This window comes from Malaclemys terrapin, chromosome 1 (assembly GCF_027887155.1).
Source record: "Malaclemys terrapin pileata isolate rMalTer1 chromosome 1, rMalTer1.hap1, whole genome shotgun sequence".
In the NCBI taxonomy this organism is placed as follows: Eukaryota; Metazoa; Chordata; order Testudines; family Emydidae; genus Malaclemys; species Malaclemys terrapin.
In genome coordinates, this window is record NC_071505.1 from 200220843 (window position 1) to 200747171 (window position 526329).

General features: G+C 41.8%; 4 protein-coding genes across 18 annotated transcripts; 1 reads left to right on the forward strand and 3 right to left on the reverse strand.

The window, feature by feature from the left end:
* Window positions 1-58369: 58369 nt before the first annotated feature.
* CASK (calcium/calmodulin dependent serine protein kinase) lies at window positions 58370-472756 on the forward strand. Of its 15 annotated transcripts, none has more exons than XM_054005578.1 (27): window positions 58370-58931; window positions 187005-187117; window positions 257838-257943; window positions 271106-271183; window positions 279541-279613; window positions 318032-318134; window positions 331856-332031; window positions 333677-333799; window positions 336104-336187; window positions 348579-348678; window positions 354791-354808; window positions 369699-369820; window positions 401786-401863; window positions 406534-406614; window positions 415488-415676; window positions 416805-416883; window positions 422953-423038; window positions 430428-430496; window positions 443899-443967; window positions 445415-445450; window positions 451004-451200; window positions 452170-452285; window positions 457800-457865; window positions 457975-458055; window positions 461913-462115; window positions 464363-464446; window positions 471355-472756. In XM_054005578.1, the coding sequence occupies exons 1-27, from the start codon at window positions 58873-58875 to the stop codon at window positions 471529-471531; spliced, it is 2766 nt and encodes a 921-aa protein (XP_053861553.1). In that variant the 5' UTR covers window positions 58370-58872; the 3' UTR covers window positions 471532-472756. The 15 variants fall into 15 exon arrangements, with proteins under 15 accessions (XP_053861553.1, XP_053861580.1, XP_053861603.1 ...); XM_054005571.1 differs by having other exon boundaries at window positions 58371-58931; window positions 457785-457865; XM_054005597.1 differs by lacking the exon at window positions 58370-58931 and adding an exon at window positions 59267-59369 and having other exon boundaries at window positions 457785-457865.
* Window positions 293929-297044, reverse strand: GPR82 (G protein-coupled receptor 82). The gene is made up of 2 exons (XM_054005696.1): window positions 297000-297044; window positions 293929-295595 (listed from the first exon to the last, which is right to left on the reverse strand). Exon 2 carries the CDS (start codon window positions 295562-295564, stop codon window positions 294518-294520), a length of 1047 nt encoding a protein of 348 aa, XP_053861671.1. The 5' UTR covers window positions 295565-295595; window positions 297000-297044; the 3' UTR covers window positions 293929-294517.
* On the reverse strand, window positions 310149-314000 carry GPR34 (G protein-coupled receptor 34). The gene is made up of 2 exons (XM_054005684.1): window positions 313931-314000; window positions 310149-312221 (listed from the first exon to the last, which is right to left on the reverse strand). The coding sequence occupies exon 2, from the start codon at window positions 312192-312194 to the stop codon at window positions 311058-311060; it is 1137 nt and encodes a 378-aa protein (XP_053861659.1). The 5' UTR covers window positions 312195-312221; window positions 313931-314000; the 3' UTR covers window positions 310149-311057.
* A 15352-nt stretch (window positions 472757-488108) lies between the features above and the next one.
* Window positions 488109-493062, reverse strand: NYX (nyctalopin). The gene is made up of 2 exons (XM_054016485.1): window positions 492985-493062; window positions 488109-489508 (listed from the first exon to the last, which is right to left on the reverse strand). Exons 1-2 carry the CDS (start codon window positions 493004-493006, stop codon window positions 488109-488111), a joined length of 1422 nt encoding a protein of 473 aa, XP_053872460.1. The 5' UTR covers window positions 493007-493062.
* Window positions 493063-526329: the final 33267 nt, after the last annotated feature.

The window sequence follows — 526329 nt, forward strand, 5'->3', positions numbered from 1 at the left end:
ATAGAAGGTTTTGATTCTGATTAAATAACATTTTCCAATTGGAAAAAATTCCACTGGAAAATTTTCAGCCTGCTCTAATCAAGATATACCCAATGCATCTTCTGTTCCTTTGCCTACTCATTTGTAGGTGCTGCGTGTTGCACATACAGAGACAGTTGGTTGTCACCAATCAGCTGTTCACTGCCTGAAAAATTTGGTGGCCCTCTGGAACATAAATCCTGGATCCCAAAGATTCAAGGCTCCACTCTTTGGCCCCAGTAAGGAAAAGAATTTAAGTATGTGTTTAAATGTTTTGCTGGATCAGAGCTTTTTATCAGTGCATCCTTTTCTTAATTAATTAATTACCATAGGGCCTAGGAGACCTCGTCATGGACCAGCACCCCATTGTGCTAGGGCACTGTACAAACACACATCAGAAAGACAGTCCCTGCCCCAAGGGTCTTCTACTTGATACGTAATGGACTGTAAGGCTCAGAGTGTCTTATGCTATCATACAAAGAAAAAATGGGATGTATATGCTCAACAGGGCAGACTTAAGTTTCATAGACTACATTATCAGGGTTGGAAGGGACCCCTCAGGAGATCATCTAGTCCAACACTCTGCTCAAAGCAGGATCAATCCCCAGACAGGTTTTTTTACCCCAGTTCCCTAAATGTCCCCCTCAAGGATTGAACTCACAACCCTGGGCTTAGCAGGCCAATGCTCAAACCACTGAGCTATCCCTCCCTCCCAGGCTAGAGTCTTCAGCTGCATTTTTACTGTTTGGTTCACTTTTCTTAAACTATCACTTTCTAATAACATTGTTTTAAAGAGCTGAACATTCTCACTCTCAATCCTGTTTTAAAGCATTTTGTCTGGGAATTTCTTTGTGGGCTACAACTTCCTCTTCTCCCTCCCTTCCACACCCTCCCTGCCCAAGATTGAACTGATTGAGAAATCACTGTTACCTGCAAGGTGAAATTATGTTCAGTGATGTATGTGCAAATAAATGTGAGTTTTAAATAAATGTTGAAAGCCTTATCAGACATCTAAATGCAATCAAAAATGAGCTGTGTGTTAATTTGACATTATTCTAGCGCCGAACTAAAATTTGCCACGTTGATAACCCAAAGAAAAGAAAACAGGAACATACTCACTAAGACTCTGGATACTTTACATCAAATATCATAAAACTACATTGCACTAGCATTCATTCGTAGTGGTAGCAAAGAGCAAAAGGTGGTATCTTGTACATTTCAGTGGCTGCTGGTGATCCTAGTCTTGCAAATGTAATTATGATATTATGTCATCTATCCCTTAGCATCTTTATTCTGCTGAGAGATTAAATTACTGTTTCTTTCTTCTTAAATTAGTGTTTGGCACATATTATAATCATCATCGTTCAATATATATAGCCAGATTCTCCAGTCCACGAAATTCATTTCCCATTATATAAGTGATGTAAATCAATGCAATGCCCCCCTGGTGAATTTCCCCTCTGAAGGGGAAAGCTCTATCTAGGTAACATTGCTGAATGCAGCACAGCCACCTCCTACTCCAGCTGCTCCCTTCCCCACAGCGTGAGCAGGAGGAAGGAATGTGTCAGGGGCTTGGTGGATCTGAGTTCCGCTACACCTGACCCCTTGATCCATAATCTCCAGAGTTTATGGCAGCAACAGAAGTAAGAGCAGCAGGAAACCTCCTATTCCTGATCCCTGTCTAGCCTCTGCTGGGTCAGGGAGTCAGAGCTGGGATCCTGTAGTGACTGCTGTTCCCCATAGTGAGGAATTGGGAACACAATCTTTCTCTGGAGTCTGGATAGAACTTGTAGTCAGATAAAATAGCATAAAGCCATTGTATATTCATGGTCGCCCAGACTTCAACAAGAAAGGAAGTTTCTTTGCTTAGTGCTCAGTTCTGCTACACTCCGCTGAATAGTTCCTTACTATGAACACAGTCCTATAGATTTCTATGGCACTATGCATGTAGTAAAGGCTTGACCTTGTTCCCATTGAAGTCAATGGAAAAAGTCCCATTGATTTCCATGATGCAGGATCAGTCTACCAGGTACTACTCCATGTCAGTAACAATGGCAAAACATGACCCTGAATGATCTATAGCAGTATAGATTCTCTGTCTTTGGAAACTCTGAACAGGTTACAACAGAATTAATTGGAGGTCTCTGAATCACAACATTTAAATAAGTATGATTTTGCTAAGAAGGCACCTTGGGAAAGAACATTAGTACTATTTTTTGCTTATGATGTTTTGGCTGCTTTAAAAATAACCATTGGTAGTGTCAAAGGACTGCTGCTCTCTTTCCCTCTGCTGAATTATTGGAATTGGTTAATTGCAAAGTTATGAAACACTGAGGGAGAAAGTGAAATAAAACTGCAATAGCCTCTTACATCAACATTGATAGAAACAAGATGGCAGGTGTCACATTAGATAGACTTAAGCTATGATAGCATTCCAGAAGGTCACTTCATTAAAAATGTGAACAAATTTAAGCCTGTGGGGTTATGTGATTGACCTCAATTTGTTTTATAATGCTGCCTAAAAATTTCAGAGCATATGAGGTACATGAATTCAAAAATAACACTGTACATAAGTTCTATTTTTGTTATACCATAGTCATAAATGAAATAGATCCTAGGTTGAAAATCAGAAATACCATCAAGCTGTTAAACATTTAATTAGAAAATAATCCATTTTATTTTGAGCTTGAGAGAGAAGGTATAATTAAGTGAAGGAATACAATTTACCTAATGTCTTCTGTTCAGCTCATGTTGCTATATTTTAACAGAGATCATTTGTGAAGAACACTACCAGTTCTTAAAAGCCTTGGATTTTGAACTACACCCCACCAATCTGCCCTTGATTTCCCAGGATGGTAGATAGAGCCCAATCAATTTTCTTAAGAAAAACTCAAAGGATTTTTGTTTAGTTTCCAATAATTTCTTAGGCCAGGTCTACATTTGGAAGTGTTTGCTGGCATACTATATCAGCAAAGTGTTCCCAGTGTGAACAGTTTGTCGGCAAAACTGTGCTTTCTACCAGCTCCTCCCTGAACAAAATAAGCTTATATCCTTAAATGCACAGTGATGTCTGTATTACGGTGTCTACTCTAGAGGCTCTTCCTGGCACAGCTATATTGATCACATCACAACTGACACAGTGATACCAGCAAGAGTTTATAGTGTAGACCTGGACTTGATCAACTTGTCTCTTATGCTGAAACATACATAAAGACAATCTTTTCAGTCATATCATCAGATAAGAGACTTCATTGTTAAACATTATCAAGGTCTTTAAACTCCACAACTGACAAACATAGAATAACTCTTAATGTTAACAACAGAAATCAATGTCTATTCAAATTATAGGCAATCATAACAGCTTCATTAGATGAAAAATATAAAGGGTGAAATCCTGGCCCTATTGAAGTCACTGACAAAATTGCCCTTGACAAAGTCCAGCCAGGATTTCAACCCATGTGTCTCCAAAAGCAGGAAACAGTCATTTAAATAGATTAGTTTTAAAAGTTGACTGGAAAAAAGTTCTGTGCACATTACACAAAATCAATTTTCAATTGATATGCTTGGATTCAATACTTTATTGCCCATAGATTAATATAACTCTTACAATTGTTAATAAAGTAGCCAAAGTTCCTTCCACTAGCCCTAAATATTTATTCCTAAGGACACATTTTATCACTGCTGAGGGGAGCGTCTCAATATCATAACTCTTTGTGCTCAGAGTGACATGTTATATTCAGACATAACCAGAAACTTTCTACTTTCAGTCTCTCCAATATTTCTGTTAAGCATAAATATGTGAGGTGGCATATAATAGGGAAGGCTGATGTTAATACTATTTCACAGATTGCCAAGAAATAAAGTAGGATGGGGGAAGTGGATGAAAAGTTAAAATATAATCAAAATATCAAACAAATTTTCTAACTTTTTCAAAATTAATAAACATTTGAAAAAAAAATTGTAAATAATTATTATAAAGAAAAATAAAAAGCAAAAATGAATGCTACCTTTAGAAGGGATAGAAAACACTGCTTGTAAATGTACTCCACCATTTGCTGAGGCTGCCTCACAAAGGAGACAGCTACAGAATCTGCCCCTCCCTCCTCAGTCAGCCAGGAAAATCTATCTTTAGTTAAATTAAAGAATTTAAAGACACGCTCTGCCAGCTTGTCCACAGCATAAATTGAAGATACCTGTGTATATCCAGTTTCTTTGAGCAATTCGTTTGCAATTCAAAATCTTGCAGAATGTTGCTTCCAGTTTGTCCACTGTGAAGATTTGCCAAAGCTGAATTTTTCTGGGGCATTGAAGAGAGGCGTGTTCATGAGATCCTGCAACCTTTGTTGCTTTGTTCCTTGTGGCTGCAACCTGTGTTGCTGTTTTCCTTCTGTTTCTATTCTTCGTTTACTCCTGACGCCTTGTAATGTACTTCTGTACCAGATATGGACTGGCTACAGAGTTTGTTCATACTCACTAGATGCGTTCATCATAAGATCCTTTAATGCTCTGCCAGTTACAGCTGAGGTTCATTTAAATTGGGTATCTTATACAGAGTGCCACATACAGGTTGAAAAGTATCATGCAATTTAGCATTCCATTACAGCAGTTGCTAGATAGCACTGAAAACAGCAGGCCATGGATGGCCTGGATTTACACCTTGTGCAACGCAAGTGAAAGTAGTGGCGATGAACAAAGTGTAAGTCAGGACAGCCTTGGACCCACTGCTTCCATCTATCAACGATGTAGAGTGAATCCTGATATGTTGCCCATGAATGCTTAAGAGTTTAGTTGACATGTCAGAAATAAATCTAGAAATAATGTAACAAATGTTGATCTCAGTCACATTTATATAAATCCAGTGTACTTTTTTCAAGTCAATAAAGTTACTCTAGATTTATACCATTGTAACAGAAGTTAGGATCTGGCCCAGTAGGTCCCAATTTTGCCCTTTGTTGCATCCATGCAAGACCCTTAAGGGCAGGAGTTTGTCACTGAAATCCAATTGGTCGCATAAGTGTAATGGATGACATAATATTGCCCCGTGAGTAAAGTGCAAGAGACATTAAAATCTGAAGTGGATAATACTAAATCTTGAAATAATGGAGAACAATATTACAGCCAAGAATCTTTTTGGTACTAGGTGTAAATCAGATGTGATATTAAATCCATATGGCTAGGGTCAGCATGTAAGACCCTATCAATTGCATATTGATTGCAGCATTTCAGCACTGGCCCATTTTTTCATTAGTATTTTATTGCCTTTTATAGAGGTAACAGTAGTGAATATACAGTACCTAAAAATGAACTCCAGCACCAACTGATGATAATGCAAGTTTTAAAAAAAAAACCTTACTGCTGTACACTTCTAATAAAAATACACAGCAGAGTACCCAAACAACAAAACTAATCCCCATCTCTCTCACACACACAAGGGAAATTATCATGGCAAAAAGAAACAGGGCAGATCTAGCAGTAAGCTCATAAAGCTAGTAGTAAAATAAGGTAGCTACGAAAAGGAAAGCAAAATCAATAGCGAAAATGTACATTAAGTATCTTCTCCTTGCATCTGTCTCCAGTGCTGGCAAAAACAGGGAATCTTTCTGTTTCGGGCACCATTTTCTGGAATTTCTGTGACTGAACCAGTTGCCCCCAAATCCTCATGTAGATTAGGTGGGGGAGGCAGGGAAAGTGTTTTAAAAAAATCCAAGGGCTCAGTCAAAGGGATTCTGGGTCTAAGAACAGACATCTCTTGGTGCCATCCTCCCTGAAGCCATAACGCCCTGGTTTCCCCCTTATCACAATGTAATAATACAGACGCTCCCCAAGTTACGTAAACCCGACGTACGCAAATCCAAGCTTATGGAAAAAGTTCCATAAGCTAAAAATAGGAGTTATGGGATTTTGGTGGGGGGGTTTTTTGGTTTTTTTTGTGTGTGTGTGTGTGTGTGTAATGGTCAGAGATACGTTTCCAACTTACGCAAAATTTGAGTTACGCAAGGCGTTCCGGAAGGCATCTGTATACCAAAACCTCCACAAGGAGGCTTCCCATCGTGGGAGAGCCAAAAGCCCAGTAAACTGAAGCTGAGATTGACCTGAGCAAGTCACTGCCCCTTTCTGCACTTCAGTTTCCCCACCTGTAAAATGGAGATGCTGATACTGACCACCATGTAAAATGCTCTGTGATCCACTGATGAAGCATTATGTAAGAACTAGGTATTATTATTATTTATTATATTTGTGATGCTGAAATGAGGTGTCACATAGTGTAGACTATGCAGATCTTCAGGATATCATCTTTCTTTCCTTCATGCTGCTTCTGTCAGCAGTGAAACAGTTAACGATGTTGATTTTAAATTGGCACCACTAGGCTTCAGAGTCAATGCCTCTTGAAATAAAGAGGAACAGTTTGTAGATCTTGGAGCTAGTGATTCAGGCTAACATCATACTCAGGCAGAAATCTTTGCATTGATCCACATGTGGTTCACATTCTAGAGATTTTCTTCTCAAGCTGAAGGCTTACTTTAAAAAAATAAATAAATGGGAGTAAATTGGAGCCTGGAGCACAAGATGCAGCCATCAAGGGGAAAGAACCAATGAGGTGAGCCACTGCAGGCTGGCCAGTTTGACCCAAGAACAATCCGACGAGTTCCGCATTCAACAGGAATGGTCACAGGCTTCTGGCCATATGAAAACAGTAAGAGGCTTTTCTGGCTACTGATATTTGTGTATCCAGGAACAGCAGAGAGACTGGAAGGACCCCAATACTCTGAACCACCTCAATGATTGGGGTGGAGATACAATCAAGCATGAGAGATGTGATTGTTTTGGCTAGTTCTTCAAAACGTATTCCTTGTCCCACAAATATCACTTCTGCCAAACAATCACTCTACTGTATTTTGTGAGTGTACCCACTTTGATTAATTAAGGTTAATTGTGTATAACAAATTGCCATTTGATTTATTCATTATGCAATGAGTCTTCCTTTTCAGGGGATTTATTATTTGAAAATGTGAACTTGATCACTTGTCTTTTAACTGAGCAAGGTAATGTGCCTGAAATTAGGAGATGCTTTAATTCGGAGGAGAAGTGACAAAAGAGAACTTTAGAGAAAATAGCTAGAGAAAATTGGCTGGTTGGCCCCTCTGGAATTCCCTGAGCAAAAAATATGCAAAGAGAATGATAGCTATTTTCATATAAATTAATTTATCACCTGCTTTACGACCTTGAATATAAATCTCAACTCATTATATATTTGCAATTAGAATACTGCAGCTGTATCCACTTGTTATATAGTTTGTAATATTTAGAGGAATACTAAAATAGTCAAACTAATCTGCATTTATCTCCCAGGGGCTGCCATCATACGACATAACCTAATTTATGACAGCATATGACAGGGTATATCAGACCCTCTGAGGCCCTCTGCTGGAGGCCTCATGGCCCTGCCGCACCCTGCCCCAAAAAAGGCTGTGTGGGACACAGCCAATCACGACCTAGCAGGTCAGTCAGTATAAGAAGATCTGCAGAGCCAGAGTAAGTCCAGTTCCTTGCTAGAGCTGGAGGAGTGTGGATGGTGTGTGGCTGACTGAGGGAACTGCAAGGCTTCAGACAGGGTGGTGTTGCCAGAAGCTGGGGAAAGCGAGAAGGAGCCCTGAGCTCGTTGCGGGGACTCCATCAGAACAAGGCCCTGAGATAAGGATGAAGACCGCGCAGGGAAGCGGCCCAGGGAATTAGAGCAACAGTGCAACTTAGTTAAAGGAACGCAGTGGATGGCTGCTATCTACGGGGTCCCTGGGCTGGGAGCTGGAGTAGTGGATGGGCCCGGGTCCTCCCCACCCCCCGCTAGCCACTGAGGGAAGTGACCTGGACATTGAGGCTCCCCAGTGGGGGAACTGAACTGCAGAAAGGCCCTAAGAGGGTGAAGACTTTGTCACCAAAGTCTTCACTGGGGCACTGCTCTATCCTGGAGCAGGTACAAATTGAGGGAGATGTTGCAGAGGGCACTGAGAGAGACCCCCTGTTGGACTTGTATCCTGGAAGGGGTTTTACTTTGCTTTTATCTCACAGACATGCTATGTGTGACTTGGCCAGAGGGCTGAGTCAGCTAAAACACCCCACAGAGAGTGCAGGCACATGCACTTGGCCAAGGGAGCGCTTCCAAGAGGTGAGTGCAACCCCGTTACACAGCAGTATCATGGAAGACTGTTGTCAGCAGTGGTAAGCCACTTTCCATTCTGGTGTGTGGAAGTTTTGCCAGTTAAAATAATTTGGTGGTTTAAATATTATATGTTAAAGTTAAAGGTGCACCATCAATGTGAAAATTGCATTGCTTCTGAAAATATTTTACCTAGTATTCTAGAATGAGGAACAGGAATAGGTGCCGACTTGTGGGTGCTCCGGGACTGGAGTACCCCCGGGGAAAAAATCATGGGTGCGGAGCACCCACCGGCAGCCCCCCATCAGCTCCTGCACACACACCCCAGTGCCTCCCACCCACGGGCGGCCCCATGGATCAGCACCTTCCCCTACCTCCCTGTGCCTCCCACCTGCCATGAACAGCTGTTTCGCAGTGTGCTGGGAGGCGGAGGGGAGGAGCGGGGATGCGGTGTGCTCAGGGGAGGGGGCGGAACTGGGCATGAAGGGACAGAGTGGAGTGGGGGCATGAAGAGGCGGGTGCACCCCCTGGCAGTTTGAAACGTCGGCGCCCGTGGGAACAGGTAAGATTTTTAAACTAACAGGTAAGATTATTAAAACTGAATAGTTAGCAGAGAAAAAAATTCTTTGTTTTTTTCCCCATTTGTTTGCTTTGTACATAAGATAACATTTTGTGTGTAGTCAGATTCCCTGTACACACAGCTATCCAGGGAGAAACTAGCTAATGAAAAGGACCCTTATAAACATTAACAGGGAAGCAGAAAGACCCTTAAAAACATTTAAAGATTTTTTTTTTTTTAAGGACCTATGTCTTACAGGGCACTATCAGAATTTTTTTTTTTTTTAAATCTTTTACTCTTCTGATTTTTAGAGTACGGTAGCATTCGAGTAAGAAGAAAATGATTCTGATATTGAGCTCCATTCTCATAGGTGATGTCACTTGTCAGCAGTAGAGTGTCTGCCAGAAGATTCTGAAATGCCAGTTCAAGTCATTGTCTCTGACAGCTTACACCCAGTGAGATGTTTTCAAGAAGTGAATTTTAAAGAGTAGTCTGAGCAAAATGCATTCAGTTTTATGAACTCTGTTGACATGCTTTACTATCAGAATTCTTTGTAATTCAGGCATGTTCCATTTTGGTTCGGCTTCATACAAGTGTTTAGCAAACAGTTTTTCAATGGCCTCATGCATCAGAAAAATTCTTTATTTTCTATGTAAAAACAAGGTATCTTCCTGCACTGCTGTAAAGTGGAGAGGGCAATGTGATAGACAAGGTCTGAGATGTAGATCCCGGCAGATTTGTGCCGGGGCTTGAATGTAAGGATAGAGACACTTAAACTTGATATGCTGAGCAAAGGAACATCAGTAGAGTGATCCAAAGAGGAGACTGACATGGTTTGACTTTGAACAACAAGCTAGGAAGACATTTTAGTGGTAGCACTGGTTCATCTTGCGGGAATGGCAATGCTATTACCAAGGTTTCTAAAGAGGAGAAGGAGATGGTTACAATATGAGCAAATGATTTGTCGAGGGAACATACTGAAAAAGACTGCTTTTTTATGTTCTGTGGAGTTCTTTCTTACCAATTAGTGATCAGATCTAATTTAATATTTTCACGGACTGCCTTAATATTTACAATAAAGCAAGCAAAAGTATTTACTAAATGGGAGTGGAGTGACTCACCCTAGTTTTCTAATAAACAGGTCTCCTAAGAACTTATAAATGTATTTTAAAAGCACATCAGAAGAAAAAAAAATCTGTAAAGGTAAATATTAACAAATTGGGATTTTTTTAACACTTAAGAAAGTATGTTGGCTGGGATATCTCCTTTACACATATTTTCAAGAGAATTCATGACATCTTCCCATTCCAGGGAGATTTTTGCAACTGGTATTGTGCTTCTACAGCATTTAAGATTATTATTTATTAATCATTTGCATTGCAGTAGCACCCAGGGCCCTATCAAGATCAAGGCCCCACTGTGCGAGGTGCTGTACAAACATATGTAAAAAGACAATCCATGCTTAGAAGAGTTTACAATCTCAGAAGTGAATAAAATAGGTCATGAATGCAGTGGAAACACACTTGGTTTTTATACAGACACTTTTGCATAGTGTTTACCCTATCCTTGTTTAGGTTCAACTGGCACATGTGTTTAAGTGATCTCAGCCAAATTCTGCCCTAACACAAGTGTATGCTGAATAAGGTTGTTCAAGTGTATGTGAGGACAGAATATAGCCCTCTGACAATAGCCATCACTTTTTAAAGATATATTAAAGGTACCTGATGCCTTATGAGAAATGAGCCACGTGGCACTTTCAACAATTTGAGTTTGTTAAAAGGAGACGTACATTTTGTGGCCCAGAAGGGGGTCAGGGGGATGAGAAATCCCAGAAAGGTACATTAAAGCCTTCAAATACTTTATGCTGCCAATAAGCCTCTGATTCTTCTGAGTCACTCCCACAGAGCCAAATCTTGCCTACCTTGCTCATCTAGATACTGCTTTTGCTTTCAGTGGGACTGTTTGCCATGACTAATGAGAGTGGGATTTGACCCACAGTCAGTTCTGGATGTTTAGATGAGTATCTCTTTTTTAAAAAGAGCCACTTTTGTTTTCTCCTACCTAAGCTCACTTCTAGTCTTAGTCTGAAAATACCACCCTGTTGTATGTGAAGCAATAATAATTAAGAACACAAAGATTAGTTAGTAAAATAATTATTGCATTTAATAAAATGCTAAACTGAACTATGCATGGTTGGGAAAAAAATTTCTCTGGGCACCCACAGAATTCTACCCACTTTGTATTTTGACTCAAAAAAACGAGTGTAGGAGGAAGAATGGAGCACTAATCTAAGGGCTTGTCTACACTACCGCTTAAGTCGATGTAACTTATGTCAAATAGGGATGTGAAAAAGCCCCTCCCCCCCTTCCCGTGAACGACTCAAGTTATATCAACTTAAAGCGGTGTCCACACCACACTATGTCAGTGGGAGACGCTTTCTTGCCAACATAGCTTCTGCCTCTCACTGAGGTGGAGTAATTATGCCAACAGGCGAGAGCTCTCCCGTCAGCATAGTGCGTCTTCAACAGACGTGCTACAGCTGCGTAGTTGCACTGGGGCAGCTGCACCAATGTAGCATGATAGTGTAGACTAGCCCTGGGAGACTTCCAGTGGAAACCACTTAGCCTTTCTGTGGCTCAGTTCCTCATCTGTGAAATGGGGATAATAATATTTTCCTATGCCATAGGGGTGTTTGGAGGAAAAATACATTAAAAAATGTTATGTGCTTTGAGACCTAGTGATGAAAAGTGCTATATAAAAGTTAGTTATTAAAGTGGATTATTTTATTCAAGCAAAATCATGCAAAAAAATGCAGTGACCATAGCCATCTTGTTTCCCTTCTCCCAACTCCCTGCATGTTCCCTCTAGTGTTTTCAGGACTGTATTGTGTTTATTCAGTCCCACTCTATTTACCTAGCAATAGATATAATCCACCCCTCAATCTCCCATCCCAGTGCTCTCTGGCAAGTAGTAACACACATAGCCAACAAGTTAGAAGCATTACATCACCAGAACAAACTCACATTAACTGATCATACCCTGAGGACATGGCAGTGCTTCCACCAGCTTCTGAAAGCTAGCAGTTCCAGACTAACCCTTCCATGCGTGCCCTGTACATCTCATATATACTGGATGAAAGAGGCTAAATTTCCTTTATTTATGTCAGTTTAACAGTAACATGAGTTGGAAGATTGTGTTGCTAGTAAGGAACTAAGATACTCCAAGAACAAAATATATGCTGAGAGTAAAGTATCAATGAAAGACCTACCATACCTTGATTAAGTGGTTTCATTAATTAGTATATTGCAGTCTTGTTCCAGGCTTAAAAGATTTTAGCTATGAAAATCACAAGAGGAAACTATATCATCTGCACTTATACCATAACACCAGCAAGCAGATTTACTGTAATATAATATAGTTATAGAGCAATTAAATTGTAAGATTAATGTTTGTAGGTAGTAAGTAATCAGTTTTGCCTTATTCAAAATATTATTTGATAATTTGCAGTTCTTAACAGTATTCTCTAAGTCAGTCTGGTACTGAAAGTCAGTCTTTTATGAAAGAGTCTCGCAATCCTGACAGGAGTCTGCAGTGATTCTCACTAGCCCAGTAGAAATTAACCATAATGTGGTGGCTGGGACTCATGCACTCCAGAAGAAAGAATCATTGATATTGATTTCAAGGAGTGGGTAACTACTGGAAGGGTGACTAGGTGGTGTACAGGATACAAATTGGTGATCCAGGAGAAAGGCACTTTAATCACTGACCAGGGAAATGAACCCTTTGTAATAAGAAATACATCACACTTCAAAGTCAGACACGACCCTTGACAGTTGAGGAGAGGAGGAGGAGGAGATTTAAGCAACTCCCAAGACTGTAACATTGACATCTCCTCTGAAGTATTGTCCCAGAAGATAAACTGTAGGTCTCTGTGATGACTAATCAGTGACTCCACAGAGACAGTGACATGGACTTTATGGCTTATTTCTTTGTAGGCTGTAAATGTAGGGGGCAGGAACTGTCATATGTGTTTATACCCTGCCTAGCACAATGGGCTCCCAGCCTGATTGAGGCCTTTAGGTGCTATTGCAATAGAAATAATACATAATAAATATGATGCTATTGTTGGGACACAATTAAACAGTGTGAATATTTTGTTGCTAGGATTAGTTTCAATGTGGGAGGCATCCACTTCATTATTGGTTCATCTGGGCTGGGGCTAAAGCAGTCTACAAGCTGCTGTAGGTGCTGCCGTACCCCCTGGCTTGAAGTAGAAATAACAACCCAAATGCATGGTTTCCACCTTCAGCACCCCCACTATAAAAATTGTTCCAGCACCATTGCAAGCTACACAGAGAGCCATGGAGCTATAAGGTCCAAACATGTCCTTTGCAGGTGAAAAATCCCCTATGTTTACACTGAGATACTGCAAAGCTGTCTCTTCTCTATCAGGAGGGACATTACAGTGTTTTAGGTGCTACTTGTTAGTACTGTAAGTTCTGAGCTCGATGTCTTCAATTTTAATGAGCATAGCTCCAAATTCCAAAATATATACATTGTAACCACACGGTTATAACTTCTGTATGTACATGTCTCTTGGTCATGAGATCCTTTGCCTTGTAATTTCAGCTCCTGTTTTATTGTACAGTAAATAACTGAGGTACTTTGCAAAACTTAGTATCTAGCATTACTGGCTAAGATGTGATTTTGCTTTTAAAAATGTGTTGGCGAGACCTTACACTTCAGTGTCTTTGATGTTTACTCTGTTTATGAATTGGTTGCAGTGTTCCATAAAATATAATATTCTGTTTCTGTTGTATCAGTAGAGTTCTCAGGCTCTGTTCCCATGCTATCTCATTCTAATTCAGCATTCAAATGTTGCTTAGCACTGCCCCATAGAAGTCAGGTTCTGAGCTATTAGCATCTCTGTCTAGCACAAAGAAAAATGCCACACCTCTCATATCTGGAAGGTGTCCCATTAACATGATGTAGTAATGAATAGCTCAGTTGAGCGTGTTCACAGGGAATTATGACAGAATAGCATGTACGCATAAATGGAGAGGAGATGGCCTCCTGAGATTAAGGATTGATTTCCAAGAGTTAAATCTTTTCCTGGTGTAATTCCATTGGCTTCAATAATTTGGATCTTTGTGTTAAACCAAATTCACGTGGTTCTCTTATCCTTATCTGGGCTCTACTAGGGCCAAATTTTACTCTTAAGGTCCAGTTATGTAAGGAAATTGCCGCATTTCTTGACAATGGTTGTCAACAATGCAATCCTCCTGGGCCCCTCACTGTTGCTGAAAATTAGTTAAGCCCTAGTGTAGAATGGACAAAACAATTTTCAGCTCCATTATAGAAAGTATGATTGAGACCTGATGGAATATAGTATTTATCATGCTTTTTATGGTGTGATTTTAGTCCAACCCATACTAGCAATTAAGTAATTTTAATACCAGTTGAATTGTCACAACAAAGCATTTTCCATGTGCAGATGGACCCTCAGTTGCACAGGTGAAATCCCATTGACTTGAGTTGCATTGCACCAGAGTACCTGAGAGAAACTTTTAACCCTTTTTTCTTTTGAAATATCCTGACTATGTCAGTCCAGTTTTATCTGTGGGCTGACAGGGGGCTATGAACTGTGTGTGGAGGAGGTAATTTCACCTCCGCAAACAACACTTTCTGCCTCAAAACACACACATGTTCTTTCTGGCGGTCCAGCTATATGCCAAGATTTTATATATATGTATTTATTAAAGAACTAAAAATGGTAACTTGAGCTGAGTGAATACTAAAAAATAGTGCTCACAAACAGTTGGATTGAAAATCATGAGTTTGCTTTTATAGTCACAGCCTTTTTGGTTCATTCATTGTAAATATATTATTCTTTGCACAAATGTTTGAAAAAGCCAGTGTGTTTGTGAGGTCATCTTGAAATCTCTGATTTCTTTCCTACTGTTTATAAGAGATCCAGTCATATAATTAGGGAGCAGAAACAATACTGTGGGATTTAGATGACCACTTAGACATCAGAAATAATGAACAGCAAATAGAAGACAACACAGTATTATTCCATGTAGCAGATTGAGAACATAGTTCTGCTGTTACCTCCCCAATTCTGTGGATCTATATCCCAAATTCACTATTATATTTTGAATTTTCTTTTTTTTTTTTAATTAATTCTTTAACTTTCTGGGCCTGGTTTGAATAAAGAAGTTGCCTTTTCCTATGCCATCAAGGTGAAACTAAATAGGAGTCAGAGTAACTCCAGTTTCAAAAGAAGGACCCATCTGTGCCAGGCCACGGATCTTAATATCTGGTAATCCCATGTATCCCTTAGTTTGCTGTTCTTACCTTTTCAGTTTAACTCTAGGTCTTTTTTGTCCCGTTTGAAATGTTTTATCATAGTCAGCATTTTAAGTAGCTTGGAGGAAACTTCAACAGGAGCATATTGAACTGGCAGTTCAACGGAAGGGCTGCAAACATGAATATTATGCCCATCCCAAGAACATAAATTAACTTTGTCTTTGTGTGAAAGTACTGTAAATCCCCCTTGGCTGGTGGCCTATTTCTTAGGGAATGTGTATAAACCATGTGTAAAACTCTGTTGCAGTCATAGTAGAACGTGACACACAGGAGTGCTGGTAAGAGACTGATCTTTATTTCTTGGGTTCAGTTATATGATGTGGGCTTCAGTCGGGAAAACAAAAGATTACACACTAATCGCATGGCAGGAGTCTGTAACCATTAACTACAGTGACAGCTGTTACAAGCACTACACTCTGCATTCATTTGTTCCTTATTGCCACTACCTGACATGGGGCTGGCTATGTCAAGCTATATTACAAACATTACTGTTCTGTTATATTCCTTTCCTATGCACTCAGTGCTTTATAATCTTTTTCAGCAGCCAGAAGTTCCAGTGCACTTTATGCCTTCCTTTTCTTCGCTGCTCTGGTATTCTTGGCCTTGTTCAGTATTGAAATTTGCAATCCAAGTGAGGGGTTACATGATGCCAGTCCTTTAATACTGATATAGAAGAAATTTCATGCAGAAGAAATTGCACCCAAAATAATATGAATGCTGCTCATCTAAACTCATCGTTGCCTGGAATTTATACCCATTTCACAAGAGTTGTAATAATTTTTGAGTAGGCATTATGCCATCCTAACAGATGGCTATGAGTTCATGCAACTGCTATATTTAATTCTAAATTAAAATGACTGCAAATATAACTTTAGATAACAGTGTAAGGGTCACATGACAAGAAATGGCTGCTTTGGCAACCATCTTTATTCTACATAGCAAATAGGGGGTCTGAAATAATTATGATAAAGTAAATATATGTTATATAGGTGTTTTATAAGGCCAAGTTCCATGTCAGTCTCCCTGATTATACGACAGCAATCTTGAGGCCTTTTAGTTACGTCATCTATGAGTGCTAAGGTCATTTGAGTTCCAGCTGAAAACCCTGAAATGATTGTCCATCTTGAGCTTCCACAGAGCCTATGCAAATATTCTCTGGTTATCACCAGTGACTTCCAGCAATCTTCCAGTTGGTGCTGAAGGTGGTGTTTTTGACGTATAAAGTCCTAAATGGTTTGGTATCTAGCTAAGTGAGAGACTACACACAAATAATACATTAACAATGATTATTTTATGAAAACATGATTTGAACAGTAAAATATTATTGATTATACGTCCAGTCCTCTTTCTAAAAAAAAACAAAAATGCAAAATCCCAATTAGTCATATGTAGACAGTATAGGTGTCATTTGTTGTTGTCTTGTCTCATGATAATCATATCAAGCCAGAAAGCTTGAGACTGAATTTGACAATTCTTACAGGGTCCTGTGTCAGGGCTTGATCCAAGTTGTAGAATCCAAAGAGCTTCTCTTTCCTTACAAGATGACATTCAAAAGCATGGGCAGCTGTTGTTCCAGTGGTTAATTATTCTCACCATTAACAATTTACTCCTTATATCGAGTCTGAATTTTTCTAGTTTCAACTTCCAGCCATTGGATTCTGCTTTACCTTTTTCTGCCAGATTGAATAGCCCATTATTAAATATTTGTTCCCTATGTAGGTATTTATAGACTAATCAAGTCACCCCTTAACTTTCTCTTTGTTAAGCTGAAGAAATTGAGCTCCTTGAGTCTATCACTATAAGGCAGGTTTTCTAATCCTTTAATCATTCTTGTGGGTCTTCTCTGAACCCTCTCCAATTTATCAGTATCTTCCTTGAATTGTGAGCATCAGAACTGCACACAGTATTCTAGCAGCAGTCCCACCAGTGCCAAACGCTGCAGTAAAATAACATCTCTACTTCTACTCAAGATTCCCCTGTTATACACCCCAGGATCGTATTAGCGCTCTTGGCCACATGGGGCACGCATGTTCAGCTGATTATCCACCATAACCCCCAAATCATTTTTCAGAGTCACTGCTCCCTGGGATAGAGTCCCCCACCTTGTAAATATGGCCTGCATTCTTTGTTCCCAGGTCTAAGAGTATAATGATCTGATATTTACATTTAGCCATATTAAAACACATATTGCTTTCTTACGCCCAATTTACAAAACAATCTAGATCATTCTGTCTTTTTCACTGTTTACCACTCCTCCAATTTTTGTGTCATCTGCAAACTTTATGGGTGATTTTGTGTTTTCTTCCAGGTCATTGATAAGGATGTTAAATAGCATCAGGCCAAACACCAATCCCTGTGAGAGCCCACTGGAAACAGGCCCGCTTGATAAAGATTCCCTGTTTACAGTTACACTTTCAAGAAGTTTAACATCAGACTTCTGTTAACAATTTGCTGTTGGAATAGATTTTACAGCTCCAGTTATCGTGTGAACTGTGTACGACTGCAAAACATTGATCTCGGCAAGATTACTGTGAGCACTATGTGACTAGACAGGTGAGGCATATTCACGTACTGGGCAAACTATCAAGCAGTATGCCGTTTTCAATGTCCTAACACATGAACCCCAATTAGAGCCTGTGATATATCATAGAAGGTTCAGTCTCTTCTTTATTTTGGCTGCTGGTCCAAACCTTAGTTCTGTATCCAAGGTCACTCCAAGGATTCCCTTCAACGTCAATGTCTTCTCCATTTGATGTCATTTTTCCAGACTGTAGTTGAACGAGCTCTTGTGGCTTGTAGTACAACAGGTGGACTATATATCTGTTTCACAACCCGTGATACAAAGTGCAGGCTCATCTGCATGTCTATACAGATGATTTCAAGCAACGTGACAGTCCAGAGGAGTACAGCAGAAAAAAATTGAGCCCTGAGGCGCTCCCACCCTGAGCTTTGAGAATGTCATTTAGGCTTACTGTGTTGTTTTTGCTGTGTTGGTCCCAAGACACGGGAGAGACAAGGTGGGTGAGATAATATCTTTTATTGGACCAACTTCTGTGGAGTTTGAAAGCTTGTCTCTTTCACCAACAGAAGTTGGTCCAATAAAAGATATTACCTCACTCACCTTATATGTATCATTTAGTTTTACTGTAAAAAAAAGTTTTACTTTTTTTTTCCCTGTACAGTAGAAAATCTCTTATCCAGAGGAACATTTTTTCATGGATTCCCATCTCACTGAGTTTCACTAAGTTTCACTAGGAACTTATTATGCCAAACTCTATCAAATATTGCACTGAGATTCAAAAAGACTCCTATTGATGACTGTGATAGCTTTTGTTGGAAACCATTGATATTAGGCTGACAGAAGACCACCAGTAGATCTGTAGTTGAATACAAGGGCTTTTATACCATTTGGGTAGCTTCTATCTTCCCTTTTTTTTAGAAGTCCCCATAGAAGCCTTGATTGTACTATCCTTTCTATTATCTTACATAGGTGAACTGGTTAAAAAATACTGGCCAATAGCTTCCCAAAGAAAAGGGATTCTTGCCGGTCTTAAGAAAAGGAACAATAACAGCTGCCTTCCACTGTTTAGGTACCTTCCCTATTGTCCATGATTCATTTATGATGTCCAACAACCTCACTTTAGTCTTCTTCTCAAACTGGTCTATCATGGAGCCATAAATGACGTCCAGTCCAGGGGCTTTGCTTCATCGGAGCTTTTCTATTCATCTTCTAGTTCATCTATGAGAGATCTTTCTGAAGCCAGATATTCAACTGGATCTGTACACACTTTTAGATTCTCTGTCTTTCCTCCCAAATAATCCATTCATGTGTTCTGCAATATCTCTATCCTCATCTTTTTATGTGTGTGCGCACTAGTCTTGGCGTAATATTCAACCAGCATATTTACAGACTTTGTCATCGAATGCCTCTATAGCTCCATTTTTCAGGAGGTTGGTATTCTTTAGACTGTAACCTTATCTGATTATTCTTGATTCACTTCAATATCATCCATAAATCTTTTCCTCTGGGAGTATCCAGACTTTCATATGTCTCTTCCCAATGCCTTCTACATTCAGCTATTTTCATGGTGACTTCTTTCAAGACTTCATTCCATTTTCATTTGGCCTCTTTTGTCTCCCAGGTTCCATTCAACCACCAATCAAACTTGACTCCTTTCCTTAATAAGATCCATTGCCAGTATCATTCCAATCTGGGGCCCATTTCTTCCTCTTGGGATGCTCTTTTTTTGCTAATTTCTGTATGCAGATTCAGAAAATTTAAGATATTCCTCTGACATTTTGGAAACTACCCAGAAAGTAAGATGAGCTACAGTCATGTATTGAGGGTCTTTAGATGAGACCAAAGACCAATTTCAGACCTGCAGCCTTGTCCACATGTACCACAGATGAAGACAATTGTAGATGAATGTGTGCTGCTTTTAGCTTTATGCCTCACGCATCTCTTTTTGATTGCAGCAATCCATGATCTTTCAAAATCTTTCAGTCTGAGATGATTTCAGTCTATCAGATTTTATCATGGGCTTAGAGCTCCCAGGTGTTGAGGTCAACATTGCAAGACTGGACATTGGCCTTGAAAGTGTCTTTGTGATATTTTCTTGATCTGCACCTAAAATGAGTTCCAGACTGCAATTCTCTGTCAAAGATGGCCTTCAGTATTCTCTATCAAATATACAGACTGCATGGCTGCACCGTCTCAGGTGCGCTCTCACTATTAAAGTTTCAATTCCTGTGATGTTACAACAATCAAGGGCACTGGTGTTTGGCACCAAATCTTGCAATTTAAATCCCATTATCTTCTGTAGATACTGTAGGTGCAATTGGTCCACATGTTTTATGTGGTGTTAATAAGTAATCCATGTATCACAGCTATAGAGGAGTGTGGTGATGACAACGGCACGGTAAACATCAATTTTTGTTTGCAGTCTGACACCATGTTCATTCCAGAGATGATGATATTTTTTTAAGGCATCGCTGGCTGCACCAATGTGCTTCGTAATGTTATCAATCATTGCACATCATGAAAGCACACTGCCTAGGCAGCAAAATTTGGCAACAACCTTGAGTGGTACATCATCAACTGGAGTAGTTGCAGTACATCCCTGACAAGGCTGGACCATGACTTCTGTCTTCTTTAGACTGATCGTTAAGCCAAAGTACTTCGCTACACATGCAAAGCAGTCACTGGGCACCTAAATCTCCCTGGGTTTATGGGCCAATAAAGAAAAATAATCAGCAAACAGTAATTCATGAATAATTGTCTTTAACTTTTGGCTTCTCACACAAGCAATGCAGATTCAAGACACCTCCATCCATACAGTACTGTATCTAAATTCCACAATGTCTGAATGCATATATTAGAACAGCTGCAGACATGATGCTAAATCATGTCAGAGCAGAAACACAGCCTTGTTTTACTCCACTGGTGACAACAAAGGGAGCTGAGAAGCAGCCATAGTCAAGGACACAAACCTGCATTCTTCTTCGAGTGATTGCTCATGTGTATTCCACAGTAGGTGTGCGTGCTCGCCACATGCATCGGCACCGGAAGTTTTTCCCCCTAGCAGTACCCGTAGGGGAGCGCCCCAGCAACCCCTGGAATGGCACCTCCATGGTGCGGTATAAGGGGCGCTGCGCGCTCCCCTCCACCCTGAGTTCCTTCTTGCCGCCAGTGAAGGTGCTTCGGAACTGCTCTGCTCCAGCTTTGCTGTAGCTCGTCCCCAAAACTGTTTGTTCATTCAGTGTATGGTACCTGTAGTTAGTTAGTTAATTCGGGGTTCTCAAACTGGGGGTCGGGACCCCTCGGGGGGTCGCGAGGTTATTACATGGCGGGTCACAAGCTGTCAGCCTCCACCCCAAACCCCGCTTTGCCTCCAGCATTTATAATGGTGCTAAATATATAAAAAAGTGTTTTTAATTTATAAGGGGGGGTCGCACTCAGAGGCTTGCTATGCAAAAGGGGTCATCAGTACAAAAGTCTGAGTGCCACTGAGTTAGTTGTTTAGTTAGTTTAGTTTAGCTAGAGTGGCCAGGCCGGGGCATGCCCCGTGCCCTGGGTTTTAAGTCGTGTGACACTTGTAGGCGATCTGTGCTACTGAGTGATCTGCACGAGGACTGTCTGTGCTGTTTGGGGGAAACCCATCTCAGCAATCGCTGCAAGATTTGCAAGTCGTTTAAGCCTCAGACCAAGAGAGAAAGGGACATTAGGCTCTGGGCTATTCTGATGGTGTCGGCGCTGACACCGGCGCGCCACTCCGAGTCGGCACCGGGCACCACGGTGTCAGTGCACGGCAACCATTCGGCGCCATTGACTAGTCGACACCACTTCCCGTCCACAGGGCATGCCAAGAAGGCTAGGAAGAGGCCTTCTTCGCCACGGCACCAGAGTAAACCCGGGACAGAAGCTAGACACATGTCGGGCAGCCTTTGATCCCCACCATCCTCTAGTCCTCCGACTCAAGTCAAGCAGAATAGCCCGGCCCATTCGGAGCAGGCCTCCTCGGATGTCCGGATGCCCTCCACACCAGAGGCCCTGCAGGCGGCCCAGGATGCTATGGCCATGCCGGTATCAGGAGCACCGTCAATGTCAGCCCCATGCTCCAGAGGCAAGCCACCGCTGGGATCTCCACAGTCACCCCCCGGCTCAGTATTGGTCTCAGTCGAGGGAACGTTCCCGACGCTATTCGCTGCCCAGCAACCGTTCAGGGCAAAATCCACGTGGATCACCCTCGACACCCACCAGGCTGTCTGGTTGGGTTCCGTCTGACCAAGACTCTCGGCACCGCTCCGCCTCGAGGAGCGAACACCGACAGGACCGAGGCAGATGACACCAAAGGTCCTCGTCTCAGAGGGGCTGTACAGCCGGTCATGGCACGAATGTGTACGTCGTTCCCATTCGGCATCCTGCTCCAGGACCCCACCACAGCACCGCCTCCACAGCCCCGGGAGTTGATCGCCGGCATCTTGCCGTCGCGGGTCTGCCCGCTGGAGCTGATCGCGGAGCATCTGTTACCAATGGTACCGGTCCTCCACGTCAGGATCGCGGTCCCATGGTCGGCATCACTCCTGGCGCCGCCGCTTTTCCCGGTCCAGAGACAGCGGCAGGTCATATGTCAGCCCAGCCTCCCTTTGTAGTCATCCATTGATGGGCCAGGCCAGCCAGGCCAAACAGCCAGCTCTGCCAGTGCCACAGCAGGTGCAGTGGCACCGGGTCCCGTGGCTGGCCCAATAGTACCAGTGAGCACCATGGCCCCTGACCCAGCCCCCAGTGGGGGCTCTCTTGATGGCCGGAGCCTCAGAAGGACCATCGGCCTCCCTCTACAGACCTCCGAGGAAGGAGTTGGTGAGACGTACATCCTTGGCACCATGCCCGAAGACCGACCAGGTGGTGAACCCTCCGGTGCTGGTGGACACCCAAAGTACCACACTGGCTTCCTCACCCTCCCCAGATGAGGTGATTACAGCCCCTCCTCCCTCCGTCCCACAGGAGGACTTTAGGGCCCACCAAGAACTCTTAAAAAGGGTGGCATCAAGCCTCCACCTACAAGCAGAGGAGATGGAGGAGCCCTCAGACTCCCTGTTTAATGTGCTGTCCTCCTCGGCACCGGGCAGGGTGGCCTTGCCCCTCCATGAAGGGGTGGTGAAAATTTCAAATGCCCTGTGGCAAACCCCGGCCTCATTGGCCCCCATCTCTAAGAGAGTGGAACTCAAGTATTTTGTACCCGCCAAGAGGCATGAATACTTATACACCCACCCTACTCCTAACTCCCTGGTGATCGAGTCGGTCAACCACAGGGAACGGCAGGGCCAACCAGCCCCTACCCCAAAAAATAAAGATTCAAGGAGGCTGGACTCATTTGGAAGAAAAACGTATTCGTCCTCGAGATTCCAGTTATGGGTGGCAAACCACCAGGTTTTCCTGGGCCAGTATGAGTTCAATCTGTGGGGCTCCCTGCTCAAGTTCGAGGACTCCCTACAGGAGCACAACAGGAAGAAGTTCAAAGCGCTGGTGGAGGAGGGCACAGCAGCTTCCAGGGCAACCCTGCAGTCAGCTTTGGATGCAGCAGACACAGTTGCGTGGTTCATGGCCTCCGCGGTGTCCATGAAAAGGGCATCATGGCTCCTGCTCTCGGGGCTGTCCAGCGAGGCGCAGACCTCCCTGCAGGACCTCCCGTTTGACAGCAAAGCTCTGTTTGCGGAACAAACGGATACAAGGCTGCATGGCCTGAAAGACTCCCGCACGACTCTCCAGACTCTGGGTCTCTATGTTCCAGCTCCGGCTAAACCTAAGTTCAAGCCGGAGCAGACTCCTGCTCGGACCACCCAGTCAAAATATGAGACTGCTTATAAGAAGTCGCGGGACTGTACGAGATGCCCACAGAGGCAGTCTTGGCCTGCTCCCCAGCCTGGGTCCTGCAAGGGCAAGCAAGCAGGGAAAAAGCGGTTTTGACGGGACGCCTGGGGGTGCCCTGCCAGTTCTCATCAGGGATCCTCAATAAAGCTTCCCTTCTCCAATCGGTTGTGTGCTTTCCTCCCAGAGTGGTCGCGGCTGACCTCGGACTGATGGGGCCTCAACACCATCTCCCAGGGCTACACCCTCCAGTTTACTTCCTCCCCGCCCAACCACCCCTCGCACGAGGCTCTGCTTGAGCAGGAGGTGAGGTGGCTCCTGGGTCTAGGAGCGGTGGAAGCGGTACCGGAGGAGTTCAAAGGCAAGTGGTACTACTCCCGTTATTTCCTTATCTCGAAGGCCAAAGGGGGGCTCAGGCCCATCTTGGACCTGTGAAGCCTGAACCAATAGATGGTGAAGCTCAAGTTCCACATGGTCTCCCTGGCCTCCATCATCCCCTCCCTGGATCCCGGGGACTGGTACGCCACGCTCGATCTGCAGGACACATACTTCCACATTCATATATTCGAGGGGCACAGACGTTTCTTCCGTTTCGTGGTGGGGCAGGAACACTACCAATTTACGGTCCCCCCGTTTGGCCTGTCCACTGACCCCAGGGTATTCACAAAATGTATGTCGGTACCTGTATGTACCTCAGGCGCCAGGGGGGTCCAGATCTTCCCCTATCTGGACGACTGGTTGGTCAAGGGCAGCTCCCAGTCACAGGTGCGGGATCCTTCTGTCCACGTGCACCACTTTGGGCCTGTTGGTAAACAACACCAAGTCCATATTAGTCCCGGTACAACACATAGAGTTTATCGGAGCGGTCCTGGATGCCTCGTCCACCAAAGCCTCCCTCCTACCGGACAGGTTCGAGACCCTGAAGGGGCTCTTTGACACGGTCATAAGGTTTCCGGTGACAACAGCCAGAGCATGCCTCCAGCTCTTGGGTCACATGTTGGCGTGCATGTATATGGTCTGTCACGCCAGACTCATGATGAGGCCCCTCCAGCTCTGGTTGGCCTCAGAGTTCTCCCTGGCCAGGGACAGGATGGACAAAGTCCTCCTGGTGCCCGAGCCAGTGATCACCTCCCTACAGTGGTGGTCCTCCCCGAGAAACATGATCCAAGGGGTTCCATTCAGGGACAGGGCTCCGTCGCTGGAACTGGTGTCCGATGCATCAGTTGTGGGATGGGGGGCCTCTGTGGAGAACATTCAGACCCAAAGTCTGTGGTCAGCTCAGGATCTGACCCTCCACATAAATGTCAAGGAGCTCAGAGCAGTACGGCTGGCATGCATGGCTTTCGATTTGCATCTGGAGAGCCGGGTGGTCAGGATCCTCATGGACAACACGGCCTTGATGTTCTATATCAACAGGCAAGGTGGGGCCCGATCCTCTGCCCTGTGCTGCTAAGGTCTCAGGCTGTGGGACTTTTGTATACCCACGACATCTGCCTACAGGTCTTCCATCTACCGGGTGCCTGGAACGCAGATGTCGTGGGTATACAAAAGATTCGCACGGGCGAATCACTTGAGCAGGGATGTCTCCTCTCAGCACGAGTGGTCTCTCCACCCAGAGGTGGTGCACAGACTTTTCCAAGTGTGGGGAATCCCCAGCTGGTCCTGTTCGCGACTAAGCAGAACCGTCGCTGTCCCCAGTTCTGGGACAGGGCATTATCTCCAATGCCTTCCTCCTGTCCTGGTCAAACCAGTTTCTCTATGCCTTTCCCCTGTTCCCACTGATCGGAAAGGTCCTGGAAAAGATAAGGTCGGACAAGGCCCAGGTCCTTCTGATTGCCCCGGCCTGGCCCAAGCAGCATTGGTACGGGACCCTCACAGGCCTGACGGTCGCCCCGCTGTGGCCATTGCCGTCCCACCCAGACCTGCTTTCTGAGGACCAGGGCCGCCTTCTCCACCCCAACCTAGCAGCATTCCACCTCACGGCGTGGCTGCCAATGGTTAGGTAGGGAGGAAAGGACATGCTCAGAAGGGGTTCAGTGCATCCTCCTAGAAAGCAGACACCCCTCCACAAGCCGAGCCTACTTGGCAAAGTGGTCTCAGTTTTCCAGATGGGCAGAAGAGTGGGGCGTTTCCCCGGTGGCTGCCCCGATCTAGCTTATTCTGGACTACCTCCTTCACCTTAGAGCCCAAGGCCTGGCGCCCTCATCAGTCAAGGTGCACCTTGCGGCTATATCGGCCTTCCATCCGCCAATGCAGGCCACACAGTATTCTCCCATGCTATGACTTACCAATTCCTTAAGGGCTTGGATCATCTCTTCCCGTATGTTAGGCCTCCAGTCCCGCAGTGGGACCTAAACCTGGTGTTGGCCCATCTCATGGGGCCTCCGTTTGAGCCGCTAGCCACATGCTCCTGGTCACACCTCTTGTGCAAGGTGGCCTTCCTGGTTGCGATCATGTCGGCTAGGCGGGTCTCAGAACTCCGGGCCCTGACTTCCGAGCCCCCGTACATGGTGTTTCATAAAGATAAGGTCCAGCTCCACCCACACCTTTGTTCCTCCCAAAGGTGATCTCTGCCTATCACATGGGTCAGGACATTTTTCTGCCGGTCCTCTGCCCCAAGCCACATGCGTCCAGTGAGGAGCGCTGCCTCCACATGCTGGATGTGAGACAGGCTCTGGCTTTCTAGCTGGAGCGGACTAAGCCATTCAGAAAGTCCTCACAACTGTTCATTGCATCGGCCAAGCGCATGAAAGGTTGGCTGATCTCCACTCAGCAGCTCTCCAACTGGACCACCTTGTGCATCCATACCTGTTATGGCCTGGCTGGAATCCCTCTGCCACCAATTATGAGGGTGCACTCGACTCGAGCACAGGCCTCGTCGGCTGCCTTTTTGGCCAATGTCCCCATCCAGGACATTTGTAGGGCTGCTACATGATCTTCGGTTCACACTTTCACCTCGCATTATGTGATTGTTTCCCAAACCATGGAGGACGCCGGGTTCGGCAGGGCTGTGCTCTGTCCCGAGAGTTTGTGAACTCCTACCCACATCCAACAGATATAGATTGGAATCACCTACTGTGGAATACACATGAGCAATCACTCGAAGAAGAAAAGACAGTTACCTTTTCCATAACTGGTGTTCTTCAAGATGTGTTGCTCATGTCTATTCCACATCCCACCCTCCTTCCTCTCTGTCGGAGTTGTCTGGCATGAAGGAACTGAGGTTGGGGTGGGGGGGAACATGCAGCGCCCCTTATACCGCGCCATGGAGGCGCCACTTCAGGGGTCGCTGGGGCGCTCCCCTACGGGTACTGCTAGGGGAAAAACTTCCAGCACCGGTGCACGTGGCAAGCATGCACACCTACTGTGGAATAGACATGAGCAACACATCTCAAAGAACACCAGTTACGGAAAAGGTAACTGTCTTTTCCTACATGAAAAGATTTAATAATGCTGACAAACATATCAAGGCAACTGAACTTGCGGAAGACTGTCCGCAGGCCATCTCTCTTTACAGAAAAGGTGGAGATTTACAGATGTCGGAGAAGGCCTAAACTTTTAAATACAGGCTAACTTATTGCCCATAGTGGCACAAGATGTTTAGGTTCCCCTGATACTCTTGCACTTTCCCCCCTTCTAATTCCTAGATGATGATATGAAATAGAAATACTAATTCACACAAGTATCAGAGGGGTAGCCGTGTTAGTCTGAATCTGTAAAAAGCAACAGAGGGTCCTGTGGCACCTTTGAGACTAACAGAAGTACTGGGAGCATAAGCTTTCGTGGGTAAGAACCTCACTTCTTGTCTTGCATCTGAAGAAGTGAGGTTCTTACCCACGAAAGCTTATGCTCCCAGTACTTCTGTTAGTCTCAAAGGTGCCACAGGACCCTCTGTTGCTAATTCACACAAATATCACTAGCATATGATATGCAGAACATTCATTATATCAGCTATACTTCTGACACCACGTCTCACATAAGAATCTGAATAGTAGCATCCTGTTGGATGTGGTATTGTGCAGTTATAGGGAGAGAAATACAGCCTTTGGTTTTACCCTCTCTGTCCCAGAAGGAAGTGATAAAAATTGAAATTCTAGGAGGACTAGGAAGAGAGCCAGGAGGCTGAGGAAGTAGGCTTTCTTTGCCTCCTCTCATTTGCAATGATATAATAATCAGTTACTGCTGTTATCCTAAACATGTGTTGAGTGCCAGTGTATAGTCCCTGATACTGCACAGTTTGAAACAAACACTGCAAGTTATCAGAGGGAAAGATACAAAGGCTAATGAAGTGGAAGGATATTCCATGCTTCCCATGTATATTTCCCCATATGTTACATGACATGTAAATTCTGCAGATAAGAATTTAGCCTTTTTTCTATTGCCATAAGAAAGGAAATATCCATGAACACATCCATGAAACTTTGTTATGGTCACTTTACCTCACAAAAGATATAGCAGAAATAGAGGATTCAGAAATGGGTGACAAAAGAGTTAACAAGATGGAACGATTTCTATATCAGGCAAGACTGAAAAGATTAAGACTGTTTAGGTTAGAGAAGAGATGAGCAAGAGAACATGCGAGAGAGAAGAGAGAAGGTGGATCAGGCACTCCCTATTTACCATTTCTCATAATACAAGAACAAGGAAACTTTCAATGAAATTCAAAGACAACACATTTAAAACTGATAAAAGAACATTCTTTTCTACATAATATATAATTAACGTGTGACATGCATTGCCACAACATACTGAGGCCAAGAAATTAGTAGGATTTTGAAAAGATTAGGTATTTATATGGACAGTGAGAGCAGCTACAGTGATAGTAAATAGAGTCTTATTGCTTAAAGGCATAAGCCAATCACTATACTAACTGATCGGGTTTAGGAAGGAATTTACTGTATGGTCAAGCTAGTCCATAACTGTTTACTGCAGAGCATAGGTGCTGGAACTAGGGGTGCTGCACCTCCTGGCTTCAAGTAGTTTCTATTACATACAGGGTTTGCAGTTTGGTTCAATGGCTCTCAGCGCCCCATTATAGAAATTGTTCCAGCACCCCTGCTGCAGAGTTTCTTGTACTTTCCTCTGAGGCATCTCGTGCTGATCACTGTCAGAGACAGGATACTGGATCAGATGAGCTACTAGTCTGATTCAGTAAAGCAATTCTTGTGATCATGGATAATCACCATAATCACCCCATGAGGAGACACAAGACATGAAGCATATGTATGTTGTTGGAAATACCTAGAGATGACCCCGTACTGCGAACAGAGCTTTTCTTTTGGCCTTACGTAGTTGTTCAGGAGTGATATTTTCAATATTGTACTCTTTTACTATATTATTTACATAGTCTTTAAAAGTCTGAATGTGTTTTTCCTTTGTTGCTTGCATGAGTTGTTCAATTTCACTATCTGTTAGTACAGTAAATCTTTCTTCTTTAGACAGGGACTGCTCTGTTACAATTACCTGCTGTCGTCTATGGTCCCAGTGAAGGTGCTGCCAGCTGGAGAGAACTGTAAAGCAGCTTGAGTGAATTCCCCAGGTTTTAAGTTTTACAAAGATTAGGACATGATTATCTCTCCTTCCACATTAGGAGAATGATCATGTGATAGTGACCTACCGTAAGTCTGAGTATCAGGCCGTAAGAGCTTTGATGCTTACCAAACTTCTGAGGTTTGTTTGACGTTTTTATTGTGTATAAATACTAGATTTAATCTGGCAAATTTATATAATATATAAACTGATAATCACATATGTGAAGTGTAAAAATTGAATATGAAAATATATTTCATCTGATACTTAGCCACAAAATAATAGGGGGAGAATCTATTAGGGATTCAGCTTGGGACATGAAGGGCACTTCCCTCTAGGGATTCACACATATACTCTCATTGTAAAGACAATGGATAACTAGTGAGATATTTACATTTGAAAATAGTGACAGCCATTGCATATTTCAGAATTCCTTTCCACAAAGGTGACCTGAGTGAATTTTGTCACAACTGTATATAATGGCCCCCAAAGCTTTCTGCTTTTTTAATCTAGACAAAATAAAATCTTGCAACATAATCACACTGTTTCCACAAGGGTTGATCTCAGACCAAAGGGCAAATATGAAATAACTGTGGCCAGGTGATTAAATTCAGGAAAGACAACTGCAAGAAAAGAATCCCAGTAACTGAACTGTTATAATGTTAACAGATAAGGTTCATCAAAGTTTATTCCTCTGGTCCATTCTGGAGCTATCGGAACTAACCTTAGCCACACTGGATATCTTTATCTGCCTTAGAATGACACAGGAATTTGCTTTATAAAGTTGTTTTCTCAAATTTTAATCAGTTTCCAATGAATTGATACAGTTCAAAAATGCTAAATCAATTTCAAAAACATTTAAATTTGTCTTTGCTTAATAGCCTGTTCCTTTAATATGTAGCTAGGTTAATTGACAGTAATAATTACAGTATTCTTTTTCTTGCTCAGACTACACCTATACCAGGTGTAGGCAACCTATGGCACGGGTGCCAAAGGTGGCACGCGAGGTGATTTTCAGTGGCATTCACACTGCCCGGGTCCTGGCCACCAGTCTGGGGGGCTCTGCATTTAATTTAATTTTAAATGAAGCTTCTTAAACATTTTAAAATCCTTATTTACTTTACATACAACAATAGTTTAGTTATATATTATAGACTTATACAAAGAGACCTTCTAAAAGTGTTAAAATGTATGACTGGCACGCGAAAGCTTGAATTAGAGTGAATAAATGAAGACTCGGCACACCACTTCTGAAAGGTTGCTGACCCCTGACCTATACACACATAATAATCGAGGAACTTTAGTTTTTATGAAAACCTAAAAAGATCACCATAGTTTCCTAATATTATGGTTACCAAACATATCACTGTTGCAAATCACTGTAAGATCTATCCATTTTATCTCTCATTTACTTGTTACTGATGGATAAGATGGTTTTGTACCCCTCAGAAACATTCAGATTAAACTCCTACATGCACTTCGGCTTCATAATTTTGTGCTCGTGGCTACCACTGCTGTTAGCTGCAGTTGGGAACACTAGTCTGCCTTCTTAGAAAAATCTATATCCTTGCACATCTTCATTAGAATGAATAATTATCTGCACCAAATAGGGAAAAAGCATTAAAGATACGCAACCTAGAGCAATGAAAAAGACAATGAATTAAACAGTAAGAAGACTATTTCTATCCAGCTTAGCTATAACTGTATTCTCTCCAAATAACAAACTGACATTTACAAAGTTGGAGTAGAGCTCAATCTTTAACTTAAACATTGAATACCACACAATACAAGGTGGAATACATTTAACTTAATTATATATTAAAGAGAATGTTTTCAGAGGAGAAAAATGAGATTTTTCCAACAGTAGTTTATGTGCATTTCAAGAAACCTTGTGGTAATCTTCTGGATTTGGGCTAGCAAAATGTTTTCAGCTGGTCCTTTATGTCCCACACTTGTGATAGTCATATATACCACTGCAAAGTGAGTGCAAAAGGCTATCAAAGCAGTAGCATTTTATACCCACTTCCTGCTGGTATAAATAACTACCTAGATGCAGGATAATGGTGAACGGGGTCTATAGTTCTGAAAGGTTGGGTTTTGTGTTTTTTTAAATTAAGAGGGTATGTGGTAGCTTTTAACTTAAATCCATTGTCACGTTAGTAGGATACAATGAATAGGTGCTGGACCTACAGGTGCTGGGAGTGCTACCGGACCCCCTGGCTTGAAGTGATTTCCATCATAGAGAGATTACAATTTGGTTCAATAGCTCTCAGCATCCCCATTATAAAAATTGTTCCAGCACTCCTGATACAAGGGATAAGGGGACAGCTCCAGCAGCAATTCCTGGAGTCAATTTTGCCTGAGAACCCAGACTGCTAGAATGCTTAGAATAATAGAATATCAGGGTTGGAAGGGACCTCAAGAGGTCATCTAGTCCAACCCCCTGCTCAAAGCAGGACCAATTCCCAACTAAATCATCCCAGACAGGGCTTCTGGGGTCACAGGGTGGGTAACACATGCAGGAGCAGCAACTGCTACATCTCTTGAAAGGTTTCAGAGTATGCTCCAGCACCAATACCAATACCAATACTTTTCCTTGTAGTGCAGAAGGAAAAGTAGGGCTATAGTGGTACTAAAACACACCCCTGCACATATTCACAAAGAGCAAGTAGAAAGATTCAGTCTGCGCCTGTGCCCTGTCTCCTCAGCCCTGCACAAATCTGTAAGGGCAGACAAAACCTGGCCATAAATATTTAGGAGCTCTATTTTCTAACTAATATTTTATTATGTGATGAATCTGCTAAGCAGGAAACTACCATTCCCTATCAATCTCTCTCTTCACTAATCTATGGCATGCAGGCACATCCTCTTCAACTGGCCAAGCAGAGGGAGGGGGCAGAAATGCCATGGAAAGACCCTGCCCCAGCAAGGAATCTGGACTTTGAGGAAGCTGTGGCAGCATGGCAAGCTAGAAGCAGCAGAGAAGCTGGATGTAGGGGGAACTGCCATCTGTGCACCAAGCAGGCTGCAGCAGAACCCAGGGAACCATGCCTGAACAGGGTATGACTGTCGGGCATTGTAGGCAGATTCAGGTCTGTGTGGAATTTGTGGGGAAGCAGTAGAGACTGGACAGGGACAAAGACACACCTCTAACTGAACCTGGCCTAGAAGCCTGCAAGCTCCTATTTGCTTTAATAGAAGACTGGATAGGAGAGGGCACCCAGGCACTAGACCTGAAGAGCCCTAATTCTCTGTTGGGCTGCCCCTAGGGACTCAAATAAGAACCCTGGGCGGTGGGTAGGGGAGGCTGGGGGAAGCAGTGCCTCCCCAAACAGCCAGGTGTGGCCCCGCCCACACTCCACCCACAGGGCCCCACTTCATCAGAGCTGCGCTGAGCACTAGTCCAGGAGGCTGGAGTGCCCTTGTTGCCAAGAAGGGTAACGGCATATTGGGCTGCATTAGTAGGAGCATTGCCAGCAGATCGAGGGAAGTGATTATTCCCCTCTATTCGGCACTGGTGAGGCCACATCTGGAGTATTGCGTCCAGTTTTGCCCCCCCCCCCCCCCTACAGAAAGGATGTGAACAAATTGGAGAGAGTCCAGCGGAGGGCAACGAAAATGATCAGGGGGCTGGGGCACATGACTTACGAGGAGAGACTGAGGGAACTGGGCTTGTTTAGTCTGCTGAAGAGAGGAGTGAGGGCGGATTTGATAGCAGCCTTCAACTACCTGAAGGGGGGTTCCAAAGAGGATGGAGCTCGGCTGTTCTCAGTGGTGGCAGATGACAGAACAAGGAGCAATGGTCTCAAGTTGCAGTGGGGAAGGTCTAGGTTGGATATTAGGAAAAACTCTTTCACTAGGAGGGTGGTGAAGCACTGGAATGGGGTACTTAGGGAGATGGTGGAATCTCCATCCTTAGATGTTTTTAAGGCCCAGCTTGACAAAGCCCTGGTTGGGATGATTTAGGTGGGGTTGGTCCTGCTTTGAGCAGGGGGTTGGACTAGATGACCTCCTGAGGTCTCTTCCAACCCTAATCTTCTATGATTCTATGATTCATGCGGTGTGCTCTCCCTCCTGGCAATCTGGGACTGGGGAGGCTGCAGCAGCAGTGCCACACGCTCTTCCTACTGGCGCTGGGGAGGTGCAGCGTTGCTGCTGCGCGCTGTCCCTCTCCCAGTGCTCCGAGGCTGGGGGGGGACAGAGACTGCGTGCACTAGCCAGCCTGGGACGGGGGCCAGCAGCTGCGGTGGGAGGTTCTGGGGTGTGCGGAAGAGGTGGGGCCTTGGGAGGAAGGGGTGGGGCTGTGGGCTCACCTCCCCCAGCCAGCAGTTCACGTGCCGCCCATGATAAGAACTGCTATTGTTTCACTTTGAGTTGTAACAGTTAAGCCTCTGTAGCTAGGGTATTTGCAATCTTTCCCTTTCCTGCCAGCCTTAGTAAAATACCCCTTCACTGTAGCCACATATCTTAGTGCAGTGATCCCCAAACTTTCAAGGTCATGCCCCCCTTTTACTCCTGTCCATGCCTCCCTTCTGGAGCTGGGGCTGGGAGCCAGGCCACTGCTCTGCGGGGAGGGGCGTAGACAGGGGTAAGGGGGCTGAGGCTGGGCCCACAGCTGGGGCCGGGAACAGAGCTGTGGCTGAGGACCGAGGCTGGGAGCGGGGCTGCACCCAGGAGTCGGGGCTGGAGAGGAGCTGAGGGCAGAGCAGGGCTGGATGGCACCCACTCCCCACCCCCCATGGGGGCTGGCCCGGGCCCCGCCATGCCTCCCCAAACTTTCCTCTGTGCCCCCTTATAGGGGAGAGCCATGCCCCAAAGGTTGGAGACCTCTGTCTTAGTGATTATTGAGACCCACCAGGACTAGCAGCTTTGGCACTTGCCTGTGAGTCATGGTACACCTGGTGCACTACTAGAATATTAGAGGTTTAGTGTACCACAGCACTGAGCAAGTATCATAATGACAATAATAATCTTTTCAAAGTGGTGCCCAAACATTAAGTATAAACACAGCAGCCGACCTTGTCTTTACAGTGGGATGGATGTATTTAAAGGCAGGAAAGCTACAGCATAAAAAATATTTGAAGAGCAAAGGTCCAGTCCTCCAGTGGGCAAAACCCCCGTTTACTTTCAATAAAATTTTACCTTAGTAAAGGTTTGATATCTCTTTACTAAGAAAAGCCTTTTACAGTAGAACTTTATTCTGGGCCAACCCAATGACCTAGAGATCTGGGTTCAGTTACCAAGCTTATGTCCTAATATACTGTGGAGACAGGAAGCATCACCTTTCAGGCTGACTGAAGCAACAGCAGTGATGGATTCAGAAGGAGTTATATCCAAGTATCCTTGGAATAGCAAAGGTCATAATAATGTAAGGCCATGGTAGTGGAGCACCTTTAGGGAAAACATGGAACCTTTTATGATGCCAAAATATGGTATCAGTGTTCTCTTTGTAATCTTCCTTTTTTTGTTTCTTAAGGGTAATAAAAGAAATGATAGGAATATGTGTTTGTGTGTCTGTATATACCCATATATATATATATATATACATATATATATATATATATATATATATATATATATATATATATATTGAAACAGGTGTTGCTATATTGGTATAAGACCTAAGATGCACCATTACTATTTTATAGTAATAATAAATATTCCTTTGTAGAAATTTATATCTCAGATTTATAATTGCAACTCTATAAATAATTCTTTTGCCCCAATTGCAATTTCTGTTCCCAAAAGAAATTAACGTTGTTAAGAGCATGGCTCAGGCATTTTTGAAAGTACTGTAGTATTTAATGAAAAAGTAGCTTATTTTTAAGCACATGTATACATATAGGATTCAGTCCCATATGGAGATGTGCAGGGATATTCCTTGCATATCCCCTGTAGCAGCCTGCAGGTATACCACCACCAACCAGGCTACTCTGTGTTGTTCTGGATTACACAGAGCCTGCATATTCTCTGCCAAACCCCTTCACAACTCTCTGACCTGCGACTATCTGCAAAGAAAGAAAAGGAGGTAGAAACATACAGAAAACTTCTGTACATAATTATTTCTGGTGGGGGTCCAAAGTCAGAATGTACAGCTCCTGAATACACATATCCACAAGAATGAGTCTAAGAGCAAGTTGGGACAGGCTAACAAGTCTGCAGCCAAAGGGTACCTTGTGATGCAGGGAGATGTCTGCTTCAAGCAGTGGGGATTTTTTTAACTGTTCCTATTACTTTAAGATTTATTGGTTTACCTGCTAATTTGTAAAGTTGCCATTCTGGCAGTTGGTAGTAATTCTCTACTGGTGCTAGACAGGAAACTCTCCAAATTTAGTAGATAAATCAAAAAAATTAAAAGTAATATGAACACAAACCCCTCTACTTGTGCATCAACTTCTTCCTGCTGGCCACAGAAATAAGGTTGCCAACTGTCTAATTGCACAAACCCAAACACCCTTACCCCACCCCCAGCCTCGCCCATTCTCTGAGGCCCCACCCCTGCTCACTCCATCCCCCCTCCCTCTGTCACTCGCTCTCCCCCACCGTCACTCACTTTCACCAGCCTGGGGCAGGGGGTTGGGGTGTGGGAGGAAGTGTGGGCTCTGGGCAGGGGGGCGAGATTGAGGGGTTGGGAGTGTGGGAGGGCATGTGGGGTGTGGACTCTGGGAGGGAGTTTGCGTACAGGAGGCGGCTCAGGGCTGAGGTAAAGGGTTGGGGTGCGGGAGGGGGTGAGAAGTGCAGGCTCCGGCCAGGCGGTGCTTACCTTGGGCAGCTCCCAGAAAGCAGATGGTATGTCCGGCTCCTAGGCTCAGGGGTGGCCAGGTGGCTCTGCACGCTGCCCCTGCCTGCAGGTACCACCCCCACACCTCCCATTGACTGTGGTTCCTGGCCAATGGGAGCTGCAGAATCAACACTCAAGGTGGGGGCAGCGCTCAGAGACCCCATGGACACCCCTGTACCTAGGAGCCAAAGGGACATGCTAGTTGCTTCCGGGAGCCGTGCGAAGCCAGGGCAGGTAGGGAGCCTGCTTTAGCCCCGCTGCACCACTGACCAGACTTTTAGCAGCCTATTAAAATCTCCTGGATTGGTTTCAGTAGCCATTGGAAGATCGATTCCGATTCCGGGAGACCCCTGGCCAGTCTGGGAGGGTTGGCATGCCTACTTTAACAGAAGTGGAGCTGGTGACTGGTACAGGATGTAACATTGGTGGGAATGTACATACCTCCCACTATTTGGGCTACTGAGGCCTGTGGGTAGTCTTCCTAGCAAGCAGAGATAAACATATATCTGTCGGTATTTTTAGCTGGGGGAGGGAGTAAAGTTTTTCTCATAAATATCCAGATTTTTTAAACACAGGATTTGGCCCATAAGGATTTTTCTAGACTTTTGTCAGTTTTGGTATTTGGCAATTAAATGCATGTATACTAATCAGCACACTTTAATTTAAAAGGTTGTTTTACATATTTAGTTACTTATATTTTTAAGTAAGAAATGCATAGGGGATATTCTGATATGAAATTTTAAATGAAATGCTTTTATTGTTATGTAAACAGGATTTCCCACTAAAGTAAATTGGAACTCAACTCTCTTTACTTAAAGTGCAGTTATGGAAAGAAATGACTGTAAAAATGGCAACTCCTTACTCAAGAGATCTGATTGTTTTATGTATTTTGATCATATAGTTTAACTGTACTGACAAATGTGAATACTGACTATTTTTTACCCCTACTACATAGCCCACACAGTTCTGGGAGAGTGAGCGAAGGTCTCTTTCTCTTCATGAATTCATGAGTATTAACAACTGAATTCCAGTTGCAGAATCCTTATTACTGATTATTAGAGCTGAACAAACAAGTGAACTGAAGAATCTGGAAAAAAAAGTGGGCTAGTGGGCTAGTTCTGAACTAAAATTGATTTTTTTAACCAAACCAAAACAAAAACAAAAAAATGTTCTATGGGTCAAAACTAAACATTCCAAATGTCAATTTGAATTGACATTTCAAAATTTAATGTTGAATTGAAATAATATTATCAGAACCGAATGTTGAATCACAGTGATATTAGGACTGGCCAGTCCTCGCCTACAGACAGCCCACCAACCTGAAGCAAATACTCACCAGCAACTACATACCACACAACAAAAACACCAACTCAGGAACTAAACCCTGCTACAAACCCCAGTGCCAACTCTGTCCACATATCTATTCAAGGGACCCCATCATAGGACCTAACCATATCAGCCACACCATCCGGGGCTTGTTCACCTGCACATCTACCAATGTGATATATGCCATCATGTGCCAGCAATGCCCCTCTGCCATGCACATTGACCAAACCAGACAGTCTCTACACAAAAGAATAAATGGACACAAACCTGACATCAGGAATCATAACATTTATAAACCAGTAGGAGAACACTTCAATCTCTCTGGTCACTCAATAACAGACCTAAAAGTGGCAATTCTTCAACAAAAAAACTTCAAACACAAACTCCAACGTGAAGCTGTAGAATTGGAATTAATTTGCAAACTGGATACCATCAGATTAGGCCTGAATAAAGACTGGGAGTGGTTGGGTCATTAAAAACCTAAACTTCATTTCCCCAATACTAATTTCTCCCTATTGTTACTCACACCTTCTTGTCAACTGTCTGTAATAGGCCACTCTCTTACCACTTCAAAAGTTATTTTTCCTCCCTTTGTATCCTGCTGTTAATTGATTTATCTTGTTAGACTGACCTCACGCTTGGTAAAGCAAACTCCATCCTTTCATGTATTTTTACCTGCTCCTGTATTTTTCACTCCATGCATCTGATTAAGTGGGTTCTAGCCCACAAAAGCTTATGCCCAAATAAATTTGTTAGTCTCTAAGGTGCCACAAGGACTCCTCGTTGTTTTTAATGATATTCTTGACATTTTTGATTTAAAATGTCAATTTGAAATGACATTTTGTTTAGAAAAGTTTGATTTTTTCAAAACAAACCATTTTGTCATTTCCAACATTTTTGTTTTCATTTTTTCCAGCCAAAATTGTTAATTGAATTAATCCCAAATTCACAAATAGTTTCAGTGCCCTAAAAATGTATTTTTTGACAAATTTATTATTCACCAAATTTTTTTTACCCAGCTCTATTGCGTATACAAAAGCCAGAAAACAGCCTGACTCAGATCTCAAGTTGATTTTGCAGGCGTGACATCTGATAAATTGAATAAATGGAAATCTCTGAGGGACAATCAACATGGAACCCCAGTGACATTTTTACAGTCACTTTTCAGATTAGAACATAAAGTGACACTGACAGGGTCTCCAGGTCCTTTGGGGCCCAAAGTTTTCCCACAGAGGTGGACCCCAAAAATCAGAGTTGGTGGTGTCCATCAGATTCAGATCACTAGAACGGGGCTAGCAAACCAACTGCCAATCCAGCAAAACCTATAGAATTAAGAGTTAAATTTCCAAATCTCATATCCTTATCAAGTCAGGTGGGTTCGTGGGAGTGAAGCTCCTGAGTGGGGGTGGCCAGACAAACGGGAGTCCTCCAAGCTGTGGGAAAAACAGGTGAGTGCCTTGCTAAACCTGATTTAATCAGGACAAGTGAAACTCATTACCTAATCAGGAGCTCATAAAGAAAAAGGTTTGTGTAGAAAGAAAACTTCAGTATGAAAAGCCTTCAAGAAGAAAATCTCTGTGGCTCAAACGAGGTTCGTATGTTCCTGGTAAATCCCTAGGCCAGAGAACTATATAATCCTTTTTGTTTGTAGTATCTTTGTGAGGCCTTGCTAACCATCTGAGCTGAACTGCAACAAATATATAAGATTAATTACAGATAGAGACGCCTCACCCTGTGCCACCCCCTGCTGCCGCCTTGACAAAATCTCTTACGCAGTATGTTGGATAGTTTCCAGGGCCGTAGGCAGCTTGTAACCCAAGATAGTTCTTATGTTTAGAAATCAATCAGCTTAAAAGTAAAGGGAAAAATTTATATACTACTGTTATAGTTTTCATAATATGTATTTGTATTTTGTATTACTTCAGCTGTTAAAATCTATAGATGTAAATAAATGCTGTAGTGGGGTTGTATTTGTTTTTTAAAACTCCTACCATAAGTATGTAACTATGGTAGAGGTAAAGGGGGTATAATGGTTCTTAGAAATGACTGCTCACAGGGAAACTAGGGCTATGGCTACACTGCACACTAAACCTGGGCTCTGTGTCATGCTTAAGCCCAAGTCCCACTTCCATCCCCACAGAAAGTTGTCTGACTCGGGCCAGGAACCCCTCTGGATTCAGGCCAACAAATCCTGCTAGAGGGGTGTATCAGAGCCCAAGTCCTGCTAAGATGCAGCTCCAAGCCAAAGCATTCTGCAGTATGGAAGCAGCCTGGTCACCAGACTTGGGTCTGGAGCAGTGGTTCTCGGCCCATGGGCCGCTTGTGGGCCCTATCAGCACACAGCTGCGGCGCATGTGACATCCTCAGGGCCATGCAGGTAGTATTCACATAAAGAGCTGCATATGTGGCCCACAGTGGTAAATAGGTTGAGAACACACTGGTCTGGAGAGCACACCAATGCTATCCCACAATCCACTGGGGCTGTGTCTCCCAGCACTTCCATCCCAAATCTTCCCATTCACTTCCCAGGAACTGGAAGCAACGTCCTGGTTCAAGAACAGCTGCTGGGCATTGAGCAGTTCATGTGGAAATGAAGAGTTAAACTGGAAACACAGTCAGCCAGGACCGGTGCAACCCATTTGGTGACTTAGGCAGTCGCCTAGGGCGCTACAATTTGGGGGGCGGCGACCGCAGCGGTATTTCAGCGGCGGGACTTTCCGCCGCCTCTGTGGGGGGCGGCATTTTGGGGCGGGACCTTCTGCCGCCTAGGGCGGCAGAAAAGCTGATGGCGCTCCTGCAGTCAGCGCTCAGGTGTATTAGCATGGCCAGCACTAAGAAGTTGCTCTGCCTTGAGCACACTGCTCTCTGGCCAGAGGAACACAACAGGATTCTGGTTAAGCTCTGGTGTGAGGCAAGGAAGACATTCCACTTCAGCAAGAGTACAAGAAGTAAATGTGTCTACAAAGCTATATCCAAGCAGCAGGTGGCGTTGGGGAGTGACCAGACAGCTGAACAACGGAGAGAGCGAATCAAGCGGCTGAGGACAGACTACTGCAAAGTCAAAGATTCTAACAGTGCCTCTGGGAACTGCCCATCTTCCTGACTTTTTCACAAGGAATGGGGATTGTAGTGAGACTAAGCCCACAGTGCTGCACGACAATTTGCTGAGCAACGATGGCAGCCTTATAACTCCCCAGTCAGAGACATCACCAGAGGAGAGCCAGCTGCTTGATGAAGGGCAAGAAGAGACCCTGGTGCTGAGGCAAGTAACCAAAGAGGCTATGCTGCTGGAGCAGGTACAACCCATCCTGGGTCTGTACTTGGAGAATTTGTTTGGGAATAGCCCTGGGGAGCAGCCCACTGCAGAACCAGTATTGGAGCAAGCACTGGAGCCAGAGCTGAAGCCTGGGAAACTTCTGCCACCGTGTTTGTTGTTAATATATGGACGGGAGAGATTTACATCTTATGGCCCTAGTAAGTTCTTAATACAAGCTGGGGTTTTGGTAGACTTCTATTCAGGGCAAAACCCATGCCATTCCCTAGTGTCACCTCCCCTGCTCTTCCCCACATACCCGCTCAACACCATGTGGGATTCAAAATGGACACCATGAAATGAGGAAAAATGTTACACAAGCAACTGGCATGAAATTTTTACTAGTTACTCATTGATCGTTATAAGTATGGGTTCAGGCGCCACAATTAACAGCCTTGTGTACCCCAAGCCATCTAATAGAATACATCTTATAAATCGGCCATGCCTGCACTGTGCCAGACCACCTGTAAAAAGAGTCCCAAACAAACCTAGTTGTTACAAGTCCAAACAAAATAGGTTTGTGTATTTGGCTTAAATATGAGACCAAATTACAGCAGAGGGTGGCTGTCTGTCTGTGTTAGGAGGCTGTACTGTGTCTCCATGCTAAATCAGCATCTTGTTGATTTTTTTTTTTACCATGAATTTTTACCCATTGCTCAGTCATGATGAAAGCAAACTTCTTACAGAGTAGCAGCTCCAGACAGTCTGTTATATTCTTGGACAATGCATATTTATTAGGGTCACCTCTGTCACTAATGAACCCCCTCCATTCTAAGATGTGCTAGTCAGTCACAAGTAACTAAATATCTCCTTAGCATAGATGGATGGCTGTCCTGCACTGGCCTGGAACAGAAGTTCATGCTTCCACTTGGGGACCTCCAGAATATCAGTGTTCTTCAGAAGCTGCCATGCCTGAAAGGATTGAAAAACCATAGCTAGTGACTAGACCCCTCATTACCCCCCCCCCCAAATGAAAGAGACATAGAAGTCATTTCAATTGAATTTTGTATGTTTTTACCATGATGTGTGATGGCCTTCAGTGCTGCTCCAAAGGATGTCTGAAGTGGACAGTAGTTTCTGTATGAATAAAATAGAGCCCATAGATACTTTTTATCTTCTTTTGACCTTGAATTAAAACAGCCCCTTTGAGAGAGTAGAAAGTGTAATTTGTTTTATCATGGCCAGACAATGTGCTGTTGCTTTTTTTCCTTTCAAGCCCCTTCCACCTCTACAGGGTAAACACAAAGCAACACTAGCAAGTTTTATTATATTTAATGTTAAAAGTGGCTCAAACATTAATACATGTCATCACATGCCCATTCTGAATATATTTGATAATAAAAATTGTAAAAGTGCCATCACTATAACCCATGAACTGTGAGTTGAAGCACATGGGCAGTAGGAACCCTGGGATATGACAGTTATACACCAACAGAAACTGAAGTTCTGACTTGGATCTGCCTTATAGATGCGCCAGCTCAGGTGCAAAGCGCAGGGTTTCCAAAAAGTGTTGACGCTCAAGCACAGACTTGGAAACACCGATTCTGCAAGGGCAGGCCACCTAGACCCAAACTTAGTGTGCTGTGTAGACATACCCCAGGTGACTCTGGAAAAATAAATTATTTATTAAAGAGAGGGTTTATACTTGGAGGCTAGTATAAAGAAGTTGGAATTTGAAAAGTCAGTTGAATAGAGACAGAGAGGCAGCACAGGAGGCATGTATGTTACCTGATCTGGAAACATATGAAGGGTGGACAGAAAACTTGTAACGGAGCAGTGTGAGGAATGGGCTGCAGGTCAGAACAAGACAGACTGGAAAATACTGGGAAATGCATGAAGAGTATTAAAGATTAGAGGAAGACTCTTGAACTGGCCTCTGAAATGGACAAAAAGCCAGTTACAACTTGTGGATAAGGGTGGAATGTTCTCATTTATAGGAGTGAGTAAAAAGAAGATGCAAATCTTTGGACCAGCTTAAGAGTTGGTCTTAGGGACACCATAAAACTGCAAATAACAACTGAGGATGTGTTTGTGCATTTAAAAGTGAAACAAAGAAAAGACACAGGAATGTAAGAGTTGTCTCACAAAAGAATTCTGACTACTCAAATCCTGTATCCCTTCATATTCAAGTAGCTGGAACACTAGTGTTCCTCAACAAGAATTCTTATTACCATATGTGGCATTGCACTCTATATGTTTATGAAAATATGCTTATAAGTGTAAATATAAGATAACTAGAATATGCTTTATGCTAGATATGCCATGTAATATATATTTGCAAAGATTATGATCACTGAATATATTCATCCTATTTGCATGCATGTATCATTTTTATATCTGAAGTTATGAGCGTTGGCTCTATGCTTGTATTTGAAGTGTTTGCTGTAGGAAACACATAAGGAAGGTTTGGCTAACATATTGTGAAGGAACTGTTCAAGTAACGGGGAGTACTTAACTAACAATGGACTTTGGGAGACACCAATCCACATCTGAGCTTTCCTGGGAACATTCAAACTAACATGTAAACAATGGCATTGGCCTGCAAAAAGCTGAATCATTCATGGACATGTGACTTGCCCAGGTGGCTACAAACTCCATCTTGTTGCTGTGATTTTGCACAGAAGAACAAAGGGGTTTCTGCCCACAAGAAAGAGAATATAAAAGGCCCTGGAAGCCTCTCCATTTTGTCTTCAGCTGGCTCAAGAGATGGCCTCTCTGCCCCCAAGAGATGTCTGAAAGAAACTGGAACAAAGAACTGTAACTACGGGGGTGTGAGTGATTGCTGGACCCAGGCCTTAAACTACAATGTTAGTCTGAAAAGGATTGTACCTGAGATAACATCTAGGGTGATAAGTTAGTATTTGTAACTAGATCTTTAGTGTATTAAGTTAACCTTGTATGTTTTGTTTTATTTTGCTTGGATAACTGAGTAGCTCATTTGTCAGGGATAATAACTTTATTTTTAATATACCAACAAGGAGAAAATATTTTTAACCTTCCCCCTACTCTTTCCTACCTTCATACAACCACATGTGCAGCTTTCTACTGAACTTTGTATCCCATAGGTAGAACTATCCAAGCTGAGACGCTAGCAGGACAAAATATCCCCTCTTAAAAGGTATAGGGATCATCCTGCTGAATATAATGGGATTCAGATGGAGTGATATTCTTTTTGTCTCCACTGTTAAATAGTCAGCAGAAAGTTTCTCTGAAGTCTGTATTTTATATATTTTATAAGTTGTCAGGGCTTAGTTACCAAAAGTCATGTCCCATTGGCAAGACATGGATGGCGGAGAGGAGGAGGAAACTGAAATGAGAGCAGTGACAACAGCAGTGATGAGGAGGCGGGAGGAGATAGCAGTGAGGGGAATTTGGAGGGGGGGAGTGTAAACAGAGTGGTGTCAGGGAAGCAAAAGCAAAGGCAGAAGGAAAAAAGAGCAAGAACAAAAGAAAAAACTAACAGAACCGGGGCGTGGGGCAGAGGGAGAGAGGACGAAAGAAACAGACTGTGAAATCCTCCTGGAAAGATCAGAAAGATTCTGTCTTCCTGATTTGAGTGGATGCAAGGGCTTGAAATGCTGCCTGACCCATCCTCCTTGTTTAAACATCAAAATCAAGATTTTTTTCTCACTAGAGAAAATAATCTAAAGCCCTGATCATGCAACCTGATCCATGCAGGCAAATCCCTGTCAACCACGTGGGCTCTTGTAAACTCAGTGAAGTTCTGCATGAGCTCAGGGGTATGCCTGCATGGATCAGATTGAAGGATCAAGGTCTAAGACAATGCTGCTGAGGTGTAAATGGTTTCATAGGGGCAATGCCTCTATTTATACTGAGATATTTGGGTAACATGGGGATTCGGAGTTACAACTGCAAAAACCAGAATAGGAAACAGTAGGTCATCTGTGTCTAGTTATGATGTCTGGGTACAATCCCAGCCCTCCAGTAAAAGCACTCCTATCTTCTTCCTTAGGTCTGCAACATCCTTGCAGTCTTGAGGCTGTTTGGTCCAGTATAGGCTATAAAGTTTCTAAAATAAGCATGCAACTTGAATTTCCTGTATTAACTTCTAAATAATCCCTGCCTTTACTCCAATAACGTCAGAAAGTGAATGTCTTCTCCTAAGGGACTTATGCTCCCTATCTGACATTGCTCAGAGTGTAGAATGAATAGACAATAAACATCACGAGTCTTCTCTGAATGTGGACCTTCACACTCTTACGGAAATGGAAAAATATAATCTTGGCAGCACAAAAGGGAGCAAGTCATGTGGTATGAGCTCACACAGATCTCAGGGCACTTTCCTCTCTCCCCCTCACCCTCCCCTCAGGATGGAGCAGCAATTCATTGAGGCAAATGAGGACAGGAAAACTTAAAAAGTTGGAGACAGGAGCCTGAGTGTTTCCACTGGGAAACATGTTAATTTGTAAAGTTTTATTGGGATTTTTAATGTAAAAATTTCTTGTCACTGGTTTGTCCAGTAGATAGGGCATTGATAGGGCACCGGCAGCCTTTGTTCTGACCCTGGCTCTGCTATTGGTTCACTTTGGGCTCTCTGGCTCTTGATAAAATAAAGATGATAATGCTTACCTACTTTTCATCTCTACTTTGAAAATTGCTTCACAAGTGCTTATTATTAACTAAAACACTCGAAGCGGGGGGGGAGCAGTATTGTTTAAATTTTAAAACAAAGCTAATTAGCAAGTTCAGTTTTATAAACCTCTGTAGAATAAACATTTTGTTTAATCAAGTTAACATCCAATGTTAACTTGATTAAGCAAAATATGAAGCAGTGAAAAACTGACATAGGTTTTGTTTATTCTTATGCTCAGAATCTTGACTCCTGTAATCAGCATGATTGCCTTCCAAACTATTATACAGGATTAGACCGGCCAGAGGCGCAGCGGGTCTGGAGATCTGGGGCCTGCCCGGATAAACCGTGAAGCCAGTAGCGCTCGGGCAGCTGTTTCGCATGGCTGGGAGGGAGGAGGGGGAATGCGGGGTGCTCAGGGGAGGCGGCGGAGTTGGGGCAGGGACTTTGGGAAAGGGGTGGAGTTGGGGCGGGGGCGGAGTGGGGAAGGGGCAGGGCCAGAGCCCCGTGGAGTGTCCTCTTTTTTAAAACCTTAAGTATGGTAACCCTATTGGAGATGGATTCCAGTTCAGGTGACATGATCACATGTCACTGCAAGACTTCATTACTCACTTGCCAGCACACACATATACAGGAAGACTCACAGGTAAAACACAGCCATCTGCAGACAATGGTCCTGGTTAATGGGAGTCATCAAGATTCCAAACCACCCTTAATGGCCCACACTTTGCATAATTACAATAGGCCCTCAGAGTTAGATTTTATATTTCTAGTTTTAGATATAAGAGTGATACATTTATACAAATAGGATGATCACACTCAGTAGATTGTAAGTTTTGTAATGATACTTTACAAGAGACCTTTTGCATGAAGCATATTCCAGTTACATTATATTCACTTATTATCATGTTTTTATAAAACCATATAGACTGCACAACATCACAGAAGGGTTGCTGAGAGCCACTGACTCAAACTGTAAACCCTGTATATAATGGAAATCACTTCAAGCGAGGGAATGCAACAGCACCCCCAGCACTCCTAGTTCCAGCACCTATGGGTGAGAGAGTCAAGCTTTCTCACCAACAGAACTTGGTTGAATAAAAGATCTTACATCATGCACTTTGTCTCTCCAATATCCGGGGACCAACATGGTTACAACAAAACTGCAGACAACTTATTTATAGACTCTTCAGAAGAATCTGAATAACTTGTTGAAACATGTTGTCACTTGAACACTTTTTTTCTCTCTAGGCTTTGGCCCAGACTTTTTATATTGGTTTTGGGCTTCCACAGGCATAAACCGGTGCACACAGCCATGGAGGCAGAAAGTCTGCTAAAGGAGGTTTCAATCATACAAGGAAACCTCAGCCTTCTTGAGCCGGCATTAGGCATAAGCAGACTAAGCAATTGGTTAGGCCCAGCAGCAGCTCGAGGGGATCCCCTATTAATTATTAGTATCTGTTGGGGGGGAATATTTATGCTTAGGGCCCCCAATGGGTTAACAGCGGTTCCCTCATCTCGGGGAAGAACAGCTTGAAAGTGGGACCATATCTAAAGAAAGGGCATGGGCAGAGCAGCCAGTGGATTTGTTGAATTGGTGCACTGACTCTGCAGCCTCCGCTGATTGAACTCCAGTGAAGTCCTGGATGGAAACTAAAACTGTTCTCTTTGGTAGAACTCCCAAGAAAAGAAGGAAGTGGGAAAACAGGCTGCCCTGTGTTAGGGGTGAATTTCACCTGTGGAACAGAAATTATCAGTACCTCCCTACACAAGCAGCATTGAATATGTCCCATGTCGTCATCAACATTACAAATCTTCACATTGAGGCTTACCGCACAGGAAAACGCAAGTCAATATTTTACAAGAAATAACCTTAGAAATACAAGATGAGATGTATGACCATTTGTAAAGATGCTAAAGGTGCCACATGCCAAGAAAATAGCTTCCACATAATTCTCCTTTTGCAGGGAGAAGTTAGCAAAGCCTAGTGGAATTGTTTATGCTTACCCTTTTGAACCACAGTTATCTTGCATGTTTTGTAGTTGTTAACCATGCTCTGTTTACTATCAATGAACACAAGACCCAAGTCATATAATGTCTATGAAACATCTTTCACGGCAATAGGACTTTACAAGCTATGGACTCCAATCTGTAAGATGCAGATGATCTTAGCCTACTCGAGCTCCCAAGAAGGTGGTAAGCAGGGGCAAATTTCAGAAAATTTCAGAGTGGGGCAAAGTTGTGTCACACATAGAACGTTCTCTGTCCCAAACAGCATCATGAGTAATAAAAATCTAGGCAATTATTGTTTTCCAAATGACTGCGTATAAAGTTGGGGGGGGCATAGAAGACATAATGGAGCACATAGGTCTGGGAAAAGTGGTGGGGAGGGGGCAAGACCCTATGGCAAATTATGCCCCTGATTTCAGTGACTTGGCATTAAGGCCATCCCTTCTGCTCAGTGAAGGGAATTGTTTTTCTGCATCAGTACTGCCAGCAGTGGAAGTCTAGGGTAGACAGAACACAGGTGTTCTTACTGCAATGATACTTAGGAGACCTGGAGTCAGTTCCAGCCACTGCCACAGACTTTCTTTGTGACCTCCCAGCAAGTCACTTAAGGCTATGATTTTCAAAGGTGACATAATTTGGAGGGTGGGGGTGGGCACTCAGCTTTCGAATGAGCAACTTGAGATGTCTTAAAGGGGTCAGATTTTTCCTAGGATGAATACTCGTGACTTTCTGAGAGTCAGGCTCCCTCCAGCTTCCCATTAGCACAAGTTGGGCATCCAAAAAGTAGGCCCACAAAATCACAAACCATTTCTGAAGATCTTGGCCATGTTCTCTCTCTGCCTCTGTTACCCACGTTATAGGGCTGTATAACAATACTTCCTTTGTCCATCTTATCTTTTTAGATTGTAAGCTCTCTAGGACAGACTTGTACTGTGTGTATATACAGAACCTACCACCATGGGGCACCTAGGTGCTACTGTAATAAACAAATAAACATAGACAAGGCCTGAAGTCCTTACTCAAGCAAAATCTTGATCTGAAGCAAATGGAAGCTTTACCAGAGTAAAGTCTTCAGAACTGGGACATGCCATCATACAGTTCTACCACACTGAACTTAATTTCTCAATCAGCAGTCTGTAGTGACTGCTGTTGCAGAGTTCAAAAGTGTAGTACTGTAGTGTGAATTACAGTTTTTTATAACTTTTAGTAGCTTTTCTTAAAACACTAGCCGCTAACATCAAAATTAATAGAGCAATTCACTCCCTTTTGAATCAATCTGAATTACTCTGACAAGAGCAGTATGCAAAATAAAGAGAAGTAAATAACTGTAGAAATGCAAGCTTGTGGCTGCTTAATACAGACATCAGCCTATGCTAGTTAATACCCATCAGTCCTCTTCCAACTTGGAATGGTCCAACACTATATTTCTTGACTCCTGTGTATTAGCAGAGCCATTTATATTTCCTGCCTGCCAGAAGAGACAAAGTAAATGATTTAAAGGTGAAAATCTGTGTTTCCACAGACTGAGACTCAAGTCAGAAAAGATAGGAATGGTATGCCTTTTTGTTCAATCTCTCTTTATGGGCCACTGCCAGCACTTATCCTTTTTTTCACAAGTCCAATATACTGTGCCAAAGATAGAAGAATTAAAAGGTTTGGTCCTGCATGCAGAACCAATGGCAAAGGGCCTTGGCAGTATAAAATGCATCCCTTTTGGGTCTCATTTCAAGAGTTCACTTAGCAACTCTTCCATAAACATACGGCATAGAGGGGAGTAAAAGCAGATGAAAGTGGGTCAGGGAACCGACAAGATGGTGAGTGGCATCTCCTTTGCATGTTCCTATGCTGCCTGTGGGACCTTGCAGCAGCCTCTCTCATCCCATTTTAAGGTTTGGGACTCTGTAGCCTGGAGAAGGAGGGGAAGCAACAACTATCCTTGGCATGCTCACCACAGAACACAGTGGCTATTAGTGCAAGATTTAATGTTGCTTCTACCTGTGCCTCCCTTCGGAGAGGGGCCATATTATGTGGCCAGAAGACGAGCCCAGTAGGTGCAGGTCATGCTGGCATGGAGTAGTAGAAATTAGGCAGCGTCATAAAAATGCAGATTCAGTTGGATACACCAGATGAAGGCCTCAGTCCTGCAGACACTTAAGCACATGCTTCATTTTACATATGATCATAGTCACAGGGAGTTCCACTGGGCTACTTATGGGCTTGATCCTTCAAGGTGTTGAGTATGTTGGCCCCAAGCCAACAAAACACATACTTTAAGTAAACGAATAGTCCCAATGACTACCCACGTGCTTCAAGTTAAGCACTTTGGTGGACTGGGGCCAGCATGCTTAGCATGTTTCAGGATTGAACCTTATGTATTTAAATGTCTGCAGGATTGGGACCCAACTTGTTACTTGGCACTTTTACAGCCACTTCCCAGAAATGTTTCTTACACCTCAAAGAATAGTAGAAGTGCTTAAAATTGACCTTGCATCAAATAAAGACCAAAGGGGAATATTTAATTTTTAGTCAAGAACTAATTTAAATCCCTCTTTTTCATATGATTGCTCATGGGACTATTTCTTAAATTAATCGTATGCTATACTTAGGGCTACTGTGTCAATTGTGAAAAGAAAAATCAACGCGCAAAGAGAAAAAGGTGAGGGAAAAATCAGACTGAGTTGTAGCATTATCTCTAGTAAACAGAGCAAAAGAAGCTACCAGCTTTCTATTTGTCACTTAAGGTTAAACCTGAAGAAAAAAGGCAGGAGGTCTTTTGATACAGTCCTTATCATAGAGAAAATTCTGGACTTGCTACAAAATTTTAGCAAATTAGACCCGAGGCATTAAATATAAAAAGTCTCAGTTTCACTCTATTAGAACAAGACTATAAGTTCTCTAGTGAAATTAGTTACATTTTCACATTTAGGTCTGGAACCCCACAGTGTTAAACTTATGAGGCAAATATTTTTATTCTTTTTAAGTCAGAATGTAAATGGCAGTACTAATTATTTACCCATTACACCTGCAACAAATTATTTGTTTAAAAATTCGTTTTGGAGAATGAGCTTCAGCTTTGAATATTAATGGTAGCTATGTGATTGTAATTATTCATAGATTTCAGACTTGTAGGTAAAAGGTTTGAGGCCACTTTCTTTTCCCTAATATGTCAAGACAGCAGTCTCAAACGTGAAGTTGGCCATTCTGGATACGCCCTTCCTACTTGCAGGAGAGGTGCAAACAAGAGGTGCAAGCAAGTCTAGGAAAAACAGAAACTTTTTCTTAAGTAAAAAAATCTAATATGACTCAACAGGAAGACCATTCTCTTAAATACTGTATATTTAATTACATTTAATTACAAATGAATCTATGCCTTTCATTACATGATCACATATTGGGTTTTTTCCTCTGCCTTATTCTTCACAGGATGGGTGGAACTCAGGGAACAAGGCAGCTGTTCCAATATTTGTCTTTATCTTCATCATTCAGTGTGTGCTCCCATGCCTTATTCACTGCACATCATCCACGCACTGTACCAAATAACAAATTATTCACTTTCTCATGGTCTCTTCTAGAGCGCTCATTACCATAGCATGAGTGCCTCAAATGTTGGGTAGTGTCTCCACATCTCCACTATAACATCAGAGTGTTATTCTCCCTATTTTACTAATGGGGAAACTGAGAAACTTGGCTGAGGCTACGAAATGAATTACTGGCAGACCCAGGATTAGAATTTAGCTTGACTCCTGACTCCCAAATCTGTGCTCATTCCACTAAACCAAACTACATTAGTGCCAGAGGGGCTGAGCATCCATGATCCCATTGTCTTTAATTATAGCACTTGGGCAAATTAGGCACTCAGAATGAGGAACACAGAATTACTAGCCACCTGTCAAAATCTGGATTTAAATGACTTGTTAAGCATCACATAGAAGTCTGTGGCAGAATAGAATTGTGTTCTTCTTTGAGTTCTTGTCCATATATGTAATATGCCACTGTTCATGCACATGTGCCCCAGACACTTGAGTTTGGATTCTTTTGGCCAACAGTGTCTGTTCAGGATCTGTGCCTGTGCCCTGACTGTCCTCATGCCTCCAACCCATGGTGGAGAGGGTGGAATGATCCCAAATGACTCTGACCCATAGCTACTTGCGGTGTCCAAGCCTTTTCACTCACTGTGTGGCTTACCCATTGTTTTGTAAATAGATAGGTACTTACTTAGTCATTAGTGTTAGTTCAGAGATTTTTTGTTGGACTGGGGCCAGCATGCTTGCCATGTTTCAGGATTGAACCCTATGTATCCCTGCTGGATTAGGACCCAACTTGTTACCTGTTGCTTTTACAGCCATTTCCCAGAAATTTTCCTTATCACTCACAGAATAGTAGAAGTGCTTAAAACTGACCTTGCATTACAAAAACTAGCATGGAATCACCAGGTCATTCTGATTTTTTTTAATGTTGTTGGGTTTTTTTACTTTTTTTTTTTTTTTGGTAGCAGGCCTTTTCCTCTGTAACAAGAATAAAATCTGTTTTGTTTTCATCAGAGAATCTGCCCTTGTGTCAGGACCAGTCATGACTGAATGCAAACCTCCAGGCTTTAAGAAATGGCTTTCATGTGAGGTGGTAATGCCTCTTAATGATGAATACACCAGATGCTTATTGTGTTGGGTGAGAGACATATAAGATGGGCCATTTGTAAATCTTTTTCAAAGAGCTGAAGATGTTCTTTTTGGAGAAGTCAATGCATTCCTCTTCAGCTACTGGAGTAGCTAGTGCAGAAATTCCTGAGTACTCATAATCAAAACGTGCTCCTGCTGGCTCCTCTGATCACAGAACTGAGATAGCCACTCTTAAGATTTGTCCTCACCTGGTAAAATCTCAGGAGACAGAAAAGAGCACAAAGCCCACAAAAGGAAGGACCCCTTCACCAGGTCCTTCCTCAAGGAGCCACAAATCCTGTCATATCTCAGCAGAAAATGATCCAAGATAGATCCTTCTGGCAACCATTCAGGCAGCAGTCACTGTGCATCTAGACCAGTTACCTCAGTATCACAGAAATCCCCTGGTACCACTAGCCGTAGTACTAGAGATAAGTGGTGGCGACTACCCCATTAATAACACCTTCTAATCACTTGACTTATTTGATACCAAAATCCTACATGGCTTCAAAGGATCTAGCCTATAGTTTCTTCAGTAGTGGGCTCCGCGCTGTTGGCAGTAGTGAAGTTACCTCTGGTATGGACTGTTGTTCCTACACTAGTACCAAGCACATCAGTGATACCAATCAGAGCACAGTCTATTGGTTTTCCCAGTACTCCAGATGGAACTGCTCCTCCTCGCCAAGATGAGTACGCCTTCTCTTTCTTCAGTTCTGATGATTCATTCCTTGGCGTCTAGACATTCAGGGCATTACACACCAGTGAGAGTGTAGAGTAGAGCTAGGTGGGAAATGGTTTTTCCATCCCATGAAAATTTTCACCATATTGAAAAACTTTACCATCCTAAACTGGTACAACTAGTCTATCTCAAGTTTTCATGAATCAAAAATCTGAGGGGATGGTGGATTTTGGTTTGGGTCAATTGAAACATTTCATTTTTGGTTATGACCACTTATTTCAACCATTTATTCCCAAATACAATTATCGTAAATTCTTAAACGTGTTTTTTGAACAGGAGAACGCAAATTTTTTGTTTAAAAAATGTTGAAATGAAAAGTGTTGACAACTTCAAAAAACCCAACACTTTCCTGTGAAAAGTTTTAGTTTAAATGAAAATCAATGATAAATTGATCCATTTATGAAAGGGATTATATGATTGGGTTGCCTAGAATACCAGGGGACTGGATTCAATGACCCAGGTGGTCATATCCAGTCCTATGAAGGTCAGACTAGAAAGCCAACATCTGCTTCCCAATCCAGGGCTAGATCCACTTCTCTATCAGTTCACAAAAGGGCCAGAGAATCTGCCCCACTGCCAACTGAACAGACTAGTCATGGCTCTGATGAGGAGTCCTAGGCAGAAAATTATCCTGACCAAGTACCTATCTCTTTATTTGCTGGTGAGGCTGTGGAAACCATTTCATCTATCTCAATTCAGCTGAGTACAAGACATTCTGGACTTGCTGCATAGGAAGACTGATCCACTGGCAATTCCAGTGGAAGTGGACCAGGAAAAATTGCAAAAGCTTCTGGACATCTTTCACACCTCTGTGCCTGGATATCTTGCAGTGCCCATCAATTAGGGGGTTTTAGACCACCTAAGTTGCTCTGGCAGATGTCTGCTTCTCTGACACAAACATCAAAAATTGCAGATAATTGCTACAAAGTGCTTTTCCAGGACTTTTGGCAATTTTTTCACATGACTGAGTCACTGGTTGTCACAGTGGCTAACAAGAGGTGTACACATAGTCAACAGAAAGCTACACCTCAAGACACTTCTAAATATTGGAGCAGTGGAAGTAGTAACTCAAGAACATGGGGAAGGGTTTCTACTCTCTCTACTTTCTAATCCTCCCTCCCCCCAAAAGGGGTCTTGTGCTCTGTTCTGGATAACTGAACATCTTCAGTCACCTGTGCAGGCTCAGGATAGTAACTCTAGCCTCTGTAATTCCAATCCTACATCACCACACCTGTTTGCTTCACTCAGCATCTGATTTCCAAATTATCAGCATTGTGCAGCACAAGACTTTGTATAACATAACTGATTCCAAATAATGCTGGCAAAGCCTCTTAAAGGTACAGTTCTCCACACCTTTCTTCCCCAGCCTAATATAACAATTAACAATCAATCTTAACATTATATGTATTTGAAATTCTGTATTACCAACCTGCTAACTAAACAATTGGTCTCTGAGATGTCCTGCACTGTTGCATGAACCTGCAGATCTCTCCTGAGACATCAGTATCACTGTTGGCAGGAGGTAGTAAGACAGTTAGTTGTGCTTGTATCATATGATGGGACTCAGCCCTCTCACCCTGCTATGGTTATTGTCTCCCTGAGACCTTCTCAGGCAAGATGGCCAACTCAGTGCCCGTTATCTCGATCTCTTCTGCAATCTATAGATGTCACCTATTCATCTGCAGTATGTATCTGTCTGAGGTGACAACCTCTTGTGACACCGCTATTTGCAATCATTTCCCATCATAGATATGCACAGTGTAATTTTCATTAAGCAGCTCCCAGAACCCCAAATCATATTGAGTTTCTTTCGCCTCATCTGTCTCTTTATACATCTGCAAATCCCCTGTGACTCTGATATCAGTTTCTAACACTGCAGGCATTCTTGTTTTAAGTTTTCTGTTGAACAAAATGTCAGCAGGTGACAACCCATGTTTCCCTGGTGCCATTCTGTAATTTAACAGTGCTAAATAAAGATCAGAGTCCAACTCCACAGCCCTTTTCAGTAGGCTTTATTATTTTGACAGTTTTACACCAATGCATTGAATTGGAAATAATAGGCACTGGGTCATTACCTGTCTAAACCCATACTTCTCTGAAATATGCTTAAATTCATGCCCACTAAACTGTGGCCCATTGTCAAACATTACTATGTCAGGTATACTGAGTCTAGTAAAAATAGATTTTATATGTACAATCGCCTATCTGTAGTTTCGTCTAGTAAGATTACCTCAGGGAAGTGAGAAAAAAAGCCTCATAACTTTTTTCCAGCCAACATAAACAAACGTATGCCTACTTTGTTCCTGGGTGTCAATATTTTCTATGCCATCGACATGGGCTCTTTTGCTTGACTTGGCCTATATTTTTGGCATATGTGACAAGTCTTAACAGCATTCTCAATATGTCACTGTTTATTTGAGGCCCATATATTATGTCTCAGGCCCTTCTTGTAGATTTTTTGTTTCTCAAATGACCTCCACGTATCCTTTATAACATATTTTTCTTTGACATCTTAGGAATCATCCTCCTGATGCCTTTAAACAAAATCTCATCTGGGACTGAGAGCTCCTCCTTTAACTGATGATAGAAGCTGGGAATATGCTGTTCCAGCCAGCCTGTGTGCTAATAGCCCTAATTACTTTCTGATGTACACCTCTGTCACATTCTGACCTCTGCCTCCCCTTTGCATTTAAGTCAGGACACACTTCTGATGCCATGAGTGTACAGGGACCCATAAATTTTGTCTGCTCATGGAGTTTGCACCCTGACACTATACTGTGCAGTTTATGGCTCCCTATCAGTGACCTAATAGACCATTAAGGTTATTTCTTATCAACAATTCATATACAGATGAAATGTATGAGTTGGAGAGCAAAGTATCAGTGGCACTGTTGTGCTCAGACTGAGTCTGCATACCATACATATGCTGGAGAGAAGAACATTCTGGGGATGTTGGCTCTTCACCATACCATCTGCAATCAGCAGAAATGCTCGGGGAAGTGGATTACCTAGTAATCCAAGCACCTTTTGCCCAAAAACAGTTGGCTATTTCATGCTGTGAGGCATTTTCTACTTAAGGTCAGTTGGATTCAGAACAGATTGGTCCCCTTCCTTGTAGGTAAATCATTACAGAAGGGGACAAATGTAAACTTTTCTCTGTTTGTATTTCAACCAGTTTTATTAAACAAACTTTATTGGGTTCTGCTGTCAAGATTCAACCAGCAACTTTTAAGTTAGACCAGGCCTTTCTTCGCTGGTAAAAGCTAGTAGGGAAGTGTTGGTTGCTTTGGTAAGGATTATCAATGTCTGTCTCTAAAAAGTCAAGAAAATGGCTTCCCTTAGGCAGGGATGAAGTCCATTATGAAGGAAAACATCTTTTTAATGGTTTCAGAGTGTTAGCTGTGTTAGTCTGTATCAGCAAAAACAACGCGGAATACTTGTGGCACCTTAGAGACTAACAAATTTATTTGGGCATAAGCTTTTGTGGGCTAAAACCCACTTCATCGGATGCCTGGAGTGGAAAATACAGTAGGAAGATATATGTACAGAGTACATGCAACCCCGATCTTTTCATGTACTCTGTATATATATCTTCCTACTGTATTTTCCACTCCAGGCATCCGATGAAGTGGGTTTTAGCCCACAAAAGCTTATGCCCAAATAAATTTGTTAGTCTCTACGGTGCCACAAGTACTCATCTTTTTAATGCTGTCTAATTATCATTCTCACTGTCTGTGTAACAATTATTGACAAAGTTGTGGGAATTGTCTTTTTTTTTTTTTTTTTTTTACCCCTTTCAATCAGACTTTAGGTTTAGGTATAGCACATATCACATGGTAGTAGGTGACCTAGTGACAGGGGACAAATGTCCATACTGATTAGCTCTGTCTTCAGCTTTTGATACCGTAGATGTATGGGCCCTGCTTAGAATAGATTCTTTCTTTTGAGATAATCCCAAAGGGAGTGGCTTGTTTTGCCATCTCCTGTGTTGAACGTGCATGTTTAGGCTACTAGTGGAGAGGGATACCTTGGATCTACATTTCACCAGTATGAAGATTATGCACAGTGTGTGCTTTCTCTCATATTCACATAATTTTCTTTGGTTAAACCCAGGTGATGTGGTCTCTTCTAGTGTATGGTAGAGACTGGCACTCAGATGAATATGAAATTATTGAAGCTCAATCCATACAAGACTGAGGTGATGCAGGTAGCTTAGGGAAGCATTTGTAGAATATGTTAAGGAACATATCCATCTTTTGTAAAGATTTTCTGTCTGAGGTACTTCTAGATCATCGATTGTTTTGAGTCACTTCTCATTATATTACTTCATCTGCTTATCTAGAATGATGACTGACAAATTCTGTCCAGTGTGTACGTAACCAGTAATTCATCATTTGCAACCTCTTGACCACATTACTGCAATGAGCTCTGTTTGAGGCCATTTGTGCAGACCACACAGCTGCTTCAACTGGGGCAGAATTTGGAGGCTCACCTGCTTAGCAATGTGAACTTTAGGGAACACAACACCTGTTCATTAAAGGCTTTACTGGCTTTGTCTTTGCTTCCAGATATAAGTCAAGATGCTGATTTTCATCTATAGTTTGGGCCCTAAATACATGGAGGTGTCTCACCTTGTGTATTACCACAATGCTGGCGATACAATGTAGTTGCTTTCACTGTTTCTTTTCTTTTAACTGTCTCGGGACAGCAAACACGCTGTTCTTGGTGAAGGGTCCTCAGTTCTGCAACCTACAGCAGCTGCCAAATCTGATTTTCAGAATACCATGTGGGATGACTGTATGAAGTTCATCCTACTTAATGTTAATAAGTTTTATAACTGCACATGTGTTTAAGAGCTTTTTCTTTATAACAACAATAACATTTTCCCTACGGAAAAAATCTCAGAACTCCCTGATAAATGCTTTAGCTTCCTTCTGAAAACTACCTTTTCGAACTCTGGCTAAAAAATACCTGTTAAGCAATTTAGAATATGCTTCTGCATAGGGTTTTGTATAATTCCAAAAGGTTTATGGAACAGAATGTACCAGCCATTAGCTTTTTTAAATTTGAAGCTCACTAAATACCCAACACCTTACTACTTTAGAATGCCTCCTAAGTGAAATGGCACAGCAAAAAATAGCTTTTAGGCTCCCCCATCAAGAATGATCATCTTCAGTGCACGGTTTCTAAAGAAAGATCAAGACTCTGACTTTGGACTAGTAAGGTGGTTGTCTTTTCTCCTTTTATAACTGGAGGAGCTCAACTGTGCCCAGTTTTAGGGGAAGGAGGCTCTATTACATTCCTTCTGAAACTGCTCGCATGACTGTTCCAGGAAACGATTTTGACCATTCTGTGGAGTGGGCAATAAATGGCGCTTTACATGGCCATTTCCCTGGACTAACAGCAAAGCACCTGATAATGCGGGGTGGGGCTGTCACCTTAATAGCGACCCCACGTCTCTCTGAACCGCCTTTGCCTTGCCGCCTGGCAGCGGTCCCCGCTAGAGACAGATTATGGAGGGTTTCCTCTTCCCCCTCAGCTTGTTCCCTCGGGCCGCTGCTGCACGGTTCGTCTGGCCGGCTTCCCTGCGAACCCCAGCGCCGGGCCGAGGGAGCAGCCGCTCTCAGCGCCGCTGCGCTGCCCGTGACGCTGACCGCACGCGGCCGCTGGCCTCTGACAATCGCCTTCGCCCTGGGGCGAGGCAGGGAGCGGGGCGCAGCCTCACGCCTCCCCTCCCCCTGCTTTTCAGTGGGCCACACACAGCGCGTGCCTCGGAACGCGGGCAAGGAACGACCCCGCCCCTCCGGAGCTTCACGTGGGAGCCTGCTCCCTCCGCCCGGCCCTTCACTTCCCATGACGTTATGTGGGACCGCGGCGCGCCTGCGCACAGGGGCCAATCCCTGTCTCCCGGAGGAGTAGTGGGCGTGGCTCTGCGCGCGGTTGTGGCGAGGGTGGGGGGCGCGAGGAGCCCGCGTGCGTGCTTGGTGGGGAGCGCGCGCCTGCTCGCTTGCGTGACGGGCTGGGAAAGTGTCGGTGGTGGTGCACGCGCCCGCCCGCCCGCCGGTAAAGCGCTTATCGCCGCCGTTACCCCAGGAGTGCGGGTCGGGGTCGCGCCTGCCTCCCCCCGCGCGCGTGCACCGCGAGGAACGAGGCGGCGCTGCCTCCTACCGCTACCCCGGCCCCTGCATGGTGCCCGCTCCGCCTGGCTAGCCGGAGCCGCGGCCGGAGGGAGCGAGGCGGGCGGGGTCGCGGAGCCCGAAGCCAGCGTGAGCCGCGCGGGGCGGCCGCGGCCCGCAGGAGCAGCGGGGATTCCCGGCGTGGCCGCGGGAGCCCCCGGGCGGCGGCGGCTGAGGAGGCTGGGATTGGAGGTGGTGCCCGGCGGGGAGCGCGGAGGGGATCGTGCCCGCGGGCCCCCCTCCCCCGGGCCGCCTCTCCGGCGGGTCCCCCCCTGCCTGGACCATGGCCGACGACGACGTGCTGTTCGAGGACGTGTACGAGCTGTGCGAGGTGATCGGCAAGTAAGTTCCGCGGGGGGGGCGGCGGCAGCGAGCGGCCCGGCCCCTGCGCGCGGGGAGAGGGATGCTCCGCTCGGCGCCCACCTGAGCCGCCGTGCCCGTGTGTCACCCGCGCCCTCCGCTGCGTGCGGCGGCCGCGGTGACTCCACGGCGGCGCCCGCCTCCCGGAGCATGGGCGCGGAGGGGAAAAGCTACCCGGTATCTCCTCCGGCCACCGTGGTCCGTCAGCTCCCCTGCACCCAGCCCGGCTGCAACAGCCGCCGCCGTCGCTTTCCCCAGCCCGGGTCTGTGGCTGCCGGCTGGCCAGGGGCAGGGAAAGGCTCCTCTGTAGAGCCGCCTCTCCGTGGGGGTATCTGCGCGTTGGGCCGCCAGGTGCCTTCCCGTGTTTTGCTGCATAGTAACCAGCTCGTTAGTGGCAATGCCGGTGATACTCCGTCTCAGGTAATGCTCAGTTCCCGTGTGAATCCCTGGCGTTGCCCACCATCCGCTCGGAATAATTACGCAGGAGGAGAACTTGGCCTTTTTGAGGCTTATTATGCAACTGCTGTTACACCGATGTTCAAGGCTTGCATCACACCCAAGTTGGGATAGCTGTTAACGTGGCACCGCTGTTTTGGCTCACCAGTGTGGTAGGGTGTATGAAACTGACAGTCTGCCTCCCCCACCTTTTTTATCTGTGTTGTGTAATTATACTAGGAAAAATGAAGAGAATCAGTCTGATCAGTAGGTTGATGGAAAATTGAAGCTGAAGTCCCCCCTCTTCTGTGACTGTCCAGTATTGAAACCCATTTTATCAGCCTTCTCTCACATTTCATATCTTCAGGGCATAGATGTTTTGGCTGCAAAATGGATATGAAAGGGAGATGCACCATATTTGAAGAGACTTATAACTTCCTCATTTTATGCATATTTCTCATTCAAAAATTGATGTTGTAGGTGTTTCAGCAGTGAAACTGTTTTTCAGTTTGTTGCTGACAGTGGCTTATGGAAGCCTGGTGTAAGGATGACTAGTTACAATATTCTCTTGATTTTAAGCAGAGTGGAATTTTATTTTTTTAATTTATTTTGCACAACATGACTGTTAGCTTAAATATCAGTAATTGTTTGACTTGAAAACCAGGGCTAAAATAGTCATCTTTCTTCAATGACTGTGTTTCCTCAGAATTACACCAACATGTCATTCTTAAGATCAGATTGCTTTGTTCTTAATTAAATAAAAATATTGGTGCACTTTTCATTTTATTGTTTATCATAGGGTACAACTGTCTTAACACCTATTGCTTTTATAAAACACCTTGTCAGCTATAAAGCTTTAAAGAGGCTTGTTGGTTAGCACAAGAAATGGTTTAACTGATGTTACTTAATGCTTAATGCTTGTCAAATGGAGAAAAGCTTCTGTGGTTACGAAATTGGACAAAACTGGCACTACCAATAGGAAGAACAATTTCTGATGTTCGTGTGATTTCTTCAGGTGATAGTATTGTGTGTGAATTATAGTGCCTAGTGTATTTTACTCAGATGTGGTTATGGTTAGTAAAAAGGGCATAATGTATGTGCCTATGTTTATGAACACCTTTCAAAGGGGGTTGCACAAAGGGGGTCGTTGTAAATATTTTGAAGTATAAAATGACTCTTATTTTGTGTGCAAATGCTTCTGAAAAGATAGCACAATAAGCTGTAAATTATTTATGGAACTTTAAAGTGAATCCTTCAGTTTTCTGAATCATGTGGTCTGTTAAACTGTTCTTTGTGATGTAAATAGGTTAACAGTGTCAGAGTAGTGTTAAGGTGACACAGTATTGTAGCAAGAAATAGGTTGGGTGTTGGGTCTTCCTGCTGCCAGCGCTGCTAACTAGTTATGCTTGCTTAGGCTGTATCTAAACTGCCACTTTCAGTGCTAAAACTTGAGTTGTTCAGGGGTGTGAAAAAACAACCCCTGAATGACAAAAGTTTTAGCGCTGAAAAGCGCTAGTATAGACAGCGCTTTATCGCTGGATAAAGCTACCACCCCTTGTTTGGGGGAGTTATTTTTGATCTCCGGGAGAGCTCTCCGCCGGCAATAAAGTGTGGCTACACTGCCCACATCACAGTGTTCCTGCACTGTAACATGAGCAGTGTAGACATACCCTACATAGTGTAGACGTGTTGGGGGGATAGCTCAGTGGTTTGAGCATTGGCCTGCTAAACCCAGGGTTGTGAATTCAGTCCTTGAGGGGGCCACTTAAGGATCTGGGGCAAAATCAGTACACCTCCACCCCAATATAATGTTGTTTTCTGGAGCCAAAATATTTTACTGCGTTCTATCGAACTTGCTTTGATCCGCCGGAGTGCGCAGCCCCTGGGGCACTGCTTTACCGCCTTATATCCGAATTCGTGTTATATCGGGTCGCATTATTTCGGGGTAGAGGTGTACTTGGTCCTACTAGTGAAGGCAGGGGGCTGGACTCAATGACCTTTCAGGGTCCCTTCCAGTTCTCTGAGATCGGTATACCCTTAGTTGCCTTCTTTTGTAAAGGTCAGAAAGATGTCATTCCTCTTAAAGATCATTTTAATGAATAGCTCCATTATTTGTATAATTGGTATTATTGTCACTTGAATAGTATCCCTAAGATATCTGTTGGGGGCTATAGTTGGAGTTCTTACTTTGTACCACCTCAGATATATGAAGCTTATTCATCTTTGAGCCGTCCGAGGAAGGTTAGTGTAAAACTGATTTGTATTGCTGCATATGCATCTTGCTAAACATCTCTCAGTAAAACATCAACTAAGTGTCTGCATGTTCCTGTGACTTATTACTGATTGATACAGTAATTTAGCTCTTGCAAAACAGCACACCTGGCCTTGATTTGCATTTTAGACACATGAAATATTTAAATTGTGTATAATTTCTTTTTCCAAATAGATGGATACCACTGCCATCTTAAATAGTCTCCCTGAAAACATGTCTTTCTATGGAAAGGAGAATGTTAGTGTTTTACACATCTTCAGGCGTTGAACAAATCTTAGAAGTATATCCTTATATTTCTGTTCTGTTGATCTGCAAACCTAGCCTAATTGAGATTTAATCTCCCAGCTAACACAAAAAAAGGCAGTTTGCTGTTAGACTTCATTAAAATTTTGTTAACCCAGAATTTAAAAGAACAAGTACTTTTAGTTGCTTTTAGCCTATTGGAATATGTTGCATTGTAATTTCATGCTAAATAATTGATTGAAATTAAGCTTGTGATGATAAACAGCCAGAGAACAGTTTACGTAGTGTTTCCCATGCTTTAATTCTGTTAGTAGACATTGTTCATGGTGGATGGCTGTTGGAGGAAAGGAGTGTAAGGGAAGTGGAGGACTAGATACATTCATAAAAGCGTATCTTCCAGAAAACAGTTGAGGGGAGATTTTCACTTGTATACACCATATAATGTACTTCTTTATCCCTAAAAATAAAACAAGTATTACATAGACTCTCAGAACCATGAAACTTTTATACTGTACCTTACTTAAACTTTGTTGCCTTTAACTTAAAATTCAGTGGTGTCCGTTAGGATACTAGCATTGGTCATGTTACTGTGCCAGTCCTAGGTTAAGCCTTGGATTGTTGACAAACTTGCACGCATCCAGATATACTCTGATTAGGGCTTGGTTTAGAGTAAAGAATTAGGAAGTTTCCATATGAGCCTTCACAAATGTGTTAATCTACCTCAAGTTAACTGGCAGTGGGATGAGTTATAGACAAATCTTTAAGACTTTCTATGTAAAGCTTTACTTGGAAGTAACTCTCCTTTGCTGTTGAGAGGGTTATATGCTAAAATATTTAAGTGTTTTCATTCTAATGGCGAGGCAGTGAATTAGATTCATAGTTCATAGATAATCACACTAAGTGCATTTTTGTTTTTTTTACTTAAAACCTTAATTCTGACCACAGCATATAGTAGTCTGTATAAAACTTAAAGTGGGTGAAGAGGTTTACCACATGACGTGTTGCCATGAAAATCACTGAGCTCATTCTGTACTATATGCAGCAGTTTTCCTTACGCTGAAAATAATGCCCAGTTTCCTTTTAATGCAGAAGAGGGACCATGGGTACCGAACATACAAGACCAAAACATGTATTTTTATGTTCAGTATAGTTTTGTTTTCAATCCTTGCTGTGTAAGGATTTTGTTTCAGCTTTGATTTTCTGAGCCTTTTAGATTCACATTGATTTATGGCACTCATCTAATGCTAATATGGAGACTGTCTCTGATGTTCCCAACAACTTAGACTACAGGTTGCTTTCGTTGCAGTTACTTACACTGCTATCTATCAGAATGTCTTAATTGTAAATATTGCGGTCTAATGCCTTACACTGCAGTAAATTCATGTTGAAATGGACATTGTCAAGATTAAAATTGTATCTTTAAAGAAGTCCTCATGTTACTAATGGCATTAACTATTCAGATCTAAGAATCTTTAAATAATGCAGTTTAACCCCTGTTTTCAATTTCTCATTTGTTTTTACTTGCACAAGGTTGGGAATACTACTGGCTCTGAATATGCTTTCTACTACATAGGCTAGGTCTACACTACGGGCGGTGGGGGAGAAGGGGGATCGACCTAAGATATGCAACTTCAGCTACGTGAATAGCGTAGCTGAAGTTGCGTATTTTAGGTCGACTTACCTGGCTGTGAGGATGGCGGCAAGTCGACCGCTGCCGCGCCGCCGTCGACTCTGCTTCCGCCTCTTGCCGCGGTGGATTTCCGGTGTCGATGGCAGAGCCATCGGGGATCGATTTTTATTGCGTCTTCACTAGACGCGATAAGTCGATCCCCAATAGATCGATTGCTACCTGCCGATCCGGCGGGTAGTGAAGACATGCCCATATACTAGTTTACTTTACCATCCTTTTGTGTGTGAAATGTGAAAGAAAACAATAAACTGTAATGACACTTTTTAACAAACAATAAACAAAGATATTCAGCAACTCCCCTCCCCCCCCCCAAAGAAATTTCAGGTGTGAAAAAAGCAATTAGCATTTGCATCTTTCTGTCTAAAATATCACTGTGCTAATTCTGAGAACTATGGGGATATTTAATGATACTGACTGGCACTGATATGAAAGGGATGGTAAAAGAAGGCTCGAATGTATGCTACCTTAATATTAGCTCTGAGTAATGGCAAGATAGTTGATGTTTTGGCACTGGTACCAAGTACCATCCCTTGTGGGCTGATATCAGGTAAAGCATTTACAGTGATCTCTTTAAGTCCTTTCACAGCGGATGCCATCTCAGATCTGGTAAAATCTAGGTCCCAGTCTGTTTTTGAGGCATTGGATAAGGTGGTTGGGATTTTTGTAGGGGGTGTGGGTAGCTTCATCACTCTCTCACTTTGTCTTGTAATAGTTTGGAGAAAACAGAGTTCTGTCCTGATCGTAAGATTTTTATATTATTTCTGTACTTTTGTTTCTGCAAAGTGTTACCTATCTTGTGTAACAGAGAAGATGTTTAAGATGAATGGGTGAACTGTTTTTAATGAATAGTTGGTTTAAGCATGAGGTCATAATAGCATATTTTCCTTCAACAGAATCCAATTAGCCGAAGATTCCATTTGGCAGATACAAGCATTCAATTAAGTTGTCGTAATGGTGGTTTTAATTTAAAACTTCACAGTAAACCTTTTTCTACTTAGTTTGACTTTCTTACACCTTGCAATTCAAATCTATATTTCCATTATAATTGGAGAATGTTTAGTTGCATTATGGTGTTTTTAACACTGTGTCTGAGAAAAGACAGAGAAGGTTAAGGAATGACTTGATTAGTCTATAAGTATTTACATGCAGAATGATTATTTGATGATGGGCTCTTCAGTCTAGCAGAGAAAAGAATAAGAGGATCCAATGGCTAGAAGCTGAAGTTAGACAAATTCAGAAAAACAATTTATGCCTTATTTCCCATCTTGGTGGATTCTCTATCATTGGCAATTCTTCAATCAAAATTAGATGTTTTTAAAAAGGAATGCTATAGGAATTATGTTGGGGAAGTTCTATGGCCTGGTTTATGCAGGAGGTCAGACTAGATCAGGGATCGGCAACCCGGCCGGGCCGGTTTGTTTACCTGCTGCTTCCGCAGGTTTGGCCGATTGTGGCTCCCACTGGCTGTGGTTTGCCGCTCCAGGCCAGGTGGGGGCGGCGAGAAGCGGTGGCCAGCACATCCCTCGGCCTGTGCCGCTTTCCTGCCACCCCCATTGGCCTGGAGCAATGAACTGTGGCCAGTGGGAGCTGCAATCGGCTGAACCTGCAGACACGGCAGGCAAACAAACCGGCCTGGCCCGGCCCGCCAGGGTGCTTACCCTAGTGGGCCGCATGCCAAAGGTTGCCGATCCCTGGACAAGATGATCAGAAGTTTCTTCTGGCCTTGGAACCTAGGAATCTACATATTTGAAATGTTACTTATTAGTCAGTATCTCTTCTCAGTCATCAGGCTCCTTTCAATGCATTTTTGACAAGATACCGCATTCTGATTTAAATCCTTATAAAGCATTCCTTTTTCAGACTTTCTTCTTGTTACAGCAAAAGACAGGATAGTATTATAAAAAAGGTGCATTGCATTTTGTCCTTAAACAATAGCCCCAGAAGTTGTTGATGACTTTATAGTCCTGTAATATTTCATGTAGATATCAAGGTACAAGTTAAAAGTAATAAAGCCATATTCATCCTAATATGGTGTTAGCAAAGGTCAGTTCTTAATATCCAGTAAGCATGTCAAGTGTAAATTTTGCTCAAAAAACATTTCCTTTTTAATGTCCTTCATTTAACAACTTACATATATTCAAGCATTACAATTTGTATCTCTGCTACTGATTAATATTCTCAAACAGTTTAAAGTTGTAGTTGTATTGTACGTGTAGGTAACTGTTAATCCAATTAAGATTACAACTCAATTTCTATTTTAAGATGAATTTTGGTACCCTATCTAAAACCCACAAACTGATATCCTCAAAGATTGGCTGGGATTGAGATGAAAGTAGGTATTTCGTGCCAAATGTTCAATTCATTTATAGAATTTTCTTAGTCTTGACACTAAAAATAGAGTAATCGCCAGAGTTAATGGTCTAACATTGTCAATTTGTAGCAAAAACCTCTCCTCTCTTCCCCAGTCAGCTACATGAGTTATTGTACAAGGTCAAAGATTAGTTGATTTGATTTTTAGAACAATAACATGAAAATGGCTTGTAGACCCTGAAGGCATTAAGTTAAGACATCAGAAAATTGTTGGAAACCTACAATTTAAAATAAATAAAAATAAAGTATCTTTCCTTGCAAATATAAATGTGCACCTGTGAACAGATCCCAAAGGAAGCTTGTCACTCAGGAAAGGGAATGAAACTTCCAGAAAATCTTAATGTAAACTTAACATTTATCGGTAAATCGTGTCACACTTTCAAGAGTTACAGTCATCAAAATTAAAATTCTTCTAAAACTCTTTTGCAAGTTTGAGAATGGATTATGATGACACTTTTGGATTTATTCACATGACAGAAAGGAATGCTTCCCTGCTCTGAAACTCAAATTCAAAATATTTTGTTGGTGAGATAACTATAAAAGTGTAACGTGTGTGTGTGTGTGTGTGAGAGAGAGAGAGAGAAACAAAGCCAAAACTCCACCCAAACTAGAACTTTTGCCCAGAGCTTGGTGTAATTCAGGAAGTTATAATGACCAGATAAGACTGTCATGTTGGGATCCCCTGTTTCAGTTTGCCATTATTGTCTGTTTTTTATTCAGTAGTAGATTATGATGTAGCATGGTTCTCTTTCTCTTTTTCCCAGGCTTGAGATTTCCATTTGGCAATAGTGGCAAGATTTTCACTATTTTGTATTGTGGGTACCTGGAATAGAAAGTCTCTCTCTCCTGTTGGTTGGTTGTGTAGTTGTTTCTCTGGATTTGAACTTTGCTCTGCTGCTCCACAAAGTCCTCTGTTAATCTTGATATATCTTCCTGCATAACTCCTAGTGTGCATTTCCTGTGGACTGTAAAGGTGGTTTACAGGAGAGGTTGGTTGGGGTGAATCTGAGGGCAGAGGAGAAAGGAAGTCAGGTAGTGGGTAGTAGACATTTTACCTCACCTGCAAATAGTGTGACCAGATAGCAAGTATGAAAAATCGGGACAGAGTGTGAGGAGTAATAGGCACCTATATAAGAAAATTCCCCAAATATCGGGACTATCCCTATAAAATCAGGACATCTGGTCCTACCTGCAAACCTTCAGAATTTCTGTCCTAAGACTAACATGGCTACCACTCTGAAACCTATCCTAAGAAGTTCAGCGGAGCCTTGCCCTCTAAGCCTTAAGCTCGTGTGGAGACCCTTGCAGCATTCATTAGCAACCACATGAGATTAGAAAAATCGAGTCTAAATAGTGTTGTTGCCACCCTGGAAAGATTTAGTCCTAATGCAAGGAGGAGTTGGCTGTCTCCAAAGGTCAGCCACTATTCATTACTTCCCCCTTCTCCCCCTGTAGACCTCATCCTTCCCAGGAAGAGCTCCCTATTTTTACATGTTTCCTAAGGCCTGCAACAGTGGGGTTCCACTCTTGTGATTCTTGAAAGCCTACAAGAAAGAGGAGATGCCATGTTAGGATTAGTTTAAAATAGGAAACATAGAAAAATCTAAGGTTCACTCAATTCCACATAAGAATTTAAGGGAAAATCCTTACTGGATATTGTAGTTAGCTGAATTTATTTGCTTTATTTTTTCCTCAGTGTTAAGGTTAATTTTACATCTTAAAATATAGAAGTTCAGTTGAAATAGCCAAGCTATACTCAGTCTTCTTGTATACCCTGAGAACATCAGAAACTCAAATTTTTATCATGTTTGATTTTGCTAGTGACAACAAAAAATAGAATCTTCCCCATACCCATCAGTAAGATTCTAGAAAGTTAAATCTTAACTCTGAATCTCCTGCTTTTAAACTCTATGTATATTTTACCACCTGCAACTTTCCTGTAGAATTTTATCTTTAAGTTATTACTGATATATAGTTTTACTTTAACAAACATTTTCTCAGAGAGAATCTGTTGGTGGCAGAGCATGCAGGTCAATGTTAAGAAAACTGTTTTATAACAGTGAAAAGTGGATTTTAATACACCACACTACCTTAAATACAGTACTAAGATTTCTCCCATTAGATAAGTGACATTTTACTATGTTGATAGTGTGATATTAGTTTAGTAATAAAAATGTATATCTTGTGATGTATTTATATTAAGGTCGTATAATAGGTACAGCTTTCCTTTTTGGAGGGCAGGGGGCTTCAGCAGTCTAGAAACTAGGTTGTTCCTCCTTTGCTGAGTAGGCAGTTCTGTCAGTCAGCTATAAGATTTTGTTGCCTTTTTTCATCAGGTAACCTGTCTTCATTGATTAGTCTCTTGTAGGGCACGTTTGCAGTGCAGTTAGCCTGGGTTAACTCTGTGGTGGGGTCAGATGCATCATATAACCTCTCAGCTGATTCAGGACAGTAGCTATTTGCTAGAAAAGAGAACTTGAAAGGCATTCCTTATGTGCAGCATGAATGGGATAGGCTGTTTGTGCTCCTCATGCCACAAGATCTCTCTTGTTCCCCTTCCAGGGAGTGGAAGTATTTGGCAAGTTGGCCACTGTTACGTACTGGCTAGTGCTCAGTCCTGCTGGGAAACCATCCCTCTCCTGGGCTGGGGTCCTGCAGCTCTTAAACTTCGTACTTGTCTATACAGTAAAATCTATTGGTATACCTGGTAAGCACTATACTTGGTGCAGTTAAATGCAAATAGTAATACCATTATAACTACAATGGTTTAAATTCACACCATATTTTAAACTGGTATAACTTGTGTAGACATGCCCTAAGAAATAAAGGCAGAAGGGGACCTCTGTTTTCTCATTTAGCCTTCAGGCCAAGTTGGTATGTCCTCAGATGAGAGAGATGTCCTTACTAAGCAGTTATGGTATGCTGCCTATATATCACTAATAGGTGTTTCTAAAGTGATATAATTAAAGCAGTACAACCGGTGTGGACACAGTGATTGCTGGTATAAAGGAGCCTTTGATCAGTACAACTTATTCTTGTAAGTGAAGAGGAATAAGTGATAGTGGCATAAGGCACCTTTATACATCTCTACCCAGATATAATGCTGTCCTCGGGAGCCAAAAAAACTTACTGCGTTATAGGTGAAACCGCGTTATATCAAACTTGCTTTGATCCGCCGGATCGCGAAGCCGCCCCCCCCCCCCCCCGGGAGTGCTGCTTTACCGCGTTATATCCGAATTCGTGTTTATCGGGTCACGTTATATCGGGGTAGAGGTGTACTTGTATAATTTTGTCCACACTAGGGATTGCACTGGTATAACTAGTTTGGTACTATATGGACACTGGACCTTAGGATATATATGATTTGGGAAGAGCTGGTAGTGACCCCCTAATTTAGGTTGTTTAACACTTTCTATTAAAAGGGTTCCTGTGACCTTTCCTTTGAGAGGCATTAACATCTCCATTATTTGCGGGAAACCTTTATATTCAGCAACAAGGAACCCTTCCAACTATAGTAGTGCCTTATTTGTCCCATGAAATTCCATTTGGATTAATCTGAATCTAAATCCTTCCTGTGCTGTTGGACATCACTTAAGGCATGAACAAGGCTTTGCCATCCCTCTCTGTCCTAGGCTGCCCTTTACATGTCCTTTATGTTGTTAAATCCCATAAGTTTTCTCTTGTAGTGTTCAACAGAGGAATTCTACTGGTGTGTCCCATTTGCATGATCCTCCAGCTGCCCCGTGCATGCTTGCCATGGCAGACTCCATAGCAGAGCTAATTGGTTGTTGAACGCTTTGCTGAATCTTAGCATTTGTTATAAATTCATTCTGTTTAACGTAATATTTTTCTAAGGCATTTGGATTAAGAAAGTTTTATGAGGCTTGTCTACATGGGAAAGTTATACTAGAGTAAGAGTATCCACATTGGAAGCTAAGAGTAAAACTATAGCAGTTTTAATTATAGCAGTAGAAGATGTAATTTTTCCAATTTAACTTATGTCACTTTGGAAGTGGGGTAAGCTAAACTGAAAAAAAGCTGTTTTTATTCCAGAGTAAGTGTGTCCACACGTGGAGTTATACCACTATAACTAACTATTGCCGTATCATTATACTGCTATAAATTGTTAAAATGGTTTATAACTGGAAGAAGTTCCCACGTAGACAGGTTCAAAGTGTTAAAAATCATCATTGCCCTTCTTTCACTTGTGTTCCTCAGGAAAATTTTGGCAGTCTGCCCAACAACAAACATGCATAAAGATTTCCAAGGCCAGGCCCATGACGCTGCCCAAAGCACCAGAAGACATTGTGCAGGGAATGCCTGGAAGATGCCAGAATACCTGTAGCTGGGTATTGAGGAGAGCCAGTCTGGGATTCCACCAGTAACCCCATCCCTCACCCTGACCTAGCATGTGACTCCAGTATTCCACCTTCCCATGGGCCTGACATAGGACAGGAGCTCCCCTAACCTCCAGTGGTGTGGGAGGGAGAGTCAAGCCAGGCTCCTGTAACCTGTATTCCCTCTAAGGTGTGCACCTGTGTGGTTGTACAGGAGGCCATCAAGGGCAACGCATGAGCCATGCAGGTGCTCACACAGGTGAGCGTGGAGGATGTGTAGGGAGGGTGGGGGCAGTGGGGTGAAGTGGGGGGGGTGATGGAGGTGTGCAGGGCTACGTGTGTGGGAGGGCGGGGTAGAGATTCCTCTCCCCCAGCCCAGGGCTGTGGTGGGGAAAGAGGGCTCCCTCAGCAGCATTGTACACAATTTATTAAACATTTCAATTTATATTAAGATCTTATCTTGGAGCTTACATTATTTATCAGCTTTGAAAACTGCTGCTGCTCCCACAACCGGACAATAGAAAATGACACATTATTTTTCTTACTCTAGTACAGGGGTCGGCAACCTTTCAGAAGTGGTGTGCCAAGTCTTCATTTATTCACTCTAATTTAAGGTTTCGCATGCCAGTAATACATTTTAACGTTTTTAGAAGGTCTCTTTCTATAAGTCTGTAATATATAACTAAACTATTGTTGTATGTAAAGTAAATAAGGTTTTTGAAATGTTTAAGAAGCTTCATTTAAAATTAAATTAAAATGCAGAGTCCCCCAGACTGGTGGCCAGGACCCAGGCAGTGTGAGTGCCACTGAAAATCAGCTCGCGTGCTGCCTTTGGCATGCGTGCCATAGGTTGTCTACCCCTGCTCTAGTACAATTGAGTTGAAATGTAAAATAACTTTTAAAAATAGCTAACACGTTTAAAGAAATACATTGTTTCTTTGATTGAGAGAAATTACCTGACCTCCATGCTCTTACCCTGTGCACTTGGGGACCAGCCTAGTTTGTCATAAAGCTACTTTTAGAGAGAGCATAGTATTGGTACACTTTTTTTTTCCTTTTGTAGAAAGGAACTGATGATTATTACCTGCTTCAAAATAGTTTATTGTGTGGCTAAATTAATTAAAATGTATAAACTTATCTGATGGCCTCAGAAGGAAGAGGTGCAAATTATTAGTAGTTTTAGTACTCCTCCTCCATTAACTATTTTCTCTGTGTGTATGTGTATATTTATTTAGTAGACTGGATGGTTCAGGAAACTAATGGGATATGAAATCTTTTGTTAATGAGAATCCAAAGCAATAAACCAATATTAATACATTACAATAATATTAAAATAAAGCTATTTTATTATATATTGTTTGTTTATACTTCCTTCCCTTTTAGTTTACTCCTTTTTTCCCTTCAGTTGACTGTTTATTTTGGTGTATCATATCCTCCTCCTTTTTCTTGTTTTCCCACTCACTGCTTCCTCAAACTCTCATCCATTCACACTCACTCTTCTCCCCCCACCCCTCCCCACGGTCCCCTCAGGCCTATAAAAGGCCTATTCACACTCTTGGGGATATGTTTCAGCATCAGAAAGAGAGTATTTCTTGTCTCTATGAGAAAAGGGGCTGCTGTATGGAGAGATACCTATCTCATATAACTGGAAGGGACCCCGAAAGGTCATCGAGTCCAGCCCCCTGCCTTCACTACCAGGACCAAGTACTGATTTTGCCCCAGATCCCTAAGTGGCCCCCTCAAGGATTGAACTCTGGGTTTAGCAGGCCAATGCTCAAACCACTGAGCTATCTCCCCCCTCCACCCCCCCAAAGAAAGGTCATTTTCTTTTCTCCTTGAGGAGAGAGGCATTGAGCTAGATCTTTAGGCTTAGGGCACTGATCTGCACTCAGTTAACTGTGCTTAGTTTAGTCTTAGACCAGGCAGGGAGCTGAGCTGCAGTCAGCTACTCATCGTGGGTTCTGATGGAGATGGGACAAAGGGGAGGGAGCTACAGTTGGAAGCAGGGAAAAGGGAGGAGCAGGACTGGTTAGTAGTTGCTCTGAGGACAGGAACAGGGAGGAGAGGGCACTAGAATCTTGAGAAGAGCAGAGGGAGGGAGCTGCAGAAAGGAAAGTAATTGTTTATATTTGTCTCCCACCTGCTATAGGTAGCAGCAAGGTCTCTCCATAGAGCATTGCTTGCTCAGGTGACAGGTTATTCTTATTCATATAAACATGTAATCTTTTTGTGAACACCTATAAACTCTTGTGTACAGTTCTATCTATTGGCAGTGAGTTCCACAAGTTAATTATTCACAATGTTAAAAAATGTTTCCTTTTATCAGTTTTAGATGTGTTGCTTTTCATTTTTATTGAATGCCACCTTGTTCTTATATTGAGAGGGTAAACAGGAGCTCCCAATTTACCTTCTCTATCACAATCATTACTTTATGCAACTCTTTTATATCCTTTCTTATCTATGCACTCTCTAATCTAAATAATACTAATCTTTCCTCATATGGAAGTTTTCCCATGACTTTCCCACATAATCCACTGAAGTCACAATGGCTCCCAGGTCTCAGCATTACCTTGATATTGGTGCTGCACACAACAAGATTCATTCCACACATGTATGGAAAAAATTAGAGGGATCATTGCCTGTAACCCTGTCCCAGCAGCCCATACTTCCTTGGGGCATTATATGGGGCAGGAGCTCCCCCAGTTCCCAAGAACAGAGGAGGTGAGCTGGGCCATGCTCCCTCCCTCCCATCACCTAGCCGGCATGGTGCCACTAGCCTAGTTTTCCCCACATTCTCCCCCTTCCCCCCCCCCCCCCCTTGTATATCCACATTTTCCTGTGGCCAGCAAATATATTTAGTCTGGCATTTCAAGTGGTAAAAGATTGCTGCAAATTCCCATGATGATGCCTGATGGGAAGAGTGTTCTACATAATAGATTTTTGTTGTTGTTGTCCTTTTACAAAAACAAAAAACAAATCCCTAGGAAGTTGCATTTTAAAAAAAAACCTACACTAAAAATATTGTTTAGACTGTGAAGTCAAGTAACTAAAAGTTAAGAAATATCAGATTTATGGTTGCCCATGTAACCTTAATTTGGTCCTCTTGTGTGTATTCTTTTATGATATTTAATACTGTCAGTACATACTACTTTGGCCACAGAAACCCTGCTTCATTCAGTGCACAGGGTGGAAGCACAAAGGAGCCAAATTAAAGTTGCACAGGAAACTTTAAATCTGGCATTTTCTAACTTTCAGGTGCTTGATTTTGGAACCAAAATAACATTCTTTCAGTATATTATTTTTATAGACTGAAAAAAAGAGTGCTTTGATTCTTGTAGTACACTGCAGGTTCTGTGTACAGCAGTTAGATGTATAGAAGGTGCTGGAACTGCCAAGAATCCATGATGACAAATGATAATCTAGTTTCTGCGGAAGCAATGATTAAGTAATGCTGTTTACTGCCACTTCTGCTGTGAGCCCCTGTCCACTAAACCAGGACTCAAGTGATGAGAAACCAATGGTTCTTCCAAAGCTAAAGATTCTTCCTGATGCCAGGGTACCTGCTGCCCTTCTCTGTTCTTCGTGAATGGCAGACTGTCATTGTGTTAATCAATGAACAGATGTGTGTTATCAGACATCTTGTCTGAGTATTCTTGGGAATTCATTCTGCCACCCGCAGTAGTCAGTTTCATGTCTTCCCTTCACCTCCTGTCTGGGAGAAAGTGAAGCCATGATATGGACTCTGGAGAATCTGTTGGCTGGATTCCTTGGACCTCCAGTTCTAGAGGGTTAGCCATATTTAGGAGTTTATTCTTTGCTGTTCATGTTCCTCAGACTATCAGGAGGTGCACTTGTAATCTTAGATTTTAAGTGCCTCAATTCCTTTATCCACTTACAAGCACTTCAAATAGAAAGTAGTCAATGCTTTGTAGTGCTGTTTAGCCCAGGATATTTTCTTGATTCAGTTAGTTTGTAGGATGTGCTCCTGCAGGTTTTCATTGTGCTTTCTCATCAGATTCGAACAATTTGCCATAATTCCTCAGTGTTTTCAATAATCTGTATTGCCTTTCAGTTTAGTGTGAGACCTGAAAACCTTTTCACAGATTCTGCTGACTTCAGCATTTCTAAAAATCAGGTCACTCTGTAAGGTACCTAATTAGGAAAATAGGTGCTTAACTTTGGCTACTAAGTGTGGAAACATTGGCCAGTATGACTGACTGACTTCTTTCAAAAAGGAGAAAAGAAAATGTTAATTGTATTAAAGACAACCTAAAAATATTTTCCAAATGTCTTTGTGATATAAAGTCAGAGTTGCAACAAGAGTTTTATAGGAATGTAGGTGGTCTGTATAATCCTAAATGGGAGGGGGAAGGTGATTCATGAAATAGCTTCTACCATGTGGTCAGTGGTGCAAGTAGAAATAATTTCTTGCCGGTACTGCACTCATGGGAGGGACACAAGGCGGGGGGGCACGTGACCTCCCCACATGACCCTCCATATGACTCCTCCCCAGCCCGGGGCCCCCCCCGCTTTCCTTATTCCCTCTGACACCCCCCTTACCTGTCTAAAATTTTACAACTGTTAAACAGATGCAATTTTAAAATGTTGCTTTGGACCCCTGGTGCCACCTGTACTTCCAGGTATCATTGAGGATCCAGCAGCACCCCAAATTGAACACTTCTTAAATGAAAGGATAGTAAGGACAATCACCCCACTTTCCCTTAACACACTATCAGTGTTTCCCTTATGTCCAAACTAAGCTGCTGCCAGCTTACCTTTATCTAAGGGTATGTCATCACTACTAATGTTAAAGCGCTGTGTAGTCGCAGCACCAGTGCTGGGAGAGAGCTCTCCCAGCGCTGTAAAAAACCCACCTCTGCAAGGGGAGTAGCTGGTGCTACTGTCTACAGTGTCGCTTCACAGCACTGAAACTTGCATCACTCAGGGGTGTGTTTTTTCACACCCCTGAGTGAGACAGTTTCAGTGCTGTAACGTGGCATTCTAGACGAGGCCTAAGTATGGCTCTCCACCAGGCACTAAGAAAGCAAAGATTGCTGTGCCATCTGGGTTTGATGGAAAACAGGCATAGAACTGTGTGTACCATGTGCATCTTGATAGAACTACAGCCCAAATTGTTTTATTATTTTCCACAGCATGACATACAGGAGGGGCAATTAAAATCAGCCTGGTAGAATGTGCATGAGAACTGTCTCTGGACAGATAAGCAGTTGATCAAAATCACATTCTCTGATCTCTTGATTTCAGTGGGAACAGGATTTGGTCCCCAAAAAAATTTTGCTATTGAATTCAATGGGAACAGGCTTTGACATTTGGAGAAGAAAGAACAAAAGCACTCAAGCAAGGGCTATGTTGCGTATACCAACGGTATCAAAGGCTGCTGACTCATGTGAGAAAGTCAGCAGCCATCTGATCTTTGTCCATTGCAAGGAAGAAATCAGCAATCAATAAGGCTAGAACAGTCTTTGTACCATATCCAACTCATAAGTCCATCTGCAAAGGATCAAGGAACTATGAAGGCTCCAGATTACCTTAAAGTCCTCAGTCCCTTAGTTAGAATGCTCCCATCCAGTATATGTTCATAATCTAGAGGCTGGAGCAGGAATCAGAAACATTGTTTAAACATCTTCCGTCCCTCCCCCCCACTCCTCCCCTCTTGAGGACTCCTGACCAACTTAACAGCACAATATACAGGGTCGGTCCACAACATTTTGGCATTTGAGGCGGGGAGCTCAAATGACGCCCCCATGCCCCCTCTCTTGGGCCAAAACTTTGAAAGGTCTCAATTCTGCCTTCTTCCTGTTTTACTCCTCTCACAGTACTGCTCTGCTACCTACCCCAATAAAGGAGAACTAACAATTTAAAATGCCTTGTTCAAAAATTTTAAGTAACACTTACATTTGCTGTTCAAGCGTTTGAAAGTTAACTTTTCTTGTCTGCATAGTAAACACTGACATGTTTATCTGTTTGAATACTCAAAGTGGTGCTTTCCGTGCCTTCTTGGTTGCGAAGATTTGAACTGCTTCCTGAAGGTCCACAGTTTGGGCCAGCTCATGCTCCATTGAGATGGTTGCAAGGCTGACCAGCCTCTCCTGTGATTGTGGAGTGTAGATGTGTTTTTATTAACTTCAGCTTGGAGAAGCTGCGTTCTCCACTGGCAACTGTTACAGGAAGTGTTAGAAGTATGCGCAGAGCAACAAAAGCATTTGGAAAGAGGGTGGTCATCTTATTTGTGCACCAGTATTCCAGAACAGCCTTTGGAGTTAATCCTACTGAAATGTATCTTGAAAGCGTTTTCAATTCATCACCTAAATCACTCGCATCAATATTGTGCATGTCATCATGTGTCAACACCGTATCTAGTTCCCTGCATTGCTGGTGCAGGTCGTCTGCAGGTATAGTGAGGAGTTTTGGAATATCATACAACATCCCAAATATACTGCTATGTTCCTTGAGCTGCATGAAACATTCTTCAACTGACTGTATTGCACAATCTAGCACCTGATTAAAGAATTCAACTTTGAATTGTTATTTGGGGTCTCTTATGGGATTATCCCATGCCTCGTAATCAAAATGTCTTCTTCTTCAGTGACTCTTGTATTCTTGAATGGGTGGGAAAATAGCTTCAGTGTGAAGTTCCTCTGCCCACTTCTGTGCACTCTTCAGAACGTTTTGAAATTCCACATCTGACCGGTAAGACTGTAGGTATGACTTTGCTTTGTCCAGTTGTTCCATTGCTCCAGATGTATCAAGGTCAACACCTTGGAGTCTCTTGTTTACAGCATTTATTTCAAACAGTATGTCATGCCACAACACTAAGCCACCCAGAAATTTGAAGTTATGTATATTTCTGGTGATTCCATTTCCCTCTGCCACTGTTCTCCCACGAAAAGTTCCTGTCATGCCATAGTTAGCATTATCCTCCATAATGGTATCAACTATCTTCCCAATTTGGTGTTTGACAGGCTTTATCGCCTCCACTCGACTTTCCCATCGTGTGGCACTCAGTGGTTTCAGTGTCAGAGAGGATGTTCCCAGATGTTGCTTCAAAATTTACCATCGATGGGATGATGCAGAGAAAAATACAGAGATGCTTTGAATTACATTAAAAACAGCCTCACTAGAAGCTGATGCTGCATCACTGACCACCAAGTTCAATGAATGAGAACTGCATGGAACAAAAAAAGCTTGAGGGTTTAACTGTCGGATCCGTGTCTGCAGTCCTCTGTTCTTTCCTCTCATGTTGGCACCATTATCGTAGCCCTGACCTCACATGTCAGCTATCGCAATTCCTGTATCTTCCAGCTTTTTAAGAAGCACATTTGTCATACCAGCTCCTGAAGTATCATCAGTGTCAATAAATTCTAGAAAATGCTCTCTGACAGTCACCATTGCAGGGACATTTTCACTAGGTTCTGTTGTTGTTACAAAACGCACCATTAAAGTAATTTGTTCCGTATGGCTGATGTCAGGTGTGCAGTCCAGAATAACAGACTAATATCTTGCTGACTTCAGATCTGCCACAATCTTCTGTTTGATTTTTGTTGCCAGTAACTGTATGATCTCATTTTGAATTGTTTCTCCAAGGTAGTGGTGTGTGTACATTTCTTGGGTGGTGATTCTTCTTAGATGCTCCTGGAGTACAGTGTCAAACTCGGCTGTCAACTCCACTCCACAATTTTAAGGAAGATTCCATTGTTTGGCACATACAGCTGATCTGAAGTGTCATGCAGTGCTAGGTTTTGCGTAGCAAGCATTCTCACAATGGCAATGAGCCTTTTCAGAACATTTTGCCAGTAAAGGGACTCTGATGCAATCTTCACTTGATGCTGATCATCTATGGTGGCCTTTAACCGTAGTCACATCTCAAGGTCTTTCCACCTATGGAGTGCTCTCTGGTGATTTGCTGCCTTCTCATGGCATGCCAGATTTCTAGCCAGATTTGTACAGTCCTTTTGTTCTTGTAGAACCCAATGTGGCTGAAACATTAGACTGGAAGAGTTTGCAACAAAAACAGTATGCAGCATTCTGGGTTTTTGAGTACATAAGCCATGGCCTCTCCGCTTTGTCACCATTGGGGATTTCACGCCAGTAATGTGTTGGATGGACACTTCTATTTTCATTGTCTTTAGGGAACATGAAGTTTTTCACTTGCTGTGGCACGTACAGTACAAGGAAGTCCCTCAGGCTACTGCTCAAGTGGGTTCACAGTCTTGGATCATCTAGACTTAAGGAACTAAACTCAGCAGCAGTTGTTTCTTGCGCCTCCACCACACTCTTCTCTGATCTACACTTTTCTTCAGGAATGTGCATAGTTACATCCATTTGAGATGGCGATATGGATGCTGCAGTCGCTGCCAGGACACCTTTACTCTTGACTAACTGGAAGATCAGGCATCTCCTTACCACTCACATCCGCACTGGGGCCAAAAGGCTCACCGTGAACATTTGTGTCTGTGTATCTCAGGAGAGTCCTTCCTGCTTAGATAGAAAAGCTTTCTTTTTCTGAATGCTGCCCGAGAGGGGTGTTTTCTTCTTTCACTCGTGATTGCTGTTCTGTGCCAGCTATAGTGGCTCTCAGTTGAAGGGGACAAATAAGCAGGCTGGTAGAAGGGCCTGAGTGAGGGACGTTATCAGCGTCTTAAGGACCTAACTGGCTCCTACTACTTCAGTTGACTGACTGTTCTCTTCAGGTGGGTTCAGGGAAGCAGCAGGAAACGGGAAGCTCCCTGAGAAGTTGGTGTTAATCTGTCCAGGCTCCTTGGGGTGCTAGAAAGGTACATAAGAGGCTCCTCCTCCTGTCTCTCCCTGCAGCTTCTGCTGCTTTCTGTTATTCCCTTTCACCATTTCTCTTGTCTGCCTGTTATGTCTCTTGTGCCCTACTTCCTCCAGCACAGCACTCCACTATCTCTGTGCATCTAGAGCAGAGAGAATACATATGCACCAGCAGCAGACACAATTTTCTACACTCTAGGTCCTAGGGGTGCCCCCCCCCCCCACAGTCTGTCACCTGAGGCAACCGCCTCAGTTTGCCTCATGGTAAGGCCAGCCCTGGCAATACATATGCTAACAAATTTAAACAATGTTTGTTAGCATATGTATTATGCTGTTAAACCCATATAAAAATGAATGCCCTCCCAAGCCCTGTTCTTCTTCTTTAGAGCAGAGTGCAGGTCCACCTTTCCTCCAGAGCAGGGTGGCGGAGTGGGGAAACTAGCCTCCCCAAGTCTTTCCAGTACTCTGCACCCGCTAAAAATCTCTTACTGGTACTGCGTACTGGAGCTGCCACCTTGCACTCCTGCATATGGTCCACTATTAGTTTGAAGGCCTATTTTTTCCCAGTAATATCTTTTTAAAAGTGCATAATAGGAGCTTACAGCTACAGTCTCCATTGTTTGGAACTAGCTTCCAAGATACTGCAAATAGAATATGTATATACCATAATCAGGAAGTATTTGGGAAGATTTCTGTGGAACCCTGCCTTCCTTGACTGAAGCTTTAAGGAAAATATACCCCATTAACTTTGTTTGGCCTTCTGTTTATTTAAAAAATCATTTTAGAATTTGACACCTAGTTAGCATCTAGTTAATCTCAAATTATTTGGTACCAGTTAAATTTATGCTAATAGCTCTTCTATTAAGCAACAGTTACTATTCATGTTAATAGGTTAAATTACTTTCATGGGAGGCAGCTGTCCCAATGAGCTAGTATATGCATTTATCACATTCATAGAACACTTCAGTCCTTTGTATACCATGGAATTTCACCAGCCTCTTCATGGCAGCAGGGCACCTTAAATTTTGGTACACACAAACAGAGATGACGGAGGTTTGGCACAATGACATTGACATCAGGTAGGGCTTTGTCTAATGTATTGTGAGTTCTTCAGTGTATACACAGAGCCTGAGTTTTTAAGCTCTGATATAAAAATCCACATGATAAACTTCAGGCCACTCTGCTTCTCCTGAGGATGAAGATCTGGCCAATCCTGATTAAAATGCTAAGCTGCCACCTCCAGAAGAGGCTGAAAGATCTATTAATACTGTAGATTCCTCTCACTTTCTTTAAACATCAGATTCTCTCTCTAGGTCAGTGTTTCACTGGAGCACACAAAGATCCTTTTCCTCAATGAGAAAAAACTGCCAAATATCAATCTTTGAGCCTTTCTCCTATCCTCAATAAATTTTGGCTGTAGAGCTCTTTTTAAAAAATTGCACGGATTTTTGTCTAATGAAGGAAGTTAAGATTGTATAAGGTTTTTATTCTAGTCTACCATTTTCAGTTATAGTTTTTTAAACTTCCTCCTACTGAGCACATAGGCGCTGACTTCCCCTCTTTCCCGTGGGTGCTCGACCCCCCCCTTCCATGAAGCCCCGCCCTGCCTCTTCCAACCCCTTCCCCAAAGTCTCTGCCCCAACTCGGCCCCCTCTCTGCCCCTATTCCAACTCCTTCCCCAAATCCCGGCCCCGCCTCTTCCCTGCCTTCTCTCCTGAGCGTGCCACGTTCCTGCTCTTCCCCTCCCTCCTGGAGTGTGTTAACGCTGCCAAACAGCTGTTTGGCGGCAGCCGGGCAGGAAACGCTGGGAGGTAGGCGGAGGAGTGGGGACGCGGCGCGCTCAGGGTAGGAGAAGGAGGTGAGATGCAGGGTGAGGGGAGCGTGGCTGCCGGTGGGTGCAGAGCACCCACTTATCTTTCCCCATGGGTGCTCCAGCCCTGGAGCACCGACAGAGTCGGCACCTATGACTGAGCAAAAATTTTCCATGCTTGGTCTCTCCCTGCTAAATTTTATTGTGTAAGAACTGAGCACAGTTCAGTTGTTTGGGGTTAGAGTGAAGAAACCAACAACTTAGGGATCACTACCTCCTTCCCTGTTTTTTCTATATCATGCTCAGTTCATATGAAGTACACCATCTTAAGGCTTAATATGGAAGTTGCCTAAAAATTAGGCATTCAAAAGTTCCGGGATACTTAAGTACTCAGGAGCCAAAGCTTCAATTAAGTCAAACTCCAAAGTCACTTTTGAAAATGGGACTTAGGCTCCTAAATCATTAAGGTGCTTTTGAAAATTTTACCCTAGATCAGAAAGCTGGGAGTCAAAAGTCCTGTTTTCCTGGTTCTATCATGAACTTACTTTGTGAACCTGGGAAAATCACTTAAGCATCCTTTGTTTACCCAGCTATGGGGGAGAGGGGAGAGAAATGCCTGACTCCAAAAAGTGCTTGGATTCTCTTCATTAACGTAGATGTAGTGCTGGAATGTGCCGTGATACAAGGGACATCTGCATACGCTGGTTGCGGGAATGTTGTATTTCTAAATGTGTTTTGTTGAAGACTATTTTAAACCATTTTATTCCTAATCTGCCTAAGAAAATGTTCCATAAAAGGCATACAGTGGATGCATTTTAAAAATTCACTCTGGTTATAGTTATCACTTCCAGTGGTATTGCCAATTTTAAGTAGAAGGAACGTCTGATGCCTGTAATCAAAAATGAGCTCTCTGTGCATATCGATAATAATAAAAGGTTTTGAGGTGAACTTCAAATCTTTTTTTAAGATTTCACTTTCTTTCATTTCCTAATGTTGTTTCCTTCTATCCTTCTTCAGTGGTTAGTGGTGGCAGAAAAGTCTTGAGCAGATCTCTAGAGGAAAGGCAGCTTGAACTGAGGCTTTCCTCCACATTCTGTTCATCTGTACTTGTACAAAGAGAAGTGACTTCTACCTTGCCCAGACCTTTTCTGGTAGCAGGATTTGAGAGAGTATGTATCATAAAATGAAGTGGGTAAACAGGATTACACTGGCTCCTTTATGTCCACTCCTATCAGAAAAGATGAATGGAGTTTTAAAGTGACACACACTGCGTTCCTTTCCCATTACATTACAAATCCAACTAGGGCTAATAAACTCCTATTACTTTGTTGTCATGGTGAGATTGTTCTAACTATTATGGTCCTGCAGACTACCTTCACTGGTTGTTGGTCTTGCTGTGGTCACGTTCTAAAGGCTTCTGGTCCACTTATTCCCAATGGTTTTAAGGACTATTTTTGAAACATTACTAAAATGCCTCCAGATCATAGTATTTACATACAAGGTGATCCAAGAAGATTGTATTTCTGTGCATGTCTTTCCGCCATAAAAAAACCTCCATTTTTTTTCTTGTCTTTGAATGACCTGCAGTGGAAAACAAGAGAGAGTTCAAAAAGAAAACACACAGAATCAGGAAGACAAATCTATCAGTGCACATCTAGAGTTTCTCCCACAGCAGTTTTATTTTCCTCTTGTCTTTGTCATCAGAACTTCTTTCACTCTAAGTCTCAGCGTATTTTAATACCTTTTTATTCTCCCTTGTAAAGCCATAGATTTGTTGCTGTGCCAACTTTCATTTCAGGTGCTTCCTTTTTTAGTCTGCAGCTGCTTGATGTCTTGAATCTGCTTGGTCACAGCAACCTCTAGCTTTCTTCACGTTGGCCTCCAGGTTTTTTTTTTTCATGGCATCACTTTTTGTGTATTCATTCATGTGAAAATATACCAGTAACATTATCTGGAGTATCTTGAGAGAGCTCTTCTGCTTAGGCTTTCCACTCACTGCTGTTCAGACAGGTTCTAGGCTGTTCTCCGTTCAAGGAGATATGTTCAGATTCAGCATCTTTTCTTCCTATTGCCATGCAACAGGAATTTTCCCATGGGATCTATGGTTTTCTGCAGAATTGTGCTTCAAAATCAAAACTTGAATACATTTAAAAAAAAACTAGCCCTCAGGGCTGCAGGAAACAAACCCCTTGGAAATGTCAACATTATAGACAGTGTTAACTTTGTCTGAGGCCAGCCTGAAACAGCACTGAGATACAAACTGCTTCCTCCCAAGGAATTGGCCACACAGTGTGCAGTTTTTCTATCAGATAGGTCAGTGGGGGGTAAACAGAATTTCAATGTTTAACTTTTTTGTTTTTTTTACAGTATAACTCTAAAAACTGCAGTTGCCCACTAACCAATGTACAGTGGCATTTATCTTCTCTCTCTCAAATTCTCTCATTCTGCTTCTACAGCAGAGTAAACCCAACAGGAAACTCGTCAGCTTCATTGCTCCTGCCCAGAATTCAAAGGGCAGCAGCAAAGATAGGATTCTTCCCCTAATGTTGATGCTTCTAGGCTTGTGTGTGGAAGTAGGAAGCTTTACCCTGCCCTTTTTAGTGGGTAGGGATGAGATGTGCCTGGCTTCTTACCGGAGTGAGATCTTACAGGATTGGGTGGAGGGGGAGAGAAGGAGGGCTTCTTCTCTTACACCTGCCTCTGGCTAATAAGTGTCTGTTAAACTTGTGCACAATCCAGTTAATGACAGGTAATGAAAATTGCTGAGTAAAGGGGAAAGTGAATATTGTGGGGGAGAGTGGAGGTAGTTGGGGGAAGAATGATTTAGAAGTTTTATTAGCCCTTTACATCTTTACTTGCAGACATTATTTTACACTAGCTCACAAATCATTGTTTTAACCCAGTGAAATCTTTTGTTCAAAATTGCGCTCCCCAGGTTTTGAAGACACTTGTTCTGTTGCTCCTAAAAGTATTAAATTTATTGCATGTTTATGCAGTTAGTGGAACCAGAAAGTAGTTGTCGTGAACCATCATGTAAACTAAATTGTTTTCCACTTTGAGAAAGGTGGCTGTGCCTAAATACCATAGACAGGCTAATGGTAATGAAGTAATGAGATGTGAGCTCAGAATGCTGCTGCTACTAGTAATGAATCTTTCACCTCTGCAAATTCTTTAATCTTCACAAGTACTGAATATAATCCCAACATTTAACGGTAACAGCTTCTTAAAAAAAACCACCTCTTACCTGATACTACTGCTAGTAAATATATAATTATCACAACCTTCTATATTTCCAAACCATGCTACAAATTTCAGGAAATTATACATACTGACTTTATATTTTACTTTTAGGATACTGGTTCTCAGCCAGAGGTCTGCGGCCACCTGGGGGTCTGTGAGAAGGTTTCAGAGCTTCAACTCTGCATGTCAGATCTCAGGGTTCAGCCCCAGGAGATGGGGGGTTGGGTAAGGAGCTCCAGCTCCACTCTTGACTCACATTAGTGGGTCACCCAGCCTCTCTGGGTTGCAGGGCGCAACCAAAAATTGTAATATCTCTGCAGAAGAGAGTTCTCCCCTTGTCATCAGAAGGGGTTGCCTCACTGCCATGGACTCCACAAGCCGGCAGCAGCTTGCCAAGGAGAGACACCACTGCTCTGCTCTGCTACATCAGCACGTCACGGAGCAGGGCCAAATGGAAGACAGAAATCGGGGGGGGGCATGTTGTGAGGTCATGTGCCTCCCCCCATCACCACTGGTTGGGGTCCACTGGTTTGTCTATTTAAGTTTAGGGGTCACTGGGTAAAAAAAGGTTGAGCACCACTGCTTTAGGGTGTAACAGCTTTACCTGTGTTTGTATCCCAATATTGAAGTGTACCAATCCGCAAGAAAACAAAAAAGGGGCAGAGGAGGGGAGGAGAAATAAGAGGAAAAAAATGAGGGACTCTAGGTAACGCTGTGAGGTTTTTTTCTAAAGGTCATCTGCACTGATCCACAGTACTGCATTTTTACGCAGATATGACCAGTTCTCTCATCCACTTGTCTGGTCCTTGGTCTTTCAGATTTTGTCCTTGTTTGCACAGTCTGACACTAACACAAGTCACTGGGATAGGATACTTTTGCCCATGACTGATAGTGCAGGTGGCACAGGTTCCAGAAATTCTTTACTCTTCAGCAGCTGTAGAATTATGGGGCTTTTCCTTTCCATAAAGCAGTAATTTTAACAAAAAAAAAAGTGGAATTAAAAGGAACAGTCTGGTTGACGTAACTAGAGTTAGACTTCTCATAAGCTAACTAAATAAGGCATTCTTAAATAAGTTACAGAGAGGGGAAAATATGGCTGTAAGGTTTCATTAATATTAGCACAAAGCAAATTTTGATTAGGAATACTGTTTGGGAGGAAGGCCACATGACTATTCTCCATTACATCTGGATGTTTCCCTCTGCTTTACTGTATCTCCAGACTGGTAAACCCAAAGCCCCAGTGACTTCCATTTCCTTGGGATAAGCACAATGATTAACTTTTGCTCTGTGCCATTTGTTCATTTATGTCGAAGCTATCTCAAGCCTTATGGCTGACTACTCCAAGGGCTTGTACCCATATAACTGCCCATATTTGGGGTTTTGCCACTTTTAATTTGTTTGTTCTAAATTGATACAGCCGTACAAAAACTGTATGTAGATCAGTCTTAATCTCAATCTTGTCTGAATGCAGCTTGAATGTGGATCTTCTAAAAACATTTTAATTTCTTGCCATAAAACACAAATTACTGATAGACCCTCAATCATAGGTGTGATGTCTAATTAAAATGTAACCTTGCAAATCATTATTGCTGCCACTGTTCTATAATTTCAATGAATCTTATACATAATATAACTCATGGCCAGAAAGGGTTAAACAGCTTGCAGGCCAACTAACCCAAAGCCGACTTTTAAAGACATGTTTCAGAGTAGCAGCCCTGTTAGTCTGTATCCGCAAAAAGAACAGGAGTACTCCTGTTCTTTAAAGACATGTTAGAAATGGTAATTAGGGCTATTCTATGGCTAGGTAGGCTAGAACTTTGAAGTGCAAACCTATATTGTTAGAAATGATACTACATGGGTAGCATCTAAGATACACACAATTAAACAGACAGTTCCTATCTGTCACTATAGCTAATGATTCAGAGATCAAAAGGGAATATTAACATTTAGATGAGTTTTGTGTGAAATAACGTCATTGTCTATATGTCTCTTTAAAGTTTGTGATAAACTGCTTAATGGCTAAATTAATTACTGGTGGTGTTTAGGCTTTTGATGTAATCTTCTGTTTTCTATTTACCCAGTGATGTATGGTCAAGTGGAGGCTAGAAAACTGTATAAAAGCCCATTGGGTCCTGATCCTGTTTATCTCAGATCTGCTTGAGGTTTCATGCAGGGGAAGCCTAAGCCACAAGGACTGAGATTCCAGTTCTGACTGGCCCGTCCTGAAATAATATTGGACATTGGACAATAACCTAGGAACTAAATTTTAAAGGAACTCTTTGCAACTACAAAGCTCACCATCTCTGCTATGTATCTGAACCTCAAGAATTGAACTCATGTCTGTATGTATATTGATCTTTTACCCATACTCTCTCTTCTTTGTTTTTTAATAAAGTTTAGTTTAGTTAATAAGAATTGGTTATATGCGTGTATTCAGGTAAGATCTGGAATATTCATTACCTGGGAGGTAATGTGTCCGACTTTTTGGGATTGGTAGAACCTTTTCTTTTATATGGTGAAATAAGTTTTTCAGAAATCTTCATCATATTTGACTTGGGTACTTGGATGGAGTCCTGAGGCTGGGTTACTTCAAGGGAACTGTGTTGTTTGGACTTCTGAATAGCCAGTAAGGTACAACAGAAGCTGTTTAGTGCTGGCTTGGTAAAGCTAAGGATTGAATTATCCACCAACTTTGGGGTTTTTCTGCCCCATTCTTTGCAGTTCACCCTAATTGAGTGACTTCGGCTGGTTCCTCACCTGGACCCCGGTCACAATAGGTCACAATGGATAAGGTGGCAACCTGTCTGTCATCCCTAAAGTGAATTAATTTTTCCTAGGCCCAAGGAAGTAGTGCTTTCTTCCTTTTATCCGAATCTTAGGGACCCAAATCAGAGATTGTGGCCTACTCAATGAGAAGCAATTATAATATACATTATACTGACTAAAAGGAACTTGTGATCAGCAGCCCTGTTGTCATGTGGTGTTTTCAATCAGTGAGGAGCCAAAAAAAAACAAAATTCAAAGTAGTCTGTGGCAGTGGTTCTCAAACGTGTTTTACCCAGGAACCCCTAAACTTAAGTAGACAAACCAACCTTCAACCAGAGGCGATGCATGGGGGGGGGGCACACAGGGTCATGTGCCTCCCCCCACAGATTTCAGCCCTCCATTTGGCCCTGCTCCCTGAAGTGCTGATGTAGCAGAGCAGTGATGTCTCCTTGGCTAGCTTCTGCCTCTCTCTTCTGCAGTGATGCTGCAATTTTTGGTTGTGCCCCCCAACCCAGACAGGCTGGATGGCCCACTGAGGTGAGTCGGGGTGGGGGTGGTGCTCCCTTCCCGAGCCCCACTGCCTGGGGCTGAAGCCTGGCTTGTTTTGGCAGACTCCTTGAACCTGCACCACAGACCCCTGGTTGAGAACCAGGGGTCTATGGGAAAAAAAATTAAACAGTATCAAAGTCCACTTAGGTGGATTTGAAAAAATTATCATATGACATGATGGATGAAATCATGCACATTGGAGGCATACAAAGCAAGGGGCATAGTTATTTGGCTTTTCATATGGAAGCACTGTCCTGAGCAGAAAGGTTTCATGTTTTCTCTGAAGAGGTTTGTAAGGTAACCACATGATTGACCTGCTTTCACAAAGTCTACCAAGTTAGTTATGCAAGCCTGGCTGGATGTTGGTTTTTGGAAGAAGTGCTGCATGCAATTAGTGTCTTCAAATGGAGATAGTAATTAGATTTTTTTTTAACTTGTTAACTTTTTAATAGAAATATAAAGATGTTTTGGGATAAATAGCTTAAATGATGCTATCAAATTTCAGTTAGCAGTTGGCTAACTTAAGTCAGTTTTCTGGTAATATGTCCTTTCAGTAGGATGCCCAGAAACCTAAAAAAAAAAAAATACAAATAATTTTTTAGCATTATATGGCTCTTTCCGCACTTTTGCTACTTTTAAGGGGTTTTCAGCATGGTGGCATGTTGTAGACCCAAGAGCAAATGTGCTTCAGCCTGTTCTCCCTATGTGCTGCTGCTAGCAGGCAGTCCACACAGATAAGTGCTCCAAGTTTCTCATATCTTCCTGCTTTATCTGTTCCTTGTAACGCTTCCTTTGGTCTTGGGGAAAACCTTTCCTTCTTCTCCCTACCTCTCTCTCTACACTGGATGATACCATGATCTTGGTTTGTGAAAACTTTGCTGGAGTGGCTCCTGGAGCTCCTCTTAGTTGAATCATGCAAGAATCGGAAGATCCAAGTTCACTTTTATTGCATTGGAATAGACTTTTTTCAGTCCCTGTACATTAGTATTCTAGCAAATCTTCATCAATGATTTAGATAATGGCATAGAGAGTACACTATTAAAGCTTGAGAATGATACCAAGCTGGGAAGGGTTGCAAGTGATTTGGAGGATAGGATTAAAATTCAAAATGATCTGGACAAACTGGAGAAAAATGTTCTGAAGTAAATAGGATGAAATTCAATAAGGATAAATGCAAAGTACTCTACTTGGGAAGGAACAATCAGTTGCACACATACAAAATGAGAAAGGACTGCCTAGGAAGAAGGCCTGCAGAAAAGGATCTGGGGGTCATAGTTGACCACAAGCTAAATATGAGTCAACAGTGTAACACTGTTGCCAAAAAAAGCAAACTTCATTCTGGGATGTATTAGCAGGAATGTTTTAAGCAAGATGTGAGAAGTAATTCTTCCGCTCTCCTCTATGTTGATTACTCCTCAAGTGGAGTGTTGTGTCCAGTTCTGGGTGCCACATTTCAGGAAAGATGTGGACTAATTGGAGAGAGTCCAGAGAAGAGCAACAAAAATGATTAAAGGTCAAGAAAACATGACTTATGAGGGAAGATTGAAAAAATTGGGTTTGTTTAGTCTGGAAAAGAGAAGACTGAGAAGGGGACATAATTTTCAAATACATAAAAGGTTGTTATAAGGAGGAGGGTGAAAAAATTTTCTCTGTAACCTCTGAGGATAGGACAAGAAGCAATTGGTTTAAATTGCAGCAAGGGAGGTTTAGGTTGGACATTAGGAAAAACTTCCTGTCAGGGTGGTTAAGCACTGGAATAAATTGTCTAGGGCGGTTGTGGAATTTCCGTCATTGGAGATTTTAAAGAGCAGGTTAGACAAACAGCTGTCAGGGATGGTGTAGATAATACTTAGTCCTGCCATGAATGCAGGAGACTGGACTAGATGACCTCTCCCTTCCAGTCCTATGATTCTGTGATTGAAGACAAACATACAATCAGAAGACAGTAGTACAGGTATAAAACAGAAAAGACAGTACACATACAAAGATGTATTAGGTATATACTGCAGGTGAAAAGAGATACATATGTATTCCTGATGGTTCAGTTTTTAATCAAATGCTAAAATACTTTTTTTTCCCTTTCCATTCTACTGTTAATCACATCACCTGTATAAGTTACTCTTCCCAGTTGTCAGAGTAGCAGCCGTGTTAGTCTGTATCCGCAAAAAGAACAGGAGTACTTGTGGCACCTTAGAGACGAACTATGTGTGTGTGTAAATAGATCTCCTCAATATATGTTCCATTCTATGCATCCAAAGAAGTGGGCTGTAGCACACGAAAGCTTATGCTCTAATAAAATTGTTAGTCTCTAAGGTGCCACAAGTACTCCTGTTCTTCTTCCCAGTTGTGTGGCCCACCAACAAAGGAATATGATAAGCTGGGTAGTGTGGTGAACACCCCACAGGTAAATATTCCAAATTCTGTTACACCTTTTTATTTTGTACATTTCCATATTGTAGCCCAATGTCACAGTCTTCTGGGCTGTATTGGAGAATATCTAGAAAATTATTTACACCTCACTAAATTGGGTTGTCTGAGTCTGTCAATTGCTTAAACTTTTTTATAAAGATAACCCTTCAAGAGGAGAGAAGAGATGGGTCAGTTTTGATCCAATTTGAAAGTTTCCTTACTTTGCCAGTTTTAACTTATTTCTTTGAGAGATTTTTCTGAAAATTACATTCTGTCTGCTCTCCTATTGCTGTAGACAGGATGTTCTCTCTACATGTTTTTAACCTCTGTCCAAGCCCCTTGCAGGCGGGTTTGTACGTATCTAGTATAGAGGAGATCAGAAAACAAAGTCCACAGCTAGCCGACAGCTTTGCACAGTTGTTGCAACCTGTTCTGCTTACAGTGTGGAAAAGCAGTAGGCATTTACTGTTCTCCCCTACCTGTTCAAAAAGCAGAGGCTATTGAGCACAAATCCGATGCACCTGCTATACTAGAAACTTTTGCAACTACTTCATGAAAATGTAGTGACTCAAGCCAATCCTGCTGGTGAGAAATTTTCCTTTGTTACATCAGGAGTACTAATATTAATATCATGTCCTCCCTTCTCATAGATGTGTTGCACGAGATATTATGCAATATTGACAAGCAAGCAGTCACTGATCTATCATCTCAGATATCAAGCATATGCACAGGCATGTAGAAGATGTGCAAAAGTCCATTGTCCAAAACTGGGACTCCAATGTACATTTGACTGTGCAGTTCTTTTCACAGTGTGTTGAGGACTAAACTTCTTACACATTGCTTTTCAGTGTACTCAGTTTAAAAGCTGCTTTTAATTTTCAAATGAGCAACATATGCTCTTAGATTAAATTAAGTTAAAGTGGTTTTTCAAAATTTAGAGAATTTGTGTAGCTCATTTGCAATGGGGTATTCATATATTATGGCAATTAAAAATGTCAATTTTAAAACTTTACAGTTGCAGTGTACTTAAATTGTTCTGTCACAGCCTATAATCTGTCGAGCTTATAAAATGTTCATATAGTACCGTATGTGAATCTATACACATAGTTTGTAAGAGAGATTGTAATTCGAGAACAGTAAAAACCTGCTGAAACACATTAGGAGTATCCCAGTAGGATTGGAGATGTTGGCTCTGCTGGGCAAGATGCAGCCCAGGCTGGGTGGGGATCTCCTTTTCGTCGCCCCTCCATTCTCCTCCACCTTCCTGGTCAGGAAGGGAGGCTGGTAGCATTGGAAAAGAACTGGTTCCAGGACAAACAGCCCTCCCTTCATCTCAAATGGAAGATCGCACCAGAGTTCAAATAGCCAGCACTAACAGCCACACCTCTGAGTGCGGAGCTCAGCTGCATCCTCTCCCTCTGCTTCCCCCTAGATTGTGAATGCAGGGCACTGATCACGCCGTGGATGCTGCCGATGTCTGAGTGCAATAAGGGACTTTAGGCCCCAGCTCCTTCCCCCTGCTGCCACCTCTGTAGTACGCACATGGATCACTACCCATATCCCAGACTGAGAGCTCCTAGAAAAATAGACCTATCTGGCCCATGTAAATCCCATGCAGTGGAGAGTAGTAGAGCTTCTGTGAAGCCTGTCCTTGTGTCTCAGGCTAGTACTACTTTGAGAGGCCTAGAAAGGTTCCATATGAGGGAGGAGAGACAAAGAAGCTCAGGTTTTTTGGGGACAAGGGAGTGTACTCACTACTGGAAATACTTTCAGAGCAATCTGAGCCTGTTTTCGCTGCCCTCTTGGAAGCAAGGTTATTCCCAAGGGGGAAATGATTAAGCAATGCTGTGTCCCCTGTTCATCTTCAGAATAAAGCAGAAAAGACCAAGCCATAGACATATGCTGACTTTTCTATCCCTCCTCCTCCAGACATGTTTGTGCGCACACACAGGAAATGACTTGTCCTTAGGGGAGGAAGGCCAGCAATCTAAATCAGCATTAGAGAATCAAATAGTAAAATTTATTTAGAACAAAGGATAGCCTGTCAGGCAAAAGTGTGCTGAGTATTGTGAAACTACACTTAGAAGGTTTGCAGCTGCCCTTCACAAGCTATAGCTATGTGTTCCTCTTTGTGCATTCTGTGAATGAGAGAGAAGGATTTCCAAACTTAAGAGTGGGAAAGTATTGGGCTGTCATTCCCAGCTGCTGCTATAGGACATGATGCCTTATTGTTCAAGTTATTGCTCTAGCTTCTGTTGCAGGTTGTCATACTTCACCATCTCCTCCCACAACAGTGGCTGTGGAGTGATGAGATAGACAGCAGCACACACATACACACTTTTTTTTTTTTTTTTTAAATAAGGCCAAAAGGTTCCTCATGTGCACCACTCAAAATTTTACCTGATAGCCACATTTATCTTTGTGGTGGTGGTTTTCCCTCGTGGCCAGGAATTCTATTTTTCTAACTGGGGGAGATTTTACCACAGGTATAAATTTGGTATCCATGCAGGGCACTACATATTCATTAGAGTGGGCCTCCCGACCGCTATTGTCTCCAATCAGATGAGTGTCTCATTTGAAGTTGGATGTTTCTCTAGCGAGACCCAGAATTGTACTTCAGACAGTCTTCACAACTGTCAAAATATTCATTCCATAAGTAAATTCAATAAATATACCTCCTTTGGTTAAGTATCAAAATCCAGTCATTACGATCACTGACAGTCTCAGGGCAGAATAGTCATATTGCTTATATTGAGATCTGTTAGGTGGCCAAAGGTTCACCAACTTCTGCATATGGATCATCCAGTCTTCGCCAATTCCATTTCCTTTTTTGGCAGAAGTTTTATCCTTGCCGTAGTATCCAAGGAAAGATGGAGTAGATCATATAAATTATTTACCTCATTTTGGATGTTCACATTTAAAGGATGATCCAACTTCCCACCCTGGAGGCACACTGCTATGAAAGTCCCATTGAAACAGATTTGTAGATCTTATTACTTGAAGATGGGAATTTTCAGGTAATCATGTATTCATTTTCTTATTTCTTTATTGGAGGTCAGGAAAAGGGGTCTCCTAAGGTTTTCTTCTGCCTCAAATTTTTCATTTTTACTCCTCAACTGAAGACCTCCATGTTCCAACAGCTATGCTGGCCACAAAAGCCGGAGACAGCTCCTTCTGGAGATAGCTGATGCTACTGAATTGGGTAGTTCAGTACAAAGAGATGAGGTGCTCCCATACTGTCCTATCAACCAAACAAAGTATTTAACATCAAATTGCTACAGCCTCCTTTGCAGCCATTGCATTTTTTTTTCTGTTGAGCTTCATGTTTATCAGTGTTTTGTCACTGCTACTGTAAAATAAGTGTTTTTCCTCTGAATGCAGACTCTTTTGTGGGTGAGCAGGCTTATTTGTATCCGCTCTGAGTTATAAAACTTAAAACCAAATTTTCTGTTACAATATTTTATTTTAATATACTAGTTTATGTAGAGGATTATCTATGGGGGTTTTTGACCTCAAGTAATAAATCATTGAGCTTTTTGTCCTGAGAACCAGAAAAAGGTTCATTTGTATGAGTTATCAGGATAAAAATCTACATTTTAAAAAAAAGAGAGAAATTCTGTGTAATATTTCTAAAGTTGCACTTAATCTTTTCACAACTTTTTATTCATATATGTAGTTTCTGGAATTATTGCAGGGTGTAATATATAGTGTAACATTAGAAATAATTAAATACAGGGTAAAAGTTAGCACAACTAAATACTAGAGAATACTATAAGAAAACTATAGTTAAATAGTCACTATCACTTTATTTACAAGATTTCAAGTTAACTGCCTTTGTTAACTTCTATGTTCGCTGTCCAGTTAATCTTTTTAATGAGTAACAGTTTTTAGTTCTTGGTGTTGCCATGGGTTATACCAGGAAAGAAGTGTGACAGCTTGATGTTGGGCACTTCAGTACACCTGTGGGTCCTTCCTCCCATTTTGAAATAGCCTGAACAAAATCTGTTTAGTTTAGGCTCTTATTCCTGGCCTGTCATCAGGTGTCAATGGCTCGGTCTACACTACAGAGTTAGGTCGACCTAAAGCAGCTTAAGTCGACCTAATTATATCAGTGTACACACTACAGCCTTGCTCCTGCTGATGTAAGTGCCATACTACACCGACATAACTCCACCTCCATGAGAGGCACAGGGTTTATGTCAATGTAGTTGGGGCAGCACAGTGTCTGTGTAGATGCTGTGTTACTTATATTGGCTGTTGGCTGTCATTCTTGTCAATTTCAGGGCTCCAAGCTGGAACCATGAAATTGACAAAAATGCCAGGCTGCTCCAGCTACAGCCTGTGCTCCCCATTCCCAGGCCGGTTGCCCCATGGGTCCTGGCTCCCCCAGCCCAGCTCTAACCTGGGCTGCACCTGCCTGGGCTTCCAGCTCCGAGTCGGACCGGGGTGGTTGTAAGTCGACCTAACATAGGTCGACTTAAGTTCTAGTGTAGACATGTCCTTAGTGTCTCTTGTTCCCCCTTCTCCACTGATCTGCAACATCAATGCTGTCTGGCTCCATTACTGCAATCTGGTAAGATCTCAAGGTAAACCAGTTCAGCTCTGGTCATTATTTAGATCCTCTCTCTCCCCCCCCCCCGGATAGGTCTTTCTAAGATGATGCGAGAAACAGAATTGGTGAGTTAGAGACTCTCATCTACTTGAGATAAAAAGAACCTAAGATTGATTGCAGTCCTGCATTCGCAGGCCATCTCTAATCCTGGGTAAGGGGGAGAAAAACTAATGTAAATTATGGAGATTTTGTAATCTGTTGTGATTCTATTAAATTTTTATTTAAATAAATTTAAATCAATAGGCATATTATAGGCTCTGGATGCCTATTATATAAATCAAAATACACATTATAGTTTAACGTGATGGACTGTCCATACATAAATAAATATCCTCAGTACTCTTCCCCCTTCCCAAATACCTGATGGGGTACTGGGTATTGGTGGAAAAGAAGCTTTGTAGCATGCTCACAAGGATAATAAACTTAGGTTTTGGGGGACTGTGAAGATGGGAGAGCAAATTCCAAAGCAGATGATTTCTTTATAAAGAATGCCCTGCAAGGAGTCCCCTTTTTTATATTGAAGGATCTCTAACTTGCACATCTGTACTGATTAACAAATTACCATAGTTTCAGGGGTGGAGAGAAAATTTGAGGATATCCAGGCTCCCAAACCATGTAGAATTTTATAAGTGAATTCAGTGTGGTGATTTTAAATCTGGAAGCTTATTCAGATGCTAACATGGATCCTGAAACAATAGTGTAAGAAGGACAGGAGTACTTGTGGCACCTTAGAGACTAACAAATTTATTTGAGCATAAGCTTTTGTGGGCTACAGCCCACTTCATCGAATGCATAGAATGGAACACACAAAAGATATTTATACATACAGAGAACATGTAAAGTACTCCTGATGTAACTTAAGTAGGCTGTAGAATTCTGCGCTAGTTTCAGCTCTAGATTGTCCCAAGATATAGCCCCACAGAGAATGTTACAGCAGTCTAGATTTGCTGCATATCAGTGAAGTATGACCCCTCTATATCTGCATCACTTAGTTCACAGATATTTTTTTTTACGGAGGGTTGTTTAATGTTTGTAAAGTGTTCAAAGCTTCTCAGCTGAAAAGTGTTGCTGACTCTGCGATGTAAGCTGCTATTATGTTCTTCATAATAATGCAGTACACATAAGATAAAAAAACTTACGGACTTCAAGAAAGCAGAGTTTGAGAAGCTAAAAGGGAATGAGTTATTTTAAGAGCAGGTGGTGTAGACTAGGTGGAACATCTGAAAGCACACAAACTACAAACCACAATGTAGAGAGCTGATTATGGTCCTGTTTTAGACACTTATTCTGAAAAAATTAGTACTAGAATAAAAAGAAATAGAATAGTAGTACTAGAATAAAAAAGAATAAACTATATCATGTTGAGTAAAGGAAACAGTCAAGCAAATACATTATAAAGGAGGCAAATTACAAAATTTTAGTTTTAAATTTATAGGAGGAAAAATTGTAGGGTCACTTTTTAGTAGGGAAAGGAAACAAATTACAGGGTACAGGGAAATGGCTGATCTACAGATGTATCTTACTTTGGGTTTTACTAAAGAATTCAATAAAGTATCAAATATAAGAAGCAGTTGCTGATCAAATTGTTAAAGAACAAGTGAAGAAATATCTGGAGGAGATGGAACATATTTAAATCAGCAGAGCCAGATGGAATCCACCTGAATATTAAAGGAATTGGCTTCAGAATTGGAACCATTATCAATTCTATTCAGTTGCTGTTGGAGGACAAGAAAGGTCCCCAAAGTCTGGTACAGAGCTAATAGAGTAACAGTAGTCACAAAGGATGATGCAAAGAATTCTAAACCTATTAGTTTAGCACAATTCCAACTAAATATTTGGAAAAACTAATCTGTCACTAAATGAGTATTTGAAGAAAGTGTGAAGTCATCATTGACTTTTAAGACTGCCAAGTTATTACATGTTAATTGGTTTAATAGAGAGAGGTAATACAGTGGATATTGATTTTTTTGGAATGGCATTTGATATTGTCACAGTATTCAAAGAGAAACTAAAAATGTGAAGTCTAGAGAGGACAACTGTAAGATTGATAAATGTCTATGCAATAGGAAGTGATAGGTAACTGTAAATTGTACTGTCATCTTGAGGCAAACCCCAAATGAAAATGTTGATCAAGATGTACAAAATTCTACAATGATCTCTACTCCTTGCATGTCAATGTCCAGCATACATTGTCAAGGTAGAAGGTTACAGAAGAAATTCCTGACATGTGGGAAGAAATTGAATAGGCAGCTCATAACATAAAGAGAGGGAAGAGTCCGGGAGTGGACGATGTTTGTCCGGATTATCTCAAAGCAGGGGAAGATACTCTCTTCAAAGTGTTGGCGCAGCAGTTCACCATCTACATAAATAGCAAGTGTGTTCCAGAAAGAAATCAAAAACAATACTATTGATGAAAAAAGGTGATCCAGAAGAACTGAGCAACTACCGTCCAATCACACTCCTCTTACAAGTGTATAAAGTCTTCACCTGCGTCATACTCAATGGGATTAAGAAGGATCTTGTTCTTTCCGCTCAGGGTATTCGACAATTGATCACATCCACTCAGTTCAGTAGCTCATCGAAAAATGCAAGGAATATAAAGTACCATTGTGTAATGCATTTGTCAACTACAAAAAGACATTTGACTTGGTGGAGATTAATGCTGTGCTCAATGAAATCGTAATCAACCCAAGGTACATCAACCTGCTGGAAGAAATTAATCAGAATTGCTCGACAGAGATGATAATATTTGATGTCCCCTGCATTATTACTATATGTAGAGGAGTCAAACAAAGCGACACAATTTCACTGAAGCTGTTTACAGCAGTACTGGAGTCACTGTTCAAGACATTGAACTGTGAAGAAGGAATCAGAATTGACAGAGAACAGTTAATGCATCTTCTCTTTGCTGATGACTGCGTGATAATGGCAAAGGACACAGCAGAATTGGAGAACAGATTGCAGCAACTGCAAACACTTTTGCATGATATCAGGTTGGAAGTGAATACATCGAAGACGAAGTGGATGCGGAATGAGCATTGTGCAGAAGGAATCATCACTGTAAATGGGAAAAAAATCGAGGAGGTCAACAAATATATTTACCTGGATCAGTAGCTGTGCAGAGACAACTCATTCGAAGGGGAATGCAGTAGGTGGAGTGGGCAAGTTTCAATAAAATAAAGACGTCTCTAACAGATGATGAACTGCCCATGAAGAAAAGTAAAGAACTGTTTAACTCCACTGTTCTGCCAATAATGATATACAAAGCAGAAAGCTGGTCAACGATGAAAGCGGAGGAAGAAAAACTCGCTGTCACCCAAAGAGTGATGGAAAAGCGAATGTGTATGATATTGCTCCGTGGTCATATACGAATGAGTAGATCAGAAGGCATACAGAGTTGACCGATGTAGTGCAGGCAATGTACGACACAAAGCAAAGATGGGCGGGTCATGTAATCTGCAGGCAAGACAATAGGTGAACAACCTGCATCAGTGACTGGATCCCCAGAGACCACAAGCGACCGCTGGGCAGACCGAAAACACTCTGGGCCAATCCCATGACAAAACTCTTTGGCCAGAAATGGAAAGAACATGCTCGCAACAAAATAGAATGGTGTGGTGTCGACTTGTGTTCGTGGTGGGACGGACGAGGACAAGCTGGACAAAGGTGACAAAGATTTATGAAGATTTTCTGCGATAGCCATGATTAATCTACTTATTAATGACCTGGAGAAGGAAATAGAAATATACAATTTGGAGAATGTAATTTGTATAGCCTATGTGAAGTACATAATATAATCTCTAACCCGAGGAACTCCCAGGCTAAGGAAAACACAAGATGGCACAGTATGATTCAAAATGTTGCCTACATTGCAAGTCGGGGTATTATTTCAAGTGAGTATAGTCACTGTAACTGAATATTGAGTTATCTAAAATTAATAAATAATCTGGCCTGACAGATACATTTTGAGGAATGATCAGAGGACTAAATTTAATGAAGATAAATTCAAAGTAGTCTGCACTGGAAATAAAGGTAAGTAAGAATGGAAAACAAAAGGCTGTGAATGCTAAACAAGAGGCTGAATACTTGTGTGGAAAGACCTGAGCATACCAGCTGAAAAATGTGAAAATACTTAATGCAGCACTATTGTTGTAGGGGCAAATGTAGTCTTTGGGCATACCATATTATGGAGGACTTGGTAGCAACTCCATAGTAAATAGTAGGTACAGGTTTTTCAATAAACTCAGTTTTAATTGCTTTTGACTTGAAAATAAATGTTGACCATAACCAGAACGGCACCCTTTTCCCTAGGTTAAAGGCTTATTTTGTTTGGAATGTTTAAAACTAATTGTGTGTTCAAAGCATTAAAAATTACTCCTTTTTGAAATTTGTCTGTGTTGAGGGAGTCCCTAACTTTTGATTCCCTGCAATTTACAAATGGTTTTGTTTTAAAAGCATATTTTAACTTTGCTATTTGTCAAATCGTGAGATATAAAATTCTACAGGCAAATTGGTTCATAAAATTTTGGACAGTTTCTTTTGCGTGGGTCTAGTTAGTAGAGATCAAAGCTTTGCAAAAAGTGGGGTCCTTATTCCCACAAATCTTAGGAGTCCTGAAGGTCATGCATTTTCAACACTGGTGCACATCTCAATATGTGGAGAACTGGAGTTACACAGTATGTCTCCTGCTGAGAGTGTCTCTGTAGAAAACTTTGTGTCCAGAAAACTTTGTTCCCTTCACCAATCCAATTTAATCTTTATATGTCCATTGTATCTTTAATAACTTTTTTAAAAAAAGCTCCCCAAAAAACCATCATTAAGGCTAAGATTTTGTCACACACATTTTTAGTAAAAGTCAGGGACAGGTCATGAGCAATAGTGAAAAATTCACAGAAGGCTGTGACCTGTCCCTGACTTTTACTAAAAATATGCATGACAACATGGGGAGCCTGAGCATCTGCCGTAGGTTGGGAGCTACAGGGTCCACCTCCGCTGTTGGCTCCCAGCTGTGGGGGTCTCCTGTGTAGGGTGACCAGACAGCATATGTGAAAAATCGGGACGGGGTGGGGGGGTAATAGGAGCCTATATAAGAAAAAGACCCAAAAATCAGGACTGTCCCTATAAAATCTGGATATCTGGTCACCCTACTCCTCTGCCACCATGGCGGCGGGAAGCGGGCAAGGGTCTCCTCTGCCGCTGAGGTCTTTGGAAGTCACTCATTCTGTGACTTCCATGACCTCTGTGACTAAATCGCAGCCTTAACCATAATTAGGAGTGCTTAAATAATTTATACAATCCTTATCAAAAGTACATAACTTCAACATCACTATAATAAACAAGTCTAAGTACAGACGCTCCCCGACTTACGCAAGTGTTCCATTCCGGAACACCTTGCGTAACTCGAATTTTGCGTAAGTCAGAAACGTATACCCAACTATTACTCCCAAAAAAAGAAACAAAAAACCCTCCTATTTCTAGCTTACGGAACTTTTTCCGTAAGCGCGGATTTGCGTAAGTGGGGTTTGCGTAACCTTGGGGGCGTCTGTATTAAAATAAAACAAAAAGACCACTTGAGAACTTTCCCAAATATTTTAGTACTATACAGTTCAAATACTTGATTAATATGTGAAAATATTTAATGCAGCACTATTGTTGTAGAGGCATATGTAGTCTTTGGACATACCGTATTATGGAGGATTTGGTAGCAACTCCATAGTAAACAGTATGTATAGTTTTTTCAATAAATACACAGTTTTAATTACTATTGACATGAAAATAAATTTTGACCATAACCAGAACTGCACCCTTTTCTGTAGGTTAAAGGCTTATTTTGTTTGGGATGTTAAAACTTCACCTTGTGTGTACATCTGAGTCAAGATTGTTATTAGAACAGAAGATATACTCTTTAAACATCTGTTATTCTAGTTCAGAGACCAAAGTGAGTGAGGTGTAATATATTTTTTTGGACCAACCTCTGTTGATGAGAGACACGCTTTTGCGCTTTACAGAACTCTTGATCAGATATTAAAAAGATATTACCTCACCCACCTTGTGTCTCTCATGTCCTGGGATCAACACTACAAACTCCTGTGGAAGATATCTTCTTATTCTAGTTGTCTGCTTTCAGTAGGTCTTTTGAAAGAAATAGTCAAGCAAGAGGCCTGTTCTCAAAAGCATGCGTGAATAATAAATAGGGAAAAGACTTCTTCCTTTCTTGCCTGACCTACTGTATCTGGCAACAGTGAAGGATAGCTGGAGTTTTCCTAATATAAGAGAGGATAACCAAGCTATAAATCCAAGTTAATTCTTGTTCTGCAACTATAAGGTCTCAGTATGGAGCTGCCTGCAGTTTCTAGGTTCGATGGCCACAGTCCTTTAGGCATCCTTTCACATAAGACAACTATTCCTGGCATCCCAGTGGAAGGCATAATCAAGGGGCTATATAAGACTCCATTAGAACTACCACAAAAGATCTGATTGTATCTCATAGTGCCTGAATACAAAGAATTTAAAGAGAGTGTACCCTGGAAACGCAATAGTGGAAAAGCTTGACTGACACCAGTCTTTGCATCTAATACATTTCAATAAACACAGTTGTAAACTTTAGCAAGTGTATGGTAACTTTTAAATCTCAGGTTCTCATCCTGGGGGTGTAACCATCCTTTTTTTCTTTGTCTAGATACAAGTAGAAAGTTCTGAAACTCTGCTGTAATGTGAGGTGAAGGTATGGAAAAGATTAAGAAGCCACTTTAAATAATACAGAAGAATTTTTAAAAAATGTATTTGCTATTTTTAATGACCTTCCCAAAGGTCTTAAACAATTAGGCATGAATTACTAGTTTTCTGGACTATATGCTGTGCCCCTCTTGTTGGACACTGACTTCAAATCAAATCTCATGGCCAATTTCCTGTTCCTTTGTTTCTACCTGATCAGTCTGCTAGACTTCGCCTTTAGTTTCTTAATTGATTTTATGTGGAATCTCTTTGCTCTGATTGTTTTGATTACAAATTACAAAGTGGCAGGTGGTCTGCACAAGTCTGTCAACCTCAACAATATATTTTCCCCCTTTCTTTTTAAATACAAAAAATTTTGCTGCTTGGGTGTTGAGGAATTTTTTTGTTTCTGTACAGAAAAACATAAGAAGAATGGCTATACTGGTTCAGACCAATGGTATTTGTAGCCCACTATCTTTTCAGAGGGAATGAACAGAACAGGGCAATTATCAAGTGATCCATCCCCTGTCTTCCAGTCTCAGCTTCTGGCAGGCAGAGGTTTAGTGTCACCCATGGCATGGAGTTGCGTCCCTAACCATCTTGACTAATAACTGTTGATGGACTTGTCCTCCATGTATCTATCTAATTCTTTCTTTAACCCAGTCATTCTTTGCCTTCACCACATTCCCTGGCAATGAGTTCCACACGTTGACTGTGCGCTGGGTGAAAAAAATACTTGATAGTTTGTTTTAAACCAGCTGCCTATTAATTTCATTGGGTGATCCCTGGTTCTTGTGTTGTGTTATGTGAAGGGGTAAATAACTCTTCCTTGTTCACTTTCTCCTTAATTGCTGCTTTTCTAAACTGTGAACAGTCCCAGTCTTTTAAATCTCTCCTCCTATGGAACAGCTTCCATACCCCCAGTCATTTCTGTTTCTCTTCTCTGTACCTTTTCCATTTCTAATATATCTCTTTTGAGATGAGGTGACTAGAACTGCACTCCGTATTCAAGGTGTGGGTATATCGTGGATTTACATAATAGGAATATATTTTCTGTTATCCATTCCTAATGGTTCCTAACATTGTTAGCTTTTTTGACTGCCACTGCACATTGAGCAGATGTTTTCAGAGAACTGTCCACAGTGACTCCCATCACTTTGTTTGTGTAGTTGTGATTATTTTTTTCCAATGTGCATTACTTTGCACTTATCAACATTGAATTTCATTTGCCATTTTGAGTTTTGAGATCCCTTTGTAGTCGGCTTTGAACTTAGTTACAATTTTGAGTAATTTGTATCATCTGCAAATTTAGCCATTTAACTGTTCACCCCCCCTTTTTGAGATCATTTATGAATATGCTGAACAGTATAGGTCCTAGTCAGATCCTTGGGGGACCCTGCCATTTAGCTCTTTCTGTTGTGAAATCTGAACATTTATTCCTACCCTTTTCCTGTCTTTTAACCAGTTACTGATCCATGAGAGAAACTTCCCTCCTATCCCATGACTACTTGGTTTGCTTAAGAACCATTGGTGTGGGACCTTGTCAAACGCTTTCTGAAAGTCCAATACTCTGTCAGTTGGATCAGTCTCTCAAGGATTCTAATAGATTAGTGAGACATGAGTTCCCTCTGCAAAAAGCTGTGTTGACTCTTCTCCAACATATTGTGTTAATCTGAGTCGGATAATTCTGTTCTTTTCTAAAGTTTCAACTGGTTTGCCTGGTACTGAAGTTAGGTTTACTGGCCTGTAATTGGCAGGATCACCTCTGGAACCTTTTTTAATAATTGGCATTACATTAGCAGTCCTCCAGTCATCTGGTACATGATTTAAGGTACATACCACAGTTATTAGTTCTGCAATTTCATACTTGAGTTCCTTCAAAACTTTTGGGCGAATACTATCTGGTCCTGGTGACTTATTACTGTTTTAATTGATCAGTTTGTTCAAAAAGCTCCTCTATTGACTGCTCAATCTGGGACAATTCCTCAGATTTGTCACTTAAAAAGAATGGCTCGTGGGAATCTTCCTCACAGCTTCAGTGAAGCCTGATGCAAAGCATTCATTTAGCTAGGGTTACCATATTTCAGCAAGAAAAAAAGAGGACGGGAGGAGCCCCGCCCTAGCCCCGCCCCTGCCCCTCCCACTTCCCGCCCCCCCAGAACCCCCAACCCTCCCCCCGTTCCTTGTCCCCTGACTGCCCCCTCCTGGGACCCCTGCCCCTAACTGCCCCCCAGGACTCCACTCCCTATCTAAGCCTCCCTGCCTCTTGTCCCCTGACTGCCCCAACCCTTATCCACACCCCCACCCCCAGACAGACCCCTGGGACTCCCACGCCCCATCCAACCACTCCCCACCCCCTGACAGCCCCCCCCAGAACTCCCAACCCATCTAAACCCCTCTGCTCCCTGTCCCCTGACTGCTCCGATCCCTCTCCCCACTCCTGCCCCCTGACAGCCCCCCCCCAGAACTCCCAACCCATCTAAACCTCTCTGCTCCCTGTCCCCTGACTGCTCCGATCCCTCTCCGCACTCCTGCCCCCTGACAGCCACCCCCAGAACTCCCAACCCATCTAAACCTTTCTGCTCCCTGTCCCCTGACTGCTCCGATCCCTCTCCCCACTCCTGCCCCCTTGACAGCCCCCCCCAGAACTCCCAACCCATCTAAACCCCTCTGCTCCCTGTCCCCTGACTGCTCCGATCCATCTCCCCACCCCTGCCACCTGACAGCCCCCCCCAGAACTCCCAAACACTCCCCCCCTGCTCCTTGTCCCCTGACTGCCCCCTCCTGGGACCCCTGCTCCTAACTGCCCTCCAGAACCCGACCCCCCCCAACTGCCCCCCAGGACCCTACCCCCTACCTGTACCCTGACTGCCCAAAACTTTCTCCACTCCCCCCAAAAAGCCCCCCCCCCCGTTTCTTGACTGCCACCTCCAGAACCTTCCTGCCCCCGGTCCCCCTTACCCTGCTGCTCAGAACAGGGTGTTGGGCTCTGTGCAGCCGAGCCGGACACGTGGCTGCGCTCCCCAGCACAACAAAACCCGGTCCCTGGCCCTGCACAACAAAACCCGGTCTGGCCCTGCACAGTGCTGCCGGACCGGGTTGCAGGAGAGGCCAACTCAGAATGCAGGGCGGCTCCGGCTCCTCTACAGCTGCTCCTGAGTCCAGCCCGGGACTTCCCTGCAGCCCTCCCAGCCGCTCGCTCTGCTCTGCGGGGGGAATCCCGGACATTGTGAGTGCTTTACAAATTCCCCCCGGACGCTATTTTTAGCACAAAAAGGAGGACATGTCCGGGTAAATCCGGACGAATGGTAACCCTAATTTAGCTTCTGTGCCATGGCCTTGTCTTCCTTGAGTGCTCCTTTAGCACCTTGGTAATCAAGTGGCCCTACTGATTGTTTGGCAGGCTTCCTACTTCTGATGTACTTTTAAAAAACAACAACCCCCTTTTGCTGTTAATTTTTATCTTTTTGCTAGTTGCTTTTAAAAAACAATTATTTTTTTTTGGCCTGCCTAATTATGTAAGATAATCTATTTCTGAAAGTTCCAGGATTTGTAGTTGAAATCTTAAGCCTTTAACAAATTAAATGTTTTGATCATTAAAGTTTAAAAAACAAACAAAAAAATTCAAATGGCCTCATTCTGGAATTTTCACTTCTTGGCCATGTATATAGGGTATCTGCTTCAGGCGGTTTTTTTTAAATTTCAGCCAAAATTGTTCAGCTGTCTCTGAGAATGAGGCTAGAGGAAAATACATTGCTTTGCCCATGTTAAGTTTTGGCACCCTTTTCTTTGGAACGCTTTAGTACCCCATGCTTGAGCCAGGGCTTGAAATTTGGCAAGGTAGTGACCTTTGTATCATGAATGTGCCTGTTGCCATCCTCGGAAAAGTGCACCCAAATTTGCCAAAGTTATAAACTTTTGAAATATCTCCGTTCATACATGCTCAGACTTTAGATTTTAGCAACTAAATTCTGTCTGCCCTGGTTCTGCTCAGCCCCAGGCTGAAGTGTAACTTTCCTTGCAATTGCAACTCTGGGCTGGATCTCAGTCCAGGCACCTAAAACTGAGAGCAGGGAGACAGTCTCCTGTACTCAAGCTAGAGTTGCTATCTGTGCTTCTGCAGCCATACAGTTATTCCGAGCGTGCTTGCTCAAGGACAGCTAGCGCAGGCTGGGAGGCATGCTCCCAGCTTGACAGAGTAGGCTGTAGGCTTAGCCTTAGCCTTAGATGCATATACCTAACTACAAAAAAACAAATTACTTAACTGAGTTGTTCTAACTCAGAAAAATGCAAAACACAACAAGATGAAGTTATTCAAAATGGAATTATTACCCTTTTTAAGCAATGTTACGTTAATTTTTAAATGTGAACTATATTCAAGTTGCAGAGAGTCCTGTGGCACCTTATAGACAGACGTATTGGAGCATGAGCTTTCGTGGGTGAATACCCACTTCGTCGGATGCATGAAAAAGCTCGTGCTCCAATACGTCTGTTAGTCTATAAGGTGCCACAGGACTCTTTGCTGCTTTTATAGATCCAGACTAACCCGGCTACCCCTCTGATACATATTCAAGCTGTGATACTTTTGTTTGTTAAGGGAGAAGCTTAATGACTGTACCTCTTTTCTCTGTGTTGGGGGAGGAGGCTTAATGACTGTGAACCTTACTCTCCATCTTCCACTCTGTTCTGAGTTAATCTCTATATATCTTTTCAGTTAGGGGTGGAGGCTGTCTTTTAATTTGTTAATGTGATATGTAAACTGCCATGTTTACTGATGGCGTGGTATGTAAATAAAGATATATAATCATGGTATATAATATACAGTGTTTGTTCTAGAAGATTCCAGCCAAACAATAAGCTCAATGTTCAGTTCACTTTTTGCCTGAATCCCAACAGGTGGCACTAGCATGTAGCTAAGCTGAGTAATCAAGACATTTATGTAGGCTTGCTAACAGATGGCATCATGATGCAGTCAAAAGTGTAGACTGTCTATATCTGGATTCTTGCTGGAGTATTTGACTGTGGTCAAATAATAGTCTTGGGAAGCAGGTCAACTGATTGTCTGTTTGTGTGTATACATTATGACATTTTTTTTTTTTCCTCTTGATCACATACTGTGTTTTCTCCACAGGAACCCTAATTCATTCAGTGCACCGAAGGGTGTTGCTCTTTGTTGCTCAATATGTGGCCCCATGCTTTATTTATTGCACACTATTCAAACCATGTTCTGAAAACAGAATTATTAATTTATTGATGTTTTCTTTGCTTATCTTTGGAGAGCTTCAGAAACATTAGTTTTCAAAACACCTCTATGAAAGGAGGGGGTATTTCCATTTTATAGTTGGGGAACTGAGGGACAGAGATATTAGTTAAAAGTATCCACTAATTTTGGCTCCCCCAACTTGAGATGTCTAGGACCTGACTTTTTCAGAGCACTAAGCTAGCACATATATTCAAGCATAGTTACCATTGACTTCGATTTTGCAGCTGTGAGGGCTCAGTGCTGCTGCAAATCAGACTCCTGGGTCTCAGGTCCCATACCCAGAAAATGAAGAACTCACAATTAATTGGTGACCATCTGTGAAAAGCTTGGTTTAAGTCATTTAACTATCATCACATAGGCACTCTGTGGCATAGGCAGGGATAGAATCCAGTTCTCCAGGGTAGTATTCAACTGCCTTAACCATGAAACCTTTATTCTGTTCCTGCCATCCCTTGCCTCATTCACTCAACACCTTCCAACTTCTGCAACAAATGAGGCAAGGATCCTACAAACAGCCTCCTTGACTACATGACCCTGATTTACTCCCAGACCAGGTCCAGCCTGTGCACTGAATGAGGTTGGGTTTGTATGGAGAAAAATAGTATGTGATCATGTAATTGCATCATAATGCATATGCACAAGGGGTCCAAATTAAGGTTGCACACGCCATCTTAGAGGCAGCTAGAGAGGAAGGATGATCCATTTAGTTAGGGTGCTATCCTTGGACTTGGGAGACCTGAATTCAGTTCTGTGCCCTGCCACTGAATTCCTGTGTGACCTTGAATAAGCCACTTTTGACCCCAGATCATCTAAGATACTTAAGTACCTAAATGCCTTTGGGGGTTTTGTCTCTAGTCTGTCTGCTTCAGTTCCCATCAGCAAAATTGGAATAATCTTCTTCGGCTATCCCTCAACGCGAGGATGATGTCTGGCAAGGGGGTTCATTGGTGACTTTTTAAGTGGCTGAGGAGCCCAATTCTTGTCCTGCAGATTTTCCCACAGAAGTGACAGATGTAATTTTGGAGGAGACATAGTTGTTGGCTGGAGTGTTGTGCCCTGTATTACCTCCTTTGTTGCTTCTCTGTCTCATGAGCATGTCTGTTCTCCTCAAAATGAGCTGTGGCTTGGTGTATGGTGTGGTGCCACTGTGTTCTGTTCCGTGCCAAGTCCTCCCAGAGATGTACTTTCAGTATGTCTTTGAAACGCGTCCGCTGGCCTCCGTGAGCCCTTTTCCCTGACTTAACAGAGAGAAGAGTACTTGCTTCAGGAGGCACTTGTCAGGCATACGTACACAGTGGCCAGCCCAACGGAGTTGGTATTTCATGACCTGCGCTTCTATACTGCTGATGTTGGAATAATAATACTTCCCTGTCTCGCAAGGATGCCGTAAAGCTAAATCCATTAAAATATTGAGGTTCTTAGATATTACAGTTTGGAAGTCATACAAGCAAATAAGGATAGATTTGACAAACTGTTGGTTAGGGTCTCTACTAGCATTCTTCCTTTTAGAACAGTGTTTGAAATTTATTTCCCCTTGCTTCTGTGAAATGTTTTCAAAAGGATTTGTTTTGCAGACATGTCAGATTTGTAGTGAGATGGTCAATGAAGCTAACCTACTGTGTTTCTGGCAGCATACACAGTGGACACAGTACTGTCTGTTCAGACATACATGTGGTACTGTCCCTTTAGTACAGAGTTAAGTCATGTCACTTAAAAAAAAAATTTGCATGCCAGTGCAGCTGGCAAACTTTGTTTCTTTGAGTTTAATACGCTGTTTTGTTTTGTTATTTAGTTAAAATGTGGAAAGAAACATCCCTTACTACATAAAAAAGTTATTCATTGGTGAATTCTGGCAGAACTGGGCACTGTATACATTTATGGGCTGGGGTAGAACATGGGGCAGCAGTCTTCTCTTGTATCTTGTGCAGAACAACCTGTGGAGATTACAGTAATGAAATGGCTTAGCGGCCCTTACAGGCTACTCAGCTGTCTGCTACCCTGCTTTTTGTATGCTAGCACACAGGTACAATTTACATTCTAGTGGGAGACCAGGACTTACCACTCTGACTCCTTTATTCTCGCCTACTATGTTAGCTCATACCAGTATTTAGTTGTTGCCCTACCATTTCCCCTGCCCCACAGTTCACCCCACCAATTACCCCATGCCTTGATTTACCCATTGACCCCATTCCTTGTCCCAGGGCAGAACCCTTTCCTAAAACCCCATCAGTTCCCTCCAACTCAAATCTCACCAGCTCAGAGCCCTTCCTTACTATACTTAATGTATCCACAACAAAGAAATCTTTCCTGTTTGAGGATCCCAGTCTCAAATATGCATATGTAACCCTCCAAGCTCAGAAACCCATCCACAGGCTCAAAAGTCTTCCTTTAGTTCAGAAATCTCCTTCCTTGTTCCTGAGTGTGGAAAATCCAGGAGCAGAAGCACCAGAGAGCACATATAATTGGAAATGGCCTTGCAGAACATGTTCCCTGCTTTGTGTCTTTGGATCTCTGTCTGTAGTGTATGTGCTGCAGACCAGAAGACCCTAGTGGCAGCTAGTAGTATTGTAGCTTCTGAAAGTAGAATAGAGTAGTAGAATAGAATAGCAACAACACTACAGTTGTAACGTTATTGGACCCATCCAGGCATCCAGATGGACTACTGTCAACTACTGTAGATATGCATGCTATTAAATCTTTGATTCAGATTTTCTGGACTTTGTTTAAATATCTTGAAATTTATATTTATTAGTCTGGCTTGCAGTCAGGGTGGATAAAAATCAATCATTATTTAAAAAAAATAATTAAAAAACTGATTAAATTGGATTTGATACATTATAGCTCAAAGATATTTCATCATGGAATAGGGATTATAAATTCTAATTGTATAGTATGAGACAATATATTCATGTAATATTTAAGAAAAGTTTTGTAAATGAGTTCATGGATTAGGGACCCAATTTTATGGGGTTCCAGGGGCTTCTGCATAGTTTAGGCTAATCTTTCTATCTACTCAATGGGACTCAGTGCTCAGTCTAGAAGATACCATCAGAGATGCTTAGTTTTGCAGTTCTCAATCTGTGGATTTGTCTCCAGAGATAACATGCTTGTTAACAGCAAAAATGTTATTAAATAAATAATATATAGAGGTGAGAAATAAGAGACCTCAACCCTATTGATTTGTGTACAGTCAATCCCTTACCTCTCTCTAAAAGTGCAAAAAGTTCAATTAATAGAAGATTGTTGGGGGTGGAATAGATCTGGACAAGGAGAAGAAGTTTGGAGATAACTGTGAGAAGGGAGGGACAGGCACTAGAAACAAAAGTGAAACTGAGCAGAATATTCCAGAAGTTTTGAGGTCTTTTTGAGTGTAGCCTACATTGGTTTGAGATCTGCCATACCATTCTCTCACCACAAGGGAAAACCTATAATGACAGCAGGCAGTAAAAGAGACCCAGTTTGGGAATAAGAACCATTCAAGAAATATATGTTTGCTGATGGTGTTTTAAAGAAAGTCACACCAGTGAACTGGTGGAAGTCACTTAAGCACTTGGATTCAGAGACTGTTTCAGTGATAATCTCACTTTTAACAGCAGTAGCTTCTTCTGCCGGTGTAGAAAGAATATTTTCTGCCTTTGGACTAATTCATTCCAAATTGAGAAATCATTTGGGACTGGAAAAAGCAGGAAGCTTGTTTTTCTTTTTCAGATTATAAACAAACAGGAAAATGAAGGTGAAGACGACAGAGTTAGCTTAGCTGCAGAAGCCATTTTAAGTTACTCATGTAGACCTGAGTGACAGTTGATTTCATTTTTTTAAAATATTTCATTTAACTATTTTAGTTAAAAAACAATTTAAACAAAAACAAACCTGATTTTAAAAAACTTGAATGTTTAACTAAATTCAAAAATTCATATGCTTGTTTTGTTAAAATATTGTTAGCTGCTGAAGAAAAAAAATCCAGAATACGTAACGTTGTTTTAGTTAAATAAAACAATTTAAATGTCTGTCTGGTGATGTTCTCCTAATACAGCATGGCATGAAAATCCTCCAAATATTAATGATTAAGCTGTTGAATTGAAGATAGTTCACCTCAATGTCTTCATAAATATCTGCTTCATTCATCTTCTGATATAGCTGTAAAACTAATCTGAAAAGTTTTCAAAATAAATCACTTACAAATGTATTGTGTACCTTCTAAAAATGAAACTTACATCTATCTCTGAGTTGTGAAGAATATGTATTCAAGTAATAACCAACCAACAAGAATGCACTTTTATGTAGAAATCCATGATTAAATCAAGTCTTCCTGAATCATAGTTGCAGTATGCAAATAGGAAAGAGGAGGTTAGCAGTGTCAAGTCTGGCAGAGTCTCACTGGAAAGGACAGAGGAAAGAGAAGGATGTTTTATTATTATTATTACTTCTAAGGTCATTGTCCAGCCTCTGAACCATAAATTGTTTTATGTGAAAGAGGGAGAGGAAGATAGGGAGTGTCAGTTGATAGGGATGTCAGAGTAGCACTTTTTATGACTATCCAGGAAAGCTATCCTTGAGTAAGACTATTTTCTTGAGAGAGTGCGTGTGTGTGAATATTTGCAAAAGAATGTTATGTTATGCTGACCACACTCCAATTGACAAGGAAACTGGTGATGCAAACTAGAGTTTTCCTGAAGGGTAAATATCAGTTGCTTAGTCTCCTTCCACACTAAACGAGTTATGCAACCAAAGTCATAGGCTTGTCAGCTCAATAGATAGAAAGATTGAGTGTGTATTGTTAATATAATTATATGTCTATACAGTGAAGATCTATACACAGCACAGTGGAGCAAGTTTTTAATTTTTTTTTATTAGGGCTGTCGATTAATCACAGTTATGCGATTAACTCGAAAATTAATCGATTAAAAATAATTGATTAATCACACCGTTAAACAATAGAATACGAACAGAAATTTATTAAATATTTTTGGATGTTTTTCAACATTTTCAAATGTCTTGATTATTACAACCATGGAATACAAAGTGTACAGTGCTCACTTTATATTATTATTTTTGATTACAAATATTTGCACTGTAAAAATGATAAACAAGAAATATTTTTCAGTTCATCTCATACAAGTACTGTAGTGCAATCTCTTCATCCTGAAAGTGTAACTTACAAATATAGATTTTTCTTTTGTTTCATAACTGCACTCAAAACCAAAACAATATAAAACTTTAGAGCATACAAGTCCCCTCAGTCCTCCTCCTTGTTCAGTCAATCACTAAGAGAAACAAGTTTGTTTACATTTATGGGAGATAATGCTGCCCGCTTCTTATTTACAATATTACCTGAAAGTGAGAACAGGTGTTCGCATGGCACCATTGTAGCCGGCATTGCAAGGTATTTACATGCCAGATATGCTAAACATTCGTATGCCCCTTCATGCTTTGGCTACCATTCCGGAGGACATGCATCCATGCTTATGATGCTCATTTAAAAATAATGCATTAATTAAATTTGTAACTTAACTCCTTGGGGGAGAATTGTATGTTTCCTGTTCTGTTTTATTTGCATTCTGCCATATATTTCATGTTATAGCCGTCTCAGATGATGACCCAGCATGTTGTTCCTTTTAAGAACATTTTAACAGCAGATTTGACAAAATACAAAGAAAGTACCAATGTGAGATTTCTAAAAATAACTACAGCACTGGACCCAAGGTTTAAGAATCTGAAGTGCCGTCCCAAATCTGAGAGGGACGAGGTGTGGAACATGCTTTCAGAAGTCTTAAAAGAGCAACATTCCGATGCGGAAACTACAGAATCCGAACCATCAAAAAAAAAAATCAACCTTCTGCTGGTGGCATCTGACTTAGATGATGAAAATGTACATGTGGTGTTCTGCTCTGCTTTGGATTGTTTTTGAGCAGAACCCATCATCAGCATGGACGCATGTCCCCTGGAATGGTGGCAGGGCTGCCCGTGGGGGAGGGGTGGGGCAAGTGGGGCAGTTTGCCCCGGGCCCCACAGGGGCCCCCACGAGAATGTCTGAGGCCTCCGCCTTCCCCCCTCTCCCAGCACCTCAGCACACCGCGTCCAGGAGCAGCCCTGGACAGCACTGCAGCGGTGTGGCTCGGGCGGGGCCTGAGGTCCTCCCGCTTGGAGTCGCGTGGTAAGGGGGCGGGGCTGCGAGCTCCGGCAGGCTGAGTGGCAGGAGCTCCTGGGCGCGGCTCGCTGAGGCTCTGTTGCCAGCCCAAAAGGGCCCAAGGAGGCAAACAGCGGGGTTCGTTGCCCGGTGTGCTTCACACTAATAGACACACCAGGTGTGGAGAAGCAAAACAACTTTATTGAAGAGCTCTGAATAGGCACTAGGAAACCAACATGTCTCAAATCAAGCGCAGCAAATACAAGCAAGTTTTCCCTTTTATATTCCAAGCAGTTTCTGTGCAGGCTTTGTCTGTTACTTTTCCCCCTACTCCTACTCCCCTTTTACCCCTCCCTGCCCAAGCAGTTACAGTTAGGAAAATTCCCATTCGTCTGCTTATCTTTGACCTTGTTAGTATGAATGAAACAGCAGCTATCTGCTAGAAAAGCTGACCATTACATTACTGCTTTAGCCTGCTTCAGCATGTAAGCAGTTAGCATGGAAGCAGGTGAAAGTTCACAAGATGGAGTCACTGTGGCTCACCTAGACCCAGAGCAAAGGCGTTTCATCGGCACTTATGGCCTTCCATTCCCCTGAGTTACCTGGTAGCTATGCCTAGTGACACCAACAGCTCTGGGAGGGGAGAGGCGGCATGGTAAGCCCTTCTGAGCCGGGCACCCCCCCAGCCCTGACCCCCAGCTCCGAGCCCAGCTCCTCTGAGCCGGGCACCCCCCCGACCCCATTCCCGCCCCACCCCCAGCCCTGACCCCCAGCTCCGAGTCCAGCCCCTCTGAGCCGGACACTCCCCAGCCCCCCCCACCAGCTCCGACCCCTAGCTCCGAGCCCAGCCCCTCTGAGCCGGGCACCCCCCCGACCCCATCTCCCCCTCCCCCCCCCAGCTCCGACCTCCAGCTCCGAGCCCAGCCCCTCTGAGCCGGGCACCCCCCGACCCAGAGCCCAGCTTCCCACCCAGCTCTGGGCAACAGTAGCGCCACCCCCAGACAGCGACAGCCCATTGGCACCAACCATCACCATCACCCAGCGACAGCCCATTATGTAATTGCAAATGTATACATACCATTAAAGCATTTAATGTTTTTAAATAATGTATTTTGTGTATTTTCAAAGTATTAAAAATTAATTTTTGAATGTATTTCACTGGTTATTTTTTACATTTCCAAATATATGTTACTATAGTATTACAATTTTTTTTAATAGAAGCGGCCCCCAAAATTGCTTTGCCCCAGGCCCCCTGAATCCTCTGGGCAGCCCTGAATGGTGGTTGAAGTATGAAGGGAAATTTAAATCTTTAGCGCATCTGGCACGTAAATATCTTGCGATGCCGGCTACAACAGTGCCATACGGACGCCTGTTCTCACTTTCAGGTGACATTGTAAGAAAGAAGCGGGTAGCAGCATCTCCTGCAAATTGTAACCAAACTTGTTTGTCTGGGTGAGTCTGTAGGACTGAGTGGACGTGTAGGCTCTAAAGTTACGTTTTATTTTTGAATGCAGTTTTTTTTGTACACGAACTATCAAATGTAGAATTAACTTTTATGATAAAGAGATTGCACTACAGTACTTGTATTAAGTGAATTGAAAAATACTATTTTGTTTTTTTACAGTGCAAATATTTGTAATCAAAAATAAATATAAAGTGAGCACTGTACATTTTGTATTCTGTGTTGTAATTGAAATCAATATATTCGAAAATGTAGAAAACATCCAAAAATATTAAAATAAATGATATTTAAATATATGTTTAACAACATGATTAATCATAATTAATTTTTTTATCACGCGATTAATCGCGATTTAACGCTTGACAGCCCTAATTTTTATATACAAAAAATCTTCAACTCTCTTCTTGCGAATGTGTCTTCTGGAAAAAGAACAGGAGTACTTGTGGCACCTTAGAGACTAACAAATTTATTGGAGCATAAGCTTTCGTGGACTACAGCCCACTTCTTCGGATGCATACATCCGAAGAAGTGGGCTGTAGTTCACGAAAGCTTATGCTCTAATAAATTTGTTAGTGTCTAAGGTGCCACAAGTACTCCTGTTCTTCTTTTTTGCGGATACAGACTAACACGGCTGCTACTCTGAAACCTGTCTTCTGGAGAGATTTAAATGAGGAGAGAGAGGATAGCAGCCTTGTGGAGCAGCTCAGGAAGTGCTTTCCACGTATGTAAGGATAACATAAAAAAAGGTAGGGAGACCGTTGTAGGAAAAGGGACAAATGGGGAATAAAGGTTTGCATTGTTGCCAGAGCTGGGGTAGGAGTGAAGGAATGCTATGAGAGAGATGCTTCTGTCTTAATTTGAAGAATCAGTTGCCCTTCCTAGGGTGTGTTTAGCAGATTAGGCTGTGGTTTGACAAATAAGGTGACAGAGAGATAATATGTAGCTCTTGAAGGTGGGGATACAGGTAAGCGATACTCCATAATTTTTCATAGGATCTGGTTATTTATGATTCAGCATTGATTGGTGTGTCTGTATAAACTTCTGCAGTTTTTAAGCATTTCAGTTTCAAAGCTGGTGCAACTTTGGAGACATCATGCAATCCAGTGGTCCTAAGTGAACTCTTTTTTGTGTGTGTGATTATATTTGCCGGGCCTAAAAGAGTCTGTCGATCCTTTTATAATTCTGAGTATCATGCTTCAAATGGTGGTCCATTACGTTACATTCTATTCCCCTGCTTTGTATACTGGTACAGACGCTCCCCGGGTTACGCAAGACCCGACTTATGCAAATTTGCACTTATGGAAAAAGTTCCATAAGCCAGAAATAGGATTTTCAAGTTGCAGTAATTTTTGCGTAACGTATGGGTATACGATTCCAACTTACGCAAAATTCGAGTTATGCAAGGCTTTTTGGAACAGAATGATTGCGTAAGTTGGGGGACCTCTGTACTTATAGTTGAAGTCAGTGTGGAGCTGTTTTAAGTTTTGTTTTAAAAAACGGAATAGATTTAATTAGGTTGACGCTTTATACATTTTTAAAAAAAGTTTGTGCTATAGCAACTTTAAAGTTACAATGAACTAGATTATTTTAAAAATGCCATTAGGGTGTTTTTTTTTTTTTTTTTTTTTTAAGAAAACCCAAAATGTTGAAAATTAACACCCTAATTCAGCAAGACACTTAAGCAGGTACATAACTGAACTCCTATGAGTAGTCTCATTGACTTCATTGGAACTACTTGTGCTCTTAAAGTTAAGCATGTATTCAGGTGTTTGCATTGTCAGGATGGAAAACTGTGTTTTTTATTTATTATCATAGTGACTTTAGATCTGTCATTTCAGTTTTGAAGCCTTCCTGAAGTCTTCACCCTTCCTTCTGTCCTCTTCCTGAACATTGCTGTAATAGATCCTTTTAAACTATCTTATCCCTTTAAACTGTCTTCCTGGCCTATCACTGGCAGTTTCCCACATGGAGTCTGTCAATCCAGGGACAGCTATCCCATCAAGGAGGGACTATGCAGCATTGCTCCTCTCCTTTTCAGAGGCCCTTCTAGTTCTTCATCATTATCAGCAACAAAAAAGTATAAATGTGCTGCAGCTGCCCTTGGCCTCCAACTTTCCCACCTCCCTTCCAGAATCTTTTGGTCACTACCTGCAGCTGGGCCCTTCCCACACTTACCTCTTTCATAATCACGAGCTGTCGGAAGAAATGGTTCTTCTTCCCACGTCTTTGGAAGCCACTCTGCAAGTTTCTTCTGAAATATCCTGATTGGTTTCTCACGTGTCCCAAACTTAAACTTCTCCAGTGGATAAACCAATTCAGTGAGGTGGTAGGGCTTCTCCTATTTCTGAGTGGAAGGATCCATCAAAAAAAAAAATCATTCTTGTTCATCTCTCTAGTTAAAATGTTGGAAATGGGATGCTCCCCTCTAGGTGACTGGGTTTCTTTGCCCAGAAATCAGCTGAAAATCAGAATTGAATATAATGCTCCAGTTTTTCAGTTATGAGATCTTATGTGCTAGTTGTCACATGTAAGTTTACAATTTATTCCTGGGGGAATTCTGTGCATCTGCAGATGCGCAGAATTCTTCTGTCCCACATAATTTTGTATTTTTCCGAATAAAATACATTCTGTCCCAGAAGGGCTGTAGTTCCGCCTTTTGTCCACCAGAAGCCGCTGTGGCACCAGAAGAATTAATGGATATATCCCATCTCCTAGAACTGGAAGGGACCTTGAAAGCCCCCTGCCTTCACTAGCAGGACCAAGTACTGATTTTGCCCCAGATCCCCAAGTGGCCCCCTCAAGGATTGAACTCACAACCCTGGGTTTAGCAGGCCAATGCTCAAACCACTGAGCTATCCCTCCCCCCCAGCCAGCTGTCCTAGTGCCACAGAGGCCTCTGTTGGGCAAAAGGCAGAAATACAGCACTTTTGGGGCAGAGTGTATTTTTGGGGTGGGGGGTGGGGGAAGAGGGAGTGGGAGTGAGTTCTATGCCCAGTGCTGCAGAATTCTGCCAGCAGTATAAGTTAATCATAGTACCTTGCCCGCGGAGCCAGGTTTGGACAGAGTATGGCACGCAGGGCTGCTTGGGGGTCACAGACTGGGGTTCAGAATGGTTGGGGGGGATCAGACTGGGGCATGGGCTCAGGAGCTAATAGGGTGACAGTGTTGAGCCTGGGGACCGGGTGTGAGGGGTTGCAGAGACCAATGGGGGTGAGGAGTGCAGGGACGGGGCAGACATGCCTGACTGAATGGGAGAGGCTTTGGGTCAGCCAGGGTCTGCATGGGAGAGGCTTCCCAACTTCCTAACAATTCCCCCCCCCCCCCCCCCAAAAAAAAACCTTTTTCTATCCACACCCCAACACCCTCCTGATTCACTCCTAGGCTCCTTCCCTCTCCCTCAGCTCCTCTGTTACCCCTGACTCCCCCAAGCCTTTGCACTACTCCTGAGAGGTGCAGGAAATACAGTTCTGTATTGTAATTTAAATGAATTACTCAAAGTTCTGCATAATATGCCTAGTAAGGAATCTATTTGTCAAAAAAAATTACCAGAATCTGTTGGGGTTTTTTTGGTCTATATTGTTACAGACACACTTGCTGACAGATATTTTTAAATAAATTACCAAAATAATTGAAACTGGCATGATTATGTCAAAAAACATTTTTTGAATCAATTTTGTTGTCTGTATTGTTAGACATACTTGCTGACAGCCATTTTGAAATAAATTAACAAAATTGAAACTGATGTGATTATATTGTGTTATTTTGACACATTATACAGAATTTTAAAATACTGTGCACAGAATTTTAAATTTTTTTATGCAGAATTCCCCCAGGAGTAAAGTTTACCATCTTTAAATGTGCCACAATTTCAATAAAACACCTACAAAAGCTAGTTGATGTCACATGACTCATTAGCAGTTTTGTGCTAGTAAACTTAAAGTGCATACTTGTCTAGTGGTTGTACATGCCACTCCCCCCTCTGTTCTGAAAATGGATGCGAAAATGAATGTCAGTCACAGGTGTTAATCTGTATCAGGTAAAGGTTAGCATTCCTGGGATAGGAACAGGAGTGCTAGTGGCACCTTAGAGACTAGCAAATTTATTAGAGCATAAGCTTTCGTGGGCTACTGCCCACTTCTTCGGATGCACTTCTTCGAGATTTGTTAGTCTCTAAGGTGCCACAAGTACTCCTGTTCCTTTTGTGGATACAGGCTAACACGGCTGCTACTCTGAAACCTGTCATTCCTGGGATGTTCAGTTCTCCACTTTGCTGTATGTTGCTTGTGGGAAACTTTAATTCGCTGGGTAACTTTAAATGAGAAAACAACCATATGATTGAAATTCCTATCTAGGTTCCATAAGCCTCTGGGACACTTAGTTGAAATCTGTTCCTTTTCTGAAGGTAAGCTTTTCTTGTGAATTAAGTATTTCACTTTTTTAATCTTTATGAAGTTTATGCAGGCATCTGGTTGTAAGTGAATCTAGATTTTTGTGGTTCCTGAAAGGCAGTAGTTTCCTAGCAGACTGTTGTCTGCCTGTGGATATTACCAAGGCTGTCCTTGAAACTGACAAAGCACTATTCACTAGCTGCCTGTGGTCTGCGGAGTTGTTTCTTACATAATACAATTTATCTCCCATTGTTTCCCGCCTTGTCCCCAAGCTCAATCCATTCTTCCTACCGTTTCCTTTGCCATCTCCTGCTCCCACTCTTGCTTTCATGCTTTTTTCCCCATATTGCTTCCTTTGCTTAGAATGACACTTTACTTCTGTGCACCAAGAATCTTTACTATCCTCCTTCACAACCCATATGAGAGCCTGCTTCTTTTGAGCATCCTCTTGCTGAAATCTAGACCAAAATTTAGTTTAATAAAGTCTAATTTCAGAAGTTAACTCCTGAATTTGTAATAGTGCTATGGGATGTGTATATTGTCTTTTATTTTAAAAAGGTTATGGTTTGTTTGCCATGATTGAGTGGTTTTTATTTGAGGCATGGTAATGTTTTAAATTAATACGTTTTAGTTATTTTCTATTAAAGCACCAGAGGCCTTCAAGAGCTGAATTGCCAACAGACTAACAGTATGTTAGAGGCATTTCAAAGTTCCAGTGATAAACTGAAGCTAAGTTATTTTTAAGTTATTAAAGGTTTAATAAACAAATCCCCAAATAACCATTAAATAGGCTAATACGACTTATCTGGACCTTGCCACGTTTTCTGCTATAAATATATCTAAAGCCAGTTCTTGGCACAGGATGCTTTAACAGGCTTTTGGGTGATTTTATAACTAGAGCTGAGAGTGCCTGGGAGAACCCCACTTGGTGAGTAAGCTCACTTTTTAAATGGAGATTTTTTAATAGTGAAAATGTATAGGAGCAGAAATAAAATCATGTTGGGAGGTGAGGGGGTAGATCAGTCCTAGAGCATGATTCCAAACTTTAGATCTAATTTCTTCGAAAGAAAAAACACATACTAAAGCTTCTTCTCTCTTCGCTTTCTAATGATTTAGCTATGTAAATCGATCATCAAATGTCCCAAGAACATGTTTTCATATACCAACTGTAACACATTTGTACATTGTAATTAAACATTTATTGTAATTTTCTTGAAAATACAAAGAGATGTTGAGGGGGGGAAATGGGATGTTTACGCAGCATAAAGGGTAACATGCCCTAAATTAGCTACTGAGGCAGAGCGAACAAAACATTAACCCTCTTCATGCCTGGGTTTTACACAATTGATTTGTGGATGCAAATTTTAATACTTGTGCTCCTCCCTACCTTGCCTTATTGAGGGCACAAATCGGGTAGTTAAAGGTACAACTCCTCAAATTTGTTACTGCAAAATGGGAAGCCAGGCATCAGCCTGACTGAAAATTAACTCCTAAATATCTAACTAGAGAAACATTAATATATTAACCAAAGAATGGAAAGTATTTTCCCTTTCTAAGAAGTCAGAATTTAAAATTCTTACTATTTCAAAGGAACTTGCAATGCAGCATAGTGGTCCCTTTTGTACCTCTATAATATGTTAAATGATCTTGTAGACATCTCATAAATGACTGGTTTTGTTTAAAAGTCCAATGGAACACTTAGGTTTAGATGGATTTATTCTGTATTAAAATAAGGAAGTCTGTGTGAAAAGAGGTTCAATCCCAGCAGAATTGCTCTACTGCTATGCCTTTAATGTAGAAGGAACAATATATATTAAAGGGTAATCTTTCATACATTGCACAGCATAGCTGAGTCTACATATATTTGTTTTGCATGCTTTGTCTTAGAGCAGTGTGGCCTCAGTTTTCTGCTTCATTCATCCATTGTGCCATGCAAAGAGCTACAGAAAGACAAAACAACTTTTGTGAAAATTGACCCCTTTTATCACTTAAATTGACCTAAAATGTTAAAATATTATTCATGTGTCATACCCGACAGTTAGTAGTATTGAAAACTATCTACAAGTTGCTTTTACTATAGTTACAGTTTTTACTGCAATTAGTCGTAGCTACTAATGGCTGAGGATTTTATTTTAGAAGCTCTTTTTATCAGAGAAATAAGGCAACTTTTCTACTTCAGAATTTTAGTTCCCTTAAATCCCTTCACACAAATTACTAGTTTTTTTTTTTTAATCAAGAATACTAGATATCAGTGGGGAAATAGAAACAATCAGTTTTTAACCACGTTACTGCTTGTATGGCAGCATGTGATAATTTGGGAAGCGATGACTGCTTTTCATTCCAGTTATCTATCTCTAGTGAGCATAGGGAATGTGAGACTCTGTTTTGAACCTGTTTGATTAGGTGTGAATGGGAGTGGTTACAGCTCCCAGTTCTTGGCTTGCACTAGAAGCTATTATAGTCTGTTTCAACAGTACAAATATTTAATGCCCAGAGGATGATTAACTTCTGAAGACTGTTTACAAAGCATCTTATGTATAATCAGTTCTAAATTTAAGAAAGCACTGCATTTGCGAACTTAAATACATTATAGGTTTATAGAAATTACATTTTTAATTGAGAATGTATTTGTTAATAGGGCATTCACTAACTTTATTTTTTTTATTTTAATTGATTCGAAATTCTGATTTATCTAATATTTGAGAGCTGCAAGTCATAAAGGCTCAAATCTAATTTGGAGTGAATGTAGACAGTGTAGCTATAGTTTTGTAATACATACTTTGAGAGTACAAATGTAATTCATGGGGTGTGTCATTTTGTCCCTTGGAGAATATGCTGTTGAGTTGAATACATGTAAGTTTAACCTTTGAATTTGTCTCCGAACACTACAGAAGATTAATAAAATTCACTGTTGATATAAGTGGGTGCAGTCTCATTGTCAGTGGAATTGCATCTGCTTATGCTAGCCTTAAATTCATCGGTTTGTGTTTAAGTGAGCCCTGTTGGCTACACTTTAATATCTGAGCTTCATTACAATATAAATGTATACCATTGTCAACTATTGTACTGTATATTAAAATGTAGTAGACTGAAACTGTGATAATATGTATTAAATGGGGTGAATGCATTTTAAGTCATGTATCATAGGGTATAATATATATATATATATTATTTATTTATTTATTTATTTATTTATTTTTACCAACCTACACCAGGGGTAGTGTAGGAAGAAATCCACTAAGGGTTTCTGGTGATTAGTTTAAGAGCTTGACTTTTTCCTCATTGCAATAATTTCAAGGACAAGTAACACATGTTGATACAATGCTACCTAGGGTTTTATTATGCTAACATACCATACTTTAGTAATACAGATTACTAGCAGAAGTAAATAGACATTACATTTATCTAGTTATTTTGTTTTTAAATGGTAGTAAACAAAATAAAAAAAGCTTTATTAGCAAGCTAATGTTTTGAAAAGCTGTCTTTATCCTGAATATATCAACATTTTATAGTATAGTATTTACTGTAACTTTAGCAGTTTCATTTCTTTTGTTTAAGGATCTCTAAAGCCAGTCTTGTGGCCTGGACAGATGCTCCTAATGATTGACCAGAACATTTTCACTTAAGTGGAAACAGAAATGAAATGTTTTCCCATCCAGTCACCAGTGAACAGTAATTCTTTAATGCAAAACAACAATACTACTATTTGGTTACAAGCATAATGGTGTAAGTTAAAGACACAGTGACAACTTTCATGCTAAAGTTCCTTTTTTTTTCCTTGTTTGTAACTAATTTTTAAATGAAATTTTTGTATTCCTTATGGATCTACCAATCCAATTTAAAAACGTAAAAGTGGTTATAACTACACCGCCAAACATCTAATAATCATAGTGCACATGCTGTGAAAAGCTACCAAAATAGCTCTTCTTACATGCTGTACTTATTGTTGTGATGTGGCTGCAATCGTAGAATATAAGTATACCTTTCAGTGGCCCATGCATAATTACTCAAATACCAATCTAAAATGCTCACACCACAAAATAAAACTGAAATGCTTTTATTGGCATGCACTCAAGTCTCATCGAATTTTATATCGTTCCTTGTAACATTGCCTTGCTTATATTAAACATGAGCTAAATATTTGTTAAACAGATTTTCACCTGTAGACTATGCCGAAATGTTGCCCTGAATGTGTCTACTCCAAGAATGGACCAAACTGCATCCAGTCGTGCAAGAGTTCAAGAGATTGAGATAATCTAGAATGGACATGATGACCATAAGGAATATGTCCAGAGATTTGTATGTTTTTATTGATGTTTAAATGGCATCTGAAAATTAACTAGTTAATTACAATGCAAAATCCGTGAGATGCATTATTTTGTTATGGCTGTGAAGGACTGTTTATTCTTCTGTGTTGAATAACCAAAGTCTAAATTTGATCTCAAGTCTGATTCATCTATTGGGACTAAGCAAAGCCATCCAACATATCTGTGTCATGACAGAGGTTCTTGGTGAACCGAAGGTAAGGGTACATTTACCCCATTTGTTTGGGTACTTTGTCTCTGTTATCAAGTAGACGATTTCGGATTGGTCAGTTGTACCTGTGAAGTTCTGTAGATAATGAAAAATCTTCACAAAACCAGATACTTGATTCTGTTTCCAAGACACAACTATTGGGATTTCCCACTCTGTTCACTACTTGGAATAGTTCTTTTAGTCTGTAGTTAACAGATACTGTTCTAGTGGAAAACATAATTTCTTATTTTAACCTGTCACAGCATAGAAATTTGAATCCCACACAATTTAGAGCCTGTCTTCAATCAAAAGGATTCTAGCCACTTGCCCTATTGCATCGTCTCTCTCAAGCTATCCTGATACTGCATGGATGATGGGGTTGGGACATGTAGACGCAGTGATATGATGGTTGTAAATAAACAAACAAAAAGGCTGTAGTGGTCTACAGGCATTTGAGACATGGGGCCAGTATATGGACAGCATTTGCTGTCTGAGTTCCAGAACTCAGTGTCTATTAGTAGCCAAGAGTGGTCTGTTTAAACAGGTCCACAGCTACAATGGGAGTGAGGATAGGTTCTTTGTGTGGTCTGTATGATGTTTTTGAATACAGATCTAACAATGACAGATGAGATCACCATATTCTACCAAAGATCAAATCCATTGTGTGTTCACTTAAGTGAAATGGAGCACAAACCAGTTGGGGCAATCCCGTGATTCTTATGGAGATCATAAAATCCAAAGTCAAAGAACAAATCTGCATAAATATTAAATAGCACTGTGGCTTCAGTGTTACGAACTATATCATAGGCTGGGGGTGGGTGGATGCAAAGTCGCAGTGCCACGCAATCAGATTTGACCTGGCCACTCCTCCATTATCAGAAAAGGGTGGTCAGAAGAAATGTGAGTGGTGCTGTGACCCCGTATGCCATGTTTTAATGTCACTCACATTTGAAGGGGGTGGCTCATGGACCAGGGAGTCCGGCTAGTGGAGGCTGTGGTGGTGTGCTCCTAAGAGGAGAAGGATCAGGTCAAGGTGGGAGGGGAACAAATCTATTCACCCCCCCCCCCCATTTAAATGGTGCTCTGTACTCCCGGAATGGCGCTTTCATGCAAACTGTATTGATCAGTTTTTAGTTAAGTCGTGCAGTCAGTTACAGTTCATAACTTTTTACCAAAGTAATTTTTAATATAATTATAGAGTTAGGATTTGCATTAAATTCTGCTTTTGTATTAAAGATATCTGTGCTAATCACTTCTCTAATGCTGGAACTGATAGGGTTATCATACAGATATACAAATGCTTGACTGGGTTTTACCACTTTGGTTTATTTGTTGTTTTGCACTTAATGAGGTGAAATGCATTTTAACTGAGATACTTTAAAATAGAATATTTTTCAAGGTTTTCTCAATCCAGTTAATGTTGATGTTTTCAGTATAAAACTTCTCTTAATGTGATTCACCTTAGTTTTACTAAAGATAATTCAAATATGTTCTATTAGTAAACTAATGATCGATTAAGCTGCTTAAAATGTCATAGCTGCCCTATAATTGCATTATCAGTACATACTCTGTTCAGTTTCAGATCTGCTGGTTTTGAAGTTCATGTTATATGAAATTTAATGCTGCTCGTCAGTACAAACAAATTTAATGCTTTGTTTCTCTCCTGTTCTAAAAATTGTTAGCAGTAGTACACTGCTGATTCTGACATGGATTCACTGACATCGTTTTTAACTGGGAAAAGTGTGCATTGTGTTTGCTCGCTTTCCCAGTTTGTTGCACTGATATTTGAAAACATTAAAAGTTCTGTGCTACTTTTTCCCTTTATTTAACTAGCTAGAAGATAAAGAATCTAAACTATAGTAATCAACTTCTTTCAGTGCCTTCTGAGGATTTGAAAAAAAAGGCAGATAGTTCTATAAAATGAATAATGATGTCTGGAGCGTCCACTTTATGTAAAAATTTCATTTCTGGTCTTAAATTTCCATGGCGCATTGTTTAAGTGAAGTCCCCTAACAATTGACGTTACAATGTGCTGTAGAAATTTCATTCCACTGCTGCTGTATTTCTTACCAAAAATGCATCACCATTCACTTTGAGTGCAAAGCTACTGCTGCCAGATTTTAAAATGTCGTCATATGCAGTTCTATCAAGGTTTCCTCAGGGGCATCTCCACAGATGGCTCTGTCAGGTTCTGACCACCTGCTCCATGGGAATTTACCTTATAAGTCTGATAGAGTGAGAGTATGAGCATGGTGGTGACCTTAATTTGTCAATTCTTTAATGCCAATAGTATGTTAATAGAAACAACTGTCATGTAACAACTCAATTGCTCTCAACTTTACTGTAAAAGAAGAAAATCTAATACGTTAAATGGTCAAGTAGCATCAAATTCATGTCCCTGTAGTATAAATTAGAGGCGGGTGTGGGGGAGGAAATGGAGATATTTTGCCCCAGATCCCTAGGTGCCCCCCTTAAGGATTGAACTCACAACCCTGGGTTTAGCAGGCCAATGCTCAAACCACTGAGTTATCCCTCCCCCATCAATAGAGAATCCCACTATTTCAATTTGCTAAGCTGTAGGTTCCTACAGAGTCAAAATGCTTAATAATTTTGTAGGCTACCTTATAAAGGTATATTTTTATAAACTTATTAATTTATAATTAAAGTTAGTTGTAAATTAAAAATGGATTTAATGTGACAGGCCTTAAGTATGGATGATAAGCACTTGAAAGCCTACGTTCTAGTATTTATTCACAAAATCTTCTATCCTATCTCTTTCAGTGTTTACATCTTTTAAGTGCTATTACGGGCACAGCAGGACTCAAGTTAAGGCTTTTTTTTTATGTAGTGCACAACAAAATACGTTGAATGCAGTCTTGTCATTGATTTCCTGTAGAAATATCATACAGTAACGTTTTTCTTTTGTTACACCTGCTTTCATATATGACCATGATTCATATACTTTTTAAAAATATTACAGAATTTGAGGTTGAAGGATAGGTCCACTCTTTGTGCTATTCAGGGAATATCAAAGCATATGTTCTTTCCAAGATGGGGGTGTGACATTGCAATCCATATGATTTTATGAAAATATGCTAATGAGTGTGAATATAATGGAATATGCTTCATGCAAAAGGTCTCTTGTAAGGTATCATTACAAAAGCTTATAATCTGAGTGTGGTCATCCTATTTGTATAAATGTATCATTCTTGTATCTGAAACTAGAAATATGAAATATAACTCGGAGGTTCTACTGTAATTATGCAAAGTGTGGGCCATTTATGGTGGTTTGGAATCTTGATGGCTCCCATCAACTAGGACAATTGGTTGTAAATGGCACTGTTTACTTGCAAGCCTTCCTGTGACTCAGGCCAGGAAGAATGAACTCTTGGGGTCTCACAGGACATGTCACCTGGTACTAGAATCCATCTTAAACCTGGTGCTTTTCCATTTAGAAGGAGGGATGGGGACCCAGAGAGACAAAATTTTCCTGCCTTTTGCCAAAGCTATATAAGGAGGTGGAACAGAACAAAGGAGGTTCCAGTCATGAGAAATCCCCTAGTTACCACTTGAGCTGGAGCTAACAAGAACTGTACCAGGGGAAAGGATTGGGCCCAAACTAGAAAGGAGTCCAGTCTGTGAAAGAAGCTTATTGGAACATCTCTGAGGGTGAGATTTTATTTGTAAGTTTCTTAATATATTAGGCTTAGACTTGTGTGTTTTGTTTGATTTTGCTTGGTAACTTACTTTGGTCTGTCTGTTATTACAGTACTTGGAACCACTTAAATCCTACTTTTTATACTTAATAAAATCACTTTTGCTTATTAATTAACACAGAGTAAGTGATTAATATGTGGGGGAACTAACAGCTGTGCATATCTCTCTATCAGTGTTATAGATGGCGGACAATTTATGAGTTAACCCTGTATAAGCTTTATACGGAGTAAAACAGATTTATTTGGGATTTGGATCCCATTGGGAGCTGGGTGTCTGGGTGCTAGAGACAGGAGCACTTGCTAAGCCGTTTTCAGTTAAGTCTTCAGCTTTGGGGTGCATGATTCAGACCCTGGGTCTGTGTTGTTGAGCCAGACACGCCAGTCTTCTCCAAGGCACGGTTCTGGAGGCCCAAACAGGCAGAGAAAACGGGCTCAGAGGTAGTCTCAGCACATCAGGTGACAGTCCCAAAAGGGTCTCTGTGATTCAACGTGTCACAGAGGGCATGTATTGGCATCTGTGGTTTGATTCTTTAATGTGATTTACTTTTGTTGTGCCTTTTTTGATAACTTGACTAATAATGTACTATGTTGGTTTTAAATATGGTGTCTATTACAATATAAATGAAAATATCTTAAATCTCAGACTAAAAAAATTCTACATTAAAAGACCTGGATTCAGTTTCCAGGAATGCTGTAGATTTCCTGCGTGAATTTGGCACGTCATTATATACATCTGTGCATCAATTTTTCCTTTTGTGAAAGGGGAATAAACAGTACAAAGGAGTGCTTTGAAGGTACAAAATATTTATTTGTAATGAAAATATAATGGATTGTATGAGTGCTAACCTTTGTTCCAAATAGAATTCTTGTGAGGGGTACCTTGTTGATAAATTATTGGAAATGCCTGGGTATTGCTTGCTTTTGGGCTTATATTTGTAAATGCTTATCTACAAGCTTATACTTTTGACATCCCCTTCCAGAACTTTGCCTTCTAATGATTGCACTATTGTTGCTCATTAGACCAAAGAATTTTTGCAGATGAAACTAGTTTAATTTACATGGTGGAAATGCATACTCAGAAATGGATTGCTTGCCGTAGAACTCCCATAAGTCAGTTGATCAGCACTAAACTCTAAATATGTCATTGCATGTTGTTTTCCAGGCATCATCTTGTAAGAAGATTAAAGACAGAACTCCAGCCTGGTATCAATGTGTTAAACAATTGTTGGAAGAGCTACTGGGTTATTTTTGGAGAAATCAGAAATATATGTTCTGGACTTTTGCTTGATCTGAGACCTTTGTATAGGTGCCATAAACTGACTCTGACTTGCAGTTTCGTTATGGCAGGATTTTGCTTTCTATATTATATATGTAGAATCATTACGGGTTCATAAGCAGAATTTTTCCAAGGTTTTTTACTATATTTGTCATAATCCTGTTTTTAGACATGGACCACAAGCAGAGCTTTGAATTTCTCTAACTTAACTTTTTGTTTTATTTGCTTCATAATTTTTTCAGTAAAATATGCCATATTACATTACATATATTTACATAATGAACAAAAAGGAACTTTTTTATTAACACATATTAAACATTAGTGACTAACATTTTGGAGAGAGCAACAGAGGGTCCTGTGGCACCTTTGAGACTAACAGAAGTATTGGGAGCATAAGCATCTTCTTGCATCTGAAGAAGTGAGGTTCTTACCCACGAAAGCTTATGCTCCCAGTACTTCTATTAGTCTCAAAGGTGCCACAGGACCCTCTGTTGCTTTTTACAGATTCAGACTAACACGGCTACCCCTCTGATTTTGGAGAGAGGAAGTCTTTTAAAAGAACACCGAACACTTATTACCTACTCTGTTAAGCTATGCGAACCCATAGGCTGCCTTTGTACACCTTAAAGAAACAAAGTGTACATGCCCAATTTTAAAATATACTTTGCTGATCACCCTCTTAATTTATGTAAGGTTCATATGTAAATTGTAATGATCTATATAAATATACCAAATTTTCATTTCCAGAGTTGTCACGGAATCCCAGCTTCCCGCTTGGAGTTGTTGGGCTTCAGGAGACAAGTACTATATGTTGTCTTTTCTTCCTGAATCTGTAACATTACTTTTAAACAATTACATCTTTTTGTTTTGGTAGCAAATTAAGCGAAATCGCTCAGGCATTGACACATGACCTAAAATCAAGAGTCCTGTTAAAAACAATGTATTGAGCACAATTGCTGATCTTGATTAGATTGATACTCTAAAATGGTGGGTTTTCAGTCTATTTTTTTTAGTTAGGGGTTTTACTGGCATGTACAAAATGCATGTTCAACTGCATGCTTTATTTACATGTGCAGTAACTGAGTACATTTTCAAACTTTTTTTTCCACATTGAAGATTGTGTAGAAGCGTAAATGAAAACTCACTTATGCAGTCTCAGTAACTGCACCTAACTTTGATAATTAGGCCTTAATAGCTCTTGCTTTTAGATGTAGGTCTGCTTCCTTTCAACCATCTAAGTATTTATACTGCATCTGTCACCATGGTATCTGAGTACCGTATGTACTCGTTCATAAACCGAACTTTTTTAGTAAAAAAGGGAAGCACCAGAGAAGGGGAGCGGCTTATGAACGGGTATAGAGAGGGAGAGGTGGGACACAGCCCCTTCCCCCAACAGAGGGAGCAAGGAGTGGCAGCACAGCCAGAAGGGAAGAGGCGGGGCCAGAGTCTCTCTGCTTTTGGCCATGCTGCTCTTCCCCCAGCCTCTGAAGCAGTTGCAGCTCCGGGGCTGGCATGCTGCAGCCGTGCCACTCAGCCCCGTCCCCCAGAGCAGGCTATGGCCATGCCGCCGGAGCACGCTGCAGCCGTGCCACCCGGCCCAGCCCGCTGGAACATGCTGCGGCTGCGCCTGCGCCGCCCGGTCTGGCCTGCTGGAGCAGGCTGCGGCTGTGCTGTCGAGCCTGCCGGAGCAGCTCCAGCCAGGTCAGAGACATCTTCCCCTGGCCCTCCCCAGATAAGGTGGGAAGGGATGGGATGGGAAGAGTGTGAGGGTCCTGGGCTAGGGTTGAGGTCATGTGGAGGGTGGTCACAGGGGTTACTCCTCTGACTCCCAGCTTCTCCGCCCCCCCTCCCCCCGAAAATATTTCCCTGCCAGTTGCTGTCCCGGCCTGTCAGGGTAAGCAGCTGGCGCGCCGGGACACTTTGTTTACTTAGGTTTACCTCTGCGCCTGAGGATGCTTGAGGTCAACAAACCATCTCGGCCCATCAGCGGCTTATCCTGATGGCCCGGGAGCCAAAGTTTGCTGACCCCTAAATTATAGGGTCGGCTTATGAACGGGTTATAAAAATTTTCCATTTTTACTTATCCATCTTGGGGGGGTTGGCTTATAAACAAACCGGCTTATGATCGAGTATGTACGATACTTATAAATTCTAATATGTATCTTAAGGATTTTTTATTTTACTTCCTCTCTCTCATACTCGAGATAGTATTTTCGTTAAGGTGAGAAGGCTAAAGTGAAGCAAGTTCTTCATTTTTTGTACTGAAAGTGAATGAGGTTCATGATTTTTCTGGCTTATTGAGGAAGAGTGATGTGTTTCCCAATAAGCCATGTTGCTGGTGAAGTTAGGTGCTGCACTCTGAACCTGTCAGTTTTTTGGAGTCACTTTCATTCCTTGGCATAACCCATAACTAGAAGCTAGAGGTCGCACATGCATGGATTGCAGTAGCTAGATCTTTGAGAGGAAAGAATGCAATCTCACGGCCAGCTGAAGATGAGACAATAGCAAGAAATGTCTTCTAACATCCTTTGTGTCCAGGAGTAGTGAGAACTCCAGCCCTTAGGTTTGAGGAAGACAATATATTTAAGATGAAGTATAAGCCTCGATGGGTATGTCTACACTACGAAATTAGGTTGATTGAATAGAAGTCGGTTTTTTTAGAAATCGATTTGATACAGTTGATTGTGTGTGTCCCCACTAAGCGAATTAAGTCGGCGGTGTGCGTCCACAATACCGAGGCTAGTGTCGACTTTCGGAGTGTTGCACTGTGGTAGCTATCCCACAGTTCCTGCAGTCTCTGCTGCCCATTGGAATTCTGGGTTGAGCTCCCAATGCCTGGTTGGGCAAAAACATTGTCGCGTGTGGTTCTGGGTACATGTCATCAGGCCCCCCTCCCTCAATCCCTCTGTGAAAGCAATGGCAAAAAATCGTTTCTCGCCTTTTTTCCTGGGTTACCCGTGCAGACGACATATCATGGCAAGCATGGAGCCTGCTCAGCTCACTGTCACAGTATGTCTCCTGGATGCTGCTGGCAGACGTGGTACTGCAGTGCTACACAGCAGCATCCCCTTGCCTTGCCTTGCGGATGGCAGATGGTACAATACGATTGCTATCCGTCGTTGTCATTGTCCTATGGGTGCTCCTGGCCGACCTCAGGTTGGTCGGGGGCGCCTGGGCAGCCTTTGGGTGCTCCTGGCTGGCCTTGTGAGGTCAGTCGGGGGCACCTGGACAAAAATGGGAATGACTCCAGGTCATTCTCTTCTTTAAGTTTCGTCTAATGGAGATTCAGTCCTGCCTGGAATATCATGCCAGCTGGAGACTTCTGCCTCAGGCTGCTCTCCCAGTCGGCAGCACCGTGTGGTCGCACCTACCCGTTGCTCCCGTGGCTCATGAAGCCTGGACAGTAGTAAGGAGCAGTTCAACTATAGGCTGAGCAAGTGCATAATGGTGGTAGAATGTGCCTTTGGACGTTTAAAAGCTCGCTGGCGCAGTTTACTGACTTGGTTAGACCTCAGCGAAACCAATGTTCCCATCGTTATTACCGCTTGCTGTGTGCTCCACAATATCTGTGAGAGTAAGGGGGAGAGATTTATGGCGGGGTGGGAGGTTGAGGCAAATTGACTGGCCGCTGATTATGCTCAGCCAGACACCAGGGCGGTTAGAAGAGCACAGCAGGGTGCGCTGTGCATCAGAGAAGCTTTGAAAACCAGTTTCATGACTGGTCAGGCTATGGTGTGAAAGTTCTGTTTGTTTCTCCTTGATGAAAACTCACCCCCTTGGTTCACTCTATTTCCCTGTAAGCCAACTGCCCTCCCCTCCTCTGTTTAATCTCCGCTTGCAGAGGCAATAAAGTCATTGTTGTTTCAAATTCATGCATTCTTTATTAATTCGTCACACAAATGGGGGGATAACTGCCAAGGTAGCCCGGGGGGGGAGGGGAAGGAGGGAAGCACAGGGGTGGGGTAGTTGTAGGGGCACCCCCTAGAATGTCATGTAGCCGCTCATAGAAGCGGCATGTCTGGGGCTCTGACCCAGAGCGGCCGTTTGCGTCTCTGGTTCTTTGGTAGGCTTCACGCGGCTCTGCTGCGGGTCCCTGTTATAACCTCTGTCCTTCATGCCCTTGGAGATTTTTTCAAATATTCCAGCATTTCGTCTTTTGGAACGGAGTTCGGATAGCACAGATTCGTCTCCCCATACAGCGATCAGATGCAGTACTTCCCGTTCGGTCCATGCTGGAGCTCTTTTGCGATTCTGGGACTCCATGGTCACCTGTGCTGATGAGCTTTGCATGGTCACCTGTGCTGATCAGCTCGCTACGCTGGCCAAACAGGAAATGAAATTCAAAAGTTCGCGGGGCTTTTCCTGTCTACCTGGCCAGTGCATCTGAGTTGAGAGTGCTGTCCAGAGCAGTCACAATGGAGCACTCTGGGATAGCTCCCAGAGGCCAATACCATCAAATTGCGTCCACACTACTCCAAATTTGACCCAGCAGGGTCGATTTCAGTGCTAATCCCCTTGTTGGGGAGGAGTACAGAAATTGATTTTAAGAGCCCTTTAAGTCGACAAAAATGACTTTGTCGTGTGGACAGGTGCAGGGTTAAATCAATCTAACGTCGCTAAATTCGAACTAAACTCGTAGTGTAGACTAGGGCTATTAGTTGAGATTAATGTGAGGTTCTCTCTCCTGTCTGTCCGGAAATGCTGGATAATTAAAATAAACCTAAAAATTATAATTCAATGGAAGTAGAAGTGCAGGGCCCAAGTTAAATACTGTTCTTACTCTGTGTGAGGAGAAAAGGAGCACTTCCCATTGCTTTCCAAGGATACTACCTCAAGTATCAGTAGTGAGTGACTCTGGAGGGAAAGTCACTAATTTTGAGCTTTTGAGACTGGAGAGAGAGAAACTGGGATAGTAGGTGAAAACAAGCTTTTCGGGTTTCTGTGTATGCCCTATATTGGATCCTGGGAATCATTTCAGTCTGCTTGAGATGGAGAAAGCAAATGAGGAATCAAGGGCAATTTTGCACTGGAATACATTTCACTATTTTCCGACATTTGAAATGGGTTTTGGTCCAACTGCAGATTCATCTGATCAGAAAGGAAAAAGCCAGTTGAGAATTAATCAAAAGTGAGAAGTAAAAGCAAAAACAGGAGTAAAAGAGAACTCAGCCAGAACTATAGTACATGTCTTAGGGCATATCTACACAGACATTTAACTCCGGGCAAGCAGGGGTGCGAATGCAAACTGTTTTTATGGGACTCTGCTGAAATTCATTTACAGTTTTTCATCTAGTTCCATTTCAAAGCGGACTAAATCAGAGCAAACTAACAAGCTGTTAATGTATGTCAGCAAGGTGCAGCACATGGAGGGTTGCTCTGTGGCAAGCTAGCATGGGGTAGATTCACAGCCGAGCTTGCTGCAATCTAAATGATCATGTAAACAAGCCCTCCATGGACAGCAACAGGGTCTGTGTGTAAGAATCTTTAAGAGCTTTTGGAACAAAGTTAACTCTGTTTAAGCCTACAAGATAAAATCTATGTCAACAAGAAAAGCAAGTGACAAAATAAATAAGCATTCTAAGCAAACTTGTTAGAGCACATATTAGTAAATAGGGAGCAAGTCTGCTTTGTGAAAATTAGTTCTTTGTGGAGAAGTGGAGATATCCAGAGACCTGTCCAGCTTATTTGTCACCAGCACTTTATTTAGAACCAAAGGACAATGATAAAGCAATTGTAGGAAATTCAGTCTCATGTTACTATCAGTGCCTTTCTATTGCCACCTGCTGGATAATACTTTCATATAGAAAGATTCTACTTCTTTCTGTGTATTTTATTAGTAAGATGCCTAGTCCATAATAAAATAATTTTTCAGGTAATGTTTGTATATTATCAAGGCTTTCTAATTCCTAATGGTGTCTGTCTTGGGGGTGGGAGGAATAACAACAGTTTTGCGGTGTTTCATTGCAATGAGATCTGCCATTTTACTGAGGTCCTGGGGTTTGTTGAAAGGTTATAAAACATTTCAGAATTCACTGATCTGAGGCAAGTGAAAATGCATAGCCTCTCCTTTGAGAATAGATGTATGAAAAATTCTACAGTATTTTCTACATATTCTGTCCCCAAAGCATTGTAAATCCTTGTCCTTTTGCAGTGTGGGTTTTGTCTTTATAAACTGAAGTAATCAAACTTCCTTATATTAAAATACATTGTGTATAAAAAGTGAAAGTATCAGAGGTGACTTGTTCAGCCAGCGAAAATTTTCTGATGACAATGCCAAGTTGTCAAAATTGAAACACTTCGTGGGAAACCTTGGATGGCAATGAAGTAGATTTCCAAAAGAAACCTCTCTGGTTTCCTGCTTGCTTGCTTTCCCCAGGCTCTCAGACTTCTCTTCAGCATACTGGGCTACCCGTCAGAGCTTTGTAGATCCGTGACAGTAGCAGGCTACTGGGGAGCTTGGGAATTGGGGGTAATAAAAACATGAAATTGGTCATATAACTTGTTGCTCAAACCCATTTTTTGGTAGACATACATTGCCATTAAACTCTCTCTGTAAAAGTAGTCACTCGCTAAACATTTTAGGTCTTTTAATAGAATAGCGGTAAATGTGTTTAAAGGAAGTAGAAGAGAGCATTGGCGAAGTTACCTCTGATGTCAAAATTCCACCATTCAAAAATGCGCTTCTGTTGTGACAGGAAGGGGGAGAACCCAATTTTCTGCAGATACTAGCCACAAGATATATCCTACTTGACACCAGTGAGTACGTGATTTAAGTTAGGTAGAAGGGGATGATTTAAACCTCTTAGCAGTTTCAATCATTAGTTGAGTTTGGAAAGGTAAAACAGAGATGAAGGGCAGGTCTACACTACATCAGCGCAGCTGCACCGCTGTCATGCTTTAATGAAAACGCTCTAAGCCAATGGGGGAGAGTTCTCTCATCAGCGTAGTTAATGCTTCTCCCCAAGAGGTGCTACCTATGTTGATGGGAGAAGCTCTCCCATCGACATGGTCCTGTCTATACAGGGGGCTAGGTCGCTATGACTATGTCACTAAGGAGTATGGGGTTTTCACACCCGTGAGCGACGAAGTTATACCAATAAAGGTTTGTAATTTAGACCAGACCAAAGTTTCAGCATTAATGTCCCATTAAGATAAATCGAGAGAGTTTACACATTGCTTGAAGACCAATCCTGGCCCCATCTTCTGTGGCTGTGGAGGAGCCTACTGTAGTGGATCCAATGGGTAGGGTAGGGCAGGATCTTAGCGCATCATTCAGGGGATGCATACCTGCAGTCTAAGCTATGCAGGCGTAGTAGATGCACTACTACACAGGTTTTCTCTACGTTTTATTTGCCTCCCTTCTTCTTCCCTAATGTAGATTACCCACTGTCACTTGTGTTCACACCAGTTCTTAGGCTGAAATAGCCACCGTGGAGTTGAGCTGCTCTGCTTCTGCTGTCTAGAAGGAAGGAGGATTCTTTCATGTTTCCTTCCTCCTCCCTTCACAAACTCCAGAATTTCTTGGGCCAGGATTTGGGCCGTAAGCAGCTCACTGCTTTTGACTGGTAGTCTGTTTGCACATCTGGAAAGAGAATACTCCATTGGTTTTCATTTTAATCATATTTTGAAATTTGTTTGCATATGTAAGTGCTAGTAACTTTTTTACATGACAGCTTAACCTCTGCAGAATCTGAGTGGGCTTATCCCAATTATTCAGGAAAAGTGTCCTATTCTACATTGGCACGTGTCTGAATGAGTTGTACCAAGGATGGGCATAGTTTACTAGGCATTTTAAAATCTATTCTCTCTCCTGTATTGATTTGTGACATTCCAGCTGTTCAAGTTTGTGCCCTCTATGATTTTAATGCTTTACAAATCGCCTGTCATAAACAAGTGAAAAATTAATCCTGTTGGGAGCATGAGAGGCTGCTACTTTTGTGTCAAGTAAGAGAGACGTAGTGGCAACATCATTAGCCAGATTTTAGTCTGTAGGTGTAAAATAGTCTATGTTCACCGTTCATTGAGCTACAGATCACTGTTATAGTGCTAATTGTTAAGAATGAAATATGAAGGTAAGAATTACCCAGAGCTCTGTTTATTATGACTGTCTAATTGCTTTTCAAGGAGCCAAGATGCTGCACTACATTGATGTGATATTTTTACAGCTATTTGTGGAAACAGTAAAGAAGTTTTTAAAACGTTTTGATATTGTTTATTTACTTTTACTGATTTTAACATTTTAGTCTGTTCTCAATCAGTCACTAAAAAACATAAGGAACTGGGTAATTAGTTGCACCCAAATCTTAAGCAAAGACAATTTTATCTTTGATAGTAGAGCAGACCTTCTAAAAAAGCAGTAGTGATATTCCACACAAATAGTAACTTAATTTCATTGTCTATTGACCCACAAGGTTGTCCTATGTCGACTCACCTCATGCTTCAGGTGAGGTTATAAGAGGCTGTGTGGGGTGACGTGCTCTCAGTTCACTCTTACTGCAAGGTCGGAGTTGGAATCCTCTCTTCGCATGCTTGTAGTCTCTATGAGAATGACTGTCCATTTGTGTATAATTAGTTCTGCTTCTTTCTTCTTAGTCCTGTAAATAGTGTAGATAGTAACCCTGTACGGGGCCACCCTATGTTCCAGGGTTTAAAAACTGCACCTTGTACCCTTGCGCTTTCTCTGAGAGTGACAAGCATGCTCACTGTCTCTACTGCCTGGGCGAAGTGCCCCTTGCAGCACGTTGTGACATCTGCAAGTCCTTTCCGTTGAGGACCTGTGAAGCCCACCTCCTGCGCTTCCACAAGTTCCTCATGAAGGGAGGTACTGATCCTGGACTGTCGGTATCGGTGGTGCACTGCGCTTCGCTGGCGGTGAGCACTCTGTCTTCTACCTCCTGCCCGGATCTGCCGGCAGCGCCGAGACATAAGAAGGAGGGCCGCAAGCACTCCCATGAACACCGTAGCTGCGACACATCGCGTTCCCTCCCCAAGCTTGGCTCGGTTGGGTAAGGACCGTGCTGTGCCACCTCCCAAGGCAGTGGGTGAGGCTAAGTGGAAGAGTGACGCACCAGCACCACTGTTCCCTGCGACAATTGAGCATCTGAATAGCCTACCAGCATGTGCCTCTCAGCCACAGCAGGATTTCCTGAGCTCTGCTCTGAATACCGCCCCTATCAGTTCTGCGGCCAGTGGGATGTGCCCTGGATACGGGGACGGATGGAACTGCGGGTCTCCACCGCCCACGTAGACCTGCTGTACCTACCCTTCCTACTTCGCTTGGCTCCGAGGCCTCCTACACTGACCAATCTGCCGCTCCTCCTCAGCTGAGACCCACCTCTGCTGGTTGTGGCACCGTCTGCACCGATGGCTTTGCCACTTCTGGAGGCCTCTACCAACTCAGAGGGCTTCTCAGTGGAAGAGCTGTAGTTTGGACTTCTGAGCATGTCCACTTCACCAGAAGAGCTACACTCTGATCCTGCCAGGGTGATACTGATATCCTTGGGGCCCACCGAGGTACCACCAAGACCCAGCCTCGTAGCAGCAATGGCCTGCGTGGGACCCTTTGTCACCAGCTGTACCCACCGTCAGCGGCCTGACACCATCTTATCCCAGCCCCTCCACTGGAACCTATCTTCTCAGACCTGGAAGAGGATCTGGAGCTAGACCCAACACCTCTGTTACCACCGGTCCCGATGGTAGCCTCCTCCTTTCTGGACAAGGTCCTGATCCCTCTGATCCTCTTGTCTCCTGATGACCTCTACCAGTACCAGGAGTTCCTGGTGGCCCTTGACTTGGGCATCCTTCTACAGGAGGTCCAGGACCTACCCCACCAGCTGATAGACATTTTGTAGTCTCTGGGACTGGCACGTGTTGCTCTGCCTATTGATAAGGCCATCACGCAATCCGCCTGAGCGGTGTGGCATACACAGTTGTCCTGTGCCCTTGTGCCTGAGAGGGTGGAATGCAGATACTTCGTGCCGGCTAAGGAGGCTGACTTTGTTTTTCCTACCCTCTCCTCTCCTCTCCCCAGCCTTGCTGGTAGTGCATGCATCCACATACTCTTCTACCTCCACCCCTCTAGATAAGGTGATGAAGCATCTGGACCTCATGGTCCGCAAACTGTACTCCTCCGCGGCCCTGCAGTTCTGCATATCCAACTACCAAGCTTTGTTGGTGAAGTATGATTTTAATAATTATGCCAAGCTGGTAGAGGTCTTGGAGGACATCCCACAAGACTAGCATCAGTGGTTCCAGGATCCTGCAGGAGGAAGGCTGCCTGATGGCCAAGGTTGGCCTCCAAGCCCCAGTGGATGTGGTGGACACATCCTCCTACTCCCTGGCCATTGGAATGGTGATGAGGCGGGAAGCGTGGCTCCAATCATCTGATTTTCCCAGGGAGGTCCAACCCAACCACTAGGACCTCCCCTTTGACAAGGAAAAGTTGTTCTCTGCTAAAATGGATGATGCTCTCCACTCCAAGTCTCAAACCCGGGCCCACCCCCTTCATCGGCAAGGGCTTCTACTTCCAGTAATTTCTTATCACGAAGAAGGGCTGGGGCCTTTGCTCTATCCTCAATCTCCGCTTACTCAACGCCTTCATCAGAAAGGCCAAGACGCTCGCAGCCATCATTCCCTCCCTCCCCCAGAGGGTGCAGTTCTCAGCCCTCGACATGAAAGATGTGTACTTTCATATCGACATCCACCTGGCCCACTGCAAATTTCAACATTTCCACGGTGGGGACTACTACTATCAATTCAGGGTTCTTCTCTAGGCCTCTAGGTTCTTCACCAAGGTCTTTGCAGTCAGAGCAGCCCACCTTCGCTGGCTGGGACACTTGTGTTCCCTTACCTGAACGATTGACTGCTGATGGTGCTGTCCCTTGCTGAGACGACGACAGCCATCGCAGTCCTCTGATTTCTTCTTGCCTTGCTGGGCATCTGTGTCAATGAGGAGAAAGTCATGCTCCTGATGCAAACGATCCACTTCATTGGAGCGCATCTGGAGACCGTTACGGTGCGAACCTTCCTCCTGGCAGACCGCTTTGCTGCCTTCACGACTCTCGTGACGACTCTGCACTGCAACCCACACATGATGGTACGCTGTTATCTCTGCTTCCTCAGACACATGGTGACCTGCAACTATGTGATGCTGCATACTTACTTCCATATACGCTGCCTACAGCTATGGCTCCTCTCCATTTGCAGGTCCCACATCGCCCACCTGGACTCACCCTTGACTGTCCTGAGTTGGGTCTGTGCCTCTCTCACCTGGTGGACTGATCCTACCAAGGTGCTCCGAGGCACCCCATTCACCGCCCCTATCCCCACAGCCACCCTTACCTTGGACGCCGCCCTGGTGGGGCTGTCCCACACAAAGGTAGTGGACTTCCAGGGAAGCGCGCATGCACATGAATGTATTAGAGTTGCATGTGGTCAACCTGACTTGCTGCATGTTCCTGATTCTGCTTCGCAATCAATATGCCCAGATCCTCTCTGACAACACCACCACAGTGACATACATAAACAGACAGGATGGCAGCAGATCCCAGTCCCTGCATACAGGCCATCTTCTCTGGAACTGGTGTCTCCGCCACAACATTGTACTCCATTCAGTGTACCTTCTGGGGGCATGGAACTCCTGGGCGGATGCACTCAGCCAGACCTGGTACCTCAACTACGAGAGGGAACTCCACAACCCTACTGTCTGCTGCCTCTGCTGTGCCTGGGGCACCTCTCATTGGGACTTCTTTGCCATTAAAGTGTCCTCCCCATGTCTCTTTGTGGCCATTGCAGAATGGTCAATGGGGCAGGCCCTCTCCTCGCAGCACATAGCCAAATGGATTTCTAAGTGCATTATGGAATGCTGTTGCGCACCAATGCCACACGGCATGGCAGGATTATGGCCCACTCCACTAGGGCGCATGCAGCCACTTCCGCAGATGTGGCAGTCATCTCTGGCACAAGATCTGCTGCAACCTGGCACTCCGTCCACACCTTCACAGCACACTATGCCATCAACCAGCAGGCAGCTGCAGCTGTGACTGTGGGCCAGGCCATCCTGTAGCAGGCCTTACCTATCGCGTCCTTGCACCCACCGCCGAGCTGATTATTGCCCTGTACTCATCCATGTTTGGAATACGTATAGGGACCATAATTCAAAGAAGAAGAGGAGGTTAATCAAAGAACTGGAAGTTCTTTGAGATGTGTGGTTCCTGTTTGTATTCCAGTACCTGCCCACCATCTCCTCTGCTGTGGACTCTCTATATGCAGCGATAAGAGGGAGACTGAGGGCGCGTCACCCCTCATGGCCTTTTATAACCTTGCCTGGAGCATGTGGTGACGTCGGATGACCATGCAGGTCAACAGACGCTGCTGCTGAAAATTCCATCTCCGGCGCATGGCACGAACGCTCGCATTTGGAATACAAATAGGGACCGTGCATCTTGAAGAAACTCCAGTTAAAGGTGAGTAAACCCTTTTATGGGGCCAAGTGGAAATGGTTTTCAGTATGGGTTTCTCACCATAATTTTCACTCTGTAGTCATCTATTCCTGTCATCTAGAATACTAGAATAAAAGGGTTGGAAGGGACCTCAGGAGGTCATCTAGTCCAACCCCTGAATTATCTGTTATCACTGAAGCATTCAGGGCTATTGAATAGTTCTGTTAAATTTCACCTAACAGCAATATCTGTCATTCTCCAGTACAGGATGTGACGGGTTGGCTTCCCCCTTTCTGGGATGCCATCTGATGTGCTGGGGTCCCACTCAGTCCTCTGGCCCAGCCAGCCTGGGTTTCCCTTGTATTGGGTTGCTGTGCCAGGCTCTTGAGCCCCTTTCCAGCACACACCCAGGCAAGACCACATCCAACTGCAGACAGAGACTGCAATCAGATCTGTGAGAGAGGATTCACCCAACACTCATGTGCACACCCACTGTGGAGAGAGAAACCCCAGATAATATTGTCTTGTGCTGTGTAGAAAGATCTGCCCAGCGCATGCTCCTAAAAATTCACCTTTTCCTTCAATGTGGAGAGAGAGCTGCACAGCTTCTTACCCCCCTACTCCCGCAGATATGAATTAGACAATCTGGGTTATGTTATAAACAAGAAATATGTTTATTAACTACAAAAGGTAGATTTTAAGTGATTATAAGGGATAGCAAACAGAACCAAACAGATTACCAAACAAAACACGCATATTAAGCTTAAGATCTTAAAGAAACTGGTTTCAATAAATAATTTCTCACCTTAAATGTTGTTTTAGGCAAGTTGCTGAGTTTCTGTTGCTTAGAGTTCCAGTTATTTTTCTTTACAGACTAGACTCCTGTCTTAGTCTGGACTCAGCCCTTGCCTTTCCCACAGCTCAGTTCCTTTGTCTCTTCAGGTACATTCAGCAGTCTTTCTTCTTGGGCAGGAAGGCAATGGAGAAGAGTCCTGTTTGCCTTACTCTCCAGCCTTAAATAAGATTTGCATAAGTGGGACTCTTTTGTTTCCCATTCTTGATCTCCCCCTTCTTTTAGTGGAAAATTACTAGAAGTCCAAGATAGTGTTTAGTACCACCTGACCTAATAGTGTCACAGCTATGTCCCAGGACACCTGTCAGGAAGGAGAGAGTTTAGTATCTTTAAAGTCTTATTGTTTCTTTGTAATGGCCCATCAAAGCTGATGGCCTGTTGTCTGGTGGGTGTCTCCCAAATACACACACAGTTGTAATTGTTAATAGTCAATATTCCTAATTTTAGATATAGAAATAATACATGTATACAAATTGGATAAACACATTCAGTAAATCATAACCTTTCCAATGATATGTCGCACGACCCATCTTGTATAAAACACATCTTAGTTGTGCCATATTCATATCATAACAATATTTCTATGAAGAATATGGGGTGTAACATCACAGGTGTCACTTAATTTCCCCCCCATCAATCCTATGGTAATCAAACTTTTGAAGGCGCTAAAGCATGTTTTTCCAACTATAGGGTTTTTTCCCCCTCCAGGTGACCTTAAATGCAGTCCCATCTCTGATGGTGTCTCCGTTTAAACCTGTGTCCTCCTGTTCTTTGTAACATTTGTCAAAACTGCATTCTTGGTGGCTATTTCCTCTGTTCTCAGAGTAAACAAAATCCAAAAATCATCTTATACCACCCTCTGTAAGGCTAGAGTTACTATTTGTCATATTCCTAAAGTGTTCTTGGACTTCCACTTGATTTGATTTATTCACTTACCAGTGTTATTTCTGAGACTTAAAATGTCCGGTGTGTGCAGCATAGCCTTTGCAGGGCGCGAGTAAAGAGCTTTTGTTTATTACCCCCAATTTAGCAAAAACATTCCACAAATCACCAAGACTATTTGTTTGTATTTTTTTTTTTTTTTTGGTAGTAAATCCAGGGTACAGGCTGTTTCAACACAGATTCAAAAAGGGAGACCGAGTACAATAGAATCTTTTGAATTAATTAAACTAGCTCCGTAGTCTTGGCAAGCCATGTTCTACAAGAGCTCAGGCAGCCTCCTCAGCCTTATGAAATCTGTAGAACTTCTACTTAGATTTCCATACATACCTTTACAAGCCATTAATCTCTGGTGTCAGCCTCTAGATCTGAAGCACAGTTTGGCAGGGCATTTTTACATTCCTTATTTAAATAGGACTCCTAGCACCTATCACCTTGGAGAGACAGGGACTTGCCAGTTGCCTAGAGTGGGATCCATGTGGACAAATGTTTGAATAACTTACTTACGGTAACTAGTTCAAGACGTTTTGTCCATATGGGTGCCGCAATGCACCCTCCTTCCCCAGTATTATGGAGCCCTTTAACCTTGGGGTTTCTGTATTAACTAAGGAACTGAGTTTTGTTGGGCTGGCCTGCCCTTTATATCATTGGGGAAGGGCTCAAGGGCATGCAGCGTGGATGCGTGGCCCCAATGGATACTGCTTGCCAAAAGAGAATCAGATCTTGCGTGCATAGGGCACATACACTGCTAGAGTGGGATTCTTGTGGACAAAACATCACAAAGAACCACAGATACTGTAAGATAAGTAACAGTCTTTTCACTGGTTCTAAGTTTACTTTTGGTACCCCCATCAGGACCAAACTAATGCATTTGGTTATGCTGGGTGAGTTATCAGAAACATGACTATTCCTAATATTCTTGACAGAAGGGTAAATCCACATTGTGATAGTTGGTTCATGCTCTGCTCATTCTCTCTGAAGCAATGAGGACAGCAAATGTGCTTTTGTACAAAATACAAAGCATTAATGGTCAGTGCTCCGATGCTGAGACGCAATCCAAACACTAGCACAGGGGTAGGCAACCTATGGCACGTGTGCCGAAGGCGGCACGCAAGCTGATTTTCAGCGGCACTCACACTGCCCAGGTCCTGGCCATCGGTCTGGGGGGCTCTGCATTTTAATTTAATTTTAAATGAAGCTTCTTAAACATTTTAAAAACTTTATTTACTTTACATACAACAATAGTTTCGTTATATATTATAGACTTCTAGAAAGAGACCTTCTAAAAACATTAAAATGTATTACTGGCACGCGAAACCTTAAATCAGAGTGAATAAATGAAGACTCGGCACATCACTTCTGAAAGGTTGCTGACCCCTGCACTAGCATGTGGAATAAGAAATAGTGTACAGTGTACTCTGTATTGAGTTGTCATATAGCACTGAACATTATAAATATCTTAATACCAACTCTTCCACAACTGTGATAGTGGCAGCTTCAGTAACTTCAGTTTATAATTCCTATGCCAAATGAAACATTCCGTTAAACATGTAACCACCATAAATTACTTGGTACTGAAAATTGTTGCTCACTCTTCCATCATGGCACAGTATAATATACTGTAGTATGGTACTGACTGTATTGAATAATACTGTAGAATGGTGCTGGAAAAATCCCCTCAACAGTGGCAGGAAGTAGGATGGCAAGTAGGATGATCTAAGCTGCTGACATTTGCAGAATTGAAGTTTTCATTTTTTGAAAAAATTTCTAGTCTGTGTGAAGATAAACTTTTCTAATGTAAACCAGTGCAATATTGTGGCCTGCAGTTAGTTAGCTCCATTGCCTCTGCTGCTGTTCACAGCTTTCCTAAGCTGTGGCAGAGTTAAGTTGTTAAGTCATTGTTCAATTTAAGTGTGGCTATAAAGAAGCCTCTGGGTAGCAGTGATATTGACAAGATTCATGTCAGTTTTTTCACTTGGTTGCTGCTTGCGAAAGCCATGAGCTACAAAGGCAGACTATGGATATATTCATTGGAAAGGGAGGACTGTCTAAAACATAATTTATCACATAAACTACCAGTAATTTTTCAGATTACCTGTTAATAGCATTCTCTCCTGGCATGCCATGGAATCCAGTTTACATTTGCTAAGTAATGGTTTCTACAAGCAAATGGTATCATACGCCAACCCAGAGTATTTAGGGAAATGGTTAGGGACAGTAATCTTTAACAAAGACAGTGTTTAGACATTATTTTCAGCAAGAATTAAGTAGTTTATATGTAGGGCCCTACCAAATTCCACGACCATGAAAAAACGTGTCACAGACTGTGAAATCTGGTCTCCCCATGAAATCTGCTCTTGTGTGCTTTTCCCCAATACTATATAGATTTCACAGGGAGACCAGAGTTTCTTCAGTTGGGAGTCCTGACCCAAAAGGGAGCTGCAGCGGGGTCGCAGTATTGCCACCATTACTTCTGCGTAGCCTTCAGAGCTCGGTGGCCAGAGAGCAGTGGCTGTTGGCCAGGCACCCAGCTCTAAAGGCAGCGCCTCACCAGTAGCAGTGCAGAAGTAAGGGTGGCAATACCTTCAGAGTTCGGTTCCCCGCCAGCAACTGTTGCTCTTCAAGCGGCCCAGCTCTGAAGGCAGCGTTGCCGCCAGCAGCAGCACAGAAATAAGGGTAGCAGTACCGCCTCCCCTACAACAACCTTGTGAAGATCCCCCCATAACTCCTTTTTGGGTCAGGACCCCTACAATTACCACACTGAAATTTCAGGTTTAAGTAGCTGAAATCATGAAATTTACAATTTTGTAAAACCTATGACAATGAAATTGACCAAAATGGACCTGAATTTAGTAGGGCCCTATTTATAAGGAGCTGTTGAATTTCAAAGTCCTGACCCATGGGTTCCTCCCAGACTGTTGGTATTGGCTCATGTTAAAAATAGGGATGTAAATATAATTTTTAAAAGAACCCACTTAAACTATTAAAATTACATTCACAATCTACCCCTGGCTTGGGGGATGGGGTGTACCCTGCTATCTCTCCTCACAGGTGGAGTACAGTGGGTAGGGGGATCGTTTGGGTGTGCATGGCTGGGCACTGTGCGCCTTGCTCTGATCCCACGCCTCACTACCTAGTGCAGCTAGTTCGGTGGATCGCTGTCGGGAGAGCAGTGGTGCCAGGGCAGATCCAAGTATTCTGGCAGATCCAGTGGTTCCCGGGAAGACCCACTGTGGCAGCCAGCTGCAAGAGAAGCAGAGCCAGTGGGGTTGCTGGGCTGCCCCCAGTGGTGCCCTCTCTGCCGGGCTGATCCAACTGTGCCCCGAGCTGCGAGAGTGCTGCAAGCTCCAGTGCCCGCCCAGGTATTGCTGTGGTGTTTTTAATGTGCACATTAGATATTACAATGGTAAAATAATTTTGTGACAATGTATTTTAAATGTTAACTGCAATATATTAACGGTAAGACTAATACTTATCAGTTAACCATTTAACCGTTTAATATTTAAATCCCTAGTTAGAAATTGAGTAAGGCTTAAATCCAGCACTAATAGTCAATTGCAAAGCTTGTTTTGCCTTCCAAGTACTAACTGAGAACTAATTACCTGCATTTTCATACTAATTAGTAGTCATGTGGAGAAGATGAACAAAAGGAAGTATTTCTTCACACAGTACACAAGTTAACCTGTGGAACTCTTTGCCAGTGGATGTTGTGAAGACCAAGACTATAACAGGGTTTTAAAAAGAACTAGATAAGTTCATGGAAGATAGATCCATCAGTGATCGCCAGAAACTGGGAATGCGTGACTGGATGGATCACTTGATGATTACCTGTTCTGTTCATTCCCTCTGAAACACTTTGCATTGGCCACTGTCAGAAGACAGGTTGCTGGGCTAGATGAACCATTTTTCTGACCCAGTACAGCCGTTCTTATGTAAAATATTGCATTTCCATTTTGTTCTAATGTGACTATTTGATGCCTGCTGTGAATTATGAATACTGGAGCTTTTACTGTTTAACCAAGTTAGGTTATCTAGTCACAAGTTTGATATGCTTTGCCACCTGGGTATGCCTCAACACATTTTAAAAGACATAAAAATTGCTAAATTTATTTTAAGCTAATTGTTGCACCATCTCTGTCATGACATATTTTTCCAGGCAAAGAGATAAGTTTTCAGGAGCCATAACTGGTACCCTGCAGTTTTCAGTTCACCAGTAGTGCAGTACACTAAAATTAAGCCTAAACAATGGGCAAATGAACTTCAATAACGTCGTGAACTAACAGGTAAAATGTACTGTAAAGATATCTTGAAACAATTTTAGCTGCTTTTATCAGGAAGCACCTCAAGGTTGCATAATGAGTTACTAAAGGAGCCCTATTCAGTGCTTGGATAGAAGTATGGGTCACTGTGGTTTGGGATGTTCAGGGTGTGAAAAATTGAAACAATTGTCAGACCTATGACAAATCTTGGGACCATGCTGAGGAGAAGTATTTTAAGAATACAATATTAAATAAAATCAGTACTTTAACAGATGAGGTCAAAGTCTTTGACTTATTTGCATATGGGTATCCATATTCCCTGTAATTTCTAACCTATTTATTTAGGAGAAACGGGCACTTATCCAGGGCTCTATGTGCATACATTACAAAACAAATTAAATTAAGTAAACAGCAGGACATAACTCATCTCCTCCAACAAATCTAAGTTCCCATCCAAAAGCCCGCTTCCTAAGGCCTTGCAATGTGCCATGCAACAGCGAATCTGTGCTGTTTTCAGCTGAGGTTGGGAAGAGTTTGTTCAAAAGCTGAGCGCCTCTAACTATACTGCCAGCCCCCTCTCCCCCATTTAAATCGAGAAGAATTCAGTTCCAGTATATTTACTGATTGCAATTGTGACAATATGAGGTGAGAGGTGATTTTTTTTGAGTAGGAAGGTCCAAAGCAAATTGATTTTCCATGGTTGACAGAATAAATAGTTGAAGTTCTTAATACAGCTCTCACTTACAGAAATGTATCATGATGAAGCTTTCTTAAATTTGTAATTGACAGATGTGATCCAATTTGTTCAAAATGTCTGGAGTTTTTTAAGGATTAAGAATAGTAAATAACTACCTGGCTGTGTCTGAAAGGAAAAAAAAACTTTCAATAATGTTTTGGCGAAGTCAGTTCGGTCTGAACAGAGAGAAGCAACTCGTCAAAAATACATTCCTTTTCTGTTTTCTGTTCTTAGATCCATTTAATCTGAGGCCTGATGAGTTGTACTGATTTACTCTGAGTAGCAGTACACACATCAAATGATAGAATTTGGCACCTTCCAGGTCTGTTTACATGTTTAAACAGTTACTGGCAGATAGCCTATCCCAGGATAGGCATGTCAGTGCTGCCTCCCTCTCCTCCTACCTCCTTTATCCCATTTTTATTCTTTTCTTTACCTTCTCTATGAAAAGCGCATTGTGGGATGATGCAATATGACACTGGAGTTACTTACTCCTCTGCTCATTCTCCCTTTTTCTCCTTCCTTTTGTGGTCTCTGAATGCGGAAACATGGGATTATATTGGATGTAAATGATCCAGTCAGCATTTTCCCCTTCTTTCTTAAAGAGAATTCGACATCATCCCTTCATGCTTCCTCTCTCCTTAGCTATGGAATTGTGACATCTTTTTCCCTATTCTACTCCAGTGTGGGAAATTGGGGAAGATTGTGAAATAAGAAGTCCCCCTTTGAACAGCACAAGTGATCATCAGATTGCCAGTTTTTGACTCCACCTCTGGAGATCACTGGGTCACTTAAAAAAATTCACAGCTATGGGTGTTTGTTTTCAAGGGCAACAACCTCTCAAAATAGTAGATAATTGGTAAAGGCTTTTGTTAGAAATTAATTCAGACAAATTGTAATGTAGCTGTTTTTACATAGGAAATGTTTCTGAAGAAAAACTCTCTGTTCAAGAAGCAGCTATGGCACCAACGGATGGGCTGTGATGTCTAGTAGACATGGAAGATTTTGCTTGTCAGATTCTTACCTACCTCTTATTCATGAGTACCAAATGAATGGATTATGGCAGGAGTGGAAGGTCCTCACCTGAGAGAGATGAGCATAGTGTCCTGGTGATCTGGAGGTGATAGAGAGTATTATTGAGAAGTATATAGTGATAGTACCAAGAAGCAGGGACAAGTTCAATAATGCTGTAAGGTTTTGTATTGCTTTGATTTTTAAACTTCCCCTTCCGCTGTCTTGAAGAAGCAAAAAACAGTTGCATTATTTTTTGTTGTTGTCAGTGATCCTAAAGCTTTAGATAATAGATGGAGGAGAGAAAAGAAAAGGGGAGAAAAATGAGAAGGGCAACCCCACAAAGGTTTAGTCAATTACAGACTAGTAGAAAGTGTTACAATTATGAATTTTTTTTTTAAGTGCTCTGCTGCTGCCGCCTGATCATACATTGCACTTATGTAACACTACATCTTCAAAGTGCATTACAGATGTGAACCCACGCCGTTCTGTTTGGGAGACAAAGATGGTTACACTTAGAACACATTGAGATTTATGAATGAAAAGTGGTAGCCAAGTATAACTTGTTCTAAGAGACAAGTAAACCTGAGATTTAGTAATCTACTCAAAGTCAACATACCAAATCCAGTAACAAACTGGAGATTAGAATTTAAGTTCCTGGCTTTGTCTCATGCTCAAGCTCTTAGGCTAGCCATTTTTGTGCCTGTATGTTGATAATAGTTAGATTTGCAATTTTCTGCATATGGAAAATGTGTCCCACGGACATCTGTACTCCATACTGTAGCTAGATAAGTATCTCTATAAACTTTCACTATGATAGCTTTGTTCTGTTTGTCGTCTGCTTCATCACTGTATCCATTAGTCACTAATTTTGCAAAAACTCAGTTTGGTGTAACTTCATCTCCCGATTCTAATAGCACTGTGACCTAGAACTAACTGCCTGGCCTGCTTGAGCCATGCAATATAGTAACCTTGTCCCTCACTGTTAGAGGGAAGATCTGGACTACGAAAGACTAATTCACTATTCTAGTTTGCAGACAATCTTATTCTTAGTAGAACTCTTGAGACTAAATTTTTTTTTTCCTTTCCTTCCAGAGAACACATCTGGATTTCTGAAATCTTTGCAGATGATTTTGACAGGAACATAGCATTTGAACATGCATCTGTGGGCCAGATTATCTGTTTTTTTGGGGATTGGCATCCATTCACTTTCATATGATTGCATTTGAGATAAATGGGCAAGGACTGGGGTCCCACCTAGATATGTTTCAAGAAAGCTAATCTGTGTAGTTGGAATGGAGGTTTCAGTTTTTATTTTGATATGGTAGAGCCTAGTCTCAGGGATCAAGACTCTACTGAGCTAGGCAACAGTCCATGCCCCAGAGACTTTACAATCTAACTAAAGGCTAGTATTTCAGTACCTTAACTCATGTTATACATTTTTATTGTAAGATTTGTTGATTACTGGGAGATATGATCAAAATGAGAACTTTTCCCACGAGGCTTTTTTCATCCTCACTGATCATGTGATATAGTGAGGTAATAATGCTGATTTATGTTTCAATGACTTTTATGGGAAAAGGCTGTCCTAATTGGGAAATTACAGTGAAACTGCATCATGAGCAAAAATTCTCAGACAAAACCACCTGGGGACCAAGTGAATCTTTTTGTATAAGTTGTTATAATTATATATATTAATTTATCCTGCGTTGAAGTTCCTTTTTGTATCTAGTGTATTGCAAGATATAAGGCCAGCCCTTTGATTTCAGTTTTCCATTTTGCTGCTTTGTTTTTTCTGTCAATCGAGGTCTGTCTTTAGGCCTTATGCTCAGCAAGATGTGCCATTTAAGTTGCAAGCAGAGTCTGTGGCTCATCTTTCAGTTCCATGGAGTTCTCTTGAGGATTTGGTGGAGTTTGTTGCTCAACATGAACTGACTTTTTCATTTGAAGCAAGAAATAAAAGTATTGTATGTTAACCATAGCTTAATGATAAGACATGGAACACCTCAGGTTTATTGAAAGTGCAATTAATTTCTCTTCAACTCTGCAGAGAAAGCGGATAGTAACTTCTTATTGAGTGAAGGGTAGAACTCCATATTAGCATAGCATTTTCATGACTCAACAAGCAGAAAAAATTCAGAGATTTGCAGGGAAGACCACTCTTTTTAGAAAGGTGTATTGTATTGCTTTTTTAAATCCGTGCAGGAATATGCTGCAGAAAAGCAATTTTGTTCTTACCTGTACATTTTTTTTCTTCACTTTCCACTGTCTCATACTGAAAGACCATACTTTTGTGTGATCTTGTTTTGGTGAGTGGACGTGGATGATTTGTGGCATAAATTTACTTTTTTTCCTGATTTGAATTGCCATCAAAAGGTATTTGAGGAGTCTCCAAGATATAAGTGAATGGATGTTGAAAATGCTGTATTTCAGTTGATACCACAAGTCTCAAGCGTAGTTATTAAAACTGTGAAATTACATTTCTTCACAGTTGCTTATATAAAACAGCTCCAGTCTTAGGGTGAAATTTTGTCCCCATTGAAGTCTGAGAGTTTTTCCACGGATTTCAATAGGGCCAAGATTTCACTCTTAAATGTTTTTGTGTAAATAGTGGACTACTTTCCCTCTAATCCCTGCTAAGTATGCTACCCATATACTTAAGACATCTATCTAGTTTAATCCATTTTGACTAATTTGCCTGATTTTATAGAAAGGACATTGAAAGTCTACAGCAGGGGAACAGTGCTTTCTAAGAACACATGTAAATGGAAGAAAATGGCTTTACTTATTATTAGAAAGACTAGAACATCTAATGGTGAGCTTTCATCTTGTTAACTGAGAATTATTATTGTACTATGGGGATGAGTTGAGATGAGTTTTTTTTTCTAATTCCAATATTGCACCACGACCATGAAGTGAATGGAAATGAAATTGCTATGACTTTAGAATTCCCTGGGGAATTGGGAAGGGATAGGCATCTGTATTAATTTTTGTTGCAAATTCAACTGTTTGTTCCTCTCACTTGTGTTCCTTTTTCACCCAAAGAGACATAAAAATGTTAGATGGCAAAGTACTTGACAAAGATCCTAGTTATCTGCCGGTACTGTTGGACCACTATCTGGAAATAGATTGACAGTACAGTTATAGCGGAAAGCAACTGCCCACTGGCAAAGTATTTATTTAACGTTGTGGACCACTTTTTAAAATAGAACTCCTCTTGGGCTGTTTCAGTTACCAATCCTATACCTTCTCTGTGCCAACTGAAATGCTTTTTTGCATGCAAAACACAATGGTGAAAGAAGAGGAAAACACTCTGGCTGCCTGGTTCTGTTCTCCCCACTCCCTCCCCCCCCAACCCCTTTTCTATTTATTTCCTCTCCCTGGAAGTAGTAATTCATATACATTAATCTGTGTAAGTCTCTTTGCAGTTTGGTTTTGTCTTCTAGCTTTTTCTACAGTTCCAATTTTACTATTATCCAAAACCGTAGTCACAGTTCAAGTTACAGTAAAATACTCAACAAACAGCTGTGTAAGATGGAAGGGGGATTGTAAGAGGTTTCTTTTGTGTCCAGTTGGCTAAAAATCATTTGGAAACCATGAGTCCTGGATTTATTTCCTGCTAGTAGAAAGCATTATGGTCGGAGACTGGATTTTTCACCACGTTGCAAGATGTGGTCTTAATTTGAGAATTGCTCCATTAGCTGGATTCTTTACACTTCCCTATTTTAATTATTATAGATTTTTCATACTTGAATGGCATACTTCTTTATTGTATTTATAAGCCACTTGACTGGATAGAAATTAATTTACTGTATTTGTATTCTGGACTTGTAGAACTAGTTTGTTGGAGTTAAAATGATCTTGTACACAGACTTCCTTAAAGTAAGCCATGATTTTCTTTCTAGTTTACTTCCCTAAATCAAAAGGGTTTAACTTCAGTTTGGAAGTTTCAATTTTGCTGTGATGGTTATTTGCTCAGTTATTTATTTTTTTATTTGTATTTATGGTTCATTACTATAAAAATATCATTTCCTTCCACCTTTGATTCCTCTTAATCTTAGGGTACTATTTGCTTAGTTCTCCCTGGTATAGTTTTGACTCTTTAATATTTAGAGGTAGATGTCTGCTGTCCTGCGTGAAGACATTTCTGGAATGAAATTTGCTCTACATGATACTACAAAATTCCTTACAACTTTATTACATGTACATGCACAGTACCATTAGAATGGTGTAAAACTTACTGCGTATCTGCAAATTTAAGATAAGTTAGCTGCCTTCAGTGTCTGCGTCGGGTAGACCACTTGCATTCCACATTTTAGAGCAATGAAATTACCAGAGGCCAAAATACAAAACCTCAGAAGTTTGTTTTTAGAAGAAAGCATAACTGAACTTGAAATATTGCTTATCCTTTTTTTTTTTTAAATTAATCCCCTTTTCTTTTTTATACAATCTTTTGAAGGAGCACATAAAATGCATCCTTCTGTGTGTTGATTTATCAGATGGGTTCACATTATGGAATTGCTTTTCTTTCTGTTTTTTAAGCAATGGACATTAATTGTAAACTCTTCAAATAATGTGAAGCACTAATAATTCAGCATCAGTGCCAAAGTTAAGTTTTGCCATAACAGTCATACCACTTTCCCTGAACGCTTACATTATGCTAAATCTCTTTCTGGATGATCACTGACACCTACTATTACTTTCACAAAACCATTGCCCACAGAAATCAATGGAAAGACTACCACTGACTTAAGTGAATTTTGAATCATGTCCTCAGTGTGCAGGTTGATCAGTGTGCACTGAATGAGGCAGACTTATGCAGTGAATTAGGGTCATGTGCCTCGTTAGGGTCAAATCCATCGGCAATTACCGCTTCTGTTGAAGTTAGTGTACTTAGTCTGAATTTACACTGGAGTAACTGAACACTGTCATTTTACTGGTTTGTAGTGAATGAGACAGCAGTCTACTCTTCGAACAGCGAGTATAAAAATAAATGTTGCTGAGATACATTGTTTCACTGTCCAGGCCGTCCGTAGAATAAGGCAGGGGTTTTGTGGAAATACATGTTATTACAAGATTGCATTGTTAAGTACATGTACAAGAGCCACAGATGAAGGGTGTGGGTGTGCTTACATTTAGAGTTTCCTGACTGTTGAATGCATAACTTTTCAACCTTAATTTTCTTCTGACGTTTTTGAATTAATATACCAAAGTATTGATTATTGTTAGTAACTTACTAGCCTGATTCATTTCCTGCCATGATTTTGTATACGACTTTTTTCTACTGTTAGATACTTTTAATAATTTTTAATCTTTTTCTTGGTTTTCTACCTGTCTGGTTGTGACTGTTTTTTCTTTGAACTCACAACTGTAATATATAAAAAGAAGGAATAGACTGATGTGATTGTCTCCATAGCGTAGGATTCAATATTAAAATGTTCTGGGATGACACACTGAGCAGTGATAGATCTAAATCCTATTAAGGTTAATTTGGTAGCAATGAAAACCTAATCATTTTTACCCTCTTATGACCAACCGAACCACATTTTGCATAGTTGGCTGATTGGATAGAGATCAGCAGATGACAAAGTCCAATATCCTTGCTCCACATTCAGTTTTCATTTGGTGACTTTTTCTTATATTTATAAGGTCACTGCTTAGACAAAGGAGAAGGTGACTGCAAAAGAGTGGAACCTTTTGTTTTTTTTTAATTTGGTGTTTCAGTGTACATTTGCTTGAAAATATTAGTTCTGTGTATGAATTGAAAACAATCCAGCATAGCCAACAGTGTTACGTTATGGCAATGTGGTGTGCGTGAAGCTACACCTTCAAGCCATTCAGAATTTGCAACTAGTGAAGAGAGTAGCAGTCTATTTGCTAAATGCTGGTTTGTGTATGGAGCAAGTTACATTGGTGCTCTGCAATCTGCTCTGACTACTTCTGGGTTTGATGTATAGAATCCTAAATGGTTTGGTACCTGTCTGAGGGCTGCGTTTTCTGTACGTGTGCTATTGTGGCAGATGAGATCATTTAAACTAAATGTGAGTAGGCTCGCAGAAGGGTGTCTTCAGCAAATGTTCTGGAGCTGTGGCACTCTGGAACTAGTGTCCCACTTCAGTTAACCTGAGCTTGGATATGATGATTTTTAGGACATGTTGTTGCAAGACTCCTCTGGTTTTATTATTGTTTTCTCATCTGGATCTTCCACCAGTACAGGATTGTTCCTTACTGTACATTTTCTAAGGTTTCAGATTTAGACTGGACATAATCCCTAAGGTATTGAGTTTCTGCTACTTCCACAGGGAGGGAATTTAGCATCTTGGTACATATCAATGGCCGGAAGCTTTTCCTGATATTCAGCCTAAATTTGTTCCTAGTTTCACCTCACCAGTTCTCCTGTAGTTAAACTCCTACTAAATTTTGTTAGCATGTTTTGTCAACAACTGATCATGGATAACTGTGTACTGGTGGTGCAGTTTGCAGGACACACTTCGAAGGGCAAAGCAGTAGAAATTGCACTGAGTGGATCTAGACTTCTTCCTTACATTAGCACATGACTTAGTGACTGAAATGAGGGAAGGGAGGACAGATGAAATCTGCTAGTTACATACAGGGCTGGCTACAGGCACCAGCAGAGGAAGCACGTGCCTGGGGCTGCACATGCTAAGGGGCGGCATTCTGTCCACTCTTGGGGCGGCAAAAATGGTAGCGCTGGCCCTGGTTACATACTTCCTGAAGAGCAAGGAGACTTCCAAACAGGGCGAATACACACAAATACTCAATCTTCCCTCTCCTTTACCATGGAGGTAGAGCTTAAAATGGAAGTTATAACCCTTGCCAGTGCAGCCACCTTTAGTCCTGCCCTTTTAGCCTCACTAAAATTATAAGCTGTACTAGCATAAACCATGGAGCTCAAGGCAACTGTAAATTTTGCTGATAGAGTGCTCAGAGGTCCTATCGTATTTTGACAGACTCCAGGGGTTAGAGACATATTTCACAAGATTTAGAAGTCGGGGCCCCCAATAAGAGCCAACAGTGAGGCCCGTTATTTGACTCTGCACTAACTAGTGTATCTAGAACTGATGTAGGGATGTATGTGTCTCAATGTGATTAAGTAAATGTCACCCTCTTCCCCAGGGAAGCCTGGGTAGACACTTCCCTAGCAATGTTTCTAACTTAAGTTTTTATATGGTTTATTTGTAACTATGTTCTAAAATCAAACCAGGTCTTATATCAAATAGTTACGATTAGTGTAGTCTTGACCAAAGGCCCAGGATGTTAGTCTGGCGTTCTTGCCCCAACCATCCTTAAAGGAAGTTGGAGCCTATCTGTATGCATTGTTCTTCAGTAATGGATGTATTATCCTCTTTCCCCTATCCAGTTGTGTGAGTGGGACCATGTTCTAAATCCCACAGCTTCCTGGTGTTCTGTGAGCTGCAGGACAAATCACTTCTCTACTGTTAATGCAACTCAGATTCCATATTTTATTTTCTGCCTCTTTCCTTGAGCTCTACAATTCTCCTTCATGTGCTTTCCCCAATGAAAAGTATTACCACTTCATATGGGCAGTGTGTCAGTGAAGGGGAGGCATTGCTGCATTCCAACTGTTTTGTTTTGTGGCACTGGAGGGAGAGATGAGAATGAAGACTTCTGCTGGTCAAAGAGCAACCCCACAGAATTTTCTGCATCTGAGGGGGTCCAACTGAGAATAAACTGCTACTGGAAGGAACAAAGAGGCTTGGTATCACAGAAACAAAGATATGGAAGTGGAGGGAGATGGAAGAAGAGAGACATTTCTCATTCTCATCAGATATTGTAAAAGAGGGAGTTATACAAAGAATTTTTAAACTTCATTTGGTCATATTATGGAATAAAATGGTGAAACTTCCCCAGAACTAAAATGCTGCTGGTATTCTGGACTTGAGTACAGTAACTCCTCACTTAGTCGTCCCAGTTAACGTTGTTTTGTTGTTACGTTGCTGATCAATTAGAGAACATGCTCATTTAAAGTTGCCCAGTGCTTCCTTATAATGTTGTTTGGCAGCCTCCTGCTTTGTCCACTGCTTGCAGGAAGAGGAGCCCATTGCAGCTAGCTGGTGGGGCCTTGGAACCAGGGTGGACTGGCAGCCCCTCATCAGCTCCCCGCTCTCCTAAGTTCCCTGTGCAACAGCCATCCAGCAGGCTATCAGTTGCCGGCAGTTCAGCTCTCCCTCCCCCCACTACCTTGGAGCTGCTCCCGGGAGCCTCCTGCTTGCTGTGCAGATGTGTGTGGGGGGAAGGGACGAGGGGGGGCTAATGTCAGGGTGTCCCCCTCCACCCTGCTTCTGCCTCCCGCTTACCCCATCTCTATAGAGCTGGGGGGGGGGGAAGACACACAGGACAGGGCTCAGTACATAGGGAGCTTGCTGGCAGCAGCTGCTGTCTCAACTTGCTGATCTACTTAAAAAGGCAATGTACGTAGAGTGGGGTCAGTGTACTTAAATGGGCAATGCACATCTCTCTCTCTCTCTCTCTCTCATACATACATACATACATACATACATACATACATACATACATACATACATACATATATATATATATATATATATATATATATATATATATAATATATATGCAACAAGCACACAAAGCTATCACCAAGACAGTGTGTTCTGAATAGCTGGTGAAAATTAATTAAGATTTGTTAAAAATATTTAATGTTAAATTGTGCATAGATGCCTTTTCTTAAATCCAATTGAACTATATTACTATTGGTTGCTCAATTTAATATTGCTTATAAAATAGCATCAATATCTAGTTTCCAGTCTTTTGTCTGGTGAAAAAAATTTCCCTGGAACCAACCCCTTTCTCTCCCCCCTCCCCATTTACATTAATTCTTATGGGGAAATTGGATTAGCTTAACATTGTTTCGCTCAAAGTCGCATTTTTCAGGAACAGAACTACAATGTTAAGCGAGGAGTTACTGTACAATATTCCCCTCAAAACATCTCCTTTTCTCCAGCATTTCTGTAGTGACCCAAGCAAGCAGGCATACTCTTTCTCCGTCATCAGAAGTATATAGGAAACTTATTTTGGCAACACCATACTATTGTTAACTGAATTGAACTAATCAGTTAATGTTTTAAGTCAAACTTTTTTGTCTTCCAGGAAGTGAAAGCAGCTGATGGTTAGGGTGACTTCTAATACATTACCATGCTCTTGGCATGTTGGGTTTTCACTGGACTGATTTTTCTAAAGAAAAATTTGTATAATAAGGAAACTACAATCGCTACATAGAGTAAATCATTAAAAAATGCTCTCATATTGCAGTTGAGAAGTATTAAACAAATCTGCCATCTTGACAGGAGAAAATTCATCATGTACGTTAGCTGGTTTCAGAAATCCAATGTAAGACAAGTTCCACTTTCAATAAAACGGTTAATTTTTAAGTAGCAAATACCTGATGCCATTTCCCATCCCATTACAGCCAGGTTTTTAGCAGAATACAGAATGCTCCAGTAATCCACACCCTGTGAGAGTCTAAAGAGCTTGCTCCTGCAATGAGAATGATACCGGCTGAACCCTGCTTCAGTATTAAGCCCTGTGGAAGGTAATGGGGATCTATTTATTTACAGGAATCCTCTCACATAGGCCCCGACCCTGCAAACTGCTTTGTGCAAGGACTGCATAGTGTAATGAAGTGTAATAATATGCAGACCAGGACAGTCCAGAAAGTCTTCTGTCTCTGGAACTTTAAAGGACTTGGCAAGTTACTGTCCATCTGCAAGAAGCCTCATTATATTCTCAATATGCTTTGGTTGGTAGGCACTCCAGCAAGCAGGTAGCAGAAAATCAATACATAAGGCACTGAAATGCACAGGGGGAAATGAAATGTGCTCTGAAGGGACCAAGACATAACAGTGGGTTAAGAGTAATTTCCCCATCAGTTTCCAAGGGGAGAGAAGTGGTGGAGTTCCTGCCTCTTGGAGTAGAGCTCTTCTATATACCTAATTTATTCGTGCAGAGTAAAATTTACTTTTTAAAAAGTAAATCTTTTCCCTTAGTATTTTAATCACTGAATTAGTACTTTTCCCTCTAACACTGTTTATTCTAGCACAAAAACAAGTCGGTCCAGCCATGTGTTATTGTCAGGCACTACAAAAACAACAAGGAGTCTTTGTAGATACAGACTAACTTGGCTACCCCCTGATACTTGTCAGGCACTAGTGGGACACTAAAGTGAACTCACTTCAAGTGAGCAAAATCTCTCCTCCCTTCCCTGCTCCCACCCCCAAACTAGATTCTGTGCTCTGAGGTAGTCACTCCTCACACCTTGAATCGCTTTCAGTGTATGGGGTGGACCCCCATTCACCATGAACTAACTTAATGGGATTGGTGAAGAATATAACTTTTCCCTTCCCTTCCTCATCCCTTCCAGTTTCACTGGCTTCTACCCATGTGGTGAAGACATCTCCTGCATCACCAGACCAACTTGCAGTCTCCCTCTCTAGGACTGCTTAGAAATTGGCAGCAGCTGCAGTGACTTTTAGGGTATGTCTTCACTAGCAACATTAAAGTGCTGCCGTGCTTTAACATAGCTGAGTAGTCACTGCTGTAAAAAAAAACATCCCAACGAGGGGAGTAGCTACTAGCACTGGGAACGCTGCTCCCAGCGCTGGTGCACTGTCTACACTGCCACTTTACAGGACTGCAACTTTCTCGCTCAGGGATGTGTTTTTTCACACCCATGAGCAAGAAAGTTGCAGTGCTGTAAAGTGGCAGTGTAGACAAGGCCTAAAGATGTAGTTCTAAAGCTGTTGGGACTTGCCTCCCTTCTTGCTAGTGTTATGTATTTTGCCGCATAGACTTCTAGTGTCTGACCCTGCATCTCTGTCAATACGGTATCGGAGAGACTGTTAGAACAGGATATACTCAGTTAGGAATGTGAAACTACTATCCCACCGTGTAAATAAAGGAAGTAACTAGTGCATTTGTAGCAAAGGGCTGTCATTTTTCTACTTATTTTTGATGAGGATGATGTACTTGGAACAGCTAACAACCTGAACTTGTGCAGTAAGGTCACGTGTTAAGTGAACCCATAGTGAGAATTCAGAGAGCTATTTGGGGATCACTTTCATTTAAGGTCACACTCTACCATCTAACAATGACCTTCCAGAGTGCTGAAAAAATAGTACATAAGGAGAATGTGAAAGAATAGTTCCCCTCATACCTGTCCTTGGACTAGCTATCAGCTATATGTAAACAGTGACACTTATACTTCAGTAGCTTGCAAACACAAACGTGAAATTATATATTCTAACCCCTTTGCTACATTCAGATTTCTATACTTTATAGCATGTGACTCTTCTCTGAAGGCTTTGCTGTAGTGAATGCCTAATTGTTCTACAAGATGATACTGCTTAGCAAAACAGAGTCAATGTTAACCATTCATTTTAGATTTTAATTCCTTCTAGATCCACAGCTTTACAGATCAACTTCTTTGTATCTTTAAGACCATGAAACTGAAGAGCAGAATTGTGATTGAAAACCTCATTTGCTTTTCTCTAGTACTGAATGGATAATTGTTTGTAAATGGTTATTTCCTTTGATTTTGTGTCCATTTTGCTAAATGGATTAGGCAAAAGACCAGAGATTGGACAGTGTGGGTGTACAGGCAGTCCTCGGACTTATGACATTATTGGTTCCTGAAAATTGTGTCGTAAGTCAAAACGTAACTCGGAACCGCAATCCACTCCATTGCAGGACCAAGCATCGTAAAGTCGAAACCAATGGTCGTACATTGAAATGGTGTCAATTCAGAAATGTAGTAAGTGCCGTTTTTCTTAAGTTGAACGTCGTAAAGTTGAGGACTGCCTATACAGCAGTTCTTCAAAATGAGCCATATTTTTGTATGCACCCTACGCACAACCATATCATATATCATTTGAAAGCTTATTTTATGTATGGTCTGATGTGTAGCTGTCAATTGGTGCCATAAGCCTGTAGGTGAGGTGAAACAAAGGCACTCAAAATGAAAGTGTCATTTTTTGCACAGTTTCAGAAACATTGCAACATGACTGACTGCAATTTTTACTGTTTAAGATAATTTCAAAACCTTAATGTGGTTCATTGGCCATTGCTCCAAGTGACCGTATATTAAAAGATGTTTATTGGTTTTGAATGGGCAGGTATTTTTTCAGAAATGATGAAGCTGTTTAGTATGTGGCAAAATGGCAACTATGAACATTTTGCAATATACCAGGTATCGGCAACGTTTTAACAGGTTCGGCCGATCGCGGCTCCCACTGGCCACGGTTCGCCGCTCCAGGCCAAGGGGGCTGTGGGAAGTGGTGCAGGCCGAAGGATGTGCTGGCCGCAGCTTCCCGCAGCCCCCATTGGCCTGCAGTGGGAAACTGCGGCCAGTGGGAGCCGTGATCAGCCGAACCCGCAGACACGGCAGGTAAATAAACCAGCCCGGCCCACCAAGGGGCTTACACCTGGTGGGCCACGTGCCAAATGTTGCCGATCCCTGCAATATACATTGGAACCCCGCTATAACTCGCCCTGTGATAACACAAATTTGTTTATAACGCGGGGCGAGTCTGGCCCCAGCGGCTGCAGCAGGCACGGGGCGAGTCTGGCAGGCGTGGGGCGTTTGGGGTCCCCGCCCCAGCGGCTGCAGCAGGTGTGACTCTCCCTGCAGCCCTGGCGCACCTCTGTCCCTGCAGGGCAGGCTCCAGCCCGTGTCCTTCCCTCCCCGCCGAACAATGTAGGGGGCGGCAGCGCAGAGGAGGGGAGCGCCCTGCTGGGAGCGGGCTGCAGAGTGGTGTGGAGCCCTCCTGGCAGTTGGCGCGGCAGGCCGGTGGCGGTCATCTTCGGGGGCCCCGCTCCTCTGGCCAGAGCGCCTGCCGGAGCGCGGCAGCCCCGCTCTCCCTCCTGGGGCTCAGGCCGGAGCGCAGCGGCCCCGCTCTCCCTCTGGCCAGAGCGCGGCCAGCCCCGCTCTCCCGGCGGGACCCCGGCTGCAGCGCGGCAGCCCCGCAACCCCACTCTCCTGGCCACAGCGCGGTGGCCCCGCTCTCCCTCCGGCCGGAGTGCAGCCTGCCCCCCATGCCCCAGCCGGCAATCCCAAGTGTCGCCCCAGGAATCGGGCCCCGCTGGCCCTGGCGGCAGGAGGGGCGGAGTGGCCAGCGCCCCAGCTGAAGGAAGCCCTGGCCGCCCCCCTTCTCTCTCTCCCCCACTTCCTCCCTCCCCCTAGCCAGGGCGCGGAAGCTGGACACAAGTACTGTACAGTGGAACCCCGCTATAACGCGACCCCGCATTTACCACGATTGAATTTTTTTGGACCCAATGATCGCGTTATAGCAGGGTTCCACTGTACTAACATGAAATGTTTCCACATTGCATATTCTTAATTATCAAAGTGTCTCACAAGTTGTTAATAGTTTTCTATACTTTCAGTTGAAATTTTCTGACCAGTCTCTTACTGAAGATTGTGCACCAGTAGCAGTAGATTGTGTGCCCGTAACTTGAGCTGTAGATATAAATGTATGAGAGTTCCTAGCGTAGTGCTTCTCCATTTGTAAGCATTTGAACATACAACGTAGCATCTAGTCTGCCTGATAGGTTTTAATTTATAATTGCCTGTGCATTCATTACTAGCCTTTGAAATATTCTAGAAACTAGTTTTTTAATTTAGTGACACTTATGCGCAGGTCAGTGTTAATGTTAGAAAAGACAATACACAGCGTCATACTGGGCTTCAGTAAAAGTGCTCTCCAAACAACAATTGCAATTTTGATACTAATATGTCTAATTTAGCACAGGTCTGTATACTTATACAAAATGAAAAATGGCGGTGGTGGTAATGCTAACAATATGCTTTGGGAATTTTACCTCTCCAGGAAGTTGTAGTATATGAAGATATAGAGAAATCAAGTCTCTTAAAGCTTTACTCAAAAAGAGAGAGACACTCCACAAATTTTGAAAAATGTGTTGTCAAGAAAATCAAAAGACTGCAAAACTGTCAGAAGCCACCCATGCTGGGCAGAATCCTGTGGTGCTGGCAGCAGAAGCCAAGAGAGATTTTCTAGTTTGGATGATGTGCCACCAGTATTCTATCAGAGGGGTTGCTCTCAGATATACCCAAGCAAGTCAGATTTGGCATAGTGTCAGAATTCTGTTGAACCCAGGAAAAAACAGACTCTCTGAATCTGATTTGAGAACATCATGTTCACCTGCTTCTGTAGCCACCAGAGTGTAAACACGCTCCAGCGATTGGTCCTGTTGCATAGTTTGTTTGAGAAAAACACAATAAAGACAGGCTTCAGAGTAGCAGCCGTGTTAGTCTGTATCCGCAAAAAGAACAGGAGTACTTGTGACACCTTAGAGACTAACAAATTTATTAGAGCATAAGCTTTCGTGGACTACAGCCCACTTCTTCGGATGCATATAGAGTGGAATAAATATTGAGATATATATACACACATACCATGTCAAGGCTGTATCCCCACTTTGAACTTTAGGGTACAAATGTGGGGGCCTGCATGAAAACTTCTAAGCTTAACTACCAGCTTAGTTCTAGTCCACTGCCACCACTCCCAAATGGATTCCCTTCCCTGGGAAGCCTTGAGAAACCTTTCACCAATTCCCTGGTGAATAAAGACAAACTTCACCAAATAGAAACATTTGAGAGAGCAACTGATGAAAGGGAGGCATTACCTCTAAGATGCTTTGTGTAAAGATAGGTACTATGTTTACCCTTCTCCAACCCTCTGGGACCTCACCGATTCTTTCTCATGTCTCAAATAATTGGTAATGGTTCCAAGACTGCTTCAGCTAGTTTTGTAAGTACCCCAGGATGAATTTCATCAGCCCCTGCCAACTTGAATACATCTAACTTACCTGAATACTCTGTTCTTTTCCTATTTTGACTCGCGTTCCTTCTGCCTTGTTGTTAATATTGTGCTAAGCATCTGTTCACAATTAACCTTGTTAGTGAAGATTGAAGCAAAATAGCATAAAACCTCTCAGCTTTCTTATGTGAGGTTTGAAGTTCTACAGTCAAACTGTTTTTATAGCTAAAGGAACACAAAGTTGTACTTGGAGTACATTTTTTTATTCACTCAAGTATTCATAACTGTAAATTATTTGACCAATTTCCTTGAAACAGTTATTCCCATGCAATGTTAGAAGGGGAGTATATACAAGTTTGGCTTACACTGAATGGTTCAATACCAAGGGTAAGCTTTTTATGACTTGTAACTTGAACAGCTTGACCAATTTTCTTCATATTTTTCAGAGAAGAAAAAGCCATTGGGTACTAGTTTGTACCGCATCCACTGCTATCGACCATAATTAATAGATAAACCACACAGATCTGGAAAGCTGCTCCTAGAATTAGGGTTTGCCAACTTTCTATTGGTACAAAACTGAACACCCTAGCCCCGCCCCATCCCCAAGGCCCTGCCCCCCGCTCACTACATTCCCCCTTCCTCGGTGGCTCGCTCTCCCCCACCCTCACTCACTTTCCCTGGCTGGGGCAAGGGGTTGGGATGTGGGAGAGGGTGAGGGCTCTAAATGGGGGTGTGGGCTCTGGGGTGGGGCCAGAAATGAGAGGTTCAGAGTGAGGGAGGGGGCTCCAGGCTGGGAATTGGGGTTTGGGAGAGGGTGAGGGCTCCGGGTGCGGGCTATGGGGTGGGGCTGGGGATGAGGGGTTTGGGGTGCAAGAGGGAGCTCTGGAGTGGGGCTGGGGATTAGGGGTTCAGGGTGTGGGAGGGGGCTCTGGGATGGGGTAGGGGGTTGAGGTGCAGGGAGGGTGAGGGGGTTGAGGTGCAGGGGGGGTGAGAGCTCTGGGGTGCAGGAGGGGGCTCAGGGTTGGGGGTGGCTTGGCTGAGGTGCAGGAGGGGTACAGGTTCTGGGCTTGCGGTGCGGGCTCTGGCTGGGGATGAGGGGTTTAGGGTGCAGGAGGTGGCTCTGGGTTGTGGAGGGCTCAGGGCTGGGGCTTACCTGCAGTGGCTCCTAGTCAGTGGCGCAGCGGGGGGCTAAGGCAAGCTGTCTGCCTGTCCTGGGGCACCGTGCTGTGCCCTGGAAGCGGCCAGCAGGTCCGGCTGCGGGGTCAGGGGGGCCCCTGTGGCACATACTGCTCTTGCCTGCCGCAGGCATTGCTCCCCCAGCGGAGCTGGTGCTTGGGATGGGGGCAGCATGTGCCGCGGAGCCTCCTTCCCCAACCCCCTCCGCCACCTAGGAGATGGACCTGCTGAATGCTCCACAGCATTGCTGACTGGACTTTTAACAGCCTGGTCGGCGGTGCTGACCAGAGCTGCCAGGGTCCCTTTTTGATCCTGGGCGAAAACCGGACACTTGGTCACCCTACCTATAATGTAGATCCTCTGGAAATACAGGCTTCTACCACTTGAGCTAAGGAAAACATATATTACTGTGAAATATCACAGGACCAGCCATCAAAGGACAAACTACTTACTCTCACAATTGTAAACATTATGTTAAAAAATCTTTAGTAGCTTAACTTAATTTTGTATTACTTTCTTCAAAGGTAGTTTTTAATGAGATAACTGTCAAAAATTTAAAATTAATGGAGATATGCCTATCTCATAGAACTGGAAGGGACCCTGAAAGGTCATCAAGTCCAGCCCCCTGCTTTCACTAGCAGGACCAAGTACTGTTTTTTCCCCAGATCCCAAAGTGTCCCCCTCAAGGACTGAACACACAACCTTGGGTTTAGCAGGCCAATGCTCAAACCACTGAGCTATCCCTCCCCCATTACTATCCATTTACATGGGTAGTAATGAGCAATTTATGAACTAATGGCACCCAATAGAGTTTAGAAGCCTGATTTAAATTTTTGATTAACTTATTAGTGACCTCTCATAATATACCACAAACAGTTTCATTAGTTTTCTTCATGCTTTGCAGAAAAAAATATTTTTAGCTTTTGGGCTGAGCCTGGCAATTTTCAGGCAAAGTCCCTTCTGCTAACCAGAGTTACAAGGATGGGGGTAAGCCCTAAATAAAAGGGTTTACAGCAGAACCTGCTTAAAAATTTAACTATGGAAAAGCTATTTCACGGTCTAACCTACCCTTATGTATAGCTTTCCTACTACCAAAAACATCTGACTTCACTTAACTAGATTTTGTTAGCTTTGTAAATATTAAAATTCAAATAGATGACAACTTAGCTTGATAGCTCTGACAAAGGCTGATGCTACGGTACAGGTTAGGTGCCTCACAATCTTGTATCCTCACAAAACTTCTGAGAGGTAGGGAAGTTGAATTATCCCCATTTAGAGATAGGGAACTGAGGGATTAATTGACATGCTCAAGGTCACTTAGTCTGTGGTAGAACAGGCAATTGAATAGAACCCAGATATCCAGTGTTCCTAGTTAGTGCCTTAGCCACTGGACCTTTTATGTTGGTTATAAAATGTGAATTGTGATTAGCGTTAATAGGTTTAACAATGAATTTCATGAAATCTATGTATATATTGAAATGTAATGTAATATCCTGGATATTAAATGGCCCTATATATAGTATAGTAATTTATTATAGTTGTAGAACAAAAGGAAGTAGTCTGCTGTGATAATACTGAGTCTTTGATTTGATTTGAATCATAATTTGTAAAGCTATAATTCTTAGGGTTTAAAAAATGGAATATTCACAGACAATTTACTGATTGCTTCCCCATTCCTATTCTTCTGATCACAGATTTAAATGTTAACTATAACTAAAATTAAGGCAATGTTTGAATTTTTTAAATAATATATTATGTGGACACTGGCAGCTGATAATACTAACTGTGGAGGTTACTTTAGCTATCAGTAGCAAGTAAAGCTTCTATTATGGAGGATGGAGGGAATTAAATAGTTCTTTTCATTAGTCTCTATAAAAATCCCTATGGACTCTCTCATTCCTATCCCTCAGGTTAGCATATGAGCATCATATTATCCCACTGTCTTATCATTATCAGTACTTCTATATTTTCCTCCCCTTTCTCCTGTTCTCTCCTAAAACACACTCTTTTGGGCTTTGTGCACTTTATATGCTGCAAAGTAAAATATACAAGAATGATGATCTCTGGAGAACAGGCAGGTAATGTGTTATAGACCAGAGGTGATATCCTGGCTCCACTGAAGTCAGAGATTTTTGTGATTGACTTGAAGAGGCCCAGACTTCATCACAGGATTCCAGTAAATTTTCACTTTCTGCCCGCACAAGAACAGACTTACAAAGATCATAGACAGGACAATGCAGAAAGAAGTAGAAAAAGCACAGGAATTGTTTTTGGTCATATCACATTAGTAAAAAAGCCCCCTGGAAAGCTGTTGGGCAAGTATTGATCTTAGAAAATATGAGGTAACAAAGGCAATGTAGTTGTTTGGGCTGAGATTGAGACTGGGAATGAGGAACTTCTGTGCTGTAAATTCTGGATCTGCCACTGACTTGCTGAGTGTAACTTAACCCCTCTGTTTCCCTAGCATTAAAATAAAGATGCATCACAGGAGTGCTGTAAGCATTAACTAGTGAATGTTGACAAAAAGCACTAAAGCATACGAGGTTATTACAAAAAGAACAGGAGTACTTGTGGGATCTTAGAGACTAACAAATTTATTAGAGCATAAGCTTTCGTGGGCTACAGCCCACTTCTTTGGATGCATAGAGTGGAACATATATTGAGGATATATATATACACACATACAGAGAGCATGAACAGGTTGGAGTTGTCTTACCAACTTTGAGAGGCCAATTAAGTAAAAGGGGGAAAAAAAAACTTTTGAAGTGATAATCAAGATAGCCCATTACAGACAGTTTGATAAGAAATGTGAGAATACTTACAAGGGGAGATAGATTCAATGTTTGTAATGGCTCAGCCATTCCCAGTCCTTATTCAATCCTAAATTGATTGTATCTAGTTTGCATATCAATTCCAGCTTAGCAGTCTCTCGTTGGAGGTATTTTCTAAATTGATTGGCTCTTGAGAACATCTTTGTGGATAATACATTTTAACTCATTGCCTGCATGAGCCTTCAAATCCACAAGCATGCTCTAAATGAAAAGGTACAATATGTTTATTGTCAGAAATAAGAGGTATTTTAGTCTTAAATTGCAAGTGTAGTAGAACAGAAATCCTGGTAAGCCTGTCATCTGAACAAACTCTTCTCTTTCTGCTTTCAGACAAAATAAAATGACAGTTGATGTTACCACAGATAAAAGGAGCATGTTTTTACATATTTTTGTGTGTGTATATAGGCTTGCATCCACGCAAGTACATGTAAAGTGTGAGATTAATACATTTTTATAGTATTTTACAATTTTAGCTTAGTATTCTTTGAAAAAAAAATTGTGCTATGGTCCACATATCTGTAATGGGTATTTCGGCCTGCTTTGAGGCAAAAATAGACATGTCAATTACTGGTAGAAAGGGAGTGTCCCAACCTCTTGAGTCAGGCGTTTTGTTCCACCTCTGCAGCAATATGAAGGTATAAGGAGACCTCTCTGCTGCAAAGCTGTTGGAAGAAAATCGTAAAATGTTTCAAATTTGTAACTAAAAATTTGGCTCAGTAAGTTGGCTGTCTCTTTTAGCCATGTCCCAGGGATGTATTTATCGTTTGGGGAGTTTTCTCCCTGAGCTCTCTTTCCCATTTACAAGGACTACAGTAGCAGGTGCCCCTGCAGCCTCTGAATGAAGCAGGACCAGAACAGCATAAATTTGTTTTTATCTGTTGTTGTTTTGGTCTGCCATCAAATATCTCATTGCGGAGCTTGACCTTCACTGTGGGCAAAATGGGATTTTGTCTTCAGCAGGCATCTCCTCTGTCCATGCCCTCCATGGATGAAAAAGAAGCAGGGAGCATAGAAAGCTGGCTCCAGTGGCATCTCCAGGAAGGGAGCAATGCTAGGACAGTATTCTGGAAAGAAGACTGTCTGTTTCATCTGCCTTCACTTCCCCTTGCACTGCAGCTGGAAGGGCTTGTATGTAGCATGGACACTGCAGGCCATGGGATCTCTTGTTGTAGGGAATCAGACACCAGGGCATCAGGCTTTTAGGGAGGCCATTATCAAATCCTACGCTGCTCCTTGACAGACCCAGAAATGGGACCTAAAGTGGGCAGGGATACAGTAAGTTCAGCATCTTTGGCTATGTTTATACTACAAAGTAGGGGTCTGATTCCTCTGCTTGTGTACACATACTTGCATTAGCTCGCATTGAGCTATCATGAATATAAACAGTAGTGGAGCTGAGATAGCATGGGTAGCAGCAGTGGAGACATGGCTGAGCTGTGCTCAGTACATAACCATTAATTTCAGGTGGGTTTGTATTCGGTGCAACTCAGATGTGCCTCTCCTGCTGCTACCTGTATTACTGTAGCTACACTGCTATTTATACTTGTGCTAGCTTGATGAGCAGTAGCTCGAGTATGTGAGCAGGGAAATCACATAGCTAGCTCATAGTGTAGGCATAGCCTTTGAGAGCAGGAAGAGAGCTACATGTCTGAACTCCGGTGTATGGTGCTTTAGATGCTGAAAGTGCATGCCCACGCAGTTCAGCTCACAGCTCTTAGAAACTCCAGTTGGGAAACTTTCACAAAGTCATGTGACAAAGTAGTCATGGAGTCATCACAAAGGTAGAATAAAATCTTTTCATCAGCCAGACACTGTAGTAGGGAATGCAGGGTAATTGGCAACTTGGAGTAGACCATGACATGTAACAGGAAAGAACGATAACACTTTGCAAGTGGCAGCCGAAACTCACAGGAAGACAGGAACCAAGGTGAGGTCAGTAGATGCTGCTCAGTGCAACCTGTGACTTTCTCCTCTACTTGGTGTAGACCTTGCCATACTGATACGAGGCTCTAGTACTTTTGGAGCAAATGCTTCCTCTCTCAACTGGTCAAAATATGGTTATTGATGGTGGTCCAGAGGAAATAATGTGGAGGTACTGATCATGGCTCTGTAATTATGGGTGAGTTAAGTCTTGCATTTGAAGTCGTGATTCATGCTGTTTATTATGTGTGAAGAACACAGGGAATCCTCCTTAAAATTACAACACCTACTCTTTGACTATAGAATGAATTTTCCATTAATTTATGGGAAATTTTAGTTTAAAAGGTGTTTTTAAAATTTTAGCACCTTGTGTCAGAAATTTTTATTCCATCCTAGTATAAAATTCAAACTCTTCAAACTTCCTATGTAGTTGAAACTCACTGAAATCTTGAGAATGTTACACTAGAAGATTTTTTTTTTTTTTTTTTAGTATTAATGGTCGTTTTATGGCATATTTTTTTTATTATTGAAAGTTTCTTCATCAGCTGGGCCTTATGAATTTTTATGATACTTTTATGAACTGAATTGTTTCAAAATCACTACCCCTCTTGTTCTCAGTTGAACGGAGGCAACAGGCTGCCCTCTGTTAAGATGACCTTCTCAAAATGGCCACCAGTGCCATTTTTCTCATTAAGACTTAGGCGAAATCAAAGATAGTACACACATACGTCATGGCCTCTAGAATATCTTTTTAAAAATTAAAAGCAAACCTATAAAAACAAGTCTTTGATATTTCCTTTTTTCTATATTATTTGAGTGATTTAAAGTTGCCTAAGGAATTTGGACACCCAGGACTCATTTAAAATTATTTCTTTGTATTACTCTTTTTTTTCCATCAGTTCAGCTAGGAGCAAAGCTGCAAACAATCTGAAAAATGTCTTGTATATCTTTTACTCCTATTGTACTAATATTGGGCTGAAAAGATATTTCCTATAGCCATGTGGAGCAGAGAGATCTAATGAACTGCTACCATACTCTTCAGTCTTAGTGGCAGTAGTTCATATCTATCAGTAGTTCACAGTGTTTCCAAAGTATGAACTGTGTGTAAACCATATCATGATTTTTGCCTGAGTTTGCAAACAGCCTGAAACAAAGACTCAGAGGTATAAATTCCCCTATTGCTGTTAATGTCATTGTTAATATCATTGGAATGTCAGCTCTAAAGCCCAACGATGGCACTTAAGTCTCAACATTAACTTGATTATTTTAGCAGATGGAACAAGAAGCGGGGGTGGGGGGAATGAAGCCCTTTGGGGTGGGAATTGGGAGTCTCTCTAGGGAAGGAAATGTAGAAAGAACAGAGGAAACACCCAAAAACAGGAGAGGGGGAGAGAGGAGAAATGGAATAGAGAGAAATAAAGGTTAGAAGTAACAGTGGCCTAAAAGGGCGGGGGGGGGGGGGCATATTTTCTTAAAGTACTGAATTTGATGACAAGGTATTTAATAAATGAAAGTGTAGTTATTGTATAGAGACTGTATTCTCCCTGACTTCTCTGCAAACCTCCCACTGATGTCAGTGGATTGAGGTTAATGTGAAGTCCTATGGTACATAGTTAAACATGGCATCTGCTCTTCTTTTTTTTCTGAATGAGTAGGGCACCTCTCCTTAAGAATATTGCTGATTTTAGAGGGGCCTTTCTAATTGTGAAATCCCATAGACTGGCTAAAAATAAAATAGCCTGAGTCCCAATTCATATCAAGTTGAGGACTGCTGGGGTGTGAAAAAAATCAACATAAAATGATTTGGGTAAATTGAAATTCCGAGTCACGAAGCTAGGATATATGCCAGTTGATTGTAATATCAACAGTCAGAAGTTTTCAGCGGCCTGTCAGGTTTAATTTATATTTACAGGCAAAATGCTGTCAAAAGTAAGCAAAAGCTTCTGCCAAATATTTGTTCAAACTGGCGTCGAGAGGGGTTGCGCAATTTTTTACTGCTTGATCTCTGCACTATCGATCCCCACCTTTTTGCCACTCCTCCTCAGTTTCCCACTGGGAACTAATCGTGGGCTGACCTTCAGATGCACATAGTTGTCAAGTGAAAGAGTCAAACCTATTTGATAAATACCCCCAGGAGTTCTCAGTAAATGCAGGAAGCAGTATGTATGATGTATTATGTGCGTGCAATTGGAAAGCAAGGATGGATTTGTTTCTGAGAGATTTAATTTCGCTAAGGCACATAGAGCAATACTAGTTAATTCCCTGTTTGAGAGATGCTTATTGTTTGGCATTTCTCATAGATATTCTGCCTGTTGGTAAATTTTGTCCCTATCCTACTACATGCTCCCGTTAAAAGGAACTAAAGTAAATTTCATTACCGTTATGTGATCTTGTAAAATGACATACTGTTGTGACACCATAAGTTATTTCTAATATAAATAGCTTTTTGTGCTGAAGCTGCTCAGTGGCATTGTAATTATGGAATCCACTTGTCTCATTTTTATATCTGAGTGCTTTTTCATAGATTTATAGATTCTAGGACTGGAAGGGACCTCGAGAGGTCATCGAGTCCAGTCCCCTGCCCGCATGGCAGGACCAAATACTGTCTAGACCATCCCTGATAGACATTTATCTAACCTACTCTTAAATATCTCCAGAGATGGAGATTCCACAACCTCCCTAGGCAATTTATTCCAGTGTTTAACCACCCTGACAGTTAGGAACTTTTTCCTAATGTCCAACCTAGACCTCCCTTGCTGCAGTTTAAACCCATTGCTTCTTGTTCTATCCTTAGAGGCTAAGGTGAACAAGTTTTCTCCCTCCTCCTTATGACACCCTTTTAAATACCTGAAAACTGCTATCATGTCCCCTCTCAGTCTTCTCTTTTCCAAACTAAACAAACCCAATTCTTTCAGCCTTCCTTCATAGGTCATGTTCTCAAGACCTTTAATCATTCTTGTTGCTCTTCTCTGGACCGTTTCCAATTTCTCCACATCTCTTTTGAAATTCGGTGCCCAGAACTGGACACAATACTCCAGCTGAGGCCTAACCAGAGCAGAGTAGAGCGGAAGAATGACTTCTCGTGTCTTGCTCACAACACACCTGTTAATACTTCCCAGAATCATGTTTGCTTTTTTTGCAACAGCATCACACTGTTGACTCATATTTAGCTTGTGGTCCATTATAACCTCTAGATCCCTTTCTGCCGTACTCCTTCCTAGACAGTCTCTTTCCATTCTGTATGTGTGAAACTGATTTTTTCTTCCTAAGTGGAGCACTTTGCATTTGTCTTTGTTAAAATTCATCCTGTTTAACTCAGACTATTTCTCCAATTTGTCCAGATCATTTTGAATTATGACCCTGTCCTCCAAAGCAGTTGCAATCCCTCCCAGTTTGGCATCATCCGCAAACTTAATAAGCGTACTTTCTATGCCAATATCTAAGTCATTGATGAAGATATTGAACAGAGCCGGTCCGAAAACAGACCCCTGCGGTACCCCACTTGTTATGCCTTTCCAGCAGGATTGGGAACCATTAATAACAACTCTGAGTACGGTTATCCAGCCAGTTATACACCCACCTTATAGTAGCCCCATGTAAATTGTATTTGCCTAGTTTATCGATAAGAATATCATGCGAGACCGTATCAAATGCCTTACTAAAGTCTAGGTATACCACATCCACAGCTTCACCCTTATCCACAAGACTTGTTATCCTATCAAAGAAAGCTATCAGATTGTTTTGACATGATTTGTTCTTCACAAATCCATGCTAGCTGTTCACTATCACCTTACCACCTTCCAAGTGTTTGCAGATGATTTTCAGGGATGTAGCTTTTGTTATTTATTTCTGTTCATTTTATACATTTCCATTTTGGACAGAGAGGAGTAGATTATCACACAGGACCTTGCAAGCGTGTAGTTGATGGTGTCTTACACCATACTTCCTCGGACATACTGTGGTTTGAGAGAATTGTGTCTTTAGAAAGAGATTGGTTTAAAGCTGTAAAAAGGACAGCCAGTGTATGTATGTTGGTATAACAATAGTATTACAGAAGCATTGCTTGAAGACATTACTGCTGTTTTAAAATTGTAATAAAATGTATGGAATTGTAATCATTAGATGAGCTAGTGTCTCTGTGAGTGTAGATAGACTAAAGAATCTGTAGTGCTTGCTGGAGAGCTCAACTAAGGCCTTGTCTACCCTAGAGAGGGTGGGGGGTGGGTCGATCTAAGTTACTCAACTTCAGCTACGTGACATACTTAGATCGACTTACTGTGGTGTCTTCACCGCGGGGACTCGAATGCCGATGCTCCTCCGTCGACTCCACCTGCGCCTCTCGCCGACCTGGTGTACAGGAGTCGATCGGAGAGTGCTTGGGGGTCGATTTATGGCGTCTAGACTAGACTCAATAAATCGATCCCCGCTGGATTAAGTGCTGCCCGCCGATCCGGCCGGTAGTGAAGACATACCCTAAGTGTTCTGGATGTGCTTATCAGGCAGACTGTGTTGTAAGAAAAAATGTCATGCCTCTGCCAAGTGGTGGTAGATTTTGGGGCATGACATTTTTTCTTACAACACAGTCTGCCTGATAAGCACATTCAGAGCACTTAGGGTATGTCTTCACTACCGGCCGGATCGGCGGGCAGAGAAATCAGCGATGCAGACTCCCTGTTTTGTTTTGTTTTTCCCACATGTAACTTGCTTTTGCACTGATCAGTCATTGAATGGGGTGGTCACAAACAGCAGGCTGACAACATGCTTCCAGGAATCTCAGCCCAATTGCCAGTGCCAGGTACCCGAGGAGTAACTCTTCCCCAATAATTGACTCTAGTTAGATTAAGGTCATGAGCGCTTTTCCTTGCAGCAGTTCCCATCACAAAACTAACAATGCAGCATTTCTTCAAAGACTAAAGGGGTAGGCAACCTATGGCACGCGTGCCAAAGGTGGCACATGAGCTGATTTTCAGTGGCACTCACACTGCCTGGGTCCTGGCCACCAGTCCGGGGGGCTTTGCATTTTAATTTGTTTTTAAATGAAGCTTCTTAAACATTTTAAAAACCTTATTTACTTTACATACAACAATAGTTTAGTTATATATTATAGACTTATAGAAAGAGACCTAAAAATGTTAAAATGTAGTACTGGGCATGCAAAACCTTAAATTAGAGTGAACAAATGAAGACTCGGCACACCACTTCTGAAAGGTTGCCGACCCCTGGATTAAACAGTGCTTGTATGCTAAGAAGAAAAACTGTGTGTAATGGCACCATCAGTTGACTCCTTCCATAAGAATACATTTGGTTTCCTCTGTGTTGTGGAAAACTGGTGCAGTGAGGGGAAATATCTCTTGACAGAGAATTAAGTTTGTTTCCAAAAAACTGGGATTCATGAACATTAAAGCAGGCACTGGAAGAAAGACCGTGACAAAGCTATTCTTTCCAACAGAATATCTTTGAGAGAAAATCAAGGTGTGGCCAGCGTAGTTGAGATTTTTCCCTAGCCTAAAAAGGTACCTTTTTCCCTGGAGGAAACAGTTTTTATGGGAGAAAAAAATCCTCACAAAGGTTTCATTGCATTGAAGCCTGGCACACACTATGATTCACTTTGTAAGCTTGTTTAATCCACAAACAAAAAAAAAAAGGGCTTGTTGTCCAAACTAAAAAGCTAACAGTTCTGTAATTAAAACACAAGAATACATTGCGAATGACGGGTCACTGGGGACAGATACAGATATCTGGAATTTTTTAACCATGGCTGTAACTTTATTTATTCTATAACAGGCTAATGACTTGTGGCAACCTGTCTTGGCAGCAGTGAAAAGAGGGAGAAGGCTCACTCTCACCTGCCAGTAGCTATGATAGAGTTCCAAGACTTCGGACTCCGTACTTGTCTGCCCTTCGATACAGATGTACTTTAAAAACATATTTACTTTTTTAGTCCCAGCCTACTACAAAGGTTTGACCAAACCAGTACAAAGTGGTTTAAGTTTTTTTTAAAAATGCATGGTTGATGCTGAGCAAACTGGAGAGAAATGCAGGCATTGAAAAACTGGAAAAGTTCATAATTCAACTTGTCTTCCATAACTTTACTGTCATATTTTTCCAGTATGTTGGTTTAATGAACTGTGACACAATATCCTTTGCAAAAATGGTTTTGGAACAGAAATCCAGATTTTCAATTTTTAATGCAAAACAAAAATAAACAAAAAGGTAGCACATCAAGAATATGTTCCATCATGATGTTTCAGCTTCATAATTTAGTCTCCACTAAAATAAGGGGAGGAACTTTTCCATATAAATGAGACCTCTCTTTTGAAGGTTGATCCATTGAAACATCTACTTATTTTTTAGTTGTCACAATTTATACCATTTTTTTAAAGAAAAAATCCTTTGTTAAAAGAAAGTGAAAGTTACCAAGTTAGCTACTGAAACAGATTAACAAAGCTGAAGTTGATTTTTGTATATATTCATTTGGAGAGAAGATTCTTTTTTATGAGCAATGTTAGCAGGTTTCCAACAGTGCCAGATTGGTTCCAGTATTTAATTATCTTAATACAGGCTAAAACAAGTAGAGAGGACCGTATAAAAATTAGCTGAAACAACCTTTTTGGGGGGGGGGGGGGTAGGGCGGCTGCGGGACTCACATTGAAGAAAATGGCTAGATTCTAGAGAATGAGGCTGGGCCAGGATAAACACTATTCTACTGAGAAGATAACTGATGCTTAAGATTCATGCTTATAGATTATAAGGGACCATTGTGGTCATCTACTCTGACCTGCATAACCAGGCCATAGAAATTGCCCCAAAATCCAGTTTGGTTTAAAAATTGCCAGTGATGGAGAATCCACCACAGTTCTTGGTAAGTTGTTAAGATGGTTAATTATCCTCACTGTTAAAAATGTAGGCCTTACTTCCAGTCTGAATTTGTCTAGTTTTCATCTTCCAGCAATTGGATCACGTTTATAGCTTTGTCTGCTAGATATAAGAGCCCATTATCAAATATTTGTTCCCTGTGTAGATATATACAGACTGCTTTTAAGTCATCCCTTAACCTTCCTTTGAGCTAAATACATTGAGCTCTTTGAGTCTCTCGCTATAAGGCATGTTTTCCATTCTTTTATTGTTCTCATGGCTCTTCTCTGGACCCTCTCCAATTATCATCAATGTCGTCTTTAAATTGTGGACATGAGAACTGGACACAGTATTCCAACAGTGGTCATATTAGTGCCAAATAGAGAGCTAATGTAACCTTTCTACTTCTTGAAATTCCCCCAAGGATTGCATGATTAGCCCTTTTGGCCGTAATGTCACATGGGAGCTCACATTCAGCTGATTCTCCACCGTGACCCCCAAATTGGGTTTTTTTTCCAGAGTCAGTGCATCTGAGGATGGAGTTTCTCATCCTGTATGTATGGCCTACATTCTTTGTTCCCAGATGTAGAAATGTACATTAGTCTGTGCTGAAACACATTATATGCTTGTGCCCAGTTTACCAATCAATCCATATCGCTCTGTATCTGTGACTTGGTCTCTTTAGTATCTGTATCCGTTGGAGGTGGAAATGAAAGCCTTATGGCGTGTTTGAGCCGGTTATCAGCAGTGTTTAGGGAACTTGAAAGTGACAAGGAAGTCAGAAGTCTCTAATATTAACTTATTTTCATGTTGTCAGATGTTAAATTAGTGGGACATGTTCTGATGTAACTGTAACAAAAGAATTTTTTTGCAAGTTTTGCCTAGCTTTTTTTAGGTAGGGGTGGTGTACCTCAGTGAATAAGTCTATGGGGCCAGCTAGGGGAGAATGGGAGATGACCATTGAAATGTGAAATACCGGTATCTTTGTGTCATGCTGTAACTTAAAGATTGTAATAGTTCTTAAGCTACAAGACTCTGTTAAAAATATTTTCTCATTGTGTGAACAAAGTAAGCTAATTCTTCTTGAAAATCAAAATCTGGCACATGCAACCAGAACAAACTCTCTCCCTTTGAGTCAATAGGAGGGTTTAAACCAGTGGCTCTCAAACTTTTTTACTGGTGACCCCTTTCACATAGCAAGCCTCTGAGTGTGGACCCCCCCCCCCTAAATTAAAAACACTTTTTTATATATATTTAACACCATTATAAATGCTGGAGGCAAAGTGGGATTTGGGGTGGAGGTTGACAGCTCACGACCCCCCATGTAATAACCTTGTTGACCCCCTGAGGGGTCCCAACCCCCAGTGTGAGAACCCCTGGTTTAAACCTTAGACTTTCAGACCCCCAGTTCAGAAGAGGACTCAGTGCACACTTTGTGAATGCGTGACATAACTAGACATCAATGGCATTCTGGAGGCCAGGAATTTGGGATTCTATCCTTGACTCTAGGACAAGTGTTGTTTAGTGGTTAAAGACAGAGTAACCCAAAAGGTGGTGTAGTTGAATAGCTAAGATTTGGGATCAAGATACATAAAACTTGATAGAATGATGGGCTGAGACCACAGACTGTCCTCCTCACCAGTATTATGATTTTCTTTGTATCCCTCATGGGTCTGTCTGTCTATCCATTTGTTGTCTCTCATCTTCTACTTAGATGGGGCAGGGAGTTTTTGTTCTGTTTGTACAGTGCATGCTACAAAGTGGTGCTGGTCCATGACTGGGACTCAGAGGCACTACGATCATGTTAGTCCTGGGTTCTGTTCTTGACTTTACCTACAGTGACTTTGTATAACCTCTTTGATAACTTGTTTGTAAAATGAAGTGACAACTTATACTTGACTGCGTCCTAGGGTTGGGGATTGATGTTAGTAGTCAGTAATAAGTTGGGTAGCTGCACGGGAGTATAAACCACACTCAGTGGAGGTGAGATTTAAACTCATGAGTCATGGTCACCTTTCCCTAGAACAGTTTCCCAAACTTGGGACGCCGCTTGTGTAGGGAAAGCCCCTGGCGGGCCAGGCCAGTTTGTTTACCTGCTGCGTCTGCAGGTTCGGCCGATCGCGGCTCCCACTGGCCGCGGTTCGCTGCTCCAGGCCAATGGGGGCTGTGGGAAGCGGTGCGGGTTGAGGGATGCTGGCCGCCGCTTCCAGCAGCTCCCATTGGCCTGGAGCAGCCAACTGCGGCCAGTGATCAGATAGAGTTACAGGGGTATTTGGTGGGGAAGTTACCCGAATGGCTGTGTTATACTGTCACTGCTAAATACAGCAGCTTCAAATTGATGCATTTCCTTTCAGTTCAACTTGGGGAAGTTAAAGATTAAGCCACAAACAAGTACTGCCTATTTATAACTCAGCTCATGTGGACCAAAGGACAGATTCCAGAGTGCTTAATTTTCTTGCAAATGGTGTATATCTCTTCTCCCCCCCACCCCCTGGCAAAAAGTGAGAGAGTCTAGTGGAAAATTTCAAAAAGGTTAATCTTGTAACTCTTATCCTTTCTGTAACAGTCTAATTATCAAATCACAATGAAAATTTCAGTAGTACTCAAAGATTACTTTGTGTTTTTATTGCTATTTTAATGAGGCTTTTATAAAAAATAAAAGTTTAAAGCTCCCCTTAAATTGAAAACTTCGGCTTCAGACTTCGTCACACACACACACACACACACACACACACACACGCAATGTGTAAGATCAAGTTCTGAAAGAAATGCATTAAATAGTAGCTTTAATCTCAGGATATATTAAAGACAAACACTTTTAGGCTCTCATTCTCAGTGTTCTTTCATTAGGTTAGTGCATAGTGGGCACCATTAGGTTCTTGACATTTCTCTCATGCAGTAGTTAAATTTACTGAGCCATCTGTAGTATTCCCTATCCTAAGTATAGGAAATACTGTAAATACCATAAGTATGTTAAAAATAGCAGTGCAGTAAACATCAAGATTTTAATGATGCTCTCAGTACCCTTTTTCATTATGAGAACTGAACACCGTGTGACCGCTGTGATGGAACATTTGAGACCGACTTGTTTCATTGAAGCCATTTTTATCTTACAAAAGTGCCTTTTTGAAGATTATATAATGAGGTTAGGGTTAATGCGCTTCAGAACGTCTCTTGTTTACATTCTTCTTTCCATTTCTTTCACTGCAGAGTACTGGTTATTATCGTTCCATGGTTCGCAACATGAATTTCTTCCAACTTCCAAATTGATTTGTCTTGGTTTTGCCCCAGATTTTTCAAAATATTTCAGCATACAAATTGTTTGCTTCCCTTAGAGTGCACAGGACTTGATAGGCTGTGGTCTGAACACATCATTCTTACCAGTGTTCTTTGTTTTCTTGTATTCCCCCATCAGTCTGTCAGTACTCTTCTGTTGTCTCTTGTCTTATATTTAGATGGTAATCTGTTTTGGGCCGCGACTTTTTGTTCTGTGTTTGTACAGTGCCTATCACAAAGTGGTGCTGGTCCATGACTGGAGCTCTTAAGTGCTACAGTAATACTAACAGACAGCTCCCACCCTTACATTAAAGTTCCCTAGCAGGAAAGCATATTCGTGTTTTGGAATCTTGCTGATGGTGGTGTTCATCTGGTCATAGAACTGGTCCTTGATGTCAGAAGACAAGGAGAGTGTTGGGGCATACACACTCACAACGTTGACTGGGCCCTCAGATGTGAACAAGCGTAGTGCCAAAATTCTCTCTGATCCATTTGTAGGTGACTCAGTCATCCTCAGTAGTGAGTTCTTGATGGAAATCCCACTCCGTGCTCTCAGGTTTCTTCTGCGCTTTTCCCCTGCCAGAAAAATGTGTAGTCTTTTTCTCTGAGAGATCCGCTTGATGCTAGCCGTATTTCCTGGAGGGATGCAATATCCATATTGTCGTTTAAGCTCGTCATTGATCGTGGCAGTTTTATGTGCATCATTGATCTATTGAAGGTCTTCAGATAATCCAGTTGTCATGGTGCGAACACGACAGCACCCTATCTTTAAGGATGTTTTCTTTCTTTTACTTGACCTGTCTGATGCATTGGTTGTAGTCCACTTGTCAAGTTATAAAACTCTACGCTCCAAGCACCCATTGAAACAGGCAGATTGTGGCGGGACTTATTGTCTTGGGACTGCCCAGTTTTTATGGCGTGCGGTGATTGTCCAGTGAAATAAGATGATCTCTCCCACTGTCGGAGACAGCCCCTGGTACTCAACTCTATGCCAATTGAGTAAGAGCTTAGAACCAATGACTGCTGCCTCCTGTATTGTGTCAATGCTTGAGGCGAAGCTGGAATACCTCTCCAGGGCGCAAGCCTGGGCAGATGATATGTAGGCCCTGAGTTGCCCATGCATCAGGACCCTCCTCTCGGCGTCAACGGTAAAATCCAGAGGAGAGGAAGAACCAATACATCTGGTACCCGATCCGCTGCAGGAGTTGATGGAAAGATACTAATATATTAGTATCTGACCGCCTTTTGGGCTTCACTCCACATTTTCTGTCTCAGTTTACTCTCATAGCCCTACGTTCTCCCAAATTCACCCATAAGGCAGTGGGGCTTTTCTGCCAGGAGGTGCTCTCTCTCAGTCTTACAGCCTCCCTGGCTACCCACAAGGCTGTGGGTTGGGCTCATCAAATTCATATATGAACTCTCAAGGTGGAATAAACTAAAGGTCCTCTTTAATTGGGTGTTCTCTGACAGGCCTTCAGATGAAAGTGGAATAGCTACGTAATGTGCACAATTGGGCAGTACTATACCATGTATAGAAAACTTCCTGACTTTTTCTAATAATTGTCTCATCATTCCCTGAAGCATGACATTTATTAGCAAGAAATTGGCTGATTGGATTGTAGGATGAGACTTGGAAAATAGGCCCCCAAATATTTTTAAAGCAGAGCCCTCCAATAGGAAGAGTAGCTGTTGCAGATCAGTGTTTTACTGGAAGAGCTCTTGTGGGGAAGCGTCATTACGCTTACTTTCCTGAGTAGAACTTCATCCACTGAATTAAAACAAAACAAAAAAATACTAATGAATGTTTAGTATCACCCAACCTATTTGCCTTAAAATGGTATATTCAAAATATATCTTGCAGTATTCTAAAGGTAACACTGGTCTACAATTTTTGAGAAGTTGTCTGCTTCAGAGATAAAATGTGCTATTTATTATGTATTTTGATGTGCTGAATTCAAATATGACAATTAAAACAACTGATTGGCTACTGTTTCTAAGCTATTTAAGTTTTTACATTTTATGTCTATGTATATTGTGTAGATAGTAGAGTTTTAATCATAAATTGTAAACCTAGGTCTTTTCATGTGTTTATGGTTGCTTTACATGATAATATTTCACCTGTCCTGGTTATGTAACACTTTAAAAATCAGCAAAAGGGTTATATAAACAAAAGGCAAAAAACTATTATGTACATAGTTTAGTCCTATTCAGTGTCTACTCGGCGCTTCTTGGCTTGTCTCTTGTATTCATTAAATGGAGCATCTCTTGTCACTGTCCAGCAATAGTCTGCAAGCATTGATGGGCTCCATTTGCCCTGATAGCGTTTCTCCATTGTTGCAACGTCCTGGTGAAATCGCTCGCCGTGCTCGTCGCTCACTGCTCCGCAGTTCGGTGGAAAAAAATGTAGATGAGAGTGCAAAAAATGTATCTTTAGTGACATGTGGCAACCAAGGCTTTTGTATGCCTTGAGGAGGTTTTCCACCAACAACCTGTAGTTGTCTGCCTTGTTGTTTCCGAGAAAATTTATTGCCACTAACTGGAAGGCTTTCTATGCCGTCTTTTCCTTGCCACGCAGTGCATGGTCAAATGCATCATCTCGAAGAAGTTCACGAATCTGAGGACCAACAAAGACACCTTCCTTTATCTTAGCTTCACTTAACCTTGGAAATTTTCCACGGAGGTACTTGAAAGCTGCTTGTGTTTTGTCAATGGTCTTGACAAAGTTCTTCATCAGACCCAGCTTGATGTGTAAGGGTGGTAACAAAATCTTCCTTGATTCAACAAGTGGTGGATGCTGAACACTTTTCCTCCCAGGCTCCAATGACTGTCGGAGTGGCCAATCTTTCTTGATGTAGTGGGAATCTCTTGCACGACTATCCCATTCGCAGAGAAAACAGCAGTGCTTTGTGTATCCAGTCTGCAGACCAAGCAAGAGAGCAACAACCTTCAAATCGCCACAAAGCTGCCACTGATGTTGGTCATAGTTTATGCACCTCAAAAGTTGTTTCATGTTGTCATAGGTTTCTTCATTTGGACTGCATGACCAACTGGAATTGATGGCAAAACATTGCCATTATGCAGTAAAACAGCTTTAAGACTCGTCTTCGATGAATCAATGAACAGTCTCCACTCATCTGGATCGTGAACGATGTTGAGGGCTGTCATCACACCATCGATTTTGTTGCAGGCTACAAGATCACCTTCCATGAAGAAGAATGGGACAAGATCCTTTTGACGGTCACGGAACATGGAAACCCTAACATCACCTGCCAGGAGATTCCACTGCTGTAGTCTGGAGCCCAACAGCTCTGCCTTACTCTTGGGTAGTTCCAAATCCCTGACAAGGTCATTCAGTTCACCTTGTGTTATGAGGTGTGGTTCAGAGGAGGAGGATGGGAGAAAATGTGGGTCCTGTGACACTGATGGTTCAGGACCAGAAGTTTCATCCTCTTCCTCTTCCTCGTCTGACTCAAGTGAGAATGATTCTGGTGCATCAGGAACCAGCAGTCCTTCTCCGTGGAGTACTGGGAGTATAGCTGATGGAATGTTTGGATAATGCACAGTCCACTTTTTCTTCTTTGACACACCTTTCCCAACTGGAGGCACCATGCAGAAGTAACAATTGCTGGTATGATCTGTTGGCTCTCTCCAAATCATTGGCACAGCAAAAGGCATAGATTTCCTTTTCCTGTTCAACCACTGGCGAAGATTAGTTGCACAAGTGTTGCAGCATATGTGTGGGGCCCACCTCTTGTCCTGATCTCCAATTTTGCAGCCAAAATAAAGGTGATAGGCTTTCTTAACCATAGTGGTTATACTGCGCTTTTGTGATGCAAAAGTCACTTCACCACAAACATAGCAGAGGTTCACATGAGCACGAGGCATCTCTGCTCACTTTGGCTAAACAGAAATGTGTCCCTTTGCAAAATCAAACACTGACAAATAAGAGAGCACGACACTGTATGATTTCTAGAGCTGATATAGGGCAATTTGTTCAGCAGAGTGATGTAAGCTTCGTTACATCATCCATGACTTCTAGGAGTAACATGATGCAATTCATATCATGTATGACGCAATACCAGCTTCAGATTGCATCATTCATTGTTTTGCCTAAAAAGCAAGTACTGTCCAAACCCAGTCATAGATTTATTCATAGATCCAGTCAAAGATGTATTTTAGTCATTTCTGGTTTAAATTGAGATCCCTTCCCTTTATAACTCACTTATCCTCCGCCATTCCCAAGTCAAGGGGTCGTATATACTGACCCAATAGCATATCTTGAAAACTAGAGCCAATCAACAATTTTAAGCATTATTTTCGTTCTCAGTGACCCAGAATTAGTAAAGTTTGACTGCATTTATTTCAGAAGCATTTTGGCTGTAGAGTGGTTACCCTTAATTTCCCATTGGTGCTGCTGGAGCATTAGGTAGCCAAAAGAAATGGCTTCCTATAGAATATGCACATGCGGACAAATCTAAGGCCTCTGTAGAAAAATACAGAAAATCTATATAATTCCTGTACATCCTTCAATGTTGGGATATAATAAACTAGGTAACCATTTAATTAAAAGAAGAACAGGAGTACTTGTGGCACCTTAGAGACTAACAAATTTATTAGAGCATAAGCTTTCGTGGACTACAGCCCACTTCTTCGGATGCATCCGAAGAAGTGGGCTGTAGTCCACGAAAGCTTATGCTCTAATAAATTTGTTAGTCTCTAAGGTGCCACAAGTACTCCTGTTCTTCTTTTTGCGGATACAGACTAACACGGCTGTTACTCTGATACTTGTCATTTAATTAAACCATAAGCTTTGCAGAGACCGTCTTTAGGTTAGTTGATACGATGTTTAACACGATAGTCCCTGAGCTTTGATTGGGACCACTAGGTGTTACTGTAGTATGAACAATAAATAACCATTTTGGAATTCCTCAACACATCCTTTTTTCTAAAGAAGCCTAGTTCTAAAACCTAGATTTCCATTCTTCATTGAAGACAGTTTAATTATGAAACTAAAACATTATTAATCTCCAAGTGCTTTCCCTTCTGGAATAATGCTACAGGTGTATTTAGCCTTCTGGAAAAATGCTGACCACAGCTGTAAAAGTAGTTCCTGTACCCTGATACATAAATTAGCTCTAGTTGTCAAGTGTGAAAATAAAGACAATTCCAGTCTAGCATATTTAGTCACTAAAGAAGGCTTCACTACTAAAGGGTACAGGACTGTTAAATTTAAGTTCCATAATGTATTAATTAAGGAATGTGTCTGGCTGGTCAACTGCATTGGTAGAATTTCTGTCTAAGGATCTCTGAGTGAAATATTTTTATCCCTGTATACTTAGGCTTTTTCATTTAATAATTTTAAAAATATACATGTTGATTGTGGCTAAAATATTCCCTTAATAAATATTGAAAAGTAATAGGACAGTCAAAATATGGATACCTATGCACACAGCTTGAATATTAGTGAGAAAAAAATTACCTGTTTGATCTCTGATCATGCAAACACTTTTGCACATGCTTAACTTTACATTGCACACAGTGGGCCTTCCATGTGTAAGGTAAAACGCATGCATATGTGTTTGCAGGATTGAAACCTTAGCATATAATTTATTTAAAAACAAAACAGTGTGACTGTCTCTATCTCTAGCTATTCATCTGGCAGACAGTGCAATTTGGAGGGGGTTTTCATTAGAGGATAATATAATTTAGGGTTTAGTTATCCTTTTTATGTGTTTAATTTGTCCAAGATTATGAATATCCTCTCTGATTCCTGTTACAATATTTAGTAGGCTTCAAGTTAGACTCTATACTCTCCCTCCTCTTCCTTTTTTAGGGTACAATTACTGTTTTAAATAAGACTATAAAGACAGGTGAAATGTAAGTTTTAGACCCTTACAATAGTAATCTGGATTCAAAAATGGAATCAGGATTAAAAGAATAATTAAATTCCAAAAATCACCCTGTATGTACAGGAACATCAAACTAAAATTAAAACTGTTAGTAAATAAACATATTTAAACTGAAATTATTTTTCTCTTATTTTCTCCACCCTTGCCTCTAAAAAGTCTCTATTGAGAACTAGAAAGGCTGTCACTTTGTAGTCTCAGGAGTCAGAGATCAATAACCTGATTTGCAGTTTTCTGTCTAAAAGGGAAAACTCATCCTTTAAACTAAGCACTGCCTTTTATTCCAGTCAACAAAAAAACATGAATCTTCCATGCACAACTTCCATCCATATTCTTTAAATTACTTCCCTTATCTTTCAGAGAAACTTCTTGAATGTGAATTTCCTTGTCAACTGGTATGTTAGCCTAATTTTCTCTAGTGTGTGCCAATTTAACTTTATACGTTTCCCTTTGTTATCACTGTTAAAGAAGCAGCAACAACAAAAATAAAATAAAATATACCTTCTTTGTGACCACTGCCTTCCTATGTTCCCATAATCTTATCTGAAAACATTTTCTCTCATGTCTGTACCTAGTAACTTACCTAGTTAAATAGGAGTAGTGGATAATTGCATTATCTAACATTATAGCATTATAGGATGCAATTTATATGAAAATGTTACAAATTAAAGTTGAGTTTTGTTGCATAGCATGTTAGCGCTAAGAATGTTCAAGTTAAATCCTAATATTAACAGAATGACTTCCAAAAATGGGTGAGTTGGGATATGACACTTAAGGATCAATTTTCAAAGAAATCTGTGTAGAAGCGAGGTAAATATAAACCGTATATTGTTGTTTATTTGTAGCCATGTCAGTTCCAGGATTTTAGACAGACAAGATGTGTACGATATCTTTTATTGGAGCAACTTCTATTGGTGAGAGAGACAAGTTTTTGAGCCACAAACAGCTCTGTATAGCTGAAAAGGTTGTCTCTCTCACCAACAGAAGTTGGTCCAATAAAAGATATTACCTCATCCACCTTGTCTCTCATCCATATATTGTGGCATTTCTTAGGGATACAATCATTCTGAACGTAGATTTTGGAAAAAATTAAGGCACATACAGGTATTTTGAACTGCAAATCGTTTTTGCAGGATTAAATACAGTATTGTTAGGTGTATAAACTAGATAATCTAATAAACCTTTTATTATATGTAGCTTCTTTGGTTCCATGATGGATCTTTAAAGAATAAAGATCAGAGAAAATTTGATATATATTTCTATTACCCTGGAGTTTTAAATATAGAGTAGTAATGGAAATTTCCCATGTCTCCTGTATTCGTTTAAAATTCACTGGTTGGTGATGTATGTGGAAAGATTAACTTACATTTTTGGTAGATTTGGCTATTTTAAACTATCCTTTCTAAGTGTTTCTTAATCGGCATTTAAAAAAATAACAGAATTGAATGCATTTTTTACTCTTTCTCTTTATATTAAACCGTACTTTTAGTCAGTCATATCCTGGATTCCTCAGTCAGAATTTATTAACTTTTTTTTAATCAGGCAAATTCCCACTGAAATCAATAGAATGAGTCTGGGTGCAGAGTTTGAGCCTATTAGAATATATATTTCACAAATTTTTCTCGAATTAAATGTGGTAATAGTAAATCTGTGTAATATAAAGGTATTTTGCAGTTTTTTTCTTACTGTATTTTGTATCATAATAAACAAATTACACTTACATTTTAGCAATAGTATGATGATTTTGTATGGATTCTATTAGTTGTATCCTTTACCAGCAAACTGTACAAAATAAATTATTTATGAACTTTGTAAACTGCTGTTTACATTAAACTCTAGTAGCAATTACATTTTGTGGTGGGCAACATGGATGAGTGGTACACACCTTCCGCATGGAATTAGAGATCCAAAAATGTAACCTTACATGTGTTAGGAAATAATGGAACTGTACAGCTAAACACACAAAAGAGAACAGAATAGTTTGTAATTCTTTTAATGCAGAAAATCTGACTGTTTTGTTGTTTATTTTTAGGGGTCCATTCAGTGTTGTGCGGCGATGTATCAACAGAGAAACTGGGCAACAGTTTGCTGTCAAGATTGTCGATGTAGCAAAATTCACCTCAAGTCCTGGATTAAGTACAGAGGGTAAGGGAGAACTTTTAAGTAAATTCTTGCTGTTTATTTGTAAAGCAGTTGTTTTTTCTGTGATGGACTTCCAGTACCTAATTGCTAACTTTAAAGATCCTGTTTGTTCAGTGTTCCACATAAGTCTGAACCAAAGACTTCCTGTATCTGAAACTTGGAAATGAGTGCATCCTGCTAAATCTGCTCAAGTTTTAGTAGTTTTCATGGTTGTCTGGTTATAGGACTATGTACTAGGAAAGAAATTGTCTCAGACCTCTTCAGTCCTGCCTAGAATCCTTTCAGAGAGGAAGTAGTTTTGGTTAGCAGGAGAAGATGTACAGAAAGGAAATAAACTAATAAAAGCATGTCCATCTATATATTCTTTTCAGCAGTCTGGATTTAGGAGGTAATTCCTTATGAACCATTAACTTGTCTGTGCTGAAAAATCCTCAGCATAAAAGGGGCAAAAGTTATACCAAGATGATGATTATACATAAAAGATTGCCACCAACCCATACAACATTTTTAAAAACAAAATTCTTACCTCACCCAATCTGGTTTAGGGCAAACCACTAAGCCTTTTCTGAATTAAATTTGAAAATGATGTAACTTTATTTTAGGTGGATGAGTAGTTCAGTTTCTTCACATGGCCAAGGAAGACGATAGTGTTCTTTGAATGACTGTTCATGTGCATTGCACTTCTGGTGCTTATGTGCATGAGATTGGAGTCTATTGGACGGCACTGTGTCTGGATGCTCTTGTGCACCACCACTCTACCCTCCACACACCTTCGAGGATGTAAAGGGTGGTGCAAGCCCAGCTATCCCTCCATTCCTTCTTACTGCCTATGGCTGTAAAACGAGTAGTGTTCTCCTTTTTACGCTAGTTTGGGGATAACACTAATAAAGGGGTGTTATTTTTAGGGATTTCCAGGTACTGGGATTTTGCTGCTTTGGCTGAAACCTGGAGTTCAGAACATCCCCCTCCTTAATGTAGCTGTTCTGTTCAATGAAGGGCACTCAAGGTGCCTTTTTTCCTTTCAGAATGGGGCCTGTCCCTTATAGATGTTGGTGATAGAAACTTTCACATTTTGTTGGGAAGCCCATTTGAACAACCTTGAAACAAGGTATGCAGACTCCTCAGAAAACACTACTTCACCTAAATGTTATGGAGCTAAGAGCTATTTGTTGGGCATGCATGGTTTTCCTCCTGCTTCTGAAAGATTGGCAAGTCAAATCATGACGGACAATACAAAAGCCATGTTTTATGAAAACAAATGAGGTGAGCAAGTTCCATCCGTCTGTCAAGAAGCTTTATGTCTGTAGAACTTTTGTAGGGTTACCATTCGTCCGGATTCCCCCGGACATGTCCGGCTTTTTCGGGTTAAAAATAGCGTCCGGGGGGAATTTGTCAATGTCCGGACTTCCCCTCCTTCCCCCTCCCATGCAGAGCGTGTGCGCGCTTACAAAGCAGCCGGTGCTCCGACAGCCAGAGCTCGGACAGCCAGAGCCCTGCTTGCACTTCCCCCTCCTCCCTCCTGAAACTTGACACCCCCCCCTCCTCTCCCTCCCTCCACTCACAGATCGCCGGCTCCGACACTGCTGCCCTCCCCCGCTGTCGAGCACGCTGCTCTGCAGCACAGTAAGGGGGCCAGGGGCTCAGAGAAGCGGCACGGAGGTTCGGGGGGGAGGGAGGGGGTAGTCAAGAGACAGGGAGCAGGGGGGAGGGTTGAATGGGTCAGGGAGTTCGGGGGGGGGCTGTCTGGGGGTTGGGGGTGTAAGGTTTTGGGTAGTCAGGGTACAGGTGGGGGGTCTCAGGAGGGGGCAGTTAGGGGACAAGGAGCGGGGGGGTGTTTGGGAGTTCTGGGGGGGGCTGTCTGGGGGTTGGGGGTGTAAGGTTTTGGGCAGTCAGGGTACAGGTAGGGGGTAGGGTCCTGGGGGGCAGTTAGGGAGAGGGGTCTTAGGAAGGGGCAGTTAGGGGACAAGGAACAGGGAGGCTTAGGTAGGGGGTGGGGTTCTAGAGGGCAGTTAGGAGCAGGGGTCCCAGGAGGGGGCAGTCAGGGGACAGGGAGCAGAGGGGTTTAGATGGGTCAGGAGTTCTGGGGGGGGCTGTCAGGGGGTGGGGGTGTGGATAAGGGTTGGGGCAGTCAGGGGACAGGTAGGGGGGTAGGGTAATAGGGGGCCAGTTAGGATGTGGGGAAGGTCTCAGGAGGAGGCAGTCAGGGGACAAGAGGCAGGGAGGCTTAGGGAGGGGGTGGAGTCCTGGGGGGCAGTCAGGGGACAAGGAGTGGGGGGGAGGGTTGGGGGTTCTGAGGGGGCAGGAAGTGGGAGGGAGTGGAAGGGGCAGGGGCGGGGCTAGGACAGGACGGGGGCGGGGCTAGGACAGGGGCGGGGCTCCTCCCGTCCTCTTTTTTGATTGTTGAAATATGGTAACCCTAACTTTTGTATCCTCCATGGAATTGAAAGCAGTACACCTCACAGGATTACAGAATGTGCTAGAAGATCACCTCAACAGACACTTCAGAAATGACCATATGGACAGTGAAGGACACTGTCCAAACATATTTCTCAGGTGGAGGGTCATCCAACCATAGATCTCTTTGCCACCAGAGAAAACTGTGGAAGTCAAAAGCTTTGTTCCAGAGGAAGACCCAATGAGGGAATTGTGTCCAATGTATATATGATACCCTGGTTCCAGGGCCTGAGTTGTTTACCCTATAATTCCATTAACCCTGAACATTCTCAGGAAGCTCAGGCAGGAATCACCCAGGATCATCATAAAAGCTCTAGCATAGCAGAAGCAGTTCTGAGTCTCAGATCTAAAGAGTCACTCCATCCAGCCTCCAATACCATTGCCTCTACAGCCAGATGTAATATGTAAAAAGACGGTAAGATACGCTATATAGATTCATATTCCCTGGACCTCATGGCATGGATGCTGGCTAATATATCTCAGTTGAACAAGTTCTCTCTACTGATGTCACAACATTCTTATCCACAGTACAAAGGACTCTACAAGGTAGACTTATTCTGCAAAGTGGTTCACTATCTAAGCACGCTAGTTATTTCAGTCTCTAGCTCAAATACCCAACGTACTGGACTACCTTCTATTATTAAAGAACTCTGGACTCTCCATGGCTCCCTGAGTGTTCATCTCACAGCCCATTTGAGCTCTCTACCCTTCAGTTATGGATATTCCACATTTTCACACCATATGGTAGCTAGATATCTTAAAGACCCTATGAAAGTAGCGTCCCTCTCCTTGAGATCTAAATGTTGTACTGGCAAGGTTAACGAGCCCACCTTTCAAGCCATTTGCTAATGTACTCTTTCTTCTTTCCATCAAAGCAGCCTTTCTGGTAGCAGTACCGTTGGCCACACAGGTGACTGAGCTATTAGGGCTAATTACTCCTGGGGAAATTCTGCACCACTGCAGAGCTGCTGGACGCAACTAGGGGCTGCTGGACTCCGCAGAGTCCAGCTCGCAGTGAGTGGAACGCCCAGCCCGGTGGGGATGGAGGCTTCACGCTCTCACTGTCTGGCTTGATCTTCATTCTCCCGGGGTTGGGAGGAGGGCATGGGAGATCCAGCTCTGGCAAAGGGTGTGGAAGGGGAGGGTTGCAGCACATCATGTCCCATGGTGGATCAGTAAAGAAGCTGGGGGAAGTAAAGGCTCTAGGGGTATAGGTTTCTGGGCAGGTGGGGGAGGGGGATGTGGGTTCTGGGGGCCCTCACTGAGGCCTTGGCTACACTCGCTGATTCACAGCGCTGCCGCGGCAGCGCTGTGAAGCACGAGTGTAGTCGCGCCGCCAGCGCTGCGAGAGCTCTCTCGCAGCACTGCAAGTCCTCCACCTCTCCCAGGGGAATAGCTTGCAGTGCTGCGAGAGAGCGTGCAGTGCTGCAGGCGCTGATTACACTGGTGCTTTACAGCGCTGCACTCGCTGCGCTTGGGGGGGGGGGGGTGATTTTTCACACCCCTGAGTGCAGCAAGTGCAGCGCTGTGAATTGCCAGTGTAGCCAAGGCCTGAGGCTGGGCTCTGGGGGCCTCATGCAGCCCCCTCCAGCTACTCCCAACTGGAATTAATTTGTTGTAAGGGATTCTTTAACTATCTACTCAAATCTTTTTTTGTTGTTGGCTGTATTGTTGACATACTTGTTGACAGGTACTTTGAAATAAATTACCAAAATAACTGAATCTGGAGTGATTATATTGTTGTTTTGCAAATAAAATATGCAGAATTTTTTAAAAAATTGTGCAGAATTTCCCCAAGAGTATATGGTGTACCAAAGTTCACATGCAAACTCCTGGAGAATATGGTCTTAATATTCTCTATTAAGAAAGCTAAGATACAATACTGCAGTGTTTCAAAATGATTGTTCATTTAAAAACTCTTTACTAAAAGAAAAGAGAGCAAATTGTGAACTTACTGTTGTACTACTATAAGAGGCTTCAGCCTGGAGTGAATTTTTACAGGAGAATTATAATCATAAAGATCTCTCTCTCTCTCTCTCTCTCTCTCTCTCTCTCTCTCTCTCTCTCTCTCGCAGTGCAAATGACTTTGCTCTCACAAAAACAATCAAGCTTTGAAAAAATTCTATCATCTCTGAATAGTAGTTGTTACTATTATAAATTGCTGTAGCATATTGCCCGAGTGACTGCTAGCTTGTAAGGAAAAAACTATTTACAGCGATGTTCTTTCCAAAAGTACACTCCATATGTATGGCACTTAAATACATGGACATAAAAAATTGCTTGGTGGCTATGCACGTGTTTACAATGGTTTTATAATAGAAGAATTTCATTTAATGCTTTGTAATGGTGTCTGACACCTAATAAATATAATATAGATTGAATTCTATTGGAGCTAAACATTAGTGTTCACGGTTTTGTGTATTGTGTTTTATCAGTTTCTGTAATGTTGTAATTCATCAGCTCTAATACAGTCTATTGATACCTTGTCACTGTTCAAGTGGCTGCATGGTCTACTCTACTGGATTAACACTGGGTATTGTGCATGATAACACACTACTGCAGTATTGCTGTCACTTTGTATTCTTTGTCCTTTGCAATATACAAATGTATATGAGAAGATGTAAACAGTTTGAATATTTTTAAATATCAATATAAATGAGGTTATCCTGTACTTTCTAGAACATTCTGTCATGGAAACGTGAAAAATTAGCGATGCTTTATTAAACTCGTGAAGTCTTTAACAACAATTTAGAGCATTATTATTAACAATTATCTGAAATTACATGGATTATTTTGGTATTCTTATTAGATTTTTAAACAGAAATATGAACAATGTTGTCCTTATTTCTGATACTTTTATGCCTCATGTGAAACTTTTACTACGCCTTTCTTTTTCTTTTTTTTCCTCTCATCACGCTTTCTGTAGCATTCTTCCTTCTCTTTTCTTTTCCAGTTGTGTGCAAAATCTTGCTTATTCAAGTAAGGATTCTAAAGCTTATGCTAACAGTTTCTTTAGCCAGTTGGCAGGAGAAATCAGTGAATGTACATTATTTTGCGTCCTTACCCTGAATGGTGACTGACACCATCATAACACACACCGTCTACAAAATTTGTCTACGTTTGAAAGGCAGTTTTGTGTCCTGCATGGATTTTTTTTTTTTCTTTTCAAGGGCCTAATCCAGTGTTCCATCTAATTTTTCCCACCCATATGTGGAATGAATTTTGTTATGTGCACCAATATGGAGGTGATGTGTGACACATAACCTTCATATTGGTACACATAACAAAATTAATGTGGTGGGGATGGGGCCGAGGAATTCTTGTGGGAGGGAGCTCAGGGCTGGAGCAGAGGGTTGGGTGCAGGGGGTGAGGGCTCCAGTTGGGGATGAGGGCTTTGGGGTGCAGGAGGGTGCTCTGGGGATACGGCAGGGAAAGAGGACTCTTCCCCAGTGCTCTCTCCTCGCAGCAGCACCTGGGCTGGGGGGGGAGAGGCGCCTGTCCCCTCTGCAGGAGCGCTGGGGCTGGGGCTGCAGGATAGCCACCCCTCCCCTGGCCCCAGCAGGTCTGGGCTCCGGGGGATGCCCGGGCCACGCCTGGTTCTGGGCTGCTCCATGCTGCTCTGGCTGCAGCTGGATCTGGGCTGCTCTGGGGTCAGGCCACGTCGCGCCCGCTGTACCAGGGTCAGGCCTGGGTCCCACCACCCCGGTCAGGCCCAGGGCTGCGCCGGGGCTTGATCCGGCTGTGGCTGGGTCCATGCCGCCTTGGCTGCTTGGGCCCAATATGGCCGCGGCTGGGTCTGAGCTGCAGGGTGAGTTGGGGCCAGGGGAGGGGTGCCCCTCCCGCGGCAGGTTGGGGGCTGGGCTAGGTGGGAGCTGGGGGAAGGCCGGTTGTGGCAGGTCCCCGGGCAGGTTCCCGAAGTGCCTCGGCAGCACTAAATAGGCTTTTGCGCGGCTACACCGCTGTGCAGCTTATGGGGAACTTAGGCCTAATCCATTTTATGTTGAAATCAATTGGAATTTTTCCATTTTCTGTCTTTTAATGGAAGTTGGATCAAGTGCTTAGAAAGGAAAAAAATTTCAGAACATGTACTATTTCAGAAAATAGTGTTAAAATAAAGTAAGATTTAATTATTATTTGTTAGAAGTTGTGTGTTGGGGGAGATAAAATGATGTGAAATAATTTTGAATCCACTGTTTTACTCCATTGCTTTAAGTGGAAATTGAAATGTGACGAAGTACCTTTTAGAATGTTATTAAATGGAAAAAATCTTCTTTAATGCAGACTAAGGTTACCTAGTGATAGCTCTTGTCCTTCCAGAATGTCAAGTTCAGCAAAACTCAAACTTCTGCAAACCAGGAAATAAGGAATTAAGGTAAAAGCCCACATGTCCTTAACTCTGACTGCATGGAACTTGCAGTAGCCATTGTAGGGTGACCAGATAGCAAGTATGAAAAATCAGGATGGGGATGGGGGGATAATAGGTGCCTATATAAGACACAGCCCTGAATATTGGGATAGTCCCTATAAAATCGGGACATCTGGTCACCCTAAGCCACTGGGAATTATCTGCATGCACTCTAGCTGCATTCATTGTGTTAGGTGTACTGTATTTACTGGTGGAGCAATAAACTGGAACTGATTGGAAGAATTGTGATTGTGATGGGAGGAGATCTGGGGATTAGGTTTAGGAGCATTACAGATATGATTGTGATGGGAGAATATCTGCATCTGTGTCCCCCCATGTGTGTAGTTTTCAAAGGAAAGAGGTGCATGTTTACCTTGAGGTTCCAGTCTGCATCATTTCAGTACAGAATTTTATATTATACACCTCTACCCGATATAACACGAATTCGGATATAACGCGGTAAAGCAGTGCTCGGGGGCAGGGCAGGGCTGCGCCCTCCGGTAGATCAAAGCAAGTTCGATATAACACGGTTTCACCTATAACGCGGTAAGATTTTTTGGCTCCCAAGGACAGCGTTATATTGGGATAGAGGTGTATTGTACAAATGTGGTATGTTGGGGGAGTAGGCTCAGTGTTTGAGCGTTGGGTAAGTGCAGGTAACACCTGTCTATTACGGTGAAAAGGCAGAGTGCGAGTGTGTGTGGTATGGGTGCTTGAGGTGTCACTCAAAAATGGCACAGTTAAGGTTGGGTGGATGTTTACAGTAACTTAGTATTTCCTGGTTTGGAGAAGTTTGGGTTTTGCTGAACCGCGTGTTCTGAAAAGGCATGAGCTATCAACAGGCAATGTTAACTGTGTGTTAACAAAGATTTTTGCCATGCCACTTCCTATTTTTTTCTTTTTAAACAGAAAAAGAAATGTTTATTGGTAGAGGTTAACGGTTATGTAACCTCGGAGGGTGGGGATAGCTCAGTGGTTTGCACATTGGCCTGCTAAACCCAGGGTTGTGAGTTCAATCCTTGAGGGGGCCACTTAGGGATCTGGGGCAAAAATTAGTACTTGGTCCTGCTAGTGAAGGCAGGGGGCTGGACTCCCTTCCAGTTCTAGGAGATAGGATATCTCCATATTATTGTTATTATGTAGGCAGTTGTAGTTTTCACAGAGGTTTGCAATTGATAACGCTACTGTTGCTAAGTAATTATCAAAAATACCTAGCTTTTATATAGCACCTTACATCAGTAGGTCTCAAAGTTTAACATCATTATCCCCATTTTACAGATGTGATAAGACTGTTTTGTCTTCTTCAGTATAGGGCTGTTGAGAAGATATATAGCTTTTGTCTCTTTGCAAAGAAGTTGAGACTGAGCAAGTAGCTACTAGCTGATGAAAGGAATGGTCATGGCCTTGTCTGTAGGGACTTGTGCTTTGATCAGTGAGAGGAATGACTATAAGAGGCCTCTCAATTTCCAACATATTGAATTGATGTGTACCTGATCTTTCCTGGTTTTTAGACGTTTGAGTTTTGCTGAACATGACGTTCTGGAAGGGCCTGAGATATCTCTGGATAACCTTAATTCTGCATTAATGAATGGTTTTTGTCAGGGAATTTCCTAGAGGTGTGTGAGGGTGTTTAACAGGAAGAAATGTGTTGTAGGAGTTAGTGATCATTTAGACAGTTATAGTTCTCAGGTAGCTTTGCAGTTGATAATGTGGCTTGGTAATAACAAAAAGACCCAACTTTTATACAGCACTTTTCATCAGTAGATCTCAACAAACTTTGACATTATTCCCATTTTACAGATGGAAAAATGAGGTATGCAGAGGTGAAGTGACTTGACCAAGGTCACCCATCAGGCCAGTGGCAGAGCTAGAAATAGTGTCAGTCCAGTGATCTTTCCAATAGTTCACACAGTTGCCATGTGGTTCCTAAGAGCTTCTTCCCCCTCCTGTATGTTTTGTTATAGTGGAATGGGGATAATGGTCATGCCTGGAAATGTTTGCAATGTGTAGTTGCTAATAGGACTGACGAGAGAAGTTTCATCCATGGTGTGTCCCCCAAAACCTTGACAGTTTCATTACATGGCGCTTACAGTAACCTTAAGCGTGTGAGAAAATGTGTCAGGCTTCTCCACTTCCTGCCGCACAATTCCTTGTAACCTGTAGCTCCCCCGCCAACATTTCCAGCCCTCGCCTTCCCATTTCCATTCCATTAAGCTATTAGTTGGCATCTAGAAGCTGTTAACGTATAAGAAGTTGCTCCCTGCTGTCTCAGATCCTCTGCTACCGTGTACTCATTTCCTTGGTTATTTACCTTGAGCTGGGCTCTCACTCCCACTACCCATGCCCACCTGTGACTCCTGGGCTTGTTTCAGACAGGCTTACCCAGCTACGCTGCAAGTCCATGCAGTCATCTGTCTCTCCCTTCTACGCGGTCCCTCCTGCATACACTCTGGCCAGCCCCTCCACCCTGCACAGGGGTGATATGTATCTTAACTATTTATTTTTCTGGATTTTAGATGTTTAAATTTGCATTACCTTCAGTCTCTGACTCCCCACTTCCCTAGCTCACACAGGGGGGCAGGGAGAGTGGCTCAGTCCCTTGCAGAGGGGTAGGGTTCGCAGGTCCCTGCCACCCCTAGAACTCCAACTTGCTCTGCTACCCCTCACATTCTTCAATCTCTCCCATTTAATACCTACTGCCCATTCCTGTAATGCCCCATCCCGTGCTGCAGATCCAAACCTGTCTCCTTCCATTCCCACCTCCTCTTTCACCCCTCTTCTCCCTGTGAGCTTTTGCATGTGTAATTCTTTTTCCCCCCACAAATAGTTTCAGTGCCTTCTGAATATTTTGATGTACTCAGATTACATTCGTAAATTAATAAAATAAAATTGGGGGAGGGAGGGAAGGGGATGGGACTTTGACAAGGCAGATTTTGTCCCAAATGTTTACAGTTAATTCTCAGACTTCTTCACAAGGTGGGTTTCAAACTTCAAAGTTTAGAGAGGTGTTAAGTGGTCCATTTATCTAAACCAGATGTTCTTGGATGAAAGAGAATACCCAAAGGAGATGAATAGAGCCTGAAGCAGTAGCGCTGAGGCATGTGAACTACTCCATTCGTGTCAGTGGGTATTCCCACCCAGACCCAGTGCTGGGGAGTTTTTGATTTGAGAGAATCATAGAATTGTAGGACTGGATGCAAAGGTGCCAACTTCCTGAGTTCCTGGGGGGTGCTCGACCCCCACCCCACCCCTTGCCATCCCATTCCAGCCTCTTTCTGCACCCCCCTCTCCCCCAGCCTCCCTCTCTCCCCCAGCACCTTCTGCATGCTGCTGAAAAGCTGATTGCAGTGGGCAGGAGGTACTGGGGGGGGATGGGGGATGGGGAGGAGCTGATCGGCAGGGCTGCCGGGGGGGTGGGTGGGGTGCCTGAGAACCCACTATTTTTTTCCTGTGGATGGTCCAGTCCTGAAGCACCTATGGAGTCAGTGCCTATGACTGGAAGGGACCTGGAGAGATCTTCTAGTCCAGTCCTCTGCACTCAAGGAATGACTAAGTATTATCTAGAGCAGTGGATTTCAACCAAGGGTTTGCGGTTTCAGGGGGTCTGCCAAAATAAACCAGAGAGCAGGGCCGGCGTTAGACTCACTGGGGCTCAGGGCAGAAAGCTGAAGCCCGAGCTCCACCGCCTGGGGCTGAAGCCAAATCCCGAGCAACTTAACTTTGAGGGGCTCACTGTGGCGTGTGGCTCTGGGCAATTGCCCTGCTTGCTACCCCCTAATGTCAGCCCTGACTTTTAATCTACTTGATATGCAGAAAAACATTTGTGGCACAGGTGGGCTTTTGAGTTTTATAGCATGTTGGGGAGAGTTCTGGGACTACATCAGAAAGAAAAAGGTTGAGAACCTCTGATCTAGCCCATCCCTGACAGGACTGGAAGGGAGATGTCATCTAGTCCAGGCCCCTTCACTCATGGCAGGACTAAGTATTATCTATTTAAAGTATTTAAAAAGGTTATTGTGCAGCGGCAGGCTTGGCTTGGCACGTACTTTCTCCAGTAGCTTGCTAGTGGCAACCTCTCATCTGATAAAAGGAGGAGCAATACTGCTCAAAACTGGAAGCCCTGGAAGTGGAGTCGGATGCAGGGTGCTGGAGATGATGTGAATGGCGCCATGTAACTGCATTCTACCAGTTTGGTGTGTGACGATCCACTCCATACTGGTGCACAGTACTCCGCCACCGAATACGAGGTGGCAAGAGCTGATGTCTGCAGAGTTGGAGCACGGGCACCCCATGACAAACCTGCCAGTTTGCTAAAGATTGTTATGCGTCTTAACTTTAGCTGCTGTCTTCTTCAGGTGGGCATGGTAACTCAGTGTGTGGTCTAAGGTCACACCTAGCTTGACCGATTTTACTTCATGCTTCACCTCCTGACCATTCAGATAAACATTCAGTTTTGGGTTTGCGCTGGTGTGATGAAAATGGAACAAACTGGAGAGTGTTTTCATGATGCTTGTCTGGAGGCACCAAGTCTTACAGTAGTCAGCTAACTTTACTATGTCCCAGTTTAAGATGGCATCAAGCTCGTGAAACATCTGGGCCTGGGTACCGCAACAGATGTCATCTGCGTAAAAGAACTTTCGTGACTCCTGACTTGTTGGCAGGTCATTGATCTAAAGATTGAACAGGGTTGGAAAAAGTACAGAACCTTGGAGTAACCCATTGCTCTGTTCTCTTCAAGCACTTGTCTTCTTCCCCATATGGACTCTGAACTGCTTATCACGGAGGAACAGTTAACGACAGCTGTGACCCAAGGTAGCCGGACCCTTGACACCTTCACGAGCAGGCCAGCGTGCCATATCGTATCATATGCTGCTGTTAGAGCGATGAAAACAGCACCTGTTTTCAAGTTTCTCTGTGAACCACTGATAACTACTCTCTGAGAATGGTTTTCCAACGAGTTATGCATCCACCTTGTAGTAGCTCCATCTAGGTTGTATTTCCCTAGTTTGTTTATGAGAAGGTCATGTGAGACAGTATCAAAAGCCTTAGTAAAGTCAAGGTATATCACATCTACCACTTCCCCTTATCCACAGCTTATTACCCTGTCAAAGAAAGCGATTAGGTTGGTTTGAAACCATTTGTTTTTGACAAATCCATGCTGTTCCTTACCACCTTACTATCTTCTAGGTGTCTGCAAACAGATTGCTTAATTATTTGCTCCATTATCTTTCTGGATACTGAAGTTAAGCTTGGTCTGTAATTCCCCATGTTGTCCTTATTCTCCTTTTTATAGATTGGCACTATATTTGCCCTTTCCCAGTCCTCTGGAATCTCGCCTGTCTTCCATGATTTTTCGAAGATAATCGCTAATGGCTCAGATATCTCCTCAGTCAGCTCCTTGAGTATTCTAGGATGTATTGCATCAGGCCCTGGTGACTTGAAAACATCTAACTTGTCTAAGTGATTTTTAACTTGTTCTTTCCCTATTTTAGCCTCTGATCCTAACGCATTTTCACTGGCATTCACTAAAGTAGATGTACAATCGCTACTAACTTTTTTGGGAGAACTGAAACAAAGGCCTGGTCCCCACTAAGTCCCCACTTCAGACTAAGGTACGCAAATTCAGCTACGTTAATAACGTAGCTGAATTCGAAGTACCTTAGTCCAAACTTACCGCGGGTCCAGACGCGGCAGGGAGGCTCCCCCGTCGATGCCGCGTACTCCTCTCGCCGAGCTGGAGTACCGGCGATGACGGCGAGCACTTCCGGGATCAATCCCAGAACATCGATTGCCTGCCGCCGGACCCTCCGGTAAGTGTAGACGTACCCAAAGTCATTTAGCATTCCTGCCGTTTCCACATTTTCTGTTGTTGTTTTTCCCTCCTCATAGAGTAACGGGCCTACCCTGTCCTGGGTTTTCCTCTTGAATCGAATGTATTTGTAGATGTTTTTCTTGTTACCTTTTATGTCTCTAGCTAGTTTAATCTTGTTTTGTGCCTTGGCCTTTCTGATTTTATCCCTACATACTTGTGTTGTTATGTATTCATCCTTTGTAATTTGACCTAGTTTCCACTTTTTGTAGTATTCTTTTTTGAATTTCAGATCATTGAAGATCTCCTGGTTAAACCAGGATGGTCTCTTGCCATACTCCCTATCTTCCCTACGCAGTGGGATAGTTTGCTTTTGTGTCCTTGATAATGTCTCTTTGAAAAACTGCCAACTATCTTTAACTGTTTTCCCCCTTAGATTTGCTTCTCAAGGTACCAACTCTGAGTTTGCTGAAGTCTGCTTTCTTCAAATCCATTTTTTTTGTGCTGTCTTCCCTTCTACCATTCCTTAGAATCATGAACTCTGTCATTTCATGATCACTTTCACCCAAGCTGCCTTCAAATTCTAAACCAGTTCCTTCCTGTTTATCAAAATCAAATCTAGAACTGCCTCTCCCCTAGAAGTTTTCTCCACCTTCTGAAATAAAAAATGGTCTCTAATACATTCCAAGAACTTGTTGGATAATCTGTGCCCTGCTGTGTTATTTTCCCAACAGATATCTGGGTAGTTGAAGTCCCCCATCACCACCAAGTCCTGTGCTTTGGATGATTTTGTTAGCTGTTTATAAAGAGCCTCCTCCTCTTTCTGGTTAGGTGGTTTGTAGTAGACCCCTACCATGTCATCACCCTTGTTTTTTTTTTAAATCCCCCTTTTATCCTTACCCATAGACTTTCAACAAGTCTGTCTCCTATTTCCATCTTAGACTCAGTCAAAGTGCATACATTTTTGATATATGAGCCAACACTACCTCCCTTGGCTATGTGTCAAGCATACCTGTTCTCAGCCTCAGCAGTCTGTTGTTGGTGCATGCTCTTAGCATGCCAGTTTGAAGTTCCCTACCCAGAGGATCCTGGCTCACATGGGAGGGAGGGTGAGGTAGGGGAGTTGGGCTCAGACCTTGAGAAGACAAGGCACTCCACATCCCAGTTCATATACAACTCTGTTGCTGGCACAGAGGGCCCGAGGGGGCAACAGCGGGGTTCGTTGCCTGGTGTGCTTCGCGCCAATGAACACACCAGGGTGGAGAAGCAGACAAAGTTTATTCAAGAGCTCTGAATAAGCACTAGGAGACCAGCATGTCTGAAATCAAGCGCACTGAGACAAGCAGTTTCCCCTTTTTATTCTTTTCTTCCTCCCCTACCTCCCCCCCCCTTCCTCCCTCTGCAGCTACACTAAACGATCTTGGCTGCGTAGTTTGTTCGCACTGTTCCTTTCTGTAAGTAATCTTGTCCTTCAGCTAGAAGCATGTAGGTTCCTCTTATCACTACCGCTTGCCAGCTGCTGGCCTGTGAGGTTAGTGAAGGTTAACATGGAGGGGCTTTGGTTCACTTTGGCCTAGAGCGGGGAGGGCTTCATCGACTCTCGTGGTCTTCCAACCCCCCGAGTTACCTAGGGTGATGCTTAGTGACACCAACAACTCCCTCCTTTGAGAACACTCCAAAAGCACCGGCTTGAGTTTTCTCATAATTTGAGGACAAAATGGGATTCAAGGCCATGGTCTTAAGATCATTGATTAAAGGGAAAAAGGAGGTGTCTTGACTTCTAGGGGTGGTACATACTTTAACCATTAAACATTTCAGGCATGAGAAGAGAGCTAGGGTGAGGAAACAAAGTACGAGACCAGTATGCAGGAGGCGGACAAGACCACCTCCCAAGCCCCCTAGGCTAGGGAGCCAGCTCCAGAAGGTATCAAATAGAGTGGGTTCCTGTTCCTGGGCCTTCCACTGATTGAAGGCCGGTTCAGAGGACAGGATGTGCTTGTTAATGTCGTCTGCATTATTTGGGACGAATGTGCAGCATTCATTACTGATAAGGGCACATGCTCTGTGGGAGGCCAGGACATAATCCAGGGCCTGGTGATTTTGCAGAGCCAGCAATCGAAGCTGGTACAGCTCGGAGCTTATGCCTTTTTCTATGGCCAGGGTGTCATTGGCAAACTGGGTAAGGAATACAGAGAGCCTTTTATAGAGCTGGGCCAGTCATCCCATGCCATAGGACGGGAGGAGAATCATACCAAGTCGATCTCCTGCGCTAATAGGTTCAGGGGTGGCATATAGAGACCGGTGCCATCGGGGACGGCCATTTGGGGCCTGAGGGAGAACTTGCAGAGGAGGGGCCAGAAACCCTAGGTAACAGCTACCATACCAGCGGTTAGGCAGTGTCTTATAGGTGCTATGGCCACACATATAATACATTCGGCCATTTTCTAACATGGAATTGTTGCCGCTTTTACTTAGGCTTGTCGAGTATTGTGAAAAGGTTTGGGGCACGTTGCCCACCCGGTCACCTGTGGCGTTATACAGGGGCATACTGGTGTTAGCATCAGGGGACAGGTAGTATTGGCAGGTACTGTTGCCAGCAAACCACCAGGGACGGGTGCCGGTGTTGTTTTGCTTAGATTCTTGGTAATATAACAGGTCCACAGGGGATGAGGCTAATTTAACTGCTTGTGGAATGGTGGTAGCATTACTAAATGGCCTCCAGGTGTCATTTCCTAGCAGGCTAAAGGGGGCTTCTATTGTGCAGTTTTGTTTTACCGCTTCGTCCCCAAGCTTAGAAGAGTTCCACGCCAGCCAGAGCTGACAGATGTCAGACCAATTGTGGGGAATGGCTCTCCAGGGTAGCCCTGCCAAATGGTGAGGGATTTGGGAACATATCCAACAATTGGAGAGAGTGAATTTCCGGGCAAAGGCAACCTTCAGGGCCTCATACATGTTTGTTTCCAAGTTGTTAGGGATTCCTCCCCATCCTGCATGTGCTTGGGGGGGAAACGGGAGTTAACGAGAGGAATGCTTCCATGGCACAAGGCAGCATGGTGGCAGACCCCGGACCTGCACCCATGCTGTAATTACAATTCCCCAAATGCCCACAAGAGAATAATTACCAACAGCAAACAGATTAGAAACAAAAGGGACCAGGCCAATAGGTTAGGCTGGCCACCTGAAAACAAACACAACCAGTGCTCAGAGTTCTCGTGGTGAGTGCACTGCGACTGTCCAAAGGGAGCACAAGGCATTCCCAGCAAACCTTATTGTCGTTTAAATAACAGTTTAAGTCCCAGATCGTCGCTGGAAGTTTTTTCAGCAGGCTGGACGGTCCACTGTTCAGGAGCGGGCACTGCTTTCAGATGGGAGTGATGAATCCAGTTCTTGTGTCCTTCGACCTTTGCTGCTGTATGGGAAACCAACAGGACGGTGTGGGGTCCCTTCCACCGCTCTTGGAGAGGCTCGTCCTTCCAGGTCCGAACGAGTACGGAATCACCTGGCTGCAAGGAGTGTATCGGGGCATCCAGCGGAAGAGGCTGTGAATCTTTGGTGTACCTGTGGAGAGAAGAAAGAACAGCAGACAGAGAGTACATGTACTGAGATAAGAAACCATACCCCATTTCCCACTCCCCTGCCAGAACCGGTGTGTTCCGTTCAGAGGCCATGCCCTTCCAAACATAATCTCGAAGGGACTGAGCCCTAATCTCCCCTTAGGGAGAGCGCGGATGCGGAGCAAAACAAGGGGCAAAGCATCAGGCCATCGAAGAGAAGCCTCCTGACAGACCTTTGAGAGGTGTCGTTTAAAATTGGAGGGCCACCATCAGGGCCGGCTCCAGGGTTTTGGCCACCCCAAGCAGCCAAAAAAAAAAAAAAGCCGCGATCGCGATCTGTGGCGGCAATTCGTCGGGAGGTCCTTTGCTCCCAGCGGGAGTGAGGGACCGTCCGCCGAATTGCCGCCAAATACCTGGATGTGCCGCTCCTCTCCGGAGCGGCCACCCCAAGCACCTGCTTGCCAGGCTGGTGCCTGGAGCCGGCCCTGGCCACCGTTTTGGCAGTGTTGTTACGGCATGGGAAGGCTTCGGGCCATCCGCTGAATCGATCCACCAAGACGAGGAGGTATCTGAACCCTTGGGTCCGGGGGAACTCAGTAAAATCTATTTGCCAAACCAGTCCTGGACCCGGGGTAGGTTCCAGAGTGGCTGGTGGCACTGACACTCCCGGTCGAGGGTTATTCTTTTGGCAGAGCAGACATTCAGCCTGTACCTGGGATGCTATGAGTCTAAGTCCAGAGGTTAGAAAATATTTACTCATAAGCTGGGTAAGAGCCTCCCTGCCAGCGTTTAATTCTTTGTTTCTTCACCAGGGTCAGTTCTTAATGTCTTTTGTAGTCAGGAATCCCTGGACTTTGTGGTTTCAAGGAAGCAAGTGTTCCTTCTTCTCTTTTCCTGAAACAGTGTGGTTCAGCATCATACAGGGGAGAGGTTACTAGCACATCACCCTGTAGTGGTTTTGCTTCTTTTAGAAAAATCCAAAGGCACAGTAGGTCTGTCAGTGGACAAGGGAGAGGTTACTAGCACTTCACCTTGTCTTTTTTTTTCTTTTTCCTGCTGTCCAGAAGGCACAGCAGAGCTAGAAGGAGAAATAGGCTTATCAGTCGGAGAGTCCTCCCGAGGTGGAGGGGTCTTTTTACAATGAGAAGCATGGGTCCAGGCAGGCAGTCCTTGGCACTTCACAGTGGTGTTGGTGGTTAACAGGACTTGGAAAAGGCTTTCCAGTGTGGAGCCAAAGCAGTCTTTCGTTGATGGACTTTACGTAGACTCAGTCTCCTTGTTTCAGTGAATGGCAGGGCTGCTAGGGTCTTTGGTTAACACTTCTTTTATCTGTGAGAAAAGAAACCTAACACATTTCATTAATGCCTGGCAGTGTTTTGCAGATCTCATAGTTGCTTGGGCACATTCAGGCCCTCCTTTTCTTGGCTATCAGCCAAGTCTTAGCTGTGAACAATGTCCTTGGATGGGGCCAGCATCTTATCTTTGGACTGAGCTTGCTAGCTATATTTTTTTCCTCAGTTAACTTGTTCTGTTCTTTTTTCTTCTTCCCTTCTTGGCTTCTTTTAACCTACAAAGGAAACTTCCACTCTTCACTCATACACCTTTTCCCAACAATGAACACATACACATTGCCATTATACAGTACATTAGTCGTCTCATTCAATGTGTGCCATATACACCCTTCCAGTAAAATAACTTCTATACAGAGCTTTGGAGCAACAAACCAGGATGAGCACACCCACTTTTGAGGAGTCCACTCGGTATAACCTCTGGTGTCCAATAGCTTTCCTTTCTAAAACCTTGAATGCCTTGTCGGCTTCTGAGGACCAGTGAAAGGGATCGTGATCCGTTCCCTTAACGCATTCGTACAAGGGTTTAGCCCACAGTCCAAACTCTGGGATCCATATTCTGCAGAAGCCTGCCATACCCAGAAACGCCCTAAGCCGTTTACGATTGCTTGGGATAGGAACTTGGCAGATAGCTTCCTTCCTTTCGTTTGAAAGCTGACGCTCCCCCTGCCTTATGTGAAACCCTAAGTATTGTACTTCTGGGAAGGCAATTTGAGCCTTACTCCGTGCTACTCGATATCCTCGGAGTCCAACAAAGTTCAGGAGGCTCACAGTGGCTTTAAGGCAAGGGGTTAGACCCACAGCGGCAATTAACAAGTCATCTACATATTGTAGGAGGACGACCTTTTCCTCATTGTCCCACTCCTCCAAATCTCTGGCCAGGGCCTGGCCAAAAAGGGTGGGGGAATTTTTAAATCCCTGGGCCACCACTGTCCAGCTAAGCTGCTTTTTAACCCTCCTTTTGTTCTCCCACTGGCTCCACTCTGGGGCTTGCATGGCTGAGGGCTCAATTGCAAGGGTCATTATCCAGGCATTCTCGGGGAGGGGGGAGGCGTAAGGTAAAGGTTACTTCATCCTGGGTGAATTCATACGGCCTGGCCCAATTGTTGTGTTGCACAGCCGAATGGCGGAGACCATGTAAAAGCAGTTCTTTGTAGGAGGTGAGACGGGTTTGGCCCGCAGGGTCATTAGGGTTCCACCTGGGATCTGCTAGGGGGACCATGTCCGCGGGCACCGGGACGTGATTTGGATCCAGGTCATGTCTCCGCTGTGCCTCCTCCCTTGCTTTGGACATAACCTGATTCCGCTCCACCTCAGACAACAGGGTCCTCATGAGGATATTACAGTCATCCCAGTCAGGCTTGTGGCTGGCCAGTCACCCTTCAAAAACTGAGATAAATTTGCTTGGGTTCGTGGAGAATTCCCCTGTCTGTGCCTTAAAGGCTGCTAGGTCGACTGGGTTAAAAGGCACATGGGTGTAAACTTGCATAGTAGTGGCCTGATTCCTATCCGAGCCATGTCTGGACACCACGGTCTTGGTGATCAACGGATAAAATCCCACCGAGGGAGCGATTTCTGGAACCCGAGACACCCTTTCTTTATATGGTGGGGGTGTGGTAGCCGAAGAGGACACCGGACCTGCCATTACAACTGTGGGGGGATTCTGGGGACTAATAGTAGCTACTACCAAACCTGTCAGAGTCAAATTACACTTTTGCAAAATATGTTCTATTTCGTAAAGCCATAAACAATTGTGCATGCATATGTTCGTTCCATTTACCCGTTCGCTGACAAAACAGGAGTAATTGAAGGATTGTGTTATAATTAAGTGATCCTTCCGGTGGCCACCTTTCCTGGTCCTCTAGCTAATATTGAGGCCAGTCTACTGTACAGAACCTTTTTAATCTACTTTTAGTTATTGGATTTGCGTCAAACACTTTCCAGTTTGCTAGAATGCATTCTAAGGGCGTACACCGTGCCCTGCCTGTCGTACTCTGTCCCTGCCCCATGGCCTAGGGTGACGCTGGGCATCCCCAGGTCCTAACAGGCAAAAGTCCACACCACTGGACTGTTCCTACCTTATCCAAGGGACCGGTTCCTCACAGTCACCCACAACCGCTTCTCCACTATCCGAGCGTGTTGCACTGTTGTGCCCTCCGGGGTCGATCAAACCGCGTCTCCGCCAAGGCCCCCGATGAAGTCACCGGTGCGCACTGGGCGTCGGTCATCGCCGCAATCTGTTGGCTGCCAGGAGGGATCCGGGCAAAGCTAAATTTCAGCCTCGAGCCCACCCAGGGACACCAAAACTGTTGCCAGCACAGAGGGCCCAAGGGGGCAACAGCGGGGTTCGTTGCCCAGTGTGCTTCGCGCCAATGAACACACCAGGGTGGAGAAGCAGACAAAGTTTATTCAAGAGCTCTGAATAAGCACTAGGAGACCAGCATGTCTGAAATCAAGCGTACTGAGACAAGCAGTTTTCCCTTTTTATTCTTTTCTTCCTCCCCTACCTCCCCCCCTTCTTCCCCCTTCCTCCCTCTGCAGCTACAGTAAACGACCTTGGCTGCGTAGCTTGTTCGCACTGTTCCTTTCTGCAGGTAATCTTGTCCTTCAGCTAGAAGCATGTAGGTTCCTCTTATCACTACCGCTTGCCAGCTGCTGGCTTGTGAGGTTAGTAAAGGTTAACATGGAGGGGCTTTGGTTCACTTTGGCCTAGAGCGGGGGGGGCTTCATCGACTCTCGTGGTCTTCCAACCCCCTGAGTTACCTAGGGTGATGTCTAGTGACACCAACAACTCTACCTCGATATAACGTTGTCCTCGGGAGCCAAAAATTCTTACTGCGTTATAGGTGAAACCGCGTTATATCGAATTTGCTTTGATCCACCGGAGTGCGCATCCCCACCCCCCCGGAGTGCTGCTTTACCGCGTTATATCCGAATTCGTGTTATATCGGGGTAGACGTGTAGTGGTATATGGAGAGGGGCTCTGTCCACCCCAGAAAGGCAGGGACACCCCCGGCCCCCCGAATCCAGCTAACATGACAAGGTGGCATGTGGGAGGTCAGACTATAGATGGCCAGTGGCACCCCAGATCCTGGCACCCACACAGGAAAAAGGACTCAGAAACCAATTGGGGGCAAGGACCCCCAGATCCCAGCTCACATGGGAGGGCAGGAAGAAGGTCTCAGAGCTCCCTAAAGGGACGGGGTCCCCAGATGCTGGCATACACATGCAGTACAGGAGACTGCTGACAAGCTGCCCTGCCCTTATCTTCCTCTAGTTCCCCTGCTACTCACCCCCATACCTCCTTTCCAGTCTCTCTCCACGTATCACTTTCCCTGTCAACAAGCATTTACATGATTTAAATTTGTCTTACAAAAATAATTTGATTATATCCTCCTCCCCAAAAAAACCCACCCATCAGTGTCAGGCTGGAGCAAGATGCCTCTTTTTTCCCATTTTAAATTCAGATTTCCACCCTGCGTTGGATTGTGACTTAGTGCCTGGATGGTGCTTGGATTCAGTGACCGTACCTCACCTGTCGAGCCACACGGGTCCTCTGATGTAGAGGTAGCTTTCCAGATAGTTCGTTTTCTCTCTGTGTGTATGCAATGTAATCCATTAGGTGTGTGAGCCTATAATCGCTTGGCACACACCTAACTAGAGAAGCAAATTCTTTAAAAAAAAAAATGTTTTAATTTGATTTTCCGCAAAGGGCTGGTAGGTGCTATGCAGTTTGTTGAGGTAACCCTTAATCATGACCTTGATACGATGATCTGAATCCTGGTTGAGCTCCGTCTGTATGCAAAAAAGTTATCAGAATGTGTCAACGTTAGAAAAAGTTGTTTTTTATCTAGCAGTTCTGTCTTGGGAACTCCCTTGGTTAAGTGACCCCAAATTTGGATCACTGACCCTATCTGGAGCCCCGAGGCACATAAATTTTGGTTACATGGATTGTTTTGAAATAGATTTTAGTGCACTTAAAACAGTTGAACTTTAAAGAGAAAGCTGGTCTTAACCTTAACTCTAGCAGAAGTCCCTCTTTGCTACAATAAAGTATTGTTGGTTTACATAAGACAGGCATTTAGATGATATCTCAGTAGTTGTAATAAAAATATTTGACTTGTGCTTTGTAAATTGCCATCTTTAGTGAGGGACATAGAAGTGTCTCTGAAAACGAGGAAACAAGGATAAGTTTGTCTACAGTGGAGACTGGCTTTTTAAAATTTCCTTAAAGTTTAAAGCAACAATTGATTGGATGCTGTAAATAGTATTAGTTTCCCATCTTACATAAGATGGGGAAAAAAGCAGAGATTGCACAATCCCTGACAAAATGTTATGCATAGGATTTCAAATTGTGTTTGGCTTCTACTTCACTTGCAAATCTAAACCATACCAGTTATTTTTACAAAGCATCTGCTATTCCTCTGCTTTTTTTCCCCCATGGCAGGAACTGTGGCTTTCTACAAGAAGCATAGCTTTCAAAACTGTAATGCTGCTTTGATATTTAAGGTCCCTGACCTCTCTATTAGCATGTTCTTTTGCTTTGCTTTTGGATTCTGTTAATATGGCGGTTTCAATCCAGAAGTTGTTTCCAGATAGCTCAGTTGATGGATTTATACCAGCTCGGAAGATGAAATTTGTGGAGCATAAACATTGCTCTTTCCATTCTAACCAGTGAAGTTTTATAAATTAGTAACAAAGTACAGACAAGCTTGCCAATATCCTTATTCTCGTCTTAGTTTAACCACTCCAAAGCTTCAACTAAATAATGCCACAGAGATCCAGGGAGATCACATGGCCCTCACTAACAAACCGAGGACTTAAAATAATCATACTCAGATTTTGATTTTTATACTTTCTTCATTGTGCCAAGATTCACGGTTCCATTATAATGGATACGCCAGCTTGCTTGCAGCTTTAGACAGAACCAGACCTGTCAGTCACAGGAAGGAGAGGAATGCTCTCTCCTCTGAAGTTCCCAATTTTTTGCCTCTACAGCATCTGGCGGTCAGTCAGACCCCTCTGCTGCAGAGCTTTTCTGGGGAAAACTCGAAATGCCATTTCAAATTTCTGAGGGCACATCTACACTACAGACTTGGGTTGACCTAAGGTTCACCTACCCTACTACCGTCGGTGGTGCGCATCCTCAGCAGAGCACTTCCACTGATTTGAAGAGGCGCAATGTGGGAGGCTGAGAGCCAGGGCTCTCAGCTCCATGCAGCTCCCCGCCAGGAGCCCAGCCACCCCCAAGCTTCTCACCTCCCCACCAGGAGTGGGGAGCCGGATGGGCACAGCCTGCCAGGCAGCCGAGGGCAGCTGGGCTCTAGCTATACGGCTTTATTGTCGATTTCATGGCTTCATCATGGAGCACTGAAATTGATTAGACAGCCAACAGCCGATGTAAGCAGCACAGAGTCTACACATAGGCTGTCAACCTAACGACACTGACGTAAGCCCTATGCCTCTCAAGGAGGTGGAGTTATTTTGTCAGTGTAGTAGGGCACTTACATCAATGGGACAAGGCTGTAGTTTGTACACTGACATAATTAGGTCAATGTAAGCTGCCTCACATTGACCTAACTGTGTAGTGTAGACCAGGCCTGACTAACAGTTTGGCTCAATATGTCTGTCTAATTCCCAGCCCTGTTCCTGGATTGTAATTTATTTTTTTGGCAAGATTGTCCCCTCAGCTCTTCTCCTTTTGAGGTGTTTGCAGTGGCTGGTGCCCCTTTAGGCTTGAGAGAGAGTGGGATGAACAAAAGCCAGAGGCAAAAGGAAAGGCTTGTGTCTCTCTCTTTCCTCTCTTATTGACTATCTCATTAAGGATCTGTGACTGTTCTGGGTGGAAGGCAGTTCTCCCTGTCAGCCCACTCTGGCCAGGTTTATCACAGGCTGGATTGAAGAAGAAAGTTCTGCTGTACAAGAAGGAGGCACCATCTTGGCAATTTGATGTGGTTGGGATTGCCTTAGACTCTGGCCCCCCGCAGGAAAGTTGCTGGCTGGCTCTAGCCTCTCCAGCAGGTAGAGGTGGGTGTGTGTGTGTGTGTGTGTGTGTGTGTAATCTTGTCCATCATGCCTCTTCCCCGATGTCCATGCCCTGGCCCCTTGCTCTGGGGGACCAACCCCACCCCCATCCCGCTGTGCCCCCATTGCCCCTCCCTCAGCCCCTCATTCCAGGGACCATCCCCTCACTCTGCTCCACCTAGGGTGACCAGACGTCCCGATAAAATCGGGACCATCCCGATATTTAGGTGTTTGTCCTGTGTCCTGACCGATCTTGGCTCTGCAGGCAGCAGGTGAATCCCGGGACAGGAGGAAGTGAGTGATGGGAGGGAGGAGCTTGACACAGCAAGCCCAGAGGTGCTGGGGCTATGAACTGCCAAGCCTAGCAGTGCCAGGGCTCAGCCCCGGCAAGCCCTGGCACAAATGAAGCACTGCTTATGGTCCTTTCTAACCCTATGGTTCTATGAGTCTAGTTAGAAGGGCGACTCCAGTGAAGATGATAGCTTGCTATAAATAGTTTGTACTTTTAGTTTGTTGACTAGGGAGAGGAACTTTTGGTAACCGTGGAATATGAAGTGCCATCTCCAAAGTACTACACTGAAACTGCCTAACTTACTTTACGTAATGTTCTCATACTAAACTGTAGTCTTAAGATCTCTAGTTTCCAGCTTATTTTTTCTACCTTCTGTGTCCACCAGGTTCCATATCATAAATAGATTAAAATGCAAAGCAAATACAGATGTAATTAGGTTTAAAATTAATCTACTGACACTGAGATATTGAAGTAAAATGCATCATGGGATGATGATGATGATGATGATATATAATATGGCATAGGGCTGCTGCTTCTGTGAAACCTCCTCACAGAACATTCTTTTCCTCCTTTCCATTTTAATCTGATTACACTTTTCTTTCATTGCTTTCTTGTTTTGGATGAGTAAGGAGCCAGTGAAAAATGTCTGCTTCTTTTTGCTTCCTTCACTACCTCCTTGTTCATATTTTTTTGTTGAGTTTAGGTTTTTTTGCCTTGTGCTTATCCCTACATTTTTTCCCCCTCATTTAAAGTATGCTTTCCCATTTAATCGAAAGAATTTATATCTAAAAATGGTTCCCTGAAAAAAGTAATAGTGGGAAACCAACCTTGCTGAAATGAAAGGGAAAATACTGCTCTAAAGGTGCCTGTATTTTGCGTGAAGGGGAAAAGGATGTAAAATGAAATAAGCTGCTGCTTAAAGTGGCATCAAAACATTTTCTTGATGAATTGTACATGTAATGGTCTAAATAAAAAGAATGGGGGGGAAAGGGTATAATTTCCCATGTCGTGTTTTTGTGCTAAATATGACCCAGAAGATCAAAAGTGTGGTCCTTGTGTAAGCTTTGGAGTTGTGTGTAAGAAACACCACCACAGTCATTAGCCAGATTCTTTTAAAATCAGCTATGTCTGCACTACTGCATATGTTAGCAAAACTTATGTTGCTCAGGGGTATGAATATTCCACCCCCGAGCGACATAAATTACACCAACATAAGTGCTAGTCACACAGCTTATGCCACTTGCTCCCTCCTGTCGACATAGAATTTCTTTGCCAGATGCACTGCAGCGGCCCAGCTGTATTAGTATAGCTGCACTGCATGTGTAGATATGGCCTAAATCAGAAGGCTAGAAACAGTTCTTTTCTCTCATTTTGTACTGCTCCTGAGTCAATTTAGAGAATGTAAAGCACTTGCAGAAAGAGGATTATTTTGTATGTACAGAATGGGACAAGCGATGGAAACATTGCCATACTTTCCCAGACATTTATGTACCAATAACTATACTCAGATCATTTACATTTTTTCTTAGAATGTTCAGTGTAAATTTTATGTTCTCATTTATCAATTCCTCTCAAAGGGAAAAAAAGCAGTGATGTAATCTTTACATGTGACAACTAAAATAGGTGCAAAAATGCGTGATGTGTACAAATTATTACTCTTCATGATTGTAGCTGAAATCCTGATATCCTGGAAAAGGAAGTGGGGGGAGCAAGATGCCTAGGAAGACCCAAACCACATAATTAAAATAACAATAATTCAGATTAGCTACTCAACATCTCCCATCACAGATTAGCCATTAGAACTGTCAGCAGGTTCTCCAGTTTGAAAGTAAATTGATTATTAAGGATCAGATAAAGTGAAAGAGAGAATGACTGATGACCAACTCGTATGTTTTTTTTAATAAAATGGATACCTTACATTTTGAATTGAATCTATGTAATAAAATATCATGATTTCTGATAGAAGTTCCTTATACAAAAGGTCAGCACCCAATACACACTAATCAAATAAATTGTCAGGGTTCTGTTGGAACTTTGTTGAAATCAAACTGTCTCTGAAACTTTCTGATTTTGATGAATCTGCACATTTTGAAAACAAATGGAATTTTCCATCCAGCTCTAGTGTTGACCTTTCAGTGTCCGAAATCTTTAATGAGAGCTATATCTTACTAAATATATTGAGATGATTGGATATTTAGATCAAAAAAGTCCAGTAACCATTTTATTAAAAGAAAACATACAGGTTGGCCTCAGTTGTTTGGGTTTTTTCCCCAAGGTCACCCATATTTCTCATTTCCCTCCTCTCATTCGATCAGATTTCAAGACAGTGATTCAGAAACTGATTTTCTTTACCTAATGGCCTTGTTGTTCTGTTTTCCCCCAGATAAATTACCTTACAGTAGCTTTTTTTGCTGCCTTTCTGGTTGGAATTGAATAAATCAAGCTATTTAATTGTCCGTATAACTTATGTGAAAGGCGTTGATTAGTTCTTAAAGATTCACCACTTAGTAATTTAGCCTTTTGTTATTGGTATGGTGAGTCAGAAGTTATCTTTGCAGAGGTATTTTTGTATAAGAATGCCTAATTATGAAAAGATTTCTTCTATTCTTTTCCTTCTGTTTTTGAAAGGATTTTTTATAATATAATACAATTTTATTCAAGTCTTTTCTTGAGAACAAGCTGTATTAAAAAGTCATGCCAGATTTACTGGTGTTTTGCTTTTCATAGCATTTGATTAAAAAAAAAAAAGTTTTATTGCACCAGAACAGTTTTATACAATAATCCTTTATCTCTGTATCAGAAACAGCTACATATCTGGAATTTGACAAGATAGTTATCACTTCTGTTTGTGCCATATTAGTTTTACTGCTGCTTAGTCAGGGTTTTTTTTTTTCCATTTTGTAGTAGAAATACATAAGGAATTTGTAGGGAACAAAGGCCTACGTGCGCTTGATTTTCTTATTGCTGCAGTAAAAGATCATAATCTAAGGTTGGGTCTACCATCAGATTCCACACACCCCCCACCCAGATTTCTCAGTGTTGATGCCACCAGTTCAGTGCTACCAGTGGAAGAGTTAGTGTAGGTATGGCTCCAGCTGCCCACTGTGTGAGAGCATTCTTGAGCATGTAGTCAGTGCAAGAGTCTGGCACTGAAAAGATAGGTGATCCATTTACAGACTGCAGTTGATGAGAATACACATTTATGCAACATTTTGAAGCATACAGCTTAAAATGATAGTAGTTATATACTGGTCATACGAATGTCCATATTGGGTCAGACCAAAGGTCCATGTAGCCCAGTATCCTGTCTTTTGACAGTGTCCAATGCCAGATGCTTCGAAGGGAATGAACAGAACTGGGCAATCATCAAGTGATCCATTACCCTGTCATCCATTTCCAGAATCTGGCAGTCAGCGGCTTAGGGACACCCAGAGCATAGGTTTGCATCCCTGACCATTTCGGCTAATAGTCATTGATGGACCTATCCTCCATGAATTTATTCCGCCTATCTAACTTGTCCCACAGTTTCTACCATAGCAATGGTGGAACATATTCAGATTTTATCATGGAGCTCTGTTGATACAAGTTCAGTATAACAAGAGAACATTTTTAAAGGATGAGTCTAAATGGCAATGTCATAATGAAAGTGGCCCATATTAGGTGTGATTTCTGATGTTTCAGCAAAATTGGAAGCAAATGTTGGATCATCAGATTTCTAGAAATCAACTTCTAGAGAATAAATTATTCCTAACTTTACTCATTCCATTCTTTCATAGAAATTATTCCATCTTGTTCCAGTTAACACTATCCAAGCTTTTCTGAATAAATTTAAATTAAAAGAAAAAAACTCATTTGTTCCAACATCACATAACTGTGCAGTATATAAGTGTAGACTATAATCCAACCTAACCAATTTTTATTTATGTAATTGGTATAATAGTGGTCTTTCTGTTGAACTATTTCCACAGTGTTCATTTGGGCACCGTCACACAATAGTTGAGGGAAGTGTAAGATAATTGCCTTGTGCACTGTACTGTTGCTTTCTGCATGCTGTGGAGGAAGCAGGCTATACAGGCTACTACGTCCCCAACTCACACAAGGGACTGTGAGTGGGTGTAGATTTGACTGCCCACCTCCCATATGTTCTTGGTGGTCTACAGGTCTGTCTCATCTTATGCTGGGGTTATGTTCCGCAGTCAGCGCATAAAGCGAAAATCGCATATAGTCAAAATTACATTGCGTCTAATGGCGGGCGGAATCGCCTGCACTACAGGTACAGTATTAAAATTATTTTTCTCTTTTTTTTGTTTTTGTTTTTGCCGACCGTGTAAAGCTGAAATCGCGCATGTTAAATGCGCGTAAGATGCAACAGACCTGTACTTACACTTTTGTGTGCACTGAGGGGCATATAAAGTGCTACAACCCATCAGCCAATCATAGTTTAGGGGCATTTCAGAATTTTGAGGAGGCTGAGGGGTGGGAAATTGACTCTCAGGGTATATCTGCACTGCAGTGTAAGCCCATGCTTGAGCCTGGGCTCAAGGCTAACCCAGTCTTGCATGTATACTGTAATTGCATTAACCCAGAGCAGGTTCCCAGGACTCTGCGGGGCTGGAGGGTCTGAGCTTGAGTCAAGCCAGGACCCAGGGTCGGAGCCCAGTTGCTTTGCAGTGTAGCTTCAGCCCTGCTTGACTCAGGTCCTGAGAGTCAGCCGGAAGTATCCCTCAGTTCCATGGGACAACTTCCTTAGTCCTCTCTATCCCAACAATCTGTAATCCACTCTATTGAAAACAGAAGCTGCTGCACTCCCCTCATGGCAAATGGCAGCAAGTGAGGTCAGTGTTAATCCATTCTGTTCTCATCACTGATCTGGAAGCACACTATCAGAGAGCCTCCTGAATTGCAATGGAGAGAGAGCCAAGCCTTTTGCAAAGTGAGTTGCTTTCTGGTAATGTGCAGGGTGGGCAGTAGAGTTTTCCCACAGTACACCACGATCTTAGAGCTAGAGCGGCCACATTTCGGGTGAGGGGGAGCTCAGGGGGCTCTGGGTTATGGTTACTTTGACTCAAGTCTGTGTACTCCAGTGTGGATGCCAGAGCCTAGGTACAAGCCCGGGTTAGAAAAGTCTTAATGTAGGGTTTAGATACAGTGTAGACATTCAAGCCCAGCGTTCCCTAACATGAGTTAGCTGACTCAAGTCCTACTAACCCTGAGCTTACACTGCAGTGTAGAAATACCCTCAGTCAGTTTCTCCTTCCAAGGCTGCTGCATGCACAACATGCAACACTTTGCCTTGGGCTAGATTGCAAGCTGATGATCTCTCTCTTCAACACTTAGCCAGACAGTCAGCCATACCGATGGTTCGCCGTTTGGTCCATTCCTGCGCAACTGCAAAGGCTTGACGGTCTGAGAGTCCAACATCAGAACAGACTTGATGAACCTATGTAATGGGGGTGATGATCTAGCTGATGATCTAGGCCTTTATTTTCTGTTCATTAATTTTTGTTCTTAAAAATAATTATTTGCTCTTATTTTCTTAATTGAAACAGCTTTGATACAGTGTCTAAAGTACACCTATTGAAAATTTTATTGAAAGCGTTCTATGAATCATCTTGGTTTGAATTGTAATTGCATGGGCTCACATGATGGAATGGCCTTGCTCCTGTTTTTTGGCTTCTACTTTTTGCACTGGTCTATTGGCATATGTTTAATCCTTATTTTATGGACAGTAGTTTACTAGGGGCTGTATATAGCCAATTTTAAAGGTAAAATGCAGATGTTTTTTCTGAACTCTAAAAATAACTGATTCAGTATAATTCTTAAGAGGGAAACATATATACAGCTTTTGTTCAAAATGTTTTAAGAGCAAGGCTGTTGATGCAGTGTAAAGACATATTTTGATTAGCCAGTTTGGCACTTGTCTATGTATAATACGAATGAGAGTGTGAGTGCTTGTGCAGATGCTTCTCATCCTGTCTCTCAGCCAAAAGAGATTTAAAAAAAAAAACAAGATATGACAAAAACATGTAACCATATTTGAAATGTGAAATGGGGGAATGTGTCCATTGCAAAACTAATAAGTTTTTTTGTGCTTGGATATCTCAAATGAGTTATTTTTTAAACTTATTTGCCATGGAATTAGTCATTACTGAGGATCAGAGGTGTAGTCCTGAATGTTTAAGTGCAGGTGCTCCATCCCTGTTAGCCCCCAGCTAGTGTGACCTCATCCTGCTGGTGTGACACACAACGCCTCCACCCCTGCTTTCTGCCCTACCACCTTACTGCTGAAGATAAGTGATTTTGATAGTTTGGGTAATTTGTTTCACAAATCAGAATGTAAGCAATTTGAATCTGGTATAGTAGCTGTGCACAGTACTTACGATTGTTATTTTTAATCACTTCGGTTTTAAAAAAAAAGTTATTCTTTCCCCTCTCCATTGTCTAGGCTACAGCTGACTGGAGAGATTCTTCCCTTGTCTTCAATTTTCAGGCTGATCACAGCCTGGAGACAGGCATCCCTGAGCGTGCCAGTTGGGGGCTCGTCAGCGTGCCTCAGTGGGTATTCACAGCTGAGAATACCAAATTCAGGACAGACCACTGAGAAATAGGGCAAACTCACCCCAAATTGATGGTTATTATATCATTAGATTATATCAGGGGTGGCCAAACTGTGGCTCACGAGCCAAATGCGGCTCTTTCACCGTTACAGTGCAGCTCCCGGAGCCCCGCACGTCCCCTCCATTCTACACCTACCAAACTGAGAGGGAGCTTTGGACCTCTGCCTTGCAGCAGGGTGGTGGGGTAGGGGCTTCTGCCCAATGGGGAAGAGGGTCTTGGGGTTTCTGTCCAGCGGGAAGGGGGGTCTCGGGGCTTCTGCAGGAGCAGCGTTGGAGCCCCGTCAGCCATGTCCCAGCTTTCGAACTTCTGAAAATTTTTGTATGCCTCTCGGAGGGTCAGTAAGTTTGGCCACCCCGTCCTATACTACACAGATTTCACGGGGGAGACCAGTGTTTCTCAAATTGGAGGTCCTGACTACGGCTGTCAAGCAATTAAAAAATTAAGTGCAATTAATTGCACAGTTAAAAAAATGAATTGCGATTAATCGCACTGTTAAACAATAACAGAATAACATTTATTTAAATACTTTTGGATGTTTTCTACATTTTCAAATATATTGATTTCAATTACAACACATTATAAAGTGTACAGTGCTCACTCTATATTTATTTTTGATTACAAGTATTTGCACTGTAAAAAAACAAAAGAAATAGTATTTTTCAATTCACCTAAAGAAGTGCTGTAGTGCAATCTTTTTATCATGAATTTACAAATGTAGAATTTATGTACTCAAAAAAAACCTGCAGTCAAAAATAAAACAGTGTAAAATTTTAGAGCCTGCAAGTCCACTCAATCCTACTTCAGCCAATCACTCAGACAAACAAGTTTGGTTACTTTTGCAGGAGATAATGCTGCCCGCCTTCTTTTTTTTTTTTTTTTTTTTTACAGTGTCACCTGAAAGTGAGAACAGGCGCTCGCATGGCAATTTTGTAGCCGGCATTGCAAGTTTTTTTTCGTGCCATATGCGCTAAAGATTCATATGTCCCTTCATGCTTCAACCACCATTCCAGTGGACATGCGTCCATGCTGATGGTGGGTTCTGCTCAAAAACAATCCAAAGCAGTGCAGCCCGACGCATGTTCTTTTTCATTATCTGAGTCAGATGCCACCAGCAGAAGGTTGATTTTCTTTTTTGGTGATTCGGGTTCTGTAGTTACCGCATCAGAGTGTTGCTCTTTTAAGACTTCTGAAAGTATGCTCCACGCCTTGTCCCTCTCAGATTTTGGAAGGCACTTCGGATTCTTAAACCTTGGGTTGAGTGCTGTAGCTATCTTTAGAAATCACACATTGGTACCTTCTTTGCATTTTGTCAAATCTGCAGTGAAAGTGTTCTTAAAATGAACAACATGCTGGGTCATCATCCGAGACTGCTATAATGTGAAATACATGGCAGAATGCAGCAGGGCCGCCCAGAGGGAGGGGCAAGTGGGGCAATTTGCCCTGGCCCCCATGAGAGTTTTTGGGGGCCCTGGAGCAGAGTCCTTCACTTGCTCTGGGGGCCCCGGAAAACTTTAGTGGGGCCCGGGCCCCCAGAGCTTCTTCTGCTCCAGGTCTTTGGCGGCAGTTTGGCGGTGGGGGGTCCTTTCGCCCCGGGACCTGCCACCCAAGTGCCCTAAAGACCCGCGGTGGGGGGTCCTTCCGCCCCGGGACCCACCGCGCAAGTGCCCTAAAGACCCACGGCGGGGGGGTCCTTCCGCCCCGGGACCCGCTACCCAAGTGCCGGGTCTTCGGCAGCAATTCGGCGGTGGGGACCCACTGCCGCCGAAGACCCCAGGCCCCCTGAATCCTCTGGGCGGTCCTGGAATGCAGGTAAAACAGAGCAGGGAACATATAGTTCTCCCTCAAGGAGTCCAGTCACAAATTTAATTAACACATTATTTTTTTAACGAGCATCATCAGCATGGAAGCATGTTCACTGGAATGGTGGCCGAAGCACAAAGGGGCATACGAATGTTTAGCATATCTGGCACGTAAATACCTTGCAGTGCCGGCTACAAAAGTGCCATGCAAATGCCTGTTCTCACTTTCTGGTGATATTGTAAATAAGAAGAGGGCAGCATTATTTCCTGTAAATGTAAACAAACTTGTTTGTCTTAGCGATTGGCTGAACAAGAAGTAGGACTGAGTGGACTTGTAGGCTCTGAAGTTGTACGTTGTTTTGTTTTTGAGTGCAGTTATGTAACAAAAAAAATCTACATTTGTAGATTTCACAACACGACAAAGAGATTTCACCTCATACAAGTACTGTAGTGCATTGAAAAATACTATTTCTTTTGTTTATCATTTTTACAGTGAAATATTTGTAATAAAATAATATACACTTTGATTTCACTTGCAACACAGAATACCGTGTGAGAGTGTGTATGTGTGTGTGTATGTGTGATATATATAAATAAATATAGAAAAACATCCAAAATATGTGATAAATTTCAATTAGTATTCTATTGTATAACAGTGCAATTAAAACTGCTATTAATCACAATTATTTTTTTTAATGGCGATTAATTTTTTTTATTTAATCATGTGCGTTAACCGCGATTAATTGACATCCCTAGTCCTGACCCAAAAGTGAGTTGCAGGGGTATCACAGGGTTATTTTAGGGAAGTTGCGGTATTGCCACCGTTACCTCTGCACTGCCTTCAGATCTGGGTGGCCAGAGAGCGGTGGCTGTTGGCCAGGCATCCAGCTCTGAAGGCAGCGCCCCACCAGCAGCAGCAGCACAGAAGTAAGGGTGTCAATACCATTCCATGCCACCCTTACTTCTACACTGCTGCCTCCAGAGCTGGGCAGCTGGACAGTGGCGGCTGCTGACTGATGGCCTAGCTCTGCAGGCAGCAGCACAGAAGTAAGGGTGGCAATACCATACCATGCCATTCTTTCTTCTGTGCTGCTGCTGGCGGGGCGCTGCCTTCAGAGCTGGGCTCCTGGCCAGCAGTCGCCATTCTCCAGCTGCCCAGCTCTGAAGGCAGTTGCAGAAGTAAGGGTGGCAATATGGCGATCCCCCTAAAATAACCTTGTGACCCCCTGCAAGCAGCAGTGCAGACATAAGGGTAGCAGTACCACAACACCCCCCCCCCCCCCAATAACCTTACCTCCACCAACTCCTTTTTGAGTCAGGACCCTTACAATTACGACACCATGAAATATCAGATTAAATAGCTGAAATAATGAAATTTAAGATTTTTAGAATCCTATGACTGTGAAATTGACCAAAATGGACCGTGAGTTTGGTAGGGCCCTAGTCATCAACTACCTTGAAGTGATGATGGTCTAGAAAAAAGATCAGGTGTTTCAGTTTTTGAAAGGTGAACAACTTTTTTCCTCATTTAATAATAATAAAAAACTCTGTGCACGTCACCTTTAAAATAAAAACTTCTAAATTGTTTAAAAATACGAAGGGTTTCGTCTATAGATCAGAAGCATTATCTGAAATGTCTCACCTCATTTGTGTGCAATAGCACCTAGAATAGTTTCCCTTAGGTATTGTAGTACTTTAGATAAAGTTTAAACCTGTGACTATAGAAATTTAAGCAGTTTTACTGGACCTTGCACCACTCTTTAAACATTCACATCTCTGTACTAGGTAGTATTGTGACTAGATTATCTGGTGATACTGTAAATTGTATTTTGTAAAGATATTAATATCAAGCTGATGATTTTCATGACAGAGTTGGAAAAGGATTACCTAAAATAGGGTGATAACAGTGTGGCTGCTGTGTTGGTTTGTACTGCTCCCAGAACTAAAGAAAATGTGTAGCACCTGATCCAAGTGCTAACAGCTTCTTGTATTAAAAATTCTCATACTTACATGGTGCATGCTTTCAATAGTCTATTACTTGCATGTGTGCTAGTGTTAGAATGTATGTGTGTAAATTCTAACACTTTTGTGAATGTTGGGTTTGAAAGTGCTGCACAGATGTTAAAGCATATACATACCCTTAGTATGATCAAATACCTATGTTTCTTCAGTTTTGAGTCCAGGTGAGTGGAGCCTTTGACATTCTATATCTAAATATGTTTGGCAAAACAAAACTTAAATGGGCACATTTTTGGTGGTAATTTCATAAGAATATTGAGCTAGATCACTCTTGTCTGGATGAACTAAATTGGGCTAGCACTGCATGTGAGGGTGGGGATAGGTTGACAAAGTTAGCATAAAGTCACTTGTGCTTCCCCAATCCTAGAAGTAGCTGAGAGGAGTTCTGATCTGTGCCATATACAGCAGTCCCCTGGGGCCCTTTCTGCTGACTATGGATTGTTTGAACCCGAGGGACTACAACCATGTCTACCTCAGCACATGCTAACATGTTCTCTTTGCTGTGAATGTGTGGGGGTGTGATGTAAAACCTGCTTTATCCAGGGATTTCCCCTTCTGCTATGGATGTCCCATCATGGCAGCTTTAGATCCCCGTTGGCTCCCATGGAGTAATCAGGAACTGAGGATCTATCCCATTGCATTAACTAACTTGATTTAAAAAGGCACTTTTTTCTTAGCCTAGCCATACTGTCAATGGTTTTTCTGCATATATTGTAATAGCCTTTGTGGAAGCAGAGAAAGAACTGTCATGCATTGCAGTTCCTTCCTGTCAGTTCTTTCTCTGCTTCCACACCTTGTTGACTAACCATTGTGGATCCGTCTTTCATTTTTCATATCTAGCCACTCTAAGGCAGTTTTATTTAAAAAGAAGCAAACCCTCACTAAGTCCTGTTTTGAACAAGTGACAAGAAAGTATCTATATGTTGGGGTGGGAGCGGTTTTCAGGTCAGTAGCCCAGGTCAGCTTTCCTCACAATGCATAAGAAATAGTGATGAGCACATATTTAAAATGGTATACAACAGTGGTTCTCAAACTTCTGTACTGGTGTCCCCTTTCAAATAGAAAGCCTCTGAGTGTGACCCCCCCCCCCTTAATAAATTGAAAATACTTTGTTATATATTTTAACACCATTATAAATGCTGGATGCAAAGTGGGTTTGGGATGGAGGCTGACAGCTCGCAACCCCCCAAGTGATAACCTTGCGACCCCCTGAGAGGTCTTGATCCCCAGTTTGAGAATCCCTGGTATACAAGGAGTACTTTCATTGTAATTTTTCTCTCTGTACTTTGCTTTGTGGAACAAAAACCTTTTAACTCTTAACATCAAACATTCCGTGTCCAAAAAAAAAAAAAAAAGAAAATTTAAATCTTAAATGTTTTGAACTATTGTAGCATCACAGAAGCGCATGAAACCTTAGGAGGCTTTTTTAAGGATTTCCTTCCCTCTGTTGTTGGAGATAATGTTGTGGGGCTATGCGCTTAGTTTCTAGAAAGGAAGCATCATGATGTGACTATTCTTCTTTATAGCATTAAATATATATTAAAAATTAAGTTAAAAGGGACAGCAACTTATTTTTGATAGTTTGTTAAAGAACATCAAATGTTGCTAGCTAATTTAGAGCAGTATTGATATCTGTCTTGAGGTGGCTATGGGCAAGATTCACAAAAGGATTTAGGTACCTAGCTGCTCCTTCAGGTGCTTAAATCCCAGAATCAGGCCCCAGTGGGATTTCCAAAGCCCCTGCTCATTTGCTGCTGAATCCTGTAGGCTCCTAAATTTGCTCAGCACCTGAGTTTTTGCAGTAAAAATTCCCTAGGCATATATGTTTCTGCCTCTGAGCTTGTGCACTGCTGCTTCACTCTAGGTCTCCAGATGCCTAAGTCCCTGCACGAACCAGGGGAAGATAGGTGTTCCTCTGCCTAACTTGCCTGTGGGGCCCAATCCAGAAAGTGTGATCAGAGCTCACCTACTGTATCTGGCACCTACCATGCTGGCTGCTGTGAATCCCATTCCATGGCACCTATCACTCCCCATTCATTGTATAGGGAGCCTACATGCCCAGCCCGGGCTTTGTGAATCCCAATAGCTGGCTGTCCAGATGAAGTTCAGATGTTTTGAGAAGATTATTGCTGCCACTGACTTTACATACCTCTTGTTGGTTTCTATATTGGCGCAGGAATGGGATAAGGGTATCTGCTTTAGTGGCTAAAATCACATAGCCAAATTCCTAATTAAACTAGTTATGTAGTGAAACTGTGTAACTATCAGTGAAACTGCCTCTGGAGTTCCATCATGCAATATTAACAAATCATTCTTGCAGATTTCCTAACTTTAGATGGCACGCTTCAGCTGTCTGAAGTTATAGTTCATAATGTAATTATATGATAATCTTCTTTAACTAGTAATTGTGAATGCCAGAATATTGTGCGTTCTGAAAGTAATGTGGTAAAGTACTATGTAGAAAATTACTATTCAATACCTTGTATTCCTTAAACCACACATTATAATAAAATATATGTAGTTACTACTCCAGAGAATTTTCCTATCTTAAAAAATAGCAGTTACAATTTACGTTTAAATGTGCAATTGGTCTTGATAAAATAACCATTAATGAATTCACAAATGCTAAATAACATTACTGAGGAACATTGTCATAAGCTTCTCATTCATTACTTCATTCACAGTAATGATACACAGATCAAGAAGGTATGTTCTACGCAAAGAAGCTTGTGTAATAAAAATGACTTGTTAACTTACAAATTGAATCATAAAGTCCACTACCATTGTTTGACTTGCTATAAAAATTCTTCATTCTTTGCAGGTTTGGCTTACAGCTTAACTCTAATGGTGACTAAACAATTTACTGGAATACCTGTACCATTAAACCTGTGAATTAATGGAAAAGTGCCATAGAATGTTATACAGAGTAGACTGCATGCCTTTGGCAAGGAAATTCACTGGATGTATGTTCCTGAGGGATAAGGAACTTAGGGTACATCTACACAGCTAATGTTAAACCGCTGCCACGGCAGCGCTTTAACATGGCTGTATAGTCGCGGCTCCAGGACTGGGAGAGAGCTCTCCTGGCACTAATAAAATCACCTCCATGAGGGGAATAGCTACCAGCGCTGGGAGCCGCGTATTGTCTACAGTGATACTTTACAGCGCTGAAACTTGCATCGCTCAGGGGAGTGTTTACACACACACACACACACACACACACACACACACGAGCGAAGAAAGTTTCAGCGCTGTAAGTGGCAGTGTAGACAAGGCCTTAGTTATAATAGTCTGTGTGGAGGCTTTTCTTTAAGTGAAAGTGAAGTGTCCCTTTTTATCTGGTGAGTAGATTTAAGGATTGAGGCTTGACTTAAAGTTTTAGTTTCTCTCCTTCACCTTGGAGTTTAAAGAAGATCAGAAGGTGGGTTTGACTGCAGAGTCAATTCCCAAGCATTTACTATTCTGGAGAGATTGGGGTGAGAAAAATATGCTTTCACATTTTGTTTATAGTTCAGTATAGCTCTCCTTTGAGAATTTCCTCCACTGACCCCCATAGATGGGATGCCCTGACATACATTCAGAGCTATGTTGAAACATGCTGGGGTTTGGGCATGTCCCCTCGTACATGAAATGTTTCATGCAAGGCAGTGGTTCCCAAACTGGGGTTTGTGAACCCCAGGGGGTTCCCGAAATGTTACAGGGGGTTCCTGGGCAAAAATTTCCTAATGGTGGACAGAGCTGTCCCTAGGGATCCTGGGCAGCATGGGGCTAGCAGCCCGGAGCCCTGGGAACTTCCAAGAGCTAAGCAGATCAAAGCAAGCATATCTGTCATACTCAAGAGATTTAACCTTCAACATTCCTTATAAGAAATGGAAAGGGAGGTGGATATGTTTTGCTGTTTTTAAAATTAAATAGGCAGCTAGGATTGTTTTTAAAATTATTATGGAGAACAAGTTTAAGGAACTCTTTGAGTTGGCTTCCTAAATACCTTCATGCTGTTTCACATCTGATACTCCTTGATGAAACATGGGAGCCGTGTCTTACAAGCTACAAAAGGGAGATCTTGGAAGAGTATTGCCGTTTTCATAATGTCATAAATTTACTGTAATGATAAATAAGGAAGGCTGAAAGAATTGGGTTTGTTTAGTTTGGAAAAGAGAAACTGAGAGGGGACATGATAGCAGTTTTCAGGTATCTAAAAGGGTGTCATAAGGAGGAGGGAGAAAACTTGTTCACCTTAGCCTCTAAGGATAGAACAGGAAGCAATGGGCTTAAACTGCAGCAAGGGAGGTTTATGTTGGACATTAGGAAGAAGTTCCTAACTGTCAGGGTGGTTAAACATTGGAATAAATTGCCTAGGGAGGTTGTGGAATCTCCATCTCTGGAGATATTTAAGAGTAGGTTAGATAAATGTCTATCAGGGATGGTCTAGACAGTATTTGGTCCTGCCATGAGGGCAGGGGACTGGACTCAATGACCTCTCGAAGTCCCTTCCAGTCCTAGAATCTATGAATCTATGAAAATAAATAGTGTGTAATAAGCATGTCATAAAAACAAATTTTATATTTCCAAGATCACTGCTTTTATAATTTATGCTCAGGTAAGGGAGAAAATCACTGGAAATATTAATTTTTAGGAGGGGATTCGTGAGACTTGACATTTTAGTGAAAGGGGTTCGCGGGTTGTTAAAGTTTGGGAACCACTGATGTAAGGGAACATGTCAGGAACTGTTCCAGTTTTTTCTGCTGCTGGTAAGCTCATGTAGTTGTGTTTTTGTTTTTGTTTTATGTTTTTTTTTTTAAATAATTGGATTATCCATCCTGCTGCTGCTGCCTTTTATTTCCCCCCCCCCCCACACTCCCTCCCACACACATTTGTTACTCTTTCTTCTTTAGGAGAGTTAACGTGGTAGACTGTTGTCCTGCTTGGTATAACTTCTGCTGCTTACCTTGGCTGCTTGATTCAGGCCCATTGAGTTCTTGTCGTCTTTGACGATGTTGGTTCTTGATTTGGCTGTTGCCAGTAAAGTCAGGGCTTTCTGTGTGAAAAAGCACATAACTGAGCAGTACTTGGAGTACATTATCTGAAGTTCCTAAAAGGTCTCTTTTCCAGAGCCTGCTTAGCATCCACCACCTTACCCTCCGAGGCTCCTTGGGACTGAGAAGGTTGCTGAAGTCCTTTCTATTAAAGGAATCTTTTACATGTGATGCTTCAGCTGGACCCGCATCCTTTGTTACCTCTGTGAACTTCCCTTCTAGCTCCAGCATTTGATACCTTGCCCAAACCATATTGCCCCATCTATGATGGAAAGGATTCTAGTAGGCAGACTCTTAAGAAGCTCTCCTCATTTCAGGAAGCTGCAGAGTCCTCTTCCAAAGAAAGAGATGTAAGGGGTAGACCTCAATATTGATGCAAAACTGGCTATTAATAAAATTATTCTTATAATGTTAAAGTATTACAAATGTGCCTGCATCTTCACTGAATTATACGAGATACTTAAAATTATTTTCATGGTCATGCTTGGAGGATGATAGCTTACATGCTGTTGTTTAGTTGCTTATTTAATTATATGAAATATTCCAGTTAAGGAAATTCCTAGGAAATTTCTGTTTTATCAACCATGGAGAGACACCAAGTGCCAAGGAAGATAACATCTCCTTAGTCATAAAGCAAAGGATTGTTTTTAGCTTTCTCACCTACCCCTCACTATTTATTTATTTAGGAAGTACGTATTAACAGGTTTAGAAATCCTTGCCATGTAAATATCAGAAACAAAATAATACTAATTACAACAGTGAGCTTTTGTTTAAAGAGACATTATACAGGAATACAGTCATCAGATCTGTTTAACAAAATGTTAACATATTACCACATCAGAGTGAGCATCATTCTAACACCCATGACATGTTATTTCTAGTGATTTTATTAAATTGAGTGAAGTCTCTAATTACCCATTTAACAGACTAGGCAAGTCTATCCAGTGTGCCTGTTTAAAAAAAAATTAGACAGGTGTGCTCTGTTTTTTTGCAGATGAAGGTACTTTGTCTGAGTATTGAATAAAAGGTAGCGAAAAATCCAAAGTATCTATTTGTCCTCTGTCTGTATTGTATGGTACTTAATCAGCGTGTTAATTTTTCCATAACAACCACCTTCCTTATCTTTTTGAACCATTCCTCTATGGCTGGACTATTTTTCTTTTTCCAGTGAGAGGCTATCAGTAGCTGAGCAGTTACTAGCAGTAAAGAGATGAATTCTTCATTTCCTTTTGTGTGACTGTTTCCACTAGGAAGACTGAGGAGGATCATTTGGGAATAATAAATATCCAATAATTTGTGATATTTGGCTATGGATTGCATCCTGATATTCATAACATCATGTTTATTACCTCCCAGTGTATATGCACAGACTGTGGAATGCAACTGTATAACTTCTTTGAGTGGTTGTCCCTATGGATGCTCCATTTTAGGCATGCGTGCCTCACATGCACTTTAGATAGGACATTTTTGATAGCAGTGTTCATACCAGTGTCGTCATGTCCCTGTGCTCCGATCTGAGGGCATATAGGGAAGGGCAGACCCATCGCCACTACGGTTTCTTCTCAACCACCTGCAGCTAGAGTTGGAGTGTTGCAGTGTCTATTCGTTTCAAAGTTTTAGCTAGCTAACTTGTTTTATTCTTACCATTTTTGTTTTATTTTGTTGTTTTTATTAATTTCTGGCACATGCTCTATGCTTTTGGGAGTCCCCACTTTTTTGTTTTTGGGTGCACATCACATCAGACAGATGGATACTAGAAGTCATTACATCAGGCTATGCCACTCACTTCCTTTATCCCTCCTCTCCTTCCCTTTTCAGGATCCCTTCTCATGTAGGTCTCCTAATGCACTAGGTACAATCCTTTGTATTATTGAGTCTGCAAAAAAAAAAAAAAAAAAAAAAGTCCTACATAAATAAATTACAATGATTTGGGCATGTATATGTGCATATTATTTGTTGTTGTTTTTTTCTAAAGTTAAGTATTTTAGGGAAAATGGTCAGAGTGGCCACCAGCAAGAGTTGTCAGTCTTTTATCCCAAACTCACACTTCAAGGGAAGAAGCTAGTCCTCACACTCTGGACACAAGAAGAGCTCTTGCATTCTACCTTGAAAGCACTCAGCCCTTCACAGCTTCTCCTAGGTTTTTTGTCTCTTTTGTAGATAGGATGAAGGAAGCCCCTGTCTCTATCCAAAGACTATTGAAATGGGTCTGTCCTGGTACATTTTACATATTATGAAGCCTCTAAAATGCACCCCCCAACCTCCAGGTTAGGTGACTGCCCATTCCACTAGGGCACAATCCACCTCTATTGCCTGCTTAAAAACATATCCGTTATGGACATTTGTAAAGCGACACTTTTCCCCAGCACTATGCTTACAGGGCATATGCAGCCTTTGGTGTGACTGTTCTTCAGTCAATTCTAGTTCTGTCTCCTCAGCACCTCCTCTCATAGTTTGGACACTGCTCAGAAATCACACAAATGGAGCAAATCTTTTAAAACAGTATAAAACAATAGTATAGAATATTAAAACAAAAGGAGAGGTTACTGGTTTAGTAACTGGAATTCAAGATGTTTTGTCCTTATGGGTGTTTCACTTTAGGTGTGCGTATGCTCATGTGATTTTGATTGGAGACTTTTAGTAGCACTGTCTGTGCGGTCTGCACCTGCATCTACATTCTCATGCTCTGATGGAAAGGCATATAGGGTAGACTCACCACTGTTGCAGTTCCTTCTTAACCACCAAATCTGGCTAGAAGCAAGGTTTCAGAAGTAGAGGGGAAGGAAAACAGGTAGTGAAGCACCCTAAGACAAAACATGTGAAAGACCTCCAGTTAATGAACAAGTTGTCCTTATCGCTGTTCCACTTATGACTTCTGAGCAGTGCTTTATATAAATGTTTGATAGGAGTCTTTAACTGCAAATTGGAAATATACAGCAAATGGTAAGTTCTAAGACTAGAAACCATTTGCCAAAAGGCAGGCAAACTAGTCAGAGTGTCTAAGCAGAGAATAAGACAACATCCCTTTTCTATAAGATACCAGTTTGGTATAAATATATTTATTTCAAGATAACAGACTTTGTAAGATATTTGTTTGAGAGAGCTCGGGTTGTGTAAAAGAATGTGGGGATGTTTTTATTCAGAAAATTCCAAAAAGTAGTAATACTTAGTTTATAGCTCTCATAATAGACCTTAAGTTATAAAAATGGGTCTCTTACTCCTCCTCCTTTGCAAAGAAACCCCTTACTTTAAACTAGGACAAAGAATTCTAAAAATATCCTTATTGAAACTGATTTCTTTTAGAGTGCTTATCAAGTCTTCCTCCTTTTAACTTTAAGGAGAACATTGATGGTCAGGAATTCCTTGGTCAGGAATTTTTTCCTTGTACGTTCATCAGATAAGGAAGCAAACTAAACATTAATCTCTATCACGGTATAATGCAAAACCTTCATTGCAATCTCAGCAACATTAGCAAATATTCATAGTTGATATACAGTTTATGCACAAGTTAAGTGTGCTGTGTTATATGTTTGTGAGGGAAGCATGAGAGAGAATTCTTAAAGGTCTCATTTTTTAATTTTACTTCTAAATTAAGCAGCAGGGTTAGTTGAAAATCCCCAGAAAGTTCAACATTTACTGAAATTATATGCTGTAAATTTGGTGAAAAAAGTGTATTCTTCATACAAAAATAAGATTGAATCCTTGCTTTGAGTGGAAAAACGGAACTCAACTTTAATACAGTAATGCTACCATGCCTCTTTAATAAAAGACCATACCAAAAGGATTGTTTAATTTAATCCATTTTTAGTACAGCTGGCTCCTCTTATGATTGGTATGGCTAGTACTATGAGGTAATGGGTGAAGGAAGTTGTCATTTCTCTCTGTGTCAAAACAGGTCTCGTAGAATTGTCAATGAATCTTCATTTGATGTGTCTTAGAAGGTGTAGACTACAACCCATGAAATATTTTGTTTAATTCCATTTCAGATTCAGTATAGATAGAACAAAAAAGAACCAAATACTGTGTATTTTAGTACCACTCTGATTTTTGCTTCTGAAATGAAGATCTGTACACAGCACATAGTATGCCAGCTCTTGTTCACTAAACAAATTCATTGGTTGTGATATCTAGGATGAAATTTGTTTGTCACATTTAACTTTTGCTTTAAATTTACACTAGTATGAGTTAAAAATGCATAATACACAAACAAAAAGATTCATTTGTCATCACTTTCCATCAGGGATTATGGGGAGAGCTGATACATTCGGTAAAGAATATTTGGGGTGGCTTCTCACAATTAGCTAATGTAAAGAAATCTAATTAAATATCGTAATCCAGTAACTGTTTAACTGCAGACCTTGGGGACACTCTTAATTACATTCATGTAATCTATTAGATGGATTTTAAGTCTTTGCACATAGCCTGACCAATTTAAAAATATGTTAGACAATAAAATAAAATATTATTTTCAACTATTCAGTTTAACCCTAATGTTTTTTTTTAGTGGCAGGTAATATTTTATAATTAAGCTTGCAAAGGTATCTGTTTTTATTTATCACATAGTATAATCGTTTTGTAGCTGTTGGTAAATATCAGGAAAAGAATTAACTGATAATTGCATGAGTATTTCTTCCTAAGTGTTTCATCCATTGAAAGAACTAGATAGCGGGGAAGTCCTTATTTCATGTTTAAAAGGCAGTATACTTGTCCTATTTTACCTGCTTAAAAAATATGTATTGCTGTGAGTGGCATGTCACATTTTTGCAGGTACACAGAAGAATGAGTGCAGGCACAACCTCATGTCAGGTTCCACTAATCCAGGCTCTCGGAAATTGTTTGATTTTTGCATATTCATTTAACTGCTTTATGGAGTAACTCTATTCCAGCTTTAACACACTCATATAAAACAGCAATTGCTTCTTTGTTTAAAAATAATAATCTTATGACTGTTTTGTACTCCAATTCTATTCTTCTCACCCCTTTCATTTGGTATTGTAAATACTGTGCTCGTTATTTTTATCTGAACCTTGGAGAGGCTGCTGACAATTTATGTTGGGGCATGCAAGACTACTTCCTTAAGCCACCTTCAGCCTCCTTGCACCTTCTAAGACTTAAGAAGTCTTTTATTTATGAATTTCAAATTAGTGTACTCTTCTGAAACAATCCCTAGGCACAGTCTTTGTACAAAAGGGAAAAATTATATTTAGGAGTGTGACGTTCCCCTGCTGTTATCTGAACCAGTGATCTGCTAGGTCACTCCACTCCTTGACTCTGGGAGCAGCTCTGCTGTGAGAACCCCCACTGCTGGGCTGTTCACACACTGCTTCTGGCATGTAAACTGCTCCTTGGATTGTGCAACCGACTGACACTAGCCAATATCTCTGGCCCTAGACACAACCCAAGAACCTCCGTCTTGCAGTATCAGGTATGCCCGCTGGATGCTGCAGGGTTATATGAGTTCATCAGTTTAACAAAGAAATTGATATGTACCAGGCTTGTTCTCCCAAGGGGAGTCTCTGACACACTGCAAACCAAACGCACTGCTTCAGGTAGAATAAACAAATTTATTAACTACAAAGATAGATTTTAAGTGCTTATAAGTCAAAGCACAAGTAGTCAGATTTGGTCAAATGAAATAAAAGCAAAACACATCCTAAGCCAGGGATGGGCAAACTTTTTGGTCCGAGGGCCACATCGGGGTTCCAAAACTGTATGGAGGGCTGGGTAGGGAAGACTGTGCCTTCCCAAACCCTAACCCTATCCACCCCGTCCCACTTCCTGCCCCCTGACTGCCCCCCTCAGACTCCCTGAACCATCCAACCCCCCCTACTCCTTGTCCCCTGACCATCTCCTCCTTGGACCCCCTGTCCCTATACGCCCCTTGGGACCCCACCCCCTATCCAAACTCCCCCCCGCCCCCAAAGCCCCTTTCAAAATGCGGCCCTGCGAACATGGGCGGAGGACTCAGGAGGAGCAGGGGCAGCCGCGCAGCTGGAGAGAAGCAGCTGGGTTTGTCCCATACATGCCCTGATGAGGTGTGAACTGCCCCTCTGCTCTTAGAGAATTTTTGCCTGGGCTTGTTTTAAGCCATTAGGACATATTTTCAGCCTCATCACTAGATACATGAAATTACAACCTATAACATTACTCTAACAACAATACTCAGTGCATTATGAGCCTTCTGAAGACACCCGACGTGACAAACTTTGCGTTGGATATTACACCATCATATTATAAGGATGCACATGAGGGTATAGGGTGTTCCCCCGAGATACAGACTGTCACAAGGAGATACTGTTTACACATAATGAATTCCTACAAGATGGGTTAAGAAATAGTTTTGACTAATCTAATGCCAGGGGCAAATTAGTGTTGGCCTTATTTTTATCCTGATGCTGGGAAGAGGCTTGGTATTAAATAAACAAATCTAAGATACATGCCTTGAGGTTCTGTGGGTCCTAATGAGCTGTATGCCCTAGGCTCTGTTACTTTGTTTTAAGATTGTTCACTGTTCTTTAGCAGTAACTCTCTAATGTAGTGATTTTTCAACCTTTTTTTCATTTGTGGGCCCCTAAAAAATTTCAAATGGAGCTGCAGAACCCTTTGGAATTCTTCATAGTCTGTGGACCCCCAGTGGTCTGCAGAGCACATGTTGAAAACCACTTTTCTAATACACCATCCTGTCAAAATATTAACTCTTCAAATTGGCCTCCGCCAGACAAGCGCATGTAATACAGCATTGAAAATTAAAATACAGTATCAGTAGAAAGAAAGAATGGGTTATGAAAAGTGTCTACTAAGTGATCTATGCATAAATATGGGTTTATTTTGATGAACAGGAAGACGGGAAAAAGTATTCAGTAGATTAATGCTTTGATGAATGGAATTCAATGTGGTTTGCTGCAGAACTAAAAAGAACTCAAAACACAATACCACCACTGAGGTTAAGAAAAAAATACATCACTAAATCTCAAATAAAACTTTTCATTTAAAGCAGCAGTTTACCGTTGTAGACTTGTAAATATTTATAGCCTAATAATTCTATTTAATAATTGGGCCACACCATTTGCAGTGCATACACTCAACTTCATTTTTTTCTCCTGTTTTTATTTTTTAAAACTTTTGAATGCTTTGTTGTATTCTGAAATGTATTTTGATACAGATTTTCATTTTCTTCCCATTTTAGTGTGTCATCTTTAAACAGATATCTGCTATCAGCTTGAAATGTGTACATTGTGCACGTGAGATTCATCAGTATGTTCAGATACACACGCACTTCAGAGCTTGCGTGCCTGCCTGTTTGTTTTTGTGTATCTTCTAGGCTAATACATAGCTTTACTTCAACAGGCAGCTTTTGATATGCACACAGATTAATGTATTATCATAACACACATATCTCATGAAATGTATTGTATTTTTCTAATAAAATAAGTTATTTTTTATATATTTGAATGATACAAAAGCATAGTGAAAATCGGGGGGAGGGGGAGAAACTAATAATACTTTTTGTAAAACCCGGGATTTTTTTGGTAACAATGGATTGAAACTGAAAATGAAGGAGCTTAATCATATGAGATTTGAATAAAGACTTATGGTATAGATTTAAATTGTCTTAATCTCAGTGTTGGAGCATTATTTTTAATCTAGAATTTACTGAAAATTTAAAATATTCACTCTTGATTAATCATCAGTGTTGTTGGGAATTGAATTGAAACATTTTGTTTGCTTACAGGAAGTAAAGGAATATTAAAACATGTTAAAAATAACAAACAAAAGAGCAAGCTGGTAATTGTTCACTTACAAGCCTATGCGAGACAGAGAATTTAAGTGTTAATTTGATTGTTACATCTCACCTAAGCACCGCCAGATAGTCAGGATTTCTCCAGGGGTGGCCAAACTTACTGACTCTCTGAGCCGCATACAACAATATTCAGAAGTTCAAAAGCTGATGCGCGCCTGCTGCAGTGCAGGGCGGTGGGGTTGGGGGCTTCTGCCCTGTGAGCAGGAGGGGGAGTCTCAGGGCTTCCCTCCCTGTGAGAGGCGCCTGCCCGGCCCAGCTCAGGGCTTACGTCCGCAGTAGGCAGAAGCCTCTAGCCCCAGCACCTCACCACCAGGCAGAAGCCCCAAGCTCTCCACCACAGTCTGGCAAACAGAGAATTGGGGCGGTGGTGTCTGCAAACCGCATGTTAACCATAAAAGAGATGCATGCAGCTCGTGAGCCACAGTTTGCCCGCCCCTGGGTTATAGACTAGCATTTTAAGTGCCAAAATGAATCCGCTTCAAGAGGGGAAATTGATTTTTTACAACTCAATTATTACCAAAATTTAAATTATATGAAAAACTGCATCCCATTGATATGTCACATACTCTGACTGCTTGGCAATGTTTATACTTTCTGTAACTTTCACTCTATGCATCCGAAGAAGTGAGGTTTTTACTCACGAAAGCTTATGCCCTAATAAATCTGTTAGTCTTTAAGGTGCCACCAGACTCCTTGTTGTTAATGTTTATACTGAGACACTTAACAGGGATACTTTTGGACTCCTAATCATAGGTGCCAATTCTGGACTTCCAGCCTATGGAAGAAAATTAGCGGTCCTTAGCACCCACCAGCAGCCAAGCTTCCTCCCACCCACTAGCATCTCTCGCCCACTGCTGGCCCCGTTGATCAACTCCTCCCTCTCCCTCCCAGCGTCTCCCGGCTGCTGTTCTGTGGCATGTGGGGGTGGGAGGAGCAGGGATAGGGTGCACTCAGGGGAGAGGGCGGGAAGATGTGGAGTGGGGCATTGGGGGAAGGGGTGGAATGGGGCAGGACCTGGAGCTGAGCAGGGGTTGAGTACCCCCTGGAACAATTGGAAGCTGGCAGCTGTGCTTCTAATCCATTGAGTGCACTATGTAAGAGGTGAGATATACCTAATGTCCGAATTTGTGCTTATGAATATGTGACAACAATGAATAGATTGTCAGTGTGAGCAGTAAAATATTTATAATTAGTCTATTTAAGATCCAGTGTGGATGTTTTTAATGGAATTTTTTTAAAAATCACTTAGTAGTCAGAAGACAAGACTTGTTTTTTTGGAGGACGTTTGACAGCTGAATGTTGTAGGTTGGTTTTATTTGTTGAACCTCTTAGGAAAGAACTGAGTGAGAAGACAGGTTGCAATTGAGTGCTGAACTGGAGAGTAATGCTTTTGTTGTCAATACTTAGCACTTGTATATCTCTTTATATGTAGATGTCCATGAACTTCACAATGCTCTCCATCTATAAAACTGAAATTGTGGTTCAGAGACGTTAAGTAATGCATCCAAAGCAACACAGAAAGTCTCTATCAGAGCCAGAATAATAAGACCCAAGGCTCTTGACCTCATCTGGTGTCATAGAAGAGCATTTGTGTTTTTAGAAAGGGTTATATCACTTCATCTACTTCGAAGCAAGTTTTATATATTCCCCAACTTCATTTTTAATGTCTGTCCTATATATAGTGACCATTTTAAAAATGTAAGTGCTTGTGAAATATCCTCTCATTTTGGTTTTTATGTAGTAATAGGGTAGTATTGTGATGTGTCAGTATGACACCATAATTTTGTGATATAAATCTGACATACAAGTTTAGCCCGTTAGGTAATTTTTAAAGGGGGAGCTTAGGAAGAAGCCATTGACTGAATCAAAAATCTGGGTAGAAGTGTGTGTATTTGGGGTTTGGGCCAGAAATCCTACCATAACAAAATATTTATAAACCGATTCTATCCAGAAAACTTCTGATGCCCAAATAAATGTGATTATCAGTCTGTCATCTTTCCTTTGTCTTCAAAAAGCCTCTCCTTGAGGCCTGAAATGCTGTTGTAGGTCATGGTGAGTGTTTCTAGCATGAGGTTTTATAAAAGGTGGATATGATCAAAGAGAGAAGGGTTCACCTATGGTAATCTTTTTTTTAAAAATGGGATGCTAACTATTGTGTTCAGTGATAGGGTCCCTACCATTCCCCCCCCCCCCCCCAAAGTTAATCTGTAGAACGTGGAAAGCGTGCAAAGAAAGCAGCATCTCGGAATAATTGATAATCATCTTAACTTTTATGTGAAATGTGTGGTTGTATTTTTTGCTTTTATTATCCAGAAAATCATTTATTGTAAGTACTTTTGCCTGTAATGGAGCATATGGGTTGGCTTTCCTTTTCTATGTAGCCCTCTGTCACACAAAGCCCTGATAAAGCTCTTCCTGGCTGGATGCTTACCAGGCTGTTGTATTTGGGCCTTACACACTGGGCCCGTGTGCTCATAAATTGGTGAGAGTAGCCTGTAACACTGTCTCTTCCCTTGGCTTTTCTAGCACACTTCGTAGGCACAGGCTGCCTATTACCCCTTCAGGGAAATAAGACCATGCAATCCAGCTGCATTAGGCTCCCAGGACCAGTGCTGACCTGCAGACTCCTCAGTAGTTTAAGCACATGTTTCTTCAGAGCACCAACTTAATCAGTAAAAAAAACAGGAGTACTTGTGGCACCTTAGAGACTAACAAATTTATAAGAGCATAAGCTTTCGTGGACTACAGCCCACTTCTTCGGATGCATATAGAATGGAACATATATTGAGGATATATATATACACACATACAGAGAGCATGAACAGGTGGGAGTTGTCTTACCAACTCTGAGAGGCCTAAATTTGTTAGTCTCTAAGGTGCCACAAGTACTCCTGTTTTTTTTGCGGATACAGACTAACACGGCTGCTACTCTGAAACTTAATCAGTGTTCTGGATTTACATCTCAGCTCTTCAGGGCCACATTATAGTTGAAAGCAGATAGACACATCTTTTGCAAAGATTTCTGAACACAATTACTCTCTACTTGAGCTAGCACAAGAAATATACAAAATAATAAATATATACGTATGCATTTCCCTGCATCTGTTTCCTCACCACTCTTGGTGTACGTAAGGCAGCATAGTCTAGGGAATCCGGGATCCTTCCTCTCTCCCACTCTCTAGCACCTGGCTTCTGCTCTGAAACATGGAGTCTCTATAGATGTAGTAAAGTGGTCCCCAACGGGTTAACTACATTTCTCAGGGTATCATGGATTGGAGCCGTGCTCCACTCCTCCCTTTCTCCTGTTTAGTGTGTTTTCTTGCACTCAATTATGTAGTTGAATGAAGCAGCACATTCCCAGTCTGCAGGACTGTAAGTCAGGTATGTTTCTTACATACTGAACTGTCCTTTACAAAACTGGTCTTTTCTCCCTCTCCTTCTAAAATGGCTGCTGAGACCCTCTCTCTTATAACTTCCGACCCTTTGTCAGCTGACTCCCTGATCAGCCTTATCTGGTGAGCAAAGTCCCCATCCAAAGAATCTATTGCTTAGTTACCTCCCCTCCTAAAATTCAGATTTGAAAAATTGATTGGCCCTGGGTGGTAGCCATCTCTTTGCCCAGGGGTACTCCATTTAAATAGGCAGTCATCAGAGTTTAACGATCTTGTTGTTAGCCCTGTGTCACCAACCTCTGGAATTTGTTTATGATGGAGGTGAAAAGCAGGAAAGCAAAGATGCTCAAAGTGAATATACACACAGAGTTCCTAATCACAAACAGAAGTCATCAACTACATATAGATTCATCAGATCATCACATCCTCTTTTTCAGAATTTATTAGCATCCTTGTAAAAGACCATACTTTGTTAACAGCTAAAGAGAGCTAAGTCTTTTGTTAATTTTGCACTCGGTTTCATTTGATGGCTACCCTAAGTAAAAAAAAAAAAAAAAAAAAAAAAAAAAAAAAAAAAAACCTGCTTCAAAAAGCAATCTAGAAAGAGTGAGTATGGAGCACTGATAGCAGAAAACAGGGTTCAGTTTCCCTAAGAGCTACCACCAGTTTTCAGTATGCAATGTAGTTGTAGTCATGTCGGTCCCAGGATATTAGAGAGACAAGGTAGGTGAGGTAATATCTTTTACTGGGCCAACTTCCGTGGAAGATTGGAGGGGCAGGAATCCCAGCCCAGCAAATGGGTCCAATACAAGTATTACCTCAGCCACTTTATCTACCTGATTTTAGTGTCAGTACCTGAATGTGGACTGAGCGATAGCATTCCACTGGCTTTTGAAGGATAAGCTGCACTAGAAGACATTGTGGATCTTGCAATTCTTAAAGACTTCTTTCACTGTGGAAGTGGGACCTCCTAGACTTTCCACTCCCCTTCTACCTCCTTTCATTTCTGGTGCTTTTGTATACTTTGCAAAGAGCTGAACATAATTTATAACTTCCGTTTCTCTTCCCTGCATTAATGCTTCAAACAAATGGCTCACTCCTCACTGCTGTAAATTAGTGCGTGTTGGTTTTGCATGTTTCTAAAGCTTCCTGTTGGTCACTTGTGTAATGTATCTGTCTACATTTTTAGACTGTGCTCATCATTATGGTATCTGAGCTGTTTGTTTTTGAAAAGTGTCTTGGTCTTTATGCTTTTTTCAGTTTCCTACTCTTAGTAAGATGATTTGGGTATGCCCTGTTTCTCATACAGTTTATGCTGATAAGTAGAGCTGGCTAGAAAATGATAATTCTGTTCACAGAGAATTTCTAAATTTGTTGTTCTTTTGATTTGGAATGACAAAATATATATGCCACCTCCAGATTCACACTGGTAACTTTTGCCTCAATCATTCCATGTCTTAAGGCTCAAGATTAGTTCATGGCACTTGACTTGCAAGACACATACTACTTTTGGACTCTTTTGGAGCCTTTTGGACTCTCCACAGCACCAAGGATATTCACATCCACTCGTGTGAGGAAGTCTGGCTGATCAGAGGCAAATCACAGCAGAGGCAAATCACAGTGATGAGGCTGGAATGCTCGTTATTCCTACTCACTCAGGTGGGCCCTCCTTGTGAACTACGAAAAATCATTGCTCACCCCATCATAAACAATAGTGTTCATAGGAACCATGATTCACTCCAGATCAGAAAAGGTGTACCTGCTGGAGGACAGGTTCCAGTTGTTAAAATCATTCATTCTCCAACTTGTATAAAATCAGACAGCAATTGAATAGACTTGTCTTACAGTGTTAGGTCACATTGGCATGCATGCACTTGAGGCTGTTTGCCAGACTTCATCCACAGTGAAGTGGCTCTGGCTTGGTTTGGTCTATTCGTCAGTCAGTCATTGAATAGACAGAAAAGTTGGAGTGTCCCAGCACTTAATTACAGAGCTGGCTTAGTGCTTGGATCCCACAAATGCATGGAAAAAGGTATGCTTTTCAGGCCCTTTCCTGATGAAGATTTTGTCCAGGAACGCATCAGGGACAGACTAGGAGACCCATTTGGGTCACCTGCAGCTTCAAGGGACATAGTGTCCAGATGGCATGATGAGGATGTCCTTGAGCTTAGAGCTATCAGACTAGCCTATGTGGCATTACTGTCTGTTCTCTAAAACTCAGTAGTGCGAATCTTCAGGCAACATGACAACCACATACTACATAAATAGGAGGGCACCCGTTCCTAGTCTGTCAGCCCTCAACTTCTGGTCATGATGCCAACTGAATGCAGTGACCCCAATGGCCCTTCATCTTGTGGGAGTCAGCAACAACCCAATGGATTTCCTGAGCAGGCAGTCAGTAACCAGCCACAAATGGTCCTTGCAGAGGTCTGTCATAGAATCAGTGCTCTGCCACTGGGGAACCCTCCTCATAGATTTGTTTGCCCCCAAGGCAAATGCCAAATGTCAGAACTTTTGCTTTAAGAGAGGACTAATCTCAGGATTGCTACTAGATTCTTTCCTCTACAGTGCAGCAGAGGCCTGCTTCCTGCCATTTACCCTGATAATCAGGGGAATCTCCAAAATCAGGAGATATAGAACCACGGTCTTTCTCATTGCCCCATATTGGCCAAGGTAGTTTTGGTTGACAGACCTGTTATAAATATCCATTCAACCTCCTATCAAGCTTACAGGCTATCCGGACCTGATCTCACAGCGCCATAGCTCAGATACTCCATCCAGACCTAGAGTCACTGCACCTGATGGCATGACTGTTGGCTGGTTAAGTACCACAGATAGGACTGCTCCTTACGAGTCTGGGAAATCTTGGTTCAGAGCAAAAGACTATTTACCAGCAGGATGTACCCAACTGAATGAAAAAGGTTCTCGATATGGGTGGCCCAACATGGTCTAGTCATTGATGCCAAAAATCCTCAACTACTTATTGCACTTAAAACAGGCCAGAGTTTTGTTCAGCTCTATTAAGACCCACCTACAGGCAATGTCAGCTTGCCATCCATCTGTACAGTCAGTCTTGGTCTTCTCACCCTATGGTATAGAAGTTTCTCAAGGGACTACTATGCACTTATCCAGCAATCAGAAACTCTGTTCCTGCCTGGGACCTCAGTTTAGTCCTCCTGAGGCCCAGGGAGCCTCCTTTTGAACCTCTCTTAAATGCTCCCTTTACCATCTCATTCTAAAGTCAGTCTTCCTGGTGGCTCTCAGTCCTGCCAGAAGAGTGAATGAGCTTCAAGCACTTATGGCTGAACCCCCCCCCCCCCCCCCCGCTGTTCCATAGGGACATGGTAGCGCTAAGACTCACCCAAAGTGTATTCCAGAAGTGTTCTCATATTTTTATCTGGTCAAACAACCTACCTTGCATCTGAAGAAGTGAGGTTCTTACCCACGAAAGCTTATGCTCCCAATACTTCTGTTAGTCTTAAAGGTGCCACAGGATCCTTTGTTGCTTTTTACAGATTCAGACTAACACGGCTACCCCTCTGATACTTGAAACCTACCTGTCATCAGCCTGAAGCCATACTCAATACTAGCAGAAAAGGAATTGCATATACTGTACTAGTTATGTCTAGGACCCTGCTTTATTATGTTGGCAGGATCAAACCATTCAGATTGTTGCTTTTGTCTTTTCATATCTATAGCCATATGTTCTAAAGGTCAAGCCGTCTCTTCACAGATATTGAAATGGGTAACACAATGTATCTCACTATGTTACCAGTTGGCTGGTGTCCTCTCTCACTGAACATCAAGGCTCACTCCTCCAGAGGACAAGCAGCATCCTCCACCTGCTTCAAGAAGTGTGACCATACCAGAAATCTGTAAGGTGGTAACATGGAAGAACCATTACTTTGTTTTTTTCAAACACTGTGCCTTGGACTTAGTGGCTAGGTCATATGCCAAGTTCAGAAAAGCAGTACTAGAATCACTGTTTGATGCAGCTGAAGCTCCTCAGTCCCACTCTTCTGAGGCAATACTGCTTGCTGATCACCTACAGCAGGATCTATGTTGACACATACTCTGATTCTGAGGTCAGAAGGGACCACTGGTGATCCGCTAGTCCGGCCTCCCGCATAACATGTCCATAAAATTTCCACAAATTTAATTCCAGTTTGAACTACAGCCTATCTTTTTAGAAAAACATCCAATCTTCATTTTAAAATTGCTGGTGATGGAGAAATCACCACAACCCTTAGTAAATTGTTCCAGTGGCTGATTACTCTCTCTGTTAAAAACTTGAGCTTTATTTCCAGTCTGAATTTGTGTAGCTTCAACTTCCAGCCATTGGCTTTTTTGTTATACCTTTATCTGCTAGATTAAAGAGCCCATTTTGTTCTCCGTATTTTCTAATCCTTTTAATCATTCTTGTGGTTCTTCTCTGAATTTGTCAATGTCAGTTTATCTTGAATTGTGGATACCAGAACTGGACACAGTATTCCAACAGTGATTGGACCAGTGTTGAATACAGAGGTAATATAACCTCTCTACTCCTATTCAGGATTCCCCTGGTTTTATGTATCTAAGGATCACATTAGTTCTTTTGCTCACAGCATCACACTGGGAGCTCATGTTCAGCGATTGTCCACCAGAATGCCCAAGTCTTTTTCAGAGTCATTGTTTCCCAGGATAGAATCCTCTGTCCTGTAAATTTGGCCTACATTCCTTGTTTCTTTGTTTACTTTACATTTTGACACATTAAAATATACATTGTCTGCTTGAGCCCAGCTTACCAATTGATGCGTATCACTCTTTATTAGTAACTTGTCCTCTTCGTTATTTACCACTCCCCCAACTTTTATGTCATCTGCAAATTTTTATTTCTTCCATGTCATTGGTAAAAATGTTACATAGTTTAGGGACAAGAACTGATCCCTGCAGGACTGCACAAGAAACATACCTGCTTGAAGAGGATTCCTTTTTTACAATTACATTTTGACATCTGTCAGCCAGTTTTTAATCCATTTAATGTGGAAGAAGAGTGAATGGTTGGTTACCCTACAGTAATTGCTGTTTTTCAAAATGTTTTAATCAGTGTTGAGCCCATGAAACACCCTCCCTCCCCACTCTTTGGAATTCTCAATCAATACAGTTTTGAATTACAAGAGATCTGAGGGAGGGTCGCAGCTGTTCTGCCCTTTATGTCCACACTGACTACAGCACCTTGAAGAACCATGCTTACTGTGGGGTAAGTAATTGTTCGTTCTGTGAACAGTAAACACCACACACAATGGTAAACAAAACTAATAAAGAGCAAAACAAGTTGTACTTTCCACATTTAGTTTGAAACCAAACAAATTAAAGAGTGGTGGGGGGTGAAGGGAGGGGAAGGGAAGTATGTCCCTACCCAACTTCTCCCAACTCCCTCCCAGCCTCCAGGGAGGCATGAAGCATGAAAATCCTTTCAGCAGTGCCTTCATCCTCCTCCCCATCTCCAGCCATGGCTTCAGGGTTCTTCCAGTAGGCAGTTGCTTATGTCTTCTGTCATGCTCAGGGTGTGTTCTTGGAGAAGCCAGTGTCTGTCAGAGGCAGTGTGGCCTAGGCAAAAAAACACTGGACTTGAACTCAGAAGACCTGCATTCTATTCCTAGCTCTGCCAGTGGCCTGCTGAGTGATCCTGGGCGAGTCATTTGCCCCCCTCTGTGCCACCTTTTCCCCATCTACTCTTCCCCTCTGTCAAGCATCTTGAGATCTATTGATGAAAACTGATGAACGGAAATCCTTTCCACATTCCACGTCAGGAGATGTGTGTGTGCCCACTGGAGACTATAGTGCCTGCTATACTAAAGAAGCTCTTAATGGTGGGCTCAGGTAAAGCTGGCAACATTTTCTGCTTCAGATATTAATAACGAAGGTCTGACTCACTGGGCACCAACATCTTGTAAATATCCTTCCCCATCCTCTCTGCATCCTCAAATGCCTTCATATGCATCTGTAACACCACCACCCCCATTCTATATCATGAGCGGGGTGGAACCGTGAACCTTCAACATTTACTGCACAGAACTCTTCTAATTGAGCTACAAAACTAACTATATTCGCTAATGGGAGAAGAATGTTGCTATTCCAGAAGAGAGACAGGCCACTGGGTCATATGCTGTTTCCAGGGGAGAGACCCTGGCCCAGCGTGGCTCATCCTCCCTTTCCCTCAACAGAGGCAGTGACAGATGGGCCACTGTGGCAATTTGCTGGGCCTAGGGGGATTGTCAGAGTGCAGTCCAGTTCTTTCCCATCTTGTTGCTCCATCTCTCGCCCACTACAGCTACTCCTTCAAAAGCCAGGCTGTATGCTTCCAGGGTTGAGAGTGCAGTGTCGTCTGCTGCTGCTGCTGCTTTGGTGGTATGTGGACCTGGCCTAGATTAGAATGGTCTTGTTTCATTATTTTGGAATGCAGCCAAAATTTTGCTGACATCACAGATGACATGGGTAGTGGTTTTTCAAAAGTTTGTAACTCTGCTAAACCTGTATGGAATAAAGAAAAGGCAATTCTCTGCCCCCAGGGATTTCTTCCTAATAAATTTTAAAGTTCTGCCACAAACAATGGAAGTGTTAGATCTTCTCAAAAAGAAGATTGCAAGAATCTTTTTATAAAGGAAAGTGTTAGGTAACCTAAATATAGGTGCCACTAACTGTTCCCTCTAAAATAATCTTTTGCAAGAGACCACGTGAGAAATTTGAAGCAGAAAAGAAGAGGATAGGGTTAAGAGGGAGAAGGACTGATTATTTCTGTTATAAACAGATTTAATGAGTAACAACCTTAGGTTATGTCAACACTCCATAGCCCCCTATTGTAGAGAGGTCTACACTAACAGTTTTTCTGCTGGTATGGGAGTACTATCTCCCCAAATGACATTAGCTATGCTAACAGAAGCTCTATTCTGTCAGCGTAGCTCCCTCTACACTGGAGGTTCTGTCGATGTTGCTGGGCGTATGGTTTTTTTCACACCCCTAGCCAACATAGTTATGCTGGTGTAAGTTTTAAATGTAGACCTGGCCTTAGCTATGAAATCACCCACATAGTCTTGAAACCTTTCATAATCAATCATCTGCTCCGGATCTGATCTTCACTAATTTTTGTCATAATCATAGAATTTAAAGCCAGAAGGGATCACCACATCTAGTCTGACATCCTGTATATTACAGGCCACCAACACCACCCAATGCCTGCACACTAAACACAACCAATGAAATTAGATCAAACTATTACAGCCCTTAGGAGACCCGACTGTTATGTGCTGCCGGGAGAGAATAGGAGGGACTGAGGTGCACCAATGCCCAAAGTTCCTGCAAAGGTAGGGAAATCATTAAGTCAGAAATACCCAGATAATTCTGGCAAGTGATGCACATCCACACACTGCGGAGGAAGGTGAAAAAAAACCCCAAGTCATTGACAATCTGACCTGGGAGAGAATTCCTTAATGACCCCATATTTTGCTATCGGACCCTGCACATGTGAGGAAGAACAAACCAGCTATGTATCCAGGAGAGAGAATGCTTGGCGCCACGTCAGAGCACTTGTCCACCCGATCCGGTGTTCCGTCTCCAGCTATAGCCATTTCTAATCTTTCAGAGAAAGGAGACCAAAAAACACTCCCAGAATACATTGCAGGGGAGGTGAGAATCCCTTCTTGATCTTTACAGGTGGCTGGCTGATATTCTGCATGAAGCATAAACTTTAGGAATATAAAGCTGTCTTTTTGGTGGGAGAAATTAGTGTATTTAATAGTTACACGTAGAGTTCGCATACCTTTAGTGTTTTTGTTTTTAAACACAGCTCTGAGACCAATATGGGATATGCAAAATATTTTGACTATCACTGCACATTGCGAAAACATTTGTCACTTTTCCGAAAGTTTGACAAGCTACCTCCAAAATCACAGTAGTTCAAAGACCTTCAGGCAATCCTGCCTTTGAAAAATTGCCATCAGTAGAGAGAACACAAAACTTGGATCATCTTTATGATTCTTGTCGTATATTTATAAGGACCGCTGTGATCCTCAGGCATTTGACATTTCACCTTAAAAGATTTACAGAAACTTTTAGAACTTAAAGAAAAGGCAAATAAAAGTCACCAGCCAAGAAGACTATCTAGATTTGTATTTAATACAATTCAATATTCTCAGATGTAGAGTGTAACAATTTCTAGGAGAAATAGTCTTAAATCCTAATTCTAAGTGGCAACAAATCTGTTTTTTGAAAAAATTATGGAATGACTAACCATTCAGCCAGTATCAATTTTGTGGGATCTTCCTGTTGGAAGAAGCTTAGCAACCTTATACTCTTAGTGGCCCCTCATCACCTAAGAGAGACTGGTCCTCAGTACTGGCTAGAGAATTAATTTCAGACACATTACTCCACAGTGCCCCAGTTAGCAATGTACTAGAGTTTAGCAGTATCAGGAAAGGATGCAGGGAGCCATGCTACTGAGTGAAAGAGATAAATGGGTTTTATTATGTTACAAAAATCTGGGCCCAGCTGTAATGTTTTCATGAAGTTGTTTTCTTCCATTCAGCTGGAAATATTTTTTGACAGACATTCCCCCAGTAGTGTTTGTAATCCAAACATTATAGCTTTGGTATAGCATAAGAACTAGAAAGAGGTTATGGCTGGAAGGAGGAGTGTTGTTTGTTCTGTTTCATCCTCTGTTGCTTTTGTGGCTGTTCATACCTCCTCTGGTGGCGGAAGGATTGGGGTGCTGCTTTAGGATTGTAAGGTTGCCTACGATATTTCCTCTGATTCTGGCATGTATATCCCCCTGGAGTGGAGGGTTGGTCTTGAGTCTCCATGGGAGTAATGACTATCACTAAGTTGATTCCGTCAAAGAGCAAGTTCCGCTGCAGATGGGATTCCCCAGGGAAGTTCAGAGGAATAGAGCCAGGGCTCCCTGATGGATGATGACAGCAGTCACCATGGATCATGAGGCTGTTTCAACTGCATCTACTGAGGCTTGTAGGGGTGATCTTTCAATCAATCTATGCACCTCAATCAGGGCTTGAAATTGTGCTCTTACCTCCTTATGAAGCTTGTCTCTGAATTCCAAAAATTTTAAGTAAATGAAAACATTCATACTTTGAAAGTAATGCCTGACAATTGAAGTAAATACTTTTCTTCTGAGGAGGTCCAATAATGTAGCCTCTTTATCCGAAAAAACGGACCTTCAGTGCTGTTGCCTACTCCTTTCAGTGGCAACCTGAATAACTAAAGTGTTTGGGGCAGGATGTGGGAACAAAAACTCTGCTCCCCTGGCTGGGACAAAATATTTCTTTTCTGCCTTCTTGGGAGTAGGTGCACATGTTGCTGGAGTATGCCACATGAATCTGGCTGGCTCCAGAATGGCCTTATTAATGGACTTCACAACCCTAATAAACCTGCCATTCTACCTACAAAGAACAAAATCATTTAGGAAATTGCTTAGGCTGTTTGTTTCCTTGGCAGAATGGATGAAGGGAAAAGCAAGCCTTCTCAAAGGCTTTCTATGTGGATTTCAGGCTGTATTTTGCTGTGCTACCAGTTAGCAGATAGTCCTTTTCCACATGGTGAGAGCCTGCTCTACCAGAGCCAAGATAGCTTTGGTAGCATCACTTCAAAGAGTTCCACTAGTTGACATCTATTAAATGGAAACATGGGTTCGCTGCATGCTTTCACAAGACATTATGCCCTAGTGCAAGCTTCCACAAATGATGCATCCTTTGTCTCAGCGGTCCTTTGGTCATCAATACTGCAGTGGTCCTCACACCTTCTTCCTCAATGAGAAATGCTTGTTAGTCACCCACAGTGTAGTATATCAGCACTCAAAGAAGAAAGAAAGGTTGCTTACCTTCTATAATAACTAAAGTTCTTGGAGATGTGTGGTCCCTATCAATATTTTATTACACTCTGTCCTTCCCTTCTGCTTTAGGATCTTTTCCTCATGATTTGGAGTAGAGAAGGCACTGGAGAAGCAGTTGGGCTGCTCTGCTTCATTATCAACGCTCTGTGTGCCTTAGTTTTAACACTCTTATTTCTGTAAACATTGTTTGCACCAAAGAAACCAGATCTGAGTCAGGGGTCAGCTAGTTAGTGCTGGGGTTCTATAATCTCTAAGGTTATATGGTTTGGGGGGGGGGAGGTATATCTGATCATGTAATTTGAGTATCAGTGCTTACAAGGGGAGAAAGGTAAGGTTGTGCATGCAACATTAATTTGGCATTTCCTAACTTTTGAGTTTATTGCCATGTGAGATTAAGTGTCTTACTCTAGTTGATTTTTTTTTTTGTACTGACAAAATTCATTCTTTATCTGAAGTAAATTATCACACATGGCTGCTGGCTCTGTAGCAACTTAAAGCATTTTTCCAAACTAGACAGTGTTAATGTGGTTTCATTGATTTTAATAGACCTCTGTTTGTGGTGAAATTTTTAATATATGAATGTTATCACTACTCTGAATAGGAAGCTAATGGAGAGGTGGCAGTTACAAAAAGCAGTGAAATCGATCAATAGGAGAAATGTATTTGGCAGCACAACCAGTAGAGGTTCAGTCGGTTTTTTTCATTGTGAACTGCCTCTTTGAAAGATTTATAACAGGCAGTTTTAATTGTCTTCAAGTTTAAACTTGGCATGTAGATTCTTTGACATGTGGCAAATTTATTTTTGCAGAATTTCATTTAAATTAATTATTTTGGAAAATACTCCTCTTTTTCTTGCTCATGGCCATAATCTGAGTAGGGTATTGTATTTATTGAAAAATGACTTTTTGCAATATGCCATACTTTTATCCCTATGGTGTCCAAAGACAGCATGAGTGCCACATGAATGGAATTGTTTGTGGTAAAATGAAAGTTTTTGTCGATTCTAATATTCTTACTGTTTTCCTGACTTGGGTTGAAGAAAGCAGAAGACAAAATCCAGTAACAAAATAAACTGTATTTCAAGATAAAACTTTTTCTGCTAAAGAATGGTGAGCAGCTGATAACTGTGGTGATTTAAAGTCCCATCTACATTGTAATTACCTTCATGCTGGGAAACCCAGTTACAGCATGGTAGTACTCTGATATGTTAAAACATAGTGTTGGTTATGCAGCATAGACAGGGAGAGAACCATGTTATAGCACTGGACTTCAGCAAGGCTGTAGAATAGTTCAAGACTGATAGAGATGTGGCTCTGTCATGTCTACACTGCAAGTCTAAAACTCATTTTCACTGGGTAAAGGCATCCCATTATGTTATAATGACATCCTCCAACATAGTGGTGGTTAGCTTAGACAGACCCATCATTTTTTTAGCTCTTGGGGAGAGGAGATTAAGATCCTTTTTAAAACAAAAAGTCAGCTAATTATGTTTCCCTTTCAGCATTGTGGTTTTACAAAGCAGTAATTATTTTAGCGCTGAAGGTGTGAATTATTAGCTGCTCTTGGTTTACTTTTATAAAATATACCCAATCCATGTAATTCAGAATGCAGGTGCACAATGTCTCTTGTGCATAGACTTCATATCAAAGACAAAAGCAAAAGGACAATACCACAAAAAACAATTCCCCTCCCTATCTTCCCCAATCACCACCTTACATTTGGATGCCTAAGAGTGGACCTTGTGCAGTGCTCTGAAAATGCACAAAATGACATTTGTCAGACTAGCTTGAGAAGCAAATCCCAGTGAAGCAAATCCGCTTCCACCCCCTGTGATGTGGTGCTCTATTCACTGAAGGTATGGCACCCATTCCTGCAGTTGCACACTGTCCCTCTGCCTCTGTCTCTTTGTCTGAAGCCCCTCTCTTGCCCCAAGGGCTGCTGCAGCCTCCTCGTGTTTCAGCCCTCCATCTAGGTCACTATTGTGGTTCCCCCTTCCGGGGTTAGGGAAGTCTTTTGTCAGAAACAGGCTCAGGCAGTCTTCTTACTCACTGCCGTGCCGATGCCTCTTCCCCAGTGGGTGGTTGGGGAATCCGGGTACACCCTCTCTGCTGGGTTCCAGCTCAGGCACCCTGTAGTCAGCACTCTGCCCTGTACCTTGCTGCATTTCCCTGAGCCCTGTCCTAACCTTCTGACTCTCCCTTCCATCTTTGGGTCTGCCCGCTTCACCACGCCCTCCTCTGAGGGAGCAACTGCAGTCTACGCATCTCTGCAGCCTCCAAACACTCCTCCCTCTTCCCAGGGGGAGAGACTGCAGCCTTTCCCAGCAGCCTCCTCTATTGTCAACCTCCTGGTTTATATAGGCTCTGCCTGTTCCTGCACTAGTGAACTGCTTAACTAATTAAGGCTTCTGTCCCAGTCTTAATGCCCCCTCAGGTTGCCACCTAATAGGGTAATTGGCCCCTCTAGCCTACCTTAAAAATCACAAGAAAACAAAAAGTACATGAATGATTAAACAAAAATCAGTCCTTTTCAGGTCACCTAAGATTCATAGAATTTAAGTTGCTTTTGTGGGAGACATCCCTATTAAGTGGATTGCACTGTCTGTGGTGGGGAGGTATTAAATCTATCATTCTTGTTTGTCTTGCGCACATGCACCCAAAAAAAATCACCACTGCTAATGCAGAATTATAACATTCTAAGATTATTACACAGGCAAGCAACCAGCCAATGTAGACAACATTAAACACTATTTCTATAGCTGCTGTGCCAATGATGTTTGAAATCACAACCACCTCTGGTGAAATTATAGCCCTGTAATTTACTTAATTGTTCTATACAGTATAATATAACAATTTTTTGGTGGCATCATCAGCTTTGAATGACTTATGGGGAGTGCAGAGGGAGAATATTCTTCTACAAAATCTTGATGACCTAGTAAGTGGATGGTCTTGGGCGTATGTTAATTATTTAGAGAGGTGGAATAAATGTTCTGTTTTTATGCCATGAGTCTATTCTGTGTTCTCTGGACCAATAAGAAAGTTGAAAATTGGCTAGAGATAAGAGTAAATTTAATTCTCTGCTTTTTTTTAAAAAAGACACTTGCACATCAATTAAGTACCTAGTTCCAGGGTGGTGTGTCTCACACATACCATATATAGCATAACTAGATGGGTTCAGTGGTGATCTATTGTCTGAATAACAATTTCATATTATGATCTGTGTTGCCCCCCAATGGGAAATCTGTAGTTATAATGTATGTTTTTTTTTTCAGATTTACATAAACTTGATAACATGCTGTGATTAATTCTAGCAACAAATATTTTATTTTATAGAATGTATTTGTTACTGTATTGAATTTGGTAAATTTGCACGTTTACAAGTGTGATAAAAGAAATCCAAGAAACCTGTAAAACTCCTTATTCGTGCTTATTCTGTTTATAAAAATGTATTTTAAATAAAGTATGTTCAAGATTTGTATTAAGTTTTCATGAAGTATATGACTTCTACTTAAAGTCCACTTTATAAAATGGTGAACAGGTTTTCCTACTTTATTTTAAATGAATAAAATGCATTGTAGTTTTTTGGGATGTGGTAGTGCCTTCCAGTCTCTACCATCCCTTTTTAAGATGATTGCTCTAGTTCTGACATGTTTTTTTTAAAGTTTATATGAGTCATGTGGACTCTGGGTTTTTAAGAAAAACAAACGTTTCAAATTACTTTTCTTAATCTCAATTATATATTGAAAATTCAAGAACTGCTTTGATGAGAAAAAAAAGCAGAATTTTTTCTTTTGCTGAGAAGAGGGACTTGAATATATTTATTCCTCTTCTGATTTAGTTCATTCAAGTTAAAGGTAGGAAAAGAGACACAAGTGTGGGTTTTTTCCCCTTGTTAATTCTCTGTGAATAGTGAAGAGGCTAGCACTCTTAAAAATTTTCAGATGTTTTTATTCTCAGAGGGGAAATATCTACTACTTCATCTGAAATTGTCAACTTGTAGTTACATCACTGATAAATACTGTAATCTGCAACTCCGCTATCTGCCGTTGAAGTCTTCCTACCAGCTTGAACATGTTCGTTGGTCAAGTAGAAGCTTTTAAATCTGTTTTTTTGTTTTTATATTTGTAATTTCTTGATCTTTTATATGCTTCACTCTGTGTGCTGTCAGATCACCTGCTGAGTAAAACCACTTCCAGTTGTGTCGTCATCTTATTTAAACCACTTATTTTCCTGCCGTTCAATTGTTGCAGGTATAGTAAAGGAAAAAAAAATTCCTCCATATTCCACTCCCTGAAAATAAAGATCAGCACAGGCAGGGATTCTAAATGTAGTCCATGCACTAAAGTTAATGTTGCTGCCTTTGTCTTTTTAAGTCTGGAGGATTTTGAATTTTCTATTAGCAAATCATTGATTCTCATTTGGAGAAAAGTTCTTTTTTGTTCACACTCTGTTCATTTGTGTTATGTACTGCACTTTTGATGATGCCAAGCCTGTGTTCATACCTACATTTTTATTTCTGTTATTTATGGGACACAGCACTATATCCTGTATTTCCAAATGTTTGATAGTTTGCAATTAAATGAAAAGTGAAACGTACCACCCACTAGCACATAAGACTATATATCCCATAATTAACACCCCATAATTTATTCACTAAATTATGTACTTTTGTTTTCTTTCTCTTCAAAATCTTCTCTAAATTCTTCTTTTCAGTGTACAGAATAACTATTTTCAAATTGTTGAGAGAGAAAACCAGTGAAAGATGTACTTTTGTAATAGTGGTTTACCATTATCTTCCTTGGTATCAAGACTCTTGTTCCTGTCCACACAAACAGTACAAGGAGAGAGTAGGCAGCCTTATCTAGCCAGAAAGGTAAGAGTTGAGAATGTTGTCTATATATACAAATTGCAGGTTGGCCAGTTTATCATAAATAATATGCAGGGCCGGCTCCAGCTCTTCTGCCGCCCCAAGTGGCGAAGCGAGGAGGGGAAAAAAAGATTAAACTGTGATCGGCGGCACTTCGGTGGCAGCTCTACCACGCCGCTTCGTTCTTCGGCGGCAATTCGGTGGTGGGTCCTTCCCTCCGAGAGGGACTGAGGGTCTTGCCGCCAAATTGTCGCCAAAGACCCGGACGTGCCGCCGCAAGCACCTGCCTCCTTCGCTGGTGCCTGGAGCCGGCCCTGATAATATGGCTGCATTAATAAAAATGCACTTTAACTTAAATGTTGCTTTCTGTACTTTCTAAAATGTTTTCTCCATTTAGAAACCTTTGAAGTGGCAGGTTGAAGTCTGAAGAAAGCCATTGTGTTAAATACGCCCGCTTTGACTGGTGAAACTCCAAAGTTTTCGTGCTAATTTGAATTGCCAAATCTTTTGAATTTCTCCTCTTCCTCAGTCATTAAAGTTGCCATAGTCTCCCTTCTTCTGACACAGCTCCTACCATCCCAAAAAGCCCTGGCTTCTCCCAAAATTTATTTGACCTTTATTTAACTTGTTGGCTGCCACCTTCCCCAATAAATACTTTTGATAGGAGTAAGTGGAATGGTGGAAAGTTACAGGGGAAAGAGAGACTTATCTAATTTTCAAGTAATGGAATAAAAGTACTTATTTTTGAGTGGTTCGCCCATCTCTTTTTGTTCTGAGTGCATGCATTGTAAAAAGTTGACTCTAAGATTTGTTACTCTCTATTTAAAAAAAATAAATAAATAAACATGGTAGCAGCAAAAGGTTTAAGGCAATTATCTGCAATAGGCAACTCTTCCTTAAGACTGATTAATACTCCTTTAAGATTTCCTGAAGAATTCCCTATAGGTCCAGGATATTTCAGAACCAAAATATAAAATCTTATAAATAAAATGGCATTAATGTTTTTTAAAGAACTAGAACTGGTGGTAGATTAGAAGATCATCTGTGCCCAGAGACTCATTCTGATCTTACAAGTCACTCTTTTTCTAACTGTTCATGTACCTGTTTTGTTTTCTTCTTTTCTGGAAAGGAAGTCTTTAGCATGTTTATCACTACTAAGTAACTCTCAGGAGTATAATCTTCTCTGGAGTATCCTACATTTTTAAGCTCCTATGAACACTAGCAAACTTTGCTGTACTTAAATCTGATGCTGAGAGATCAGTCCTAAATGGTAATTAAAAAAAAAAAATTTCTGTAGCCACAACTCTTCCCCCTTTTCCTCCCCCACCCCCAAAAATCTCTGGCCTCATTTCTCCAAGATTAGCAGAGTCAATTTGTTCCTAAGTGTCTCTGTGGCCCATTTTAGAACCAGTGGGCCCTGGGTTATTTGTGCTGCTTGGTTTGAGTGCAGGTAGCAGCTCTAAACTTGCTGATTGTGTTAAATTATGGATAATTTACAGTGTCTCCTGTGAGAGTCTAGGTGAATAAATAAATATGCATCCCAGATGCCCTTTAAGGCAGTTAGTTATTGTCTTTTATAGAAATCAAGGACGAAGAAACATTTTTAGGAGAAATGAAAGCATGAAATTAAAAGACTGGCTGTAGCAGAGTCAGGAATAAAAGAAAAAAGCATGGGAGTCAGGAGTAATTTGGTGTATGCAAAGAAATAACTAATTCCCAAAGCAATAATCAGTTGCTTCCTCTCTCAAATAACAATCCTCCAAACTGAATACAATACAATTAGGGTTCCTTCTTTACCTTTCTGACCAAAAGCAACTTGAGAGGCTGTATTTCCTCCTCCTGATACTGCCAACTGCCTTACCCCAAGCAATGTGCTGGGCTCAGCATGCATGTCAGGACTGTTCTAGCCATGTGCATTCTAAGGTATGGTGTGCCAGTACAGCTCCTAGCCCAGTCATTCCTCCTTCTCTTCTCTGGCCTGGCTATCACCAGCTGGCTGCTTCTCAGGCATACAGGTTAGGCAGACCTTTGGGGTGCTGGGGGTACTTTTGCTTTCTGGAGAGTCCTGATGGGCTCCTGGCTCAGAATTGTCAACCATTTTATTTTGTGTCACTTTTCTCAGTTGCTGTTTCTGGGCTGATGTCTGTGCGACCTGATTTTCATAGGACCCAAAATAGCAGGGTGGGGCTCCATTTATTAGAGTAAGCACAGTTTTACAATTTAGTCTTGCACATCAATTAAGTACCTAGTTCCAGGGTAGTGTGTCTCACACATACCATATATAGCATAATTAGATGGTGCCTTTTTTGAGGTTCTAGAATCTAAATATACATATTTGTAAAATACTAGGAATGTGTCTGTCATGGATCACAGTGTGTGCTATTTCTTGTACCTTTCTGCAGTCTCTCATGAGTGACCCTTTGCAGGGACAGGCTCTGGGCCTCCAATGCACTTAAGGAGTCCCATGACTTTGCTACTCTTAAACTGGATCCGTAGGTTTCAGCGCCCCGATTTCTCACCATGGCTCATTTAGGAAGACCAAATTGGTTTGGCTTCTTTCAGTAACCTTCTCTCTTAGGAGCTTTATGACCAGAAAATATATGCAGTGATACAGTTCAGCATTTTCAAAACAAAGTGTTATTAATTAACAGGAACACAGTAGTCAGAGAAATGGGTTAAAGTAACAAAAAAAGGCCTACACACAAATCTTACTTAAATTGAGTTCTTCCCTTGCAAATTTTGGGTAAGTTCCACTTGGCCTAGGCACCCCTACTCCTAGGCTGAGACAGCCAGCCAGCCCCTGCAGCATTCTGTTACTCTGTCACACTCACTTGCAGCTGTTGCTGCCTGCTCACCCCCCTTCCTCTGTAGGGACTGTATAGGATTGCATGTAATAGGAAAGTCACTTAAGGATACTGGGCATTAATGACTTACGTGAAAAAAATCACGTTTGCCCCTAATCCAAAATTCATTTATTTTCAACTAAAACATGCTATTAAAACTCAGGTGAATGTTCACAGAATCCTGACTAGCATACAATATACAGCTTCATTAAAGTTGACTTGAAAAATATGTGTGTGTTTGTTTGCAGAGACAGTGAGTGCATCCTTAACTGGAGGTGGGTCCCTATCTAGGTTTTTATACTACAGTTACCACCATGGTATTAGAGCATCTGTATGTATGTCTGTCAATTTTTCAGAGTAGCGTGCAGTTTCTGGATATTGCTGGATTAAATATCTTTGACTGACCCCAAGAAATTGTGGGTAAGAGTCTGTGCTGTGCCTTTGGGAGGTGAAGCACAAATTTGCCTCCCAGAGGGAAGAGGTGCTTCCCAGTCCTGGGCTGCTCCAGGGGCTAAATTACTGCAGTTACTCCGGGCTGCCCTACTGGCTGTAGCACTGCTCAGCATCTCTGCAGTGCTGGGCGCTGCCCCTGACATTCTCCGCCTGTTTCCAGCCCCGTCCCAACACACCCCTCCCATCCGGGCTTGTTAGGGGGTCCTCAGGTCCTCATCCTGTGCCTGCTGTTTTCTTCTGTTCCTGCTCGGGGTGAATTCTTCCTTAGTGATAGCTGAATTCTTAGAGCCCTTTAAGTGGCACTAGCCGTTTTACCTGTCTTAAATGGACCAGAGTGGAGCTGAGGATCTCATCCACACTCTTGTGTTGTTTTTAAAATGGAGCTGTTCTTCCAGAGGATATAGTAATGATTACAAACTTAATTTGGTTTTCTCCCAGTAGAAGTGTTTATGTATTGTTTAAGCTTCCAAGTGCTCTTATTTGTTCTGAAGGTTATTTGAGTAAATAATAAAGGAAATATTATTGATTGTACATAGCTTTTGTGTTCCAAGGTACATTTCCGAAACCTATCAAAATGAGGCACTATGTACTCAATGATCGTAACTGGGAATTTAAATTAAAAGTAATTGCCGTGTCCAAAACTGTGTTCTTACAGTGCTGATCATTAAAAGTCAGCACTTGCCAATGCATCATTCATCAAAGCATCTTTTGAGTATATCTGTGCTAATAGTGGGGGAATGATTGGAGAGACTGATTTTGAATGGCCTCTGCTGTACTACTTTGATTACATAAGTACCCACTGTAATTCCATTTTACTGCAGGAATAGTCAGTCTGTTTGTTTTGACGACAGAACATCCACCTGTGGAGAATAATACATAAGATAAATATGCAAAGTTGGACCATCGTGGATGCCTGTAGCCTGAGTTGCCCCAGTTTGGAATAAAAACAACAATGTAGTAAAGCTGCACAAACTAAAACAAAAAAACGTTGTTTATAAGACGACAATTTGAGGGTTAACTAAGACTCCTCATAAATCTAAACATGATCTTATCATTACAGCAATACAACAAATAATATGCAAAGAAAAATAATAGCATCAAACGTACAGATTTCTTCAGTACCAAAAAGTACATAGGCCACAAATCCTAAGCATTTAAAACATGCACCACTGATTTGGCATTTATGTCACCACACACTGTCCTGAGCTGAAAAAGCAGCAAACACCCAGTTCTTTGAATAGGCTGGTACCTTTCTCCTTGTGGTTATCTTCTTGCTGCAATTAGTAAAAGCAGGCCTGTGAGCGTGAGCATCAGCCCTCAGGGGAGAAATCTCTTTCCCCCCTCAGGTATGGCTCTGTCTCAACTAATTGAAGTTTGATGCCTTTTTTTTCTTATAAACTTGGGAGTGGAGTTGGCCACCACCCTTGGAAATGTCCTACTGAGCATGCTCCAAGGATTTGACTACCTACGCCCCCCCACACTCCCACCTAGGGTGGTCAGATGTCCAGATTTTATAGGGACAGTCCCGATATTTGGGGCTTTGTCTTATATAGGTGCCTCTTACCCCCATCGCCGTCCTGATTTTTCACACTTGCTGTCTGGCCACCCTACCCCCCTCTAGCCCAGACTGGCTGGAGTCAGTGGACAGCTGTTGTATTCTTCTGGCAATAAACCTGACTACTACCATTTAAAGGAAGAGTGACAGAAGTGTGGATTACACATGCGTAGCTGGGTATTACAAAACTAATGAACCTTAGTATGTAGTAGAGTAAATCAATTTTTCAAAATATGGTGTATAGTTTTTTAAATAATCAGCTAATTCTATACTTTAGAAAAAGAAATAACAGCTGCTGTTGTACTTTCCCATTAACAGATCCGATTTTGTGCCTTTACTAATGTTTCAGAAAAATTGTTACCTCTTTCCAGAAAAACAGTCTCTCGGAAAAGAGAAAGTGACTCATTGCTCTCTTGCCAATTTTGGTTACAAAGGCTAAAGACTATTTTGGAAATAATGTCAGATGTCAACCTTCCCAAAGAATGTCCTTTTTAATTTACTAATTGATCTTTAACTTCTTAGTATTGTTTGTGATCAAGGCAACTAATATAACACTTTTCATTATCTTCCACAGATCTGAAGAGGGAAGCCAGTATCTGTCACATGCTGAAGCATCCCCATATTGTTGAATTATTGGAGACATACAGTTCAGATGGAATGCTTTATATGGTTTTCGAATTGTAAGTTTCCTCCTTGGTTTTTATCATGGTTATTTGAGTAATGACTAGAGCTGGGCAACATTTTTCAGGTGAATAGTTTCTTTGCCAAAATTGCAGTTACAGGGCAACCAGAATTATTTGTGAATTCATGTAGAATTCAGTAAATAGTTTTGGCTAAAAAAAAAAGGGAGGGGGGAATTTTTTTAAAGTCAAAACATCTTTTCAACATTTTCAAAACAAAATGTTTCAGCTTTTCATTTTGAAACATTTTTAGAAATTTAGCTGGATTTATTTCAAAAATAAATAAAAGGTAAAACAACTGGAAATGAAACGAATCAACAAAAAGAAAAAAATTGTTCAGGTGAAACAAAACCATTTTAAAAATTTGTTTGGTTTGGCCTGCAAACTGAAAAATGTATTACTTGCTCAGCTCTAGTAATGACATATGTTAAGCATAAAACATTATATTCTAAATCATTCCGATTTTTAATTTTGGTTGTAGATTTAAATTGAGATTTCTCAATTCTTAGTGAGTACATTTAAAGTGCTTCAGTTTTTGGTGACACTTTCTTTTAAAAGCAGTATGTTTTAAGTATAAAAGTTAATTTAGTTTGCAATGCTTCCTTAAGAGGTATGCAACAAAATTATTCTGTTGAATGATCATCCAAAAATTGATCTAAATTCACTTTACAGCAGGCTGTTTCTAAATTATTTTTTAAAATTGTACCTGAAAAAAAGGAATTGGACAACATTTTTCAAACCTAGATATCTAAGGCTTGTCTCTTCAATATATAGATAGCACCTGCATAAAAGTGGCCTAATTTTCTAAGACATCGAGTACCTGTCGCTCCCATTGATTTCACAAGTAGATCAGCTTTCCCAGCACCTTCGAAAAATTAGACCACGTGTTTAGGTATCAGAGTATGAATTTAGGAGTTTGATTTTAGGCACTCCAGTTTAAAAATATGGGCCATTTCTTATCAAAATAATGGCTATAGTCCATATCAATGGACCACAGCAAATTTTAACATTTTTTTCAGAGGCTTTGAATTAGTTGTGCTCAAACACTTTCAGGACTTCACACTTCTATCAACAGAATTCAGAGCAAAACAGACATGTACAGTAACTCCTTACTGAAAGTCATCCCGGTTAATGTTGTTTCATTGTTCCATCGCTAATCTATTAGAGAACATGCTCGTTTAAAGTTGCGCAATGTTTGCTTATAATGTCTTTTGGCCGCCACCTGCTAGTGGGTGGGGACTTGGGACCAGGGCGGGCCCCGCAGATCAGCAACTCCCCCCTCCCTTCCTGTGCCCGCCTGCAGCAATTGGTTGTTTCCCTCTCGGGGGGGATGGGGGACGGGGGAGGAGTGAGGATGCAGCGTGCTTGGGGTGAGGGGGCTGGATTGGGGGCAGAGCTGGGGGTTGAATACCCCCCATCCCCGGCACTTTGGAAAGTCTGTACCTCTGCAGCTGTGCATGCACCGTCCAGAGGAGGGAGTGGTGCGTGTCAGTGGGATAGTGTGTTTTCCTCATCACGTTCAGTTTCCGCAGGGAAGTGTTTGCAGCCACTGCCATGCTGTGTCTCCTCTCTCCCTTGGTGCTGCATTGTAGGGTGTGAGGCTACATTAACAACATGTTAACCCTTGCGGGCTCAGCCGAGTGTTAGTTCATCATTTAGCAGCAAGGCATTCCCTGGGAAATATCCCACCTGACATCGACACGGTTGCTTTAGGAGAAGCTCATGAGCAGTGCCCCAGACAATCCTCTGATTAGAACTTGTTTATATACATATACAGTATAAGTTTTAATGTCTTTTGTCTGGCAAAGAAAATTTCCCTGCAACCTAAACCCCCCTAGTACATTAATTCTTATGGGGAAATTGAATTCGCTTAACATTGTTTCGCTTAAAGTCGCATTTTTCAAGAACATAACTACATTAAGTGAGGAGTTACTGTACAAAAAATGGGAGTACTTGTGGCACCTTAGAGACTAACGAATTTATTTGAGCATAAGCTTTCGTGGGCTACAGCCCACTTCTTCGGATGTAGCCCACAAAAGCTTATACTCAAATAAATTTGTTAGTCTCTAAGGTGCCACAAGTACTCCTGTTCTTTTTGCGGATACAGACTAACACGGCTGCTACTCTGAAACCTGTACAAAAAATGTAGCTTTACATTTCTTTGTATTCTCAATGTAGAGCTAAATGGGCAGAGAAGATTGGTCTTAGCCTCCAACTTTCAAGTGATCACAGGAAAGAAGACACATATGTTGGGCATGATATTAGCATCACACAAATTTCACCATTATTAAAATAATTGTTTTTTGTGGTTTGTCATCACATATTAGATTATTAATTTAAATGTGTAATGTCACAAATGTAGATAAAATCCCAAAAAGCAAAGAAATGAAGCAGAAACTGTAATGTGTACTTACCTAAAATGAATTCCTGCAAACTTTTAGTAACTGTTTGAGACTCTCCTTTTTCTGCCCTCTTTTGATATTTTTTGTTTTTGTTTTGTTTTTAAATGTGAGGGAAAGTTTTGCTAACACAATGAAGGTAAGTTTGTAAAATGCTGTTACCTAATGTTGGGAAACACTTTTTCAAAGTGGGAAAGTTCAGGATCAGATGAAGATGACAAAAATTACACTTCATTCATTAATGTGTGTCTACCTCCACCTACTGGTTAGAAGAGATGTTACTCAGGAGTCTGGCGTGGTATAGGAGTACTCAGTTTTTAAATATACAAATACATGTCTGTTAAGTACAAATATTATATGGGGGTCTTGGATACAAAATAAAACATGGAAGTATTTCTTTAAATCCCCCATAATAGGGGTGGCAATACTATTCAGTGCTAGGTGTGAGGTTCCTAGCAGAGTGCACCTGGGAACAAGCGTCACCCCAATTAGGAATCTGTTTATTGGCTGGGGTCTGCATTTTGTGTAATGGGAGGGCAGGAGGGATGACAAAAGAGGAAATAAATATATGGAAACCACCTTTTGACTGTAGTGTGAGGCATTGTTCATGACTCTAAAGCTATACATTTTCAAATCATTTGTGAACTATTCTTTGTTTTTATGTTACTGGTTTTAAAAAAGAAATAAAAGTTTACTGAGGCAGTTTAGATACTTCTGTTAAATTGTAAAACCATTTCACCTCATATGAAAATATGTATTTGGTTCTTTTAGTTTGAAGATAATCAGTTTGCCTTTCTGACTTATGGGAGAGCTAAGAAATAAAATTTTTCAGCAGTTTACAATCTTCTTGTTCAACAGTAACTTTTTTAAAATGACTGAACCCCCCCATCTCATTTGTGTTATGACTAGTTCTCATGAGTTAAGTCTGATAGCTAATTTGAAGGGGGAGATTCAGTTACAAATGGTAGAAAAATCACCCCCTGAAGAATGCTAAACTGAGCATCTTCTACAAGTTTATCAAAGCTTGTAGTTTGTGTCCTCTTTTCCAAATGGTAGTGTCCCTTCCTAGTCTGACCAAGGACCTGGTGAGGACAGGAGTTATGGTTTTCAGGCTTTTGGGATGATATTCAAGAGGGGAGAACCACACACACAGAGAGTAAAATAATGCCTTTGCTTGCTCTCTGTCTTCTCTAAATCCTTCCAGGTTCACCTCTTCTCCCCACCCTGCATACCTAGAACAATGGGGGTTTCATTTTCTCTCTCGCCACTCCCCTGCACACACATGCCATGCATGTACATATGCTCTTGCCATCTGCTGCTTTTCTTTGTCTCCCTGCATTCTATTGATCCATGTTTATGGTTTAGGCGCTACTGGCCTACCCTGCTTACAATAGATCAAGCCACATAATTTCAATATGTGTTGACACCCCCACCAATATCTAGAATTGGACTTCACATATGTGTTAATGGAATCACCTCTACGTATGGTAGGGTTATTACTGAACACGAGAATCAGATGGTAGGAGGACAGTAAAGATGGGGCCTAAGAAATCATTGCCTGATATTTTGGTTTTTTTAAGGCCATGTCTGTTAAATTATGGTATGTTGACTGCAAAATATTTTTTCTTTCTAAGCAATAAATTACATGCAGTACTGATTGTGGTGCTTTATTTATTCTGTAAAAGTCCCAAAGCATGGGCCAAGGGACTTAATTACACTATTATAAAATGATTATGTACACCTCAGGGACACTCATTGTGGTAATTAATAAGGATTTAAAAATTTGGAAATGGAAACAAGGGTTTACATCTATTTTTACCATTCCAGTAGCTCAGAATTATGGTACAAACACTCTTAATTGGCTTTTTAATTGCATAATCTTATTACTATTTAATATTAATATACAAAAATCTTCACTGTGAAATAGTTAGGTTTGCTACACACATAACATAGCTGACTCAAATCCAGAATGGAAGGAAATGAAAAGGGAAGTCACCAAAAAGTAGATACCCTGTCGTTCATCCACAGACATTCCTTACTGTCACCACAACTACTGTACACTGCATGTGCTGTAACTGTAACTCTGCCCTTCCCTCTAGCTTCCCTTTTCCATATACTCTTTACTAAAGTACCCACTCCTAACACTATTTTTCGTGGATGTTTAGGATGTAATGTGTTGTGCTGGGGAAGGGGGTGGAGGGATAGTTTGATAAAAGTGGGTAATGGAAGGCTGGCATCCATAGCAAGTTAAGATTGTGGTGTGTGGTATGCGGTATATGGTAGTTGTGGTAATGGTAAGGTGTGTGCCAGGGGGTAGAGGAAACAAGGGGGTTTACTGTTTGGTGGTGTGACACTGCACCCCATATCCTTCACAATGATATTATTATGATATAATTATGGCATAATTATGATATATTTTGTACAAGATGGGTCATGTGAAGTCATGTGAAAAGTTATGATTTGCTGAATGATTATCCTATTTATATGCATGAATCATTTTTGTATCTGAAGTTATAAATATTGACTAGGGATCTGTATTTCAACTGGGCTTACTCTGGAAAACACCCACAGCCAGCCTTTCAGGTACAACAGTGAAGAAGCCAGACAGGGCTGATGGCCCATCAGCAAAGACAATGGACTCTGAAATAGCACCCATTGCTTAAAGCCTGGCCAAAATGCCCACAGGAAGGTTAAGCTATAACACAGTCCATTGTCTTTGGACTCCATCTTGGGATGTCAGTATTTTTCCACAAATCGATCTGGGAACCAAGTTGTGAAACAAAGGGTTCCCACCATATGCTTAAGCTATATAAGGCAGGGAGTGACATCATCTGTCGTTCTTCACTCCCCACACAAGAAGACTCCTTGAAACACCTGAGGAGCAAAGACTGAACTGGGGGAAGTGCTGAACCCAGGCAAAAGGGATTTCTAGCCTGTGTGTGAAAGACCTGGGGATTCCAAGCTGTAAAGCAAGTGCAGCTTTTCCCTTAAGAATCTGCAGCCTGCTTGTATCATCCGTCAGGGTGAGAATTTGCTAATTCATATCCTATCTTTCTAGTATCGTAGACTTAATTTGTATTTTGTTTATTTACTAGGTAATCTGCTTTGAGTGACTTTGAGTGAAATGCATGCAACATTGTAGCTCAAGGGGCGAAGGCTGTTGCATATTCCTCTCCACATGGGAAGGGGGGGGTGAACTCTATGAGCTTATGCTGTACAGTTCCCTGTGCCAGCAGGGCCGCCGACGGGGAGGCAAAAGGGGCAGGGACATTAAAGTGCTGCTGCGGCAGCGCTTTAATGTGGGCTGGTGTGGGTTCTTACCGGTACAGAGTACCGGCCCATACCAGCTCACTTCCACTCCTGCAGTCAGTGCTGTGGGAACAGTACTCCTTACAAAGGTGAGGCAAAGAATGTAGACCAGGAGTTCTCAAGCCTATTTTTCAGGGCCCGCCTTTGAAAATATTTCAGGCTGTGATGTCGTTCCCCCACCCCCCAATGGTACCGGACATAGCTTTCATGGTATCCCTGGAGATCCCTACAGAGCTAAGTTACGATGCCATGCCACCCTTACTTCTGTGCTGCTGCTGGCGGCAGCACTGCCTTCAGAACTGGGCATCCAGCCACCCAGCTCTGAAGGCAAGGAAAAAGGACGAGCAAGGACCAAAAAAGAGCCTATGTCTGGGAAAACCTGGACATATGGTAAACTTATTTTTTGTGATTGCACAACTCCCCTCCCTACCCCCCACAATAGTCTTGTGACAGCCTTTTGGGGCAGGACCCCCAGTTTGAAAAATGCTGCACTAGGCCATGCAGGAAGTACACTTACCTCCCTGCAGGCCTGATACTTGGGAGAAGATTGTCCCAGAGAGTCTGATTATATTTTTGGAGTGGTGGTATTACTGTGGTTGAATGAGATGGCGTAAGGGGTTTACAGTGCTCTCTCTAAATGGAAATGAGTTAAGCACTCCCAACAAAATTCTAAAGCTTGTCCTGATTAAGACCTAGAATCATAGAAGTGTAGGGCTGGAAAGTACCTTGAGAAGTCATCAAGCCCAGCCCCCTGTGCTGCGGCAGAACCAAGTAAACCTAGACCATCCCTGACAGGTGTTTGTCCAACTTGTTTTTAAAAGCTTCCAATGATGGGGACTTGACAACCTCCCTTGTATAAAATGTATCGTAGTTATGCCATAATCATATCATATATAACTATATCTCTATGAAGAATATGGGGGCATAATGTCACAATGTGTATATAAAAACAGCTTCCTAACAGAAAATGCAGTGCAGACAGAGCCTTAATATTTAAGGTAATGAACACAGTAGAATATCTAGGAGCAATTTGTGTATAGACCCTAAAATTGTTCAGTACCCTAGAGCAGTGTTTCTCAAACTCTGACTTCAACATGTTGAATCATCAGTCTGTCTTAAGTAATTTCATTAGTACATTTGCAAATACAGTAACTCCTCACTTAAAGTTGTCCCGGTTAATGTTGTTTCATTGTTACATGGCTGATCAATTAGGGAACATGCTCACTTAAATTTCTGCAATGATCCCTTATACCGTCTTTGGCAGCCACCTTCTTTGTCCACTGCTTGCAGGAAGAGCAGCCCATTACAGCTAGCTGGTGGGGCCTTGGAACCAGGGTGGACTGGCAGCCCCTCATTAACTCCCCAGTCCCCTAAGTTCCTTGTGCAACAGCCGCCCAGCAGGCTATCAGTTGCTGTCAGTTCAGCTGTCCCTCCCCCCACAGCCATGTGCTGCTCCTGCCCACTACCTTGGAGCTGCTCCCGGGAGCCTCCTGCTTGCTGTGCGGATGTGTGGGGGGAGGAAGGGACGAGGGGGGGCTAATGTCAGGGTGTCCCCCTCCCCCCTGCTCCTGCACCCCGCTTATCCCATCTCCATAGAGCAGGGGGGACACATGACAGGGCTCAGGAAATGCGCATCTCTCTCTCTCTCTCACTCACACACACACTAACACACACGCGCGCACACACACAAAGGGTGTGTGTCTCTGTCTCTGTCTGCCATGCTGTCTCCCCGCCCTCCATTCGTGCTGCCTTGTAGAGTGTGAGGCTACATTAACAACAATGAGTTAACCCTTGAGGGCTCAGCCAATTGCTAGTTCATCATTTAGCAGTAAGGCATTTCCTGGGAAATATTCCACTCTCTTTCACCCTCTGATCTCATCACCTCAACCAAGCTTCACAGTCATCATTGCTGTGTAGAGTATTAAATTGTTTGTTTAAAACTTACACTCTGTGTGTGTGTGTGTGTGTGTGTGTGTGTGTATATATATATATATATATATATATATATATATATATATATATACACACACTACACACACCTCTACCCTGATATAACGCTGTCCTCGGGAGCCAAAAAATCTCACCGCGTTATAGGTGAAACCGCGTTATATCGAACTTGCTTTGATCCGCCACCAGAGTGTGCAAACCCCCCCCCCCCCCCCCCCCGGAGCACTGCTTTACTGCGTTATATCAGAATTCGTGTTATATCGGGTCGCGTTATATCGGGGTAGAGGGGTGTGTGTGTGTGTGTATGTATATATATGTATATGTGTGTATGTATATATATATATAGTCTTTTGTCTGGCAAAAAAAAAATGTTTCCCCTGGAAACTAACCCTTCTATTTACATTCATTCTTATGGGGAAATTGGATTTGCTTAACATCGTTTCGCTTAAATTTGCATTTTTCAGGGACGTAACTACAACGTTAAGTGAGGAGTTACTGTATAATGAAGACACAGCCCACATTGAAATGTTACATAAAACATAGTGTTACTCAAAACCCTGCTACAGAGTATTTCCTACTCCCTATATGAGCACCATCTCGTGCCATCACACATTTGAGTGCTGGGGATATACAAGGAAGTGTTGCCTTTCAACTACAATGACATCTTTCTCTCCACATCATCAATGTGTGTCGAGGACTCTAGCTTACGCTAGATTCTTTCTTAACCAAAACAAAAAATAAACATTTTAATGGAGTGTAGCATACGTTGGTTATTTTCTGAATTTTTAGACAGTATTGCATGCTTGGCCATCAAGGTGTTCTAGCATGGTGTTGACATGGCCTATCCCAACCTGAAAAAAACTGGGGGTTAAGACTTCTTGCACCTCTATTTTTCCAATATCTCAAGTCCTTAATACTCTCATAAAATACAACATAAAATACAATTCATGTAGTGAATCCCTCTAGTTTCTGCAAAAATTGTGTTTTAGTTGAAGTACAAGTTGAGATGTTGCTATAATGATTGGTTTACTGTTTAAGCACATAGAATTTTCTGTGGTTTGCCATAGAAGAGACCAAGATTCCATCTCGCAAACTCCACAGTAACAAAGACTTTCATCATAAATTTTAAACTTTAAATTCAACTTACAGTAAGCTTTCTTCATGGAAAGCTTATCAGTTAAAGTCTCAGTGAGAAAAAAATACAGACACAGTATGGTTGTGCTAGTGAGATTGATGTAGTTGAACTGATTGAATAAAATGTAGAAAGCATTACTGCTCACATTCTGTAGCCCATTTTAACAATATCAAGACAATTTCAAATTGACTTTAATTTTCAAAAATAAGGGAGATTTTCTTCTCACTTTTGAAAACTGCCATTTATCTGAAGGAAAAGTATAAAGTGAACACATTTATTTTTGGAGTAGTACAATCTTAAAGATAGGAGTATATAGGAGAAGAGCTTTTGAGGACACAATGTGTATTATAGATGTACCTATTATTGTAAAGAAACTATTACTTGATGCTTGTCTGATCCCTCTTCTTGGGGAAAGTTTGTTTTTAGAATAGTTGTGACTGGACAACTCTGGTAGTGTAGGGAATCTTCAGATTTCCCTGACCTCAGTAAATAAAGTTTTAGGGCTGGCTGTAGGATGGAAACTGGTGGTAGTATTCAATTATCTACACTATGGGCACTAGTCTGTTAACTCATCTTAGTCATACATGAGGTGAAAGTGTCCTTAGTGATTCTTTTAGCTCTGATGCCATTGCTCTTTGATACCACTGGATTTTGATTCATCTGCAATTCCTAGCAGGTCTGGATAGAGTCACTCTTGTGTGGCTTCTATACTCCTTCGTGAGAGGTCTGAACATAGTTATTCTGAAGGATGTCATGCCAAAGACCCTTCAGGGTTCTACCTTGTCACTTGTCTAGCTCATCATAGACCTGTAGGAGGGTTAGAAGGACACGTTGGCAGAAGTGTCTCAGGAGAGCTGACACCCAGCTTTACATCATCTCCACTATATCTGGCCATGGCATTGCAGTACAGAGTGCCATGCATGACACTCTGTGTAAAGATTGGGATTTGCATAAGGGCAAATTAAGACTGACAAGACTGATGTAATATTGCAAATATAGGGGAAACAACTAGAAATACCCTAATATAGTTTTGCAATTTGTAGGGCTAGTTAACTCTAACATTGCTGCTGGATGCTCAAATAGCAGCTGTGGCCAATAGGATTTTTTCCTGGTAAGATGAGTGCAAGTTTCCTTTGGTTGCAGACTTTTTACAGTTATCCATACTTTTGTCTACTTACAGCACACTCTACATACGGGTTCAGATGAAGTTGGTGTAGGTTACATCTGTGCACTTAAGTGGAGCTTTGTGTTGAAAGCACGGTACTGTGATCTGAACTGGATGCCTTTTAGTTTCTGGCTGGCTTGCAAGGTGTTGTTTGAAACTATAAATGATTTAAAATCTGGATGCCGGAAAGTCTGCCTCTCCCGTGATGCAGTGCCGATGCAGTTGTGATCAGTTGGAGGTGCTTGAATAATACCTCCTCCACTTTCAACCACCCTAACACTTCAGCCTCCCTTTCGAAAGGCCTGAGAAAAAGAGTAGTCATCTGAACACAACTGCAGAGGCACTGCATCAGGGGAAAGACAGACTTTCAGATCACAGCGACCCTCTAGAAAACTGCTTACAGGTCACTTTCCATACGGGGTCTTCTATGCTGATACTTGCTTCTCTCTTGGTCTGCTAAAGCTTGGATGTGTAAACTTCGTAGACATGCTGTTAAGCAATGGATGTACTAGTCAATCTCCTTAGTTCTGGAGAATATTGTACTGCTGACAAATGGAAGCTTATTTATAGTCTGATGTTTATAAAAGCAATATTTTCCATGAATCCACAAGTGCCTTATTTCTTCTCATTGAAAATTAGATTACCTTACGGCTTGTGTACACTTACAGTGCTGCAGTGGCATTGCTGTAGCACTTAATGAAGACACTACCTAGACCGACAGGAGAGCTGCTCCCGTCAGCATAGGTACTCCACGTCACTGAGAAGTGGTAGCTATGTCCACAGGAGAAGCCCTCCTATCGACATAACTCTGTCTACACCAGGGGTTAGGTCGGTATAACTGTCGCTCAGGGGTGAGGATTTTCCACACCTCTGAGCAACATAGTTATACCAATATAAGTTTATAGTGTAGACCAGGACCTAGAGAGTATAGGCAATTAGTTGTAGTCATGTCAGTCCCAGGAAATTAGAGAATATCTGAATACCTGAAGAAGAGCTCTGTGTGACTCGAAAACTTGTCTCTCTCTCCAACAGAAGTTGGTCAACAAAAAATATTACCTAGCCCACCTTGTCTCTCGATGGGCAGTTAGGTAGGAAAAAAAACAAGGAACCAGTGAACAGAGTCAACAATGCAATGTGCACTGCCATTGTTTGCGAGTGAGGGAGCCTGTAGGGGGTGCTAAACTATCTGATTGACTTCTACATCATCCCTATGGAATACTAGCTGGAGAGACTGTTGCCTTTTTGGAATATATGGCTGAAAGTTTCTATTTAAAATTCATTTTCAATAGAATTCCCTCCTTGGAATACAGTATCTGAATGAGATTGCCTTGCATACAACTGCAGTCCCTGGTGTAAATACAGTTACACTTGTGTAGCTTCATTTTTTCCTCTGTGAAAGAACTTGTAGGATAATATGTAACTGGATGTCTGCTTTGAGGGTCCTGTTGTGTATGGTACCATAAGATTGTCTTTTTCACACCTCTTGTTTAGCATATATACAAGAGCAGTAAGGGAGATGCAGATTTGGTATGGATTGCACTACCCGTAGTATTTTGAGAACACTGCTGTATGTCTTCATTTAATTTGACTCATGCTTTGGTTGCTTAGCTTCCCCTACTGCCTACAATAGCATGTAAATATCTCCAATGGCGAGTGATAGGACACTAGATGGGGAGGGTTCTGAGTTACTACAGATAATTCTTTCTCGGGTGTCTGGCTGGTGGGATTTGCCACATGCTCAGGGTCTAATTCATTGCCATATTTGGGGTCGCAAAGGAATTTTCCCTTGGGTCAGGTTGGCAGAGACCCTGCCCTCTGCAGCATGGGCCATAGGTCACTTGCAAGTTTAAACTAGTGTAAATGGTGGATTTTCTATAACTTGAAGTCTTTAAACTATGTTTTGAGTACTTCAGAATTCAGCCAGAGGTTAGGGGTTTATTTCAGGAGTAAATGGGTGAGGTGCTGTGGCCTGCAATGTGTAGGAGGTCAGATTTAGATTATCATGATGGTCCCTTCTTATTTTAAAGTCTATAAGTCTTGGGCCCTCCAGCTGTGTATCCAACTCCAGATAGCATCAGTGGCCAAGAGGGCTTTTTCCATTTGCTCTGAAGTAGGGGATTGCAGCCATTTGTCCTGGACATGGATCCTGCCATAGTCATCCATGCCTCTATTGCCAGCTGAATTACTGGAAAGCACCCTACATTGGGGTACCCTTTGAAGATCACTTAGCTTAAGGTACTACAAAACGTGGACACCTGCCCTTTTAAAGGAGCTTCCCACATGTTGAATATTACGTCATCAGTGCTCCAGAACTGTGCTGGCTTTCTAGTTCATTTTTTAGTGTTGTTCAGGTTATTTATTTCTAACCTATAAAGTCCTCCTATGGTCTGGGGCCTGTGTGTTGGAGAGACTGCATCTAACCGTGGCAGATGAGATCAGTTGGATTGCCTGAGCAGACAAGTCCTTTGGCCCTCAGGGAATAGCTGGATGCTTTTGTTGGCAAGATGTTGGTTCTAGAAGTGAAAAATTCTCTTAGTTTTCCCCCTAGGTCTGACTGAGCCTGAATCTGTTGACGTTAGGGTATGTTGTAAAGCGCGGGGGGTGGGGGTGGGGGGACAACCTACAGCCCACGAGAGCTTTTCAGAAGGCCCACGGGCTGCTTCAACACTATATACTAACAGCTGATTCATTAGCGTTTTGTCATCATGTTTACATCATTTTAGTTTACACAAGTGTATAAATAGGCTGTTTCTATGTACAGTATTGTCTATCTAAATACAGCCAAAACAAGCTGAACTTAAAATATAAATCAATACAGGTGACTTTAAATCTTATTAAAATATGTAGAATCTGTTTGGCCCACACAAGTGCATGCTTAGGTTTGTGTGGCCCTCCTGTGCAAAAACTTTGGGCACCACTGCTGTAAAGGCTCACTACTTTCCCAGACTTTTAATGCGGTTGGGGTAGGAGTGAGAGTGTTGAGCACCTGAGATGTTTTGGATTGGAGAATTTTTAGTTGACATGACAGTTTGGATATAGTTGCTAAATGAGTTTTGTTTAATTATGAATTGTACATGCATCTAAAGCACTTTTGATATGAGCATTATACAAATGGAACATATTTCTGAAATATTTTACTGTCGTTTGACTTGGCAGCCTATTATCTGTTTTCTTAAAAGAACGTTTTTCATATCTTTCTATCTACAGTATGGATGGAGCAGATCTGTGTTTTGAAATTGTAAAGAGAGCAGATGCTGGTTTTGTGTACAGTGAAGCCGTAGCCAGGTACGTACTCTAATTTTTAACTAATCCCTCGGGGTAAAGAGGAGGGGGTGGAATAAGTAATTTCAGTTACACTAATTTGTGGTTAAAAATAGAAATGCTATAAATAAGTCTGTTTGCACAGATTCTTATAGGGCAGGGGTTCTCAAACTGGGGCTCATGACCCCCTAGGTGGTCGCGAGGTTATGATGTGGGGCTCACGAGCTGTCAGCCTCCACCCCCAAACTCTGCTTTGCCTCCAACATTTATAATAGTGTTAAATATAAAATTGTTTTTTTTTAATTTATAAGGGGGGGTCGCACTCAGAGGCTTGCTGTGTGAAAGGAGTCACCAGTACAAAAGTTTGAGAACCACTGTTATAGGGAGCTCTGTAGTAGAGCGTTTTAAAGGAAACTATGTATAAAAATGGTCCTTCATACACGAGCTGTGCTTCTCAATGGTTGATGTGATTGTTGGATTGTTATTTCAAAGTCAATATTTAAGTCTTTGTCTTTGCCTTTTTATGAGTGTCACACTGGGTGGGGTTTGATGGCTAGTGGGCCTGGTGGGACTAAACATTTCATTTTACTGCTGGCACGCTCAGCAGCTTTTAGTAGTGTCAAGCTTATCCCTGTACCTGTGTTTCTAAGCCATTTAAATTTTTTAACTTTTGTAGTTGCATGGTAGGCTAAAATGAAAGTGAACTCAAAGCTGTTAACGGACAATGAAATCCCATATTGCTAATATTCAATTGAACGTTCTTTTTAAAATTTATGTACTTCCATGGACTCCTCTTGGGTACCTGTAGAACTCTCACCTGCCAGATGCCCCGTTTTGACCAAGTATTTTAAAAAACAGTCCTGAACAACCTGAGCTGCCAGAGGTTTCACTTTAAACCCTGGTTTCCTGCCACTTTTTTGGGAGTTGAGGCACACCTCTGACTGCTTCTTCACTCCCTGCCTCGGCCTAATGCTTTTTTGGCTTCTCCACTGAATTAAACTGCCTTAACTTGCAGTACCGGGATTCGTCTCTTGCAAACCATAACAGTTCCATGCATGGAGAAGCGATGGAGTAGGGCTGAGGAGGGAGTGGAGGTAAGAATGAGGTGGTATGGGGCTGTGAGGGAGCAAGTCACAGGCAAGGGCTTTGGCAGCAGCAAAGAGTAAAGGGGATCACCTGGGGATGGCTAAAGAGCATTGAGTATCTTTCCCTGCTGTAGCACTGAACACTTTACTGCCTTTTCCACTTGATAGATCTGCTATGGTTCTCAGCATGAAGATTCCCCTCTAACAAGCCATAGTAGGTCTGTCAGGTAAAGAAAAGTGCTCATGTCCCCTGCCTACTTATTTACTAATGTGTTCATCCTAGCACGCTCTGCTCCCTGTAGCCCATGCTGAGCTTAGTCAGCTTCAGTGACCATTGACTCCTGCTCCTTTTTTCTGTGCCAGGAGGCCCATAACAGAGAAACGTTCTCCATCTGCCTCCTTGATATCTGAAAAAAGTATGTCAGATACTGTCATATCTTTGTTTAGACTTCACACTTTTTCCCCCAAAATCCTACGATGCTGGTATGTTTTACAGGATTAACAAATGCAGAAAATTAGAAATTTGTAATTGTTGGAACTAAGCCATACAGACCCAAAAACATTAGACTAGTAGGAAAAAAAAGAATTCCAAAATAAATTATTCATGTTGAGAATTCTAAGCAAACTACAACTGAATATACTATGAAAATTATCCAGAATACTGATGTTTATCCTCATTTAAATATATGCAAGTTTGGCAATGATCTGTGTGAGGCTTTAACAGTAATTTAAGGGATTTAAACTCTGCTTTGTGTAAAACATAATACAGTCAACTATGGAGCTGCTGGGATGGTCTCAGCAAGTACTTAACAGCACACAATAACATTATGCAACAGTTTAGAACAAGAAATAAATTTTAAAATATATTGTATTCAGTTGAAACAATAGCATTTGGAAGACAAGGAAGCAGTTATTCAGACTATAATTTAGCCAGGCTATTGGGCCTAAATTCCTTTCTTAGGCCTGGTATACACTAGAAAATTAGGTTGGCATAAGTATGTCGCTCAGGGTATGAAAAATCTACACCCCCAAGTGGTGTAATTAAGCCGACCCAGGTCCCCATGTACACAGATGTAGGTCAACAGAAGAATCCACCTCCTCTCAGGGAGGTGGATTACCTGCACCGTGTTACAGTGGCACAGCTGTGCCCCTGTAGTGTTTTAATTGTAGACAAGCCCTTAGAATCTTTAAGGACCACAGTGGGTAAGGACACTGATTTTACTTGTTGTTCCAAAATCAGCAGCACTTAACATTCTGCTTGGCATTAGTTCAGTGTGGGGCAAGAGTGCCACCTAATGAATCAAACTTGTAGGGAAAGGGCTTGTTTTAAGCATAAGTAACATAGGCAAGTTAGCCTGAGGCACCAAGTAGGCAAAATGACAAGCAACATAGGTTGCTTCCATTTGCAACTTTCTGTGAAAAGAGCTTCAGGCAGATTTACACTGACTAGTATTAGTCAGTTTTTATTTATATCAAGTTCTTTATACTGAAAGTTAACTGCAAAGACACAGCAATAATTCTAGTCAGTTTCTTTTTGCAGTCAGCTCTGCCAGTAAGGCCTTTGAATCATGCAGAAATTGATATTTCGCTTTGAGGTAAAGACTATAAAGGTTTATGTCCTGGAAGGGGCTACAGAAAGAAACTGATTAGAATCATAGAATGCTCTGCAATGGAGTTTAAACTTGATGTAGAATGAGAGAAGAAGCCAGAGGGGCTCCAAGGAGGCTGACATGATCAGTGTGTTGGGAAAGAAAAATAACTTTTAAAATTGAATGTATTTGAGCTATAAAATAAGAGACGAGGAGGCTGGAAAGGAGAAGGTTATAGTTTTCTAAGTGAGAAATGATAGCATGCAAGAGTTTTAGCGTGAGAGTGATAAAGTAGCAAATTTGGGAGATATAGGAGGAGAAATATCTGCACTTGTATTTGGCACAAATCTAGATATGAGAAACAAAGGAGGTGAGTAGAGTTGAAAATGACCAGCGCTTGACCAGGAAGGTGATGAAGTTGTAAAAAAGAGAAAGTGAAAATAGAAACAGGAGATGTTTTAAAAGAGGACAAGATGCTCAGTTTGACTTTTAACTTGAGAAAATGGTGTAATATCCAAAAAAATATAAGTGAGAAAGGAAGTGATATGAGATTGGACTAGAGGGGCCAAGTTCAGGAGGGGAGATGAACAGTTGAGTTATCAGCAAAAGGTGGTAACTGAAACCGTGGGCATAGATTTTTTGTAAAAATCTGTTTGAGTGATAAGGTAAGTCAGTTGGAGTTGGGAGTGAAACTCATAAATTCTGGGCTTCTATTTCTGCGCTCATTTTTCTAGACCTTGTAGCTTCATAAAATCTTAGTTCAGTCTGTTGGATTCTTAAATGCACACACAGTATTACACATATAAATAAAAAAAACATACTTCATAGTTCAGTGAATAGCCAAAGCCTCTGTAGACTGAGCAGAAAACCTAACAGCAGAGTCTGTAGACACCAAACTGTAGACACCAAAGAAATTCTGTTATGTGCACTGAAGTGTGTGTGTGTGTGTGTGTGTGTGTGTGTGTGTGTGTGTGTGTGCGTGCGCGTGCGTGCAAAATAAACCTTTAGATTGAAATTCTCCCTGATCTCTATTCATTTGAATTTATATCTAATCATAGAATCATAGGACTGGAAGGGACCTCGAGAGATCATCTAGTCCAGTCCCCTGCACTCATGGCAGGACTAAGTAGTGTCTAACCTGCTCTTAAAAACCTCCAATGATGGAGATTCCACAAGCTCCCTAGGCAATTTATTCCAGTGCTTAACCACCCTGACAGTTAGGAAGTTTTCCCTAATGTCCAACCGAAACCTCCCTTGCTGCAATTTAAGTCCATTGCTTCTTGTCCTATAAGAGGTTAAGATGAACAATTTTTCTCCCTCCTCCTTGTAACAACCTTTTATGTACTTGTGTACTCTGACACTTCTCAGTGAATTATTTGCTGTTACTGCTTTGGAAGACTGTTCTTTGGAGAACTGCATATGTGTTGGTGTGAACATAAGGTCTGCCAAAAGGTGGCTCTAAATCCCCACCACGTTGTAATAAAGTGAATTGATTGACAAGTATTGGAGAGACTTGTTTCCCTAAAATATAATATTTTATAATGTGGTCTCATTTCATTAATATGCCCTTTAAATGTGCATGATATATTGGGTTCTGTGAGTGGTCAAAGTGCTAAACATGGGATAATCACAGAATGTGTGGAACCAAGATCAGAACTTGTAATGAATCCTGTGGTCATCCATTGGTTCTCTATAAATAAAAAGTATTGTTTACTTCTTAACGTAGACTTCTTGAGGCTGTGACTGTCCCTTCCTCTATTTTGTAGGAATGCTGTCAATGAAGTCATTTTAATATAACCTCATTTCTATCATAATACTTTTGACTTGATATCAAATTTTATGTAAAATTGATTCTGACAGTAGTGCATATTCTATGTTGTGATGGTCATGCAGTCACATAATAGCTTACTTAGCTTATTTTACAGTTTTAACTATCCAACCCTAAATTTTAAATTGACTCAATTTCAGAGACTAACATTCAAAATATTTGACCTTACTTGCATACTTGCCTAACTATGTCACTGAGTATAGACTCCAGTGAAATAAGTATGTGATGAATCTGTCCTGCTTGAGACAAATACCATGTACAATTTGCAAAGAAGTGTGAAAAACTTTTAAATAAAAACAGTTCATTGCTAAGTGAGTGTAGATTTTAGAATTTATTACCTCAGTATACGTGGCATCTCTGCTCATGTGAAATGCATGGAAGCTGATAATTTGTCACTTTGCCTACAAGACGATCCTATTACCATATTGCTCTCTCAAATACAGTGGAAGATCCAAAAGTTTCTTCACTTGTTTAGTGCTTTTCATGCAGTCACTTAACTCAAATTCTAATTTAGAAATACAAGATCAAGATAAATTGCAGATAGGGTTGCCAACTTTCTAATCACATAAAACCGAACACCCTAGCCCCGCTCCCCACTCATTACGTTCCCCCTCCCTCGGTGGCTCGCTCTCTCCCACCCTCACTCGTTTCACTGGGCTGCGGCAGGGGGTTAGGGTGCAGGAGGGGGTGAGGGCTCTAACTGGGGATGCAGGCTCCGGGATGGGGTCAGAAATGAGGGGTTCAGGGTGCTCCAGGCTGGGGCAGGGAATTGGGGTGCACAAGGGGGTGAGGGCTCCAGCTGGGACTGCAGGCTCTGGGGTGGGGTTGGGGATGATGGGTTTTGGGTACAGTAGGGTCCTCCAGGCTGGGGGGGTGAGGCAAGGGATTTGGAATATGGGAGGGGGCTGTGGGTTGAGGCAGGGGGTTGGGGTGTAGGAAGAGGGATGTGCTCTGGACTGGGGGTGTGGGCTCTGGGGTGGGACTGGGGATGAGGGGTTTGGGATGCAGGGGGGGGCTCAAGGCTGGGGCAGGGGGTTGGGGCACGGGGCGCGGGCTTACCTCGGGTGGCTCCCGGTCAGCAGTGCAGTTGGGGCTAAGGCAGGTTCTCTCCCTATCTTGGCTCCGCACTGCACCCCGGAAGTGGCCAGCAGGTCCGGCTCCTAGGCGGGGGGGGGGGGGGGGGGGCAGGAGTCTCCGCACGTGGATCTTGCCCGCAGGCACTCCCCTCCCCCCCCCCCCCAGCTCCCATTGGCCATGGTTCCTGGCCAATGGGAGTGTGGAGTCGGTGCTCGGGGTGGGGAGCTGCAGGGGCTGCACCTATGGACAGGGCAGCGCACAGCAGAGCCGCCTGGCCAGGCTTCCACGTAGGAGCCAGAGGGGGGACATGCCGCTGTTTCCCGGAGCTGCTTGAGTTAAGTGCCGCCCTGAGCCTGCATCTCTGAGCCAACCCCCTGCCTCATCCTTGATCCTCCTCCCACCCTCCGAACCCTCAGTCCCAGCCCAGAGCGCCCTCCTGCACCACAAACCCCTCATCCCCAGACCCTGTACCCCCAGCCAGAGTGCAACCCCTCCCCCCCCGTGCCCCAGCCCTGATCCCCCTCCCTTCCTCTGAACCCCTCGGTCCCAGCCCAGAACACCCTTCTACCCCCAAACCCCTCATCCACAGCCCTCACCCCCGCCTGGAGCCTGCAGCCCCAGTCTGAGCCCTCACCACCTCCCACACTCCAGCCCCAATTTTGTGAGCATTCATGGCCCACCTTACAATTTCCAAACCCAGATGTGGCCCTCGGAACAAAAAGTTTGCCCACCCTTGGGTTAGGTAGTGGTGTGAAGCCCTCTGTTTTGACTTTATCTGAGATGTTCTAAGTTGGAAAAAGAAGCACAATATACTTTTATTGTTTCATTATTCACTAATATAACTTCCCTTGTATGCATGCTCTATGTTGTCTCTAGTGATAGTTTAATTAATGTATTTTGTGAACTTGAATTTTTCCCTAAGGCCTTGGCTACACTTGAGAATTCACAGCGCTGCCACGGCAGCGCTGTGAAGCACGAGTGTAGTCGCACCGCCAGCATTGCGAGAGCTCTCTCGCAGCGCTGCAAGTCCTCCACCTCTCCGAGGGGAATAGCTTGCAGCGCTGCGAGAGAGCGTGCAGTGCTGCAGGCGCTGATTACACTGGTGCTTTACAGCGCTGCACTCCGGGAGGGGGGGCGTTTTCACACCCCCAAGCGCAGCAAGTTGCAGCGCTGTACAGCGCTAGTGTAGCCAAGGCCTCAGAAATGCTGCCAAGTAGTTTATCAATTTGACTTTTACTATTGACTATTCTAGTAGAAAATCACGCTAGCATGCTGTGTCCATTGTGGTTGGATTAATTTTAAGGGGCATTCTGCAGAATAATGTTGCAAAGCAATTGAGTGAAGGGAGAGAGAGAGAGTGAAAATCTAGGACCATAAAATCTAGAGTCAGGTATAAAAGCTTTTGGGATGGAAAGGGAGGGGATGAGTTAGAAACAACTGTCTGAAGCAAAATGATCACTTAGTTAAAACTACCTAAAAATACTAATACAATAGTACATAATACATAATTATACTGTACAATTCAGTATAATTTTCATTGCTTATATAGCATTATATAGTATTGTTCATTGATAGATCTGAAACCACATTATAAAAGTGAATAAATATCAAAATATTTATTTCACAGATGGAGAAACCAAGGTGTTGAGAGTTTCAGACCAAAATGTAAAGAAGGGTTCCTTCATTTTGGGGTTCCCAAATTGAGATATGCTGACAACCTACAGCCCCTAATGACATCAGTTGAATTTGTGAGTGCTTAGCACCTTGTGGATATCAAAGTGGAAATTAAAAAATTAACTTAATGTATTTGAAAATTTGAGACATTATTATTTGCCCTCAGGCATTCCAGTGAGCCAGTTGGAGAGCTCAGAATGAATCCAGGTCTCCTGATGCCCAGATCAGTGCACATTTTCCAAAGAGATCTGTAGAATTGAGGAAGGGACATTCTGTAGAATTTAATAAAAGTTTATGCAGAATTCCTGTGCCCCTATTATTAGCATTCATTACTGTTCCATAGGGATTAAAAAAAAAAGTGACATTGAATCGGGATTACAAGTCTAAAATACAGTCCCACAGCCTGAAATGAATCCTGCTTGAGGTTATAATTTAGTGTATACTAAATGTAAAATAAGCAAATATAACGCCTATTAAATGTATTCATGGATTTGGCAAATACATGTGTATATGTATTGTTGTCACAAAATGTAATTGTTCACAATGTAATTGTTGTAACTGGCTGAATGATCCTTTACTTAACTAGTTGATTTTCAGTTTTCTTCTGTACCTTAACTGTTAATCTTTTACATAATATTTTGATCTTGTGTATTTGTGATTTGCATGTATTGATATGCAGTGTGTTCATTCCTATAACAGTGATTCTGTTTCCTTATTGGATTAGTAGAAATAATTGAATATTAGGAAAAAAGAAAGTGCACTTTAATAGTAATAATATTGTACTCTATTTTGTTAGCATAAACTTATTTTATTATAAATTACATTTTTAACTGGGTGGGTGGGTTTTTTCCTAAAAAAAAAAAAAAAAAAAAATTATTAATGGTCAAAATACCCTTCAAATTTTGAAATTATTAGAGACATCAGTGTTCACAATTTATTTTTATTATTCATCCTTATGAATACATAATTCCCACTCTAACACTTGGCATATTTATAATTGTGGACTTTAAAGGTAAGTTTTGTAATGATAGTTTTGTAGGTGGGAGGCTTAAAACTGAGTGCACTGTATTTATATAGTATTTTTTCACAAGTTTGTTATATAGTCTTAGACATATTTTGTTTTTACAGTCATTACATGAGACAGATACTGGAAGCTCTACGTTACTGTCATGATAATAATATAATTCACAGGGATGTGAAGGTAAGTCTTTTCTCATTTCCACAATAAACATCCTGCCTGCTTTGAAAGCTCTCTGTCATTTAGGGTAAAATGGGAGTTTGTATGCAAGAGAAACATAATTGGTGCTAGCAATGTTGATACTTTAAGGAAAATCTCTTGATTTTGTCAGCATAAAAATATTTAATAATTCTTTATTCACATGTTAAATATGTATGTGACCTGTAATTTAATTTGAAAGTCATTATATGACTTCCGAGTGCTGAATATTCACATAATTTCTGCTTGTGAATTTTCTTTTAAAGAACATTTGAGATTTACCAAATTGTATAAATTAAACTGAAATTGGTAGATTTAATTACTTCATCATTTTGACAGCCTAGTGACAGTGTTCAGCAAAAACTAAATCTCCAGAGATGTTTGTGCTTAAATGAAATGTCTGTTATATTACCTTTTTTTAAGCTAGTCAACTAATTTAAAATACTCTTCTAAACATTTCACCAATTATCAATAGATCCTTTACACGTGCACACATTATTTGGAAATGAAGAATTTTTCATTTTAAAAACAATTTATGTACATAATCAAAATTCCATGTTTTCCATGTTCATTAAACTAATCTCTGGAGTGAGTTTTGGTCAGTTCCTATTGCCTAGCCAAACGGCCCTGGTTCTGATCGAGGACTCTGGTCATTAATGGTAAATAATAATTTATTGCTTGCTATTCACATAAAAGGTTGTGTTAGTGAGAAAGACTGGAAGACTTTTTTTGCAAATTTCCTTTTTAAGATGGATATTTCCACCAGCCTTCCCTAATAGGTTGTGTCCATCCATACTGAGACAAGGGGCAGTTCAAGCACTTTGATGTGAACATAGAACTGTAAGCCATCACATTCTGCTTCCTGACAGAAACTTCTTTCCAAACTTACGTAGATAAAACACATCAATTCAGGAACTGTACACTTCTTTATCCTTTGTATAACGTACAAACTGTTAAGGCAAGCAACTTTGAGAGTCCTCACAGAAAAAAAAAATAGCTGCATCTTTGTAGAACTACATAGCTCTTCAGATACTGAGCATGGTTTCGTTTGGTAGTGGTGGTAAGTCATAAAAAAAAAATCTCAGGTAAGAAAGGTTTGACTGTTTCACTTCATCAACACCCCCATTCTGTACTGTTGAGGAGAACTGAGGAGTGAAGGAAGGGAAAAGGAGGCTAAAGAGAGGAAATAATGAGTAAAATGTGAAGGGATATCACCCAAACCTGTTTCTTATTGAAGGAGCCCCAGGTGGATCACCTGTTTTTTCTGAAGGATTCATCTGCAAAGGATTAGAACATAGTTTGTTATAATACTTAGTCCTGCCCTGAGTGCAGGGGACTGGACTAGATGACCTCTCAAGATCCCTTCCAGTCCTATGATTCTATGGTTTGGGAATGTTTAGCTCAAAAACCAGCTGGTTGCTCTGCAGATGTCTCCACGCTGATCCTCTTGCAGCCAAAGAAGCTGCAATAAAATGGATAGAATGAACTTGGATGTGCTTTAGGGAGGAGTTTCTCTGTTGCTTTTTAGGCTTCACTGGTAACAGTAAATCATCTCTCCAGTGAGGGTGGCTTTAATGCTTTGCACCAGGTTAACTTATTTTGGCAGTGAGGATTTTTGTATTTTAACACCAATACACTAGGAGTGACATTGAAAGAAAGAAAAATGTTAAAAAAAAAAAAAAAAAAAAAAAAAAAAAAAAAAGCTATTCTCCTCAAAGCTAAATTGTGCTCTATTTTATTTCTGGTGCGTAGGATCTGGGCAAAAAGAAAGGAGTATAGTCACTTCAGATGTGTAAACAAGAGCATTTACTTTTTTAATGGAAACAAGTCTACATGGGGACTTAGGTCGGCTTAGCTATGCCACCCAAGGGTGTAGATTTTTCACACCCCTGAGCAATGTAGTTATACCAACCTAATTTTCTAGTGTAGACCAACCCTTAGTTAATATTGGAATACTATCTTCAACCATAAGGGGCTAGAAATAGGAAGGAAGGAGCAATGCAGAGGACAATTGTGAAGCTATGATTTTTTTTTTTTTTTTAATTGCAGCAGTCATGGAATCCCATGATACACTAACAAACAAATGAAGGGCCTTCTGTTCAGAGTATTGATTAGTAGAGCTGGATGAACATTTTCTGATGGAATATTTTAAACCTGACAGTTTACAATTCCAGTAGAGTTCTTTCTTCATTGGACCAGGCCCCCTGCATTGTCTAATTTTCTAGATGAACATTTCATGCTAGCAGACTGGTATCTGATGTGATCATTGACCCCCGTTTCTTGCAAGTCTAAGGCCTGGTCTACATTTAAAATTTAGGTCAACATAACTACATTATGTAGGAGTGTAAAGAATGCACACCCCTGGCTGAGATAGCTATACTGACCCAACTCCGGGTGTAGACTCAACTAGATGGACGGAAAAATGCTTCAGTCAGTTGGGGAGGTGGAGCTTTGCAGCGTTGGAAAAACCCCTTCCAGTGCTGTAAACTGAATCTACGCTACTGCAGGATTATGCAAGTATAGCTCAGCACCATAGTTGTGTCACTATAATTTGTTCAGTGGCCTAGGTTGGGAGACTGGAATTGTGGGAGAAACCTGTTAACTGGATGTCTTTGCTAAAATGCTGAACACTGAAATAGCTGCTAACTAAATAGTAGCTGTTTGGTTTCAGAGTTTTTAAAAAAAACTAATTGAAATGAATGGGGCAGTTCAAACCTCTCATAGCTACTGTTTATACTGTATGCAGACTCAGAAAAACAGCAATGGATCAGTTTTCACTGACTCCATTCATGTTTCTAGTTATCTAGAAACAAAAAAATCTTATATTCCACAGCAAAGGGAAAGGGCAGAAATGCCACCTCTTGCCACAGAACTGTGAAATTCCTGAGGCTCTGGCTATATCCTTTTAAAGTCAGAATAAGTCATTCATATAAATGGGTGGCGGTGGTGTTTAAAGTCAGTAAAGAAAAGAAAGAATAGCCATTGTGTATAACATTAACCTCACCTTTAAGTGTCCCAAGTCTAATAATCTGCTCTTTGTTTCAGTGGCAGAACTGTTAGTTTTTAGTATTCAGGGGGAAAATCTTGACATAAAAAATTATGAAGCACTGAGGGCCAGATTCAGTAAAATAACTATTTTCCATGTCATCTAGCTTTAAAAATATCAAAATCAAGCAGTGTTTTTATTGAATCTGGTGCTGTGTATTACAATATATCAATCTGATTGCATGGTTGGTTGAACATTTCTAGTGTTCCAATCTGCCAGTGAATGTAATTTACACTTTACCCCAAAAAAAGTTCTTCAAGAAGCTATTGTGGAAATATAGTAATTACATGTTCAGGGATAGAATCCTATCATAGATTTAAAACATCTAAGAAAATAAAAATAAAGTAACCACTCTCTTCAATGCAGAGCAGTTAAAAGTGAGGTGTTCCTAAGATTGTTACTAACATGTACAGTGTGTTACCTATTCACCATCTTCTACATTTATAAAATAAAGTTAAATGGCAAGATTTGTCAGCAACACACAATTATCTAATTAGTAAAATCTGTGGAGGAGAGTAAGGAACTGCAGAATGATCAAATAAACGGAGTGACTAGGCATCACTGTTTCTGATAAAGTTCACCTTAGACAGGTATAATTTAAACTGATTTTGCATACTGAGTTCTCAGTTAACTGCAATACCTCAGGATAGAGCTCTAGGTATCACTATACAGATAATGTTTTCAAAGGAAGCTAGCAGTCTAAATGACCAATGTCCATTTTACCTGAATAGATTGTGTAAATATTGTCTATAAAGTGGAATGAGGCGCATGTGACTTTTGGTAAATAAAGTATTAAATAATGTAAGATTACCAGTGCTCTATCCACTTTGCACTTTTAAAGTTTGCACTTGTTGGATTACAACACACTCAGTAAAATCTGGTGTACACCTGAAAGTTATACTGGTATAACTGTTGGGTAGGGGTATGATTTAAAAAAAAAAAATAATCATGTAGGCATACTGGTACAAGCCCTAGAGTGGATGCAGTTATACCAGTATAGTTATTCCCTATTCCTGTGTGGAAAATAACTGTGCTGGTATAAAGTGCCTTTCTACCATAGACATAGTTTGACTGCTATATTTCAGGGAGCGGGCAGCATGCATGCTTGCTGAAGCCAGTTCCCCTTGCTCACTGGTTCTCTTCCTCTGCCTGGGATGGTACCTGCGCTGCCGGTGCTGGGGGAGGGCACGGGACAGCTTAATGGGAGAGCCCAAACTGCTGCTGTCCACTGTGGCAACCTGAGTGCGGGAGTTGCGGCCACTCCGGCACTGGCTGTTGCAGTGGTGCTGCCTTACTGGTGCCTTCAGGCGCTGCTGTGGCCATTTTCCTGCCGGAGCTGCTGCTGCTGCCAAGGGGAGACTGTATGCCGGGCTCCTGCTCTCCCCCCACCCCCTTCCTCTTCCCACGCCACTTCCCTTCTTCTCCTCACTGTCCCTGCCCTATCCACCTCCCCCCGCCTCATCCCCTTCTCTTCCCCATCCCTATCCCATCTCCCATCCCCACTGCCTCTTTCTCCACCCAACCCCCTTCCCCTTGCTTCCCTTGCCCGGTCTCCCCCTCCCCCCCCCACCCCTCCCCCCCCGGCACTCACCATTGTACAGAAAACAGGATAGTGGCCATGAAGGATGCCCGTAGAAGGCAAAGACAGTGGGTACTAGGACCTGGCGGGAGGCGGTGTCCAGCTACAGAGGCAGTGACCCAGAGTGGCCACCCTCGGCAGGAGAAGCAGCTCTGTCCTGCCCTCTCTGCTCCCCACCCGGCCCTGGCTGTTGGGGAGAGGGGCCAAGCGAGCCGGAAACATCCCGACAAGAGTTGCAGTGTGGAAGGGCAGAGCCTCCAGCGGGGCGAGCAGAGCAGCTTAGCGCTCACGGAAATTGGGGGGTGAGGAAGGGCAGTCACACGCCCCACATGCACCCCTCGTGCCTCACTTCTGTTTGCGGGGGACAATGCTTCCTTGCCCCACCAAACTGCTCCCATGCTTTATACTGTTATCACTGTTTCCACACTGAGTGGTACCACTTTAACTATATTGGTATAGTTAAAGCAATACAGCTTTCTAGTGCAGACAGGGCCTAACAGTTGCAAAGCCTCTTATGCATCCCAGGTGAGATTCTAGGTTGTGCCTCTAATAGATGCAGCAGAGAACTTATGGCCCAGAGGGAGTATGGGGTTAAAGTAGCTTCAAGACACTTTTGTACCCTCCTGATTCTGGCCTGTTCTGGGGGCTGAAGTGCCCCTACCATAACTTAGTTCCTGGGCCTGTCTACATTATGGCAGCTTGTTTCCAGCTTCCTATAAGCAACAGTGCTACCCAGAATCTCTGCACTGCTAGGTGCTGCATCCCAACCTCAATGCATCCCTCCTGCCTCCAGCCACATCCCTTATTCCAGGAGGTAAGACTGGGTCCTCAGAGGGTAGGCTGTGGCTCTCTTCCTCATTTCATGCTGTAAGGGGATATCACCAAATGCAGATGACATCAAGAGAGAATATACTGGGGTATCACCTTGAGCATGAACCAGTCACTGGAGGCTGCAGGCATTTAAGGTATAAAGAAGCTGTTAAAACCTTCATCGGTTGTATTGATATGCATAAAGCACTCAGCTGCTATCATATGCCTACATACTATACAAGTTTTTGTTTCTCATAAATATTGCCTTTTTTTGATGGGTTTCCCAGGAAGGATGATGGGAGGAAATCCATCCACTGACAGCATTTGAGACTACCAGATGTTTCACAATGAAGTCTACAAAGCAATTGAGCATAGGTCCCAGATGCTAGGCACTAAGGCTTTCACCAAGATTTAGCAATAGGGTTGGGCGCAAGCCCCAAAATGATTTCACTATGTTCTCCATAATTGAAATAAGTCTGGAATCTTCCTCTAAAAGCAGGAAGTACCAGGGTGACTCTCTTACAATTCATAACTATCAGAGATGTAGCTAATTTTTTAAAAAATATAACTATTCCTTCGTCTGCCTCTACAGTCTTGTGTTTCTCATTAACAGCTGGGATTTACAATGTTGAAAATAGTACTTATATTACTAAGGGCAGGTCTGCACTACGGGGTTAAATTGACCTTAGTTATGCAACGGCAGTTACATGAATAATGTAGCTGGAGTTGACGTAGCTTAGGTTGACTTATTGTGGTGTCTACACCGTGCTGGGTCGACAGGAGAAACTCTCCTATTGACTTACCTTATGCTTCTTGTTCCGGTGGAGTTTTAAAATATTTCTGCAGTAAAACATGCAAGTTTACTGTTTATTTGTTTAACCTATGTATTTTTCTCAAACTAAGATATAAACATATAACATTTTGTGTTGCTGCATATTCTGTAAGCTCATGTAATGAAAATACTTTTTAATAGTTCAAATATAAGAATGGATTAAGATCATAACGAGAACCTTAATAGTAAATTTCCAGATTTTTGTTCATTTGTTTTGCAATTAATGCTCAGACTTAATGTGGTACATAGAGTGTGGGGGCATGCACGTGTGTTGAATAAAATAATAGTGTACAGTTAGATTATCTGAGTGTCTTGGGTGACACCCAAACCATCAAACAATTGATGTTTTGTCAGATGAATTTGGCCTTTAGACAGAGCTTAAATAAATTTAATGTAGCCTAGAGTTGAGAAGGGTTGTGTTTGTTTAAACTGTGCAAAAATCCAAAGAGTAGCCAGTGAAACAGAATAATCTGCTAAAGTATAATCCAGAATGCCTTCTTCAGATAGCAAAAAATGCATCTCAGTAGCTCTGAAACTGATGGAACAGAAAATGTTTTTTCCAAAAAGTACAGCTACATATTATACTGTTACATGGCACCTCCAAAAATCCGTATTTGAGGCAGTGGGTTATTGTATACAGATGGAAGTATAGTTTTTTGTGTTAAACTTGTCAGGACAGTATTTTAAGATGAGAGAACCAGACGTTTTTTTATGTTGAACAAGTCCTGATGCTTCTTTGGTGTCTAAATCGAGTATAGAGGTCACTGTAAATATATACACAGTATACTTAAAAGAAATAAAAATCTCTCTTTAGTTTAAAAATAATTGTCTTTCGCAGATTTCACTTTTGTTTTCTGTACTTCGGAGGCAGTTAGATGTTTGGCTGATCACCAGAGTTGAAACAAGATGAACATATGAGGGGCTTGTGGTGGTGATTCTCTTGGAAATTTCTATAAAGAAGGACCATTCTTAGTCTCTGCAGTGAGCATTATAAAGTAAATTAGTAGGGGAAAGTATTTAATTCAGCAAATAATTGTTTTTAAAATGTTCTAATCGTTTGTCAAAATTTTAATTTAAAATTACAGCCCTGAACTAAAAAGATGAATATAAAAATCAAAAGGAGAATATTTGATTTACTGCTACTTTACAGAATATTTGTCGTGTTCAGGGAAAATAGTGTGAAGTTTGTAAGAAAACAGACTTCTGCGTGTATGTGTATGTTGAAATAACAGTGCATCACTACTTTGACAAGTAATGATGATTCTGCTAAAATGTTAGTCCAAGCTAATCGATATGCCAGCCATATTTCACCATGAATAATCCCATACACTCCTTCTGCATCTTCATTTTTATTTTGCCTATTCATTTTTATTTATAACATGTAGCATGATGATTTGTTTCCTTTTGTGTTCTTACTCTTAGTAAAAAGAGAGGGAAATTAAAGTATCTTTTACTATTAGTTTTGTTTATAACTGAATGACCTGTCTGTATCAGTAATGCTGGTTTATTTGTGTCTGTGCAGAAGGTCTGGAGAAACCTTATCCTTTTCAGCACAAGTGAACTTGTGACCTGCTCAGAGTTATTATTCATTTTTGCTCTTTAATAAGGTCTTTCCTTCTAAATTCCTGAGAATCCTATCAGCAGGCTCTCACTTCCAATATTCTGACTTCAAAGGAACCTTTTTGTTTTACCTGGGGATGACTGGTTCTGGTACCAGCTACTATGTGAGACTTTTATTCCCAAAGATTATTCGATTTCCAGATCAAGAATGTAATCTGTCCACTAAATACGTGTGTGTGTGTGTGTGTGTATACATATATATTAAATTACACGCAAACTGTGTTAAAAGAATGTTAAAGTTGCAAAGTCTAGCACTGAAAAGGTAGAAAATGCCAGAATTAAAGTTCCCCATGCAACTGCAATTTTGCCCCCTTGTACATTTGCTTGGTGATGCAGTATTTAATTACATGATTATGTAATTTTTTCCATAGGCCCCCTGCCTCATTCAGTGCACAGGTTGGATGAAGCTCACTGAATAAAAGCTCACTGAACAAACAGTATTTTGTATTCTTCCCATGGTTCAGTGTCACAGGCCTTATTTAAACCCTGCACATTGTTTAAACCCTGCTTTAAAGACACAATTAATAATTTCCTCATCTGCTTTTCTGTAGTATCTTCATAAAGACTGACAAATTTATTCTCACAACACCCTTGTGAAGAGAAGGGGTAGTACTCTCTCATTTTACAGATGGGCAGAGGTTAAGGCCAAAATTGTAAAGATGTCCACTAACTTTGGGTGCCCAATTTTAGATGGTTAGGACCTAATGTTTTCTGAGTGCTTAGCATTTTATAGCACTTTATATGTTCAAAGTACAGCCTCCCAGTGATTTCAGTTGCCGCAGTGAGCATACAGCCCCATGGTCTCAAGTTGGGCACCCATAAAATGAGGAAGATAGACTACCTGTGAAAAGTTTAAGTGACTTGCCCAGGATCACACAGGCATTGTGGCAGAGGCAGGGATAGAATCTATTTCTTCAGAGAAACATTCAACTGCCTTAACTATGAGACCATCTTTTCTCATCGTGCAATCCCCTTCCTCATTTACTGCATACCTTCTAACTTCTGCAGTGAATGTGGCCAGGGTCCTATGTTGCACGACCCTGATTCCTCTTCAGAGCAGGCTCATTCTATGCGGTGTTATGACACAAATATGTTGTGGCTAGTGAGGTGCATGCATTGTGTATCTGTAATTTTGTTTGACTTTTGTCATTAGCCATTCAGACACTGTTTCCTCTCTCGAAAGATGAGTTCTTTGAAGTACATAGGTCCCTACTGTGAAATCACATGACCTGTCACTTCTCCTTCCCAATCCCATCTTTCATCTTTTGGTCCCTCTCCTCACACACAATTGAGATTGGTGTCATAGACAAATGGAGAAGTATTGTGTTGTATGGTCTACCACACCAACCAGTAACCTTCAGTACTTGACTCTGTTAAAACAAATTAAAAAAATAAAAAATAAAAAGACCATTTCTGTCAGATATACTATTCTAATAATGTATTCTACAGCAGGGACTTACTGCATTTTAAAAAAAAATTATAAAAATTCCATTATATTGCAGAGACATGGTTGGTGAGGTAACTTTTTTTTATTGGACCAGTTTATGTTGGTGGAAGAGACAAGCTTTCAGGCTACACAGATCTGTTCTTCAGGTACTCGGATTATCACAACTAAATATAAGGTGGAACAAATTGTTTAGAATAAGTGGCGAATTTATATTCTAAGAGACCGTTCAAGTTGAAGTGGCCCGTTAACACCTCTCCGGTCATAGGGGGAAAAAAGTGGGCTAGTGGGTTACAGATTGTTGTAATAAGCCATAAATTCTGTGTCTTTATTAAGACCATGATTTTTAGTGTCTTTTGAAGTTGTTGTGTAGGTTTCCTTTGAGAATGAGGACTGATAGGTCAGATATGGAGTGATATGCAGTGTTGGTCTTAGGATTTTAGCAAGACAAGGTGGATGAAGTAATATCGTTTAGAAGGAGAGCTCAGTCTAAATCCAGAAGTTAGTCCAATAAAACATACTACCTCACCCACCTTGTCTCTCTAGATATGGAGTGATTGTTTTGTGAGAAGTGTTCACTCACGAGTGATATGGTGTTTTTGTCTTTTATCATTTTTCTGTGTGAGTTCATTCACGAGCATAGTGATTATCTGGTTTCACCCATGTTGTTGAGGCATTTAGTGCACTGAATGAAATACACCACATTGATAGGCAAGTGTAAGACCTGTGGAACTTGAAAGATGTGTTGGGGAGGGGGAGGCATTGGTCAGGGTGGGTATTGATCATTGTAGCAGTGGAGATATGTCTGCAGGTCTTGCGTCTGTTATGACAGTGTCTGGTGCAGCTTTGACTTGGTGGGTCTTGGTGCGTGAGGAGCTTGCTTCTGGTGATGTGTTTGAAGGCCAGAAAAGGGGGGCAAGGAAAGACTTCTTTCAGGATGTGGTCCCCATTGAGTATGGTTTGTAATTGTTTAATGATACCCTATATGGGTTCCAGGATGGGGTGGTAGGTAGCAACTAGGGGTGTGTGGTTGGAGGGGTTTTTTTCTGTATTGAACCACGTTCTCTCAAGGTATTTGGGTGTCTCGTTCCATGATGCTATCTGTTTCTCTGTGAAGGGTCCTTGTGTGATGAAGACAGTTTTAAGTGTGTTACAGTGTGTATCCTGGGCTTCTCAGTCCTCATCCGCAAAGGATCAGAAGAAGAGCTCTGTGTAAGCTCCAAAGCTTGTGTCTCACCAGTGAAGTTGGTCCATTAAAAGATACAACCTCACCCACCTTGTCTCTCTAACACCCTGGAACCAACACAGATACAACAACACTGAATATAAGAAATTGACAGACTTCTATATTTTCATTTTCCAAAATGAGAGAAATGCAAAAGTGAACATAGTATAAATAATAAAAAATTATTATTGTGTAATTAATTAAATTATTAAAACAAAGTTTTTTTTTAAATCTAAGATACTGGTTGCAATATCTAAGCAAATTTGTTCTTAAACGAACTGATTTTTAACCTCTTTAAGAAATAGAGAATGTTAATTGCTTGTCTTAATACAAAATCTTTTAATGGTTTACAGTTAAATATGCAAGCAGTAATCAATTTTAATATAAATAAGATTAGAATTAATAGCCAAACAGTAGTGCAATTTCTTATTTACAAAACAATACATATAGATTCTGTATCCTGTTTTCACTATATTCCCCTTGTTCTAAAAAGTGCACAAATGTTTTCTTTAATTTTTGGTGTATTAAAACACTTCCGTGTGTGTGTGTGTGTGTGTATGTATGTGTATGTATACACACAAGCTAGATCTGGAAGCCATTGCAGCAAACATGGAATCTCACAATATATTTTTACATGTTCTATTTTAAGAGTTTAACTGCATTTTGTAGTCAAATTAGCAATAAAGACTGTTTTCGAGGGAAGCGATACTGGCTGGTTGATGGTGAGCAGGAACTCAAAGGGAAAGGGACAGCAGATGAGGGAGGGAGCAGAGGAAGGGCATGTGTGTGTAATTTTATTTTTTAAACCACATATTGAAAGCGTAATCAATATGTTGAGGATTTTTTTGTACTGCCAGGCCTGCAATCTGAGTCTGGGATCTTGGGACTTGAAATCTAGCTTGATATTTTTCTGGTTTATACACCACTATTATAAAGGTTCTGCCATAAGGGTCCATGTCTCGCACACACACACACAGAAAAATGGAGATGACCAGCACGTGCAGCAGTTTCAGTTGGGATTCCAGAGAGATGTTCTTATTCCTCCAAATTGGCTTTAGCTTTGCTGCTGTTACTGTTGTTTGCACAGTTCTTGCCAGAATTACGGCAGAACTTACAGAAAAGTTCCCTTATGAGGAACTTGAACGGAAAATACAGGTAGTAGAGATGAGATACTTTTGTAAAATCCTGGGCATCTCCTACTTCGATCACGTCACTAATGAAGAAGTCCGCAACATCATCACCCAATGCGCTGGGTAATATGAAGACCTCCTGGAGATCGTGAAGAAGCGCAAGCTGAAATGGTACGGCCATGTAACAAGATAATCTGGCCTATCCAAGATCATCCACCAAGGGACAGTACAGGGGAAGAGAAGAAGAGGTAGACAGAAGAAGAGATGGATTGACAACTTAAAAGAGTGGGCAGGAATGGACTTCGCGGAGACTCAAGCACTGACACACAATCATCAGGGGTGGAGACAATTGACTGATTGCTTATCAGTTGATGGTGCCCCAACGACCAGTGCGGTTATGGGAGTGGTGGTGATGATGATTATAAAGGTTCTCTGAAGAAATTCTTCTCTTTGGTAAATATGTGCAAACCCACTATGTTCAGCAAACCTAACGATAGTCCCTTTTTGCAATATAACCACATTTAAGAAAGTGTCAAAATCATAAAACAATTTTTATTCTGTGTGTCATTTTGGGCATTGTTGATTTAAGTATTTTAAATTTGCATAACTTTTTCATTTAAATTGTGTTCTGGTGCCTCTTGAATGAAATCCTGACCCCATTGAAGCCAATGGGAATTTTGCCATTGATTTCAGTTTAACCAGGATTTCAAACCTAGACCTTTTTTCTGCAAGTTATCTAAACTAACAGCAGATGTTGCATAATTTTTATTGCATTGGCTGTGATATTGTATGAAGTTGGTAATAAAATTTATGTAATGGGCTAGAGCAGTGGTTCTCAACCTTTCCAGACTACTGTACCCCTTTCAGGAATCTGATTTGTCTTGCGTACCCCAAGTTTCACCTCTCTTAAAAACTACTTGCTTACAAAATCAGACATAAAAATACAGAAGTGTCACAGCACACTATTACTAAAAAATTGCTTACTTTCTCATTTTTAACTATATTGTAAAATAAATAAATTGGAATATAAATATTGTTCTTACATTTCAGTGTATAGTATATAGAGTAGTATAAACAAGTCATTGTCTGTATGAAATTTTATTTTGTACTGACTTTGTTAGTGCTTTTTACGTACCCCTGATTGAAAACCACTGGGCTAGAGCACAAATGAGTTTCAATCAAAACGCTTGGAAAAAAATAGATTTTTGCATGTAAGCATTTCTAGAGTGTCCATTACATGGATATTATTTTTGAAAGAGATGACATTGTATTGCAGTCAAGTGGCTACTCTTTTACACAGTAACAATGAATATACATTCAGTTAATGCTGAACATGTTAGATGCTATGTTTTTGTATTTTACAGTGGGTTTGTATTGCCTACAGTGAATTAGTATGGTGGAGGAAGAAAGAGAAAGTGCAGGGGGAAAAAAATCTAGAGAAAGTGCAGGGGGAAAAGAAATCTAAAGATCCTCTGTTTATAATTTCTTTAAAATTGCTACTTAATATTGTTAGTTTTTCTCCATGATCCTCAAACTTCTGCAGTGAGAAATCTCATAGGCAAGCTGTGTTACCGCTAGAAGTGTACTCTGTGATTACCAATTGATTATCCATTAATTGTATTGTTCAGTCACGTTTGTTAAATGCCTTTATTTTGTCCATCCTTAAATGATGAACCTTGATGGAGAGTCAGTGTCATCCTAATTAAACCACACAATTTACCTAATTTAAGCTTAGACTGGACAAAAGGAGACCTGTAGTGGAGGATTATCTGTGGGCTAGTATTGAGTTCAGGTACATTTTGTGTGCACTTTACTGCTCTCTATTTTGCTTAAGCTTAGCTTTTGTATATATTAGGATACGTCAGACTATTGCGCATATGTTTATTTTATGCAGTCTTTTTATTATATATTTATATAAATCATCTCTTTGGTTATGATCATTCTTGTCTAAATTAAATATTTTAGATTAATCTGTGTGGTAAAACCAGCTTTTGAAATGAGACAAATAACATTCACTATTAATTATCTATGTAACAGTAGGTGGGTGTGCACAGCAGTTTACAATAAATCTGTTGTCCCAAAAACAGAACTATGGCTGCAAATGTTCATTCAAGGAACACAACTGCTATGGATGGGCTCCTACATGAGGATTTCCAGAACAAACTAAAGAAAACATCTAAAACAATGTCCCTCATTCCATCTTACAGATTTCTTCCTATTTCTGTGGATCTCTTACCCCCATAGGTCAGTAACCACCATCAAACCCTTGTCAACCTTGTGGGTGTTACTGTGTAATTTCATCCCATGGTCCCTGTCAGAGGCAAGAATAAGATCAGAAGTTGATCACCCCTATGAAACTCCCAGCCTTTTTATACAACCCTATTATAAGCCTCCTCCCACTGAGGCTAGGACGGGGCCTCATCTGGTTCAGACAATACCATTCCTAGGGTGATGGACAAAGTTTAAGTAAAGAGTAGGAAGAATGTTTCTTTATTCTAAAAACTCAAATATCAGACTAATCTCCCCTCACACTTCTTGTCAGTTTCATTGCTCAATCCATGTAATGGACTCATCCCAAAAGACAAGGAAACCACCTTTCCCCCAGTACCTCTGAGCAAAAAAAAACAAAAACAAAAAACCCTGTTAATTCCAAATTCCTGGCTAGCTCTCTGCAAGTACATCTGTATTTCTCAGACACTTGATTTAATTATACCATAAAAACTACCCATGTCTAGCTTGATTTCTTTTGTTTAATTTTTGTCCCTGTAATTTAACTAAGAGAGACCGTGTCTGAAACCGTAGCATATTTATGTGACGATACTGGAGAGCCAAGTTATTACCTTTGATCTATTGTCTGCTCTCTTCACTTTCCTTCTTTGGTTTCTCCAAGGACTGGAATTAATCAATGTGTATAGTTCAAACATAAAATGTAATCCCTTTTTCATTTTGTGTAAGCAAAATCATAGTGCACAGTTCATTGTAAGAAGTATAAAGGTTCATCAAGCAACAGCAAAGTTGCAAACATGAATTAACAGTTCAAATGTTCATAAGCAGGTTTTTTTAAATTCTATAAATTCATCTTTTATCTGTAAATTTCATTTTCACTGTGGATAGAAAGAATTTTTCTGTTATAAGTAGCTATGTTTGGCAAAAAGGTTTTTGTCCTAAAATATGTCCAGTTAAGATTTTTACTTATTCCTTTTTCATATTTGTGTAGTCTCTTCAATATCAGCTGTATGCTTGTGATCTTGTGATGAGGATTTTCTAAAGAGATTGTACAGACTCTTCTTAAATGTTTTATCTAATAAAAGATTTACAACAGGATCTAAACTACTTTTGGCAGCTGCAAGACAAGTAAGAAAGTTTTTTGCTTCCACTAAATAGTTCATCATCTGGCAGTCTTCACTAGCAAGCAGCGTGTAAAAAACTGGCCTGAAAATATGATATGGAAGAAAGCAGACAGTTAATATAAGTAGGATGACAAAAATGTTTCTTTTGACTGTACTGTAAATTAGATGTTTCTTTCCAATGCAAGTATTTTTCTGCATTTTACTCAGGTAATTGACAAGGGAATAGTATGAGAATAATACTGTTATAAAAAATAAAAAAAACCATGCAGTAGCAATAAGAACTGTGATCTTTGAAGTGAGTTCTCCATTTTCTGCCTTCCAGTGGTAGCATCTGTTAACTTGTCCTTGATCAGGCTGTACATACAAATCATACACTATCACTGGTACAGTTACCCCCAGTACAATGATCCATATACTGATGCACAAGTATTTAGCAAATTTTGGCTGACGAAACTTTTCCAGTAGGCATTTATAGAAGTAGTTTTCGTTAACTGTTGGAGAATATTGCGTGTGGTCATTATTTTTCATCAGTGTTGAATATTGACTTAAAGCAGTCCAACATAAAATTGTAATGCTGACATACATACTAGTGTGTATAACCAGAGTTCCAAAGTAGTGTACTATTTTACATAGCATGGAATCATTCTCCCACTGATAGCCATCTGCAAAGTAGGCAGCGAGAAAAGGCATTGTTATGCATACAAATAAATTTGCAATACCGAGATTTGTCAGGTAGATGTTCTGTGTTCTTTTTGTAGATATGTGCTTTGAAAATATCCACCCAGAGAGAATGTTTCCAAAACTGCCTGTAGTAAATAGGAAAGAATAGATGATTGGCAGAGCAACTGTAGAAGCCGATGATGGTTGAAGAAGACATGTTGAATTTTTCATTAATCCCATTCAAGTTTTTCTTGAATAAATGCACACTGAGCTGAAAAACAATTGTAGGAGTTATTTTCTTCATTAATCTGTATTTAATGGCTGTCATATTTACTAATTTCATAATTTTGCTAACAATTTCTTTTCCTTCCCTCAGGCGCTTGAGTATTTATACCCAGCAGTTAGCCTCCTGGAAGTTATCATCTTGACACAGCAAGATGGTGGAATTGCAGTTTCTTTTTGAGTTGACATGAAATTTTTGCACACGGATTCAGGGATACTACAAAAGTAGTATAACACTAAATATCTATGGTCTTAGATCATAAATCCTGAGTCCAATAACATAGCGCATAGAGACTCAGGAAACCTAGAGAATTCATTCAAATTCTGACAGTGATTCATGATTGTGGACTAGCACTTCAATCTCTCCATACCTCAATGTCCTGAATTATAACATGACAATAGTCTGCTTCTAGAGCATTTTGATATTGTCAAATCAAAGATGCTAAATACATGTAAAGTAGTATTTTGATTGCAGAAATGCAACGTAGCACTCCCTGGCCTCCACGCAAATATGTACTGGAGATGTACTATGACACTAAAATGCTGGCCACGTGGATTTAGTTTGCGGTGAAAGAAAAAGCTTCCAATATTCTTTACCACTCTGTTCTGAGCCTGGGTCATTGCAGCTATAGCTATCCCGTTCAGTCTGGTCTGATTATGAAATATTTTCAAACTTGATCAGATTTTTCAGCAATCATTCCACAGGTTTAAATTTTGGCCAGTTTAATTTAGTTTTTGTTTTGTGTTTACAGGCTGTAGATAAGGAATCGAATGCTTATGAGCAGTGTTAAAGTACTCAACAGTGACAGCATGTCTTTCTGCCATTTAAATTGGTGTTTCAGCTTGCTGGTGTGGAGGGAAGAGGAGAGTTGGAGATCGCTGAATTCTTCTTCATGCACATCTTACTTGTTAATGAACTAGACCCCAATGAGATTTTATTTAATTTATAAATTCATGGAAAAACGTCATACACTTTCCAAAGTTATAAAATAAAATATTTGTATTTTAAAACTGTTATTAAAAAAGAGTTATTAGCTACAGTGTGGAGAAGATTTTGTATAAACATGAAAAGGTACAAAAGGAAGATACAGAAAGCTAGATATACTAATTCAGAAAAATAAAAAGGTTCAAAAGGCTTGTTTAAAAATGATGCCATGCAAAACCCCTTACAGCCCTGGTAACTCTCAAATGAAACTAACTTTTGCGTAACTGTTCCCATTTAGCATCTTGTTAATACTATCTGGATTTTTGAAGAAACTGAGCTAAATTCTGCTGTTAAAGTGAAGTAAATCCAGAGTAATTATTGAAGTCATTAACCCACAGTCTATCTAATTCTGATATTTTTTTGTATGTTCAGATGGGGAAAAAAAAAGGAATTAACAATTAAACTTACCTATGAAAACTGCAAGCACCTTCTACCTCAAAGACCAGATATTTCTGTTTGAAGCATTTCCTTTTCAGTCCAACCCACTGTCTGAAAACTGCTTTCTACTTATTTATTTATGGAGGGAAGGGGGTGTTTCTTAAAATCAGAAAAAAAGATCTATGTGTATTTCTTACTTATCAGTTCTCAGAATTTATTGTAGAGGTCTGCTTTGTTGAGGTTAAGACCAGCTTTCTGTTTAAAGCTTGACACTTCTAAGTGCTTTAAAATACCCATAGTTACTCAGATGATTTTTGGTTTTGCTTTTTTAGCATCTGGAAAGGATACTTTTGCTTGATTGCACCAAGTGCCATTTGCTTGGACCATGAATGGGTTCTTAACAAATAGGATGATGTCTTTAACACTTTTAAATTCTTGGAACCTCTCCTGGAAGTTTTGAAAAAGCCTGTCCAGAGAGTACACCATCTGATTCACATCTGCAGTGTCCCAGCAACTTAGCAGCATCAGGAAATGCAGCATTTCCCCAGTTTCCAAATCATTTTTGAAGAGACTCTGTTTTGAAATTAAGTGACGTGGTAGAGATCCACTACGTTTTCATTTCGCCCCTGTAGCTTTAAGTTGAAATAATTTAAGCTCATGCTTGTGGCATCCCTCAAAAATGTGTGTAGCTCTTCTACCTGTTTCCCTGGACTTTTATGTAGCTATTCTTCCACATGAACTTGAATTTCCCACAGCCTTCTTAGTACTTGCCCTCTTCTCAGCCAGTGGATGTCATTATGAACCAACAGGTCATCGTAATCAGCAGATACTTCTGAAAGAAAGCTTTCGAGCTGTGTTGTAGTGCTGACTTGGACCGAAGGAAGTTGACCGGTTTTATCACAATTGACATTACATTAGCTTACTCATAGCTAAGCTTTGCACAAAGTGTGGTTTGGTGGATTACAGTGATAGAAAATCAAATTGGGATTCAGTACCAATCATGGCAGGAGCCCTATCTGTTGTAATTGACCCAATCTGAGTCATGTCTAAACCTTCATTAGATAAAAAAGTTTGAACAGAATTAAACAAATCCTCACCTGTCATGGGATTGTTATGCAGTTTAAGGGACAACAAATCCTCCATAAATTTCTCTCTATCAAAAAAAAAAAAGTCTGAAGGTGTCAACATCTTCCTTCTCCGCAAAAAGGGTTTCAGCTGTATAGTCATACGCTGCGTAATAATGTCCACATCTGTAAAAGGTTTCCTGAGTTTTGCCATTATCCGCACACACCTCAGTGAAGCTTCAGTTGCATTTTCCTGAGTGCAAGTAGCTTTTGAAATATTTGTGCTCTGAAAATATTCACCTTTCAATTAAGTGATCTTATCTGATCTTAAATGGGAGCCCAGTGGATATTTGCAGTTTGATGTTCCCACATTTAACAACCACCACAGTCTTTGTACAACTTAAACATACTGGTCAAGCCTTTGGATGTTGTGGCAAAATAACAGTAAGCATAGGTCCAGTTTTCGGTGTCAACTTCCTTTTTTTTGGCCATGTTTAAACACGGTGCCATTAAACATCAGACGCGCCAGAGGGAGGTCTACAGCTTTCACCAGTGTAAATGAGCCTATGAACATACTCTTGGTTTTTTATTGTCAGAAAGTGATGATAGCTCAAATTAAGCAAATAAGGAATTAGTGAATCAAACATTAATTCACAGTACTGGAAATCACATTGTGAGAGAATGAGTGGGAGCAGTGGAGTTGAGTATTCTTTAAATCTTTTAGAATCAAAAACCAAGAATCAGCATTTCCTGATACCACCTTCTAATGAGAAGTACTACTACCAACGTGTAGTACTACTTGCACAGATACTCCAAACTTGCCTGGTACCGAGTTGTTAAATGATGCGTTAATTGTAATATTGATCATGTTTTTCTTCTCTGCAGCTGGGTAGCCATTAAAAACATTGTGTTCATTGGGAAAAAAAGATTCTGCCTTTATACCCATTTGATTTTGTGATTAATGTATTCTAACTGTGTTTAGTAGTGGCACTATAGGTTTGTCAGCATAGCAAGACATCTTTTTAGATGGTTTGTCTGCTGTAATAAAATGAATTCTGTGCTGAAATTTAGCATATGGATTTTTCTGTAAAGGTATTTTTTTATGGAGAAAATCTTTGTCCATTTGTTTCAAATATTTATTCCTTAATACAGATTGAGTCCTTCAAATATTTTTTTACTTGCTGTTGATTATTTAAAAATTAACTGAATTGATATTCTGTGTGGTATTCATTAATACTGTAGATGGGTATGTATATAATTAGAAAAGCTCCTTACTGTGTGTTATGATATTATCTACCAAGTGCAAAATATGCATCTACATTTTTTAAAATATGCATTTATATAGGTTGCAGAGGAGTTGGTCTGATTTATTCATGTTGGCTCATAACATTCCAACAGATGTTTCTGTAAGTATTATGTTTAAATGATTACTGCTTTATTACCACCACTGCCACCAAAATCAAGGTACGGTAACATTTGGGAAATGAATAGGGGTGATGAAAAAGGAAAAGTAGAGCAGAAACACAAGTATTTGTATTTATCGTTTCCATTTTCAAACAAGGAAAATGTGAAAAGAAACCAAAACATTTACAGAATTGCTTTGAATATGGAAATTGAAATCAGAGCACAGTCACATTGATTTTTCTGAAACACTAATGGCAGCAGGAATGGCAAAGAAGGAAGATTCTCCACGTGGAGAGCAATCAGGTGGGACTCTGGGGTACAAGTTGTTTTATGTTTGAGACAATCGCAAATTGTATTACATGTAATACTGATGTTACTTAACTGAGTTCATATATTGTAGATAATTTTATTATTGGAATTAAAAAAAAATTTAAAAGTACTCCCAACAGTAAATACCTTCACCGAAATCCACAAAAACAGGGAAATTCAGGGTGGAAGGGATAGCCTTTGGCTTGATAGTCTAGTCTTACCTATTATGCAATATTATTATATAGCAGTGGTTCTCAAACTTTAGCAACCCCCATTTTGATTTAAAATTTTTCACAGACCCCCAAGCCGGCTTCTTATTTTCCTTGGGGTGCTCAAACCCCACTCAGCCCCAGGCCCCGCCCCCACTCCATCTCTTCCCTCAAGACCCCACCCTACCTCTTCTCCCCCTCTCCCTACCCCTACTCTTCCCCACCTCTTTCCACCCCTGAGCGCACCCTGTCCCTGCTCCTTCTTCCTCCCAGCCCCTCCTGCATGCCACTGAACAGTTGTTCCGCGGCATGCAGGAGGCACTGGAGGGCAAGGGAGGAGTTGATCAGCAGGGCCGGGGGCTCTGGACGTGACTTGTGGACCCCCTGGAATACCCTTGCAGACCCCAGTTTGAGAACCGCTGATGTATAGCATATGCAAAATGGGCAAAGAATTTTAACGTGTTTTAAATTGGTTATAGTTTAGGATATTTTGTAAATATAGTGCCACTAATATTATTGTCTCACAAATATGGATTAACTGCTGTGGAGCTACAACTCTGATTATGCTTCCAAAAGAACAGTTGAATAGCATGTGTATGAGTTAGTGTAGTATCTTGTGACTATTGATGCTTTAAAAAAAAAAGTTCTGTAGTAAAATTGTAGGTTTGTTTTATTATGTATATGCATTTGAACTGGGCAGGAAAACAGTTTTGCTATCCAACAAAGATTTCTGAAATTTCAAAAAAATATTCCTTGAACATCTGTGTGTGTGTATTTGTGTCTCTCTCTCCCCCCCTCCGCAGCCTGCCCCCAAGAAAATCTTCCTGATGTCAGTCATTTTGACAAAATTTTCATTTCCTGACCAAAAAAAAGTTGCATCAAAAAATTCTGGCCTAGGTCTAGTATGTAATGCTGTTAGAAGTGGCATTTCAGCAAAGTACTTAGATACCTCTTTAAGTCATGTTGAAGTCAAGTGCTTTGTTGACTGAGGATAGTGTGAGATCTGTGAGTAAATATTTTGCTCATTTGGGACCAGAAATGTGTAGACATTGCTCTATTGATGCCTATTAATAATTTTGCAATTTCCAGTGACTTTGGCTAAGTTTTATAATTCAAAAGTGAAACTTAATATATTAATTAATATAACTGTATGCAAAAGGTGATGGGCACATCCCAGAAAAGTGTGTTGCATTTTTACTGTCCACAGGAGTGCATGGGCAGGGATATATATTGTAGCCATCTCTTCATAACCTGCTATGTAGTTACTACAAATAGGAAAATAAAGCAGGCTGTTCACTGTCCTGTGCTGTCCATGTATCTGGTATACACAGTACAGGTAAAATAACTTTCATCAGACATTTGAAAATCTTCCTCAATGATACTTTTGTGTCTATCTTAGCTTTAAAATTTTGTTCTTGGCCTTGTTTAGGATTCAGGTCATTAAATAGTTTCAAATAGTTTCAAAATTATTCTAGTGAAATTCTTCATGCTGCCTCCAGAGGTGTCATTTTATCAAACATGCAAAACAGGAGAGGGAAAAAAAGCTTATATTAATTATAAAAACGTTGACTTTAGAATTCAGCTTTTACATTTAAACTACATTTGGAAGTGGTAGTCCCAGAAGAGAATTTTCACTATATTCTGTTACATTACAATTTAATTTGAATTTGTTTTCTTCAATTTATATGCATCTGTGTAGGGTTTTTGGTAGAGTTGCCAGAAAAGTTTTCCCACATATAGAATTTTTTGTAGATTTTGTGAAAAAACAAGAATTAATGTAGTTTTTTACTAGCTTTAATCATTTGCAAAAATAAAACGTAAGTATTACAGTGAAGATGAAGCTGATAATCAAAGGGGTAAATTCTGCTGACTTCAGCTTTTTGCCTTTGCTTGCTTTCTTTCTTTCCCTGCTGTCTCTCATTCCACAGTGATCAGCAGAGTTCACATTTGTAACAGGGAGAGCTCGGAGAAAAGTATCTCAGGCAAAAGTATTCCAAATTTATCAGACTTTTCATTGTCTGATCTTGCAAATCATGATGATTTTGCCTTCCATAAATTTTAGTGGAAGGAATAGTTTGTATATTTGAGGGTTTGGACTCCTCGCCCCTTCTGGGATGCCGCCTGATATACTGGGTTTTCACTGAGCCCCTCTTGCTCCACCACCTTGACCACACACACACACACCCACACACACACACACACACCCATGGAATCACACAGAGGCTGCAAATAGCTCTCTATGGAAAGGCTAGGAAATTGCCCAGCACTCACGTGCACTTCCCCAAAATAATATTGTCTTGCACTGTATAGAAAGATCTGCACAGCGCAAGCTCATAAAAATCGCCCTCTCCCTCAATGTGGAGAGAGACATGCACAGCTTCTCCTCCCCTCCCCCAGATATAAATTGCACAAGCTGGGTTATGTTATAATCAAGAAATACGTTTATTAACTACAAAAGACAAATGTTAAGTGATTATAAGGGATAGCAAACAAAACAAAGCAGATCACTAGGCAAATAAAACACGCAAACTAAGCTTGATTCACTAAAGAAACAGGTTACAAAATGTAATTCATCACCCTAAATGTTGACTTAGGTAGGATGCAGAGTTTCTGTAGCATAGAGTTCGTTATTTCTCTTACAGACTAGACTTCTGTCCTTCTCTCTTCAGGTACTTTTAGCAGTCTTTCTTCTTGGGTGGGAACGCAGTGAAGGGAGAGTCCTGATTGCCTTGCTTCCCAGCCTTAAATAGAATTTACATAAGGCGTGAAGCCTTTGTTTCCAGTGGAAAAGTACCAGCAGTGACCAAGATGGTATTTTGCATCAGGTGATATTATCACTTGATCTTGCAGTGTTGAAGCAAGTTTACAGTAACTCCTCACTTAACATTGTAGTTATGTTCCTGAAAAATGCGACTTTAAGCGAAACGATGTTAAGCAAATCCAATTTCCCCATAAGAATTAATGTAAATGGGGGTTAGGTTCCAGGGAAATTTTTTTCAATAGACAAAAAACTATATGTTATATAGATATACACACAGTATAGGTTTTAAACAAACAATTTAATACTATTCACAGCTATGATGATTGTGAAGCTTGGTTGAGGTGGTGAAGTTAGAGGGTGGAAGAGGGAGGGATATTTCCCAGGGAATGCCTTGCAGCTAAATGATGAACTAGCACTCGGCTGAGCCCTCAAGTGTTAACACATTGTTGTTAATGTAGCCTCTCACACAAGACAGCATGAACACGAGGGAGGGGAGACAGCATAGCAGACAGAGACGTACACACGCCTTGTGTGTGGGGGAGAGAGAGAGAGAGATGCACACTGGCCCTTTAAATAAGCTGACCCACTTTTAAGTGCATTGTCTTTTTTTAAGTGGATCAGGAAATTGAGACAGCAGCTGCTGCCCCAAGCTCGCTCGCTCGCTTTCTCTCCATCTGTGTCCCCTCCTTGCTCTATGTGGAGAAGGGGTAAGCGGGGTGCAGGAGCAAGGGAGAGGGGGACACCCTGACATAGGCCCCACTCCTTCTCCCCTCCCGCCCCCCTGGATAGCATGCAGGAGTCTCTGGGAGCAGCTCCAAGGCAGAGGGCAGGAGCAGCACATGGCAGTGAGGGGAGGGACAGCTGAACTGCCAGCAATTGATAGCCTGCTGGGCAGCTGCAGCACAGGGAACTTAGGGGAGCGGGGGGCTGCCGGTCCACCCTGGTTACAAATCCCCACCAGCTAGTTGCAACGGGCTGCTCTTCCTGCAAGCAGTGGACAAAGCAGGCGGCTGCCAAACGACATTAGAAGGGAGCATTGCACAACTTTAAACGAGCATGTTCCCTAATTGATCAGCAACGTAACAACGTTAACCGGGACGACTTTAAGTGAAGAGTTACTGTATTTGCAGTGTCCACAGGAAGGAACTCTAGGAAGATGGGAGATACACACCTTTAAAGACTCTGTCTTTTTCTGTTGACCCATCAAGGCTGATTGCTTATTGTCTGGTGGACATTTCCCAAGTATACACACAGTTGTAATTATTACATATTTAATATTCCTAACTCCAGACACAGAAATGATGCATACATGCAAATTGGAGAATCTCATTCAGTAAATTATAACCTTTCCAATAATATCTTACAAGACCCACCTTGCATAAAATATATCTTAGACCATATTCATATCATCATAATATTTCTATGAAGAATATGGAGTATCATGCCACAGTATATTTTTCTCCTCTTGTTAAAATATGAAGACTTAAATTAAAGCTCTGTTGCCAGATAATGCTATAAAGTGCCAGCTTTATTTTTAACTGGAGTCAGAAGTGACAGTATGCCAATATCACAATAGAATTTTGAAGAGGACACAGAATGGTTACAAAAGACAACACAGGCAGTAATATGTTGTGGCATTGCTTACATCACTCTCATTAAGATTGTTAAAGCTCAGTATTCTAACCGACTCTTGACTTCTTGTTTAAAAATAAAACTTAGTGCGGTCGATTAATCGCAGTTTTAATAGCACTGTTAAATAGAATACCAATTGAAATGTATTAAATACGTTGGATGTTTTCCTGCTTTTTCATATATATTGTATTTCATGTATATTGTGTGTGTGTGTGTGTGTGTGTGTGTGTGTGTATATATATATATATAGTTGAAATCAAAATATTTTTATTACAAATATTTTCACTGTAAAAATGATAAACAATTTTTATTAATAAACAATAAAGCAATCTCTTTATCATGAAAGTGTAACTTACATACGTAGATGTTTTTTGTTACATAACTGTACTCAAAAACAAAACAATGTAAAACTTCAGAGCCTACAAGTTCACTCAGTCCTACTTCTTATTCAGCCAATTGCTGAGACAAACAAGTTTGTTTACATTTAACAGAAGATAATGCTGCCCTCTTCTTATTTACAATGTCACCAGAAAGTCAGAACAGGTATTTGCATGGCACTTTTGAAGTCAGCATTGCAAGGTATTTACATACCAGATATGCTAAACATTCTTATGCACCTTCATGCTTGGGCCACCATTCCAGAGGACGCTCGTTTAAAAAAAATGTGTTAATTAAATTTGTGACTGAACTCTTTGGGGGAGAATTGTATGTCCCCTGCTGTTTTATCCGCATTCTGCCATATATTTGCCGTCTCGGATGATGACCCAGCACGTGTTGTTCATTTTAAGAACACTTTCACTGCAGATTTGACAAAACGCAAAGAAGTTACCAATGTGAGATTTCTAAAGATAGCTACAGCACTTGACCCAAGGTTTAAGAATCTGAAGTGCCATCCAAAATCTGAGAGGGACGAGGGGTGAAGCATGCTTTCAGAAGTCTTAAAAGAGCAACACGCTGATGCGGAAACAACAGAACCCAAAACACCAAAACAGAAAATCAACCTTCTGCTGGTGGCATCTGACTCAGATAATGAAAATGAACAGGTGTCGGTCTGCACTGCTTTGGATTGTTTTTGAGCAGACCTCGTCATCAGCATGGGCGTATGTCCCCTGGAATGATGGTTGAAGCATGAAGGGACATATAAATCTTTAGCGCATCTGGCACGCAAATATCTTGTGACGAAGGCTACAAGTGCCATGAGAATGCCTGTTCTCACTCTCAGGTGACGTAAACAAGAAGTGGGCAGCATTATCTCCTGCAAATGTAAACAAACTTATTTGAGCAATTGCCTGAACAAGAAGTAGGACTGTGTGGACTTGCAGGCTCTAAATTTTATTTTTGAATGCAAGGGGTTTTTTGTACATAATTCTACATTTGTAAATTCAGCTTTCATGATAGAGATTGCACTACAGTAATTGTATTAGGTGAATTGAAAAATACTACTTTTGTTTTTTTACGGTGCAAATACTTGTAATCATAAATAAATTTAAAGTGAGCACAGTACACTTTGTATTCTGTGTTGTAATTGAAATCACTATATTTGAAAATGTAAAAAATATCCAAAAATATTTAAATAAATTGTATTCTATTATTGTTTAACAGTGCGATTAATTGTGAATAATTTTTTTCGTCTCTTGACAGCCCTAATAAAACTTTTTTAAAAAAAGGTCAGTTCAACTGTATTTCTCATCTTCCAGTAACACTGCAGAGTTTCAAGTGCTATTGGTCCCTACTCCCAAGCAGAGTTGCTCCCTACACTCAGCCAGGAGAGAGAGCGAGAGAGACAGAGAAGGTACTTAATTTTCTGATGGTGATGCTCTGGTTCCGGTGCTCTGGGAATTAAAGAGCCCTCCTCTCCTTCTATGCATGTCCTCTGTACTAGAATCTGGCCCTGTCTACATGGTGCTGGGGCCCTGTTATAATTTTGGTTCTTTCATCCCTTGCCCAGACTCTACGGCGAGCCCTCAGTTGGTCTAGGGATTTATGTGAGGAGTGGAGATAGGGCTGGCAGGTAACAGTTGCACATTGTTCCCACTACCGCTGCAGGGAATATGCAAGAAATTTATTTTGGCCTAGTGAGACTGTAGTGTCTTCTATGAGGAGCCTCTCCATACATACTGTGCAACACATGCATCCTTTCTATGTATATTTTCAAAGGTAGTCTCAGGCTAGGTGGTCCCTGCTGGAATTTCCCAGTGCAGGGAGTGATTTGGCCCCTATTGGTTGCTGAAAACAGTGCTGCTCTTTTGGGGGGTATCAAGACTAAATTCACTGTTGTTTAGGGGAAGTTAGTTATTCACTTCAACTCTTAAATATACTATTGAATCACCAGAATAATTAACATTTCACTTCTCCCATATTCTCTTCCCAGAAAACATACCAATTTACAAGTTAAAACTAGGAGTGTAATTACATTGAGTATGAAAACAAAAGTTGTTTACTAGAGCCAGAAACATTTTTATATGCTGATAACTCAAGCCAGGTCTTTATTCCTTAAATTTTGAAAATACTTTGCTTAAGATTGGTCTTTCTGTATGTTTTAGAATAGCTAAGCTATTAAAGGATTTGTCAAGTTTGACAGGTCCAAAGTGGAATACACTCAAATGTTTCCTTACTTACCTTCTGTGTGTGTGTAATGTATATAGTGTGAGAGTACGTGCGTATTTATAAAATTTAGAGAAAGATAGAGACATAGTAATGATGTTGCACCCATTGAAGTCAATGGAAAATTTGCCACTGACTTCAATAGAAGAGCAGCCTGAGGCCCATAAAATGTATATAGAGACATCTGCAGGAATCCCACTGAAATCAGTGAGGGTGTCACAATCTGGCAATTATGAGGAATAGTACTTCAAGAATAGTTGTATTGAAATCCATGTACTACTCAGCATGATTAGGAGTGGCAGAGTAGGTATTGTACAATGCCCAATCATATTGGTTGCCATCTTTGGGATGAAATGTAAAATAGAGGTCCAAACTACTTGACATTCAAGTCTCATATCATGTGATACACTTCACAGGTGTAGAGGGAATAATCCTGGTGTCTTAGCCAAATTTCAGTTTAAGTAATTACAGTCTGCCTGCTTGGATTGTCATGTATAGAAATTTGTCCAGCAGAATAAACGCGCATCAGAACACCTCATTATATAAAGGCATTTTGAAATGTGATTCTGATACCATGATGTAACTTTCCACAGATGTCCAATGTTATTTCAGGATCTGTTATTCCACAAGGTTGATTTACAGGGCATGATATTGTACCATCCAAACTGATATAACTCAGTTCCAGAAGAGAAAAAGTTGAAGCTTATAGCCTACCTGAAATTCTCTTTCGATTTAATAGGATAAGGTAGACACTTCCTGCCTAAAAATGTCAACTTGTCTCTCTTTGTTTAGAAGTTGCTATCTTCCATTTCATACTCTGTGTGTATATGTAATAGCATGTAAAGTAATTTGGGGTCCCCTAGAATGAAAAAGTTGTATAAATGTAAGTTTTTAAACAATTAAAATGAAGAAACAAAACAATTGGAATTTTATTTAAAAGCAATACCAACAAACACTATTATTCATCAAGAAATAAGTACAGATGTGTTTTTACCTTTACTTTAAAGTTTCCAAGATTTATCAGTACACCATAGTAGAAAAAATTTAAACAAGATCACTGGTTAAAATCCAACCAAGGTCAACATCGGCCAACATCATTATTATCAGAAGGCTTTTTAATTAGAACAGGGTGACTTTTTTTGGCCAAAACTTTTTTTGATCAAAAATGCAGATTTGGGTTTAGGGAAACATTTCAAAGTTGTCTACTTTGCCAAATTGTTTTAGTCAGGACAAAACTTAAAAAAAAATCATTTGGACATTTTCTTTAAACTAAACATTTTGATTTTTTTATTCAAAATAACTTTTTGAAATTTATTTGTTTTAAAAATTAAAATAAAAAAAAATTTTAAAGCTCAGAAACAAAACACTTAGTTTGGGGTTGAACAAAACATTGCATTCAACCCCCCCAAAATTTCTTTTTAGACTTCTGGTTCACTGAAAAAAAATTTTTTTAATGATCTTGGATGAATTTACATCATTTTTTTTTTCATAATTTTTGGAACTTCCAGCAAACCAAAAATCAGCTTTTCACACAGTTCTGTATTTAATGGCCTGATTGAAATACATTCATGGTCTCAGATCAGATCCTAGTATACAAATTTGTACATCAGAAAAGTCACAAATAAAATAGCACTTATTGGAACTTTTGGCAATCTTAACATAGCGGTTGTGTTAAGATTGAATCACCTCCGCCTCACAAAGGTGAGGTTAGCATTAAAATTTGGTAGGACAATATGGAAAAGTTTAATTTCTGCTGTCTGTTCTGTACCTCTCCTATATATGCTCAATGTCAGTCTCCAGAGCAGTATGTTTCTCAAGTAAATCACACACAAATTATTAAAACAAAAAAGCCCACCAATACGTCTGATAGGCTCAAAGCTTGCTTCTTATAGCTTCAAAAATGAATAATATTTTTCATGTTTCCTGATTGCGGAGTGATTACTTGCTTTTTTACAAAACAATATTACAATAACAAAATTAATGATGATGGTTTTAGGAAAACAAATGTAAAACAGGTTTTTCTATAATCAAGAGCACTTTTCCACTTGATTTTGGCTCCCCCCAAAGGTGACATTCAGAACAAATTGAAACTTTGTGAATTCTCATGCTACTATTTGGTTCACTGAAGATATTCCAGAACGTACCATTATGATAACACTGTTTCTATAAATGGTAACCTTTGAATGAGGTTTCTAGGTTTAAATTAATGTATTCTAAAAAAAAATAAAAAAAAAATTGAGTGTCTTTTCTTCTTTCTTTGTTCAGTTCCCTCCATGCCTAGTGAGTAGGGATATTCAACCTACTTTCAACCTGTACTTAACTGAACATTTTATTTTTGCTTTTCGTTTCATTTGTAGTTTATGTTGGCTAGTTCTGGTTGAAAAGAAATAGAAATGTATAAGCAGTTTGATTTGTGAGTGCTCGAGAGAGAAGGATGCAGTTCCTTGTGGGCTCATAGGCTAGAGTGTGGAAACAGAGCAAAGAGACCATATGACCTACTGGTTTATGGACAAAGACATAACTGAGATATGATTGTCTGCCAGTTTTAACATTCTTTCTGAAAAGCAGATTAGAAATTGCTAAAAGAATCACTCAGGAACTACACTAAAAATCAGTCTTAAATATCATTTGTATGTATTAAAATATTCAAGAAAAATGCAAATGCTGATACTGTAAGTAAAACTTAAAATAAAATTATGAGAATTATTTCTAAAGAAGATACAAAAGATACCCACAGTTTTGAAATATAATAATATACGGTTACCAGTAATTGTGGTTTAGTGAACACATTTATATCCAAGCCTGAACAATAATAGATTCACAGAAAAACTACACTAAAATGATGTCCAAAATGTGAAAGAAACAGTGTGTGAAATCTTGGTTCCATTGAGGACAATAGGAGTTTTGCCACTGACCAGAAGCAGGATTTTCCCCAGTATTGAAAACATGCAAGTTTAGACATGCAACATGCCACCTTAGGACCCAGTCTTGCAAAGATGTAGTGAGCAGTCACATGAGGGTTTCATCAATTTCAATACAACTACTCACTTGAATAAAGTTACTCAAATTTTAAAGGATTAGACTCTTTATTTTAGAGTTTAAAACAAAATTCAGGTCTGGCCAGCATTGTGGCCTATCACATTAGAGATTCAAGTTCCATTCTTAGTCCAGCTCCCTCCCTCCCGCCCTCCCTAGTCATCAAGGCTAGTTTAACTTTGTTAAAAATTTTACTCAGCCTACACACATTAACTGCATAAATCTGCTTGGTTTTAATCTTGAATTGGGCTATACAGTCCACATTTAATATTTTATTATTTGCATAACATCATTGGTGAGTGTGATACTTTAGTCATGTAAAAAGACATGGTCTCTGCCATAGGTGTATTATATTTGAAATAAATGTTTTTGGAAATATACAAGGAGATAGATATTAACCTCAAAACATAGGTGATTGGGATTGAACAGAGACCAGAACTGACAAAACACTGCTCATTTCAAATCCTCCTATGATACATTTTGCTGAAAAAGTTAGTTTAATAAATGCAGTTAAGATGCTGATTTATTTTTGAAGCCTTCTAAAATATATTTTTTTCAAAGACGGATTTATAAAATCTGTAATACATCAGTTTCATAGTTGGTTTGAATTAGATACAGATAAAGATTTACTTGTGAAAAATTCATCCCATCATATGTGCATAGCTAGTAGTGCTAATAAATGTGTACCAAGTGTTTATGTGTGTAACGCTTCTTGCGCGCACATCGAGGTCACATTTTGAAAATTTGCCCCTGAAAGAAAGTGCTCTAGATGAATCCTGTCTTAAATGAATCTTTACATGAAGGTTTCAAACTTCATATTGATTTGTAATAATAAAAATGTTAAGCTCTTTCTCACCAAAAATCATTTTTAATTTGTTTAAGCAGTTGAAGTATGAACTCCCATATTTGTAAAAAAGGAAGGAAAGGAGGGGGGAAAGGCTTTTCTTGAGGCAGTATTATCAGCTCTGTTTTGTTGTACATTCCTATACACATGTACATCCAGTGTCGATTATCTAGTAGATTATCTGCTTGTCTTTTCAGGAAGCAATTGTCCATTATATTTAAGCAATCAGATGAGGGAATTTTTCTTTAAAAAGCTTGAATGGGGGGTAATGGTAGTTGCAGTATCATGACGAGATTGCCCAGGTTTCATTTCTGAAATACTATCACTCACACTTGAGTCCCCATGAAGTGTTCTACAAATAAGTCGGAATACAGTCTTACGAACACTGCTGGACATTAGGAAATACATAACTGGATCTAAACAGCTGTTGAAAGCTGAAAATAAAAGCATTATCTCATTGCATTTGTGAATTATCTCCTTCCAGTTACAAGATGTGTGTTGTAATTGTGATGTAATGTAGACAAATCGGAATGTGTGAAATGGTACAAAACACAGGGTGAAAATAATAAGTACAATGAAGGAATTTCTTGCCGTGGTGCTGTACTTTCCAGCATTGGGGAAATCTGCTCTTTTCTTGGAAATTTTCAGAAGGTTCTCCGCAATTTTAATATATGAAAGTATTAGGAGAAAGAAAACTATCCAAAAGATTATAGCAAGAATATAGTTTAAACTTGCCTCCATTTTTGCATTCTGTTTATCTCTGTAATGGAAGCACATAGTCGAATTGTATTCTTCCCTCTTAACAGACTGAGCAACTGTCATTATGAATGCTATTACTGCAATTGTCCACAATATGCAACAGATATTTCTGCTTCCTGTAGCTGTTAACATTTTTGGACGTCGTATAGACTTGTTAATTTTTACATAACGATCCACGCTAATTAATCCCAGCAGTATGATGCTAATGTACATGTTCATATAAAATAGGGTTCCTACAATCTTGCAGAAAATCAATCCCAACATCCATGTGTTTTTGTTAATATGATATAGTATACGGAAGGGGAGGCAGAAGATCAGTAGAAGGTCTGCAATGGCTACGTTAAGCAGGTAAATCTGGATAGAATTTCTTTTGTGATTAATGTAGAAAAAAGCAAACAAGGCTATAATATTGCCAACCAATCCAATGACAAAAATAATGGAGTAAAAAATGATGAAAACAAGAGACAAGGAGCCTTCATTTATGAGACAGACAGTATCATTTGGGGCTTCCGAAGAGAAGTTTCTGGTTAGCTCAGTTTGGTAACTCCAAAAGACTTCCTTGTATGAAGAAGAGTTCAGGAACTCAGATGAAGTTGTCTCCATCGTCTGTTCGAGCTTTCTTACACTGTCCTATAAGGATGCAAAGGGAAATACATAAGAGTTGTTCACTGTGGTATTAATTTTGTATGTTAAGTTACTTTGTCATAGGTACAGTCTTAAATCAAATTATTTATAGATGTTTAAAGGCAACAACCATAGTAGCAAATACAACTATCTATAATTTATTAAGTACCATCAGTTGTGCAGAAGAACTTTCAACCAGATTTCAAAATTATTGAGGCACTCGTATATTATAGCCTCTTCTTTTCATACTTCCACTGAGTGTGCAAAAGCAGATGCTGAAAGAAAATCATGCAAAAATTCATTTATAGTTATGTTGTAATTACTTTTTAAAATATAACTCTTTTTGTGTGTTGTTTGAAAAACATTTTCTATGAGGGAGAGGCAAGACAAATTCTACTTACATTTTTTTATTTTGTTGTGTATATTTATATTTGTTCCATGGAGTGCTGAGTTATTTTCACACCATCTCTAACTTTGAGTTTGGGGGGGGGGAGGAAGGGCAGGAAACCACAATAATACCAGAAGACAGATGCTCAGCCTTGGCTTCACATTAGAGTTAAAAAATATATTTTTAATAGAAATGTCTAAAATAAGTGTTATCCTGAAGGGGAAAAACAGCAATGAAAATAATAGAATGATGTACATTTGATCAGATGTACATTTGACTGATTTCTTCACTTTTGTACTTGATTTGTATATGTATTTCAATATTCTACATATTTTGCTGATGACACTATTTAATCTGTTAAGTCTCTCTTTTGACATTAATTTATTTGAGTGCTAATGGGTTCTTTTTGTTTTTTTGCATAAGAGCATATGTCAAAATATGGAAATTAAAATACTGGGTTACAAAGTAAATGACAGTTTCATTGAGTTTACAATTTGCTTTTTAAGCCAGATCTTTGGTTTTGATAAACTCACAGTTTTACACTTGTTTGAACTCTTATCACTCTAACAGAACAACAGATTTTGGGGGGTAACGGTTTGGGGTGGGGGAAGTATCCCAAATTCCATCTTATAGTAAACTTTCATCTATGTATTAACTCTTTAAAATGTAGAGTGTAATTGAGTATGGGATACAATTTTAACAGTGCAGATGGCAACAATATAATACAGAAGAAAAAATCTGAATATTGCTAAGAGCTAATAACAAGCATAAAGATGTACACTTGAAAGATTCAGAATAATTGAATGGAAGATCTAAAATATTTTTGTATACCATGTTGGCTGTTCTTGTGACAATAGTAAGTACTGAAAATGACTTCACACTATGTAAATAATTTTATACAGATTGTCATCTTATTATATGTCTACAATATTGTCATACTGCATTACTTAGGCCACAAACTATTGTAAAAGAAGTAGGTTTGATCTAATAGAGAGCATGTTTATTGCAATTGTACTCTTCAAGACCATCTTTCACTTTGCTAATTTAAGCTCTGTTAATGGGGAGGGAGGAACCTTGATACTATGATTTATATAGTTTAGTTTTTAAACAAAATAGAGAAGTGAGTATTAAGTTATATAAGTATTGCAATCTTTTCATCTGCCAAGACAAATGCTATCACAGATATCAAATCAGACATAATTTACTTAAATTTTGAGGCTTGTAACTAAATGTGTAAAGTTCCTGAATGGTCAGTAGTACCTTTATAATCCTATATTTCATCTGAAATTTGATTTAGCATATCTTTAATTAAAAGCGAAATACTCACATTCTGATTACTTACGGACCTCTTCTGCTGACTGTTTTCTAAAACACTGTAAAAGGAAAGAGGAAGATAATGTGCATGTCTTATTAGAAAGCTATAGAAAAAGCTTCTCTGTGATAAGAATCAGCCCAGTCAGCTAGATAAACTTCCCGTGTTGCTGTGGTGATGTTTCTGGCAAAGATTTTTTTTTTTTTTAAGGTTTTTACAGCTTATAAAATTGAGTCTCGGTTTAAAATAGTAGTTTTGTTTTTTGCTGAATCTTAGTCAGTTTTTCTGTATATATTGTTTTGTCCAAGGCTCAATACAAGAGTAAGTGGACATTTTGTCTTTTGTCTAGAAACTTTTGATGGTTTCCTTTTGGAAAAATAATTAAGATGCTGTTGGCTTGGATGTATCTGCCTCCAAAATTCTGATAATCAAAAACTACAATACCACATCCATAATTTGATTTGGGAGGGAGTCAAGAGCTGCCTCTGGAATCTTCAGCTTTCAATTAGGCTAATTAGGAAGCTATATCTTCTTATCGGGGCTACTATTTTTTTCTTAAGAGTTTGAGTTTTATACAAAACAGTTCATAGGAATTTTGAGTGTGTGCTTCAGGTTCTGTGCCAATATGGCTCCTTTTTGCTGTTCCAATGCCAAAAGGCTTAAATGGTCATTTAACAAGCTATCTGGAGATTCTTCCAACACGTGGTTTTTGTAGCCAGGGATAAGAGGGCATGTCTGCAGTATCATTGCACTCCAGCTCCTAAAGCAGCCCTCTTGGGACCATGGGCAGCCAGGCACAACTTAGAACATCCCTGAAGATGCTCTAAGATGTTTTGTGGCCTTCACTGATTCCAGAACTGGGAAACCACAAAGGTAGCATAGAGTCTCATTTGGTTTAATGGTTTTTTTAAGTTGCACAGGAAGGTTGTTGTGAATAAGCTGTAATATAGTTTATACTCAAAAAGAACAGGAGTACTTGTGGCACCTTAGAGACTAACAAATTTATTAGAGCATAAGCTTTCGTGGGCTACAACCCACTTCTTCGGATGCATTTGTTAGTCTCTAAGGTGCCACAAGTACTCCTGTTCTTTTTGAGGATACAGACTAACACGGCTGCTACTCTGAAACCTGTCATAGTTTATACTATTTCTTAACAGAACTAAACCATATACTGATATAGAAACACATCCCAGGGATAAGGGATTGGGAAATGTAGGGTGATACTCCTTGGAGAAGTATTGTTGACTGGGATATGAAAGAAGGTGTTTTCTACCATGTGTTTTTCTTTTAATATCCTGAATTAAACAGAATATTTTATTGTAGTAGAAATTGTTGAGCTTCATCAAAGAGAGCCTCCAATATAAAATAATGTCCATGTAATTAGTCCTTATGTGTTTTTGGCCAAAGTAGATTCTTCCATAGTTGTACTCATCCATAGTGTGTTCAGCCTTACATATTGGGAGGTTGTGTAGCAACTCTTCCAGATTCAAGAGATCAAGTTCTTTTTAACCGTATATGATGACTGATAAATACTCCATAGTTAGTTTATTAAAATGCAGCTGGAGCAATAGAAATGACTGTGTAACAAACTGTCCTCTTATTCAATAAATCTGTTCCATGTGTGTCAGAGGTTTAAGCAGATTAATGGCAGTGGCACTAACGTTAATTAAACCTGTCAGTTATTTATTATACAAGTTCCAACCTTTTCCAGAAGTTTGGTACTAGAGAGCAAGTCCTAGTACATATGGCAATACATTCCTGGAAACCCCAGAATCACCCAAGGGGCTGGGGAGGGATACAGATGTTGCTCATCAGTAGCTTTTAGTTTTTCAATTTCTGCAGTAAATTATTCTCCAAAAAGCAATATGTAGTTTTGACATTGATCCAGTTAAACATGCTAACCTTAATATGATTGATTTGACAGTTGTGAGGAGACGCAAAAAATGCTCCAAGGGTTCATTGTGCATGTGGAGCAATTTATAATCCTGGGGGAATTCTGAACCAAACAATTAAAAATTCTGCACACAATATTTTAAAATTCTGCATATTTCATTTGTCAAAATAACACCATAGAATCATGTCAGTTTCAATTATTTAGGTAATTTATTTCAAAATACCTGTCAGCAACTATGTTTGTAACAATACAGACACACAAGTTCCCCCAGATAGAGAGAGTTAAAGAAACCTCCATGACAAACCAGTTCATGTTTCTCTGCCCCCTCCCTCCCAGAGCCCAAGCAGGGGGCCAGACACCTGCACCTCTTACCCTCCAGAGCTCCACTGCAGGGCTGCCCCCCAGCCCATCACGCATTCACTACCCACTCAAAGCCCAGGGATCCTGAGGGAGAAACAGCCTAATGCTGGGTTCCAGGCTTGTATAGAGTTTCCTGCATGCTGCCTCCTTCCTTCAGGGCGGGGAACTGCAGCTTCCAGGAACTCTCCAGCTCCCTCCCACCAGCTGTTTCTTCTGTTGGGGAGCTGGGCTCTGATGGATCCAGTGGCTCCCTAGTGGCGGCCAGCAGCTCTGCAGCCCATTTCTGTGGCAGGGGGAGAAAATTCTGCGCAGAACATTAATTCTGTGCAAACTCTGCATTGCTCAGTGGCACAGAATTCCCCAGGAATAAACTTAGCTAGATATATTAAATACTGGCTGCTGTTCCATAGCAGGTTATATATGTGTGTGTGTGTATGGGCTGTCAAGCAATTAAAAAAATTAGCACTGTTAATAGAATATCATTTATTTACATTTTTTTGATGTTTTCTACATTTTCAAATATATTTATTTCAATTAAAATAGAGACTACAAAGTGTACAGTGCTCACTTTATATTTAATTTTGATTACAAGTATTTGCACTGTAAAAAAAAAAAAGAAATAGTATTTTTCAATTCACCTAATACAAGTATTATAGTGCAATCTCTTTATCATGAAACTTGAACTTACAGATTTAGAATTACTAAAGCATGAAGGGGCATACGAATGTTCAGCATATCTGACACGTAAATACCTTGCAGTGCCGGCTACAAAAGTGCCATGCAAATGCCTGTTCTCACTTTCTGGTGATATTGTAAATAAGAAGAGGGCAGCATTATCTCCTGTAAATGTAAACAAACTTGTTTGTCTTAGCGATTGGCTGAACAAGCAGTAGGACTGAGTGGACTTGTAGGCTCTGAAGTTTTACATTGTTTCGTTTTTGAGTGCAGGTATATAACAAAAAAAAAATCTACATTTGTAATTTGCACTTTCACGACAAAGAGATTGCATTACAGTACTTGTGTGAGGTGAATTGAAAAATACTATTTTGTTATATATGAAAATGTAGAAAAAATCCAAAACTAATACATTTCAATTAGTATTCTATTGTTTAACAGTCATTAAACTGAGATTAATTGTGATTAATGTTTTTAATCAACAGCATATATATATAATTAATTTTGCATTGATACACAAAGATTCCCTAACCTCCTGCCCCAAAATAGTTGCATAATACTATTAATTCCTGTATTTTCCATCTCAGTATTATTGTTGCTATGAATTGTGGAAGAGTAGAAGCACAAATGCCATACAGGAAATCCATATCAACACCTGAGTTGTTTTTTTTATTTTTTCCCCAAGGTCACTATTTCCTAGATATCTCATACAGGCAGCTTGCTTCCCTTTTGCAGGTTGAAATTTGTGCTGGTTATGTTGGGATGGGCTTGAGCTCCAAAAGAAGGTTGTATGTTGTTTATGTGAAACATAAGGTCTCACAGAGACGGGATGTTTCTGCTGGAGAACTGGATCCACATCCTGCTGGAAAAGTTGGCAGCCTTTCATGACGTTCTTATTCTTCATATTGTCGTGACTTCAGGCTGTGTTCTCTGTGAGTACTGACTAGCCCTGATGAGGCCTTGCTGTGTTAAGGCAAGACCAGAGGGAAACCAGCATGGGGTGAGGTGCTTATGCTGTACCAAAATAAAAGTTTGAAATGAAGAAGTAAAAAAATGCCAAAGTGGCCTCCATTTGACAGAAAAAATCTTAAGCTTCTTTTTGATATATTACAAAGATATTTTCAGTTCTTCAAGCAGGTTGGATTTTTTTTTGGTATAATCATGTCTGCTGGGTTTTCTCTTTTCAGCCACACTGCGTGCTACTTGCTTCAAAGGAGAATTCAGCACCTGTAAAGCTTGGTGGTTTTGGGGTAGCTATTCAGTTAGGGGAGTCTGGACTAGTAGCTGGAGGTAAGAATTTTATTTTGTGTTTTGCCTTCAAAACCTTAAGCTACTGAGTGTGTGTGTAGAGTGCTATAGCATTAAAAATGTACGTTTCCAAGAGGAACATGCCCTGCAAATTAAAAATTCTGCAAACATTTTAGTATGCAACTCATGCACTAAAGGTTTTATGAACTTTATAAACACATACTTGATAAGTCTAAATTATTAATTTATTAATAGTATACCTATATTTTATTGTGTAAATATAAAGAGAAATTCCCTTAAAAATTACAAGTGTAATTGATCAAGTTACAGCTGAAAAAATCAGAAATTCTTCCATATCAGTATGTCCTTTCATCACAGTTGACACACAAAAAGAAACAACTGACATTAAGATTGAAATTAAAGCCAAGGAAATTGAATTAAGGGTTACTATAGCAACCTTAATGATGCTCTGTTGTGCCCAGGTGTTATAACACCTACACTTTCCTGTCATATATTGTGGTCACATGAGTTATAACCTGTGGATCTTTATAAATTGTAATGCTGTAGTATGGGTATTGCATTCGAGTCTGTTTCTTGATACATATATATTTACTGACAGAATGCTTACATTTTTCTGTGAATTTTATTTCCTCTAGCTACCTTCCATATTGTTCCAGACAATAGGGTTATGCGATATTCAGCCTGCACAGATGAAGACCCAATCAGTTTTCTGATGACTTCATTGCCAGGGTAGGGGATTGGTGCCAAGGATTTCATTAGGTTTTCTTTCTACAACAGGGGAGCAGTTGCACTTCACCTCCAAGCTTCTTGAAGTGCTGCCTCAACTTTCTCTCCTCTAATGCTTGAATGGATCTGTTGCAATCTGGCTTCTGTACACTCCACTGAAACCACTGACACCAACAACCATCAGTCTCTTCTGGATATGTCTGAGATTCTCTTCTCTGTACTTGTCCTTCTGAGCCATTGTTTTTGAATAAGATAATTATTTCCTTCTGCTCCATTTGCTTTTTTCCTGAGCTTTTTATGTCTTTGTGCTCTCTTGGTTTTCACCTTTTCCAGCAGCTTCTTCTGCATCTCTGCTTCTTCCCCTTTTTCAGTGATATTTCTTGAGTTTCTAGTTTTGATTCTTTCCTTTTCCTCCTCTGTTGCTGAGTGACTTTATCCATTCCTTTTGCTTCAGCTATCATTACAATGATGCTGGTCTTACATGCCTGACTCCTTCAGACGTCTTCTTCTGAATGTCCAACCATTATCCCAAGTTCCACCTGACAAAAACTGAATTTCTCCCAAAGATTCTTTTGACCTTCCCTTTTCTGTCCCCATGTACAATTCCATTATCCACCCATGAGTGAGGCACTCAGCCTCTGTGATATCTTCATCCCCTATCATTCCTTCTTCCTGTGCTACTACTGTTTTTAAATCCTGTTGGTGGCTGTTTTGAAGCCTCTCTAAAATCTGTCCTCCTTAATCCCCAGTGTGAAAATCTTCCTCTATGTCTTGGTCATAGTTTGCCACATCTAGCTTTTTTGCTGGCATCCGATTACCATCAGCTTCAAATTCAAATCTGCTGCTGCTGCTTCTTCTTCACCTTCCAAGACCCTACAAAACTTCACCCCACCTATGTATAGTATCAAGTCTTATTTGTACTCCTCCTCCTTAAGAGACTCCTTATCTTTCTCCTCTCATCTTCATGCCCTCTTTCATTCTGTTCCTTATTCTTTGAACAGCATTCCTCATGTCTGGCAAACATCCTCTTCCTCCTCCAGAAATCTTTCCTTAAAGCATACTTTTTTCACAAAATTTTGGAAGGATGACTTCTGCAAGAATTCTTCTCTTCGACCTTACGTCATCCACTGTATATCATATGAGTCTGAACTGTGTTGTCTGTAATCTTCCTGGGAGCAGATTATCTACCTGCGTATTTGTTCAGAGTTTAGTATGCTGTCAGCACTCATCAATAAGCTCTATTTGTTCTTCTAGTTTTATGTACTGTAAATAAGTTTTGTTTTGTAACTTTAAAAAAATGTTTCATCACTCCTCATCTGTCAGGAGTCTCCTGTATGAATTATGGGAGCTAAAGACTTTATAGAAGAACAGGGAATTTATCAGCAGCATATCATCAGTTCCAACTGTTTGCAGTCACAGATGTAATTTTGAAATAGAAAGTTGCAGTTTCTTGAGTTCAGAAATTAACTCTGCTTCACATAAAGAGTTAAAAATTATATTTCTCCTCAGATGCAGAATGCTATGTATGTGCTGATTTTTTTTTTTTCAGTCAATTTTTTTGAAGAATTGTTGACTTAGGGAGTACAGTCCCCACACTTTCTTGCTTCTGCTGACTTTAAAAAGTCTGTGTGTTCCTGGCCTGTAGTGGTCTTCAGTAAACCTTAAAAATGTGCAGTAGCAGAATTGCTGCAGATGCTAGATGCTCACTGACATTCACAGGTCCACAGGGGAGCAGCAGAAACTAGTATCATATATACTGCATGCTTGTCTACATGGGGAAATTTACTGACCGAACTATGCTGGTATAATTATACCAGTATAACTCCCCAGGTGGACGTGCTTATTCTGGAATAAGAGTGCCTTTTTCCAGGGTATGTCTACGCTGCCCACGTTACAGCACGTCATGGCAGCGCTCTGATGTAGGCAGTATAGACACGTTTTATGGCCAGGAGAGCTCTCCCCCAGCGATTTAAAAAAACCCAACACCCCAAACAAGCAGTGGTAGCTTTATCACTGGGAGCACAGCTCCCAGTGATAAAGCGCTGTCTGTCCTGGCACTTTTCAGTGCTAAAACTTTTGTCGCTCGGGGGGAGGGAGGGAATTTCACACCCCTGAATGACAAAACATTTTAGCGCTGAAAGTGGCAGTGTAGACACAGCCCCAGTTTACTTTGTCACTTTGAAAGTGGTAGAAGATAAACCACTATAACTGCAGTGGTGTAAACTACACTGTATACCAGAATAAGTATAGCAGTATAAGTATACTGGTATAGTTCTGCCAGTAAATTTCCCCATGTAGACAAGCTGTTGTTCAAAAGCCCCTCATTTTACATGTAGATCAGTATTTTTGCAGTGATTTCTCTAAAATATATATAAGTATATACATTTGAGTTCTTCAGATTTATTTTTTATTTATTTTCATGGGAAAGTGCCTGTTTTCTCTACAATTTTTACAGAGACATGTCTGTATCTGACAAGCCCAAATTGCACACAATCCAGGAGAACACAATTGGAGAGAGCAGTTACATCCTCAAAAATCTATTAAGCTGCCTTTGAAGGAATAATTTTTACTTTAGTAAGGCCTTGAATATACTGTTACCAAAAAAGAAACTTTTTACCACTGTACAGGATTTTTTAAAAACAATTCTGTAATTCTACTGGTCAAGACAGTAAATTCAGTTTCCAGGTACTTGAGATCAGGCCAGGCTTTCACTCTCAAAATTCTTCCACTTCTTAACTTAGAGTCCCTTTTGCTTTGTTTGGAGGAGCCTTATCAAGCTAATTCATCCTTTCAAGCTGACAAAGCGTCATTAACATAAAAGCCTGTGAGGATGTTAACACTGTACAAGTGCGTACTGGAGATAATTAACAAAAGGATTCACTCAGGAATTTTTAGAAACGCAGCCATGGGCAATTTATTCAACTCTCAAGTCACCAGAGATTATTTTTAAGAGTCTGACCATTAAGGACACAGTACAAAATCTTTTGGACATGGAAGTCATAGTTCAAAAAGAAATGTGTGGAAATACCACTGTGTTCCCTTTAGTGCCATTAGGAAGAAGCAAGATGTATTGTGTTCTGAATTCACTGTAAACAAAGATGGAATTTTCTCTGTATAGAGAATACATATGGATTGTCATACTTTGTGAACAGCAGGCTACTTTCATAGAGGAAGGTGTCTGTAAATATGTTGGGAACAGTTCAACATATCTGCATGGTTACAATGTGATTGGGGAGGCAGGTGGAACATAGCAAGTTAGTGGTTACATGGATGTAAACTCACATCCTTGTGATCTCTGCTTCTTTTCTAGGAAAGGTGTTCAATATTATGATTGTCAATTCTTTGGAGTTGTGTCTCAAAATACTTTCAATGATGTATGTTTTCAGCAGCAGGAACTGTAGATCAGATAGAAACACGTCTATACTGTCAAGTCCCCAGGTTTCAGTTAGGTTATGGGGTAAAAGTATGACAGAAAAGAAGCACTGAGTCCACCAGTGATTTTTTTTTTCCACTTAGCTTATGTATTTTCTCCAAAGTTGAGCTAGTACCATTAACAAAAATGGATAAGTGCAAAGAAGGTAAACATATTGGTAGTTCTGCACTGGCTACAGAGGTCTTGAAACTCAGTGTTCATCTGGATAACAATTCCATTCACTTCATTACTAGGAAACAATCTTCAAGGCCAATTGTGCCATCCCAGTCCAGTACTGATTTTGCTCAAGGCATAACTGCTAAATATTAGTTACCTAAGAAAGTTTCCCCCAGGATCATGTAATATCCTCATAGATCAAAAAAATCAGCTTCATCTTACTAGAGAATATGATGTGTTCTCTGCATAGGGTAATATGCAAAAAGTCAGTTCTCTTGGTGCTTCACTAGCCAGCATTCTAGAATTCTGACCAAAATAGCTGAGTAAGAGACTATCGTATAATTCCCTGAAGATCAGACTGTGGCTTTTGGGACAGTCTGAAAAGTCCTGAATATTGATGGTTTCCCATCCATATGTAATTATATTCTTGGTGGGGCTAAATGCTCTACATTAACTTGCTAGACGTTTCAGAATATTTTATTTCCATACAGACTAGATTTTTAGTAGCCATTTGCTCTATATTATAATGTTCAAATTATGTGGCACATTGTTCCTTACATTTTCTAAGGGCAAGTTAGTATTGTAAACACACAATTCCTTCATTTATCCCCAAAATTTTCTTCTTTTCACCTAGATAGTACGTTAACCCACTGTATGGTGAGAAACCTACGTAAACTAGATTTTAGGAGGAAAATAAAAATTTACTTTGACAGTGCTTTGACTCTGACAGACTTCATTTTATTCAAAAGATACAAATTGCCAAAAACTCATTTCTGCATCTAGGTGGATTTCAGAGTGCATATTGCAGACCTGTGTGGCTAAACAAAAGTCTATTCATGAATTAAGGATCAGTCTACTTTCTCTATAGCAGTTTTGTGGGCAAGGAAGGCCCGTGCATCAATTGTTGTAACTTATCTGGACACCATGTAGTCTTTGCTTTTATACGTTTTCTGGACCCTACAATCTAGATATCTAGTCTAGAGATACATCTTTCAAAATAAGGTTTCTTCAAGCAGTAGTCTCTACTGAAATTGAATAGTATTTTTTTCATTATCTAGTCATCTCCCTCGCACCTGCTTTAAAAGTTTCTATTGTCTGGAATAATGTGGAAAGGAATTAGAGGCAGTAAAATTTGACCTATCTGATCTAGTTTGTGATTCCTTTATTCCTTCCACATTATTCTAGACATCCCACTCTTTTTGGAATTCCTTAATTTAAAAACATTTTACTCTATTATGAGAGGTCGGATGGTGATGTTTGTTAGTACCTCACATTTTTTTCCCTAAAAATTATTTGTTCCAGTTGTTTCCTTATACATCGTTCAGACACTACTGGTGTTGAAAGAATCTACTACTGATATCTTGGTCATCAGTCCCCTGCCTTAGGGTTGACAAAATCTGATTGGGTCTCTATATATACTCTTCTTGTGGAAAGCATAACCCTATTGTCTGGAATAATATGGAAGAGTCATAGAAACTAAATGATCAAAGGTAAGTCAAAATTTATCTTTAGCACTTGTGAATGGTTTTAAGATTGGCAACACTGGAGACTGAAGCTCTCTGTTTATCCACAGAACACACAAAGCAAAATTATCAATTGTGCAAGCTTCCTCACATGACATGGTAATGTGCCTCAGAACTGATTGATCTGGAAGGGTCCCCTTTAATGGTGAGAGGGCATAAGTCTCTGTATCTATTCAGACTTCACATTCTTTGCTGAAACAGGCAACATAAGATCATTTTGTGATGTTGATATTTGTCAACAGGAGATTGGACAGACTGCCATCATATTCAGCACATGCCACTGAAGAGCCTTCAGATGGTAATGACCTTCAGTTACTGATCTGATTTGACCTAGATCAAATTAGAGTGTGACCTAGAAGCACAAAGCTATGTTACCCATTATAGTCTTCCAGATCATCCAGGCCCCCAAATATTTTCTTAGTAGTAAGGTATATAATGCTGCCAACTGTCATGGAACACTCTGATTAAAAATTATATCATCTGTGCTCTAATATCATGGACGTTACAGGGAAGCCATAATTCTGAATTTCCTCACTTTGATCTCAGTACTAATGTTCTAAAGTGGTGTTTTTGCTAGTTTAGTGTCTTTTTAATAGCAGTCCAAATTGCAGTTTCATCCTTTTGTCTGAGTAAAGGGGTCTCCATAGACTTGCTTGCATTAAATACACCTCTACCCCGATATAACGCGAGTCAGTATAACACGGGTTCGCATATAGCGCGGTAACCCCAGGGCTCCGGCAGCGGGGCTCGGGCGGTGCTTTAAAGGGCCCGGGGCTCCAGCTGCTGCGGGGAGCCCCAGGCCCTTTAAATCACCGCTGGAGCCCTGCTGCTGCTGTCCCGGGGCTGCGGCAGCAGGGCTCGGGCGGTGATTTAAAGGACCCGGGCTCCCTGCAGCAGCCAGAGCCCGGAGCTCTTTAAATCACCGCTGGAGCTACCCCGGGGCTCCGGCGGCGCTTTAAAGGGCTTGGAGCTCTGGCCGCTGTGGGGAGCCCGGGCCCTTTAAATCACCGTCTGAGCCCTGCCGCTGCTACCCCGGGGCTCCGGCAGTGGGGCTCGGGTGGCGATTTAATAGGCCCGGGGCTCTGGGAGCCCCGGGCTCTTTAAATCACCGCTGGAGCCCTGCCACCTCTACTCCGATATAACGGGGTTTCACCTATAACGCGATAGGGATTTTTGGCTCCCAAGGACCGCATTATATTGGGGTAGAGGTGTATCAACTAAGTTGTGTATAACATAGGGTTACCATACGTCCTCTTTTTCCCGGACATGTCCAGCTTTTCGGCAGTCAAACCCCCGTCCGGGGGGAATTGCCAAAAAGCAGAACATGTCCGGGAAAATGGCGGCTCTGTTTAAGAGCCCGGCTGCCTGAACGCTACCGGCTTCGGGCAGCCCCGTGCCTGGAGACCCTGCGCCGCCGGAGCCCGGGAGGGGAAGTGCCCGGCTGGGGGCGCAGGGTCTGTAGGCACGGGGCTGCCCGAAGCCGGTAGCGCTCGGGCAGCCCGGCTCTTAAATAGAGCCGCGGGGACTGGAGCCTCCAGCCGCCGGGGCTGTGTGTAACTGACACAGTGTCAGTTACACAGAGCCCCAGCCGCTGGAGGCTCTGTTTAAGAGCCGGGCTGCCCGAGCGCTACCGGCTTCGGGCAGCCCGGTGCCTGGAGACCCTGCGCCCCCAGCCGGGCACTTCCCCTCCCGGGCTCCGGCGGCGCAGGGTCTCCAGGCACGGGGCTGCCCGAAGCCGGTAGCGTTCAGGCAGCCGGGCTCTTAAACAGAGCCTCCAGCGGCTGGGGCTCTGTGTAACTGACACTGTGTCAGTTACACACAGCCCCGGCGGCTGGAGGCTCCAGTCCCCGCGGCTCTATTTAAGAGCCGGGCTGCCCGAGCGCTACCGGCTTCGGGCAGCCCCGTGCCTACAGACCCTGCGCTGCCAGCGCCCGGGAGGGGAAGTGCCCGGCTGGGGGCGCAGGGTCCGGAGGAACGGGGCTGCCCGAAGCCGGTAGCGCTTGGGCAGCCCGGCTCTTAAACAGAGCGGGGGCGGCTGGAGCCTCCAGACCCCAGGGCTCTGTGTAACTGACCCAGTGTCAGTTACACAGCGCCAAAGAGGAGAAAAGCCTCCAGCCGCAGGGGCTCTGTGTAACTGACACAGTGTCAGTTACACAGAGCCCCAGCCGCTGGAGGCTCTGTTTAAGAACTGGGCTGCCCGAGAGCTACCAGCTTCGGGCAGCCCCCTTGCCTCCGGACCCTGCGCCCCCAGCCGGGCACTTCCCCTCCCGGGCTCCGGCGGCGCAGGGTCTGGAGGCACGGGGGCTGCCCAAAGCCGGTAGCGCTGGGGCAGTCCGGCTCTTAAACAGAGCCTAAGAGGAGCAGAGCCTCCAGCTGTGGAGGCTCTGCTCCTCTTCGGCTCTGTGTAACTTATACAGTGTATAAGAGTAACTTATACAGTGTTACGCAGAGCCGCCGGAGCCCTGGAGGGGAAGTGCCCGGCTGGGGGCACAGGGTCTGGAGGCAAGGGGGCTGCCCAAAGCCCGAGCGCTACCGGTTTCACGGTTTGCTGGGCAGCCTCCAGACCCTGCGCCCCCGGCTGGGCGCTTCCCCTCCCGGGCACCAGCTGCGCTGGGGAAGCGCCGGCTGGGGGCGCAGGGTCTGGGGGCTGCCCGGGAAACCGTGATGCTGGTAGCACTGGGGCAGCCCTTTCCCCCTGGCTGGGAGTGGGAGGGAGGAGGGGGCGGAGTTAGTGTGGGGGAAGGGGCGGAGTTGGGGCGGGGCTAGGGGTGGGGAAATGGGCGGGGCCATGGCCCGTGGAGGGTCCTCTTTTTTTATTTATGAGATATGGTAACCCTAGTATAGCACAACTAACCTTTAGGGTTACCGGATTATTTATATATCGAGGCTCTGAGAACTCCTTACATTCTTCTTTTTTATAATTGTTTTAAAATAAAAAACATTTTCTTATGTTTATTTCTTGGATGTGAGGAATAATAGAAAATACCGTGTTTTTCTTACATTTACATCAGTTCATTGGGAAAAAATGGAGGAGGGCTCAGCCTGGTTATTGGATGAAAGAGTTCCTTGTGCATCAGAAGGAAGAAAGGGAGTTATCTGGTGTCTACAAAGGAACAAAGACTCCTGAGGGCCTAAGAGACTGTTTCATTTAGAGAGGAAACAGGAGGGACCCTAGTGTGAAGATTGTTTTATTGGAAAAAAATCCTTCTATATTGGAGTCTATAAAACCAGAAATTATTTTATTTAAAGATGTGATATTTGGAAAGGGACTTGTTTACTACCTAGGCAACCTTCTTTCTCCAGGGCTATTAAATGTAAACTATAGGTATGACATCACCAGAAAAGGAGCTGCAGCATTTTACCACATTAAATATGGTGGGGAGGGTAGCAGCTTGCTGACTTGAAAAAAAGAAGTTAGCAAATATCATAAGTGTATTGAAGTGTCCTTTACCCTTTTTAGGGCATTCAGCACATAACCTTTGAAGTTTCAACTTTAAAAGGTGTTTTGTATGGTATACAGTTTGTTTAATCTGCTTTTGCTGACATAGCAGCAACACTGTGAGGCAATGTGGAAGACCTAACTTTTGAAACATAACCTCATTAGTTTCATTTCCTTTTCTGATGAGGACCAGAACAATTGTAGCCTCACAGGGGAAATGCAAGTTGCCCCACGCACACAATTTTAACTCTGTTACATAGAGTTGCTAAAATTCATGTTATTTTTTTCCTGCCTTCCAGCTTAAATGTCACAGTCAATCAGGTTGCCATTTGTTTAGTGTGTGTTCTTAAGTATAGGGTGAAGTATGTAATCATAAAACTGGTATATGGTCCCTAGATTCTTGAAGGCTCTTAAACCAAAACAGTTTGCTGAAACAAAGAGATTTGTTATTTGCACTGGGGGCTTTCTCCTGGCTGCTCTTTGCCAGGTTCCTTTTCAGGTCAGCAATGACATGAGCTGATACAATAGCCAATTTTCTGAGCTGCTCAAGGATGCAGTCTTTTCTGTCAAGTTCTAAAATTAATTTATGTAGCTCCCATTTCAATAAAAACTTTTTTCTTTCTGTTTTATGTAAGTACATAGTACTTAGCTAACATCTTTCATCCAGTTACCTCAAAGTGCTGAACAAAATAGTTCACAATATCCCTGTATAATAGGGAATTACTGATGTGCCCATTGTGAAGATGAGGAAACTGAGACACTGAACATTATGACTTTGTCCACGGCCACATAGCAAGTCAGTGAAAACAGGGTAGGGAATAAAACCCAATAAGTTTGACTACTTGTCTACTACCATTTGAAGTCACTTGTTAATACTGAAATTAATATTAGCAAAATGGGTGGGTACTACACTTAAAAAAACCCTTGCATATCATGGTTGCAGCTGCAGTTCTGACAACTATAAAGTTTTACATTTGTTTTATATTTGTCTTGTTTGTTGTTATACAGTAGCTGTGTACATGCGTTTTGTGTGTGTGTGTACATGCTAACTATAATTAGGAAGAGAAGGGGAACCATTTAGAAACTGTTACCCGAGAATTGTAACACTTCCTTTAGAAAAAATAAGGAAGTTGATTAGTACATCAGTTTCAAGTACATACTCAAAATGTTTCTAGATAATAATTTCAGGTTTTGTTTTTTTGTTTTTTTTTTTTTTTTTGTCGTGCTAAGTGTATTGATCAGAATGTGTAAATAGCTTTGGGATTTTTTTGTTTAGGGTGTTAACCAAACAAAATATTTAAGTTTATTAGTGGTTAAGTGGAAAAAATGCTGAAAGAATATATACTAGTACTTTCTTGTAATTGCAGGATACTGTTGAATATTTTTATGAGGTCATAATTAAAGAAACGCAAAAGATGAGGTTTGATATTGAGAATATACAAGTGAATTGACTTTATTTAACCTAAAACAAAATGAGACAAAAAGTCAGGCAGCATCTTTCAATTTCCATGTTGCTTGGCCTCCTTTTTCCCCTCAGAGTCAGTATCAATGTCAAAAACGGACCAAAAAACCCCAGACAATGCCTAGACTTTATAGGGGCCACCATCAACTCAGTCAGATCACGAGCCTACCAACCAAGGGACAGGTTCCAGATTCCGCAAGAACTCATAACTCAAGTAGCCAAGAATCCTTTAGTCATGGCCTCGACTAGTCTATTCCTCCTGGGCTTCATATTCTCATCATGTCAGACAACACCATGCCTGTTGGCTACATCAACAAACGGGGGCACAAAGACGAAGGCTCGAAGAAGTGGAGGAGATTACTTACTCTAACTAGAGGTTCTTTGAGATGTAACTAGAGGTTCTTCTATCTGTTTTCCACTTCCTGCCCTCCTTCCCCTCTGGATTTGTGGTGGAGAAGGAATTGGAGGTACAATCAGTCTGACCCACACTTCATCACCTTGAACGAAACCATGAGTCAGGGAGCATGCACGGATCAATGGACACTACTTTCAAATTCTCTGGCTCTGGACACATGGTGCACATGCATAAAGCTCTCAGTGGCCTATAGATAGGGACCACAAATCTCGAAGAACCTCCAGTTACAGGTAAGTAACCTCCTCATTCAAGTAGCTCTACCATTAAGCTGAAGGAGACTCTCTTATAAGCAGTGTTACTACTAGCATTGGTATCCTCTACATGGATCTGTAGGCACTTGGAAAAAAATCATATGATTCTAAGAAAGTTGGTAATCTTCGACTCCATAAATGCCCCGCCTCAGAGGTGGGGTGGCTTAGTCTGAGCCATCAGAGGAAAGAAAACCCTTGACCCTTTGAAGGATTTCACATAACCCTCCCCTCCTTGTGGTCTAGAGGATGGAGGATCTTTTGCTGATTGGTTTGGCAGATGGGTGCAGGATAAGTCTTTCGGCTCCCAGGTACCTCAAGGGAGGGTTTAAAAGCCTTTTCCTCCTGCCCTGAAGCACCAGTCTGCACTGGGAGTAAAGCTTCCCCTCTCCCTCCCATTGGGATTAGAGTAGGACTCAGTTTCTGGGCTTTGTTGTAGCACTAGTCTCCTTTTTGGGGTTCATAATTGAATTTTTCCCTCAGTATCACATTGGCCTGGGCAAGGTGTTTTTTTTTCACCTTTCTCTCAGCGGCCTGGGGACCTGGTGGATAGGTAAGATTGTAAAATTAATTTCATTACAAATTGGCACATGCCCAGTGCAGGTAATCATTCAGTTGGGGCTCCAGTTCCCTGATTGATCGGAATCGGAATTGGAAATGGATTAGAAGAAGGCATTTATAGAAGGTGGGGAATGGGTTGGGGTTCCTAACATCTGAGACAGTGAGGAAACAACCCCCTCTTCCCCACCCCTTAGCCCTCATACAAAGGGAGAGTGGCGAAGTCCCACCAGTGGTGCTGGGACCAAATTACAGGGAGCAGGGGCAACCCGCCACTACAAGATAGATGGATTACAAAGGAAGGATGACCTGCACTGGACAAGTTATTGCCAGATAGTTCTCAATTTGTAAACTTTATAAAATTGTACAACCAAGTGAAAGCATATTCCTGGTGTTTTGTCGCCTTGTGGTGCCCAGGAAAAAGCAGTCCAGCAGAAGTCTTTCTGCGAGGCAACTTTGAATAGTGGTAGCATTAAATGGTGATAGCAGTTGAGTCCTTTAGGTTATAATCCCTGTAGGGCAGAGAGCATCTTTTCATCTGAATTTGTACGGTACCCAGCACTGTGGGCCTGACTCAGGCTTTTGGGCAGTACCATTGTCGAGTCTGGGCGCATAAATGATGCTAGATCCAGTGATGATGGTAGCAGCTGTTAGCCAGATTTGTGATTTTCCCCAGATGTTACCATAAGTGGCTGTGAAGTCCTAAGGCTGCTCATGTAGTACAGACAAAGCTCGTATTGCTGGAAAATTACATTTGCAATTCTTCTGTAGTTCCTTTGCAACAGGGACCATTTGGGGATGAATGTATAGAGGGCGATAAAATGACTATTATATTTGTTCAGTTTAACATGTCAGTTAGTAATTGAGCAAAAGTAATACTAAAAAAAAGCTTGTTTTTACTCCCTTGAAAGTTCAAGGGCATTGATCATAAAAATAATTGTTTGCATGGTCCTCTGTTTAATGACTAATTCAAAACCTGCCCCCAAAACATTCGCATCTGATTCGAGTTTGTGTTGTCAATATAATTCTTCAGGGACAATGTCCACACCACAAAAACATTAGGCACTGTTTGATGGCCTTTTTGCTGAAGGGTATCAAAGGACATGGAGCCTGAACAGCCATCTCAGCTCTAGGGGTGACTCCTACAAATCAAAGTTAAGAAACTTTGGTAAAGTATTTAGGTGGGAACAGTCTTCCGTTGTACCTGTTCTGTGGATAAATGAAGAGCCTTGCTCTCCATGGCTGTCAAATACTTGTTATACAGTACATTTCACCCAAGGATCTCAGAGCCTTTTTAAATAACCTTTCATTACATGACATGAAGGTAGGTAAATATTTTACCCAATTTATTGATGGGTAAACCAAGGAGCGGAGAAATTAATGACTACTCCATCCTGAACATTTCACAAATACTGATTATAGAAAAGGAAAATATTGTCTTAAAAAAAAAAGTTTAATCTGTGGGGGGAGGGATAGCTCAGTGGTTTGAGCATTGGCCTGCTAATCCCAGGGTTGTGAGTTCAATCCTTGAGGGGGCCACTTGGGGATCTGGGGCAAAATCAGTACTTGGTCCTGCTAGTGAAGGCAGGGGGCTGGACTCAATGACCTTTCAAGGTCCCTTCCAGTTCTAGGAGATGGGATATCTCCATTATTATTAAAAATAAAACTTTCCATTAAAACTGTTTGTTTCGGTTTAATGCAGATTAATTTCTTTCCTATTCACTTTTATTTTCATGTTTGAAACACATCACTTTACTCAATTTTGTTTGTATTTCCATTTAGGACGTGTAGGAACACCTCATTTTATGGCCCCAGAAGTAGTAAAAAGAGAACCCTATGGGAAGCCTGTAGATGTTTGGGGTTGTGGAGTGATCCTTTTTATTCTACTAAGTGGTTGTTTGCCTTTTTATGGAACCAAGGAAAGATTATTTGAAGGCATTATTAAAGGAAAATATAAGGTAAATGACAGTGTGCATGATTACTTTTTCACTGAGGTAAAACACTGCTGTAAAAATTTCTGGAAGTTGCTTTCTATATTTTGGCTGCTAATTAGCCTGACTGAAATTTGCAAAATTCCACAAGACAAACAGCTCTCTATATGCAAATAGAGATACTTATATCATTATTGATCCATTTTTCCATGGTATATGTGTTTAACAGTCTCTGGCATTTAAATTACCATATCATTTATCTAGATTAAGCAGCTAAAGTAACATCAAAATTGGACCCTGACCTTACAATGAGTTCAGGGAGACTACTTACATGCATAAATGTTTTTTGTGATTAGGGCCTCAGTATGTACTATATGTTCTCTGTTATCTGTATGACTGATATATACATAAACTCTTATATGTATTCCTCCATTTTATAAAATTTCTCACATTTGTTTGTAGTTCTAAATGCTAAATGTGATAGCTAAAGAATGATCTCATTTATTTAGTAAAAATATTTGTGGTTATCTTAGTGTACAAATGGTATCATACTTTTGTCATATTACACTGTATAGTAAGCTATGAAAGAACTGATTACTCACTAAGGAGCTACTTGTAATTGATAACAAACTACAGTGTTTGAGGACAAACTTGTTTCATAACATTTTCCGACATCATGGAGTCATTATGAGGAAGGAGCTAAAGCCCTTTCATTTCATTTCTTCTTTGCATATATCAAAATCACACCTTTAGTACATTAGCAAAGTGGTAAGAATCTTGCTAAAGTTTGATAGTCGTATAATATGTAGTATTCTTTATATTAATTAACCAGGGTATGTCTACTCTGCAGCTGAGAGCCTCAGGGAAAAAAGTGTTTTACAACAACAGTAAGATACTTAATTGAGTGTGCCTATATTGGTAATCATCTCTTCTTGAACAGCTGAAGGCACAAAGCTGATCACACTTGAAACGTGTGATTATACTATACATCGCCTTGTATGTTGTTGCTTGCTTAGTGTGGTTCTACTCTGAAACTGATTCTAAAAGTGGCATTGAAGTGTACATTTGTTTGTCTCAGTGATTCTGGATGAAATTCTACCCTTGCAAGGAAATAGCGAAAGGTTTCCTGAAACCTTTAAACCTTACACTGGCCTTATGGAAGGAGCAGTTGTCCACAAGGTCCTCTGCATTCCTAAGAACCACAGGGTGGGAGGGGTCATGGAACTCCACTGATTTCCCTCTTATTCAGATCCAGCAGCTCAACACTTCACTGTGGTGTAGAGTGGCTGCACTGCAGCTCATAAACTTGTCCCTTCATCCATTTCATTTCCACAGACAAAGCCTGATTACTTTTGCTTTGTGCAGGGAAGGGTGAATTTGATCTGTAGGGAACATTACATGCAAAAAAGTAGGTGGAAAAATGGGTACCATATTACCAGTTGTATAATCATCGTGCACTGTACGTAGTGTTTTAGTTTTCACATACTAGCATGTATCTATATTTTTTCAATGGTACACAAGTCTTATGTGTACATTCATAGTAATAAAATATTGACAATAGTACCAATGTCACCTACCCTTATACCTTAGTTGCTCATTGTACAGAATAACTGTATCCTATAATTGTTGTACTCTGTCACTTGCTTTAATTTTTTTCTTCACTTACAATCAGATGAATCCCAGGCAATGGAGCCATATCTCTGAAAGTGCCAAAGATCTGGTACGCCGCATGCTTATGCTGGACCCAGCTGAAAGGATAACCGTTTATGAGGCCCTGAATCATCCTTGGCTGAAGGTAAATAAAGCCAACAACATAACATCTCAAAAGTTCATATCCTTAAAAACATGGAGTTGGTTTTTTGCTCTCTTGATTAGCCATCAAGTTACAGAAACACTTAAATGTGCTTAAGTGCTTTACTGGATTGGGGCCTGAGTGCTCGACACCTTGCAGGATTGAGCCTCCATATGTGCCTCAAGAGGACTGTGGGATGTAGAGTAGTGCTGTGTGGAAGATGATTTGGGGAGCATTCCCACTTCTTCCTATGGCCCTCCTGGAGTCCAGATAATAGAATCCCATGTGAATTTTAGAAGCTTTATCTTCCATCTCTTCCTCCTTCCCCTGCAGGTGACCTGAGAAGGCTCAGCAGCTGCTTTTATCAGCCTTCTGGTATGAAAATAGATGTTTTTCCAATGAGAAACCTTGCTAGTGATAGGAGTTTTTGAAGCCTATCTCTATAAAGAAAGGTGGGAGCTTGGGGAGAATGTAAGCAGAGCTCTCCAGCAGCCCCTAGGATGTCCTGTGCTAAACTCACCAGAGCTGGAGGTCGATAGCAGTATTCCACATTCAGAAGTTAATAAATTTTGGTTCTGGGCATTGATACTAGTTAGAATCTGGTTAACAAAGTTTTATTTCTCTCTTGCTTTCTATTTTGCGTTTTGTTTTCTGTCGTGTGGCCAAAGAAAAGTTAGACTTTTTAACTCTAGTGAATGCGTCTGTCACTAGGGTATCATAACTGAGGAGCTTTATTGTCCAAATCCCTGCAAATTTGGCAGGAAAATGTAACCTTGGCCCTACCTAGTGCTAACCTGCACATTTTGAGGCTGATATAACTTTATTTTGTGAACTTAAAGTTGGGTGAGAGGGTTGGGCAGGCGAGAAGAAGCAAAATTGAGTTTGTAATAGATACTAGCCAGCATAATCCTGAAGTGGCTATTGGCATTCTCTAATTCAGTCTGGTCATATATCTGCCTTACTAAGCTAAACTCAGCCTTCCTTTCCTGAATCAAAATTTCATTAACCCCACATAGCCATGAGTCATTGACAGGATGCAATATACACAGATTATTAGTATGAATGTGGTAGTGAATGTCATTTGTGAGAGATGATGCTGTCTATCATATGGCTCTCCAGAGTATATTTTTTAATTAATATTAATGTTTTACAGAGCCACTACATCTGTTTTCCTTATATTAAAGCTGAAGTGTAATATTATATGGTGATACATTCAAATATTCTTTGATAACTTAATAGTAATGAAGAAAGGAGTCTGCAGTTACACAAGCCATTTTAAATATGATCAGTTAATACTGATATAATTATTTGTGTATTTAAATGTTGAAATGACCAACATCTTAAAGCTACTGTAGTGTACTAAAATTTTAACCAATTAATCTTAAAACTGAAAGAGATCAATAAGATTGTCTCTCCACTCCTTTCAGTAATACATACAATTTAATGGCTTTAAATTGACTAGATGCTCAAGTGTTCAAATTGTGTTATGTGTTTAAGAATGTTGTTAACAAGAATGGGGAGCAGCAAACATACTTGCAATAATTGCATTATTTCTAACTTTGCATCAGATATGTTTTTATAAGACACTGCCTTTTAGGAGTTATAATCTCCGGTATTGAATAGATTGCATAATTTTTTTTCACATTGTGTGTTTTCTTTTTGTCGCTGTCGAAAACTTACTAAGTACAGGAAGTAAAAATAAAATCCAGCTTAAGTGAAGCAGCTCACATTGGGGGTTCCAAGTTATTTAACTTGAATTCTTTTGTAATTTGCCATTTTAGGAAAAACTCTTACCCAGCAATTTACAGAATCTGTTCCATTAATATTCTACCAACTGATAATAGATTTCAGCCACAGGAAGTGACAACACATCACCTGTCTTTCTCCCATTCTGGAATCCAACCATCTTGGTTTCTATAAGAAATTTCCTTAATGTTTACATCAGGGGTCGGCAACCTTCGGCACATGGCCCATCAGGGTAATCCACTGGCGGGCCGCGAGACATTTTGTTTACGTTGATCGTTTGCAGGCACGGCCCTGTGCAGCTCTCAGTGGCTGCAGTTCGCCGTTCCTGGCCAATGGGAGCTGCGGAAAGCGGCGCAGACGTAAACAAAATGTCTCGCGACCCACCAGCAGATTACCTGGATGGGCCGCAAGCCAAAGGTTGCCAACCCCTGGTTTACATCAGTGTAATCAAATCCTAACTTGCTGTGTGATAATTTAGTATCAAATGCATATCTTGGCCAATTTTTTATATTTTTTGTCAGAGCGAAGTTTGAGTTTTTTGTTTTGTTTTTTTTATTGTAGGAGAGGGATCGCTATGCATACAAGATTCATCTTCCAGAAACAGTAGAGCAACTGAGGAAATTCAATGCAAGAAGGAAACTAAAGGTAAAAGGAATCTGACAGGACAGATATAATTGCATTACCTTAAATTTTGTATGGTTTTCTTTAGTACCTAATTCTGTGTGAAAGAACTTTCATATTAAGTGTCATAGGGCTTGTTTATATGGTGCGACAGGGCACACCAGGAAGGTGTAAATAGTAGAGCGCTCTAAAGTGTTGCGCTCTAACTGCCACTTATAGACTCTGCTGACGTGGTCTACAAGGTACCTAGTGCATGTTGATATAGTCCCAAACACATGCACTAGAAACCTTTTAGAGCACATCAGTGGGATCTATGCAGGGCAGTTAGAGCACCACACTATAGAGTGCTATACTATTTACACCCTTCTGGTCTGCATTGCTGCACCATATAGACAAGCCATATTGACTTCTTTTAATACAAGTCAAGAGTTCTATGTATTTTTTAAAATATTAAAGATTTAAAGTTGAAATAGATATTTAGAATGGATTAATTTGCAACTGTGTCATGCTGCAGACACTAGTCCCCTCCATTTTAGTCTCTTGGTTTCATTTAAAAATTGAGTTTATAGTCTGAAATATCTAGAATTATGAGGTCAGGAATCTTAATTAGTCTAATGATCATTGATTAATTATCTTGAATATAAGATGTCTTATTTAGATTGTCTTGTCATGCATTGACCTAAATGAGATTTTAGACAAACTCAAACCAAATGCACTATAGTTGAAATATGAGGCAAATATCTCAAGCCACAGAAATAAGGTTTCTTTATGAAAGTATTCTTCTTCGAGTTCTTGCTCATGTGTATTCCACAGTAAGTGTGCCTGCTTGCCACGTGCACCAGTGCTGGAAGTTTTTCCCTTAGCAGTACCCATAGGGGGGAGCACTGCTGCGACCCCTAGAGTGGCGCCTCTATATTGCGCTATAAGGGGAGCCGCACACTCCCCCTACCCTCAGTTCCTTCTTGCCGCCAGTGAAGGTGCGTTGGAACTTCTTGCTCCAGCTCTGCTGCAGCCTTTCCAGTTGATCTTAGTGGTACATTTAGCTAGTTGTTAGTAGCTTGTAGGAAGAAGTTTTTCAGTAGTTAGAGTGGGCCCGGGGCATGCCCTGTGCCCCAGGCTTCAAGTCGTGCAACTCCTATCATTGTTCCATGGCCAGAAGTGATCCGCATGCTGAGTGTCTCCACTGCTTACGCGAAACTCACGTGAGTGAACGCTGCAAGATCTGCAGGTCTTTTAAGCCGTGAACTAAGAAGGAGAGGGACATCAGACTTCACGCTCTCCTCATGGAATCGGTGCTGGCTCCAACCCCAGTAGACCGAGTGGACTCAGCGCCAGGCACCGCATCGTCGGTGCGCAGTGAAGCCCCCTCCCCCAGTCGGCACCGCTCCCCTTCCAAGAAGCAAAGGAAGAGCTTGACTTGGCAACGGCGCTGAGAGAAGGGAGGGGGAGAGGCTGCTCCCATGTTGGGGATCCCTCGGTTCCCCACGGGCTCGAAACCTCCGACTCGTGCTGAGTGAAGTAGCCCGGCAGTGTCGACATGCGCCTCTCCTGCGGTCTGGATCCCATCGACGCCGGAGGCTCTACGGGCCACTCGAGACATTTTGAGCTTGCTGGTGCCCAGGGCGAGCCCCCAGTCCCGAGGCAAACCGCCACTGGGTGCTTGACAGGCTTCCCTGGTACAGCACAGCTCTTACTCCGAAGACCGCTCTCTACCTCGTTCAGCATGCAGCAACAGGTCCACTCGCAGCCTGCGTCCATCACCCTCGACGTCAGCCAGGTTACCGGTGTTATCGGTGCTGTCCAGGCAGGAGTCTCGGGGTCTCTCCACACCACACAGCAGTGGATGTAGGCACCAAGATAGGCATCAAAGGCGCTCCTCTTCACGATACAGCTATAGTAGCCGGTCTTGGCGCGACAGACGTCGACGCTCCCGCTCTGTCAGACGTCACACACGGGGCTCCCGATGCATGTCACCAGCACCATGGCACTGCAGCTCCAGGTGCCGAAGCGAGTCTCGGATCAGTACGTCCAGGGGGTACCAGTCCTTGACGTCAAGGTCGCGGTCCCGTGGAAGACGGCATCGTAGGCACTGTCACTTCCACCGCTCCTATGGTACCGTTTGGTCAGTGGTGACCTCGGCCTCGGCACCCAGCCACCCCTCGCTGGGCCATACCGATCAGCCAGACCAGATAGCGCTACCTGGTCCGCAGCATGGACAGTGGCAAGGGGCCCCATGGCAGGGACAATGGTGTCAATGGGCACCGTGGCTACTGATGCCCACCCAGGCGGGAACCCGCTCAGTGGCCGAAGCATCCGAGGTCCCGTCGGCCTCACTATCTAGGCCAAGGGACAAATCGACAGAGCATGAGTTGTCGGCTCCACACCTGGACTCTGACCTGGGGGTTGATCCCCCGGCACCGTCTGCAGCCCACAGCCCCGTGCTGGCCTCCTCTCCTGTACCAGATGATACCATCATGGCACCGCTGCCCTCTGTTCCGCAGGAAGACTTAAGGGCGCATCAAGACCTGCTAAAGCGAGTGACGTCAAGCCTCTAGCTGCAGCCCAAGGAGATGGAGGACCCATCCGATTCCCTCTTCAATGTACTGTCCCCCTCGCTGCCGGGCCGTGTGGCTTTACCTCTTCACCAAGGAGTAGCCAACATCTCCAACGTCCTATGGTTAACTCCTGCCTCTCTGGCCCCGATTTCCAAGAAGGCTGAGAGGAAATATTTCGTGACGGCCAAGAACCACGAATACCTATACTCTCACCCGGCACCTAACTCTCTGGTGGCGGAATCGGTGAACCACCAGGAGCGGCAGGGACAGCCCGCGCCCACCACCAAGAATAAAGATGCCAGGAGACTAGACTCTTTTGGTAGAAAACTTTACTCCTCTTCGAGTTTCCAGCTCAGGGTGGCCAGCCATCAGGCCTTACTGAACTGATATGATTTTAATTTATGGGAGTCCCTGCCAAAGTTCAAGCCACTCTTCCCAGAGCGGGATAGGAAGGACTTTAAGGCATTGGTGGATGAGGGGGCGACGGCAGCCAAAGCAGCCCTGCAGGCAGCGGCGGATACGGCAGCTCGGTCGATGGCCTCTGCGATCTCCATGCACAGGGCGTCGTGGCTCCTCCTGTCAGGGCTTTCAGCGGCGGACCAGTGCCTCATGCAGGACCTGCCATTCGATGGGAAGGCCCTGTTCGCCGAGCAGACGGACGCCAGGGTGCACGGGATGAAAAACTCTCATACCACCTGTAGATCTTGGGCCTCTACGTCCCTCCAGTCAAGGACAAGGCCAAACCGCAGACGTCAGCTCACCCTGCACAGAGCAGATATGAGCCTCCTTACAAGAGGCCGAGAGACCAAAAGCGCTGGCCTCAACAACAGTCCCACTCTGCCCTACAGCCTGGGCCCTTTAAGGGCAAGAGGCAGGGAAAGAGGCGGTTTTGACTATTTGCAGAGGGGCACGAAGGCAGTTGCCATGGAAACCCCCCTACTAATAAAGTTTGTGTTCGGCAACCGTTTGTCTGCCTTCCGTGGGAAATGGTCACGAATAACCTCGGACTGCTGGGTCCTCAACACCATTTCCAACGGCTACACATTGCAGTTCAGTTCACCCCCGCCCAACCACCCCCCATCCCTGGTGGGCTCGGGGGACCCGGAGCACATTCACCTCCTAGGTCAGGAGGTGGAACGACTACTACATCTGGAGGCAGTGGTCAGAGTGCCAGTAGAATTCCAGGGCAGGGGCTTCTACTCCCGATATTTCCTGATCCTAAAAGCGAAAGGGGGTCTCAGGCCCATCCTAGATCTGCGGAATCTCATTCGGTTTATGGTCCACTCCAAGTTCCGCATGGTGTCCCTGGCTTCTATTATCCCCTCCCTGGACCCGGGGGACTGGTATGCGGCCCTGGACCTTCAGGACACGTATTTCCACATACATATTTTCAAAGGGCACAGGCGCTTCCTCCATTTCCTCGTGGGGCCCGACCACTACCAGTTTACGGTTCTCCCGTTTGGCCTATCCACAGCGCCCAGGGTATTCACAAAGTGTATGGCGGTGGTGGCAGCCTACCTCAGACGAGAACGGGTCCAGATGTTCCCATATCTGGACAATTGGCTTATCAAGGGCAACTCACGGTCTCATGTGAGGGCCCATGTGGACCTGCTCCTGTCCACATGTGCCAATCTCAGCCTTTGGTAAACGAGACCAAATCAATGCTAGTTTCCGTGCAGCGCAAAGAATTCATAGGGGCACTACTGGACTCCTTAAGGGCCACAGCCTCTCTCCCTGTGAGCAGGTTCGAAACCCTCAAAGGTCTCATCGCCTCGGTCACCACTTTTCCGGGGACAACAGCAAGGGCATGCCTTCAGATTCTAGGACACATGGCAGCGTCCACGTATGTGGTCCACCACACCAGGCTTCGAATGAGGCCCTCCAGCTATGGCTAGCCTCCCAGTTCTCCCAGGCCTGGGATGGCCTGGACAAGGTCCTCATGGTACCGACCCCAGTAATCGCCTCCCTACAATGGTGGTTCTCCCCGGACAACATGGTCCAAGGGGTTCCTTTCCGGGAGGTGGCCCCGTCAATAGACCTGGTGTCCGATGCATCGGACTTGGGCTGGGGAGCTCACATAGGGAACATGCAAACCCAAGGGATGTGGTCAACCTCAGACCTGTCTCTCCATATAAATGTCAGGGAGCTCCAGGTGATACAGTTGGTGTGCGTAGCTTTCATCACGCAGCTTCGTGGCAAGGTGGTTGGAGTCCTTACGGACAACACCACCGCGATGTTCTATATCAACAGGCAAGGCGGAGCATGGTCCTCGGCCCTCTGCTGGGAAGCCCTCAGCCTGTGGGAATTCTGTATAGCCCACATCATCTCCCTGAGGGCTCTCCATCTACTGGGAGCCTGCAATACACAGGCCGATCGTCTCAGCAGGGTTTTCTCTCCCCATTACGAGTGGTCACTCCACTCAGAGGTCACTCAACAGCTCTTCCGAGAGTGGGGAATTCCCCAGGTGGACCTGTTCACGACCCGCCAGAATCAGCGTTGCCCCTGGTTTTGTTCTCGGGGGGGGGGGGAGAGTTGGGGAGGGACGCAATCTCAGATGCCTTCCTCCTGCAGTGGTCGGACCAGCTTTTCTATGCTTTTCCACCATTTCCCCTTATAGGCAAAGTCCTAGAAAAAGTGAAAACAGACGTATCATCCTTATCGCCCCAGCCTGGCCCATCAACACTGGTACGGGACCCTACCGGACCTACTGGCGGCCCCTCTGACGAAGTTGCCGCTACGCCCGGACCTCCTCTCCCAGGACGGAGGCCACCGCCTCCATCCCAATCTGGCCGCTCTCCACCTGACAGTATGGCTGGTCAGTGGCTAGACGAGGAGGAGAGGAGGTGTTCTGAGGAAGTCAGGCAGGTCCTCCTGGAAAGTAAGAAGCCGTCCACACACCGGACGTACCTGGCAAAGTTGTCCCGATTTTCCAGGTGGGCTGGGGAGCGGGGAGTCTCCCCATTGTCCGCACCGCTCCAACTTATACTCGAGTACCTCCTGTCCCTTAGGACCCAAGGGCTGGCACCCGCCTCTGTCAGGGTACGCTTGGCAGCTATATCGGCCTTCCACCTGCCGGTGCAAGGGCACTCGGTCTTCTCCCGTACTATGACCTCCCGCTTCCTGAGAGGCCTTGACCGTTCATTCCCATATGCTAGATCCCCTGTACCGCAATGGGACTAAACCTGGTGGTGTCCCGCCTCACAGGGCCTCCCTTTGAACCCTTGGCCACGTGTTCCTTGTCTCACCTCTCATGGAAGGTCGCCTGCCTTGTAGCAATCAAGTCAGCCCGACGTGTCTCAGAGCTCAGGGCTTTGACCTCGGAACCTCCATATACAGTCTTCCACAAGGATAAGGTCCAACTTCACCCACACCCTGCATTCTTCCCGAAGGTGGTCTCCGCCTTCCATATGGAACAGGACATCTTTCTTCCTGTCCTCTATCCCAAGCCCCATTCCTCCAGTGAGGAATGCCACCTTCACAGGCTTGATACGCATAGGGCTCTGGCCTTCTACCTGGATCGGACTAAACCGATCCGGAAATCCTCGCAACTCCTCGTTGCCTTGGCCGAGCGTATGAAGGGGCAGCCTATTTCCACCCAGCGTCTTTCTCGCTGGATCACTGCGTGCATACGCACTTGCTATGATCTGGCAGGTGTTCCCCTGCCACCGATTGTCAAGGCGCACTCAACGAGAGCTCAGGCCTCGTCGGCTGCCTATGTAGTCCATGTCCCTATCCAGGACATCTGTAGGGCTGCCACCTGGTCTTCAGTTCACACGCTCACTGCGCATTATGCAATCGTCTCCCAAACTAGGGATGATGCCGGATTCGGCAGAGCGGTATTGCATCCTGGGAACTCGTGAACTCCTACCCATCTCCAACAGATATAGCTTGGAATCACATGAGCAAGCACTCGAAGAAGAAAAGACAGTTACCTGTTCCGTAACTGGTGTTGCTCATGTCTATTCCTCATCCCGCCCGCCTTCCCCTCTGTCGGAGTTGTCCGGCAAGAAGGAACCGAGGGTGGGGGGAGCGCGTGGCTCCCTTATAGCGTGATATAGAGGCGCCACTCCAGGGGTCGCAGTGGTGGTCCCCCCCCCCCACGGGTACTGCTAAGGGGAAAACTTCCAGCACGTGGTGAGCACGCACACCTACTGTGGAATAGACATGAGCAATATATCTCGAAGAGCACCAGTTACGGAACAGGTAACTGTCCTTTTCATAGGTGATCATTGCTAGAAAGTTGCATTGTTTCCACTCTGTATGGTTATGGTAACCTAGCAACATTCCCCCTCCATCGCCCCTAATACTGCTGTCTATATTAGATCCTCACTATAATTGCTGTTCCTATGGTGCATGCACTTGGCACCAGACTAGCATACTGCAGACATTTCTAGAATACATCCTTTGAGGTTGTGACTATAAGCATTTGGGGTGGGGCACTCATTTACTGAGCCAAATTCTGCAACCATCTGTTCTTTATTCTTCGCAATTGGAGAAAGTGTGTCTTTTGTGTGACTGGGTGTGAGGGAGACTACTGGGTTTTTTTTCCTAACAGGTTCTAAATATAATTTCTAAAATGTGAAAAATATTCTTGCAGCCTGTTTTTGCTTCTTTAGAGAATAGCCAGTTTGTACATTTTTGAGTCACTCCTGTGCCACAGCATAATTTAATTCCTAGTGCTTAGTTTCATCTACGTTGTTCTGTTTTTTGTAATCAGTTATATCAACAAAGGATAAGCATTCCACTGGCTTCACCAGTCATCAAATATGGAGGGCCAACGTAAGATGTTCATAAAGGACAATTATGATTTTATTTGCTTTTTGGGGGGTAGGTTATAGCTCAGGGGTCGGCAGCCTTTCAGAAGTGGTGTGCCGAGTCTTCATTTATTCACTCTAATTTAAGGTTTCGCGTGCTAGTAATACATTTTTATGTTTTTAGAAGGTCTCTTTCTATAAGTCTATAATATATAACTAAACTATTGTTAAACCACAGTGTGTCCTGTGGCATTTTATAGACTAACAGACGTATTGGAGCATAAGCTTTCATGGGTGAATACCCATAAACTATTGTTGTATGTAAAGTAAATAAGGTTTTTTAAATGTTTAAGAAGCTTCATTTAAAATTAAATTAAAATGCAGAGCCCCCCAGACCTGTGGCCAGGACCTGGGCAGTGTGAGTGCCACTGAAAATCAGCTTGCGTACCGCCTTCGGCACATGTGCCATAGGTTGCCTACCCCTGTTATAGCTCTCTGCAAAGGGGTATTCTTAAGAATGTTCCCTCAGCCTTTAGTTCTATATAGGAGCAGTTTCCAACTATAGGGAAAAGAATGTTGAGATCCAGCTGAAACATTGTGTGGTTTCCACTCAGAATCATAAATTCATGGCCTCTCTGGAGGGATTTTACCTGAAACTTGGTCTAGGTTCATCAAAAGATTCGGGCATGCTTTTGGCAAATCTGTGCCAATTGTAGGGTTTGTAACAAAATGCAAAATCAGATTAATTTTAACTAGTTGCCTCATGGAAGTTTTGCATAATTCTAACCATGTCTAGCATGTAGGATTGGAATAATCCTCATGCTTCTGAACAAGTTAGCAGCTTCCTCCTATGTTTAACTATGATCAGGTAACACATTATTAAAAACAACCTGCCTACATGAGGTACAAAGTCCTATTTAAAATTGCGTTAAAGAACTTTAGCTAACATTTTTTAAAACAATCTATTTTTCTGGTCTACACAAAGGCTTCAATCTTTACTTTATAGTCAATTCTCCACTCTTAACATCTTACGTTTATATACATTCAATACCATATTATACTATACCAACCTTTTCCCTGCCACTTTACTTTATCCATGCTACTGTTCTTCAGGACGTGTTCTGAAAGTACTAATTGTTCATTGCAATGCACCCCACACGTGAAACACTATAAAACTTGTATGTTAGACCCTATTTTCCTGTAATGAGCAAACAACAAATTGCCCTTTTAACACTGGATCAGATACTCTTCATATTTCATTATTTTTTCTAACTTTGAAATTCCTCACATAATGACTACCGGGAGGTCTGAGAATATCATATTTTCATATTGATATGTCTGAGTCAAATACCAAAGAGATTCGAGTGTTGTTTTCTGAATGTTGCCAGAATTGCAGCACATCTCCTAACTGAAAATATTAGTTTTACAGTTATTTGGTTACTGTAACCTTTGTAACCAGAAACAATCATTGGAACCACTGCTTGTTTCAGAATTCAAGGAGTTGTTAAAAAACTGGGACAGCTGTACTATCTTCCTTGTATTGATCCATTAAAGTGTTAATTTTCTCTCTAGGGACCAGATTGTGCCCAACCCTGCACAAGTGAGAGAATTCAGAGCTTTCTTTCCCACTCCCTGCACCCCTGCTCAGGGCAGCACAGTGGCAATCCTTGTGCTCAGTGCTTCAGGTCGCCATCTCTAGAGATGCTAGCCTGCCCAAACAGAGTAAGAAGAAAAGAGGCTATAATAGCAGCTGCTTTGTTTACCCTGTGCTCACAGAGCCACTGTACCTGTCTCAACTTGATGCATTTGGGAGATCTGTATTAGGGTGGCACTTTTCCATACTATCATTGATGTGGCTTAATACCACTGTCTTTCCCTGATTTTTTTTTCCCCTTATATACTGGTTTATATACCATGGTATTTGATCTTTTGCCCAGACTATTGGGGACATTATGCGAGACTCACACACATATAGAGCATTTTTGCATCTTAGAATTATCATTTTTATCTTGCCAACTACTTTGCCAACCAAAGAGCTCAGGAATGTATTCCTTATATCTCTTTCTCTACACTTATTTCAAATAAAATTGTTCTGGTATGATTGTTCCAAATCTGTATATGCTCCAAAGTGTTTACCTGTCTTAACCATCTATCTGAATAGAAAATCTGCCAAATTCCCTTCATCTACTTAATTCCCCCCAGGTGTGGTGTTTTTTTGTTTTGGGTTTTTTTAATGCTTTATACATAGGGTCATACTGTGGCTGGCTATGTGCAGGTGCACAAGAATGTATGGAAGCTTAAAAAAACCTTCCCTTTCCCCCATGCAGACTCCAGTCACATTGCAGGCCCTAAGCTCTCCTGAGCACAGAGACTTCTCCATTTTATGTCCTGCAAGCCACTCCAAATGGGAGGTAGTGATCACTACAGCTGACTAGCCTCAAAGAGGAATGTACACTACAGTCTCTCAATGGGTTAAGCAGCAGCAAATTCCCTCTTATGCACCAGGTTGCTCCCTGAGGCACAGTGCCATTCAGAGCGCTACCTGGGATGCTGGAGTTCAGCTCTTTCCTCGACACAGCCCTGTGCTTTAAAGGCAGTATCTGGTCCTTCTTCTGGGAAAATGACTATATTTTAGTTTTTTATAAGTTTAGGTTGTATAGTTTTAGGCTTCATTGCATAAATTAAAGTATCTTCTGCATTCTGTGAGAGCTTCTGGGATTTTTTTTATATCAGAGGCTAGTTGATCTGGGTCATTTAGCACCACTCTAAAACAGTCAGACACTAAAAACATGACTTAAACCAAAAATTAGTCCTTCATTAGTATCACTTGACATTACGTGAAAAACTGTGGTCTTAAAGTGGTTTTGAGACGACAGCTATTTTTATATTTGTTACTGAATGAAATCCACTTTAAACAAAAATGAGTCTTTGCTGTCTGTGAATCTTTAATGTTACCTTTTGGCATTTTAGAGCTGAAGTCCAAGAATATTGCAATTCTCCTTTGACACAATGGGCGTTCCAAAAATAAATAGGGTAAACTAATGTTTCTCATTTCCACAGCCAAGCTCTGCCCTTCCTTGATTTAGTTAAGGATCAGATCTCTAACTTTCATAAACATACAGAACTACAAACCACAGGTTTCCTGCTTAATTCACTTTAAACTGTTTTTAAATTTCCCAGTATAACTGTCTTAGATGAAGCAATATTTTTATCAGTAATATTTCAAGTAATAACTACATAAAAGATCTCACGTTTTCTTAAGCTGTTGGAATGTTTATAAAGGCATAATGCAGAATGCCACCAATTTAAGAAAACTGTCAGCTGGCTTTGCTTTCTTGAGCAATACCTGTGAATCACAATTGCAAACCAAAAAGGCAAAAGAAGCAGCAATGCATCCTTTTTCTCTTTTTTGCAGTGTACATCTTCACAGTTCTATGTTGTGTTAATAATGTGTTGTGTAGATTCTTCATCGATCATCCCTTGATATTAATAATTCTGTTAATTGTTAACATGTCCACATAATGAGGTTAACCTATTTTAAAAGCCTGACTTTTATTTCATGTGTACCAGCGTTTCAAAGTAGTGTAAGGAGTCCAAAAAATAAATGCCTATAAATTTAAATATGACTGCTACTTTGAGCAGTAAACTACATATATCTAGACCACAATCATATTAAAGTAATTTGTTTACTGAAATTTGTGTGTGTGTGTGTGTGTGTGTGTACTACATATATTTGGACCACAATCATATTAAAAGTAATTTGTTTACTGAAATTTGTGTGTGTGTGTGTGTGTGTGTGTACTACATATATTTGGACCACAATTATATTAAAGTAATTTGTTTACTGAAATTTGTGTGTGTGAGAGAGAGAGAGATCTCAGATAATTAAGAAACACATCAGTGACACATCAGCAGTAGGTTACCATGTGATTTGAGTGGAACACTCCAAAAACTATTAAGTGCTTTCTTTTTCCAAGTAAGACAGTAAGGTACCTAATTTATTTCAATCTAAACACGGCAAGATATTTTAGGGAGTAGAAAATAAACAAGGGCTATTTTATCATTATCACAGCTCATTCTCTCTGGTTCTAAGTGTTATTTTAAGACCAGTATGTACAGTATTTCTGTATAATGTCCTGAAATACTAAAGTGATAAGCTTTTTTAAGGTTTGTGGGAGGAGGCTAGTCAGTGTCAGTAAAAAATTTCCTAGTGAAGAACACACATGTAGTATCAGAAGGAATGATGCAGCCCACTGTATGCTAGACTATACTCCTTGCCTGCTAATTTGTAGATTAAAAGTAGGGTTGGCTGAAAAAAGCTCCTCCATTGCTAGATAGCAGCATACTCAAAAAACTATTGATTGTGTGGGGTGAATTAGATGAAACTCATAGGGCGCATTTAACACATTCCAAAGATACAGTTGTGGAAGAGCCTACTCTTGAGGTTTGTTCTCCTGCTTATGATGAAGGCAGAAACTTCTCAACGTTCTAAACCTGTATTTCATGCCAGCTTCTGCAGTGGAATATAGTTGACTCTTAATGCTCTAGCTGCCAGTTCCTTCTTGCCCATGTAAAGTGAATGAGTTCCTGAGTGTGACTGTCATTGCCTTGCCCATCAAGCTCTTTAAAAAAAAATGTAAACCAGCTCCATTGGAGGGTGACATTATTTTTGTCAACTAGGGCTTGCAGTTCCTGTTACATCAGGGGGCTTTGGTTTCCATTGTTCTCTACTTGTGCACTAGTGAAAGCTGTGCTTTGGGGCATTTTGTCTTTTTCTCTGCTGCTCTTCATTAATCTGAGGAGTATGGGGAAGCAGCAGCAGCCCAATAATGTAAAAATAAATGCTGCACTTTTGCCATATCCATCACAGAGAGGCAGGTTGCCATATCCAATCCTTTGGAATGGTGCATAGCTGGCTGTGCTGTGAGATTTGTTTCACTGCAGCAGTCAGGTCATTGATGGAGTGCATGAAATCTCTCTCATAACTCCAACGAGAAGAATAGTCTGGGAGGGCTTGGGGCCTTCAGTCCTGACTGATCCACAGTGTTTGTAAACATGTTTTGTTGACCTACTGCTTATGACTGAGACTTTGTGTTGTTTATTCAGGGGGCAGTACTAGCAGCAGTATCAAGCCACAAATTCAATTCCTTCTATGGGGATCCCCCTGAAGAGCTGCCAGACTTCTCTGAAGACCCTACCTCCTCAGGTAATTTCATTGAAAGCATATTTACCTTTCACATTGGGTTTTAAATCTTTACTAGCTTTAGTCCCATATTGTTTGCTGATTTCCCATAATGTCATAGAGCAGCAGCATGTATATTAGAGTTTGTGTGAGCATTTCAGTGCTATTCATTTATAGTGGTTCTACAAGGGAGTGTCCAGAGAATGCTTCTTCAGAATGATATAGAATGGATCCTCCTGGATTTTTATTGAACCTGACAGTGTTTCATTACAAAGGCTGGCATAACATCATATCTATTTATTTATATGACTTGAGTCTGAGAGCTTTTTCAAATTGTGCCCTGTACCCTTAGTGGGCTTGGGGTGGTTCTGCCCTGCGAATGTTTTTCATTGTGTATCTTTGTATAAAGAGCTTGTTGGTCTCCTTTTCTGGAACTGGATTTAAAAAAAAAAACAAACTCCTGTTAAAGGGTTATTGACATGTCAGAGGTGTTCCAGAATTTAGGTTTTGAGTAAATACGCTTTTAGAAAACATGAGACCAATAGAATTACTTGTGCTTTTTGTAAATTATCATCTAAACAAGTTTTCTTAACAAATAAACAATGGTTGCAATTCATGTGATTGCAGCATGTGTCAGTGTGACAGCATGAAAGCTTAGTAATATAGAAAATGTCTCAGGGAATTAATTATGTATTTTGGATTGGTGGGGAAGGGTGAGTTCTCATTCCCTGTCCTAATATTTCTATAAGGAAGGAGGTAGAGGGGGCTTGCAAATGTTAAGTATGGCAGAGAAAAAAATAGTGGAAAAGTAAATTTTTTAAATATTATTTAATTTTGGGTTGGAATATTAAAATGTACGTGCCCAAATAAAAAGGTTGATTGTCAGATGTTTTAAACTCACAACTTTTTCAGTGAAGTCAGTAGGAACTTACCACTCATTTAGCTGCCTAAATATGGATGTGGGCACCTAACTCTAGGCACTCAGATTTGAACATTTTATGTATTGTACAGAAGGGGATCTGATGTATCATTTTACAGAGAGATCTTTCCAGTGTGTTTGATTGGACATCAGTTAGGATTATTTGGAGTGTTTTAAAAGATACTTTTTGTTTCCCGCTGCTTCGTCAGGTCACAGAAGTAGGCCACATACATGTCTGCATTTTTTCTATTACAGGAATAGCTAGGTTCCTCATTTCAGCTTCAGGCTTACATCAACAGGATGTCTCTCTTCCTCATTTGGGTTTGAGGTTGCAAATAATGTCACAAGCACAGGTTCTCAACTTTTTTCTTCCAGGAACCATGTAGCCAGATATTCACATATGTGCTCTCAGCCCTTTTGTGCTGGATCCTTTGGAACTTCCTATTAATTTCTGGAGGAACCGATGCAGTAGTTTGAGTTCCTCTGGAAGGAAGCTGGAACAGGCTCCTGCTCCAAGACAACAGTTGTTGATCTCCTTGGAGGTTGCAACCCAAAGGTTGAGAAACTGCTCCCAAGGGATATTTTTATTGATGCCTGATTGACTAATTTAAATTGTTTAGTTCAGAGAGCTCCACTCAGCTAATTAACTCAGAATAAACATCCCGAGGCTTTCAGGAAAAGAACCATAGTGCAACTTTCAGCTTTCTGAAATAACTAGGCCAGATAAAGAACTTGATCTCCCTCTCCCCCTTCAAAAAGGCACTTCAATTACATATTTGCTGTGTTGTCAAATGTTTGAAGCCTGCTTGTAAAGACTACACCAGTTCTTAAAGATGGGATTTTTCAAAAGATCCTAAAGGAATTAAGCACCTATCACAGGGTGGCTAGACCCAATAAATGAAGTAGGTCTAGCTCGCCAAAGCAGGTGCACCTGTTTTTTAGAGGATGTGAGCAACCCAATGAGCAGACTGGGTTAGTCAGGAGCAGGTGAGAGTTGCCTGAGACCAGGGAATTGGAAGAGTCCCAAAAAGAAGTAGAAAGTGGTTCCTGGGAGAAGACTTGAAGGCAGGAGAGCAGCAAAGATTGATTTGCCGATTGTCATCCCCAAGCCAGAGAGCCAGGGCTGAAGGCAGGAGAAGCAGAGGGAGTTGCCTTCCAACCTGGAGAGCTAGAGCTGAGGACTGGAGAGTTCTGAAGGCACGGAAGCAGTGGACCCTGCTGACATCTCCGGGTTCCGAGAGCTGGACCCACAGGAACTGAGAGGGCCTTTGGGGAGTAAGGGATGCTCCCCTGGCAAGGGTGCTCTCAGTAGAGAGGCTGTGGGGTTCCTGCTGGGAACAGCAAGGTTGCATTCCAGTTGGAAGTGCTGGGGAGGCAGTCCTGGTACAAAGACAAGAGAGGACTGTTCTGAAGAGCCAGGACCTGGTGATAGATGCTGGGGCGGTATGTTGCATGTACTCTCTGGACTATGATAGGGGGAATCTGGACTATAGTTGTGGGACTTTTGTTATGTGCATGGGGCTCTTGCAGTAAATGAACCCCACAACTAGTTGAACTACTTCTGGGCACTCTGAAGGAGGGAAACTGAGCAGGCATGTCTGTCATGTGTATCCTGAGGGTGTTCCAGGTGGGGCTTCTCTATGACAGCACCCAACTTCCATTGAATTTCAGTGGGAGGTGGACATCTAACTCCCTTGGGCTCCTCAGTAATTCCCAGCCTAAATGGTTATGCCTTTGCATTTTGCAATAATGGGATTTCAGATAAGAAACTCCAAGTTGAAAATTTAGTATTTAAAATGCCATTTGCCTGTTCGTTTAGCTCTTTGATAAAATCCCATGATTTGAGAAGTTTGTCATTTAAAAATAAATGATGGAGTAGGCTGAATGATTCCGAGACAGCATTTGTCCTGGATTCCCTGTGGTACCACTCCACGCCTGCCCGAGGCTTAGGAGCAGTGCCAGCCTGTTCCGCCGGAAGGGGCGCGGGGGGAGGGCCGGAGGGCAGCTGGAGCTGGGCAGTAGTAAGAGCTCTCCGGGGAGACTGGGTCACTATGGGAAGCTCCTGTCCCTCCATCTGCCTGGGGCAGTGCACCCTCGGGGGTGGGGACACAGGCTTGGGGCTTCCCTCAGGCACCCCGGCACCCCACCCAGAGCAGGTGGAGGGTCTGGGGCTCCCCACAGTGACCTGAAGGGGGCTCTGGCTTCTGGCCTGGCATGGGGACAGGGCCTCAGAGTGAAGAGGTGGAGCCAGGGAGCAGGGCCCCTGCATGTGTCCCACTTTTGCCTTTTGAAAAGTTGGTCACCCTATTTCAGCTCCATGCTTCATCCACTTCAATCTGTCACATTGCTCTCCCTTCCGTGAAGATGGGCCCTACTACAAAGGTGAGGGGGCACTTTGAACTTCCACCCTATACTGATGGAGTAACAGCCTCAGAGTTTAGGGCACTGTATTCAACAAATAGGCAATTCTCCAGTAGATGCTAGATTACACTGGGTGCTGTCCAGTGATCAACGGCAAAACATATAAGTGAATCAAACAGAAATGAAAAGGGAGATGCTGCTCATTTTATATGGATTATTTTCCCCCACTTTAAATCTCCCTTTCTTTCCTGCTCACTGGAAGTTGCACTGGGTCTTCAGCCAGCCAGCCCACTGATCATACATAATCATTTCCCTAGTGTCCGGTCCTATTTGGGAGGACTTGTTCTCTCCTTCATCAGCATGTTTCCTCTAATGACAAGATGCAACAGGTGGATGAACCAAACAATACAAAAGTCATTCAGCTTTGTAGGTTATCTGCAGCTTGCCACTTGCCTAGCTGTTATCAACTGAGTATTCTGTGGGTAAAATTGCGGAAGTGAGTCTTGACGAATTTGAAGGCGAATGATAAAATAGTGGCTTTACAGATTTTTCTGGGATACATGTTAAATTAAAATGCCTCCTTAACAGTGAATATTTTACATTTTTTACATTCAGTAAGTCCTACTAGAAATAAAGCAAGCTTCTAAATTGAGACATTTTATGGCTGTTTCTTATTCAAAGTTAAGGAACATATATATTCCTAATACTTAGCACCTTCAAGATGTTATGTAAGAATCCTTGTTCCAAAAATAAAAGACCCTTGCACTAACAAACATTAAAACCTTGTTTTTCTTTTCACATGATGTTGCTGCAATAAGAAGCAGTTCATTTCTGCTGAGTTAACTTCCTCAGTCATCTACTAGGTGGCAGACCAGAGAAAGGTCATGGAACTGCTTGAACAGCTGTTAGCTGTTTGAGGGGGAGGGATAGTGCAGTGGCCTGCTAAACCCAAGGTTGTGAGTTCAGTCCTTGAAGGGGCCACTTAAGAATCTGGGGCAAAATCAGTACTTGGTCCTGCTAGTGAAGGCAAGGGGCTGGACTTGATGATCTTTCGGGGTCCCTTCCAGTTCTATGAGATAGGTATATCTCCATATATTATATTATTATTATAGCTTTGGAAGCTGAACTGGAAAGAGATTTTGCTGATGCTGGATACTTAAGTCTTTTACCTGAATTCAGAATCTCAGGGTTTACGCCCCACAATAAGCCCATGTGCTTAGCCAATAAATAGAAAAGCCCATAAAGATAACAATATCAACTCTAACTTTTTCACTTCCAAACACCTTTTTGTAGCCTGACTTTCAGAACTGTTGAGCAACTGCAAAACCCACTGAAATCAATGGGTGCTCACCGACTTTGAAAATCAGGTAATTGATTTTTAAAGAAAAGCATACTTTATCTTTTATTATGGAGGACTTATAAATACACATTTGAGCTATTCAGTTGTAGTGCTCATGCACTGTGAGGGTCATTTGTCGTTTCACGGTGACTTCATACTTTGTTTGCAGTTGTGTTGGCCCCAGGACATTAGAGAGACAGGGCAGGTGAGGTAATATCTTTAATTGGACTAACTTCTGTTGGTGAGAGAGAGACACTAATGACTTCATATTTCATTATTAGTTATTTTTGTCCATTTCACATACTACTGGATTTTCGTGCAAGACAATTTACAAATGTTGCTTTTAAACCACAAAGAAGGTACAGCAGCATGTATCTAAAAGGGTGATTGACCAAGTGTACACGTTCAGCTTGCATTATACTGCTTTTCGCAGTATTTCCTGAGTATCTATTTACCTTCTGAGGTCTGTGGTAAATGTTTAACTGAATGCAAGCAGCAGTTTCTCACAGAGCATAAAGCTGACATTTTAAGACCACATCAGTGTTTTTGGATCCTTTGCGTAAATGGCATGACAATGGCTTCATATAGGCTTCTGTTTATAAATGCAATTTGAAAATGACTTTTGCCTCAAGATTATTGTGGGTAAATATTTGTTCTTTTAGAATCTATTATGTCATAATAAATTATAGAAATTTAGCAATATTAACTCTTCATGATTAAACTCTTGATAATTAAAACTGAAAGGAAAAGAGAAAGAAAGCCAAACCTTCCAGCCCATCACTGTGGGAGAGAAGGATAAATGGTTAGATTTAGGCTCCAGTGCTGCAGACATGCAAGTGAGTAATTTTATGCACTTGAGTAGTCCCATGGAACTCTATGGAACTACTCATTGCATAAGTGTTTCTAGGCTAAGGTCTTAGTCTGCAGTTCAAATACTAGTGGTCTCCATCATTACCAGGTACAATATAATATAGTTAGCAATGCTAAATCATCATCACCAATTTTTCAAATTCTTTAATCATCAATGTTTGAAAAATTCAAGTGATAATAGTAAATATAATATGAATACAATTACAAAGTCTGACTGTCTTTTCTTGCCTTACTTGCTTCTGTGTACCATAAAAAGTTTTGAAAGGAGAAGGAAATCATAGAAATTGAAGGAGAAAGTGTAACGGTTCTCCACTCATTGAGAATTTTACTTGATCTTTTTTCTGATGTCCTGTACAGTATAAATGTTTGTTAGGATTTTCATTTTCAACCGGTGTCCGATTATAGGAGTTTCAGATACCTGACAGTGTGCAAATGTGCTACCTGCCCCAATCCCAAATGTTTTTTTTTCAAGTGCCATTTGTCTCACATACAAAGTTTAAAAAAAAAAAAAAAAAAAAAAAAAAAAAAAGTGTTGTTTGTTCATACTATTCGTGGCTAAATTAGTGTGCCAAGTTGCAGCTTTATAACTTGCTTGTTCTGAAATCTTCATACTGTTGTTGTTTGTCCAAATGCTGCCTTCCTACTAGGACTTCTAGCAGCAGAAAGTAGGTATCCCTTTGTTTTCCTCTAAGGCTTATCATTCTGTTTTAAGTGTGTGGCTGTGCATGTTTAAAACTCAGGTTTTTTCTCCTTAGCTTGTCATGCTTCAGTTTTAATACTGCCTGCAGAAGAAAATTAGAATAGCCCATGCATATGGTAGTAACTCTGTCCATAACTTTTCAAAGCTGAGCAATCAATATTAAAATTTATTCCCAGTAAAATGTGATATATTAATTTAGAGGCAGTATTAAAAATTGTTAGTATTCTTTGTTTTTAGTATTTATAATATTATAAAATCTAAACTCTAGTTTACAACCCAAATAAAAATGCCATTAAGTGTTATTAAGAAAAGGACAAAATGTCTAACTTTTGTAGCTTGATTCCCAAATTATCAGGGAATACTGGATTTTTCCCTGAATAGCAGTTATTTATTATAGTACTAGACCTATATTTTTAAATGACATTTTTTACTGACTTTGCATGATAGAATTTTTTGTTTTGTTTTATGTTGGTGTGTTATGTAGTATATGTAGATACATTTGTGTATATGTATAAAACTAATCTGCTATATGCCATATATGTTTATATAAAAAATAATATCAAAGAACGGGGAGGGTTTTTTGTGTTAGGAATTAACTGCATGCTTTGAGAGAGACTGAAACCCAAGTGCCTCCAGAACCTGCAAATAGATGATATTGGTCAGAACAAATAAGTTTTGCAGGGATGAGGGAGTGAAGTTCTAGTCCCTTTGAGTCACTGAGAGAGTGGTTCCAACCCAAACCACAGCAAATTCAGAGGGAACAAATTCCAAATCTCAAATTGCAGTTAAAAATGTTGGTGTCAGCACAGTATTAAAATGTTGGGGTCATCAATTATTTTTGCTACCTAACCAGATTTAGATAATGGACTTATGCCCCAGTTTCTCTAAGCCCACTCTCTCATTGTGGATTTTTTTCCCCCTGAACTGACCTGCCACACTACTTCAGAGTTCCCAGACCTCTGTTAGCTTCCAAGCACCACCCGCACACAATGCAGGAAGGAAGAGAAGAAATCTCTTGGTTCCCCACCACCACCACATATTTTGAGTGGAAAGGCTGGTAGAGATTTCTCCCCCAGCAGCCAAACAGCCGGGAGAGTGGCCTTCCCTCCAGCAAGCTAACAGGAGTGAGAGCAAGACTACCCTCCCAGCAGCCAGAAGGGGGAGCTCATTTGTGGCTGTAGTAGGAAGAAAGAGGCATGACTTCATACAGGGGATGTGGTAGGAAGGACTTGTTTAGAATAGTTAAATCAACATTTTATAAGTAACTTTGCTGCTTGTGGCTGTGCTGCTTGTTAATGTGTGGCACAGCTGTGAAAAGTGATTGTGTAAAATGCTGCACCTTCTAACCCAACATATCGACTCCCTCTGTGTCTCATGCTATCCCTGGGTGAGTCATCATTTAGGGTCAGATTTAAGTGTAAAAAAAAAAAAAACTAGCAAGACTTAGTGGAGAGGCCCTGCATGGGTCTCGCAGAGAGGAAGAGAGCCTAAGATTTTTTTTAAAATTAATATATTTTTATATCATTAAGATAAATGTTTTTTTTTCTTTTTGTGCTTTAATTCCTTTCTTCGTTCATTTCTTTTATCCCTTCTCTTTCTCATTTGTGTTCCTATGATCATCATATTTCTTTATCTCCTCCTTTCTATTTTTATACTCAGCTCTTACTGTATTCCTACTGCTACCTATTTTCTTCTCCCTTTCTCTTCATTTCCTCCCTCATCTCTTTCCTTACATTGTCCATGCTCATCTTTCTCTTTCCCTTCCTGAGTTCTCTCCATCTTCCCCAACATGTCCATTTTCTCTTTCTCATTTACTTTTCCCTCTCTGCCTGCTGCTCCCCATGTTTCCACCTATCATTATTTTTCATCCCCTTTTTTAATTTCAGCCCCATGGTGCTTCTCAACACCCCTTATTACTTGCCTCTCCACCTTTTCAACTTTTTGTCTACATTCCCCATGTAATATTCTTCACATACACTTACCCTCTGTCTACCCCTTTAGGTCTCTCCCCACGCTGAACCTTGTGATTCCCAGTCATTTCATTCTATGACACCTTCTCAACAGCAACTACACAACTACAGCATGTGCTGTGTAACACACATTTATGATACCTCATCCCATGGCCACTATGCGCCTACACCTGCCATTTGCTCACCGTAGAGTCACTCCGTGCACTTACACACACAGCTGCTGTAGAGTGAAGATCCCTCTTAATGTCACATAGTGAGCTGATGCTCCACACTGTCTTTCTGAGCTCCTGTGAAGTTCATGGGCCAAGCTTACAATGAAGAAGAGGAGGAGATAGTGATGCTGAAGATCCAGATGGGGACTCAGCTGTCCCCCAGCTAGCTTTCTCTTAGGGTAGGTCTACACTTACCCAGTAGTTCGGCGGCGAGCGATCGAACTTCTGGGTTCGACTTATCACGTCTTGTCTGGACGCGATAAGTCGAACCCAGAAGTGCTCGCCGTCGACTGTGGTACTCCAGCTAGATGAGAGGAGTACCGCGGAGTTGATGGGGGAGCCTGCCTGCCGCGTGTGGACCGAGGTAAGTTCGAGCTAAGGTACTTGGAACTTCAGCTACGTTATTCACGTAGCTGAAGTTGCGTACCTTAGTTCGAATTAGGGGGTTAGTGTAGACCTGGCCTTAGTTCAAAAGGGTGTAGCAATGTAAGTGGATTGGGGGGTGGATCCTCTTAGCGCTTGCCAATCTATCCACTGCCTTTAATGAGAAGAGTATGTTGATACTGCTTTTTATTTGTTAGCCCTGCAGAGTCAGCATAGGTAACAGACGACGAGTTGGATTCTGTTCCTGCTTGTGCAAGAGTAGAATTGATTTTTTTCCATAGATTTTAAGGCCAGAAGGGACCATTAGATAAATAGTCTGGTCCAGTCCAAAAGTCCCAAACCTTTTGGGCTCAGAACCAATTTTTAAACGTCGATGGCATGTTGTGATCCAGTAAATAGACCCAGAAGGGTGGGGGAGTCGGGGCCCTGCCCTCCAGTGGTGGGAGGGAGGCCCTGTGTGTTTTTTGCAAAGCCTGCCCTGCGCTCACTCCACAGCAGCACAGAGGTGCTATTTCAGATTTCAGTGTGGGAGGGGGCACAACTTTCAGCAGCGGTCCAGGGTCCTCTGAGGCCCCTGGATGCGCTTGTATTTTTAAATGGCCAAAAAGATGATCAGGCCAGAAGTTACTTGGACAATCTTCTCCTCCAATTCTGGTGTGAACTCTAGGTTAGATTCCTATGTCTGCCTCCTTCTTTACTCCTCACCCCAATTCACCAGCAAGTTTCTCCCCTGCCTGAGGACTCTGGGATTAGCTTCCCTCTGGGATTTGTATTGCTTCTTTCAGGCCTTGTATTTGGTCACAGTATCATTAAATCTGAAATACGCAAGGGTTGAGACTAGCCAGAGCAACAGAAAAGTATTGGTTTTAAGAAAAGTGACTTTTTAGAGGCAGAGTTAGGGCCAGTATTTCCACTAAGACTGCACTGTTAAGTTTGAAGGACTTTTTCTTCTGCCTATGATGTACAGCCCAGCCACTCGGGCTGCATGCTGGGGTCTAAGATGTGGGTATTTGTGTATATTTAAACTACATGCTTTTTTTTCTGTAATTCTAGAGGTTTTTATATATATATTATTTTGTAGCACTATATTCATATATATTGCATAACCAAATAATGAAAGTACCCATTGTAATGCAAACATGCAAGGAGACAGAGTTAAGGTTGTGGGAGCCTAAGTTACCTGTGTGTGTTTGTTTCTGTACTTAAAATACTTCTCATTCCATTAGCTTTTTGAATATAATTATGTAATATATAGGAAATAACTATGAAGAAATCACTGATCAGGTTACGATTGAAATTCCTTTTCACTGTCCAAGTAGGGTAAAGTACAAAAGATACTATGTGAATAAGCTGTAAAAGTGATGGGAGAAATAGCTGGAAGCTTTTGAAAAATCAAACTTATAGGAAGTAAAGTTTTTGTAGACTTACTATACATAGGTAGAATCAGGATAGAATTATAACAAGAGAGGCAAAAGGTACTTTTTTTTTTTTCCCCCAAAGAATAAAATATTCCAACTAGTAACGATTAGTAGTGGGTTAGTGCAAGCATTAGGTTTTGAAACCCCTTATATTCAGAAATAAGTGAACTATTTGAACAACAGAATTTGAATCAGCGTTGCACCCAGTTAGATAGTGCAAGCAATTTGTTGATGTTTCATATATAGGCAGGGTTTCCTTCTTTCCTGCCTGCGACTAGCACTTCCCCAGTTCAAAGTCTTTGTTCCTCTAAGGTATCTTCAGGTATTGAGTTGTGGAGAAAGTGAGGCCCCTTGGTGATGTCACTTCCTTCTTTTATAGTTTTTCCATATGGCGGGAACCCCTTTGTTCTAAGCTGGGTTCCCAGCCCAGTTTGTGGAAAAATACAGGTACCAAAATGGAGTTCAGTATCATGTGGTCTGGTCACATGCCCTTGCATGCATCGCTGAGTCATAGCAGCCATTATTCATAGGCTGGCTGAAGCGTTGCCAGGTGAGGACAAGCCTTTTCCATGGCCCATTGTCTTTACTGATGGGTCATTCCACTTGAGTAGGCCATTCATGATGTGCTGACTAGCCTGAATGCAAGTGAACCTTTGAGTGTTACCAAGGAGTAAATGCATTAGATATAGAAATACATAGTCAATATTCATAACTCCAGATACAAAAATGATACATTCATACAAATAGGATAATCATATTCACAAATCATAACTTTTCCATAGACATTTCACATGACACATTTGTACAAGATGCATCATAATTGTCATAATCATATCATAATTATACTACTATTATGAATATGGGGCAGAGTGTCAGTTATTATAAGGATACCACCCTAGTGCACGGGTCTACTTTTTAAAATAAAATTGTTGGAAATAGAGTTCCTGACCTGGATGAATAGAAATGAATGTTCTCCTTATCACTCTCTTTATTAAAATATTTATATCCTCTTCTAGCAGCAGAAATACAAGTATGGCATATCCTTCTGTGCCTACCCCATTCAGGCCCAAATCCAGCAAATCACTTAAGAATGTGGAATTCAATTAAACTTAAACACATGCTTAACTTTAAGCATGTGCTTAAATGTTGCTGAACTGGATGTGAAAGGTAAAATAAATCATTGGGTTAATGAAGAAAACACTGTTCACTTTTCTATAGTAAAATGTTTATCTGCTCGCTATTTAACAGAAAAGTTGGTATTACCAGAGAAAGAGTTTGAAATTTTCAAATAAATGTTAATCATTTTTTCTTCTTCGAGTATGCATCAATGTAGATCCTACTTTAGGTGCACCTCGTGCATGAGATCAAAATTTTTTTTAATAGCCATGTCTGTTGGGGCCATTCATGCACTCTGTATGTTCCTGTACGAGGGCATAAAGGGCAGAGGGGGGCACAAGCTGGCATGTCTGACACACTAGGTCTTTACTTTGGCTAAATTTCTTTAAACCCCTCATAAAAAACCCTCGGAAGTCTTCCGATTCTTGGACATGCACCTACTGTGAACAATATCAATGCATCTGGACTGAAGATTGATACTCAGACCCCCAGTACAGCATCTCTTCCCCCCCCCCCCCCCCCACACACACACAGGATTTCTCAAAATGGCAGATTCAAAACCTTTGGGTTTCAAGCCCTTGCCTGTCCTGCAGTGGGCTAATTCCATTCAAAGATGGATACAGCAGCAGCTCTTTTGCTTAAGAGAATCCCACATACTGAGTAGACATTAAGTGTGCCTTTCATTCTCCATGAGAACCTACAAATTGCAAGACACACAGTGGAATCTTCATTTCTTGGAGCAATCTATATAGGTATCTTCAGATCCTGCGGAGACAGGAGCTCCATAGTCCAGGTAGCAGAAAAGCCAGGCTCATGCAGCACACCATCTTGCAGACAAGCAACTCTGAAGATAAGTGCAGAGAAGATGATGCCAAGGAAAGACCTGGTACAAACACGAACATCAGCACTGATACCCCGGCACCAAATCAGACCATACCCAGGCCACAGACACCTCTGATATTGAAGTCTGACACCAAATGGGCTGCTCTAAACAAAGAGGCAGACACACCAGGCACATTTCAGTATCCTCCCATAAAGATAGACCACCTAAAGCCGCAGGGGACCAAGCCACCAAGCCCCACATGGCATTGAGGGCTGGTGAGCCTGCATTGACTCTGGCAATGCACCCCTCGGCATTGATACCTATAACAGAAGATAAGCCACCAGGAAAACATGACTGTCATCGGTACCGAGACAGCTGCCAGTACCAATACAGACCCTGCTACCGAGAGCACGGTGTTCCTCAGCACTGCCTATGGGGAGGTCTAGCTGTTCTCTCCATCGCCAGGCTGTACGTTCTCACCCCCTTCAAGCAAAAAACCTTTCCTCTGAGGACCAAGGTTGACATCACTGAAAGGCCTGCCAGCCCTCCCGATAGGGCTCAGGCACCCTGGTGGCAGGAATGGCATTAGTCAGTATTGAGATTCCTCAAGGGCCTTCTGAATACTTGCTCACTTGTTAGAGACCTAATTCCTACGTAGAATCTCAACATCTTCCTCCTGAAGCTCTTAGAGCTTCCATTCAAGCTGCTGTTGGACTGTTTGATTACATCACCCTACCCTCAAACGTCTTTCTAGTGGCCGTCACCTCAGCATTGAATGTCAGCAAGTGCCACGCTGCTCGTAGTCAAATCTCCTCACACATCCTTTAGTAGAGACAAGATGGTAATGAGACAGCACTCCAAGTTCATCCCTAAGGTGTCCTGGAGTTTCATCTGAATCAGTTTATTCAGGAGTGTGGTGAAGCGCTGGAATGGGTTGCCTAGGGAGGTGGTGAAATCTCCATCCTTAGAGGTTTTTAAAGTCAGGCTCGACAAAGCCCTGGCTGGGATGATTTAGTTGGGGTTGGTCCTGATCAGGGGGTTGGACTAAATGACCTCCTGAGGTCTCTTCCAAACCTAATCTTCTATGATTAACATTCCAGTCCGCCCCGGCATCAATTGTGGCTTCAGGAAGAAAAGAAGCTACTTTTCTTTGGACATTCCCAGAGTCTTGCGCTATTACCTGGGCAGGACCAAGTTCTTTAGACTGTCTCCTCATTGCTTTCTGGCTATATCTGACTCGTCAAAAGGTCAAGCCAGATCTCATCACAGAGAATTTCTTTGTGGGTCACAAAGTATTTCCACCTACTAACAGTTAGCTAGTGAATGTCAGGGTGCACTCCCTGTGTCTTCAGCCTGCTTCAGAAATGTGTCAGTATCTGAGATGTATAAAGCTGACTTTTACAAGCATTACACTCATGGTGACGAGTTCTTATGCCAAATTTGGGAGAGAAGTACTCCAGTCATCATTTGACAAAGGGTAGGTCTATGCTTACCTCCGGGTCTGGCGGTAAGCAATTGATCTTCTGGGATCGATCCCGGAAGTGCTCGCCGTCGACGCTGGTACTCCTGCTCCGCGAGAGGAGTATGCGGAGTCGATGGGGGAGCCTGCCTGCCGCGTCTAGACCCGCAGTAAGTTCGAACTAAGGTACTTTGACTTCAGCTACATTATTCACGTGGCTGAAGTTGCGTATCTTAGTTCGAAGTGGGGAGTTAGTGGGGACCAGGTCTGAGACTGGCACATCTTAATCCCACAATCCAGAGGGGATACTGCTTTCCAGTCACTCCTGGTGGGATCTATACTGACATATTCTCAAAGAAGAAAGGATGGTTATTTACTCTATAGTAGCTGTGGTTCTTTGAGGTGTAGTCCATATGGATCCCACAACCTGACCTCCATCCCTGCTTTTTGGAGTCCTCAGCAACACAGGCTTTGAAGTGCAAGAGAACTGAGTGAGGGTTGCATCCACCCTGCCTTTCTATGCCCTCAAATGAAAGTATGGAGCGCATGTGCAGACCCAGTGGACACTGCTATTAAAAAAAATCTGATCTTGCAAGCATGAGGCACATGTGCACCTAAAGTGGGATCCACAGTGACTACAATATCTCCAAGAACCACAGTTACTTTAAGGCATGTAACCATTCTTTAGAGGTACAAAAGGCTCTTCTAACAATATCACATGAGAATTACAGCCTTTCCTCCACAGTCACACCTGTATATTTTCATAGAAACCGAACATAGACAAACCCATTAGTCATCTAAGCCCTAATCCAGCAAAGTACTTCAGCTTGTGTTTAAGTGTTTTGCTGCATTGGAGGAGCCAAGGGGATGGAAGTGATCTTACAGGTTCCAATTTGTATGGCAGTATGACAGTTGGAGCTAATTGAAAATTTTACAGTTGAACAGTTTTCTGTCAGAAAATGCTAGTTCTGCATTATTGGAACATTTCACCAGAACACGTAGATTATGTTGAAAGTTTTCATGGAAACCAGACAATCTAGCCTGCCTGCCTCCTTTCCTGCCAGCTTGCCCACCCATCTCCTTAGGCTCCTCAACAACCCCCTGTAGGCTGCCAGGGAGCTGAGACAGAAATTTTCAAATAATTGCCAACAGATATTTTTTGGAAAGGTCCATATTGCTACGTGTCCTTACCAAAGCACCCCTTCATGCCCTGTCTGGTGCAACAACCACTTGCCTTAATTTTCCACAAGGTCTTGTGCTGCTCTGCCCATGCTTCAACATCTTCTGGGTTACAGAGACTTGGCCTGAGGGCTGGGTCTCTTACAGTTCTACCCCTTCCATGGCACTCAAAGTCCAAAACAAGTGTAGAGTAACATAGTCTTCCTGTTCCTCTGGAAGATCTGCTAGACACCAATCTTCCTCAGCGCCTGGCCCTAGCCAACCATGTCTCCCACAATGAGAGCTCCATGTCTACTCTCACTTACTGCCTTCTTCAGCTAAGCAGGGCTTTGCTTTTTAAGCTCCTTCCTGGAGGCTTACCTCATGTTCCAGATACCTTGAGCTAATAGGGCCTTCAGTAGTCCGTTAACCCCTTCTTGCTTCCATGGAAGCTTGTGTGCCCCGTTACACACCCACCCTCTTAAGAGTGTACCTAACAGGCTCTATAGGTTTCTTTCCCTGGGGTTTTGAGATTTCCACACTCAGTCTCCAAATCTCCTTCCGGTTGATTAACCATCATAGGCAGATGACCACTCCATGACTTGTCTGATGTTCCACAGTCAGCTGTTCTTTTTCTCTCAGGGTTGCTTGTAGAGCGTGTTCTGTGGCCATGAGTTGTTCTTGCAGAGGGGCTGTCCCCTGACTCCCCTTCCACAAGGGAACACTACTTTCACCCCGGCCATCCACATAGGCCCTAGCCTGTTTATGAGGGGCTGTAGTGACCCACATAGCTCCTGCTTCTGCATGAGGTACTGTCCAGATCCCCACTGTACGCTGTCCAGTCTCTGTCATAAGATTCCACTCCTTGGCATTCTTCCCTGCCTAGAGCCTAGCTAATTCTTGCTCCAGCATCAAGCAGTCCTGTTTCTCATACTCCGCCTAGACCAGGGGTGGGCAAACTTTTTGGCCGGAGGGCCACATCAGGGAATAGAAATTGTATGGCTGTCATGAATGCTCGCAAAATTGGGGTTGGGATGCAGGAGTGGGTGAGGGCTCTGGTTGGGGGTGTGGGCTCTGGGGTGGGGCTGGGGCTGGGGATGAGTTTGGGGTGTTAGGAGGGTGTTCTAGCCTGGGACCGAGGGGTTCGGAGGGCGGGAGGGGGATCAGGGCTGGGGCAGGTGTGCAGGTTCTGGGTGGGGCTGGGGATGAGAAATTTGGGGTGCAGGAGGGTGCTTTAGGCTTGGATCGAGGGGTTTGGAGAGCGGGAGCAGGGCCGAGCCTCGTGGTCTGGCCCCTGACTCAGCACCCCAGCCGGAGCGGGGCCGAACCACATGGTCTGGCCCCCGACCCAGCTCCCTAGTGGGAGCTTGCGGGCCGTAGTTTGCCCACCCCGATTTAGACTCTAGATCGTGCTAACTCTTATTTTAGTTTTGTCATCTGTTTAGTGATCTTCTACTGGGAGGTGCTTATGTTGATAATCTTTCAGCAGTTTCTGTACATTTTTAAGATGATGAAGGGTTTTTTCTCTGCCCCTATCAGCTATCTCAACTGGAACCTCCCACTTCCTCCACTCCTCTTCCGATGGGCCACTGATTTTCTAAGCTGTTGCTCTGGATTCATGACACCTTTCCTCTCCGCCAGGTTGGGTGCTACTTTTCTCTACAGCAGGGTTGCGAAACCTTGCCAGTCACTTCCAAAACTCACAAGTCAGGGAAGATCCTTTACTACCCCGATACATAGCTAACCTCTCCAGCCCTGTACTCCCAGCTCAACCTCTGCCATGGGTGGTAGTAGACATTTGTCGCACCATGTGCCACAAGCAACATGCATGGGCAGGTGCCAGTCCAGCCTCTTTACCAAAACTCCATTTTCCGCAAACAAGTGTGTGCCTGCAACCTGAGTTCATGAGATATTCCACAGACATGCCTGCAGCCAAACTGGTACCACATACCGCTGAGTCCCATTGCCATTCAGAGAGGACCTAAGGGCACAAATATGCCTGTAAAAACATCCCAAGTAATCACATTCTTGTCTGATATTCCTGTGCTTGAGCATCTGAAGCACACCACTGGACTTCCTTGCAGGGCCGCCCAGAGGATTCAGGGGGCCTGGGGCAAAGCAATTTTGGGGGCCCCTTCCATAAAAAAAAAGTTGCAATACCATAAAATACTATATTCTCGTGGGGGCCCCTATGGGGCCTGGGGCAAATTGCCCCACTTCCCTCCCACCCAGGCGACCCTGCTTCCTTGACCACACCCAGACGTGCTTCTGCTAGATTGTAGGAGTGACTGGAGCCTTGGTAGCTCCTGTGCATCCACACGTTTTGGGCTACTCAGGGACCCTCTCCCATTGAGGTCTATCCTGCAATTCCCCAGATTGGGATATCTCCTCTTCTGGTCTCCCGTAGGGGCCACTCCTAGTCTGCCATACCGTTCAGGCCACTTGGTTCCTTTGGCCTCAAAAGAGATTTCTTCCCACTTGGGGGCCACACCTGCTGAGGCAAGCTAGAATTGCCTTACCCAGTTTTGGGCTCCCATGGATAGAACCTTCAAGAACTGTCCTAGGACCACTTGGTCCACAATTTTCCCTGTGGAACAGGTCTCTGGGATTTTGCTGCATGATGATTATGCCCATAACCTCTGAGCCAGTACCCTTGGTCGTGCTCTCTGCAGGAATGGTTCAACCCAGAAACAAGCTGGTACGCTTCCATTGTCAGTCCCCATCTATCCAAGAGAACAGCCTTTATCACAGGATAGGAGCCTGCCTGTTTGTCAGTCACCATGCAGTAGGCTGCTTGCATCTCACACATCCAGAATGGTGCTCTGGGGGCCTTCCAGGTAGACTCTTCCCAGCCCACTGCACTGGCCACTTGTTCAAAGGTACAGAGAAAGATCCTCCTGGTCAGGCTCTGGCCCCACCATTGTTGACACACGAGAAACCAGTTTGCCCAAGCTACTCTCTCCAGTACCAGCCAAAGCCCCCGGAGCAACTTGGCCAAGCTGCTTCTGCAACCACTCTTGTTGCTGGAAGTGGGCCTCCTGCAACGGCTGTTGAGTAGCAAATTGTACCTCTTGCTGTTTCTGCAGGCTCTCCATCAATTGCAGGAGCAGCATCTGCGTCTTTTTGTGCTGTTCCTGCTGCCACTGTAGCATGGCTGTCTACTGCTGCTGCAGTAACTAGTGGTACCACCTCCAACATCTTGCCCAATTACCCAGGTTGGGAGGAGTGTCAGTCAGTACTCGCAAGCTTCAATTTCCCCTCAATTTCAAGGGTTGATCAACTACTTTGCATTCTCCACCATGTGTTACTGCATGTCTTTACCAGAGCGCCCCCTTCTGGCATTGTGTGGTACAGCAAGCACTTGCTTCAGTTTCCCAGCTGGTCCTGCTCTTCCTACCCTCTATCTTCTGGGTTACAAAGACTCAGCCTTCAGGCTAGGTCTCTAACAGTTCTTTCCAGGACATTCAAAGTCCAAAACAAGCGTAAAGCAACATAAACTAAATTCCTTTGGTAGCTCTACTAGGCATAAGTCTTCCCCAGTCCCTGGGCCTACCTAGCCTTTTCTTCCACGACATTTTCCATCTGCTCTCTCTGCTTGCCCCTTCCAAATGAGCAGGGCTTTTCTTTTTAAGCCCCTCCCTGGAGGCCTATTTCCGGCTATAGGTGTTTTAATTGGGGGTAATTGGCCTTCCGTAGCCCATTAACCCTATCCTGCCTTGCGTAGAGGCTTGTATGCCCCATTACAGACCCTTCCATGGAAAATTTCACATGTCCAACTTTTGTTCTAATTCTGAATGACAAGAATTCAGACATGAGAAATTTTCCACATGACAGAAATTCCTATTCCTACAGCGCTCTACTGACAATGTAGATCAAGGTTGTTGATGGAGGATAGCTGTAGCACACAGGTTACATCTATACTAGGAAAACTGGGGCCTGTACTTCTCCACTAGTGTAACTCCACTGGATGTAGTAATTATGGAAAATGTATTGTAAATAGAATTCAGGGTCTAGTGATATTTATCTGTTTTATTTCTTTCTTTAAATTTAAAGTAGTAGTAAAAGATCTATAAAAGTAATAATCAGAGGACCTAAATCTATCTTACAATAGCATAATAAGCCAGCAGCATTAAAAAAACAAACATTCAAACACAAACTAAAATTAACTCAACTCAGCCTCCCAGTGAATCAACTACAGAAAGTTCCTTTCCACTCATTATCTCCAGGAGCATAATCTTAACCTTCTCCAAAAAGCCAGAAATAAATGGTTAGATAAAATGGTGGTAAAAATATCTGAACCCTGTCTGCACTCCCCCTGTTTCTACTACCAGTGGAGCTGCACTGGTGGAGTGGTAAGAGTCCTTATTTTCCTGTTGTAGATAGGCCTTGGGTCCTGCTCCACTACCTTGATAACAATTGTTTTGTTTTAAAATGTTTAAGGGTGCTTTCCTTATGGTAAAACGAAAGACTGACTCTTTCTAGGGATGGGTGAACTAATTCAGATAAAATAAAAATCCACCCGAACCTTCCTGTCACCACCTCTTGGGATGGTCTCTTAATGGGCCTCAGTTTCTCCTGACTGGCCCTCCTTAGTTTGCTCTGTCAAGTCAGTTCCTGGACCCTCACCTCTAATTAATCCTGTCAGCCCTTCACTTTTTGGGCTTGTAGTCACTCTTCAGTCTCCTGGAGGCAGCCTCGTATAAGGCTGTCACGACCTTGCTATCCCAGGCCCTTCTGTCTCCCTTTCCTTGTCTGTACACTCCCGTTTATAGCAGGCCTTGTTTCTTCTATTGGCTGCAGCTCTGTGATTGGCAGCTCTAGCAGCTGCGTAGGGGTGTGATCAAGCTGCTTGCTTGTAAACAGGAGACTGTCTATGCTCAGTATGGGATTTGTAGACCCCGTTACAGTTCCTCAATAACTCTCTCAAATCTCAACCATTTTTTAGGGTCTGATAAAGCCGAGTTAACATTGTGTGCTTCTAATTTTCGTTCATCTCTCCATTTTCTAGTTTGGGGGAAAAGTGGAAATATTATGAGAGGGGCTACTTTCACAGTATTTCTGGCTCTTGTGAAACCAGGTATTCTAATGAGAGATCTTGAATCTCATAAGACTTCAGACCCATTTCCAAACTATAAAGAGATTTAGACTGTTTATAGATGCATCTTTTTGTGGTAAACCCATCATTTTCTCTCATGTAGAAGATGCAGAAATAGTTTTCTGATGCCTGCGACCATGCTACTCTATTGCCTCAATTCTTTTGCAGGCAAGTGTGGGGGGAGCACTTATTCAGTAGCATGGCAAGATGGGGACACTTAGGCTTTTAAACTATGCCTTCTGTCATGGTATCTAAGTAGAATAAAACACACATGCATTGATTTGGGGTGTCAGAGGAGCCATCTGCACATCTTTAATCACTCACTGTCCAGATTTATGGTGGGGGAGAAATCCTTGGGGGTTGTGGATTTCCCCTCCACTGTAAGGAAAAATCTTATGTTAAGAATTGCACTTGCTGTGATATGAGGTTCCTTATACCTTTACTTTTGCCACTTTTTGTCCATTGAGCCAAGAAATTCTTATAGTAGTCTTTTGCATGTTCTAATATGAATGATCCCAGTTTTTCAAGGATATTTTTAGGAGAAAAAAGCTGAACTAATTGATTTTTAACATTACTGAAGAAGAGACATTTTTAAGACCACCCTTTTTTAATTGAATATACATTTTAAACATTCAGACTTTTTATGTTCACTACTGTATGTTGGCAAATAAGACTATAAAAACAAGCAGCATAAATGAACATTTTGAGGAGAAATGAGGGAAATATAGAATGACAATGCAAGTGATTGGGATTTAGAAATTTACCAATGATTATTCAGCTGTTCCTCATTTCCCGGTTCACAGTTTATGTTCATACACTTTTTTTCTAGATAAACAGCTGGATAAAGTGTCAAATCTTCAGATATTTTCAGCTAATTATAGAAAAATTCAAGACTAACTGTAGGTTGTAAGATGAAGCAAATGCAGGTTGAGCATTCTGGTAATTCACCTAAACATCCATCCCTATTGTTACCTGATTTTTAAAAATACAAAGACATTCTTAAAGCTCTCTTAAACTGTTGCTTGTGATTAAATGAAGATGTATACTGTACTGTTAAATAACATTAAGTTCATTCAGTGTGTTCTTCAATAAAGGTTCTAGCCTTTTTAAAATCCTGTTTTAGATAGTCACAGTGAATGAAGTGAAAGATTCCTGTTCCAAAGGTCAGTTTACCATGAGTCTTTGCTCTATTGGTTTATTTTCTGCTTGTTTGCCTGCAGGAGCAGTCTCACAGGTGCTGGACAGCCTGGAGGAAATTCATGCGCTTACAGACTGCAGTGAAAAAGATTTAGATTTTCTACACAGTGTTTTTCAGGATCAGCATCTTCACACACTACTAGATGTAAGTATTTTTACAGTAGAAATTTGAATATATTTTCTTCTTTAATAGCTAAATATTTCTCTTCATTTTTGATGGAATTTTAAATTCACTGTGTAGTATTTGCTTCTTTTTTCTGTATCCTGCTTACTTTTGACTTTGTTACAAACAAGAAAATATATGAATTTAATAAGTGGTAAATGTAAGAAATTACTCAAGGAAAACTTGATATTAAAATACAACTATATTATAGTTTATCGTACTGCATAGTGTGAGTTTTAAAAATGCGATTTTTGCACACGTGATTAATGACTTGGTTTGTGAGTTTACACATTGAATAAATGGGTATAGTGTTAAAAATATTCTGATTCACAGAACGTGGCTCTTTTGTTGATCTCTGACTTCTATTTTGTATTCAAAATTTGAATTATGCAGATTTATACTCTTTTTTTTAAAGTGATGTATTCTGTGACCTTTTTACCAAAGTCTCAGTATTGCTTGGGACAATGATTCCCTAACAGATGAGGAAGTGGAGCAAAGCCTTTTCATTCATAAGAAGATTAAACTTACTTGCACAAGCCAGGTGGTAGTCTCAATACTTTAAATGAAACTTCTGCAGGTCATTGGATGTCAGGTCTCATGTTCTTCTGTACCAGATATGGACTTGCTTATACATGCCAGGTGTGTTCATCATAAGATCCTTTAATGCTCTGTCTGGTATGGCTGAGGTTCGTTTAACTAAGGTATTTTATACACAGAGCCATGTAGTGGCTGAACAGGGTAATACAGTTTAGCATTCCATTACACCTCCTCCTTTAAGCTCTACATTCCTACCATTTACAATATTTACGCTATCACGCTGTCTTTGAGGTTTAGTATGAATCAATCTCTCAAATGTCTCTGAATCATACTGGTTTTCTAATTACACAACCCTAACATGTAACACCTTGGGTCACCTGTCTATCCATTAGTTGCAACAACTGGCTGTGGTCAGTTTGGAATCTCTGAGTCGTCATCTTGTTCTGCATCCACCATCTGTAGATTTTTTTTCTGCTGATTGTTCTTTCTGAGGAACAAATTGTAAATGTCAGCAGTTTCTGTTGAACTGTTGGTCTCGATCACATATGATCTGGGCAGTGAAGTCTTTTTCTTTACAACAGCTGAAGTTGTCCCTCCTTTTTCTCCATCCAGTTTGACATGAACATGGTCACCAGTTTCGAGAGCTGGCAGTTCTCTGATTGAGTGTTATCTGTTGTAAAAGTGTTTATAGGCTCTTTTTGCCTTTTTATCTGATTTGGCTACTCTCTTCACATTGGGCCACTTTGGAGATAGATTCTGTTTCAAAGTTGAAACAGTAGTTCTCAGTTGTCTTCCCATCAGGGACTATGCTGAACTATATCACGTAGCTGCTATTAGGTGTTGATTTTTAGGTGAGAAGAGCAAGGAATGGATCTTCCTGCTGTAGGATTTTCTTGGCTGCCTGTACAGCTCTCTCAGCCTCTCCATTCACTAGCGGGTAACATTCGGAATGAGTTAAATTTTGCTGCAGTGAATTGTGGTTCATTGTCCATCATTAGTTGTTCTGTAATACCAAAGTGGACAACATATTATGTCTTTAAAATATGTTGTTTCTATATACTTGGAAAAATAGACCACAATGACCAGGTAGTGATGTCCTCTGAATTCACATACATTTCCAACTAATCTATTCCAGTGTGTCTCTGATAGAAGTGCTTGTACATTTCATTGATCAACCATTGTCTGTTAAGTTGTTCTATACTGGATCTCCTTTCAAAAGTTCAGTATAATCGAATCCTCCATCAAGTTCTTTCTCCTTTCTCACTAGGCCCATCATGGCTGCCACACTGTGGCTGAAAAGATTGTTGGTCTTTGATCCTTTGAACACTTGCACTCTGAATGCACAGTTTTAGTCTTTGTAAGCTGTTTCTGTGGTGAACTGGTCTGTGCAGTTCAGAATACCTCCAGGGCTAGTCAGACCTGTATCAGGTGACTTTAACTCTGGGAGGGGTTGAAGGTGATTGAAAGTCCCTTCTGGCATGACTGTGAAATGTCAGCTCCTGAGTCAATTTTAAAGTCAATAGTCTTGCCATGAATATTCAGTTTCACTCTCCAGGCAGACTCTATGTCATTGGAAGTGATAGATCAGAGAAACAATGGCTCTGGATTGTTTGTAATATTAGTCAACTCCCTGAGTGCTTTTGTGTGGCGAACAGCAGCAAAACATCCATATTTCAAGCATTTATTACACCATGCACCTCTGGCTGGATGTGCATCATCTCTATGGATATGACTTTTTCCACAACTTGTGCATGTAGGCTGGAGTTTGTCTCCCTTAACCTGGGAGTTCTCACTCCTTGCCTTAGGGGTGTTATGATATGTTTTAACACTCAAGTGTCAGTTTATAGCGTCTAAGCTAGCTTCAGGTTTTTCAAGTTGCTCCTGTATTTTGTTCTGTGGTTTGACTAATTCTGACAGCTTTGCGACCTGTAAAGCTATGGCGGCTAGGGTAACATCTCTCTTCATTTGTAGTTGCTGTGAAAGGCTTTTATCTGTTAACCCAATAACCATCCTATCTCTGATATTTTCATGTTTAGCATTCCCAAAATCAGGTTTCAGCCATTGTATGCAAAGCTCTTATAAAACATTCAACATTCCCCCTGGTTCTTGATTTTTCTGGTGAAAACATGATTTTCATAAACCACTTTTCTCTGAGGTATAAAGGATACATGAAAAGATATCTGTATGTCATCAGTTTCCTTGTGGAGCTTTGTAGCGGTGCGAAATCTTGCAAAATATTTTTTCCAGTCTGCCCATTCTGAAGGTTTGCCAAAACTGAAGTTCTCGGTGCATTGAAGAAAGGTATGTTGGTGAGATCATGCAATCTTTCTTCCTTTTGTCTGCAACCTTTGTTGCTGTTTTCCTTCTGTTTCTGTTCTTAGTTTACTCCTGACACCAGGTGATGTTCTTCCGTACCAGATATGGACTGGCTACAGTGCTTGTTTTTACATACCAGATGTGTCCATCATAAGATCCTTTAATGCTCTGCCAAGAATGGCTGAGGTTCGTTTAAATAGGGTATTTTACACAGTACCACTAGTGGCTGAGTAGTGTAATACAGTTTAATATTTCACTGGAATGGAAAAAACGAGGAGCTGGCTGCATTTGCCACTGTACTATCTGAATGCCTTCCAGTAATGCATTAAATGGTGTGACTAACCTCTGTCACGTTGTTTTGTGCTCTCATTCTCTCCCCATCGGAGAATTGTGTTTTACAGTGTTGTGTTTTGTTTTGGTGGGAGGTATGTTTCTTCCATCTTCCTATAGGGCACATCAGTAGCCAGAAAAATATATACCAAAACTTATGTCCCGGGAGGTAGAGTAAAATTAGATTATTAAAATGCTGACCCTTTAAATTCTTGGAGAAAAAAGCCCAAATATCCAGGTCCTCTCTGATCTTGGCCCTTATGCTGATGTGATAGTGAGGTGGGTGACTGTCTATTACTGACTATAGCTGTTGGCAGAACATGCAACTAGATGCAACTATTTGACCTGAGAATGCCTACATATCCAGTAACGCATATGGTGGCCTAAGTATGAACTTCCAGGCCACATGTACCCCCATCACAGGTTTCTTGGTTTACATACCTTTTTGCAGAATGGGGAAGCCAAACTTTGTAACAGATAAATAAGAGTGGTACTGAGACCTTTTATTTTTAACCAGGGAACACCTCACTGTTGGGTCAGATCCTAGAGTGCTACAAGGAGCATTAGGCAGTTCCCTCATAATCTGGACCACCTTTGAATCATTCTTGTGGCTGTTTTCTGAAACCTTTTCAGTTTTTTGACATCCTTTTTAAAGTCCAAAACTGGACAAGCATTCTAGTAATGGTGTAACCAATGCTATATAAGATTTATATGCAGCAAAGGACTAGCATGTGTTCTTGTCTCTCAGAAGTTTTTTTTTCAAAAGCCTGGGTAGTTCTGTGAGTGAGACTGAGACAGAAAAGGTTCAATTTAAAGGTACATTAAGATAGTGTTTTAATAGAGCACCATTGTACTAGAATGTAGTTTAATATTGTACTAGAATATGTTGAATAAGGGAGAAAAAGACCCCGCCCATTACTAAAGTAAGATTTTTATTTCAGTAAGGCAGGTTAGGCAGTTTGTACACATGCATTGATATGATGCCATTTTGCCTCTGTGAAGGTCATGTTCTATGTTTCAGTGACAGTCTGTGAGGAAGAGTTTGTTCTCCTTGGAATGGTTTGGGTCAGTGAGACTACCAGAACACAAACTCTGACCCATTATCTTCTGCTGAGTAAGAATTTTAGGATCTGTTGTAGAGTTTTTACTGTCAAATCAAAATGTCAGTTGCATGAAAAACTGTGCTTCCCACTTCTTGGCCTTTTTCCATATGTTAAATTTGTTCACATGTTCCTCCTCTTTCTCAAGAGTAGTTCTTATTTTTAGACTAAGCATGTGATTTATCTATTGGAATCTCTTCCCTGACTTCTAAACTAAATCTTCTCTAAAGGCAAAAGAGAGGAAGGATCTCTGTACAAAGGAATGAAAATTATCCCTTTCCTTTTAGTTTCTCAGCTAATAAAGATCACACATCAAGCGGGGATCTTTCTTTATAAAGTTACTTATGGAAGTGTGTTTTCTGCTATTCCACTGTTTGAGTTCATTTATATATGTCTATTTTAAAAGCTATATTAAGAAAAAGCTTTTCTTGCAGTTCTTAAGAAACTCATCTGTTTAGGCTTATTCCAGTGGTTCCAGGAGTTCAAAAACAAAAATACCTTTTTATTCCTTTTAATTTACAGGATAATCTGTGCAACATAAAATATATATCTATGAACTGAGATGTCTGAACTGTAACTGTAGCCTTTTGATTATGGTCATATTTTTCCTAGAACCTAAACTGTATACTGTACCTACTCTTTGTTGGATCACCTACTCTTTAAAGATCACCAACAAGTCTAGTTACAGTAGCTTACTTGTGTGTGTTTTTAATATTATTTTTTCTCCAATAGTTTTCTAAGTTCAGAACATAAGCTATAGACTAGTATGTTATGATATAAACAGAAGCACTAATGTGGAGAGTGGAAATTCAACTTTTTTTTTCATTGCTAAGTAAATATCTGTCAAACTCTGACATGTATATATCATTTGTGAGCTAAAATATCAAATACAAATTCATACAAACAGCATGTGCAACATTTGCTGTGCCACATAGATCTATTCCAGTTACGTTTTTGTGTCTAAACTTTTGTGTACAGTTCAGAGGGAAAAAATTCTTAAATTGGTGTTTTTGGTAGTGACCAATTAAGATACATGCGACAAAGTGTATAATTCAGCTCTGGTTTCCTGCAGATAGTAAATTACAAGTGTAAAACAGGAAAGCTACCGGATGTATTTTTTAATGTGGTTTTTGTCCCTGCTAGGGAACAGAGTAGCAGCCGTGTTAGTCTGTATCCGCAAAAAGAACAGGAGTACTTGTGGCACCTTAGAGACTAACAAATTTATTAGAGCATAGGCTTTCGTGGACTACAGCCCACTTCTTCGGATGCATATAGAGTGGAATAAATATTGAGGAGATATATATACACACATACAGAGAGCATAAACAGGTGGGAGTTGTCTTACCAACTCTGAGAGGCCAATTAAGTAAGAGAAAAAAAAAACTTTTGAAGTGATAATCAAGATAGCCCATTACAGACAGTTTGATAAGAAGTGTGAGAATACTTACAAGGGGAGATAGATTCAATGTTTGTAATGGCTCAGCCATTCCCAGTCCTTATTCAATCCTGAGTTGATTGTGTCTGGTTTGCATATCAAAGTGGGCTGTAGTTCACGAAAGCTTATGCTCTAATAAATTTGTTAGTCTCTAAGGTGCCACAAGTACTCCTGTTCTTTTTGCTAGGGAACAGTTCTCTTTATGTAAAGATCAGGATCCTGCACTCATTTTGGGCCCAGTTCTGCAAAGCACTAGTGCATCTCCTGGAAGGGTCTTTCAAAATAGTTCCTGTTGTATGGTTGTCAGTAATCATACAGAATCAAAACTAATTTCTTCAGAAATAGTTCAATAATTCCAAAAAAAAAAAAACCCAATGATTCATTACTAAAGTATTAGATGTGTTTAGAATAGAGAGAGAGAGAAACAACCATTTTGGGAAACATACAAAAATACAGTCAAATTTAATACTTGATTAATTTTTTTCAAGAATAAGAGTGGTTTTAGATTGGACAGTGTCACTTGTATTACACAGGGAAACATGTCCCTCCCTCTCTTTTGGAAATGTGATGTTCCAAATTCTAATGAATCATGCAGTATATTCCTGCATCCAATTCAAGCAGATATTCCTATTGTTATGCCTATATAAAGCTTTATGGACTGATTCTGATGTCCAGATTAGGTCATAATGAATGTAGCATTATTAATAAAAAAGTAACACAGATAAGTAAAGGATACAAGTTATTTAATGAAAAAGCATGGCACAATTTAATGTAGTGGAACAGGTTTTTATTTCTACCAGCAGATTTTAGATACCTTATCAAATACGTTGATTATTGACTTTCATGAGGTAGATACCACAATGCATTGCGCATTATGTATGTCAGCAGTATTGGCATAGCATGAATGTTGTTACTGATTTTGGAGACATCCGTGAATGGCTATTTTTTACATCAGTGTGACACAGATTTTACCCTAATGATTAGTTGTTTTAAAGAATACTTTGGCATGATGGCTTTGCCTAGGGGGAGGATCTTAGCAGAACATGTTCCATCTATGGCTAGCTGAAAGGAAGGCAGGTTTGCTAGAAGGTAAAACCAGAAGCTGCCATTATACAGCTGCCTGCATTGAAGGCTACCAGTAAAATCTGTCTCTTGTTGAGTCAAGCAGTTTGGTCACCTCTCAGGGACAGCTTTTGTGGGTGATTCTGAATACAGATGTCATTCGATTTACAAGTGAAATTTTCACTCAGCAGGAGAACAATATCAGCTTTTGTGTGTCTGGGGCCAGTCTGTGCTGCTAGCTTTGTCTGTGTGTGTGTGTCTTTCTGTCTGTCCTAAGCCAGATAGTTCTAGGCAAGTTTATTAATTACTTACCTAAGAAGTTTGTGTTATATCTGCAAACTTTAAGGTAAGTGGTGTTATGTTTCTGTACTTATATCTGTGATAGAAAAGACTGCTATAAACTTCAGTGGAACTTTATTAACCTGTTTGCTAGTATATCACATAAAAAATTAGTTTGAGAGATTGAATAGCCTTGATGTATATATTGTAGTGTTACTGAGTATCTGTGTGTACTTGACTTTGGTCTGTAAGTTGTAGCTATTTTATTGCTTTCAGAGTTTTTTCATTGATATGTATTGTCAAAGTTAGACTCAGGACTCAGAGTTTGTCAGACCACTCTGTTTTATTAGCACAGCGCTCTGCTAATACATTCAGATAATGTGAGCCCCCATGCAAGATTCAAACAGCCTTATTTATACAGATAAAAGGGTGCGAACTAAACAAAGGAACAGAGAGAGCAAAATTGTAAAATTTGCATAGGGCACAATGTGCATATCCTGCTTTCTTATTAACTCTTATCGATCTAATGCTTCACCACTTGCCCTTAGGTGGGGCAATTCATTAAGGAGTTAATGTTTGCTTTCCTGCCCCCTGGCTTGCAGCTTTTCTCATTTCTACTTAAAGCATTCTTTAATTCATTCTATTTCTTTAATATAATTCATTTCACTTTCACAGTATAAATAATACATATATATATATATAAAGTACATTGATTTTAAGGGTTCTTGCTCCTGTATCTCTTCTTCTATGTAGTTAATGTTAATATTTCAAAGGAAAACTAACACCGCACATTTACGGAGTTCCTCTGATAAATGTATGCTTTTGAAGACTATGTTTGGTCTTTTACTGTTAGGTTTTTTTGTTTGTTTATTTTTCCCTAATCACAGCCTGATGTTAGCACTAATAAATTTGAAAGTCTCTTCCAAAAACAGTAGTCATTTAGCTTTCATCATTCATGCTTTATAATCTATTTATGCATTTAAAAATGCTTTTAGCCCTGCTTACGTTTATCACCAAGATTATTATGTTTTCTGAACAGAGCATACTATATTACCAAATTGTGCATTTTGGTGAAAAATAAAGTGGCAGCAATCAGTTCTGTTTCCAGAGAGGAGTTTTTAGTGTTCATCCCTGAGTTTAAAAGAAACAGAAAGAGAGAGACTATCCCTCAATACCATTTTACTAATGGATTTCCTAAACAATACAGAAAATAGAAACTGGTATATTCTGATTAACCTTGAATGGCAATGTTTGAATCTGTTCTCATTAACTTGACCTTATTTTCGTGTGTTCTGTATTGGAACCGCACTCTTGTTCTCCATGTAATCACTTAGTGTGGTTCAAAGTCATTAGTTCAGCGTTTGTTTTCACTACTTTGAATGTTGTTTATGTGTTAGATGTCATAAACAGGGCATGTTTTAAGTGGATCATTAATACACTTTTTTTGTGTAATTTGAGGCACAAGAGCACTTGTAGTTAAGGCACTTGCTAAACCCCATCTGGAATGTGCGCGCGCGCGCACACACACACACACACACATTTTTCTTTAAGTTATCCTTTCATTAAGTTGTAAGTTCACAGTAGAAAGGAAATAGAAAATATTTGTGTTTAAAATTAAAAAAAAAAAAAGTGATCTACTGGCAGGACAGCACAGTTATTTGGGGAACTTAGTCTGTGTTTTTCATTCCCAGCCTCACATAGTGGGGGTTACTCCTTTAGCTACTTCAGAAGACGTGTTGACAGGCAGTAGAGTGAGTTGCTTGAAGGCTTCCTCAGATTCAATGACTGGATTCAATGCAAATTTTATCTGGAGGTTAGGAGCATAAAGTTTAAATGGGGTCTGAGTCAGCGGCGCAAATTACCCCCTACAGAGGAAAAGAAATAGTAAAGACCATATTTACAGACTTTTTCCCCAACTGAAAATAATAATTATTTATAAGGTCTTCATTTTCAACTTCTTTGAGCGTCTACCCTCCCATCTTTTTTAATGGTTAAAAATCCAGGCTTTTTTATTAAAAAATAATTTGTGTATAGCTCACCTCTCAAGGATTACTCCTGGGGGAATTCTGCACCAAAAAATCCCAAATTCTGCACCAAAAAATACAAATTTATGCGTATTTTATTTGTCAAAATAATGCAATATAATCATACCAGTGTCACTTATTTTGGTAATTTATTTAAACTACCATACAGAAAAAAATCACAACAACTGTTCAGCATGTCCTAAACACATTAAAGTTAAGTTATAAACACTTGGTAACCAATACCCTACATTCCAGTTATAATCCTGGATTTTCATTTAATTTACAATTACTTTTATTTTGGTGTTTGATGTTCTGTAAAGTAAAATGTCACTTTAAATTGCTCAGACTTTCACACATGAAAGTCCTACAGTTTTGGCTAATGATTGTCCTGCATTTTTTAAAATGGATAAGTAAAAAAGTTCCTGAGCTGTAATCTAATCCCATTGTGCCTCTCTGGCACAGGAAAAAAAGCAATAAAACATATAGACCAGTGGTGGGCAACCTGCAGCCCCTCAGGGTAATCCGCTGGCAGGCTGCTAGACAGTTTGTTTGCCCACAGCTCCCAATGGCTGCGGTTCGCCATTCCCAGCCAATGGGAGCTGCAGGGAGCTCTGTATGACTGTTATTTTATTTATAATGATTCTCAGCCCTATTATTTCTTTCTAATCTATTGGTTTTCTAAAGCATTTATCAACATAAAATCTAGGCTGTGACCTAATAAAATCTAACTTTATAAAATATATATTTAAAACAAAACTAGCATTATTTTATTTAACCTCTCCCTCTTGGCCTGATGTCATCTCTCCCTGTGTCCATTATATGTTGTTGTTATGTCATTAGAGTGACAAGATGGGTGGGATAATATCTTTAATTGGACCAACTTCTGTTGGTGAGAGGCACCCGTTTTCAAGCTTACACAGAGCTCGAAAGCTTGCCTCTATCTCCAACAGAAGTTGGTCCAATAAAAGATACTACGGTACCTCATCCATCTTGTGTCTCTAATATCCTGAGACCAATACAGCTACAACACCACTGCATATATCCTTGTCCTATCTAACTTCAGGCAAACCTGCAAACCCTATGTAGTATAATGAGTAGTCCCTTTGATTCTCATAAGTGTTTGCAGGATTGGGCCCTTAGATCCCAAATTTACAGAAACCCATACTGTTGGCTCACCTGTACTCTGAGTTCCTTTGAGTTTAACTGGGCTCTGTGCAGGCACAGAGGTTCATCCAAATGTTTCCTTTGCACATTTAGGGACAGACATTGTAAGCTCCTCAGTGCAGGGACCGTGACTTTTTTCCCCTCTAAAGCTATACTGCAAACCCAAATTGTTCAAAAATCACGTCAGGCCCCAAAAAATCATAGGATTGACTGAACAAAGGTTCAGACAGAGAGCGAGACTATGGTTTGGACCAGGAATTTATTCTGACTGAATTGATTTTCCCAGTTATACTTTGTCTTTATACAGGTGTCCTAGTGCAACTACAGAGATCTCACTGTTGTTCAGAGTCATCTGTTATGTTGAGTACTGGGAGAGCCGCATTGTTTAGTGGGCCACTGGTGTCTGAATTAATCAAGAGCTTATTGGGGGGAGAAGAAATTCAGAAAGACCACAGAGAAGGAAATAAGCTTGAAACAAAGATACTGATGTATATACAAAAGAGACAATGGGAGGAGGAATTGGAAAGTGAATTAGACATTTGTGAGGAAAAGGCTACCTGGAGAAGAGCATGGGAGGAGTCCCAGGAAGGGAGAAAATGTAGTAAAGAAGAAAAAAGTGTGTCTGTGATTATTTTGATTGCTTTAAATTATAGCTGAAAAAGCTTGAAGATCTATTCACAGTAATGTTCACTTGATAGTTCATTTCAACCGTCTTTGGCCAAATACCCAAAATATACATTTTAATGCTGCTGTCTCAGATTACTTAATACTTAACTTGAAAAACTATCAAATTTATAAAATCTTTAACTACTTGCCATTGCTGCAAAGGCGCAAGTCCATTTTGTTCATTAATCCCCAATATTCACCAGTTGAATGTCAAAATAGATTTAAATGAAATGAGTGTGCCTTGATGTTCAAATCTGTGGTGCAGCACAATAGTGAAAATAAATGTTATTTCCATACAGTGTGAAAGAAAATGGACATATTTTGTTTCTTTCAATACATTTAAGAGATTACTACCCTACGCTGTATCACAGGTGCAGCAGTGTTATGTAGCATACATCATGTTAAGAAGTTTCTTCCAAACCGTGTTTCTGCAAGTGAAATAGCTAACTCTAAATATACTGCTTCTGAGATTGGAGATTCATATTTATTGGGGAAAGAAAGCAATTAAAATAATGAATTTTATAAGCTGGCTTGCTACCTCTTCCTCTCTACCAATGACTTTTGTCCTACTTTTGGGAAGTTGAAGTCCAAATCTGGCAGCATTGCCTAGTGGCAGTGATTTTGTCTGTAACATGTAGTGGTGAGAGTTAGTGGCTGGGTGTAGGGGAACCTGGGCCCTCCCTGCTCCACTATGTTCCAACCCAGGAGCCTGTGAATAATAGTTCAAATATGTGGCCTAGGGGCCAGTGCCCTTACGCCTGTTCCATGGCCAATTCTTACCCCAGCTTCAGTTCCTCCATCCGCACCACTGATCTCCTTCTGGATTCCCCCAGGAGTCCTTTCTGATCATGCTCCAGAGCGTCTTCATCTATCACTAGGGCCCTACAAAATTCACAGCCATGGCAAACGCGTCACAGACCCTGAAATCCTGTGAAATATGGTCTTTTGTGTGCTTTTACCCTATATTATACAGATTTCATCGGGGAGACCAGTGTTTCTGAAATTGGGGGTCCTGACCCAAAAGAGAGTTACAGGGGGGTCGCAAGGTTATTTTAGTGGGGTTGTGGCATTGCCACCCTTACTTCTGCGCTGCCTTCAGAGCTAGGCGGCCAGAGAGCAGTGGCTGTTGGCCAGGTGCCCAGCTCTGAAGGCAGCGCCCCACAAGCAGCAGTGCAGAAGTAAAGTTAGCAATACCATACCATGCCACCCTTACTTCTGCGCTGCTGCTGCTGGCAGCGGCTCTGCCTTCAGAGCTGGGATCCCAGCCAGCAGCCACCGCTCTCTAGCTGCCCAGCTCTGAAGGCAGCCCCACCACCATCAGCAGCTCAGAATTTAAGGGTAGCAGTACCGCAACCCCCACTACAATAACCGTGCGACCACCCCACCACCACCCACCCCCCCCCACACACACACACACACAACTCCTTTTTGGGTCAGGATTCCTACAATTACAGCACCGTGAAATTTCAGGTTTAAACAGCTGAAATCATGAAATTTATGATTTTTAAAATCCTCTGACCATGAAATTGACCAAAATGAACCATGAATTTGGTAGGACCCCATCTATCAGCCACAGCCCATTATTCCTAGCATCTGAGAGGTGAAGGGTGTATGGTGATTTGCCAATGGGGCCTGGTCTTAGCCTTATGGAGTCCTGTCAGTTTCTCTGCAGGAGCTTGCAGCACGCATCTGTTTCCCTAGACTGTTCTCCTAGACTGAGGTGAGCTTCTCCCTTTTGAGCCCAGCCTCCAATGTGAGCATGCCTAGCAGGTGCGGCTGGGTGGGTTTTTTAACCTTTAGGGCACCAGTGTGAGACTCAGATACCCCATCACACCCAGGGCTGGAGCGCGGCAGGGGAAGGCAGCGAGCCCTCCGCGGCTCCGCTCTCCCCGGCGGCCGGAGCGCTGAGGGGAGGGCGGCGAGCCCGGCCGCGGCCCCGCTCTTCCCCCCCCCCAGCCGGAGCACCGGAGGGAGGGCGGCGAGCCTGGCCCGGGCCCCACTCTCCCTGGCCGGCCGGAGCCCAGGGAGGGCAGCGAGCCCGGCCGCGGCCCCACTTTCCCCGGGTGAGCGCCGCCCCCCTCCAGGTGCCGCCCCAAGCACATGCTTGGAGGGCTGGTGCCTGGAGACGGCCCTGATTACACCTCATAGAAGGAAATTTAGAGAAATAAGTGTATTTGTGGGGTGTTTTGATGTACAAATGTGGCATGAAAAAAGTTAAGGATATAAGAGCAAGAATGCAAGTCAGAAAGTTTCAAAAGTTAGGGTAGTTTTGGAAACTTGGCTAAATTGCATATCCTATATATCCAAGGATATACACTGACAACACATTAATACATTAAACTTGAGAGAAAGAGGAATAGAAAATACTAAATGTGTTTAACCTGGTCGAGAGAGAGGCCAGAACAGCTGTTTGTTTTGTTTTGTTTGTTTTTGGGTGGTTTGTAATAAGAAAATCAATTTTTGGTCAGTTTGCTTAAACTTCCTCTCCCCAAAAAAGTTCACCTTTGGACTGAGACCAACCTATGGAATGTTTCAGGTTTCAGCTCCAAAGGAATGTGTTTGAAAAGGTTATGAACAACTGAAATAAGGGAGAGGTGTAGAATGGAAGTTGAAACTCCTTAGAGTTCATTTAATTAACAGTGTGCCATTTTCTCTTACACAGTGGTAGTTGAATACATAAACAATACCTCTGCCTCTGCTATTTCTGAGACAATAATTCATTTAACACATGTATTGTTCTGTTTAAAAAGTAACACATTTCAAATATTTGGGAGTACAAATGGTTTCTAAAAATAAATTGTAGCTGGTCTTGTCTGTGCATAGAGAAAATCCTGAAAAAGTGTAAGGGTATATGCACTCCAGCTGTAAAATATAGGCACTTTGAAATAGCAAGAATTCCATCATATGAGCATCTAATTTACAAGATTGATGATGAATTTGTGGAAATGTGTATGCTAGCGGAGGAGTTTTTCTTACATAAAAAATAATGTAGATGTGTAAACAGTTACATGAAATCACTAGGGGCATATGGTGGAATGATATAGAAATCTGGTTTTTTTTAAATGTGTTATGATGGTCATACTACTTGTTGGCTTTTATTCTTTGCAACTCTCCTATATATTGTATAACACTTTAACAATTAATTATATTTAAAATGTATGTCAAATTTAGATTCCCAATTCTTGTACAGGAAAAAGCTCCAGTACATTTGCAAATCGAATATGCATTTTAAGTTGCACACATTATTTGTAAATCTACTGCCACCATTGATGTATGTGGTCTCGGATAAATTGTTTTAAACCATTCTTTTGGCGCCTGTTTTCAAAATGGAAACTTGTGTTTACCTTCTCTCACACAGTTGAAAAAGCCTTTGTATGAATTTACAACGTAATATTGATTTCAGAATGTAATCCAAGTGCAGCTAAAAGAGATTTCTCACTGCTTGTCCTGGATGGATCATCTGGGAGATGACTGTGATGCTTTGGGGGAGGGCTTAATAACATTAAGCTTATTTCAAGAGCCAACAATGTTTTTTAACTGTGAGTTGAGTCTCTTGCAGAAAATTTCACGTGTGTCGGGTAAAATGTATGTTTTCACTTTAAAAAAAAAAAAAAAAAGAAAGAAAGAAATATTTCCAGTCAAAGTATCTATCTATTAAATCCCTTGCTTATGACCAGCTTTGTGGTGTAGCAATAATACAATACTTCACTATGCAAGAGATATGAATATAAGGTATGCTCTCCCTCCCAAATTGACATGTGTACCATAGAGAAAAAGCACAAAACTCCTTGGGAGGCTTTGATCAGCTGCATTGGCCCCTACCATCTGTGTAGAGGAGCAGAAGGTAGAGTTCTAAAAAATAAGCCTGGGACTCTAATCGATGGTGCGGCTATAATATGCAACACAGTCATACCAGGACGGGAGTATGAGAGCATGGCTGCTGAAATGATAGACTAGGCAGGTGCACTGCTCAGTGAGACAAAAGGCTGGTCTAAAGGGAGTAATTGCCTTTTTAGCAAAGGCTAAGAATAAAGTCCCAGCTGTCAGTTACTGTGACGCACAATTAGTGTGTCCAACCTCAGGATTAGTTACTCTGGAGAAAGTACTTCTGTGAAGGTATCAATCTCCAAGGAAGCAGCCAGGGGGCTGAAGATCAGAGTTCTTGACCAAAAGCGGGAAATGATCAAATAATAAGTAATTAATTCCAGGTCTCCAACTGCAGAAGCGTGTTCTGTAGCTTAGAACCTAAGTTCAGCATAATAGTTTGTTTGGGTTAATTAAAACATGATACAGAATTCATCTTTTGCACTTCCCACTAGATTTCCCTTTAATTTTGGTAGTTTTAATGCAGCCAGGCAGAATCCTCTTACTGTGGGTGAGCAGGTACTGCAGCTGGGTCAAATATTGTGATAGCAGTCCTCACTGTCATATCAACATTCTTCTAAATCTGAAAACAACAAATAGTCTTCAGCTGGCAGATTGTGTTGTGGAGATGAACAAAGAGAACTGCTGAAAATCACCATCCACCCACAAACATATTATATCTGAAACTTGTCCTGAACCGTATTCCATTACTGTGTGCTCACCGCAACTGTATGCCGCTCGTCATTGTCCAGCTGGCCAGAAGAAGAGAGGTTGTCTCCTCTCTAAGAGCTCCCTGTGCAACTACTAGTAGAGGGGGAGGAAGAAAAAAGTTTACCCAAACAAAACAGGTAGGAGTAGGAAATGATTGGCTGGACCAGGTTGGCCCCTCCCACTGATGGGAAGAAAGAGGGGGGTATTTATATCTCATGCACTCCTGAAGAAGCCCTCATCAAGCTGGCAGCACCCCCCTGCCCACCAATGAAACCTGGAGAAAAGAGTGGGTTCCTTCATGACCCACTGTGGGCATTACGCTAGTCTCCCTTTGGGCATTACGCTAGCCATTTGGGCATTACGCTAGTCTCCCTTTTTTTCCTTCACTGCGAGATTGGCTGAAATGATGTGGGTTTTTTCACCTTCCCCACAGGATGATTAAATTATAATGACACACCTTAGTATGTAAAATTAGTAGTAGATTTTCAGTGTCTGAATATTGTGCACTGGTATGGAGCAGATGCAGCCACACACAACTTGTTGACACCCAGCTGAATACAGTGATGCAGTGTATCACTGGAACCCTTAAGTCAACTCCAACACCATGGCTACTGTTCTAACATCATTCCCCCGCTGATTCACCAAACTGCCGCAACACTCTGCGAAGCTCAGCGAATCCAGGCAAACAGATGTCTTCCTATCCGCCAAGACCTCGACAACGGTCTCGCCCCCCACTCCCCCAACGTCTTAAGTCCCGCATGCCTTTCTGGGAACATTCATAGCTTGATTGCATGAGGCTAAATGATGAGAAGGAGGCTTGGAAAGCAGGCTGGGCTTAACAAGACTTTAAAAATAAGCATCTTGTGCCGGATCCCACACAGAAAGTTCCTGGGTTCAATCTTCCACGGACATCTTGGTCAACTCTGAACCGAATCCAAACCAACCATGGTAGATATGGACATCTAATGCACAAATAGAAGATCAATGACTCCCCAGCATTCGAGTATGGATCCCCACGACAGGCCATCAAACATATGACCACCTACTGCCCAATTTATAAATATGAAGGAGGCATCGCTAAAATAAATTCTGCTACTCTTGATGTAGCCATCTGGCTCAATCAACTTCAGGTGAAATTGTAGTTGCTTCTCTACATCAGCAATACGAAAAAAGAAGTGCATCTACTTGTTATGGAAGGGTACAGTCATTGGATAAAATGTACTGGAAAAGGATTTAAAGGAAAGCATCCCTTAAGGGAGCTTCAGAAGAGAAGAGGGTTCAGATCTTCTGAATCTGGTACAGAGAGAGCCAACCCCCATCCTTTTAAATCTCCTTAAACCTTATAGGTGGGGTGGGTGGCAAGGTCCCAGCAACAGGATAGGTGGGATCAGGTTGGGGATTATGTGAAATGATAAGAGAATGATCATGACTTCCATTGTACAATTTATTGGCAGGTTTTCCCACATCTTTTAAGTTAATAAAATTGTGGCCTAATTAAACCACATTCATTGCCTCCTGCCTTTCCTCCAGTGTTGCCGGGCAGTATAGGGGTAGAGGGTAGTTTTAATCAGTCCCCACTGTTATATATAAGATGTGCCTTTAAGTGTATTTTTCTGTTTTTACATTAATTTCTTTTCCAACCGAAGAAAGTAGAATCGTTCATTTTCTACTTTTTCCTAAGTAAATTAGATAAGTATTTTTTGTAGCCCCATGTGATCTCAGGTATTTGGCATCAGGAAATAGGTCCTGGAAGATTTTTATAAGTTAGGCTGTTCCAGAAATGTAATATTGATTTCAGAATGCAATCCAAGTTCAGCTTAAAGAGATTTCTCACTGTTCTTCCTGGATGGATCATCTTGAGAGAAGTTTGTGATGCTGCTGATTAAAAGATACTGTCTGCTGTCATCTTGATACACCAAAGTCTGGGAGGTAAAAACTTTCACTGGTCCTTGGGGGGGAAAAAGTTTTTCCCCATTCCTACATAAAGAAATAGGTTTAATGTTTTTTTCTTTGTTTTCATATTATTTTGAAGAATGAATGAAGAACAAAAACTTACAAGAAGACAGTTGTAAAGGAATACTATTAAAAATCTTGCTTCTATGAATGAAGTTAAAATTCTTATAATATTGTTGTACTGTAGCACTAGCATAGTTGTGAAAGTTCTAGCAATTTGTAAACAAAATATTAAACTATTCTTACTAGCTTGAAGCTCAAAAAACATGAGAAAACAAGTTGTTCATGTGGAAGTAATTTCAGTACCCTAATAATTTTAAAACAAAATGGCCTGTTCTCCATTTTGGTTATTTAATTTAAATGCTACCTAGAGAATTGGCTTTGCTATGAAGTTCTCCTCCAGTTGATGACTTTCTCATGGCTTTTTTCTACTTTAAACTGTTTTCACAAGGATATTTATGTCCTAAAGGATGGATTCGATTTGAGTTGGCCTTTTCGTACCCTTTTATTAAAATAATTCTTCCGAATTGGCAGAAGCCTTGTTGTCCAAGCCCTAAACTGTGAAATGGCCTTCCAAGTATTGTATATTGTGTATTACTGTTTTAATATTTAGTCTGTAGCTACATATAATTTATAAACATTTAGTTTTTATCTGTAGTTAATATGTACCTTATTGGAGCATGCACAGATATGGGTGGGACACTGCACCCGCTCTGGATCAAACGACAAACATAACCAATTTTATATGAGCATATGGTTAAATTATGCTCTTAATTTCACCTATGTAACTGCAGAGTAATTCCATTGAGTTACACAGGTATAACAGAAAATGAAATTTGTCCAATATCTGTAATTCTTCTGCAAAACAGTCAGATGTTTCTGCAGATTTATGTGCTATATGCTGTCACAAGGAAAAAAAAATGCCAAGATTACTACTTCAAACTTTAGTCTTCTAGTTCTAGAAGTGGTAGCATTTCAGTGTCCAAAACTGCCCCTGTGAGAACTGTCCACCACAGTTCTGTCAGAATCTCATTTCTATTTCTCATTAATTATCTCTCCAGTAACCAGACTGGATAGATTAGAGATGGGATAGCTGGTTCTTTAATTTGGCAACTCCTGTGGTAATGCCATTTGTAGAGGGATCTTGCTTCACTCAGTAGCTCATTTTAAATAGTATTACCAACTCTTATGGGTCTCACAATATTTTGGGGTTCTCCTAAAGTCCCAACTCCTGGAGACAAATGATTAGGTGAGAAGCTCAGCTTTCCTGTTTAAGGAGGTTATCTAGCCCTCATGGTTGCAGAGAAAAGTTTGAAAATGTGACACTAGGGCACCATAAAGCCCAGAAAGCAAATAAGAACTTTAAAATATGTTTTTTTAAAAACGTGTTCGTTTGTAATACTTGGGGTTGGCAATACTACACATTTTCCTCATCTCTAACTGAATTCCTTCCAGGACACTCAATCTAATATTTCTTAGATAACTTCTGTTCTTATTAACAGATTTTTATTTTGTTTCATCATCATGGTTGCTATTGTGTCAAGTCTAGGGAAACCTTCCCCAGGTCTACCATTGTAACTTCCAGATTCTGGACTGAAAAATACAGTTAATGATTCCATTGCCTCATCTGCCCTTGTGAATGACTCCATTATAGATTAGACCAGCCAGTGAATCTAAATTCCTATATTCTGTGGTGGACTTCATTTTTCAAGATACTAAAATGTTTGTTTTCTGCAGATGACATGACAACTTTTGTGTAGAGCAAGGAATTTTTTTACTAGTTAAAAGGAATCTTTGCAAATTTGAAGTGATAAGTTAAAACTTTCCATTTCAGACTGTTTGCTTGAAAGTGGAAAGTGAACTGTGTCCTTCTCCCCAAGAAGCAAGCTCCTTTTATACAGACAAGCAGTCAGAAGCTTTAACTTCTGGGAGACAGTTAGTCATCAGACATGGACAGATTAATTTGTTGTGGGTACCCTCTTCACAGTATTTTTGTGCACCAAGAGGCACAATTCGTTAAAATAATTCTTGCGTTTTTAAGAAACAGTACCCTTCAGTTAGCTTGCTATAATGACAGTTTTGTGTTTACCTTAAATATCTGCTTTTTGCTAATGCATGGATTGCAACTGCTAGCCTTTTGGGGGCTACTCATTAATCCTGTAAATTTTGATTTTCTGTACAGTAAATACAGAAGCCCAATATTAAATGTTAAGATTGTAAGGTCAGGAACTCAAATCTAGGGAATTCCTAAGGCTACAATTGCTGTGGCATTTTAAACAACCATATTGTGCATTCTGTGCTATATGTTGTAGAGAGAACATTTTATAACAGAGTAATGTATTCTTAACATTTAACCAGTGACAAAAGAATAGGAAAAGTGCAACTTGATTGAGTTAACGTTGCCTTTGTTTTTGAAATTTCCTGACTTACTAATTCTTGGTCATGTTACATTATTGCTAGTTTCTTTTCACTTAATTTCCTATGACTTTTAATTATAGGTTAAATTATAGGTTGTATGGAGAAAAAAGTAAGGTAATCAACTAGTGCACCTTTCAGTCTCCGCTGACTTCGGTGGAGCTTGTAAGTCCTTTGAACCAAGAATAAACGTAGAGAATACTTCCATCACCCTTACTCACATTGAGTAGTACATGCAGTAAAGTACTAAATGTAAAGAGTGGCAAAACCTCATCCCTTAGTGAATTGTGTGCTCATATGTGCGATAAGAACATCTACTGCCTGTGATCGGTATGCAGTTTTCAAATGGTCAAACCAGTATCTATTGCTAAATTAAAACAGATTTTTTTTTTCAAACCAATTAAAGGCAATATTCCTCAGTGGGGACTGTGCCTATACGAAATGTCAGTCTTCAGTCATTTTTGCTGTAGCCCTGTTTAAATAAACATGCAGTTAAGTTTTTAAAATAGCAAAATTGGCATTGATATGTGTGGGGTGGGCAGGGGAGAATCATCTTTAGTAAACTCCAAAACAGCTGAAGGGGTTTTACTCAGCCTTTCAGAAAAAAGTGTCAGCCTTATTATTCTTCCGGAATGTTCTGGGTTTATATGATTTTTCTCTTGCAAAGGCCTTTGAAAGAAGGAAATTGGGGAAGTGCACAATCAGATTTTGTTTCAGGAACATTAACAAAATCATGGACCAGATCATGCCCCAAGATCCACCCTCAAAAGGACCTGCCTGTGAATCTCCCCACTTTTGTGTGGAACAGAGGGGGGGGGGGTTGCATGCCTTCATGGCACATTCTTCCCCTTCACTCTGCAGAGGCCTCTCCTTGTGATCCAGGTCTATCCAGGGGACCAAGAGTGAGAGGAGTGTGGGCAAAAATAGGATGATGCTGTGTATCTCCCCTCTCTGGTTGTATGGAAATTAGTTTAAAATAATAATAATAATACAACTACAATGTTTGTTTTTTTAATTTCCCTCAGTAATCAGGAATAAGGCTTTTGTTTATGGTCAGGTTCTCATGCACTATCAAAATAGTGCAGTTATTTATTTATTCCATTTTTTTAAAACAAATGTCTCTATTCAAATTCTAATAGAAAATGTTTCCATGAAATTATTGTTTGTTTGTGCTGAATTTTATGAAAGCCTGGTATGTTTTGTAAAGGACCTAGAACAATGAGGCCCCAACCTGTTTGGAGCCTTTAGGCCACCAACACAATACAAATGAGAAGTCATTTTTACAGAACCTAAATTTGGGGCTAAATTTGATCAGACAGTATCACTTTAACCACATTTTGCATACAGAATAGTTTGATTTATTTATGCCTTTGTATTCTCTTAGGATTTCTCAGAATTAAATGTTAATCCCAATTGGGACGTTCAGGATTTGTAGCATGCTCCAGGTATTAACAGGTACTCTGTACTTTGAAATTTACTGTGCCCTCTACTTACTTGAATGTAAACTATAATATCTTACTCTGTTAGAGAACAGTACTATTCCTTTGCATTTGTGGCTATGATCACTAAGTAACTGACGTTAATATGACCCAGTGAAAGAGGGTTTGCTAATGCTTTAGCAGAATTTAACAGTTTTTAGTGCAATTTGTTTTATGGTCTTCTGTGATCCTGATTTTTATACAAGGACAAATACAAATAAGACAAAACAGATACTGTATATTTTTGCCCAAGTTTTAAAAATTGGGTAAATGGGACCGTCATCACAAGGAAAGGTAGCTCTGTTGCTGCCATAAAAGAGAACTACCTCAGGTTCAGTTGCATATTCGTGACCACTTAGGTTGGCTAGACTTGAGAGGTGGGGAGAGTTGATACTCTATTGCCAAGAGGAAAAGGAGTTCTTTGCAACTTCAAGATGTGTTTTATTATCAGCATGTGGTATATAGAATGGGGCAAGAAGATTGTATGTAGCAGGAATTGAGTAATGTGTATAAAATGAGTACACCATTCTGAATGAGTGGGATGTGTTTTGAAAGTGTATATATGTGTGTACATACAGACATTTTTTAAAAAAATCTGAAACAGTTAATATAATCACATTTGATACAAACTTGGAAGAAAAACAGTTTTATAGTAGATGGGGGGGGATAGGTACTCTTAAGGAAAACGTTTGTTAGTCAATAATTGATAATTACACTGGTCTACAATTTTTGAGAAGTCATCTGCTTCAGAGATGAAATGTGCTATTTATTATGTATTTTGATGTGCTGAATTCAAATATGACAATTAAAACAACTGATTGGCTACTGTTTCTAAGGTATTCAAGTTTTTACATTTTATGTCTATGTATATTGTGTAGATAGTAGAGTTTTAATCCTAAATTGTAAACCTAGGTCTTTTCATGTGTTTATGATTGCTTTACCTGATAATATTTCACCTGTCCTGTTTATGTAACACTTTAAAAATCAGCAAAAGGGTTATATAAATAAAATTTATTATGAAACAAAAGGCAAAAAACTATTATGTACATAGTTTAGTCCTATTCAGTGTCTACTCGGCGCTTCTTGGCTTGTCTCTTGTATTCATTAAATGGAGCATCTCTTGTCACTGTCCAGCAATAGTCTGCAAGCATTGATGGCCTCCATTTGCCCTGATAGCGTTTCTCCATTGTTGCAATGTCCTGGTGAAATCGCTCGCCGTGCTCGTCACTCACTGCTCCGCAGTTCGGTGGAAAAAAATCTAGATGAGAGTGCAAAAAATGTATCTTTAGTGACATGTTGCAACCAAGGCTTTTGTATGCCTTGAGGAGGTTTTCCACCAACAACCTGTAGTTGTCTGCCTTGTTGTTTCCAAGAAAATGTATTGCCACTAACTGGAAGGCTTTCCATGCCGTCTTTTCTTTGTCACGCAGTGCATGGTCAAATGCATCATCTCGAAGAAGTTCACGAATCTGAGGACCAACAAAGACACCTTCCTTTATCTTAGCTTCACTTAACCTTGGAAATTTTCCACGGAGGTACTTGAAAGCTGCTTGTGTTTTGTCAATGGCCTTGACAAAGTTCTTCATCAGACCCAGCTTGATGTGTAAGGGTGGTAACAAAATCTTCCTTGAGTCAACAAGTGGTGGATGCTGAACACTTTTCCTCCCAGGCTCCAATGACTGTCGGAGTGGCCAATTTTTCTTGATGTAGTGGGAATCTCTTGCACGACTATCCCATTCGCAGAGAAAACAGCAGTACTTTGTGTATCCAGTCTGCAGACCAAGCAAGAGAGCAACAACCTTCAAATCGCCACAAAGCTGCCACTGATGTTGGTCATAGTTTATGCACCTCAAAAGTTGTTTCATGTTGTCATAGGTTTCCTTCATATGGACTGCATGACCAACTGGAATTGATGGCAAAACATTGCCATTATGCAGTAAAACAGCTTTAAGACTCGTCTTTGATGAATCAATTAACAGTCTCCACTCATCTGGATCGTGACTGATGTTGAGGGCTGCCATCACACCATCGATGTTGTTGCAGACTACAAGATGACCTTCCATGAAGAAGAATGGGACAAGATCCTTTTGACGGACATGGAACATGGAAACCCTAACATCACCTGCCAGGAGATTCCACTGCTGTAGTCTGGAGCCCAACAGCTCTGCCTTGCTCTTGGATAGTTCCAAATCCCTGACAAGGTCATTCAGTTCACCCTGTGTTATGAGGTGTGGTTCAGAGGAGGAGGATGGGAGAAAATGTGGGTCCTGTGACATTGATGGTTCAGGACCAGAAGTTTCATCCTCTTCCTCTTCCTCATCTGACTCAAGTGAGAATGATTCTGGTGCATCAGGAACCGGCAGTCCTTCTCCGTGGGGTACTGGGCGTATAGCTGATGGAATCTTTGGATAATGCACAGTCCACTTTTTCTTCTTTGACACACCTTTCCCAACTGGAGGCACCATGCAGAAGTAACAATTGCTGGTATGATCTGTTGGCTCTCTCCAAATCATTGGCACTGCAAAAGGCATAGATTTCCTTTTCCTGTTCAACCACTGGCGAAGATTTGTTGCACAAGTGTTGCAGCATATGTGTGGGGCCCACCTCTTGTCCTGATATCCAATTTTGCAGCCAAAATAAAGGTGATAGGCTTTCTTAACCAGAGTGGTTATACTGCGCTTTTGTGATGCAAAAGTCACTTCACCACAAACATAGCAGAAGTTATCTGCACTCTTCACACAAGTACGAGGCATCTCTGCTCACTTTGGCTAAACAGAAATCAAACACTGACAGATAAGAGAGCACGACATTGTATGATTTCTAGAGCTGATATAGGGCAATTTTTTCAACAGAGTGATGGAAGCTCGTTATGATTGCATCATCCATGACTTCTAGGAATAGCATGATGCAATTCATATCATGTATGACGCAATACCAGCTTCAGATTGCATCATTCATTGTTTTGCCTAAAAAGCAAGTACTGTCCAAACCCAGTCATAGATTTATTCATAGATCCAGTCAAAGATGTATTTTAGTCATTTCTGGTTTAAATTGAGATCTTTTCCCTTTATAGCTCACTTATCCTCCGCCATTCCCAAGTCAAGGGTCGTATATACTGACCCAATAGCATATCTTGAAAACTAGAGCCAATCAACAATTTTAAGCATCATTTTCATTCTCAGTGATCCAAAATTAGTAAAGTTTGACTACATTTATTTCAGAAGCATTTTGGCTGTCGAGCAGTGTTATCCAAATCAGAAACTTAACAGGGAAGAATCAAAGCTAGGGAGAGTTTGTTAAAGTGAACGTTGCCAAAAAGGTGCTTCAACAAACGGAGAAGTCGTCCATGAGGCATGCAGTAATCTAGAAATGAGTGCCTGACCAGCCTTCTTTAAATAACATTAGGTTTTAAGTCTTCGAACATGTTTTTAAAAGCCTGATGCTGAAATGTTGTATGCAATTAGGTCCTGAAGTGTTCAGAATGCACAGGTTTTGTTAAATATCATCCCTAGAGCTAGGCAAAATTAGTGAAACGTAGTATAAAAACTCCCTGGCAGATTCCAAAACAAAAGGTTCCAGTGATAGAAAGCACACTGGAAGGGCACCCGTAACTCCTCCTTTGTTGGGAGTCCAGGCCTGATTAGCACACCTCAAACATGGGTGTCACTGGCTGACGAAGGGGGCATGATCAGGCAGCTAAGAATGCACTGGTTCAATGCATTCCCTGGGGAGCCTCCAGTGGTGATATTTCTATGGAGCCCCCGGCACAGTTTGAACCATTGCAGAATCCCCAAAGAAGGTGATGGTGCAAATACCTGCCTTCCCCTGTGGATGAATCCCCTGTAGCACAGCTGCAAACAGTCTTTTCTGTGCCAGTGTGAGTAAATCAAGAAGTAGTTTATTAATGTTCATCTATAAGGTATGTCACAAAAGTAGTCTGTTTGCAAATTATAAAACTGTTCATGTGAGGGTAATTACTTTATATTTAAATCAAGGAAACAATATCTTTGTTCATGACCATTAGCCCACATACCTTTTGAAGGCAGATTATTGGACCATACATTTCTAAAGTATAAGGTGGTTGTAAGTGGCCACTGCTTCAGAAGCCAATGTTTCTGTGAAGATCTAGTTAGAGAACATCCACAATTGAAGTGGATGCTGGAACACACTGATTCACAGTAAACATATTTGCAAAGTATCATTAGAAGTTAATCTGCATTGTAATACTCCGTGCTCACCATTACTGAAATATTATTGCAGGTTAACTTTTAATGATACTTCAGCAAATACTTCCTAAACTTGTGAGTGCTAGATAATAATGGACTGTGAAGCAGAAGCTACTGCAATGCATTACTCTGATTAACTCTTCATAAAAGGGGTAGCTAGTCTACTCATTTCCTTATGCAGTAGTGGGAAGCTTCTTGGAAAATACCTTCAGATATGGATGGGGCACTACTTTAATGCTCTCTGACTCAGGCTTCTGCTGCTTTACTGCATACTGTAGACCCTGCTGTCTCTTGCAGACTCATGTTCTTATCTGGTTGAAAGCTTCTCACCCATTTCTGTGGCCAGTATGGAATAGTTATTGTTGATGGGGCTTAATGTGTTTTTCTGACCACATGTAATTTCATAAATGCAACAAATTTCTGCCCAAATCTAGCAGTCTGGCTATTAGAGTTGAAAGTCAGAGATCTGAAACAAATAAAGGATTTGATTCTACCCTCCAAATATGAGTGTGCACTGCCATGTGAAAATGTACAGACCACTTTCAGAACCAGTCTGTTACTTTTTTTCATGTCCTAAAAATAACAGCTGAAAGTAGAAGTGTGTACATGTATATGCTTGTTTGTGTGTGTAATATAATATGTAAAAGGGAAGAGCATATGTAAAAAAAAAAAAGGTATTTAAAAATTAAGGAATAAAAGTAACTAGCAGTGATGCTTACATTTTGATTAAACTATTATAGTTTTCATTTTCAAAAATAATATTAATAAACCTGCACCAATGAAATGCAATAAAGCATATCTAAATGTCTGTGTACATCCAGAGTGAAAGCAGTAGGCTATCTGCATCATTGCACACTGCATACCATGGAATGTATCCCCACACCAGCCCATATTGGCCAGGCTGTCGAGGTCATGGTAGGGGTAGGCCAGAGCAGGAGCCATGTAATCGTTGTACAAACTGATCTATTTGATCCAACAGCACATGCCAATATCATGAGGGTGCTGCAGATCTTGTTCCAGACAATAAGGTGGATGGAATATTAGTTGCTGTGGCTTTGTTGCAGCCTGTCACCTTAGCCATGGTTTTGGTGTGAATTTGAGAAATCTCACATGCTCTTGTACTCCACCCTTATAACATCTCATTGCTCACGCTTTATGTAGGTGGAGTGGATTTCATCCCCAACAGATTAGTAATTAAAAAGGAAGCAGGCGCCTTCTTCTGTTTGGGTTATTGTGAAACAAAATAGCATCCTTTCCCAATGCTGCTTCATTTCATATTTTTAAAGATGTATATCATTATGTGCTCGTATTTTAGCTGTCGCTTTATTATCAAATCTTTTAGTGCAGCTAAAACAGGAACACATCTGCTACTAATCTCTTGCATAAATATCTAATCATTATTTTAATCTTTGTTGGAGATAAATTTAAAATGTATAAGGAAGGGCAGCTGAAGTTAGGTGATGGGTGGGTGTTTGTCTTACACTGTTTAACATATGCATAACATAATTTATATTTATGTATATTTAAATAAAACTGAAAAACAGCCAGGTCTTATCAAGTTGTTTTACCCTCAAAATGTAAATATACACAGTTGTGCAAATCTTTATAAATTTGTAACTAAGAACATAGACTCGAAGGGACTTCCTGGGTCATTGAATCCAGTCCCCTGCTATCAAAGGCAACCAGGTCATATGATCTCTTATAAACTTATCAAGCTTCATCTTAAAACCAGTTAAGTTTCTTGCCCACACTACTCCTAGTGGACTTCACTCCTCTAATGGTTAGAAACTTAGACTTCTAATTTCTAATCTAGATTTACTCCTGGCTAGTTTATACCCATTTGTTCTTGTTTCAACATTGTCCTTTAGCTTAAAAAGCTCTTCTCCTTCCCTGAAGTTTGCCCCCATGATGTGTTTATAGAAAGTAGACATAACTGTTCTTGGCTTTCATTTTGCTAGGCTACGCAAGCCAATCTCTTTCACTTTCCTCTCATAAACTAGGCCCTCCATTCTCTTGATCATCTTAGTAGTCCTTCTGTGCCTCTGTTCCAAATTTGAATTCATCTTTCTTGAACATGGGTGACCAGAATCAGACACAGTAATCCAGGAATGGTCTTACCGGTGTCTTGGACAATGGCATTAATACTTCCCTATCTCTAGTGGAAATACCCGATACATCCTAGGACTGCATTTGTCTTTTTTGCAGTTATACCACATTGGTGGTTCATACTCACTCACCCTGTGATCAACTAATACACAAGGTTTTTCTCCTCTGCTGTTGTTTCCAACTAAAGAGCCCCCCATCTTACAGCAGAAATTCTTGTTATTAATCCCTAAACGCATGACCTTGCATTTTGTACTATTAAATTTCATCCCATTTCTATTTCTCTAGTCCTCAAGGTCATCCAGTTCTTCCTGTAAGATATTCTGATCCTCCTCCAAATTGACAATGTTTCCCAACTTTGTGTCATCAGCAAATTTAATTAGCACACTCTTTTTGTGTCAGAGTCACTATTGGAAATATTAAATAAGATCAGTCCCTGAGGAACTCCACTAGTAACCTCCCTCCAGCCCAATGGCTCCCCTTTCAGCACTACTCATTGTCCTCTCCCTTTTGGCCAGTTCCTTACCCACCTTACAATTCTTGTACTAATCCCCATATTCTCCATCGTAACTAATAATTAAGGCTATGTTTTAGTCATGGGTATTTTTAGTAAAAGTCAAGGACAAGTCACTGGCAGTAAGCAAAAATTCTCTGTGACCTGTCCATGACTTTCACTATATACCCCTAACTAAAACTTGGGGGGAGTCATAGGGCGGTGCTGGGGGCTTGGTGCTGGGGAGAGGAAGGGGCGTGTTGCTGGTGCTGGGGGGGGGGGTTGGTGGGGCTTGCAGGCTCCCTACCAGGCTCCATGTGTCCCCCCAGTTCCAGACAGGGAGGCTCCTGCTGTTCCCGCCACTAGCACAGGCTCCATAGGTGCAGCTCCCATTGGCTGAGAACCACAGCCAATGGGAGCTGCAGGAGCGGGGCTTGCGGGTGCAGGCAGTGTGTGGAGCCCCCGGCCCCCTTTTCCACCTATGCCAGTGGGAGCTGGGGAGTCTCCTCCCCGAGGTAAGTGCTCACCCTCTGCCCCTATTCCTGAGCCCCCTCCCACACATCCAAACCAGCTCGGGCAGCCCCTGAGCCAGCACCGGCTGCTGCAGAAGTCACAGAATCCGTGACCTCCATGACAGACTTGCAGTCTTACTAATAATTTCCCATGTAGCACTGTATCAAATGCTTTACTGAATGTATTCGGTCTACAACATTTCCCTTGTCTAGAGAGTTATTTACATTATCAAAGAAAGATATTGATCAAGTTAGTCTGGCAAAGAGAATATTCGCAGCTTTCCAGTGGAGCGCACAGCACTTGGTTCTAGACTTGAAAAACCCTCCGATAATAGAATTTTAAGTCATGGCATTTTTATTCATAAAAAAGCTATATTAGGTTTTAAAACCTCTAAAAATTGCATACCTTTTTTCTCTGACTCACACTTGAGAAGCAAAGGGAAAAGGTATGGGCAAAATAGCACCCAGACATTTTTTTAACACCCTAAAAACCTTTCTCAGATGCATTTTCTGTAAAGTATGTGACAGGCATAGAATTACACAAACTATGATGAAAGAATGTTATCTAGACTGCAAAGACTAGAGGCATGTCTATACTACAAACTTAAGTTGACATCAGTTAAGTCGACATCCAGCCACCGCAGTAACTAAGTCAGTAGTGCCTGTCCACACCAGTGCACTGTGAGCAGCTATACCACAGTGCAACTCGCCGCAGGGGGTTTTGACAAGACCTTGCAATGCCTCCCAAGGGGGGACTGGGAACATGGCTTCAATGTCCCATGATGCAGTTTTCTCCCTCGCTCCCCGATTTCAACTGGAACCCATAATATTTTGTGCCTTTTTTTTTTGAAAGGCTGGCATGGCCACACATATGCCATATCCCAAGAAGCATGGCCCGCGCTCTGCTGTGCACTATTGTGAGCATTACAAATATCACCTGCAGTATTTCCAGAGCTAGGAGGGAAACTGCTGCACGGAACATGGCAATGTACTTCAAGAGCCCTGCTGGAAACCATAGAACAAAACAATTCCCAGTTGCTGCTGGCAGTCGCGCAGCAGCTGAATGCAGTGGAGTGCCATTTCTGGTCCTGGGAACCAAGCACTGAGTGATGGGATCGCATTGTTATCCAGTTATGGGACGACGATCAGTGGCTGCAGAACTTTTGTATGTGCAAGGCCGCTTGCCAGAAACTGTGTGCGGAGCTCTCCCCAGCCCTGCACTAAAAGGAGACCTGCTCTGATCCTGGAAAAGCGAGTGCTGAACACTGTATAGAAACTTGCAATGCCAGATTGCTACTGATCAGTGGAGGAATCAATGTGGAGTTGGTCAATCCACTGTAGGGCCTGTTGTGATCCAAGTAGTGATCCAAACAGGGCCATTAATTGCCTTTTGCTCAGAAGGGTAGTGACTCTGAGAAATGTGCAGGAGATACTGGATGGTTTTGCCGTAATGGGGTTCCCTAACTGCGGTGGGGCGATAGATGGCACGCATATCCCTAGCTTGGCACCAGACCACCTTGCCAAAGAGTACATAAACAGAAAGGGATACTTTTCAATGGTGCTGCAAGCACTGGTGGATCACCGGAGTGTTTTACCAACATCAAGGTGGGATGCTCCGGGAAGGGGTATGCACACGCATCTTTAAGAACACATGTCTGTTCAGAAAGCAGAAAGCAGGGACTTTCTTTCTGGAACACAAAATTACCGTTGGTGACGTTGAAATGCCAACAGTGATCCTGGGAGAGCCTGACTACCCCTTACTCCCATGGCTCATGGAGCCGGACACCAGACACCTGGACAGCAGCAAGGGTCGCTCAACAATGGGCTCTAACAAGTGCAGAATGGTGGTTGAATGGGCCTTTGGCCATTTAAAGAGTCGCTGGCACAATTTGCTCATTAGACCTCATTGAAAGTAATATCCCCATGGTTATAGCTGCTTGCTGTGTGCTCAGTAATATCTGTGAGGCAAAGTTTCCACAGGAGCAAGGCAGGGAGGCAAATAGGCTGTCTGCTAATTTTGAGCAGCCAGATACCAGGGCCATAAGATTAGCTGTGCAGGAGGCGCTGGAGGGGGAGGGGGAGGGAGAGAAGTGGGAACAAGGCACGCTTGGGGGAGGGGGTGGAACTGGGCAGGAAGAGAGGTGGTGGGGGTGGAGCAGGGGTGGGAAGAGGTGGGGTGGAGTGAGGGTTTGGGGCGGAGCAGTGGTTGAGCACCCCCTGGGGCAAGAAGGAAGCCAGCGCCTGTGCCTAATACCACGACTTCATGTATTTTGTAGGTTTGTAAATGTAGAGTACTTTCCTATATTTATAAGAAGGCACCTTTCATTAAAAATCTATTTAAAATATGCTGGATCATTTCTATTTACAAAGTCACATTCTATACTAGTAATCTGATGGAGCTGGGGATTATTCAGAAAAGATCTCTGTACTGTGTTTAAAGCAAATACGACATACTGAATGCTTCAGGTTGAAGGAATTAAATATGTGGCTTATTCATTTCTAAAATATATGATTATTCCCTTAAACCAGGCACACTTTGGGAGGGCTGAACATAAGTAGTCAGCTCTTTCTTATCTTTGTATTTTTTTTTATTTAGGTTTTTCAAAAATATTTTCTAAAATAAATGAGAAGTGAAGGTCTTTGATTTCATATTTAAACATGCTGGTATTGATACTGTTGATAGAAAGTCCTGGTAAAGAGAGGATAATCCTTTGTTTGAACATTCCTTCCTGGAAAGAGTAATTTTGCACTTTTCCCAAGACTTGGCTTTCTGTAGCAATTAATTTGAAAAGCTTTTTTGTCTGAAGGTGCATTCTCTCATGCTATGTACTTTAGTTAAAATTTGTATAATATTTGGAGTACTTGGCATTTGATTTGTTGGGAAAAGTGAGATTTCTGGATTAATTTAAAATATTTAACAGAATGTATGATTTATCATGAGTTATAGTGCCACTTATTCAAACTTCACAGAAATATTTGCACAAGTGTTGTGGTTCCCAGAGTCTCCTATTGAAAATGCATGGGAAGCACAGAAAATCCCACAACCTCTCTAAACTTTCCCATGATATCCTGTACATTTTGAATGGATGGCACTGTGTTCAGAATTTTTTTTTAAAAAAAATAGTTTGTTTGCTAAACTTGTACATAAAACACTGTGAGGCTTGTAGTTTAACACAGATATTTTAACCATGTTATTGTATATAGGCTGTTGGATTCAGTTATGTTGAACACTAACAAAGTAGCACACGATTACAGTATTCTATTTCCTTTTGATTTCAGCTTTATGACAAAATTAACACAAAATCTTCACCACAAATCAGGAATCCTCCAAGTGATGCTGTACAGAGAGCCAAAGAGGTAAGTGGTTTTGAAATGCATTTGAGACTTTCAGACTTTTATTTTGTTTGTTTAATGTGAAATTATTTCATCATAGATACAGTGCCGATGCTCTAGTCTGGCTCCTAAATTTGCCTGACTGTGAAAATGTTTTTACCCTTGGTTATATGGCATGCTTTGTAAATTTATCATTTCCCAGACTGTAAGGAATGTTTTCATTATGAAGCCTCATCATATAACCTCTGACTTGTCAGTAGGGATATAAAAAAGAGGAGCTTTGTCCTTGGACAAGTGTGATCATTTGCATATATTTTATATTCAGTGGGTTTGAATACAGCAAAAGTTTGAAGCTTGTATAATTTCTTAAATAACACTTTTCTTTAGAAATATCTATTAATCTAATCCAGATTTGCTTGCTATTTATTGTATCTGCAACAAAAGTTAGTTTAATGCCAGAAAGCGGGGAGGAGGGAAATCAGATGCAGAGCAGTATGACATATGACTCAAAAAGTCTCACTAACATTTCCCTGGAAGGTTTCTCTCCTGTTTCCCTAACTACTTTTTATTGAAACATGTCTTTGTGCCAGATTGGCAGACTTTAACAGCCTAGGTATACCTTCTGAGCAGCCCTCACAATTTTACCCAGTGAGACATTTTATGTCTTTGTCCATCTAAATCTATCCCTTCTCCCACTTCCCCACATCAGTCTTGTATACCTTCCATCAAATTACTCTTATCCAGCCGCACTCATGCTTCTCTGGAACCCTATGGAGTAATTGGGGGCTGCTGGTTCCTGGCCTCAAGAAGTATCAGTGTGGCACAGCCGAGTCTGGAAGGTTAACTGCTCCTAGAGCCTTTTCAGGTCAGGAGCCTTTTAGAGGAGCCTGTGCTTGCAGCTACAGGCAGAGAAAAGGAGGTAGAGGGCCCACAAAGAGGCACCCCTACCAACTCTGTAGAGAGCATTACTCAGCTTCCCTACAGCACTGAAGAAGTGGTGAGCTGTGTAGGGGGAGCTGGCCATACAGTACAATGCAAGCACAGGGGTTCTCCCTGTGTTAGAGGGAGCAGAAAGGTCCACTGACAAATGCCTATGAGCCCTGCAGCACACTTTATACCTGAATGCCTTTGTGACCAGGTTGGGGGCCACACTGAGGTTGCTCAGTTAGGGAAAACTGCAAAGAATGGGGAAGACAATCACTAAAACTGGTGGATGTTCCAATACTTAGATTACCAAGCCAGCACTAAACAGCTTCTACAATGCCTTACTGGTTACAGAGAAGCCAAAACACAGTTCCCTTAAAAGCAACCCAGCCTTTGAGCTTCCTCCCAGACAGCCGAGTCAAATGTGAAAGTTCTACCAATCCCAAAGGATCGGACACATTATCTCCCAGGGTAATAAATATTTCAGATCTTACCCAAATACACACTTACATCGAATTCTTATTAACTAAAAAAAATGAGAGTGTGAGTATTGGCTAAAAGATCATTATACATACAGACATGAGTACAGTTCTGAGATCAGTTTCGTAATAGAGATGGTGAGCTTTGGAGTTGCAAAGAGATCTTCGAATTAGTCCATAGTTTCAGTCCAATGTTTCATATCCAGGGCGATCCAGATGGGACTGGAGATCTCAGTCTTACGACTCAAACTTCCCCCGAAATAAAGCTCAAGCAGATCCAAGATGAAAGGATCAGGTCCCAAGAGTCCTTTATACAGTTTTCTGCTAGGTTATGATAGCCTCTTCACAGCGGGTGTTCCTTGGGTGAAGAATAGCAGCTTTGAAGTAGAGCTACCTGGTCTCTATGCATACCCAAGTGACTAGTTGCATTCATCAGCATAAGGTAATTATCCATTAAGCAGTTTATAAACAATTAACCACAAACCTTAAAGTGAAATATAGACAATGACCTTATCACACCTACGTTTCATCTAAATGTTAATATTTCCTTTTGACCTCTGAATCAATAGCTATAATAATACACAGGAACTGTCTATTTACATGGTTAACATCTAACAAGATATAAGTAAACACATACAATTAGTATTACCTCCAATTCTCTAACAATACAGGATTGCATTTCAAAATTCTAGTCTATTTAACATAACTAGGTTAACTATTTCTAAGGAATAGTCCTAATTACCATTTATATACTTCTCTAATATGTCTTTAAAGGTTGAATCTGCAAGCTGTTTAGCCCTTTCTGGTCATGTCTCACAGCTTTCAAGTACCTTTAGTGATCCTAATTTGGGTTCTCAGTATTTCCCTACAAAACCAATACAGCTTGGCGAAAATGTCCCTACACAACCAATACATGAGGGCAATAAAGTATGCTCTGCAAAAATCAGACTGGGTTGGGAAATTACTAGTAGTTGCTAAAAGGTATATGTGTGAAGAAATACTTCCTTTTGTTTGTTTTAGACTTGCTACTTATTAATTTCATTTGATGATCGTTAGTTCGTGTGTTATGAGAAGGAGGAAATAACACTTTCTTATTTATTTTCTCCACACCAGTCATGATTTTATAAATCTCTATCATATCACCCCTTAGTCGTCTCTTTTCCAAGCTGAAAAGTCCCAGTCTTATTAATCTTTCCTAATATGGAAGCTATTCCATACCCCTAATCATTTTTGTTGTCCTTTTCTGTACCCTGTCCAATTCTAGTATATCGTTTTTTTGAGATGGGGCGACCATATCTGCATACAGTATTCAAGATGTGAGCGTACCAGGGATTTATATAGAGGCAATATGATATTTTCTGTCTTATTGTCTATCCTTTTCCTAATGATTCCCAACATTGCAGACACATTAAAGTTGAGGCTGAAAGTTTAGCCCAAAATTAATGTTTTAAATAGATGATTACCACAAGATGAAGGATTCTATGCAGTATAAAATATATCACATGAAAACAATCCAGTATTCCTTTCCCAGCTGATGTTATGTTTTACCAATTTTGATCTTATATACCTTAAAAACAAGCAAATTATCCCTTACCAGGCACGAAAAGAACCTTTGCAGGCACCAAATTAATCATTTTGCAGTTTACTTAGAAAAAAGAATGGGAAGCTTGTCAGTATCTGAATTCCTTTAATTTTGTTAATTCCAGGATGGCGCGCACGTCTATTTTTAGCACAGAAAAATAAACATACTCAGAAAGTTAAGGCAGCAACTCCAGTGTGGAAATAAGACTCAAATGTGCATTTCAGAAACTTCTAGAGCGTATGGAATCTATTCTCCTTTTAAGTCCTGTGTGGTTTATACATGTAACTACAACCTACCAGGGCCAGCCTTATGGATAGGCGACATGGGTGATCACCCAAGGTGCTGTGGTCGGGGCTGCCGTCCAAGTGCCACAAGCTGGTGAGCCTGGTCTAAGTGCGGGAGAGCCAGGGGACTGGAGCCCCTGGCCAGCCAGGCCAGGAGGGTGGACAGGCCCGCCTGGAGCCACCAGCCTAGTGGGGAGGTGCAGGCAGCGGGGCTTGCCCCTGCAGATCCAGCAGGCCAGCCCTTGGGTCCCCCCTTCCCGCAGGCTCTCCTCCTGTTAGACAGTTGTGGGGGCATGGTCAGGGGAGCCCCCGGGCTCAGAAACTTCTCCCTGTGCAGCCCGGCTGGGCTCTGGGGCCAGGAGCTGGTCCTCGCACTGTGCACCCCTCACTGCTGGTCTCAAACTCAAAGAAAGGATGCCAAAATACAAGTTCGCCCATGGCGCCATTTTCCCTACGGACAGCCCTGCAACCTACAATCCACCAGTAAGTGAGACTAGATATAAAAATGTGCAAATACTCAGAATAACATATTCAGCCCATAATAAGTATAGTGACTCATGCCCATGTGACAAAATTGAGTTGTGTATCTTGCACGTTCAACCACGAGAGCTAAAATGCAGCTTTAGCAGAATGCTGGAGTTTAAAAATGCATCCTGTTTACCCTTCTGTGGAAAGATGAGAGCGAGTGATTTGAGGAGGAGATCCTATCCTCAGTGGGAGGGAGGGTTTGTGCCAACCACGTTGCTCTGCAGAATTTCCTACCAATTAATCTCTGGCACCACTGCCAGAAGCAGAGTGCTCTGTTTCCGCCATCCAAACAGCTGACTGTTGAGAATAAAATTGAAAATATCAGACTGTAAGGGACTGAGTTAAAATACATTTCCTTTTCTGCCCCAGTCATGAGATGAAATGCTCTTTTCTTTTTATAGAATCGTGAGTTTTGTGGTGGTATAACAGATGGACTGTCTACGGTTCATATTTTTTTAACCATTTAATTTGCAGAAACAGTGTTTTAATCTGGATAATTCAAGATTTTATACATGTTTTTAATTCTATTTTAATGTTTCTTAGCCCCTATTCAGGCATGGAAGCAGAGTTTGATAAGAGCGACTTATATAGTTGCTGGTTAACACTTTACTTCTGCAGTTGCAATAATGACCTTTTAAAGAATATTTTCAGTTTGAGAAGAGAGACTTTGCTTTCTTTAAATCTGTTCTTTCTTTAGCAAAGAGAGACATTAATATGTGATATTTTATTCTTTTTGAAAAAAGTTTCCATTCACAAAGACCCTTTACTGTCATAACCCATTGATCGTGTTGGTGCTACAGGGATTATGACTAACCAGAGTAAAGTATGCTTTTTACAGTTTTGTGAAAGAATAGAGAGCAGTTAGCTTTACTGACATTTGTGCTGTTTGTTTTGCAGGTATTGGAAGAAATTTCATGTTACCCAGAGAACAATGATGCAAAAGAGCTAAAACGTATTTTAACGCAACCTCATTTCATGGTAAGCAAATACTCCTTTGGCTGTCCTTAAAAACATTCCTCATGGAACATCAGCCAAGAATGTACTATCTAAAGCCTATAAGCAACAAAACAAAAGTATAGTTAACTGCACACAAATATATATTTAATCAGCATTTCTAATGTGCTAAGCTAGCACAGCAGCTGATATTGTTATGGGGCTAATGCATAGTGCTTGCTACACTGAGGGACCATTGTTTGTTTGCTGCTTGTCATGAGGAGAATAGCAGTTTGGTGACGGGGCTATTTTGCAGGTTTGAGCTCACAGAAAAGGGTGTTATTCCTTAAAGTGTTTGTTTTTTAAAAGAAAATAATAAGAGAAACTAGAAAAAAAAATCTAAAGAGACTGACAATAAAGGTAACTCAAATCTAACAGACATCAGTAGCATTGAGTGAACACAGTCACAAAGCAATGGAACTGTTCATTACGAAATCTTACAAAAATAGGGTAGAATGGAATCCTTTTTTAAACAAAATCAGTTCATGTTGTTAGCAGTGACATTCTTTGGCTCAATAGCCTGTTAAAACTATTTCACCCAGCCTAGTAGCTCTGTGGTTTGTCCTTCATACTACCACGTGATTAATCTAGGTTAGATTCCCAGTTCCGGGGACTTGTTTTGGGAGCTGAGAGGGATGTAAAATGGAGAAAGGAACCTGTGGATCCCAGGAAGACATGGTGAGGATCCTCCTTTCTTCCAAACCTGTGTTGGGCAAAAATGTGTTTCTTCGCTTTTAGAATGTTTCCTATATTTAAATCTAGATTGGGGTGAGTCAGACGGGTGGTACAGTTCAATGAATTTGGAATTTTGTACCTAAGATAAACTGTCTGGTATATTTCACACATTTTTATTTTGGGGGCAGTGATGGCCTTATGTTCAGGGGTCTGAGCACCCAAAACTCTCACTGAAATCACTGTGTGTCTCTCTAACCCAAAGAATGAATGTAAGGCGTTACCAAGATTTTGCCCAGCTGAGGGCTGAATTGGCAATTTGCGCACACACAAAAATTAAAAAAAAAAAAAACACCACAAAGCCAACCAGAAAACAGCATCAGATTTTCATAAAATAAAGCAAATTGCAACCACCTTAATTTAATAGGCAGATGAAGCCTGCAGAGGCTTCAGGTTCCAGCATGTAGCATTCCAGCTGGATTCTTTGAAGATCAGAGTAGTTCTGTACCTCAGCTGCTTGGTGTGCCATTTGCCTGATGGCCATACCCACTCTGATAATGGTAGCAGAACCAGCTCTGCTTTAGTAGACAGTTGTCTACAATAGAAAAAAATGAGACATTATGACTGCCAAGCTTATTGTGGGAAGGGAATGAAGCAGTAAAAATAAGAAATGGTACTGACTATTGCCCAACTTTTCTATTAAGTGGCTTATCCTGATTTAACTTTTTTTTTTTCCCCATGTAATACGTATCTTGGATTTATTGCAAAGACATCAGAAGTAAAAGCAGACAGAAGTCAATAATGTATGTGATTAGATGGCAGTTTGGAAGGCTAGCTGATCTGCTTTTATGTGCACACCGTTTTCAAAGTAATCCCCAAATAATAATAATCTATTAAAGATTTTCATATTGAGTCAAATGACAGGCAAAGTGTTATGCATCAGAAAACTACTTTTATATAAAAAATAATTAAGCTAAAGTGCTCATAGACATTTTTTAAGACCAGCTGTCAGAAAACTCTTGCAACAATTCTTTTTTAAATGTTTTTGATGCAGAATAAAAGCATGATTTCCCTTTTAAAGTGTTTAAAATATATTGATGGAGGGTTATTTCTAAGCAAAAAGAAGCTGTAAAAAATCTTCATTGCAAAAATGAAATACTTACTCTTTATTTGTGAAAAATGTGAATCCTTCTCCCGCAGTTTAGGACATCAAGATAGATGAGCTAAACCCTTAGGCACCTCATCTGTGTCCCAGTGGACATAAGTCAGTAGACCTCACAGGGGACTGAGAAGAAGTTATGTTTAAACTAGATGTAATTCATTAATTAGATAGCCAGAATCTGTAATTTTAGTCTCTGCCTTATGCTTTTGTACCTGCCTTTTGGTTTTAATTTATAGATTAAAATTCTCAGAGTATAGAGAATTAAGACAAACAAATATGGTATACTCTCTGACTAATTTCAGAGTAGCAGCCGTGTTAGTCTGTATCCGCAAAAAGAACAGGAGTACTTGTGGCACCTTAGAGACTAACAAAAAGTCTCTAAGGTGCCACAAGTACTCCTGTTCTTTTCTCTGACTAATGATATTAAAACACATTATCAAAGACAAGTTATTAATCCTAAAAAATGCAATCCAGTGAATCATTTTGGGGCTACTGACCTTATAAACGAAATCATTTGACATATAATTGGCACTCTGCCATGCTTCGCTGACGCTTGAAAACCACATTAAGTAGTGGTGGAGCGAGAGAACAAAATATTTGAAAACATATTAATTATTAACACTGTATGTGAGCAATGTAAGTAGAAATAACAGTACAAAGTGTTATACTGTCAGCCTATTTTCAGTATGCCGTTAGAAAGCTTAGTAAAATAAAATATATTCTAGTTGCTATATCATTGCAGTCTAATGCACTGAGAGTCAGGACATATGGTATAGTCAGTAGGATCACATGTCTTAAGCTAGTGTGTATTTAGGATGTAAGGTTTAGGCTTGTAAGCTTCATTATCTGAGGAATGTGATACCAGAATCAATAATTTTTAACAGAGGCCAAAAATTAAGATAGCAAAGGTAGGTCAAAACAGCATAGATGATGTTGAACATGAGTGCCCCTGGTTAAACCAAATATTTTTCTAACTTCTGGCAATCAGTCATGCAGTAAAGTTTTTTAACTTAATGCTCAATAGGGCCCAATCCTGAAAAGACTTATGTTCATGCTTTACTATTAACACTGAGCATTCTGTGTGGGTCATTCATTTTAAAGAATCGTTTATTTCAACCAAGAGCCACTGCAGCAGAGTAAAAGTCCCAAGGCAGAAGTTGCTGCACTTCAGAACATCGCTTTCTCTTTGTTTTTCTAAGAGAGCACAATCATTTCATGTACCTAATACAGAGGCATCGGCTGTAGATGGCTACTCTTTCCAACTTTTGTCAAAAGTTAACAAAAAAAATGTCTAAAACTCATCAAAATACATTTCCACATTCATGGCCAAGGGACTCTTGTGGGTCTGCTCAAAAATAATTTCTTTGAAATGACTCTCCAGCAGGACAGACACTTGCTAATCTCTGAAATGGTTCCTAAACTAATCACTTCCTAGAATGCTTACATTTATCTGGTTGTATTTTTTACAGGGCCTATATATGCATTAGTGTGTTTTTAAGTACGGTACATTATTACTTGCGGGAGATTCAGGCTCAAAGTTAGCCTTTCATATTTCTCACTCTGGGAGTTTTTAAAATGTTTGTTTAACCGTTGCCTGCCCAATGATTATAAATGAGAAAATTCAGTTGCTACTGCGTGGTTGGAGCCTGTTTGAATTTTCTTAAAATATGGATATAAATTTTAAAAAATATAACCAGATAAATGTTGGTTTTAAATGTATGCTTTCTAGGAAGTGATTAGTTTAGGAACCATTTCAGGGATTAGCAAGTGTTTGTCCTGCTGGAGAGTCATTTCAAAGAGATTATTGTCTTTGTACCACTATAACAGTAAATGTGAACAGCGGTGATATCTGCAAACTGGACTGTTCTTTTGCATCTATTCATGTGGCAACATTTGAAATGGTTTTCCCCGCACAGGGGAATTTTGCATTTTATATATTTAGGTATTTATAGTGTATCCATCACTGTGTATCTTCCTTCATTGTTCCTTGCAGTGAATGATACAGAAATGTAGTGGGAAACAGCATTTATAACTTCTGCCACAATACTTAGAATTCTTTCAGGACCCATATAGTCCACAAAGGGAAAAGAACCAGGAAAACACAACCATGCTGTAACAACGAACCATAACAGAGGAAATTGTGTAGTTTAAAGGGAAACTATGCTTTAGATTACATATTTCGGTGAAATTCAGTTTAGTGCAATACAGAAATAGGTGTTCTCACAATTGTATTATCTATGTGTGTTTATGGAGGCACAGATGTAAATCATCAAATATAGTAACAAACCTTGCAAATATTTATCATCATCATTTATTTTGCCTACAAGTGTTGTATTAATCCAGTCATTAAAAGCTAATTGTTCAAATCAAATACAATTATGTTATGATGTTTTGGTTTAATGTTGCTTTAGAAAACAGAAATATATCACTTGGAATCTTGTTAAGAAAAGGCATTGTTAGGGGCAGGGCATATAATGGACACAATCGGATGGCTCTACTTGCTGATTTGCCTGAACAAATATTTCACCCTTAGATCAGAGGATAGAAAGCAATCTTTTACTAATTGTGTTCAGGAAACCATAGCAGACTATTCTGTTAAAGATAGGGTTACCATATTTCCACAATCAAAAAAGAGGACACTGGGGGGGGGGGCACCCTAACCCCGCCCCCATCCACTCCCTCCCACTTCTCACCCCTGACTGCCCCCCTCAGAACCCCAACCCCCCCTGCTTCTTGTCCCCTGACTGCCCCCTGCTGAGAACCCCCCACTCTAACTGCCCCCCCAGGACCCTACCTGTCCCCTGACTGCTCTGACCCTTATCCACTCGCATGGGTGGCAGGGTTGTAGAAATTTTGGTGGTGCCCAGAACCCACCCCCCCGCACCTGCCCCTAGGGAGAGGGGTTGGGTGGGGGGAGGGGATCTGGGGTGCAGGTCCTGGGCTGGGGATTAGGGTGCAGGTTCTGGGATAGAGTTTGGGTGCTGGGTGCAGGCTCCGGGCTGGGACAGGGGGTGGGTATGCAGGAGGGGGTGAGGGGTGCAGGCTCTGGGATGGAGTTTGGGGGTGGGAGGCGGTGCAAAGGGAGGGGGTGCAGGCTTTGGGAGGGACTTTGAGAGCAGGAGGGGGGAGTGTGGGAAGGGGGAGGGAGTTTAGGAGGGAGTTTGGGGATAGGAGGGCAGGCAGGGGTGAGGGCTGTGGGTCTGAGGATGGGGGTTCATGATGCAGGAGGGGGCTCAGGGATGGAGCAGAGGATTAGGGTGCGGGGGGATGAGGGCTGGGGCTGAGGGGCTTGGGGCGATGGAGAGGCTCAGGGCTAGGGTGGAAGGGCAGGGGAAGGGCAGCCTGTCTTCCCATTAGTGGATGGGGGACGCTAGGACCGGGGGGCAGCAGACAGAAGTTGCTGCTGGCTCTGGCAGTACAAGCAGGCAAGGGAGAGGCAGGCGGGGGGGGGATGCGCGGAGGGGGAGTGGCAGGTGGAGGCCGGGGACCCATCCAACACTCCCCCGCTCCCTGACTCTCCCCCCCCCCCGCCCCCCCCCCCTCCGGACTCCCCTTACCATTCTGGCTCCACGTGTTTGCAAAACACACTGCCCAGTGGGTCAGTTTGTGTGATACACAGGGCTGCAGACAGAAGGGGGGGGGCAGGGGAGGGCTCTGGCTGCTGGAGGCCATTGGGAGCGGGTCAATCAGCCCAGCCGCCAGACGCCCAATCAGCAGCCGCACTCTGCATGGAAGGGAGGGAGGGAGGCGAGGGAGAAAAAAAACCCGGACATTTTAACCTTGTTACCAATTCCTCCCGGACAGCTATTTAGAGACGCAAAAGCCGGACATGTCCGGAGAAATACAGACGGATGGTAACCCTAGTTAAAGATCATCTATGCACAAAGTCAAGAACACACTCAAAAGCACACACTTTAGAAAGACAGACAAAACAAATGCCAACTTGCACATCAGATATGTTTTCGTCTTCTACTCAGGGCTGCTTGTGACACACACTCAAATGGACAGTTTTCAGGAATTTGTGGGGATAAAAATGAAAAAGAGAATCTGGTCTTGTCAGTTACCAAATTAAGCTAAATTGATACGTCACATACAAGGCAGCTTAAGAGTGACTACACCCCTCTTTGCACCAGTTTAACTAAATCAATTTAAAAACCCATTTTAGTTAAATTGATTCAGCTTCTGTGTGTAGTCAGGATCTCTCTAAATCTAGATAAAATGAACAGTCACATAAGGTATGGAGCATTGACGAAATATCTGTAAGTATGAGCCCATTGTTGGAGCTTAAAAAGTTAATAACAGAAACAGACGCCATTAAATATTTAATTAAAAATAGTATTTGGACTTGCAGTAAGTTTGAAATGTTAGAAAAATCTCAGAATTAGGATCTTCCTGTTTTGAGTATCTTGAGCGATAGGAGCTGTTGTCAGTAGCTACCGGTGAGGTGCTCTGCTCTTATTCGATGATGATAACAGTTGGCTGCGTGTGTGTTCCCTCTGTGTGCTGCCCCAGTTCTGCGCAGATAGCTGACACAGCAGACCCCAACAGAACCCCCAGTGACCACAGACTCTAGTAAGGTACGAAGGAAACCGAGCCAGGTTTATTGTCAAACGAAGCACAGTAATAGTTTCCCGTAGACTCTACAAGACATACTACGAATTTGTGCCCCCTGGCAATGACCGGCTAAGTCAGTGGCAGGACTTTCCACTGCCCCCTAGGCCAGACAAAGATGCGCACTCCGGGACCTACTTTTATACAGTTACAGGACAGATTACTCATCCCTACTGACGTATTGAGGTACAGCCTCTTGGCTCATTAGGGTGTTGATCATGTTGTTTCAGACAAACAGATCTATCCATCATGCTGTCCTTTTGACCCTGTCTTTAAGATACACCTGCCTGTTCCTTGTTATGTCTATGGAGTGTCCTTGTATTGGGCTGTCCAGGTGCCATCTTGGCACAAGTTCCTCTTATTAGCGCTTATGTGTGAATGCACCTGCTTCTAACAAACCTCTTCTCGCCAACTTCTGTGAGCGGGGCCTGCCTCTGGCTCACAGCCCAGCTTTTGCTTAGCAGTGCCTGGAAGTACTTTGGTTCAGGCTTCAGGCCTCAGACTGGGCCTCTGACACAAGAGTTTATATTTCAGGGCCTCATCTTACTACAGAAGCTACATACCCCTATCTCTTGAGATACTCTAAACAGGACAGCATCAGCTCCATAGAAAGCCAAATTCCCCAAATTAGTTTTAAAATTAAGGAAGGTGCCTTAAAAGTTTATCAATCCTCTTTTATAGTATATATTGCATGTTAAAGGTGGTGTGGCCTTTCAGGAAAAGGGCAGAATTTTGTAGGTGGCCATAAAATCCCATCCATTGTCTTGGAGTCACTCCTGAGAGACACTCCTGAGAGTTTTGTAATCGAAAACTAAACAGCCATAGGGACTCATTCATCTGTCAAAATGAATCAGACATGCTAAACTCAAGCATGGGTCTTTCAACATGGAAGTCATGGGTCTCTACATTTTTAAGTGGTAGCACTACATGCTTAACTACAGAGTAGTGTGACCAGTCTGATGCAGAGTTCTATAGAGTACCAGACACTGTAAGGAGCAGGCTTGCTGATTTCAGCCCTGTGGGAAAGTAATCCTTCTCTCCAATCTTCTACAGCCTTTGGGATGATATAGGAGCAGCACTGATTGGTTCAGTTGTAAATCCTGTCCAGGCTTTTGACAGAAGGCTGTTTATAATACAGGTACTTTAATGAATGGTAAGGTCAAAAAAGCAAACGTGAAATAGAGGGACTCTTCAAGGCCCTGAGAGATCTCCACAGGAGAAAAGAGGGAGAAGAGGGATGTCATGCAGTGTAAAAACCAGATACCGAATGTTCTTCAAGTACTTGAGAAATTTTTAGATTTTATCTAGATTATATCTCCTGGTAACATATTACACTTTTCACAGTTAGATATTCTAACTGTCTTTGATGCTGCATCTATAAGTAACTAGGAGGGTAATTGATATGCTTATCAAGTATATTTTGATAAGTTTAATCAACTATATGTGATACTGTACAATACATCAGGAAATGTAGAGAAAAACTGATGAATTAGTACTTGAAGAGCTTATGGTCTCAGGCTGTGATTTTTATCAGATGTCACAAACTAAACGGGATTGTTCTGCACCAGTTCTCTATGGGAGATGAATAAAAAAACATGGTGCTTATTAAAGTAGTTATGTTGGCAATTGAGTAAGGCTATGTGTCCTGCCCTCTGAGTCAATATAGAACTAGTTCCTCACCGTAGTGTTAGAGGATACTGTGCCAGATGTTGTCCTCAGAATGTATGTAAAATAGAGATGGAGAAAACTTGTAGTCATCAGGGGTTTTTTTCCTCAAGAGAAAGGGTGCTAAACTCAAGGGTCTTGGCCAAATTCTATCTTGAAGTATTATTCTAAATACCTTGCAGTTTTCTCTTGCAGTTTCAAATGAATATATTGGTCATATTCGCTTTCTATCCTAATGGTCTTGTAGTGTTTGTAGTCAAGGGTTATCTATTTCCATCCCAAAACTCACTTTCATTTCAGTGTTGGAAGAAGTGATACCTGTACATGTGTGTGGCTAAGCTTTTCAGACCTGTGTGCCTAAAGTAAGGTGCCCACACATGGATTTAGAAGCCCAAATAAAAGTAGGCTGATTTCAAAATTTGCTGAACCTGCACTTCCCCACCGATTTTGGTGAGACTTTTGGGTGCTGAGGACTTCTGAAAATCGAGTCATTTACCTTTAGGTAGATGAGTGAAGAGCCTAATTTAAGCACCCAAATTTACACACACATACTTTATGTACACATATACTTTCATTTATAAAATGAATATTGTGTTTAGGAATCCTTGGAGGTAAAAGGCCTTATATAAATGTAAGAAAGTAATATGGGCATGCTCTAGCTTCTGGGGGAAATATTAAATCTTCTGTCAAGAATGAGAAAAGGCACCAGAGATTATGGAAATCTGACTACTTCTGTAACCTCCTGTAGGCCTTACTTCAAACTCATGATGTAGTGGCACATGAAGTTTACAGTGACGAAGCTTTGAGAGTTACGCCTCCTCCCACCTCTCCATACTTAAACGGAGATTCTCCAGAGAGCGCCAACGGTGACATGGATATGGAGAATGTAACACGAGTCCGACTGGTACAGTTCCAGAAGAACACAGATGAACCAATGGTATGTAGGCAACAGTACTGTTCTCTTTCCTCCGTAAATAGGAAGAGGTGACAAACTATCTTAGTAGTTTCAAACCACAGCGTTTATACACAAAAGTTGTACTGTTTTAACTGTATGAGTATAGTTGAAGGGTGGTACAACCAACATTATGTGGCCACAGTAAAACCAGTTTAAAAGTGCTTATACCAGTATAGCTTATTCCCATATGGAAAGGGAAATAAGCTGTACTGGTATATGTATTCTGATAAAAGCAAATCACACCTCTAACTGAAATAGTTATACCAGCACAAAAACTGTGTAGACCTGGCCTTAAAATGTAAAATAGTACTGGATAGTTTGCAGTTTAATAAATTACTTTATTTTAATAAACTAATGGTTCTTATGGATTGTTTGTACAGCAGCTACAGTCTTGAAGAGCTCTAAAAACATGATAAAAAGAAACCATGTCAGTGGAGTTGCACAGTTTGACACTCCCAATTACATAAGTCCAAGAACAGATGCCCTGTTAAGATTTCATAAGGAGGAATGTATTTTGAATACACGTCTCCAAAACGCTGTTATACTGTATACATTTTTTATTGATTAGTATAGATAGACTATAAAATATGTAAAATTATTTTATGCTATAGCCTGCATACTAAATGACTGTGTCTTCATCTTATAAAGAATCATTGTCTTTACTGGTAGCTAAAAATGCATCTGTGTTTTAACCAATTTTTATCCGTTTTTTAAAATGGGAAATTAGTTCAAATAGTAAATGGAAAGACCTGTAAAAAGAATATTCCATCTCCCAAGGTACAAATGATATACCTTGATTTTTGATGGGGTTTGGAAAATAGCAAAAGAGGAAACCGTGTGTATGTTCAGCATCTGGAGTGTTTCCATAATAAGTTTTATGGCGGTTATTTGATCTCATAAGAGCAACAGTGTATAAATTCATAAACTAAAGGTGAAATTCTAGCCTCTTTGAAGCCAATGGCAAAACTCCCATTGATTTCAATAGGGCCAGGATATCCCTCTAAAACATAGCTTCATCTCAAGCTTGCAGCAGAAGTGACCATTCTTAGTAGTTGAAGAAGCAGGTTGCTGAATATTTTTTCTTAATGATTTAACAATTTCTTTTACTAGGGAATCACTTTAAAAATGAATGAGCTGAACCATTGCATTGTTGCAAGAATTATGCATGGAGGAATGATTCACAGGCAAGGTAATCTTAGGACGTAAATGATTTTATTCTCAAATTGGATTACTCCCATAATCAAATACATTTTGTGTAACAAGTGAGACCTGATCCTAAAATTTACTGTTCAACACCAATGGATCCCTGTGTCTGCATGGAGTCCCATTAACTTCACAGGGTCACCACTCAGGTGCAAGGGTCTGCTCACCTGGAACAAGTTGCAGGAAGGGGCCCTGAGTGTTTAATTTTTGCTTTAATAGGTAATGATGCAGGTTGTCTCAAATTGTTTCTACGGAATATCAGTTCTAAAGTGTATGTAATTTTGGAAAGTGTATTTATCTAATTCTTTTCTAAAATTCTCAGAGTAAGCACAGTATTTTTTTCTTGATATATCAAAAGTCTCTGTTCAGCAGAAATTCCACATTTCTCCATGTATTGTCACAGAACTTCTGAGACTCGTGGCAGTTTGACTGCTGAGATACCGAAATGTGAATCTGGAACCAAAACTTTTCTCACCCATGCAGCTTGTACCTTTGTGTTTGGCTTTCATTGCTCTGAGTTGTTGCCAGACCTTTAGACCTGTGCCTGTTCCTCGGTTCCACTTCCATCCTGTGTGCCCAGATATATGTCAAAAGTAATTAATGGCTGAGCTGAGAGTTACCTACTCAGTAGTGAAACTAACCCTGGCAGACTGCAGATATGAGTTGTGTCTCTAGGGAAGTTTGCAATTTGAAAACTGTCATTTTGTGACACTGATCAAACTTTTCTTAAAAGTGGCAGATTTGAATTTGTGTGAACTTGTATATTTGCTTAACGGGACACCATCAGCTTGAATCTAGTCAGCTTTTTAAAATGAATAGAAAAGGAACTTTGGCATATAAGAGCCACAGTTGCTTTTTTGTTATTGACTTCCTTTGGGATCACTTAGATAGTAGTCATCCTCCATGTAGTAGATAGTTATTACTTTGTATAATAGCCACAGCTGCTTCCAAAATCAGAGGGATAGATCCTTTTTAACTTGTTATAGAATTTGCCACTATACCCATCAGAGGATGGTGCCTTGCTATTTTTAAATTATTGTACAGCGTCTGGAATTTCTGAAATTTCTCAAAGGTATTTAAGCTTTTCTGTTTGTGCTTTATTTAGCTTTGGAATGCTTCTGAGTATATTCAGAAGTCTTGAAATGTTATTACTCTTTTCTGAGTCTTCTGCAAAATGCAGCAAATGCTTTAGCATTTTCATTACTTGTTCATTTTTCTTAAATGTCTATTGGTGTTTTAATCTGATTACCACTCTAGATGCTTGTTGCTTCCTCGGTTGGTATTCCAGGAGTCTGCTGACTTTTTATTAAGTTATTCAAAATTTCTTTGAGTTGTCCAGTTTATCAACTAAAATGTAAGCTGGCAGTAGTTTCAGGTGCTACACTAGCCCCTGAATTCCCTTACCAATTTTTGAGGGTTTACCATCACATTTTCTTATTTTTAAAAATTGTTTCTTTTCTTCTATTCAGGGCCGGCTCCAGGCACCAGCCCACCAAGCTTGTGCTTGGGGCGGCACCTGGAGGGGGGCGGCGCAGTGCTCCGGCTCCGGCCGCCGGGGAGAGCGGAGCCCCGGCCGCCACTCCTCCCTCCCCCCGGCGCTCTGGCCGCCACTCCGCCCTCCCCCCGGCGCTCTGGCCGCCAGGGAGAGCGGAGCTGCGGCGGGCTTGCCGCCCTCCTCCCGGCGCTCTGGCCGCCAGGGAGAGTAGAGCCGCGGCGGGCTCTCCGCCCTCCCCCCGGCGCTCTGGCCGCCACTCCGCCCTCCCCCCGGCGCTCTGGCCACCGGGGAGAGCGGAGCCGCGGCGGGCTCTCCGCCCTCCCTCCGGCACTCTGGCCGCCGGGGAGAGCGGAGCCCCGGCCAGCTCGCTGCCCTCCCCTCAGCGCTCTGGCCACCGGGGAGAGCGGAGCCCCAGCCGGGCTCTCCGCCCTCCTCCTGGGGCTCTGGCTGCCAGTGGAGCCTCAGCAGGCTCGCCGCCCTCCCCCCGGCACTCTGGACGGTCGGGGAGAGCGGCCTGCGGCCGGGCTCGGTGCCCTCCCCTGCCGCGCTGGCGGGGGGGAGGGGGGGGGCGCGACGGGAGGCTTTTTTGCCTGGAGCGGCAAAAAAGCCAGAGCCGGCCCTGCTTCTATTAATGTGAGGAAGAACAGAGGGCTTCCTAACTAAACAGGGAAACTGGCAATACACAGAGGACTGTCAAATACTCAAAGTAAACAAACTGGAAAAATAGCAAAGTATAATTACCCCCATTTTAAAGATGGGGAAGCAGAGGTTGGAAACTGAAGTGACTTGCTCAAAATGAGTAAGTGGCAGAGCTGGAGTTAGATCTCAAGACTTCCTGACACTCCGTGTTTCTCAGTGTGGGGCATTTTAATTAATCACTGAAATAATTAATGTGTTGGATTCAGATCCCAAAAATTCAAGGGGAATAAAAAGATTAAATAGCGACTTTGTAATGCTGTATGAATTTGTATAGACTTGTGTATTCTCTTAAAGGGACAGCACCAACTGGAAATCTAGTTGGACTTGACATAAAAGATTAAAGGAATACTGTCAGTTTAATAATGGGACTTCTATTTGAACTTTTACTTACCTACTATTGTTACAAGAAACTTTTAAGATTACTAGTCATGAAAGAGATTAGAAACAATGTTGACCCACCTCTAAAGGGATTTGCAATGTCTATAGTGCTTTGAACAAGTGCTTAGTTATGGGTTGTTCTAAAATAAAAGGTGTAGTTTTTTATAGAAACAATTTAATTGCCAAAATGTCTTTGGCCTCTCGGGAACAACTTATATTTAGGTATTTGGTTCTGTAATTCCCATAGAACTGTTTTTAATCAAAAGTAAACGTAATCTCGAAGTGGAGATTTTTCATTTTCAGTTACAGCAATAGTGAATTATTAACCAAATATAACAACAACAAAAATCTAACTTCCTTGTTCTGTTTTATGAGACTACCTAAATATTCATAGTAGTTTTTATTTCTAATAGTCTCCTGCAATCAGTGATCAAATATAATGCATGTGATTGTATCACTTAATGTTCTGTCCCCTGTGTGGCTTATTAGCTTCAACTAGATATCATTCCATATATTCAATATTCAGCCAAATGCTATAATTTATATATTCAATACACTCTTAATTTTCCTGCTGTAGCTCTCAATGGCTGCATGCCAGTGTCAGTTTTCTTTTCTTCATCAGTTGGCAATGTGGCAGGTGAGCTAATTTTTGTGCTCTCACCTTTTTCTTTGTCCATCATAATCAGTGTTTCCCAAGCAGGGTCAACCTGTGCAAAGACTCTTTCGTCCTTGCTCCATGTGAACTGGTAATAACACCCCAGTTTCAATCTTTAAGAATTGTTCACTTTGGGGATAAGTGAACAGATTATATTTTAAATTCTGCCACAGAGGCTTATTTATGTTTGAGCTTTTGTCCTCATATCAGTGCTTTAACACAGAATACTTGTGGGTTTTACTCATCTGGAGAATAAGTTTAGACTCCAAATGGTGTTCCTGCGTTTTTCTTGCATCTGCTGTACTACAGCTAGACTTCCTGGCAGCTTCAAGCATCCAAAACCCAAGTATCTGGGTTTTCTGCTGTTAAAGTTTTTGTTTTGGCACATTTGTGTCAACAGATGTATTCATTTTAAATAGGCATCAGGCACCTATGCCACTGCTGACCCAGGACACAGACTTCCTGCAGAAGACATGGCACTGCAGGTTGCCTATTCAGATCTGTAAGAAAATGACTTAATTTGAGCTCCCACAAATAGTTAAACCATGAATCTGTAAACACCCATGCCCTAGGACAACTAATAGAGCATTTTGTGAGCAAAGATGATGCTGTTATAACAGCATGAATATGATTACATGGTGAAAAGAGACTACTGTGGTGTACATGGACTGCCTCCAACTTTGCCAGCTGCAGAACTCTCCTCCAGCTGCAGAATTTGCTTCCTCAGAGGAAACTGTTCCCTGTTCTGTCCAGCAGGGTGAGGGGTGTCTCAGACTTTTATACATAGCAAAAGCACATACTGGCTGATGATGTGCTAATTTGGGTTAGGTGAAAGCAGAGGAAGAAGATTGCCAACCCATGGGAACCCTGTTCTTTATTATCATCGATTTATTTATATATTGCCATTGATACAGAAAATACAGTTGGTAAAATAGAAAATACAAAATACAGAAAAGCCCCTACCCAAAAGAGCCTACAGTCCAAAGTCTGAATAAATACAATACAGATAATAAATGAGGAGTCAGAACAGGGAGTGCTAATCAGATGTACACCATGGTATGGGAGTCATTAGGCTGGGGAGAAGGCACCACATGGAGATGCCAAGAACATCACCTCCCAACAGAAAAATGGGGAGAGGCTGTCCCAAAACGATTGAAGCCTCAAACCTCCCTCTCTCTCCAGTGACCCATTCTGACCCCTTTCTCCCAGCTATTAGCCAACCCAACTGTCCACCAAGACAAAAGGACAGAAGTCTTTAAATCCCCTCTCAGCTGCCCACCTCCTACACACACCAGCTGCTATCGTCCAGTTATGGATTGTCAGTACTAGCTTCCGCCACAGAGTAAAATAAATGGAAAACATTCAAAAGAAGGGATTGTATTTAACTGTATTATCAAAATGACTAACCTTATGAGCATATTCATGATATTTATTTCAATTTTTCATTCAATCATAATTTGTGTTTGGATGTTTCCCAGCAATGTTTTTACACTGTTGCAGAAAGTGTAGCATGCCAGGGGATATTGTGCATTATTGTGCCATAACAATGAAGGTGTCTGCATGCAGAGCTTAGTTCCAGCGTGGTACAGAGCTCTAATTATTTTGGAATCAAATATATTTTTGTAGAAGGTGTGAAGTGCTGAGAAAGTTTGCCAATGCTGAACTTGTATAACTTTTGTTAGAGGGTTAGGTCATCAATACGCCAGCTGTGAGCTGTTTTCATTTGAAATTCAAATACAGAGCTGCTGCATTCACATACAGTAAACCACTAACTGTGATGAATCCTGATTAATGTTCCACAAGGCAGGACAGAGGAATTGCACTGGAGTCCCTACCCCTTTTTGCTGTCAATAGGAAGCTCCTGTGGAATTGATTAAAACATTTTCTGTGGGATGGAGGACTTTCTCCTGAACAGATTAAAAGTTTGAGTAATCCTGTTCTGTAGTCTTCTGGGAGCTTTAGTGGTCCACAGGGCTTTGTAGCAGTGTTACAGACTAGAGTCCAAAGGATAATCAGTCATTGTAGTTCATGATAGTGCCTGTTAGGACAGCTCTAGTTAAGTCAGGCTCTCTTTCAGTTATAAAGCACATGGTTTTGGAATTCAATATTTCTGCCATTTCAAATGAAGCTGAAATTTAAAACTCAGATCATTAGCATGAATGTATTTTTTTTCTTCAATCAATATGGTCATTTTAGATTTAGCAATCCACAAAAACACCATTCATAGCTTAGGTGATTTATTGCCAACATCCGTTTCCACAATGGCTTCATTTTGAAAAATAGATTGCCAGCTGTTGTTTTCTTCAAGTAAAACTAATTGTGTTTGGTAAAGTATTTTGAAAAGAATACTTGGCAAATGAATTTAGTTAATTCACAAAACAAAAAGTAATACAGTAAATGTATAGTGAATGGACTACCCATGTAGAATGATGGCCTTGCTACATAACAACCACTAGCAACCACATTATTTTACTGTATAATCTATCACAATATGCGCATTTTTCTTAGCATCCAAAGCTGCATTGGAATGGACAGCACATTCGCACCATTGATTTCAATGAGCCTTTGTATGGTAAAAAACATGTACAGTTATGCTCTGTAAAGACAGGAAAAAATATATTTAATAACAATTAAAAAATCACGGTTTCTAGAGTGGAATTGTTCACTCTGAGTTCCACTGCTTTGTGGGTTTCAGCTAGACACTAAACTCTTATTTTAGCATTTTATTTTAATGTCTTTGTACTGCCAATCTCTGTTTGAGTTTTGGTATTATTTCACAGTTATATTATAAATGTACACATTAACTATTTGTTTTGTTAATTCTGCAGGTACACTCCATGTAGGGGATGAAATCCGAGAAATAAATGGAATCAGTGTAGCAAACCAAACAGTGGAACAACTACAAAAAATGCTTGTAAGTCCCTAAAAGTTTGTTGACATTGGTTGTTTAATATTTTTTAAATAAACAACAAAATTAATCCTTTTTTCTTTTAACAAAGCCTCTCTAAATCACAGTGTTCTTCTTTGTCCTTCCTTTCTTGGTAGCTTACCTGATCCCCCAACACAATCCCCTTCCCCATCCTAACTTCCCCCCCCAAAAAATTATTTAATCAATTAAGCAGTGCCCTAGCAAACCACAGACTTCTCCAGGGTTTCTTCTACCGTGTCCTTTGTGCATGGAACCCCCTCCCTGAACTAATCCATCAGACGACTATCCTCTCCTCCTTCAAATCCTCTTTTGTGATGCCTCCAAGTGTTTGAATAAATAGGCCATGGTGCAAGTGGCTGAAAGGCACTTGGCATAGATCCATACATACTTACTGGAGACAATCCAGTATAACACAAAGAAAAGGGCATATTTTAAAATTGTGTCTATTAGATTGTCTCCATCTCTTTCAGTACCTACCATATATATGTTACCTGTCAGCTAAGATTATAAATTCTTCAGGAGCAGGAATCATGGCTACCTCTGTACAGTGCCAAACACAATGACAATCTTCCTTTTTGTGACTTTATTATTTATATTATGATCATTTCAAAACCCTGTTGTAAGCAGCATACAGTAAAGCATAAGATTTCGTTATCTTTATTATCTTTGTCTTCATAGCTACAGATGTAATTAATTACCCAAACTTTTTAAAATCCCACCACAGTATTTGACTCCCAACACCTTTTCCAATAGTGAACTTCACAAGTTTGACACTAATTAGTATAAATAATATTTTAATCTGTCCTTCCCATTGATTTAATCAAGTGACCCTTTGGTCTCATTACTGGGTAAGGTAAAGAAAAGGGATTGACAGATTTTCACTATGCTTTTCATAGTTTTCAGTATGTCATTTATCTTGTTCCTGTTGAAGATGTATTTCTTATTATTTCTACCTTTAACAGAGTGAAAGGCATCTGTTATAATAATTGGAAATATTCCTTCTTTTGCAAGCATATGTTCATATGGGTACTTCACCATAGGCTGCACGCACCCATGTGCCCCTTTGACAGAAGATTTGAATTAGAAGTGTCCGTGAGTCCATGCCTGCACATTACAGAGGCTTGTGCTTTAGAGCAAAGGCATATAGAAAGGAGTGGACCTGCTGCTACTACAGTTCCTTCTCAACTGGCTGCGACTTGAAATGGAGCAACTGCATGACAGCTGCTTCCTAGCAGATGTTACCAGTTCTTGAACTTGTTTGCTTTATTCTTTTCTTCTTTATTTTCTCTAATATTTAGTTTACATTTTGTTTATCTTTTCCCCTTCTTTCCACAAATTTATTACATTTTAGAAGAGTTCAAGACACCACCCCCTTCCCAGTTCAGAACCAGTTCCTTCGCTTTTCCACCAGCTTTACTCTGGAAGTATGACAAAAGCCCCAGAATTCATAGCCTTCCAGACCTGCAGTAGATATTTTCCTCAGAGCACCGGGCTTTCTAGCTGTCTTCAGAGTCTCAGAGACTTTCATATCCCATTGAAGTGCAAAGTTTGCACAGGATTTAAAAGGAAGATGAGATTGAAGTTTCTCCTTATGGAACACTCTTGAAGACCTGCAGGGTCTGAGTCGTGTCCCCCCCCCGTCCCCCCCCATTACTTCAGTGGCGACCGAGGTTTCTTCAGAGACAAAGGATTCGAAGAGAAGAAAGCTTCCTTCTCCTAACAGAGCCTCCAGGAAAAGAGGTAGATTACCTCTTGGAACTGAACCTAAGGAGACACCGTGTTCCGGGATGAGTACCTTCAAGGATCCTACAGGCACCAGCACCAGGGCTTTGGCACCATCAAAACCAGATAGCTAAGAAAGATAAGCCTCCTAGCAAGCACCATAGAGAGCCAATTATTCCAGCACCATCTAGGCATCAAGACTGCTAGAAGCCTAAAGACTTGAGGAAATCCAAGGCACCAGCACCATCTTCTCCAGTACCGTCTTCAGATAGTGTGCACCCAGAGCATAGAGACGTCACCTCAACAACCACTTCAGCACCATCCTCAGAGATGTCTCATTTTGCATCTCCGACGAGGGCCCCAGTATCACCCCTGGTCCATCTACACATTTCTACAGCCCTCTGGCACCTTCAGGATTCTTGTCACAAAAGGGCTTATCTGCATCAGAGGAACTGGAGTCCCCCCTCTTGCAGGTACCAAGAGAAGTTCCCCACTAATACCAGTACTACCATGCCAGCCAGGCTCCTCTCCTCCCCTCTCAGCAGGTCACCCGATACCTGTCCACCAGCACCTGTGGGGTAATGCCTCACCCTCTGGTGTCTCCAGCACCAGTGCCCACAGCCCCTCCTTTGCATTCTGAGATAACACCTCCAACTCTGAAATCTCAGTACAGGGCTACTCAGCTTACTATTTGACACCTCAGGCGGTGTACCTGGACAAGGACACACCAGAGTCTAGAAGGTACCCCAGACCCTCCAAACATGTATGATCCTTCCATATCCACAACCCCAGTGTGCCTACTGGAATCCCTGGACTGCCTATGTGGACCAATTCTATAGGGTTCCTGCCCACAAGAGAATGACTGGAAGTTCCACAGGCCTCAACAACCACCAACACCATAGCTGCAGTCACCAATACTGTGTGCTTCTCTGGTGCGGAAGGAAGATCAGGAGGAGGATCTACAGAGGAGGAGATACCGTCTTCTCATAAATCCTCCTCTGCCCCGGACAAGGCAGTGGTGCCAACACCTCACTTGTATGTGGATAATATTAGGTCATTTCAGGACATAATGAAGAGATGTACAGGGTCTCTTCAGATCTCGACAGAGGAGGTACAAGAGTCCCAGCACTCTGGTGGTTATTCTTCAAACCACCCCACACAACACAATAGCACTGCCCGTTAATGAGGTGCTCTTATCTCCAGCCCATAATTTGTGGCATATACATGCCACTTTCCCACCTACGTGTAAGTGGATGTTCCAAAAAAATTGTATACCAGCCAAGAGGCTGGAATATTTCTTCTCCCACCCCAACTCTCTCGTGGTGGATGCAGTTAATGAGAGAAAATGCCAGAGTAGATCAAGATCCCCATCTTCTGACAGAGGCCTCTTTGGTAGGAAGTGTTATTCTTCTGCTGCTCTTCAGTTCCAAGAAGCAAATTATCAAGCCATGATGGCAAATATGACTTTACTATCTTATGCCAAATTCACTAATTTTATTAACAATTTGCCACAGGACAAGAGGGAGCAATTCTAGGCCCTCACTTCTGAAGGACAACTGATAGCCAAGACCTCTTTACAAGCTGCCTTTGCTGCTGCTGTTACAGTTTCACCATCTTTAGCTGTTATGTGATGAGGATCCTGGCTCCAATCATCTGGCCTGTCCAGAATACGGTGGAAGACCTCCCTTTCAAAGGGCTGAAGCTGTTCAACAACAATACTAGCACCTCATTGCGTTCCCCCAAGGATGCGAGAGCAACCCTGAGGTGTCTCGGGATCTATGTACCTGGAACAAAGAGTCATTTCAGCAAATCAGACTGCACAACAATCCCAGCTATTCCAACATCAACAGTACTGGGCCTGTTCCAGACCTACTGAATTTCCTAGAAGGAGGCCTGGGCCTCACAAGAAAGGGCGACGATCTCCCTACCTGAACCACCCTCCAAATGACCATTATGGCAACCTCGTCATGGGATACGAACAATGCCCTTATCTGAAGCCACTGTGCAAGCCTATCCTCCACTCCATCCCCCCTTTGGGGACCGCCCATCACAGTTTCTACCTAATTGGGAACTTATCATCACAGACAAATTGATTTTAGAGGTAATGGCTATGGGATACTCTACCCCTTCCTCCTCTCTCTTCAGGGACCCCTCTCATAAGGATCTCTTAAAACAGGAGGCCCAGTCCCTCCTCAGTATGAGAACGATAGAGCCACTCCCCCCAGAATTTGTGGAAAGAGGATCCTAGTCCAAATATTTTCTGGTTCCCAAAAGAAATGGCATTGGAGGCCAATTCTTGACCTCAGGAGCCTGAACACCCATATTCTCTCACAACACTTCGGATGGTGACTATGGTTATCATAATCCTTCTTTGAGTCAGCGGGTTTAGTTTACTGTCCTCAACCTTCAAGACACACATTTTTCACATTGTAATGCACCCTTTCTACAGACGTTTTCTGCACTTCATCATTGGCTCAGAATATTGTCGATATCATGTCTTTCCCTTTCGACTTTCCACAGCCCCCACAGATTTTTACAAAGGTCCTCTCAGTAGGTGCAGCTCACCTACATCAAGACAGTATTTCAGCCTTTCCCTATTTAGATGATTGGCTTCTCTAGGGGTGCTCCACTCTGGATGTCCAGTTGGCAACCAACAAGGCTCTAACCTTGCTTTAGGCCCTGGGTCTTTGTATCAACCTAGAAAAATCCACACTGTCTCCCGTCCAGAGGATAGAGTTAATTGGAGCTTCCCTGGACTCTCAAATTGCTAGGGTCTATCTACCTATCTCCATTATATCCCATCTGGTCACTACCCTACAGCTAAGTCCCCGGCCGACTTCAGCTCCTAGATCATATGTTGGCCCTGTCATTCGCTACACCACACGCAGGACTACATCTTCAATGCCTTTGGGCCTGGCTCAAAATTTCATATACCCCCGATGAAGGTCTGTGTGGGAACCCCATTCTCATTCGTGCTGCCAACATGAATCATCACAATGGATATCTCCCTTCTAGGCTGGGGAGCTACTTACAAGGTTCCACAAACAAGGCAAATGGTGTCCACAAGCAATGTTGCTTTAGAGCTAAGGGCAGTTTGTTATGCCTGCAACGTCTTTCTCCACCCATTTAGGGTCATCATATCAGAGTAATGGTAGATAACAGAGCTGCAATGTCCTATATAAATTGATAAGATCCCAGTCTTTATGCACAGAATTCCTAAAATTGTGGAACTGGTGCATTGCCTGTCACATAGAGATCTCTGATTTTCCTACCAGGCCTCCACAACATGGTACCAAAGGCTCTAAGTAGAAATTTCCATTAGAACCACAAGTGGGAGCTCAACAGTGTGATCTTTCAGAACATCTGGAAAGTATGGGGCCTTCCCTTAGTGGATCTCTTTGCAACCCTGACCAATACAAAATGTCAATTCTTCTTCTCCAAGGGGAGACTCAACTGCGACACTTTGGTAGATGCTGTAAGGACCAGGACAGGAGTGGTCAAGCCTAATGGTCAGAGCTGGGGACAGAAGCCAGCAACCAAAGCCAGAGTCAGAATCAAAATCATACCAAGGTCAGGGCTTAAGTCAGGGTCAGGAGTCACGCCAAAGATTGAGCCAGAATCAGGGTCAGGAGTCATCCTAAGGGTCAGGACTGGAATCAGAATCAGACAGCCATGCCAAGGGTCAAGCCAGAGTCAGAGTTCAGAACAACAGCCGGTCAGGAGTTCACTCAATTGCTCAGACAACTTCCTTTAAATTATTCTGGCTTAAATAATGCATCTGGGCTGGATATCTCCTCCAATGAGTAGCTTCCTAGGCAGAGCCTATGGTGGGCCAGAGTTCCTCTAAACCCCTCCCATGCTGGTTCTGCAGAGCTGTTGGGTGACTGTCATGGTCTATGAATTGTTTGGGGACCCATGGGCCCACATTCGAGACCCACAATCCTTCACAGGTGTCCTATTAGTTCCAGGGCCTTACTCTCTCCTCTGTTCTTACCTCCAATGCTGTTAATTCTCAAGACATTGATCAAACTACAACAGCAGCAGGTGAGAATCATCTTGATAGCGCCTTCTTGGTCCAGACAAGTGAGGTATTCAGATCTACATCACCTTTCTATAGAGAGACCCTGATGCCTCCCTTTCAGATCAGACCACCTGATGCAGAACTCTGGCACCATGAGACACCACCAGCCTTCTGTCCCTGAACCTTATGGCCTGGCTCCTCTGTGTTTCTTGGCTTTAGAGTCAGAGTTCAGCAGAGATACAATCTGTACTCCTCAAAAAGAACAGGAGTACTTGTGGCACCTTAGAGACTAACAAATTTATTAGAATTTGTTAGTCTCTAAGGTGCCACAAGTACTCCTGTTCTTTTTGCGGATACAGACTAACACGGCTGCTACTCTGAAATCTGTACTCCTGAATAGTAGGAAGTCCTCCACTCATAAAACTTACTTGCAGAAGTGGAAACATTTCCTTTTCTGGTGTTTTTGTCACTCTATATCTGTTTCTGAAGCTCTTCGTGCAAGGATCCTTGATTATTTGTTTGAATTAAAAAACCAAGAACTATCTATGAGATTTGTCAAGGTGACTCCTAGCAGCTATAATGACCTTTAATTCACCTATCCAGAGCCTCTCAGTTACATTCCTCAAGGGTTTAGCTAATCTATTCCACATATCTGGAACCCCACACCTCCGTGGAACCTTGACTTGGTCCTCAATGTCTTAAGGAACTCTACATTCAAACCTCTGGGCACATGTTTGTTCCTTTAAGACCCCCTTCCTGGTAGCCATCACCTTAGCTAGAAACATGGAAGAAGTTGGAGTGCTTTCGGCTGACCCATCTGACGCTATCTTCTACTGTCACAGAGTCACACCACACCCTCATCCTCTGTTTATCCCTAAAGTTTTATCAGACTTCCATATCAATCAGGATATTCATCTGCCACTATTCTTCCCCAAACCTCACTCCTCAAGAGAAGAGGCAAGCCTTCTCACCTTAGACATTCGGCAGACACTAGACTTCTGTCTGGACCCTTCATGGTTCCCCTAGACCGGTGCTGCGGTGGGTCCATGGGTCTACACCTGCTCATTACAAACAGGAGGTCGTGTAATGCGCATGTGCAGACTTTTGGACACTAGTAATTCAAATCTCTGGACAAGAGCTTACAGGCTTGCATTCCACCTATGATAGAGCACCCATGGGGACAAAACATCTTGAACAACTCAAGTTATTGAAAGGTAAGTAACCTTACCTGTATATAACATGTAAATTGAATGGGAAGAAAAATTAATTTATTTTACAACAAAGGCACAATGTAAATCACAAAAAAATAGATGAGGGAAATGGAAATGAAAAAAAAAACTTGCTGATGTGTACACAATTCTGTAAAAATACAACTGTAATCTCTAGCCTTCTGAAGACCTGTTATGCTAATTCAGTAATGGCGTATGTTTGGTTTTATGTTAATAAGAGACAGTCTGAGTGTGTTTGTTTCTAAGTGAAACCACATATTGTAAAAGCTTTCCAGTTTATTTTAGGAAGAACTGCTGCTGCTCTCAGAAAGGTTGTGCTGGTTTCCTTACAGATATTAGAGTGGTTTCTTGTGTTTTAGCTGCAACATCTTGTTTTTTAAAGAAATAATTTTCTTTCTCCAGAGGGAAATGCGGGGGAGCATCACGTTTAAGATTGTGCCAAGTTATCGGACTCAGTCTTCATCCTGTGAGGTAATGAATTTAATGAACCATTCCCATCCTTTCTCAGTCCTGTAACTAACTGCCTGCTGATGGCTGAATGTTATTGCTTTCTGGGAAATTGTTTCTGCCTGTGCTGTTAGATCACGCACACCAATTTTACAACAAAGATAACGGAACAGGAGTAGATCCCACCCACCTACTCAGCCCTGCCTTCATATTCATCTCATCAGCACCTTAACTAACCCTTTACAGCCTATGATGTTAAAAGATAAAGGAAACCCTCTCGAGTGTCTCTTCAGTTAACATGGAAGTATGGGGTCCCCTGTTTTAAAATTCATGATTTAAAATACTTTCTCCAGGAAGTCTATTTGAGTTCCTAAATTCAGAAGCTTGAATAAATATTTCTGCTCTGTTTTAACATGAAAAATGTATGGATTGATTGATTGATTTGGGCTGTTAAGGGTTAATTGAAGATCCTGTTTCTGTATAAATCTGTTCAGGTACATTTGTGATAATTAAATGTCTGTAACAGTAACATGTGGCTAAATATTATGTTTCTATTGGTAATGTATCATTAGTCAAGAAAAACAGGTTTGGAATTCAGTACTCTTTGAATTAGCAAAGTGATGCTGTGGTTTTGCAAGTTTATATAACTCTTCCTTGCACACAAAGCTATTTTCCACGTGTAACTGAAAGGAATTAAAACATTGAAAATGGCTATTAGGGAACGATATTCTTCCTATTTGGGCTTACAGATTGGCATAAGCACTGTGTAAGCAATGCTATTCTTTCCATGGAGCATGCTTGATTCTTCAACAGGAGGCAGACACCAGGGTGCGATAGAGAGCATTCCATCTCAGTACCAAAGGAGTGAGTTCTACTCCCCATACTTCCAAATCCCCAAAAATGGTAGGGAAGGTGGAGACTCGTCCTGGACCTTCAACAGCTCAACATCTTTATCAGGAAATTGAAATTCAGGATGATTTCACTGGCATCTGTAATCTCCTCCCTGTAGGAGGGAGTGTGGTTCATGGCCTTCAACATGAAGGACTTGTATTGGATAGTCACACATCATAAAGGAAGTTCTTGCGGTTCGTGGTTGGCCAGGAGCACTACCAATTCCGCATCCTCCCCTTTAGGCTTGTGATGGCACCCAGGGTGTTTACAAAAGTATTCACAGCAGTAGCAGCCCAGATGAGATGCCAGAGATTTATGGTGCTCCCATACCTGGTCAACTGGTTCCTGGTAGGACAGTCTCACCAAGAAGCTGTCTCAGCAATACAATCTCTTCAGCACCTCCTTGCAACCTTAGGTGTGTGTGTAAATGAAGACTAGTCTGTTTTGTCATCCACGAAGACAATAAATTTGATAGGGGCATAGCTGGATTCTGTCTCTGCACGAGCTTTGCTCCCTGAAGACAGCTTTTACACAATGAGCACCTGTTCTCTCGCATTATTCACAAGCCTCAAACTACAGTGCATTAGTGCCTCTTGCTGTTAGACCATATGGCTGCATGTACCTACATGACACACTTCATCAGGCTCCACTTGTGGTGCCTACAAGCCTGGCTCCACTTGACCACAGAATCACTGTTCCCTCTGCAGTTCTCAGCTCCCTTGCTTGGTGGTCCAACCCAAACAAAGTCATGGTGGGGACTCCATTCTGCCCTCCCACAAGGGCCACCATCTTGACGGATGCCTTCCTCACAGGATGGGATGTTCATTTAGACTACCATACAGACCAGGGTACATGGACCCCACAGGAGGCCTGTCTCCATGTAAACCTGCTGGAGCTCAGATCAGTCTGCAAGGGCTTCCTCCACCTCATATACTCACTTCATGTACAAATACTATCGGATAATATCACCACAGTTGTCTAGATACCAAACAGGGAGGAGCGAGATCTTGTCCTCTCTTCATGGAGGCATTTGGGCCGTGGAACTGATGTATCAGGAATCAGATTGCCATACGGGCCGCATACCTCCCAGGCTTTCAGAATTTCCTGGCAGGCAGACTGAGCTGAAGATTCTGTACAGACCACGAAGGGGAAGTGCATGACACAGTTCTAACCAACATCTTCGCGAAGTGGGTACTCCCCTATAGGAGTTCTTCACGTCACAGTCAGAGAGAAAGCTTCCCATGTATTGCTCCAGGGGAGCCATATGCAGAGACTTGCAGGGCAATGCTCTCCTCATCCCCTGGACAGACTGTCTCAGGTATATCGTTCCCCCTATTCCCCTAATAGCTCAGGTTATACGGAAAGTCCTCTGTGACGGAGTCACTATCATCCTCCTAGCACTCTACTGGTCCAGACAGTTCTGGTTCACAATGTCCTAAAGATGTCCGTGCTCCTGCCCATCAGGATCCACCCATTTCTGGATCTCCTAATCTGAGACCGTGGGACATTCAAGCACTCCAGCCTGGGCTCACTTCACCTCGCGCCCAGGTATTTGGATGGGCATCGGAGATCTGCTGCTCTGCCCCGTCCCAGAAATCCTCAATCAAAATAGGAAAGGCTACTAGAGCCTGCTACAAGGCTAAATGGTGCCTCTTTTTGGCCTGGGCACAATGCCACCAACATTCCCTTGACACAGTGGGCATTCTGGTTATCCTTGACTACCTCCTTGCCTTAAAGAAGTCAAGTCTAGCCCTTACTTTGCTGCAGGTACACTTAGCATTCTGTCCTCATGCATCTGGCCCTGATGTGCTTCAATGGGATCTTAATCTTGTCCTGTCAGTGCTCACAGGCCCATCTTTCAAACCTACCGTGACATGTCATAACACACCTCTCCATGAAAGTGGCATTCTTAGTTGCCATCACTTCAGCCAGAAGGGTCAGTGAGCTAGCAGCCATGATGGCAGCCTACCTTACACAGTATTTCACCAAGAGGAGGTCTCCCTTTGGTTACACCACAAATTCCTCCCCAAGATTATCTCTGAATTCTATATCAATCAAGCAATCCACTTGCCTGTATTTTTTCTGAAGCCTTACGCTTCTCCTGAAGGCAAGAGGCTATGCTCCCTCACCATCAGACACGCCCTGGCATTCTAGCTGCAAAGAATCAAAGCCTTTAGGATAGGGTTACCATACGTCCAGTTTTTCCCGGACATGTCCGGCTTTTCGGCAATCAAACCCCCGTCCGGGAGGAATTGCCAAAAAGCTGAACATGTCCGGGAAAAATACCTTCCGGGCACTTCCCCTCCCGCGGCTGCTCTGCTCCTCCCCAGACTCAGACTTCGGCTCTGTTTAAGAGCCAAGCTGCCCGAGCCAGCGCTACCGGCTTCGGGCAGCCCCCCATGCCTCCGGACCCTGCGCCACCGGAGCAGAGCAGCTGGAGCCGGGGAGGAGAAGTGCCCGGCCAGCGGCTGGGGTCCGGAGGCACGGGGGGCTGCCCGAAGCCGGTAGCGCTGGCTCGGGCAGCTTGGCTCTTAAACAGAGCCGAAGTCTGAGTCCAGGGAGGAGCAGAGCAGCTGGAGCCAGGGAGAAGTGCCTGGCCGGGGGCGCAGGGTCCGGAGGCATAGGGGCTACCCGAAGCCCGAGTGCTACCGGCTTCATGGTTTGCCGGGCAGCCTCCAGACCCTACGCCCCCAGCTGGCCGCTTCCCCTCCCAGGCTCCAGCTGCGCTGGGGAAGCGCCGGCCGGGGGCGCAGGGTCTGGAGGCTGCCCGGCAAACCATGAAGCCGGTAGCGCTCGGGCAGCCCTTTTCACGTGGCTGGGAGGGAGGAGGGGGAGTTAGGGCGGGGACTTTGGGGAAGGGGCGGGAAAGGGTGGAGTTGGGGCGGGGCCGGGCGGGAAAGGGGCGGGGCTATGGCCCGTGGAGTGTCCTCTTTTTTTATTTTTTAAATATGGTAACCCTACTTTAGGAAATCTACAAGGCTTTTGTCACCATCGCAGAAAGGTCATGTGAACAAGCCATATCCTCACAGAGAATCTCTATGTGGATCTCAGGATGCATATTAGAATGATACAAAATAGCAAAGCTCCTCTCTCTCTGCCCTCCTCCCTCCCCACCCCCCGCACCCATGGGGGTGTTACAACCCCACTCCACACGAGCATAGTCAGCCTCCATGACATCCTTATCAGATGTCCTGCTGCAGGACATTTGCAAAACAGCAACTTGGTGCTCTATCCACACGTTTATGGCACACTACACCCTGATTCAAGTGGCAGCTGTGGATGCAACAGTGGGAACAGCAGTATTGCAAGCATCGTTGCTGTCAACTTCATCACACCCTCCTCCAGACTGAATACTGCTTGTGAGTCACCCACATGAAGAAGAACTGGAGGTTCCTTACTGTAGCTGGAGGTTCTTCGAGATGCATGGTCCCCTATCTGTTTTCCACTACCCGCCCTCCTTCACCTCTGCTTCAGACCCTACTACGTTGCAGTAAGAGGGGGAACTGGAGAGGGGTCAACCTGAACTGCCCCTTATACCTTTGGACAGAAGCATGTGGGAAGATACTGCGCGTGTGCAAGTCAATGGACACTGCATGGAAGAATTTCTGAACTCTGGCACATTGCAACCATGTGTACCCACATGTGGAAAACAGATAGGGACCACATATCTCAAAGAACCTCCAATTACAGCAAGTAACCTCCTTCTGTGTTCATTGCTTTACATATAATGTTACTACATACATTTCACCATGATATCATTGACCATCAAGCTATTAGTTTCAAATAATACCTCACAAGGCCTATTCTGTATAAAGATTATTACAGTGGTGTATAGGGTGTGAATACAGGGGTCCATTCGATCACAATCTGGACTTAAAATAGCTTTTCTGTATATGATGTTACTATTTTAGTAATTTTTGTGGTAGTTTCTAAGATTTATTGTTTTTCTTCCTCCAAGGCATGGACAATTAAAGTCATCATAGTACTGTAGCCTAGCTTTACAGCTAGAGGAATACAAAATTAGTGCCGCTGAAATTTTTTAAAACTCGAAGCCGTTGATCATATATGTGAGATTTTTCTCTACACATTAATTACCCTCAAACAGAATTAACTGTTCTTAAAATCAAACATAATATGCTAGTATTCCTTTAGATATAAAGGCACATTATTTTTCTACATTTGGAAGGTACCACCTTTGAATACCTGAGACTTGCAGCTGTCCAGTTATTTCTGTCCTAATTTGTGGCTCCTTAGTAATGTTTAATGGAGTTCTTGTTACCTGAACATTAAGCCATCAGTAATCTGTAGAGATATCATATCCCTTCATGACTGCTGTAGATGAAGTTTGACCCTCTTATTGTGTAGAGTCTCCATAGTTAATCACTTCTGAATCAGTGATTACTCATAATGAGATTTAATCAAGGCTGTTGTTATACTTGGTTGAGATTTTCAAAGGTAGGTAGGGGATTTAGCTACACAAGTCATGTTAGTTTCAGTGGGTCAGCTTTGAAAATCTCAACCTGAGATTTATTCCAAGCTTGTTCAGATCTCTGGGTGTCACATAGTGCATATGCCTCGCCGACCTTAGCAGATCTCTTCATGCATTTCTCATGGCATGAGGGACACAGGCTCCTGAATCTTGCTCATCCATGGTAAGGTAAAGTGAAGTAGGTTTGGAATCTGGGTTTTATTTCACTTGGGCAGAAGGCTGTCATACTCCTTCAGATTTTTCTTCGCCCAGGATTCATTAATTTTTAGAAGAACTAGTTGAGATGCCCTAGAAGGACCAAAACAGGACTAAAAGACAAACCAAATCCCTGATGCCTACAAGAGGAGTTACCAATTAAGGCTAAACTATGTAGTGAGACATTAATATCCCAGAAGGATATTTTGGGCCATTTCCATGCTTTCACTATGGTAATAGACACTGAAGAAAAATCAAAGACAGAGAAATCATATTTAGCGTTACTGGATTAGGTAGCAAGGCAGCTCTGACTAACATGCCAAATTCCCTACTTCTAATTACTCCAGGGAAAATAGAAGCCAATGCAAAGACATTGGTTTCAAGAGTAACAGTAGACTGGCAGTCTGCCATCTTGCTGGGCATGTATTTGAGGATTAGAGACAACTTCAAAAATCGAATTTTTATTTCCTGGCTTAGATTTTGCTGACAATATACTGTTCCTATAATCACTGTTGTGTAAACTATTGATTGTTCATCTATTGAGGGCATCTGCCATCCAGTTATCGAGTCCTACAGATACTCACATAGTGCAGTGTCCAGAAACATCTTTTTTATCCTTTCGCTAGCCAAGAAATTACACCCTTCCTCTTGGACACAGACTCTAGCCACAGTGATTACTGCAACACACTCTGCCAATGGTTGATTGTGAATACCATGCAGAAGTTGCAGCTCATGCAGTATGTAGTATCCCATCCAAAATAAGACATGAAGAGAGAGCGTATCATATTGGCATTCCATTTCTGTCTTGGCTCCTTGTCTAATTCTTTATCTACTTCAAGATGCTGGTCCAAATCATTAAGCCTCTCAATGGGATCTTTCACTCACACATCCCCAAGGAAGGACAGTGACTGACAGCTGATTGAAACATTTTTGGTAGTAATACTTGTGTTGTGGAACTTTTAATACAGAAGATCAGTATGAGTTTGAGTCGTACCTTTTTCATGACACAGTGCAAGACTCACTTCATTACACAAATCTTCCCTCAGTAAAGCCATCTCTTGTTTTCTCCTGAAAAATCAACCAACAAATATTATTTTTAGAAGTGCAACAACCTGGACAAGGATTGAGAAAACAATTATTAGTCAGACTTCTTGTACTTGCCACCTAGACTAGACTACTACTTTAAACTATACATTTGTAGCGATATACCGGTCAAGCACTCTTACTTTCCATTGATACAAGACCCTGAGGAATGATTTTCAGTTTAAGATGCAAGAGAGTGCTGACAGAGGTATATATTTGCAAGTAAAACTTCTCTGAAAAGAGCAACTTCTAAGTCTTTGAAACTGTCTGAGAGACACAGGCAATCATTAAAAAAAAAATTGAATTGAGTGGTAATCTTTAGTGGACTCAGAAACACTTAATAGGAAGCATTTCTTCCCCCTGGAAAGTGTTTCCTTTTGGTGCCATTCTAATGCATGCAACTCTAGGCCTTCCTGGAGTCCTTCCTTTATAGTTACAGAAAAATCTTTCTAGGTTTATCCATGAAAACAGATTGGAATTGAAATATGTTTGTAGATTCTGACACTCATCTCAACATACATTGTGGGGTTTAGTCTTGTCAGATGTGAAAATAGAGCCATAACCTGGCTGCTGTTGCTGGGGTCTGGTGTAATAAGAGATTAATCAAAGAGCACTAATAGTGACTGTCAAAGGGTCACTTCGCTTATAAGTCACTAACCAACACCTTAACTCTGCCATCACTTGGAAGTGGTGGGGATTGTCTCAGCTAATGATGAAGATATGGTGGCAGAGCTGAAGAGTCAGTCAAAATCCAGGAGCAGTGTGCCCTTTTGTTTGTTCTTGCTTGGCTTAGGGGTGACATAGAAGTATCACTTCACTTCTTTCTCTCCTTAATGTAGTGTTTTTAGGTGGCCTAAGCAGGACAAGTTTGCGAAGTCCTGGGGTTCAGGTAGTACTGCATTAATCTTGGCTGTTGAAAGCACCTAGTCCAAACTTGCATTAATTCTGGCCTTCTTGGAACACCTAGTCCATCCTGTGTTTGCATCCTCTCCCCCCAAGAGGATTGACATTCTTGGACACTTTATATGAGAGAGAATTCTCCCCTTGAGCTGATCTCCAGACAGAATCTGAATTTTTCTAGTTCTAAGCAGTCCTGGTATTCTAAGAAGATGTCCATTGTGTCTGCTATCTTCGAATAGGCTGTATGCAATACACAATTTTGCTGTCCTAGCTTGGAGTCTTTTCTTTTAGAAGAAACTTCCTAGACATTAAAAATAGGATGAATGCCTCTTGTAGTTGGGCAAATCAAGATAGCCCTAAGTTCATAGTTTACACCATTCCCTTTAGCTTTTTCTTAGACTCATAGACTTTAAGTCTAGAAGGGACCATATGATCATCTACCCTGACCTCCTGAACGTTGCAGGCTACAGAACCTCCTCCCCCAACTCCTGTAATAGACCCTTAATTACTGAGTCCTCAAATCATGATTTAAGGTACAGAGACTTTACCATTTACATCAGTTTAAATCTGCAAGTGACCTGTGCCCCATGCAGCAGATGAAGGCAAAAAACCCCAAGGGTCTCTGCCAATCTGATTGTGGGGAAATTTCTTCCTGACCCCAAATATGGCGGCCAGATTAATCCCGAACCTTTCTGCAAGATCCAACAGTAAAACACTTGGAAACGAATTCTCTGTAGTAACTCAGAGCCCTCCCCATCTAGCATCCGATCACAAGTCATTGGAGATATTTGCTGCTAACAGTCGCAGGTTGTCTACATGCCATTGTAGGCAATCTTATCATACTATCCCCTCCACAAACTTATCAGCTGAAGCCAGTTAGTTTTTTTCCTCCACTGCTTCCCTAAGGAAGCTGTTCCAGAACTTCACTCCTCTGATGCTTAGAAACCTTCATCTAATTTCAAGCCTAAACTTGTTGATGACCAGTTTTATTGCCATTTGTTGTTGTGTCCGCATTGGCACGTACCTTAAATAACGCCTCTCCCTCCCTGGTATTTATCCCTCTGATGTATTTATAGAAAGCAATCATATCTCCCCTCAGCCTTCTTTTGGTTAGGCTAAACAAGCCAACCTCTTTGAGTCTCCTGTCATAAGGTAGGTTTTTCCATTCCTCTGATCATCTTAGTAGCCCTTCTCTGCATCTGTTCCAGTTTGAATTCATCTTTCTTAAACATGAGACACCAAAAATGCACACAGTAGAGGTCTCACCATTGCCTGGTATAAGGGTACTAACCCTTCCCCGTCTCTACTGGAAATACCTCACCTGATGCATCCATCCTAGGATTGCATTAGCCTTTTTCATGGTAGCTCATAATCATCATGTGATCAACCTGTACACGCAGGTATTTCTTATCTTTTGTCACTTCCAATTGATAAGTCCTCAGCTTATAGGAAAAATTCTTGTTGTTAGTCCCTAATTGTGTGACCTTGCACTTTGCACTATTAAGTTTCATTCCTTTTCTATTACTCCAGTTTTCAAGATCATCCAAATCTTCTTATATGATATTCCAGTTCTCCTCCGTATTGGCAATTCCTCCCAACTTTGTGGCATCTGCAAATTTTATTAGCACACTCCAACTTTTTGTGCTAAAGTCAATAATAAAAATGTTAAATAACTTTGGTCCCAAGACAGATCCCTGAGGAACTCCACTAGTAACCTCCCTCCAGCCTGACAGTTCAGCTTTCAGTATGACCCGTTGCAGACACCCCTTTAACCAATTCCTTATCCACCTTCAATTCTCATATTAATCCCCAACTTCTCCAATTTAACTAATAATTTCTCATGTAGAACTGAATCAAATGCCTTACTGAAATCCATGTAGATTAGATCTATTGTATTTCCTTTGTTAACAAATCAGTTTCCTTCTCAGAGAAGGAGATCTGATTGGTCTGGCACAATCTACCTTTTATAAAACCACATTGGATTTTATCCCAATTACCCGTTTATTTCTATGTTCTTAACTAATTTATCTTCCAAAATTTGTTCCAAGACCTTGCATACAATTGAGTTCAAACTAACAGATCTGTAGTTTCCCAGATCACTTTTTTTCCCTTTTTCAAAAATAGAAACTATATTACCAATTCTCAAGTCATAGGGTATGACCTCTGAGTTTCCAGATGCATTTTTGTTATTTGGCTTCTCTGATTTGTGGAATTGGCAATCAGGAGCCTAAAAGCAGATCACACTAGTTCTTAATTGTGATTCTTGGTTCCCAATGTTGGGGAGCGGGGCACTTTTCAAAGGGGTACCAAACTTACTCAAGGCATTCTTTTTAAAATTTTGCTTGGGTTTGTAATAGTTTCCAACCATTAAGCTGTTCAGGGGTCACTATATAGATTTCATGGAATCACACATAGCCCATGAAACGTTGACTGCCTAATGCTACTAGGAAAGTCAGGACAAGACACGATCCACTGAAGCCCCTCAGAAGTAAAAGCTGGTTAGTGGAGCATTACACTGAGACAGATCTTAGAATATCCTCAGGTCCACAGGCCTTTGTAGTAGGCCAAGAAATTTTCCTTGGGGAGGAGATGTGGTCAAGAGCCTGTGCAGCTATGCCTTCTCCCTCCATCTGGACTTTTTCTTGCCCAGATTAGACAAATAGGCTGTGTCTGCTTCCAGCACATCCCAAAGTTTGCCCCTTGCCAAATTGTCATTTGACAAGCAAACCAAATCAGAGGTACCCAAGTTAAGCCATATTCCATCTATTCTAGACAGTCAGAGAGGTGGGCAGAGCCAGCAGGAGATGAGCACATCTGAGGGGACAAATGACTCTTCCATGTGACTCATAATCTAGTGCTACCTGAAAAAATCTGCTGCAAGTGGAAGGAAGCTCTGTGTGTAGGGGAAGGAAATTGCAACTTTTTGGAAGGAGTAGCATCTTTTACCCACCATCTAATGTTACTTAAAGGGGCAGATAAATAAAATAAACCCAAATAAAGCAAAATGAGGAAAATTCCTTGAAGCATAGACCAAGTAGCTTATTTGGCCTCACTTGGATAATTGGAAGTTGTTGCGCTTGAAGATTTTTGCAAAAAACAATAGACGTGTTTCTGCCAATCTGTTAAGTACTGTAAATGACTAAGGCAGCCAAATGACTATGTATTTTCTCCAAACCCATCTAGTGGAAATATACAGAGCTATTTGTTTTTTATGGTGGATTTTACTGAGATAAAAAGATCTTAAAAGTGATAAGACTAGCAAACTTGTGGCTCTGCTATTTCAGGTCTGGAGCTCCTCTAGGTGGCTACTCATGGAATTTCATTTTAAACCATACTCAATGAGTCAAAACTAAGTCCTGAATGCTGTGTTGAGTTTATACAGCACATCAAATAGTACAGGCAACAACAATAAATAGTGCCTGTTGTTTGAACTTTTCACTGGTATTTTGGGATAGTTATGAGTGCTGTTATATAACTTTCTTGTATATATTAATACCTTGTTAATGGTGAAGTCTAATCAGATAAATGTTGTCTCGTGAGCAGTGTAGATGGGGTCCTGGCTTCTAATATACTTGTTAAATGCACTGTCATTTGATAAGCTATGCACAAAGGATTTTTAAAAAAAAATTATCTGTTTTTTCTCATTTTGTTGTCTGTAACATTATGACGCTAACAGCTGAAGATACCTAAAAGGATTTTAGACATGGAACATTACAATTCAGCACTCTTGGTTTTTATACAATGTGTGAATTAATTATTTTGTTTACTGAATAAGTATCCAATTAGCACTTGAGATTTCTTTGATGAGCTCATATTGTAAAGTACTGTGCGCTCAAAATAGCAAGGGTAAACAGGAGGTTTGGCAATTATCCCTTTTTTCCCCCTATTCAAGACCCAAAATCATCACAAATCCCCATTTCCCATTCCATAATATGTCCCAACATGCGCTTTGCAGATAATGTCTCAACCACCATGGAACTCCCCTGGAGCATAGAGCCACCCTGCAAGGCTCAGGCAAGTGGTGGCTTTTTTGTTATATAGAATCACAGAATAATAGAAATGCAGGGCTGGAAGGGACCTCGAGAGGTCATCTAATCCAGCTCCCTGTGCTGAGACAGAACCAAGTAAACCTAGACCATCCCTGCCAGGTATTTATCTAAATTGTTCTTTAAAAACCTCCAATGATGGGGATTTCACAACTTCCCTTGAAATCCTATTCCAGAGCTTAACTATCCCTATTGTTAGAAAGTTTTTCCTAATATCTAACCTAAATCTCCCTTGCTTCAGATTAATCCCATTACTTCTTGTCCTACCTTCAGTGGACATGGAGAACAATTAATCACTTTCCTCTTTATAACAGCCTTTAATATATTTGAAGACATTATCAGTTCCCCTTCAGTCTTTTTTTTTCCCCCAAGATTAAACATGCCCATGGTCAAGTTTTCTAAATTTTTTATCACTGTTGTTGCTCTCCTCTAGATTCTCTCCAATTTGTCCACATCTTTCTTAATATGTGTACCAGAATTGGACACATTACACTAGCTGAGGCCTCCCCAGTGCTGAGTACAGCAGGACAGTTACCTCCCATATCTTACGTATGCGTCTCAAAATATTAGCTTTTTTCATAATGGCATCGCATTGTTGACTGATCTTTAATTTGTGATCCTCTGTCACTCCCAGATCCTTTTCAGTAGTACTACTATCTAGCCAGTTATTCCCCATTTTCTAGTTGTGCATTTGATTTTTCCTTCATAAGTGTAGTACTTCAAATTTGTCTTTATTGAAATTCATCTTGGTGATTTCAGACCAATTCTCCAATTTGTCAAAGTTGTTTTGAATTCTAATTCCGCCCTCCAAAATACTTGCAGTCTCTTCCAGTTTGGTGTCATTTGCAAATTTTATAAGCATACTCTCACTCCATTATCCAAGTCATTAATAAAAATATTGAATAGTATTGGACCCGCGACTGACCCGTGTGGGGCTCCTCTGAATGCATCCTCACAAACTATTGATAACTACTCTTTGAGTACGGTCTTTCAACTAGTTATGCACTCACCTTGTAGTAATTTCATCTAGACCACATTTCCCTAGTTTGCTTATGAGAATGTCATGTGGGACTGTGTGAAAAGCTGCAGTTTGGCAGAATTTTATTCTGAATGTATTTATTTATTAGAAATGTATTTAATTTGGCAAAATTTTATTTTTATACCAAGTAGAGTATAAAAATAAAAATTACTTGAAACTTTACAAAGCTATGGCATAAGATGCAAAAGAAAAACAGAAAAAAAATGCAAAAGTTTAAAAAAATAAAAAAGTCAGTTACCTCACCCGAGTAGCCAGCTCTGGGCTCCAGCTGGGGTCCTCCAGGAACTGGTGGAGGCAGTGTGCGTAAGGACATTTCATGGAGCAGGAAAGATCATTCCCAACATCAGCACACCTAAATGACTATAAAGTTTGTTTAAAATCAGCTATATGCTGAAGACTGCTGTTGCCCATCCTATTTAAATTGTTCAGCATGTAATCTTACATTTTTTTGTGAAAGATAGCTACTGATGCACCAGGTCATTTTGATTGCCACGTGAGGCAACGCTTAAGAAGTGGTCCCAAATATTGGGAAATTCAGAAAACTGACTCCTGAGGTAGTAGTAATATTTAATTTATAAGATAAATAAGCAAATAAATCCAAATATCAAATTGTAAAAAACTATTCAGTATTTTGGGATACTTGTGCAGTTTATAGTGTGGAAACTTTCTCCAAAGAAACAGCTGAAGAAATTAATATAAAGCTGTGGATGTAACTCTTCTTTTAAATATATCTGTGTTCCTGTAATAGTGTTGTGTGTTAATGAACCTTGTGTCTTATTTCAGAGAGATTCCCCCTCTACATCCAGACAGTCCCCAGCTAATGGTCATAGCAGCACTAACAATTCTGTTTCGGTAAGACCTCTAGTTCCAGACAGAGAAAGTGTACAAATTTTGTTGGTGCTTATCTACCATTACTGTTATAGTTATATGTATTCAGTGGAAAAATTGTGTTCTGCTGATATATTCAAAGCTACTACAATTATAACTCCCCATTTTCTCCTTTTAAGGGTTTTTTTTTTTTCAACAACATATTCTTCTCATTAACATTAAATTAATTGATTAAATATTAACAAGTGTAAAATGGTAGTTCACTCATCTTTAAAATGTTCTTAGCAATCCCCTGGTCCTAGTTTCCTCAAAACTAAGTAAGGATTTAAAGTGGAAGCATTATTTCCATTCTAAACTTTTGAAGCAGTGTTTCAAAGAAGAATAATTGCACAGCAGGTATTTCAGGGCTTTTCCAATCTTGGAGTTTTGAGAGACCTCTGGAATGTGTATTCGTTTCCGCTATCTGAGTTAAGGAATTGGTGTGCCCTCTGCTGTTGTGGTACGTGCACATACTTTGTGAAATATGAGCCTTGCCTGGGTATGGAAAGCAAAAGGAAGTGGCTTTAAACTGCACTACAAACCAAGCTAGTATCATCACATCTTTAACACAAAGTACTTCCAGTTCAGCATGTATTCAGGTAGAAGGGTGCTCTTGATTTCAGATATTTCTAAATAGATGTTGAAATTTGTATTGTGTATCATTTGTCATTGTCGTGATTTATATGGCAAAACATTACAAAGCATCTGTATCTGCAAGTTCCTTCTGTAAGATTTCTATAAGAGTGCTGCTGACACTCACAGTTCTGCACACTCTGATAACTTCAACAATGCCATCACTTCATGGGATTGTGTATCAACTGAAAAACCCAGAGCAGGGCAACTATTCCGTCAACTATTAAAAGTAAATTACAGTTTAGAAATGGTTAGCTGAAAAGTAAAGTATTTTAATTATAACAATGAAAGATAATTATGTGGATGGAGAATTTCAATACATTTCTGTGGAAAATACTGAACTTGCAACATAATAGACACACTCATAAATTTATTCTTGGTCACAATTTAACATTTAATATCTTTCTAAGATAAAATTTAGTAATATTTATTGTAACTATTTCTTATTTTCTAGAAACACATCTAATTTAAGTATTTCTTAAGTTGAAAAAGGCATTCTTATAGAGAGCCTCTTTCACTTGCAGGTGCTTTTGTGTTGAAGATGCTGAATCATTTATTTAAGAAAAAGCACATTTTCTATCTGCTTAAACTTTTACCTGCTTTCTTCAGCTTGCTGCTAAACAGCCTGGGTTTGATTTTCCTTAAGAAATAAAAACTTCTAAGAAATGAGTTAATGTTTTATACATATGTACAATGTAACATTTTGCTGTAATGTAACAAATTATACTAACAAATTATGTTGTATACTCTAAAAAAGTAAAATGAAAATTTCTTCTCCTGGGTTGGCTTTGTTCTGCAGGACTTGCCATCAACAACACAACCAAAAGGACGACAGGTGAATAGATATCCTCCATGGGAGCTTTTCTAAACTTAGCTGCTAGCAGCCAACCCCTTCTTACCTTTTTCCATTATGTATGTGCTGGACTATAACATTTAAGCTTGAAGAATGCGTCCCATTTTGTTTTTAACTCATTGTTTATGGCTAATTCACAGTAATGTTTTTTCCATCCATTTATATGTGTGTGAGAGACTGGGAAGTTCATTGTAATTTCAGACTGTGTGGTTGTTTTAATTATTAAGAACACATTAATAGACACGTACAGCACTGTTCAAATCAGAAACCTGCACAGGTTTTCACTTTGGAATAAAGTACAGCTTTATTCTGTGCCAGGAATGTAGATCAAACTGAGACAAATAAAGGAAGCTTAAAATAACTTAAAACATCATTCTGAGAAAACTTTAAAAGTTTAGTATTTTAATTAGTTCATAACTAGTTATTAATGTTTACTAAGTGCTGAGGATTACTTTTATGAAGGGCCGCTAAATCTGAAGTTATCATCCCATTTATAAGGCTAATTTACAACCTCATACTCTAGCTTCACCAAAACCAGCACACTGCAAATTTCATGCACCACACTTCATTCCAGAGTGCAGATTTCTTCTGGAAATTTTTGAGCAAATTTCACAAGGAGTTTAAGGGAAAGAAATTATTTTTGTTTCTGATCTCTTTTCAAAGATTTTTATAATGTTTAGCTTATATCTCTGTAAACTGAATTACAGTCCAGCTTCATTTTTCCTGTAGTGCTTACAGAGAAGTTTGGTTTAGTTAGATATTTGAGGGTGTGTAAATATCCAAACACAGGTAATTATATTTTATATATATATATTATATTATATATATATATAATACACAAACTCAGGTGTGTATATATATATACACACACACACACTTGAGTTTGTGTATTATATATTATATTATATACCTGAGTTTGTGTATTATGTGCATGCATCTATTTGAAATACACACGGCAATGTTTGCATGGCTCCAGCAGCATTTTGTCCTCAGTGACAGGTGTCTTCTTTGGGCCAGATTCTGCTTTTAGGCTCTTTGGATAGGACCTTTCTTGGCTATTTATGGAGCAATGCAGTATTCCGAGTGAGTAAGTATGGCAGAATCTAACGTACTAAGAGCAGCTCTTGCTTTTGCGCAGGTAGAGGGAGCAGAGGGCCCTGGCTGCATTGGAGCCAGGTGACGTGAAACCATCCTTCACTATCAGGAGAGAGGGAAAAGGCGCTCACCCATTGGTGCAGGTTCTCTCTCAGAAGTGCATCTTGGGTCAGAAGAGCAGGAAGAGCCAGGAGGCCCTCCATTATTTAATTATTTTTTTTAACATAAGGAGCTCAAGGGATTTTTCAGTCCCTTCTTAGCCTTATGATCTTGGCCTGAACTAGAACTGTCTTACATAGTTTCACAAGCCAAACCAGGACATTTCCGTCCCAAGAAGATTCCAAGAAACCCCTTTAAGGATTCTGCAAATGCTTCCTAATGATTCTCCTCTGCAGTTTCAAGGAACTTTTTCTTTGTTTCAGCTGTCATACCACTATGTTGCACAAGAGGCCCCAGATCCATCTTCATCGGTGACTTCTTGCAGGCCCAACCTTTCCACGGTCTGCCTCTGAAGAAGGGAAAACTTCCTCTGAATCTGAACTAGAGATTCATCCCCTCGCTCCAGCAATGCAAAGACGGGGAATAATTTATATGGGAATATCATTACAACCATGAAATTCAAGGAATTCCAGGCTGAACAGATTCTGTAAAGGTCTTTTTTTATCAGGCTCAGTCAGCAGGGAGATCTGTTCGAGCAATGGGTTACTCTTCTTTTGTTTCCTGTTTTTGAAGTCCTGCAGTTTCCTTTCCCCTCTAGAGGTCCCAGGCAGCCTGAGTCTAGTCGTACAGATGCTCTGTGAAACACCCTTTAAGACTCTGTATTCAGCTGACTTTTGCTTTCCTTCCCTTAAACTATTTTTCTTAGTGTCCATCAGTTTGGCCAGGACAGTGGAAGAATCATCTACTCTTTCATGGTTTCCCTCATACCTTGTTCTAATCTACCAGCTGCAGTTGTTCCAGTTTCCTTCCCAGGGTTCCTTTTCACCTGAACCAGAATGTTGCCCAGCCAACTCTTTCCTTCACCGTGGGCCCAGAAGAGAGTTGGACCCATTCTAGGTTTTTGTAGGACTCCTAAGATATATTTAAAGAAGTCAAAACTTTTCCATAAAGGACCACAGCAGTCTCTGAATGGAGACGTAGTGCACAGGGAAGAATCATGCTGGAAATAAGAGGGAAAAGAAAGGCAGAACTTCTAGTGGTACAAAATATTGATCACTATTCTAGCCTGTTTGTACCAGAGAGGGGGAAACGCAAAGGTGACTGCAATAATGATCAAATCACAAAAAAACAAATTAGTAAAAGCAGTGAAAGTGTTTTTAAATCCCCATTTTACAGATGTCTGTTGAGGAAAGAGGGTAGTGACTTGCCCAAGGTCACACAGAGTCAATGGCAAAGTGAGGATAAGATTTTAAAATATTGAAAATCAGGCCTTCTATTCTGGCACCTGTCATCCGATGCTATCATTTTAAATAGACAAAATATATTTCAGGTATGAAGGCCAGTGACTGACGATATTAAGATTGCAGCCAAGCATATGGTAGGAACAGTGTTGAGAAGAAGAATTGGGTTAGTTCTGTAGTGCCATAATCCTCAGCATCCAGGTGCTAATAAACTGTTAGAGCTTTATTGGAGCTGAATTTTAAAGGAAGGAAGGTGGATAAATGTTTATAAATGTAAGTAAAGTGTATTGCTCTGTCTTACAATCATTTATTTAAAATACATATGATTTAAAGCAAACAGAGCAAATTGTGGTCAGGAAAGTGTCTCTGTACAAACAGCTCCTCCTTACTGTGTGTATTCAGAGACATATCTGCTTACATTTCTGACCAATAACACCTATTAACTTCTTTGTACTGCAGAACCAATAGAGCTATCTCAGAGTGAGCTATATCCTTTTCTGGGTTATATAGCACCAACAGAATTGTTAACTAAGTTCCAAATGCAGAATTTTTCTTACTAGTGAGTCTGCAAGAGCCGTAAAGATCCCAGGTTGAGTCTTCAAGGCTGCCAGTTAGGGGAAAATATCTTACTGGCAAGCAAACCAAGCACATTAAACATATGCCAATAAACATAAAATTCCACAGTGCTGTTTTTACAGTCATTTTTCTGACTATAATCACATTTTAAATGAGGGGAAGGATGGTGTGTCAGACTGGTAGAGCGTCCCCTGTTAAACGTTCACCAGGCTTCTGTGTTTGGGTCCAAATTCTGGATCCTGCATGTTTCTAAGCCCTCGGAGGCAGAGCAGCATCCAAGCACTGTCTCTAGCCTCTCAGGCTCTCTCTGGGGATACAGTCTCCCTGTCTAGAACCCCTTGTCAGAAGTGGGACCCCACTGCCCTAGGTCTCTAGACCAGTTCTGTACCCAGGTCTCCCCATTATCTTTTCCAGAGCCCTACCCTCATGGGTTCTCTGGTTTAGTTTAACCCTTCAGGAACATGTGACAGTTACACAAATAACAAATCATCATCACCACCATTACAAATCCCAAAGGGACATGGCCTCCTTACACATTGAGTGTCAACCAGACTGATCTCTAGCTATGTCCTTAAGATGATCCATCTGGATGTTGCATCTGTGTCCATCACTGGCAATCTTGTCATGCCATTGAAACGTTTAACAACCACATAATTGTCAGCCATATAGCGGCATTCCTTAGTAAACACACTTCATGATTCATTGGTCTTCCAACCTAATAATATGTCCATACCAAGAAAGCTGCCAAAATTAAACCAGTGCTGATGGAGGTGGTTGCGGGGTTCAGCCACGAATATCCTCCTTGCTAAAATTGTCCTGCCATTTAATAGGGACCAGCTGCTGAAGATGACCAGAAGTAAAAACATCAATCACCACTCTTCAGTCGTCCTCGGTGCCCATGTTTCACTGCCATATGATACAGTTGACATAATCATCATCCTGTAGATCTACAGCTTTATAATAAGCTTGATGTCCCAGCTTCTCCACAGAGACCACTGATGAAAGGCCTGGAATTTGGCAGCAGCTGCTGCTATGAGAGAATCCACTTCTTTCAAACCACAGCAAACCTTACATGCAAAAGCCCTCTCTCCGGTTTTCTCACCACTCCAAGAATCCTTTAGGGATTTGGTCAATCCTTTCAGGGTCTTAAGATGCTCCTTTCTCCCTGCTCAGCCTTCAGGTTTTTTGTCTCTGTCTTACGACAATTACTCACAGCAGTCAAAAGGTTCTCCCTAGCTGAGAGAACATGTGTCTCTTTAACAGCAACTTCTAATACCTCTTCCTTTGTTCTGCCTTTCTCCTGGGGATTCTATTGCTCCAGCCCCCCACTGCAGACTACCTGAGATCACCAGTTTCCTTTGCTTGGCCAGTCTCTTTAGCCTATTCATTGTCTTTCTTGTCAGGGTGCATGGTATTTGACACGGTCCCTGTCAACAAGTAGCTGATTCAATCCATGTTGAGGGTTAGTTATACATAGAGTTCATAAAATCAATCAGAAGTCATAAAGGTGTACGTTGACAGATTTCCCAAACCATCACATTTGATCTTGTAACACTAACGTAACTCTGGAAGTTAGGCTATCTGTTTTCTATTCTCAGTTCTGTAACAGATGTTTTGTGTGACCCTGGTCAGGACATTTAATACCTTTGAGATCCTCTGATTCAAGGCACTAAATAAATGCAAAGCCTTATTATATTATTTAAAACAGAACAGTTAAAAACTTCATTTCTGCTGTTTGTGCTCCTGAAAGCATACCCCTTTCAGACTATTCATTTTAATACCATTGTTCTAGCATGACACACAAAGTAAGAAACTGGTATTGAAAGAATTGCAATTGCCTATCATTGGCACCTATGAGTGTATATACAACTGCGAATGGATTTGCACTAATTTAAACTATACAGAGATTACCTAGAGTCCATCCAAGCAAATATATTTAATAGGTACTATACTGGGTTTTTTATTATGTCTCGTGAGAATTTGGTTTAGTCTAAAGGAGTACTGATAATTATATAGTAATACTTCTTAGCATTAAAATATCATCCAACTTGAAAATGTGTTACGTGGCTTTTGTTGAAGGTAAGTACAGTTCAAGCTATGAAATGTACTAACCTTCAACCTGTAATTTTAGATCACTGCTAATAATATGCAGATTTAGATTTTTTAAATTTTCAGTAACCCCAACAATCTATATTAAAGATTTGTAGATAAGAGTCCACACAGAATGAGAACATTTGCTGTTACTCTTAGACTTTACAATACGTAGAAGTCACAAGTATTACAGATAACATCACATTGTCTCCATTGTTTTCAGCTGTCACTTATGCTTTCATCATTGTTTCTTCCTCTGCTTGTAAGCATACAGTGTGTGGTAGCTAGATGTGCAGATCAAATTTTCATCTATTGTACTTACTACCAATGAGTGTAATATGGCAAATGTCTTTTACAAACTCCTGTTTTATAGATATATGTAAGAGCACAATTTGAATATGATCCAGCAAAGGATGACCTCATCCCCTGCAAAGAAGCTGGCATCAGATTCAGAGTTGGAGACATTATCCAGATCATTAGCAAAGATGATCATAACTGGTGGCAGGGTAAACTGGAGAACTCCAAAAATGGTACTGCAGGTCTCATTCCTTCTCCTGAGCTTCAAGAATGGTATGTTTTTTTGGTTTTCTATACAAATGAATTTACCCTCGGTATAGAGCAGTGCTCTCAACCTTCCCAGACTGCTGTGACCTGTCAGGATTCTGATTTATCTTGCGTACCCCAAGTATCACTTCGCTTAAAAACTACGTGCTTACAAAATCAGACATAAAAACACAAAAGTGTCACAGCACATGGTTACTGACAAATTGCTTACTCTCTCATTTTTACCATAGACTTATAAAATAAATCAGTTGGAATATAAATATTGTGCTTACATATCAGTGTAAGTATACAGAGCAGTGTAAACAAGCCATTGTCTGTATGAAATTTTAGTTTGTACTGAATACACTAGTGCTTTTTATGTAGGTTGGTGTAAAACTAGACAAATATCTAGCTGAGTTGATGTACCCCCGGGAAGACCTTTGCGTACCCCCAGGGATACATGTACCCCTGGTTGAGAACCACTGATATAGAGGGCATGCTGGGTTGGGAGGGGTATGTCTCAGTGGTGGTGCAACATGCATCAATGTGGAGATTTTGGCTGGCACTGCAACCTATAGGGCAGCCCCAGGAGACTGCTGTAACTTACCCAGGTCTTCACTCCTGTCTAAATTATGCCAGGGGCCTCTCCAGACCTTAAAGCAGCCTAGCATCAGGGAACACAAATGTGGTTTAAAGCCATCTTAGTCCCCTCTTTCTCCTGGGCTGTGAGCTCTAAGAACAGTCCTTATAGTAATGCACCTGTAAAATACATGTATTAATATTCATATCTCTAACTGAACATCTTTAATAGAAGGAAGTTTTAAGAAGTCTTGTTGTACACACGTAAATTAAAACAGCCTTCTTTTTGAAGTATCACATGTCCTTTTAAATATATGTTTATAATAGCAGAGTTAATACTTCAGTGAACGATGGATACTGTACTAGGTTGTCCATAACAACAAGCTAATTAGTTATTTCTTCCCCTTCACATGTCAGGCGAGTAGCTTGTATTGCCATGGAGAAGACCAAACAGGAGCAGCAGGCCAGCTGTACTTGGTTTGGAAAGAAAAAGAAGCAGTACAAAGACAAATACTTGGCAAAGCACAATGCAGGTATGAGAAGCAAGGGTCTTTGAGACTGGGTTAAAAATTGCTTTCCCAGCCAAATCTCGTTTGTTGTTGGCCAGCTGGCACCGCCATGAACCTTGTGAGTTATGTAGGAAAAGTTAAGTAAAGCTGTAACTATACCAGCAGTTCTATACTGATTCTCTGTCCAGTATTTAAACTTATAGTTTAACCAATAAGATCAAATCCAAGCAATCTTCAACATGATAAATTCACCATAACATATCTAACAGTAGTATTATACTGCTCTGGTTTCAGTATTTCAAGGAACTGTGGAAGCCAACAAGATAAAACTTGAGTAGTCTGTATAAAGTGTTTTATACCATACTATACTTCTTGCCTACAGAGGACTCTGCAGCAGCATCCAGACATTCTTGTCAATATAGATTATGTAAATTAAAACATGATTTGCAAAAGGGTGTTTTCTTTCAGCTTTACAACTGAAAGAAGAATAAATGTCACTATAAAGTTACAAAGTGTGGTTTCACAGTTGAACTTCCAACAGAATAACATATAACTTCTGCTATGTTCTCAAGTTATACTGTAGATTCAGCTTTAAACATATATAACCTTGATTGCATTTGGATGAAATTAGACAAACTCTTGGAGTTATTCCCCTAATGCCTGCAGTTGACTGAGTTCTGAGGACTGTATTCTACCTAGAATGCTAAAAAAAAAATGAAGTGTTTTGGTCGACTCTGAAAAATTTTGAAAACTGAAATTTGGCAGAATCATAGGGCCTGATCCTGCAAATCTCTCATTAACTTCAATGGGAATTGGATAGAGCCAATAGTTCTTTATGTGGATTTGACGTATCTTGCTATTAAAAAAAATTAAAATAGTCAATATGTTTAATCTGTTTTTACTGCATTTTTATTTATGTTGAAAACTATTATGGTAATATATTATGATACTCTTGTCGTTTGAGCTATAAGGATTTTATCAAAACCACAGGATACATATATCCAACATTTTATAGTGAAGTGTCTTTATGCATTGCATTAACTGCAGCTTTTCCAGTCGTGACCCTCTGGTGTCCAAAGCAGAAAAAGCCCATTACAGTGTCAGTGTAAGCTTTCAGTTTTCTCAAAAGATTAGTAACAATGTAATGTCAATTGCCATGTCAGTACAGCTGATGTCCTACTGGCCCGCCAGTAGAACATATGATACTAAATATAAAATCACTCACTTGCTCCGAAACCCTTGCTGTACTGTAACTAAGCATTAAAAGACAAGAGGAATACAGGTTGAAAATCTTTTAATTTCATTTCTCTTACTGGTTTGAGTTACTTTTACTGTTTTAATATTTGCATTTAATTAAAATAGTGTTGCAACCATCTTACAGAAATTAATAAGAAAACTACAGAGAATGAGGAATACATGGCAGACTCTTCTGGTAACTTGATATAGCAGGGATATTTCAGGTTACGATTGAGGTGTCCTGGCTTGCATAGTGCTTGCCTGTATTACTCCTACCTACGACCAATGCTGTTAGCCTCTCACCTCCAAGAGCAGGACCAGCTCTATACACCAGCAAACCAAGCACGTGGTGGCACATTTTCAGGGGCGGCATTCCGGACATCTTTTTTTTTTTTTTTTTTTTTGCTTGGGGCGGCAAAACCCTAGAGCCGGCCCTGGCAGCAGCAGCGCGTTCACGCCACGGGGGAGCAGTGCCGCACCTTGTGGCTGGGCCAGGCAGGCTCTGAGCGGGGGACACTCAGGCTGAGGGCCGCCCCGTGGGGTACACAGAGCCACCTGCAGGTGCCAAAGGGCGGCCTCCCCCCAGTGCCGCAGGCGGGGCTGAGCGCAGCGGCCCGAGCCACCCAGGGCCTGCGGCAGGGCAGCCAGGAGCAGCAGCGGGGCCATAGAGGGTGGGGGAGAGCACTGGTGTGGAGGGGGTGAGAGCCCAGGGCTGGGGTGGGTGGCAGCCAAACATTTGTTTGCTTGGGGCAGCAAAAAACCTAGAGCTGGCCCTGTCCAAGAGCACTATATTTCTCACAAAATTTATAAATAAAAATAGAAGATCATAACAAACACAGGTAAAAAAAAAAATCATATCCTTGACATAGTACCATTTGGTACATATGCTCAGAAACAATAGGCTAATTGGACTGTGGGTTCTAAATAGGGTCTGTTTGGAAAATCTTAATTCAGTCTTAGTGTCTTTGATTTAGAGGAATTAATTATCTAATGCAGGAGATTGCAGGGCAGCAAGAAGTTAACTAAAATAATACTACACCTATAAGACATAATTAAGTTTGGTAAATGTGGTACTGAATAGAGCTATCCTCAAATATTACAGTATTCTTTTTCTTGTACACAATTAGATTGATTTCCTGAGCTGTATATAACCTTGTGAAAATGAGTAGAGCTATAATAGTTTGTTCCTGCTCATATCCTCCGAGTATCAATAGGCCAAGGATACATTGTTCATCTTCATAACAAGATATGGTTATAGTGTGGGGCTAGTGAACAATTAGGGTTTGGATGTGTGGTTGCCAAAATCTTATGAGCAGTTCTTATAAGATTTGGGCCCCAAATGGCAGTCATGATCCTGTGAGATTTCTCATCTCAAAAGGTAGAAATTTTACAAGATCATCTGTTTGGAGATTTCCACCATTTTGAGTCATGATGTCACAAACTGGCTGTTCTCACAAGATTTTAGCAACATCTGCCCTGGAACTGGAAAATAGGTCCTTTCTTGGATCTTACTAGGAACAAAAAACAGCAGAGTTAGTTTGAATCTGAGGAATCTAATTCAAACTCCATAGAAGGAGTCACACAAAAGCATCCAAAGGTAGAATTTGCTCCTCTTTGCTGTTAGGAGCATTCACAGGAAAATTTTAACATACAAATTTTTTTTTAAGACTTAAGCAATAGACCCATTCTGAGTATTTTCCCGTGCTACTATTTTATGGAGGTGCTGGAATGTAGTTGGTAAAACAGCCTTGCAGGCAACTAAAAATGTATGGTTTGCTAAATATTTTAGGGAAATAGCTTCAATTTTGGTGTGATTTGTCAGGATATCAGTGGTGCTTGTCACCAGATTGCTTTGCAGATCAAACAATTTATGAAGCCATGGAGAAAATATTATAATTGCTTATTATAGTAAAAAAGACAGAATTTTCTCCTTTGCTGCAAAGATAATTGCTGTCACACCTCACTTTTGTGAGTGTCTTGGGCCAAGTCTTGGGCCAAGTCCTCAAACAGTGTACAGTAACATGCCAGATCTTTCAACAGTCTATTTTAAATCAACCAAAATTAACATTACTTAATAGTTTGGCTTTATTAGATTCACTTACCATTTTCAGGTGTGTCATACATTGTAGTGATATTTAAATGTATTTGAAAAAAATATATTATTTTTTTTTTTTTTTTTTGCAGAAATGCTATTGCAGGACTTTGTAAAATATCATTCCTCAGATTTAAGTTATGTTTCACAGTATGCATAAAATAATGACTATTAGAATACTGCCAAGCTTTTATAAAATGCGTTTACCATTTCTTAATGTTATTTATTTGCCTTGTGTTTAGAATATTGCATGGGATAGTTTATTTTGTGCATATACTTTTTATTTTACTAATATATTACAAGCCATATCTCAATGACCCCTGTACATTTTTCATGCTGTCTTACTCCCAATGGCCTCTGTGCATGTAAGTAACCTGTCAAGTGACAATGCCTCTTTATTTGCTTCTTACTGTTTCCTTTCAATAACTCCTTTTCTTTATTAGCTAGTTGCACAGAAACATTAAAAGTTGTTTTTAAATGTGTCCTTGTATTCCTCATATCTTGAGTACAAAAAATCATTTTCCACTTGTGTATGGAAACCCTACAGTCATTAGGTAATCCCGTTTAGACCAACGCATATCTTCTCCATGCTGCTAGTTTGTGGTTAAGACATTAATATGCACCATTTTTGTTGTTTGTTTGTGGTGTTTGTCGCTGATATGTATTTCAGTTCAGGAAGAATAAAGGCTAAATTTTTTTTTCCAATGGGATGAGTTATTTGAGGGTTAGATAGTTAAAGGGGCAGAGCTGGTTAGCACAAAATAGATACACAGCTCTTTCTAATCTTGAATAAACTCATTAGCTAATTTAAATGAATTCAAGTTACAGCAGAGGCATACTTCATCTTTGTAGGTTTTTGGAGTGAACAAAAATATAGCCAGAACCTTCCTCTAAAAGTACATTTTAATATTTGGAGAAACGTTGAGGAAGATATTTTTCTTTAAATTGAATTCAGAATCTTTTCTGACAGACTAACAAGTTCGCAAATCCGTATATTTTCTAAGTTAAGAAGTCTTAAATAACTACACTGACCAGTTTATAGTGTGACCAACAGTGTGTTGAAGTAGTTGTACAAAGGTTTCTAAGTACATTAAATGGATCTGAATTTGCAAACTACATTACTGCAATGACTACTGGGATTAATTAAAGCCATAATATAGTAGGCTTCTTTCCTTCCTTTTTTAGACCAGGCTTGTAATATTGGTAATTCTTGTTAGAATGGATCCCCCTTCTTTTTCATAATTACTGATTGCCGCAATCTTTATCTCTAAATTAAAGCATTCTTTATAATTAGCAGCCTCCTGCCTCATTCCTTCATTAGAATTTTACTGAAATGATTTTGTTACCACAAACATTCTATTATTGGCCATAAGGAGGAACAGGCTTATTTTAATGGAGAAAACTTGATTTGATGCACATACTGTACCTTGGCAATTGACAATGATCAGATAGGCACTGCAGAAAATATATATTTCAGTTAAATTAAGATTTTTCTAAAATGACATTTTTTTAATATATAAATATGCCCTCAATATGGTAGAGGTTCTTTCTTGTGCAGAAATGTCATCACTTTTTGTTGCAAATCTTCATTCAGTGTCAAAAGTTTTAAAAGCATGTGAATAAAAATAGCACGTGTTTGAAGAGAACTCTACTTATAATTAACATGGTAGTTGTTTAAAGAGAAAACCATAAAACATGAATTCAAGCTACTTGCTTACGTATTTCTCATAACTCTCTGATAAAACATGATTACTAAACGTAGCCTCTACCTTTAGTGTAAATAGATGTTCTCATATTGTATTCATGTTGGTCACTGTCTGTATACTTTATTTAGTTCTGCTAATTTCCTAGGCATGCAAAAAATGTGATGGCATGCCATTTTAACTCATTATCTGCTGAATACTGCATGAAATGACATGCAAGCTGTTCTGAGCCTTTCAATAGGTTTGAATGTTATTACATTTTTAACCATTTTTGTGGACTTAAAAATGAATGTTTTTATTAAACTTGCAACCATAAAATGTCTAATTAAAATATATTTCAATATTGTCAGTTTACATTTTTTAGAAATGTGGTTTTGGAATGCACATTTAATATGGTTACTAAAATTTCAGTTTGGCATAAATGAAAATCTGTTTCTTAACTCACTTCATATACGTTTTTCTCTTATCTTTCTATTTTGTGTTACATTTTAGTATTTGATCAATTAGATCTCGTCACATATGAAGAAGTAGTAAAACTGCCAGCATTCAAAAGGAAAACACTAGTCTTACTAGGTAATTTTGAGTATACCTTATCATTCTAAACAGAACAGTAATTTTAACAGTATGTTTTGAATCTCTTAATGGTGGTGAATATAAATTTCCTCTTTGTGTTGTGGATTAGGTGCACATGGTGTGGGAAGAAGACACATAAAAAATACACTCATCACAAAACACCCAGACAGATTTGCATACCCTATTCCACGTAAGTAGCTATGTTAAATGTGGCACAAAATTATATGCATTATTTATATGATGATATGCCCAGTTAATTATTGCATGTGTAATTGTACTCTGTTAAAACTTATGTAAAGTTAAGGGTGGTTGAATCATAATACTGGAGGGGAGAAGGAGGATGTGGTATGAAAAATACCATCAATTCTTGCACCTAAATATATACAGCACCCCTTTCATTTGGAACATTTTCATACTATTCACATAAAACCTATGTTTTCATTGAGGCATCCTTCCCCCAAATGTTTGGCATTTTAAGGTTTAAACATAACAGTCACTTTATTCACATATATTATCTTTATATTATCTGACCTCCAGTTCATTTGCAAATTTGACACCATCAACTCAGGATTAAACAAAGACTGTGAATGGCTAGCCAACTACAGAAGCAGTTTCTCCTCCCTTGGTGTTCACACCTCAACTGCTAGCAGAGCACCTCACCCTCCCTGATTGAACTAACCTCGTTATTTCCATACTGATTTATACCTGCCTCTGGAAATTTCCATTACTTGCATCTGAAGAAGTGAGGTTCTTGCCCACGAAAACTTATGCTCCCAATACTTCTGTTAGTCTTAAAGGTGCCACGGGACCCTCTGTTGCATTATCTTTTAAATATTTAGTTTTATGTCTCTGGATCAGTCAAAACAGGAGAAGGTCTCAAGGTCACAAAATTCCCATGAAAAGAAATGTAAATTGGACTTCGATTAAACATTTTATACATTTACCTTATTTCACTGTTTTACATTACTCTACATACAGCCTTGAGGACTGTTACTTTAAGTTCCCATAGAATTATCCAGAGATGAGGATAAAAGCAAAGTGCAGTTAATTTTACTGTTTGCAAATAAATTGTTACCAAAATCCCTGATTCTCCTTCGTGACCTCGCTGCCACTATAGGATTTGCATGCCCTGCCACAGGAGTCACAGAACCCTCTGCAGTGTAGTTAACAACTGGGGAGCACACATTTATTCTTCAAATTCAGCATTCTGAGACCAGAGGCATAAACCCCTCCACCAGCTAGCTGTCCCCAGTTCCACTCACAGAATCCAACAGATCCCCTTCACGGGTGCTCAGACACGACAGTGATGGTTATGGCATAAGAACCTAGACAGATTTATACCTTGTTAGCTTTTTGTTTTATAATGAAGGTTAGATGAGTTGTAGTTACGGGAAGTTCATTGTTTTTACAGTTAATGTAGCCCTCGGTGTTAATTTTTAGAACCTCTCTGTGCTGGTGGAGGCAGAAAAATCATAGGGGTTTTAGAAGAGTTCTTCTTTGCACACAAACTCCTTAGTTGTGCTGGTTGCTTCAACTGCTTCCCCACTAAACTCCCTCTTAGAACCCCTTCATTATGGCTCCCACCCTCTCCTTTTCACTGAAGCCATTTTTACTAAGGTCACCAATGACTGACCCTCTCATTGCCAATTTTACAGGGCTTCTCTCTCTCCCTGCTGCTTTCAACAGTCAATTAATTCCTCTCCTACCACTCACTCTCCACCTGTGGCTTTTGGGATTCTGTTTGTGTGCTTGTAATTCTCCGATTATTCAATAAGCCTCCCCCCGGGCAGCTCCTCTTTCTCTGTACTGCAGTCATGCTGATGTCATTCAGGCCTCTATCCCAGGTCCCCTCCTTTTCTATATATACTCACACACATTCTCTCTTTCTCTGGCAAATTGATCCATGGTCATGGTTTAAACTACTATGTACAGTATATGCTTATGACTCCTAAAAATCCCTCTGTCACGCTGTCTGGAGTGGTTCACAACCATGAGTGCCAGCCTCAGGGCAGACTGTCAAAAAGCGGGACAGACACCCCAACTGGTGGTATGTTCTGTAATCAGATTTCACCAACCCAGTAATAAATGTGAGCTTGTGGATATCACTGTAAAAGTCTTACCCTTGGGTCACTCTTGGGCATTCCGGTCTATCTTGCCATCCAGGCAAGCTGGAGTTAGTGATAAATGGTCACTTACATCAAAAATCACAACATATTCAGGTTGTTCCCAGTCCCAAGAGACCAGTCACTTATCCCCAGATCAATTTGCACCTTAGATCTCACACCAAAGACAACACTGGTAGCCAATCTTATAGTAAACTAACTAAGGATTTATTAACTGGGAAAAAGAAACGAGAAAGTTATTTACAGGTTAAAGCAGGCAACATATAAGCACAAATGTGTTACAATCTGTGGTTCTGAAAGGTGACAGAGATGTTGTAATCTTTCCACTGAACGTCTTTTAGGGCTAACCCAGGTTGACCCTGGGGATCTCTGCTTTTACTTCTTAGCCGTTGTGAGAGTCCAAACGGCAGAGAGAGAGAGAGAGAGAGAGAGAGCTATTTCTTCTTGTATAAGCGTCTTTATCTGCCCTTCCCCCAGAGTTCAAACCACTGGTATGATTGCTCCTGCACATAACCTCATGGGTGAATTGGGCAATCAACAAAATTTTTGTCCTACATTGTCCCATTTAGTTTTGATAGTCCTTGATGGGCAGAGGTAACACTCTTCCTGCCTAGGTTCACAAGTTCAGAGCGGGCATTTTTACAATTATAAAGCAAAACTTGCATATTACTTTATAGCATGGTATACAGCCATTATAAGTTAGATTAATGTATTTAGCAACTTATGGACATCTTTACAAGTCTAACACCTACTCTGAACAATATTGACATATGGATGAGCTGATCTGGTTTCCAGTTGTGAATTTCAGTGCTCAGTTGACACCTACAGCCTTTGCAATTGCTGGCACCTGGTTTACCAGCATCACTCTCCTCTTCCCACATTTCTTTGCCCAGCAGCCCCTGGCAGCTGGCAGAAGCAATTGCAGTGAAAGTTCTGCACAGACTCTACAGCCCTGTGCTAGAGCAAGCTCAGTGGAGAATCTAGCTACCAAACTCTTCACACAGGCTCAGAAGAAAGGTGTTAACTGTGATGCTTCTAACTTGACCATATTTGGGTGAATTGTATTGAATACACCAAAAGACACATCCCTGACATTAGAGTGACACTCCCCACCCCCGCCAAATTTCATGTCCCTGTTCCAAAGTATGGAGATAGGGGAGCTTCTGAACTAAACGGTTGTGTAAAAAAAAAAGTGTTATAATGGGAAGTGTTGGGCAACCTTAACTATCGTTGATACTATCAGCTCCGCCTATCGTACCAGAGGATACAAGGTTGAGGAGAGAGGTAGAGGGAGAGGATGAGAGATGGTGAGGGAATTTTGGGAGGATGGGGCCAAGGCCTTAGAGGTGGAGAGTCGGAATGATGCTTGAAGCCCAAGATTAGATTGAGACAGGAGAGGCAGGAAGGAGTGAACTGGAGACCTCTTCTTGCAGAATTTATCAAGGTTTGAGGAAGGAGTTGAAGGCAGACAAGAGTCACTGGGGGTTGAATATGCAAGTGTCTGTCAGGAGGGTTTGTTCACCAAGGAAAAAGGAAGGCTTGGAGGATTTCAAAACCCATTTCTCTTCCCTGTGCTTGAAGCCTACGCATAGTCATGGTACAAGTTCCAGAGTTAATTGAGTTACTAGTGTTTTCCACCAAACTAAACACCATTCTCTGCTAGCAGTTATGCAGAAACGGGACAGAGACACACACACCTTATGCCCCTCTCCCTGCACCTTTGAAGTTTAAAAGAATCATTTAAATAGTAATTGATGGTTAATGTAAGCCTTTGTCGAGCAAGTGAATAAAACTTTGAAAATATGTAAAAAATAATCAAGATTTAGAACAGTTTGAGAATGGATTGTTACATGAATAACTATTAATAGGCCAACAAAAAAATCCACATTTAAATTGTGTCCTTTTGCATTCCTTGACATTTCAGACACAACCAGACCTCCCAAAAAAGATGAAGAAAATGGAAAGAATTATTACTTTGTATTGCATGACCAAATGATGCAGGATATATCCAACAATGAATATTTGGAATATGGCAGCCATGAGGACGCAATGTATGGGACAAAACTGGAAACAATACGGAAGATCCATGAGCAGGGACTAATTGCAATACTTGATGTAGAGCCTCAGGTACTTATTGGAAATACATAAAAATGCAAAACTTATCAGAGACACCTGAATTTTATTTTGTTATCTATCGCCAGTCATTTTTTGACCATAGAATTTAAGACGTATAGCTCATCATACATTTAATGTGAAAGGTTTTTAGTATGTGGGGCAATGGTTCCACACAGGAACTTCAGTGTATGAAATCATTTTCTACTGATTATTAGGGTAAAAGTAAGAAGTAGAAATGAGCTCACCATTTGTCTTGGCAAGGGACCAGTACTGCTATGAAAATCTGCTTATTGCACACTTTAATATCATAAGGGAAATTATTGTTACATTGTTGTTCACTGCACTTAGCTGTCCATTGAAGCAGCTGATTGTCTGTGCTGGCCAGCTGTAATGCATTAGTATGTTCAGCCCTAGATTTCACTTTGATACCACACACAAGAGGGAATTTTGTTCTGCATTGTCCTGATTGCCCCCTACTTCCCTGCTGTTACTAGGTCAGCAATCCCAGAAATAGCATTCTCTGTCAATCACTGATGCCATAGGAAGGTGTTGCCTATAGAATGGCTACAACCATATTTAATAATGTCTTTGTGTGTGTTATAATAGCATCAGTGAATAGGTAAATTCACAAACTCAAAGAATATGAATACTTTATTCACAGTGTTGCAATCTTGATATAAAATCCTAAGTGGAACATTTTGACTAATTTCCTTTGGAACCCCCCACGTTGATATGAATTTCAGTTGATGGCCGAGTATTTGTATGTTTTATTTTTAGCTGTGGTGCCTTTGAATTCATATTCAAGCAGGTTAAAGGACATGGGGAAACGAGACCAGGCCTGAAATAACTTGCAGGAACCAATTAAAAATATGAGCAGCTGAGCCCAGAAGACAACAAGCCTGACCGTTATTTTTCTTGGGTTATGAACTCTCTGCATTCTTTTCCACCAGCCACTGCTTTGGTTTGCAGGGCTTATCCCCCTGTGAGCAAAATTAACTAGTTGTGACCAATATTGTCTGTTTTCTCTACACTGGCTCTTCTCTTCTTTTGTGGCTGGATTCATGAGATCACAGATTTGGTTCCGGACAGTGCAGTTGATGGACTTTGTTTTATCTAAGTGGAGACTTTCAGAACAAAAATAAGATATCTGACTACATTTGATAATCCCTAATTCGTTAGAGTCATTGTAGCATGAGCCCAGTTCTAGTTAATTACCCTGTTTCTGTATTCCAGGTTCAGGCATCCTCCATTCTGTGAGCTTCCCTGACTCATGTACCCATGTTTGCAGGGTGACCTCTTTTTTTCTGTAGAAACAATGCATACCTGATTATACCTGAAGGTGGATTTCAAGCAGCAGAGAGAGACATCAACTCAGCTGGCTGTCAGGCTGGTTTAAAAAACAAAGGGCCACTTTGTACTGCTTTGGAGTGGAATAGAAATATCTTTCACTCTATGTTCTGCCCAGACAGTTGAGATCAGCTAGGTTATGTGTGCTTGCTACCTACCCCAAGTTTCAGTTTGGAACAGGCCAGGAGGAGGGACTCCCTGTAGTAGGGCCTCATCTGTGGAACTATCTGTCACTCATAAATCATTACTGTTTGAGTCAGGTTAAGCATAACCATTGTCTTTACATTTACCCTTCTGCATAGAGGTAGCTTGTGGCCTCTCTAGCAGGGCCATTGGTCTCAGTTTGATTATTGAATTATTAGTATGTTCAGTACCCTCACACTTTGAAAGCTTCATAGTTTCCAAATCAGAACATTTTTGCTTCAGCAAAAATAAAAATAAGTTTATCTGTAGGCTGAACAATATTCTCAACCAGAAAATGTTTTCTTATATTTTAGTCATCATTTACTATAAAGTACAATTTACATTTTGACCCATTGAGAATAACCAGAGCAAAAGTTTTTCTGGCTAATGCAAATTCTTTAGCTTAAATATAAACTGATTTTTAGTTTTTTCTGTAGGAAAAATTCCCTGCATATGAAATCTTGGATGTTTACCCTGGCAGTTCTTTATGATGATGAACTGACAGTTTGGGCCCCAATCTTGCAAAGACTTAGTGGAGTAAATGTGACTGTAAGCTTAAGCACATCTGTAAGTCTTACCAGGATCAGGGTCTTAATTCTTAATATTTCTTGATTATATTTTAAAACTGATCTAAAGTCTTGTTAGTTCTTCCCTCTGTTTGTGTATTTAAACTTGTATCCTGTTGATTGATTTGTTCCTCTTCTCAAGTATTTAATGCTTTTTACATAGGCACTGAAGGTCCTGAGAACTGCAGAGTTTGCCCCTTTTGTTGTTTTTATTGCTGCACCTACGATTACCCCAGGCATTAATGAGGTAAGGCTTATTACAGATAAATGTTTTTATCAGGAGACACAATTATATGGATGATTCAGTATGTGAATAAGATCAACATTTTAACTGACCAGTTGTCTTTTATAGTGGGGTCAGAACACCACTGAAGTTAAGATTGAGATGATCTTAATGAATAACAAATGATTTTTCCTACGTTTAAATATAAACTTGAGCTGCAAGGGTCCATGCACTGTCACTACTAGGGAAGCACTTCATAGTACTCTTAGCTCTTCACATGACAACTTTAACATCAGCTGATATATAGATCAGTATTGATCATTTGATATCCTTTTAAAATATATTGTTCAGTTTTATTTCCTCCCTACCTAAAAGAATTGTTTCCAAAATCCTTGCTGTGGCCATTGAGCCAGCTAATTGGTCAGCTGTCCAAAAATTTCCAGTTTCTGAGTCATTCAATCTACTTTACTCTTTCCTCCCCAAGTAGAAGGAGGAAGCTGCTACTAAGTTTCATCTTTGAGAAAAGAAATCCCATAGCAATGTACCAGAAACTTGCTTATTACATTCAAATAACATTGTGATACTTGGAACTGTGAAACTGGAATGGATACCTGCTTGTGAGAAATTAAGTGTTCATGTTCAAAGAGAGTTTATGTAAATAAAGACCTCAGGATTTAGCTCAAACCAGAACAAACAAAACATTTATAACCAGCTCTTTCCTTTTTTTTGCTCTAGTAAGGTGTTAATTGTATGTGTATCTTAATAAGAACTTTCTCTCTTAGCAAATCCCTCTTCCATCTCTTTGATCATGCAGGGAAATGATAATCCTGTGTTTGTAGCAACAGTCTGCTTCCCTAGACATAATGTGTGTGATAACACAATTTGAATTAGGACTTCACTACAGATTTATGCAGATAAATGATGGGCCAGAAAGGATAAAGATGGTCAAACACAAATACCATAAATAAATAGTAAAATGGCAAGAAAATTATGGGAAAAAAAGTGAAAGACAAATGGCTTTGTTTTAAGTAATAGGGAGTCCGGTGGCACCTTAAAGACTAACAGATTTATGCCCAAATAAATCTGTTAATCTTTAAGGTGCCACTGGACTCCTTTTTGTTTTTGTGGATAGACACTAACATGGCTACCCCTCTGATACTTTGTTTTAACTGTTAAGTTTTCCAAACACAGAAATGAAGATGTCTCAGAGCATTCTGATTTCAGCTACGTTAAAATGATGTAGTGATTATTCCTCTGAAACATTGCTGATGTTATCATTTACTGTAAATTTATATGAGCAAATATTAAAATGATGCATCTTAGTCACTTGTAATGGTAGATATTATTTTGCACAGCAGATTGCGTAACTGTTTTAATAAAAAAAAAAAAAACACAGCTCAAGAGCGTGAGAATCAGTCCTGGATTGTTATGCAACTGTTCTGATTATTTTAGCTGGAGCTATTGTACAACTCATTGTAAATGCACAAAAGCCCCTGAAAATCTTCAGTACTATTTTTGCCTTTTTTTTAAAAAATCCATATGTCTTTGCCCAAAATTATTACAGAATTATCTGATTGCTCCAGTGTGGTGTTTCAAATCTCCTACTCTGAAATACCAGTGGTACTTTTCTTTTAACCATTCAGAAGTTCATGTTGTAGAATGTGAGATGGGGGAGAACTGGAAGGGTTAATATGAGAAAGCAAATTGCTGGTTTGGGATGTACTGAGCTACAGTGTGGGCATGTGCAAGATTGGGCTTTTTTCCCCTCATTGAGATGGAAGACATAGGGGAGTTAAACCAAGAAAGGTTAGGGTTCAAATATATAATCTCATTATTATGCTTTTGTGCTGTATTTCCTTTTAAGTTTTGTTTACTTTTTATGGCCCAGATCCTGCAATTCGATCTGTGTGGCATAAAAATTCATCCAAGTGGACTCCATTGCTAAGTCAGAGTCATGCTTTAATGTTTTGAATACTTGCTAAAACTGTCACTGTCTGTAAACCACTAACACTCACTTTAAAAAACAAGTAATAACAATGGACATTAATGCAATCTGGGGTCCTACTCACCTGGATCTATTGTGCTGCATGAGAGGGAATGGAATATATACAGAAACTGTGGTATGATGTGTCTTAGCAGACTAGGTTTTCGTGCGCATACTTCATATTTCCCGTTCATTTTTTCTTTTACAAAAGATTCATTTGCATAAAGAATAGCCCTTTTGACCTTTTTATCCTGCTTTGTTTCATTTTTACAAACACCTGACGTGCAAACATCTGTAAATGACTGTCTTTTTTCCTTATGTTTTTTCTTGAATTATCATCTTTGCCTTTCTTTTCATTTTCCTGCACTCTTATTCATTTTATATAGCTGCCAAAATGGTGCAGAAAATTGCCTGTAAGTACCAGCTAGGACCTGATAAGATGCAATTCTGATTATTTTAATAGATTTAGATTGTAGACATCCTTATTCCCACTCAACATTACTTTTGCCGTTAGAATAAAAGTATAAAGTACTAAAGACCTAGACATCTGTGCTAAAGCTCATTCAAATGGAAGGATTATTCATTGGCAAAAAGAAAAAAGTTAAAAGGATAGCCTCAAAAACAAGTGAGCACAGAGACTTTTATTCCTACTCTAGGAAATGCACATTATGACTTTGTGGTTGACACGGTTCAAACAGCCTTATCCTGCAATGCACAGTTGAGCCATTTTAACCGACTGTAGAATGCATGTACAGTATCTCCAGTTTACAGGGATCCCACTATAACTGAGAGTAAAGACACAAAATACAGTGCCTTTCTGGGTAAATATTGGATGGTTCTCGTGGTTTTAGGAGGCACAAACCAAGTGCTTGATATCTTCAACCACAAAACATGTAATAATCCCCAGAAATGCATGGCCTGAAATGTCTTACTGCCTGGCACAATTGAAAATACAAATTTTAGAGATTTCAAATGTCCTAGCACATCCCTAGTTTTAACATTTTAATTTTAAAACAAAAAATGATATCCCTTCTGGTTGCCAAGCTAACCTTCACAATGTAAAGAGAGGTCTTAATGGGATGTTAGTTTTGAAGCCTGATTATGGCCACTTACATGCTAAGTGACATAAATCCTTTAACTGCTAATCAACTTACCAGAAACATTTAGCCAAAACTGTTATCCAGTGTGGCTAGATATATATCTTGCATTCTGATATTCAGGTTTTTTTTAAAGACATTGTGCACAAATAATACTGTAAATTTGGAATATGCAGATAGGTGATAATTCTGTCGTATATTCAAATTAGAGGTGGGACCAAACAAGAAACCTTGAGCTGGCTCCTCCTTCCCAAACTTTGAGGAAGTTTGGACCCACTTCAGAACTTTGCAGCTCAGGCCAATCCTTAATTCAGTAAAGTAAAAGACTTATCCTACATTCTTGAGGACAATAGTAAAAATACTCCTCTGGCAATTCCGCATCACTGTGCATGCGCAGAATTCATGTCCCCTGAAGATTTCTTTGCTTCCACACAGAAAAATGCCTTCTGATGGGGAAGCAAAGGGAAGCCGCAAAATCAGTCATCCGCCCCTCCCCAGCAGTGCAGGCAGGTTGGTTCGGGCACCCGGAGCAGCCAGTAGAGATGTAAATCACCACCCAAGGGAGGGTGGGGGTTATAGAGTCGTCGTATGTGTGAGAGGGAGAGAGACACTCTGTCCTTCTCGCTTGCTATTGCAGCATGCTTGGCGTGGAGGGGCAGGGCTTCGGGGTGTTTCTGAGGAGATAGGTGTGGGACAGGCTCTGTCCCCTCAGGCAGAACAGAATGTAGCAGCCGGCTACTTAGTGAATTGTTCCCATTTTCTTTGTGAATTCCCCCAGGAGTATAAAACAGGTGTAAATGTTTTAAGGCTCCTTTACATTGCCAAAGTGGTGTAAAGGACAGTATGGCTTTATAAATGCTTCTAGTGCTTTAGTGATTAGAACTGGTCTACATTTTTGGACTGAAAAAAATTCCTATCAGAATGGGCTCCATGAACTGTTTGCTACTGACCTTTCTGGAGATGGTCAGTAGTCAATATAAATTGTGAGTTTGATTCCCCAGGCCTCAATTGCTGTTCCGTTGCCTAGGATGTAACACTGAGCATATGGCTGCATATATTTGTTGACTAATAACTAGAAATAAAGGGTCAAACCTAGTTACATTACTGTTAGGCATGGGGGTTTGGGGATTTCCTCCAATGCTCTCCACTCCAATTTTCCATCCATTATATTGTCGTTGAAATAAATTACCAAAATAATTGAAACCAGAGTGATTATATTGCATTATTTTGACAAGTAAAATATGCAGAATTTTTCAGAATTTTATATCATGCATAGGATTTTTTATTTTTTGCTGCAGAATTTTTTATTTTTTGGCGCAGAATTCCCCTAGGAGTAGGTAAAAGTAACATTTTGCATTTCCATGAGGGTAAGTAGTGTAGGTCTCCCAAAATACAATCTCCTTAGTTGTCTATAAAATATTACGTAGGAACAACAGTGACAGTTAAATGCTATAATCTAATAGATATTTTTGAAATACCCTCTTTGTTTTTGCAAAATCTAGGACCAGAGCCAAGTAGAAGTAAAGATTTGAGAACAACTCTTCTCATTCTTTTCCTGTCTTCCTTTTTTAAAGGAAATACCCACATGTTTTACAGATTCCCTGCAGATTTCTATTTTCTCTGCTAATTTACCGTTATAAAATAGTGTAGATTAAAAAGTTTATATCCATACATTTACTGAGTATTACTGATACAGGATTGTGAAAACCTACATTTGTGTCCCGAGTTCTAAAACCTTTTATATTATAACATACAGTATTAGTCCAATGGCTTCTGGTTTATACTCATTTGAAATATACGGTGTCCAGTACTGTGTATTTTTAAAACATTGGGGTTACAGACATAAAATGTACCTTTTAATTAGGTATCTTGAAAATGCTAAAAATGTAGCACTTATACAAATATAATTTTTCACTTTGTAAATTAATTTAAACACACAGGCGTCCAATTCTCAGCTAGTAGAAATCATTGAAGCTCTGTTGAAGTCAGTTGAGCTATGATAATTGACGATAGCTGAGGATTTTGCAATGGTTGCTGCGTTATTGTAGGTGTCCCAGTGGTGTATTTAGCACAACCTAAGGTCTCTCTTTATCAGTAATTGACTTGAGAATAGCATAGGACAAATCTGCACATATTGTTTTTCACATGTGCTTGTTTGGGTGCATAATACTCCTTAAAAGGACATTCCCTGTATACATCTGTGTGAGGAGCACTTGGCTACATTTATGTTTGAATGTAGTGTTCAAATATGGAGAGAGTGAGTCACCTTCTGTTGACTAGTGGGGACTGTACAGTTGTTAGGAGCTGCTGCTTTTCTGAAGCGATTCAATCAGGATCTAGAACTATACTCAAAGAAATGGTTAGTTTCATGGTATAGGAAAAGTGCCTCATCCCAGTTTCCTCCCACTGAATGCTGATTTTCAGATGCCCCAAAAGGTGCAGCTTCCACATCTTTTTTTTTATTATTCAGTGCAATTCCAGATACTTGGTCAGTTGAGGAAAGGGAACCCAGTTTCCTTCTTAATATGAAGACTATGGAAATCAAATTTTGTGGCCCAAATAATTTCAAGTAATAAGACCACTCAATGCTACTCTGTGCTTTATAGCACTGGAGTGCTGGGCTGCATCTATTGGTACACTAGAGAACTGAACCATTGCTAATTGAACTGGTGGGATAACACCAGGATAGGTACTAACACTGCAGTGTGCCCATACTAGCCATATTGTTTTGGGAGTAGTTTTGCCCCATTTCCATATTGCACTGTGCGATGACATTTCATTTGCACTGACTCCTGGGTACCTATCCCACAGTTTCTAGAAGCAATGGCTTGTGGGAAATTTCAGGTGATCTTCTGGTATCCTGAGGGAATTGTGAGAAGAGAGTTTAAACTCCCATCATTCATTCTCACCACAGAACTGAGGCAGCAGGCCCCCCAGAGTGAGTGGGGGCGTGAGTCATCCATGCCACAAGCCTCCTGCAACCCTGCTCCATTTGGAAGCCCAGACTCAATCAGTGAATCCCAGAATGTGAGCAGTGCTGGCCTTGGAGGAGCGTGGCAGGAGCACCCACAAAATATGATTCCAAAGGCCATATATGATAACCTGGTCTCAATTTAGGGCAGGTTCCCAACACAACTCCCAGAAGAGTTGGAGGTGGTGAACCTGGTGCAGCTATTTTTGGTGGGCTTGAATTGCACCAGTAGAGTCTGGAATTAGAATAGTCTCAGATAGACCTCATAAGATGTTAGAAGAGGGTTATAGTAAAAGAGAAATTAGAAAGCAATAGAGTGAGAATTTCCATAGACTGTCCACAGTAAATACTTATTAAAATAAAAGGAAGTGAAACTCAGACTGATGCTGAGTAGTAATAGATATTACAGAAATTGTCCGAAAACAGCTGATACTTGAAAACACATCCTGTCATGTTTCCAGTATCGATGTCTGGATAGATGCCAAACAGCTTGTATTTGTGAACTGGGTATGTTTTCATTCATGAACTGGCACTCTTTCCATGTTTGTACTGGTTCTTTCTTCTATTTTTTTTTTTTTTTTATCCTCATGCTTATCCCCTGTCTGTTTAACCCTTCCCACAAATTAGATAAGTGTCCTCATGTGTCTTGAGTAACCTCTGTTGAGAATTGTGATTTTGTGTAAAGTTACAAGGGAGAAGCACGTTAGTTTCTTCCTTGTAACATGCATGGAATTTGACATTATGTAGAGGGCATAAGTCATTCATGAATCCTTAGATTAGGTTTTATTTTTGCTGTTTCCTTCTCTGTAACCAACAAACAGAAAACTGAACAAAAGAACCTAATTTATCTCTCTTGCTTTCTTTTCCAATCATTGTGCAGGATGAATCTCTTCAGCGCCTGCAAAAGGAATCTGAGATCTTACAGAGAACATATGCACACTACTTTGATCTAACAATTATCAACAATGAAATTGATGAAACAATCAGGCATCTGGAGGAAGCCATTGAGCTTGTTTGTACAGCATCACAGTGGGTTCCAGTCTCCTGGGTCTATTAGGCCTTTCACCAGATAACTGAAGAATTTTATCAATACTGGGAACCACCTCATACATGGAAAACCTCTTTGTTATTGACCTTGTGTCAACAGATCTTGGCCCCTAGAGACTACCTAGATGTAGTGTGACCTAAATTTATAATTATTGTCATGTCCTAATAGATAGGAGGAGAAAAAAAATTAAACACTAATTTAAAGAGACAGTATCTTTTTTAATCAGTTCTCCTAAACTTTAATAAAATATATGTTTCAATATATGTATTATTCAATCCTTTGGAATGTTATATTTTTGGAAATCATAGCTTATTATTTCAAAGCCCCTAAAAACTGCACAAAATAGATGCTGCTTTCTATAATCTATTTTAATAATAATAAATGATTCTGTTACCTTAACTTGGGGGTGGAACACTACATTCTATTTAGAGTCTGATTTTATGGATTGGGATACCTTGCTTTCCTTTATTTATTTGAAATAATTAGTCTAATGATTGCAAAACAAATTCATAAATTTTAAAGGCCTTTCTTTGCTTTTTTTTTAGAATAGTATTTTTAAGTATTTTTATGTAACATCCAGATAATGTGATACTGTCTCTTTGAAGAACTCTGTAAACCTTTTAGAGATTTGAAATTGGGTCTTGACTCTTAATGCATGTGGACAGTCGCAAGCGTTCATGCCGTTGGTGTATCTGTGTTGAAAAAAAACCTGTAATCTACAGCAAAATACATTCCGTTCATGGGAAAACGTACCCAAGGGAATAAAATAAAAATATTATTATGACTAAGTTGTAAACCTATGCACATCCCTTGCATTTTGGGCAACTTTATAAAAAAAACTGATTTTTATTAATAATAATCATGTAGTGAAATGTGTTTGTAATTTTGTCTCAATTTAATTTGTTGTAAGGTGGGCAGGGGAAATTACTGGTTTCACCATTTCAGATCTGTGTTGTCTGAGAGTATTAACGTTTTAATTAAGTTTAAGCAAAGAAATGCTGATTTTTAATATGTATGTAATGTTTAAAAAATGCACACATTTTAAGAGAAAATACTGTGCAATGAAGAAACCAGTTTAAGCAATGCGATAAACTGGCTATTCCAAAAGACTCATCTACAACAGCCCTGTAAATTCCTTAAAAATGGTAACTGACTCTACAGTCTGACCAATTTTTTTTATTTTAAATATACTTCCTTTTATGTGTTCAACAATTAAATGCCTTTGGGTCCTTCATTTCATCATAGATTTCTTCAAGTAGTTCTGAAATCACTCTTAGATTTTAAGAAACCTTTCTTGACCATGCTTAAGTTAATCAAAAGCTCTGATGTGAATACAAGTCTATCATGGGGCTCTGCTGAGTACATAAACACGGTTTGACCAATTTATGAACTAGAGCAAAGCCCAAGAAAGCAAATTCAGCCATTTATTCATTTCAGAGCTTTGTGGTTCTGTGGTTTCTGTTTACTCATCGCATGCCCCTTGGCACAGGTGGTTTACATTTCCTCTTAATGCAGCTGAACTAAATTGAGCATCATCACCACCGCAATTCATGACATCATAATCTACCTGGTCACAGGTGACAGACGGTATGATGATCCAGAGTCTGATTTCTCTTAAGAACTCAGTTGTCTGTTTTATGGTATAACATGAACTTCAGCTTGTGTGTTAAATTAGAACATGGCCATGAAAGGGTTATCCTCAAAGTTAAAATGTGATTGACCTGCAGATTGATTCAACTGCTTGGGAACGCTTCATATAATCAAGGCATGTTCTCACTGTAAAACCTTTTCTCAAGAGGCTAAAAGCTTTTAAAGCACATAGGTTGATACTGTCCTTCCTCCTGCCCCCTGCAGCACAGACCATGCTGATTCTGCTCTCTTTTCTCCTTGTAAAGTCCTTAGACAGCAACAGAGTATCTTAGGGTCCACCAACACTTCAGATCAGCTGGGTTGCAACATGTCTGTTCTGTGAACCAGTCACAACACAGTTCCCGTCTGTAATCTAGATGGACCCTTGATCCAAGGCTTTACCCCGGTTACAGGACCCATCTACAATATACACTAAAATTGTGTTATGACCAGGTCACAGAACAAACATCTTGTAATTGAGTCCTTTGACTTAGTTATATTTGTAATGTTTGTATACAAGCTGTTGGAAATCTGCTAACAAAAAGGTTCTTATGGACCCTCACCTATGTAGCCCCAACAAAAGCGTGACATTGATTGTTTAACAAGGCCTGGTCTACACTGGGGATGGCAGGGGAGGATCGATCTAAGTTACGCAACTTCAGCTACATGAATAACGTAGCTGAAGTCGACGTACTTAGATCTACTCACCGCGGTGTCTTCACTACGGTGAGTCTACTGCTGCCGCTCCCCCGTTGACTCTGCCTGCGCCTCTTGCTAAGCTGGAGTACAGGAGTCGACGGGAGAGTGCTCAGGGATCGATTTATCGCCTCTAGACTAGACACAATAAATCGATCTCCACTGGATCGATCGCTGCCGGCCGATCCGGTCGGTAGTGAAGACATACCCCAAGGGATAGCAAAAAGTGTATTAAATTGTTGGAACTTGTTCATCCACTCTGGCCTTAGCATTTCCAGAATGTTTAAAAAATAGACTGTAACCCTGGTAATAAGTGAAAATCCAGAAGCAATTGTCAGCATCCACTAGTACTGTACCATTGTAATTACAGTTGCATTTGAGCAGGCATTCTTGCAAACCAGCCCTTCATATGGTGGCACTAGCCACAGCTTAGCTCAGTGCTAGGTCAGTACACTCTCAGACTACCTCTTTTCCTGATCAAGCAGACTAAACAAAATGCAGCAAGAAAGAATTCCTGTTCTTAGAAACACAGTCATCTTCTATGGTAAGCATCTGTATCTCTGACTTCATTGACACCTTCTTTATCTTAAATGTTTGTAAAGTTAAACAGGTATTTGTAAGGAAACTTGGATGCTATTTAAGCCATAATCCACCAGAAAGAAAATTTGATTATGCAGGACATTCTGATTCTGTCAATTTGAATTACTTGGAGATTCTGAACAACCAGCCTCCTAGAAAGAGAAGTCTGCTACCTTGCATATTATTATTAAGCAGTAATATAATATAATTGACTTGGAGGGAAGAAAGTGGAGTCCCTCATTTAGGCAATGATATACAGTAGTCTCTGTCTCAGTAAACTGATCTTTGGATAGATTTGTTTCTGGATGCAATATGTCTAACCAAGATAAGCCTACCTTTAAGGAATTCTAGGCCCGATCTAGATGCCTTGTTTGCTCCATTTATGCTACTCCCATGGCAGAAAGAGCAGAAGGTTGCCTTAGCTCCCCAGCTGAGGGTTTCCCTGGTATGGAGAAGACTAACAGCTATAGAACTAGTGGTGAGGGGATGCAGCTCATTGTGTTTCAGCTATCCCCAGCTGGAGGATGGCCCCTGACATTATGTCTACACTGGCGGGTGGGGGGAGGGAACTGCAGCAGTGAGTCTCAGAGCCTGAGTGTACAGACTTGGGCTCCTGCTATGACACTAAAAATAGCCAAGTAAACGTACCCAATTGAGCTCTGAAACTCTGGGAGGCGGTGGATTTAGAGCCCGAAGATGCTACTACCTTATGTAGTTACCCTTGCATAGAAAGAAATCCACCCCTTCCCCCAGCCTCAGGACCCCAGCGGGAATATCTACGTGGCTATTTTTAGGGCTGTAGCATGACTCTGTAGACCTGGGCTCTGAGTCTCACTGCCCCGCAGGTTTTTTTGCAAAGTAAATACACCCTTAGGGGCTGTAGCCAGCCAACATAACTTTAAGCAGACATTAGGCTGCTCTAAATTATACTGGCACTGCTTCAGAAGTGGCCCTGGAATAAGAGAGTTGTTACCTTTGGCTCCAAGTCTTTATAATTTTGTAAGTCGCTTGTGCACTGGGGCTCTTAGCATTAGACAGTTTATTAAGTAAATTTGATCCTTCCAGTATGCTGCATCTTCCATCTGCCTCGTGCCTGTGGACTTAGAAATTGTAAGGTTCTCTATTAAATGTTCTTTTAACATTTCCATTTCCTGCATAAAAAGAACCCTTGTTATTTTATGTTTCAGGGTGAAAAGATTATTGAATTGTAGCAGTAGCCAGTTAGGAAGTTGTGGCAACTATACGCATGCAGCTTTTTAATAGCAGAAGAATGTCTTCTGTTCCCTTCCCTTCTAGATTTAATCCTTGGACATTGGGTGGGTTTTTTTGGTCAAGAAATATGCATTGCCATATTCTCTTAACTTCAGAGATCAGTAGCAACCTTGCACATTTAGCAGTATATTTTAACCTAGAAGATTTCAAAGATTTGCTCTGTTTTAATGCTTCTCCGCTATATTTTGTCATTATTAAAAATGTCCTCAAATTTCACCTTCAATATGGCTACTAAAAATCACAATAGGAAAAATACTTACATATGCAGGCTGTAACTTATTTATTTTTCGTTCTTTGCTCAAAAGAAGCTGAGTATTGGGAAAAGTTGCTGAACATAAAGTTGACCTTTCAAAACGTAGATAAAAATATCCAGTCCAAGCACTTTGTGGTCTTGTTCTACTCTACTAAGATTAGGCCTAAATGCCCTTATTTAAGGCAGTTAAAACCTGGATCTAAGCAGTAACATGTTTGATATACAAGTTTTTCTAGAGGACGCAGGAAACCTACAAAACTTTTCTAATGAATTCTAGATGAATTAGAAGTAAAATATGCTCCAACTCTGCTGCTCACAAAATATTTTCTTAGGTTCAGTCAAGCAGGTATAATGGGTCTTGTATGTGTGCGGTTCTGCAGTGTGGGGTCGGTAGTGGGCTTGGCTAATGAGTGAGCGTGAGCCAGGATATGGGGACATGTAGTGTAGACACACCCTGAGGGTCGCTTCACATAATAGCACCTGGGCACCAGGGTGGTGGGCACATTAGACTAACTAAGGGGGAGCATATTTTTCCCAATATTATATGGAAATATTCCAAGCAGGTTACAAACATAATTCTTGCCATTTTTCCTTCTGGCCTTCAATTAAGTACTATTAGTGCACCTGGCAACAATGTTTGCTTTCTGTTCTTAAAAGAATTGGATACAGCCATCTACTCCAATCCTTTGTAAGAGGCGTTGGAGTGCTGAGACAAGAAAAGAAGCTTTTAAATTCTGATGACCTAGCTTTGGTGTTAAAGGCTTTTCTTGTTCATTTCCCAAGCCTGTACATTACAGAGAATTTTAGTTCTTACTGTGGAAAGATGTTTCTTTTAGCAGTAACCTCAGCCAGGCATGCTGGGGAGTTACCAGCATTAATCACAAATAGCCTTTTCTTGGTTGTATGAAATGTAGTTTTCTTAATCCTCTAGTTCTATACAGAAATAAGATTTTTTTTTCCCCATGCCATATCTATTACTGGCCACTGATCTAGGGAAACCAAGGCCATGGCAGTAAGGGTCTGTATTTCAGCAGTGCTGATATCGGTGCTGGAACTAGGGGTGCTGTCGCACTCCCTGGCTTGAAGTGGTTTCAATCACATACAGGGTTTACAGTTTGGTTCAAGGGGTCTCAGCACCCCCACTATACAAATTGTTCCAGCATCCCTGAGTGCTCAGCTGCCACAATTCCAACTACAGTCACTGGGAGCTGTGGCTGCTCAGCGCCTCTGAATGGCTGGCTCCGAAATGTGATGTCCTCTTTCCTTAAAGTTATCTGTTTCTTTTGGAGATGAGATGGAATGAAAAGTTTTTTGTCAGAAGAGATCCACCAGATATGCTAGCTGAACCCAGAGGGTGTATTCACCTTGAACCAGTGGTTAGTATTGTTCAAGAGATTGATCTAGGTGCATCTTCTCATGGAACATTGTCATAATGGTTTGTGTTTGGTATTAGCAAAGTATGGCAGTTGCAAAGTTAACATGTCCCTGGCAAGTAACCATCACTAATTTTCTCACCTGTGCAGAGCAAATAAGCCAAAGGAAATGAAGGAGCTGGTTTGTGTTTGTCTAACTCACTTTTAACTTCAGACTGAAGGAGCCTTCACTTATACTGCTTTTAATTAAATAGCAACAGAGGGTCCTGTGGCGCTTTATAGACTAACAGAAGTATTGGAGCATAAGCTTTCGTGGGTGAATACCCATCTGACGAAGCAGGTATTCACAACATGCGTCTGATGAAGCGGGTATTCACCCACGAAAGCTTATGCGCCAATACTTCTGTTAGTCTATAAGGTGCCACAGGACTCTTTATCGCTTTTTACAGATCCAGACTAACACGGCTACCCCTCTGATACTTTAATTAAATAGTCCAGGATAGTGAGGTGAGAGTCTCTTAAGCAGGAGGGGAAGACATGTTCTCTGTGCAGCAGGAGCTAATTGGGTATGTCTACACTGAAAAAAAAGGTGTGTTCTTAAGTGAGCTAAACCTGTTAACTAACTCAGGTTAAAATAGTGAAGACACGGCAACTCAGCTGTTAACTCTAGTTAGCAGGTCAAGTTAAAGCTTACAGGGGAAACTGGAGTTGAACCTGAGCTGTTAACCCAAGCTAAAAGCTGAGTTGCTGTGTCTTCACTGCTATTTTAATACTTTAGCCCCACCACAGGCTAGTTAACCCAAGTTAAGAACATGCCTTTTTTGCAGTGAAGATGCACCCTTAGAGCCAGGGGTGCCACCACAGGGAGTGCCCACACTTTTAAAAAAAGATACACAATTTGAGAGATTTGTGTGTTAAATTATCTTCTAAAAGGTCACCTGTGACTAAGACAGGTGTGGATTGTTTTTTGGGTGTGCGAGGGGAAAGGTTGACATGCTAAAGTAGTACAATTACCTGATGCTAATACCAGGACATCCTGTTTTGTTTAATTGTGGTGTGGAAACATCACAATTGCAAACCTGATTCTAGGATTTGTTTTTCATAAAACGTTGCCATCCTTTTCGCCCCCTCTATTACTGCCTTTGTATAAAAATGGTTTTGGAAGTATTGTCTCCGTGATAAGAGGGAGAGTTGGGATATTGTAAATTGCACCATATCCAATTTAAGTAGTAGAGCAGTGTATTAGTGTGCAATGACACTGGTGTGTGGAGGTTGTCCTTTACCACCAGAACTCTGGGCGATTTTAAAAGCTTCAGATTCTTCGTAAACCTCCTAAATGTGTATCTACTTGGAACACCTGAGGTCGTGGCTGTTCCTCTGCCCGCTTGCCAGAATAAGTATAAAACTCATGCAAGGACTAAGTGTCTGAAGCATAAGTAAATGAGTCAATGAAGCACTCTGTGAAGTTATCCATTGCACGGAGGGGATTAGAGAAACTCCATATTATTTATAGGCTGAACGTAGGATTCTGTGCTGTTGGAAACCTTAGAAATGGGCTTTTGTCCTTTCAGAGTTGGAGAAAATAATCCATAAATATAATGTATAAAAGACGGAAAGGACATTTGTCTAATCATCTGGCTCACAGATAATTCAGTTATGAGATGATCCTTAAAATAATATTTAAATAAGTTGGGGGGTTTTTTTGCTCTTTCCACTCCAGATGTAAGCTGGTGTCTAATTCAAGCACACCGGGTGTTTCCTAGGACTCACCTGGAGGAAGAGGGGAGAGATATCTTCCTCATTACCTCTCCTGCTGCCAAAAAATAGTTCGTTGTTCATGAGAACAACACTGCTGTAGAAGAGTGTCTGTCACCCTCTTAGTGCTGAGTTCCATTTCTGCAGGGTTTAATACATCTGCCAAATCATAACCTGATGTGACAATTTGGGGGTTCTTCTGTTCTAGAGCACTTACTTTTATTCTTACAATATGTAAACTAATGTAGCCTTAATTATGCTGATTTCTGAAGGACAGCAGCAAAGTGTTCCAACTCTCCTATACATTATTGTATGCCACACAGTCAACTCAGTGACTCTTTTTTTAAATGTTGTTTTTGCAGACACCTAAGGCAGCCTGGTCTTAACCCACTGAAGCCAATGGAAAGACTCCCATTGTCTTCAATAGGCTTTGGATCAGGCCTTTAATCCTGTGTTTGTACTAGTGCCTATTCACATTTTTATTTACTTCTTTTTCTGATTGCTCAGGCAGTTAGTTTGAAAAATGGCTTCTGCGAAGTGCAGTAATTCACCTTTCATAGGTTTTTATTCCAGCTGTGCATTCCATTTTTGCCATAGTTTGAGTGCTGTACAAATCTTGACATTGCATGGAATTTGCGTACTTAGATTTACCTCACTAGGGAGCTTTCGGAATTGTCAAGTGGATCGAATCCTTCTCGCCAGATACACACAAGCTGCAGTGGGAGTCCAGATGTGAGTCAGGCCTGAAGGGTTTAGTGCATGGCGTCACTACTTATTAGAGTGTTGCATGGTAATAAATGAAGATATTCCACATGCCACCATGCACTCTATTCTTGCTGCTGAGAATCCCAGCAAATGAAGCCAAGTGCACTAGTTGTGATTTGTTATATGTCGAAATCGTGCTTAGCTCTGTTCAAGACACAGAAGAATTAAGTCCTTGCCCCAAGGAAATTACAATCTTATGGCCTACTTCTGAAAATCCAGGTTCATGTGAGCAGCCCTATTGAAGGAACTAATTGCATAAGTAAAGACTATTAACGCAGGTGAGGATTTTCAGGATCTGGCCCTAAATATGTAATAATCTGTAGAATATTGTGTAATGGCCTGGCAAAAATGTGATGCTATAACTGCAACAAAAAAAAAATTAGTTAAAATAAAATTAAGCATCTGCCTAGGTAAGGCACAACCTCGGTGATTATAGTTGTGTTCTATGACTCAGCCCAGAGAGCCAGGCAGTGTTTAGGCTCCTGCTTTAACTCTGAATTTCCTTGTCTTTAATGGTTTGACAGTCCCTGAACCTTCCGTAAACAGTCTGCAGCATCTGGTGGATGCTGTCTGACGTTCACTCCCCGCCAGAGTTGGACTGATAAAGTGTGTCTGCAAAGTAGGGAGGATATATTGGTATTAATCCAACCAACAGAAACGGTGGGCTGCCTGTGGAGAACAGAAAGTATGCAGTAGTTCTGCTGACAGGGCACTAGTCAGGAGATCTGGACTCTGTTTTTGGCTCTCCCACTGACCTGCTGTGGTGAACCTGGGTAAGTCACGTCACCCCTCTGTGCCACTGTTTCCTCTCCCATCTATTGTCTGTCTTGCCTATTTAAATTTAAGCTATTTGGGTCAGGGTCTGTCCCTCACTATGTGTTTGTACACCACCTAGCACAATGGGGCCCTGATCTCAATTGGGACCACTAGGTGTTACAGGAATACAAATAATATTTCTGCTGCTTAAAATTGCCTGCTAGGCTGAATGACCCTGAAAATTGGCCTCTGGGTGAAATTCTGACGGGTGGGAGGTGATTTAGGGAATATTATGTATTATTTCTGTAACAATAACATCTCGAGGCTCTGATCAGGATTGAATTAGGTGCTGCACAAACACAGAGGAAGACATGGTCCCTGCCCCGAAGAGCTAACAGTCTAAAGGAAGAGTGGAACACTACACCAGTCTGCGCGCAATAATTGGTGTGTGTCTCAATTTGAATTGATGTAAATTTTGAGGTTTTTTAAAACAATTTTGCCTTCCTCATGTTGTAACGACTTCAGAATTTTTCTTTCTAGTATTGCTAGTGTTCTCTTTTCAGACTTGTCTTCATATTAACTGCATAACCCTCCTTCCAATACATTGTGTGACAAAGTTCCTCCTCTGCCTTGGTGGGTCCTGTGCTTTTTGGCAGAATTGCTCACCTCAGAGGTTCACGACAGCCCTCAATTTGGCCACATCTGTTAGTGGCTCAAACCTGCCATTCACTCAGCTAACCTCATCACTGGCCCGCATGGGGGAAATGGAAAACAATCCCGCAGTCTCTGTGTTCCACCTAGTGGGTAGTGGACAGGCCAGGTCCCTTTCCAAATTAGACCTTCCCTTTTGGTGTTGTTCACAGACCAGCTCAACTCCTCCTGTGTCCGATCAGGAGTTGGAGGGATAGGGCAACCCAGGCCCGCCCTCTGCACCGGGTTCCAGCCCAGGGCCCTGTGGATAGCAGCTGTCTATGTGTCCTGTATCAGCTGCATGACAGCTACAACTCCCTGGGCTACTTCCCCATGGCCTCCCTCCAGCACCTTCTTTATCCTCACCACAGGATCTTCCTCCTGAAGCCTACTTCACGCTTGTACTCCTCAGTCCTCCAGCAGCACACCCTCTCACTCCCTGCTCGCCCTCCACTAACTGATGGGAGATCCTTTTTTAAACCAGGTGTCCTGATTAGTCTGCCTGCCATAATTGATTCTAGTATGTTCTTAATTGGCTCCAGGTGTCTTAATTAGTTCTAGCAGGTTCCTGATTGCTCTAGTGCAGCCACTGCTCTGGTCACTCAGGGAACAGAAAACTATTCATCCGGTGGCCAGTATATTTGCCTTCTACCAGATTCCTGTCCCCCACTGCTCTGGGTCTGTCACAATTGGTTACTCATGAGACGTTTCTGACAAAGGCTAGGCCCCATTTTAGTGCCTGTGGAAATGATCTTTTCACCACAAAAAAGCAAAGCTCTGCACTTGCTGTCTTGAAAACATCCCTTGGCTCTTGTTTGATTTTCACCTATGAACATCAAAATGCTTGCTGCTCTAACGTCACATCCTTGCAATGTTTGTTTTTAAAGCTTAGTGCACTAGTGTTGGGGGGGCGTAATAGCATCTAAAGCCTTGTATCAGCTCTGCTTTTACTGCTTAAAACAGGAAAAAAAAAATAGAAGGGGGGCATCTACTGAAATCATTTTGGTCACATCATATCAGAACTGTGCATTTAATTGCTATTTATTTAATGGTGCCCAGAGGTCTTGATCCAGGATCGGGGTTATGTTGACCAGTTCAACCACAGTGGTAGATGTGGTCTTTGTCCAAAAGAGTTTATATAGCATGTAAGATTAATACCTAATTTCTGAAAGACACTTTTTCAGAAGGCCGACCTATTAAACCCCCCAAATTGTGGTTTATAATGAAAATGTCAACTCATCTAGACTATAACATGGCAGTCAGTACCAAGCAGCATACTATTACGTGGTGTCCTACTGCATAGTCTCAGCAGTCTAGTGATCAATCAGATGTAAGCCAACAGGTCAGACATGATGGAGTGGTCGTTTTTAGGCTATTAAGGAGAAGAAAAAGTAAAGTGTATAAGGTAAAGGAGAAATGAATGAATAAAATGCCAAAAGAAAAGAAAACCCTAGTATTTTAAACTATAAGGTAACCCAAGAATAATAAGCATGGAGAATCCCCGTAAATCTGAAAGGTGAGGCAAAGCCTAGTAAAGAATATTTTTGCTGTTTGGTCCTTACGATGTGGCCTGGGTGTTTGGAGTGAAATTCTCCCCTCTGCCAGAGGACCTGCACAAGACGTATGCATTAAGCATTCAAGATAAAGTTTCAGTGGGATTTAAGAGCTACATGGAGGTAAATTTCAGTCCCCAGTGATAGGCCATGAAAACAAATTACAGCCCTCACCACTGACTGGTGCAAAGCACTTGCTGAATTCTTCTGAAACACGATTTTTTAAGCAGTTGAAGGGGTTTAAGTAATACCCTCTGACATCTCCTCTATATGACGTTGGACTGTAAATACAAGTCTTGTCTCTCTTCCTTCTTTTATGGCAAAGAAAAGAGTTTCTCAGACTGGGGCTTGAGAATTTGCACATAAGTCTGATTTCAAATTAAGATTATTTGTTTAAAATTTAAAATTTTTCTTCCTGGGAATGTTTCTGTTATTTCAATATGTCTTTAGGGCTGGCATTGGAGCTTAATGTCAACTCTTTAATAAGAGTCTGTATTTCATAGAGTTACATGCACCTAATAAATATAATTGCTACACACAAGAAGAAAACCCTGGCTAGGAACAGGCATTGGTCTGCTGCGTTGTTTACCTCCTCAGTGAGAATTTGAATTATGTTAGCCATTTAGATTGGATCCAAATACTTCAGTACAGTTAATTAGCTGATCAGATTTAGCTAAATATTGCAGCACAGGTCCTCATTTATAAACAAGAGGTTCACCACACAGCTTAGGAAGTGAAAAGCCAAGGTGGCTTTTGTGCTCCCCTGATCCTGGGGTTGACATGTGCCAAGCTGGTCCTCTAGTGTAAGTCTCCTGGAAGTTACAATGACTGTACAATGACATGGGCAGATGCCATAGAAATCTGGGGTCAAAAGTTGGTGTCCATAATCAACATAGTTCCTCTTTTCTACCCTACTCGGCCCCTTCTCTCGCATAGTTTAATGGCTGCTACTATTAAAGACAAAAGGAACATCAGCAGAGAAGTATATAGTAGTATTTCTTCACTTATTAAACTGAATTGCCACTTGTGCTGCCAAAAACCTTGCAGGAGCCTGCATACCTCACTGTGAGAGTCTGATGCTTTTCAATGTAAACACCTCTTCTAGACAACTTTAAGGATAGCAGTACATCTTGACTATGTGCACCAAGGAAGAGGAACATCTGGGCTCAGTGGAGGCCTTGAAAGGATCCCCTTGGAGAAGTTTTCTCCAGAAATGTATAGAATAAAGTAGAGCTGGGCTTGATCCCAATCCCCATATTGATGTGACATTTCTGAAATCCAGAGCCAGATTTTGCAAATGGCATCTATCATTATAGTGCCCCAAGCCAACATCCCAGATCTCATCAACACCCAACACTGGGGTCGTTTGCCATCTAAGCAGGGGTGCTGGAACAATTTTTATAGTTAGGGTGCTGAGAGCCATTGAACTGAACTGCAAACCCTGTTTATGATGGAAACCACTTCAAGCCAGTGAGTGCAGCAGCACCTATGCATCTAGAGCCAAATTTTGCAGTTTGAGCCCATCCCTAGAACACAGTCAAACTAGTCAAACCAAAGACAAGACTCTATTTTTAATTTGCCTCCTACTCAACAGAAGTTATCATTTGAAAAACAGTTTTACTGTTACTAGATGCCTCAGTGTAATACTCTGTATTTAAGATCCTAGGGCCTTAGAAAGAAGTTTGGTGAAAGGTAAACAAATAGACAGGTCATGTATAGCCCAACACATGCTTTAAAATTCCCACGGTGCACTGAAATCTCCTTCCAGGCTTTCAGTTGCAACTATTGGTTAATAAAACATAGCCCTTTGTTTTCCAGACTTCTTTGCTGGGGAGGAGTCACTCAGCCAGAATTAAGGAAGTGTATTAACAATGTGAATCAAACTGTTTCATGTTAATGAATATGCCTGTGTACATACACATAGCATGGCCTCTTCTCAATAGAATTAGAACTGCTCAACTGTGTGTCATATGCTCTATGTTGGTAATAACGTGTCAATTGCCTCTTACCTCAGGTAGGCTTTTCAATCAGGAGAAGATGAGCTCTGGCCCCTGTGGTGCAGTGAAGTTGAGTGGCTATGCAGTATTGACAGCTGTAAAGTTCCCAGGCAGCCACAGATTTATTATAATATTGCAGAAAAAAGCTTTCTGGGAATGGTAAGACTATTTGGCTACATAAGACATTTAATCTGTAAGGATCTAAGACCACTGCCCCAGCACTCTGAATTTCTAGATGTTATCAAGCAGTAAAATGTCATGTGTGGTGGCTTGTTCCTCATCCCGCATTACTGTCTCTCAGATGTCACAGCTGAATCATAAACTTTGAGTTGATTCAATTTCAGAGCTGAACCGGCCTCTTCGGAATTAAAAAGAAAGACCTTTGAAGCAAGAGTTAACTTGAAATCCACGTTCTGCTTCCCTGTTACAATTGCACAATAAAATGCCCTTCAGTTTTTGTGTATCTTGGAGCAGAAAATAAAAATATTCAGTTCATACAACAAATATCTATCTGTAGGAAATGAAAAATAACCACTGTGCCCAGTGCACTAGCAACTTGTGTCAAATTTCTATTGATAAACCTTCAGTGACTTGGTGAAATAATGCTCCCCTAAAGAAATCTTCAACTTAATCTACAGCATTTGGCTGGGACGGTTTTGAAAAACAACCATTTATAATCCACAGATGAATTTAGCATTTAAGAAGATTAATGCATTCATAAATAGCCTGGAAAGCCAAAGTCATTGAATTTAATGCACCAAACGGGTCAAACAGGCATTTATGAAACCATCTGGCGTGCTCACTGGGAAAAAATTTAATACAACTACAGACAGATCAGGAGTTTACCTCCACTAACATGATTTAATTTGGGAATATTTATCACTGCACCAGAAATTGCTGGCTGTTAATTGTTGTGCAGTTGTTTTTCTTTGAAAAGGTGGGGTAAATAATACCAGAACCCAATAGAGTTTATGATTAAGCCACGAGAGACCCCTGTTTTGGCTGGTACACTTTACTGAGGAAGAGGATCCTTCTGCTTTTAGAAACCAACTGGCCTGCAAGTTCATGAGCTGAACAGTCATTCTGCATGAGCTAAATGGCCATGATTTCTCCCATCTCCCCTCCCAAGAAACTTGCAAAGGACTGGGTTTCCTCATGACCTGTTGTGGGCATAATACTAGTCCCCTTTTTTCACTGGGGGCTGGGCAGGAATCTTTCCCTCGCTGCCAGAGTGGCCAAGGCAGGGTGTTTTTTTTCACCTTTCCCACCGCAGGTCTGGGACCCAGTACAATGGGGTAGGGGGGTTGTCATAATATTGCCCTTGAATAGGTAAAACTTGTCAGGTGTCCAGTGCACATACGCGTTATGGAAGAGTACAGTCACCCGCTAAAACAGATTGAAAAAAGATCGGAAAGAAAGCAAGCACCCCTAAAGGATTCTGAGGAAGGGGTAGGGTGGTTGGAGCTCCTATGTCTGGTACAGCAGAGAGCTGACCACCTTCCCCCCCCCCCCCTTCTTTTCTCTAGCTCTCTTTAAGGGAGCTGAGGAAGGACAGAACTGGGCTCCTGTATCTGGAACAGCAGGGAACCAACCCCATTTTGCCGAGTCCTCTTTTACCTTGTACAAGGAGATGCAGCACTGAGATAGCTGGGACAGGGTGGGAGATTATTTTGAAATGATTAAGGAAAGGATGGTGACCTGCACTATACAATTTACTGCCAGATATTTTAAGTGAATAAAATTGTGGCCTAATTAAACCACATCCACTGCTGCCCCCTTTCTGTTGTGAGGGGCTCGGCAGAAACGAGGAGTGGAATTGTTTAACTCGGAATGGTGACTGGTCACATTCCTTGAGGACACAACCACTAACAACAACTGCCATGTTAAATAATGGCCTAGTAGAAGCTACTGTGGTTGGCCTGTGTGACTTACATGCTGAATCAGTCATATTTTTAAGCCCTTTTTAAAACTTTGTTTCCCCAGTTCTTCCCGGCAATAGCCAGTCAGTCACAGATTCAAGCACAGAGAAACTGCTAAAATTAGCCTTTGTGTGGTGAATTAGCCACCATCATTCAGCCATTTATTCCTCAAAGTCTCTTGTATATTTTCCTTTCAGTTTTTTCCTCCCCAGCAAGTGGGGGGGATTGGTTTGTGTTGGTATACCCACATACAGGCCCCAAAGAAATTACCAGGTCAGAGAAGCCTGCTCTAAACCCATATTTCTTGAGGTGCCCCACTGTTGGTCTATCACCAGCACAGCTCCACTGGTACTAGGTAGGAGGGCTAATATAGACAGGCCACTGGTGGGTTTGCCACTGTGTCATCTAAATCTGCTCTGAGGAGGGTTAGATAAGTAAAAGCATTGCTGCCCTCTCTACATGAGCGCGCTCACTCTTCCTAGCACCACTGAAGCTGTACGGATGCTAGACCAGCTTGCTGCCTTCCTAAACTGTGTCAGGGCGATCACAGGGACTGGCACCGGTCATTGAGAAACACTCTGTTAGAGCAGCGGTGGGAGAATGAGAAAAATTTAGGCACAGTCAAAATGGCTTGCTCTTCGTAAATGCAATTTCCAATGTAACTGTTACGCCACAGACCTTAGCACAGGGCTACCGACCTGCTCACTTTTCCCGCCGCCTCTTGGCATTGTGCACACTGCATAGCGCAGCAGGCGTGCATGTTGAATATAATAGATCTGATTCTCCTCCCGCCTTGGTGTAAATCAGAAGTAACTCCACTGAAGTAAATGGAGTTATATCAGCATAAAACATCATGAGCAGAACCTCAGGTTCATTGTGTCTCAGGCTCTGTGGGTGAGGCTCATATTTTAGAGCCCAATCCCTGCGCCCATGAAAATCAATGGGAGTTTTTCCAGAGACTTCCAGAGAATCAGGATTGGCCCTAAATGAATAAATGCTGCAGTGCTGTCTTCAGTAAGGAGCTCTTTCAGTTCACGTCTAGCAGAGGAAAGCTGCTGTCCCAGAGACAATTGTTTGCTCAAACTCCTTATTATTGCTGCTGTCTCATAATGCTCTGTCAATGTAGGGGTTTCACAAACCCAAAAAAAGATAAAATCCCGGCCTCCGGGCAATTAGTTCCTTCCAAAGATGGGCCCAATCCAAACTCCCAGACCCAAACACCCCCTGTATTGCCGGGAAATTCGGAGCCAGATCAACATCTGAACTCTGCAGCATCAGCTCCTCTCTAATGACTACATTCTACAGAAACTCAATTCTTACACAGCAACATGCTGGAGGCAGCCCTTGGGTTATTTACCCTGCAGAACCATCACTGCTCGAGCTGTAAGGAGTGCCAGGAGGTGGAAAGAGCAGGAGATAGCATATTCCCCCACCCCTGAGGAAACCTCATCACCTAGCCTGTCCAACAGGGTGGTGTTGGTTAATGCTTCAGTGATGTTTGCCATCTCCTCGGGAAGGCCCTCCTGGAGCAGGAGCTTGGAGATAAGGCTGCTGAACTTGCTCTCTGTGGTGGAGTGAGGCTCTTCAGTCAGGGTTGGGCTGTAGGACGTGATGTTTAACTCCACTGGGTCAAGACAATAACCTTCAGGTGATCTGTCAAACAGCACATCCGCCAAGTCAATACCGGCTACTGAGGAGGGGGAAACACAAGGAATATCCCTGACAAGTCTGTAATTCTCCATCCACTCTTTCAGCCATTCGAGCCTGCAGTCACACTCCCAGGGGTTCCGAAAAAGATAGAGCCTTCCCAGGAAATAGACTGGCTGGAAGACAGAAAAAGGCAGGGTAGTTAGGTTGTTACTGTTCAAATGCAAAGAGACCAGGCTCGTTAGGTTTTCAAATGCCCCTTCTTCAATGTAGTTGACCCTGTTTCGGTCCAAGTACAGAACCTCCAGTTCAACCAGGTCCCGGAACCAGGTGTTGGACACGTTCCTGAGAAAGTTCCCACCAAGATTGAGCATTTTCAGGTGCCTCAGCCCGTCAAAGGAGTTTTCTGGGAGGTCACTGAGTAAGTTGTCATTCAGGTAGAGATACTCCATTTTCTGACAATCTTGAAAGGCTCGGTCATGAATGACATTTATTCTGTTGTCTTGGAGGTTAAGATACTTCAGCCTGGTCAGGCCCTGCAGAGAATTATAGGCTACAGCTTCTATCTTGTTTCGCTCCAAGTAAACATGGGTCAAATTCTCCATGCCTCGTATGGCTCCTGGGATCCTTCGGAAATTGTTCTGGAAGCAGAAGAGCTCCTGAAGGGCAGGGAGCTCTATGAAAATCCTGTCTGGGATGTTGAAAAGGTTGCAGTCAGCTAGGTCTAGTCTGACAAGCCTTTTGAGGGCAGTGAAAGTGCGAGTGTGCAGGTAGCGGATGTATTCATTGTGAGCCATTTTAAGCTCAGTCAACCTGGGCAGCCCTTTGAAAGCCCCGGGAGTGATGAAGGAGATGTTGTTGTGCTGGAGTGAGAGAGATTTGAGGGAAGGCAGGGTCCCAAAGGCCCTCTCTGAGACGAATTTAATACTGTTTTTATCCAGGTTGATAGAAGAGGCTTCACAGGGGAAGTCGCTGGGGATCTGCAGAAGGCCGGCACGGTCACACAGGATGGAACAGCTCCGCTCCTGCGTGCACACGCAGTTGGCAGGGCAGGAACGTACACAGGCCCACGATGCATGGATGTGGGGGATACATAGAATGACTGGTGGCGGGAACAGTACAATTGCCACACAGATAATGAGGGGGAGGAGAGAGAGAAAAACAGGAGCAGTTAGTAAATTATAGTTATGACCAAAAGACTTATTTATGCCACAGATCTAGGCAGATTGCTAACAATGACCCATTAAAATCCCGTTTCACTAAAGGAGAACCAGGAACTCTCATGGAAGAATCCTACAGGATTTACTCGAGATGGGTTATTTTACCCTAGGCTTTTGAAATCCTCCTGTGGAATTCTAGAATGGATTTAATCTCTCTCAAATTCTGTCAGTTCCTATATAATCCAGTTGAATTTATCTCTACTAAATTCTTTTAGAAATGTTTCTACCTTCTGTCACTTCTTTCTCAGTACCACCATAATTAATGTGTAGGTCCTCCCACTGGGATTGAGCCTAGGATGCTCTGGGGGTTGGCAGGTCTATCAGTGGGGCGGAGGATTGGCTTGTTTATTTGGGAGCATTTCAAGCAGGTTTGCCAGCTAGCAGGAGGAGTGCTTAGTTGTCTGAGGCATTGCAATGTCTATGGGTTTTGCCTCTTTTTCCTGTGATAAGCCCATTCATTTTGATATTTATTCCACTAGTGGCCTGGGTAGGTGCTTTAGAATAAGGAGAACTATTAGCAGTTAAAAGTAAAGTGTATTATTTAAAAAGCCATTCCTGCTCTGGATTTGGTGGAGAAGCATGAGGGAAAGGGAGGTTCAGGAATATCCTTGAAACACTTTTTTCCTCAGTCTGGACATTCCATAGTAAAGGTGATGCTCTGAGCCTCCAGTAATGCACCTGCTTTACTCTACCCATTGGTTACTATTTCCTAACACCCTGGCTGCCTTGCAAATGTGTGGCTGCCATGGCTTTCTGGCTGTGTAGTTAGGATCAAGCACATGGATGTACAGTGATGGGGAAGATGAAAACTCCCTGGTTCCACTCAAACAAGAGGAGCAGGAACCTGAGGCAGTGTAGGCAGTGACACATGGGGCTGTGTGTGAAGGGAAAGCCTACACAGCTGGAAGTCTGAGAAATACAATCTTTAGGGAGAGAACTGAAAACAGATTTCATTTTGTATTTGCTCTCCTAAGGTGTGTCCCACCTCCTGTTCAACTGGAATGAAAAAGAGCATCCGCAAGCTCTCGCCATTGTCATTGGCAGGGCGGCACCTGCTGAGTGATTTTTCGGTTGCAGTTTATCAGTTCTCATATCACTGCTACTTTTTAAAAAAAATAACCAGGTGTCCTCCTAATTGCTAACAAACTCTCTCACAGCACTGCCAGCCTCACGAGTTTCACGCTGGGCCCTTGAGTAGCAAAAGGAGTTGGACTAGATGACTTCCAGCGGTCCCTTCCAACCCTGAAATTCTATGATTCTAAGGGGCATTCACTGGTGAGACCACCCCTTCTTCAAAGGCAAGCTGCAAGACTAAATAGTGCCTGGCCAGATTTGCTCTCCCCGGAGACTAATGGTGCAACCACTTGTTTGTGGTGATTTTGCTATAAAAGGTTAAGCTTCAGCAGTTCTTCATCTTCTATGTGACTAGCCTCTTTGGCTTTCGTATACAAATCAAATTGTTGTTTGAAGCTTTTCTGGGTGTTCTGAGTATTTCCATCCCTTTTCAAGGTGACCTGTGCAGAAATTTTTTAAAATTGGGTTTATGCCTTTTTTTATCCTCCTTTAGGTTGGCCTGATCCTGCAAAGCAAACTGCCTGACAGAACCCTTTAAAGTCAATGGGATTTCATGAAAGCATAGGGGTCTGCCCACATGGGTCTCTGGAGGATTGGAGCCTTATGTTGTATAAAGAAGGCCTGGACATGGGAGCAGGGTGCATCTCCCCTCCCCCCCCAAAAAAAATCAGATAGTTTTTTACTTTAGAAATTACCCTGGAGGCTGTGTGGTGATTGGAGAGCTAGAAAAATGGTGACACTACAAGAATCAAGTCAATGAATGTAGAACAATTGAAAGGGGGGAGGGATTTTATTCAGATTGTTTAGAATTCTTTTTTTTTTTCTTAACATGCATTTAACTGCAATAACTAATTAACATTTTAGATAAAGGAAATCCTTCCCTAATTCAGCACCCAAATCTCTTCCATTACAGCTCCTCCAGCGAAACAAGAGAAGACCTGATTTGACTTTCCTGATAATTCCAAGGTAAAAAACAAGCATAATATTGTTTAAAAAACACTTTTCAGACTCTTTTTGTAAATTATGAAGAGGGAAAAAAGCCCAAACCTAGTGAAAACTTTCCTATGCAAGTCATCATAAAGGCTTGATGGAGGATTTACAAATTTCAGTCACAGTTACACAGCAGCCATTTTAAATTAATTATTTCCATACAAAGATGTGTAAACTGAGGCAGAGAAAGACTAAGTGACATGCCCAAAATCATGCAATGAGTCAGTGGCCAAGTTCAGTACAGAACCCAGCTCTCCTGACTCCCAATTTGCTCTCTAATCCCTTGGCTTGCTGAAGAAAACATCTGAGTTCAGGTCAAGCCAAGTCACTTCCTAGTCTGATGAGATTCTAGTTGCAAGCAATTTTTTTTTTTTTTTTTTTTGTTGCTCTGCTGAATGTGGATCTACTGCTAGCAGATTTTCACAACACAAAAACCTAGGTTGTCTATTTACAAATAAATCTCTCTAGTCTGCATAAAATATTGAATCCATTATTGGGGACAATCCAGCCTTAGAAGACAATGCCCTCCAGGCAAAAAAAAAAAAAAAAAAAAAAAGGAAAGAAAGAAAAGCTCAGAACCCCTCAGTATCAGAAGATTTGCAGTATTTTTCCCCTTATTTTTTAAGTTAAGGTCCTGCTAAAATCCTTCATCTGAACACCCACCAAATTGTGAGGATTCAAAATCCAAACCTATTTGCCATTCTGAATTTGCACCTTGATCCCATTTCTAGTCTCTTTTGACAGCAGATCCGTATTCAAAGTACTGACACATTTATGCTGCCATTATACAAATCATTAAAAAAATGATGAATGTGTTTAAAATCTCAGCTAGAAACAGAAAAACTCTGTTTGTTCAAAACTTTTTTTTCCCCAAAAAAACACATTTGCTCCTTGGGCTACGTTTGGTATAGTTCAGGCAGCTATACTGGCTGGAACTTTTACCACCTGTCAACTCGGACAGAGAATTTGTGGTAATATTGGTTAATTAAATATATGTAATATAAAAGAATGAAAAAATATTGTCAGTTTCAGAATATCACCAAAATGGCTCTATGATTGAGACGAGGGGAGGAGGTTATTTTTTTCCCCTCAATTCAATTTAACTGCTGCATTTTTTAAAATGACTTCAGTATTTGCACAAATGAATGAGAAGACCTACAAGATATCTGCATTGGGTTTTCAGCAGCACAAGCAGACAATGTTTGAAATGATATAGAGTTAGCCTAAAACATTCAAAGCAATTGGTCTAATCCTAGAAACTGATTGGCTTTCACAGAATAAAAATACTACTCACCATTTAAAATGATGACAAACATCACCTTGATTATTCACTTGTGGCATTTCAGGTCTGGCAAGTAAACTTCTGTGATCTAAAAGTAGATGGAAGGAGCCGAGACAGTTTCAGTCCATTATCATTTACACATATCATCATCCCATTATAGTGTCTGTGTCTAGAAAGGAAGAGTGAAATCCATAGGAGAGGTTTTTCTAAACTGACTCTCTCCCCTAAGCTTCAAACCATCGCACTGATTTCTTCCTTTTATTTATTTTTGCCACTGACCTTTTCAGTGCACGCTTCAGTTTTGTACTATTCTTCACAAGGCTTTTCAGCAAGGATTGACCAAGTGGTGAACCACTGAAATGTGCCTAGATGGATGAGAATAAGGAAAAATCATTAGGCTGCTAGAGTGATCACGTAATCAAATCTACAGATGCTTTTACACAGCAGCGTTATTGAACCAGCAATAAACTGCCACAATGAACCCGTAATAAAATAACTCATTTATTCATAGTTACATCACTTACCTAACAGAGCAATGGCTTCATTCTCCATCCTTCTCTGGACCCTGCCATTAGTTCTACTGGTCCATCTCTGAAGAGTTGGCATTTTTTCCCCTCCAAAGCTATCATTTAATGGCAGGAAAATCCTCTGTATCAGAGGAGGATTAGTGGAGCTGGAAGAATGTGTCCGTCCTTTAAAACTCCAAAGCAAAACACAGATTGCTGACAAACCAATCTGCTGCATTCTCCCCACCACCACCATCCCACAAAAAATCAGCCTAGAACTGGCTCTCTGCCATCAAAACAGCATTACTAGGAATCTAAAACAAAGCCATTCCGCTGGTGCCTATTACATAACGGGGGGTGGGGAATGTAATTATATTTTGGGGCAAGCACAGGCTTATGATTTCAACTAATCGAAATAGCGATGGGTGAACTAACCAGACCAACACAGCACTCTCAGCTTAAAAGCCTCCCAAACTCAGTGATATGCTCCAGTCCAAAGCACAGGCCCAATTCTGATTTCTCATCACTTATTCTAAAGTACAGCTCCACTGACCTGAATGGAAGTTGCCTCTAAATTATATAGGCATGAATGAGAATCTGATTCAAGCCTTATGTATATTTTGCTCTGATAACAAAGGCTCCAATGAAACCTGGAGGAGAAGGAAAGAGTACCCAGGGGAGATGCACAGTATATATTAGTCCTGGGAGAAAACAGCCCATTCCGTCTAAGAGTGTGTTCTGCTTGCCAGGCTGATGTTTGTGTGTGGAATTGCCAGGACAGGCTCTGTACGTGGCAATACTGTCGCATGCAGGACGTGAGGCAATATTTAAAACCTCTTTTGACAGAATAATGATGGTTTCTTTAGGGTGTGTTAGAATAAAATGAGAGAGGCTGGAATCACTCGCTAACAATGCCTGAGGTGCGGGGGGAAAAACCCTTTGCCTTCTTTTCCAGTGAATTAATTTCACTCTTTCAATAAATGAACTGCAACTGGAGCCAGTTAATCTGAGTTTGGTTCCTCTATATATCAGGGCAACTGGAAGATTGAAATGGTACCTGTCCCTTAACGCATGTTGCGTCAATCATACTCCAGCAACTCCTGTGTAATTTTTTTCTTTTCATTTTGATGGCCTCCTCAAGCTTAGAGGAGCCCACAGTAGCATTTTGAACATCGTGGTAGGAAATTCCTGCATCATGACTCCTTTTAGCTTGAGCAGTTAGCCAACATTCAGGGACTTGTGGGTTGTTTCTGTTAGGAGGAGAAGGTGACGATAGAGTCAGATATTTCTTTGGTGCAATCCTGTGTATTAACAAAGAAGGTACAAAGTCTTGCTCTCCTGAATGCCGGATAAATCAAACAGCAACAGACAGGTTCCTTGCTCACAGATCCAAGGCCCTTTTCAGCCAACACTCTACCCAAAAGCTCCCCCACTCTTGGCTCTTTCAGGATCACACTCTCAAGTGCTTCACTATCTCCTGCTGCTTCTATCTCACACAGACAATAGCGCCATCAGACAATAGCCACCCACCTGCATTTGCCTTCAGCCCACACTGAAACCCCTCTGCATCTATAGCTCAGAGTCCTACCCAGCCTTTCGTGTGGCCTGGGCTTTGGACCGTGGCTCCTATTGTTTCCGCTATCTTATTACTTGTTACATTGATCCTGAATGAAGGGTGGCTGTTACGCCTACCAGATGCAATGAGGTTTCATCTGACCTCAAGCATAACACTGCTCCCATCCGTCCTTCTCCTGTAGATGCTGTCTCCCACTTCCTTTTAACATGGGGAATGGCCCAGTGGTTCACCAGCGATTGTTGGCTTGCAGGACAGGGGGAAGGGAGCAAAGCCAGCATGTCCCCTGGTATCTTCAGTTGGCATCTCCTCTCCTCAACCCTCCTTATACTGAGATCCTGGCCTACCTTCCCCGCCACTTTCTCCTTTGTGTGCCCACCCCTCCCGCCCCGCCATATCTCCCATCTGTCTCAACTCCTTGCACGCTGCACTGTACTTCCTTCCTCTGTCTCTACACCAGGGGTCTCAAACACGTGGCCCACGGGCTGCATCCGGCCCGGGGAGTTATTTGTTGCGGCCCACCAAACTCCCCTCACCCACCGCCCCATCTACCCCCAGCATGCCGTGTCCCCGCACGTCTGCCTACCTCCAGGTGCTTCCCAGGAGGGAGGGGGGAGGAGCAGAGAGACACGCACACAGGGGAGGAGGCAGAGAAGTGGCGGGGATTTGGGGAAGGGATTGGAATAGGGGGCGGAGTTGGGGTGGGGACTTTGGAGAAGGGGTGGGGCAGGGCCTCATCGAAGGGGTTGAGTGGGGGCAGGGCTGCGGGCAGCAGCAGGGATGTCAGTGATGTGGCCTTCGGGCCAATGTACTAGTCCTCATGTGGCCCTCATGGTCATTTGAGTTTGAGATTCCTGCTCTACACCAAGCCCTCCCTTTATGTTTGCTCTCTCCTCCAGACACTACGACAGGGGTTCTCAAACTGGGGGTCAGGACCCCTCAGGGGGCCACGAGGTTATTACATGGGGGGTCGCGAACTGTCAACCTCCACCCCAAACCCTGCTTTGCCTCCAGCATTTATAATGGTATTAAATATATTAAAAAGTGTTTTTAATTTATAAGGGGGGGGTCACACTCAGAGACTTGCTATGTGAAAGGGGTCACCAGTTATAAAGTTTGAGAGCCACTGCGCTCCGACTTCCCTGCACCCTCCTCCTTTCGTGGCAGCGCCCACTGCTGTTGCTGGTAGGGGCCTGCGGCCTTTCTCACTTGCTGCTGTTCCCTGTGTGCTGCAGCTGCTGTAAGGAGGTACAGGATAAACAGGGAGGGGGCAGTGAGAGCTGGGAGGAGGAGAAGGGGCAGCTTCTGTGTTCTGCAGAAAAGCCAAAAGAGTGGCTCCGGGTCCCCCAGACAAAGGTGACTCAGTGAGGCCTGTGACTCAGGGCTAAAATTCGAGTGAAATCGGGAATGCTGGTAATACACTTCTAGAGGAGGCACTCAGGTGACAGTTTGGCACTACTTCCTTTTTCCTCTAGAAGGGATAGGGTAGACAGCCACAGGTTTCTTGCCCCTCCCTGCACTTTCCTAGACAGGGGGTGAGTAATTCAGTCAGCTCAGGCACTGAGAGTCCGAGAGAGAAAGGCTGGCACTGGAAGCACCACTACTGGCAACAGAGGTTTATTCTTTAAACTGGTAGTGTATATTCCCAATACACACCCCAGCGTCCAACCACACTAGATGAGCATTTAAGCTGCATGTGCCTACTAAAATAATCAGCAGTGAAATAGTTAACAGTGCTGACCTCTAATGGGGCATTAGGCTTCAGAGTAAACACATTGTTTAGATTGGGGTGGCCAACCTGTGACTCCAGAGCCACATGCGGCTCTTCAGAAGTTAATATGTGACTCCGACTCCAGAGCTACAGGCACCAACTTTCCAATGTGCGGGGGGTGCTCACTGCTCAACCCCTGGCTCTGCCGCAGGCCCTGCCCCTGCCCCCACTGCACCCCTTCCCACCCCCTCCTCTGAGCCTGCCGTGCCCTCGCTCCTCCCTCTCCTCCCCAGAGCCCCCTGCACCCCGCGAAACAGCTGATTGGGAGGTGCGGGGAGAGAGGGGGAGGTGCTGATCGGCAGGGCTGTCGCTGGGTGGCAAGTGCTGGGAGCGGAGGGGTTAATATGGGGCTGCTGACATATTACTGTGGCTCTTTGGCAATGTACATTGGTAAATTCTGGCTCCTTCTCAGGCTCAGGTTGGCCACCCCTGGTTTAGATGGTTTGGCTAAGCACAAAGTGGCTAAGTCACACTGAGAAGCCCATCTGACTCTATTACAACTGTCAAGGCTGCTCCCCCACTTTGAACTTGAGGGTACAAATGTGGGGGCCTGCATGAAAACTTCTAAGCTTAACTATCAGCTTAGATCTGGTCCACTGCCATCACGCCCAATGTGCTAATTCCCTTCCCTGGGTAGCCTTGAGAGACTCTTCACCAATTCCCTGGTGAATACAGATCCAAACCCCTTGGATCTTAAAACAAGGAGAAATTAACCATCCCCTTCCTTTCTCCCACCAACTCCTGGTGGATCAAGATCCAACCCCCTTGGATCTAAAAACAAGGAAAAAATCAATCAGGTTCTTAAAAAGAAGGCTTTTAATTAAAGAAAAAGGTAAAAATCATCTCTGTAAAATCAGGAGGGAAAATAACTTTACAGGGTAATCAAACTTAAAGAGCCCAGAGGAATCCCCTCTAGCCTTAGGTTCAAAGTTACAGCAAACAGAGATAAACACTCTAGCAAAAAGGTACATTTACAAGTTGAGAAAACAAAGATAAAAACTAACACGCCTTGCCTGGCTGTTTACTTACAAGTTTGAAATATGAGAGACTTGTTCAGAAAGATTTGGAGAACCTGGATTGATGTCTGGTCCCTCTCAGTCCCGAGAACGAACAACCCCCAAAACAAAGAGCACAAACAAAAGCCTTCCCCCCACCAAGATTTGAAAGTATCTTGTCCCCTTATTGGTCCTTTGGGTCAGGTGTCAGCCAGGTTACCTGAGCTTCTTAACCCTTTACAGGTAAAAGGATTTTGGAGTCTCTGGGCAGGAGGGATTTTATAGTATTGTACACAGGAGGGCTGTTACCCTTCCCTTTATAGTTATGACAACTACACATATGGCTTAGTATGTTCCTTTGGAGTGCACTGGACTGACTGTGAAGTGAGCAACTTCCAAATGACCAGGCCACCTTTCTCTGCATGGAGCTAGCTGTGATGTTACTGGGCCAGCCTGCCCATTTGTGAGCATCAAGCTCTGTGGAGAAACCAATTGGCTGTAGTTTTGTGGTTCACATACCAGGTAGCCAACTCTTGTGATATTTGGGGGTTTTCTGGTTGTCCCAGCTCCGCGGATCATGTGAATATGTGAGAATCTCAGATATATTTTTTTTTTTATTTTATTTTTTAGTGAAAGTGCCTAGCACTCATGGCTGCAAAGAAAAAAAAAGCTGGAAAATGTGAACTCTAAAGGTTCAAAACCAGAAGGCAATTAAAACAAGTATTTTTATAAGCTCATGATTTTTAAGGCAATCCCATGATTTGGGGGGCGGGGGGTTCTGACTCAGGATTTAGTAATGTTTGGGGTTGGCAATACTTCTAGAGTAGGTGTGGGAACGTCCATTGTGGCTGAACGGGTGCTTAGCGTTACACAAATTATTGCTGTGCTATGTGAGTGTATTTTCGGCCACCGGGGCCCTTTGCCAGGAATCATCCTGATGCCTTGTTTTACCTCCTGAAACTCCACTGAAGTCTGATGCCTGGGTGCAGCTGAGGTCAGAATTTGGCCTGGTTTCTCTATTGCAAAATAATCTGCTTACTTCAGTATTTGTGATCCTCCCAGAAAGAATCTAGAGAATTCAGTAGGTTACTCAATCGGGTGAGGAATCCGTTTAACTCCTTCAGTGCTGCACTGGTCAGGTAACCATTGATACTGCTCAAAAGCTGGCGGTGGGGAAGTAATACTTCCAGTTCAACCCCCACCAGAATCCACATCGAGATTGCTTCTAAATATGGCTCTTTCTTGTGTGGGTGTTTTGATTAGCAATGAGTCCCATGACAGTTATGGGTTTCTTTGCATATCATTATGTCTGTCAGTAGGGGCTGAATGGATTTTAAGTTGTCACTTGACAGCACTAATTGCTGCAGTTAAAAACCTCTTTCAATTTCTTTTAAACCTTCCTTTGAAAATAATGGAATTACTTTAAAGGAACTTAATACCCTAAGGCTAAGTCTACACTACGGGGGGGTGTCGACCTAAGATACGCAACTTCAGCGTATTTTAGGTCAACTTACCTGGCTGTGAGGACAGCGGTGAGTCGACCGCTGCTGCTCCCCCGCCGACTCCGCTCCAGAGTCAACGGCAGAGCGATCGGGGATCGATTTTATCGCATCTACACTAGACATGATAAATCGATCCCCAATAGATCGATTGCTACCCGCTGATACGGCAGGTAGTGAAGACGTGTCCTAAGACACCTCCAGCCAAATTCTGTTCTCTGTTAAAGCCATTAAAATGCGGAGTAACTCCACTGACTTCAGTCGGTTTAAATTTTACACCCAGACTCCTGAGAGCAGAATTTGGCCCTGCTGCCCTTTACAAGCACTGTATGCAGTGTAGCTATAGTAGTGTAGAAGTTGGTCCAATAAAGCTATTACCTCACCCACCTTGTCTCTTTACAAATAATAGCATTCATAAGGTTCGTGGTATACAGAGACCATGCAGCTGTGCACTAAGATTATCTGACAGTCTGTCTACATTACAGCAGTACAGTTACTGCAGTGGAATTGTGCCTATGTAGCACTGTAATGTTGATGTGTCCTATGTTGACAGAAGGGTTTTCCCATAGATGTAGTTAATCCGCCTCTCCAAGAAGCAGTCACTAGGTGGATGGAAGAATTCTTCCATCAGCCTATCTGCATCCACACCAGGGATAGGTCGACCTAACTAAGGCATGCAAGGTGCAGAATTTTTTCACAGCCCTGAGCAATGTAGCTACCCTGTTTCCCCGAAAATAAGACAGTGTCTTATATTAATTTTTGCTCCCAAAGATGCGCTAGGTCTTATTTTCAGGGGATGTCTTATTTTTCAGAAATGAAAAATGCCTTATTATCGGTGGATGCCTTATTATCGGGGAGGTCTTATTATCGGGGGGATGCCTTATATTACAACAAGAGGCAAAACTGTAAGTAGGCCTTATTTTCGGAGGATGTCTTATTTTCGGGGAAACAGGGTAGGTCGAGCTAATTTTTAAATGTAAACGAGGCCTAAGCGTCTTGCTGTCCACTTGCAAAGTGTTCGGTTTCATAGCCCTTCCTGTCAGCGGCTAGAGCTGATATATTTTGACTCTTAGTTTCTGGTAGACAGAGGTACCTGTAGAGGTATTTTTGTAAACTTCATCTGACTTGTCGCTGTGCATATAACCCCTGTGGTGTGCTGTTCAAAGGAAATATAACACAGCCATCTTGCTAACCCTTATCTGGGATTCTGGATGTGGTTCAGTGCATTGTGGCCTGGGTCCATGCCTGAATTTATGTGAATAATAGCGCTGCTGTACAGAGGCTGGTATGCAATTTGGGTTGAGAGAAAGATGCACTTTCTGAGAGCTCTTGCTTGGGGACTGCAAAGTTTCAACTGAGCAGAACAGATGGCGGCTGCAACCTTGGGCAGTGTTTTACAAACCTAAAAGGGATGTTTCAAAAATGCATGTGTGAAGTTTATTTGGCATGTTGGGCTATTAAAGTATTTATTTAAATCCAGGAAATGACCTATGCAGGACATTATGTACAATACTGCACATGCACCACACATACACTCCAAATAAACGTCTGCATTCCAAACTCCAATTTAGCACCCAACCTGGTTCCCCCCGCCAGGAAAATAGGTGAGGCCTGCATCTTTCATTGAAGATCACCAATTCTGTCATATGAAGGGGGCGGAGGGGGGGGAATGTCACACCAAGCCCCTCCCATTTAAAAGCAATTAGCTGTTAGCTTGGCATCTCAACTGATTACAGCTGCCCTGGTATCACAAGGTTGTAAGGACTCAAATCGTTTAGGCCAAACTAACCTTAAACTTCACCTGGAAATCAATTTGTAGCTAATGCAGGGCATGGTGCATAGGGGTAATAGGCTCCCAATTTGAAATGGCCCTTGGTACAAGAAGCAACTGCATTCAGTTGCAATTTCCAAATAGATTTAAGATGTAGCCCTCTGCAGTTAACACAACTAATCTAACCTCCAAGAGGAAGAGGCCCGGGGAGCCCCCAAAAGAAAACCACAGGGATCAAACAGACTCTTAGCAGCTGCTGCTAACAGGACGTGCAGAAGCAGCTGGAGAACACACCAGGCCTCATGTGAGTAACAAGTTACTCAGCCAACCCCAGTCAAGGAAACTGATCTCATCTCTGGCATTTCTTTGTGTCATCTCCCCCAGCTCCAAAGCCCCACCTCAGTCTTATTCCGAACGAGTCTCCACGGGCTAGTTCTCACTCAGGCCTCAGCCTCTGCTGGACACTGGGCAAGCTTTAGTCTATTGTTTTTGTATCGATGTCAAATTGAAAGTAACTAGTCAGAGAACATGTCGATTGGCTGTATTTCCTGCACCGGCCATGTCGGATGAGCTAGAAATAGAGGGCCAGACTCTGAGCCCAGTAAAGGCAGCTGCAATGCTCTGGTAATGCAAAGCTGCCTAAAACCTGACTCAGCTGGCCAGGGAATGATTCCCTCTACATAAGGAAATCATACAGGAGCACAGAATTACCACAGTGGCTCCCATGACACCCCCAGTGGCCTCAGCAAGGAAGTGTGGGGCTGGGGAAAGGGGATGTTGCCAAAGCATCTCTTTGCTTGGGTGAACCTTGACTTCCAGCCCAACCCCGGGGAACAGTGGGCAGCTGTTTTACTTTACGCCCGAGATCAGGGCTGGTGTAACTTGGCTCAACATGGTTGAGGGAGGGTATATAGGCGGCTTAAAGCTGCTATGATGCAGTTGAAGATCTGACCCATAGAGATGGGTTTATCTGTATAATGAAAGCACTGTATAATGAAAGCAACCCCCCACTCCAGCAGCCCCACTATCCACAGTCATAGAATGGAACCCTGGTGCACCCTGCAAATGAGTAATTATCTTCTGGGATGTCTGAGAAAGAAAGGAATGGGCTCACTCCATAACAACTCCGTCTACCTCCCTAGGCTCGTCAAGTTGGCCAGCACCTCTTTATCCTCCATCGTGTCAAAGGCACCCGACAGATCTAAAAGAATCAGCGTCTCCATCCATCCTCTGAATCACTTGATAGCCAGCCAGTGTAGTCTTAGGGTTGTCAACTTTCTAACAGCACAAAACCAAACACTCCTGCCCTGCGGCCCTTCCCCTTCTCTGAGACTCCACCCACTGTTCACTCCAACCCCCCTCCCTCTGTGGCTCGCTCTCCCCCACCCTCACTCACTTTCACTGGACTGGGGTTGGAGTGCAGGGGGGGCATGAGGGCTCCAGCTGGGGGTGCGGGCTCTGGGGTGAGGCCAGGGATAAGGGGTTTGGGGTGCAGGAGAGGACTCTGGGCTGGGGCAGGGGGTTCGGGTAGGGGGGCAAGAGGGCTCCGGCTGGGGGGTGCAGGCTCTGGGTGGGGCCAGAAATGAGGGGTTCAGAGTGCAGGAGGGGGCTCCGGGCTGCGACAGGGGGTTGGGTGCAGGAGGTGTGAGGGCTCCAGCTGGGGGGTGCAGGCTCTGGGGGGGGCTGGGGATGAGGGAGTTTGGGTGCAGGAGGGTGCTCTGGGCTGGGATCGAGGGGTTTGGAGGGCAGGAGGGAGATCAGGGCTGGGGCTGGGTTTGGGGCCAGGGAGGGGGCCGGGGTGCAGGCTCTGGGCCATGCTTACTTCAATCAGCTCCCAGGAAATAGCGGCATGTCCCCACTCTGGCTCCTACGTGGAGGCACAGCCAGGCAGCTCTGCACACTATCCCGTCTGCAGGTACCCCCGCAGCTCCCATTGGCCGCGACTCCCAGCCAATGGGAGCTGCAGGGGCAGTGATTGGGGCAGGGTTAGTGTGCGGAGTCCCTTAACTGCCCCTATGCATAGGAGCCGGAAGGGGAACATGCCGCTGCTTCCAGAGAGCCGCACGGTGTGGAGGCTAGTAGGGAGCCTGCCAGCCATGCTGCGGGGCACCACCAACCAGACAGTCAACGGCCCAGTCAGGAGTGCTGACTGGAGCCACCAGGACCCCTTTTCGACTGGGTGTTCCAGTCAAAAAGCAGACACCTGGTCACCCTATGTAGACGGTATATGGCATATTTTTGAAACAGCTGTTCCCTGGCTGAAATATTCTCTGTTGTCCGTTTGAGGAAAGCAGAGAGCATTCTGGGAAAGAAGCAGCCTAGAATGCTCGCCGCCTGCGGCACAGTGCTTCAGCACTACGGCTCCATCTTCAGGATGGGGGAAAAGTTGCAGCCTTTCTGAGAAAGAGGCAACGTTGGTGCTGAGGGCAGGGCCGCCCAGAGGATTCAGGGGGCCTGGGGCAAAGCAATTTCAGAGGCCACTTCCATAAAAAAAGGTTGCAATACTATAGAATACTATGTTCTCATCGGGGCCCCTGCGGGGCCCGGGGCAAATTGCCCCACTTGCCCCCCGCAGGTGGCCCTGGCTGAGGGCCCCAATTCCGGGTGAGTTCAAGAAAGCTTTATTAAAAACAATACTCAACTTGCTGGGTAAAGTTTCTCTGTCCAGGCCTCCTCTGGAGTCTTCAGGGACATTCTTAAATTCCTGTGTAATAGGCAGAGCGGCTTTTTGCCTAATTACTCACCATATTCTGCATTCTGAGGCCTTCTGTTTGGGACAAAATGGTTGTTTAATTTATTATCTAGCAATATGCATACACATTCAGCAACACTTCACAACGACTAGTAGTTTCCTAGCTTAGTTGGTACTGAGGCTATTAATCCTCGTAAAGCTGCTGTAATAATTGTACGCAGGCAATTTACAATGAAATCAGAGAATTCACTGGGAAGCTCCTGTTGAAACATCCCTGCTATGTTAAATGTGTATGTTCCAAGGCATGGTTCTGCTAGAAGTTGGCCTCAAGGGTGCTGGAACGGGAGGGGTCGGGGCAGGGATGAAAGTGGGCCGGTATGGCGTACCGGTAAGAACCCGCACCGGCCCGTACGCAGCCCACGACTGCCATGGCAGCGCTTTAATGTCCCTGCCCCTTTTGCCTCCCCCATCGGCGGCCCTGCTGGTAGGGTCCATACCGGCAGGGCTGCCGATGGGGAACGGGAGGGCAGAGAGGAAGGGGCAGTAACGTTAAAGCGCTGCCGCGGCAAAGGACCCTGCAGCACTTTAACATCCCTGCCCCTTTTGCCCCCCTCCCTGGCCGCCGACGCAAAGCAACGGGAGCAGCTGCCCCAGGGCCGGCGATTTAAAAGGGCCCCACTGGATGCTGACCCCCCCAACCCCCACCCCTTCCGCCCGAGGTCCCGCCCCTTCCGGGGGCCGGATCCAGTCCCGGCCCCGTACCAGTAAGTGTCTGGAGTTTCTTTCACCCCTGGGTCGGGGCCATGGCCCCACCACTTTTAAAAGTGCTGAGAGACGGGGGGAGGGGACAGAGAGGAGCGAGCCGGGGATAGGGGCTCGGGGGACGGGGCGATGTGAGGGTGGGGGCTTGGGAAGAAGGTGTGGCATGGGGGCAGGGTCTCGGGGACAAGGGTTGATGTCGGGGCAGGGCCACGGTTCAAGCACTGGTGGGCCCCCCCTCCATGTTTAGGAAGCTTTCACTGCTCCTGACTGGCCTGCACTGTATGTGTAATCAGGAGACATATGCTCTGTTCCCTTCACTGCCATTGTCTTGGTCCTTTGCAGTGGGCAAAATACTAAGGGTAAGTTTACGCTAGTGTGGCACAGTTATGGTACCGTAGCGCCGGAATGTAAATACTTCCTACATAGATGGGGGGGGGGGGGTGTTCTGTCGATGTAGTTAATCCTCCTCTCTAAAAGGTGGTAGCTAGGTTGATGGAAGAATTCTTCTGCCAACCTGGCAGCATCTACATGGGGGTTAGTTCAACCTAACTACAGCACTCAGGGTGCAAACTTTCTCACAGCCCTGAGCAATGGAGATAGGTGGATCTAATTTGTAGATTAGACCTTAAACCTCTTGGTGTCGCCCTGTGTCCATCCAGAGAATGGGGATCATGCCATCCTTATCCCATTGGCCTCTGTACAGCACTTTCAAAGCCAATTTGGGGCTGTGTGTTCACATATGTCTGTACATGGGGCCTCCAATCCTGATTGGCACTTCTGTGCACTATTGAGCATAAAATAATAAATAATAAATACTGTACTGGAAAAATTTCCTGGTATAAAACAGTGCTCTTTAAGTAATAGCTGATGAAGAGCCATTTTTGTCATCTACCAAAGGTGCAGGGAGCAGCAAAAGAAATCTATCCCGTATCAAATCTCACCTAACAAATGTACAATAAACTAAATTAACACTCTAAGTTTAAGGTTACAGCATTACATATTTATAACTTATTTTGGGGCTTTACAAAATGAGCTTCTCATGTTTCCCTGAGCACATGTACAAAACTGAAATGCCTTAGCTGACTAACAAAATGACAATTAACAAATTGTCCCAATGTCCGTTAAGAGACTTGGCCAAAAACCCAGCAAAAGAACTTAATAAAATCCTCACCCTAAAGCAGTGTTTCTCAAACTGGGGTCACTGCTTGTGTAGGGAAAGCCTCTGGCGGGCCGGGCCGGTTTGTTTACCTGCCCCGTTCGCAGGTCCGGCCGATCGCGGCTCCCACTGGCCACAGTTCGCTGCTGCAGGCCAATGGAAGCTGCTGGAAGCGGCAGCCAGTACGTCCCTCGGCCCGCGACGCTTCTGGCAGCTCCCATTGGCCCGGAGCAGCGAACCGCGGCGAGTGGGAGCCGCGATCGGCCGGACCTGTGGACGGAGCAGGTAAACAAACTGTCCCGGCCCGCCAGGGGTTTTCCCTACACAAGTGGTGACCCCAGTTTGAGAAACACTGCCCTAAAGTGATATCCACCACACTAGGTACTATGTGGTGGGAGTTATCACCTGTGTCCCCCCTCTGTGGTCCACTCCAGGAGTGCCCAGTCAGGTCTATCCTATTATTGACTGGGTATATGTCACCTCAGGAAGGGATACACAGCTAAAATTCTAGACACCGTTAACTACTGCAGTCTTTATCTGCCCCAAGTTCTTTCTTCGACTTTTGGTCTCTGGAAAACCTAGTTTGAAAGAGTAGATGCAAACCACCAGGGGTGATGTAACGCGGGAGTCGTTTACAGTCTTAGCGACTCATCTTAATTACCTCTCCCCCCCATACTGTTTTTAGTTCTTGGAGAAGCTATGGTAACCCTCTCCCATGGGGTATAACACAGTCTTACGTAAACCATTCTTAAATTTTATACAATGGTCCCCAAAGATAGTGCATGCGGTTGCAACCTCTGTTACATGGTTTTCTATTGCACAGTTTGGTTAGCACGGTCTGGAGGGAAAAATCTCTCTCTCTACAGTAGTTAGGAAAACTACTAGCACCGGCTATGCTTTAGCAACGAGCATGTTTCAACTTGTTTGATTTTAGCACACTTTAAGCCATTCTGGGAAACCAGGACCGTCCCAGTGTGTGGGAAGTGGGGCGAGCTGACACTGCCCTCATCAGAGATTTCCCAACACACCAGACTAACTGCCCGCCATGCAATAGCAAACTGGGGTTGCAAGCTTTCAGATCATGCTGGGACCTGTGTGCTGCAGGACTGGGTGGAGAGCTCAGCACAAGACTTAAGGAACGTGCCTTCCCACTGAGGGCTCTGAAGACACTCCTAGGTCATCCCAGCTTTGCATCATGATCTAGCCCCACCACTTGGTGCTTGGTTGGTTGTGGGCCCAAAACGACCACATGCACCCAGTCAGTGAATACCTGCAGTAGCTGCCTGGTCAGCTTTATTCACTGTCCGCTCATCCTCAGCAGTGGCAGATAAGCCAATGGGGCCTGTGCCCAGGGGCCCCAAACTGCTCCACCCACCTGGCGCTTCTGGAGGGTAGCAGGGTCAGGATGCAGGGGCTTCCCTGCTCCCTGGCAGGAGCACCAGGCGGGCAGAGTGGGGCAAGTCCCAGCGCCCCGACCCCATTTCCCTAGCAGGAGCGGGGGTGGGAAGAGACTGCAGGTGGAAGAGGTGGGGAGGGGCCCCCACTTGCTCTGGCCCAGGGCCCCACAAATTGGTAATCCGCCTCTGATCCTCAGTACCCTGTGTCTGAATGCTAGGCTCATTAGGACAAAAGATTCACCTGCCCTGTCCTTCAAATGAACAAAAGAGCATTGCTGCTCTGTGCTGCTTCCATGTTTTTGGCAGTGAGCTCAAAAATGGCATGAAAAATAGGGAAAGAACCAAGGGATTTATGTGAATTTGACTCCAAACTCCCACAATTCCCGGAAAGGTGTGAGGGTATTGAGGTCACATAGGAAGTCTGTGATAGAACCAGGAACTAAACTCCGCTCTCCTGAATGCCACTCCATGTCTTCATCACTCCATTCTGATCTCTGTGCATGAAGTGCAGCGTTAAACTCCCTGCTAGCCATACAAAAATAAATCCTCAGTCATGGCTGTATTGTTGTTTTTTTTAGATTTGTACAAAAGTGGGATAAGCCAATAAAGCTTAACTAGAGACTTAAAATGTGGTTATTGGTTATTACAAAATTGAAAATTGTGAGCAATTAGTCTCTAATATGCACTAATCGCTTTCAGTAATTAGAGGGGATAAATTAAACTGTCAAGAATTTGGAAAAGTGACCGACTCCAATGGGATTTGGTTCAATTAACTATCTGAGAATGATAGGCGTCAGTAGAGGCTGTTACTGAAATGGTGGAACGTGTTCTCAGTAAGAAAATCCCAGACATTTTCTTCTGTCCACACTGATTTATTTTCTTCTCCTTTGGAAGCAAAAAGAGGAAGAGCCAGTTAATGGTAGCTTATCGTGGTGGTTTCTCTCCCCAGAGGCTGTAGTCTGAGCTCTGCATACGTCATTCTTCCCGCATGTTTGTTACCCCTGACCCAAAAAAAAAAAAAAAATTAGAGCTGCAATAAAATGTAATCAACAAAAGTCTGGTAGAGCAGGAAATAACAAGCTATGTAAAGAAGTTTCCTAGGCACGAATGGTGTCACAGCCTAATTAACAGGCCCTCCTCCTGTCCTTGTTTAGTAGCACACAGGAGTTACCATACTTGCTCAGACCCAGGGTCTATTTAGTCCAGTATGCAGTCTCTGATAGTGGCTAGCACCAGATGGCTCCACAGTAGGTAGATGTGGGATAATCCACCCTCCACATTAGGCCTTTGGATTTAGTTTTTGGAACCAGACAACAGTCTTATTCAGCTTTGGATTCCAGTTACATTTTAAGCCTGTTTGTCAGTTCCATTTGAGCTGAATGGGAACCTGAGCTGACCTACTGCAGTTCTGATACAGGTTTGTTTTCTTTTGCCATTACGCGTGCAAAGAACACCCAAAGCAATATCCTTGAATGGAAAACCACAAACAAAAAGCATTTGCATTTCAGGGTAGTGACTAATTTGTTGCACCTGTACTGGGTGTGGCTCTGAAAGTGAACTAAAGTGCGTCAGATATGGGTGGGACTGAATGGTGCAGTCACCCCTGTACCAAGTTAATGAGCAAGCTGCCTCTATTTAAGCTGGGATGGGCACTAAGGAAGCCAAAGTAAACGAACAGAGCTTTAATTATTTTATAATTAATTAAACTCAGTGCTGCTCATTTGTAACCTATTTCAGAGCTTATCATTTTTCCTGGCAAGGCTAGATAAGCTTTGTTATCAAAAGCCACTATCCACAAGGAACTCTGCACCTTATACTTAGCAGTAACTGGAAAACAGCTGAAAGTCAGTTTGAGTTGCAGAGTTCCAGTTACAGATCGAGCTCTTCTCCCTTGGAATGCACTGGGTCGTGTGCAGATATAATTCTGCTAGTTGACACACATGCAGTAACAACAATGCTGAATCACAGAGAAAGATCAACTCCTAATTCTTTAAAGCCAAATAAGGCCACAGCTCAGCCCATGATGTTCCCTAGTCCCAGCTTCTTAAACTGAATTATTATGGTTATCTTCCTATCTAAACTATACCTCCAACCTCGCTGTAATTTTCAACCACTTTATTCCCCATCATTCAGTCCCATAACCTAGAAGGGGTCATTTCTGTAAACAGCCTGAGTCCGGTACCAGAATGCACTAGGTTCAAAGTAAAAATTGGGAATTTTTTAAATTTTTTTTTTACTGTATCTTTTCTCTGGTTACTCGGGAAACTGGCAGGGATCTCCCCAGGCTGTACACACAGCTTTCTTTTACATTTGTTTTCACTGAGGTTTCACTGCCCCCGGCTACAGCAGAGATGAGCATCTTATAACTGCAATACATCACTGCCATCTCTATGTTAAAACTGCCCAGTACTCCTTTATTTTTAGTTTCACTGCACAGCCCTCATTCATTCCCTGAGCATCCTCCAGCTTGTGCACTTAACGAGGCAGAGGTTCTGGGGAAACAACAGGATATGATCATGTAATTAAAATGTCTGCACCAGAGCTTTGACGGATGTGAACTGGAGTAGTGCCATTTACATCACAGCACTATGGCAGTTTACACCAGCTGAGAATCTGGCCCATCATCATCATGCATGCACATAATTTTTGCCTGCCTGACTTTCTAATCTTAATAATGTTCTTTTCATTAGGTTGGGGGTTTGTTTTGTTTTGATGGTATGTACTCAATAAGCTGCATCCGCATTCTGCATGAGCTTTCTATTGCAGCTACTTTTTTTCCTTGTTTTTTTCTTTTTCCTGATTGACAGAGGCTAAATCAGTTAGGAATGCTCCAAGGATAAGTGAATATGCTGGAAATGAAGATTGTAGGTGCATGTTAATCTACCATATGCTTGATTTAGCTGCAAAGCAAGTAAGAGCTATTTGTGTCCTTGCTGATTAATAACAGCCACATATCCCTGTGGCCTTGTTTAGAAACTAGGTCCCTGTGAAATAGCTCTGGCATTAGAAAGGAAAGCCCCGTCAGGTGAATCAGCAGTATGTACAGCACCCAGTTACATGTATGATTAACATGTTTACTGAACAAAAAAACAAAAAGGAAATGTTGAAACTGCCTGATGATGAGTGTAAGGGTGCCGAAGCCATTAACATAACAAAATAAAGACATGTCCTACGCTGTGTTTGTGTGTGTCAAGTATCAGGAGGTAGCCGTGTTAGTCTGTATCCACAAAAACAAAAAGGAGTCCAGTCTGATCCACCCTGATTGAATTGGCCCTGTCAGTGCTGGTTCTCCACTTGTGAGGTACTCCCTTCTCTTCATGTGTCATTATATAATGCCTGCATCTGTAACTTTCACTCCATGCATCTGAAGAAGTGGGTTTTTTACCCACAAAAGCTTATGCCCAAATAAATGTGTTAGTCTTTAAGGTGCCACCGGACTCCTTGTTGTTTTTTGGTGTGTGTATGTGCACGCGCATGAGAGAGGTGGGCCCTGGCCCATTCTTTTAATTCACACCTCTTGTATTGCAGCTTCAGCTAACTCATGGATACCTTCATAACATGCCTGTCAGACACATTTACTGTTGCTCCTTCCCCTCACCATTTTGAGTCTCTGGGCAGGTCTACACTAGAAGCACTGCTTCGGTGCATCTGCGCCGCTGCAGCAGGTCTGGTGAAGGCGCTCTCTGCCAATGGGAGGGTGCTCGCCCATCGGCATAATTACTCCACTTGCGTGAGAGGTTGAAGCTGCGTTGGCAGGAGAGTGTCTCCTGATGACATAGCACCAGTGTGGACAGCGCTTATGTCGCTGTAACTTGCATTGCTTGGGGGCAGCGGGCTGTCTGTTTCACACCCCAGAGCGACATAAATTAGCTTGACTTAAACTGTAGTGCAGACCTGCACTTTGTTTTTATAAGTTACCATTGGTGACTTGTACTGAATGTAATTTAAAGGTGACACATAAAGAAAAAAAATTGGATGCGTGCTCTTTTTGCTTCTTTATGAGGTGAGACGGTGGCTGGAAAAATTTCTTTTTTCAATGCATTTTTCCTGTTCACTTTTACCTGAGAAATTCAGGTCATCTTGACCCTGTTTTCCTGAAAGCATCTGTGGAGAACCACGAGGCTGCTGGCAATCAAGGATATTATGAATGTGCAACCTGCTTAACGGAGAGAAATTATTTTTCTTCAGGCCATTTAAAACACTTTTGTTGTTCTTAAAACCTACTTAACGCAAATGTCTAAGAAACACAGGAGAAAATACGTCTTTAAGAATCTAACATTCCTGTCTCTTTGATTAAGGCCAAGAACTTTCACACTCACATCTGAGACCTCTCCCATGCTAAATCTATGTCTCCAAAGGCTACCCCAGCAAAGTCAGGGGAGATCAGATTTGACTTGCCTCATTTGAGGGTGGGGGTGAAAGAAAACTTTTTGGGCCTTCTGTATACACCTCTACCCGGATATAATGCTGTCCTTGGGAGCCAAAAAATCATACCGCGTTATAGGTGAAACCGCGTTATATCGAACTTGCTTTGATCTGCCAGAGTGCGCCCCCCCCAGAGCGCTATTTTACCACGTTATATCTGAATTTATGTTATATCGGGTCGCGTTATATCGTGGTAGAGGTGTACATCATAAACAAAGCAAAAAGGAGCGAATCAATTTTTCCCCCTTCCTTGTCATCTTTAATGTCTCAGCAAGCCCGGAATACTTTCTACTCTCTTTGGTGCACAGTTTCCATCTAGGGTGACCAGACAGCAAATGTGAAAAATCGGGATGGAGGTGGGGGGTAATAGGAGCCTATATAGGAAAAAGATCCAAAAATTGGGACTGTCCCTATAAAATCGGGACATCTGGTCACCCTATTTCCATCTGATAGAATAACTGAAAGTTACAACTAAAGATCTCAAAAGGACAGTAGATGCAGCTTTAGGTCTCAACCACCCTAGAATGAAATCTATTTTGCTATAAATGTTTAAATAGTTTAGCACAGCTTTGACCTCAGCATCTCTTTATTTATAACTGCCTGGAAGTTCTTAGAAACTGGAATCTGCTTCTTAACTTTCATTTCTCTTTCCAACATGAACAACCACTCATTAGTTGTTGTAGGGTTTATCATAAGTACATTTGGTCAGCTGGCACTGATTTTTATTAAGAGGAATGATTAAACATTTGTTTTAAGATACATGAGAATGACATCAATTTTTTGCAAACAGGTGTATAAAAAGGAGGTTATATTTGGGGCCTATCCCTGTTTGGCTCTTGAGAATTGAGAGTCCCACCCACTCTAAGATTTACAACCTAGAAATATCACTGTGCTGTTTTACATAAACCCAGAATGTTCCATTTTAGCCCTGCACATAGAGGGTAACATTTTTCAGTCATGCTGTCATTTTATTTTATGGCCCTTCCTTTTCATCTGCAGCACACAGTTCTCCGAATAATTAAGGGCTGCACTTTCCTTGCTCTGATATGAATATGCAAAGTGATGTATTTACAGTAGAGGTGACAGGACTTGAGTTTCTGCCGCCACATCCAATGTTGACTCCATCATCCTAGAAAGAGCAATTGTTGTGTATTCTTTCACTCAGTCCCCAGATCTGAGTGCAGTTTCACAGCTGTCACTTGGAATATTTTAAAGAGTTGCTCTCTCCAATTCCAAACACATTCAGAAACTAGGAGATGCATCCAAGGCAAAGCCCCCTCAGTGAACAATCTTGCAACCTTACCTCTGGGCGCACATTGTGGCTGTGGGTAGGAGGGTAGAGAACTAAGTCCAGTCCCAGCTGAAGCTCACAGAAATGATTCCATTTATAGGGAAGGATTAAAATGAAGATTTAATTAATCTCTGACTTTCCAGTGTGCAGGTTCCCTTAGGGAGCTCAATACTGCAGTACCAAGGCGAATCACAAAGCAACATTCATTTATTTTTCCCCACCCATGAAATTCAGTAATTGAATGCTAGAATGTCAAACTACAGCTTGTCAACCGGGGTTATTTAGGGGATATTTAGAGGAAGTTGGCATTGTATAAAAAGAAATAGCAGACTAACATAACACTTCTAGGCATCCTTCTCAAGAAGCCCGTATTACAAGGGACATTCATCTCTCTGGACCTAAATTTACCTGCAGCCCACACAAATCTGGCATTATTTCCATTTGAGTGCTGTGAACTGTTTACATCTGAAATGCTGAATCATGAAAGTGAGGAGATAGAAAATGTCATTTGGCATAAGAAAAGGACGTGGCAGTTGGCTGGCACCATGACAAGACAGGCAGCTAAAAGGTGATTCGGGAAGGATTTAGAATGGTGGCCCATCGATGGCAAATGAACCAGCACAGCTGTGAGCCAGATACAGAGCTGCAATGGCAACGTAGGTGTGAGTTCTTTAGGGCAGGGCCCGTCTTTTTATTTTGTGTCTGTACAGCACCTAGCACAAAGGTCTATGACTGGGGATCCAAGAGGCTATGGTAATACAAATCATAAATAATTTTGGGATGGGAAGAGCACAAGACTCATGAAAGTTGGGCTGATGGGGGGTGGGAAGGGGCTTCATCTAGCCGTGGACTGAAAAAATCAATAATTAAAGAGAGAAGAAATGAATCCTACATTGTTTAAAGCTTCCTGCTCTAATAATAAGAACAGGTTTCTGTCTGTCTTTCTGGAGATTCCCCTCCCCTATCATGTCCCTTGTAGAACTGAGAGCATCCAGATACCATAAATGCTGACACAGAGTAGATAGACAGGTGTGAATATAAGAGAAGCTAGATAAACAACCCTAAGCCCTTTTTCTCTCTCTCTCTCTCTCTCTCTCTCTCTCTCTCTCTCTCACACACACACACACACACACACACACACACACACACACACACACACACACACACACACACACACACACACACACACACACACACACACACACACACACACACACACACACACACACAAAAAATTGGATTGTCTGGAGGGGAAAAGATGCTTGAGAATGTCTCCTTGGCTCAAAGTGGCACAGTCAGAAGATATTGAGCTCTCTGTGCCAGATCAAGATGAATTCATTTAAATTAAAGATTAATGTTAGAACTCGAGGCATAAAGGAATCTCTTTCTCCAATCAACTATTGTCTAGATTTGGTTAGAATTTAATTAATTTGTTGGTCATACGAAAGTTGCCTGAGCTTTGGCTCTGGGGCTTTCAGAGTTATATATATTGAGGATGTGCCTGGATTCCCTAAATCTGAGTTACTGACTCTTACAATACACTTGTGCCCACTGTAAGATCCAAAAATAGGGAGACTGAGGGTTTTCTGAAATTAACTTTAAGGATCAGATCCAAAGGCCATTGGAGTCAATGGAAAGACTCTCATTGACTTTAGTGGGTTTTGGTTCAGGCCCCACATGTTTTTGCCATTACACTACAACTACTATGAGTGAGGGAGGGTTCTGCTTTCCTAGATTCATAGATTATAAGGCCAGCAGGGACCACTGTAATTTCCTACATAACAATGGCCATGGACTTTCCTGAATGAATTTCTGTTTGAACTAGATCTTATCTTTTGGAAAAACATCCAATCCTGGTTTTAAAATTGACACTGATGGAGAATCCGCTATGCCCTTTGGTAAGTTGTCCCAATGGTTAATCACCCTCACTGTTAAAAACTTGGGCCTTATTTCAGTATGAATTCGTTTAGCTTCAACTTCCAGCCATTGTTATACCTCTGTTGGCTAGCTGGAAGAACCCATTATCAAATTTTTGTTCCCCATATAGGTATTTATAGACTGTGATCAAGTCACCCTTTAACTTTCTCTTTGTTAAACTCGAGTAGTCTGTCACTACAAGGCATGCTTTCTCATTCTTTAATCATTCTTACAGCTCTTCTCTGAACCCTCTCCAATTTAACAGTCTCCTTGAAGTGTGAACTCCAGAACAGGACCTGGTGTTCCAATAGCAGGCGCACCTGTGCCAAATACAGAGGTAACATGATTTCCCTATTGCTACTTGATATTCCCTTTTTTAGACAGCCAAGAATCTTATTAATCCTTTTGGCCACAGCATGTTCATGTTCAGCTGACTGTCCACCATGACCCCACAAATCTTTTTCAGTCACTGCTTCCCAGGACAAAGTCCTCCATCCTATAAGTATAGCCTACATTCTTTGTTCCTATATGTATAAGTTTACATTTGGCTATATTTAAATGCATCTTGTTGGCTTGGATCTAGCTTACCAAGCAGTTCAAAACAATCTGTATCAGTAACTTATCCTCTTCCTTATTTATCACTCCCTCAATATTTGTGTCATCTGTAAACATTATGGGTAGTGGTTTTATGGTGTCTTCCAGGTCATTGATAAAACAGTTTACATGCATAGGGCCAAGAACAGATCTCTGCTGGACTTCACTAGAAAAACACCTGCTTGATGATGTTTCCTCATTTACAATTACATTTTGAGCCCTGTCAGTTAGCCAGTTTTTAATCCATTTAATGTGTGCCGTGTTAATTTTGTATCATTCTACTTTTTTAATCAGAATGTCATGAGGCATTATTTAAGCTTAGTACCAATGTGGACACAAGAACAAGTGGATATAAACTGGACAGTAGGAAGTTTAGACTTGAAATTAGACGAATGTTTCTAACCATTAGAGGAGTGAAGTTCTGGAACAGCCTTCCAAGGGGAGCAGTGGAGGCAAAAGACATATCTGGCTTCAAGACTAAGCTTGGTAAGTTTATGGAGGGGATGGTATGATGGGATAGCCAAATTTTGGCAATTAATTGATCTTTGATTATTAGCAGGTAAATATGCCCAATGGTCTGTGATGGGATGTTAGATGGGGTGTGATCTGAGTTACTACAGAGAATTCTTTCCTGGGTGCTGGCTGGTGAGTCTTGTCCACATGCTCAGGGTTTAACTGATCACCATATTTGGGCTCGGGAAGGAATTTTCCTCCAGGGCAGATTGGCAGAGGCCCTGGAGGTTTTTCGCCTTCCTCTGCAGCGTGGGGCACGGGTCACTTGCTGGAGGATTCTCTGCATCTTGAGGTCTTTAAACCACGATTTGAGGACTTCAGTAACTCAAGCATAGGTTAGGAGTTTGTTGCAGGAGTGGGTGGGTGAGATTCTGTGGCCTGCATTGTGCAGGAGGTCAGACTAGATCAGGGGTCAGCAACGTTTGGCACGCGGCTCGCCAGGGTAAGCACCTTAGCGGGCCGGGCCAGTTTATTTACCTGCTGACGCAGAGGTTCGGCTGATTGCAGCCCCCACTTGCCGCAGTTTGCCATACCGGGCCAATGGGGGCGGCGGGAAGCCGCGGTCAGCACATCCCTCGGCCCGCGCCGCTTCTCGCTGCCCCCATTGGCCCGGGACGGCGAACCGCGGCAAGTTGGGGCCGCGATCGGCCGAACCTGCCACGTCAGCAGGTAAATAAACTGGCCCGGCCCGCTAAGGTGCTTACCCTGGCGAGCCGCGTGCCGAACGTTGCCGACTCCTGGACTAGATGATCATAATGGTCCCTTCTGACCTTAGAGTCTATAAGGCACCAAGACAACCTCTAAGTGTATTACATCAACACTATTACCCTTACCAACCAAACTAGTAATCTCATAAAAAAAATCAAGTTAGTTTGACGGACTCTATTTTCCATAAACCTATGTTGATTGGCATTAATGATATTTAGGCTTGGAAGGATCAGATTTTTAGAGGTAAATGTTAGTAAACGTTGATTTCACTGTACACACACAAACCGATGAAAAATATTTCCATTGATAATAATCAAAATGTACAGATAGGCAATGGAAGAAAAATGCTGCTTGAGAACTTCTTAGAGTTTGATTTAAGGATTTTTACTCTGTATATTTTGACATGTGATGTAGACAATTTGTGTTTTACTGGTTATTCAGCTTTAACTTGTTGAATCTCAACATCCACTGTCATTAAGTAATTGTCTGACCTCCCTCACTGTCTAACCCCCCACTCCCCTGCATAATTTCCCACAGCTGTGAACATTTAAATTGAAGGCTGGTTTTGTGGTTGGTTACACTGGATTGGGATTCAAGATGACCTGGATTCTATTCCTGACTCCTTGAGTGACCTTGCCCACTCATTGAAACTTGCAGTGCCTTGGTTTCCCCATGTGTAGGCTATTTGGCCTCTTCAGGGTCCTCCCCAGCCTACAGTGGCTTGCTTAAAATTCAGGAGACAATTCTGGCTGGTTTGGTGCTGAGGATCGCTCCAAGGCTGGGAGGCTGGGGACCCCATACTCACAATCACCCCCTGTCTTCGGAGGCCGACAGGAGAAGGCATGGGGTGGTGTATGGAGCAGCTGCAGGCAGGGCCGGCTCCAGGGTTTTGGACACCCCAAGCAGCCAAAAAAAAAAAAAGCCACAATCACGATCTGTGGCGGCAATTCGGTGGAAGGTCCTTCTCTCCGAGCGGGAGTGAGGGACCATCCGTCGAATTGCCGCCGAATCACTGGACCTGCTGCCCCCTCCGGAATGGCCGCCCCAAGCACCTGCTTGACAAGCTGGTGCCTGGAGCCGGCCCTGGCTGCATGCCTAGCTGCCAGTGTTATTCTTGGCATAATGTATTTTTAGATTGTGCCTGTGATCCTCCAAGGTGTCATGGTGTGGGAGAAAGGGCAGCTCCAGAGTCCTTTCTCATTAGGAACCTCCTGAAATGAACATACAACATTGAGACCAGAGGGAACTGAGAATAAGACCGGCGTGGTGCATGTCATGGGCACACAGTGCTGAGAATGGGGTATGTGGTAAATGCTAAGGGCATAGAGCCCTAGACAGTGTGGGGAACTGAGAACAGGGAGACGTGGGGCATGTCTTCAGGCTTCAGTTTCCCCATCCGAGGTTTTGCGCTGGGTGGATCTCTTCATTTAAGCAAAGGAAAACACTCTGAAGCTGTGTGAAAGGGGAGCTGTTATCATTCTGTTCTAATCTGATTTGTCTCACCCCAGTCCTTGCCACTGCTAACTAATCCAGGATATTTTCTCCACCCACAAGGCTGATCAAGCATATCCTCCAACCTCCTGCCAGCATGCGAGTGTCCTCAGCCAGCTGCAAAGGCATGCAGCTGCTAGCTCTGCCACCTCCCCATGAATTGCTACTGATGCCCTTCCTTTTCCCTTCACCATCCCACCGCTGTCTCTCTCTCTCTCTCTCTCTCTCTCTCTCTCTCTCTCTCTCACACACACACACACACACACACACACACACACACACACACACACACACACACACACACACACACACACACACACACACACACACACACAAAATATTTCACACAAAGGACAGAGAACCAGCGGGATTTTTGCTTTTCCTCAGTCATGTGGGAAAAGGTAGAGTTAGTCAATCAATATCCATTCAGAGCTTTGATTGTGTTCCCATTGAAGTCAACTGAAGTTTTGCTATTGACTTCTATCAGCGTAGGATCAGGCCTCAGTCTGTAGTGACAAGACTGAATTGTCCCTCTTTGCATGAATAGAACTTACCACTCTTAGTGGAAGGGTCTGTCTAATAACCCAATAAATAGTCACCACTAAGAATAATAATACTTGGCCCTTGATGTCTTCAAGGCTTTATACAGACCCATCTGAATTAAGCCTCACAATAGCCCTGTGAGGTGGGGAAGTATTACTAGCCTTGTCTTACAGGTGGGGACACTGACGCATTTCAAAAGTTCAGTGTTAACCTAACTCTCCTCTCATTTAAGTCAGTATTTAGCTCCCTTTCACTTAAATGGGAGCAGAGCTACACCAGCACTGAGCATGTTGGAAACCCACTAAGAAAATAGATGTTTTTATAATCTCATGTTAAAACCTTGGTTCAGACCTCAGCATGATCAGCTACAATTCACAAAGATAGACAAAGGCCTTGTTCAAATGGGCCTATAATATATGGAACTACTCCTGTTCCCATGAAGCCAATAGTAAAACTCCCTTTGACATCACGGGGAGCAGACTGTGTAAGCCAGACAATACGCAAGCTGCTGAGATGAAGCTCCCTTTTCAGCAAATGGTGCCGATTTTACAAAATGAAAATATCAAATCATACAGAGCAGTACGTGTGAGTAACAAGACAGAAATTCTAACCAGCAGAGATGCACCTGCAGCTCTGTAGAGCATTTTCCAAAACTGGAGTAAACTGAGCAACCTCGTCGTTTCTCCTGTTCGATGTGACCCACTCACTAGCACAGAACTTCAAGTGCCCTGAATTGTGAACCAGTGACACAGCTTCACCCAAAGAATTTTCATGTTACAACACACGGAAGAAAGTATCAGGTTACATTCTGAATGAACAACTTCATTCTAGTCAGGAAAATGAAGCAAGGACTGCCGCCTTAGTCAAGAACTCAGGAACTAGCTCTTCCTCTCATGATATTTTTGCACTATTAAGAGTGTATAATGACTTATCTGGGCATGCAGCTGATGTCTCCTGCACAACTGCTTTGATTTGAGAAGTATTGATGGGGGTAAATAGCTGCTTATGAGGATTGGGGGGGGGGGCACTATGTGTAAATTTGTCAATCTGCATCAAAAATATGTCCCTACACAATTAGTGGAAAATGACTTGCTATCCCACTAATCTACACAATTGAGGTGTGACAAGGCAGTTACACATTCTTGTTTGTGGTTAATAATTTCTTGATTGTATACCACCTACTGGCATTTAATTGTTTGGGGGCGTTTAGGTTTTTTTGATGTTCTACTTAAACAAATTCTTACAATTAAAGAAATATAGGTGCTAGAAGAACATATCATGGGAAATACAAATCCCTAAAAGCTTGGAAAATACAAATGTACCTACACAGAACAGTTTTAAAGTGAAAAAAAATAGCTAGTGTCTATAACTTTTCCCCACCCACAACAGACACAATTTATTTTTCCCGCTCCCAGAATTTTTGCCAGTTTCCTTTAAAATGGTTTATACCACTTACTACTGATGTTGGTACAGGAAATTTGTTTTATTTGTGTCACTTTTTTTTTTTTAATTAAGACAAAAACAGCCCAAATCTGCCCTGATCCCAGCATGGACAGGGCTGATTCATTGACTTCCAGTGTTTGCACAGATGTGTTACTGATAAAGACCCCAGTTTAGGACAGCACTTAAGCACATGCTTAAAGTTAACTATGTGTGTAAATCCTATAGCATATGCTGAAATGCTGTCCTGCTTAAGGATACTTTCCTGAATTGGGGCCTTGAAGATACCTGGTGATACCAGGGTTAACTCCAAGCTTCAGCAGGTTTGAATTAGTTGCTATCTTAAACAGCTCATTTGCATCAATCTGTTCCTCTCCTTTCAGAGGCTTATCTACCGCCATGAGCTTCCCTCTCCACTCCTGCCTTTTGTTTTACTAAAATATGTAGGTCATCAGCAGACTTGGTTAATCTTTCTTCATAACTCAGATTCCCAGAATCCTGGCTCATTTCATTAGGTTTCCTTCTGCTACAGCTTTTTGCCTGCCTTAATAGCCTTGTTTATAATATGGTGAGTGAACAATATACTCTATGTACCCTAAACCCACACAGTTTAATTCCTCTAGCCTGTCCCCACCTCCACTTAGGGGTAATCTCACATGCTCAATACTTTTCAAACATCCAACCAGATTTCAGCTTTCTTCTGCTTTTTACTCCCTCTTACCCTGAGATGTTCATGTGAAATTCAGTGCTTAGGAAGGCAACAGATTAAGAGACCAGACACTTTCTGTTTACCCACAGAACAGGCAGTAACAGTGCCAGCTTCCCCACATCACTTTAGGGCAGAGGTTCCCAAATTGTGGGGCATGCCCCCCTTGGGGGGCACAGAGGAATGTTTGGCGGTGCTTAGTGGGGTCCAGGCCAGCCCCCACAGGATGGGGAGGGAGCACCACGCAGCCCCTGCTCGTAGCCAAAGGTTGCGTATCTTTCTTCTTAGAATGTGCATCTTTCTGTCTAATCTTCTGATCCAGCAGGCTTGGATCCAATGTAATGGGATCTGACATATCTAAGCAATGCTTTCTGGCCCTGTCATAACTATAAAGGGAAGGGTAACAGCTTTCCTGTGTACAGTACTATAAAATCCCTCCTGGCCAGAGACTCCAAAATCCTTTTCCCTGTAAAGGGTTAGGAAGCTCAGGTAACCTGGCTGACACCTGACCCAAAGGACCAATAAGGGGACAAGATACTTTCAAATCCTGGGGGGGGGAAGGCTTTTGTTTGTGCTCTTTGTTTGGGAAGTTGTTCGCTCTTGGGACTAAGAGGGACCAGACATCAATCCAGGTTCTCCAAATCTTTCTGAACAAGTCTCTCATATTTCAAACTTGTAAGTAAACAGCCAGGCAAGGCGTGTTAGTTTATCTTTGTTTTCTCAACTTGTAAATGTACCTTTTGCTAGAGTGTTTATCTCTGTTTGCTGTACTTTGAACCTAAGGCTAGAGGGGGGTCCTCTGGGCTCTTTAAGTTTGATTACCCTGTAAAGTTATTTTCCATCCTGATTTTACAGAGATGATTTTTACTTTTCTTTAATTAAAAGCCTTCTTTTTAAGAACCTGATTGATTTTCCTTGTTTTAAGATCCAAGGGGTTTGGATCTGTATTCACCAGAGAATTGGTGAAGAGTCTCTCAAGGCTACCCAGGGAAGGGAATTAGCATCGAGAGTGGTGGCAGCAAACCAGATCTAAGCTGGTAGTTAAGCTTAGAAGTTTCATGCAGGCCCCCACATTTGTACCCTAAAGTTCAAAGTGGGGAAGCAGCCTTGACAGGCCCCATGGTTGGTTCCTTAGTTTTCTCTTGATCATACGTATCTGCTGAATGTCTGCCTTATGGATTGGCTCTGGATGCAGAAGCTGACACATCTGCTTCTGTGGGTTTGGGATCTGCTGGTTTGGGATCTTCCTTCATAACTGGTGTTTTCTTGGAGTCCAGAACTATGGTTGATATAATTTTCAGAGATTATGTTGGCTTTTATTGCTAGATGAATTAGGGGCAGAGGAGAGTCTATGCAATCTTTCAGCTCCTCTAAGGGTACGTCTATACTTACCTCTGGGTCCGGCGGTAAGCAATCGATCTTCTAGGTTCGATTTATCGCATCTTGTCTAGACGCGATAAATCGATCCCGGATCAATCCTGGAAGTGCTTGCCGTCGACGCCGGTACTCCTGCTCCATGAGAGGAGTACACGGAGTCGACGGGGGAGCCTGCCTGCCGCGTCTGGACCCACGGTAAGTTCGAACTAAGGTACTTCGACTTCAGCTACGTTATTCACTTAGCTGAAGTTGTGTATCTTAGTTCGAAGTAGGAGGTTAGTGTGGACCAGGCCTAAGAGGCTCAGACCTTGCTGGCTTGGCTGCCAATGCTTCCCACAACAATATTGCTTGCAACCTATTCTGCCTTTTTTTGGGAGCCTTCAGCATGAAGGTTGAACTAATCAAGCATCTCGATGGACCGTGTCCTTCAACATTTCACCGCCTTGTAGGCCTGTTGGACTCCGAGAAGACTGAAAGGCAGGAGACACAGTGATTAAAACCTGGCTGCTTGGTTTGAGGATGTCCCATCCCAGAACTGAAGATGATCTTATACCTAACTATTTACACTAAGACTTTAAAACATATAAAGACGTATGCAATTCTATCGTAAAACTATTTAAAAAGGACTGAAAAGAAGGAGCAGTTCCTGAACCATCAGCCAGATTTGGTAAGAAGACTTGATTGCCCTTCATGTGGGAACAAATTATATTGCTAGATTCTTGCTGGGATACACCAAGGAAAACTGTGCCAGGCTGGGAAAGGTGCTTAAAGAAATGGAGGCCCATATGCTCTTCAGTGGGATTCAACCCCTCCCTAGAGGAGGAGAACGAAGGTGAGATAAGAGACGGGATTATGAGGATTATGCAGTGGTGCTATAAGGAGGGTTTTGGGATGTTCAATCACTGGGAAGCATTCATGGACAGAGGACAGTTCTCATGGGATGGACTCCACCTCAGCAAGAAGGGAAATATACTTCTGGGATGGAGACTGGCACAACTGATTAAAAGAGCTTTACACTAGGAATTTAGGGGAGATGGCTGGCAGATGTTCATACAATCTCATTGCCTGATTCTAATACTGAGTGGGAGAAAAATCAATTGAAAGAGGATACAGCAACGGAGAAAAAAACAACAGAGGGTAGGAGAAAGGACAACAAGAGGAAAGATCATGCCAGTACCACTGACAGTAACAGCCAGGTAGGTGATACTGGCAGTAAAATGACCTTACCTAATCTGGCAAGGAATCTGGGTGATGCCAAGCAGGAACAACTATGATGTCTATACATCAATGCAAGGTGTCTGGGTAACAAACTGGAGGAACTAGAACTACCAGTGCAGGAAGTGAAACCAGATATTATAGGGATAACAGAAACATGGTAGAATAGTTGTGATGACTGAAATGCAAGTAGTGAAGGGTATGTGCTGTTCAGAAAAGACAGAAATAATAGTGAAGGTGGTGGAGTAGCACTGTATATTAATGATGAGGTAGATGGTACAGAAATTAGAACGGATAAAACAGAATCTGTTTGGGATCAAAATCACTTTGGGGAGGAATGACAGCAGAGGCTCCACTGGGATAATGCTGGCGGTCTGTCATAAAGTCTATGAAAGCTCAACAGTAGTTAAGCAGCAGGAATGTGTGGTGACCACTGCTTATCACATTGGTCCTAATCCTTCCATTGTTACCTTGAATGCCTCCCATCTGTTTGTTATCCACCTGTTGTCACTCATCATATATTTGAATTGTAACCTCAGGGTGACAGGGGACTGTCTCTTTCTTTAATGTTTATATGGCGCCTAGCAGATTGTAGCTGGGACCCCTAGATCAGTGGGCCCCAAACTTTTTACCTCATGCCCCCCACCCCTGGAGCCAGGGCCAGGAGCATGGCCGTGCCTCCGGGAGGGGGGCACACAGATGGGGTAAGGGGCCAAGGCTGGGGCCCCACCTGGGGGCAGAGGCAGGACCAGGACCGGGGGCCGAGGTTGGCAGCTGGGGCCAGGAGCAGAACTGGGTGGCACTCCCTTTCTGCTCCCCTGAGCCCCAGCCGTGCCTCCAAAAACGTTCCTCTGCATACCCTGGCGGGCGGGGGCATGCCCTACAGTTTGGGGACCTCTGCTCTGGACGTTAGAGTATTACAAATAATAAATAACACTGATAATTAGGAATCAACCTGTAAAAAAATTAATTTACCTGCATGTTAGTGCTTGATTTAATTCAGTAAATGAAACCAGCTTTTCCTTAACTTCCTGTTTGGGATGATCCCGCCCCCCCTCCCTCCAAATAATCCTTTTTCCAGTTGCCATAATGAGGAGAAAAAAACGGTTACCTACCTCTCATAACTGTTGGTCTTCGAGATGTGATGCTCCTGTCCATTCCATGTCCATGTCAGAGGTGTGTGCTTGCCACATGCACGGGGTGCCAAAAGTTTTTCCCCAGTGGTATCTGTAGGGCCGGCTCTAATGCCCCCTGGAGTCATGCACATATGCGCTGGTATAAGGGGCTCCCTTGCTCCCCTATTCAGTTCCTTCTTGCCGGAACTCCACCAGAGGGGATTGGTAATGGAATGGACATGTGCAACACATCTCCAAGAGCAAGCACTTTACGAAGACCCAGGCTTATACAGTCCAGTTTGCTGACCTCCATGAGAGGACAATCTCCCCTCTCTTCAGAAAATTATTTATATGCAAGCCTAGAAGTCCTCACCTCTATCCCACTCCTAGATCCTCTGCTTCCAGGTTTCTTCACACTCTTTTACTAACGGCATTTACTTCCCATGTCTGGCTAAATGGAAGGGCCTGTCCTCAGGGTGGCAGATATCGAAGGCCTCCCCTAACCCAACCAATGGCTCGGCCCTAGGGTTACCAGATAGCGAGTGTAAAAAATCAGGACAGGAGTAATAGGTGCTTTATAAGAAAAAGCCCCCAAAATTGGGACTGTCCCTATAAAATTGGGACATCTGGTCACCCTACTCTGCCCTGAGGCCCCATCCTCACTCTCACTCTCCCCCACAGCTGGTAGGTGATCAGCTCCAGACAGTGGCCTGGAGCTCGGGGCTTGGGCCAGCAGTCAGGGGCGGCTGGTGGGCAGGGGTGGCTTGAGGTGCCGGCTCTGGGAAGGGGGGGAAATGTTTGGGGCTCTGGTGGGCAGGGGGTCGGGGCCTTAGATGGAAGGGCCGGGGCCAGGGGGCTAGACTGCCCGAAGGAAGGGTTCACCCACTGTCCAGGCCTGTCCTTTTTACTCATCCTGTTTTGGTCTTTCTTAACACTGCCAGACGCTGTCTCCTGCATGTTTGAGACACCGTGCTTTCCTTGTTTCCCTACTTTGCTTGTTGCTTCTCCAGTAGCAACTCCTTTGCCTCCTGTCCTGCCCTGTGAGTGTTGCTCAGAGTTCTGTCCAGTCTACACAGCAGCTAGACACCCACCACGGCTGGTTCATGTCAGCTGGCTCGGATTCACAGGATTCAGGCTGTTTCATTGCTGTGTAGACTTCCAGGCTCGGGCTGGGACCCAGGCTCGAGAACCCCGTGAAGTGGGCATGTCCCAGAGCTCAGGCTCCAGGCCAAGCCCAGAAGTCTACACAGTAATGAAAAAGTCCCCCAGGCAGTCCTGCAAGCCGGAGTGGGCTGGCAGGAGCTAGCCGTGGGTGTCTATGTCGACACCCTGTGCCACTTCCCAGGGGATCCAGGGTTCTGCGGCCCCTCACCACCACCTGCCCTTAGTGCATGTGGATGGGGTAGAGGGGAGTCTTGTCTGTGCCAGCTGTGGATCGGCTCCCTCAAAACTAGCGGCCTGTGGCAACACAAGCACTGGCTTCCAGGCCTCCGCAGCCCTCTGCCTCTCTGGCCAGGTTCGTTATATTAGCGAGAGACAAGATGGGTGAGGTAATATTTTTTTTATTGGAAGGGCTTAGAGGGGGAGGGATCCAGGTGTGGGACAATCTGGGTACAGGCAGCTCGGGGGGGGGGGGGGGAGGGGGAGGGATCTAGGTGTGGGGGAATCTGGATGCACAGGGTTCCAGGTGAAAGTGGTTGGGGCAAGAGGGCTCTGGGTGTGGGAGTCTCGAGGGGGGGGGTCTGGGTGCAGCTAGTTGGGGGGGGGGGTCAGTGGTGTGGGGGTTTTGGGGGAAAAGGGGGGCTCCAGATGCAGGGGTTGAGGCTCAATGGGGTGGTATTTGGGTATGAAGAGCTAAGGGGGTTCTGGGTGTATGGGTTCCCCCAGGAGTAACTGCAGC

What these genes read in the sequence shown, in the direction of transcription:
- CASK (XM_054005571.1), top strand. Translation starts at nt 58,873, where the DNA reads ATGGCCGACGACGACGTGCTGTTCGAGGACGTGTACGAGCTGTGCGAG. An exon ending in CTGTGCGAGGTGATCGGCAA is followed by an intron (nt 58,932 to 187,004) that starts GTAAGTTCCGCG and finishes GTTTATTTTTAG; the next exon opens with GGGTCCATTCAGTGTTGTGC. An exon ending in ATCTTCACACACTACTAGAT is followed by an intron (nt 369,821 to 401,785) that starts GTAAGTATTTTT and finishes TTTTGATTTCAG; the next exon opens with CTTTATGACAAAATTAACAC.
- GPR82 (XM_054005696.1), bottom strand. Translation starts at nt 295,564, where the DNA reads ATGGGATTAATGAAAAATTCAACATGTCTTCTTCAACCATCATCGGCT.
- GPR34 (XM_054005684.1), bottom strand. Translation starts at nt 312,194, where the DNA reads ATGGAGACAACTTCATCTGAGTTCCTGAACTCTTCTTCATACAAGGAA.
- NYX (XM_054016485.1), bottom strand. Translation starts at nt 493,006, where the DNA reads ATGTTTGTCATCATTTTAAATG. An exon ending in GTTTGTCATCATTTTAAATG is followed by an intron (nt 489,509 to 492,984) that starts GTGAGTAGTATT and finishes TCCCGCCACCAG; the next exon opens with TCATTCTATGTATCCCCCAC.